The 451498-nt window shown below is 45.8% G+C and overlaps 3 protein-coding genes, 1 long non-coding RNA gene and 1 pseudogene across 7 annotated transcripts; 1 reads left to right on the top strand and 4 right to left on the bottom strand.

Annotated features, from left to right (window-relative positions):
* Window positions 1–4831: 4831 nt before the first annotated feature.
* LOC309540146 lies at window positions 4832–6624 on the bottom strand. The gene is made up of 2 exons (XR_014223067.1): window positions 6511–6624; window positions 4832–5958 (listed from the first exon to the last, which is right to left on the bottom strand). It is a non-coding gene; the product is annotated as an uncharacterized lncRNA (long non-coding RNA).
* Window positions 6625–6632: 8 nt separating this feature from the next.
* On the top strand, window positions 6633–41382 carry BMP3 (bone morphogenetic protein 3; the record flags this gene model as incomplete). Of its 2 annotated transcripts, none has more annotated exons than XM_082236524.1 (3): window positions 6633–6951; window positions 26209–27119; window positions 38435–41382. In XM_082236524.1, the coding sequence occupies 3 exons, from the start codon at window positions 6633–6635 to the stop codon at window positions 38624–38626; spliced, it is 1422 nt and encodes a 473-aa protein (XP_082092650.1). In that variant the 3' UTR covers window positions 38627–41382. The 2 variants fall into 2 exon arrangements, with proteins under 2 accessions (XP_082092650.1, XP_082092651.1); XM_082236525.1 differs by lacking the exon at window positions 6633–6951 and adding an exon at window positions 11036–11521.
* A 3906-nt stretch (window positions 41383–45288) lies between these two features.
* PRKG2 (protein kinase cGMP-dependent 2) lies at window positions 45289–125180 on the bottom strand. Its single transcript, XM_082236411.1, has 19 exons — window positions 124836–125180; window positions 115254–115787; window positions 101707–101873; window positions 96133–96246; window positions 91927–92032; window positions 86844–86907; window positions 81374–81451; window positions 78029–78123; window positions 76565–76633; window positions 73359–73457; window positions 70665–70815; window positions 67354–67490; window positions 67007–67096; window positions 63787–63928; window positions 62089–62252; window positions 60336–60458; window positions 50616–50678; window positions 50323–50389; window positions 45289–49668 (listed from the first exon to the last, which is right to left on the bottom strand). The coding sequence occupies exons 2-19, from the start codon at window positions 115772–115774 to the stop codon at window positions 49573–49575; spliced, it is 2346 nt and encodes a 781-aa protein (XP_082092537.1). The 5' UTR covers window positions 115775–115787; window positions 124836–125180; the 3' UTR covers window positions 45289–49572.
* Window positions 125181–170802: 45622 nt separating this feature from the next.
* On the bottom strand, window positions 170803–426674 carry RASGEF1B (RasGEF domain family member 1B). 2 transcript variants are annotated; one of them, XM_082236503.1, is made up of 16 exons: window positions 426591–426674; window positions 395735–395782; window positions 383134–383187; window positions 202493–202675; window positions 199180–199302; window positions 197645–197782; window positions 186396–186608; window positions 186194–186268; window positions 184895–184990; window positions 182530–182632; window positions 180550–180629; window positions 179645–179740; window positions 176632–176727; window positions 175181–175304; window positions 174057–174129; window positions 170803–172495 (listed from the first exon to the last, which is right to left on the bottom strand). In XM_082236503.1, exons 1-16 carry the CDS (start codon window positions 426657–426659, stop codon window positions 172471–172473), a joined length of 1596 nt encoding a protein of 531 aa, XP_082092629.1. In that variant the 5' UTR covers window positions 426660–426674; the 3' UTR covers window positions 170803–172470. The 2 variants fall into 2 exon arrangements, with proteins under 2 accessions (XP_082092629.1, XP_082092630.1); XM_082236504.1 differs by lacking the exons at window positions 383134–383187; window positions 395735–395782; window positions 426591–426674 and adding an exon at window positions 220100–220447.
* On the bottom strand, window positions 323803–324316 carry LOC309541049 (ATP synthase subunit delta, mitochondrial pseudogene; annotated as a pseudogene). Its single transcript has one exon. The product of its transcript is annotated as an ATP synthase subunit delta, mitochondrial pseudogene (transcript).
* Window positions 426675–451498: the final 24824 nt, after the last annotated feature.

The raw sequence follows: 451498 nt of genomic DNA on the forward strand, positions 1-451498 counted from the left end.
GGTTCCTCCTTTCCCCCTCCCCATGAGTCACTTCCAGGTGACAAAGGGGAGCTTGCAGTTTCCTGCCCCCAGAGGGAAGAGCTGATCATTGTCCTTTGTTCTAGTCCATGCTAAATCCACTCCTATATGCAAGTTCTTTGTGACCTTGATGGTCTTCTGTCTGGGACCATCAGGGTTGGCATAACAACTGGGCAGGGGTCCTTTGTACGTGCTGGTACGCTCAAGGGATTATGGCCATCCTGTATCAAACCTATCCCCTTTGATAGTCCTTCCTTCATGGAGCAAAATAAAAGTGCAGATCCGATGTATGGAACGATCAGATCCGATGTATGGTTGATTTTCTATGAATTTATAACAGAAGCGTCGCGTATGTCATGTGTGTGAGAGTGTGTGTGTGTCGGGTTTGTACAAACTGAATGATGGGGGGGGCGCGTTCCTGCGACACTATCTAATATATCCTACAGATATCCAGTGCCTTTTTTCTGGGGGTACACAGAGGTACGCATACCCCTAAACATTTTGTGAATCTTTGTACTTTTGTCCATTTACTGTACAGTGGTACCTCAGTTTACGAACTTAATCCGTTCCGGAAGTCTGTTCTTAAACTAAAACCATTCTTAAACCGAGGTACACTTTCCCTAATGAGGTCTCCTGCCACTGGTGCCCTTCCACCATTTGGATTCCGTTCTTAGACCAAGGTAAAGTTCTCAAACTGGGACACTATTTCCAGTTTTGCAGAGTTCATAAACAGAATCATTCTTAAACAAGACTGTTCTTAAACCGAGGTACCACTGTATTTATTTCCCCCGATTTGAACTATAAAATGGTGATTTTCTTGAGTCAGAATGATAGTACCTCTAAACATTTTTTTAAAGGAAAAAAGCACTGCAGATATCTAATATTCATGCTATGTAATCCTAATCAAGACAAACTTTAACTAAAATAAAAAAAATAAAAGGTAGCCATATTGGTCCGTAGGGGGAAAAAGAACTCCAAAATTCATAGTTGTGCAAACTTGTATTAAGACCAACCAAATTGTGTCGCAATACTGTTGTAAACTTTTCAGAAACTTTAATCAGGCACAAGGCACTGGTGGTTGGTGGGTGGTGTTAACAAATATTAGGTTGGATATTGTAGCCCTCAGGTCAGCAAAGCTTTTACACTCAGTTCCAAGATGGGGATTGCTCAACTAACTAGGTTTCTGCCAGGTGCTAGAGGCAGCTACTTGCACACCTAAGACTGTGGAACAAAGGAGCAATGGTGTCTCCCCGTATTTTAAAAAACAAAAGGCCAGCTGTTACCAAAACCTTTCCCACAATGTAAAGAAAACACAAATGTTAAGCAGAGAGCCGAAATAAAGAGACACTTGGCAGTTTTGGAGTTAATTTTTCAAGAATGCAAATGGCTGAACTCCTGTAATTTCAACACCTCCCAGAGCCAAGGCTCTGTTCCCTCCACCAATGCTCATGCAAAGTGTCTACAAACAAAAACACCTCAGTCTAGCGAAAATGTAGCAGTTGAGCAAAGCTTTGCTTTCCTCGCAAGAGCTGACACTAAAGGATCCACTGAAAGTGTAATGCTGGCATTACTAAACTTATTCCGTGGCGCAATGAAGCGGCTTTCTTCATTAGACAGTAAATGCATAGGCGGTTTAAATCATTAGCTGATGATAATTACAGATTAGGAAACATCTTGCGTACAGAGAAAAAATCTGCGCTGAAGTTGTATTTGGACCTCATGTTGAAATTCTTAAAAATGCTTCAGTTCTGCAGACACAGGGAAAGACCAGCAGCTTATTAGTGGCATTGTTATTGCAATCAAACCACGAGATGGTGAATCAGAGATGGCTGCAGATAAGTTATGAGGATACTAAGGAAGTCTCGCTCCTGTCATAAGCCACATCAGCATTTTAAAAGGCAAAACAATTTCAAGTTGGTAGATATGCCCCAGTTTCGTACAAGACACCTGTAGAAGTGTTTTGTGAAGGGGCTCGTAATTCTCTTAAGGTACCCCATTAACCAAAGGGAGGTGAGGCTAGGATGGGGGGGAGTGGCAGTCCAACAGAGAATTCAGCTGCTTCACAGAACTACAATGAAGCTAAATTACCATCCCAGCTTCCCGGAAGGACCCATGGAAGCAAATAAAAGTATGTACGGCAAGTCCTCCTTGTGCTATGGAGGTGGAGAATCAAGTATTTGCTGCTCCAGCACTCCCTTCCTGTGGAAAGCTAGCATCTGAGGTATAAAAGTTCTTCTTCTTCTTTGGTGATCACTCGTAGCTGAGTAAGATTGTCTTCCATAAACAGTAAGAGTCCGTAAGTGACTGTGGAGGCCAATTCTGGATCCACACGTCCTTCCACAGTGGGAACATTAGTTCCTGGGTGGGAGTTGATCACGGTGTGGATTTGCCAAATGTGCCTTCCTCTTGGCACATTTCTCCCTTGCGTCCTGAGTTTGAGTGTCTTCAAAGCCCATGACAACTTTGGTAAAGGCTCTTCTCCAACTGGAGCGCTCGCAGGCCAGTGTTTCCCAGTTGTCAGTGTTTATACTACATTTTTTTAGATTTGCCCTGAGACAGTCTTTAAACCTCTTTTGTTGACCACCAGCATTATGCTTTCCATTTGTAAGTTTGGAATAGAGTAGTTGCTTTGGAAGATGATGATCAGGCATCCACACAACATGACCAGTCCAACAAAGTGTATGTTGAAGAACCATTGCCTCAGCACTGGTGATCTTTGCTTCTTCCAGTACACTGATAAGAGTTCTAGCCTAGCCTTCTCTCTGACACACTAGCTTTTTACAGGCAGTGAGCTCTTCATGCGGAGGAGAAGTTCAGCCAAGTGGTCCTTCATTCTCCTTTGCTCTCGGGGTGTTTTCCCCAGAACGTTCTATTTGCTTATTCCTTCCATGAAGAACTATCAGAGCAGTTCACATAACGAAAGGCGCAATACCCCATAAAATAAAATATAATCAAAAACAGAAAACAATGACATACGTGTGGATTGTTCCCGAGAGCCAGATATTATAAGAAGAGCAAAAGAGGAGAGAAATTGAGAGGCACCTTTTAAAGAGTTTTGAATGTGGTTTTGAATGAGACATGAAATATCTCAAATATCAAACCAGAAAGGAGATGGAGCATTCCTCCGCTCTAACCTCTCACCTGCTTGTCTGCTGGTCTTCATGAGTGGCTGAAATGGAAAGCTGCTCCTCAGCCGCCACACTCGCATGCTAAGAGCCAGAGACCAAGAATCCTTTGAAGCTTAATGGATCAATGCATTTATTAATAAACAATGCTTTATTGATACATGTAATATGTTTAAGGCACCCACTTAATATATAAAAATCACCCACAGATAATAATCAAGCAAGACTCAAAACACTGAAGTAAATGGCATTTGGGGGAAGAAAGTTGAAATGTAGCTTTTTCACATTTCTTTCCCTTGCTTAGTCATTCGGGGTCAAACAGGCACTTCAATAAAATCTAGGGAAAATTTGCTCTCTCCCCTCCCCTTTCCCCCCACTCTCCGTTTAATCTCTGGTTTCATTAATTGATTGTGTTTTGTTCACTTCCAGATGTGTGAATTAAGAGTTCCAGCTGCCTCGGACTCCTTTCCTATTGAGGAATGCTAGCTGGAGCATTAGCCGAAAGAGGACATTTCTGCATGTTCAATGAGTTGATTCCAGTGGCCTGTTATGGGGGCAGTGAGAGTGGGACGTGTTTTTCTTCTGGCTGGCTGTGGAAGGGAACTGGCAAAGCTGGGGATGGTAAATGAGGCCTGTGAATGATTCTGTTTCAGGGAGACCCAGAACCAGACTGCGATAATGCAAACTGTGTTTAAACATAATGGCATTCAAAAACATAGAAAGGGGGCGGTGGGGGGGGGAGTTTGCATCACTAAATGCGTGTCACTCCATTCTTACAACCCTGAAGTTAAGACACTCCGGTTGCAACACTCCCATCAGTTAAAAGCACAGTAAATCCCTCTGATTCCATTAATTTGTGTTCATAGGATTTAAGTATTAGTACCATTTATTTCAAAGGAAATTAATTGCCCTCACCTTTAAAAGCCCATCAAAACCAGCTGAAATACAGGCTGCTTTATAAGCCTGAAACCATAATCCACAAACCACAATCTCCATTGTAATCACGCTAAATTCTAGAGGCGAGCTGAAATTTCTCAGAAGGCATTTTTCTCGGAACATTTCTGATACATATTTTTTTTCGTTTTTCTCCTCTGGGAAAAAGTAGGCTACAGTGGTACCTCGGGTTACAGACGCTTCAGGTTACAGACGCTTCAGGTAACAGACTCTGCTAACCCAGAAATAGTACCTCGGGTTAAGAACTTTGCTTCAGGATAAGAACAGAAATCATGCTCCGGCGGTGAGGCAGCAGTGGGAGGCTCCATTAGCTAAAGTGGTACCTCAGGTTAAGAACAGTTTCAGGTTAAGAACGGACCTCTGGGACGAATTAAGTTTTTAACCCGAGGTATCACTGGACTTTGAAGGATTTTCTCAGACTATTCTTCACTATCTTTATTTCTGTTTCATGATCAGAGGTGATTTCTATCCAAGATGTTCTGTAATCAAGCTAGGGTGAAGTTAGGCTACCAGTGACCATTGCTTCTGCCGCCATTTGCAGCAGCAGAAATCCAACAAAATCAAAACCTTGTGGGTTGGGAGAGAAAGAAGCTGTGCTACTGTCACTGCTAAGCCTCGTCCCCAAGACTACTGGAGAATTTCTCCTTCCCTTGGAGAAATCTTGCAAAACACTCTCCCCAGTTCTTTTATCTACAAATAGGCTAGAGGATTTCCAGAAATCATTTGCACACAGCTGTTGCCAAATTATTTATTTCAGCGCCCTTCTTGAGAAAGTGGTTCGTGGATTGCAGTCTTGAGTGAATCATGTACACCTTTTCTAGCTTCTCCTGCTGGTGCAGAGGAAATCAAAGCATGACTGAGCAAGGGGAGTGACACAGGTTATGTTTGTTTTCAAAAGTCACCTGATGGAGTGCCCGTGTAGACATGCTCTGAAACAGCAGCCATCCACGAGGTTACAAAGAGCAGTGGGATGAGGCACAGCACTTTGTAAGGGGTTCTGCTTAGCAACTCCACTTTTCTTTATTTTAAACTTGAAGTGCTGGTTTTGGAATAGCACAGCGGCCGAGAGAGCCTGATCACAGCCAACCCTCAATTAAAAAAATAAAAATCGCTATATGTTCACAATATGTCATCAAAGCAAACCATTCCATTCGTCCTAGTTTCCTGTCCCACCTGCAAAAATTGCACATTCCCTTAGACATTCATGGTTCTAGTGTTCAAAATTTGTACTGTTGTGCTTTTCGCAACAGTCCTGCGAAGTGGGCTGCGACAAATCCTAACCTACTTCGCAGGACTGTTGCGAAGGGTACCCTTGATAATTTTGGAACACTCGAACCATGGACGCCTAAGGGAATATGCAATTTGTGCTGATGGCAGCAATCATGCCAGGGGATTATTCTCAACTGCCTAATTTCTAACGAACCCTGCAAGTCAAATGAAAGCACCGTGCTTGATAACAAAAACAAAAAAAAACCCCTGCTATTGATTCTAAAGTTGTTCTCATGCAATTCCTCTCTACTTCACCAGCGATCCAAAACACGATACATCCCAACTCAAAGGCGTATCTCGGGGTCCTTTCTTGTGTAAATGTGCCTGTAGGGCGAAAATCTGTGCAGAAGACGGAACAATCCCCACCCGCTTCGAACGGGGAGGCATCTTCACTTTCACAAACCTGAGCTGGGGGCGGTGGCGGGTGTGTGCTAAGCGAGCGGGTTCTCCTTCATCTCTGCGCGGGTGATCCTAAGGATCGCTGGCGAAAGTGGCCGCGCAAGCGGAATCCTCTGCAGGCGTGCCATTATAAAGACGATCCCGCTCCACGTTTCCAGCCTTCTTTTCTCGGGGGTTCTTCCCCCGCCCCTCCCTGCAAGAAAGGAGCCAGGTGGGTCGAGAAGAGAGAAGCCGCCCCTTCCCCCGCTCCTCCTCTTCCTCCCCACCCCTCCGATTCTTGTCTCCTGCTGCTGCCGCCGCCTGCGGCAAGGGACACCATCCAGGGGAGCGCTCGACTTGGCAGCCACAGGCGTGTGCGCGTGTGTGTTTCTTTTGGGTGGTGTAATTCCTCCTCCGCCACCCCTCGACTTTCTCGCGCGCAGCCGGCTTGGCTCAAAGGAGAGAAAGGCGGCGCGATTGGCTGCTGATTACCCAGCGCTGGGACTTCTGCACACACGCCGGAGACAAAACTCAGCCCAGGGCTTCGCCTGCCCCACTCGAGGCAGCGGGGAAGGAACCTGCGGGGGCGCGCGCAACGGACGGACGGACTTGCCTACTTGCCTGCCTGCTTGGCCACCCTCAGCCCTTGCGCCAGAATCACCCCAGGCAGCGCGCGCAAAGCGAGAGAAGCCTCGCCGCCAGAGCCCACCCGTCCCCCTTCTCCTCCTCCTCCTCCTTTTCCGCCTAGTGTTTTGCAAGCACTCACCTGCTGCCCCGCTTCTCCCTTCACTCGGCCCCGCTTGGACGAAGCGCGACTCCCTTCGCGCGCCGCCGCCTTCCCCCCCGTCTTGTGGAAAAGAGTCCCTTCGGCTCGGGAAGGTGAGCGCAATGGCGGGCGCTCCCCGCGCGCTGCTGCTGCTTTGCCTTTGCCTCAGCTGGAGCCTGCTCGTGGCCCCCGGGGAGCCGGCGCTGGAGCGCACGGGCGGGCTGCGGAAAAGAAGCCGGGCGGCGGCGGCGGCGGCGTTGGCTGCAGGGGACCAGCCCGCCCCGCTCGTCGTCTCCCCAGAGGACAAGGTCTCGGAACACATGCTCCGGCTCTACGACCGGTACAGCGGCGCTCGGCCCGAGGAGTCGGCGCCCGGCGCGCCGCAGCTGCTCCACCTCCGCGAGGGCAACACGGTGCGCAGCTTCCGAGCGCTGCCAGCAGGTGAGCCGAGGCGCCCGCGCGCGCCAGCCGAACCCGCCCCGGGTTGCTCGGGTGGGGAATGTGCGCGGTGTGTGCCGTGAGGTGTTTGGTTGGATGTTTGCGCGCGAGGGAGATTGGGCACGCCGGGCAGCGCCGTGCCATGCGCTCGCGCGCGCCCGCAGAATGACAGGTCCCCGCGCCAATCCCTTCGCCCGGGGCGTCGCGCGCAAAGCGCCGTTGGGTGGGCTTAGCGCGCTCCGGGTCGCTACACGCACGCGGTGCCCCCCGAGGGGGCGGCTTGGCGGACGCCAGGTGAGGAAAGAGAACTTACCTGGGCAGCTTTGCCCGGCGACGGCTAGCGCGCCACAGGCGCCCTCAGCACAGGCGTCGTCGTGGCGCCCTGACAGGACGCGCGTCGAGCTTGGCTTGCGCGGGGGAGTTCTTCTTACCTAGCGTTACCCAGCGCCGGGTTCAAATCAGGCGTGTGGGTTCGGGGACACGTGTATACAGCGCGCTAAGGGCGCTTCCCTCCTCTTTAGGGGCCGTTTTATGTGAAAAACAACATTCCCAAGGAGTGGGACAATTTACCATCTCTCTTCTCGGTGTGGTTGCGGTGAGCTGGTGCTCTTTCAGCCAGGTGGGTGTCCTGCCTGCGCCTGCTGCCCGAGAAATCGGATATATTAAAGGCAGGAATCTGCAATAAGCCGCCCCTGTGTGGGCTCCGGAGAGTCAAAACTGCGCTCCTGCCGAGAAAATGACCAAGAGCGAAAGGTGGAGGAGTTCCGTGTCAAAACAGTTTTTGTTTACACAGATCGCTTGAGGTTTCCTTTCTCTCTCCCTCCCGCTTTTGAGATTTAACCAGGGCTGTCTATCCTCCGTCTTCTTGGAGACCTCCTGGGTGACATGAAAAACAACAAGTAAACAACTCCTCCGAGTTGCTTTCGACATATTTTCCTTACCAAAAGCAAATGATGGCCATGGGCTTTAATTTTAAAAGGTGGCTCTCCCCCCGCTAGTGAATGCTTTATTCAACCTATTTCTCCGTGTAAAATCGGTTTGGGAGAAATGATTACTCACCAGAAGGTCCTCCGCTGCTCACAGAGCTCCCTTTTCCTAAAAAAAGCTCTTTTGTAGGTTAAAGCCAAATCATACATGATAACGTCCAATGAAGGATAAAAGTTCATTGAGAGATCAGGAAGTGGGGCTCTGTCTTGCTTCTGCTCCAGTGAACTCTGTAGGGATTTGGTGAATGATTTGACAGCTGGACCCAGACCACAGACTGCACTTGTCTCAAACCACTGCAAAGAGATTTTCCAAAAGTTGCTACATGCTCAGACCTCAGAAAGTCTATTCCTGGGCACATACCTGAAATCCACAATATAAATATACCTTGAGCACCACTGACAAAATGGCATGGGTGGGTGATGGTTAAAATGACACCCCAATCCTAAACCCAATGGACACAAGCCAGGGAAAATCAGCTACACTTAAGACCCACTGAAATCTATCTTTGACCCAAGTGTTTACCTGTACGGTTTGCAGTCTGACTGTGCACTTGTTTACTTGGAAGCAAGTTCCATGGAGTTCAATGGGGCTTACTCCTTGGAAAAGATGCTTAGGATTGACAGCCTAAATCACATGGATTTAAGTGGGGATTCGGCAGCCCGTCTACCTTTCTGTGCGTGGCGTCCGATTATTGGGATTGACTTTAAGTGGTTTCAGAGAAATATATTTCCAGGTAAAGATGTGCAAGACTGTGGTGTCAGGTTGCAATAGATGAAATGGTTAGTCCACAATTAAGGTGGTGGTGGGGTATTTGAGATAATATATGCGCCTTGGTGGGGTGAACAGATGACCTAACAGATGACTTCATAATGTGGAAGCAAGTGCCATTTATTTCAGTAGGTTGTGCGCCTAATCTGTTTACGATCAGAGTGCAAGTGCAAGTAGATAAGCAGCGTGCAGCCCCAGTCAGGTGCTTAGCAGAAATGTCACAAGCAGAATATGATGAAGATGGCTGTGTCTTACAGTTTGGCTCTAGTGTCTGGTAGCCAGGGGTGTACTGCTTTTGAACACGGGTGCTCCCCTATGACTAATCACCTAGCACCCCACCATTTGTCTATACTTTTTAAAACTCTTGACCCACATCTTGCAGCAAGCTAATGAAATGCTCTCATACACATTGCACGATGAGATACTTCCTTACATTTCTCCCGAGCCTCTTGTTAGTCCGTTTTAACGCACTCTGCTTTTTTGAGCATGAAAACCATTTATTTCCATTTTCTTTTTTCATATGGCTCAGAATTTTATAATGTATGGTGCCTAATCTTTGGTGTGTGTTTTTCCTAAACTTGTAAGCCTTTTTTTTTGAAGATTAGGGCACTCAATGTGAGTGTGAGAGACACGGAGTCAGTGGTTATTGCAATCTAATTACAGTGTCACCAAAAGGAAAAGGACCCAGAATCCTCACTACTCTTATACCAGTACAGTATATTTTCCTCTTAGTTATGCATGCATTTGTTGCATGCTTAGCTGAAGAAACAGTTGCAGTGTATTATAGAATATTTCAGTTAATAAGTTATTTTCGGCACACCATTAGTAAGTCAGTAAAACATATAGCCCTGTTTGAAATAACCATGTGCTTGATGTACTTGAAGCTTGGGCAGTTTCTATTGCATCGCATGTATCGCATGTAGCAAGCTACTGGAAGTTCCCTCCTTCTTCTGTATTTCAGGACTGGGATAAATTTTACACAGAGAAACAATTTCTTAGTCCTTGTCTCTGCAAAGTAGGATGGCTTGATTCTAAGTACAATCATGCCTGTGCCGTTTGAAGAACCTCTCAGGATTCCTAAGGGTCTGTGTAGCATTGAGGTTTTAGCCTGCTGTTACATAGTAATTAGTGATCTTCTAGTTCTGGTGTGTTCTTACATCCACAGTTAGAAATTAATTCTAAAAGCAAACCACTTAATTTCAGGGAGATCCAGTATTGAGTGGAGTGCTTCAGCCCTGGAAAGCTGCAGCAGGGAATAAAACTCATCCTGAAAAGACATTCAAGACCAGGTTGAATCCCTCTAAATTTACCCAGGATTTCCTAGGAATGTAGGATGTCTGTCTATCAGTCTTGTTAGGAGAAGCAGTTCTGGATTTGGTGCTGTGTTACATCAAACTCATCCTATGCATGTTTAATCCCCAGTAAGTGTATTTAGGGGGACACGGGTGGCGCTGTGATCTAAACCACAGAGCCTAGGGCTTGCCAATCAGAAGGTCGGCGGTTCGAATCCCCGCAACGGGGTGAGCTCCCGTTGTTTGGTCCCAGCTCCTGCCCGCCTAGCAGTTTGAAAGCACGTCAAAGTGCAAATAGATAAATAGGTACCACTCCGGCGGGAAGGTAAACGGCATTTCCGTGCGCTGCTCTGGTTTGCCAGAAGTGGCGTAGTCATGCTGGCCACATGACCCAGAAGCTGTCTGCGGACAAACACTGGCTCGCTTGGTCTATAGAGTGAGATGAGCGCGCAACCCCAGAGTCGTCTGCAACTGGACCTAATCGTCAAGGGTACCTTTACCTTTAAAGTGTGTTTAGGACTGCAGCCTTAGAGTAATTCCCATAACTATTTCAATCAATAGGAGCTTTGTCATGTCATTCAGTGGACTGTGGACCCATGTCCATGACCCAAGCTTGAAAAACCTGTAGATGTCTCATCGGTCAACATGAGATTTGTTTTGTTATCTTGACATTGGCTTTATGTTGTTCCAGTCAAAGTCACTACTTAGCTTTCACCAGTTTAGTCACTGCTGGAGAGCCTCACCACTGCCGTTGGAACAGTATATATGTTATTTCTGAATAACAATATTTACACGTGTGCGCATGTGTGTATTTACCACTTTCCACAACAAAGAAAGTTTTTTTGTGCTCTTATACCCTTACATCCTCCAAATGCTGCCTGTTCCCAACATTTTAGACTTTCTCATTGCTTTGTATGAATTTCCAGTACAGAGGTGTCAAATATACTCCCAGGAATTTTCTGCTTGCTTTCTTGAGCCATCTGGGTTTCTTCTGCTAAATCTTAGTTCCACTTAGTTCTATTTAGCTTAATACCCACTCCTGGCCTCTAGCATGATGGCTGAAACTCACAAAACAAAGCACTGAAGAGTACTTGAGTGCTGGGGTGGGGAGCCTGTGTGACTCTCCAGATGTTGGAACTCTCCAGATGTAGGAGCTGCCCATTATGCACAGCTCCTAGCATGTTAAATGGTCTGGATAGCGGGGAGTTGAAGCCCAGCAACATCCAGAGGGCTATGAGCTTTGAAGCCCTGTTTTAGCAATACCACTACTACTTAACTTCCCTGTTAGTGAGACGCTCCTGTTCCCACTTTTTCAATCCAGCAAACTCCCCTTGGACCTGACTGCAGATTTATGTTAGTCACAACTAATGCCTATCCCATTGCTTTCAAAGTGGTGGTGGTCATAGGCATGAGTAACTTTTGCTGAACTGTGTCTGTTGTCGTCACATTCATAGACTGGCATTGCATCTCAATCCCAGATGCAATGTGTGGATGCACAAGCCATTGGTTCCAAAGCAATATTCTATGTAAGTATACATTATGATTGCAGCCTAAATCCACAATCCATCACCCCTTTGTTCCACAGTTACTTTAATGGAACTACTAGGTGCTCATTTGTGCTCTCTCTCACTCTCTCTCTCACACTGTGTGTGTGTGTGTGTGTGTGTGTGTGTGTGTGTGTGTGTGAAAGTTGCAGGCAAGGGCATTTACTTCAGTTGGTTTATATAGCAAGTTTGAAAGTAGTGACCTGACCATTTACCACTGGCAAGTCAGAATTGCCATCAGACAACCAGGCAGGAGCAATTTTATAAGGTGGGAGAGAGTTGGTGCTTCTTGATATGCCACAAATAAATAACTTGGACATAGGTGAGCAGGGTTTCTTTTATTATTATTATTATTAAAGATTTTATTGGTTTACAAAAGTATGAGCGATGTCTCTCTCTCTTTTTTTCCAAGTAACATTTTTACAGATCAGTTTCATTTGTTGAAACTGTTATATTAGGAAGAAAAGGTGGAAAGAGGTGGAGGGGAGAAAGGTGAGTGGGGGTGGGGTCAGGTGGCGATGTTTCTGTTTTACTTAATAGATGTGTGGGGTTTTGTGTCAGCGTCGCCCTCCAGTGTTATTGCCAGTCACCAAATTCTACTTGCCGTCTCTGCAACGTATTGCTAGAATGGGTCTATTTATCACCCAAACTAGAGATGTCACTAACTTTGGGAATGCAATTAACATGTGTTTTTTGGGTTATGCAAACAGAAGGAGCTTTGAAACTGGGAGGGGGCGGAATAAGGAGGGGAAGGGGAAGTTTAGGGAGCAGAAGTTTGATTCTCTTTTTCTCTTCCTGCCATGCTCCCAATAAAATAAGAGCTCTCTCAAGCAGCTATTTGCATTTCAAGGGAAACCTTCGTTGGCACCAGAGCTGTTTATTTTGCCCTTATTCATATGATATAAGCAGTTCAGCACTTTTGCCTCTGTGATCGGAGGCAGCAAATCTGCTGAATGCCCTTTGCTGAAACTGCAGGAGGGGAGACTGGCTCTTGGGCTCACGTCTTGCTTTCAGGCATCTGGTTGGCCACTGTGAGGACAAGATATTGGGCTTGATCCAGCAGGGCTGTCCTTACGTTCTTATGGTCGGTGTGTGATCGAATGTGATGTTGCAAGGAATAATAATAATAGTAATAATTTATTATTTATACCCCGCCCATCTGGCTGGGTTTCCCCAGCGACTCTGGGCTGCTTCCAACAAAACACTAAAATACAATAACCTATTAAACATTAAAAGCTTCCCTAAACAGGGCTGCCTTCAGATGTCTTCTAAAAGTCTGGTAGTTATTTTTCTCTTTGACATCTGGTGGGAGGGCGTTCCACAGGGCGGGTGCCACTACCAAGAAGGCCCTCTGCCTGGTTCCCTGTAACTTGGCTTTGCGTAGCGAGGGAACCGCCAGAAGGCCCTCAGCTCTGGACCTCAGTGTCTAGGCAGTACGATGGGGGTGGAGACGCTCCTTCAGGTATACTGGACCAAGGCCGTTGAGGGCTGTAAAGGTCAGCACCAACACTTTGAAGGAAAGAAGGCATAAGCGGCCTGAATGTAACCTAACAACTCTAACAGTCTTTGCATTTCACCTGCATATGGGCACCTAGCAATCTTATCTTGAGCTGAGTTCCACATATCACTTAACGTCTGCTTGGTACCTGCAGCCCAATCCTATGCATGTCCATTCAGAAGCAAGCCCTTCAAAGCTCAGCGAGACTTTCTCACAGCATTGCACCCCTGATGTAGCCTCTTTGTGCCAATGAAGCTCTTGTATACAAATCAAAGAAAGCTGGTCACATTTGAGTGAGTCCCATTGAAGTGAATGGGATTTTGGCACGTACTCAAAAGCATAAGCCCCATTAATTTCATTGGAATCTAAGTGCACTTTCCCTGGAGAATTCCTGATGGGTTTAAGCCGCGGTAAGCATCTGTACTCAGCTGTCATTATGAGAGCCTAAATTGTGTGAGATAATTAAATATATACTTTGAAGTGCTTGGTGCATCACATAGACATGGCCTGGTCCTAAAGGTTGTTGCACTGGCAAACAAATGCTTAGGACTATGGTGCAGCAAAGTCTGTGCAATGCCATCCAATTGTGGCATTACAGTGTTGTTGCAGAGATTTTGTGCAGACATTTAGGATTAACGTGTAACGCGTGTTTGAAAACATCATGGCTGCAGTCTTATTAGTATCTGAGAACTCCAAAAGAACACTGTGTGTGTTTTACAGTACTTGTAAAATGCTTGTTAAAATGGTGCGTGGGTGTGAAAGAGAGACTCCTGGATTTGCATACAGTACAATCCTGAATGGAATCCAGGCCAGCCAGTATCAAGGTGAAGGTCATCATTGTGCAGAACATTTCCCCACAGAAGTGAATGGCAGCTATTTTCTTGTATGCAGGAGGGGGCAGCCTTGCAAGTGCCACCAGAGGAGAGGCTAAACCTGCTTCCTTCTCCTGGTGGCCTCATGGACTCTTCATAGTACCTTGTCTTCACCTGCATAGCTTCATCCTGGTTCTTGGTCACAGCACAGTGTGACAGCATTAGGAACCGGCTCTTATATATTTGGATGGTATCATTAATATTGAGCCAGTACAGTCATACCTCGGGTTACAGCCGCTTCAGGTTTCGTTTTTTCGGGTTGAGGACTGCTGAAACCCGGAAGTACTGGAATGGGTGACTTCCGGTTTACGGCGGTCACGCATGTGCAGAAGCGCCAAATCGCAACCCGCGCATGTGCAGACACGTAGATGCGGGTTGCAAGTGCTGCGGGTTGCAAACATGCATCCCACATGGATCACGTTCACAACCCGAGCATCCACTGTACTTTCACATCACAAGCTCCCATTGCCATAGGCATGCCGTGCTCAAATGATCATCCATGGCTCTATGAGCAATTGTTTTGTGAGACTGTGGATAATTGCTCCTCCCTTGTTTCTACACCCTTCCCATCCCATTCTGGCTTCAGCACAAAGATCATGGCTTGCATTGATTCCTCTTTGCACCCAACCTGGGAAACTCCGCCAGTTAACAAACCAAGGCTCTGAAGAGAATTCCATATTTTAAAAAAGTCCTCTTGGAACAAAATGGTCCAGAACTCTTGTCTTCTCGTTTGCGGTGCCACCCATCAAAAAGGGCACAGGTACAACTCAGGGGAAGTTATCTTGGCTCCTTTCAGGATACCTGATTAAAAGGTATTTATTGTTCTAAACCTAAAATGTCTTTGGAAAGGAGCCCATCTTTGCGGTCTTTTAGCTTGTATTTACTCTGTTTCTTGACTGTGGGTGGCAAAAGTCCTATAAATACACAGTTCGCTCACCCTTTTCCTCCTCCCCCCTGATCCTTTTGCAGTTAAGTGCCAAAGAAATAAATTTGAAGTGGCTATAAGTTTTTTTTGACACTTTTATAAGTATTTATGCAAAATATTTAACCAGTTAGGTGTTATCTTTCCTGTCCCTTAGGATGTGACAGCTCATTTGTACGGTTATTAATGGCAGAGAACTACATTTTCTGTGAAACCTTAGATCGTATAAAGGTGGGGAGTGGTTCTTATTTCCCCCCACTAGGTTCCATACTTGGCTGAAAATGGAGTGGAAATTGGATATTTTGTTTCCATTTGTAGGTATTTCATATTGAAATTTATCCGCAACGCACACTGGATGCTAGCTGGAATTTGCACAGGAAAAAAATCGTGCCTGTCTCCATCTTCACCTTTCGGTTCGTAAGCAAAAATGCACACAAATTATTTGGTCACGCTGAGCCATTGAAGCCAATCAAGGATTTTGGCATTGCCTTCCACGGCGTGTAGGTGGCCTCCATTTCCACTGGTCTTTGGTGGCAATGTTGACTCATCAGTGAATTAATTTCTCAGGGAATTAATGGGTTTTTGTTCACCTCCTCCACTAAAAGGTTCCATGGGAATCTGTTCTTACCAGTTTTAACAGCTGGTTTATCCATTCTGAGGAATAAGATAAGAAGAGTATTTGCTGGATCAGGCCAAATACACCTCTAGTCCATCCTGTTCTCACAGTGGCCAACCCAATGCCTCTCTGGCCAGCCTTCTTAATACAACAATACTTTCCCCATGTGAGTCCCAGGAACTGCCATTCAGATGCACACTGCCTCTGATGCTGGAACTATTATAGAGCCATCCTAGCTAGTAGCCACTGGTAGCTGAGCCCTAAAAAAAAAAAAAAATTAGTCCAATCCCCTTTTAATGCTGCTGCGGTCACCCCCACATCTTCTGGCAATGAATCCCATTAGTTTAATTCTTCACTGCATCAAGCAGTAATTCCTTTTGTTCTGTCTTGGGTTTTCTAACATTCAGCTTCAGTCCTAGTATTATGGCAGAGGGATAAAAACTTCTGTCTCCACACTGTGGGTATTTTTATGGAGTGGTAAACTGATGTAGCAGACAGAATTCTGGACTGTCCCATATCAGACAGCAAGTGTGTGTGTGTGTGTGTGTGTGTGTATGCACACACACACACACACCATGTTTTTCCTATACTTCAGAGTGAGTTCTTTGAATGCCCTTAATTAGTAGTGCATTTGAAGAAGGTTGCTCTGAGCCATAGGAAGGCAAACTAAGGCCCGGGGGGCTGGATGCGGCCCAATCACCTTCTAAATCTGGCCTGCAGATGGTCCAGGAATCAGCATGTTTTTACATGAGTAGAATGTGTGCTTTTATTTAAAATGCATCTCTGGGTTATTTGTGGGGCATAGGAATTCGTTCATATTTTTCCCCCAAAATATAGTCCAGCCCCTCACAAGGTCTGAGGGACAGTGGACTGGCCCACTGCTGAAAAAGTTTGCTGACCCCTGAGGAGCCTTTCTTAGTATGTACAAGGTGTGTTTTGCACTTTGGGAACCTGCAAAAACACCCCCTCCTTCACTTTCACACACCTGTAGCCTGTACATGAATTCTATCAACCTCGTTCCGTCTTATGGTGTAGAACAGCCTTCAGCATCTTGGGGCCCTCCGGAAGTTGTTGGACTACAACTCCCATCAGCCATAGCCACGCCGTGCTGATGGGAGTTGTAGTCCAAAAACATCCAGAGGGCACTAGGTTGGCGAAGGCTGATGTAGGAAGACTTTTGTTTATAAACTGTACTTTTTATTTTTTCCACTTTTCTACGATAGGTTCATCCTCATTAAAGATTTTGGGCCAGCTGTAGAAAATGGGTGTCTCATAAGGGGAAAGGCATCTCTTTGCAGGACAGCTTATCTAACAATTAAAACAAATCAAAAAGTCATCTGGTAGGAATCTTGGCATGACTCCCCCTGCCTTTAGTCCCTTAGACTTCAGTATTGCGAGAATGTCTGAATAAGCGATTTGGAGATCACAGCCTCTAGGTGATGAATTGTGTGTCCACCTGAATATCAGCAAAAGTCAGTCATGGTGGGACGAGGAGTTCATCTTGAAAGAACTTAGAGAAGATCCGATCATAAATGAAAACATACATTGTATTAATTACGTTGTTTCGATACAATGTTCAGAAACAGCCAAGAAGGGAACTATTATTTATGGTTGTCTTTGGCACTGAACAACACTTCACCCCCACTCCCCGCGTGAACTGACACTGGGCATAAATTCTCCACTGAGAAGGCACAGTTAAAAGGACCTCCTCACATATTCCGTGTACACCTAAAAATGCAAAGTGTGTGAATGCTGCAAGCAGGTGTGTGGCAACAGACGCATCACACAGGTGTCATCAAACAGCCAGGATTAGCTGCATATCCCTGCCGGGTGTGCAGGTGAAAGCTGTTTTCTCCAAGGCTCCTGGTGGAATATAATTACTGCACTTTTAAAAACCTGTTGCTGAGGATATTTCGCACTGGTTTCAGCCTTTGTCTTAGCCGTGTGTATGTAGATATATAATCCTTGTATGCGAACTGGCTTTGAGATGTTGGGTTATATCCAACTATATTCTGCTCAGACTTGACCCACTGACATAAGTAAGCAGCGCCAGATTTAGGGTGGTGCAGGCGGTTCGGGCCTGCGTGGGGCACCAAGCCAATGGGGAGCAAAAGCAAGATGATCCATGATTGAGAAGAGCCATTTGGTGGCACCAAGTTTCGGCCTTGCTCAGGGCGCCATATTACCAAAGATTACCAAAGCCTGCCTCTGAAGAAAGCCATGTCCTCTAATTTCCGTGGGTCTTTTCTGTGCATGACTCAGTAATTGAATATAGACCTATCAGTAGAAAAGTGCTTTATATGTGAAGTGTTCCTTGGATGCATCACAGTGGGTAGTAATTGCAGCATCAGGACCTTTTCTAATTGTTTTCGAGAGAAAGTGGAAGGGCAGGGAGATAGTAAACAAAAAGAATGGCATGGGAGGAAGGTGAACTCTGGTAAATGAAAAAAAGAGGTTGTCTCATGTTGCAGTTTTATCTTAATGGTGGCTCTCAGGTCTAAAAATGTTGAAGGCAACTCATGTTATGTACTGAAGTTCTCACCCTGGGCCAGCAGGGGGATATTGTAGATAGTTATGCAAATGAAGGATCGAAAGTGACGTTCAGTGATTGGATAGTTTTAGAAAATTGCTACGGTAACGTTGTACTGGAGCTCTATATAAGCAGGCTGACTGAGCCCTTCAGTTCAGTTCTGTTCTGGCCTCTGAATAAAGAAGAGCTGTTTGAAGAATCGCTGTGTCGTCTGATGTGTTCACCCACAACTTAACAACTCAGGTTTAGAATGCCCTTTGTCAGAATGTTTTGATCAGTCCAACATCACAATCTGCTTTAAATTCTTGAGAAACCATCGTCCTTACTAGCTGGCCGCCCTTAAATGTGCAGTGATCTAAGACTTCCCCACCAAAACCAATTTATTTCAAATTGAATTTTGCAGTGTGGATAAAAATAGAAGTTTTAGCTCGAATGCCTCTCCCACCTTGTCGCTGCCTGAACTTTCTACACTTGAGATTCTTCAGTGGAGTGAAAAACTGAAATAGGCTACCAACCCAAACTGTTCCCTGTGTGCTATCTCTCTCTCTCCTCAACTGAATCCCACAAGCGAATATCTGCATCGGTGGTAGGAGCTTTCCTGGAATATGTGAATTCATTGGAAATAGCACATTTCTGGCCCCCTTCACTTCTTCTATGGTTATAGGGCAGTAAATTGCTAGTTATTTAATTGAATTATGCAGCAAATATCATTGTTTTGTTTCGTTTTACTGCTAGGAAGAGGTGTTTGTGTGGGTTTCAGCCTCAAGTGCCAAAATAACTTGACCCAGCCCTGAGTACTGTGTATCTTGACTCTGTGGTGGTGATGTTAGTCACCAGGCAGCAAAATGTCTTGGGGTTGCCTTGGCCAGTGTGGGAAGAGAAGATTTTTTTAGGAGGAGCAAAGTTCTCAGCAAAGTGTAAAGGTCCACCCTTTTTATATGAAATAGCACATTTTGAGAATGTTTGCTGTGGTTACATTAATTACACGCCTTATAATTACTGACTTATGCAAATGATAAGTCAGTAATTATAAGCTGAGACCCTACCTGCCCGCAGACTGTCTCGCCAGAGTGGTGCATGCTCTAGTTATCTCTCCCTTGGACTACTGCAATGCGCTCTACGTGGGGCTACCTTTGAAGTTGATCTGGAAACTAAAACTAATCCAGAATGCGGCAGCTGGACTGGTGACTGGGAGTGGCCGCCGAGACCTCATAACACCAGTCTTGAAAGACCTACACTGCCTCCCAGTACTTTTCCGAGCACAATTCAAAGTGTTGGTGCTGACTTTTAAAGCCCTAAACGGCATCGGTCCAGTATATCTGAAGGAGCATCTCCACCCCCATCGTTCTGCCCGGACGCTGAGGTCCAGCGCCGAGGGCCTTCTGGCGGTTCCCTCATTGCGAGAAGCAAAGCTACAGGGAACCAGGCAAAGGGCCTTCTCGGTAGTGGTGCCCGCCCTGTGGAACGCCCTTCCAGCAGATGTCAAAGCAATAAACAACTACCTGACATTCAGGAGACATCTTAAGGCAGCCCTGTTCAGGGAAGTTTTTAACGTGTGATATTTTATTGTATTTTTGGTTTTTGTGGAAGCCGCCCAGAGTGGCTGGGGAGGCCCAGCCAGATGGGCGGGGTATAAATAAATAATAATAATAATAATAATAATAATAATAATAATAATAATAATAATATAATAATTCTATTGGAAGCCGCCCAGAGTGGCTGGGGAAACCCAGCCAGATGGGTGGGGTATAATTTTTTTTTTTATTATTATTATTATTATTATTATTATTATTATTATTATTATTATTTTACTTTATCCATTAAGTAAATTTATGTTGCACCTTTCCTCCAAAAAAGCCCAAGGTGGAATACATAGTTCTCCCCCCACTTCCATTTTATCCTCCCAGCAACCCTGTGGGGTAGGCCAGCCTGAGAGATAGGGACTGGCCCAATGCTGACTTGATCCATGCTGACTTTTTTTCTCCTTTGGGAGCAACGGCAGAATACACAATGAATACACAAACAAGGGATGCGGGTGGCGCTGTGGGTTAAACCACAGAGCCTAGGACTTGCCAATCAGAAGGTCGGCGGTTCGAATCCCCGCGATGGGGTGAGCTCCCGTTGCTCGGTCCCTGCTCCTGCCAACCTAACAGTTCAAAAGCACGTCAAAGTGCAAGTAGATAAATAGGTACCACTTTGGCAGGAAAGTAAACAGCATTTCCGTGCACTGCTCTGGTTCACCAGAAGCAGCTTAGTCATGCTGGCCACATGACCCGGAAGCTGTATTCCAGCTCCCTCGGCCAATAAAGCAAGATGAGCGCCGCAACCCCAGAGTCGGCCACGACTGGACCTAATGGTCAGGGGTCCCTTTACCTTTACCTTTTACAGAAACAAATGTACAAATCCAAATATGATCCATATGCCACTTTACATCAGGCTAAATTTACAGGTGCAATCCAAGCAAAGTTAAACATTTGCTTTCCGTGAAAAAAAAAAGCACCTGCTTAACTGTGTTTCATTGAAATCAATGTGGATTAAAAGTGGTTCACTTTGGCTAAGATTGCACTTTATGGGTCAGATTCTGCTACTTGAGTCCCAGTGGCAGAAACCTGCACAAGGATTTTCTGTTAGCACAGTGGGGCTTTCCCCCTCTCTCCTCCCCTGTGTGCCCACTGGCCCCTCCCAAATTGGCATTTTTTTGCAGTGGGCAGGCAAGTGAACCCCTAGAATAGCACATGGGGGAATAGAGGGGGACTGTTCCCAGTGTATGGACTTATTCCCTAATAGGTGTGTTTAGGACTGCAGACTTAAAGAAGGCAGAACAGAGACCAAACAGTTATATTTAATGAACACTGTTAATTTGACTTCATCAACACTCAAAAAACCCCCCCAAACCCCAAAACCCTAGATCTCTGAAAAGTCATTTCAGGTATTACACCTGTCCTTGAGCCAATTACAACCATATGGTTTCCTACTTCTTTTTTTCAAGCTGTTCTTTTTCTTAGTTCAGTTTGAAACACCAGTCAAAAATAACACAGGAAATGAAGTATAGTGAACCTTACTAAGAAGCACAAAACACTATTGGGTTGGGAAGAGAAAAAGGAGGATTTCTTCCTTCCTTCCTTCCTTCCTTCCTTCCTTCCTTCCTTCCTTCCTTCCTTTCTTTCTTTCTTTCGCAGGGGGAAGAGGGCAATGAAAACAGAATTTCCTTCACCGTTCTTTCAGCTGCGCTTGCTTCAACGAAGTTTGGGCACCCTGTAAATGCATAAATAAAAACTGTGTCACTCCATTTCATAAACAAATTTACTGAAAATACATAAGGTACTTTTGTTATTTTTATAAAGGAGGTTTACTGGGCAAGTGAAAACAAAGCAAACGTAGAGCAGAATTGGAAGGAGTTACTAAGCAAGGCTTGAAACGGGGGGAAAGGCGGGGACCATTTGCAGACTTGCGCTTTCTACTTCTCAGTTCCACCTCAGAGCGCACTACTGGCGACCGAGTTATAAAGCCACAAAAAGAGGGTTTAATAATGGAAGTGCTGGTGCATTCTTAAGTATATGGGGCCAGCATGCTGCTTTAATATCTAATTTAAAGTAGGGCTAATGATGACTATATAACTAAGCAGCCCTCATTATTGCATCCCTTTTCACCCATGGGATAGATTTGGCAATCCATAAAAATGTCAGTATATCCTCTGTAAAGGTAAACATGCCACATGCTAGTGGACTTGTTCTAGCCCCCAGAAACATGTGGTAGTGATAGCAGCAGAACACAAGAGCACTCCCCCCCCTAAAGTTTCCAGCAATTGGTATTCAGAAGCGTTACTTGCCTCCAACAGTCATGGGGCAGAGTGTGGCCATCATAGACAGCGGCCATTGATAGCCTTGTTCCTGCATGAATTTGTCTAATCCTCTTTTAGAGACATCTAAGTTGATGGCCATCTCTGCTTCCTTTTGGGGGGAGGAGTCAATTCACTGGTGTAGCATGGGAGGATGCCAAGGGGTATTGCCCCAAGCACACGGACCAGAATTGGTGTTGGTTTGGGGTGAGATTGTGCCAATTTCCAGGGCAAGATCTAATGTGATTTCTGCAAGATCTTGCTGGGACTCGGTGCAATCTCGTCCCATATCAATACCACTTCTCTGCCAGTGGCGGAGGCAGCAGGGCAGGCAAGGTTGCCCATGCAGTCACCGTCTCAGGGGCTTCTGCCATCTGAGGCAACAGCCTCACACTGCTTAATGGCTGCACCGGCTCTGTGCTTCATTGCAGTCTGAATGTTAATTAAAAAGCAACAGCAATGATATTGAAGTGCATTTATATTATGCCTTTGTTGGGAAGCCTTGCCTTGCAAAATAATATCCAGCAGAATATTAATTAACCTCCCTTCTTAGTGCTTTGGCAAAGAGGAATCAGGATTATGCAAACATCTTCAGCTAGATGCACACTTTGGGGCATTTTTGCTTGCTCCAGGCGCTGCCCAGATAGCAGGTTTGCAGAATGCAAATGACAGAAATGTTATTTGCAAGGGAAAACAGATATTGGCCCAGTTTTCATGAAGCACTAAGCCAAACCATGGCTTACCGCAGATGAGCAAAACCATGCAGGCAAGGAGATTCCACCAGCTTTGGTCATTTTGCTGCCATGCTAAGTAAGCCATGGTTTGGCTCAGTGTGTCGTCCAAACCCAGACTCAGGTTTTGTGGGCTGCAGGTTCCCAACCCACCACAACGCACCACATAAAGAACTCCCCAGTGATCTTAACTATGCAGGTGTAAGTTCTTGACACAGGTTATTCAGTGCCTGGGACAATAGCTCTTGGGAGAGCGTCAGTCTATACATGACGATCTGCAGAATTCAGTGGCAAAGGTTTCTTTGGACAGCACCATGTAGCAAGCAACTGAGCCCCTTCCCTGCATGCAGAAAACTAATGTATCAGGGTGAAGGCTTTAGCTGTATCGCTCTTTTTCTGTGTGCTTGGAACTTCTTTTTTTTTTTTAGTGGGGCATCGTTGCATCATGCACTTTCCATAAGGGTGTACACTGTTCAGAAGAAGCCTTGTCATTGGGCCCTGCTGCCTGCCTAAATGGAGGCAAAGTGTGAGAGTGTTTCTGCTTCCCTACAGAAGTGCAAGGAGCTTTTAGGGAATAATAATAATAATTTATTATTTATACCCCACCCATCTGGCTGAGTTTCCCCAGCCACTCTGGGTGGCTCCCAATCGAGTGTTAAAAACAATACAGCATTAAATATTAAAAGCTTCCCTAAACAGGGCTGCCTTCAGAAGTCTTTTAAAAATAAGATAGCTGCTTATTTCCTTGACATCTGATGGGAGGGCGTTCCACAGGGCGGGTGCCACTACCGAGAAGGCCCTCTGTCTGGTTCTACAGTGTCGCTATTGAGTGGACTGGGAACCAGTCCATCAATTCCCTGTCCGCTCCTCTTCCCTCATGTGTCCTGTCCCCCCCCCTTAATTAATGCAAGCTGCTTTGGGAGACAATAATGGTCTGGAAAGCAGAATAGAGTAATAGGTAATTTACCTGTTGAATGTACCTGTTACAGTGTTTCCTAATGCTTCCTGATCACACACTCTTTCATTGCAACTGCAACTCCAGTGTCATGCATCAATAATGTTTAACTAATGTGGTTTGGAAACAATTGCACTGCCTCAGCCTGCCCTATCCTGAAGTGTTACTTTCTCAGTGCAGAGTTGGGTCAGCAGAAGCTTCCCCCTCCACGAGCAGAAGCAGACCCATTACTGCCTATCATGGGGCTGGATATATATTCTGTGTGTATTCCCACAAACCATATGTGAAGCACATGTGAAATTGGCAATCAGGCGTGTGGAGGTGGGGGAAGGGTACAAAGCAGCCCTTCTGTGAAAATCTGTCCGCATCCATCCATCACTCCATCATCACCTTGACACGTTTGACTCATAGTTAAGCAAAATCAGCCCTGTGCCAACGCAGAGACTGATTCAGCCATGTGAAAGTGCCCAAAATGACGGGAGGAGGAAATGGCAGCGATGGAGTAAGGAACACGCTTGCGATAAGTTATTTGCTTTTAACTTACTGCTGCAAATAAAAATCTAAAGGAATCCGATATCCAGGATAATCCTACAGCCGTGTTGATTCTTCCAATATGGTTCTGGCCACTAAATGTACTTAGAAGTTTTGTTGCAATCCATCAGCATAAATTTTGTTAATTAAAACAAAAAAATAATAACTATGTGCTTGATCTACTGCATCCTGAAGACCCAAGGCAGGTGTGTAGGTGTGTGTGTGCATGTGCAAAATTTCCAGTTAAAAACAGTCAAGATCCAGTAAAGCAAAAAACATTACATTTTCCTGGCTTTAAAATCATCCCGGAACAATACCTTCCCCCAGGAACCTGTGGCCCTTCAGATGTTGCTGGACTACAACTCCCATCATTCCTGATCATTGGCCATGTTGGCTGAGGCTGATGGGAGTTGTAGTCCAACAACAGATGGGGCGGTATCACTTTGGCTACCTTTGTCACTGCTGCTGCAACGTAGCACCTCCATCTTTTTCTATTTTTACCAGGGCCACGCTAACCAAACAAAGAGGTTGTAACTGAATGAAAAATGCAGCTCTGGGCCCTGTTTTTGAAATCAAGGGATGCTTTGCAAAGAAGAAGCAATCCCACCCCATGCCCCAGTCTTAAATGGTAACTTGGGACGTTAAATCCCATTAGATGAGACTGACAAGCAAGTGTTTGCTGGGTTTGCTGCTTTGGCCTGGAACTTGTCAGTTGTGTGATCACTGCTAATGCGGGGCTGAAAGCAGAGGAGAGTTATTTTTAATCCAGTTTGTTTTCCAGTTTGTGCAGGCACTACATTAGAGCTACAAATATGGGAAATGTAAAAAAAAGCAACTTGAGCATCGCTTGTGAGAGCAGCTTTCGTCTTGTGGTTTGGCTTCTGGGTCGTGCTTTCGACTTGGGCCGCTGTCCATGATTTAAAAGATGATGATTATCAAACTGCGTATCTGCTGCATGAAAAAAATATTTCCCCCCCTTCTCTTCCAGAGTTATAGGCATGTGTTCCTTTCTGCCTTTTCTAAATCAAAGCCAATGTAACATCACAGCATCTGTGGTGACAGCATCCGAGAACCAGCTTGCAGGAGTTTCCCTAACAGTTGCTAGCTGAAAATGCAGGAAAACAGTGACATCTATTGATGAAGAGCAGCAAGTGTTTAAAACATTGCAAAACCTGCTTTGGGTATCTTCAGTGGAATGGCTTTTAAACTAGAATGTGAACCTCTTGTTTGAGTTTCACTTCATCATTTTCCCACAACGTGCTCTGAACAGAACTGGAGAAAACAACTCCGTCTTCTTGCCTTTTCCATCTGGTTTAAATTCTACATGGAGTTGAGCAATTGTCACGCAAATGGCTCTTAGGTAGAGAAGACCATTTTGCTACTAACCTACACCTGAAGTAGGCTAAAATCCTAAAAGGGTGAGATCACTGACCAAGCTATCTAGGGACGAGAGTCTTCACTCTGTGCTATTTTGATCGTCTGTATGGGCTCACCAATTTTATAAGAAGGTTTAAAAAGTTGTTATAGGTCGCAGAGCACTAAGCTTGCTTCCAGATGGCACTCTGCAGCTGTTTAAATGATTGGAGCTCCAAAATGGAAGACAAGACGCACCAGCTAGAATAGCAGTTTTATTCTCAGCTAAGATTGCAGACTTTACAATTTGCCTTTATAATTCTGAGCAAGGGGGGGGGATGTGTCCCGGCAGCCTTTTCTTTTTCGTTCCAAGAAAGTAGCAAAGCAAAATCTGGTGTGTCCTTCCCATCTCATCCCCATCTTATCTTATCAATTATCTTATCTTTAAAAGACATCTGAAGGCATCCCTGTTTAGGGAAGTTTTTAATATTTAATGCTGTATTGTTTTAACACTCGATTGGGAGCCGCCCAGAGTGGCTGGGGAAACTCAGCCAGATGGGCAAAGTATAAATAATAAATTATTATTATTATTATTATTATTATTATTATTATTATTATTATTATTAATGAAAATGCATCCTTGCCAATTGATCAGCTGAAGTCCTGTTTTATCTATAGAATAAGATGCATCAGTTGAAGGAAATGAATGAATATCTGTTGCAATTAAAAATGAAATTTTGTGTTAAACTGACTTGTATGGTAGTCACAGGCAGATTACCTGACTTTTTCTATCCTCACACAAATGTTTTTTTCCTTCTCCTAGGGATCCCTGGCAACAAAGAAGTTCGGGTTTTTAACCTGACCTCCCTCACCAAGTCTGAAAACATCTTGTCTGCTCTGTTGCATTACTACGTTGGGGATCTCCAGAACAATAGCAATAACTGCCCTCATATCAAGGGCTGCTCTCGCCACGGGCACAGGAAGCCCGACATGCAGATCTGCCTCTCGCTGTTGAGTTTTCCTCCGTCGGGAAACCAAACTCGGACCCTGGGGCATTACTCCATCAACGTCTCCACTGCTTTCCGGGACGTCCTTTCTTGGCAGTGGAAGAACATCACTCAAGTCTTGAGCAAGGCAAAGCAAAACAACGACCTGCTCATTGGAGTCAAAATGGCCACCGTCGGCCGACACACCTGGAAGAACATGCACCCCAGCTACGAGCCGTACATTCTCGTTTACGCGAATGACTCTGCGATTTCGGAGCCTGAGAGTGTCGTCTCCAGCTTGCAAGGGCACTGGAGCCCGCTTCCGGCCAGCTTCCCCAAATTAGACAGCCATTTGAAACGTGGGCTGGGGGAACGGCGGCAAAAGCGCTCCGCCAGCGTCTTGCTGCCTCTGCAGAACAACGAGCTCCCGGGCGCCGAGTACCAGTACAGCGAAGACGAAGGTTGGGAAGAGAGGAAGCACTACAAAACGCTGCAGCCCCGGCTGGCGGAGAGGGCAAAGAACAAGAAGAAGCAGAGAAAGAACAACCACCAGAAAAGCCAGACGCTGCAGTTCGATGAGCAGACCCTGAAAAAGGCAAGGAGGAAGCAGTGGAATGAGCCGAGATACTGCACACGGCGCTACCTCAAAGTGGATTTTGCAGATATTGGCTGGAGCGAATGGATTATTTCCCCTAAATCTTTTGATGCTTATTATTGCTCAGGTGAATGCCAGTTCCCGATTCCAAAGGTACAGTATTTCTCTCTATATATATATATATTTATTTAGCCGTTTAGTCGTGTCCGACTCTTCATGATCCCATGGACCAGAGCACGCCAGGCCCTCCTGTCTTCCACTGCCTCCTGCAGTTTGGTCAAACTCATGCTGGTAGCTTCGAGAACACTGTCCAACCATCTTGTCCTCTGTCGTCCCCTTCTCCTTGTGCCCTCCATCTTTCCCAACATCAGGGTCTTTTCCAGGGAGTCTTCTCTTCTCATGGCCAAAGTATTGGAGTATTGGAGTCTCAGCTTCAGGATCTGTCCTTCCAGTGAGCACTCAGGGCTGCCTCTCTCTATATATATTTTAAATCTTGCTTTATCTCTACACAGTGTGGAAAAACACAGCCCCATCCTTTTAACAAACTGCACGTGGCTTTCTTAAAAGTGTCAATAAAATCCAGCTTGATTGTTATTAAACCATAGTATGCAGTAAGTGGGCTTTCTCTCTCCCTCCCTCTCTCTCTCTCTCTCTCTCTCTCTCTCTCTCTCTCTCTCCCCCCTCTCTCTCTTTCTCTCTTCCTAATGGCTAAGTAAGAATCCAGAACTGATTTACACAAAGATATAAAAATAAAGTTACAGGGGAGAATTACAGCAGGCTTTTTTTACAGAATTCAAATATGCTATAAATTGCTTATTGGGTAATAATAATGTGCGAACTCGTGACTGCCTGGTTAATCATCCCTAATATCCCCTGCATGCCCATTTCTAAAAAAATAATAAAATACAACCGTGTTTAGTGCTTTATAAAAGTTGCAGCCCACTTCTAAAACTGGAAAATAAGTGCTTCGGTTGGGGAGCAGGATGCCCTAAGCCACGAGGTTCCACTAGGGTGGAGAAAAAAATCACGCCATTGGCATGGGATGTTTCAGCTACCATCTGGATTCCATGAGTGGATGCCATGGTGCAGGTACCTGTGGGAAACTCACACCGAGGACCTGAGCAAAGATACACACTTCCCTCCTGTGGTTTCCAGGAACTGGTATTCAGAACCATTATAGTCTATTGATAGCCACCTCGTCCTCCATGAATTTGTCTGTTCATCTTTTAAAGCCACCCAAGTTGTTGGCCATCACTTCTCCTGTGGAACAGAGTTCCATACTTTAACTATTGTTGTTGTTGTTGTTGTTAACATTTACATACTGCCCTTCATCAAAAGATCTCAGTGTGGTTCACAAGATAAAAGCACAAATAAATTATTATTGTTAATTAGATTTACCGTATTTTTCGCTCTATAACACGCACCCGACCATAACACGCACATAGTTTTTAGAGGAGGAAAACAAGAAAAAAAAATTCTAAATGAAACAGTGGATGTATGATTTTTGTGGTTCATGCTGTGGCCACAGACATGTGATCTGACGGTGAGTTTGGGGTAGCCCAATGCAAAAATCCTGAGGATCTATGTGGATCCGTGCTTTGTAACCACATTTTTGCACCACAGCGGCCCCAGGCAACAGTGGGTGCATGATTTTGTTTGGTGCAAGCTGTAGCCATGGACATGCTATGTGATCTCATGGTGAATTTGGGGTGACCCAGTGCAAAAATCCTGAGGATCCATGTGGATCCATGCTTTGTAACCATGTTTTAAGTGGGGAGGGAAGGAAAAGCACTCAAGGGACAAGGAACACACGTGGGGTGGGTGGAGAAGGATGCTGTTAATAATGCAGAAGAGGGGTATAAGAGGAGAAGGCTCCTCTCCTCTCCCGCTTTGCTCCTTTAAAGCAAGCAGGCTCCCTGTCCCTCTCTCCTCCCCACTCAGCGGCTCTTCTCCAGCTTTGCTGTTTCAAAGCGAGCCACAGAGGAGGGAAGGAAGGGGAACCATGGATCCTCTGCTCACGACTGCACCTTACTTTCTAGGAGGGAAAAAGTGAGTGTTATGGTGCAAAAAATATGGTATATACTATGCATAATTTTAGTTACATGGGTGGCACTGTGGGTTAAACCACAGAGCCTAGCGCTGGCCGATCAGAAGGTCGGCGGTTTTAATCCCTGCGACAGGGTGAGCTCCCGTTGCTCAGTCCCTGCTCCTGCCAACCTAGCAGTTCGAAAGCACGTCAAAGTGCAAGTAGATACATAGGTACCACTCCGGCGGGAAGGTAAATGGCGTTTCCGTGCACTGCTCTCGTTCGCCAGAAGCGGCTTAGTCATGCTGGCCACATGACCTGGAAGCTGTACGCTGGCTCCCTCGGCCAATAAAGCGAGATGAGCACCGCAGCCCCAGAGTCGTCCACGACTGGACCTAATGGTTAGGGGTCCCTTTACCTTTTTTACTATGCATAATATGAAGAAATACTTACTTTCACCTGTCCTGAATCTTTCAACATTCTGTTTCAGTTTCGTTGGGTTTCCACAAGTTCTAGTGAGAGAGGGAGAAAAATCTTTGTCCTCTTTTTCCATGTCGTTGTTATTACTGGCGCTCTCCCGAAGTTCAGACCTATCTTGTAGTGGCTCATCCAGGCATCCTAACCCCCTCTTGCTGCATGCCTCTTTCCACAAAACCTACGCTAAGAGAATGGCAGCCAGGCAGGTCAGTGTGGAGAGCTTTGTAAGCAGCAACCTAATCTTTTAACTGAAGGGGCGTTTTCACCCCCATCGCTCAGCCCAGACACTGAGGTCCTCCTCTGAGGGTTTTCTGCTGGTTTCAGGGAAGTTACAGGGAACCAGGCGGAGGGCCTTCTCGGTAGTGGCACGCTCCCTGTGGAACGCCCTCCCTTCAGATGTCAAAGGAGATAAAGAACCACACTGGTACCTCCGGTTACGAATGGGATCTGTTCCGGAGGCCCGGCTGTATCCCGGAAATTCCGTAACCGGAGGACCGCTTCTGTGTACACATGTGACACCACAGAGCACTTCTGCACACATGCGAGTGGCAAACCCACTTCCGGGTTTGCTGCATTCACAACTCGAAAGTTACGTTACCCAAAGGTAACGTAACCCGAGGATCCACTGTACATAACTTTTGGAAGAGATCTGAAGGCAGCTCTGTATTGGGGAGTTTTTAACGTTTGATGCTTTATTATGTTTTACATATTCTGTGAGCCTCCCAAAGTGGCTGGGGAAACCCAGCCAGATGGGCGGGGTATAAATATTATTATTATTATTATTATTATTATTATTATTATTATTAACAACTCTTGGGTGCCCCTGGCCATGTCGGCCATGTCGGCCCTATCATTAGGCAGAGTGAGGTGACCGACTCAGGCAGCTGATGTTGGGGAGCAGCAACGAGGTTCTGGAAGGCAAAGTGCTTGACCCTGTGGCCCTCAAGTGCAGTGAATGTTGAAGTTGCCAATGTTGAAGTAAGATTCAGTTGCCCATTTCCTCAGTTCCTGTGCCTGGAACGGTGTGTGCAGATGGCTGCCTTTGGTTTGGGAAGGAATTCTCCTCTGCTGCTGATGCCGTATGACAATGGTGTGTTTTTATTTTACATTTTTGGGTTTCTGATTGTTAATAGGCCTTTTTTTTGTTATTCCACCAACATTTGACCTTTCACAAAGCCCTGAAGGCTGCTTACAGTTTGAAACAACACCCCAAGAATACTGCGTATAAAGCCACAAAAAATTGCAAAAAAATTAAACATCAGTAACAACTGCATTTAAGCAGAAGAACAGCAAACGAATGTCATGTTAGAGTCCCCTAAAGTCTCGTGAAACAAAAGATTTTGTCATTTCCCCATATAATGTTTCAAAGGATTGCTTCTGGTAGACCTCTTCCTTTCAAGTGAACTCTAGAGGAAAGGCACGTGGTGCATCCACTGGGTTGAAAATAAGTAGGGCTGATTCTGGCCAGTGCCTGGATGGGGCCTAGAGATGTGCAGTGGGGTGAGGGCATTTAGAAACATTAAATGCAGTTTGCATTTGGTTTGCTCTCTGAAGTGCAGTCATCCTGTGAAATTTGCACTTCTCTGAATTTTGCAATGCAATGCCAGTCTTCTCATAGAACGGTACAGTTGGAGGGGACTCTGAGGATCATCTAATCCAACCCTCTGCAATGCAAGAATACGCAGCTCTCCCATACGGGGATCGAACCTGCAACCTTGGCATTATCAGCGCCATGCTCTAACCAACTGTGCTACTTGGGCAAGGAGGACTTTTCCTTCACATTTTTGCAAAGTGATTATCCCTTATCTAATGCACCTTTGTGCGATATTTTCCCTGACATAATGCACTTTTACATGTCGTTGTCACTGATAGATGCATTTACACCCACCTTAATATGTGCTTTTTAATACACATTACTTGGCTGGAGAGCTGCATTGCAAAATTCAGAGAAGCGCAAACCGGGGAAGGATCGTTGCGTTTTGGTTTGCTTACCGTGTTTTTCGCTCTATAAGACGCACCTGACCATAAGATGCACCTAGTTTTTAGAGTAGGAAAACAAGGGGGGGAAATTCTGAATCAAATGTTGTTGAAGAGGCTTTGTGCGGCTATCCCTGAAGCCAGAACAGCAAGAGGGGTTTTTTTTGTCACTGTTTCGGTTTCAGCAATAGCTGCGCAGCCTGCATTCGCTCCATAAGATGCACACACATTTCCCCTTACTTTTTAGGAGGGAAAATGTGCGTCTTATAGAGTGAAAAATACAGTATTTTTTTTCACAAGACGGCTCACCATCTGAAGCGCAAGTTCAGCCGGGTTGCCTTTAAATGTGAACTGCACCAAATTCTTCCTCCCTTCCTATGGACTAAGGGTGTGACTTGATACAAGGCAGCTTCTCTGCTCCTTTGTAACTACTCACACTTCTTCCTTTTCCCCTTCCTTGCCGTGTTTCCATTAACCCCCTCTCGCTCGGGTAGGCATCCTGGATATCCAGATGCAGACCAGCTGGGAGCTGGGGGAGATAATAAAACCGGAGAGGTGGAGAGGGGAAATCCATGTGGATTTGAATCATTACCACTCTGTCTGTCTTAACAGCCCTGCTTTCATCTAGCTTCCCAAAAACATGTCCGTAGGTGTCTGAGGACACTCATCATTTTATTTTTACACTTCATGTGTTTTCTACAGGAAACACCTGCACAACACCAAAGGTGGCTGTTGTGCAAAGTCTTGAGCTGCTCTAATGCAGAGACAAATATATGCGCCGAAAAGTACTGCAGGCAGAGGACTGGGCATTCCAACAGTCCCACACATAAAGAATTGCTACTCAGAGGGAAAGCTAGGACGAAAAATTGCTTCTGAAAAGGAATTCCTCTTTCTTATCTACTCTGTAGCTCAGGGGTGATGGAGAACCTCAAGCCCAGAAGCCCAGGAGGCAAATGTGGGGCCCTCTCTGGATGGCTTTTGGGAATCCCTACAGGCCACACCCTCCTGGAGTGCTTTTTCCTGCATGGAATGTGTCATTGACCTGTGACAATGCTACTTGTTTGCATGGATGGAAGGTTTGGGTGTGTGCAGCAACCCTCTGGTTTTGTGTGTGGCTGAAATGCAACCTATGGTGCAATGGTAAAAGCCACATCCACTTTTGTTTCTGGCCTTCAGGCATTGTTGTTGTTGCTGTTTAGTCGTTTAGTCGTGTCCGTCTCTTCGTGACCCCATGGACCAGAGCACGCCAGGCACTCCTGTCTTCCACTCCCGCAGTTTGGTCAAACTCATGTTTGTAGCTTCAAGAACACTGTCCAACCATCTCGTCCTCTGTCGTCCCCTTCTCCTTGTGCCCTCCATCTTTCCCAACATCAGGGTCTTTTTCAGGGAGTCTTCTCTTCTCATGAGGTGGCCAAAGTATTGGCGCCTCAGCTTCAGAATCTGTCCTTCCAGTGAGCACTCAGGGCTGATTTCCTTCAGAATGGATAGGTTACCCTCCAACATTTCTCCAATGAAAACAGGGACATCCTATTTTGACGACAACAACAATTTTATTATATATTCACCCAGCCCATCTGACTGGGTCACCCCAGCCGCTCTGGGCGGCTTCCAACGTATATAAAAACATAATAAAACATTTAGAAACTTCCCCATACAGGGCTGCCTCCAGTTGTCTTCTAAAGGTTGTCTAGTTACTTATCTCCTTGACTCAGAGGGTCACATAATTCCATACCCTCCAACATTTCTCTAATGAAAATAGGGGAGTCCTAAGGAAAGGCAGAACATTCTTAGATCAAATCAGAAACTGGGGCAGCTTCTGTAAATCTGGGGCTGTCCCTGGAGAATTTGCTGATTACCAAATTGGGGAGCAGAGGCTGCTATTGTAGCTGCTCTGACTCTGGGGTCTGCATGAGGTTTAGATACCAAGAGCCTTCAGACTATACCTATGCCTATTTATTTATTTTACTAGATGCAGCTATTTATTAAAAATATTTTTGTCCTACCTTTCCCATATAATGTTCCAGGTGGTGAACAGGCTTGTTTCTTTAGCTAATAAACATATTAGTCCTGTCTTGCAAATAAAATTGTCAGATGTTACCAGTCCATGAGTGTTTACACCAACCCATCTGTCTGAGCTCATGGCATTAGTCACCTGTATTGACCATCATAAAAAGGTGGCGGGTGGAAGTCTTACTATTTATTTACAAAATGTTCCCTAACTGCTCACTGACAATCATGCAAGCCACTATTTACAAGCCTGCATTGGTCAGTTTTGTTGCCGCCGCCGCTGCTGCTGCTGTTTTTGCTTCATGGGCCAACGTACACATAAAATTATTAACACTTTTCAAAAAGAATGCTTAAATTGCCCACTTTTGTTTTGAAGAAAAAGCAGCAGTGCCCCCAATACAGATGGGAGCCCCCACATCGTTTTTTAATTTTTATTTTGTAGATCACACACACACATACCACAGAGAGAGATGCTATTATTTCCCCTGACTTTGACCAGCCACCTCAGTCTTAACTGCCTCGCAGTGTTGTTTATAAGAATAAAATGATGGGGAAGAATATATGTTGTGTGTTTTTATTGCTGTAAACTGCAATTTTTTATTATATAGTGGAACCTCAGATGTACCATCGTCCTTACGAACGCTTCGGGTAATGAGCTTCACTAACCTGGAAGTAGATGTTCCTGGTTGCAAATTTTGCCCCGGGGTGCAAGCAGAAGTCGTGCGACGGCGGCAGCAGGAGGCCCCATTAGCGAAAGCATGCCTCATGTTAAGAACGGTTTTGGGCTAAGAACAGCCCTCCGGAACGAATTAAGTTCGTAATCAGAGGTCCCACTGTATAGCAATACAGGCAATCCTTGTTTTGTGCATGGGGTTACATTCTGGGTCCCCATGTGTCAGTTCTGGTGGGGCCTGTGTAAAATGTTCTGCCCCACCCAGTTCCACCCTTTTAGTGACTTTTAATGACGTTTTCAGGTCATTTCTGGGTTTGGCGCCATGCGATCAAGCGTCAATTGGATGCACATAAATTGGCCATCACCTGTGCACAAATATTTTTGCAATTAATAATGTAATGCCATCTTGAACACTCTGAATGAAATATATGCTACAAATGTACCAAATGGATGGATAAGCAAACTGATTCTAACAGCATGGAGGAGGCACGAAACTCAACTCTCTCTAGGCCTGCTGATGCTTACAGCTCCCAAAGAACTTTTTGGATAGCTGAGCCCACTTCCAGGGTCAGAGTTCAGCTGAGTAGAACAGCAGCTCAGGAGAGAAGCTTCAGGCAGGCAGAAGGATTCCCTTCTCCTCGCTCAGACACTTGATCAGAGCAGTTTTGTGTCTAAACACATAGAACTGCAGCCTTCACATCTAGTATGACCCTGTGGGTCAGTTTGCACGATGGATAGCCCATGTGATGCTTTGGACGACAACTCTCATTGGTCCCAGGCAGCAACACAAATTGCTAGGGATGATGGGAATTGTAGTTCAGCAAACTCTGGGGCGGTAGGACACCATATTGGCAGGCTCTGTTTCCCAGTTCTGGAGAACCAAATGGTGGCACTTATACTGCACTGTATTGCTTCAAGTGCCGCACTGTACGTTCATATAAAAGCTGCACATAGGAAATGAACAGCAGGGGCAGGGGGAATCCTCCTTGACATGCTATTTTACTGTAGCCTGAAGACCAGGAAAAACTTTACAGCTTGATTCTGTTGAATGTCTAGGCTGGCTCTGAGTAACAAGAGGTTCATTCATATTTCTTAGTGCAGTGCCTAGAAGGGAAAACCAAGAGTTTTAAATTTAAACTGAAAACCGCATCCAAGCAAGGCTCTGCGTCAACCGGAGAGTAGTTGCTCTCATACCACAACCGTACCGCAGGCCAGCAAACATCTTTATTGCTATTTTGTGCATAAAACCACAAAAGCAGAACAATAAACTCACAACCCCTTTCAGAAACGGTAATTGACTTTGGAGAAGCATAACCTCCCAGAGTTCCTAATAAAATAGACTCAACATCAGCAGAGCACCTGTTTCCAATTCCTTTTAGCTCATAAGACACAATGGATATTTCATGGATCCCTAATGCAACCTTTTGTTCCTGGCATTCGGTGAGAGCAAAAGGACCTTAGAAAATTCCTGCGCATGCCTAGGGATAGCATAAGATCCTTCATTTCTCTGTCCTAATTCGTATGCCTGCAGTAAAATAGTCTTCTCCTGTTTTCTGACTTCATTTTGTACATACTCTAAAGACATGGGACCTCTAGAAATGTTTCTGGAAAAGAAATCCAGACAATGGGCTCGAAGGTCTCCTCATCTTCCCTGCTCCACTCCACCCCACATTTTATGCATTAAATCCTTTAACAGGAACACTGGGGGCTGGGGGAGGAACAAAAGACAGAGAACAATATATTGCAAATTATTCTTACATAAGATATTGACTGGCTCAAACAGCAGCGCATTGAGGAACCCCTTTCCCCATTTTGGGGTGTTAACAGATGCAACAGAGATCTCTTTATAAACTGCTACACCTTCCATTTCAGCAAATCCTCCACAGAAAGGGAGAGAGGTCTGCTGGCATTATGTTCCATTTTGGAGAGGAATTTAAAGATTACCGGGAGGGAAATTGCATCTTGCACTGAAATTAAAAACACATCTTACCCGCCTGCTCTTGAATGGAGTGAGAGGCCAAATCCAACGAAGTGCATGTGCAGCAGCCAGAGATAGCCATACATAGCGTGATAAGGGGAGCTGGAATCTGCCTGGATTAGCTGTTTGATGTGGAAGGGGCAGAGAGGGGACAGAATCCAGTCCCCACTTTCCTCCCGAAGAGCTGGCTCATATTCCAGCTTTGCTGCTTTCTGGGCTACAAACATGCAGTCCTGGTAACTGGAGTCATCTGGGGGAACATGTTGTTGTTGTTGTTTAGTCGTGTCCGACTCTTCGTGACCCCATGGACCAGAGCACGCCAGGCACTCCTGTCTTCCACTGCCTCCCGCAGTTTGGTCAAACTCATGCTAGTAGCTTTGAGAACACTATCCAACCATCTCGTCCTCTGTCGTCCACTTCTCCTTGTGCCCTCAATCTTTCCCAACATCAGGGTCTTTTCCAGGGAGTCTTCTCTTCTCATGAGGTGGCCAAAGCACTGGAGACTCAGCTTTAGGATCTGTCCTTCCAGTGAGCACTCAGGGCTGATTTCCTTCAGAATGGATAGGTTTGATCTTCTTGCAGTCCATGGGACTCTCAAGAGTCTCCTCCAGCACCATAATTCAAAAGCATCAATTCTTCGGTGATCAGTCGTCTTTGTGGTCCAGCTCTCACTTCCATACATCACTACTGGGAAAACCATATGGGCACCATCAATTTGTATGCATGTTACCACATTCAGTTAGGAAACCTGATTTTGCATAGGCATGGCCGCTAATGTGCATGTTAGGCAAGATGCGCTTTGTTGCTACTAATAATTGCAGGAAACTATCTTAAGAGATCAAGGCGTTTTTCTGCCCAATGGGCACATTTCCTTCTAAGCAGCCTTCACAGGAGGGGTGGTTGGTGCATGCCAGCAGTGGGTGAGGCCCAGTGGTGGAGAATGGGGGGGGCACAGAGACAGTTGCCCTGAGCACAAAATTCCTAGGGGTGCAAAATTTCAACACCCAGCGCTGCCTCAGTATAGCTCTGCACTTCTGTCGCTGGGTTCCATTGAAAATGGCTTCTCTGTGTGTACCAGGAAGTGATCTCTCTAAACAATGAAACTGCTTCTCTTTTCTTATCTCTGCAGCTATGATCTTTTGGGTGACGCAGACGCTGTTAGGCAGTTGAGTGCGCATGCGTACTCCGTCCACTTCCCTCCCTCTGCAAGGCCCTGGGCGCTGGCAGCCCACACTAGGCCACTGGTGGGGTCAGAGGCAAAAGAGGGCAGAGAATTACATGTGAATTTTATCTTTTTACAGTAGGCTACTATCTACCCAGAATTCACACACCTCTCTCCATCCTCCAGACAACCAAAAAGTTTTATCAGAGCTGGAGGACACATTCCAACCAGACAAAAACACTGGGCAGGTGCGATGTTGGGCTGGTGAGAGGTGTGATCTGGTGAAAGAGGGTTTGTGACCTGAGGAAAGTCCAAAGGGCCAAGCAGAGAGAGCCACATTCAGCCCCTGTCCTTTTATACAGAGCAGGTCAAGTGTAAACTGGGCAGCCTCCGTTTATTACATCATGAGCTCTTAAGAGGATGGATGGCATGCAGCGGTTTGTGGATTTTATTTGATAAGTGATACATACAAAAGGTGGCATTTTGACATGCAAATGGTTCGTTAATTGCATTTGATAAGCAATATCCAACACGGCAGCTATTTCAAGCCCTGGGTCACCAACCACTTGCTCTATCAGAGCTGGTTTTCAGATCAGTTAAGGAAGGTGTACGGTGTCCAATAAGATGGCTTGGTTGAGGATTTATTTCACTTACATAAACTGTGATGTGCAGAATTAACTAGTAATGCTAACCTATGTGCAGGGGGCGTACAGTAGCCCAAGGAACTCATTGAACTCCGTAAACATTTAGGACTGGGAGCTGCAAGCCTTCCATGTCACTTTATCTCTAATCAACCTGAAATAATGCCAAACCAAACTGAGATATTAGAACATACAGTGAATTTTATTACACACACACACACACATACACACACCTGCCTTATTTTCAAAGGATAATCAAGGTGGCTAACATGTATCTTAACAATCCTGAAATACAGAGCAATCCCTGTTCAAACTGCAAAATATTCATGCCAGAACTGCAACAACAAATTCCAAAACAGCCATCAAAACTAAAGCATCAGAATAAACCATCATTCTTTCAGGGAAGCCTTGGCAATTAAACCTGGTGTAAAAACACTGCAGATCTATTCACGGTGGTGGTGCTGTAAAGGATCAGTTAAACATTGTGTGTTCCCAGCCCAGTTAACTGCTGTTCTTCTCTTCTGCAGGCCTTGAAGCCCTCCAACCATGCAACTATCCAAAGCATTGTGAGAGCTGTGGGTGTGGTCTCTGGGATTCCAGAGCCTTGCTGCGTCCCAGACAAGATGTCGTCTCTCAGCATCTTATTCTTCGATGAAAACAAGAACGTGGTACTCAAAGTCTACCCAAACATGACAGTGGAATCCTGCGCCTGCAGATAACACCCTCCTCTGCAACCCAAGAGGCCTTATCTTAAAAAACAACACCTCCTGCGTTGACTTTGTTGCTTAACAGTTCTCCCCACCTGACCCCATTTTGCACTGCCAATGCATTTCATTCTCCAAAGATTTTTAAACAAGTATGAATGAAAAGATGTGCAGGAGCCAAGAAGGAACACACCATAGGTTGCCACAATGTGGAAGGACTAGACTGTAACTTTCTTACTGTGAGAATATGTTGGTGGGGGAATGGAAAGCTCAGTACCAGTAAAGCAAGCAACAAACCTTGTTGTTGCAAGCTATGCATGGGGGGGGGAATGAAATCTGCAAAGAACTTGTCAAGATGATATGAAGATTGGCAGGAAGACCATTTCGTATATTTCTGTACAAAGCTTTGTAAATGGTTCATCAAAACTGCTGGTTTTTTCAATCCACTCTTTTAGAATCTAGTGGTGAAGGAGATTTAAGATATATGTTATGCGTCTGAAGCAAAGCTTTCTGCCTTAGGTTACAGGAGAACTTCCCAAAGTGCTGAACAGCACAATCGGTTCTGACATACGCAAAGAACCTAAGAAAATCTAGTGTAAGGTGTTTATTTCCCTGTTGTGGCATGTCAGAAGGGCTCTGTGTTTGTGCGTGCCTCTACACAGACAGATTACCTTTTGCAGAGTAATGGAAACCTTTATGTTGCAATCAAAAAATATTCTTCTCTTTGCATATCTACTAAAGATCAATATGCACGGGCAGTCAATCCAACAAAATCCTACTCGTTGACCTAGTGCTGGTCTTTGCAGGAATGTGGAAGAGAAAAGTAGGGGACTCCCAGGAGGTTGCTATGGCCCTCCAGATGTTGCTGTACAACCCCCACCACCCCTGGCCATTGGCCATGCTTGCTGGGGCTGATGGGGGTTGGAGGTCAGCAACGTCTGGAGGGCCAAAGGTTTCCTGCAACTTCTTTGTGCAATGGACAGCTCCTAGCGCTGGTAGTTAAGCCCTGTCAGGTGTGATTTAAACATGATCGTGTGTGTATGCATTTTTCAGCTTCCTGGTGCGAGGTTCCACGTGCTCAGTGACATGTATGAACCTGATCACTAGCACTCATGTATGCAGTTTCAGCCTGCTAGAATCGTGTGTTTGTAAGGAATGGCTACTTGGCATGCTAATGTCATGTGCACAGGTGCCTGCAAGCCGGTTGAAATAAGAATGGAAGGAGAACCGTGCTGGATCAGGCCAAGGGGTCAGGGAGAGGCTGATGGGAAAATCTCAAGCAGGATCTGTTCTGCTCACCTGCAATTCCCAAGCAGGCAGCATACAAAATCCCTAATGCCCAGAGCCCTGCCTGGGTCATCCTCCCCACCCCCCAAAATGTGTTGCATCACATTTAGAGCATCCCTCACTGTTGAGGAACAGAGTACAGTTCCTCCCCAAAACAGCACTGGCGCAAGGAGAGCTTGAGTTCACCAAAGCCAATGAGCAAGCTGATACAAAATCATATGGCAGGTTCCAATTACAGCAAAACCACATTTCCTGATGTGGACCATGAGAAGCTGCAAACATTTGGAGGAAAAAAGGTTGCATCCCATAACAGAAGATTTACTCACGGCTGCAACGAATTCCTGGATCTTGCGCTTTTGAATTTTCTGCCCCGTCTACTCCCTCCCTGCTAGCAATGGGTTTCTCACGTAATTCTTGATCAAGCTGTCCCTGCGCTGGTGCTACGTATGAATTCATGAAAGCTCAGCGACGTCCACTTTCATAGCCTTAGAGCAATACTGCGCAGACGTATCGAGTGTAGCACAAGGCCGCTAAACTGCATATCCATGAGCTCAGCTTTATTCAGTGGAACCAAAGACTAAGCAGAGGCTGAGTCATTAGCCCATGACCTTCTGGAATTATAAACTATCCAGCCTGCAATCATATATCATGGCTAGGCAACCGGATTAGCAGGCAAACAATGCATAGAGTTATTTGGTGTCATGCTTGCAGATGAAAATTGGGGAGTAGCATCTGCTTTTGTCAGAGGAAGTTGGTGCTGAATGCAATGCGTGCAGATGTGTGCGCTTTGACCACACTACCTGGAAAGGCCAGCACTTGGGATGGACTCTGCATATGATTGCTATGCATCTCACAGAAGATACGAAGTGCCTTCCAGTCTCTGCCAATAGAACACTGTGCATCTTTCTTGTATTCAAGCAAAGCTCTAGAGCTCGGAATGGAGCTGAAAGCTTTCATTTCCAGCTCACTAGAGATATATTGCAGCTTCAAAGGGTTGGTTCCTCTTGCTGGGGAGCTGACAATATTAAGCTATCTCCTTTCCCATTTTTTTTTAAATTAAAAATAAGACTTTGTACATTTTTATTTTGCTTAGGAATTGTAATGCTTGTACAGTTGGCGTCAGTAAAGTTAAAAGGAAAAAAAACAACCCCAGAGGATATTTGTATATAGAAAGAAGCTTCTATTCATGCCTTTAATTTATTTTATGTTTGTTGCCTTCCTGTGTGTTAATTAATTTCCACTTTTTAGTACTCTCAAAAACATTGGTTTTTGCATTAATTTTACAAAATTATGTATCTATGATTAGAGGAGCTGCATGCCATCGAAACCAAATTTATGGGATGGAGGCACACTGAGAAGGGACACTTTTCACTACTGATGTATAAGCTTGCCTGAATTGTATTTGTTTCTCTCCTTCAGTAATAGGAATTTTTCACTGCAAACTACTATGTACAAGTAAAAAAAAATTTTTTTTTTAATGTGAATCTTCATTCTCTCTCGATTTTTAATATCACTTTGCACAGAATATTTTAAAACAGGATACACGCTCCCTCCTTGTTTTGTAAAGGATGACAAACAGGTTTTAAATAAATGAATGGGCTTTCAGTTTGGAAGAAGTTCCTTTAAAAAAACTACAAAAAACCCAAATTGTCACTCGCTGTACTTAAGGTAAGGGACCCCTGGCCATTAGGTCCAGTCGTGGCCGACTCTGGGGTTGCGGCGCTCATCTCGCTTTACTGGCCAAGGGAGCCGGCGTACAGCTTCTGGGTCATGTGGCCGGCATGACTAAGCTGCTTCTGGCGAACCAGAGCAGCGCACGGAAACGCCGTTTACCTTCCCGCTGGAGCGGTACCTATTTATCTACTTGCAATTTGACGTGCTTTCGAACTGCTAGGTTGGCAGGAGCTGGGACCAAGCAAAGGGAGCTCACCCCATCGCGCTGACCTTCTGATCAGCAAGTCCTAGGGTCTGTGGTTTAACCCACAGCACAGGAAATAGAATTGATGTCAGTTGAACGACCTACCCACTGCTGTAACCCAACAAACACTTGATGCTCTTAGTAAGGGCCACAGCTCAGGGTTAAGACACCTGTTTTGCATGCAGAAGGTCGCAAGATCGATCCCTGGTATCTTCAGATAGCACTGGGAGTGTCCCATATCCGAAACCCTGTATAATTGCTGGCGGGTGCCATAGACAATACTGATCTAGATGGACTCGAGTAGTTTTGTATGTTCCTACCACTCTCCACACAGACTTCCTGCAGTTCCAGGCAACAAAAGTCCCTATAAGATTGGGCATGTATCATAGTAAGTCAAAGGCTAGCCAGGACTGCAATAGGCAGACACTTGGGTTGAATTGCAGAAATGTAGCAAGAACCTATACTTAGGAGAAGTTTTCCCCAATGTGGCCAGTGCTAGCGACTCATTGTTGACAGCCAGAAGCTGCTAAGTTGCCCGTGCGTTGAATGCAATGGGTGTTGCTTTGTTGATGGAAGGCATCTGTTAACAGAATGCAGTGGGAGGAAATTATAAGTAAATTTCCCATGCCCTATTGCCTGCAAATCCAAAATATGAACTGAATAAAAATGAGAAAGAGAGAATATCCAATCGCGATAGATTCGCCCACCCCCATTTTAGCTGAAGTTAAGAAATATTTCATTTTGGTGTTTTAGGAATGTAGGGGGCCTGTAATAGTGAAGTTTCTCTGTGTTGATGGGATGCTACTCTGGAGAACAAAAGGACTGAGACTGTTTTTGATGAGCTAAAATTTTTTAGGGTTTTAAACCGGATACAGCCTTTTCTGGGTTGGTTGAGCAACTAACCAAATTTTAATGGGAGTGGGAATTAGTTTGTGGCCCACCAGAAAGGATTGGTTTATGAGAAGCGGATTCTTTGCACGCCGTATCACTATAAAAGAGAATGATAAGATGGCAAAGAAAAGCGCAACTTTTTCATAAAACAGCCTTTGAAAAATCCCCATGTGGTGAAGGAAGGGGCAAGAGAAGTCTTTTATCTAAACTTTCCAGAGATCAAAGTTCTCTTTTCTTTTCCATTCTTCAATGCACATTGCAGGTTTCCGCCCCTGAAAAAGATGTTAGGTAAGACCTGGGTAAAACTTCAAAGCCAAAAAAAAAAAGGGAAAAAAAAGGTGGCATGTTGAAAAGAGGCAATTCAGGTGGAAAAGGGTTGGTGATATTTATGTGCATGTATTCATTTATACAGAAGTAAAATACATGTTGTTTGTTCTCTGAGCTGTTGCGAGGAGGGCATTAAAGCACTTGGAAGATTTTTTAAAAAGAAGCTTTTAATGCAAAGTTCTGTAGGAATACTACACCTGGATCAGACTGAAAGCCCATCAAGTCAAGACAATTACAAAAGCGTATTAGAACATAATTTGCAAGCCTCCCCACAGGTTTTGACTGCCTAGAGGACTCCGCGGGTTTAATCTGACACTACAAACCTGGCCAGATCCAGGTGGGAGGCAGCTGACTGCAAAGACCAGCCTGGCAACACAGTGGCAGGCAGTAATAGCCACAATCAAATCCAAGTTAGGACCATAGGAGCCAACTCCTAGGGGCCAAGGTCCCTTCGGCACCCCCCAAAAAAATATTTGAGGGGGGCCACCAAAGTAAATGAGGGACGCAGGTGGTGCTGTGGGTTAAACCACAGAGCCTAGGACTTGCTGATCAGAAGGTCGGCGGTTTGAATCCCCACCATGGGGTGAGATCCCATTGCTTGGTCCCTGCTCCTGCCAACCTAGCAGTTCGAAAGCACGTCAAAGTGCAAGTAGATAAATAGGTACCACTCCGGCGGGAAGGTAAACGGCGTTTCCGTGCGCTGCTCTGGTTCGCCAGAAGCGGCTTAGTCATGCTGGCCACATGACCTGGAAGCTGTACGCCAATGACCCGGAAGCTCAGTCAATAAAGAGAGATGAGCGCCGCAACCCCAGAGTCGGCCGCGACTAGACCTAATGGTCAGGGGTCCCTTTACTTTTACCTTTTTACCAAAGTAAATGAGCAATGCCCAAATATTTTATTCAAGTTGGCACCCCTGGTTAGAAGCAAGTTCCATAGTTTAATTGTGCCCTATGTGGAAAAGTACTGCTTTATATCTGTCCTGTATTTTCCAACACTCAGTTGTCCACGAGTTCAGGCATTGGGAGGGAGGGAGGAAAACTTTATCCACTTTGTGTATGAATAATTCTATGCCCTTCTATCACCTCGCCTCTTCCTTGCCTTTTCTCTGAACTAAGATGTCCCAAATGCTGCAACCTTTCTTCATAGTTGTTCCACCCCTGTGATGAATTTGGTTGTCCTTTCCTTAACCTCTCCCAATATCCTTTTTGAGGTGGCGTGCTGGGGAAAAAATTGCTTAAAACTAGTGGGCATGGCAAACCTTGCCAGGTTGCCTGGGTCCTGGCAGCTGCCCAAGGGTGTCATGGGCCTTGAGGATATAATTAGTGAAGTGATGAGTGATTAAGTGGCACAGCTTCCCACACCCACATTTTCAACCCATGCTGGCACCTTCTTTGTAACAGCAACAGCAAAAAGGCCCTAACTCTGGAAGCTGTTTGCTCCCCGCCGCGGCTTTTGCCTGGAGTTGCAGGCAATAACACGACCAAGAAAATGTCACTTGACTTTAGAGAAACACGGAGCAGATGTCTGGCCTTTAAAGAGCAGGATTGCATTTTGTCACCTTATAAAAGAATATAGGCTAGTAAATGGGCTTTGGGACTTCTCCATGGGTTTTCTAGATGCTTTGGTCTCTGCATCTGGCAATTGAAGATGGGACCACGGCTACACCAGTGGGTTTTGCATTTACCGCCTGCATTCAGTTGGCAAAGCAATTAGCCCTTTTGCGGCAAAGCCAGCATCTGAATTACCCTCAAAATTTCCTGCGCAAAACTACTTTCCATCTGCCTGGTGTTTTCACCACCGGGAACAAGTTACACCTGCACTCCATATAGAGTTCGTATTGGCTTTCAACCCACTTCCAAATGCAATACTAGGTGTTACTTTTGGACCGTAAAGAGCACTGTTATAGAACCCAACCGATCATCTCCTTTGTTCTCCTTAACCAAGAGGAAAACCCTTGTGGATAAGCTATTTCCAGTTAGGAATCTGGCTTGAAGGAGAAGGAGAAGGAGAAGGAGAAGGAGAAGGAGAAGGAGAAGGAGAAGGAGAAGGAGAAGGAGAAGGAGAAGGAGAAGGAGAAGAAATCCCCAAATAATTGTTTCTCGAAATAAATGTCTTCCATCCACAGTCCAAAACAGATTGCATTTACTCCCAAGTAAAGACTCCACTGATGTCAATACATTGCAATACCAATGCAATGAAGACCTCATTCTGGCCAGCCATGAAGGAGGGTGTTGGAAAACACAAACAGAGCATGTTGAAGGTGCCGTGTAATAGATTTATTTGTGCACACAATGCATTTTACAGCCGGTTTAAAAAGGACGAAGGCATTTCTCTCCCTGTGTGTACATACCAGCAGCACTCTTGTGTAATAAAACCAACATATACTTTCTCGTTTAAAAAATAGGCATATATGAAAACTGGGCATATATACAAATAAACTGGAAAAAAACAACCCATCTATTTTCTCTTTTTAAAAAAAGTTTTACAGCCTTTACATTTTTGATGCCTTCTAGAAACGGGGCACAAAAATATAGATGATGTGCACTAAAGAAGACACAGATCTTGGAGACACCGCACAGTCTTTGGTATTACTAACTGGTACCAGCAAGCACTTGAGTGTTTTCTATAGGATCAGGGATGAGTCACCAGGTGCCCCCCCGACACTACAAGGACTACAACTCCCATTACCCTTGAGCATTGGGTGTGCTAACTAGGGCTGATGGGAGTTGTGGTTCAATAACAGCCAAAGGCCCAATACATTTTCCATCTCTACCTTGAATCCTGACAAGACAGAAGTACTGTTTCTGGGGGACAGGAGGCGGGTGGGTGTGGAGGACTCCCTGGTCCTGAATGGGGTAACTGTGCCACTGCAGGACCAGGTGCGCAGCCTGGGAGTCATTTTGGACTCGCAGCTGTCCATGGAGGCACAGGTCAATTCTGTGTCCAGGGCAGCTGTTTATCAGCTCCATCTGGTACGCAGGCTGAGGCCCTACCTGCCCGCAGACTGTCTCGCCAGAGTGGTGCATGCTCTAGTTATTCTCTCGCTTGTACTACTGCAATGCGCTCTACATGGGGCTACCTTTGAAGCTGACCAGGAAACTACAACTAATCCAGAATGTGGCAGCCAGACTGGTGACTGGGAACGGCTGCCGAGACCACATAACACCAGTCTTGAAAGATCTACATTGGCTCCCAGGATGTTTCCAAGCACAATTCAAAGTGTTGCTGCTGACCTTTAAAGCCTTAAACGGCCTCAGTCCAGTATACCTGAAGGAGCGTATCCACCCCCATTGTTCTGCTCGGACATTGAGGTCCGGTGCCAAGGGCCTTCTGGCGGTTCCCTCACTGTGAGAAGTGAAGTTACAGGGAACCAGGCAGAGGGCCTTCTCAGTAGTGGCACCCGCCCTGTGGAACACCCTCCCACCAGATGTCAAAGGGGGGAAAACTACCAGACGTTTAGGAGACATCTGAAGGCAGGGAAGCTTTTAATATCTGAAGGACTATAATATTTTAATATTTTGTTGGAAGCCGCCCAGAGTGGCTGGGGGGGACCCAGCCAGATGGGCAGGGTATAAATAAATAAATTATTATTATTATTATTTCTGCAGCTGCCTTATGCGGAGACGGACCACCTCGCCCAGGAAAGTCTCCTTTGCCTGGCAACAGCTCCCCCAAATCCGAGGCACAAATCTTCCCCAGCCTTGCCAGGAGCCCTCTTTTAACTGGTGGTACTGGGCCTTGAATGTGTGAATTATATGATCTGACAACGATCCCAGCGGCACCTTTTCCGCTGCTCACGGTCCTGCTGTGTTGCACCAATTTTTTTCAACAAATAATGTTATTGAGAGCCGCTGCTCCTAAGATTCAAAAGCAAGTGGGAACTTTGATTCGTGCCAACTTCCCCCAAGTTCATTATCACACCAGGTGGTCAAATGCTATGGCGCCATCTCCCTGAGGTGGGTTTAGAAAGCAGGCCACTGCCTTCCTACGCAGCCATTGTCACAAGGTGGCAGTAGCGACTCCTCAAGCTGGCTGTGTCCTCCAACAAGACTTCATCATGCCACCCTTGTAGGATCCCTGGTTATCACCCCTTCCAGAGATACAGGGTCACAGGAAAAAAAACACACAACCCCTTTGCTGTTCTGCTGTCAGTCTGTGGGGTTGAACTTCAGAAGTCCCTGTGAAGGAATGGGTTTCCCAAACCCAAAACTGACTGTGCAGGCAGTTTGAAACTGCACCAAAATCCCTATTTTTCCTCAGCTAAAATGCTTTAACTTGAGCTCTTGAGCTGAAACCCAGCTGTATAAACAAGTGCTCAGAGCTCTCTCCTTTATCAGTTTGTGATGGCAAGGATGGTCTTGACTGTACCAGTAGAACAGGGAAGACACGTCTGTGTCTTATCTTATATCCTGACCAGAAAAGACGCACAGACCTAGTCTGGGAACAGCGCCAGAGGGTGTTCTTGTAGATGGTGACCTCTTGCTCCAAGATAAGGGTAGGAACAGGAAGATCCTTTTATGGTCAGAAGTATAGGAAGGAATGCCCTTTTATGGTTAAGAGTGCCGGAGCAGGAACATCTGTGATGTCAACCTGCGTGTACAAGCTGACGTGGCTGGATTCCTGGGGAAGGGGGGAGAGGGTGCCTGGAGGATATATATACTGCATGTAATCTCTCATTTCTTTGGACTTGCTGTGGACTGAGCACGCAAGTGCCTTCTGCTATCCGGAGAGCAGAATAAAAGAACTCTTTCTCTGAACCAACCCTCGGTGTCATTTGACTTCCTTCCTCCCGTCCGGGAGCAACGCAGAGCCCACCAATCGGTAAAGTCTAATAAGGCTACACCTGCAGTCCCTAAACTGGGTCATGTAAGTATCTCCTTCATGAACCTCTGGCTTTAGATCTTGGAAAGGCCAGAGCACATGCTTTATCTGCCCAAGTTCATTTTCTGGCATCTGCTGATAGGACTGGGAAAGACCACACTGGAGAGCTGTTGCCAGCCAGTGTTGACAACACTGAACTAGATGGCCTGATGTGAAATATGACAGCTTCCTTTGTCGCTCTCTGCATTTTTGCCATCGAGCCACTGCTCCACAATGGAAGAAACAAAAAGGTCTTTGATTTCTATTTCTAAATCAACTTGTTTTTTCAATTAGACTGGAAGACTAAACATTTCCTACAAAATAGAAACAGGACCTATGCTTTTAAAAATCTCTCTCTGTTAAAACATGGCCAGTCAAGAAAGGAATAATGCTTTTTGTCCAAGTGGGTAAGATGTGATCCTCTAGGGACCTGTTGGTTTCCAGTTACCACCTGCCCCAGGCAGACCGACAAAAATATTAGGAAAGATCAAAACCTAAGGGCAGTGAAAACAAGTTTCCACACTAGGCATATACTAGGCGAGGAGCTGCAGCCAATTCCAGCTCTTTGGTTTTTCAATATGTTTTTCTTCATGGTTTTTCAATATGTTGTGAAGCACCAATAATGCACAGGAATTGACTTCAGAAATATATGCTGAAATCTCTGCTAAATCAAGCTATATACACAGAGAACAGTTATTTTGGGGAAAGTCTACCATACTGAACGTAATTGTTCTGCAATAATTGCCTTTCTTGTTGAAAGTGTAAGTTGGCCATCTTGTAACAATATTGCACAATACTTTTAGCTCCTCTCTGCACTGATATTAATAGCATTTTTCTGTAGGAATGCATATGTATGGTGCATATGCGTATGCAGTAATCCCACCTGTGTATGCCAATTCCTGGATGTTAAGAAGACTGCATTATGCTGATGCAAGACTGCAACTGGAATAAAGCCCTGCTTAAAATACAGCTTGGCTCCTGAGTGCTTCATGTGGGGCTTATGTACATCACAACATGAGCGGGATATTTAAAAAGCTACTTTTAAGTGTGGATTTTGTTTACCCTGGGAGATGACCAGAATAGGCCACCTCCACGAAGCCATTCAGAATGCTGCTCTGCTCTCCTGCATCTTTCCATTCCTCATACTGAGGGCTCATGGTTGCCAATACAGTCATATCTTGGATCCCAAACACCTTGCAAGTCGAACGTTTTTGCTCCCGAACGCCGCAAACCCAGAAGTGACTGTTCTGGTTTGAGAACGTTCTTTGGAACCCGAACGTCCGACGCGGCTTCTGATTGGCTGCAGGAGCTTTGAAAGTCGAAGGGACTTCCGGAACGGATTCCGTTGGACTTCCGAGGTATCACTGTGTCACACATCTCTACAAGAGATGAAGAACTACTTCTGTTTGCAATTAAACAGGGAGTGATGCTTTTTGCCACTGCCACTGCCCCATCCTTCAAAGGACAAGGCAAAAAACCATCATGCTGTGAAGTTGCAAAGCAAGATAAAAGGGGGGGGGGTGTCCGCATCTGTATCCAGCTCACTCTAAATGCAGAAGTCTCCTTGATCTGAATGCAGCTGGGTTGGGCTCCTAACAATTGCATTACATGACTACTACAAACAATCTGTGGATGCTCAAATTTGTTGATCTATAAGCCTGCTTCTTCTTTTCTCCTCTTAGAAGTCTTTATCCCAGCCTGAAAGCTCATCTGGTGGGGTTCCCTGTTCAGGAGGGTATCGGTCGAAGTAGCTGTAATCCATCGGACCAGAAAGCTGCGAAAGAAACACGTGTAAAGAAAATCTTAAGGCGGACACCAGGCAAAAAGCAGTTGCAGAATCATAACTATCAGCTGAGATCCAGCTCCGAGGGCCTTCTGGCGGTTCCTCACTGCAAGAAGTGAAGTTACAGGGAACCAGGCAGAGGGCCTTCTCGGTAGTGGCACCCGCCCTGTGGAACGCCCTCCCACCAGATGTCAAGGAAATAAGGAGCTATGCAATCTTTGGAAGGCAGCCCTGTATAGGGAAGTTTTTAATGTTTGCTTATGTTTCTTTATATGCTAGGAGCTGCCCAGAGTGGCTGGGGCAACCCCGTCAGATGTGTGGGGTGCAAATAATAAAATTATTACAATTATCATCATCATCACCTAGTCCAACCCCACTGGTATTTAAGGCACATAGGCTTTGAATGACTTCCTAGCCACATTCCCAAAGCATGCTGGGATAGCATCATGCCAGGCAATGGCATTCATTGCAACTATTCACTGATCCTGCCCAAATGAAATCAAGCACTGTCAACATGGAAGAGAGGTTCTGTGAGACCAGAGTTTGAATCCCTGCTTGGCCCTTTTGACGCAAACAAGACTTCACCCTTGTGCAAATGGTCAAATGACAAGCGTTTAATGTCACATAGTATGACGTTCTCAGTACCTCTCTTTTTAAAGGAGACGTTAACTTCCTTGCCTTGAGTCCTTCCCAGTTAAAACCGTTCAGCCACCTGAGGAAGGAAGGTTGAGAACAAGAAGATCAGTGAAGCAGGCTTCAGTGGTTATAAGACAAGAGGCGCATCTGTCTTGGAAGGAAAGAACATCACACCTCCGTCCTGCCTTTCTGGCCACAAAAAGACTTCCATGTTTCTCCTCTGCTCTACAGCATCAGAGACAAAAGAAAGAGAAAAAGAAGCGACCCTGGTTTGCAAGGAACCCCGCCGTTCCTTTCCTTACCTATGCCTCTTAATATCATGGATACCATTCTTCAGATTTCCTAACCTCTCGGTAGGATTTTGCCTATAAACAAAACAAAACAAAAGCAAAGTCAATGCTCCATAATTTGAAAGCTTCGTAATTTAATAATACTATCACCTTCTGTGTTCTAATGCAATTCAACAGGTTGGATCACATATATATATATATATATTGTCAGGGGATGATTAGCTGCTTGTGCTTAAAATTGTGCCCCTTCAGAGTTTGTGCGGCCCCACAAACCTCTGTGTGTGACAGAGCTCCTCAGACATGTCTGCTCTAGTCACTAGTAGAGTCTGACAGTGGCTGCCTGCGGAAGCGCTTCCAGCAAAGAAGTTCCTTAACGGAAACACGTCTCCTGGACTCACGACGTGGCAGCTTCCGGCGAAGCATGGGTCTCCCTGCAGTTGCTTCTGACACCTCCCCGCTATTTTCGCTGGAAGTGTCTCTCACCCCTTTCTCTCCCCTGCTGTTTCCTGCCTGGGCTGCTGCGTCTCTCTCAGCATTACTGAGATCCTCCTCCAGAGACCCCTCGCTCCCCCTCCTTGTCCCTGCTTTAGCTGCTGACTCTCTCCCAGTCTCTGGGAGCCCTACCACCTCCCTTTCCTCTGATGTCAGTTCCCTGACATCCACCTCCCCTCCAGGGCCCCCTTCTCCCCCGCCCCTACTCTCTCCTCTGGGCGGTGAGGAGCTGAAACCCCGAAAAGAATCCTCTTCATCTTCAGACGTCTCGAACATTTCCCTCCATCGGTCTTCGTTCCGACTCGCTGAATCCTCCTCCACCTCGGAATCAGAGAACCCCTCCAACTCTTCTTCTTCGTCGGTGGTGGCGAAGTATTCCCTCCGGAACCTCGCCACTGGCTGGGGTTTACGAGGGAATCTCTGATGAAAAGTTTCAATCAAAACCTCGTCATCTACATCCTCTGCCCTGACCCAGGTGTTTTCCGACTCCGGCTCCCCTTCCCACATTACCAAATACTCTACTTGCTCTCCCTTCCACCTGGAATCGAGAATCTCCGCTACATGGTAGCTGTGTTCTTTTTCCTCCATAGCTGGTCCCCTATTGACCCTCCCCTCTCTGTCCCCTATATACGGTGACAGCAACGACCTGTGGAACACTGGGTGCAACTTCATGTGGTTCGGTAACCGGAGTCTGAAAGCCACTGGGTTGACCTGTTGCGTGACTTCAAATGGGCCCAGTCTTTTGGGTCTTAACTTCTTACAACCTCCTTTAAATGGTAACCCTTGGGTGGACAGCCACACCTGGTCCCCCACCCTAATGCTTTCCCCTTCCCTTCTGGTTTTGTCTGCCTGCCTCTTATATTCCTCCTTCGCCCTGTTTAAATTAAGTTGGAGCTGGCGATGGATCGCTTCCATTTCTTCAACGAACTGTTCTGCGGCTGGAACGCTCCAGTTCTCTCCTTCCCCCCCTGGGAAGGCTCGGGGATGACACCCGTGATTAGCCAAAAAAGGGCTCATCCCCGTGGACACGTTCTCTGCATTGTTGTAGGCAAATTCTGCCAACGCCAGCTTCTCCACCCAATCATTCTCTCTGTCATTCACATAACACCTCAAATATTGCTGGAGGACACCATTAGCTCTTTCCGCCTGCCCGTTGGTTTCTGGATGACGGGCAGTAGAGAAATTCACCTCTACATGCAATAAGCTCATGAGCTTCCTCCAGAACCTGGAAGTAAATTGTTTCCCTCGGTCAGAAACCACCCTCAAGGGGGCGCCATGCAGCCTAAACACATTTTCCACAAACAATTTAGCGGTTTCTTCCGCTGTGACCGCATGTGAGCAGGCTATAAAGTGGGCCATCTTGGTTAACAGGTCTACCACAACCATGATGGCTGTTTTCCCTTTGGACCTGGGCAGATCAGTCATGAAATCTATTGCCACTGCCTCCCATGGCCTTTCCGGCGTGGGTAGTGGTTCTAATAAACCTGCCGGTGCCCGCCTCTCCCCCTTGGCTCGTTGGCATCGGTCACACCCTCTCACATATTCCCGCACATCTTCCCTGACCTTGGGCCACCAGAATTCCCTGGTAACCAGCCACATGGTTTTGTGTTGCCCAAAATGCCCTGCTGTGGGGCTATCGTGCAGTTGCTTGAGTACCTTTTCCCTCAATTCCCCTTCAGGTATGTATAACGCTCCCTTGTAGTACAACGCCCCATTTCTCTCCTCAAAACCCCCGGGTTTGTCTCCCTCCCTCCTGAGACCCCTGAGTTTGTCCTGGGCGTATTCATCCTGCACCGTTCCCTCTACCAGTTCCCTTTGCCCCACCAATGCCGCCCCACACACCCAGCGGTCCTCGGGAATGACATGGGTCTCTTCGGGTGCACCCTCTCCCTCCAAATATTCAGGTTTGCGTGAGAGAGCGTCCGCCCTAACGTTCTCCTGGCCTGGTACGTAACAAATCTCAAAGTTAAATTTGGAGAACTCCTGGGCCCATCTCAACTGCCATTGGTTGAGCACTCGCGCAGTTCTCCAATACTCTAGATTCTTATGGTCCGTGCACACTTGCACCTTCTGTTGTGCACCAATTAGCAGGTGCCTCCATCTCCGGAAGGCCTCATGAATCGCAAGAAGTTCCCGGTCGTACACCGTGTAGTTCCTCTCAGATTTGTTCAGCTTTCGCGAAAAGAAGGCACACGGTCGCCACTCTGACCCCTCCTTCCCCGGCTGCAGAAGAAGCACCGCCCCTATGGCTCTGTCAGAAGCGTCTGTTTCGACCCTCAGCTTTTTTTGTAAATCCACATGTAGAAGTTGTTCATCAGAGGCGAAGGCCCTTTTCAGTTCCTCAAACGCTCGCTCCGCCTCCCCCGTCCAAACAAACTTCTTTTTACTGCTGAGACAGTCCGTGATGGGCGCCGTCAGGTGGGCGAAGTTTCGGATGAACTTACGATAAAAGTTTCCAAACCCTAGGAACCTCTGCACATCCTTCTTGGTCTTGGGTGTTTTCCATTCCAGCACCGCTTGAACCTTGCCGGGGTCCATGGCCAACCCCTTGTCTGACAAGCGGTACCCCAGGAATTCCACCTCCTTGGTATGAAACTGACACTTCTCCAGTTTCACCCACAGTCTGTTGGCTTGCAGCCTGCTCAACACTTCTCTGACGTCTCTCACATGTTGCTCCTCATTCTCCGAATACACCAACACGTCATCTAAGAAGGCCACGCAATTCTTGTAGAGCAAAGGCCCCAGTACGTGGTTCATGAAGGCTTGAAAACACGCGGAGCCTGTTTGTAATCCAAAAGGCATAACGAGGTATTCAAATGCCCCCAAAGGGGTGAACATGGTGGTCTTCCATTCATCCCCTTTCCTTATACGTATCAGGTTGTACGCCCCCCTTAGGTCCAGCTTTGTAAAAATCTTTCCTTTTCGCACCCTGGTCAAAATATCATCAATCCTGGGCATAGGAAAAGCCGCCGGCTCTGTCACTGCATTTAGGCGCCGAAAGTCACATACCACCCTCGGCTTGTCCGTGTTTTTTTTATCCACAAAAAACACTGGGCTACCCCCCGCTGCCTTGGACTCTCTGATGAAGCCTCTCTTCAGGTTCTTGTCAATGAACGCTCGCAACTCCTGCATTTCCCTGTCTGACATGGCATACAACTTGCCTACAGGAAGCTGTGCTCCAGGGAGTAAATTGATCTGGCAATCAAAGGGCCTATGCGGGGGTAGTTGGTCAGCTTCCTTCTCGCTGAACACGTCGCTGAGATCAGCATACTGTGGTGGCACCTTCCCCTTCCCCATTACTTCAGTCCCTGCTAGGGTGGCTTGGGCCCCTGCTGACCCCTTTTCCCCCCTGCAGTGTTCTAAGCAATGTGCTGAACCGAAGGAAACCACTCTTTGATGCCAGCCCACCAGCGGATCATGTAAGGCTAGCCAGCTCATTCCCAAAATAATGGGAGCGCCTCCCAAGGTGGCCACATTAAACGCTATCAGTTCTGTGTGCCTTGCCACCCTCATTATCATTGGGACGGTCTGCAAGCTAACTCCTCCTCCCAACAGTTCCCTGCCATCGATCGTGGTCACCTGCAGGGGGTTGCTTAAAGGGATAGTCTGTATCTGATGTTCAGCAGCAAACTCCTTGCTCATAAAATTGCAGGAGCTGCCTGAGTCCAACAGCGCCTTTATTTTTAGGGGGTGTCCATTTTGCAGCTCTAGCGACACTTCAATCACTAGAGCAGGTCGAGGAGCTTCTGGCACGGGCACTTTCACTGCTCTTTGGCCTGGCTGCAGTGCCCTGACGTTGGCAACCAGGCGTTGGCTTTTACCTGCTCCGTTTCTCCCTGCTCTCCCCCCTCAACTGCTCCCACCATCCCTTGCCATTCCTTCCTCTGGGGGCAGACTCTGGCAAAGTGGCCTGGCTGTTGGCAGAGATAGCATTTCCGGGCTCCCTTTCCCTCCTTCTTCGCCCCCTCACTGGGCTTTGAAACTGCGCGCGCGCGGGCTGTTCCGATTTCCATCGGCTCTGCCGGCGGGAAAGCTGGCTCAGGAATGTCTGGAATGCGTAACTCCTTCCAACGTTCCCCTCTCCCTTCCCGCCTCTCCAAGGCTCTTGCCTCCTGGCGCGCTCCAATGGTCAGCGCAGATTTGGTCAGCTGATCCATAGACACCGCCCTGGGGCTCCTGGCCAGCTCGTCTTTCACAGCTGAAGAAAGACCTTCTTCAAATAGCATCTGAATGGGTGCTGCCGCTAAATCCCACCCCAATCTGTGAATCAGCATGGTAAATTCAGTCCAGTACTCACGGACAGATCTGCTTCCCTGCTTGCAAGCCATTAGCTGTCTGCGCACCACCCCTTCCTCAATATCGCTGGAAAACATGATATCCATTGCACGAAAGAATTTCATAGTGTCCTTTAGGATATCGTTGTGCGTTGCCATCAGGGGTCGAACCCAGTCCCGCGCCCCCTTCTCAAGATGCCCAATTACGAAAGCAACTCGCGATTCCTCATCAGGGAACTCATCAAACTGCACATTCAGGGCATATTGCATCTCAGTCCTAAAGGCATGGTAATCCTTGGGGTCCCCCCCAAACTTCTGCACCAATCCTGGTACCTTTCTGGGGAACTGAGTGGTTCTCCCCTTTTTGTCAGCATCCTGAGCCCTTCTCTCCTCGAGCCTCGCCGTCTGCAGCGCAAGTTGGACCTCCAGAGCTTGATACCTTTCTTCCAAGCTTGGACCAGCTCCAACCCCTGCCTCTCCGGTTCCGGCTGGGTTGCTCATGATGCTTTCTCCTGCACAGGCAGCGTACAAAGACTGTCAGACTGCTGTCAGGGGATGATTAGCTGCTTGTGCTTAAAATTGTGCCCCTTCAGAGTTTGTGCGGCCCCACAAACCTCTGTGTGTGACAGAGCTCCTCAGACATGTCTGCTCTAGTCACTAGTAGAGTCTGACAGTGGCTGCCTGCGGAAGCGCTTCCAGCAAAGAAGTTCCTTAACGGAAACGCGTCTCCTGGACTCACGACGTGGCAGCTTCCGGCGAAGCATGGGTCTCCCTGCAGTTGCTTCTGACACCTCCCCGCTATTTTCGCTGGAAGTGTCTCTCACCCCTTTCTCTCCCCTGCTGTTTCCTGCCTGGGCTGCTGCGTCTCTCTCAGCATTACTGAGATCCTCCTCCAGAGACCCCTCGCTCCCCCTCCTTGTCCCTGCTTTAGCTGCTGACTCTCTCCCAGTCTCTGGGAGCCCTACCACCTCCCTTTCCTCTGATGTCAGTTCCCTGACATATATATATATATAGCACTACAGACAAAATCAGCAAAATCCTCCATAAACACAATATCAAAACAGCCTTCTGCACCAACCAAAAAATAGCCAATATCCTCAGAAACCCAAAAGACAAAATCCAGCTGGAAAACCAAGGGGTCTATGAAATACCCTGCAAAGTCTGCCCAGCCACGTACATTGGACAAACAAACAGACGAATAAATGCACGTATCGCAGAACACAAGAATGCCGTCAAAAAAGAAGAAAAAACTTCCTCTCTTTTCCAACACATGAAAGAAACAGGACACGAAATTAATTTTGCAGATTCCAAATTGCTCTTTAACATGGAACATCACCACAAGAGAATAATCATGGAAGCCATCGAGATAGAGAAACACCCTCACAACATGAACAAGCGTGACGACACGTCCCGCCTGCCAGACATCTGGAAATTAGCCCTCCCCACAAAAACCGACACCAGAACCAGAGGCACACAGAACGCCGTCACCAATCAACCACACCAGACCCAAACCCAGACCCTCTCCACAGACATATTACAGACTCCATCCAGTAGCCAAACTATAGTGGCACCTCCGGATGCTGCACCCCCCTGCAATCCCTACACAGATCTGGCTGGCACAAGGCACAAAACCACAGCTCGCCCCTATACACGAAGCCAAGCCAGAGCACAACTAAATGCAGCACAGCCATCTTCTCAGAAAAACTCTTCACAAGCTCAAGAGGTCAAGACACGAAAGCTTTAGCAACTAATCTACACTTAATGACCCACCCAGTGGTATTCAGAATATCACTCATGAAATCACTCAAGATATCCCTCAAGTAATTAAGGAACAAAAGAAGAAAAGGCACACTAATCTAGGAACTTCCTCTCTGCCCAGAACGTTGGAGGCTATACACCACACCCCTCAACAGTATTTATAGGAACTCAAACACCAGATTCTGCTCTGTTCCAGTAACAAGAAGCCGAAAGCACCAGCCTGAAGATGACGAGTGAGACCTCGTCGAAACGTCGCACAGACACCCCGACTCTTACACGGGAAGACACCCGAAGACACCAAAACCTGCATTCCTGTACCCGTGAAAATCTACGAAAGCATATATATATATATATATATATATGCATGCCTAAATCAGCCTTCCTCAACCTGGTACCCTTCAGTTGCCTGTTAGCAAACAGATCTGAAACTTCCAAGGGTTTCCCCCAGAAAACCTCCATTTGCACCAGCTTTATATTTAAAATCAAGGCAGAGAAACTTTCAGCATGACCTTATACATAACATGCTCTTGGTCCGCAGGAAGTGGGGCTGATTTCTAGTAATGTTCATTTTGTTGGGCTCCCTATATTTGCAAGTGCATGCATGTGCTCCCTACCCATGATTTGAAAGCCTTGGCAACTTCTCTCTCAAGTGAGAGATAGAGAAGAGTTATGAAAAATCAATGACATGCCACCATAAATGTATGGGAATAAGTGCATTTACATGTACCACACGTCCACAAAATGTCAAAACCTACAGGTGGTGCAAAATGGCCTTTGAAGCATGGCTCAGTTAAATAGTGGCAAAGTTTCCAGGTGCGCCTATATGGTCCCGTTTTCTCAATGAACCTGCCAATTCCTTGATGAAAGATCACTTTTACCAGTAAAACCTGAGCTGAAAGGGTACAGAGAGCAACAAAGCGGCCATGTTGATTCCTAGCCAGCCTTGAGACTCCCCTAGCCACATAGCAGGAAATTCTTCCCGAGCCTCCCCTCTGTGAAACAGGTTTAACAAATGTTGATAATGGATTATGGAGTCATGGCATTCACAGTATCAAAAGAATGACCCAGACTGGCCAGGAAAAGGCAATCAGCAAACATTAGCAGGGATCTTGACAGACAGAGGACAAGTCATAATCTCACAATTTCTAGTTATAGGTAGGTAGCCGTGTTGGTCCGCCGTAGTTGAAACAAAATAAAAAAAATCCTTCCAGTAGCACCTTAGAGACCAACTAAGTTTGTTATTGGTATGAGCTTTCGTGTGCATGCACAATTTTTCAGTTGGTGTCTAAGGTGCTACTGGAAGGATTTTGTTTATTTTGTTGTCAAATTTCTGTTGTAGACCGCCTCTTTCTGTGATGCTTGTATGATGCTTGTGGGTGGTCTTTGGCTAACGCACCCTTTCTCAACCTGTGGGTCCCCAAATGCTGGGGACCCACAGGTTGAGAACTGCTGGGCTAAGGGGTTGGGCAATTCCTACAGTCTTAAAAAGTTGTCACACACCTTTGTTCTGGGCTTTCTCGTCTCCTTGCATGGAGAGACTCTACTTGCAAACAGATCAATAGAGATCAGCAGCTTGCCTTGTTTTCTTTGTTGCCTCTGAAATATACTCTGAGTCGAGAGTGGGTTTCATGCTCTTTATTCAGCTCATAGTGGTGAGGAGGAATGGAAGTCCTCCCAGAATGTCTGCTTTATATACATTATTTACACAATGGGCCCCACTAGATTGGCTAATTCCAGGATTCTCATGTAGGCCAATCAGGTTGCGGATTCACTTCCACCTGGAGCTGGATTGGGTCGCTCCTGTGGACCAGACTGCTGCATTCTGGATCCTATTGTTCTAGGACCAATCAGGCTGCTGCATTCTGAATCCTATTGTTCTAGGACCAATCAGACTACTGCATTCTGACTCCTATTGTTCTAGGACCAATCAGACTGCTGTATTTTGGATCCTATTAAACTCAGTACATAACAGCATCACTGTTTCATCTCTGACCAAGATGAAAGGGATATCTTTTCTCTTGATAGGGGAGGGGGCCGAGGCTGTAAAAACCAAACCCCATTTTTCCCCCCACAACAGAAGAAATGATAAAAGCCAAAGGCGACGACTCATCCTTACTGCAAAGGGTGCAGCACCAATGCTCTGATCATTGCTACTTTGCACACTCAAGGTATAGCAGAGTAGAAGCTTCTTGTACGCCGTGTGCCATATTAAAACCGCTGCAGGCTTGTAGTTAATTATAAGACAGGAGGCTAAGAGCATGAACAGATTGGGGGTTCCTTCAGGACACTGAGGTGCTGAGTCAATGAATCCAGTCTGCTCGAAGTGGGGCAAACAGAAGACCTGGAAGAGAGGTCCTGGATCAGGGTCCATGTGCCCTTCTGCAGCAACCTTGATCTTCCAGTTTGCCTGGTCTTCTGTCTCTTTCTCTGGTGACAGATGCCCTGTCTCCAGGTGGTCTCCCATCTAGGTTCAGCCAAGATCTGGGCTGGCTCAGCTTCAGCAAGGCCATTGAATCACCTGCCTTTTTTTTTTTTTTTAACTTCCATGTGCAATGGACTTGCAAGAATGGGATGTGCCCATCCCAAAGTCCCAAGAAGCAGGCCTCCAAAAACAAGGTAAAGGCCTCAGAACCTCAGCCTTCAAGGGGCAAATTGGCAGCAACTTCCAGTTCACGTCTTCGGTTTTATGTTGGTTGCCTAGCAACTTGCGAGGAAGATTTTAATGTGAGCAGGGAAGCCAAAATGCAGTTGATTAACACAGAAACAAGTGCAGCCTAATCTGAAGAGAAGAGTCGGGGAGACAGCAGGCCCCAGTGAGGCTTTGGGTCTGGGCAAAAGTTGCCTGAGCATAAATAGGCAGCCTGGCTATAGACTTTGATTGTGCATATCTACCTTCACTCAGAATGCCCAAAGTGGACATCAAGCAATTCCATGCAATACTTGAATGGAATTGCCCTGTAAAATTAATAAAGTATCTCACACCCGGTAAACATTAAGCAAATAATGCATTTTTTACAAAACAAAAACTTAACACCCTCAGTTTAATAGTTAACACCCAAACATCTTAGCAGGATCTTTTTTGCTTCAAAAGAGAGAAAAGATAGGTTTTGGCTTAAGTTTAACAAGCTTTGATTTTTGGGCGCCTGGCAGAATGTAACACGGCTAAAGTATTCTTTTCACACCTTCGCGACAAAATTGCCCTCCTCACCTGCAGAGCCGTCGAATCAAATCTTCAGGCCGCTTTGTGATTATCCTGGGAAAATCCAGCCTTTCGACGCCTTTCAGAATCAAATTGTAGGTCATCATTTGATCGACCCCAGAAAATGGAGGACTAGAGTAAATGTCACGATTTTTAGAAATGCATTGGGCGCGGGGGGTGGGGGGAGGAGAAAAAGAAAAAAATATATGCTCGAGTAAAAAGGAGTTAGTAATGACAAAAGAGAAATTCTATTTTAGGTACAGGTAAAATTTGCAGAAAGCTGTTTTACAGGAAGTCTCACTAATTGTCCTAGAGGCCCAGTATTATCTACTTTGACTGGTAGCAGCAATCCAGGGTCTCTTCCACCGGGTTGGACTAGATGACCCTTGTAGTCCCTTCCAACTCTTTACAATTCTATGAATCTATGACCTGCTACCTGGTGCTTTTAAATGAAGATACTGGGGATTGAACCTGGGGGTTCTTGTTTGCAAAGCAGATGCTCTACCACTGAGCTATATTATTTCCTGTTTAATGCCCATGCAAATCTGAAGGAAGGAAGGAAGGAAGGAAGGAAGGAAGGAAGGAAGGAAGGAAGGAGAAGGGAGAAAGCTAGACCCCCTAACAGTTTGGCTACACTGAACCTTAAACAGAGATCATTCTGAAATATGAATGTATTATTACGGATTCGTGGGGGCCCTGCCTTCCCCTAGGTTTCTGGGTGCTGAGGTTTAACTAGTGTTTTAAGAATCAAGGTGAGCAGATAGGTGTCGGATTTAGCAGTGTAAAAATTCAGGCTAAGCTTCTGTTCCCGACCGGGGCATTGTCTGAGGGGGGGAGTTATTAAGAAGTGCAAAGAGAGATCCTTGAGTCTGGGCAAACAGGAGTTGCCAGGGTTATGGTGAGCGGTGACTGAGACAGAAGGGATTGGGCAAGGGGGTTTGTTGGAAGAAGATGGAGGAAGTAGGAGAGATGAAGGAGAAGAAGCCAATTGGTGAGTGGCCAATTGGTGGCCTTAGGGCTGATTTCAGTCCTCTGACAACTGGATCCCACCCTCTCTGAAATATACTCAGAGTTGCAAAGTGATTTCATGCTCTTTATTCAGCTCATAGTGGTGAGGAGGAATGAATGAAAGTCCCCTCAAAGTATCTGCTTTATATACATTACTTACACAATGGGCTGCACATGATTGGCTAATTCTGGAATTCTCCTGTAAGCCAATCAGGTTGTGGATTCACTTCTATCTGGAGCATGATTGGGTGGTTCCTGCCAACCAATCATGCTGCTGCATTGTTCTAGGACCAATCAGACTGCTGCATTTTGGATCCTATTGTTCTAGGACCAATCAGACTGCTGCAGTTTGGATCCTATTCAACTCAGTACATACCACTCTCATTACATCCCCCCCCCACCAGGACAGGGGGCAAGACAGAAAGCAGGGGGTTCAAGAAAATGGGAGAGAGAAAGAGGGTGGCAGAAAGAGAGAAAAAGGACTGGCCCCTCCCACTTTTGGCTCTGTCCCCACCTACAAATGGCGTCACCCCTGCCCACTGCTGGCATGTAGGCCCCCCTCCCCAATTATTTCCACAGAAGCAGCTCTCAATTTTTTTAAAAAAAGCTTCCTCGAACCCAGCTATAAAGTGTGGGCTCTACAATATGGACTCTCCCCATAATATAATAACCAAGCAAAACAACAGCAAATAACCTATTTGTGTAAAGAGTTCATAGAAGCAGTGATTCCTGAGGTAACTGACTTGGCACTTACTTTCCTGTCAGCAGCTCATACACTAGGATACCAAGAGACCAGAAGTCCACGCTGAAATCGTGTCCTTTATTCAGGATGACTTCAGGGGCAACGTACTCAGGAGTCCCGCAGAACGTCCAGGTCTTTTGTCCAGCTCCAATCTTCTTAGCGAACCCAAAATCAACCTCAGGGGGTGGAAGAGCAAATACTATCATCAGACAGTGAGGCATTTAGCTTTGGCTGTTCTCATTTGCAGCATCTAGCCCATGCTGGCTTTGTGCAACTCAGGGCATTTACAAGTGGGCTTTGGAAGGCCAAGGGAAGTGGGATGCTACCTTGGTTCTCAAACTTAATCCGTTCCGGAAGTCCGTTCCAAAACCAAAGCATTTCTAAAACCAAGGCGCACTTTCCCACAGAAAGTAATGCAAAATGGATTAGTCCGTTCCAGACTTTTAAAAGCAACCTCTAAAACAGCAATTGAACATGGATTTTACTATCTAATGAGACCACTGATCCATAAAATGAAAGCAATAAACAATGTACTGTGGTCACACAATCAATCAATCAATCAGCAGCTGAACTGGGTTCCACACAGTCACAAAAACAAAAGAGCCATAAAAATGCAAAATAAATAGCAAAAACAGACAGACCTCAGCGTAACACTCAAAATGGAAGCGTAACACTCAAAACGGAGCACATTCAGCTTCCAAAAAATGTTCGCAAACTGGAACACTTACTTCCGGGTTTGCAGTGTTTGGGTTCCAAGTTGTTTGAGTCCCAAGGCGTTTGAAAACCAAGGTACCACTGTACTTAAAATGTACAGGATGGCGAAAGGTTGCTTTTCTCTTCCATCTGTTCTGCTCCCTCTGGCAGCTTGGTGCCTACACTGACTTCCAGAAAAGCCTTTTACTGCCCCAGCGCATAGTTAAATTATGGAACTCGTTTCCACAGGAGGCAGTGACACTGGTCCTGCTAGCTAGGGATGATGGGAGTTGTAGTCCAGGCTGGAGACCCCAGTTTGGGAAACCCTGGTCTACCCGAACCAGTAGCAGCTCTCCATGGTTTCGGTCAAAAGTCTTTCCCAGCCCAACTTGTAGACACCAGGGGTTGAATCTTGACCTTAGCATACATACTGAGCTATGGGCCTTCCATTATCCTATTTTCACCTTAGCATTTTGAGGGGGTATTTTGGTTCTTCTGCACACAGGTATGTCAAGAACCTATGAAGAGTCTGCGTGAAAATATGGATGTAATTCGTCAATCGGAAACTGGGTGGTCCATAGAAGGAGGAGATTACAAGTGGCTTGCTGGTTTCCATCCTCACTCTACCTGAGTGGAGTGCAAGGAAGTTTCCTTTTTTTGTGAATGTCTCCTTTGACTTTGGGCTGGTAAACTATATTCCTCAGAGGCCCAGATCTGACCCAGGAGGCCTCCCACAATTGCTGACCTCAAGGATCATTCCTTCCGCTTAGACCATGCACGCAATTTACAGGAAGATTCTTGTGAATTAAAATTGTAACCTGGGAGGAAGGGGGTGGAATCGACACACCCAGGGGAATAATATTCCTTCCTAACCCTCGGGTTGAGGGCGACAGAGGCTTCAAGGATTAAGTGCTCTTAAAAATTCCCTTTAATGGGCATGGCACTGGATGAAAAGCAAGCTTCTCTCTGCAGTACAGTTATGGGCATTAAAGAAAAACAAACCAACCACAACCTCACCAGCTTTATATATCCTTGAGCGTCCAAAATTAAATTTTCGGGCTTCAAGTCCCTGTAGATCACACTGATGTAATGCAAATATTCGACGGCTTCCGTCACACATCCAACACAGAACTTTGTAGTGGTTTCATCAAAGCTCCCTCTGAAATAAAGCAAACATTTCCCATCTTTTTCACACTGGCTGTAGTTCCTCCATATCCCATGCAATCCTTGAGCTCCAGAAATCAAGATCCTCTCTCACACACACATTTTATTTGATACAAGGAGAGCTCTGTCTAAATAAGCAGGTCTGAGGCTGTAGTATATAGCCTGAGGGCTCCTATAGATTTCATTTTCATTGCACATTCATGATTATTTGTGCTCATGATGCTATTGTGGGGTGGTCATGCCCAAAACCACTTTCAATACTATTCGTGTGTGCAAACATTTGGCGGCAGTCACACTGCTTCATTACCAGTCAGTTTGTATCGAAGAACTTCCTGTTGAAATCATTCAACTTCTTAATACCTCAGGTTAAGAACATAATTCGTTCTGGAGGTCTGTTCTTAACCTGAAACTGTTCTTAACCTGAGGTACCACTTTAGCTAATGGGGCCTCCCACTGCTGCCGGAGCACGATTTCTGTTCTTATCCTGAAGCAAAGTTCTTAACCCGAGGTACTATTCCTGGGTTAGCGGAGTCTGTAACCTGAAGCGTATGTAACCTGCAGAGTCTGTAACCCGAGGTACCACTGTACCAGAAATGTTCTGTGATGTATTTTCTCCTGCTCCAGAGGGTAGGCCTCAAACCGATGGCTTCAAGTTGCAAGACAGGAGATTCTGACTTAGCATCAGGAAGAAGTTTCCAACAGCAAGAGCTGTTTGACAGGGGAATGGACCAGTGGCGTAGCGTGGGTTGTCAGCACCCGGGGCAAGGCAAGGAATTTGTGCCCCCTAACCCATGGATTTGTGCCCCCAAATCCGTGGATTTGTGCCCCCTAACCCTAACCCCCAGATGTTGCGCCCGGTGCAGTCGGCCCCCCCTGCACCCCCCACGCTACGCCACTGGAATGGACTCCCTCCGGAGGTAATCATCATCATCATCATCATCATCACCATCATTTATTATTTATACCCCAACCATCTGGCTGGGCTTCCCCAGCCACTCTGGGCGGCTTCCAACAAAATACAGTGGTACCTCGGGTTAAGTACCAAGATATGTTATGGGGGAAAAATAAGTTGGTTTTTATCTCAAGTTACAGTTATTAGGTTGGATTTAGCAGCTTCCCTCCCACCCCAACTCCCCAAGCAACAGAAACTGAGCTCGAAGTGTCTTCCAAACAACAGATCCCCTTCCAAAACATGTCATTATCACTGAGATGAGTGCCAGAGCGACCCATCCCGTCGTAAAACAGATCTGGCTTTTGAAGCACATTCCTGGTGTGTTTGAAAACATAGCCTATGAAATAGAAGTACAGTGGTACCTCGGGTTAAGTACTTAATTCGTTCCGGAGATTCGTTCTTAACCTGAAACTGTTCTTAACCTGAAGCACCACTTTAGCTAATGGAGCCTCCTGCTGCTGCCGTTGCGCCGCCGGAGCACAATTTCTGTTCTCATCCTGAAGCAAAGTTCTTAACCCGAGGTACTATTTCTGGGTTAGCAGAGTCTGTAACCTGAAGCGTATGTAACCCGAGGTACCACTGTATTAATCTCCTCCACTGGAGATTTTTAAGCCGAGGTTGAATGGCCATCTGTCAAGGATTCTTTAGTTGAGATTCCTGCATTGGACTAAATGATCCTGGAAGTCCCTTCAAACTCTGATTTTATGATTCTCCTACTTTGGTTACCCTTTAGCCCCTCTGGACAGCAATAATGTGCTAGCACTGGGGAAGCACTGCAGAGCAAACTAAAGCAGCACAAATTCACCACTAACGCATTAATATTGTGTCAAGAACTTGTAAAATGCACCTGCAACAAAACACAGGTCTGGAGTGTGGGATGTAAACACAGGAGCAGTCAATGACAACATTCCTAGAGTGTACATGTTAGAACATGGGGAGGGATGTCTGTCCAGCAAGCAGGTAAACTTCCTGGGGACGGACTTCCTCCGCATGTGGCCAGAGGTAGTTGTGGCCTCACCTGTGCAGGTAATGACAAAAGCACAGGGCAGGCAGCCATCTCTCTCTCTCTCTGCCATCTTCCTTCGATGAGGAAACATCTAAGGATGCTCTCTTGGCTCCCAGGCAAGAGAGGAGATAAGGTCTATCTTGCTACAAGATAGATTCTGAATGTATGTAACCTTTTTAAGCTGTCTGCATTCTGGGATCATATTGTGAACAGAATGTGAGTAAACTCTTTTATACTTTTATAAAGACTGTGTTGTGTCTTGTATTTTAAGAGGGAACAGAGGGGAAATTACCAGAGTAATTATTATAGAGGTTCTAGCGAACCTGGGCACACGTTACCGTCGCGAACGTAAAGGGGAATGTCTATAAACTCTGCTGATATTTTGGGAACTTGTTAGCACAAGTTGGATAAGGATATAATCCCACAATATATCCTCTCCTGCACCCCAGAACATTCCCACATGGAGGGGCCCCTATTGCAAGTTTATGAAACATTTTAGTAATTTCAAAACCCCTTGTCTAGAGACCATGCGAGAAACTTCCCCACGGGTAGTGTGGTGTAGTGGTTAGAGTGTTGGACTAGGACCTGGAAGACCAGGGTTCAAATGGCCATGAAGCTCGCTGGGTGACGTTGGGCCAGTCACTCGCTTTCGGCCTCACCTACCTCACAGGGTTGTTGTGAGGGAAAAAATGGGGAGGAGGGAAACTATGTTCGCCAGCTCCTTGGAGGAAAGGTTAATAATAATAATAATAATAATAATAATAATAAGCCACCCATTTGTCTGGGTGGCTCCCAACAAAATACAATAAAATTCCAACCATTAAAAACTTCCCTTGAGATGTCTTCTAAAAGTCAAATAGTTGTCAATCTGTTTGACATCTGATGGGAGGGCATTCCACAAGGTGGGATACAAATGTAATAATAATAAAATAAAAATAAAATAAAATAAAAATAAAAAGATAACTCACATTGCCCTGTTAAGTTTCTAAAAACCTGTAGTCTGTACACAGCCCCACTGAGCATGGATCTCAAGGCATGCTTCTTTCTTTCTTTCTAAATCATTTTTTTAAAAGTTATTCTTCAGGTAGAAAACAAAAAAAATGATTAATTATTACCTGTCTCTTAGGATACTCCACAGCTCACCACCAAGACAGGCTTCCAAGAGCATGTAAACGTATTTGTTGTCTTTGAAAGTGCGGTACAATCTGAAGGGAATTGATGGGGAAATCAATCAGTCAATTAAAATTATTTGTAGGCTATCCTTTATGAGCAAAACTCACTCAGGACGATTTACACAATAACAAATTTGTTTATTAAAAATACAATTTCCAGGGGAAAATAATAATACAATGCAAAACCTCCCATAAAACGCTGGAAAATTATTAAGCTAAAGCATACCTGGGCTGTGTCATTTTCTATAACAGTGGTTAAAGCTGAATAGAAAACAGAGAAAGCAATTTACTTCACAATGAAGGGAGAGCAGGCTTCTTCTAGAATTTTCTTTTCGGAGTGAATGTGCTCCTGCTGTTTGGTATCCACTATGTGTTTCTTCTTGATACATTTCATGGCAAATGCTATGTTCTCGTTCTTCACTTTCACCTGAGTTGACATTAGGGGGAAAAAACAGTTTAAAGGGGCTACACAATCATAAGCTCCCACCCTCCCCTGGTCCCTCAATTTTTTGCAAACAGAACAGAATGATACGTGCTGACCATAATGGAAATTATGTTGTTAGGAAAGGGGTTCTCGTCCATATATGCTATAACCCTACAATTAACAAGAATTTTGGAGAAAAATGCCCTTCAATAGGATTGGTTTTGTCTAAGACAGTGGTGTCCAAACTTTTTTCAAAGAGGGCCAGATTTGATGAAGTGAAGGGCCATGGGAGCCGACCTTTAGGACCGATGTTGTTGAGGATTTTTTAGGATTTTACCCCAGGAAATAAACTGCCACAGGGGCCGGATAAAACCAATTGGCTCGCCGGGTTACGCCCCCGAAACGGACTTTGGACATGCCTATGTGATGTTACCATATGAGAGTGCTGGAGGTGAAATGGTTAAAGTGTTGGGAAAAAGCAGCAATGCAAAAGCCAGCTGCAGGTGGCTGGAATGCAAAACAGGATGTTGATGTCTGGAACTGTACTAGTGGGAAAAGGGGGCAGTCTATTCTCTGTACTGAGCACCGGATGTTAGCTCAGAGTGTCATCTGACCTGTACTGGAAGTACAGGGGTGGAGTTGTGACTCTACTGCTGGAGTCTGGAGAGTGCAGACACGTTTCTCTGTACTGCTGAAATGACAGGAATAAAGACATGTAAATAGGCTCCTGTCTGTCTCTTTTCCCCTCCCTGGGGGAAAGCAGGGAGGAGGGAGGAGGGTGTGTTCTTCTCACGTTTGAGGGGGATTGCGGATTTGTGGCCTTGCCTGTATCCTGCCTGGAGACGCAGATGGGAAGGTCAACAAGTATCTCAGCCGATTGCCTGGAGTGAGGCCAGTTACCTCTGACTGCGTGCTGAGAATACTGACATAAACAAATTACCCAATCAGAACCCAGGGGGTGGAGCCAGAGGGACTATAAAACCAGCTCTGGGAGGGGCGAAAGGGGAGTTCGTTGGGAGTTGGGTGGTTGGTTGGAGTGGGAGTGAATTGGGATAGAGTTTGTGGGTAGGTTGAGTTAGTGTAGCAAAATAGGCTGAGTCAGGAACAGTTAGGGGCTAGGAAGACAAGTCAATATCTGAGAGGTGGTTTAGTGAGTGAGAGCAGGTAGCGGAAGTTATAGGTCTGGATAGGCACCCCATGATTGTAATTGACAGATACTGTTTATGAAACCACATGCTTGTTAAACTGCAATAAATAAACAGAAGTTTATGTTCCAATTTAACCCTGACTGGACTCAGTATTGTACCAGGTAGGGCCTGGGTGGTCGCAGCGAGAAATAAAGTGGTGGCACAGGGATCAATAGACGGTGAAACGTCCGGGGATCCTGTGTGATTGCCACAGCCTGCTCTAAGATATTCGGGGGGGGGGGAGGAGCGCTATAGGATCAATCATCCACAGAATATGAAGCTATGGAAAGCCACTAGACCTGAGGATTTAACACGTGAGAACTGCAACAAAGTGTGGCAATATGACATGCTGCCATTCAAGATTCCAGCCGGTCAATTCCACTCCTTACTTTTCTTTTGTTTTCAGCATTCTATTGGCCATTGAGCACGCTCAGTCCTCATTGGGTAGTTTGCTCTCTCCCCCGCCCCCAATCACTTAGGATTTTATTCATAAAGGTTTTTATCATTCTGGAATCCCTATTCCCACACTGCTGGTATCTCCCTCTTGTGCAATGGCAATCACAACCTGAACATTAGAAATGGGTGGCGGGGGATATGATTGATTGGTTTGACCCAATTAACTGCAATGAGTCTTAGCCTGTTTATATATTTGGAGGAATCCGCCAGCCAGCCAACTGCTGCCCCCTCCCCAGCATTGGCAACTTGTGAGATGTGCTGATTGCCAGTGTAATGGAAGGTAGTTGTTAGGGAGAATGAGAGAGGAGCTACTGTTTCTCGCAAGTGCTCAATGACACATGCAGGCGCACCAAGCTCCAGCCAAAGCCCTGCAATGCTGCCATCATGACGCACCCGTCACGATGCCTGCAGCGTGGCCATAGGCGAAGAGGCTGGAAGGCAGGTGGCGAGTCTTGGTTCACCACAAACTTGGCCTTCGCCAACAGTGTGACACAGCAGCTAAAAAAGCCAATGCAAATCTGGGCTGCATCAATAGGAGTATAGCATCTAGATCAAGGGAAGTAATAGTGCCACTGTATTCTGCTCTGGTCAGACCTCACCTGGAGTACTGTGTCCAGTTCTGGGCACCACAGTTCAAGAAGGACACTGACAAACTGGAACGTGTCCAGAGGAGGGCAACCAAAATGGTCAAAGGCCTGGAAACGATGCCTTATGAGGAACGGCTAAGGGAGCTGGGCATGTTTAGCCTGGAGAAGAGGAGGTTAAGGGGTGATATGGTAGCCATGTTCAAATATATAAAAGGATGTCACACAGAGGAGGGAGAAAGGTTGTTTTCTGCTGCTCCAGAGAAGCGGACACGGAGCAATGGATCCAAACTACAAGAAAGAAGATTCCACCTAAACATTAGGAAGAACTTCCTGACAGTAAGAGGGATTCGACAGTGGAATTTGCTGCCAAGGAGTGTGGTGGAGTCTCCTACTTTGGAGGTCTTTACGCAGAGGCTTGACAACCATATGTCAGGAGTGCTCTGATTGTGTTTCCTGCTTGGCAGGGAGTTGGACTCGATGGCCCTTGTGGTCTCTTCCAACTCTATCATTCTATGATTCTATGATTCTATGAGTCAGCATGCGGGCAGCAAAGCCTCGGATTGGCTGGCTGCTGGCACCAATCAAAGCCCAGCTCCCTTCCTCCGTGGGGCGGGGAGAAGCCAGGAGGAAGGAGGGAGGAGGCGCCGCTGCGGTGTGTGTGTGGAAAATGGCACCCAAAAAATTAGCAAAGAAAAAATGGCGCAGCCCGAATGATCACACTGATCCAAGCAGTGATTCCAGGACCGTCCGCGGGCCGGATCCAGAGGGCAATTGGGCCTGATCCGGCCCGCGGACCTTAGGTTGCCAACCCCTGCGCTAGAGAATGCACTTGAAAATATGGGAATCCTGAGGCCCTAGGAAATGCAAGATCATCCATGCTGGCGCGGGTACAGCAAAACATTCAGATCAGAAGCGGCAGTCAAAACATTTAAAAGGCAAATTCTTACAAGTTCCACTCTTCCGAATCCACCAACACCCAGGGTGGCAACAATTTCCAGGTTCTGAAACGGGCAGGAGGAAGGAAACTGGGTTACTTTTTCTTTCAGCTGTATCATCTCCAAAGAGACGTTGCTGGGTAGCTGCTCCAAGGAAGAAACTCTGCATTAAAAAGAAATAAAACACCCCCTTCAGTTCAATCTCGCTGAGCGCGCAACCGAGAATTGCTGCGGTGGTCTGATAATGTTTTTTGAAAAATGTTTTCGACGTTCCCCCACGTCTTTCAAAGGTATCTTTCCTCAAGCACCTGGAGCAATGAGCTCACAGATGGCCCTTTTCTGATTGAGCTGGCAGAGAAAAAGAACCCCCAAATTCATTTAAATTATTTTGTTTTTGCAAGCTCAGTTTCAAGACCTTTTCGTAGCTCACTGAAGTTTTAAGAAGAAACCACCAGTGTGGATAGGAAGGATGGCTTCTTCCTGGCTCAGAGGAAAGGTGTTGTGTGTTATTTGTCCTGGATAAGTCATCAAAGTAACGATGGCAGGTGTGTCTCAAGAGGAGAAGACTTCCTAAAAACATCTTGCAGCATTTTTGGTGTCCTTGAATTAGAATGTCTTTAGCATGTAAAAGGAGAAAAGAATTCCATGTCTTCTTACAGGAGAAAAGTTAGCATAAATAATAGGAAAATAGTGTTGTTGTTTTTTAAAGGAAGATTTGATCAGGAACAGAATGCGATCTTTTTCTAATGAAGTTTTGAGAGTTCCCCTCCACATGTCAAAAATACATGCAGATGAATTCCAGCTGTCACCTGCTGTTCTGCTGAAAGTCTCTTTTTAGTAGCAGCATTTCATGAGGCATTAAATATTGATTGCAATCTCTCTGTTTGGGTACCTCGGGTCTGAAATGGCAATTTGTTTGATGAACAGCCATCTGCTTTTATTGCATCTCTCAGTGGCCTTTTGTAGGTTTATTGTAATGAAGTGAGGGCCAAATAATTTCTCGTCAGAATGCCAATGGTAATTTCTTCAACTTGAGCACTGATTCCTGTTCTGCATTAATGGTCTTTCGGATAATCCATTAAAACTGATCAAAATGAAAACGATACTGAGACTGCCTAATATTGCTGTGAAGGGTGCCTGTGTTTCCATGGTTCTGATTGGCACTAAAAGGAAAAAAATACAGTGCTAGTAGCAGATAGAGTCCATTTGAAGCCACCATCCTTTACAATTAATGCATCCCACATCAGTTTTTACTTAAGGTGACATTATGTCTGCAGTGTGAGGGTGCACATATAGTGATGCTATAAAGCAAACTGTTGTTCCCAGGCTAAGTCAGTTTGGACCAGGGCTGGAATGGCTAAAACTGCATGCAGCTAGGAATTTCTGAGAAAAAATTAAACAGCTGTGCATAAGAGCTTCCTATTATTGTTTATGAGAAAGGCAAAGTGGAGAGCATGCATGCAAAAGAACTGAATGGAAAACTAAAAAAATAATTAAGGGAAGGTTCTGGATTGTGGCCAGTGCATTCGAAGCCCCCTTCCCCATTGCCCAGTGACACTCACAGTCGTGCCATATGTTATGGCAACACAGCCGAAATACTAAAAAAAACCCACAAAAACCAAAAAGCATAGATGGACTGGAAGATGTCATCGCTGAGCAGCTCTGCTGGAAAACAGCAAAATGCTTCTATGCTGTGATCTTATGTTGCTCTTGTTGTTGTTGTTTAGTCGTGTCCAACTCTTCGTGATCCCATGGACCAGAGCACGCCAGGCACTCCTGTCTTCCACTGCCTCCTGCAGTTTGGTCAAACTCATGCTGGTAGCTTCGAGAACACTGTCCAACCATCTCGTCCTCTATCAACCGCTTCTCCTTGTGCCCTCAATCTTTCCCAACATCAGGGTCTTTTCCAGGGAGTCTTCTCTTCTTATGAGGTGGCCAAAGTATTGGAGCCTCAGCTTCAGGATCTGTGCTTCCAGTGAGCACTCAGGGCTGATTTCCTTAAGAATGGATAGGCTTGATCTTCTTGGAGTCCATGGGACTCTCAAGAGTCTCCTCCAGCACCATAATTCAAAAGCATCAATTCTTCGGCGATCAGCCTTCTTTATGGTCCAGCTCTCACTTCCATACACCACTATTGGGAAAACCATAGCTTTAACTACATGGACCTTTGTTGGCAAGGTGATGTCTCTGCTTTTTAAGATGCTGTCTAGGTTTGTCACTGCTTTTCTCCCAAGAGGCAGGCGTCTTTTAATTTTGTGACTGCTGTCACCATCTGCAGTGATCATGGAGCCCAAGAAAGTAAAATCTCTCACTGCCTCCTTTTCTTCCCCTTCTATTTGCCAGGAGGTGATGGGACCAGTGGCCATGATCTTCGTTGTTGTTTTTTTGATGTTGAACTTTAGACCATATTTTGCGCTCTCCTCTTTCACCCTAAATCTGAGATGCCGCAAGAATTTTCAAGGTCTCAGTTAGCTTGTGGATTTGTGGGACTTGAAAGTGGCTGGAAAATGCTGAACGAAAGTAAATAAATAAACAGACAAAAAACACAGCAACTTGGGTCACCCATGAGTCCAAAATCGGAGGCGCTGCAGTCTGTATGCCCTTTTAGCAGGTCTGCTGTCGTAATGTAGATATGTGCCACCAACCCTACAGAGTGTTGAAGAGGTTACTTTCCATGCAGTTTCAAGGATCAGCTGCGAGACTTACTGAGCTTGTCTTTTTTCATCGTCCCGAGCCAGGGTAGCCACATAACCCGCAAGGTATGCCTGGAGTTCTTCAAAAGTCCCAACTGTTTGATTGAAGGTTCTGCAGAACAAAAAGAATGAACCAACATGGAAGATCATTGCTAGGAGCAACGAGAACAATTTTTTGTCAGTTTGTCGTCCGTCCCCCCCAATTAAATATACCACAGAAGTATCTTTGATTTCTACTTAGATCTTGTTAGCCAGACATATGGTAATGAATAAAAACACCCAGAGATAATTGCTGTGTTTGAACAGAACAGATTCAATGGGCAAACAATGGGCATACACACAGGCACTGAAAAACCTGGTTGTCATATTGATGCATATGCTGTTATGGGGGATGACATTGTCTTGTGCTGTATATGTGATAAAGGGGAGCCACATTGGGGTCAAGGCATCCTCCTTTGCTTGTCCCCGTGCTAGTTTAAGTTTGTTGGTTAAATGTTCTAGTAAGGCAGTTTCCCATACATTTTGGTACCAGCAGTCTATGTTCACTCCTGATAGGACCTTCTAGAGTCTAGTTGTAATGTTTTAGGAACTGGGCAGAGGAGAAATGGTGGAGACTGCCTCCCCATCCGGACTCTTCCAGGGAGGAGGAAGAGGAAGGCAGTATAGATTTACAACAGGGGTTTGAGGGAGGTCACAGCTCAGAGGCAGGTGAGGGCAAAAGTTGGGAAATTGTGGGCGAGTCAGAACAGCTGGCTGACATGTTGTCACTAGAAAGCATTCAAGACCCACCATCTACCTGAACCCGGCGGGCCTTAAAAGTAGGAGAGCAAAGAGCTCGAAGACAGAGGGCACTTAGCGGCACCCATAGAGGAGGTGATGATGATGATGAACGAGGAAGTAGGAGAGACGGGAGGGTGGAAATTCACTTGGGACAACGCCATTATCCAAGAGGCTTGGTTCTAGAGCCTCTCTGTAAAGTTTGAAATAAAAAAGGACCATAAGAAACTTTTCCTTGCCTTTATACTTCCCTGGGCAACCAGCTCACAGTATCCTGACATGATGTTTCTAGTTGCTGAGAGTAAGTGATCTATGAGCTCCTTGTCATGTGTATGTGTGTTGTTGTCTTGGGAGATATTTAATGGGGCTAGTTCTGGAGTTACATCTATTACAAACCCCTACGCAAACACAATGTGATAGAATGAAATAACATTAGCCCTCCACACCTCTCTCCCCCCACTTTCTTTCCCCCACAACCGCATGGTGTCTAGGACAATAGTGTCTCATACCAAATGTAATCAAACTGTGAAAAAGACTTTATTAATTGAAAATGGAGACGCTGTTTTCCTTGTTTATTTGTTTTTGTAACACAAGAAAATATTTAATAAAAACCAATTAAAACAAAACAAAAAACCTGATTGCACCTGCTTGAGCGCAATTATAGGAAATTAACACTCTATGACAGGCCTTCACAACTTCTGACCCACCAAGCTGAACTCACATCACCACACTATGTAGCATGGTCCGCAGGGAACTTCATCAATTTGACAAGAAACAGGTAGAGAAGGGTGTGCCAGAAAGAGAGAGAAAGAAAAAGGATGGTACACAGAAAGATAGAGAGACAGACAGACAGACAGACACGGAGAGAGGTACGAGGATGGAATGGCAGTGTTTCCAAACTGTCGCTATTTTCAGATGGGACTGGCAAACTCAGGGTGTGTGATTAAAGTTGATTTGAAGAAATGAGCAGTTTGTGGATAAGCAGTTTTTTAGGAAACCTCATCTCCCACGAATGATTTAGCACACTGGCAAACTCAGGTTGTGGAATTAAAGTCTATTTTGTGCTCTTGTGCAACAAACCTGAACATTTTGTGATAAGGACAGGGGTGGGAAAATGCGCTGGAAAAAGTGAGATAACATTTGCTTGAGTCAACATCATATAACTCATCCTGCAAACGAATGAGAATGAATGCTCAGTAAATAGCTGACATCCTCAAATGTGCCCACACTTTGTGCAAACAAACCAGGATGGATGTTTGGTAAACAGGGAGTCTGGGACAGGCAGGAGAGAGAAGACAGTGGAAAAGGAGAAAAGGGACTTAGTGGAAGTTACTTATTTCAGATATGATCCAGGAATCAACTTCTGATGGACTCTTAATTTTCATTGATTTTGAAAGTTATGAAGTATGTGTTTAAATCTCTCCTACAATGAACAACGGGACTTTCTGCGCCTTTAGTAGGGATGTCGGGGAATTGCAACAAAACCAGAAATGGAAGTGAAAATTCTTGTAGTCTGTGTGTTCACCTGTGCTCAGGAATGGAAATCAGTTGAGTCTGTGCAGTTTGTAATTGTTTGCATTGTTGTTGCTGTTTTCTCAAACAATAAGTAGTTACTTACTTTTTAAAAAAAAAAATGTTTTCCTGTTTCATTTGCGTTGAAGTAAAAAGTTACCTAAGCTACATCACTTTACATCAAATAGCAGACAAATAACAAAATATTTAGCGGAAACCAAACTGCAGCGGAATGGAAGCAGCGCTAATTGTGCCCCGAGAAGAGAAGACTAAGAGGAAACATGATAGCCATCTTCAAGATGGAGCGAGCTTGTTTTGTGTTGCTCCAGAGCAGGGGTCAGCAAACATTTTCAGAAGGGCCGGTCCACTGCCCCTCAGACATTGTGGGGGGCCGGACTATATTTTGGAAAGAAAAAAAATGATGCAAGAGCACCAGGAGCCCTGGTGGATACTTACCTGTGTCTTGCGAGCGGCAGGGGCTGGCGGCAGCGAAGGGATGATAAGTGGTGCACGAAAGGGCTCCGGAGAGGGGCTGCTTAAAATGGCAGCTGCTCGAGCGCTGCTGCTGCTGGCACCAGAAAAGCCCAGTCCCCTTCCTCCTCTAGGCAGGGCGGGGAGAAGCCAGGAGGAGGGAGGGAGGGAGGAGGAGGAGGCGCCGTGTGAGGGAGAGGGAGGGAGAGGGAAAGAATGTGCACATGCTGGTGATCCACGCGACGATTCCCAGACTGTCCACAGGACGGATCCAGAAGGCAATTGGGCCTGATCCGGCCACAGGCCTCAGTTTGCCTACCCATACTCCAGAGGGTAGGACATGAAGCTATAGATTCACATGACAAGAAAGGAAGATTCTGACTAAACATTAGGAAGAACTTTCTAATGCCAAGAGCTGTTTGACTGTGGGGAGCACAAAGTCACAAAGATGCCACTTACTCTCTGTCTATGACAAGGCACTCCACGTCGTTTTCCTCGGCAATTATATTAGCAGACCTGACGTCGTCACTGCAAACGGAAATAAGTCAAGGCATCACACTGTCTAAATTGTTCTGTCCAATGCAGAGATATTAAAAAGTGGCATATTAGATGTCAGCTTGTGTACAATTGGCAGAAGTGGTGCATGAGGAGGACAGTGTGGTGTAGTGGTTAAGAGCGGTAGTCACGTAATCTGGGAAACCGGGTTCATGTCTCCGCTCCTCCACATGCAACTGCTGGGTGACCTTGGGCTAGTCACACTTCTGTGAAGTCTCTCAGCCCCACCTTTCACTCCTCTTCAGGAGTCTCAAAGCGGCTAACATTCTCCTTTCCCTTCCTCCCCCACAACAAACACTCTGTGAGGTGAGTGAGGCTGAGAAACTTCATAGAAGTGTGACTGGCCCAAGGTCACCCAGCAGCTGCATGTGGAGGAGCGGAGACGCAAACCCGGTTCCCCAGATTACGAGACTACCGCTCTCAACCACTACACCACACTGACCCCTGTCCCATTGAACACAGCACCAGTGGGGGGGGGATGCCACTGCTCATCTGCCCCCCACCCTCCCGTCATGGATCATAGTGGAAGCTAAAACATCATTTATTTGATAACAGTTTATATACCGCTTCATTGTAGAAAAAAGACCCTCAAATCACAGCAGAACACTTAAATACAACTGAAACTGAAGAGACTCAGGCTGCAAGTTGTGGGAGGATAAATCAGTGGGGGAAATGGGCAGCATAAATATTCATTATTTTTATTTTTTAATTTTTTTTCATTAATTTTCCATTTAAACATATATAATCACATCATTATTATCCACTTTACATGTTTGGCTCTTTAGAGCCTGTCAACTTCCTTCCCTCCCGCCTCTTGGCTTTCAAAAATAACCTTTATATCAGAGCATTTTATATATTTTCCAGTTCTAATATAACTCATTACAAAATACCTCGCAGTTTAAATAAATATAGAAAGGTAAAAAGTTTCTCATTACAAGTCTTCAGATATCTCTACTAGTGTTGTCAATTGCTTACAATGATCTTTCAAATATTGTATAAATTTACTCCAATGTTTTCCATTTTTTAAGGGAAATTCCCTTATTCCGAATAGGATTCCTCACAAGAAAAGGGAAAAGTTGACAGCTATGCTTTGGAATACTTGATCATGCTGGTTTCAGATTTTTCCCGTCAGCTTTGCCAGTTCTGCAAATTCCATCATTTTCATCTGCCACTCTTCTTTCGTTGGCACTTCTTGTTAAATATTCATTATTTTTAGGGCAAAATGGTTAGTCAATTTCCCCCTTAGGATTGTGCCTAAGACTCATATTCCCAAGTCCTGCTCCTGAACTCCTCAGCCATCCCGCATAATAAACACTTTTAGAATCAAATGTGAATGCTAGCGATTTTAAAATGTAATTTTCAACTCACCTGATGAGAGCCTTTTCCCCAAAGTAATCTCCTTTCTGCAGCGTTTTAATGAGCTGAGACTGTGTCTGACCTTCTGCAGTTTGGGTAACCTTAACCTAGGATTTGGAGGGCTACATGTTACACAATCACTTGTCAAATGCAAATACAATGATACCAAGGCCACGTTCACACCATACATTTAAAGCACCACGGTAACACTTTAAACAGACGTGGCTTCCCCAAAGAATCCTGGGAGTTGTAGTTTGTTCAGGATGCAGAGACTTGTTAGAAGACCTGTATTCTCACAGAGCTACAATTCTCAGAACTCCTTGTGAAGCAGGGTTGAGAGTTAAACCACTTTGGGAACTGAAGTTCTGTGAGGGAAACAGCGCTCTCTTCACAACTCTCAGCACCCTTAACAAACTAAAGCTCCCAGATTTTGGGAGGGAAGCGAAGTGCTGCTATTGTGCTTTAAATATGTGGCATGAATGTGGCCACAGTTGTTTCATCACCCATACAATTTATCACCCTAGTTTATCAACAAGAACCACCATTCTTGAACTGAGCTATTGTTTAGAGTTCTTTGTCGGGTTGGGGTTGTTGCTGCTATTGCAATTAATTTTTGGTATCTGTAATTTAGATCTTATTATGATTTATGTGGAAACTGTGGTTGTGCATTTCCTGATGTTTTATTTATTGTTTATGACTACTGTTGTTACGTCATAATTATGTATTGCGACTATATATTGCAAAACACCTAATAATTAGACTACTGCATTCTGAATTCTATTGTTCTAGGACCAATCAGACTGCTGCCTTTTGGGTCCTATTCGCCATCCGTCTGCTATCACCCATGCTGACTGAGGCTGATAAAAGTTCATCAGCACCTGAAACGACACAGGTTCCCTAGTCCCCCCTTTTAAAAAAACAGCAGCATTTGATTGAACCTACTGAACACAACACAATGAAATATCTTGCAGGAAGCCCAATCCGTTCCCAGATTTGCCAGCTCCCAGATTCAATAAGCAAATCGCCTGAGATGTGCCCAACACAGACTGATTCCTGCCAGCACATATTTGCTTGCTTTCTCTGAGCGAACTGCAAACGTGTTTATCCCTGGCACTTGCCAACTGGTAATGCGCCATCTGTGTCTATTCCGGCATGTCGGCTGAGCTGCTCATTCCCCGATAGTTAACACATAAATGTTTTTTGATTAAGTCCCTTCGCCCTCTGAATAAAAAAGGAAATATTTTGTTCTGTTTTTTGAATGAAACTTTTGAAGGCTTTGGTTGGGCTCCACAGTTTTCTTAAAAGGTAAAGGGACTCCTGACCATTAGGTCCAGTCGTGGCCGACTCTGGGGTTGTGGCGCTCATCTCGCTTTATTGGCCGAGGGAGCCGGCGTACAGCTTCCGGGTCATGTGGCCAGCATGACGAAGCCGCCTCTGGTGAACCAGAGCAGCGCACAGAAATGCCGTTTACCTTCCCGCTGGAACGGTACCTATTTATCTACTTGCACTTTGACATGCTTTCGAACTGCTAGGTTGGCAGGAGCAGGGACCAAACAACAGGAGCTCACCCCGTCACGGGGATTCAAACCGCCGACCTTCTGATCAGCAAGCCCTAGGCTCTGTGGTTTAACCCACAGTTATCTTGGGCATACATAAAACCTTGGGCACATACAGCTGTATTTTCACTTTGCCATCCAGCACTTGTTGTTATTATTGATTTCCGACCCTACACCCCAAGGTCCCAGGGTGGGTTACAACATTAAAACATAATATTAAAAACAGTTTAAAATAACTTGCAACTCCCCAAATAAAGTGGGTCCTAAAATATACTCCTCAAGTTTCAAAAAACAAGGTAAAGAGGTGCATCTTCATCATTAGCTGGAAGCTGTACAATGAAGGTGCCAGACACACCTCTGTGAGGAAGGAACTCCACAGCTTAGGGGCCACCACCAGGAAGACTCTTTCCTGGGCAACCCCCCAAGTCTCTGGGGGTGGAGCAACTTCCAAGAGGGCCCCCTCTGCTGATCTCAGCACCCAATAAGGTCTAAGGAGCAGAGGAGGGGATCTTTCTGACCTTCAATCAGGTCAGAAACAAACTGGCAACAATGGAGCTGTTTTAAAAATGGGGTTATATGATATCTAAATGGAACCCCAGCTGATATTCTGGCTGCTGCATTTCGGACTAATTGAAGTTTCTGATTCATATTCAAGGGCAGCTCCATACACAGCCCTTAACAAAAGCAATACAGAACAACGAACCCCTGTGTTGCAAACTTAACACAACAATCAATACAAGCAACACGAAGACCAGTATACTAGAAAGCACTGCAATTCTTATGGCATAATATACATGATTTAGTACAACAAAATCAAAATGTGTACACTTGTAAATTCTCTAATATATTTGAAATCAAATGAACACACGTCTGTCAATCTTTGAAAGTCCGTAGAAGTATAATAAGTCTATGGTTGAAACAAAGTAATAGATGCTATCCTGTGGACTAAGTGGTAAAACTTTTTTTAGGTGTTCATGGTGCCGAAGTAGTAAGTGAATAACAATGTAGGACAGTGATCCTGGATAATCTGATTGTTTCGCTGGAATCTTCTTCAGCACAACCCATAGATTAGAAAAATGCACAAGGAGCAGTGGTCATGAGAATATGTTGCTTGTATTGTTTGTTGTCTTAAAAAAAAAGCATGCAAATGTATATTTTACCACAACATACATATTTAAATACATATTTTATACATGTGTATTTAATATATGTATTTCAAATACAGCCAACTACTAATTTGTGTGGGGGTTATGTTCCAAGGCACTGCACCTAGGTGAAATTGCATATCTTTGAAACACCATGGGGAAAAGCTTTAAAATGCTCTGCTCCTGTGTCGTCCCACCCCACCACATTCTGCCCTGTTCCACCCCTTTTTGTGATGTTTGTGTGACTTTTGGGGTCATTTCCAGGTTTGGCCTGATGTGCATGTGCCTAAAATCGTCGCTGCCTGAGCATATTTTAAGTATTCATTTCTACAACTATTTCATCCTAAAACACACATTTTTATGTTCTTTGGTAGACTCTTCGAGCAAAAAAGTGTGTGGCAGAATTCACAGAAATCCAAAGGATAATTATGTTTAAAATCTGTGTATTATTGGCGCACAAGCTGCAAATTCGATTGGTTGGCTTAAAAAGGAAGAGTAAACCAAATTCTCCTCTTCCCCTAACTGTGACCTTCATTTCAGTATCACTCACGTCCTTGGAAGGGGCAGAATAGTCATCTGTTGTGATTGCAACCAAACAAACCTTCATGCTCCTACCCTTTGGCAAATATACCTGTGCATTTTCAGTGGCAACTTACCTTCCCTTTGGATATAACAAAGAAGGTGTTTCCTTCCTCTCCCTCCCGAATAACATAATCACCTTTGTCATAGTATTCCTAGGGGGCAGAAATAATGTAGATTATAAGAGGATTTAGCAACACATTCAGAGCCTTTCAGGGGCCGAAAGGGGGGGGGGGACTACCAGCATTTTAAAGAACATTGTCAAACGTGTAGGTTTTAATACAGACAATTATTTAAATTCATACCAATCCCTACAGTTCAGAGCCAGATAAAAAGGTTGAATTATTCAGTCTGCTGAAGGCACAGGTGGATTGGGGTGTACACCTTACAAGCAGGGATAATCCCAGTGTTACATAACTGCAAACTTCCTTGCAGACTTCCTGCAACTGGGCAGCAGAATGCTTCTGAGCAGATAAGATCATGCAAATTCCGAAGAGGCTACAGCTGCTGATAGTGGCAGCTGGACAAGGATCAAGCATCTAGCCCAACAGCCTGAATTCCTCTGCATTGCAGCCATACCACTGTGACTTAAAGGTTAGGGAGGTGTAGCTGGGCAGGGTGTGACCTGGGGCAAATTACCGTATTTTTCGCTCTATAAGACACACTTTTTCCCTCCTAAAAGTAAGGGGAAATGTCTGTGTGTCTTATGGAGTGAATGCGTGATCCCTGGAGCCAAATTGCCCAGGGGTGAAAAGCAGATTGTGCTTTTTATTTTTTAGAAAAAGGGAAGGGGGTGTTGAAACGAAACCACTGAGCAAGCGATCAGGAGGGAGATAAGGGACGCTAGCAATAAAGGAGGCTGCCTGGGAGGGGGGAGGTAAAAGCACATGGATCCTCAGGATTTTTGCATTGGGTCACCCCAAATTCACCATCAGATCGCATAGCATGTCCATGGCTACAGCCTGCACCAAAAAAATCACACATCCACTGTTTTGTGGGGCCACAATGGCACAAAAACGTGGTTACAAAGCACGGATCCACATGGATCCTCAGGATTTTTGCATTGGGCTACCCCAAACTCACCGTCAAATCACATATCATGTCTGTGGCCACAGCATGAACCACAAAAATCATACACCCACTGTTCCTTTCAGAATATTTTTTTTCTTGTTTTCCTCCTCTAAAAACTAGGTGCGTCTTATGGTCAGGTGCGTCTTATGGAGCGAAAAACACAGTATGCAGGGCAGCCTATTATGTAGAGGAATTGCATACGAAGGGCACTGCTGGCTCAACACTCTGTTCTTACTGTGGCTGACCAGATACTCATAGGAAGCCAGAGTGCACCAGTTTTCTAAATGCAGTGTGATGGCAGTGGGGATAAGAGCTTTCCTTTCTTCCCCCAGACTCCAAATGCTATTATGTAGCACCCCACAAAGATTCATCCAGACTACTTCCTCCTTCCTGGCAGACGCTCCTCTCCTCTCTGAAAAAATCTCACCCTTCATCAGCATTATCCCCTCCTGCCTTGTTACCTTTAAAAGTCAACCTTTAAATAAGAACCTGAGTCATCGTTGGCTGCCGTCCCTGGAAACCTTCAAAGTGGAGGTGTAAGAGAAATACGGTGGCAAAAATGTCTGTCTAGGCAAACAGACAGTATGAGCTTGTTTTGGCCTCAGCTCAAATGGAGCCGCATTGAGAAAAATGGCACGTGAAGTTGACAGAAGCAGTAAATGGGATATTTATTCTGCATCCAAACAGCTCAGTAGCTCACTAATACGAATAGGTAGCATCTCAGGTTATTTCTTTGGGGCTATAACTACCACCAGCCCTGGCCAACATGGCTGCTCTGGCAGTGGCTAATGGGAATTGTAGTTCTGAACATCTGCAGGGCACTCGATTGGCGAAGGCTGCCTTACAGCTGCTTTGCACTGATTCAAACCTCTGGTCCATCTAGCTCAGTATTGTCAACACAAACTGGCAGCAACTGCCTAGGGTTTCAGGCAGGGTTATCTCCTGACTATATCTGGAGATGCCAGGGATTGAACTTTCTGTATGCAGTGCAGAAGGGGTGGGTGATATATCATCCCAAACTGGTTTGAAGCCCATATTGTGATATTGGTTTCATAATTTTTGACCTCGCAATATATTGCTAATCATGGTGTGTGTATGTGCGCTATGCAAAAAATCACAATGTGGGGGAAAATGTGAAGCCAATCAATGCTCCTTTTGATTCCTGCAGCCCCTGTTAACTCTGCCAGCACAGCTCTCCCCTGCTTCTTGCAGGGGGCAGCGAATCCCAAGAGCAGGTAAAGGTAAAGGTACCCCTGCCCGTACGGGCCAGTCTTGACAGACTCTAGGGTTGTGCGCTCATCTCACTCTAGAGGCCGGGAGCCAGCGCTGTCTGCAGACACTTCCGGGTCACGTGGCCAGCGTGACGAAGCTACTCTGGTGAGCCAGAGCCGCACATGGAAACGCCGTTTACCTTCCCGCTAGTAAGCAGTCCCTATTTATCTACTTGCACCCAGGGGTGCTTTCGAACTGCTAGTTTGGCAGGCGCTGGGACCGAGCAACGGGAGCGCACCCCGCCGCGGGGATTCGAACTGCCGACCATGCGATCAGCAAGTCCTAGACACTGAGGTTTAACTCACAGCGCCACCCGCGTCCCATTCAAATCACAAGAGCAGGCGTCGGCAAATATCACAATGTAGGAGCAACCGTGAAGCCAGCCAATGCCTCCACATAGCTCCATCCTTATTTCAGACATTGCGATATATCAGTATATCACAATGCTCAGCTGGTGATATAGCATGATGTTGAGGACCAGATATCACCCAGCCCTACAGTGCAGATGCTCTACCACCGAGCCACAACCCTTCCACCAATACAAAGCAGCTACAGAAAGGTGAGGTGACTACTGTTATCATTATTATACACCCATGTTCTGCTCCTCTTTCAAAAATCTCAGGCCACAAGAACTGCCATGACTTCTGCTATGTATTCAGTGGTCTGTGTTTGTCTGAGCTTGAGTCTGCACTAAGGATTCTGAACCCCTGTGTTCTGATTGGATACATGATATCCAATCACAGAACATTTCAGGATTTGGGCCTCGGCCATTGGCCCTTAAACTCTGAGCTATGATTCGCAGCTTGGAAGTCTAGACAGCCAATCACGTTGGGAGTGGGAGTGGCCCAGGCCTTCAGAAATGTATATAACCAGTTGCTTTGCCCCTGTTGCCCAGTTCTGTTAGTTCAATAAAGGTTCTTGCTGTTATCACTGTGTCTTGCCTTGTGGGAGCCCACCTACACTTCAACTTCCCTAAAAAGTATTCAGAACCGCCAATATTGTTAGGGCTGTTTGTGTGGTCTGGCCAGCTCTACAAACAGTCTGTGCCAGACTATTGTTCCGATGGAGGTGTTGTCAAACGGAAGGAGTGTGTTGTTAACTTTGGAAGAAATCCAGATTGCTCATGATAAGCAAAAAAAGGGAAAGAAAGGAAAGAGGGGGAGGCAGGTATCGACAATCAGACAAAGGCTGAGCACAGATCCTGCTCAAAATATTTTGAATGTCTCTCAAATTACATTTCCTAATCCTCGCCAAATCACTCTGCAACACTCTTCTGCAGATATAAGTTCCACTGAAATTAAACGGCACATTTACTTCCAAGTAAATGGCATTCAGGATTGGAGATATAAAGCGCTAAATGAGATCCATTTCCTGCTCATTTGTTCTACCGGAGAATAAAGTCATATACCTGCAACACCATAAAGTGTGCATTAAACCAATATGCCCAGAGCTGTTCACACATAAAACTGCCTGCTCATTTACAGTGACAAATACATAAGGAAGAGCAAAGAGATAAAAAGCCTACTAATAATTTTATGTTTCAAATAATTATTCCAGTTGCAAGATCATCGTTATATTTTTATATCCAGAGAAGGAAAACTGAGTAGTGTAGAGAAAAATCTAGCATTTGTTCTAGACAGCTCTGTACAGTTTTTATCAGTCACTATCACTACTTCATTAATTTTAGTTACTTGATAGACAGAGGAGGAAAGGCTGCCTTCCATAAGTTTCATCACAGCAAGTATTTTGTTACAGATAATTGCCATAATGTCAAGAGCTATTTTAAGCGCTCCTTGGGGCTCGCACGCACAAAGTCTTCTTGGAACAGCAAAATCCACATGCTTTTCGCCGCAAGCAATGTGATTTGGGGGTGTTACTGACCGCATACATGCAATACATTTAAATCAGCAGAATTCAACTTTAGCTTTTTGGAATCCTGGGAACTGTAGCTTGTTGATGGTGCTGAGAGTTGTTAGGAGACCCCTATTCCCCACACAAAGCTACGATTCCCAGAATTCCCTGGGAAGAAGGATTGATTGCTAAACCGCTCTGGGAACTGCAGCTCTTTGAGGGGAACAACTCTTAACAAACTGAGGTTCCCATGATTCTTTGGGGGAAGCCATGATAGTTTAAAACCAGGAACCTGGCAGAGGGCCTTCTCAGTGGTGACGCCCGCCTGCCCTGTGGATCGCCCTCCCATCAGATGTCAAAGAAATGAACTACTATCTGACTCTTAAAAGACATCTGAAGGCATCCCTGTTTAGGGAAGATTTTAATATTTGATGAATTATTGTATTTTAATATTTTGTTGGAAGCCAGCCAGATGGATGGGGTATGTATAAATAAATAAATAAATAAATATTATTAAAATTGTATGGCACTGCTCTTGATATATGATGTGGATGTGGTCACTGTCTGAGAAACACAAGCCCGTAATATGGTCATTTTTGTGATGACACTACAATCAGCTAAAAACAGATTCCCCACACCGTCAATCATCACTTCTTTGTGCAACTGTAATTTTTGAAATATTCCCCAATGTTAAAAACAACAGCTCTGGGTATAGAAAATTATCATAACTAACTAGGCTTAGCTGTCCTACCAACATGCTGACTTTCCAGTGCCGCAGGTAAGACATAGTCTTGCTCTTCTGGAATATTTGGTGATTTTAGTTAAAGTTCAGCCACTTGGCCTACTGTTCTATACCCGCTTATTAGGGAGTGTGTCCCCACCCCCGAGTAAACATATATAGGAATAGACAGCAAAATCTGCCCATTTCCCATGCGGCAATGAGAGCTAAACCAATTAGTGCCCTTGAACTCTTGATCAAAAGGTTTTTGATCCAATGGAGGCATCCACTAACAGAAGAGGAGTATTTTTCCAATCTTCCCTTCCCCTGGCCCCCCATGCCACCTTCTACTGAAAGTGTAGCCCACTTTCTATCCTCTTCCAGAGGGTCCCCTCAACTCTCTGGAGCTGATTTTCCAGAGGCACTGCAGGATCAAAAGCCCTTTGGTAGAGCACAAGGGCACCAGCTGAATTCTGCCAGTTACTTAAAGTGGATGTGAATCTACAACACATTATTTTATACCACGTAATCCCAGGTTAACTGCTGTCTGTCATACAGGATTTTTCCTGAAGCTTTAAAACAGAATACAAGAGATCTCATTGGAAGCCCATGCCACTGGGTATAAAACTACTTACCACTTCCAAGCAGTCTATAATCTTTGTCAGTTTATCTTCAGGTAGATTCTTCAGCAGAGAAACACTTTGAAAGATAAATATCAAAGGATTGCATTTAATTCAACTTGTATGTAGAGTTTCAACTCCTATACACAGTTTCAGCTTTCCTGTTGTAGACATTTATTGTCGGAGTAGCTGAGTTCTTTTTAGTTATTGTTACGTTTTAGGGTTCTTACAATCGAGTGGTGTATAAATATTATGACCTAAATAAAATGAATGCTTCTCCCAATCCAAAAGGATATTATGCATGATAACTCTCAAAACAGAAATTATCCGAGCAAGTGAATGATGCTCAGGTAGGGGGTACTGATATAAGGCTTAGCAGTAGCACAGGAGAACCAAGGTGAACTAAATAATTGAAAATATACCCCTGAAAAATGTGTTCTTCAGTGCTTTCAGCACCATGTAGTTATAATGGAATATTTTGTTATTATTTAAGCTACCTGCTTCCTATTTAGATATGCTGCTAAATAGTTGTGACAGAAATAAGAGCTGTACTGAGGTTAAAAGGTAAAAGGGACCCCAGACCATTAGGTCCACTCGTGACCGACTCTGGGGTTGCGGCGCTCATCTCAGGGAAGATTCTGGAGCAGATCATTAAGCAAACAGTCTGTGAGCACCTAGAAAGGAATGCTGTGATCACCAATAGTCAGCATGGATTTCTGAAAAATAAGTCATGGCAGACTAACCTGATCTCGTTTTTTGACAGAATTACAAGCCTGGTAGATGAAGGGAACGCAGTGGATGTAGCCTACCTTGATTTCAGCAAGGCATTTGACAAGGTGCCCCATGATATTCTTGTAAAGAAACTGGTAAAATGCGGTCTTGGCTATGCTACCACTCAGTGGATTTGTAACTGGCTGACTGACCGAACCCAAAGAGTGCTCATCAATGGTTCCTCTTCATCCTGGAGAAGAGTGACTAGTGGGGTGCCACAGGGTTCTGTCTTGGGCCCGGTCTTATTCAACATCTTTATCAACGACTTGGATGATGGACTCAAGGGCATCCTGATCAAATTTGCAGATGACACCAAACTGGGAGGGGTGACTAACACCCCAGAGGACAGGATCACACTTCAAAACGACCTTGACAGATTAGAGAACTGGGCCAAAACAAACAAGATGAATTTTAACAGGGAGAAATGTAAAGTATTGCACTTGGGCAAAAAAAATGAGAGGCACAAATACAAGATGGGTGACACCTGGCTTGAGAGCAGTACATGTGAAAAGGATCTAGGAGTCTTGGTTGACCACAAACTTGACATGAGTCAACAGTGTGACGCGGCAGCTAAAAAAGCCAATGCAATTCTGGGCTGCATCAATAGGAGTATAGCATCTAGATCAAGGGAAGTAATAGTGCCACTGTATTCTGCTCTGGTCAGACCTCACCTGGAGTACTGTGTCCAGTTCTGGGCACCACAATTCAAGAAGGACACCGACAAACTGGAACGTGTCCAGAGGAGGGCAACCAAAATGGTCAAAGGCCTGGAAACGATGCCTTATGAGGAACGGCTAAGGGAGCTGGGCATGTTTAGCCTGGAGAAGAGGAGGTTAAGGGGTGATATGATAGCCATGTTCAAATATATAAAAGGATGTCACATAGAGGAGGGAGAAAGGTTGTTTTCTGCTGCTCCAGAGAAGCGGACACGGAGCAATGGATCCAAACTACAAGAAAGAAGATTCCACCTAAACATTAGGAAGAACTTCCTGACAGTAAGAGCTGTTTGACAGTGGAATTTGCTGCCAAGGAGTGTGGTGGAGTCTCCTACTTTGGAGGTCTTTAAGCAGAGGCTTGACAACCATATGTCAGGAGTGCTCTGATGGTGTTTCCTGCTTGGCAGGGGGTTGGACTCGATGGCCCTTGTGGTCTCTTCCAACTCTATGATTCTATGATTCTATGATTCTATGATTCTTGCTTTATTGGCCGAGGGAGCCGGCGTACAGCTTCTGGGTCATGTGGCCAGCATGTCTAAGCCGCTTCTGGCAAACCAGAGCAGTGCACGGAAACGCCATTTACCTTCCCGTCGGAGTGGTACCTATTTATCTACTTGCACTTTGACGTGCTTTTGAACTGCTAGGTTGGAAGGAGCAGGGACCGAGCAATGGGAGCTCACCACTAAGGTTAGTTGCATATTAAAAGCAAGTGTGCTTAATCTTGCCCTCTTATTTTGGAGGGACAAGCTAACATCACATGTAATTTGGCCCTGAAATTCTCTTCCCTGCACAAGCCCACACACTCTTGAAATGCAGCCCTTCAGCTTTGAACTATATACACAAGGAGCATCACAGAAGAACAGCTGACTTGACCCAAAGCTGAGACTGTCCCAGAAGGCCTGCAGACTCCATCTTGGTAGTCAAGATAATCCCCAAACTATTTGGTAGTTATAAGAATGAGCTCATATATAAGTTTATATTCACTTGTGTGGATATATGCTCATTGACTTGCTTTGGTGCTATGCTTATCTGGGCGTCCTGGAATGCTGGTCTCTTGTACGTCTTGGATGGTTGCCACTTATGCCCTGATGGTAAGCTCTGGCCAAGCTGACGTATGTTGATCTTTGTATAAGTAATGTACAGTGGTACCTTGGTTCCCAAACGGCTTAGTTGCTGAACAAATCGGCTCCCGAACGCCACAAACCCGGAAGTAAGTGTTCCAGTTTGTGAACGTTTTTGGGAAGCCAAACGTCCGACACGGCTTCCGCTTGAATGCAGGAAGCTCCTACAGCCAATCGGAAGCTGCGCCTTAGTTTTCAAATGGTTTCAGGAGTCAAATGCACCTCTGGAACAGACTAAGTTTGAGAACCAAGGTACCACTGTATACAGTGGTACCTCGAGTTACATACGCTTCAGGTTACATACAGTTCAGGTTACAGACTCCACTAACCCAGAAATAGTACCTCAGGTTAAGAACTTTGCTTCAGGATGAGAACAGAAATCGGGCAGCGGCAGCGTGGCAGAAGCGGGAGGCCCCATTAGCTAAAGTGGTGCTTCAGGTTAAGAACAGTTTCAGGTTAAGAACAGACCTCCGGAACGAATTAAGTACGTAACCAGAGGTAACACTGTACACATTTGCCTGGGTGTGGGCAAGTCGCAACAAGCTCTCCCTGTTGCGGTGTCCGTGCTGTGTCTGTAAAGACAGTGAGGCTCTGCAGGTTTACACCTTTCTTTAATAAAGCACTAGAGCTGGTCATTCTGGCATTTATGACATCCGTCTTTAGTATCAAACCACTCGCTTAGGTTCTCCTTTGGGCCTATGGTTCAAAACACCAGCCCATCTGAATCAGATCTGATCATATCTGGATCAGATATGGTAGAGGATAGCTCAGTTAGCAGAGCTTTAGATTCTTGATCTCAGCACCGTGGATTCGAAGCCCAGATGCCCACAGGAAGCCCCTGAGCAAAACCTGAGGGCAACAGCACTCTCCTCAACTGGTATTCTGAAGCGTACAATGGAAGGAGAACATTGTCACTGCAAATAGCCACTGATAGCCTTTCTATCTCTGAATATAGAGCCACACAAGTTGTGGGCTACAAGAGAAAATCAAAATACCTGCAAGAAATCTGGCCTTCTAATACAATTTTTAAGCTGATTTTAATACTGTACCATTGTGTTATAGTAACCTTCCCTAAGGCCAGCAAGAAATTCTGTAAATAAAATTTTCTCAGTCAGCAAGGCTGCTCTCAAGACATATTGCTGTGTCTGCCTCATTGACTTTATTTACTAAATATAGATGTAATTGAAATCAGTAAATGTCCATGGCAGACTTGCAGATACTTCACCCACAATCAGTGAGGCATTAAGTGGGTACTTGATGTCAAAGCAGCTTGCAGTAAGGAATTAAATAAAAACATTGAAATCTGAATTGCTAGAGAAGTTTTACTTGGCAATCTGTTCCAAGGCTCTGCCATCTAAAAACAAGAGGATTGAATGATTGACTGATAATCTTGGATCTCTGCTTATTTTCAATAATATACAGTTAGGCTTCTTCCAGATGACCTGTTTATTGAACATTCATCCAGGTTCATTTGCAGGGAGTTGAGACAATGTGGACTATTTAATGTAGGGTTGCCGTATTTTGAAGAGCAAAAAAGAGGACACATTTGCCAACTTCTACTTTTAACTATGGATCGCTGTGACGACTCTTATTTTACATACCCATGTAAAAGAGGATGTGTCCTGGAAAAAGAGGACATATGGCAACCCTAATTTACGGAGCATTCATTCTGATTTGTTTGCAGACAATGTGTCAAAACAAGCATTGATGCACTATCCAGTAAATTTTCCCATCATTTTCATTTTCACAAAAAGTCCAATATTTGTGGGGAGAAGGATTTTTGTGCAAGACGGCCCAATAAACAGTAATTGTGCATTATGTGTCTGAATCCCACCCCAAAACAGCAGCAATCTGGAAGTGCTGCCAAGCTAATTTAATGTTATGAGCATAATCTTCCCCCTGAGTTCCACCCTTTTCTGCCATTGCCCCGAGGATGAATTCAGAAGCAATCACTTCTGTTTTTCATTAACCATAGCTTGCCATATCATCTGAGTACAGTGGTACCTCGGGTTACATACGCTTCAGGTTACAGACTCCGCTAACCCAGAAATAGTACCTCGGGTTAAGAACTTTGCTTCAGGATGAGAACAGAAATCGTGCTCTGGAGGCACGGCGGCAGCGGGAGGCCCCATTAGCTAAAGTGGTGCTTCAGGTTAAGAACAGTTTCAGGTTAAGAACAGACCTTCGGAACGAATTAAGTACTTAACCCGAGGTACCACTGTAGTTTAGGAAGCTGGCATTTTTTCATTGACCACAGTTAAATTTAACCACAGTTTAGGGTTCAGATGACACGCTAAACATGACTCCCTCCTCATGGCCATGGGAAGGCTGCAAGCTCAGGTCAATCTAGGGGGATTCTCCTAATGCTAAACCACAGTGTAGCATCATGCCTAAATGAAGTCAATGTATCTAAATTCACCAGACCCTCCCCACTAAATGCAGCAATAATTATCTGTCTATCCTGAGAAAACAAGTGTATGTGTTGTTTACCTTCGGAGGAAGTTTTTGTATTGCTCGTGCCTTGCTTGTGCTGTCCTCCTCATTATATTCTGGAAAACCTCTCTGTCTAATGCCCATGTTTTCACGCTGGTGACAGCTTTAGGAACAACAAGAAAAGCAAAATTAAGAAGCTAAACAATTCTACAGCATACAAAAAGTCACCCAGGTACACCCAGTGCAAATCCACCAAAGTGAGCACATTGACTGAGGTTCTTTGTGAAACTGAGAATGCATTCACACTCACAGTGGGATTTTTGTATCACCTTCTCCTAGCAGAAATTGTCAGCGAGGGAAGCTGCAACCGGCGGCTTCACACCTCGCTGGTGTGATGATATGATTTTGCACAGCAACTGCTCATGTTTCACCCTGGACAGTTTCTATTCCAGGACAGCTTATAAATGCTGTAAATGAATAATTGGCATTCTCAGCAGGATTTCATAGTAAAGAACTAACAATAGCTCAGAGCCTTCCAAGGGGACAGATCCAAGGTGATGCATCTCAGATTTTGCGGGACTACTGGTCCCATCACCCTTGATTGCTGAGTGAGGTTTATGGGAACTGGAGTACAACAAAATCTGGGAGGTACCTCAATAGCTACCCCTGAGTTAGAGTGCCAGGATAAAGAAAATAGAGTTCAAGTGGGTGTCAGGCGTCAGAGGATCCAATCCCCACAGCAACAGCAGGTTGCCAGGAATGGAAGACAAGGAAAGTTCTTACCAACTGCTTTTTATTCAATATTCACAGAGAGAGGCTTAGAAATGCAGCCTCTTAGAATAATGGCATTGCTCCGAGTATAGCTCCAAGCCCCTTCTCTCCTAACTTCCTCAATGCAGAGAGATCTGCATTGGCTCCCAGTACGTTTCCGAGCACAATTCAAAGTGTTGGTGTTGACCTTTCAAGCCCTAAACGGCCTCGGTCCTGTATACCTGAAGGAGCGTCTCCACCCCCATCGTTCAGCCCGGAGACTGAGACCCAGCTCCGAGGGCCTTCTGGCGGTTCCCTCATTGCGAGAAGTGAGGTTACAGGGAACCAGGCAGTGGTCTTTCTTGGTAGTGGCGCCCGCCCTGTGGAACGCCCTCCCTTCAGATGTGAAGGAAATAAGCAGCTATCCTATCTCTGAAAGACATCTGAAGGCAGCCCTGTTTAGGAAAGTTTTTAATATTTAATGTTGTATTGTTTTTAACACTCGACTGGGAGCTGCCCAGAGTGGCTGGGGAAACTCAGCCAGATGGGCAGGGTATAAATAATAAATTATTATTAATTATTATTATATTCGTCAACAGCACCACCCCCTCTATGGTTGCCGCTTAGGGCCATCTGTCTCCAAGCCCTTTGCTCTCCTACTTTTAAGGCTCACCAGGTTCTGGGAGGTGGTGGGTCTGGAATGCTTCTAGTGATAACATGTCAGCCAGCTGCTCCGGCTCTGCCCCCTCCGGCTCTCCCATTATTTCCCAACTTTGCCCCTCATCTTCTTCTGAGCTGTGACCTCCCTCAAACTCTAGTTGTAATTCAGAACTGTCTTCTTCTTCTCTCGAAGGGTCAGGCTGGGGAGGTGGTCTCCACCATTTCTCCTATGCCCAGTGGCCTTTGTCCATTCCTGGCCCCCCAGTCTAAGTTACCACATAGGGCTGCTGTGGGGCAGAGATGGATTTAAAGCAGTATGAGCCCTGCAGCCACACCGGGTGTGCAGCCAAGATGGGTGCATTCTCAAAGCCTGGTAAGGGGGTAAGCGCTTGCCCAGCTTTGGGAAGGAGGCATTAGGGCTCTGGCAGGGTCCTAGAGTCCTCCTTCCCAAAGCCAGGCAAGTGCTTACTGAGGTAGAAGGGCTCTAGGATCCTGCCAGAGCCCCATGCCTCCTTCCCAAAGCCCAGCTTAAGCTGGTGCCACAAGGGCTGGGGGTAGGATGTTAAATGCACAGGGTGGTATATTACCACCGTCCACCTCTACATGGGGAAGGATGAAATAGCCCCTTGGTATTCTGCTCTGAGCTTTTCAGAGAAAGAATAAAATATAGACAAACTGACGGTCCTTCTTATTAATACTGTGGAGAATATTACTTTCTTATATGATAATGACTCTTGCTTGCCTGGATGAAGGATAGAGAGGTGTGTGTAGGAAGTGGCCCATTGTAGAAAAGCAAAATTGACACCTATTGCTCAACCCATTTTGCCTCTGGCATTGCTCGCCATTGGAGTGTGGCCCTTGGAACATTGCCCAGAAGGTAAGCTGCCCCCTAATCTCAAAAGGGCTTCTCATTCCCACTGCAATATGTATGCATGCTACTAAATACAAATAACCCCCCCAAAAAAATCTTCATACTTCCCAGAAGTTAATAACATCCGAGTTGTGCTTAGGATGCTAAGGAGAAACGTTGACAAAGGCTCCTAATTAACATGCACTAAAAACTGCTCAAAACCTGACCTGGGGCTGTAACGAGCTGACAACTCAGGAGCACTTCGTAAAAAACAAATGAGAATCAAAATAGAAAGTGGTCATGGCAGATAAACTAATCTGCATGGTGCTGCCTCTTGTATGAGATTAGCAGAAATTGTTCCGTGCCGCTTTTCTGAATATGAATTGCGTCTGATGAACACGCAAAAAGATCCTCAGGGCCTGCTATTTCCCTTCAAGAATCTAACTAAGCTTTTGGAGCTAGGAGTTCTGGGCCAACGCATTGACCAACAGGCCAGAGAAGGGAACTCTTGCTACTTCAGAGCAGACAGTAGGAACCTCTTATCGGAACTCACATATCCAAGAGTGAAAATGATGCACCAATCAGATCCCTCTGTATGTAACATCCCCAGGTCTGGTTTGGGAACATGTCATAGGAAACTACTGGGATGTTTTCCCACACCTATTAGATTAGCCTCTGCCTGCCTGACACATATATTTGTCCGTCTGCCTTCCCTGATTAGGGACAGAGCCAAAATTTGATTCAGTTCGATTCAGTTCTCATTTAAAGGTAAAGGTAAAGGGACCCCTGACCATTAGGTCCAGTCGTGACCGACTCTGGGGTTGCGGCGCTCATCTCGCTTCGTTGGCCGAGGGAGCCGGCGTACAGCTTCCGGGTCATGTGGCCAGCATGACTAAGCCGCTTCTGGTGAACCAGAGCAGCACACGGAAACACCATTTACCTTCCTGCCGGAGTGGTACCTATTTATCTACTTGCACCTTGACGTGCTTTCGAGCTGCTAGGTTGGCAGGAGCAGAGAACAACGGGAACTCACCCTGTCACAGGGATTCGAACCACCGACCTTCTGATCGGAAAGTCCTAGGCTCTGTGGTTTAACCCACAGCACCACCCACGTCATTTAAAGGTGAATCCACCTAAATCACACTTCCCAAAACAATGCACAAACTGAAACATTGCCGGTCTTCAAAATTTGCACTCCTCTGAATTTTGCAGAGCAGCTCTCCAGCCAAATAATGCGTACTAAAATGCATATGTTAATTGCATGTAAATGCATATATGACTGAAAATGGCATGCAAACGTGCATTATATTAGAGAAAATATTAATATTCCCTAATATTTATTAGGGAAAATACACTTTGCACAAATGTGCATATTAGAGAAAACTGCATCCAAAAAAAGGGTGAGCTGGGAGAAATTTGTACTAGAATGCTGATGAATTTTCAGGAGGACTTTAAAAAAAGAAAAGAAATAAATTTGCAAACTGAGGTGGAAATGTGGAGGGCTGAGAAACTGAGAAACTGAAACTGACAGATTTGCCCATCTCTGGCCCTTATCTACCTTGTTTTGCCCTTTCACCCATGAACTGCTGTTCCAGTTTTGGAATTCCATTTGCTAAATCCCCTCACAACTGCTTCTTCCACCAACCTCAGCTGCCCAAGGCCTCGCAGCCATAGCTAGAGACGACCAGATGGTGTGCTTCAGAATCTCTACAGCAGGGATGGGGAACCTGGGGTCCTTCAGCTGTTGTTGGACGACAGCTAGCTGACTATTGGTCATGCTCACTGGTGCTGATGAGAGTTCAACAACATCTGGCTCCTCATCCTTGCCGTGCAGCATCAAACCCAAAGCTACAGGTTTTGTCTCACAAGACCCCTCCATGGCCACTGTACGGCTCTTCTCTGTTTGTCTCATCATCGCCACAGTCTCTTCTATCAGGAAAGAGCAGCCTTGGGAGGCTTGCTTTTCTGCTTTTGCAAAATTTCGAGGGATTAAGTGCACACACCTTTCACCGAGGCCGTCCTTGTGCAGTTGTACAAAATGGCCAGCTCCCCAAACGCTGTCCACACAGGAATGGAAGAGAGAAGTTTGTTTTGCTGAAAGACTTCCAACCTGCCTTCTGCGGGGAGAAAAAGACAGCATCAAAAATGGTGTGCAATTTTGCTGACTAGCTACGAGGCGGGTTCCTACAGTCACTTTTATATAAAACATAGGTAAAGGTAAAGGTACCCCTGCCCGTACGGGCCAGTCTTGACAGACTCTAGGGTTGTGCGCCCATCTCACTCAAAAGGCCGGGGGCCAGTGCTGTCCAGAGACACTTCCGGGTCATGTGGCCAGCATGACATCACTGCTCTGGCGAGCCAGAGCCACACACGGAACGCCGTTTACCTTCCCGCTAGTAAGTGGTTCCTATTTATCTACTTGCACCCGGGAGTGCTTTCGAACTGCTAGGTTGGCAGGCGCTGGGACCAAACAATGGGAGCACACCCCAACGCGGGGATTCGAACTGCCGACCTTTTGATTGGCAAGCCCTAGGCGCTGAGGCTTTTACCCACAGCGCCACCCGTGTCCCAGGATATAAAACATAACCGCCCCCCCAAAAAACCCCAGACAGCCAGGTAATCTAATATCTTAGCTAGTACTTCAGTGTTAGTGTGAACTATCCCTAGCAGTTTAGAACTGGGAACTTAGAATAAATCTCAACGGATTTTTAAGCCTACAGCTTAAAACCCCTACATTAGTTTTACACCCAGTTTTCAATATATACGGCAAGATAAATTACAACCTCTCCATGAAGATTCTGCTCTGGGCAATTTCTCTTACACCTTTTTTTTATATATATTCGATGAAAAATGGATTTTATTAGAGTTAACAATATTTTACCGCCTTCTGCATCCAAAACTTTATTCCTCATTTCAGCTAGCGGCAAGTTTTCATGTGCAGGTGATCTCTGAACATGGCTGTACGTTTCTTTGCTGCAATTGTTTCCTTCGAGGCTAAAAAGTCGAATATATCACAAGCACACTGTCCACAAAGTAGCTATTTTGCTAAACATTAAACAATGGTTCTAATATTGGAGGAGCTAGTGGAAATTAGAGGCGAATCTTTTTTTAGGAGCAAAGGACAGCTTTGCTCTTAACGCCATGTTCAGGGGAGCTATTTCCTCCCTAGTATTGATTTCACTGGTTTAATTAGGAGTAACTCGATTCAGCGATCGACTCAGCTAGAACTATGGCAGTGTTAATTGCACCGGTCAAACCAAATGTGACGCCAGCAACCATGTTTATGTAAGCACACATCTTGGCAAAATGGGTCTGCCTGCATGCCTCATTGTGAATGTCAAAGTGGGGTACAGTGGTGCCCTGCAAGACGAATGCCTCGCAAGACGGAAAACCCGCTAGACGAAAGGGTTTTCCGTTTTGGAGGTGCTTCGCAAAACGAATTTCCTATGGATTTGTTTCGCAAGACGAAAATGTCTTGCGAGTTCCTGTGGGGTTTTTTTTCCTCCCCCCCTTTTTCCCAAGCCGCTAAGCCGCTTATCAGCTGATCCTAAGCCGTTAAGACGCTTAACAGCTGATCCGCTAAGCCGCTTATCAGCTGATCTGCTAAGCCGCTTAACAGCTGATCCGCTAAGTTGCTAAGCCGCTTATCAGCTGATCCGCTAAGCCGCTTAACAGCTGATCCGCTAAGCCGCTTAACAGCTGATCCGCTAAGCCGCTAAACAGCTTATCAGCTGATCTGCTAAGCCCGCTAAACCGCTAATAGCGCTAATCTGCTAAGCCACTAATGGGCTTACTTCGCAAGATGAAAAAACCGCAAGACGAAGAGACTCGCAGAACGGATTCTTTTCGTCTTGCGAGGCACCACTGTATAGGGGTGAGGGAGCTGAATCTACCCCACAGTCTCGCCCCAGACATTTGCCTTGCAGTGCAGCTTAGTTGCCATATTGTAAAAAGAGGAGCCCTGCAGGATTAGCCATTGATATGCCCCAATGGCAGAGTGGTGCATGCTCTAGCTATCTCTCGCTTGTACTACTGCAATGCGATCTACGTGGGGCTACCTTTGAAGGTGACCCTAAACTACAACTAATCCAGAATGCGGCAGCTAGACTGGGGACTGGGAGAGGACACTGAGACCACATAACACTGGTCTTGAAAGACCTACATTGGCTCCCTGTACATTTCCCAGCACAATTCAAAGTGTTGGTGCTGATCTTAAAGCCCTAAACAGCCTCAGCCCAGTATACCTGAAGAAGCATCTCCACCCCCATCATTCAGCCTAGACACTGAGGTCCAGCTCCGAGGGCCTTCTGGCACTTCCCTCACTGTGAGATGTGAGGTTACAGGGAACCAGGCAGAAGGCCTTCTTGGTAGTGGCAGCCAACCTGTGGAACGCCCTCCCATCAGGAGGAAATAAACAACTATCTGACTTTTAGAAAACATCTGAAGGCAGCCCTGTTTAGGGAAGTTTTTAATGTTTGATGTTTGATTGCTTTATTATTAATAAATAATAATATTCAGTTGGGAGCTGCCCAGAGTGGCTGAGGAAACCCAGCCAGATGGGCAGGGTATAAATTATTATTATTATTATTATTATTATTATTATTATTATTATTATTATTATTTAGAAGCTCACAAGCAGGCTATGAGCACAACAATGGATTGGGGTGTTGGGAAAATCTGAGCTATGGCTTCTCAGAAGTAAGTGCCACTGAATTCAATGGGGCATACTTTCAAGTTACTTTGGGTTGTACATGACTAAAGTGACAGTCACAACATACAATTAAAGTACTACAGCTGTATTTTATTAAGGGTGCTGAGAGTTGTTAGGAGACCCCTGTTCCCCTCCCAGAGCTACGATTTCATGGAATCATAGAGCTGTAGAGTTTAAAGGGATCCTGAGGGTCATCCTAGCCCAATCCCTTGCAATACAGGAATCTCAACTAAAGCATCCATGACAGATGACCATCCAACCTCTGCTTGAAAACCTCCAAGGAGTCCATTCCACTGTCAAACAGCTCATACAGTCAGAAAGTTTTTCCTGATGTTTAGTCTGAGTCTTCTTTCTTGCAATTTTCCGGGGTGGGGTTTAAGAATCAAATCCCCTTCACAGAGAACTCTGGGAACCGAGAGGGGAACAGGGGTTTCCTTACAACCCTCAGCAACCTTAAACCACGGCTCCCAGAATTCTCTGGGGAAAGCCAGGGCTGTTCAAATTGCTACTGTAGTGCTCCGAATGCATGGTGTGAATGTGGCCAAAGACAGGTGAATATGATTAAGCAATTACTCCAGTGTGGTGTAGTGGTTAGGAGTGGTAGTCTCGTAATCTGGTGAACAGGGTTCACGTCTCCGCTCCTCCACATGCAGCTGCTGGGTGACCTTGGGCCAGTCACACTTCTCTGAAGTCTCTCAGCCTCACTCACCTCACAGAGTGTTTGTTGTGGGGTAGGAAGGGAAAGGAGAATGTTAGCCACTTTGAGACTCCTTCAGGTAGTGATAAAGCAGGATATCAAATCCAAACTACTACTACTACTACTACTACTCTTCTTCTTCTTCTTCTTCTTCTTCTTCTTCTTCTTCTTCTTCAATGTTGGTGCTGCTGTCCTATCTAGTTTAGCTTCCAGGAATGCAGCTTAAGAGAGGCGTTTCAATGCACAAGAAATGTAGGGTTGTAGACAACTTAGTTTTACTCAGAAGAGGTTCATTGAGATGAATGGAACTATGCTAGCAATGGCCACTAATTTTGATTGGTTTACTCTGAGTATGTTGATTCAGCCCATATGTATCAAGCAGCAGTGAAGGTGCACCAAGACAGCTCTATATTTCAGTAATATTTTGGCTGCTTGAGGCATTGGAACCCTTGACATTAGCTAGACTATCGGGTGTCGCCTTGCAAAGAGTGGCCAAACCAGACGACAAAGGGGTGGCAAGCAGCTTGTGGAAAAGGCTAGATGGATTTAGCTGTCAGGCAGTGGGAGAAATAAAAAGGGAAAGCTGTATCCATAATTCTTGTGAGCATTTCTGGGATGGGGAAAGGTGGGATATCCAGCTGGCCATTTATAAACAGATAATAATAATGACTCATCTCCTAGGGCTGCTGTGATGGATGGATGAGGTAGGAAGGCACTTAAAGCACAACACACATTATTACAAGCATCACATTGCTCCTCTTGTGGTCATAAATAATAGTTGATGTGCCTAGAAACATCGCTGGCCACAGTAGCTAATGGAACTTCTGGGTTCAGACACAGCGTGCAGTTTGCATGGACAAAAGGATTGCCCTGTTTTAAACTATCGAGAAGATGGATGCTGGAAGCCCTATCTTCCATAGAATCGTAGAGTTGGAAGAGACCACAAGGGCCATCGAGTCCAACCCCCTGCCAAGCAGGAAACACCATCAGAGCACTCCTGACATATGGTTGTCAAGCCTCTGCTTAAAGACCTCCAAAGAAGGAGACTCCACCACACTCCTTGGCAGCAAATTCCACTCTCGAACAGCTCTTACTGTCAGGAAGTTCTTCCTAATGTTTAGGTGGAATCTTCTTTCTTGTAGTTTGGATCCATTGCTCCGTGTCCGCTTCTCTGGAGCAGCAGAAAACAACCTTTCTCCCTCCTCTATGTGACATCCTTTTATATATTTGAACATGGCTATCATATCACCCCTTAACCTCCTCTTCTCCATCTGGGCTGCCATCTTAGAATCATAGAATTGTAGAGTAATGTGAGATGAATAAACAGCCAGCAATAAAAGATAATGGGAGAGGGTTTACCCCAGAAAATTATTTGTCAAAATTACAAATACCCAAATACAGACGGTCATTTACCCTCGCTAGATTCAATGTACTGCCTTATTGCAGGGCAGATTCGAGGGTAAACCATACGTGGACTGAGTCTACTCCTGCGGCTTGATGGAGGTAGAAACTGTCTCTCATGTCTTGTTATGCTGCCATTTCTACGGGGATGTACGCTCGGTATTTATCACTCCTGTTATTCAAAAATCTCCAAACGGGTCTGAACTTCAATGTCTAAAACTCCTGGTAGACGACAAGGATCTAGAAATCACACTAAGGGTGGCCAAATTCTGTGTGACTGCCATAAAACTTAGGGAACAAGCTGTGCTACCAAAATGATTAAGGTTTTAAATGACAATTTTAGGTTATATTTTAGTGATCAAGATTTAATATATATTTTTAACTGCCGCTATATCTGAATTGTCTCTGTAATACCCAATTGCGACTCAATGTATTCCTGTTGTGTTTTATGATATTGTAAGTGAGCTGGAACTGGTCTGTGACTGTAATAATAAAATTCAGAATTGTAGAATTGGAGAGGGCCACAAGGATCATCTAGTGATCCTTGTGCAATGCAGGAATCTTCTGCCCCGCATGGGGCTCGGACCCACAACTCTGAGATTAAGAGTTTAACCATATCTACTCAGAAGCAAGTCCTCCTTAATTCAACAGGACTCACTCCCAGGTAAGCGGGGCTAGGATTGCAGCATGGCAAGTTCATTCCAGGTCTAAGCAGCAAAATTCCCAGTGCTAGCCATTTAAATGTACAACTTAATGTGGTTTACTAACCTGCCAGTACAAATATATGGTTGCCAGGCTCTCCTTGCTTGATTATGTAGCTCCCTTGCTGGTATGTTCTCCCATACATACATTCCACCATATCTCTGATCTGCTGCGGGTCCAGCCTCTTCAGAAATTGGTTTCTACTCAGGGCATCTGTGATGAGCTTTTTCTCACTTATATTCAGTAAACCAGAGAGAGGAGAGGAGAGAAAGAAAGAAAGGCAAAAGTCACGTTCATTTGCAGCATATAAATGGATTGCATTATGCACAACTTATTCGCCCCATCATGGTATTCACAGTCCAGTGCCCGTGAAAGTAGTTTCCTTTTTTTCTCTGCAACCTAAAACATTCAGCACATAGGAAATTTTTGCTTTAATCATTTGTCCATCTAGCCCAGCACTGCCTGAGCTAGGGATGGGAGGATCTGTAGATTTTGATTCTCTTATGTTTCTCGATTTCCCCATTTTAAATTCAGTCCTCCACATTTCTGCAGCGGTTTGCAGGGTGCTGTTGTTTTTAAATCCTCAGGAAGATTCTTCGGTATTTTAGCGCGATTTTCTCCTGCTAAACACAATTCTGCCCACAGTTTTGACTAGCGTGCATGTTTTTTTGCAAGCAGCTTCTCCTAATACAATGCATTTTTTGTTAGTCGTTTCACCAACATGTGCATTTTGACACACACATTCCCCTAACATATGCATTTCTGTAAACACTGATTGATTAGAAAACTGCATCATAGTATTTAGAAAAGTGTGAGTTTTGGAGGATGGCTATGTTTTGGTTTTCATGCTGTTTCAGGAAGTGCAGCTCTGATACATTCTGGTTTAAATGAGACCTGAATTGGATTCTGTCCCCACTGCCCTGCCCTGTATCTCTACTGGCAGCAGATCTCCAAGGTCTCAGGCTGAAGCCTGTCACATCACTTGGTGCCTGATCCTTCAAACAGGGTATGCCAGGGACTCAGCTCGCCAATGTGGGCTGGAGAATTTGTTGTGCCATTTGTTGCAGCTGAATCCTTTCCCAAAAATACTTACAGCATGGAAGCATACACAAACACAAACAAACGCACACACAGAGAGATTACATTTTTGTTGGCTCCATGATGAGATTCAGAAGATTGAATCATATGATGAATAAGTAAGAACAGGACTGTTGTTGTAATTTATCAAATGTGAAATCTGACTGAAGTTGCATGCAATGGAACTCAATGTAGCGCTAAGAAGATGTTGGTGTAATGTGAACAATGCGTTGAAGTACACAGCGCTTGGTCTCATGTCTTGAAGAGCACATCCCCCCATGCTTGGATGTTCTGCGATAAGGGTGCCAGGTGCACTGGGTTACCATAGCAACACCAGCGAGGTCATGCTGAGTTTTTCCATTAGTTCAGGAAATATGCCTACAATTAGAAATAGGCATAATAGTCTCTAGGGCACTGCTTTCATTATGTTCCGGTGCATGTCTTGACCATGCCCTGTCCTGTTCGCTGTCGACATCTGACTCTGAATCTGTGAGTGTCGGGGGACGAGTCTGTGGGTTTTACACAGCAACGTAAGCTAGCATGGTGACAGTGTTAGTGAATCTCTCTTGAAAGAAGAGAGTGCAAAATATGGTCTGAAGCTCAACATAAAAAAACCCCGAAGATCGTGGCCACTGGTCCCATCACCTCTTGGCAAATAGAAGGGGAAGAAATGGAGGCAGTGAGAGATTTTACTTTCTTGGGCTCCATGATCACTGCAGATGGTGACAGCAGTCACGAAATTAAAAGACGCCTGCTTCTTGGGAGAAAAGCAATGACAAAACTAGACAGCATCTTAAAAAGCAGACACCACCTTGCCGACAAAGGTCTGTATAGTTAAAGCTATGGTTTTCCCAGTAGTGATGTATGGAAGTGAGAGCTGGACCATAAAGAAGGCTGATCGCCGAAGAATTGATGCTTTTGAATTATGGTACTGGAGGAGACTCTTGAGAGTCCCATGGACTGCAAGAAGGTCAAACCTATCCATTCTTAAGGAAATCAGCCCTGAGTGCTCACTGGAAGGACAGATCCTGAAGCTGAGGCTCCAATACTTTGGCCACCTGATGAGAAGAGAAGACTCCCTGGAAAACCGCCTGATGTTGGGAAAGATGGAGGGCACAAGGAGAAGGGGACGACAGAGGATGAGATGGTTGGACAGTGTTCTCGAAGCTACCAGCATGAGTTTGACCAAACTGCGGGAGGCAGTGGAAGACAGGAGTGCCTGGTGTGCTCTGGTCCATGGGGTCACGAAGAGTCGAACACAACTAAACGACTAAACAACAACAATTGTACATGTGTATTTTTCCTTCAAAGACCAGAAGAACTGCATACAGTAGACAGTAGTGTTTAGCTTTGTCTTGCACTTGGAGACAATAAACAGTTTGTGGGAAAGGAGCTTTCCCCTTAACTTTGGAAGAAGTTATTCTGCTGGGAGCTAAAAATCTCTGAAGACTCTGCTGGCTGGAGGAGTTGCTGGAAGGAGGTGTACAAGATGCCACCCAACCATCTTAGGGACTCAAGTCTGGATTTATGTAGGGTTTGCTCTTTAGCATTTCTTCTCCGAAAGATGTCCCACAAGGCAGGGGAAGCTTAGGGTCAGAGTTTTCCTTCTTCTACATGGGCTACCTTCCCAGGTTGATGAGCCCCACCTGCCCCTCGCTTCCCTCTACAACACGTGCAGAAACCGCCTTCTTGACCATTGGACCCACCATTGGTCTTGTCCACAAAATCTGCCAGAGCCTGCCTTTGCACACAGGGCAAGTTCTTAACTCACCAAGGGTTTGAGACCCATTGGCTACCTTACAGTAACTGTGTGAAACACTCTTTAGGGCAAAGAGGGGGAACCTGCAGCTCTCCAAATGTTCTTGGAACAACAACATCAAAAGGGTCATAGGTTCTTCATATCAACACTGCATGAAACATGCACTGTATGAGCCCAAGAATCTGAGAAACTGAAATACATTTATTCATTCGCAAATGAAGGGATCTGAATCCACATCTACCGTATTTTTCACTCTATAAGATGCACCAGACCACAAGACGCACCTAGTTTTTGGAGGAGGAAAACAAGAAAAAAAATATTCTGAATCTCAAAAGCCAGAACAGCAAGAGGGATCGCTGCGCAGTGAAAGCAGCGATCCCTCTTGCTGTTCTGGCTTCTGGGATAGCTGCGCAGCCTGCATTCGCTCCATAAGACGCACACACATTTCCCCTTACTTTTCAGGAGGGAAAAAGTGAGTCTTATAGAGCAAAAAATATGGTAGCTAACTTGAAGGGCAACCTTTGCCCCGGAACACCGTGCTTTCGTTATTGCCTGTGTGAGGCTCATCCATCTAATGAAGCGAATCTCAACACAGCACTTTGGAAACCCTCCAGGGTCTCTTCCGACTTGGATTCATAAAACAAAGTAAAACTGTCCCAGGGAACGAGGCTTTGCTGCAAAATCTCCAGAGGGCACCTTAAGAGTGAGTGATCACTTCCCGTTTTGCAGCTTGATTCATTTGCTTTATTACCTGTGCAGCAAGCTTGAAAACGAAGAACGGCAATGATAAAAGCCTAGAAAAATAAAATCAGAGGCACAGAAGTCGTCGCATTTCCTGGCCAAAATAGAAACTTGGGGCATTTAGGAAACTTTAGGCCTAGCAAATCACATTGTATATAGGTCACAATGTTCAGCTGAAAACAAATTTTCTAAGTATAGGCTAACCCCCACTGCCATCTTGCATAAGTGGGTTTTTCTTCTTCTTTACATCAGGAATTCCTAATTAGACCCAAATATTAAACATTTCGACAGAGTTGGCCAATGCATTAGATATGGTCCCTAAGGGACCAATTCAGGCTACCTTATCATTTCACTCTCGTGACGATGGTCCCTCATGAAAGCTGGTTTTCCCCATTTATGGTTTTGGTTTTCCCCATTTATGGGGTTTCTATGGCTTAATTGTATTGGTTTTCCATCTTTACTTCCCCCACCCCATCTGATCCTGTTATATCTTAAAAGCACTGTAGGAAAAAAGCAAAATACGAGAGAGAGAGAGAGAAAATGAGAATGCATTACTTCATAGAACTTGCCGCTTCCAAGAGGAGACTAGTTTCTGAACAGTACAGCAAGTTCTCAATGATGGTTGCATGGCTAACTTCAAGAAATAGCCTCCTCACATGAAACTGTGATATGCTGCAATGTGTCTCCTCTCTAGGCACCAAAGGTAATAGCTGGAGTGCCAAACCAGCATTGGCCCAGTTTCTATGAGGGATCCTGCTGCCAAGGGGAAGAGAGGTCAAGACTTGGCTACCTCCCATCTGGTCCTGGTCGTCTGATGTTACCACTAGGGCAGACATGGCCAAACTTGGCCCTCCAGCTGTTTGGGGACTACAATTCCCATCATCCCTGACCACAGGTCCTGTTAGCTAGGGATAATGAGAGTTGTAGTCCCTAAACAGCTGGAGGGCCAAGTTTGGCCATGCCTGCACTGGGGGGGGCACACTGTAGCTGCTCTCATAGAATCATAGAGTTGGAATAGACCACAAGGGCCATCGAGTCCAACCCCTGCCAAGCAGGAAACACCATCAGAGCACTCCTGACATATGGTTGCCAAGGTCTTTAAGCAGAGGCTTGACAACCATATGTCAGGGGTGCTCTGATGCTCTCACATGGCAGAAGGTCATTGCAGAAGGGCCTTGAACATAGCTGTCAACTTTTCCCTTTTCTTGCGAGGAATCCTATTCAGAATAAGGGAATTTCCCTTTAAAAAAGGGAATAGTTGACAGCTATGGCCTTGAAGGATCTATTCAGAACTGCTCTTTGTTCCAATCCACTGTTACACACAGCCTATATACTAATGAACCAAACGTATAGTCTATTCTTCTCCTAATTATTACTTTCCTATCAACTTACTCCCCACTCCCATTGCCAACAATTCAATTTGTAATTTTTATTTGCACGGGTGTGCTTATTTATTGCTGGGGACATAAAGAAACATTAACTCCATTAAAGGCCCGTCTGGCGCAGTTACTTTCTCCCTATAAACGTTGATTGATGAAACAAAAATTACAAACTTTCCCCTGCTTCCCCATTAAATTTTCTCAGGGTAGTAATTAGTGGGTGCATAATCGTAGACAATCACCTGCATTATATGATATTGAAGTGGGGGGGACACAAATTACGAGGTTCAAACATCAAGAGCTGAAGGAAAAATGGAAAACAAAATTGCAATGAGGAATAAAGAGAAATCAAGGCAAAAACTAAAGGAATTAAAGGGACAATCCACTGGGAATCTCTCCTGCATAATCCCATGGACATTAACGGGAGCTGAGTTGTGCATTATGCTGCTCTTATACAACTCCCATTCACTTCAATGGGGTGCATGTAGACTCTCGCAGCAGACGAAATAATAATAATAATAATAATAATAATAATAATAATAATAATAATAATAATAATTTATACCCCACCCACCTGGGTGGGTTTCCCCAGCCACTCTGGGCGGCTCCCAACAGAATATTGGAAACACAATAAAACATCAAACATTAAAAACTTCCCTAAACAGGGCTGCCTTCAGATGTTTTCTAAAAGTCAGATAGTTGTTTATTTCTTTGAGGGCGTTCCACAGGCCGGGTGCCACTACAGAGAAGGCCCTCTGCCTGGTTGAGTGGCAGGAGAGACAACCTGCTTCCATTTGATTTAGCCTCACACTTCCTAAGGCAGCTTTCCCAACCTGCTGTCCTCCAAATGTTCTGGGCTGCAAAAGGTAGATGTTGTGAGAACTTATTATTGCTTAGACCAGGCTTCCTCAACTTCGGCCCTCCAGATGTTTTTGGCCTACAACTCCCATGATCCCTAGCTCGCAGGACCAGGGGTCAGGGATGATGGGAATTGTAGGCTCAAAACATCTGGAGGGCCAAAGTTGAGGAAGCCTGGCTTAGACACTTATACTTTGAGCTTGGAAGTATAAACACCCAGTGTCTATTTTGCAATGATCTGAGTACTTCACAGCCCTTAATACATTTGAACATATTTCTTCTAAATGCCAATTGTGTGGGTCCCTATCTGGACATTAGGATGGCTTGTATCAACTTATACGTTTAAATTAAAATGGATGCACAGGCATCTTCCTCCCCTCCCCCCTTTTCACTTTCCCCCCTTTTCTCTGTGTTTTATTTTTTCTGTTTTCTTCTTTGTTGAATTGGTTATTAAAAACACACACACACTTAAATCAAGATGTTCTTTTTTTTAATGCCAACTGAAAATATTCCAAGGCCAACTACCCTATGCAAATTAGATGCAATGGGAACATTTTCTCAGATAAAAATCCTATGCACATTATGGACTAATTTGCATGGGATTTCCCCACCCCCAATAAAATTTTCCAATTCAATTTTTTTCCCCAGGAAACCCATATCACTGGTCCTATGGGACTGGTGTTAATGACAAACAACAAGTGTGCTCCCATGCTTATTTCATAGACTGGAAGACAGTATAATACAGGGATTAGCAAACTTTTTCAGCAGGGGGCCGGCCCACTGTCCCTCAGACCTTGTGGGGGGCCAGACTATATTTTTTTTTGGGGGGGGTGAACAAATTCCTATGCCCCACAAATAACCGAGAGATGCAGTTTAAACAAAAGGACACATTCTACTCATGTAAAAACACGCTGATTCCTGGACTGTCCTTGGGCCGGATTTAAAAGGCAATTGGGCTGGATCCGGCCCCCGGGCCTTAGTTTGCCTACCCATGGTATAATACTTTGCCAGGCATTTCCTTACAATTTATTCTAGGAAAGCTTGGCTTCCTTTCCTCATATTGTTGCTAACAATAGGCATGCAACCACAGCACAGTGAAAAATGTGGGGTGAGGGGAGAGAATAGAACAACCCTTCCTTTATTTGTTCCCTCCCTGATCTTTATTGTAATTATTATCATGTTCTCTGGCACTTTGGCTATCCTTCTTTGGCAATCTACGAGCGGAGAAATATGCCCATTCATACACTGGAGGAGGTCATACCGTTTGTGACAGCTATGTATAGTTCGAGGTTCAAACAGGGCTGCTGCAAACTGTACATTTCATTTATTAGTACAGTGGTACCTCGGGTTACATACGCTTCAGGTTACAGACTCCGCTAACTCATAATTAGTACCTCAAGTTAAGAACTTTGCTTCAGGATGAGAACAGAAATCGTCCTCCGGCCTCAGCGGGAGGCCCCATTAGCTAAAGTGGTGCTTCAGGTTAAGAACAGACCTCCGGAATGAATTAAGTACTTAACCTGAGGTACCACTGTACTTCTATTTCATAGGCTATGTTTTCAAACACACCAGGAATGTGCTTCAAAAGCCATATCTGTTTTACGACGGGATGGGCTGCTCTGGCACTCATCTCAGTGATAATGACATGTTTTGGAAGGGGATCTGTTGTTTGGAAGACACTTCGAGCTCAGTCTCTGTTGCTTGGGGAGTTGGGGCGGGAGGGAAACTGCTAAATCCAACCTAATAACTGTAACTTGAGATAAAAACCAACTTCTTTTTCCCCCATATCTTGGTTTTTCCCTTGATGTCCTACAGGCACTCTTCCTTGGGCTCCAAAATATATTCTTATCATTTAGATTTCTTACTCGCCCTTCCCCACAGGTACGAAAATCAGAATTTGGCACCTGCCCTGGCAGTAGACAACCTGCTGGCTGCATTTTGTGTTTTTCTGTTCGGTTGAGTAGACTGCACTAATAAATTGCCTTTTTGCAGGGGGAGGAAGATGCAGAGAAAAATGGGGCTGTTGGGCCATTGCTCTACCTAGTTTAATATCATCTGCTCTGACCCGCAGGGGTGCCCCAAGGTTTATGGGATTTCCTAGTGATAATATTCAAGTTCCTTTATGACTGGAGATGACAGGGGTTGCCTGGGGTCTTCTGCATGAAGGGCAGTATTTTTAAAAAATGCCTATAATAACTACATTTGAAAGACGGGCTTAGCAAACATTCAGTGACAACAGCTTCCCTTGCAAAGGGAAACAGATCCCTTTGTAGCTCTTTGAGGATGGAATCATGTACCTACTCGAGTAGGACCCTGGTAGAGACACATGCCCGACTGGCATGTTCTCTCCCTCCTGGTTGATTGTTCGGGAGCTTCAAAAGCTTTCTTCAGCCCGAACATCACAGCGACCGATGCCAACCGACACCGGCACACTTAGGGATCCTCAGAGTCTTTGCAGCTTGCGTAACAGACCTCAGCAACTCAGCATTTTGGCTAATCTACTTTATTTACATATAAACACACATGGAAAACTACAACATGGCTCCCTCTCTCTCTAGCATCAGACAGCAAAGAGAAAGAACAAAGGACAATAGTCCCACTTCACAGAACACAGTAACACAAACATCCTGTCTCTGTCACTTCCCACTTTGTGGAGTCAAAACAGACACCGTCAAGTGATAGACAATAATCCCATGACTGCAATCACGGAGCAGGAATTCTAACACTTTTCACAAGGGTGAATGGTGGAGAGAGCTTATTATGCAAGACTAGACTGGACTGTGTGGAGGAGGAGGATGCGAGTGAGCATCTCGGAGAGGTCGCAGCTTGCTGTGCTTTCAGGTCAATCAATACCAAAGCGAGTGGAAAAAGTCGGAATTGCCTGGGGAATTTTGCATGCTTGTGGCAATAGCCGAAAGATCATCTGACTAGATTGCATGGTTCTCTGCATGCCTATACATTCACCCTTCGTATTTACAAGGAAGGAAATGGACATGCCACTTTGAAACACGGGGTACATAGGAAGCTGCCTTATACAAATTGAGGATATCTGTCCTTTGAACCCAGTGTTTCCCATACTGGTTGGCAATAGCTCTCCAGAGTTTCAGACTGGGGGTATTTTCAGCCAACACAGAATTGAACTTGTGTCTATCTGCATGCAACGGCACTTCCAGCATTAAACTGTTGAATTTATTAACCACATGATTTTATTGGCACTTCTGTCACTATAAGCCATGTCCCTTAGAGATGATGGGACAGAATGACCTTTTATTGGCATCTACAGAGCAAAACACCAAGTGATGGACCAGATTCCTGTTGGCTCTAATGACTAGTCTGGCAAGCTTGACATTCTGGCTTCTTTTTAAAAATAGTCTCCAGCTCAACACTGGCGAGTCCGCAAGCCAATGCACAGAGCAAGAGGTCTGCTGCACCTTGTCGCCTGTCTCTTAGCCAACCCACATATTTTCTCCATGCAAATGTTAAGCCATTTCGACAGGAAGAATGCAGCTGGCCAGCTCTGGAGCGTAATATCACTCACACCTTACTAACTATCGTTGTCTATTCACACATCCTGTCCCTTGCAGTCTTGTATGCTATTGACTGAATTGCACCCCCAGTTTGGTGTGTTGCCTTTAGAAGGTCTCTAATGGCAGAGGGACTGAGATGTTCTGAGCTTTCTTCTTAAAGGTAAAGGTAAAGGTAAAGGGACCCCTGACCATTAGGTCCAGTCGCGGACGACTCTGGGGTTGCGGCGCTCATCTCGCTTTATTGGCCGAAGGAGCCGGCATACAGCTTCCGGGTCATGTGGCCAGCATGCCTAAGCTGCTTCTGGTAAACCAGAGCAGCGTACGGAAATGCCATTTACCTTCCCGCCAGAGTGGTACCTATTTATCTACTTGCACTTTGACGTGCTTTCGAACTGCTAGGTTGGCAGGAGCTGGGGCCAAGCAATGGGAGCTTACCCCGTTGTGGGGATTCGAACCGCCGACCTTCTGATCGGCAATTCCTAGGCTCTGAGCTTTCTTCTTAGGGTGAAGCAAACATACTCTTCCTGCTTGTTTGCTGTCTGAAATAGGAGTGTTCAAGTCTCAAGGAAGTTGCTTACCTCCCTTTTGTCTCAGAATCTGGCTTTGGGAAATGGACACAGAACTCTTAGAATTATGTCGCTGTGCAACCATCATGTCCTAAAATCCAGGGCAAAGAAACTTGTTTTCTTTTATATTTTGGGTTCCAAATAAAAGCACAAGAGCCTAATAATCCATACAATTATTATTTACCACATTAACAGCCCTATCGCTTAGGCTTTTGTTATACATTTAGCCCATGCTACACACACTAGAGGTATACAAACGTTTTGGTTTGATATGAGAAGCAAGATTTCTCAAATGTTTGAAAGTTGGCTTCCTGGCACCTATAACTCCCCTTTTAATCTTATTTCAAAGGAAACGGCAGAGGGTACAAGGTTAGGAAACTGGAAAAAATACCTGCTTGTCTCTGGCTCTCTCATGTGGCCAGTGGCAATTTAATGCTGTTAACTTCAGGTGGTGAGCAGCTATCCACCTTATTGCTATATCTGCAGCTCGCGGGGAAAGGCCCAAAAGGGGAAAACAAAAACTTGCTATTGTAGAATCTTCCTTGCTTAACCATGCAGATGTGAGTTTCTTTCCAGTGGAATCCAAACTGCAGCAGAATTTCATTATGTAGTCTCCAGAGCTAATTGCACTGCAAATTCAGTTATAACCCACAGAAGTCATAGCCTCTTTCCATAACTAGTGGACAAAGGATATGTTTGTGACCCAGAGGACCAATGGTGCTCCAGTTTCCCTATAGTGGTGCTGAATACTTGTGGCCAAAGAACTGGGACTGAGTCTCTGAAAATCCCAAAGCCCTAAATGGAGGCAATGGCAGAGAACAAAAAAATGCAACCGTTAGTTCCTAATTCTTGTAGTACATAGCCTGTTTTAAGCTGAAACTGCTTTTGTCTTACTAAAAATATACATCTAACAAGTGTGCCACCAGCTTCCCTCTTCAAAAAAGTGATTATATTATATTATTATTATTTAGTCACTGAGTACAATGAACCAACCAATAAAAACCTAAAAAACCACATCCCTATACCCCCCGTTCCCCTTCACCCATGTGAATTTGGGAATTTGAAGTATTATTTATAATATAAAAGCTTTAATATAAAATTTCTAACTGTGTTATATTTGTATACAGGAAAGAGAAGCAAAGAGAAGTTTAGAGTAATTAGGTATGTTTTAATTTAGTTAATTATGTAATAGGTTTATGTTAGAAAATGAATATGGATGTTGAATTTGATGTTAGTAATTTTTCTTTTTCCAGTTTTGGAAATAAAAAATTAAAAACAAAACCAAACCACACATCCCTATAAATAAATGACAGGGCATAGGAAACCTATCCCACTAAAAAGAGGCGACAGGTACTTGAAACTGCTCAAATTAAAGGCGCAAAGCCCAGGTAAAAAGGAAAACAATTTTCTTGTTCCTAAAAATAGATAAAGTTGGTGCCATGTGAGTCTCCCTGAGGAGAGAATTCCACAACCAGGGAGCCACCACTGAAAAGGCCCGTTGAATGTTCTGTCTAAAATAGGCTCTTAATATACAGTCACCATTTTGTTTAACGTCAACATACAGTCATACCTCATGTTACGTTTGCTTCATGTTGCGTTTTTTCAGGTTGCATCCCGTGGCGACCTGGAAGTACCGGAAAGGGTTACTCCCAGGTTTCACCGTTTGTACATGCGCAGACATGCAAAATGACATAATGCACATGTGCAGAAGCGGCGAATCACAACTTGTGCATGTGCAGACTCACCGCTGCAGGTTGCGTTCCTTTCATATTGCAAATAGGCCTCCGGAACGGATCCCATTTGCAACCAGAGGTACCACTGTATAGGGAAGAAGTTCTGGACACTGCCTTATTTGGCTGAGACATAGTATCACAAAGTCTGTGAGCGCTGTCATTATGCTGAGACCTAGGAACTGCTTCTGGAGTGAATGAGGCAGCCTTAAAGAACAGTTCCAGAAGAGCATAGTGAGTGGGGAAGAAGACAAAGAAGAAAATGAGTATGCCCTGGAACAGAATGATACAACATCAAAAGTCTTTAGTGCACATGAATTCTTACTAGCCTATCTGCTCAAACAGACCTATGCCAGCCATCTGTGGTGTACCGAGGACCTGAGAAGAAGAGAATAAACTCTCCCAGTTTACAAACGCTTCTCTGCTTCAGGGTCTGAAAGCAGTTCTTACAAGGGCAGCAGATGAATGGGTATTTGAAAGCCTGGGTTAATATTTAGTTTTTTTTCTGTGCAGTAACAGGCACCGTCCAGAAAAACCTGTCTATTGTGCACAGCCAGCACTATTATTCCAGAAATAAGTCCAGAAATAAATTTGATGGGCAATAAACACACAGTTTAAGACACACATTTAAGCATAATCTACCACACCCATTTGCAAACACCAAATGGGCATTATTGAGGGGAGCACCAACCACCATCTCCCCATTTTGGGCTCCTGTTTATGAGTACTGAAGTCTCACATTCACTAGTTCACAAGCCTTGCACACAAGCTCCTTCTCATCCAAGCCCAGCCCAGCCTTTCCCTCTTGTCCAACTATAGGCAAGTTCCTCAGAGACAGACACTCCTTTTCGCTCGACATCTGTGCTCCGAAGAATTATAGCTTTGCTGTGGCAGCATGAACAAAAAAGGCATTCTCTTGTGCTCAAGGTATACCTCTTAACTAAACAACAAAGTACAGCGAGGCAGTGTGATCCCAAGGCCACCCTGAAAGCCCATGCCAGCTATGAAAGCCCAGGGCACATTGTGGTGCAATCTTTTTCTGTCCCAGATGCGTAGCTCTTCTTGCTGCAAAGGTTCTTAGAGAAGAGGCGGCTGCAAATGCATTCCTCTGCACAACCTCAGAGCCTTCGCCCCTTTCAGCTGCTTAGCGGCAGACAGGGAGGGGAATCAGAGGGCTAGGGGCAAATCTGTCTGTATGAGGCATTCAAACCTCCCCACACACTGGTGGTAGTCTACCGGCTCCTTGCCCAAATTCTATAAACAACCACAAGCGTGCATCTAAAACCGCAGCATTAGAGCTGTCTCACACACTTACAGCTATCACAGCAGCAGACAACTATCCTGTGAAGGATCAAGGTGGATAAAAAATCAATGATTTTTTTTAAAAAAAAAAAAACACCCAGATTTTTTTATTTAAATAGAATTTTACCCCCATTTCAATCAGATTTTTTAAAATTTAAAACAGATTTTTAAAATGAAATGCTTCTGAAGGAAAAAATCTTTCTAAAGATAGTTTTCTATTGAAGTTACATTATAGTCCAAAGGCTATTCATCAGGAAATAAGGATTTGTTTTAAGTTTTTCATGTTTGCAAAAACTCAGTCTAAGGTGTTTTTTTTAATTATTATTAAAAAAAAATAATTTAACCACATCAGTTAACAAACATGGATACATATGCTATAATGTTATTGTTTGAGTGAAATAAACAAATGAAATCTTCACCTGGTTGTGAATATTATACCAGCAAGAATGAGTCTTTCTGTAAAAAAAAAGATTAAAATAAAGTCTGACTGACTAGTGATTTAAATCATGATTTAAATCGATTTGACTTGAATCATGATTTAAATTGATTTGACTTAAATCATGATTTAAATTGATTTGATTTAAATCAAGCCCACCCTGTGAAGGATGCACCTAGCTACACATACTTTGGTGCACACACCGATCGCCCCAGCACAGCGCAGTGTGCCCTCTCACCTTGAGGCCTTTCTGACTCTCGCCTTTTCGAAGGAGAAGCGAGGCTGCTCGCTCAAGTCGTACGTCCGGCTCGTGGGCTCTGCAGACACACCTTCCTTCGCGCCTCTCCTCCTGTTGCTGCAGGGGGCTGCATGGCTGGCCCTGGGCGCTTCTTTAAGAGGGGAGAACAGGAAGGGGTTTGTCCCCTGGGTGTCCACAACATCCTGCAGCTTGTTGAGCTGGATGCATTTGCACTTTAGCTCTTCGGTGAGGTCAGCAATGGTCCGGGTTTGCTTCGCCAGCTGCTCTTGCAGCTCAATGATGTGGTAGTTCCTTTCATGGAGCTCTTCTTCCTGCCTCTTCAGCTCCCTCTCGAGCTCCCAGATCTTGCTCCTCAGAATGTCCGCCGCACCTGTGATCGTACTGATGTTCAGACCTGGGTCTTTCAAGAACTTGCTGCTCCCTGAGCAGCCCAGAGGGCAGTTTCCCACATGACTGTCTGGCCTCTTCAAGTACTTGTGTTTCACTGACCCATTTCCCATTTGGGCAGGTGACCTGGACAAAGGGAAAAGAAATAAACCCAGTTCAAAACCCTCGCTGTGATAATGGGATCAAACAACCGGAGCATTGTTTACCTGAAAGGCGAATGCTAAGACCGGCAGGTTTTCTCACTGCACAGAAAGGAAACTTCAATCCTTTTTTCCCCTCTTTAAAAATAATAATCCATCTAGCTGGAAGTCAGCTTATGTGCCGCTGTGCATTTCAAACTGACGTCTCATGCAACCTGCTGCTGCTCTTGTTGAGCATTCCAAAGAATTTCACACATTGAAACTGAAATTCTAGTGTCGGGCTGCTAGAAGGAAATAAAACCAAATAGCAACATTGGAAATGTGGGAAGTGGGGAAAAAATAGAAAAGAAAAGTCAACTTTCTGCTGCAAGAAAGCTACTGGTGTGGTTTTGAAAAAGTAGCAGTTATGTTTTGATGTTTAAGTCCAAATCTCTCTCTCTCTCTCTCTCTCTCTCTCTCTCTCTCTCTCTCCCTCTCTCTCTCTCTCTCTCTCACACACACACACACACAAAACAAACAAACAAACAAACTTCCGGGTTAGCGCCATCGGCGAATGGCGGAGTTCCTCCGACTGGAGGAACTGGCTCCGTGGAAACTGGGTCTTCCCGCCGCGGCGAAGGTGGGGACCCGCTAGAAATCCCAGGTGGAGGAAGCCTGGGAAAGTGGGGTTCAGCAGGGCACCAGGAGCGCCCCCCTATGCACCGGGAACCCCATTTTGGGGCTCCGGAGTGAAGTGGGGTGAGCGGCGCGGTGCTGCAAACTGGTTGCTACTTTCACGGAGTGAAGCCGCACAGCCATTGCCAGAGAGCGCTGACTTTTTCCTGTGGACAATTGGATTTAAAACAAGTACCCATGAGTAGAAACGGAAAATAGGATCAAGAAATATCTTAATTTGGCACCAAAGTGGGAAGGTTCAAAACAGGAAGTCCGCCTTCCACTTTTTGTACATAGACTGAAGCAAAAACCTTGTAAGCTAAAGCCTGGAAAGTCGTTTATAAAAGTCTAAATTTCCTTCATTTATAATTACTGAAACCCCCTTGGAAGCGGGGGGGGGGGGACTTTGTTTAACGCCTGCAGGAGAGGGAGTGAAGAAAGGTAAGTTTCCACCGTCTCTAACCTGGGAACGGGGTGTCAGAGACAGAACTTCTTGGAGAGGTTCATTGACTGTGAGTGGAATACTTTGACAGATAGCCAAAGAAGAGAAATAAATTGATTCCAATGTTGCCTTCTGCATTCTAAAGAAACAAAATATCTGAAAAATGAAAGTAATTTTCCTTTGTTGGACTTGCCTTAAAAAAAATGGATACAAATAGAAATTGTCTCCTCTAGAGGGAGTTTGCTAAATTGTTGCTGCGTCTACTTGAGGACTCTACAGCTGTCAGATTAAGATCGTGGGACCAGTCCTTTTTGACCTTGACTAAATATGAGCTGGGAGGAAGTTTTGGTGCTTGCTTTATGCAAGACAAGTGCCTTGCTGGAACAGATGCATGAGAAGATGGATTTGATGAATGAGAAAATGGATTTGATGACTGTTGCGGTTAATAACTGTGGACAAACAGGGAATATTGATACAGAAATTATTCAGGGACCAACTCAGGAACCTGTACTGATTGGGCAAGTGCAGAAGATAATGGAGGAGGTTGCGGTTGCACCTCAAATAATACAAATGGAGAGACCCGAGGCCCTACAGGAGTATAAGCCGCTGTCTTTGAAGATTGAAGTTGGAGTCGGCCAGGGGGCGTCTGGAGCTGAGGAGGTTCTTAACTTTGGAGAGACCTCGAAATATGTTTTAAAATATTTTTTGGACTACATTGATGATTGTGGGGAGTGGGACTCTGGGGAATGGGCTGGTTGGATGAAGGGAGACGAAGATAATTTTGGGTTGGATTCCCCCAGAGACCTACTCCCCAACGAGAAAGGAAAGAAACTAAGAAAGAGACCAACAAAAGACAAGGAAAAGTGCAAGTATAAACAAGAAGAAGAAGATCTGCGGAAGGGACATGGAAGAGACTTAAGGGCCTCGGACATTAGATTACCAAGTTGATGGACTAGATGGAATGGACAGTAAGGACTGACACGACCCGAGACCAGGAAGAAGAGACGTTGGATGAAGATTGGAAGAAAATTTATAAATAAATATTTTTTTCTAGGGAATTAGCCTAAAATTAATGAACATTAGGGAAAATGTTGGAATGAAACTATATGACTCTAGTAGAAAAAATATCAGGAGTTATGTATAATCTAGTATTAAGCGTTAAGCTCTAAAGTATTTTTTGGTAAGATAAGGTTAAATAACTTAAGGTAATTTGAATAACAGAATATGGGGAAAGGATGGAAAGGATTTGTTGAGTTAATTAATAGGTTAAAATTTCAAAATAAATTATTTAGTAAAAATGGAGAAAGATGGAAAGAATTTGCTGAAATAATCAATCAAACCAGAATACAAAAAGGGAGGTGTGAGGAGGTCAATGAAACAAGCAAATGGAAGTTAAAGATATGTAATATGGGATTTGTGTCTTTTTTCCCTTCTTTTTTATCTTTTTGCTGTATTGTAGCATTGGTTTTTATGTCTTTTTTTTCCTTCTTGTTTTTCCCCCCTATGTATTGTAGTGTTGTTTTTATTTTTTTCTCCTTTCTTTTCTGTAATTTTGAAATTATTAATAAATATTATTTTAAAAAACAAACAAACAAACAAACACATGTGTCAATGACAGAACTGAAACATCATTTCAGCTTGCAAACATGAAATGTTGAGCTACCAAACCTACGCATGGCTGAAAAATAGATGAGAACTGTACTATCCACACTATGACTTTCTCCAAAGAATCCTAGGGAACTATCGGTTTCCCACCATAACTTAGACCCGAGGTCAGCAACCTTTTCCACCCATGGGTCAGTCCACCATCCCTCAGACCTTGTGGGGGGGCAGACTATATTTTTTGGGGGGGAATGAACCAATTCCTGTGCCCCACAAATAACCCAGAGATGCATTTTAAATAAAAGCACACATTCTACTCATGTAAAAACATGCTGATTCCTGGACCATCCGGGGGTTGGATTGAGAATGCGATTGGGCCGCATCTGGCCCCCAGGCCTTAGGTTGCCTACCCCTGACTTAGACAGTTGTTGCATGAGGCTCTGGGTCTCAGGTAGTGGTCCCCATCCCCTTTTCATGGGCATCTGTAGTCAAGGATCAGACTTGGGAGCTTCTTGCATGATAAGCTTTAGCTGTTTTGTTGCCGTTTCAGTACTGGGCTATATAGCATAGTGAGTCCTGGATTTCATGGAAGGCAGGCAGGTAGTCAGAGGCTGTTAGGATATTTCCGTTCCACCTTAAAAGGGAGCAGGCTGTGAATCACAGAGTCTGCGTATTTCCTGTTCACAGGATGTTTAAGTTTGCTATTGCTTTCGTTTCTCTCTCTCTGTCGAAGACACTAACACAGAACAGTCATGTCTTTCTTTGTTCTGATCAACGCTGAATAAAAGCTTGTAAATAATGCTCTCCTGAGTGCGACTTCTGGCTGTGCATTATCTGCTGATAAGAGTGTGCATGAGCCCTGGAATGTGGCATGGTATTTCCAGGAAACTTGTGTCGCTAATCGCTCATACTGCGTGACTATGGGAGGTCGATGGATCGTCCGGCAGCCGGCTTGGGGGCCATGATGGACTTTATCTCCCTGGCAGTATCCCAACAGAGGCTGCGTCAGACTTTTGGTGCCTACAAAGTTTCCTATCACAGAAACTCAGGAAGGTGCCTTACACAGAGCCAGACCACTGGCCCATTCAACTCAGTATTGCCGACACTGGCTGGCAGAAGCCTGATCGCCAGGGTTTCAGGCAGCAGCCTCTCCCATCTCAACCTGGAGAAGTCAGGGACTGAACCTGGGACCTTGTGCATACAGGGCAGATTTTCCACCACAGAGCTAGGGACCCTTTCCCTCATCTTTCCTTGCCTCTCTCTCTTTCTCTCTCTGGTCTGCTCCAGCATGGGGAGATTGTGACACAGGAGACTCCCAATCTCACTGCTTCTCCAGCTCCCTTCTGAAATTATGGTGGCCCTTTGGACACCCAAAACGAAGACCCTGTGTGGTTTCTCCCAACATCTCCCAGGAAGACTGAAGCTCACTCTTCCACAGAACTGCCAGCAAGGTGATGACGTTGCCTCCTGGGCCATTATTACATCTTCCTTATCTCTCTCCATTCAAAAGGGCTTGCTCCCCCACACACAAGGGATGCGAATGTATGTTGTCTGCAGTTTGGTGAATGCTCAGGGGGGAGCCACACTGGGACTCAAACTGCTCATGGATAGCCTGTAGCTTATGCTTGCAACTGTGTCGAGGCCTGAGCTATGGAGGCCTGTAAGAGAGAGCAGTGTAATAGGTTCTTCTTCCTTACAAACTCTCTCTCTCTCTCTCTCTCTCTCTCTCTGTGTGTGTGTGTGTGTGTGTGCATGAGAAACAGAGAGCCCTGTAACATTATCTCAGTGCCATCAACGCACGTTGATTTGTGACTTCCGTGAATGGCTAGCAGGGATGTCACTGTGATTGATGGGTGGCAATGAAGTTGCAAAGGACTCCGTGGGCTGTTGTTGTTGCTCTGCAGACTCTCATGCTGTTTTGCTGCTGGAGGAGCATAGCTCGCTTTTTCCAGTGCACCACCAAAAGCCTTGGCAAAGCACTGCCACAAGCTGAGCTGCAGAATTGGCCTGCTCATTCTGCTCTCTGTATTACCGCAAAAGTTACCCAGGTTCTAAAATATGCATGTCATTATTTATAGATTTGCATCTATTCCGGGCTGCATGTCTGGGCTAGAGAAAGAAACACTTAGTGGGGAAATAGCATTGTTTGGGGTAGTTTGGACCACATGGCTTTCAGCCAATTGGTCCTATGTCTCAATGATTGGGGGGGGGGGACTTGCTTAAGAGCAGGTCATCTCTGGCCTACCTCCTGGGAATAACAGATTTGGATATTCCACAAAAGAGGAAGGGTATCTTTTTATATGCGACGGTGGCAGCAAGAGTTTTGATCGCAGCAAAATGGAAGAGTAATGAAATCCCCTCTATTCAAGACTGGATCCAAAAGCTGACAGAATATGCTGAATTAGATGGTTTATCAGAAAAAATAAAGAACAAATCAAAACAGGAATTTGTTTCTAAATGGGAGGTTTTTAAAGAATATCTGAAAAATAAATATAGTAGTTTAAATTCTGTTGCAGCATTCGAGGAACTTCAGTAATAGTTGTAAGGTAGATATAAGAAATTAGATTTAATGAGAATAAGTTTAATTATGAAAAAAAATGTGTATTGGCAATAAGTAATATGAATCTGAAGTATGGAATAGACGGGAGGTTGGGTCTTTAGTGTTAAGACCAATAGATGTTTTATTGTTTGCTAAGAATATTATGTGTCTATGGTTATTTTTGTAATTTGTGTATAATTTGGTATTTGTGTTTTTTGTTTGTTTTTCTTGTTGTATAAATGAAAAACTTTAAATTTTTTAAAAAAGAGCAGGTCATCTCCCCGTCGCTTACGGTGGGGGGCATGTCAGTGAGACAATGTGGCACCTTTGTGGCACCTGAATTGTGATGTTCCAATAGCAGGATTTTAACCAATGTTGTCAGCAGTAATGGGAACACTGTGTGTGTTTATGACAAAAGTGTCTCTCACTAAATGTAAATGAACTGTGAAAAAGACTGTGAATTGAAAGCGGAGGCGATAAGTGTAGCTTTCCCTGTTTTGTAACACAAAAAATCCTTAATAAAAAGTAATTAAAAAGAGAGAGAGAGAAACAGTTGTGCAAAAATTCAGGTGCCCAGAAACCATTTGGAAGTTAAAAGATGAGCTGGGCAACTGGCTCCATGTATAGCTGTAAACGTTTCCCTTTTTAAAAGGAAAATTCCCTTATTCCGAATAGGATTCCTCGCAAGAAAAGGGAAAAGTTGACAGCTATGGCTCCATGTGTAGCTGTGGACCATAGGAGCGAAGGAAGATTATGTCAAGTCTGACTGCAGACCCACAAAGGGTAGTGACCCTATACCAGCAAAATATGGCTGGCTTCCTACCTCTTGCAACAATTTTTGCACTATTCTTGCAAAATGCCCAATGTGAGCCAAGTTGAAACGTACATTTACAGCCCGAGTTGCCCAGTCTCTTCCCAAAAGGTTCAAGCTGACAGACACAAGACTTCTCATTTCATCCTCAACAGAGTCCTGTGAGGAGGTTAGGTTGACTGGTCCAAAACAGACCAGAAAAAATTGTGGTTCTCACTGGAGCCAACCAGATGCCTGTGGGAAGCCCACAGGCAAAAACGGAGCACAACAGCTCCCTCCCCAGTTGTGACTCTCAGAAGCTGGTATTGTGAGACATAACCTCTCTGACAGTGGAGGTAGACCTTAGCTATCACAGGAAGAGCCTGCATAGCTCAGTTAGAGTGTGGTGCTGATAAAGCCAAGGTTGCAGGTTCGATCCCCAAATGTGTCATCTGCATATTCCTGCATTAAAGGGGGTTGGTCTAGAAGGACTTCAAGGTCCCTCTCAACTCTATGCCTAGGCATCTTTCATAGTCCAATCCTCCATAAATTTCTCTCATCGTCTTTTAACAGCCAACCGAGCTGGTGGCCATCACAACCTCTTGTGGGAGCAAATTCCTTCGTTTTGCACTGTCCTTCACTGCGCAAAGAACTACTGCAGAATCTAATAATAATAATAATAATAATAATAATAATAATAATAATAATTTATTATTTGTACCCCGCCCATCTGGCTGGGTCTCCCCAGCCACTCTGGGTGGCTTCCACAAAGACCAAAAATACACTAAGATGTCACACATTAAAAACTTCCCTGAACAGGGCTGCCTTCAGATGTCTTCTAAATGTCAGGTAGCTGTTTATCTCTTTGACATCTGATGGGAGGGCGTTCCACAGGGCGGGCGCCACTACCAAGAAGGCCCTCTGCCTGGTTCCCTGTAGCTTTGCTTCTTGCAGTGAGGGCACCGCCAGAAGGCCCTCGGAGCTGGACCTCAGTGTCCAGGCAGAACAATGGAGGTGGAGACGCTCCTTCAGGTATACAGTGGAACGCGAATCTGTTCTTAACCTGAAGCACCACTTTAGCTAATAGGGCCTCCTGCTGCTGCCACGTCGCCGGAGCATGATTTCTGTTCTCATCCTGAAGCAAAGTTCTTAACCTGAAGCACTATTTCTGGGGTAGCAGAGTCTGTAACCTGAAGTGTATGTAACCTGAAACGTATGTAACCCAAGGTACCACTGTACTGGGCCTGATTATGCAGAGGAACCACGAGGGTCATCTAGTCCAACCCCCTGCAATGCTGGAATCTTTCACCCAACGTGGGGCTCGAACCCACAACCTTGGGTTTAAGAGTCTCATACTCTATCGACTGAGCTATTTGCACTGCCTTTCCTGAACCTTCCACATGGCCAACCTGGGTGGGTTCGAGCGATTGAATGGGGATTCGAACCTGTGCCTACCTGGTCCAAGTGTGACACTCTACAACACATGGACTTGCATACTAAAGAACTCCGAAAAAGCAGAGCCACTTCAGCTTTTCCAGAAGGGTCGATTTGCCCCCCCCCCCTCACCTCTAACTGTGACACTAAATAGCTAATAAACCATTGGTAATGACCATATAGAGAACAGGAGCTTGCTGCTCTGAAAACTCTTCCATCTCTCTCCTTTGCTGCTATGCTATTTAATTAACCAACACAGGGACCAGTGTGTGATCAAGTCACATCAGATCTCCATCTCCTCCTCTCCCCTATCCTGCAGAAGGAACAACGATACATGTGCTTTTAGCTCCAAGCAAACATCTCCATACTACTGCCCTTCCTGGAGGTGATACAATTACTATAATCTCTCCCATCAGTGGTTATTTAATCTATGCATATAGGCATGTTATATAAACTTGATTTCCCCCATTATATACCAACAGAAAAGGAGAAAGCCACCGGCATACAAACATACATACATACATTTTAAGCACTGACACTTGGGTGAAGCCCCCACCCTGTTCTCTCCCCCAGTCCCCCCCCCATGGAAAAAGAAACACGAAATAACATCCCACTTTGTACATGAAACCCTAACACAATAAACTTAGAAGTGCTTTTTTCATTATCACCTTGAGATGGCGGTTCAGAAGGCAATTAATAAATCAATGGTAGTAACAGGAACAATAAATAGCAGGATGAGATAAAGCTGGAATGAAGTCCCTCAGACATGTGACATGGTACTAAATGTCTTCTACATTAGCAAAATCCTAGCTCCAGCCATGAACATGGGTGGAATGACAGGACGCTGGACTCCTCAAGAAAATCTGTATGCAATTTGAGCTTTAAACATGTCGCACTCCAGAGAAGCCCGCTACTCCTTCCTTCCAGCACAAATCTCTCCCCCAGCAGACAACTGCATGGCCAACATCGCATAGTTGTGAAGTTCCCCCCTCCCCTCTCTTATTGCACATAGATGGAGAGCAACCTCGCATCTTTCCCCCACCCTTTCTGCTGGAGCCATACAATGTAGGTGCAAATAAAGTAAATAATAATTGTGGTATTGCTCTCAGCTAGGTCAATTAATAAATTGTTAAGAGCTGGGTCCCCAACACACACACACATGCCAGATTCAATCAACGCACGCTTCAGGTAGCGCAGAATTGCGGTTTTTAAAATGCACGTTTGCAGTACTAGTTATCCTGGGTTAATTAATGCAATCACCTGCTTTGCAAACAGAAGGTCCCAGATTCAACACACACACACACACACACACACACACACACACCGCATCTCCAGGTACTGCTGCGAATATTCCCAGCCTGAAATTCTGGAGAGCCCCTGCCGGCCAGTGTAGACAACACTGACTCGAGTGAAGGCAGCTTCCTCCGGGATGCGTCTGCACACGCAACAAGCGAGCGCACACGTGAAGCGTCAACGCGCGTCTGGACCCCGATTTCTCCCCCCGAGCCTCCATCCGCTCGTCTCCAAGAGCCAGGCTCGCCCGGCAACCTCCGCCAGCTTCGGCGGCACTCACCTGTCCGGTCAGCCCTGGCTCCGGCCACTGCCTTTCCAGGGACGCAGCCGGCCTCTTGCCCGAAGCCGCGGGGCCCAGAGAGACAGAGGCAGGCGGGCGGGCGGGCGCGGAGGCTGCGAGGGACGGGCAGCGCGTTCTGCGGGCACCGCCGCTGCCTCCTAGCTCCAGCCGCGGCTGCTTGCAAGAGGCGGAGGTGGCAAGGGCTGCTGCCTGCCTGCCTCTCTCTCCGGCGCGCAGGGGAGGGAAGGGGAGGAGAGCGCAGGCAGGAGCCGCCTCCTCGTGCCAGCCCCGCCGCTTGCCCTTCGCTCGAGGCCGGGAAGGAGGGAGGGAAGGAGGGGAGCCGGCTTGCCTGGCGCTCGGCGGGGATAGGAGCCCCGCCACCGCGGCCGCGCATCCCCCGGGCCCGCGCGCCCAGGCTGCTTGAATCCCCGGAGAGCGCGCAGCGGCGCATAGCTAGAGAGGAGGAGGAGGAGGGGAAAGGAGCTGTCCAGCAGGGTTCACACGTGCAGAAGGTCAGCTTCTCCCTGCAACCCGCCTCTCAGCCAGCGGGGACTTGCACGTGTGAACGCGCCACCAGCACAGAGAAACAGGGCTGGGCTTTTCGATCAGCTGCCCCCCAAGTGCTTTTCCCTGGGGTGGGCCGTTCACACTTTCGGTTGCTGCCAGGGTTTAAAAAGGAAGCCACCTAGTGCTGAGATGTGTGTGACTGAGAACGTGTGAATGGAACTGATGCTGACTTGAGTTGTGTGGGTGATGGCCCATTTCACACATGCAGCTTGGAGCTTGAGGGTGACACGCTGAGCATTGTGCAAGCATCTGTGTCCCAGCTTCCAATGCCGTTACCAGAATTGAGGTCACGACCTCTGCCTGGGACTTTTAAGGTTTCTTTCACATGTTATAGAACTGTAAACCCCACTGTGGGGTTTGGATGGAGGTTTGTATATAAATGTAATAAATAATAACAATAGTAATTTATATACTGGGAAGTAACATGCAAACTTCTGTGTAGGTTGTCACAACTATTTCAAGCACTACAGTTCCCATAGTTTGTGGAGTGGGGGTGGGGCTTTAAATGTGCTTTAAATATATGGTATGCATGTAGCCTCTGCCTTCACTTTAATGTAGGAGTCCTCAAATTGTTCCATAAAATTCTTCTAATTGCTGCCTCTGATCAAAACAGAGTGCTGTCCAAGCAAACTAACTCTAATAGGAGCATTCCTCAGAGGCCTGCCCTACCTTCCCCCCTCTTTCTCATTATATTTTGTTCTAATTAAAAATGACAAAGTTATTACATAAAATGCACTAATTGTGCCTTTTGCTGCTTTCTTGGTTGGTACTTGGGAATGCAGATCCTGTGGATGATACAGTGAGAATTATGCAAAGAAGGGGGGGGAGGAAATGGGTCATATAAAAAACTTTGCATAATTAAACTACTTTGTACAGAAGGATATTGACAAGGAAACAAATGGCAGTAGGCCTCACTTCTTAGGTCCAAACTACATGTGAGGTTAAGGGACGCGCGTGGCGCTGTGGGTTAAACCACAGACTTGTTGATCAGAAGGTCAGCGGTTCGAATCCCTGCAACGGGTTGAGCTCCTGTTGCTCGATCCCAGCTCCTGCCAACCTAGCAGTTTGAAAGCATGTCAAAGTGCAAGTAGATAAATAGGTACTGCTCTGGAGGGAAGGTAAACAGCGTTTCCGTGTGCTGCTCTGGTTCGCCAGAAGCGGCTTAGTCATACTGGTCACATGACCCAGAAGCTGTACTCTGGCTCCCTCAGCCAATAAAGCGAGATGAGCGCCGCAACCCCAGAGTCGGCCACCACTGGACCTAATGATCAGGGGTCCCTTTACCTTTACATGTGAGGTTAATCACATGGTTAAAACAAGTGCACCTAATTTGGCCCTCTTATCTTGGAGGGAAAGCTAGTATAACATGTAGCTCGGTTCTTAAATGTTCTTCCCTATGTAGGACAAGGCAGACTCAATACAGTTCCCTTTAGCTTGGTGCACTATATACAAGGAGCTTCACATATTGTCTTGGATTGGTTGGAGGAGTCCAAGGAGTGGTGGGAGGAACGAGCTGGGGAACCACTAAGGGAAGAAGTCTCAGAGCCAGGGGGTTGGCGGTGGGGCAACAATGAGTGGTCAGAGGAAGAAGACTGAGAGGAGGAGATGTTGGGAGCTGAAGAGGTAACAGGGCTTAGTGAGCAGGGAGAGTCTGTGGCAGAGAGAAGTTCAGAAGCTGAAGCTGAAGAAAGGGAGATGAGTCAGGCTGGTGAAGAAGCACAGGGGTCTCCCGCTCCTGCTGTGACCAGCTCCCCTCCTGCCTGGTCTGCCAGGACCAGGAGAGGCATGAAGAGAGAGGAGGTAAGGCAGGCAACGCCAGCATAGTCTCAGATTGCTTGGGGAAAACCCAGGAGAGTCGTCGTCTTCGGCAGCTGTGGGAAGGCGGGGATCTTCAGACTCTGCAACTGCCTCATAGGGGCAAGATCTATTGAAGAAGAGTTGCTGTGCACTTTAGGCCTGGCAGACCTGAGCACATCCTGTTTCTTCTAATAAAGAAGTGGTGGTTTAGTGGTGGCTTGCTTCTGACGCCCCCTTCATTTGAACGGAGCTTGCACAGGAGAAATCTCTGCTGGACCTTGCCCTAAGAGCTTGACTCTGCACATCCCACCACCTACATTGACACCTTGTCCCTTCCAAGGACACAGTTCTGGATTTGAACCTTTGAAGTCCTAAGCAGCTTGAGACCCACCCTGGTACCTCCAGGACTGCTTTCTCCCCTGTGAGCTTTCCGAGACCATTCTTAGAAGCCCTTCCCTGGGTCCTCCGGCTGCAGGAAGGGGCAGTGAGCCTGGGGATTGGTGGTGGGACAACAATGAGTGGTCAGAGGGAGAAAACTGAGAGGAGGTGGTGTTGGAAGCTGAAGAGGCGATAGACCTTGTGGGGGGCCGAGCTATTTTTTTTTTGGGGGGGGGAATATGAACAAATTCCTATGCCCCACATATAACCCAGGGATGCATTTTAAATAAAAGCACGCATTCTACTCATGTAAAAACATGCTGATTCCCAGACCATCCGCGGGCCGGATTAAGAAGGCGATTGGGCCGGATCCGGCCCCTAGGTCTGTGTTTGCCTAAAAGGTAAAGGGACCCCTGACCATTAGGTCCAGTCGTGGATGACTCTGGGCTTGCGGTGCTCATCTCGCTTTACTGGCCAAGGGAGCCAGCATACAGCTTCCGGGTCACGTGGCCAGCATGACTAAGCCACTTCTGGTGAACCAGAGCAGCGCACGGAAATGCCGTTTACCTTCTCGCTGGAGCGGTACCTATTTATCTACTTGCACTTTGACGTGCTTTCAAACTGCTAGGTTGGCAGGACCAGGGACCAAGCAATGGGAGCTCACTCCATGGTGGGGATTTGAACCGCCGACCTTCTGATCGGCAACCCCAAGGCTCTGTGGTTTAGACCACAGCGCCACCCGTGTCCCCAGTGCCACCCATGGTCTATCTGCTCCAGGAGGAGCACACTCTCCTCTTGTGCTCCCACACAATTGGTATTCAGAGGCTTACGACCTCCGATAACACACATTATAATGGACATTCGTCATGGAAAGCCATATCCACCAAGACTTTGTCCAAACCGCTTTTAAAGCAGTGCAAGTTGTTGGCCATTTCAATGTCTTGTGGCAGTGAGTTCCACAGCTGTGCAAATAAAAACTTCCATTTGTCTGTCCTAAATCACCCACTGTATTTGCAGTTATGAGAAAGGTAGGAAAACTTCTGTCTAGCCACTTTCCCCCCACTATGCATAATTTTAGACACCTCTCCTTCCACCACCACCTTCTACCTAAAAGAAAAAGCCGTACATGCTGTTAGGTGCAGTGACCAGAATTAACACAATATTCCAAGTGTAGTTGTGTCATAGATTTATATAAAAGCATTACAATACTGGCAGTTTTATTTTCAATTCCTTTCCTAATGATCCCAAGCGTGGAATTTACCCTTTCCATCGCCACCACAAACTGGTCAACATTTTCATTTAGGCAGACCTCTGAAGTCATTCCTGGTTATTTAAAACCAGTTCACACCCCATTAGCAAATAAGTGAAGCTAGAAAAAATTTTGTGTGTGCCTTGCTTCACACTGCTCACATTGAATTATATTTTAATGCCCCAAATCCCTTTTCAAAATGCTGCATCACAATGAACGCTTTTCAGCCCTCCGATCTTAGGGGAAAGTTATCTATTTTTGCTAGAAGACCAGCAATTTCAAGTTCCTTAAGACTGCCACGTGGACATGCATGTTCTTCAAAGGTGAACCTACCTAATTTGCACTTTCCAAAACAATACAAGAACCGAAATGCAACCATCTTTGGAAATTCGCACATCTCTGAATTTTGCAACATTGTTCTTACACCAAGTAATGTGCACAAAGATGCATATACTAGGATAGAGTGTGCATATAAATGCATGTATCTGTGAAAATATAGCAAAATTGCATACAAAAATGTATTTATTGGGAGGAATATGCAGGAAAATGCTGGTGAATTTTCATGAGGGTTTAAACAGCCGCCACCACCACCCACAAATTCATAGAATCGTAGAATTGTAGAGTTGGGAGGGACTGCTAGGATCATCTAGTCCAACCCCCTGCTGCAGAAATGTGGAAAACTGGAATTAAAATGGGAAAAATAAGAAACAGAGAAAACTGAAATGGACAGATCCATCCATCCTTAGTGGTAACAAGAGGAAATTAAAATATACAGACCAAATGACATAGCTTCACATGTCAAATTAGCTAAGAAATATGTCAAGCATTTTCTTATACAAATAATATGCATTAAAAATATTTAAACAATTACAATTATTATTGTTTAATTATGTCCCTATCCATAGGACTTATGACCTGAGAGCACTATTCTTGACACACGGCACAACATAAAGTCAGCCACAGATTGCCTTTGCCCTGGAAACAGGGCTGGTGGGTTGAATGCCTTCTGATCCACCACAGAACATAAGCACAAAATGCTGCAGAATTGTACTTTCATTATCTACTTGGGAATCATGATTAGTTATTAGCAACCACTGGCAAAAAATAATAATCCAGAAATGTCCCAGTGTTTACAACGACATTATAAACCAACAGCCTTTTGTAACAGCAACAGAAGCCACGAAGCACTAAAAGATTATTTACAAAAATGAGCTCTCTTCCTGAATTTGTCACAGAGCCTCTCCAACCTAATAATAGCATTTAGAAACAAATGACCCAGATTAATTTCTGAGATCTGCTGCTGGGAAAATTATTCCTTTTGGATCCTTCGAGGAGGAGCGATCTGATACTTGGGGACTCAGCAGCATTAAGGACAAGGAAGAAATTATACACTAATTAACCAGTGCCAGAAACAAGACAATGGCTACTACTGGACTAGTCTATATCAATATTCAGGGAGGTTACTTCCAAGTTCCATAAATAATCTGAGATCTGACAATGGCTGATTTCATTTGCAGTTGGACTGTCTCAAACCCAGGGCCGGATTTAGGTTTGATGAGGCCCTAAGCTACTGAAGGTAATGGGGCCCTTTATATGTCCAGCTAGAGACTAGGACTTGCTGATCAGAAGGTCGGCGGTTCAAATCCCCACGACGGGGTGAGCTCCCGTTGCCCGGTCCCAGCTCCTGCCAACCTAGCAGTTCGAAAGCACGTCAAAGTGCAAGTAGATAAATAGATACCGCTCCGGCGGGAAGGTAAACGGCGTTTCCGTGCATTCCTCTGGTTTGCCAGAAGCAGCTTAGTCATGCTGGCCACATGACCCGAAAGCTGTACGCTAGCTCCCTTGGCCAATAAAGTGAGATGAGTGCCGCAACCCCAGAGTCAGTCACGACTGGACCTAATGGTCAGGGGTCCCTTTACCTTTTTATCCTTTGTCAACAACAAATTGGCGCTGTCTTTTGTGTTGAATACATGCTATATGGTAATTTATGGACCTAAGAAGTATCTAAAGCCATTTGCACATAACAAAATGTGTATTTTATCAAAGTAATTGTAGAACTGAAATACAGTTAAGAAATATATTAATAGTGAAATGATAGAAATGAGCAAACCAGTGATATTTTAGGGAGCAGGCTAGAAGGTGGGGCCCATTACTTATATCATAGGAGCCTGCACAACCCAAAACACTGTTGCTGTATGTAGGTTTTATTTTATTTGACTAGCCACCTGTGAAGGAAGAGGACTGCGAGGAAGTGAATTCCAGACTGAATTTTCTGTTTGCATTTCAGAGGTTTGGCATAATATAAAGTGAGAAGCCCAAGCAGGGTGAACCATTTCTGGAGGTAAACTCTGTAGTTCTGCCCTTCTCTACTACTGCAAGGAGATTGAGTCACACTTTCCCCTGAAGGAGGAGACCATCGAAGAAGAAGAAGAGAGGAGGAGGAGGAGTTTGGACTTGATAGCCTGCCTTTCACTCCCCTTAAGGAGTCTCAAAGTGGCTAACATTCTCCTTTCCCTTCCTCCCCCACAACAAACACTCTCTGAGGTGAGTGAGGCTGAGAGACTTCAGAGAAGTGTGACTGGCCCAAGGTCACCCAGCAGCTGCATGTGGAGGAAGTGAACCCGGTTCACCAGATTATGAGTTCACTGCTCTTAACCACTACATCACGCTGGCTCTCCATACCATACCTGTACTGTGGTGAATATAGTACAGTGGTACCTCGGGTTACATACGCTTCAGGTTACATACGCTTCAGGTTACAGACTCCACTAACCCAGAAATAGTGCTTCAGGTTAAGAACTTTGCTTCAGGAAGAGAACAGAAATCGTGCTCCGGCGGCACGGCAGCAGCAGCAGGAGGAGGCCCCATTAGCTAAAGTGGTGTTTCAGGTTAAGAACAGTTTCAGGTTAAGAACAGACCTCCAGAACTCATTAAGTACTTATCCTGAGGTACCACTGTACAGAAAGTATTGATCTGATGTGTAGAGATCTTTCCTATTCTAATTAATTCAAGAGGGTTCTGGAAACTTCTCTGTGTGAAATAAACAATCAGAAGGTTGGTGATGTTTGGGTTATTCCTTCAGAGAAGCTGAGAACAGCTGCCTTAAACTGGTTCTGTTATTTCTTCTTCAAGGTCATGCTGACTATAATAAGAGGCCAGAAGGAGCTTGGGTGTCACTTTTTCTTTCTATCTCTCTTCCTTCTGATGTGGTGTTCTGTATATAGTGTTTAGTCTTATTGTAAGTTTAAGTTAAGTCTGCTGCAACTGGATTTCTTATGGACAGTGCCAATCCTGAATGTATTGGATTTGTGACCATGATGCTCATTTGCCTTCAGTAGTAGTAAAGCTCTGCTGGATGAAATATAATTGCCTCTGGTCTATTTTGGAGGGATCCTTCAACGCATTTCAGTTTTTACTCTGCTAACTATACGTTGGAATCCACTCTGGATCAATATTGGGTAGGATTCCAATGACAGCCCCTTCCCCACAATCAAGAGTAGATTGCCATAAGAATAACTTTGCTCTAACTAAGACAATATCCCAGCGTTTTCATCGAAGGATTCCGTATGTGTGTGCGATTTGCACGGATGCAGCCTACAAATTCCTCAACGTTGACTAGAATAAACATGCCTGCTTTTATATCCGTAAGGGGAGAAATTATTCATGATGTGACCTGACTTTCACTTCTGTATTATACATTCGCAGTAAGCACAGCTTCTGTAATCTTTGGCAACTGAGAGACTGTTTCATCATTAGTTCAGTTCAATTACATGCTGAATTAACTACTGTCTTGGGTTGTTGTTGTTGTTTTGTCCTTTTTTAAGCATTTCACTGTGCATTAGGTTTCGACAGACAAATTGAAGTTACTCCGTTATGTGCTTGGTTGGAAACGAAAATGCAATTTCTTAAAAGTTAGGCCAGGTCTCTGAACGAGGTGACGGACTTTAATAAATAATAATAATAAATTTTATTTATACCCCACCCTCCCCAGCTAAGACCAGGCTATGGGCAGCTAACACCAGGTATAAAAACAATTGATTGAAATACAACTTAAAAAAACAAGATTAAAATACAACATTAAAATGCAGCCTCATTTCAGTAGAAACTCAATTCAAAAACTTTTTTGGGGATGAAAACGTCAAGTCTTCACCAAGGCTAATTATCCAGACTGGTCCTACGTGGGCCAGAAAAAAGCCAGGGAAGTCCCCAAATAGGAGTTCCATCACAGAAGGAGAAAGGAAAAAAGAAAGAGGGGGAGGGGATCAAGTAGATTCCAAGGCAAAGGCCAGGCGGAACAACTCTGTCTTACAGGCCCTGCGGAAAGAAATCAGATCCTGCAGGGCCCTGGTCTCATGAGGCAGGGCGTTCCACCAGGCTGGAGCCAGTGCTGAAAAGACCCTGGCTCTGGTTGAGGCTAATCTGACTTCCTTAGGGCCCGGGACCTCTAGAGTGTTGCTATTTATGGACCTTAAGGTCCTCTGTGGAGCGTGCTGAGACCAGGGGTGGCTTGTCTTGCTTTGCTGCTTGAGGTCAAATGGGAAGGTGCTGCCCTGGGCTTAAGCCGCACATGTCCCCTTATCACCCGCACCAAAGTCTTGCTTACTGGACTCATGCAGCCGCAGTTTCCAGGTTCCAGCAAGATTGCATGAGGCCATCACACAATTTTGTTTGGCTCTCGCGAAATCTCACAGAAACCTGGAAGCCACCACAGCTGCTTTTCCTCGCATCTCCAGGGTCAGGGAAGGAGTGTGTGCCTATGGAGGAATCCCTTGAATTTCACAACCTGCGACAATTTTCCTCAGGGTCTTGCAAAAGAACAATGTGAAACAACAATTGATGACGTCCTTCTACAGGTCCACAATAGAAAGTGTTCTTTCATAATGTATCACGGTGTGGTATGTTGGCTTGACAGCCACGGACAAAAAGTCTTTACAGAGGGTGGTGAATACAACACATGGTATCATGGGCTGTCCCCTGAGCCTGCTAGATGACATCGCAAGGGATTGATGCCTTAGGAGAGTGAGAAAAATTCTCAAGGATGATTTACACCCCAGCCAGCACCTCTTTAATCTTCTACCCTCAGGCAGGAGATATAGAAGTATAACCAGTCATATCAACAGGCTAAAAAACAGTTTCTATCAGTGGGCTGTTAGGCTGCTGAACAGAAAGTAATATAGTGCAACTGGACGTCGCATCCTGGGCGATCTGTAGTTTGCGGTTGAACTGCGGTATTGGATCTGGAAGGGTCTGTCACCACGCCATGGTATAGGCGGGGTCACCAGATGTTGGAATTAAACCACGACAGACGAGTAGCAGGTGTCATGAGAGAGGCGTCTGCCGGGGCGAGCCCCGGGAAATCTCTTTTATTGAATATTACAAACATTGCCACAGGTGTGCTTGTGGCTGATTGGTTGATACAAACACAAAGCAACTTGTTGCTGATTAGTTAACATAAGTACAAGGCAGGAATTACATGTGAACATTAATCACCGATAGATGTGCAGAAAGAGAACTTCCCTTTACTCCCCCACAACAAACACTCTGTGAGGTGAGTGAGGCTGAGAGACTTCAGAGAAGTGTGACTGGCCCAAGGTCACCCAGCAGCTGCATGTGGAGGAGCGGAGACGCGAACCCGGTTCCCCAGATTACGAGACTACTGCTCTTAACCACACTGGCTCCCTTAATTTGTTCTGGAGGTCTGTTCTCAACCTGAAACTGTTCTTAACCTGAAGCACCACTTTAGCTAATGGGGCCTCTCACTGCCACCGCGCCACCGCAGCACAATTGCTGCTCTCATCCTTAAGCAAAGTTCTTAACCTAAGGTACTATTTCTGGGTTAGCGGAGTCTGTAACCTGAAGCGTCTGTAACCCGAGGTACCACTGTAATGTATATGTATCAATATGTAAAGATTTCATATATGTATTAAACATTAATAATAAATAAATGAAGGTATATTATTATTATTATTATTATTATTATTATTATTATTAACTGCCTCAGTCTGCCCTTTGGCCAAGGTATGCCATAATGTTTCAAAAAACCAGTTATTATTATTATTATTATTATTATTATTATTATTATTAATTTATTTATACCCTGCCCATCTGGCTGAGTTTCCCCAGCCACTCTGGGCGGCTCCCAATCAAGTGTTTAAAACAATATAGCATTAAATATTAAAAACTTCCCTAAACAGAGCTGCCTTCAGATGTCTTTTAAAAAGAAGATAGCTGCTTATTTCCTTCACATCTGAAGGGAGGGCGTTCCACAGGGCAGGCGCCACTACGAAGAAGGCCCTCTGTCTGGTTCCCTGTAACCTCACTTCTCGCAGTGAGGGAACTGCCAGAAGGCCCTCGGAGCTGGACCTCAGTGTCCAGGCTGAACGATGGGGGTGGAGACGCTTCTTCAGGTATAATGGAGAGAGTACAAAGTGGGAGTCCAGTTCCCTCAGCTGCCAGGACCTGTGGGGGAAGTGTCAGTGGGCAGAAGGCAGACAGAGAGAGATGCAGGCAGAATAAAAAGGCTGCAGTAGATCACAAGTGTTTATGCTACATCTCTCTCTGGAAAGTGGTGAGGTATTTGGCTCCAGCAGCAGCAGTACAGGAGGAAGAGTCATCTTACCCTCCGCCTTCCAGATCTGCACTGCCTCTGGTGAGCTTGCCATGGGTCTTTTTCTCTGCGGGAAAAACGCTCCTGTTTAGGTGGCTCAATCACTCTTGTTTTGGTTGTTTGGTTAGCCTTTAGTCACTTATGCATTGAGGATTTTTGAGGGCATATTCACCGAGACCACTTGTCTGTGTTGTGAGCCCAGTTTAACCAGGATTTCACGGAAAGTCGATATTTAGATGAGGGTGTAATGGCACATGCCAAACCCTTTGGAAAGGCAGGACTTTACCAGAGAAAAGCATTCAGTCATGAAATTAAAAGACGCCTGCTCCTTGAGAGAAAAGCGATGGCAAACCTAGACAGCATCTTAAAAAGCAGAGACATGACCTTACCAACAAAGGTCCATATAGTTAAAGCCATGGTTTTCCCAGTAGTGATGTACGGAAGTGAGAGCTGGACCATAAAGAAGGCTGATCGCCAAATAATTGATGCTTTTGAATTATGGTGCTGGAGGAGACTCTTGAGAGCCCCATGGACTGCATGAAGATCAAACCTATCCATTCTGAAGGAAATCAGCCCTGAGTGCTCACTGGAAGGACAGATCGTGAAGCTGAGGCTCCAATACTTTGGCCACCTCATGAGAAGAGAAGACTCCCTGGAAAAGACCCTGATGTTGGGAAAGATGGAGGACACAAGGAGAAGGGGACGACAGAGGACGAGATGGCTGGACAGTGTTCTCGAAGCTACAAACATGAGTCTGACCAAACTGTGGGAGGCAGTGGAAGACAGGAGTGCCTGGCGTGCTCTGGTCCATGGGGTCACGAAGAGTCGGACACAACTAAACGACTAAACAACAACAAATTGTACACATTCCCCCACTTTCATTTCATAATGTTGAGTGCTTCTGTTGGGAGCACAACGGTCAAATGGAATGCAAACCAGGTTAAAAAAAATTAAAATGTTACATTTCCATTTGCTTTTGCATTCTGACCTTTTGCAAAGGAAGCACAAGGAATAGGAAATGCAACCTCTTACGCATTTCTAGAGGAATATCCAATTAAAGACAATCAGTGATTTAAATAATGCTCTCCTTTTTCGCGTAGCTTAAAATGTTCAAGAAAAAGTGCAGTTCTCTTGGTTTATTTATCTTTAGAAGGTTGGTGAAAGATACCCAGAGAATACTAGTGTGTCAGGGGAAAGGGCAGAGTCCTTCTCTCTGATGTGCTAAATTTTAACAGGCAGGGGACTTTAGATAAAGGGAAAGGAATCAAACATGTGATCATCCACCTAGCAGCGTACCTGAAGGAGCGTCTCCCCCCCCATTGTTCTGCCCGGACACTGAGGTCCAGCGCCAAGGACCTTCTGGCGGTTCCCTCACTGCGAGAAGTGAGGTTACAGGGAACCAGGCAGAGGGCCTTCTCGGTAGTGGCACCCGCCCTGTGGGACGCCCTCCCACCAGATGTCAAAAAGGAAAACAAGTACCAGACTTTTAGAAGACATCTGAAGGCAGCCCTGTTTAGGGAAGCTTTTAATGTTTAATAGATTATTGTATTTTAATATTCTGTTGGAAGCTGCCCAGAGTGGTTGGGGAAACCCAGCCAGATGGGCAAGGTATAAATAAATTGTTGTTGTTGTTATCATTACTATATCGAGCATGGCTAGTGCCTGGGGTGGGCCTGCAGAGGTTGGATGGCTGTCTGTCATGGATGCTTTAGTTAAGATTCCAGCATTGCAGGGGGTTGGACTAGATGACCCTCAGGATCCCTTCCAGTTCTATGAAATACTTTTTGTAGTGTTTGTTTGAAATGTATACCTGTTTCTTTGTTGTAAGCTGTTTTTCCCCCCAAAAGATATTTATTAAAGTTTTTAAAATATAACAATGAAAATGAAAAATAAAAAGAAACAAAATACAAAATACAACATATAAACAGTTAAAAAACAAATAATTTTCCATAACATATCTTCCTTACGCTTATTTCCCCAGACCTCCTCATACCTCCCTTCTTTGTATTCCACTTCAATTTGTTAGTTCAGCAAATCCTTACCATTAAGCTTTTACCCATTTGTAAACTTTTTTTTCGTATCTCCTAAAGCATTACAGCTGGAAACCCCTTAGTTTCTATCCAACATCCTTCTAGCATTCATTAATTTTACAATATTTCTGTAAATAGTCTTTAAATTTCTTCCAGTCTTCTTTCATCAACTCTTCTCCCTGGTCTCGGATTCTGCCAGTCATTTCTGCCAATTCCATGTAGTCGATCACCTTCATCTGCCATTCTTGCTGTAAGCTGTTTTGAATATGATTTTATTCTTTGTGGGACAGCAGCATACAAATGAAATGAACAACTGATTGAATGAACAAACTGGTCTCTTCAGTTCTGACCTGCATCTCAAGCTTTGCCTGTTCCTAGTGGCTATCTTGGAGTTGTCTGTAAGCACACAGTATTGATCTCTGCCCCTTAATAGATTCATATATTGCTTGCATAGCAAGTCATGCACCTGAGGCCTTGCAGGCTGTGGGTCTCCAGAAGGTTCTCCAATAAAAATAGGGACATCCTTATTAGAATTCCTGCTCCATGATTGCAGTCATGGGATTGCTGTCTTTCACATGACGTGATGTGTTTTGACTCCACAGTGTGGGAAGTGACGGAGACAGGATGTTTGTGTTACTGTGTTCTGTGAAGTAGGACTATTGTCCTTTGGTTTTTCTTCTTCTCTTTGCTGTCTGATGCTAGAGAGAGAGGGAGCCATGTTGCAGTGCTCCATGTGTGTTTATATGTAAATAAAGTAGATTAGCCAACATGCTGAGTTGCTGAGGTCTGTCACGTGCATGATGCGCAAACTCTGCGGATCCCTAAGTGTGCTGGTGTCAGTTGGCATCAGTTGCTGTGATGTTCGGGCTGAAGAAAGCTTTTGAAGCTCCCGAACGATCAAACAGGAGGGAGAGAACATGCCAGTCGGGCATGTGTCTCTGCCAGGTCCTACTCGAGTGTAGGCTGAACTCCTGACAGTCCTAAGGAAAAGTGGGACATTCCAGGTTTAAATCAGAAACCAGGACAGCTTCTGTAAATCCAGGACTGTCCCTAGAGCAAACTTGCTTTCTGTTGTTTCAGAGATTAGGTCCTGAACCGATGGATTTAAATTGCAAGAAAGGAGATTCCAGCTAAACATTAGGAATAACTTTCTGACAGTAAGAGCTGCTGGGCAGTGGAACGGACTCCTTTGGAAGGTAATGGTCTTTCCTTCCTTGGAGGTTTTTAAGCAGAGTTCGGATGGCCATCCCTCAGTGATTCTTTAGCTGTGATTCCTGAATTGCAGGGGGGTTGGACTCGATGACCCTTTGGGTTCCTTCCAACCCTACAATTCCATGATTATATGATTCAATAAATTGTGGAACATTTGTGGACTGCAATATTAAGTTTAGCCCCCTCCCTTCAAAACACTAATTCTTCTCCACATCTGCTATAAGCCTTTACTGCAGTTAAGTGCTTCAAAATCTCATTCACACAGAGCTAAATAAGATTATGTGATGATAGGAGGAGTGTTATCTTGGCCTAAAGGTTTGAGAATTGATAAGAAATACAAGCTTTACAGATACAGCGGGAGGCAGTGGGGTGAGGGAGGGAGAGAGAGACATCAAGGAGAAAAGTTATAACCAAATTGTAGCTTGTTTTGAAAAACAACATGAAATTAGGTTACCTTCATTCTGTCCAGAGGCATTAGAAGTGATTGCTATTTATTTATTATTTTTTTACCTAACAGGGAGCTTCGGTTGTACCTACCTTTATTTTACTTATGCGATCACTCAGAGAACGACATCATTTTTCCAGCAGAAGGAAGGCCTTTTTAAATAGGCATCCATCTCCCCGTTCTGAAGTGTTTACTCAGAGGAAAGTGTCTCCACCTTTGTGTTTATAACTGAGGTGCACAATTATTCCCCTGCCGCCACGCCTCTCGTCATTTCCGTGAAATCCTTTTAATGCACAATGAAAGCAAGGTCAGTTTTAAATTGGGGTTTGTTGCTTAGGTACTGCCGCTTGCTGCAGACAGTGTCGAAGGGCTGTGCGTTGCAAATTGGCGCTATAGAATCAAGTCTCTGCAGAGGGTTCACACGGCCACCACGACATGAGTAGGGCGAAGGAAACACCCTCCCATCAAATCCATATTCAGGTAAATGTGTGATCAGCTTACCATTTAGTCTTAAAGGTATTACAGATCTGCCAGAGCTGATGTCATCTAATTCCCCAACACTGACAACTGTGATTCATACTCATACATTCTACTCCAACAGTGGTCTAGTTTGCTATTACCCATTTTTGTATATTCTGCTTGATTTTGTATGTTAAGTTTGTTTTGATTTTAACTGAGATTCGGTACACTGCAGAGATGCCGTTTCGTATGAGTTTGCAGTATTGCAAATTGAATTATTATTATTATTATCATTATCATCTTTTTAATTAAGTTTTACATTGCAAATTTAAATTCAAACATTAAACATCAACATCAGACTTTTAGAAGACATCTGAAGGCAGCCCTGTTTAGGGAAGCTTTTAATGTCTGATGGATTACTGTATTTTAATATTTTGTTGGAAGCCACCCAGAGTGGCTGGGAAGGCCCGGTCAGATGGGCAGGGTATAAATAATAAATTATCATCATCATCATTTAGGATTCCCTTAATACTTTGACTCCCCTCCACCCTTCCATGGTTTCCATTCTCAATCGTTCTTCAGCTGCTTCACTTATTTTTTTTTCTTAATTAATCCATTTTTACCTTAATTTTTAGTACTTTCCAAGCGTTACTCAAATCCTGCCAAAGTTTTTAGTTGTTTACAGTGTTCTCTTAAATACATTGCAATTACCCACCCACCCCATTCCTTCTTAAAGTTTTTCTCTTCCTGGTTTCTGATCTTCCTGGTCATTCTCGCCATTTCGGCATAGTCCATCATCTTCATCAACCATTTGTCTCCAGTCGGGACTTCATCTTCTTTCCATCTCTGGACCAGGAGCATCTGCGCTGCTGTCGTTGCATACATAAATAATCGTTTCTGCTCCTTTGGAATCTCTGCACATAAAATTTCTAATAAAAAAGCCTCTGGTTCCCCCCCCCCCCAACACTATTTTAAGCATTTTTTTCAACTCATTATATATCATTTCCCAGAATGCTTTTGTTATCTTGCATGTCCACTAGCAAATTGAATTATTGTTATCATTATTGCACTGTAAATGTAGTCAGTCTGTTCCTGGACTTTACCAATTCAGACCATAGCAAAACAAAATCTCCTTGCACATAGAAAAATAGCCTGTGAGGGAGAAGCCTAGGCTAGACTTAGTCTGCTTGATATGCTAATTGTCTAAATGCAGATAGAGACATTCAATCATGCAATTCTGTATCTTCAGCCTGCAGTCAAACTTTCTCATGGGAACATAGGAAGCTGGAAAGTTTCATAGCGAGCCAACTCCAAACCATGGATTCTCACAGCAGTATCTTATTCATAATCCACATGGCTTAAATCACAGCACCAGATTTCTGTGCAATACTTGTCTTGCTTCATATAATCCATGGTTGGGGCTGGAGTGGATTTGATTCAGTTCACATTTAAAGGGAAACCAGCCTAATTCCATTCTGCGACATCCACACTTCTCCAGATTTTGCTATGCGGTCCTCTGGCCAAGAAATGCGTGCAAAAATGCATGTACTGAAATAAAACATACATAAAAATTACACGTATTAATGGGAAACAATTACAAAAATGCATTATTTTAAGATACATTGCTCTGCCAAAAAAAAAGTTATATTATGCAAAGTTGCACACAAACATTTGTATGGTGCAATCAATTTGTACAATTATCATATGCACTCCCCCCCCCCAAAGCAAACTGAAGTGGGAAAAACGTAAAATGTGGAGAACCTGAGGCCAACAGATATTTCCATCCCTGACAATGACAATTCCATGTTGCTGTGGATTTTAAAAATCAGCCAATGAACCACAGCAGCTCACAGTGAGTTAGCTGATGCTATTTTGCTCTTGTCTTGATGCAAGGAACTATTGATCAATGTACTGGCCTCTCACATTAAAAAAGCTTTCTTTTCTTCTGTTGCACTGCAGACTACTGTTGAATGAGCTTTTCTCTGTATTCGCTTGCTAATGTTTGTTGCTAAACAGACCAAAAGGGAATGGAACTGCCACCTGTCTCTGCCAAGACAGTTTCTCAACACCTTCTTTATATCACATTTAATATTTTACTTGCAATTCCATGGAGCAAAGTTCCTCGCTGCTTTATTACAGTAACATTTCATCCATGAATGGCTATGTGCAATTTGTTCTTTTTTATAATGATAATAAAAGTTTATTAGGGGAGGGGGATGGATATCTGTATATGCATGCATGTGTGTGTGTGTGCATATGTCCAAAAGGAGACTGAATTGCACCTTTATTTTCAGGAAACGTAATTAGGAAAGGTAGTTAATATTTACTTGCTACCCCCTTTTCCCTGGAATGAACTGACATTCCTGTGTGAGCTCATTGGCCACAAGAAGACTTCAGTAGCTGACAGTTTCATCTTCTGAAAGCCATCTCGATGGCATAAGAAGGTGTGCTCATATGTTGCATCAAAATCCCAACTGTTATGTACTGAGTTGAATAGGATCCAAAATGCAGCAGTTTGATTGGTCCTAGAACAATAGGATCCAAAATGCAGCAGTATGATTGGTCCTAGAACAATAGGATGCAGAATGCAGCAGTCTGATTGGTCCTAGAACAATGCAGCAGTATGATTGGTCCGCAGGAGCCACCCAATCCAGCTCCAGGTGGAAGTGAATCCACAACCTGATTGGCCTACAGGAGAATCCCGGAATTAGCCAATCACGTGTGGCGCATTGTGTAAATAGTGTATATAAAGCAGATATTGTGGGGGAATTTCCATTCCTCCTCACCACTATGAGCTGAATAAAGAGCATGAAATCCACTCTCGACTCCGAGTATATTTCACCAACCATTTCCCTTCTTCATATCCAAGCATTTTTCTGCAAGATGTACATGCATATCCATGCAAAATGTGTCAGGTCCTGTCAAGATTGTTAAGGTCATAACTCCAGACTTAAAAACACAATTCTGAGCATGTTTGTTCAGATGTTTTGCTTTGGTCACACCCCAAACAGACATGTAAATAACTCTTATACTACTTTAACCAGGGCTGTCTTTACCCGGGGGTGCAAGGGGTACAGGGCACCCAGGCACCAAATTCTGGGGGGCGCCAAATGTATACCTACTGTATACCAGTCCCTCTTGATCGGCAGCAGTGAAAAGCAATGGAGCAAAAGTCTGCGCCCCTCCTCCGTCGCTCTGTTGCTCCGTAGCATCAAATATCCCTGACGAGTCACGAAACAAAAGCAGTTTTTTTCTGCTGGGTCATTGTTACAGGTGAGTGATTTCCCTCCTAAAAAAGGACAACAACTTTGGCTCCCCCCCCAGAAAGCTCAATAAAAGTTAATTTGGGGGCGCTGGGGGGATCTTTGCACCCCGGCGGTACATGTGCTAAAGACAGCCCTGACTTCAACTGTTATGGTTTCCCCCAAAGAATCACGGGAACCATAGGTGCTAGGAATTGTAGCTCTGCCATGGTGAAAACTACAACTCCCAGAAATCTTTGGGGGAGTGAGAATGTGTTTTAAAGGCATGGTGGGTATGTGCGTAAGATTGCACCATTAAACAAATGTGATATTCTATCATGGGAAAAACCCCTACATCACCTTTCTGCTGGTCTCTCCCCCACCCCCAAGTATTTCCCGCCTGAGGCAGATGCCTTGCATTGCCTAGTGGCAGGGCTGGTTCTGAGTCCCACTAGTAAAGTACAAATTCATGTTTTTATACCGTATTTTATGCTGCTTTTACAATTAAGTGTTTTAAATTTGTTGTTAGCCACCCTGAGCCTGGTTTTTGAACCAGGAAGGGCAGGGTATAAATAAAATTTTATCTGTTATTATTGTTATTATTTTTATTATTATACCTCGTGGTTCTTTCAGAGAAGGAAGCCCTGACCAATAAGCGGCTGTGAAACAGATGTAAACGACAGGCTGATTGTGTGGCTGTACCCAAGTCTAAACTGGGAAGATGTCCAGGGATCTCCAGTCCAGGATCCCTGAGGGCAGTGGCAGTTAGGTCCCAAAGGATCCCTTGATCAGGCACAGGAAGACAGCCAAGCTCTGTCCCATTGGCTGCCACTCTTTTGGGGCCTGTGAGCACACTGGAATACCGTGCAACTGTCCTGTTTTTACCGGGACATCCCGGAATTACAGAAGCCTGATGTCCTGGGATTTCTGATAGGCGGCTACGGGGGGGGGTTGGTTTTTTGGGTGGGAATGTAAAAAAGTAAAGAACTTCTGGGAAATGATATATAATGAGATGAAAAAGATGTTGACATATACATTTTTTAAAAAACCAGAAGCATTTTTACCTGGTCAGGACATTAATAGGCAAGATATTAAATTGTTTTTATATGCAACAACTGCGGCAAGAGCATTGTTAGCCCAGAAATGGAAACAAGAAGAAATTCCAACGAAAGAAGAATGGCAGATGAAAATAATGGACTATGCAGAATTGGACAAAATGACAGGAAGGATTCGAAACCTGCAGGACCAGAGATTGACAGAAGATTGGAAGAAGTATATGAACTATTTGAAAAGCAATTGTAACCAACAAATTACGCTACAAGAAGTTTTGTAAGGAGGAATATATGAAGTGCTACAAAGTAGATAAAGAATAGAGATATTGATTATGAGTTTTAAATGTAACAGGGGAAATAAGAAATGTATACTAAGAGATTAGATTGGAAAATTTTCAGACAGGACTGATGGAAGTAAAAAAAAATTGAATAAGATGTAAAAATATGTTTAATTACTGTTGAAAATGGTATGTTTTAAAAAAACTAATACAAATTCATATATACAATAGTACCTCGGGTTACATACGCTTCAGGTTACAGACTCCGCTAACCCAGAAATAGTACCTCAGGTTAAGAACTTTGTCAGGATGAGAACAGAAATCGTGCTCTGGCGGCACGGCAGCAGCGGGAGGCCCCATTAGCTAAAGTGGTGCTTCAGGTTAAGAACGGACCTCTGGAACGAATTAAGTACTTAATCCGAGGTACCACTGTATATAAAAAAAGAAGACTACGGGTTGTTTTCTTAAACGATTACCAGTTCTGCAGCTACTTACTGTGCATAGATGTAGCCTAGCACAAAGGGGTGTCTGCCCCCCCATGTGGCATCACCATTTGCTGCTTGAGGTGCTAGTGGCACCTGGGACATAGAAGCCCATGTCCTTTTGCCCCTGTGGATGCGGGGTTGTCACCTAAAATGAAAATAAATTAACTTTTTACACAGGAAAAGCTGGATAACTGAAGGTATCAGCATGGCACACTGAGGATGTGAGAGAACATGTGGCATTTTCCTGTGAGGTTTAATCCCCTCGCACACACACACTTTACCACTCCAAAAGATTCAACTACCCTCCCCTGTCCTAATCACAGCGTTCCCTAGACCACTGAGTATGTAATTTTTAACGAAGACGAAGAGCCCTTTATATGAATTATAGAACAGCTTCTGCAGTTAGGCTGGCGGAAATAATCATTACAAGGGCTTCGGATTCTCCTTCTTCAGTACAGATATGCTGAGCTCCCAGCTGAGGGGAGAATGAAATTTCCCCATTGCGGTATGGTATCGCATATTTAGGCACATCATGTGGGCTTTATGACTTCCTGTGAATCATCTGGCTCTTAAGTACTTTTGGAGACAGGATACTAAACGGAAGAGGCCTGTGCTTATGCAGTCCTTTTTCTGTATTCCCATTGCTTTTTGCCCTTCTTCCTTTCAGTGTTCGTGAAAGGCAACTGAAGAATAGCGATGTTTTCCAAGTGGTCAAATTCACAAGGTTTGGGGGGCACCAGTTCCATATGTTTCACCTGCTCCTGTTTACTAGGGGCATGCCAGGGACTCTTGAGCAAGACTCCGAGGTGGTCTCTCTTTCCCCCTCTCTCTCACACACACTGTATAACTGAAGGAGCGTCTCCACCACCATTGTTCTGCCCGGACACTGAGGTCCAGCACCGAGGGCCTTCTGGTGGTTCCCTCACTGCGAGAAGCCAAGTTACAGGGAACCTTGGGGAGGGCCTTCTCGGTAGTGGCGCCCGCCCTGTGGAACGCCCTCCCACCAGATGTCAAAGAGAACAACAACTACCAGACTTTTAGAAGACATCCGAAGGCAGCCCTGTTTAGGGAAGCTTTTAATGTTTGATGCATTACTGTATTTTAATATTTTGTTGGAAGCTGCCCAGAGTGGCTGGGGAAGCCCAGCCAGATGGGCGGGGTGTTGTTGTTGTTATCTTTTAAACCACTCTGGGAACTGCAGGGGAAGAGGGGACTCCAAACAACTCACAGCACCCATAACAAAGAGTGGTTTAACACAGTCGGGCGCACCTGAGACATTTTATTTCCAGGAACAACCATGTACAGCTATTAAGGAATAATAATTAAAGCTGAGGCTCCAGTACTTTGGCCACCTCATGAGAAGAGAAGACTCCCTGGAAAAGACCCTGATGTTGGGAAAGATGGAGGGCACAAGGAGAAGGGGACGACAGAGGACAAGATGGTTGGATAGTGTTCTCGAAGCTACCAGCATGAGTTTGACCAAACTGCGGGAGGCAGTAGAAGACAGGAGTGCCTGGCGTGCTCTGGTCCATGGGGTCACGAAGAGTCGGACACGACTAAACGACTAAACAACAACAACAACGCAGCCAAAAGCCTGATGTTGCTGCATTGGAAAAATAAATGCATAGTTCCGTTTATTCAATGGATTGAAGACCCGACTACACTTGCCACGAACAAGTGGAATGCTTGTAGAAACAGACTCTGCATGGACAAGTGAAATAAAATTTGGAACTCATACAGTAGATTAAAAATTGTAATTGTTAACAAATGTTAGAGTGATAAACTATATCCAGGGCTTTTTTTCAGCCGAAACTCAGTTCTGGCACCTCTCAGCTGGGCGCCATTGCCATTGTAAGAGATCGAGGGAAGTGTTCTTTTTTCTTTTTCTTTTTTAGATGAAAAAATTCTTTATTGAAATTCATTAATGTCGTTACAGATTTAACTTCACACATACACATACTATATATATATATATATATATATGCTTTCGTAGATTTTCACGGGTATAGGAATGCAGGTTTTGGTGTCTTCGGGTGTCTTCCCGTGTAAGAGTCAGGGTGTCTGTGCGACGTTTCGACGAGGTCTCACTCGTCATCTTCAGGCTGGTGCTTTCGGCTTCTTGTTACTGGAACAGAGCAGAATCTGGTGTTTGAGTTCCTATAAATACTGTTGAGGGGTGTGGTGTATAGCCTCCAACGTTCTGGGCAGAGAGGAAGTTCCTAGATTAGTGTGCCTTTTCTTCTTTTGTTCCTTAATTACTTGAGGGATATCTTGAGTGATTTCATGAGTGATATTCTGAATACCACTGGGTGGGTCATTAAGTGTAGATTAGTTGCTAAAGCTTTCGTGTCTTGACCTCTTGAGCTTGTGAAGAGTTTTTCTGAGAAGATGGCTGTGCTGCATTTAGTTGTGCTCTGGCTTGGCTTCGTGTATAGGGGCGAGCTGTGGTTTTGTGCCTTGTGCCAGCCAGATCTGTGTAGGGATTGCAGGGGGGTGCAGCATCCGGAGGTGCCACTATAGTTTGGCTACTGGATGGAGTCTGTAATATGTCTGTGGAGAGGGTCTGGGTTTGGGTCTGGTGTGGTTGATTGGTGACGGCGTTCTGTGTGCCTCTGGTTCTGGTGTCGGTTTTTGTGGGGAGGGCTAATTTCCAGATGTCTGGCAGGCGGGACGTGTCGTCACGCTTGTTCATGTTGTGAGGGTGTTTCTCTATCTCGATGGCTTCCATGATTATTCTCTTGTGGTGATGTTCCATGTTAAAGAGCAATTTGGAATCTGCAAAATTAATTTCGTGTCCTGTTTCTTTCATGTGTTGGAAAAGAGAGGAAGTTTTTTCTTCTTTTTTGACGGCATTCTTGTGTTCTGCGATACGTGCATTTATTCGTCTGTTTGTTTGTCCAATGTACGTGGCTGGGCAGACTTTGCAGGGTATTTCATAGACCCCTTGGTTTTCCAGCTGGATTTTGTCTTTTGGGTTTCTGAGGATATTGGCTATTTTTTGGTTGGTGCAGAAGGCTGTTTTGATATTGTGTTTATGGAGGATTTTGCTGATTTTGTCTGTAGTGCCCTTGATATAAGGAAGGAGGGCCATGCCATTGTTTTCTTCTGTGTCTTGGTTTTTGGGGGGTGTTTCTTTTTGGATTAGCTTCGTAACCCTGTTTTTCTGGTATCCATTGGCGATTAACACATTTGAGAGATTCTGTAACTCAGTTGTCAAGTGGTCTTTGTCAGCCAGGCGTTTGGTTCTGGAGATGAGAGTCTTGGCTACGGAGTTTATTTGTGCAGGGTGGTGGTGTGATTGTGCATGTAAGTAGCGGTTGGTGTGTGTTTTTTTCCGGTAGATAGTGTGTCCTAGGGAGCCATCAGGTTTTTTGTAGATTAGGACGTCAAGAAAGGGGAGTTGGTTGTTGTCTTCTATTTCCATAGTGAATTGTATTTTGGGGTGTAGGCTGTTGAGATGTGTGAGGAAGCTATCTAGTTTTTCTTTCCCGTGTGGCCAAATTACAAAGGTGTCGTCAACATATCTGAGCCAAAGTTTGGGTTTGTGTTCTGACTTGTCTAAAGCATTGGTTTCAAAGTGTTCCATGTACAAATTTGCGATGACCGGTGAGAGGGGTGATCCCATAGGTGCTCCTTCTATCTGTTTGTATCTTTGTCCATTGTGGATGAAGTACGTGTTGGTTAGGCAGTGGTTGGTCAGGTCCAGGATGTATTTGGGGGGGTTGTATTTGTTTTGAATGGCTGTCAAGGCTTCATTAATGGGCACTTGAGTGAAGAGAGATACAACATCGAAGCTCACAAGTAGGTCATCGGGATGTAGGTATTGCTTCTTTATTGTTTCTATGAACTGGAAGGAGTTAGTAACGTGTGAAGCGATGGATTCTGCATAGGGCTGAAGTTGCTTAGCGAGAAATTTAGCGAGATTTTGTAGAGGTGAGCCTATGGAGCTGACTATTGGTCTGAGTGGTGTTCCTTCTTTGTGTATCTTGGGGAGACCGTAGAGTTTGGGGCATCTGGATGATTTTTCTCTGGGGATGATTCTTAGCTGGATTTCTTCACTGATAGGAGAGGCTTTTATTTTGGATTTGGTGGTTTTTTCCAGATAGGTGGTGGGATCTGTTTTTATAGGTTGGTAGGTAGGGTCTTGGAGTAGATTTGATAGTTTTGCTTGGTAGTCCGATGTGTTCATCACAACAGTGGCGTTGCCTTTGTCTGCTGGGAGAATGATTATGTTGTTGTCTTTCCTCAGGTTGGTGAGTGCTTTCTGTTCTTCTTTGTGTAAATTGCTTCTGGGTGGTTTGCTGGAGCAGAGGATGTTGGTGACTTCAAGTCTGATTTTATTGGCTTCATCTGGGTCGATTTTGGTCAGGCTAGCTTCGACTCCGCATATGATGTTTTCCGTGGGGATGCGTCTCGGGGCGACTGCAAAGTTGAAACCTTTGGAGAGTACTTTGGTTTCAGTTGGGGTGAGGATCCTGTCTGATATGTTATGTACTGTTTGTTTCATGGGTTGTTGTGGAGGGTGGCTGGGTTTCTGGCGTTTCTCTAGTTTGTAGAGTTTGTTGGTGTGTCTGTCTGTCTTATGTGAGGTCTCAGTTTCAGCTCTCCAGACGGCTAGTTGTTTGCATTTGTCCCAGAGTGCAGGGTGGATTTTGTTAACTTAGAATGTTAATTTAACCTTCTAATTCCACTTAGATATCAGCTAAGCTAAAAGCATATAATGGTACATAAAAAAGTAAAACAATAACAACAAACTAAAGTAAAATAAATATAGACTTCCCATAATTTCCCAATATATTTGACGTTTGTGATTTTGAATGTACTTATGTACTTATAATTATTACCTTACATTTAATATACTTCCTAATACTTTCTTACAACCTAGAGTGCCGATTTTCCTTTATTTCTTAATATTTTATTTACACAAGGGTCATTCAAGCACTACCATAGATAATATGTCGCTGTTATTTTTTTGTAAGCATCTCTTAAACATTTCCCATTTTTGAGAAAATAATTGTACAAATAATACAAAATAATACGAATGAAGGGAATGTGTAATTAAAGATATAAATATGGATGATTCTTAGAGACGTTGAAGGAAGTTCAAAAAGAGACAATTTGTTGAAATTTGGATAAAAATGTATAATTGTATGGAAAACTAATAAAAATTTATTTTTTTAAAAAAGAAAATAATTGTTCGGTGTTACCTCTTAACCTATTTGCTAATTGAGCCATTTCCACGCAGTCTAATAATTTATTTTGCCATTCTGTTAGCGTTGGTATATTTTTCCCTTCCCAATTAGATGCTACCAATAGACGGGCAGCTGCTGTTGCATATAAAAAGATTTATTTTTCAGAATGTCTCTACCTAAGATTCCTAACAGAAAGGCTTCTGGTTTCTTTAAAAATGTGTTCATGGTGAGTTCCCTCACCTCTTTTTCTAGAAAAATAGCGCTGACTATATCCTTTGTTGTTGATAATAATAACAACATCCAATGAAGGTGCAACAAGAGCAAGGTATGGCAAATGCAAGAGCAACTATACATCAACTGGTCCTTGAGCCTGGACAATTACAAAAATTGGCAGGGATGTGGAAAGGGAACCACAGGTGGAGGAGGCCACAGGTGGGGGGCTGAGGAAGAAACCAGGGTACTAAGACCCCTTTTCCATCCCTGTGCAATTCCTCTCTCTTCCAAATCCCTCCGTGTGGCTGATGTGGGCAGCCTGAAACAAGGATAGCCAATGTGGCACCTTCCGATGCCGCTGAACTACAATTCCCATCAGCCCTTGCATGCACGACCAACAGTCAAGGATGATGGGTGTTGTAATCCAACAACATCTGGAAGCCACCACATTGGTTGTCCATGGCTGTCAACTAAATAAAGAAATAGAGAATTTTCCGAATGGCTTTTAACCTCACACTCTTTTCCACCTGCGCTTAAAAAAAACACAAACTTATAAAAGCATATAAAAATGCAGTCTGGCTTCAGAGTAGTGAAAGATTTAACACTCCCCTTTCCTATATACTTATTCACCTATATACTTATGCCTTTCCCTTTCCCTTGTAGTAATGTTTCCTTCCAGCTGTGTTCACGGGCCATATTAACATCTATTCCCACCCGGCCTCCACTCATCTTTAAAAGGGAGTCAAGTAGACTTCACCTTTCTGGTGGGAAACCCTGCGTGCTTTTCTGGCACCCTTAACAAGCGTGCTGCTTCTAGCACAAAACAGATGTGCACCCCGAGAGCAGGTGAAAGGAAATTCAACTGAGAAGCAGGGCCGGGGAGGGGGGAGGTCTTCTTACGCTGCAATTTAGGCACTTAGCTCTGCACCAGCACAGCACATCTGCCACGGCTGTACATTTTCAAAGCATTCTGGCAGGTGCACTTCATGTCCATCGGGGAGAAGGCAAGTTATATAGAGGTGGGAGATGGTGGGGTGGAAGAGAAGAGCAGAAGCAGGGCCTGGTATGGATGACAATGGTCTGGATCATGTCCATTGGGTGGAAGGCAGGGAGGAAAACACTAGGTGGTGCCAGAGCCATTAGAAGGCAGTGCCAACTCCTTCTAGTTGTCGTCTCTATCCTCCTTCCTGCTCAGTTCTACAAGGGCAACATTGAGGGCTCATCCAGACTTCCTCTCGTCCCACCGCTTTCCCCTGGGCTGGATCTACACTGACCTGTTTAACGTTATTAGAACGATATTGGATATATCGTTCTAAAACGTCACAAGGCACAGTTGTAAAATAAAGCATTTCAAAACACGGACTCCCTACTGCTGGTCACTCTGCAGTGCCCTCCGGTGTCACATGCTGATAACGCATTAAAGGTAAAGGTAAAGGGACTCCTGACCGTTAAGTCCAGTCGCGGACGACTCTGGGATTGCGCCGCTCATCTTGCTTTACTGGTCGAGGGAGCCGGTATGACTAAGCCACTTCTGGCAAACCAGAGCAGGTCATGGAAACACAGTTTACCTTCCCGCCGGAGAAGTACCTATTTATCTACTTGCATTGACGTGCTTTGCACTTGACGTTAGGTTGGCAGGAGCAGGGTCCGATGAACGTTAAAAGTAGAATGTCATGTGTCCATACAGTTATCAAAACCTTGAGTGTAGATCTGGTAAAACCTCAATCTTTACCGCTGAATTACAGCAAACATAAATTGGGTTTTTTGCAGGTTAATGTTTGCTCCCCTTCAGCACTAAGGAGTGGGTTTTCCTGGGGAAAGTGGCGGGGAAACAGAAAACTGCTATAGCTTAAGGCCCCACTCTCCTGGGGGATCCCAAAAAAAATTAAAGGAAAAAGAAACTGGATGTACATTTCCAAAATATAAGATAAAAAAACAAATAAAATAAAACCTACATACAGCAGCAGTGTTTTATGTTGTGTAGGCTCCTATGATGTAAGTAATGGGCCAGCCTGCTCCCTAAAATATCACTGGTTTGCATTTATCTGTATATAAGGTGCCTACATTCTGCATGGACCGGTTGCATGGCAACATGTGCAAATGGCTTTAGATACCTATAAGGTCCATAAATTACCATATAGCATATATTCAACACAAAAATTGTTGACAAAGGACAGCTGGACATATAAAGGACTCCGTTACCTTCAGTTGCTGAGGGCCTCATCAAACCTAAATCCGGCCCTGCACAGACCACTCAGTTAAGTCTCTTTAATTCTGTTAATAAGCGTGATTTGGAACTTGTAACAGCTCTGAAGCTAGGCTAGTAATTAAGCAAGTGGACACATTACAATGATACACAAGAAGGTTTGGGGCATAGCATTGTTAAGGAAGCTTCTGTACTCCAAAAGGGACGTTGGAAGAATCACACACCCTTATCAATTACATCACAAGCCAATTCTCCAAAGCAAGTGAGGCAATAGTGTTAGTTCAGGCTTCAATCGATCGTGCGACAGTAGTGATGGGGAGTCCAAAAAGTTCACTGTAACTCTGCAGTTTGAAAGAAAGAAAGCAGAGGAGAAAGTGACAGAGGAAGAAAAGGAGAGACATGCTATGTTTATGCAACAGTTCTGGGAAAACATCAAGTGGGAGTTTTCAGGAATATATAAGCAAGGCAAAGGTCTGGAAACATACCCAAAAAATGCTCTGGAGCCTGAAACTCAGGACTAGTTGGAAGGTAACTCATGACAAATAACAGCCTTTCTTTATGCACACATTTGAAAGCTCTGATTCCACATGACAGCGGTTTTCATCTTCCAGGATTTGCCATTCCTGCTATTTGCTTGAAATATAAAAGCGAAGTTGCATCTGAGCTCGGCACTAGGATTTGGGGCAGCAGCACAATAGGTCCTTCCCCCCATGCCCACCACGTCTTTAAACATATACAGTGGAACCTCGGTGTCAAACGCTTCCGAAGTCAAACATTTCGGCTTTCGAATGCCGACAACCCAGAAGTGAGCACTTCCCGTTTTCGAATTTGCCTCAGAAGTCGAAATGGCGCGTTTCTCCATTTTTTCAATGGATTTTGCCAACCGGCAATAGTGCCTGGGTTGTTGAGCATTTCAGAAGTCGAATGGCCTTCTGGTAGGGATTATGTTCAGGGCCAGATTTAGGTTTGATGAGGCCCTAAGCTACTGAAGGCCCTTTATATGTCCAGCTGTCCTTTGTCAACAACAAATTGTCGCTGTTTTTTGTGTTGAATATATGCTATATGGTAATTTATGGACCTAACAGGTATCTAAAGCCATTTGTACATAACAAAATAGGAGCCTACGCAACACAAGACACTGTTGCTGTGAGTAGGTTTTATTTTACAGTGGTATCTCGGGTTAAGTACTTAATTCATTCCGGAGGTCTGTTCTTAACCTGAAACTGTTCTTAACCTGAAGCACCACTTTAGCTAATGGGGCCTCCTGCTGCTGCCACGCCACCGGAGCACAATTTCTGTTCTCATCCTGAAGCAAAGTTCTTAACCTGAAGCACTATTTCTGGGTTAGCGGAGTCTGTAACCTGAAGCGTATGTAACCTGAAGCGTATGTAACCTGAGGTACCACTGTATTTGTTTTTTATCTTATATTTTGGAAATGTACATCCAGGTTTTTTTTCCTTTAATTTTTTTGGGATCCCCCAAGAGAGTGGGGCCCTAAGCTATAGCTTGCTTAGCTTATATGTAAATCCAGCACTGATTCCGTTTGACAACCGAGGTTCCACTGTATCACGATTCCCATTTCAACTCAATGACAAAACTGATCATTATAGTTAACAGCAGACTTGTTTCCCTACCCAGTGCTGACATCTGGTGGTTGAGACGCTCACAGCAGTAGTCCTTGCTAGGTTCCTATTCGGGGAGAGAGAGAAAAGTGAGGCATTTTGAAGGAAGGTTTTGATAAGACACCATTACCTGGTGGAGGGGGGTTGCATGTTCTAAGGCTGCCAAGGTTACATTTAGTGTCACTGGCCCCATGCTGTGGAACACTCTTCCAGCAGAGATGCAACAGGCACCCTCACTTTGGGCTCCTCCATACTTCCGCTTGGTCTGAGAGGTTTTTCATTCATCACATCATACCTTGGGAAACCGACGGTTTCCTGCTGAATTGGAACAAATGTCAGTTTGCAGATTGTCACTGCAGAAAGTGCTGGGACAGAAGAAAAACCTGTTAAATCCTTGCCTAAAAATCACAGGACAAGCGGAAGCATGGATGAGCTCTTTAACTTTCAGGCATCTCTTTTCTTCTTCTTGGAAATTTATCTATCGACACTTATTCAGAGATATACAAACTCAACTCTTGCAATCTTGGCAGTTCAGTGCCCTCTGAAGTTTCCCAAGGAACAATCACCTCTTGCATACCTTCCAACATTTCTCTGATGAGAATAGGGACATCCTATTCAATAGGAGTATAGCATCCAGATCAAGGGAAGTAATAGTGCCACTGTATTCTGCTCTGGTCAGACCTCACCTGGAGTACTGTGTCCAGTTCTGGGCACCGCAGTTCAAGAAGGACACTGACAAACTGGAACGTGTCCAGAGGAGGGCAAACAAAATGGTCAAAGGCCTGGAAACGATGCCTTATGAGGAACGGCTAAGGGAGCTGGGCATGTTTAGCCTGGAGAAGAGGAGGTTAAGGGGTGATATGATAGCCATGTTCAAATATATAAAAGGATGTCACATAGAGGAGGGAGAAAGGTTGTTTTCTGCTGCTCCAGAGAAGCGGACACGGAGCAATGGATCCAAACTACAAGAAAGAAGATTCCACCTAAACATTAGGAAGAACTTCCTGACAGTAAGAGCTGTTTGACAGTGGAATTTGCTGCCAAGGAGTGTGGTGGAGTCTCCTCCTTTGGAGGTCTTTAAGCAGAGGCTTGACAACCATATGTCAGGAGTGCTCTGATGGTGTTTCCTGCTTGGCAGGGGGTTGGACTCGATGGCCCTTGTGGTCTCTTCCAACTCTCTGATTCTATTCTATGATTCTATGAGCAACAACAATTTTATTCTTTATACTCTGCCCATCTGACTGGGTCGCCCCACTCTGGGCAGCTTCAAACATATCTAAAACATAAGAAAACATTTAAAAAAACAAAAACCTTCCCTGTACAGGATTGCTTTCAGATGTCTTCGAAAGGTTGTATCTCCTTGGCTCGGGGGTCACAAAACTCCATACCCTCCAATATTTATCCATTGAAAATAGAGATGTCCTATGGAAAAGTGGGACATTCCAGGATCAAATCAGAAACTGAGATGGCTTCTGTAAATCCAGGACTGTCCCTGGAAAATAGGGGCACTTGGAGGTTCTGCTGTTGTGTTTCACTAGGCCCAAACTCACTCACCAACCACCTGCCTCCATGACTTTGCCCCACTTATAATAGATCTGAGCACAGACTATAGGAAATGCGAAAAATAAATAAATAAAAACCAACAATCCCATTTTGTGCCTTGTTGCTTTTTTTATTCTTATTTTATTCATGATTTTCAATTTTATAATCATTTTAACATTTCCAAAATTGACTTCCTTCCCCCTCTTTCTGCAGTTCCTAAAATTTATTTTTCATGTTTTCTGCATATCCAAATTAACTTAATTTCTTCATTTCTTCATCTACTTTAAATATACACTCTTATTACAATATTCCTGCCAGTGTTCTTATCTGTTTACAATTTATTTGTAAATATTCAATAAACCATTTCCACTCTTTTATTAAAAAAAAGTTTATCTTGATTTCTTATTTTACTGGTAAGTTTCACCATTTACGCATATTCCGTATGTTTTTGCATGCATTCTTCTTTTGCTGGGAAACATTCTTGCCACTGTAGTCGCATACATGAATAAATTTCTATACAGTTTGGGTAGTTCTGTCCCTATAATTGCCTCATTGCAAGACTTTGGGACACTACGTCCAGATGTTCCTATTTCAACTTGTCAAAAGTAAAATGTTTCTTTTTAAGGGACCTGAGAGGCAGAAGGAGGTGTACTGGATGGATCATGTTTTCAAAAGTGGGGGATGAAACCCTGGAAGATTTACGAGTCTTTTGAGCGTTGCTTGAGAAGATACTGAAAGGTCTGACATCTTTATCCCTCCCCCCGCAATTATTCTGATAGCCTTATGTTGAGAGGGAGTGAAATTTGCTTTCCATACTGGGTTATCTATGAAATGCAAAAGTAACGGGAGAAATTAAGTACGAGGGACCTTGCCTGCTTCAAATGTCACAAGTTTCGGATACTGAGAGTACAGTGGTACCTTGGGTTAAGAACTTAATTCGTTCTGGAGGTCCATTCTTAACCTGAAACTGTTCTTAACCTGAGGTACCACTTTACGGGCCCCCCCACTGATGACGATGCGACGCCGCCGCGCAATTTCTGTTCTCATCCCGAAGAAAAGTTCTTAACCTGAGGTACTATTTCTGGGTTAGCGGAGTCTGTAACCTGAAGCGTCTGTCACCCGAGGTATCACTGTACTTAACTGGAGTTTGAGAAGGATATTGACAAACTGGAACGTGTCCAGAGGAGGCCCGTGAGGATCCTGAGGGGCCTGGAGATCAAACCCTGAAGAGAAAAGGCTGAAGGAATTGGGAAAGCTTATTCTGGAGACAAGATCATAGCCATTGTTGACGTATTATTATAAGAAGCAGCGGCAAAAGCTCCCTGGGCAGACTGTGCTGATGGCCCCCTAACATTAGTTCTCTGACCAATTAACACTGCAGGTTCTTCAAAGGATCTTTAGTAGACAATATGTGAGGGTGGTGCTGTGGTTTAAACCACAGAGCCTAGGGCTTGACGATCAGAAGGTCGGCGGTTCAAATCCCCACGATGGGGTGAGCTCCCGTTGCTCGGTCCCTGCTCCTGCCAACCTAGCAGTTTGAAAGCACATCAAATTGCATGTAGAAAAATAGGTACTGCTCCAGCGGGAATGTAAATGGCATTTTCGTGTGCTGCTTTAGTTCGCCAGAAGTGGCTTAGTCATGCTGGCCACATGACCCGGAAGCTGTACACCGGCTCCCTTGGCCAGTAAAGTGAGATGAGTGCCACAACCCCAGAGTCGTCCGTAACTGGACCTAATGGTCAGGGGTCCCTATACCTTTATAGGAGGGGAAAGATATTTTTATTTGAACAGAATAGGAAAACCTCCTCAAACAGCAACAACAAAACCCCTCAAACAGTAAACCTTCTTAAATAGCAATAAAAACCTTCTTACACCAAGAAATAACCAATTCCCCCACAAGATCTTCACCCACATACAGCAATAGATCCATCCATAGGGGGCCCCAGCAGTGTTTGGTCCATTCTTCTCTGAGACATTTAAGTGGGTAATGTCAGGCCCAATTTCTCTCTTCATTATGATGGGCTGGGAAGGGTGAAGAACACAGATAATATTTATCTTGCATATATGCTGGTTAAGGGGAAATTGGTTACAGATATCTCACAGCTGTACAGGATACCTCTGTTTCATTTGAAGCTTGTCATAAATCTGGTTGCTTAATGTAGCTGCTCCAGTGATTTTAATTTAGGGGACATTGGGAACGTCCCTGTACATGACCCTCGTATATTAAGATAGAAAGAGGGGGCTCGTCTTGGGTTTGAGGCATCTCAAGGGAGGTGCTTTAGATTTATGAAAAGGCTGTGTTACAATGAGGAGTTCAGGGAATACGAGGGAAATCTTTCATTGATTAGCAAAGCCGTAAAGAATAAATTGGTGAAAATGATTTTTTCAAAAAAATAATAATATTTGGAGCCATAATAAAAATGCTCTATTTGATTTATTCTCCTCTTTTTTCCGATAAGCACACACACACACATACACAAACAATGCAAGTCTAGGATTGATTTGCAAACTTTCCCCCTTTTAAGAGCACTTTCACATCAGCGTGTCTGCTCAGCAGCATTGCAAAGAATTCTGGGACACCTTCAGGAATATGTGGGGCGTCCACACGACTTCGCTTTAGTATTTCATTCGTCCCAGACTATTTAAAGCACTATCCAAACTGCAGAAATTCTGTTGTTTTAAAGTGGATTTTTCATGCTACGGCGTCAGTACCATTGAATCGACTTCAAATGCACCAACCTAAAGTTCTGGCATTACTGACAGTCTGGAGCAGGCATAGGCAAACTCTGGCCCTCCAGATGTTTGGGACTACAATTCCCATCATCCCTAGCTAACAGGACCAGTGGTCAGGGATGATGGGAATTGTAGTCCCAAACATCTGGAGGGCCAGAGTTTGCCTATACCTGGTCTGGAGGCACTTGAGGGAAATTGAGCCTCAGACTCGCCATGTAGAATGAAAGGGCACACTCAGGACCAAACTCATACAACGCTCACCTGTGGCTTTACATTAGAGAGACAGGTTGGCCATGGTGAGAAATCTATATCCCCCCAGGCATGTCTCTGTGTTGTTACTGATCTTGTCATTGAAGGACCCCTGATAAGCTTTCAGGACCTTCCACAGGTCTCTGAAACGGTTTTTCAAGCCAAAGCCAAACTTTTGAGACAGGTCACAGTCAGGGGTTCAGTTATAGCTCAGGCAGACTTAAGTTCCAAAGACCTAGAGGCTGGTGGTCAGGTTCCTGATCAAGGAGGTTAAGAAAAGGCAAAGAACCAGGGGCACCAAGTTTTTCAGGCCTATAGGCACATTTAGATTTTTGAATAGGTGCCGTGGGTTCCACTCAGTTTGGTCACCCCTGTCTCGCACATCCCCCTCCGCCAAGAAATAGGAAGACAGAGGGAGAGAGCACACACATGACTTTTCAAGGGATCTGGCTAAAAGTTGGATGCAATAGAATTAATGTAAAGTACATAGAGGGATGCGGGTGGCACTGTGGATTAAACCACAGAGCCTAGGACTTGCCGATCAGAAGTTCGGCGGTTTGAATCCCCACAATGGGGTGAGATCCTGTTTCTCAGTCCCTGCTCCTGCCAACCTAGCAGTTCAAAAGCACGTCAAAGTGCAAGTAGATAAATAGGTACTGCTCCAGCGGGAAGGTAAACTGCATTTCCGTGCACTGCTCTGGTTCACCAGAAGCGGCTTAGTCATGCTGGCCAAATGACCCGGAAGCTGTACGCCAGCTCCCTCGGCCAGTAAAGCGAGATGAGTGCTGCAACCCCAGAGTTGGCCACGACTGGACCTAATGGTCAGGGGTCCCTTTACCTTTACCTTACATAGAGTTGAAGGAGGAAGTGGGAAAGAGGATCACACTTGCAACTTCCTCCTTCACATCTATGTCCTTTTCAAAGGAGACGAAGGCCACCACCTCATGACCAATGGGGTAGGCATCTCAGAGGCTTTGTGGGTGCCTAAGAAAGACTTCAAGGGAGCTATTGCATACCCCTCAACTGCCCTGAATAAATCAGAATATTCTCTTGTTGCATCTGTGCTCTCATTGTATCCATACAAGAGTGGAATGAAATGGCGTTTGAGTTGTCTTGGTGTAGAATCTTTGCTTGAACTTTGCCACCTGTTGTGGATACTGGACTGAAATGGGACAAAAAAAAACACCATTGAAAATAAATTGGGGTTCAGTTAATGGGTGGTGAGGGAGGAGGAAAGATGCTTACATGCCTCGGAGCGCCCCTCGCGCGGGGCAGACATCGGCCAGCCCCACAAGCTCGGGGGACAGCAGGGAGACGCAGCGCCGCCATCCCGCTGTTCCTCGACCTGGTTCTGTTTCCCCAACCTGCTTTTGGGGGGGAAATAAAGGGAATTTTTCCCCTTTATTTCCCCCCCAAAAAACTAGGTGCGTCCTATGGGACGGAGTGTCCTATGGGGCGAAAAATACGGCACTTCTGGGTTTCGGTGTTCGGAAATGGAAACGTTCAACTTCCAAGATGTTCGAAAACCAAGGTACCACTGTACTTCGGGGGTGGGGTGGAAAGTTACACATCCACACAAGAAGAATGCTTGCTGGAACAAGCCAGCTCCATTTCTCCTCATCTCATAAAAATCATTTTAGGAACTGGAGACCCAACAACAAGTCTTTGGACCTGCCTCAAGAAGCTCTCAGCCTGGGGATCCCGCTGTTTGCTACTATTTTCATGCGATAAGCAGAGCCTCATTATATATATATATATATATATATATATATATATATATATATATCCCAACCTAACTGTGGGATGGGCTTCTCACTGTCGGTGATTCATTTGGCGGTGTCGAGGAGCCCCTCTTGGCTGGGCTGGCTCACGCACGCAGCGCTTTGGCAGAAGAACTGTAGATGTTTCCAATTAGGTAAAAAACAAAACCTCCAAAGAGCGTGGCTTTAACCCAAACGAAACCTCTCCTGAATATCACATTTTCTGCATCAGGAAAGTGGTTGAGACAGCTGCGCCACACAGGTGGTATCGCAGGCCGTAAATTACGCCGCATTTATAGACGGCTTGGGAGATGCGGTCTCGGAACAATTAATTTTACCACTGGAACTTTAACCCCAGAGCACTTTTTACCGCCGCAGGAATTTCTTATCGAGTTCTTGGCATGCAGGTGCGACGTGGCTCCTCTGGGGAGAGGCGCAGCGTTTAAGACAGGTAGGGCCATGAAGGGGGTGTGTGGGACGGCAATTCAAAGTGCAGCCTGGGGAGGGAGAAAGGAAAAGCTCGCCCGAGTGTAAAAGGAGGGGGGCGGGGTGGAGAACAACCTCAAGTAAAACCATCCCCTGCTAATGAGTTTATTGCCTACCCTCTCACCCAGAATGTGTGTGAGGGAATCTCCAGGGCACACCTAAGGGCTGGCCGAAATGCCACTGAGAGAGAATTACAAGCGCAGCTGCAAGCTGTCTGCAACAACAGGCTTATCGCAGGGAGGCAACCTGGGCCTTGTTCCAGCAGAAAGCAAGCCACACGTGCGATGTTAATCTTTCTTCCCGTGGACGTTTGCTGCACTTTCAAATGCATAGCCCAGGGAACTTTGCAAGTGGTAAGATACCACCCCGTCTAATGAAAGAAGACTTCGCTGAAAGTACCAGATGCTTCAAAGATCCCTCTAGACCAAGAATGGTTTTGATTTGGAGTACCTGTCCCCAGTAAATCTCTGCCCTGATTTTGCCTGTGGGGGATATCTCCACTGTTTTCTTTCCTTTTTTTAGTATGAAGTGCATGAGTCACAGGGTCTCTACTGGATACAACCTCTCTTGAGGTTGGAGCTCAGCAGTAGAGCAGTAGAAGGTCCCAGGTTCTGTGGGATAACCAGCCTCATATAACCAACATGCTTAAATCTAATTAATGCATGAAAGGGTTAATACCATAGAGTAAGCTGTCCTGCCAGGCTTAGCTAGGTCACTCTGCCTCACCTTGGGAAGAAGGTAATCAGGCCTTTTGTTCTCTCAGTCCACCAGAGAAGCTCAGCATGCGAAGAGGCTAAGCTGGCTGCTGCAACTTAGCAGCATGGTTCTAACAAACCTTTCTTAAGTTCCTATACCAATAATTTAGGAACTTTCACCACTGAAACTAAGTCGAGTTTTACTGGCTGTGTTTTGCGACTGCTGTATGCATGAGCACGTGAATCTGACCTTTGGAGAGTTTGTAAGTAAGCCATTTTAATTTACCAAATGGGTGGTCTTTTTCTATATTGAAGGCTCCATGGGGCCAAACAGCACTCCCCAAGCACCAGCCTCTGGAAACAACCATCCAAGTATTTCAGAACCACCGAAAAGCGGTGCCACCTACCCCTAACTCAGACAGCCACTCCAGAAGGGTCCTGTGATTGATAATATGGAAAGCTGCTGAGAGGTTGAGGAGAATTAACAGGGACACATTTCCCCAACAGAGGTCATCATATTATCTTGTCTGTAGTGCGCATAGACACCAAGGTACCATGTAGAGCACAACCTGCAATTTCACAAGCTAGTGAGGTTTGTTTTGAATGGTGGTCGATAGCTGATCTAATACAATTGTGTTTTGCTAGTGTTGTTGTTGTTGTTGTGTTTTTTTGTTTGTTTGTTTGTTTGTTTGTTTGAAAAGGCTCCGTTTCAAGTCACTTCCAAGCAGGCAGCACCACCAAGAGGGCCTCAGCTGCTGTTCATAGGCTCTGATATGGCTGATTCTGGAGAAGGTGCTGTTTTGTATATTTGGGTCCCAAGCCATTTAGGGCAGAATATACAGAATAAAAGGGACGCGGGTGGCGCTGTGGGTTAAACCACAGAGCCTAGGACTTGCCGATCAGAAGGTCAGCGATTTGAATCCCTGCGACGGGGTGAGCTCCCGTTGCTCAGTCCCTGCTCCTGCCAACCTAGGAGTTTGAAAGCATACTAGTGCAAGTAGATAAATAGGTACTGCTCCGGCGGGAAGGTAAATGGCGTTTCCGTGCGCTGCTCTGGTTTTCCAGAAGCGGCTTAGTCATGCTGGCCACATGACCCGGAAGCTGCACACTGGCTCCCTCGGCCAATAAAGTGAGATGAGCACCGCAACACCAGAGTTGGTCACGACTGGACCTAATGGTCAGGGGCCCCTTTACCTTTATACTAGAACTAACATCTTGAACTTGTCCCAGTAGCTCGCTGGCAGCCTGTGCTGTGCTTTCAGGACTGGTGACATAAGGTCACATTGGGCTGCCCTATGTACCAGCCTAGAAGCCACATTCTACACTAGCTGCAGTTTCTGGAACATCTTCAAGGGCAGCCCCACTTACAGCTCATTACAGTAGTCCGCATTCGAGGCCACCAGAGAAACATAACCAAAGGAACAAAAACACCCACTTTTCTCCTGTCACCTCTTTTGTTGTTTAGTCGTTTAGTCGTGTCCGACTCTTCATGACCCCATGGACCAGAGCACGCCAGGCACTCCTGTCTTCCACTGCCTCCCGCAGTTTGGTCAAACTCATATTTGTAGCTTCGAGAACACTGTCTAATCATCTCGTCCTCTGTCATCCCCTTCTCCTTGTGCCCTCCATCTTTCCCAACATCAGGGTCTTTTCCAGGGAGTCTTCTCTTCTAATGAGGTGGCCAAAGTATTGGAGCCTCAGCTTCACGATCTGTCCTTCCAGTGAGCACTCAGGGCTGATTTCCTTAAGAATGGAGAGGTTTGATCTTCTTGCAGTCCTAAGCTTAAAATTCAATTCTCATTTTCAGTTAGATTTCTGACTTCTTCATTCATGTATCCTTTTTACCACAAGATGGTGCCATCTACCAATCTGCCCTGAAACTGACTACATTCTTCTTTCATGCCTAGATTGTTGAAGATGGAAGAAGGGGAGGGCAAAAGACATGTTTGCCTGTTGCTGTTGTGCCTTGTTGACACTGCCCATCTGTCATTTGTTAGTATACAATTTAGACCCCAAAATAGACTGAACCCTTTGCTGCATGCATTTCCTCACAATACAGTGGTACCTCAGGTTAAGAACTTAATTCGTTCCGGAGGTCTGTTCTTAACCTGAAACTGTTCTTAACCTGAAGCACCACTTTAGCTAATGGGGCCTCCCACTGCTGCTGCACCGCTGCTGCCCGATTTCTGTTCTTATCCTGAAGCAAAGTTCTTAACCCAAGGTACTATTTCTGGGTTAGCAGAGTCTGTAACCTGAAGCGTATGTAACCCAAGGTACCACTGTATAGTTAAAAATAAATAAATCAGTGGAATGGTGGGAGAATGGGCTGGTTCACTCTTTCCTTCCATCCATTTCCCCACAGAAAATCTCACCTCCTAAACTGCTGTTCTCCCCAGCTAGAGCTGGATGGGGTGATGTTTAAGAGTTCCACTTTAGCCACTGCAACACATTACTGTATTCTGCTTTTGTCGGGACCATAGCTTTGTGGCATTCAAGGGGTCCCAGGTTTGGTCCCAGGCAATCTCCATCTTAGGAATGGGGGAGAACATCACTTTTCTTTGTAGTGTGAGTTGGAAGCTACTGAAATCATGCTTTTCAAAACATCATGTGAATGGAAGCATAGCTAACCTTTGAAAATTGCACTTCCCTGAATTTTGCAATGCAGTTTTTCAACCAAACCACTTGTACACAAATGCACCTCTTAGGGGGGAGAGTGTGCAAAAAAAAAAAAAATCCACACAACCTACATAAATGCATTATATCCACAAAATTTCTTGCAGAAATGTGTGGATTCCTCATAACTATATATGTAAATGTGTCTATTGGGAGAAATCCGCGCTAAAATGCTGGTGAACATTCGTGGAGGTTTCTTTAATTCACAAATTGCAGGGGATTTTGTGAATTAGTTGGATTTAAGAATGGAAGAATAAGAAACCAGGAGGAACTGAAACTGACAGATTCATCTAACTCCACACATAGTAGATGATCTGCGAGAGCCTCTGTTTTAAGTGCTGATAATATTGAGCATGATATATGAACAGCTTGTCCTTGTGTACGGCAGTTTTCTGTGTTCCTAACATGTTTTGCCTCTTTCCCATTAAAAGTAGGGATTGGAATTGAGCTGGTGGATGAATTTAAACCAGAGAGTAAGTCATAACTTTCCTGTCAAAATGCATACCCCATCCACAGAAAATCTGCATTCGGGAATAATGCAGATAAGAAATATATACTCTAACAGAGGATTCTCCACAGCATTACAAAACTGCAATTTCCAGAATTCTTTGGTGGGAGCCATGGCAGGCGTACTTGAACATAAAACCAATCAAGTCTACTGTTTCCATGCCTTTCAATCCTTGTTGTTGCTGTTTAGTCATTTAGTCGTGTCCGACTCTTTGTGACCCCCTGGACCAGAGCACGCTAGGCACTCCTGTCTTCCACTGCCTCCCGCAGTTTGGTCAAACTCATGTTCGTAGCTTCAAGAACACTGTCCAACCATCTCATCCTTTGTTGTCCCCTTCTCCTTATGCCCTCAATCTTTCTCGACATCAGGGTCTTTTCCAAGGAGTCTTCTCTTCTCATGAGGTGGCCAAAGTATTGAAGCCTCAGCTTCGGGATCTGTCCTTCCAGTGAGCACTCAGGGCTGATTTCCTTCAGAATGGATCGGTTTCATCTTCTTGCAGTCCATGGGACTCTCAAGAGTCTCCTCCAGCCCCATAATTCAAAAGCATCAATTCTTCGGCGATCAGCCTTCTTTATGGTCCAGCTCTCACTTCCATACATCACTACTGGGGAAACCATAGCTTTAACTATACGGACCTTTGTCGGCAAGGTGATGTCTCTGCTTTTTAAGATGTTGTCTAGGTTTGCCATTCCTTTTCTCCCACGAAGCAGGTGTCTTTTAATTCTGTGACTGCTGTCACCATCTGCATGATCATGAAACCCAAGAAAGTAAAATCTCTCACTGCCTCCATTTCTTCCCCTTCTATTTGCCAGGAGGTGATGGGCCCAGTGGCCATGATCTTTGTTTTTTTGATGTTGAGCTTCAGACCATATTTTGCGCTCTCCTCTTTCACCTTCATTAAAAGGTTTAAGTAGCAATTCAAATATTTCTCTCTCTCCCAAAAGCACTAGGTGGTGCTAGCATCCCAGTGAAGTCCCGGCGTTTCCTCCTGGGATTTCTGCAGACCAGAGCAGACCAAGTATGAGCGGCAGGGCCTGGAAAACTCTCGTAAATTGTGTCGCTTCTCTTGTGACATTTGCTGAATCAGCCAAAGAAAGGCAGAGCAATAAAACTGGAGAATGAAACAGCTCAACAATTAATAGAGCCATAACAAAGCTTCTCCCTTCATCTCCCCCAATGCCAGTGTCTGGGGCAATGATCAACTTTTCCTTGGTTGCCGTGATTTGATTTGCATATCAACCAGACGGGTGTGTGTGTGCAGCTTCAAGGTACAAATGGAAGACACCGGGGAAGAATTATCAGCAGAAAGGGCCTGGAAATTAAAAAGTTTGGGTTTGGAGAGGCAAATGCGGTTGGAAAAAGTTATGGAAAACAGATTTGAAATTTGCGGCATGTAGAACGCTGAAAGAAGATTATATGAAAATAATGTACCGGTGGTATTTGACTCCTAGTGAACTAGCAAAAATGTATAGAACAAGTACAAATATCTGCTGGAAATGTAAAGGGAAAGAAGGTACCTTTTATCATATGTGGTGGTCGTGTGAGGTAATAAAAGCTTTCTCGGAGATGATATATAATGAAATGAAAAAAGTGTTTAAAATAACTTTTGTTTAAAAAAAACCCAGAAGCCTTTTTATTAGGAATTGTAGGTACCAACATCCCGAAGGAGCAGAGAAGACTTTTTATGTATGCGACAACAGCCACATGGATGCAACTAGCCCAGACATGGAAAGAAGAAAGATTCCCTACCAGAGAGGAATGGCAAACTAAGATGTTAGACTACACCGAAATGGCAAAACTGACTGGAAAGCTCAGGAACCAAGAGGACAAAAATGTCAAGAAAGAATGGGGGGGGGATTACAATTTATTTAGGAGACCACTGTAAGCAGATGGAAACATTAGCAGGATTTTAAACTCACTTGTAATGTAACAAATACTATGGATGATATGGATAGATATGAAATATAGATTATGATATAATTTGTAGTTGAAAATGCTGATATTAGGAGGGGATGGGGGAGGTCTCAAGATTCAGAGAAATCTCTGTATATGGAAATGTATTTAGTTTTGTTATAAATCTATATTTGAAAAATCAAATAAAAATGATTCTTTTTCAATAAAAAATGTGGTTGTCCAAAAGGAGGGATAGCTAGGTTGTTGCCCCCAAATGTTGCTAGACTCCAACTCCTGTCAGCTTCATAAAACATGGCTACCACTAGGGTACGACCTAGTTTGTGTAAATCCCCATGTCATGGACTGGTTGGACTGAGAGGAATGGTTCAAGGCACCAGCTGGGGAACCCCCAAGAGAGTTCAGAGCCTGGGATTGGTGGGGGGGGGCAACCATGAGTGGTCAGAGGGAGAAGACTGAGAGGAGGAGATGTTGGGAGCCGAAGAGGTAACAGGGCTTAGTGAGCAGGGAGAGTCTGTGGCAGAGAGAAGTCCCGAAGCTGAAGCTGAAGCAAGGGAGATGAGTCAGGCTGGTGAAGAAGCACAGGAATCTCCCGCTCCTGCTGTGACCAGCTCCCCTCCTGCCTGGTCTGCCAGGACCAGGAGAGGCATGAAGAGAGAGGAGGTAAGGCAGGCAACGCCAGCATAGTCTCAGATTGCTTGGGGAAAACCCAGGAGAGGAGTCGTCTTAGGCAGCTATGGGAAGGCTCTGCAAGTGCCTCATAAGGGCAGATCTATTGAAGAAGAGTTGCTGTGCACTATAGACCTGGCAGACCTGAGCATATCCTGTTTCTTCTAATAAAGAAGTGGTGGTTTAGTGGTAGCTTGCTTTTGACGCCTCGTTCATTTCAACGGAGCTTGCACAGGAGAAATCCCTGCTGGACCTTGCCCTAAGAGCTTGACTCTGAACATCCCACCAGCTACATCGACGCCTTGTCCCTTCCAAGGACACAGTTCTGGATTTTAACCTTTGAGGTCCTAAGCAGCTTGAGACCCACCCTGGTACCTTCAGGACTGCTTTCTCCCCTGTGAGCTTTCCGAGATCATTCTTAGAAGCCCTTCCCTGGGTTCTCCAGCTGCGGGAGGGTGTTGTGAGCCTGGGGACTGGTGGTGGGGCAACAATGAGTGGTCAGAGGGAGAAGACGGAGAGGCGGTGGTGTTGGAAGCTGAAGAGGTCATAGGGCTTAGTCGGCTGGGAGAGTCTGCAGAAGAGAGAAGGCAGAAGCTGAAGCAGGAGAGGAGGGGGACTAAGAGGCAGAAGTTGAAGAGGCTTGTGTGTCTCTTCCTCCTGAAGCGACAAGCTCCCCTCCACCCTGGTCTCCCAGAAGAGTCATGAAAGGGGCAGAGAAGAGGTTGTCTGCATGCAGGCATAGTCTCTGATTGCTTGGGGGAAAGCCCTGGAGAGGAGAAGACTGTGCAGAGGCAGGGACTTTCAGTCTCGGCAACTGATTTTCATGCAGTAAGACCCTCAGGAATGAGCTGCTCTGCTCATTAGGTCTGACCAGTGTCAGATTTATGTATAGGCTAAGTAGGCTGAAGCCCAGGGCCTCTAAATCTAGGGGGCTTCCCCAGTCCATCCACACACACCCCAGCGGGCAGTCTCCCCTCACCCAAAATTGCAAACCCAAGACTTCATGCAAGGGCAGGGCAAATTGGGCCCAGAAACCATGGGACTCAGGGCCAGCTAGTGGGTTCCAATGTGAAACTCTTCAGCTGCGAGAGGGGGCTGTGAGTGGGGTCCAAAACTGTGCACAGCATTATAAAATCTATGGTGTGACCACACTTGGAACTTTTGACTTGTCTTACCACTTCCTTTTCCCAACACAGGCTCCCACCTCGCTGGTCTGCCCTCCTTTCAATCTCGCACCATCACATCTGCCCAGTAGAATGATAAATGGAGAGAAGGGACAGTACTGGGGGGTGGGAGTGGGATGAGGCGTCTATTGTTGCACACTGAAGCCAAGCTCATTTGCATCCAAAGTGAAGGGCCTCTGGCTTGCCTAAGGCCATCATATTTGCATCTCTTTTCAAAAGGGGGAGTCCCACGGCTGGCCCCATCTCGCAGCACCTGCTGCTACTGTTGTGAAGGTGGAGAGGCTCGTCATTCAAGGCTCCCGCTGCCTGCTTTGGTATGCACAGCCTCTTTGCAAGCCAGATCAACACTCTCCATCCCAAAGCACACAACAGTGGCTGCTTTCGACTGTCAACACTCATCTCTGTTGCCTTTTTATATTCTCCCCACTTCTCCGGAAGCACCATAAATGAAACATGTTTGCCCCAGACACCCGGAGAGTCAAAACAACGGAGGAAATGTAAATTATTTCCACAGATAAGCAAACGATTGCATTGGAAGAGGCAGAAGCAATCCTAAAGTAATTATATTTTATTATTTTATATCAAGCCACCTCAGAGATCTTTCTGGGATAAAAGGCGGAATAGAAACCAAACTAAGAAAGAAACAATGAAGAGATAAATAACCACAGACTCCATCATCTATGCAGTCCACACTTATTTTGTATTTAAAATGTTTTCTGAGGATGATTCAGGATATTCCTTTGAAATGTATTTATATTGGTTTGGTTGCATCGCAAATTGTTTGCTTCAAAAACCGAGCTGAAAATACTGAAATAAATCGAGGGGTGATGATGTCTCAAGGTTCAAGACACACTGTGGGATAATGGTTTGAAGCCAGGCTCAAATCTCCACTCAGTCCTGAAACTCACTGGGTAACCTTGGGCTAGTTACTGTCTCTGGGTTGAACCCACCACAAAAGGTTGTTGTGGGCGAGAAGAAAAACATAAGTGTCAAGAACTACCATGAGGAAATGAGGGATATAAACATTCATCTGCTTCCATCTATATTTGATAGGTGTCTCTGTTGCCATACTTCTCCACCTGCTGTTTTATTTCTGGAAGACCCAGCCAAAATGGCCAAAGGTCAGAGATTTGGGGAATTTTAATCCAGCAACTTCTAGAGGTCACTAGGTTCTACCATTTATGGTGACCAGGCCTAACACCCGTAGCCTGGAGTACGAACAGGGCTAGCCTGAGCGCATAGAAATGTAGAGCTGAATGAAGTATTTCACACACAAAGGAAGAGGTGGCCATATTGGTGAAAATCTGTGATGTGGTTGAATTATGAATTAGCCAGTTTCTACAGAGGGCCAACACCATTACACCATGTGAGGTGGCTGCCATTATCATGGGGAACCTCTTTTCCATGGGCATGATTAGGCCTGACAGGCCTCTGGGTTTGGCCTACGAGGCCATTTTAAGCAAAACATGCCCACTCATTGATCACCTGATGTTGCAAGATGTCAGGTGCAGAGATCTGCTATCTCCGACATAAGCATGAAGTGCTAAGATCAGAGAGAAGTCTTATCTCATGTATTAGTGCTGAGCACCACAGTGCTACGATCAGAGATAAATTAATTGGGCCACAGTACTAAGACTGGAGATAAGCTTCAGCCTGCTGCTTTTAAAATTTCCATTGAACTTTAAAAGCTGCAGTTCTAAAAACAACTCATTTTTACTTCCTTTTTTGTGCTGGAGAGCCACACCCTTCAGTTTATAGAGTGGGGAATGGTGACTAGTAAGAAGTGTTCATCTCTTCAGATGTTATTCTCCCCTCATGATTCCACCTGCAAGAGGGTTGAATCCAATACTATTTATACTTAGAGTAGACCTACTGAAATCAATAGACATGGATAACTTAGATCCCTTGATTTTAGGGAGTAGGAATGAGTTGAGTATTGCAGAATTGGCGAAACTGACGGGAGGAACCCGGAACCAGCGAGACCAAGCATTCCAAAAGGACTGGAACAAATTTATATTATATTATATCTGAAAGACAAATGTAAGCAATTAACATCATTTGAAGAGTTATTTGAAGATTTGTAAAATGAAATAGCTACCTATTCAGGTTGAGTAATGTAAAGTAATGTAAACCATCAGACGGGAGGGATGGAAGTCGTTAGGCTCAGTTGAGCCAAAGAGATAAAATAAGAGGGTATGATGTTATGTAATGTGATTACATGTAAATAAATATCATTTATAGAAATGAGTTGAGTATGGCTCAGAGAAACAAGGAACAGCCCATGGGAGTCTACACCCTTTCGTCAACCAAGACACGCATACAAACTCTGTCAATACAAGCTGTGATCACAGGGTAGTAGTAGTGTAAATTCTTAACAGTGGGATCCTGCACATCTCTCAAGGAGCAGAAGCCACCATTCTTTTTCAATAGGGTGTCTCCTTTTTTGCAGAAGTAATTAAAGAAGAAGAAGAGTCGAGCCTTGAACTCCTTTTCCAAATCTACAAGTATGCAGGGCAATGCAAGTGTAGATATAGATATATTTATTTTCAATTTTGAACGGCGGCACTGATTACATACAAATCCCTGTGCTTAGAAGACGATTCTGGCAAATGAAGGACCCCCACCTTGAACATTAGGCTGCCTAATAATGGAGGGTTATGCTTCATTTGGCAGAATTTCCTAGAGGGCAAAATACAGTGGCTAAGCATTCTGGTTACTACAGAATGTATAACAAGAGACCCTCTTTCACAGTCAATATATTGCTCATAAACTCATGAAGCAAAAGACAGTCGGTTGTTTTCAACCCACACTTTAGCAGAAGATTATCCTTCCCTTGTCTTTAAGACATCACACAATTCCAGTTAGCTTTACTGGGTCACACATTACTTCAACCATTACTTCCGTTTTTCTCAAAAACCCCTCAATAAAGGCATTGATCTACCCACAGTCTGAGCTGCAATTTTTGAAGAGGAAATAATAAGTCAAATTGTTCAACCAATAACCTGGGGTGGGAAGGAGATGCAGACCATTTGGTAATGTCTACATTAGAAATTGAAGACTTTTAAATTGGTTTAAATGTTTTGGCTCCCCAAGTAACTATGGGAGGAAATAGTTTTATGAACAAGGTAGAGCAGGAGTTGTAGTCCAATTACATCTAGAGTCATTCCTCCAATCCTGAGCTGGAGGTCTCTACCCTGACTACTTTCAGATAGCTACAGTTCCAGAGGTTTTCTGGATAAAGCCAGGAAGTTAAATCAGATTCATACCAGATTATGTTTACCGTGTAAACGTGCCCTTCAGAAACAAATAAAAAGACAGTGTAACTATAAATTGGGGAGAGGGTTTCTTTTCTACAGAGTCTAGCTACATTTGCTACATTTCCTTCTAGTGTCTCTGCTTTTCCTATCACAGCACTGAGTTTAATCACTTCTCGTTTTTAAATAATACCACAACAATAGTTTGCCAGCCAGCAGCAAACTCAAGGAAGAAACAGAACAAACGGAAAACCCAATGACCCCAAAGGAATAATCATTAATCCCTTCCCCACGATAAATAAACGCAAATCTTAAGCAGCCCATGTCACTTTGCCGTGAATGTTTCTTCTTCTCCCCAAGGAGGAAACCAAAGTTCTTAGATTCGCTGAGCAAAATATCAGCCCGAGACAGTTTTCCTTTCCATTCACCACTCAAAATATGATGCAGTCGAAAAACGAGATGCCGGCAGTTGGAATGAAAGTTTGTTGGAGACTCCAGCCCACAAGTAGCAGCAAGTTGTTAATACAAAGGAGCAGCGAGGCAAAAGTGTCTTTTTTTTAAGGTGGTGATGGAATCCCATCCAGGTGTTTTGAAATGATTCAAAGAAGAGTCAGATCTTCAAACGGCTTTCCTCATCGCTGTCTTTTGATCAATCACCCAAAACAAACCAGTCACTTAATCTGATGATCCATCAGGTTTGAGAAGCCGGTCTGCTTGTTCTCGAGTTAACGTGCGGTTGTTCCTTAAATTGAATAAAGTCCTGACATGTCTTAACTAGCTGCACAGCTCTTATAACTTAAAATGTCACTTGATTTAAAGAGGGAGGGAGGGGGAGGAGGGGGAAAATAAATAAGTGACATCAATAATGGCCTTCAATTAAAAATAATAATCCACGTCAGCACAGCAGTAGCAGCAGCAGCAGGAAGCCAGTCATGGATTAAACCCTTCCAAGAAGCGTTGACCTAAAAGACAGAGGAGTAGAGAGGACACTCATTAGGAACAGAGGCAATTGGTAGGACAGGTGGGAGGCCAAAACCAATGACAAATGAAGCCCAAACCAATGGCAGACACAGCCAATTAATTCAAATTTTGCTCCGGTTCTCCTCCTTTCTACAAGGGGCAATATGGCATCTGAGGAGCTGACAGCGAAGACCACCCCATGGGCAGGAAGGACAACAAACTGAGGATATTAAGACAGCTCCCCATTGATTAGGACACTGGGAAACCGCTCCACGCTCAGACATTGCATTTGTTGGTCTCTCTCTGAACTGTCCACCAAATGGGTCTGGGTGTATTTTAGGGCTTGTGGCTCTCAGGAACACAGTAGATTGGCAGCAACCTCAAAGGAGCTAAACGTCATCTTTCAAAAGTGCAGCGCACACAGTGGGGAACCTCAGTCTGGGTTAGGGCAGAAGTGGCCCTCCAAATCTCTGTTTGGCCCTTGGGAGTTTCCTATAGCCACCCCCTCTCTTCCCAGGCTACGCCTGTCAATGGCCCCACCCTAAGGTCGCACCAAAATGTTGCGCAACTTTCTCAGGCAAAAAGGTATTGCGCTAGCAGGTTTCATTCCACAACTGCCATTGGCATATGGTTTCATCTTTGCATGCCACAGTTCCTTAGCTAGCAAAGGAGGGACATTATGGGACTTTAACCAATGCAGCCTTCCCTAACCTGGTAGGTAAAGTAAAGGTAAAGGTCCAGTCGTGACCGACTCTGGGGTTGCGGCGCTCATCTCGCTTTATTGGCCGACGGAGCAAGCATACAGCTTCCGGGTCATGTGGCCAGCATGACTAAGCCGCTTCTGGCGAACCAGAGCAGCGCACGGAAACGCCGTTTATCTTCCCGCTGGAGCAGTACCTATTTATGTATTTGCACTTTGATGTGCTTTCGAACTGCTAGGTGGGCAGGAGCAGGGACTGAGCAATGTGAGCTCACCCAGTCGCGGGGATTCAAACCACCGACCTTCTGATTGGCAAGTCCTAGGCTCTGTGGTTTAACCCACAGCGCCACCCGCATCACTTCCCGTAACCTGGTACGCTCTAGCTATTGTTAGACTTCAGCTCCCATCATGTTCAATTGTTAAGGAATGATGGGAGTTGCAGTCTAGCGGCATACAAAAGGGCACCAAGCCTGAATCAGCACAACAAGTCAACTTTAGGAGAATTTAGAAACATGCATGACTGACTGGACAAAAGCTTTCAAACAAGAAAGGGAAGGAAACTGGAAATCTGTCTGGGCAAAAAAAAAAATGCATTCATTCAATTTTTAAAGGTGAAAAAGGAGGTTCCTAACACATTGGAGAAGGGTGGAAGGACCAAAAAAACAGGAAGAAGAAACAGCTTGTGTGCTAATACTTTGGGAAAGCCCAGAAATTAAATAAGACTTTTTTTTGGAAGCAAGTTCACACTGTGTCCATCTGTTGAGGCATGCAGCAGTGGAACACTTGGTATGGAAGGTGTCTTAGCGCTCAAGCAACTTTGCAGTCTGCTGATTTATCTGACGACAATCCCCTTTGACACTGACCTGAGAGTCTTCCATCTGTCTTTTTCAATGTGGTTCTCGGGGCCTTCGCTCTCGTAGGAAGCCAAGTAAAGTGCTGCAGTCAGAAGAAACAGAACGTCATCATTACAGGCATGCGAGCCAGTGTAGTGTAACGGGTAGAGTGTTGGACTAGGACCTGGGAGACCAGGGTTCGAAACCCCACTCAGCTCACTGGAAGACCCCCAGGGCAAGTCACTCACTCTCAGCCTAACCTGGCTCACAGGGTCATTGTGGAGATTAAAATGAGGAGGGGGAGAATTGTGTTGAGCTCCTTGGCAAAGAAGTAGGAAACAAATGCAACAAATAAATAGCTATCTTCCAGTCCTTGCCTCAGAGGATTTCTTCAGCATCTCAACGCTTGGGGTAGGGGCCATGTCACTTCCAAGTGTACAGTAACAAGGTCTGGATGGTAAAGAACCCTCTTATAATTTTTTTTTATTTTAAAAAAACTGCTTGCAGAATACTTTATCCATCCTGATCTTCTGTAATGACTGTCCTCCTCCTGCTATTTGTTGTTAGAATATTTGGCTATGGATTTTTGAATTATTGCAATTGCATGCCACCTTTCTATCTCAGTTGGGACATTCATGGCAGGCGACAACCATTATTTGAAGCACAGTCGCCAGATTTAAACAACCATTATTTCTAGACTTGCATTGTTTTAATTGTGAATCAAATGTTTTTCTGTTGCGGGGACTGTTTTGCTTCTCCATCCTGTGATTCAGGTGGACTTCCTTCCTTCCTTCCTTCCTTCCTTCCTTCCTTCCTTCCTTCCTTCCTTCCTAGAGCTATTATGTACCTTTATTCATTGATAAGAGCAAACCAGTCCTTTGCGATTGGAAGCGGGGGTTGTTTTGATGATGCTATGGATACTAGCCAATCAGCACTGTATACAGCTGGCCTTTCATCACTAACTTGTAGTACTGTGGGCTTTTTGTACCCCTCTTTCCCAGAGACTCACAGGTGTATCAAATGCTAACTCTGCCCTTCTTCTCCCAAGGGGCTACCTCCAACAAAACTAGGGTGGTTTTCTGTATTTCCCAAAAATAAAGTGATAGATGACAGCAGGCGCACTGCTCAATGACTAGTGTTTGCACATCTCTTACCATCCTCGCTGAAGACTGGGACGGTGAGCAGGTATGGAAGGATTTTCCGGTCTCTTTCAAAAGGGCACTCAACTTGTTTCCACGTCATAAACTCACTCACTTGTTTAGCCAGTTCCCAAAATTTCTGGAATTTAATAGAGGGCAGAGAAGGTCAGTAAAAACATGTTCACAAAAAGAAAACAAACCCAACAACTAGTCAAAGTCTGAGTCAAGAAAAGAGAGGGATGCGTGGTGTAAAATTCCAAATTAGTATTTCCAACAGCTGCGACAGAGGTAAAAAGGTAAACGGACCCCTGATCATTAGGTCCAGTCACGGACGACTCTGGGGTTGCGGTGCGCATCTCGCTTTATTGGCCGAGGGAGCCAGCGTACAGCTTCCAGGTCATTTGGCCAGCATGACTAAGCTGCTTCTGGTGAACCAGAGCAGTGCACGGAAACGCCGTTTACCTTCCCGCTGGAGTGGTACCTATTTATCTACTTGCACTTTGACGTGCTTTTGAACTGCTAGGTTGGCAGGAGCTGGGACCGAAAAACGGGAGCTCACCCTGTTGCAGGGATTCAAACCGCCGACCTTCTGATCGGCAAGCCCCAGGCTCTGTGGTTTAGACCTCAGCGCCACCCGCGTCCCTTACGATAGAGGTACACTCTTTTTTCTGAAGTAAGAACTGATGACACCACTTCACCCTTATATGACGGTGATGCTTCACCCTTAAGAGAGCTACAACTCCCAGGAAGTGGGCTTCATAATCTGTGAAAGGAATAGGGGTCTCCTAACAACTCTCAGCACCCTTAACAAACTTCAGTACCCAGGATTCTTTAGTGGAAGCCATGACAGTTTAAAATGGGATAGCTCAGTTGGTAGAGATTTGAGACCTTTAATCTCAGGGTGATGGGTTTGAACCCCACATTGGGCAAAAGATTTCTACATTGCAGCGGATTGAACAAGATGACCCTCAGGGTCCCTTCCAACCATAGCTGTCAACGTTTCCCTTTCTTAAAGAGAAATTCCCTTATTCCGAATAGGATTCCTCGCAGGAAAAGGGAAAGTTGACAGCTATGCTTCCAAACTCTACAATTCTATGATTCTGCTTGAAATGTATAGTGCAGATGTGGCCCTAAAACAGATGTAAAGAGAGAGAGGGAGGGAACCTGAATGCTTGTCTGTTTTTAGAGGAAGGGCATGGCCACCCACGAGCAGTGAAAGAGACAAAGTCAGAACAGACATTTTCCCCCCAAAGGGTGGGGTCTTTGCCAACAGGACCCGGAAGCAGACACCAAATGATTAAGTCTATACCTCCGGGACTAGTCATGCTCACAATTAGCGTCAAGAGATGGGCAGCCAACCCTCCGGCAAGGCTTTCTGCTCACAGTTTAATTAGCAAAGCTTGTCGGTTTAAGGGGGGGGGACCACACATACACACATTGAGAAATTCCGAGCATGCTCTACTTACTTCAAAATTGACGTGGCCGTTGGGCAGGCGGTTGGCGCAGCCCTCGTTGAGGAAGTAAATGTCCTTGATAAGCAAGCTGAAGAAAGGGATGACGATCTAAGGAAGAAGGGGAACAACGGGCTTAGTTAGCATCCGTTCCAGAAGGGAGGCAGCACAACAATGGGCAAAGTCAAGGTGCTCCAGTAAAAACTTGAAAATGGCTAATGCACGTAGCCTGGAGGCAAAGGAGAATTTCTAAGGTGCCTTATACAAAGTCTGACCTTTTTATTCATCTAGTTCAGCACCGTTGACACTGTCTAGTAGCCTTCCCCTCCCTTTCAGCGCTGAAGCTAGCATAATAGTGACACTGTTTGTCTAAGGCGCACACTCTTTTTCTACCAAAGGCCAGGGATCAGGGGCTGAACACAAGTATTAATGAACTTATGAGTTGTTAAGTGTATTCTGAAAACCACGAACAACAACAAGACTGAAAGTGGTAATGCCTGGGAACTGCCATGGCATTGCCATCTTCTGAAACGCCTTCAAGGATCTTTCTTTACACTCCCTGCTAATTCCTAAGGCCCAGCTGAAATTAAGCAGGACTGTGGCCAACCTTGAGTTGCAGGTTCTTCACTCTGGATGTATTTGCTAGTTTATTTATTAAATTTATACCATGGCTCTTCTTCCCAAAGGACCCCAGGGCAGCAAGCAACAAGTGAGCAAACATCTTAAAAACCATCCCGATGCAGCCGCACACTGGGAAACCTCAATTTAAAAGGCCTGATGAAAGAGAGAAGTCTTCGCTTGGCACCGAAAAGACAACAGAGATGAGGCCTAGTTGATATTCAAGCGGGGAGTGATTCCAAAGGACTGGTGCTGTGACAATATAAAGACCCGATTCCTATGTTGTGTGGAATGGACTTCCTAATAAGATGGTATCTGCGGGAGGCCCCCATCTCCACAGCACAGCGACGAGGGCTGGGTGATACCTGGTTTTCAACACCGTGATATACAAATATATCACAGTGTCTGAAATAAGGGCGGATCTACATAAAGGCATGGGCTGGCTGCACGGTTTTTCTCACATTGTGATTTTTGCATAACACACACACACATCATGATTTGCTAGGTCGGCAGGTCAAAAATAATGAAACCGATATCATGATATGGACTTCAAACCAGTTTTGGATGATATATCGATATATCACCCAGCCCTAGCAGTGACTGATTTGGTCTATAAGGGGTGTCCTTCAGGTATCCTGATCCCAAGTGTTATGGGATTTTGCACACCAAAACCAACTTCTTGAACTTAGCTTGGGAGCTAAATGGGAGCCAGTTTCCCTTTGGGTTTCCCATTGCATCTGGCATGCAAACACATGGAAACATACACACAATATCAGTATATTTCCAAACTTACAAGCTTATCACAAGAGTCTTAATACCTGATATATGAACCTTCCTCTTTCCCTACTTCACAACCTCAATTTCATGGGGTGTTGGACCATAATAATCTTTTCAACCCCCTCCTGCAGTTTCTACTTCTAGCTTTCCCTTTCCACCAAAACAAACAACCCAACCCACAATTGATCATGCAGGTAAAGGCTGGCTTTTTTAAAAGGTTCAGCTGAACTCCAGGATGTACTACTTTCCTCAAAGTACAGATATTTCAGAGAATATCTTTTGGCCGAGGAGCAGCCTGCAAAGCTTTCATCTTTCTGCCTTTCATCCGGAAAGAGCAAAGTGTTTGCTTCTCACTCTTTTCTAACTTTGCTCCATTTCTGGGGCAATGGAAACGAGAGAGAAAACCCACTAAGAAACTGATTCTCTGCAAAGGCAGCCATGGACAGGAATAACATTGCATTTCCCATCAGGAAAGGCTTGCCCAAATAATTAGTGTTCCAGCTTGATTCATTTGCATTATTAAAACACATGCCTGGGGAACATGTAGCCTTCAAGAAGTTGCTGGACTACAACTCCCATCATTCAAGACATCAACAACATTGACTGGGGATGATGGAAGTTGGAGTCCAATGAAATTCTGCAAGGTTCCCATTATAAAGCCTTCCTTTCTGCTAGCTTAAAAACAGTAGAGCCTCTGACGCCACCATTAGTAAAGGTAAAGGGACCCCTGACCGTTAGGTCTAGTCGTGGCCGACTCTGGGTTTGTGGCGCTCATCTCGCTTTATTGGCCGAGGGAGCCGATGTACAGCTTCCGGGTCATGTGGCCAGCATGACTAAGCTGCTTCTGGCGAACCAGAGCAGCGCACGGAAACGCCGTGCTTTTTTTACCTTCCCGCTAGAGCGGTACCTATTTATCTACTTGGACTTTGACATGCTTTCGAACTGCTAGGTTGGCAGGAGCTGGGACTGTGCAACGGGAGCTCACCCCGTCGCTGGGATTCGAACTGCCGACCTTCTGATTGGCAAGTCCAAGGCTCTGTGGTTTAACCCACAGCGCCACCCGTGTCCCTCTGACGCCACCACTAGCCCTCACCTTTCATTTTTTAAAACGACAATGACAAATTCCTAGGCCTTAAGAGTCACATGTATATGTTCGAAAGCGTGTGGGTAACATATGGCAAAATATGAGGAGCCCAAGGGATGGATAAAATAAATCCCTAATGGCGAAGGACAGCATTTAGTTTGCTGCATAGCTCCTTGCTTCTCCTCATGGACTAGCCAAACCGGAATAAATTATCCAAAGTAAGAGAACTATACAAATGGGCCTAGCTTGCATCATTTATACAAGTTGCAGAAGGGAGATTTCCTTGGCATGAAACTGTGATTACCTTGGCACAGTATTCAAGAGTACTTTTTTTTTAGTGCAAAGCACACAGAACCCTTTAGGACAGGCCAGATGTGACATTTCTTTATGAGAAAAGTGACAATCAGTGACCAAAAATGCACATTTCCCCCCCAAGACAGTTCCCAGTTAGCAGGAAGCTGTGCTCCAGGCAGATGGCTTACCTGGTGCACACCTCCTAATAAGTAAATTTGATCCCTGGCCAACCGCAAATATATTTGCAAATCATACCTTCTCTCTGTTGCTGTGTGCTGTCAAAGACCTCTGAGCTGCTCCACGCAAAGCTGTGCGGTAATTGTAAAAATTGCTGGAAGGGTCCATTTGATGCTAGATTTTTTAAAAAAGAATGGAAATGTTCACAACATTCCCATGCTATAGCAGACACTACAAAATTATTTAGAAGTCCAGCATTTAATTCAGTGGAAGAGCACCAGATACGAAGTAGCAATCGGCCTGTTTTTAGATAGTTGGTGTTACCAATAATTTCATTGTTTTCTTCATCTGTAAACTGCTCTGAGGTTTGTTTACTTTTTACATATGTAAATTTTAAGAAATAAACAAATAAAGCAGACAACCAGCAAAGCCTCATCCAAAATTCGAAAGAGAGACAGAGATGGATGGAGATAAGCCACTGTATAGCTCCATACTTAGATAATCAGACGTTTGAGTCAGATAAGCTATTTGGACGGAATAGGAAATTTAACAAATAGGGACCCATGTTCTGCATATTCGCCCACGGAATAGATTTTCAGTGTAATGTTCCTTTTAGTATATTATTTAGTTCTATTATGTTTGTGTCCTCTGCCCTGGGACCTTCATGTGAAGGAGAGATTACAAACGTTCAAAATAAATAAATAAAGCGTTGCCCATTAAATGGCATATGGAAAGCATAGACTACTATAGATTTTTCTAATGGGCTAGGAGCTTCTCTTGTTGCTACACTGTAAGCAGCAGTGTGTAATCAGAACATTTTAAGATATTACCCACCCTCTCCAAACTTTAATGGAACTAGCATTAGGGATAGAAAAAATGGACAGAATAGGTAGATATCTTTGCATAGATGATGAGAACCACTTGTCCCCCTGGCTGATAAACAACTGGATAAACAAGATTTCAGGTGACTAAACCACATTTACCTCGAGAATGTCGAATTTGGCCGTCTTAACTTTTGACCAGGTTTTCTTTAGTCTGGAGACAGGGCTCATGTTCATTCCAGCTTTTAGTTCAGAAGGCCGCAAGGAAGATACAGAAACAAGAGCGAAAGAGCACATCATTATTCTGGACTAGATATATTTAAAAAGCAGGGGACAGGGAATTGAATATTTGCAAAGATAGCCATTCTGGCCTCCTTGCAGCATTATGAAGATGTGACTAGAAAGTACTGGAGCTGCAGGTCTGGCAGCAAAAGCAGCCTCACATCCTTCTGTCCTCTGTCCCGAGAGTTGGGACTAAGGCTATGTGCACGCCAAACATTTAAAAGCACATTACTTCCCCCCAAAGAATCCTGGAAACTGTAGTTTGCAATTTTCAGCTCCTGTAACAAACTACAACTCCCCAGATTCATTTTTGGGAGAAGTCAGATACTTAAAATGCAGGGTTTGTACACAGCGTAAAAGACAAAACTAAGAATCAGGAAGTGTTTGTTCCCAATCTTGCCTCTGCCATGGTGACCTTTGGCACCCCATTCTCTCTCAGCCTCAGTCCTTCCCTCCTCAAATTGGGGATAATACCAATGACTACAGAGTTGTTGTAAGGATTACAGCTAGATAATAGATGTGAAGCAATCTGAATTATCATCATATTTCTTAATTAGCCTAGTGTCCTAGTGTGGATTGTGACAATATAGAAACACAATATTAAAATCAGTTAAAACAATTTGCAGTCAGAAGAATTGCTTGGGTCCTAACTGGAGATACTGTGCAATATAACAGGTAAGTATCATTATTATTATTCACCCTGCAAAGCAACCAGACAGTTCTATCTGGTTAGTGATACTACATTACAGAGCAGTTGTGTGGCAGGAGTGGGGAGACACAGGGTACAGCTATTGGCAGCAACAATATAAATCTTCCCTGACCTGCTGTCCCCCACATGTTTCTGGCTAAGCTACAACTAGAGAGTGGGAAGAAAGCCAGTTCAGTTTGACCATGCTCCCTGGGGCTGATGGGAGCTGGAGTCTAACCACATCTGCAGTGTCACAAGTTGGACAAGGCATCAGTATACCTGAAGGAGCCACACTGTTGTGCCCGGACACTGAGGTCCAGCGCCGAGGGCCTTCTGGCGGTTCCCTCGCTGCAAGAAGCCAAGTTACAGGGAACCAGGCAGAGGGCCTTCTCGGTAGTGGCGCCCGCCCTGTGGAACGCCATCCCACCAGATGTCAAAGAGAAAAATAACTACCAAACTTTTAGAAGACATCTGAAGGCAGCTGTCAGGGAACTGACATCGGAGCTAGAGGTGGAGGGAAGGCTCTCAAATGATGCTGGAGAAGGGCCCAGCAGGGAGAGAGGCAGCTCCGCAGATGGGGAAGCAAATCAGCGCAACACCAGGGATATAGAGGGGCTGATGGGGGAATCGGCGAGAGGGCTCCAGGACTCTTCACCAGACACCAGCGGGGAGAGCACTGGTCCTCCGCTACCCACGCCCACCCTGCGCAGAAGACTTCCGTGCAGAGAGAGTAGGAGGAGACTGGGTGTCAAACAACTTTGATGTTGAAAAAGATTTAAGAAACGCCCACTGACGGATTCTGCTAGCGACTGAGGCAGCCACGAAGTGAAGGGCTGTCTAGACAGAAAGGTTTAACAAGGCAACATAACCAGGAGAGGCGGCAACTTACGCAAGAGCAACCCCATACCCCAGCAGCCCTGTTTAGAGAATCTTTTAATGTTTAATAGGTTATTGTATTTTAATATTCTGTTGGAAGCTGCCCAGAGTGGCTGGGGAAACCAGCTAGATGGGCGGGGTATAAATTATTATTATTATTATTATTATTATTATTAGTCCAGATCTGACCTGAATCAGACTGAGGTGAGCCAACTCATTCTCTAAACCAAGCACCCTTTAACAAGCAACAATTTAAAAATACCATGTGACTACGAAGGATTCCCATCTATACTTACAAATAATGGCCATTAATGAGTTGAAGTTGCCAATGTTAAAGCACTCCCGGGCCACATCGATGAAGTACTCTATCATCCTCGCTCGGTGCTTTTTCTTCACAGGCTGAAGGAAGGAAAACAAACCCAAAAGAGAATTAATTTAATTTAATTTAATTCTTGTAGAGGAAGGGACAAATGAAGGGGGAAAGTGCAGGTACATATGTCTATATCCAGAGGGTTCTTTTGTAACAGGACTCAACTGGTAGAGAGTTCCAGAACCTCTTTTTTTCTACCCATGGTGGCCATTTTGTGCTGGCACCCACGGCACTTTCATGAGTGCCAACGCCTCATCTTTTTGCCAAAGAAATCACTGTCCCTACCATCTATGGCACTGTAATTTTGTAGCCTTATGAGGCTTTGCCCTCGGGTGGGAAAAATATTGCACCTGGGAAAGGGAAGTGGGAGTCAACAGACACTCAAGGAATAGTTTCGGAGAAAAGGGTTTTATTTCTACCATCCATGAACTGGTAGAAGGAGCAAGTGTGATAAGTCACAAAAAGCATGCACGAAGTTCACAATCATGTGCACAAGCATATATTCCCCTTTCTAGTTCCCTCCTCCTTTCTCCTTCCTCAGGAGTCCTCTGAGCATGAACAGAAAGCTGTCTTGGGACTCTTGGGACTCTTGGCACCCTTCCCAGGAAAGGGGAGTGAGAGTGGTTCAGCATGTCCAGAGATGTTGCAACTAGAATGAGATAAGATTCAGTTTCTCAGGCCTGCTGTGAACAGAGCCTATTCATTAGCCTTTAAAAGTTACATTTTGCCTTTTGCCACAGCATCTTGTGAGAAAAGCAGAGAAGAGCAGAGAAAAGCTGTTTTGGATTTTTAGAAGACAAAAGGAGTTTTGGACAGTTTTGAGGCCTGGGGTGATTATTGAAGCCTAGGGTGATTTCAGACAGGATTTGGGTATCGTGTCCCTTCATTCCCCCCTGTTTGTTTTTGGACAGCCGCCAGGCCTGTCCCAAATGGAGCACTATCCTTTCTTGAGGCCACTGAGAGGGGGGAATGAAGGAAGGTGAGGACAGGTGACCTCACCTAGGTCCGAAGTCACCCCCCCCCCAAAGCAGGCTCAAAGCTTTTCAAAATCATTTTCTCAGCAGCTAAGCATCAGAAACATTCCGCTCTGCTGTAACAAAGGTAGAGAACAGTCCATTGTTTCTCAGGCCTTTCTCATGCCTTCTGGCCTTGCTAAAGAACCACATTGCAACTTGCTTTCTGTCCGGGAACCATGCCAGAGCAAGAGATTGAAACAACTGGAACACACTGAAACCCCCTCACCCCCCTTTCCTGCCAAGAGTCCAAGAGTCCCAAGACAGCTTTCTGTTCATGCTCAGAGGAACTCATAAGCAGGACTCCTGAGAAAGGAGAAAGGAGGAGGGAACTAGAAAGGGGTATATATACTTGTGCACATGATTGTGAACTTCGTGCATGCTTTTTGTGACTTATCACACTTGCTCCTTCTACCAGTTCATGGATGGTAGAAATAAAACCCTTTTCTCCGAAACTATTCCTTGAGTGTCTGTTGATTCCCACTTCCCTTTCCCAGGCGCAATATTTTTCCCACCCGAGGGCAAAGCCTCATAAGGCTACATTTCAACATTATTCTACAGATACAGTACAAGAACTTGCAACACAAGGAGGACTTTAGGTTGTTCCATCAGCTCCACGCTTGGTATATTTGATCTATGTACTAGTGGCTGTTTCAGAACTGACAGAAAATCACAATGGGACTCTCATCTCGCATTCAGTGGAGGGCTATCAAGGCCCTTCTGCTAACCTTAGCTAGGTACTTCAGGCTCGCACACATTTTATTCTCTTTGGGTGAGCAAATTAAAATCATCCGAAGAAAGGATTTCGCACAGGGACTGAAATGTAGAGCCCTTTAACACACGTATTCGCAGGCCTGGCAGCATTACCTGGCATCATTGGTGCCAACCCCTTGCCAGACTCAAATGGTGGAGGGATATACCATTTCACACTAGAGAGAGGGCAGGGTATCGTATTCTAAATTCTCCTCCATGTTAAAAACAAAACAGCAAGTTGAAGACATTCCCAACATAAACTAGAGCAGGCTTCTTCAACCTCGGTCCTCCAGATGTTTTGAGGCTACAGTTCCCATCATCCCTGACCCCTGGTCCTGCTAGCTAAGGATCATGGGAGTTGTAGGCCAAAAACATCTGGAGGGCCGAGGTGGAGGAAACCTGAACTAGAGGAAGATTGAGCATACCTCCCATTTTCAGTTTACCACTTGCAGGGAGATTTTTTTGATGTGGGAGGGTGTTACAAGTATGGCACCCAACCCCCAAACTGTAATCTGATTTGCTTACCATGCATATTTCTGTGGCAACTAAGTAGCTGAGCCTGTTGAACCATTCTACGTAGGCTTCCAGGTTCCGGGCCTTCTTCCGGTCACCATAGCAGCTCTGAGAAGACAAGAGCAGCCGTTTGTTTCCCATGCCATGCTTCCAAGCGGGGGGGAATTCAACTTCTACAGCTTTATTATTGTCTTTACCTCACCTTGGTTTAAATGAGGTTTTATGTATAATACCTAAGCGGCATTCCCCTTCCAGAACTACAATTCCCAGAGTTCCCTGGGAGGAGGGATGGGTTGTTAAACCACTCTCAGAATAGTAGCCATCTGTGAGGGGGATAAGGGTCTCCTAACAAGTCTCAGCACCCTTAAAACTACAGCTCCCATGATTCTTTGGGGGAAGCCATGACTGTTTAAAGTGCTTCAAGTGAATGATGCTAGAATTAGTCAACAGATGATGCAATCTGGTGACGGTTTTACCCTCCCAGTTAACTTCTGTTCAGCATCATGGACTGACATGACTCTCCAGGAAGCCAAAAGCAACCGCAGGCAACCTCTTCAGTCTCTGCACTGCCATGTTCCTGCCCATCCTCTCATTTCTTCCCCTGCTGCTCCTCCTATATGGAACCCACATAGTCCTGGTCTCAGTGTTGCAATCCTAGATTATCAATGGAGTTCACAGAATCACGCATAATCGCAGAATTATACAGTTGGAAGGGATCAAGAGAATGATCTAGTCCAGTCTGTTAAGTTGTGGGTGAACATATCAGACGACACAGCGATTCTTCAAACAGTTCTTGTTTATTCACAGGCCAGAACAGAACTGAACTGAAGGGTTCAGCCAGCCTGCTTATATAGAGCTCCAGTACAACACAACTGTAACCATTTTCTGTAACTATCCAATCACTGAACGTCACTTTCAATCCCTTATTTGCATATGTGGACCTGAGTGAAAACTATCTACAGTATCCCCCCCTGCTGGCCGAGGGTGAGAACTTCAGTACATAACACAGCCTTTCTCAACCTTGGGTCCCCAGATGTTTTTGGTCTACAACTCCCATCATCCCTGACCACTGGTCCTGTGAGCTAGGGATCATGGGAGTTGTAGGCCAAAAACGTCGGGGGACCCAAGGTTGAGAACCACTGATTCTAGTCCAACCCCGCAATGTAGGAATCTTTTGCCCAACATGGGGCTCGGACCCACGACCCTGAGATGAAGGCCTTCATGCTCTACTGATAGAGTTAGCTGAACTTGTCCTGTAGACTTACTGAAACCTAGCACCCACACAAATGTCCACCCAGCCCCCTCATTCACCTTGTCGTTATCCAGCGGGTCCTTTTGTACAAATGCCTGGACAAACTCCTGTGGTCCAATGTAGTTGAGCCTCTCCTGCAGAAAAGGGAAAGGAAAGGAATCAGGACCGGTGGCAAAATTCGCACACAGCCGTCAAAGAAAGGCGAACACAGAACACTGGCAAGATAAGGAGGCAGCGCAGAGCAGGACAGCGTCAACTCACTAGCTCTATGTGAGTCAGCTGTTGGGCTAGCATGTAAGGGTCGCTGCAGACAGTGATGATATCCCTCTGAATGGCCTGGGGTTTGGTCTTCAGGACCGTCAGCCGGTCCGTCGAGCTCGCGTTGATTTTTGCAAGCACCTCCTCGTACTGGCTAAGGGAGGCCAGCTTACGAATGAGATTCTGGATGATTTGCTGCACATTTTTCCGGTACATCTGCCAAAGGAAAAGAAAATAATTAATTCCTCAATCAATTTCATTCATATCTCACCGTTCCTCCAAAGAACAGACAGGGTGGCCTACAGGGTTAGATGACTGCAATGCATTACATGCAGGGCTGCCTCTGAAGACGGTTCAGAAACTTCAGCTAGTGCAGAATTCGATGGCCAGGCGGCTCACTGGGGCAAGGCGGTTTCAGCATATGACACCAATCCTGGCCCAAGCTCACTGGCTGCACTTTAGCTTCTGGGTCCAATTCAAAGTACTGGTTTTGACCAATAAAGCCTTAAACAGCTCAGGCCCACAATACCTCAAAGACAGCCTCTCTCCATATGAACCTACCCGGACCCTGAAATCAACCTCTGAGGTCTTACATTGTGTGCCTTCTCCACATGAGGTCTGGAGAGTGGCAAGATGAGAACGGGCCTTTTTTGTGGTGGCTCCCCGCTTGTGGAACACTCTCCCCAAGGAGGTTTGCTTGGTGCCTTCATTATATAATTTTATGTTGTGAACTACCCTGAGACCTAAGGATGAAGGACGGTATGCACATTTTAATAACAACACCACCAATATTATAATTATAATACCTCCCTGCCTTTTTAAGCCTCATAGCATTCCTGTGAAGCAAGTTAGAGTGACATACAGTGACTAGCCCAAGGTAATCCAGTGAGCTTCATGGCTGAGTCAGGATTTGAATTTGGGTCTCCCAGGCCCTAGTCTTACACTCTAACCACTACCCCACACTGGCTCTGTTATTGAGTTATGCTTCATGCATATGTAATATCCTCTGCGTTGGGGAGATTCCCAGAACTCTACATTTCTGTCTGGTGAGCACCCTCTCCGTAGAGTACCGTATTTTTCGCACCATAGGACGCACTTTTTCCCTCCTAAAAAGCAAGGGAAAATGTGTGTGCGTCCTATGGAGCGAATGCAGGGGGGAGGCAGGCGGGAAAAGCCCTCAAGAGCCGCACACAAGCTTCGTGCGCTCTTGCGGGCTTTTCTCCAGGAGGGAGAAGGGACTGACTGGCTGCAGCAGTACCTTCTCCCTCCTGGGGGAAAAGCCCCCAAGAGCGGCACCCTCTTTAAAGGCTGCGCGGCTCCTGCGGGCTTTTCTACGAGGTGGGGGAATCCCCCCACCTCCCAGAAAAGCCAGGAGAAGCCGCACAGCCCCTTTAAAGAGCGCGCGACTTCTGCGGGAGGTGGGGGAAGCTGCAGTGGATTCCCTCCTCCCGGGCTCCCTTTGAAGTGGCAATGTGGGAGGGGAGCAGCTTACACCCGTGTAAGCAGCTCCTCTCCCACTTTCCTCCTTCAAAGCAACCACGGAGGAGGGAAAGAGGGGACCCATGGATCCTCTTCGCTGCTCGAGGCTGCAGCAGATTCCTTCCTCCCGGGCTCCCTTTGAAGCAGGAAAGTGGGAGGGGAGCAGCTTACACTCATGTAAGCAGCTCCTCTCCCACTTTCCTCCTTCAAAGCAACCACGGAGGAGGGAAAGAGGGGACCCATGGATCCTCTTCGCTGCTCGAGGCTGCAGCAGATTCCTTCCTCCCGGGCTCCCTTTGAAGCAGGAAAGTGGGAGGGGAGCAGCTTACACTCGTGTAAGCAGCTCCTCCCCCACTTTCCTGCTTCAAAGCAACCACGGAGGAGGGAAAGAGGGGACCCATGGATCCTCTTCGCTGCTCGAGGCTGCAGCAGATTCCTTCCTCCCGGGCTCCCTTTGAAGCAGGAAAGTGGGAGGGGAGCAGCTTACACTCGTGTAAGCAGCTCCTCTCCCACTTTCCTGCTTGAAAGCAACTACGGAGGAGGGAAGGAAGGGGACCATGGATCCTGTGCTGCTCACGGCTGCAGCGGATTCCTCCTCCTTGATTGCTGGGAGTTTCTCTGGGCAGGAATTCCCTCAGCTTAAGTGGGGTGGGGGAAGTGTGGCAGGTAGGGGGGTACTGAGAGACACATGTCTCTCAGATGAAAATTGGGAGTGGGCATTGTGTGAAGTGGCTGTGGATCTCCTGCCGCAGAACTTTAGGACTGTATAGAGTTGGGAGGGCCACCCAAGGGTCATCTAGCCCAGCCCCCTCACAATGTAGGAATCACAGCTAAAGAACGCCAGGCAGATGGTCCCCCAACCGCTGCTTAAAAGCCTCCAGTGGTGGAGACCCCAAACACCTTCCGAGGTCATAGAATTGCAGGGTTGGAAGGGAACACCAGGAGTCATCTAGTCCAGCCCCGGTGGACAGCGGGCGCAATCCATCCCGTTGTGCAAGACTAAAGATGCTGCGCAAGGCTAAAGAAGAAGCCAAGGCAGTGAGCGGGATGGATCGCGCTTGCTGCCATGTCTTCTTTAGCTGCACTGGAGAGGTTTAGCTCCTGGCTGGAGAGGTTGCGCGGCTATGGATCCCGTGCGCTGTCTTGGCTTCTTTGCTCTTTGGGGCTGGGGGGGGGACCCGGGCTTCCCCCGCAGCCCTGAGAAGCTCTGGGAGAAGTGGACAGGCTGCATGCAGCCTGTCCGTTGCTCTTTGGGGCTGGGGGGAGGGATAATATTTTTTTCCTTGATTTCCCCCTCTAAAAACTAGGTGCGTCCTGTGGTCCGGTGCGTCCAATAGAGCGAAAAATACGGTATATGGAGCTATGTGGGATATGTGGATGTGTAGATAACACCACTTAGTCCCAGTTAGACAAGCTGGAATTAGCACTCCTCTCGTTGAATAACGCTCTCCCCAGAAGCTCCACGTCTAGTTAATTAATTAGAGGTGGCTGTTGTCCACTGCGTGCCAGACTTTCCAACAGTTCACAGTCTAGCGGTCAGAGATAGAGGGGGATAGATAAAATAGAAAATAGATTTTTGCAACGGCATTACTTACAACGACCAAGGCAGGTGAAACGTTGAAAGGAGGAGGGCGGTGAAATCCTATCTGGCTTGAACCGCCATCTTACTTGCCGAAGAGACTATGTAATGATGCTTCCCGCCCATATGTAATATCCTCAAGTATTCAAAGTGATTCATATTAGCACAGCCCTGTAAGGCATTGTTATCCCCATGGCTTTTTTGTGGGTGGCAGTATTCGCCAGTATAGCACCGCTCTTCTGGAAGCCATTTTGTGCTGGCACCATGACACTTTTAATAAGATATTAGTACAGGCTACTTCATTTAAAAAAAACAAAAACAAACCGAAATCACACTGTTTTTGAGCCAAGCCATGGTTTAGCTTAGCATTATACTCTAACCTGGACTCTTGATCCAGACAAACCACAATCTGTAGCCAAGGCTTGTTCTATAGCTTACTGTTCTTAGTTTGTGTGTGAGAAGATAAGCCCTGAGTCCAGGTTTGGATGCAATGCTAAACTAAACCATGGATTGGCTCACAGCAGCAGCATGATCGGACGAGAAGCAAAGTCGCTGTGATCTCAACTCATATGGTGATTTGTTCACTCTAAACCATGGTTTGGCTTAACATTCCATACAAACTGAGTAACCGACACTTTAACAAAGCAGCACATTTAAAGACCTATAAATTTATTACAGCATAAACAGGATTTTGGATGGGAAAATCTCTGCCCACTCAGATTCCGCTGCCGAAAGGCACTGAGTGTGACAGCTTGGGAGACCGTAATGAGAGATGGCTTTCAGTGATCACTGGGGAGATATCTCAGCCTAAAGACAAAAGAATATCCTTATCACCAATTGCCTGTTGGATGAGCTATACATGCTTATCTCACGATTTGATGTGACAGCTAATAAAGGTCAATGCAAAGGCGGGGGGGTGAGTGAGTGAGGGGGGGTGGAGAGAGGGAGGGAGATTGAGAGATATAATCCATATGTTTAAATACACATATAAATAAACTCAAGTTCTCTGTCTCCAAGTGGGTGGATGTGATTTTACATTCAGACACAAAGGCCACCTTACCAAACTCTCGCCCATTGTCATAGACTGGCTGGATGCAGAGGACTGGTGGGAACTCCCAGGGAAAGAAGGCTCAGAGCCAGGGGATTGGTGGTGTGATGACAATGCTCAGAGGGAGAAGAGGGAGCAGACTGGGGAGAGGAGGTTTCCGAAGCTGGAGAGGCAACAGGCTTTAGTGAGCAGGAAGAGGCTATGACAGAGAGCAGTCCAGAATCAGGAGCTGGAGAGGAGGAGGACCAGCCTTCTGCTGTGACCAGCTCTTCTCCCCCTAATCCCCTACAACCCAGAGAGGAATGAAGAGGGCAGAGCAACAAGACACAAGACGATGGAGCCTTGGGCTGCTGGGGAAGGAACTGGGGAGGAGCCTTAGAGTGTGGCGGGAAGGCAGGGACCTTCAGTGCTTGCAACTGCCTCACTGGGACAAGACCTACTGGGCAGAGTAGCAGGGATCACTAGGCCTGTACTGTTTTGGTTTCTCTGAGTAAAGAATTAGCTCACAGCTGGGTGTTTTATTTCTGACCGGCTTCTGACACCAGTCCTTAGTGGGCAGGATCTGGACAGGCTCGCTTTAAACCCAGCACGAGTTGCAATATTGTCATACAGGATGCGGCTGAAAGCAGTTAAGATTTGGGGAGTGGGGTGGAGGGTACAGCAAACAGCACTAACGGAGGGCGTCCGTTCAGTCACCTGGGGCGGATGGGCAAACCTACGTAGGACTTCCTACAAACCCCTCAACTCTTGTAGCGATCTGCATTGCAGTGCAAAAGAAACAAGGTCACTCCCTCCTGCATTTACCCTTCCAAGAGAATTACTAGCCAATATAACTAATAATTTATGACATCCAGAACTGTACTGCGATGCTGGCTTTCTCTCTCAACCACTCCACCTTTTCATAAGGGGGTGGGGGAAACAGAGTCTCTTCGAGATTCAGAAAATCTTTGTTGTTATTATTTTTACGTGAACATTTATTACCCTCACATCATCTTTTCGGAACATTTTTATCTGAGGAACCCCTGCTAAGGGACCCATGTTGCATGGGGACACACTCTTGGGCCACTAAGCAAGGCCAGCAAGGGCTTTTCATAGGCCTGAAGCAGAGTTGTCCATTTCATTCTGAAAGCGTCTCCTTCCTTTTTAAAAAAACACAACCCAGAACCCATCTAACTCCTTTAGGGAGAATTAAAGCATTGCAAGCGTCCATAAAATGCAATGTCCCACATTGGGCATCATAGATAAAGTGGGATATGCAGTCCAAGTAAATAAATAAATAAATAGATAAATAAATTTTAATTTATACCCCACCCTCCCCGGCCAGGGCCAGGTTCAGGGCGGTTAACACCAAATATGAATTACAATAAAACGTAATAGGAAACAACAACAAACAAACAAACAGTTAATTAAAATACGGCTTAAAATACAGCTTAAAATGCAACCTCATTTTAGTAGTAGCCCATAAATCAAGACCATAAAGGGAGGAAACATCAGCTATTCACCTGAGCCAGCTATCCATGCTGGTCCTACATGGGCCAGCAAAAAGGCCAAGGGAAAATTTATATACCAAATCCCATATAAGGGGTCAGAGTGAGTCTAAGCTGAAGGCCAGGTGGAACAGCTCCATCTTGCAGGCCTTGCGGAAAGATGTCAAATCCCGCAGGGCCCTAGTCTCTTGTGACAGAGTGTTCCACCACGTCGGGGCCAGAGCTGAAAAGGCCCTGGCCCTAGTTGAAACCAATCTAACCTCTTTGATGCTTGGGACCTCCAAAGTGTTGTTATTTATGGACCTTAAGGTCCACCGTGGGGCATACCAGGAGAGGCGGTCCTGTAGGTACGAGGGTCCTAGGCCGCATAGGGCTTTAAAGGTCAAAACCAGCACCTTAAACCTGACCCTGTACTCCACCGGGAGCCAGTACAGCTGGTAAAGCACTGGATGAATGTGATCTCGCAGCAAAGACCCCGTAAGGAGCCTCGCTGCAGCATTCTGCACCCACTGGAGTTTCTGGGTCAGATTCAAGGGCAGCCCTGCGTAGAGCAAGTTACAATAATCAAGCCTGGAGGTGACTGTTGCGTGGATCACTGTGGCCAGATCAGGGCGAGAGAGATAAGGGGCCAACTGCTTAGCTTGGCGGAGATGGAAAAATGCCACCTTTGCTGTGGCTGCAACCTAAGCCTCCGTAGAAAGGGAGGCATCAAAGGTTACACCCAAGATCTTCACAGAAGGCACTGGCACTAATTGAGCCCCATCAAGAGATGGGAGTTGGCCCCCCAACCCCACGTCATCCCGACCCAGCCAGAGGACCTCTGTCTTCGAAGGATTTAACTTCAGTCAGCTCCCACACAGCCATCCAGCCACAGCTTCCAAGTATCTGGTCAGTGTGTTCGGGGCCGAGTCAGGGCTGCCATCCATCAACAACAGATAAAGCTGGGTGTCATCAGCATATTGATGACAACCCAGCCCAAAACTCCGGACAATCTGGGCAAAGAAATGAATGGTGTGTGTACACACACGCACACACATTTGTTATCCCACATGCCAGCTGACAGGCACCGGCTGGCAAACAGGTGGTTTATCAAAGGGGAAAGAAGCAGCTGGGATTAAGCGTGGGGGTGGGAATAGTGGGGAGGGAGAGGCCCCAAGGGATTTTGGAAGCAGAGCAAATGCAGAGCAGCTCGCTAGGTTGGAGGTTGTGGGAAGAAAGCAGAATGGGGAAGGGAGGGAGAGTCACGCAGGAGAGCTCAAGTATGTGATTTCCATAGTGCACCGGGAGAACATATGGGCAGATAAAAGACTCGGAGGCTGGTCCATTCGTGCGAACTCAGCAGGGAGGATGGGGACAAAAGCAGGAGTTGGCTCTGTCTGTCATTTGACTCCAACTCTATACCTCCTGTTAGCCTCTCTGCCTTCTGCCCCGCTAGATAAAAGCAGATTTCGAATCACAAATGCTTCCAAAGTCTTGCTACCTGCAACATGGAGGTCCCCTGCCCCACCCTCCCCTTTTAAAATTGGTGCAATATAAAAATCGTACTAAAGCTTTAAAGGCATTTTGCGACCTCCTCTCCCAGACGAATGGCACTGGCATTCTGTTTATCGGATAGGGTGGAAATTTGTTACTATTGCCTCTCCCACTCCTTCCAGCGGCCTTTACTGCTGCATGGCATCTCAGGGCTCATGGATGGCACTGCGTTCCTGGGCAGTGGCAATGATCCAGGGTTCCTCCTACCTGCCTGTCAGGTGTACTGCAGGGTTGTCTTAAAGGAAGACCAGAGCTTCCCAACTGCCTCACTGGGGATGATGTCGCTGCTACCACTTGCGATGTCTGGCAGAGAGCAGGAGATTTATACAGTGGACCCTCAGGTTACGTTAACTTCAGGTAACGCAGGGGTGCCCAAACATTTTTCAAAGAGGGCCAGATTTGATGGAAGTGAACATGCATGAGGGCCGACCAAAGTTGAGCTTTTTTTTAGGATTGAAGAGCTTTTGGGGGGATGTCCCCCCAAGGTTTATTGACCTTTTTAAAGGATTTGACAGCAATAAATGAATGAACTGCCACAGGGGTCTGATAAAACTGGCCGGAGGGCCGAATTGGGCCCCAAAGCAGACTTTGGATATGCCTGCCTTAAGAACTAGCACAAAATAACCCATAGATAAAACACAGTACTTGTTGCTTCTTGTTATGTGTTACACACACACACACACACACACACACACACACGGTACTTGTTGGTTCTAGCTCCTGAAAGCTCTATTTTAAAAGACCTTCAACCCCTTTGCCACCATCTATTTCCCGAATTCTTCCGTTGTCCCCCTGCTGTTGTCTTTTTATAATATAGCATTCATCAAGAATACAAACAACAAGTAATGGATACCGGTCACCAGCTACAAAGCGAAATGAGGTGGAAAATAATAGCAGCATGCTAAAATTGTACCTTGGCTTCAGGATCAGTGCTACAAACTTTTCTGTTTGTTTGTTTTTTGGAGGGGGGAGGAAAGCTGCACCCTACTTTGCTAAATTCCGACTTATCCTCATGAGGGAGGTTATAATCCAACCAACACCAGCCCCATATTTTTTTCACCTCTCTGACTTCCTCCTCTCTCATATCTATATAAATATCAGGGGAGGCAGCCTCGCCTGCACAATAAGCGATAAAAAGAAGGGCGCTGCTGCTGCGCTTTTCTTCGCGGGCTTTCTGCTGGGGGGCGGGGCGGGCGAGGCGGAGAGCGCTCTGCACATGCTCAGGAGACCCCTTAGCCCACAATAAACACCCTCCCCCCGGACCCTGAGGAGGCAGCCCAGCCTCTCTTGGCGGCTCCCCACCTGCGCTGCTCCCGGACGAGGCTCCGCCGTTCTCCTCCACGGGCATCGCACCGCCGCTTCCGACTTGCGCCGGGTTTTGAATGCCTCGCGGTGCTTCCGGCGGAGTGGGCGGGGGAGGGGGAAAAACCCGTGCGCTTTCCAAATATCGTGAGATAAAAGCGGCGGCTTCGCGTGAAACTGCCGAGACAACAAATCCCTAGACTGGTGGCCGCCGGCGGCTACACGGGCCACAAGACGAGGTTTGGCGGGCCGGATTCGGCCCGCGGGCCTTGTGTTTGACACCCGTGAGGTAACGTAACTTTCGGTTTGCGAACGCGGCAAACCCGGAAGTGCATACTTCCAGGTTTCGCCGCAGGTGCAGAAGCGCTCTATCGCGCCACGTACGTGTGCAGAAGCGGTGCCTCATGTTGCAGAATTTTTGGGGTATGTAAGGACCCCCAGAACGAATTAAGTTCATATCCAGAGAGTCCACTGTATTTGTTTGCAAGTGCATCCAACCCCACCCTTTAGCAAAGTTCTTACAAAATCAGAATGTCAAGCATTTAAGACACCCAGGATGCAATTCAACGTTGCACTAAGGTGTTCCGTCAGCGAAAGCATTTCTCCTTGCCGGATGTAACGAAATCACCTCTCCTCCCCATCCACCAGTCTGTGGGTTCCTCTGACCCTCCGTAGCAGATATGGGGGGGGCGGACTGAGAGGGGAGGAAAAGCCCTGTTAATGCTAGGAGGACTCGCACTAGTGCAATGATTTAGTTGAATCCACCTCGCACATCAGAGATGCCTTGGTGTTCAGATGAGCACAACATGATAGTTGGCTCAACACAGGGGTTATTCCTGCATTGCAAGGGGTTGGATGACTCTTGGGGTCCCTTCCAACTCTACAATTCCTCTGATTCTATCTCCCACTCTCTCCTTGCCTTACACCAAGACAGTGTCTTTGAATCACTCGAAGCCACCACCACCCACCAGATAAAACCTTGTCTGCATACATGATTGGTTTTTTGCAATTCCTGCATATGTCATTTGACTGTAAAGCTTGTTGGGATATCCTTTTTTAACACCAACTGGTCAACCATGCCCAAGAGAAAAGCCTCTGGTTTCTTCGAGAAGGTATATTTAAATACCTTTTTCAATTCATTAAAAAGGATAGAACTTTCTTTATGTACGCTACAACAGCAGCAAGAATACTTATTGCAAAGTATTTTGGAGATGCAAGAATTGCCCACTTTGGAAGAATGGCAGATGAAGCTGATAGACTGTATGGGACTAGCAGAAATGACTGGCAGAATCCGTGACCAGGGAGAAGAGTCGGCAGAAGAAGATTGGAAAAAAATTAAGGACTATTTACAAAAATACTGTAAAATTAAGGAATGCTGAATGATGTTGGATTGAAATTAAGTGGTTTCTAGCTGTAATGGTATTAAGGAATATGATAAAATGGTTTTCTTTTTATAAGTAAGAATTTAAGGTTATAATAGCCTAAGATGATGCAGAGAAAATAGGGGGTTTTCTTGTTTTTAAAGCTGTAATGCTTTGAGATATGGATTTGCTGCACAAATAATTTGAACTGGATATACAAGAAGGGGAGGTATGAGGAGGTCAGGGAAATATGTTATGAGAAAATAAGTTGTGAAATTTATGTATTTTTAACTTTTTTCTTTTTTGTCTGTTTTTTTTCTTTTTGTTTGTAAAAAATTGGAAAATTTAATAAATATCTTTATTAAAAAAAAAAAGCTTATTGGGATATTCCGTTTCACCTTAAGGAACAGGCATGATTGTTGTGTGTCACATGCCTGTTTACACTCCAGCACAGTATGCTGGGAACTTCCGTTTGTGTACAGCTTTTGCTTTAAGCTGCTTGCTTTGCATGAGATCGGACATGTTTCCCTTTTGTCCTGATGTATGCTGAATAAACTGATTGTAAATATGCTCACACAAATTCTCCCGCCACTTCTGTTCGCACGTTATCTCTGCTGAGTTGCGTGCTCCAGCTTTTGAAGCTGTGGGTCGCAGATGCTGCAACAAGGACTGGAGATCACCTGGCACACTGGCCAGTGGGCTGGAGCCAGCTAGGGACCTGCCAATTGCCCCCGTTCCTTGGTTGCATGCCAACAAAGCCTACCATGGCTAATAGCAGAAAGCAGGGGTGGGAGCCATTGTGACCCTCCAGGTACAACTAGACTATAACTCCCCCTGGGTCCAACTCACTGGGCCACAGGAGACACTTCAATGCAGAATGTGAGAAAAAGCTCTGCAGTAATTAGGAACATAGAGTAATTAAAAAGTAGAGATATCACCTTGCCAACAAAGGTCTGTATAGTAAAAGCTATGGTTTTCCCAGTAGTGATGTATGGAAGTGAGAGCTGGACCATAAAAGAGGCTGATCGCCGAAGAATTGATGCTTTTGAATTATGGTGCTGAAGGAGACTCTTGAGAGTCCCGTGGACTGCAAGAAGATCAAACCTATCCATTCTGAAGGAAATCAGCCCTGAGTGCTCACTGGAAGGACAGATCATGAAGCTGAGGCTCCAATACTTTGGCTACCTCATGAGAAGAGAAGACTCCCTGGAAAAGACCCTGATGTTGGGAAAGATGGTGGGCACAAGGAGAAGGGGATGACAGAGGACAAGATGGTTGGATAGTGTTCTCAAAGCTACCAGCATGAGTTTGACCAAACTGCAGGAGGCAGTGGAAGACAGGAATGCCTGGCGTGCTCTGGTCCATGGGGTCACGAAGAGTCGGACACGACTAAACGACTAAACAACAACAATTAGGAACATCTTGAAACATCAACAAGCTCATGTTCCACACAAGTGACTCACCTCATCCCCACTGGCAATTTGATGGGCCAGTTCCTTCAAATTCCTCATCATCCGCTCATCTCGAAAATCATAAGGAAACGTCTCCGTCCACTCTGTTAGCAACTGCAGAATTTTGGGGGCAATTTTCCGTAACCGGTTCTGGAGAGAGAGACAAAGAACATAGGTGGGGTCCCTCAGAATATTCATGGGTTGGAGTTAGGAGGGCACAAGACTACGTACTGAGTATTGCTGTTCACCTAAACAGACTTTCCATCTGGGGCGCTTGAGACTTCCGTTCAGTCTGCATTTTAAAGTATGTTTGATCCCAACTCACAGTTTCTAGATTGGAACACTTATTTTGCATTTCTCCAACAAGTTACAAAAATGCATATTTTGGGGTAAAAAAAGTACAAAAATAATCCAGTATTTTCGTGCAGTTTGGAAGAGAAAAAGCAACACGCTGCTGGTTCAAGAATGGGACAGAATGAACTTATGGATGAACACATGCAAAAGCTGACATGGACCAGGAAATATCGATCTATTCCTACCCTTCTGTGTCCACTTCTATTCTCACTAAGGGTGGAAACAGACAACCATGCGGTGGAAAACCATTAAAAAGTGTATTGTAAAAAGTGTATTCCACCTCTCATGGAATAAAAGGAAACATCTTGGCAGAATTAGACGGATCCCTGTATTGTATAAATATAAGTTCGTAGGGAGGTAAAAAGAAACTATATAAGAAATATCTAACTGTGTGATATAAAGTAATGGATAGATAAAGTACAGTGAGATTAATTGGAAGTCAGTTTTAAATTTCTTCTCTGTAAGTTTTATAATTGTGTTCAGTATACTGGTAAAAGGTAAAGGGACCCCTGACCATTAGGTCCAGTTGTGGCCGACTCTGGGGTTGCGGCACTCATCTCACTTTATTGGCCAAGGGGGCTGGAGCACAGCTTCCAGGTCATGTGGCCAGCATGACTAAGCCACTTCTGGCGAACCAGAGCAGCGCACGGAAATGCCGTTTACCTTCCCGCCAGAGCGGTACCTATTTATCTACTTGCACTTGGATGCGCCTTTGAACTGCTAGGTTGGCAGAAGCAGGGAGCGAGCAACGGGAGCTCACCCCGTTGTGGGGATTCAAACTGCCGACCTTCTGATTGGCAAGTCCTAGGCTCTGTGGTTTAACCCACAGTGCCACCCGTGTCCCCAGTATACTGGTATATGATGATAATTATATTAATGTTCTTGTATCTTATAGTGTGGTGGTTTGTTTGATTTTTTTGTTATTTGTTTGATTGTATGTTTGTTTACTTGTATGTACATCTGTTTTCTCATAAATGTATTTATTTTAAATTAATAAATATATATGAAAGAAAGAAAGAAAGAAAGAAAGAAAGAAAGAAAGAAAGAAAGGAGAGTCTACCACCTCTCATGGGAGTCTGTGTATAAATATAAATATATGCATCTTGCCTCCAAGTGTTGGCTAAGATGACCTTCCCTCCCAGTCACTAAGCAGGGTGCAACCCTAAATCACATTGATTAGGCAGGCCACTTACTTTATCGGCTGTGGGCTCATCCAGTCTCTGCTGCTCAATGCACAAATGGCAAACTTTTGCCATTAACTCATAAGGGTGGACGAAGAGCCGAGAGCTGAGCAGGAAGGTAAAGATGTATGTTCTCTGCAAGTGAAGAGAGACGGCAGCTAAGAAGATGCATAACTTCACAGGGGCCATTTAGAACAAGACACACATGCTCATGTTTTAGCAGGCAGAAGCTAACTTGTTGCGTTACCGTGGGAGAGCGCCCAAGACTGCCAAGGTAAGCATTTGAAACCTCATTGCGCCAAACACCATTGTCTTCAGAACCTGTGCTGGGTACATCACCACACCCTGGTGATGCAAGGCTGGCAGCAGACAGGGCAAGGAACATCACAGCTGAGCCGACAATCGTTGCGTAATAAACACGCAGTCAATAACAGAGTTGCTGGGTACGCAATTTCAAAATTCATCCTCTTGCTGAACATGCAACATTGCCTAGTGGTTTAGGGACTCTCATTTCTACCTTGAACTCAGTGGGTGGTGAGAGGCAAACCTCAGCATCAGCCTCCCATGAGAATCACATGGGCCTACTCTAGAGCAGGAGTCTGCAAACTTTTCCAGCAGGGGGCCGGTCCACTGTCCCTCAGATCTTGTGGGGGGCCGGACTATATATTTTTTTGGGGGGGGGGATGAATGAATTCCTATGGCCCACAAATAACTCAGAGATGCATTTTAAATAAAAGGACACATTCTACTCATGTAAAAACACGCTGATACCTGGACCATCTGCAGGCCAGATTTAGAAGGCAATTGGACCGGATCCGGCCCCCGGGCCTTAGTTTGCCTACCCATGGCTTAGATTAGGTTCTCAACCTGTGGGTCCCCAGATGTTGTTGGACTACAACTCCCATCATCCCTGAGCTCTGGCCTTGCTAGCTAGGGGTGATGGGAGTTGTAGTTCAACAACATCTGGGAAGCCACAGGTTGAGAAAGGCTGCTCTAGAGCATTGATGCAAGCAGTATTGAGGTCATGCTATAAAGTGCTACAGAGAAACAAACAAACAAAAAAAACAGGGAGAGAGAGAATTCCCTTTACCAGTGTGGTTGGTGCCACCTCCCTTTTTAAAATTATTATTATTATTATTATTATTATTATTATTATTATTATTATTAAAATACTAATATACTGCTGCATCATAAAGATATAGCACAGCGGTTTACAACCATATAAAAAAATGAAACCAAACAATAAAATAATAAAAAGTTCAAAGTGAGTTCAAAGCAAAAATAAAATTAGAAATCAATAGACCATTGTGTGGGATGCACTTTTAATTGCCGGGCAAAACAGAAAAGTTTTCAGGAGGTGTTTAAAGGTTGGCACAGAAGGCGCCTGCTAAAACTCTAGTGGCAGGGCATTCCACAGGACTGGGGTGATGACACCAAAGGCTCGATTTCTCGTTGTTGTCAAATGAGCCCCACCAACTCAGGGAACAACCTAAGATGCTCTGGCAGATGGGAGAGGCAGTCACGCTAGTAAGTGCTGCGTACTCTAGTAAAACCAGAAAGCTTACATTCTTGGTAGATCCACTATATGTTGAAACTTACTGCTCAGAACCATGGGATGAGACTTACCGCTGTAACTGACCAGCCCTAGTTTGGTATTCCAAGACTGTTGCAAATTCCAGCAATGAATATAATTTATTATCTGTGAAACCAATTCAGCTGCACTTGTTTTATTCTCTGGGCAGCCAGATCCTAAGTGATCTCCACAGTAGATCTTCACAGCTGAGGCTTCCCTGCTGCATAAGCTCTCTGCTACACTGCACCAACGCATCAGCAATAATCTTAATAGCTCAGCCACAGGTTCCTGCACCCCATAAATAGAGCCCAGCAGTCTGTGTATGTTATGCCAGATTTCATATTCTTAATGGCTCAAAGTATCTATTCCATATCACTTTTGCAAGCAAGAGAATACAGCTGAGGACCAGACAGTGTACATCTTTCCAGTGTGGAATCCTGTCCTGTTGCCATCATAGGACGGAAAATTCCACGCAGCTTCAAGAGTTAGCAATCCTCATGTGAGTTTTCAACAAGGGTGTCATTCAGTTCAATCCAAAGCTTCCATGCATGAACATGAATAAGCAAGGAGTGTTTTGAAGCAATCTTGTTTATCTGAGTAATTACCGTATTTACTCAAATCTAACGCTCACCTTTTGGGGCCATATTACATTGCGAAAGTTAAGGCGCACATTAGATTCGATGACACATTTACACCCGCCAGCAAATACTTTTTTTTTGTTTCAAGGTTCTGAAAACTAAGGTGCGCATTAGATTTGATGGCGCATTAGACACGAGTAAATACGGGAATACTGAAGGAGTCCTAGTGAAGGCATTATATTCACACATTAAGAAATCTGTCGCAAACGACTGCTCAGCACATTTGTGAAGATCAAAGGGGAAGCTGAACATTTGATTTCCATGTGCGTATTCAGACACAGAACAGAGGATAGAAGCAAACTCATCATACTGAAGGGGGCCAATTCACTTATGGCTGTTTTCTACATGGATGATAATGCCCAAACGGGAAAATTGCATGTAGACTTGGGTGTGATGCTTATCTTGCTATGTGTATACATGGCAAATAGCAGCATTTTCCCAGCCTGTAGTCTGGTGGGCAGGCATCTAGAAACCTACTTAAAGGTAAAGGGACCCCTGACCATTAGGTCCAGTCGTGGCTGACTGTAGGGTTGCGGCACTCATCTCGCTTTATTGGCCGAGGGAGCCGTCGTACAGCTTCCGGGCCATGTGGCCAGCATGACTAAGCCGCTTCTGGCGAACCAGAGCAGCGCACGGAAATGCCGTTTACCTTCCCGCCAGAGCGGTACCTATTTATCTACTTGCACTTGGACGCGCCTTTGAACTGCTAGGTTGGCAGAAGCAGGGAGCGAGCAACGGGAGCTCACCCCGTTGCGGGGATTCAAACTGCCGACCTTCTGATCGGCAAGTCCTAGGCTCTGCGGTTTAACCCACAGCGCCACCCGCATCCCATTTAGAAACCCACTTAGTGTGGGACAATTAGTGCTTGCTCTATGGCAGAGGGGCGAAACTAGATCCAACACTCCCTGGGTCATTTTTGACAGAGGAGCAGGATATCAACCATCTCACTGTGTGTCCAAATCCCTAGGAACACCGAGGAAGGTGCCTCATGAAGAGTCAGACCAGTTGGTCCATCTAGCTCAGTACTGTCTGCACTAACTGGCAGCTGCTGGCTCCAAGGTCTCTAATGCACAGTAGGTTGGGTCAATTTAATTTGCAAAAAGAGGAGACTTACATCAGGGTAGTAATCAACAGTGGGCACTAAGTGCTGGATGAGGGCTTCCAAGGATCCTGACAGCAAGTTGTTTTCATGGTAATAGAGCCCTCCGCAGCTGTCCTCTTTGGCCTGATACAGGTTTCGGTTGTAACCACTGCTGTCAAACATCGCTGCAAAGGGAGGAGTCTGCGGCATGTTTTCCTAAGCAAATACAGAGGAAGGAGAAAAGTTTGTACACAATATTCAGGCGAGGCAATTCATTTATGATTCTTCCTTTTCTTAATCCCCACGAAAATCCTTTGTGGTAACTCATAAATCCCGTTTTATACTCGAGAAGGTGTGGTTAGACCACACCAGCCTTTCCGAACCTTGGGTCTCTGGATGTTGCTGAACTACAACTCCCAGCAGCCCCAGCAAGGCCCAACAGTCAGAGTTGATGGGAATTGTAGTCCAATGACACCTGAGGATCCAAGTTTGTGGAAGGCTGGACTGGACAACAGAGACGTGCTCCAAACCATCCAGTATGGTTGTGTCAAAAGGCTGTAATTGGAACCCAAGTCTGTAGTTTCGTCTACTGGGGAAAGTGTGTACCTCAACAAACGTGGGGGTTCTTAAGGTGGCACATGGCTCAAAGAAGCCAACTGGTGAGGGGGAACCTTCTGCCCTCCAGGTATTTCTGAACTGCATCTCCCACCTTCCCTGGTCATTTCCCATGCTCACTGAGGCTGTTGAGAGTTGAAGTTCACCTGGAGGGTCAATGGTGCTCCTTCCACACACCTGCAACAGAACCTCTGCATGGAATCCTGACGATTGTCCATACTTCAAAAATTCCTCATTGTCAGTCTCCTCTAGGGAAGTTACTTGGAGATGTAATCCTGAATCAGTCAGGACTGTACCTACAGCTCTTTGCCCATCGACTCAGCTCCATTACTGATATGTCAACAGACACGGATTTCGGGTTCTGCCTCCCTTGGAACATCACATCTTCCACAGTCCCTCTACCCTCTCATCCCCTTGGGAACCATCATTCTCAAGCATCCTAGATTGGTGGACTTTCCACAAGAAAGAGCAAGAGGTATGTCGACACACCCTGTCCTGGGCAACAGGGATTATCTTCATCGGTTGTTTTGTTTTGGCTAGCACAGTCCGGACTAGACAGCATCCTGGATGGCTGCCGTGGTCTAGGGTTTATGCATCAGGGTTTTCTCACACAGAGGATGCTTCAATCTCAACCAGTGGCTCCAAGTGCTACTTAATCGTTGCTCTTTTGTAGGAAATGCAACAGACTTTCTATGTCATTGAGGCACCACACACAGTGATCAACTCCCACCCAGGAATCAATGTTCCCACTGTGGAAGGATGTGTGTATCCAGAATTGGCCTTCACAGTCACTCACAGTAAAGGTAAAGGTAAAGGAACCCCTGACCATTAGGTCCAGTCGTGGCTGACTCTGGGGTTGCGGTACTCATCTCGCTTTATTGGCTGAGGGAGCCAGCATTTGTTCGCAGACAGCTTCCGGGTCATATGGCCAGCATGACTAAGCCACTTCTGGCGAACCAGAGCAGTGCAGGGAAATGCCGTTTACCTTCCCGCCGGAGCGGTACCTATTTATCTACTTTCACTTTGACGTGCTTTCGAATTGCTAGGTTGGCAGGAGCAGGGACCAAGCAACGGGCGCTCACCCCGTCACATGGATTTGAACCACCGACCTTCTGATCGGCAAGTCCTAGGCTCTGTGGTTTAACCCACAGTGCCACCCACATCCCATCTGTCACTCACGGACTGATTGTTAAAACCGTGTTTATGGAAGACAATCTTACTTGGCTACGAGTGATCGCTAAAGAAGACAACACAACAATTTCCAGTCACACAGCCTACAACGCATCCCATCCTTGATGCAGCCACGTGTTTGGGGAAAAGGAATGATCACATCAATAATGTCGGAAGAGTCATCTCCCCACCCCTCTGGGTTACGAGTCAAATTGCCAGGTATGTACATTTGTTCAAGTTTCATGCAACAGGTTGGCATGTCTCCAGAAGCATGCATCCACAGGGGCTACAGGCATGCAAATAATGAAATGGACAACAAGGAGGAGTCAAACAGGAAAGGGGAGAAACTGCTGTGTAAGAACACCCCACGTGTCATTCATCCTGAACAGTGCTGCTGGAGCTCTATGGCAGAGAACATGCTTTTCATACAGTTCAATCCCCAGCACCTCCAGTTAGGACATGGGAGAGACTCTTCTCTGAAGCCCTAGAGACTGATGCCAGTCAGTGTAGACCAGGGTCGGGCAAGGTTTACCTCGCTTGGGCCATTTCACTCCAGTGGAGATCCCTCCGTGGGCCGAACTCCACATGCACGTAAGTGCGCGCGTCCACGATTTCCGGTGTCTGCGTCTGCATGGACATGATTGTTGGCATCTGCGCATGCGCAGACGCGATTCCCGGCGCTACGGAAGCGAGTCTCCGCGCTGTGCTAGTTTAGCGCATCACATGGGGACTCACCGAGCGGGTGGCTCATTTCGGGGGTGGCTTGTGGGCCGGTTAAACGGCCCCCGTGCGTCACTTGTGGCCCATGGGCCTTAGGTTGCCTACCCCTGGTATAGACTGTATGGAGCTAAATGGACCAATGGTTTGACTTGGTATAGTGTTCCTGTGGGGCCAATTACACCCTTCCTGAAACCCTGGAGAGCTGGTTGCTGATTGTAATAGACAACCCGACAGACCGATGCCCTAAGGCAGCTTATCTTCTTCTCTCCCCGATAAGAAGATCCAGCTGGTGGCCCATCTAGTCCAGCCTTGTGTTCTCACAGTGGCCACCCAGATGCCTGTGGGAAACCCTCAAGGAGAACTGGAATCCAAGAGCACTTTCTGTTCCTGTGGTTTCCTGCAACAGGCATTCTGGAGCACTGCTCCCTTAAACCCATAGTGGCTAGCAGTCACTGATAGCCTTATTCTCCATGAACTGTGCTCTCCACCCAACACAGCTGAGACTCTGCAAAAAAGAGTGCCAGCACACTGCACACACATGTGTGCCTGGAAAGTGCTTAATTCCCCCCCTCCCCGCAAAGATAGCATTACAAGTGCAGATGCCACCTCTTCTCTTTCTCTATTGCATGGGTCAGCAAACTTTTTCAGCAGGGGACCGGTCCACTGTCCCTAAGACCTTGTGGGGGGCCGGACTATATTTTGGGGAAAAAGAATGAACGAATTCCTATGCCCCACAAATACCCCAGAGATGCATTTTAAATACAGTGGTGCCTCGCAAGACGAAAAGAATCCGTTCTGTGATTCTCTTCGTCTAGCGGTTTTTTTCGTCTTGCGAAGCAAGCCCATTGAAGGATTAGCGGATTAGTGCTATTAGCGCTATTAGAGGCTTTTAGAGGCTTATCTGCTGATCGGATCAGCTGATAAGTGGCTTAGCGCTATTAGCGCTATTAGCGGCTTATCTGCTGATCGGATCAGCTGATAAGCGGCTTAGCGGCTTAGAAAAAGGGGGGAAGGGGAAAAAAGAGCAGGAACTGGCAAGACATTGTCGTCTTGCGAAGCAAGCCCATAGGAGATTCGTTTTGCGAAGCACCTCCAAAACGGAAAACTCTTTCGTCTAGCGAGTTTTCCGTCTTGCAAGGCATTCGTCTTGCAGGGCACCACTGTAAAAGGACACATTCTACTCATGTAAAAACACACTGATTCCCGGACCATCTGTGGGCCGGATTTAGAAGGTGATTGGGCCAGATCTGGCCCCTGGGCCTTAGTTTGCCTAAGGGGACCCCTGACCATTAGGTCCAGTCGTGACCAACTCTGGGGTTGCGGCGCTCATCTCATTTTATTGGCTGAGGGAGCCGGCGTACAGCTTCCAGGTCATGTGGCCAGCATGACAAAGCCACCTGGCGAACCAGAGCAGCGCACGGAAATGCCGTTTACCTTCCCGCCGGAGCGGTACCTATTTATCTACTTGCACTTTGATGTGCTTTCGAACTGCTCGGTGGGCAGGAACAGGGACTGAACAACGGGAGCTCACTCCATCACAGGGATTCAAACTGCCAACCTTCTGATCGGCAAGCCCTAGGCTCTGTGGTTTAGACCACAGTGCCATCCATGTGGGTTTGCCTACCCATGCTCTATTGGGGGTTGTTGTTATTGATGTTGTTGTTGTTTTGATGGGGGGCAGACTCTTTTAAATGGTAAATAAATGCAGGACCTGGTGTGTGCCAGTCCAGGAAAGAACCCGATTTTGGAAAACAAATGGTAACAGAACAGCCTGTCAATACGTAGCTTCTCTCCCCATCCTCCTTCTCCATCTGTGTGCTCCAAAACTCCCAACAAAGCACTTTTCGGAGGGAGGCGAGGAGAAGCTATTAAAGTTATTAGCTGGATTCCTGGGGACAAAAAAAGATATGAAAGGAAGAAAACGCACCATGCAGCACAGAGAGCCAAAGGGTCTGGCTTGCTTCTGGCAACAGGTCAAGACAATGAAGGCATTCAAACTCTGCACGAGACTTGGAGGATTGAGAAAGGAAACAATAAGACAGAAAGCTAAAACACAGTCGCTTGGGGAAGGTGGAAGACACACCAAGCTGGAGAGACTCCCCTGGGCTGCCTAACCTCCCCCCCCCCTTCGCTAATCCCTCTTTTCAAGATGCCAAAGGAGATTTGCATCAAAATAAGGGACGGCAGCAGGCTCAGCATCTGAAAAGTCACATTCATCACTCTGAGCAGCTGTTCGACCAGGGATTGGATTCCTCCCAGCACCAATAAGTCAGGAGGAGGGGGGGCGGAGGGGGGTGCATGTGTGCATGAAGAGAAAGAATAAAACAGACCCACGTGCCTTCGCAGAAGGGGACAGACGCGCAGCAGGTGGAATTTTAGGCAGTGTGAGAATGCCACATGCTGCTTTGGAAGGAGAAGGCAGTTGGGGAAAGGAGAAGTGGGTAGGAAGTCCCTTTGTCTTCAGAGGGGATCACCAGCAGCAGAAAGAGAAGAGACAAATGGTACTTGGCCACTTCATGGCCGCAGATGAGCTCCTTTTCCCCATCACTTCCTCCCATCTGCTACTTTGCAAAACCCAAAACAGAAACATGCACCAGTTTTCCCCAAAGATGCTTCCCATAGACATCTCTTTGTCATACTCTAGAGGCAACAGAACACCCAGACTCTTCCTTATATCACCAATATAATTTTTTGGGATATGAGATAATGGGAGGGATCCAGAGACCTACTTTAGACATCTAAAGGCAAAAGCACCCCTTGTTTGTTTGTTTGCTTGTTTTTTAAAAGCCAAACAAACAAAGGACCACAAATTCCAATACAGTACATCCTTGAATGTAAACATTTCAAAATACATTCACATAAGACACTGATAAGTATGCTTGAATTCAGAGTGGGAAAATGTTTCCCAAGCCTTTCATTGATGGGATGGTCAGCTGAGAGAGCGCAAATTAGGAATTAGCACAAGCGCAAATGTATTAGAATCCTATCGCCGTCACCCAAAAGGACACAGGATGCAAGATTTAGAATAAAGACGACAACTCCTGTCCAAATCTAAACAATTTATCCTCTGCATATCATAGAACTGCGGAGTTGAAAGGGACCACAAGGGCCATCTATAGTCCAAGCCCCTGGGATGCAGGAATCTTTTGTCCAAGGTGGGGCTTGAACCCACAACCCTGAGATGTTAGAGCCTCATGCTCTACTGACTGAGCCACTCTGTTCCATTGGAGCCAAGAGGAACATCACCATGCAAGGGGAAGGACCACAGCTCAGTGGCAGAGCATCTGCTCTGCATGTGGAAGGTCGCAGGTTCAATCCCTGGTATCTCCAGGCAGGGCTGGGAGAGACTCCCTTCCTGAAACCCTGCAGAGATGTTACCTGTCAATATTGAACTAGATCATGGGTAGGCAAACTAAGGCCCAGGGGCCGGATCCAGCCCAATTGCCTTCTAAATCCGGCCCACAGATGGTCCAGGAATCGGCATGTTTTTACGTGAGTAGAATGTGTCTTTATTTAAAATGCATCTCTGAGTTATTTGTGGGGCCTGCCTGCTGTTTTTACATGAGTAGAATATGTACTTTTATTTAAAACGCATCTCTGCATTATTTGTGGGGCATAGGAATTCGCTCATTTATTTTTTCCCCAAAATATAGTCTGGCCCCCCACAAGTTCCGAGGGACAGTGGACCGGCCCCCTGCTGAAAAAGTTTGCTGACCCCTGAACTAGATGGACTGATAACCTGACTTGGGGCTCCTCCAGACTTTCACTTCCCCTACTGCTTTCCCCTGGAGAAATCCAGTCTTTACCACTGAATCGGAGCAAATGTCAACTGGTTTTTCCTCCGGATTGACATTTGCACCAGCTTATCGCTAAAGTGCATGCAGGCTTGCGCTCAGATCTGTGATTCTAGGCATGGGGACAAGCGCAAGTCTGCACGAGGCCTCCATATAAGGCAGCTTCCTATGTTCCTAAGTGGGCATCAAGATATGCTCATCAGCATATACAAGCTGGCTTCCTGTGTAGCCCAGTTGTTCTTTGCTGGATAAGGATGCCTGGATGCTTACTTCTGTAGGAGCGTGGGGTTTATTTTCCCACCGGCAGCCAGTTACTGCAATGGCACTGACACGGCCTGGCCCACCAATTTAATTCAATAAGGCATCACTTCTGTGTCTGCTTGTACATTGGAGTGGAAGGCGAGGGATGCTGGTCGTTCATTCGGAATGCACCACTCGCTCGGGCCAGGTTACTGAATGAGACGCACGATGCATTGTCCAAATGTCAGAGCAGATATGAAAGTGTGAAGAGCATAAATATAGGCCACCTGTCAATGGCCTCATCTAATGCAAACAGTACCGGGGGGGGCGATAAGGGGAGAATGGGCTCCATGGGATTTCAACAGGCATTCATGCAGAAAACAAGGTTCTCATAGATTTAAATCATCCAAGAATTCAGCTTTCGTTGGCAAATTCTTGACAGAACGAAACACACTGGGCAATCTCCAGTTGTGCCCACCCATGAGAGAAAAGGCATTTGCTCATAGATTCAGAGCTGGGAGGGACCCTGAGTTTCATCCAGTCCACCCCACCTGCAATGCATGAATATACAGCTGTGTAATGGGACTTCTCCTTGCTCCCCTCTGTGGCCCCTTAGGCCCCTCCCCAGTCTGCTCTGTGGAGTTGAGGGATCCTCCAGAGCAGATCAGGGGGCAATGTTTGAAACTCAAGATATATGAGCTAGGTCCTTAAACCAGGGCTCCTTAAAACAGGGTTGTTACAGTGGCCAAACGGAATGTCACACTTTGGGGCCGGAAGACTTGAGAGTTGCATTTTCCAATACAACCTTTTGGTTCCTGAAATTCATTCTGATCATGCAGATCAAATATAGTGGCTAGAATTCTACAGGTTGTATTGCTAGCATGTGAAAACGGTCAAGATCCAAGGATCCCCAGGCATGCACCTCCAAGATGGTGGAGATGTCCAACACCATCTTGGCACCCGGGCATCTTTCCTTGGTTGCAAAGGGCCAATAGGTAAAGGGACCCCTGACCATTAGGTTCAGTCGTGACCGACTCTGGGGCTGCGGCACTCATCTCGCTTTATTATTATTATTATTATTATTATTGGCCGAGGGAGCTGGCGTACAACTTCTGGGTCATGTGGCCAGCATGACTAAGCCGCTTCTGGCGAACCAGAGCAGCGCATGGAAATGCTGTTTACCTTCCCGCTGGAGCGGTACCTATTTATCTACTTGCACTTTGACATGCTTTCAAACTGCTAGGTTGGCAGGAGCTGGGACTGAGCAACGGGAGCTCACCCCGTTGCGGGGATTCGAACCGCTGACCTTCAGATCGGCAAGTCCTAGGCTCAGTGGTTTAACCCACAGCGGTGTCCTTGGGGAGGAAGAGGTGCTACACTACGACTACCACGTTGTCCTTGAGTGGCACCAGCCTTTTAAAGACCAGTTTCTCTTTGATATTTTTTCTGACGCTTCTTTTTTCTCCCTTCTCTCTGCATGTTTTCTTCAAAGCCGGGCTTAAACCGGCCGAGCTTCCTCTAAACGCAACCCCTACCCCTCTTTTTAACAAAACAAAAGGCACAGCTTATGCGTTTCAGGACCCAAGATCCAACCAGCTTGCTTAGCGTGAATTAGGAGGACAATAATGGCATGACAATTCCGCCAAGGACCCTGGGAGAATTCCACCTCTGGCCCATTCGGTTGCAGAGAGATTTATGGAGTGAATTAATCTGAAAGGGGTGCACGATGGACTTAGGCCCCAGCCAAAGCCTTCAATAAAACTTCCCCTGTGCGGCAGGAGATCGTTTGAGGCAAAAAGCTGCTTTTCTATGTCATTATATACAACCAAGCAGCTGGAGGACGGGAAGGAGGGGCTGCTGGGCAGCGGCCCATGCTCAAGTATAGCACACCGTTCTAGTTTTCAGCCTCACAGATCAAACTAATCCAGGGGCTGGTGCTTCCTTAGCCTTGGGTGTGTGAACCCAAATGGTGAACAAGTGCCAGAGCAGCTTTCCCCAAGCTGGTGCCCTCCAGATGTTTTGAACTGCAGCTCACATCAGCCCCAGTCAGGACAGCTGTCTAGAGGGCACCATGTTGGGAATGGCCGCACTTGAGAACCTGCAGAAGGAGCAGACTTGGTTTCAAGGATTTTGGATAGCAAGGCTCAGAAAGAGGCCTTGGGACCCTGGTGCTGTTCCCAATAAGACTGAGCTAGGCTAGGTGAACCTGTGAGCAGATTTATGTGTCAGGTGTATCATTTTAAAAAAATTTAAATTACTAAGATGTGTAGATACAGTGGTACCTCTGGATGCGAACGGGATCTGTTCCAGAGCCCCATTCACATCCTGAGTAGAATGCAACCTGCGACTGCGCATGCGTGGGTCATGATTCGCCGCTTCTGCGCATGCGCGTGACGTCATTTTGAGCATCTGCACATGCGCGAGCGGCGAAACACGGAAGTAACGCATTCCATTACTTCCAGGTCACCATGGAGCGTAACCTGAAAACACTCAACCTGAAGCACATTTAACCCAAGGTATGACTGTATTTAATGCTAGGGAGTACAAGGATCTCAAGGTTATTTCCTTTTTAATAAATTTGGTTTATCCAGGATTGAAGCTGGCCTGGTATCATTTTCAGAAGTGCTCGTTGTTGATACCTTAGATCAGGGGTCAGCAAACTGTTTCAGCAGGGGGCCGGTCCCCTGTCCCTCAGACCTTGTGGGGGGCCGGACTATATTTGGGGGTGGAAATGAATGAATGAATTCCTATGCCCCACAAATAACCCAGAGATGCATTTTAAATAAAAGCACACATTCTACTCATGTAAAAAGACGCTGATTCCCGGATCATCCGTGGGCCGGATTTAGATGATGATTGGACCGGATCTGGCCCACTGGCCTTAGTTTGCCTACCCATGCCTTAGATTAGGAGAAGGAGAACAATTTTCTCTTGAAGGCCCCATTCGAAAGAAGTTTAAACTGAATGTGGGCAGAATCAGCAGTGGGCAAGGAAACTTCTCTTTTTCTGCCACTTCTCCTATTTCCTTCCTCTATGCCATCCCACAAAATCAGACTAAGGCACTGCAGTTTGCCTCAGATAAGCTTGCAAAATTTGCATCTCTTGGTTCTGCTGATGAAGTGCAGAAGCTGAGGAGAAATGCGACACTGATCCAAGTTGGCCATTTAAAATGCACTTATTGAGGATCTGCCACCAATTGTGGCTCCCTCCTAACTAAATGCACATATCCGCATTTGCAAATAGTCGTACCTCAACTCCCAAACGCCTTGGGAGTCGAACGTTCTGGCTCCCGGAAGTGTGTGTTCTGGTTTTCAAACGTTTTTTCGGAAGCCGAACATCTGATGAGCTCTCTGCGGCCAATCAGAAGCCGCGCTTTGGAAGTTGAAGGTTTCGGAAGTCAAACCGACTTCTGGAACGGATTCTGCTCGACTTCCAAGGTACGACTCTATATGAAAGTTCAACCCTCCTCCCTGCGCGCTTGCTGTTCACAAGCTTACAATTTGTAGAGGTGTACAGCTAAGATGCTTGACACAGACATGTGAAAATATATCAATTAGCCACAAGATGGGTTTCGACGAAAAAGCACAGAGTTCAAGATCTGAAGAAATGCATGCAGCCTCAGGACTTTCTTGTCTGGTGAAATCTAATCCAATTGCAGCAATGCTAATTTCTTCCAATATAAAACTGATCAAAAGCAGGAGAAAGAAGACCTGGTTTCAGGACGGCCAGCCTTCAGCAGCTGGGCTATTTCATCAGCCAGCAATTCTCCAGTTGAGCAGAAGGTGGAACCTGGCTCCAAACCCTTGGATCAAAGTCTCAGCCTCTCAAATCATCACACCTACAAAGTCAACAGATTAAGTGGGATCTTCCGAGTACACATTAAGAAGCAGGCATGGTAGATGGGAAAGAAAAGGGGACTCTTTATCTCCGTGTACAGCTTACAAGAAAATGTTACAGAGGGGAATGCTTTGGGGATGATTAAGAGACTTTAACTTTTAACCTCTTATTCAGACAGACTTAAGGCATGCACACCCACACGCTTTATGGGGCACTTGGAAAACAAAACTCTACAGAGCGAGGAAAGCAGCTCTGAGTCACTCTGTTATCTTGCAATATGTCTCGGGAACTTGGCTTCACTCTGATTATTTTTACATTAGGCTAGACACACACACACACAGGCTTCCAAGTACACTAATAGCAGACTTTGTAAACCTGGTGCCGTCCAGATGTTTCAGACTAGAACTCCCATTCTGTAGTCCAAAACAGCTGGAGGGCACCAGGGTAGCAAAGGACAATACAGTGGTACCTCAGGTTACATACGCTTCAGGTTACACACTCCGCTAACCCAGAAATATTACCTCAGGTTAAGAACTTTGCTTCAGGATAAGAACAGAAATTGTGCTCCGGCGGCGCGGCGGCAGCAGGAGGCCCCATTAGCTAAAGTGGTGCTTCAGGTTAAGAACAGTTTCAGGTTAAGTACAGACCTCCAGAATGAATTAAGTACTTAACCCGAGGTACCACTGTACATTTTTTGCTTATGTGAGGTTTCATTTCACAACTCACAACAATACAATAATGACTTGCAGTTGGTCGTATTCTTGTCCATATCATCACATTACCTGGTAGCGGCCTTTTTTGGCCAAGGCTGCGGTAGATCAAATCCAAATCAGAGATAGTGCAGTAACTCTTAATGTAAATTTAACAGAATCAGGGAAAAGTAACCAGGGAGAACATTCTGTATCTCGTTACAGTTTAACCCAGGGACATCCAATGGATGCCTTTGAGAGGATAAGGCTCTCAAAGGCATCAAATCATGAAAGATGCCACCTATCAGTCGTCCGGGATCATGAGTAAAAGCATTCGCTGCCTGCCATGAATGTTTCCAGCAATATTATTTTCTGCAAAGTTTTTCTCTGCACTGGCGGAGGAGAGGCAGGAACGGCGGACACCTGCCTTGGCTAGCAGAGTTCCCCCAGGCCTTGGATAGCAGCAGAAAGAAGGCTGCAACAGGTGTTACTGGAAGAACTGCCCTGACTGGGTGCTTTTCAGGTGTGCCTCATCAGTTAACAGACCCAAGTGCTCCCACACAGACAACACAAACAGTTCCAGAGAAAATCATCTGAAGACCGCAGCCCAAGAGAAAGCATAAAACCATCTACAGTACCTATTAGAAACACATTTGCCAGATGAGTTTCTGTTCTTCATAATTGCACAGAGATAGGGAATCACCCTTCCCACATTCCCAAGTCACACAGCTCAACAGTCCTTCTTGAAGGTTTTTGCCTGACTTGCACATAATCTCCTTTCTTCTAACTTGAATCCATTGATTTGGGTTCTAACCTCCAGAGCAGGAGAAAGCAAGCTTGCTCCATCCCTCATGTGGCTGTACTCAATACTGCAACATTTTGTTGCAGGTCCACTTGCCACCTCCCATCTCTAAACAAGGTCAGATGTTAACAAGACCTTCCCAGCTATGCTCTATTCAGCATTAACCAGGTGTAAAGATTCAAACCCTTTCCCCTGTCTGATGCTCTCTCACACGGTTTATTTTTTCCACCTCCTTCCAGGAGCTAGTTTCTATGGGGGCAAATACTATCCCTGTGTTAAGCCATCTTTGGAAAGATTGCTTGCAACCTTCCCCACAGAATAATAATTGCAATACAGGTTTGCCCAACTCTGATATAGAAAAAACAGCACTTGGGTAGTTTCTCCTCGCAACAGCAGTATATAATAATTGAAGTCCATCTTCTACACTTTTAGTATCACCCTAACCACACTGATGACAAATCTATCAGCATGCAAAAGCTGCTTCGATACATGGATGGTGGCCAACAGATTGAGGTTGAATCCTGACAAGACAGAAGTACTGTTTTTGGGGGACAGGAGGTGGGCGGGTGTGGAGGACTCCCTGGTTCTGAATGGGGTAACTGTGCCCCTGAAGGACCAGGTGCACAGCCTGGGAGTCATTCTGGACTCACAGCTGTCCATGGAGGCACAGGTCAATTCTGTGTCCAGGGAAGCTGTCTACCAGCTCCATCTGGTATGCAGACAGAGACCCTACCTGCCCACAGACTGTCTCGCCAGAGTGGTGCATGCTCTGATTATCTCTCGCTTGGACTACTGCAATGCGCTCTATGTGGGGCTACCTTTGAAGGTGACCCGGAAACTACAACTAATCCAGAATGCAGCAGCTAGACTGGTGACTGGGAGAGGCCGCCGAGACCACATAACACTGGTCTTGAAATACCTACCATATATTGGCTCCCAGTACGTTTCCGAGCACAATTCAAAGTGTTGGTCCTGACCTTTAAATTCCTAAACAGCCTCATTCCAGTATACCTGAAGGAGCGTCTCCAGGCCTATCATTCTGCCCGGACACTGAGGCCCAGTGCTGAGGACCTTCTGGCAGTTCCCTTGCGGCAAGAAGCCAAGTTACAGGGAACCAGGCAGAGGGCCTTCTCAGTAGTGGCACCCGCCCTGTGGAACACCCTCCCTCCAGATGTCAAAGACAAAAACAACTACCAGACTTTTAGAAGACATCTGAAGGCAGCCCTGTTTAGGGAAGCTTTTAATGTTTGACAGACCTCTGTATTTTAATCTTTTGTTGGAAGCCGCCCAGAGTGGCTGGGGAAACCCAGCCAGATGGGCAGGGTATAAATATGTTGTTGTTGTTGTTGTTGTTGTTGTTGTTGTTGTTGTTGTTGTTGTTGTTGTTTTTATTATTATTATTAATTATTATTATTATTAATTATTATTATTATTATTATTATTATTATTATCAACAACCATATCACACAGCCATAAATCCGGGTTAGGGAACCTTTTCCAGACTGAGGGCCACATTCCCTTCTGAACCACTTTCCAAGGGCCACATACAAGTGAGCATTGGGCAGAGCCAGGGTGGGTGGAACCACAAACAGAAATGTACAGTAGTCTAGTTTTGACACGCACGCCCCATGTTCCACCCAGGCAACGAAGAGGCATTATCAGGGTTTCCATCCCTAGCATACAGAATTCATTCCACACTATGTTGGGGGAGGAAGGGACGAGTCACCGGTTGACACCCGAGTCTTACTTGCCAGATCTTATGATCAAAACAAGGCAGCTGCCCTACCAAACTCCAGATCTTCTCCCTGCCTTCCCTTTCTCTGTTCCGCATCTTGCCGGTCCTAAATTTAGAGGGCTTAGCAACACTCAGCCGCACTGTGGGAGGGTGTTTCCGCGTCTCCAGGCTTGGCAAGGCGAGCCAAAACAAACCCGTTAGTGCAGAAACGAGAGGGGAAGAGAACAGCGCAGATCTCCCAACAGAGGAGGAAGTAGACCAGCCAGACAAGACATTTTTAAAGGTCTGCCGCTCCTGTAAGCTTCAGCTCTGAATGATAAGGTTTCAGTTCTCCTCGATTCGCCCTGTTCTTTGCTTGTGCCACACACCAGCTTCATTGAAGCAGACAGCCCGTTGGGAGCTCCTGGGGAGGAGGAACCCGTGGTTCTCTCTCTCTCTCTATATATATATATTTTTACTGATTTTTTTAAACATATCAGTTCCAACAGTCATACAACGTAACTTCTCATCTTATACAATATTTTTAGACTTCCATCAACACCTCTGATGATTTTCCGTTCTTTATCCCTTATTATGCATTTCTTAGTTTCTAGATTACATTTAACTGTCCTTAACGAATAATTCTCTTCATAGTCTTTCTTGCAATATTTCAAATAATCCACCTTACAAAACTTCTTGCAGTCCTACTAGCGTAATCTGTTCATCACAATTGCTTTTCAAATAGTTCATATATTTGCTCCAGTCTTCTAACAATCTCTGATCCCGCAGGTTTCAAATCCTTCCTGTTAATTTATCTAATTCTGCATAGTCCATCAACTTCATCTTCCATTCTTCTTTCGTCGGTAGTTCTTCTTGCTTCCATTTTTGTGCCAATAATATTCTTGCTGCTGTCGTTGCATATAAAAACTTACAATCCTGTCTAAACCTGTGGTTCTCTATATGTTGTTAGACTACAGGTTGTATCACCCCAGCCCACTGCTCCTGTTGGCTGTAGCTAATGGATTCAAACAGCACCTGCCAAGCCACTAGCTCCCCACCCTTGACAAGGAGGATTCTAACTCTGGTATGGCTGATCTACATAACCTCGTGGCTTCAGTTCTAGGATAGGAGAACAGACACTTCATTGGCTATTGTCCCAAAGTGCCCTCTGCTTAATCAAGGTATGACAGGTAGCGATGATTGAAAGGGCAAATTCCACAGTTGACATCTCGTGTCCACTTCTGGGCACCACCATTTAAGAAGGATGTTGACAAGCTGGAACGTGGGCAGAAGAGGGCAACCAAGATGATCAAGGGTCTGGAAGCCAAGCCCTATGAGGAATGGTTGAGGGAGCTGAGTATGTTTAAGCCTGGGAAAGAGGAGACTGAGAGGAGACAGGATAGCCATCTTCAAATATCTCAAGGGCTGTCACATGGAGGATGGAACAAGCTTGTCTCCTGCTCTGGAGGGTAGGACTCAAACCAATGGCTTCAAGTTACAAGAAAGGAGATTCTGACTAAACATCAGGAATGACTCTCTGATGGCAAGCACTGTTCAACAGTAGAACAGACTCCCTTGGGAGGTGGTGGACTTTCCTTCCTTTGAGGCTTATAAGCAGAGGCTGGATGGCCATCTGTCACAGTCTGGATTCTTGCATAGCTGGGGGTTGGGCTGGATGACCCTTTCCAGCTCTACAATTCTATGGTTCTATGGTTCCTGTCCGCCATGAAGTCCTCCAATTCTGATTTCAAGCTTTTTAAACAAAGATGAGCAAACATTAACAGCAGAGGAGCTGGTTAGAAGGGCTTAGGTTGCATTTTCTTAAACCAGTCAAACTTACTTCCTAGTGAATACAGTATGTTTTGTGATCACGTTGCCACAGTGACATAGTGGAGCAGGGACTCACTAGTCATATCAGAGCAGAAACAATGGCATCATCTCCATGGGGCTCTATTTACCAATTCTCAGAATGCCAAATAAATAAGCTTTTCGCTGAGAAAGACCTACTAAATAAGATCTGCGGAGGAGGACAGGTTAGGTTACATTAGCATGCATAGCTAAAGGGCTAACCTGCCATTTTTATCCTGAAAATTCCAAGGTCCCTGGTATTATACCCAAAATGCCACAAAGCACCGAGCAATCTTCTGAGTCCAGCAGAACTCTTCATCAGGCTAGATATTAAGTAAAAGCTGAAGGGGCCAGAGTTCAGCAAGAAAGATGACTTAGTAGTGCTATAGTTTTTTGGGAGGTACAGACTCCCCTAAATTCCGGGAACCATTAAAGGGGCAGAATTGAATCAAGCCCCCTGAATTTCCAGAGCAATTCAATTGCTGGAAGAGCCAGGCTGATAATGAGTATGCGTTGTTAACAAAGGCAAGGTGATGAGCCATTAAGAAAGTGAGGACTCTGTGCCCAAGTGGGCAGAGACCAAAAGAATGTGGAGATTTTTAGGATTTCGGTTTCAGTTCTTTTCAGATCCCTGGCTACAGCTTGGGAGAAGCAAGAACCTTTGGTAGCACAAACCCCTGCATCATAGGTTCAGGGTAGGTAAATGGACCATATATCATAAAGACCACACAGTCTCTCTTGTGCCTTAACGTGAACCCTGGGCAAGTGCCTAGACCCCAGACTTTCACACAGCTCAGAGATTGGAGAGGGTGAAACAGTATTAAAGCCAGAATGCCTGCATTGATTAAGAAAAATCACTTTTACTGTACCGTCTTTAAAGGGGCGTACCTGTGGAGGGGGGTGTCTCACAAAAGAGCACCCATGCACCGTTACATCACTGGGTTGCAAACAAGTCTACACCAGTCTCACTGACTGACAAGCAAACAGCTTAAAGTACACAGTGGATGCATTTCAGAGTAGCTCAGTATCAGTTTACTGTTTACAAAGCCCTTTGAATAGAGGACCTAGCTGAAATCGCCCATTCTCTCACCTTTTGACATCAACTCCAATTACTGAACAACACTTTAAAACACATTTGAAGCCTGTGACTTCTCCTAAAAGAATCCTGAGCACTGCAGTCTGTTAAGGATGCTGGGAACTGTAGCTCTGGCAGGGGGGAACTACAGTTCCCAGGTTTCTCCACAAGAGAGTCCTGTGCATTAAATGTGCAGGGAATGGATCTGCCCTATAAAATCCCATCAATCCATCTGTCAAGTTATTCAGTTCTGTTCAAAGGAGCTGCCCTCTTGAAAGGTATACCCTGACCCCTCAAAGGAAGTCGTCTCCATGCACCCTCTACTACCGAGAAGAGTATTTTGGAATTCCTCTCTTGTTTACAAAAAAAAGAGCCCTAGGAAGTCAGCCTATATAAGGGAAGAAATGCATTCCTCGTTTTTTTACGCAGCATAGAAATTAACAAAAGGGGAATCCTGAATTCAAGTGACAAAAGAAAATACTGATGACCCCCTTAAATATTTTTTTACAAAAAAGAAACGTAAACAATGCGACTTAGCGATCCATGTGTCACTTAAGCAAGAGTACTGTGCTTAAAATTATAATGTGCGCGCACCCCTAAGTTATCCAAGGCTACCCCTGCGTCAAACTAGTTTCAAGAGCAAATAAACTGGTTTATGTGACCCGGGAACGTGGCCATATAGGCAGAAAACCACGCTCCGGATTCCCCACCTTCTCTTTCCAATCTCCTTGGCTCAGTAGCGCAAAGCACTTCGCGGTAAGTTACACTGATTTCCAAAGAAGGGGCCCTCCCACGTTCCACTCAATATAGCGCGTCACTAAAATACTAATAACCCACGGTGGGTCTACTCCCGAGGAAACGTTTTATAGCACGCAGGATCTGGTCCTCCGCACAAGTCCGCGAAATATAAAGGACAACAAGCTGTTGGAAGCAAGGTAGGTAAATTTCATGGGTGGCCCCAATGCTAAAAAAACCCCACACTTTGGGAAAAGGAAACACGGCAGAAATCGGTGGAACTTCACGAGTCAAGCGTACAACACGGTCCACATCGCTGCTGCGCTCAGACGACGCTACATCAACCCGAAGGCATTGACAGACACGGAAACGCTCGTTCCCACGCACGCGCGTCTTTTTACCTGGCTCAAAGGATCTCCGGATATAGGCTACAAGTTTTCTCCAGTTTCTGTCGCCTCTGTGCAAATCTTCCCGTGTCTCTTCTGGGCTCCAAAGCGCGGGTTTCCACTGCAGAGATGAACTCGGAGGCTCAGAGAGGAAAACTTCACCAAGCGCAGCCTTCCACAAGATCCAACCTCTGCGCGAGATCCTTCGCCCGAGGTCCAAGCAGCTCCGCGCACCGGTGCTGCTCTGCGCGACCTCCTAACAGCACCCACCCACCCCCCGTCTGAATTATGGAGGTAAAATAAATATGAACTTAAATCTATCAATCTAGCACCGCAACACCCGGCGCGCCTTTCTGTAGCTGCAAAACTGATCGCTCTGCCAGCCGCGAGCGTACTAGTAGCGCACACGCCCCCTTCTCCCGGGTCCTTTGGCTCCGCCCCCCCAGAATTCCTCCACCAATCCTAGCTCGGAATCTCTCTACCTACGGGGAGGGGGGAGGCGGGGGAGGAAGGAGAGAGCAGCGCTGAGAAGCAGAGATCAGAGCAGGAGGGAGTTTTGTTGTTTTCGTCTGTGTTTCACCGCCCACACCCCCTCCAAAAAAAAAAGCAAGAGCGAGAAGGATTTCCATAGAACTGTAGAGTTGGAAGGGATCCCAAGGGTCATCTAGTCGAAGCCCCTGCAATGCAGAAATTCTGCACACAGCGGTCCCCGGGTGGGCTCGAACCACCAACAGCAAAACGTACCAACGGATTTTTGATCAAGGAAATGGTTTGGGGGGGGGGGTTGGCAAGGTTAACCACAAGACTGTGATCGGATCTCTCATCTCTCTTAATTTCTTTGGAGATGGAGTGTGCGTTACATTTGCCTATGCCTACAGAGGCAGCAGAATGAGGTGGAGACTGTCTATAGCACTTCAGACATATTTTAATAATGCTTTTTTTAAAAAGTTAATCTTATTGTTTCGCTGTAGGGGTTAACTGTTTTGCTTGTGCAATCAGCATAAATCTCAGACCTGAGGATGACTCAAGCATCTTCCTGGGGTTTTTTTGCAACACTGCCCTAGGCACAGTTCCTCAAAAGTTAAAAATTCTACTGAGTTCAGTGGAACACTAGATAGTGACGTGGATAGTGGGAGAGAGGACTCAATGGAGTATCCTGCACAGGGCCGGCCACCCATGAGGCTCAGGGAAAGCGACCGCCTCAGGGGGCTGGATTCACCAGGACAGCAGATCCTAATGTCGACCTTTCTTCCCTCCTTGTTCCTGAAGCAGATCTTCCCTCACGTTCACCCCTGCTTCCCTGGCCAGGGCACCATTTAGGGGTTCACCTCAGGTGCCAAAATGCCCTGGGCCAGCCCCTAATCCTGAACTGAATCAATTCTCACGCTGCAGTGCAATGCTATGTTGCAGGTCCAACTTCTGATGATTATTCCCATTTTAAAGATGCCCAAATTGAGGCTGAAAGGAGGGCTAGTGACTTGCTCAAGAAGTCAGGGTAAGTGGGGAGGGCAACGCAGATTTAAAGCACATGGCCTCCCCTAGATAATCCTAGGCAGTTTCCCCCTCACACATTTCCCAAAATTCAATGAAATCCTGGCAAACATGAATCTTTAAAATGGGAATAATAATTATTGTTGTTATTTATTTATATGCCACCCTTCTAAATGGGTTGCTCCAACCATTCTGGGTGGCTCCCAGCAAAAAAACACTAAAAACGCAGTAAAGCATCAAACACTAAAAGCTGCCTTCAGATGCCTTTTAAAAATCACCTAGCTGTTTATCTCCTTGACATCTGATGGGAGGGTGTTCCACAGGGCGGGTGCCACTACCGAGAAGGCCCTCTGCCTGGTTCCCTGTAACCTCACCTCTCGCAATGTGGGAACTGCCAGAAGGCCCTCGGAGATGGACCTCAGTGTCCGGGCTGAATGACCGGGGTGGAGACGCTCCTCCAGATATACTGGGCTGAGGCCATTTAGGGCTTTCAAGGTCAGCAGCAACACCTTGAATTGTGCTTGGAAATGTACTGGGAGCCAGTGTAGATCCTTTAAGGCTGGTGTTATATGGTCCCGGCGGCTGCTCCCAGTCACCAGTCTGGCAGCCGCATTCTGGATTAGTTGTAGTTTCCGAGTCACCTTCAAAGGTAGCCCTATGTAGAGCGCATTGGAAGATAACCAGAGCATGTACCACTCTGGTGAGACAATAATAATGACCAGCTTGTTGCAATGGAGAGAAAAAAATTGCAGTGAAGTACAAGATAAATCAATCCTAGTAATAAGAGATGCCTGCAGTTTTAGAAGGCAGCCAGCAGGAGAAGCTTGACTAGATTAGGTTTCCTCCTGACTGCTATGAAGTTAATGTACAATGTAGGATTCATTTCTCCCCTGGCTGACAAATACTACTATCATGAAAGTAAGGAGGAGATTGGAGATAAAGTGTTACCTATACAGCAGGGGTTGGGGCTCTGTGGAATATCTTACAGTATTCGATTGCAGTGAAGTAATGGGCAATCAACTGCTTGTATTTGTTTACAGTACAGTCATACCTCGGGTTACAGACACTTCAGGTTGCATTTTTTCGGGTTGTGGACTGCCAAAACCCAGAAGTACAGGAATGGGTTACTTCCAGGTTTCGGCGGTCGCGCATGCGCCGAATCGCTAATGCTCGCTTTGCGCATGCGCAGAAGCACCGAATCGCAACCCGCATGTGCACAGACATGGGTTGCAAATGCTGTGGGTTGCGAACATGCATCCCACACGGATCACGTTTGCAACCCGAGTGTCCACTGTAGTTTATATAGGATGTCCAATTACGGTAAAATTATATTCGGGATTTTTAATGAAATACTTTCCATTAGTAACAAAAGTATGTACATTCTGTGCCTCTGTTTTTAAAACGTAGCATCCTTCATACAATTTGATTGCTGTCCCTTAGAGACAAATTTTTTGCTGTAGTCCGTATGGGGTTGAGGGGGAAAGAGAGGGTGGGAGAGAGAAATTTAGGGGAAATGTGGAAGGGGCGGAGAGGCGGGAAAAATTAAACTTTCATTCTCTGTATAATATATGAGTGGAGCTTTTCATGGGATTGTAGAGTTGAGGATCCCTTGCAGTATTCGTCCAATCCCTTGCAAATGCAGGAATATGCAGCTGTCACATTTTGTATTCTTATCAATACAAAATTGGGTGTGGCATGGAATGTCCTTTTAATAGTGTGGTCCAGAGGAAAAAAGTTCGAGAACCACTGCCCTAACAGAGGTATAAGGCAGAGTGGCAATTCTGCTGTCCCTCAATGCAACAGGCAAGGAAAAGAGATGCAAAAAAGGACTGTGGGAATATTGGTAGGAGAATTTGCCCCTGCCAACATACTGAGAAGGATCTGATCAGGGAAAGCCTTTATTGGATCACCCATTGGGCAATGCAGACATTTGCCTCAGGCTCAGGGCTTGCAGGAAGCGTCACATTGCAGAGTTCCCAAGTATTTTTCAGTCAGAGTGGCAGCAGGAGGCGGCCCCTGAGTCCTCCTGCTATTCTCAAGTTTATCTCCGAATGGTGATTCAGAGGTAGTCTTCCTTGAGCGCTTGCTCATGTGTCCGGAGGCGCTTGCAGGTGAGATCATTTGAGTGAGCTCGGTGGAGCTAGTGTTTTCCACAGCCAAAAATGTACAAGGACAAGACTAACTGTGTTGGAGGTGTAATGGAGGGGGAAGAAGCTGCTACGTCAGTGCCTTAGGAGGAAAAGCGAGTCGTGTCACTTCCGCTGGGCTCTGATGGAGGTGGTGGAAGGATAAGAGAGGGAAACGGAGTCACGATACATGAGCTACTGAGAAAACAGAAGCAGAACACCCGTGTTTCCCATTATTTATTTCTGTTCTCTATTATGACTAATCTGTATTCCTCAGGTGCCTCATATTTAAAATGTGTCAAGGCAATGTACATTCTAGAAATGTAGAGTTTGAAGGGACCCCAACATAGCTGTCAACTTTTCCCTTTTCTTGCGAGGAATCCTATTCGGAATAAGGGAATTTCCCTTAACAAAAAAGGGAAACGTTGACAGCTATGGACCCCAAGGATCCTCTGGTCCAACCCCCTGCAATTTAGGAATATTTTGCCCAATGTGGGGCTCTAATCCAGGACAAAGGTTCCCAAATTGTGGTCCTTGGGCCATCAAGAGTTGTCAGACCAAGCAATGTGCCTTCTGCCCCATTCCCCCACTGGCCCTATTCCCTTGCTCTTCTCCCCTGCCTTCTCTGGGACAAAATAGAATGAAGAAGAAGAAGAAGAAGAAGAAGAAGAAGAAGAAGAAGAAGAAGAAGACACTTAAACAAACAGATTGCACCCATTTCTTGGACGAAAGCTTGTAGACCGACAGAAGGAAACAAAGGCTGCCATATAGGTCAGATGATGAGGTATAGGAACATAACAATATTTAGCCCTTTCTGTATTTTTAAAATGATTGGTGGGTGGGTGGAGGTGCTATTTATTTATTCAATCAATCAATCAATCAATCAATCATCTATAGGCCACTCAATATACATTGTTGAAAAATATCTAAGTGGTTTACAATGTAAGATAAAACAAAATCGCAAGGCAAAGATACAAATAAAACAAATATATATGTTGTCAGTATCACCAATAAAAATCCAGAATCAAAATAAAGTACTGAGCAATGTGGTCTAAATATTTATAGTCAAGAAATGCCCGTTCTTCAGGGTACAACATTGCAGTCCCCCTCCCACCTAGTTTCTGTTCCTTAGTCCCCTCAGCAGACAGTCCCCACTGGGCTGTTTTTGGAGTTCCCCCCTCCTTCAGGGTTCCCCCCCTTCTTAAAACGGTTTTTACTTTTTCTATTTCTGCAAACCTTGGATTTCCCCAAACCCTGTGGCTTCCTCTCTCTTAGGAATGGGTGCTTTCTATTTTGACCACTAAAGTGCCAATCCCCTCTCCTGAAAATGGAAAACAGAACAGAAAACTAAGATAATGTTAGAGGGATACCAGTCAATCATGTATGTCAGCAAGAATTTCCCCTGGGGGTAGAGGACACAGTTAAAATACTGAAAGTGGGGAGCAGACTAATTTCCAACACACCAAAATTAGAAGAACTCTGCCTGTGCATATGCTATATTTCTAAAGCACAATTGCAGCACAATCTTTCTCTCAAAGAATTCTGGGCATTGTAGTTTCCCCCTCAGAGAGTTACAATCCCCAGCAACCCTTAACAGACTACAGTGCCCAGAATTCTTTGAGGGGGGAATTGTGCTTCAAGTGTGCTTTAAAGGTACAGTCAAACCTCAGTTGTCGAATGTGATCCATTCCAGAAGACCGTTCGACTTCCCAAATGTTCGACAACCAAGGCGCGGCTTCCAAATGGTTGCAAGAGCTTCTTGCACTCAAGCGGAAGCCGAGTCGGACGTTCGAGTTCTGAGGAACGTTCAAAAACAGGAGCATTTACTTCCGGGTTTTCAGCATTCAGGAGCCAAAATGTTCAAAAACAGAGCCGTTCGAGAACTGAGTTTTGACTGTATAGTGTGTACATGGCCTGTGCATTTTATTTCATACAGTATCTCAGGTTTTGCAGAAGCTCTAAACTCTTAAAAAAATAAAAATAATCTCAGGAATTTGGGGATACTGCCCCCTCCCCAGTGGAAGCTTAAGGTATCCAGTTTGACCAAGTCTCTGGAAAACTGGATCTGATTAGTCAATTTCTCTACAGGGGTTCTTGCCTTGGCATGAATGGGAGAGAGAGGAGAGCTTTTGCAAAGCAGAATTTCTAGGGAATTTTTAAAACCAGTTTCAGCAGAAAGGAAGAGACAAATAAAACCAAAAAAAGATTTATTTACGGGAAGTCCCAGAAACTGACACCCTTGGAAAGAACCCAAAAAGAATACATTAGGAATCACCATGTCAGAAGCCTCTTTTCAAGAAGTGTGATGAAATTTCTTTTCATTTTATTAAGCAAAAACACAATAAGGGAGAAGAACTTATTGACCCTGTCTCACCCCCACCTCCAGCTGACAAAAGGACCAGATTTCAGCTCTGCAGCTTGTGAGTTTCGCTGTCCAAAAAGGGAAGGAGTTTGGTTCCAGTTGCATTTGTCACATTTCAGCTCTAACTGGGGCTTCCTGGCTGGGCTGAAAATATCTGGCAAATTATCTAGAAGCCACTACCAGCTGTTGTACTAACTGTTGCCTTAAGAACGGACAGTGAGAGAAAGAGATGGAGTAATATCTCTACGTCACACACCTCCAGGAAGGCAACTTCAGCGCCTGTTAAGAAAAGCGGAGGCTTCAAATATAGCTTGATCAAAATCGCACGTAAAATGAGAGGGAAAACACTTTATGGGGTTGGCCAATCCAGCAAAGACAGAAGAACTAAAATGATTCAGCCAGGCAGCACAACACAAACCTGTTGTTGCACAGGTCTCAACCAGTTGCTTCCTTGTCCTGCACAAATAAATTAGCAATAGTTGCTGGTAACAGTGACAGGCAGCTCTATCTAGTCTTTGCATCCGGTGCTGTAAATCCCAGATTCACTTGGCTGGTGCAATTCAAGGGTTTTGGCTACAGATGGAATGCCTTTTAATAAGGCTCAGTTCTGTACATATACATTCTTTGCCAACCTCTCTCACTGTGAACCTGCCTCCTCCTTACTGTCACTTAATATGGATAGTAGGCTTCCTGTATTGCCATTACTTTTTCCTTGACCATATAACGTTGTCCTCCAAATCACTGCCTGCCCACGCTTTCCCCTCCCTTAATCTGGATTTTCTCATACTAGAGATAGTCCAAAAAGGAGAGGGTGTGAGAAAATCTGAAATGAAGGGTCACAGTATCAGGGTGCCAACTTGCCCCCTGACGTCATGTGTAATCGGGGGGGGGGCACAAACCAGGCACCCCCCACAGAGATCCCCATTGCACCCTGCTGGTGGTGGGGGCTGGGGAGTGGAGAGGGTGAAAATCACTCTTCCTCCCTGGCAGTTCAGCGCTTGCCCATCTGCAGCAGGGGATGGGGAATGCAGAGGGTAAAAATCACCCTCTGTGCCTCCTGGCCCCCTCAATATTTGGGGGCTCAGTCCCCTGCCAACAAATATTGAGGGGGCTGAAGCCCCTTCTGCCCTCTCTAGTTGGTGCCCCCGGACAATATGGATGACCCCTAAGAAGGACTTGTTATCCTAGTTGGTATCTGTATTAGAACAGAAACTGATTTCACAGCTGTAATTGTTGGACATCTACAATAATTGTTTATATATGCATATCTATACATCTGCAATTGTTTTAATTTTTTCAGTATGCGCAATTGCTCCTCTGTGTTTTTGTACTGTGAATCGTTTTGAGATGCCTCACTGAAAATAATAATAATAATAATAATAATAATAATAATAATAATAATAATAATGTACACCCACTAACAGGGATGCGGGTTAAACCTCAGAGCCTAGAGCTTGCCGATCAGAAGGTCGGCGGTTCAAATCCCTGTGTCGGGGTGAGCTCCTGTTGCTCGGTCCCTGCTCCTGCCAACCTAGCAGTTCGAAAGCACGTCAAAGTACAAGTAGATAAATAGGTACCGCTCCGGCGGGAAGGTAAACGGCGTTTCCGTGCGCTGCTCTGGTTCGCCAGAAGCAGCTTAGTCATGCTGGCCACATGACCTGGAAGCTGTACGCCAGCTCCCTCGGCCAATAAAGCGAGATGAGCGCCGCAACCCCACAGTTGGCCATGACTGGACCTAATGGTCAGGGGTCCCTTTACCTTTACACCCACTAACATGTGATGTGTAAATCTGGCTTCAAAGCTTCAGGCTAGCAGTGTGCTAGGAAGCTCGCCTATTAAAAAGAGACTCTTAATACAAACAGAAACTTGATTCCAGCCAGGTGGAGAATTTGCACTGCAGTTCTCTCTCTGCTTCTGTGGATTCTGCAGATGGCCCTAGATCATTTCAACACCATATGCCTGCCACTTTCTTTGTTTCTTTTTTTAAAGGGCAGCAAAACAAAACTTAGAAGCTTTGAGGTTACAAAGGATCCTTGATTCTCTGTTAGCTTCACCCCCTCCAACATTTCTCCAATGAAAATAGGGACATCCTAGGGAAAAGTGGGACATTCCAGGATCAAGTCAGAAACTGGGATGGCTTCTCTAAATCAGGGACTGTCCCTGGGAAATAGGGACCCTTGGAGGGCCTGTAGCTTTTGTTTTATTGTGGACATGGCTGGAGGCAATTCCTTCCACCACCACCCTCTGTTGTAAACCCTGAAATTCCTTCTCTCTCCCTGCACCCCAACCAGCATCAAACTTCCTCCCCCCCCCCCATTTCAGCCTGACGACCAAGCTCAAATGCTACCTGACAGACTGCAGCCATCAGTTTATGAATGGTAAGTAATTTCCTCACTGACAGCCTCCCATTTACTCTGACATCTGCCAGCACTCCCTGACACTTGAATAAGCATTAAGACATTAACAGTCTGGCACAGGTTTAAGAGCTGGAATAATAATGGTTGGTGGACTGGGAAAGAGGGAGGAGGAAAGGGGGGGAACCACCCACTTCCGCCAAGAACAAGTGGCTCACGTGTTTTTGCCATGTGTTTTTTTTTTTTTTTTTTTTTTTTTTGCTTTGGAAGGCCTAAACAATATTCTCGAAGCTACCAGCATGAGTTTGACCAAATTGCGGGAGGCAGTGGAGGACAGGAGTGCCTGACGTGCTCTGGTCCATGGGGTCACGAAGAGTCGGACACGACTAAACGACTAAACAACAACAAACAACAATGGAAAGGGCAGTTCACAGGGTGACATATTTGTGGGAGTGAGAGAGTTTGGCTCTTGAGTGGCTAGAACAGCCTTCCCCAAATAAGTACCCTGCAATTCCCATCAGCCCCAGGAAACACATCAATCAAAAATCACAGAATTGTAGAGTTGCAAGAGACTCATCTAATCCAGGGGTCGGCAACATGCGGTCCATGGGCCAATGCGGCTCCCGAAGACCGTTTTACCCAGGGGTAGGCAAACTAAGGCCCAGGGGCTGGATGCGGCCCAATCACCTTCTCAGTCCTACCCGTGGACAGTCTGGGAATCAGCATGTTTTTACATGAGTAGAATGTGTCTTTTAATTTAAAATGCAGCTCTGGGTTATTTGTGGGGTATAGGAATTTGTTCATTATTTATTTTCAAAATATAGTCCAGCCCACCACACGGTCTGAGGGGTGGTGGACTGGGCCATGGCTGAAAAAGGTTGCTGACCCCTGGTTTTACCGGCCCCCGAGCCGCCCCCGAGCTGAGCCACCTGCTCAGTGAGTCCCCCCTGCGCTGCACTAAACTGGTGCAGCGCAGCACAGGGACTCACTGAGCGGCACCAGACATCGCGTCTGCGCACGCACAGAAACCAGAAATTGCATCTGCGTGTGTCCAGACGCCGAAAATCGCTTCTGCGCAGGTGCAGATTTCAGAGTCTAGGCATGTGCAGAAGCAATTTCTGGCGCCGCAGACAGGGACAGATGTGATTTCCAGGGTCACGCTGCGTCAGTCAGGCCCAAGGACAATCTCCGTGGGTGTGATCCGGCCCATGGCCTGTAAACCTTGCTGACCCCTGATCTAATCCAACACCCTTCCTCCCCAATGCAGGAATGTGCAGCTGCCCTAGACGGGAATCAAACCTGCAACCTTGGCGTTATCAGCACCATGTTCTAACCAGCTGAGCTATTCGGGTGGGTATTTCTCAATAATTTCTCAAGAAGCTGGAGGATACCTGCAGATTGTGACTAACGCCCTGTGTACTTGCAGCTTCCTATGTGAGCAGGCTGAGGTTGGTGGGTTGCCAATCGCCCTAACAGACAAGGCTCTGCTTAGAAGAGTGGACAGATACATTCCAGAGTAGAGAAGGACCAGTTGAGGGCATAACATGGGGAGAGGAGGGGCAGCCTGGTGTGAAGGTTGCCAACCCCGTGGTCTACAGCAATGGGCACCAACTCTCCAGGTTTTCAAGTGAAGGTCATTCCTAGCCTTCCCTGGAGTTCCTCGGGATTGAACCCAGAACTTTTAATTCCACTTGGTGGCCTAGGGATGCACCTTACTTTACCATCAAGGTGTTCCTTATTTTACGGAACTTGTGCTTACACAAAACATTCCTGATCTTTCCCCTTGCCTGTCGTACAAGGCTGAGGAAGACTTAAAACACATTGCAGAGTTCCCCCCCAAAATAGACCAGAGGCAATTTCTTCCAGCAGAGCTTTACTCGCTACTGAAGGCAAATGAGCATGATGGTCACAAATCCAATGCATTCAGGACTGGCACTGTCCACAAGAAATCCAGTTGCAGCAGACTTATCATAAACTAACTTACAAGAACTTATAATAAGACTAAACCTTAACACGAGAAAGTGAGTGAAACCCAGACTCCTCCTGGCCTTACTATTATAGTCAGCATGACCTTGTCAGAAAGAATAACAGAACCAGTTTGAACCAGCTGTACTCAGCTTCCCAGAAGGTATAACCCAAACATCAGAAACCTTCTGCCAGCATCTTACACATAGGAAACCTTCTAGAACCCTCTTGAACTAAGCAGAATAGGAAAGATCTCTACACATCAGATCAATGCTTTCTGTACTAAGAAATGTGAACTGGCATTGCCTGCTTCTTTTATATGTTTCAGTCGCCCCCTTTCCCCACCCTCACCCCCAATGAAACATGCCTGATTTCTGCCCCATTAGGGATACCACACAGCAGCAAGCTACCTTTCCCACAGCTTTCCCCATCGTCAGCCCATACGTAGCGTATCTGTACTTGGAAGTTATGGTTCGTCTAGCCTTTGAACACTTACGCGCTCTTTGAGGCTAGAAGCGTATGAAGTGCATCCAGAGGGCTTTGGGAAGGCCTGAATGTGCTTATTAAACATCTGGGAGGAATATTCAGTTTCCTGGAATTAATGTCAAACAGAATTCACCGGCTTCATTTGGCCTTTTGAAAGCCAGCTGCAACTGTTTCCACTTCCAGGTCAGCCTAATGGACTTCTAAAGGGGGGTGGTCTCTGAAATCCAGCCAAGTCCCCCCCCCCCAGCAGCTCGTGCCTGGCTGACATGGGTCATAACCTCATAAGAAAGCAGAATGGAAATTAATCATTGGCGTCTCCCAAAGTCAGCTCAAGTCATTTTGTGTCGCTCTTCTGGTGGCCCAAATTGTCCCTGGGTTGCCGGTTCCTGCATATGGGGGCAGGGGTGGGGTGGGACTGGTTGGGATAATGATGAACAGAGGCTGTGTGCACATTACCAGCTGAAAATGCAGCTGGCCTGTTCTTTTTCTCCATTTGAATCAAAGCCGGTTTGGAGAAAAATGCATTAAAATGCAGTAATTCACAAATAAAGACATCATCTTACACGTCACCAGACTTTGCTGAGCACCCCCAGGAGGCCTACAGTGGGGCCTTCTCACTTGGCATCATGCTGTGCAGGATCTGTAAGGGTCAACCAGCGTGTAGGACAAGGGGAAGGTTCAGGTGGGCCGCAAGGCACGATGAGCATGTTTCGGAGCTCTGAAGTTGCTCCAGCAGGGAACAAGCTGCAACTGAGCCCTTTTATAGCAGAAGCACCTGGGGCCAGAGGCGGAGCTAGCTGCTCCGGCACCTGGAGCAGTGCACATGCTGTGCACCCGAGGGTGTGTGCCACCTGTGGTGAGCAGCAAATGCCCCGGGGGGTGTCGCCCGTGGTGAGCAGCAAGTGTCCCAGTGGGGTGCCGCCTGCTACGAGCGTCCCAGGGGGGCGGGGCGGCAAAGTCACCCCCCTCAGGGATGACACCTGGGGCGGACCACATCCACTGCACCCTGGCTGGATGCAGATGGGGCACCAACTGGGGAACTGCCAAGGGAAGAACACTCAGAGCCTGGGAAGTGGTGGTGGGACAATGAGTAGTCAGAGGGAGAAGACTGGGAAGAGGAAGTGTTGGAAGCTGAAGAGGTATCAGGGTTTAGTGAGCTGGGAGTTGTCTGTGGACGAGAGAAGCCCAAAATCAGAGACTTGAATCCTTTCCACAAAATACTGATAGTCCAGAGGAACCCCTGTTGCAGTATGGGAAAGGACGTGTCAGCAGGCAATTGCCACATTAGGGTTCAGGTTTTCTTTAGTATGGCTCCCACTTCTACTATCCTTCTCTTGGTTGTTGAAATTGGGCTCCTTCTTCCCGCACTGTGTCTTGTGAGGTTATCTTGTGCAAAGACCTGTATGGCCCAACTATCCCGACCAGCATTCAGGGCCGTCTTTAGGATATGAGCCTCCGGGGTGCAAAGATCCGCCCAGCACCTCAAATTTAGTTTATCTGCCCCCAAATTAACTTTTTTTGAGCTTTTGGGTGGAGGGGGAAGCCCACATTGTTGAGCTTTTTTCATGGGGGAATCGCTCACCTATAACAATGACACAGCTGAAAAAACTGCTTTTGTTTCCTGACTCGTCTGGAATATTTGACGCTACGGAGTAACAGAGCAACGGAAGGGGGGCGGGGACTTTCGCTCCATTGCTTTTCACTGCCGCTGACTGAGAGGGACAGTAGGTATACATTTGCTGCTGCCCAGAATTCGGCACCCAGGTCCCCCACACCCCTTGCACCCCGGGGTAAAGACGGCCCTGCTTGTATTCTGGAAGCAATTCCTTAAATAAATTAAAAATCAGTGCAACGGTGGGCATATTTGAATAAGGCAAACGCTGCCTTGGCACTGTTCTTGCACGGCTGCCAGCAGGTAATTAAGAGGTGTTCCAAAGCCTAGAGGGAAATTCACAGGCCATTACGGGCAGTTTTCACTCATCCACTTTTATTGCAATTTAAGCTCTGTGCATCTGTGCTGCAATCAAGCAAGAAGGATGCTGAGGGAGCAGCAGTGCACAAGCCAGGGGATCCTCAAGTCCGACAGAAATCTTGCGCTTGCTGCGTCTCGGTTGTTTTTTTTTTAAAAAAACTGATTTTTAAAAATGGCTTTTGATGCAAAAGGAGGCAACGTGAACCCGAGGTCTTTCCCACGTCCCCAGCCCTCAATCCCCCTCTCCAAAGTTGGACATCATGGCTTGCCAATCTGCATTTTTGAATAGTGGTTTGCCATTGCCGGGAAATTACAAATGGCAATGCTACATTTGGGAGGAAAAAGAAAGGCGGAAATGCTCTTAGCATGTGCTCACACACACACACCCCACCGCACTGCACCCTACCCTGTATTGGAAAATATTATACAGGCTCCTCTCCTCAAGAGTAGTGAGGGTAAGCTAAGCCACCAAACACACACACACATACACACACACACACACACAGCTCCACCACAATACCTTGAAGCTGGCCAGGCAAACCTCATGGTCTACACTGGTCCTACACTCAGCCACATGAATGGGCAAGGGAAACAATACAAACTAAAAGTCCTGGAGCTTGTAAACTGTGGGGATCAGGCATGGCCTGATTACAACCCCTGGTCAGCTAGGTTGGGCACTGGTTGAGAGCCTCAGGGCTTGGAAGAGCCTCACCATTCTAACCCACCTTGTGGGGAAGTGTGCTTCCTCCTTCCTGTCTGCTCCCTCTCTGGGTTCTGCGAAAGGGCCAAAGGGACTGTCCTTCTCAGAAGAGGCCTGCTCTTAAAAACAACAAGCCCTACTTTTAAAAATACATGTTTTGCTGTCACAACGAACTATGTGCATTGCTAGCATTCTCCCGGTCACCTCACCCCGAATGCCTGGCTTTGAAAAAGCCCCCATCCTTGGTCCTTTATTCAAGTGCAGAGGTGATAGATAAGCCACCAGTGCTGTTGCTGCTCTCGCAGCAGCAAATATTTTTTTTTGTGATAAAAAAAGGTAGAAGGGAAAGAAGACACAGCCGCAGTGTGTTCCAGAGGCAAGGGTGCTTCTGTGTTGGGATTGGATTGGCAGTCTTTTACACAGGAGGAAGAAATGGGTGCATGAAGGGCAAGTGCCTGGGCTGGAGAGGGTGGGGGTACCCTACCATTGCCTCTCTGACTTCAGCTGTTTAGGAAGCGGGAGCAGCACCCCAATTTTCCTACAGAGCAGAGAGCTTCACTGGAGGCTGAGGAGGGCTTTGTTCAACTGAGCAGGGCGGGTGGAGCAGGCAACAGCCTGAACAGGAGGGTGAAATCTTGTTTTCTAGAACCAGGCATGATCTTCGCAGATGGGGACAGACCTACCCACCCTGATAGAGTGCATCATTCCCCCAAGGCAAGTCTTGTGAGGAAGCATTCCATGCTTCAACTTTAAGAGCTTGGTGGGCAAGGCACTTGTCAGTAGCTCGTCCTACACTCAAGTAGGACCCTGACAGAGTCACATGCCCAACTGGCATGTTACCTCCCTCCTGGTTGATCGTTTGGGAGCTTCAGAAGCTTTCTTCAGCCTGAACATCACAGCGACCGATGCCAACTGACACCGGCACACTTAGGGATCCACAGAATTTGCGCAGTTTGCGTGGCAGACCTCAGCAACTCAGCATTTTGGCTAATCTACTTTATTTACATATAAACACACACGGAGCATTGCAACATGGCTCCCTCTCTCTCTAGCATCAGACAGCAAAGAGAAACAACACAGGACAATAGTCCCACTTCATGGAACACAGTAACATAAACATCCTGTCTCCGTCACTTCCCACTCTGTGGAGTCAAAACATATACCGTCATGGGAAAGACAACAGTCCCATGACTGCAATCACAGAGCAGGAATTCTAACAGCACTGACGCTTGTTGGGTCAACTCTATTTCTTCCATCCAGTTCTGAACTCCTTGCCCTGCTCCTCAACTCCTGAACTATGATTCCAGAGCCTTGTGTCTGCTCCTGAGCCTCTACCTTCATTTGTCTGAATAAGTATCTCTTTCTTATTTACACGTAAGAGCCTCTGTCTTTGTGTTTTGGGGTGGGAGTAGACGGTGCTGTGGCTCTCCCTGAAGTCTAGTGCTAGCTCTGGCCCCTCAGACTTCAGCAGATGCAGCTTGTGGATTGGGGGATTTACTGTGAATCCTAATACTTCCTCAGAAGTAAGCGGCACCAGATTCAGTGGTGCTGACACCCTAGAGACTGGAGCATATTAACATTGCAACCTTAGAAAATATTCACAAAGCAGCTTACAATAAAAATGCAAATGAGGCCTTTCCAGTTTGAATTGACACTTTGGGTCTCTTCAGCTGGTGCATTAAGTATCCTCCTAGGTGACAGAGTTTCTTCTTTGTGTGAAAGCTGCTGCCAGCTTCTTTTACTTTCCTCTGCATGGGTCTCCAGAGATTGAGACTGAAGACAGTATTTCTTAAATGGTTTGCTATCATTAATATTTAAAGTGGTGAAACTTGTAATAATTATTTAATACAGCTCCCCTCCTCCCTGACCATTGGCTAAGCTGGCTGGCACTGAGGGGAGCTGGAGCCCAAGAACATCTGGAGGGCAGCTGATTTTGGGTGGACAGGCAGAGTCACATTGCACGACAGCCTTTATAAGCCTCACAGGAACTATGTATGGAAGACCATCTCATATGTGCTCGTGCTGCCTTTGAATTTAAGCGAGAAGGCTCTTGTAAATACCTACACCCTCCAAATTACTTATTTTGCTGGCTTAATAAGGATTAGAGCAGGGTAGGTTCTGCAAAAGCTCAGTTGGTTAGGGCATAGAATCATAGAACTTGTAGAGTTTGAAGGGACCTCAAGGGTCCTGCAACACAGGAATTCAGGAATTTAGTATGGTTCTGATAACACCAGGCAGAGGGCCTTCTCGGTAGTGGCACCCGCCCTGTGGAACACCCTCCCAAAAAACAACTACCAGACTTTTAGGAGACATCTGAAGGCAATCCTGTTTAGGGAAGCTTTTAATATCTGAAGGACTATTGTATTTTAATATTTTGTTGGAAGCCGCCCAGAGTGGCTGGGGAAACCCATCCAGATGGGCGGGGTATAAATAATAAATTATTCTTATATTATTATTATTTGATCAGCATATGGGACAGCTGCATATTCCTGCATTCCAGAGGCTTGGACTAGATGACTCCCGGGGTCCCTTTCAACTCTATGTTTCTAGGGGTACATATCGTGCTGATCAGAATTACACTGAGGAAAGTTAAACTTTTGTGTGTTTTCTTAAAAAAAGTTTTGCATCTCTTCTTCTGCCATGGAGCTCTAAGGCAGGGGTCAGCAAACTTTTTCAGCAGGGAGCTGGTCCACTGTCCCTCAGACCTTGTGGGGGGCCAGACTATATATTTTGGGGGAGGAAATGAATGAATTCCTATGCCCCACAAATCACCCAGAGATGCATTTTAAATAAAAGCACACATTCTACTCATGTAAAAACATGCTGATTCCCAGACCGTCTGCTGGCCGGATTTAGAAGGTGATTGGCCGGATACGGCCCCCGGGCCTTAGGTTGCCTATCCATGCTCTAAGGAAATGCACACCACATTCCAAGATAGCCTCCCACCCAGGTATTTGATGGATCAAATGATCAGGTTTAGCCAATTGCTTATTGGCTTGTGGGGTGGGAAAACAGCCTCTCTTTCCACCCCCCCTTCCCTTCCCTGCTTATGCTTGCAGAGATGCAAGGATATAGACATATGCATACACATATAAACACATCTCCAAACTATTTATATATGAATAAATAAAAGCCTGAGAAAGTATGGCTTCCCATCCGACCTCCAATATAGCTGACTGCTACTGTGAAAGCAGCTTAGTGGATGTTGCCCCCCACTGCGATGTGATCCATGCAGCCAAAGCAATTTCATAATTATGTGCATGGAAGGTTTGACACTGTGTTTTTTTTAAAAAACAACAACAACAACAAACCACCCACCTCCACCAGCTTCTGAAGGTTAGGAGAACATTTATTCCTACTTTCCCAGTGCCAGCTCCTTGCCAGTTTTATAGCACAGAAGCTCGGTGCAGGCAGGAAGCTGTGCAATTGATTGGCATTTATTTTACTAGCTTCAGGTTCCCTTAAGAATGTAAAACAACAACCATCAGTGGGTAGGGCAGAAAGGAGCTTGCTTCAGTTTTGCTCACTGGTGCTGTAACTGGCCAATGTGCCTAGAGAACCGCATGCTGTCATGGTCAAGTTTGAAAAAGAGTTGGATGTCTAGAATAATTGATGGTGGTTGGTGGGGATGGGAGGGCCCGGGAGGAAGGAGATTGACAGTCTTTGCCACCCCCTTCAATAGACAATAAGGAGCTGGATGTACCGATGTCAAGGAGCTGTCAAGGAGCCAGGTCATCCACAGGACAGGCACACACACAGAAGGCAATTATTATTTTTATTAGCAGAAAACAACAACAACACAACAATGCCCCTGGTTCATCTTAACCAGGGGTCAGCAAACTTTTTCAGCAGGGGGCCGGTCCACTGTCCCTCAGACCTTGTGGGGGGCCGGACTATTATTTGGGGGGGGAATTAACGAATTCCTATGCCCCACAAATAACCCAGAGGTGCATTTCAAATAAAAGCACATATTCTACTCATGTAAAAACACACTGGTTCCTGGACCATCCACGGGCCGGATTGAGAAGGCGAATGGGCCGCATCTGGCCCCCGGGACTTAGAATGCCTACCCCTGGTCTTAACTCATTGAAGGCACTGCTGAAACTAAGCCGTAGATGTTCCTTCCCCTCTAGCCACGTACTCTAGATTCCTCCCAAGCAGACAAAGGCTCCATCGAGGGGGTGGGCTCCTCCCCTGGGCCGGTCTGGTGCGATGCTCAGCAACATGCAGGACCTTCCTCGAGCAGGGAGTGAGAGGGGAGGAGAGGCAGGACTGGGACTGTCTGTGTGCATGATTCTAATCCTGTCCTGGAGGGCTCTCCTTCTTCTGACCCCCTTAGATCGCTCAGGTCTCCCTTCTGCTGACTGCTCCTCAGTGTCCCACCATCTAAGGCAGTGGTTCTCAAGCTGTGGGTCCCTAGATGTTGTTGGACTACAACAGAGCACACCGTCTCCACCAGGGAGGAGACAGGGGACTCCCCTGAGAAGGAGGCTAGTTCACCAACACAGGAGCCAGATATATGGAGAAACGTGACTCAAAGAAGTAGGAGGCCCAGGGTTCACTCTGATTGTTTAGAAATACACAATCGCTTTGAGGTCCTCTCCCCTAGCATGGAAGACGAAGAGCAGACTCCATTTGAGGATCTCTCCCTCATTACAGTCGATCAGGTATATGAAGACGAGCAGCAAAGTCAGTCCTCAGGGAATGTGCAGGCAACCTTGGAACGGACAGCTCACGGAAGAACCCCGACCAAACCCAAGAGGAGGCGTGTAGTGGTGATAGGGGATTCCCTACTGAGGGGAACAGAAGCAGTGATCTGTGGGCCTGACAAGATGTCTCGGGAAGTGTGCTGTCTCCCCGGGGCTAAGATCCAAGATGTAACTGAACGACTGCAAGGAATCATAAAACCCACTGACGAATACCCCTTCCTCTTGGTTCATGTGGGAACCAATGACACTGCAAGCAATAGCCTCCAGAAGATCAAAAGAGACTACGAGGCTCTCGGCAGGAAATTGAAGCAACTAAATGCACAAATTGTCATCTCGTCTGTCCTCCCAGTTGAACGACGTGGCCCAGGGAGAGAGGGGAAAATAGTGGAAGTGAACAGCTGGCTTCGCAAATGGTGTAAACAGGAACGGTTTGGATTCTTAGATCACGGACTGCAGTTTCTTGAAGGTGGACTTCTGGCAAGTGATGGGCTGCACCTCACAACGGTTGGGAGAAATGTTTTTGCCAAAAATCTCAGAAACCTCATCAGGAGGGCTTTAAACTGACTAATGTGGGGGAGGGAGACAGTGCTCCTGAAGGTAGGAGTCTATCAATTAATGAAGATGATCATCCAAATGTCATAGACCAAATGGAGCAAACAGCACGCGGACCTAGTGGAGGGAGGAAAAAATCCTTAAATAAGAGACACGGGGGAATGATTAATGGACTTCAATGTCTGTACACTAATGCGCAAAGCATGGGAAATAAACAAGATGAGCTTGAGCTCTTGGTACAGCAAACTAAATATGACATAATAGGCATCACTGAAACCTGGTGGGATAAGTCCCACGATTGGAATGTAATAATGGAGGGATACAATCTATTTCAGAGAAACAGACCAGACAAGAAAGGAGGAGGAGTGGCGTTATATGTCAGGGGTGTGTATACCTGTGAAGAGATCCAAGATTTAGAACCTCAAAGCCAAAGTGAGAGCATTTGGGTCAAAATTAAGGGAGAGAAGAATAACAGAGACCTCATTGTGGGAGTTTACTATAGATCCCCAAGCCAAACGGAGGACATAGATGATGCCTTCCTGGAACAGATGGCCAAGCATGCAAAAGGAAGGGAGATAGTAGTAATGGGGGACTTCAATTACCCGGATATTTGTTGGACGTCAAACTCAGCCAAGAGCATAAGGTCAAACAGATTCCTCACTGGCCTTGCAGACAACTTCATTGTCCAGAAAGTGGGAGAAGCAACAAGAGGAACAGCCATTTTAGACCTGGTCCTAACCAATGTTGATGACCTGGTTAGTGGGGTAGATGTGGAAGGATCATTAGGCGCGAGTGATCATGCTCTTCTGAAGTTTACTATACAGCGGACAATAGCAGCCAAGCATACTAGGACTCAATTTCTTGACTTTAAGAAAGCCGACTTCATAAAACTTAGGGAAGTGCTGGGTGAGATCCCATGGACAGCAATACTAAAAGGAAAGGGAGTTCATGATGGCTGGGAGTTTGTTAAGACGGAGATAGTAAAAGCACAACGTCAGGCAATACCAATGAGACGAAAACATGGAAGGTGCCTAAAGAAACCAGGGTGGCTATCTAAAGAACTTTTAACTGAATTAAGATTAAAAAAGGATGTGTACAAAAAATGGAAAAGGGGGGAAACCACCAAAGAGGAATTCAAACAAATAGCCAGCACGTGTAGACACAAAGTCAGAAAAGCTAAAGCACAGAATGAACTCAGGCTTGCTAGAGAGGTTAAAAGCAACAAAAAAGGCTTTTATGGGTATGTTCGTAGCAAAAGGAAGAACAAAGAAACAGTGGGGTCACTCAGAGGAGAAGATGGTGAAATGCAAACAGGGGACACAGAAAGGGCTGAACTCCTCAATGCCTTCTTTGCCTCAGTCTTCTCCGATAAAGAAGACAATGCCCGACCTGAAGAATTTGAAGCAAATGATTCAGCAAAGGAAACACAGCCCAGAATAACTAAGGAGATAGTACAAGAATATTTGGCTAGATTAGATGTATTCAAGTCTCCAGGGCCAGATGAACTGCATCCAAGAGTATTAAAAGAACTGGCAGATGTGATCTCAGAACCACTGGCAGTCATCTTTGAGAATTCCTGGAGAACAGGCGAAGTCCCGGCAGACTGGAGGAGGGCAAATGTTGTTCCTATTTTCAAAAAGGGGAAAAGAGAGGACCCAAATAATTACCGCCCAGTCAGTCTGACATCAATAGCAGGGAAGATTCTGGAGCAGATCATTAAGCAAACAGTCTGTGAGCACCTAGAAAGGAATGCTGTGATCACCAATAGTCAGCATGGATTTCTGAAAAATAAGTCATGTCAGACTAACCTGATCTCGTTTTTTGACAGAATTACAAGCCTGGTAGATGAAGGGAACGCAGTGGATGTAGCCTACCTTGATTTCAGCAAAGCATTTGACAAGGTGCCCCATGATATTCTTGTAAAGAAGCTGGTAAAATGCGGTCTTGACTATGCTACCACTCAGTGGATTTGTAACTGGCTGACTGACCGAACCCAAAGGGTGCTCATCAATGGTTCCTCTTCATCCTGGAGAAGAGTGACTAGTGGGGTGCCACAGGGTTCTGTCTTGGGCCCGGTCTTATTCAACATCTTTATCAACGACTTGGATGATGGACTCAAGGGCATCCTGATCAAATTTGCAGATGACACCAAACTGGGAGGGGTGGCTAACACCCCAGAGGACAGGATCACACTTCAAAACGACCTTGACAGATTAGAGAACTGGGCAAAAACAAACAAGATGAATTTTAACAGGGAGAAATGTAAAGTATTGCACTTGGGCAAAAAAAATGAGAGGCACAAATACAAGATGGGGGACACCTGGCTTGAGAGCAGTACATGTGAAAAGGATCTAGGAGTCTTGGTTGACCACAAACTTGACATGAGCCAACAGTGTGACGCGGCAGCTAAAAAAGCCAATGCAATTCTGGGCTGCATCAATAGGAGTATAGCATCTAGATCAAGGGAAGTAATAGTGCCACTGTATTCTGCTCTGGTCAGACAACACCTGGAGTACTGTGTCCAGTTCTGGGCACCACAATTCAAGAAGGACACTGACAAACTGGAACGTGTCCAGAAGAGGGCAACCAAAATGGTCAAAGGCCTGGAAACGATGCCTTATGAGGAACGGCTAAGGGAGCTGGGCATGTTTAGCCTGGAGAAGAGGAGGTTAAGGGGTGATATGATAGCCATGTTCAAATATATAAAAGGATGTCACATAGAGGAGGGAGAAAGGTTGTTTTCTACTGCTCCAGAGAAGCGGACACGGAGCAATGGATCCAAACTACAAGAAAGAAGATTCCACCTAAACATTAGGAAGAACTTCCTGACAGTAAGAGCTGTTCGACAGTGGAATTTGCTGCCAAGGAGTGTGGTGGAGTCTCCTACTTTGGAGGTCTTTAAGCAGAGGCTTGACAACCATATGTCAGGAGTGCTCTGATGGTGTTTCCTGCTTGGCAGGGGGTTGGACTCGATGGCCCTTGTGGTCTCTTCCAACTCTATGATTCTATGATTCTATGACAACTCCCATCATCCCTGAGCTCTGGCCTTGCTAGGTAGGGATTATGGGAGTTGTAGTCCAACAACATCTGGGGACCCAAAGGTTGAGAACCGCTGCCTAAGGTATCATCTTTGGAGCCTTCCCTGGGCTCCCGGGCTCCCACCACTCTTCCTCGTGCGGCCTGTCCCTGACTACCAATGGTCTAATGTGGCATAAGGCCACTTGCTATGTCCTTATGGGACCATAAGGTCCAAATCAGCCTGGCCCTGATGACCTCCTACTCACTCACTGTCACCAACTAAGCCCTGTTTTTGTTGGGGTTTTTTGCATGTAATGGAACCACCCAATGCACTCCTCAAATGTAGTGAATCTGGGTAAGTTCTTAGCACAACACCCCTGCAATGCAAAAGTATGTCCAAAAAGAATAGGCCATCTCAGGTCATAAAATATGGAAAAGCACATGTGTAGGGGGTGGGGTCCCACTTACAAACCCTGCATTTGTCAAGTGTATGACTTGGTAGGTGTGGGTGATATTCCCAGTCTTTGCAATTTGGTGTTCCCACATAATCCGGAAGAGGCATGTTCACCTTTTCTGGAGAGCTACTAACTGTTGTGCTCATATTATTACTCATTGTGAATAATGTCGCAGTGACTAAGATCACTACGGCAGCAATTCAATTTGCTGTTTTTATGCCTTGATTGATTGCATTACAAATCTAGACGGTGTGAGGCACCTCAATTTGCATCTCGGAGGCTGGCTCGGTACATGGTCTCTGCTCTTGTGTGGTTTGGCACAGAGGAGGCCTCCTCCACCACCCTTTCCCCCTTGTCAAGATGCCTTTTAGGAACAATGCGGGGAAGGGCTGTAGCTCAGTGGAAGAGCATCTGCCCTGGGTTCAATCCCCAGTATCTCCAGGTAGAGCTCGGAAGGACTACTGGCTGAAAAAAAGCCCAGAGAGCTGATGCGAGTCAGTGTAAACTTGTGGTTCTCAAAGGGTGGGGGGTGCCCCCCTGGTGTGGGAGGAGAGGATGGCAAGAGTGGCTTGAAGATTCGAGGACAATCAATTAAACATTTAAACAATTCAGTGTCATATAATACAGTATAGTATTGTTGTTGTTTAGTTGTTTAGTCGTGTCCAACTCTTTGTGACCCCATCGACCAGAGCACGCCAGGCACTTCTGTCTTCCACTGCCTCCTGCAGTTTAGTCAAATTCATGCTGGTAGCTTCAAGAACACTGTCCAACCATCTTGTCCTCTGTCGTCCCCTTCTCCTTGTGCCCTCCATCTTTCCCAACATCAGGGTCTTTCCCAGGGAGTCTTCTCTTCTCATGAGGTGGCCAAAGTATTGGAGCCTCAGCTTCAGGATCTGTCCTTCCAGTGAGCACTCAGGGCTGATTTCCTTAAGAATGGAGAGGTTTGATCTTCTTGCAGTCCATGGGACTCTCAAGAGTCTCCTCCAGCACCATAATTCAAAAGCATCGGTTCTTTGGCGATCAGCCTTCTTTATGGTCCAGCTCTCACTTCCATACCTCACTACTGGGAAAACCATAGCTTTAACTATACGGACCTTTGTTGGCAAGGTGATGTCTCTGCTTTTTAAGATGCTGTCTAGGTTTGTCACAGTATAGTATAGTATAGTATAGTATAGTATAGTATAGTATAGTATAGTATAGTATAGTATAGTATAGCATAGCATAGCATAGCATAGCATAGCATAGCATAGCATAGCATAGCATAGCATAGTATAGCATAGCATAGCATAGCATAGCACAGTATAGTATAGCATAGCATAGCATAGCATAGCATAGCATAGTATAGTATAGTATAGTATGTTCAATTTATACATCCTAGGAAAGCTCCCTTATACAGAGTCAGACCAGCGGTCCGTCTTGCTTGTTATTGTCTACACTGATAGCCAGCAGGGTTTCAGCCAGTAGTCTCTCAAGCCTAGCTGGAGATTGAATCTGCAACTTCTTCCACTGAGCTACAGTCCCTTTCTGCTTAATAAAAAAGCCCAGAAGTGATTTACAAGTAAAAAATAACACAACCACAAAACTCCAAAAACGTTTTTAAGAACAGATTTAACAATGTAAGATCATATTACTAGTACAGTCATACCTCGGGTTACAGATGCTTCAGGTTGCATTTTTTCAGGTTACGGACCGCTAAAACTCAGAAGTAACGGAATGGGTTACTTAGAAGTAACCCATTTCGGCAGTTGTGCATGTGCAGAAGCACTAAATCACACTTTGTGCATGCGCAGAAGTGCTGAATAGCAACCAGCGCATATTTTTTAGGATAGGATTGAAGTTGTTGAGGGTTTTTTTTAGGATTTTACCCCAGGAAATAAACTGCCACAGGGAACGGATTAAACAGACCGGCGGGCCGGATTAGGCCCCTGAAACAGACTTTGGACATGCCTGGGACGATCCTCAGGGTCCCTTCCTTCCAACTCTATAATTCTATGATGATGATGATGATGATGATTACTACTACGTTTAGTTATTAAAGGTGCCAAGTGAGCTTCCCTGGGGACAGCATTCCACAAGCAGAATTCAGAACCACGAGGACTGTAGTCTTACCGTATTTTTCGCTCCATAAGACGCACCAGACCACAAGATGCACCTAGTTTTTGGAGGAGGAAAACAAGAAAAAAAATATTCTGAATCCCAGAAGCCAGAACAGCAAGAGGGATCTGGCTTCTAGCATAGCTTTTTGCTGTCCTGGCTTATGGGATAGCTGCGCGCAGCTTCTCCCAGGCAGGGGGATGAAGGCTCCCCCTGCCCGGAAGAGACTGTGCACTACTAAGGCAGAAGCCAGAACAGCAAGCAGGATCGCTGCACGGCAATCTTGCTTGCTGTCCTGGCTTTTGGGATAGCCACTTGCAGCTTCTTTAAAGGGAGTGCTGAGCAGAGCCTCCCACCTGCATTTGCTCCATAAGACGCACACACATTTCGCCTTACTTTTCAGGAGGGGGAAAGTGCCGTCTTATAGAGCGAAAAATACGGTACTTTTCCTTTAAAGGAAGGGACCCTAGTTCAGTGACAGAAAACATAGGAGGTATGTTCCTTGAATGCCTGATACCCTGGAGAGCTAATGCCTGCCAGTGGACTTGGTGATACAGCGCCGTGAGCAAGGCAAAAAAATGATGCCCTCTCTGGCCCTCGTTCCACCTTCCCAAAGCCGGGTAAGAGGCACTGGGCTTTGGGGAGGAGATGTGAGGGCTCTGGCAGGGTCCTAGAGACTTCCTTCCTCCTTCCCAAAGTCAAGTAAGTGCTTGCCCAGCTTTGGCAAGGAGGAAAGAGGACTCTAGGACCCTATCAGATTACTATCTGACTATAGTAATGATCTACCTGAATCAATAGTTTGGCTTGGTATAAGCCAGACCATTCCTATGTTCCTGAACAGGTTGGCAAAGAGAAACTTTTGCTAAAGAGATTATTTATTTTTTGGCCGCTAGGAACATATGCTTCTGGCTAAGAAGCGAGTATAACAAATTTCAGACTATTTGCCCGCAACTGCTCTGGGCTCTCTTCATTAATTTCTCCCAATGCCATTCCCCAATGCTTTATTAATAGGTGAGATTGGAACCCACGGAGAGCAATTCACTCCCCTTTATGCAGGCATTAAAATTCAAAGAGACAGGCACCATCAAAAGAAGTGGGGCAGGGACCTAGCTATAATTATGAGATTCCTGTCCCTCACTTCGCTTTCTGGCATTGCTATAACAATGCTTATTATTCCCAGGGCTGAGCTACTGAGCAATTATTGTGGAAATTTCCCATTTTGAAAAGTGCTTTCGGTTGCCGTAATGTACCCATTTAGCAAAATGCTGGTGCAATGTGGAAAAATAACAAGGTACATGGGGGAGGGAAAGAGGAGGAAGAGAAAAGATGTGCTATTAGGGAGCCCAATTTTCTTCTTATTTGTAGTGACAGTTTGGTTTCAAATTCATCGACCAAATATTAACTGGCTACCACTCTGTCCCCATCCCCACCCCCACTTATTTAGAGTAAGAAGGTTTTGATTTGTATAGCATGGAAATAATGGCAACGGGTTTGATTTTTTTCTTCTTCTCACCAATGAAATCAGAAACACTCCATTTTCATGGCTGCTTTTCTTAAGCCAGCGATGGGGAAACTGTGGCCCTCCAATTGTTTCTGGAATTTATGAGAGTCGGAGATTAGCATCATATTGTGCGGCACAGAGGTCCCCCATTCCTGCCTTAAAGGTGGCTAACCTTTCTTGGCCCAAAGACCACGTTGACCAATGGCCAGTGCTCCACAGGTCACATGTTAAAGTGGGTGGCTGAATGGGAAAAGCACGTATGGCTGAAGCAGAACCTATTTATTACCTGTGAAATACATAGAATGATCAGAATATAATAGAGTGCAATGCATCCTTTTCATGCTGGGTACATAAAACACAAGACTGAGACAACTGCATATTCCTGCACTGCAGGGGGTTGAACTAGATCAGACATGTCCAACAGGTAGATCGCGATCTACTGGTAGATTGCGGGGTGTTCCTGGTAGATCCTGATTGACCTCTGACCCCTCAGCAATCTCCTTAAAGGTAAAGCTAAAGGTCCAGTCCATTAGGTCCAGTCGCGGATGACTCTGGGGTTGCGGCGCTCATCTTACTTTATTGGCTGAGGGAGCCTGCGTACAGCTTCTGGGTCATGTGGCCAGCATGACTAAGCAGCTTCTGGCGAACCAGAGCAGCACATGGAAACGCCATTTACCTTCCCGCCGGAGTGGTACCTATTTATCTACTTGCACTTTGACGTGCTTTCAAACTGCTAGGTTGGCAGGAGCAGGGACCGAGCAACAGAAGCTCGCCCCATCGTGGGGATTCGAACCGCTGACCTTCTGATCGGCAACTCCTAGGCTCTGTGGTTTAACCCACAGCACCACCTGTGTCCCTTTAGCAATCTCCTTAAAAAAAAAGCAAAAAAAGCAAAACAACAAAAAAAAGCACCCCACCAACTTTGGCTTCCTAAAAAAAAAGCTCCACAACTTTTGATAGATCACTGCCAGTTTTTTTTCATACTGTGAGTAGATCGCAGTCTTCCGGGAGTTGGACGTCCCTGAACTAGATGAACCTCAGGGTCCCTTCAGATTCTGCCATTCTATGATTTCCATGAATGCTTTATTGCATTGTACTGTGGTTGTTTGTCCTTGGCCAGTTTTTCAATATTTTCTGGCACTGAGGATGAGGCTACTCTCCAGTTGCTCAAAGTTCACATTTTCAGCTTTTGGCTACTACGATTGCATCAAAGCGTCGGGGAAACTCTGCTTCTTAACAACCAAATCTGTGGGGTCTTTAAACCTGAAAATACTATTAATACTAAAACTTACTGACTAAGAGAAAAGAAAAACAAGATTTGCAAGTGCTACTGCTGAGAGATTAGAGCTAGTCTGGAGTTCGAGCCCAGATGTCTCTGTCACACATGGCTGCAATCTGAGTCCTCTGAAACCCTTCACTTCCTCTGACTTGAGGTTTACCACCAAATTACAAGGCTTCTTTTGATAAATCTTCTTCCTTTTCCACCACGGACAGTATGCAGCTGAACTGTGCCTAAATTCTGTTTTTTTAAAAATAATATATTTATTTAAAAAATTTGGATATAAGAAAAAAATGAAAAATAAACATAAAAAATAATAAACAATTAAAAACACACATTAATTTTCAATGACATAACTTATACCCTTATTTCCTCCGACCTCCTCATACTTCCCTTCTTTGTATTCCAGTTCAATTTGTTAGTTCAGCAAATCCTTACCATTAAACTTTTACCCATTTATAATCCTTTTTTCATGTCTCCTAAAGCATTACAGCTGGAAACCACTTAGTTTCTATCCAACATCTTTCTAACATTCATTCATTTTACAATATTTCTTTAAATAGTCCTTAAATTTCTTCCAGTCTTCTTTCACTGACTCTTCTCCCTGGTCTCGGATTCTGCCAGTCATCTCAGCCAGTGTGCCTAAATTCTGCATGCAGACCTCCAATGCCTGAATATTCCTGGACAGGAATGTCCAAAAAGAGAGAGAGAGAGAGAGAGAGAGAGAGAGAGAGAGAGAGAGTCCATCTGCCAATCCCTACATCACAAACCTATAACTGGACAACCCTGGAATTTCAGTTGCTGTATGATAAAAAGTCCACCAGCACATACTCCAGACTGAAGAGTGTCCTGTTCCTTCTGCAAGGCCTACTTGCTCAACAGCAAATTTAATTTAAGAACATTAAGAAGAGCTCTACTGGATTGAACTAAAGGTCTGTCTGGTCCAGGATCTGCTCTTACACTTGCCATCCATAACTGACTTTGGGAAGCACAGGAATAGGACATAAGCAGAACAGCACTCCTCATTTGTGATTCCCAGAAACTGATGCTCATAGGCATACTGCCTCTGACATCATGGTTAGAAGCAATTGCTAGCCTTTTCCTTGAGTAACTGTGACTCTAAATGCTCTTTTAAAGCCATCTGAGTTGACTTTAAAAGGCAAGCAAATTTCTGAGCTCTTTAGGTCTACACCAAACCGAAGTAGCCATCTACTGTAGCTCAAACTATGCAATCCTCTGTGTCAGCTAGAGCAATAGGTACCCTGTAGTATGTTTCATGAATAGGAGGTCCTGACCCTCCTCTCTCTTTCTTTTAAATTCTTTTTTTAAAAACAAAAAAAGTGTCTTTTGGCTACTTAAAAACCACCAAATTTATTACGGTGTAAGGTTTTTGTGAACTCAAGGTCACAGAAACGTGAATTGAAATATTCGTTGGCAAGTATATGGAAGCGAAAATTGCAAGGTGGGAGCTGAACAACACTGAGGTGCGATAATTGCGGTCAGTGATAATTAAGGCTTAAATGTTTGTTGTATTGGCAAACTTTTAACCTTTTACAGTAGCAGATTTGATTTTTCACAGCGCAGATTCCTCCCTGAAAGTTGACCTTCATTTGTCTCTGTACATACAAAGTTGCATATATGAATTTTATACAGATTTGTGCCGTGGTGGGCCTGTGGGTCTGGGTCTTTTATGGCTCTAAATTGCACGTGGAAAATCTCCAAGTAACTCAGCACACTGCTGACTAATTGAAGGTAGGAGGCGACCAAGTCTGAACACCTTTCAACTCCACTGATTTTAGCTGGAGAAAGTAAAGCATGTCTTTAACTTTCCCATTGACATCACATGAGTGAAGTTCTTCACTTTGCCTGGATCATGCCCTAAATGTTTAGCAGCACTACTGTAGTAATTGTCTTAGCAATAAATACTAGCAGAGTAGTTATCCATAGTAGCAGAAACAACAAGGAGTTCTATGACACCTTTAAGACTAACAAATTTGTTATAGATTTAGGAATGGTTCACAGGGAGGGGCACTGTGTTGTGTCTCACCTGGCCTCCAGGTCTCTGCAGTGATACTGGCCAGGAGGTTAGGTACACACTGACAGCATATTCAGCAAGTGTCCCTGAAAAAAAGGGACATCCCATTTTTTTTATTGCAAGAGAACGGGGGCTATTTTGGTCACCATGACCTCATGCTATTTCACACCACAAATTATCCTGGGGGGAAATGCTTTTGGGGACTGTGATGTTACACGGCATCCCAAAACGTGTATTTTTGTGTGGTGTACCCAGAAAAGCATTTGAGGGGTGGGGAATTGTGGTGCAAAATTGTCTTATATCACAGCAGCCATTTTGCAATAAAAAATGGGAAGATGGCATCCGGGAAGATTGTGTTCTAGATTTTGCCATCTCCGTTCTGGAGGGTATGCACCAGCCCCTCCACAGATACAGATTCCAAATAGGGATAGAGTAAATGAGCGCAATTCTATATAACAAACTAAAACTGGCTGTTTGATAAAGCCACCGAGGACAAGTGAGGGCAACGTAAATTAATAAGCAAACATTTTCACATGGAATGTTGGGAAACTACTGCACAGGGGACACACTTTGGGTTTCGCTTTTTTGGCGCCGTCGGAAAATGTTTTCAAAATCCAGTACTGTCTTCGGCCTGTTTCAGAGCACTGACACACTGGCTCAGTTATTCTGCACCCTACCGGTCTTCCCCCTCACAACCTGAGGAGACTAAACACTTCACTTTAGAAAACCCAGCAAATGTCAACCTTTGCTGCTAACCCTCTGGGAGCCATTAGCATTTTTAAAAAAGGAACCTAGTCTCAATTCCGCTTTGTCCCTTCCCAGAAAGCGGGAGTTTGTTTTTCCTTGTCTCTGAGTCAGGCCACTGTATTACTCTGAGAGCAAGTCTGAGCCCTTAAGTACAGCACATAATGCAAAGTTTATTAGAAAGGCCGAGGGAAACCAAATTAAGTCAAAAGCAAACAGCCTAGATAGCCTCATTCCTACTGTGCACAGTCACTTAATTTAAGCCTCGTTTCTCCCCACCTCTGTATATGGAACTTGGATTTTCCCCAGTCAGCCTTTATTTAAAGGATTGGTTCTGAGGAACATTTTTTTACATGGAAAGTGCGAGGGAATGGGGGCGAGAGTCCATTAAAGCCACGTAGGTGCTGACACGTACGGTGTTGCATATTAGCCTTGGTAAGTGCTGAAACTCATGAGGCAAAAGCTAACAAGGATGATTTCCCACATCAGCTCACAGTAAATTTGCAAGAATGTGGCAGGAGGACATCTCTCTCTTGCACTCTCCCTGACCTGCACAATAGTCTTACGTCAGTTTTAACTGCTATAGAACCTTAGGAACTGAATTCACAAGACGGGTTGTTGAGAGACAGTTATTATAGAAGGCCTGAGTAGCCTCACGGAATGACCATTCCCAAAGTTGAGTACAGTCATACCTTGGGTTGAATGTGCTTCAGGTTGAGCGCTTTCGGGTTGCGCTTTTCGCAACCCGGAAGTAACGGAGCGTGGAAGCGGCAAAATGCGACCTGTGCACACACCGTCGCGCCATCGCGCTGTCGCATCTTATGTTCCATTCAAGATGCGAATGGGGCTCCGGAATGGATCCCATTCGCATCCAGAGATACCACTGTACCTTGAAGCCATAGCTCTCTAACAGTGGGTCTAGGGCCAATTTCAGGTGGGCCTCGGTGCCACGACTTGCCCAGTGACTTCTCATTTTTCTGCCCCAATCCCTAGCCATGCCATAGTTGAATGGACCACAGCTTTGGCTGGATCAGTGCCAGCACCAACAGGTCAACCAACGCTGAATAAAGGCGGATGGGAGACAGAGAAATTTTGGGTTGTGGGGCAGGGAGGAGGGATGGAAGATCTCTGAGGGGGATGGACTAGACAAGGAGTTTAAGGGAGGCGATAAAAGGTTAATATTTACTTCTATTATGAATAGAATAGAATAGAAATGTGAGAAGAAAGCAATGGGTGATGAAATTACAGAAGATGAGTAAAAATACTTTGGGAGGCATGTGGGAAGGGGGGAAAGTATAAAAGAAAACCTTTCTCAATTTAGAGCCTCTGGGTCAGTGAATTCTAACTTAAATGGGGGGGGGGAGTTGCAAATGTTTATATTTCAGTCAATGAGGGTTAAGCTATGGAACTCCTTCCCACGAGGAAAACACAGTGACAAAAAATTTAGCAATTTCAAAAAATGGATTAGATATCAGTAGGAAATGATGTCCACATTTGACAGCTGCTTATGTCAAACTCTTCTTCTACTGTCTATCATTAGGTGACAGGCTCTGCCCCCACAGTGCTATTTTGTGGGTGGCAGGCCTCAGTCACTTTCAGCCACCCCACATGGGCCCCAAGGGCAGAAAGTTGCCATAGAGTATATAAGCAAAGCTTTATAGTCAAAAAAAGCAGGATCAATATGCTTTGTTCTATGCACTACAAGGGTGGTTTCTATCTTTTGAGGGACGCCAAGGCTGCTTTGAATATCTCCACATGGCAGCCACATGCTATACACCACTTCACATGCAGAAGCTGACAAGAAATGGATTGTGAAATGAAATTTCCTCAATGCCACCAGCAATTTTCCCTTCCGTGTTTAAGATATACTATCGCCTTTGGAATTATTTTAAATGAGTGTGTGATTTTTATGTATTTTTTAAAACCTGATTTTGTCGTAAACCGTTCTGTGTGGCTTGTGCAAAGGGTAGTATATAAATAATCTAAATACCTTAAGGGCACAACTGTTAAAAAAAGAGAGACTTTCTTGCTGCCTCTGCTTTCTGCCTTAGTTTCTCCCTCATTATTCTAAGTCTTAATCTTCACACTTTCTATACGAACATCCTTCATGTTACAGGGATGTGTTTTCACCCAGAAACAGTGGTGCCGTGATAAATTTTTGAAGCGCAAAAGCTCATCGTTGCAGCCCTTATTATAGCCATTTCATCAAGAAGTGTCCAAAAAATACAGACATCTGTGTTGATCCACATCCCCAGAAAGAGCAGCCAGCCATACAAACAGCACAACATCCAATTTATTAAGGTTAAGTGACAGTCATAGAATAGAGAACTGACAAAGGAGGGTATATTAGTTAGCATGTTGAAATGGGGTCAAGGTGTGCATGGGTCCTAAGATTCGCCTTGCATCTGAGTCTGCTCCTTTTCCGAAATTCTAATTTATTTCTGAATCATCTTTCTTCTCTCTTCACTTCAATCTGTGTTTTGGGTTTCAAGCCACTCTGCATAGAACAAAGCTCTGTCTTCCCCCATAATGTGGAATATAACAATCTGACTTTTTCCCCTTTTGTGGGCCAAAGTGAATGAAATTTGCAGGTACAAGAGTCCCTCCAGAATGAAATGAAGTCTGACAAACCCAGGGGATTTTTAAGGGTAGGAAAAGAGGCTAATTCTCACCCATAATCCCTTAAGGGGTGTGTGTATTTTTGCATATATCTATATATCCATCCAACTATGTCTATATTTATCATCTATCTATCTATCTATCTATCATCTATCCATCTATATATCCATCCATCTATATAAACTGCAACTCTCCATCACCTCTTCCTGTCTGGTGTTTACATTGTGAGGCTGTCCAAAATGTTGTCTGTGGAGTTCTAAAGAGCTTTTGATTTTTGTTAAAGCAAAGTAGGGTTTTAAATAAATAAATAGATCTTAATTTAAGTTTTAAACTCTTTTTTTAACCCTTCTGTTACTGTGCTTTAATAACAACAGTCTAGAGCTCTTCACAGAGTTTTGCATGCTATGTTTAGGACAGCCTCACTTCTTGCAACGACCATGTTCCAGATACTGAGTTATTCTGCACAGAGAACTACAGAAACAATCAAGCGGCAGAACAAAGCAAGGTTTTGTAGGAAACCTGGTCTGACTTTGGGAAAGGCGGGTGTTATTGTTTCAGATTGGGAGGGGGAAAGACCACCCCCAAAGTCACCTCAACTCACCTTGTTCTTCAATCCCCACACAGAACTTAAGTGCACTGCTAGAATGGGGAGACCTAGACTCACATTCTGGATCAGTCACGTGGCATGAATGCAACCCTATGCATAGTTATCTGGGATTAAGCTCCATTAAACCTGGTAGGTTTAACTTGAAAATCACACTGAGCGTTAATGATATATGTTCAGCCAGCTGGAACATAGCCTTTCACTTTTAATTAGAAATGCAAAAAACCTCACAAAGAAGTCTTCCCATTTAACATGTTAGCATCAAGTAGGAATCCCATCAAAGAAAATAACTGCTCAGCTTCTGCTTAATTCTTTTCCTCATTGACTTCCTCTATCCTAATCTGCAACATATAACAGTAAAAAATTGAAATCTCAATATCACCTCATCCACTTGCTGGAACAAAGGAAGTCCATCAGTTACCTGGTGTTCTGATAGATGATGTCATTGGTCCTGCTCTGGAAAAAAAGTTGCACACATGCCCTTACCGTTCCTGCTTCACCAGTATCACTGCACAGCTAGGTAAAGGTAAAGGGACCCTGACCATTAGGTCCAGTCATGACCGACTCTGGGGTTGCGGCGCTCATCTCGCTTTACTGGCCGAGGGAGCCGACGTACAGCTTCCGGGTCATGTGGCCAGCATGACTAAGCTGCTTCTGGTGAACCAGAGCAGCGCACGGAAACACCATTTACCTTCCCACCGGAGCGGTACCTATTTCTCTACTTGCACTTTAACGCTTTTGAACTGCTAGGTTGGCAGGAGCAGGGACCGAGCAATGGAAGCTCACCCTGTCATGGGGATTCGAACCGCCGACCTTCTGATCAGCAAGTCCTAGGCGTCCCTCACTGCATAGTTAATACAGCTAAATATAGCTAAGCAGATGGATTACACAACAAGCTCCCAACGGTTTTAGTATGGCAACCCACAAGTCCAAATTTACTTGGCATGGTGTCCCATTGATTCATTGCACCATGAATTTTGGACCGTAGCTCTTTGGCAGCCACTGGTTTCATGCACTTCAACTGCACATTTGCCAATTTTATATCCATGACTTGAGACATCCGAGCAATAATTTACTAAACACCTATGAGCACCTTGCGGTGAACCATTTCCAGATCTCCTGCCTGCCAGCACAGAGCTTTTTCCAAGCGTTAAAACAGAAGACTCGAGCCTTTCCAATGTTAGGTTCCAAGTGTCGAACGTGGCATTACAATATGCCAACAAGACAAAAGTTGTAAGAGGCATTCATTGTATCATTTAAAAAAAGTAATAAGTAGTTGGGTTTGCTGATAAAGCCAAGATCTATTTGCACAGGCTGCTTGACCCAAAGGTTGAGAAATGTTGCAGTACACCACTGTATAGCAAAATAGACATACCGTATTTTTTGCTCTATAAGACTCACTTTTTCCCTCCTAAATAGTAAGGGGAAATGTGTGTGCGTCTTATGGAGTGAATGCAGGCTGTGCAGCTATCGCTGATGCCAGAACAGCAAGAGGGATTGCTGCTTTCACTGTGCAGCGATCCCTCTTGCTGCTCTGGCTTCTGAGATTCAGAATATTTTTTTTTTTTGTTTTCCTCCTCCAAAAACTAGGTGCGTCTTGTGGTCTGGTGCATCTTATAGAGCGAAAAATACGGTATGTAATGCTGTGCATACTCACAGCTCAATGCAGCCTCCATGCTCAGTGGCTATGAATACCAGCTGCTGGGAAGAAAACAACGGGGGAAAGGCTGTTTTAATGTTCTTCTGCAGGCTTCCCAGCACCATCTGCCTGCCACTCTTACCAACAGGACGCCTGGCCCATGTAAGAAATTTGCCGTCATTGAAGCAGCCCTGAAAGGATGCCATTTGAGTCAAGATAAGACATTTGTGCAAGAAGAAAAGGCATTTCCTTCAAAGATCATCAAACAATGCAGCTACTTTGTTTCTTCTATAGATAATAGTTGAAAACCTAATAAAGGAGACATGTTGTTGTTGTTTTATCACAGAGCTTTCGAGCGCTTTCCCCTAACCGCAATCAAGAACAGATTAATCTTATTAGTCTTTATGCTCTTCATAAAATGATATTAGGCTTTCATTAAAGGCATCAAATGAGTTTTGATAACATCTATTGGCTGCCGTCCTCGTAAAGATTGCTGCTTCATCAAAGGGCTTTGAGGTTCTTCCTGAGAACGGCACACAAAAGGCTAGATTTTTACTATTATTTGTGTAAATACAGCCCCGTTCTCTGCCTTGCATCTTTCCCACAGACTAAAACCAAAGGAATGATACCAGATTTCTATGACTGTGGACTTGGGACCAAACCAGGCACAATGTGGGAAATCTGTCATCAATCTCGCCACATCTTTTACTTTGATGGTAAGCATTTGGATTGGAGGCATGGGGGGCTGGGAGAGGGGAAGATTAACCCCAGTTCCTCTGCACCATTCTCTGACTTAGATTATCCCTTGAAATGATCTGTCTGTCTTTTCCCCACTCCAATGCTCGTAGCAGTTGGGGGTGCTGCAATTTAAGATTAGTAAATGACTATTATGATTATAGCTAATAGGTAAGATTTCGGGCCTTCCTCAAAATCCCATCGAAATGTTTTGCGGAGGGATGACCCACACCTCGTTGCCGCCACCATACCCTGCAAGTGTCCCGGAAAAACCAGGACATTGCGTTTTTCCCCAGTGCCAGCACAGTGGCAATTTTGGCCACCATGGTCTCGTGCAATTCTGTGCCAATAGCTCCCCCCGAAAAGGTATTTTGGGGGGCCAAAATCTCATGCAGCACCCCAAAACCACACATTTTCGGGTGCCATGAAAACACGGGTCCCAGAAGAGTGCATCTTTTGGACTCCATGATCTTGCACGGGCCACGCGACTTGCCTGGAAGCATGGATGGGAAGATGCACACCTGATATTGGGACTCAACATGTTGGAGGATACGATACTGCTATTGGGTGAAGTTTGCATTTGGCATAAATTGGATTGATCCAGAGGGAGAATCGTTCTATAAACGCACTGTCTCTGTTCAGCAGAAGCGAGCCTCTGGTGTCAGCTAAGGCCTCGTTATCATGCAAGACGTTGGGAAGAATAATTGTGAAAGTGGAGTGGGTTGGGGCTGGCACCAAGATGTCAGGGAGTGGAAAGCACAATGCTGGGAACTGCAGTGAGGAAAAATATCATGAGACAGAAACACCTGTCAAGCTGTCAGCTCTTTCCCCCTGCCTTTTGTGTGAAGAAATGTGACAGTTATGCTCCCATTCGCAAAGAGAGGTGTTAAGAGGAAAAAGGAAGCCAGGCTTGTCAGAAATCCACTGTTTCCCAAGTACAACAAGTATCATCATATGCTCCTTTGTAGATTGCCTGGACCTTGAGTGGCAAGCCATGCCCTGAAAGGGCTCAAGCAGAGGGACAAATCGTATTTTAAATGAGGAGTTCTCTAAAGGGGACTGATAGTATTATCCCTTGACTTTCCCTGCTCCTTAAAGGTAAAGGTAAAGGGACCCCTGACCATTAGGTCCAGTTGTGACCGACTCTGGGGTTGCGGCACTCATCTCGCTTTATTGGCTGAAGGAGCCTGCGTACATCTTCCGGGTCATGTGGCCAGGATGACTAAGCCGCTTCTGGCAAACCAGAGCAGCTCACGGAAACGCCATTTACCTTCCCGCTGGAGTGGTACCTATTTATCTACTTGCACTTTGAGGTGCTTTTGAACTGCTAGGTTGGCAGGAGCAGGGACCGAGCAACGGGAGCTCACCCCATGGCGGGGATTCGAACCGCCGACCTTCTGATTGGCAAGTCCTAGGCTCTGTGGTTTAACCCACAGCGCCACCCACATCCCTTCCCTACTCCTTATCCCATGCCTAATAATTCAGGCCAGCTCTAAACATTTGGATTCCTGAATTGGTTCAGTCTGAAGTACCACCCTGGGACAAGATCCAGCCTTTTATTTTGCTTTCCCTCATCCTCTTATGAAATCATAGACTTGTAGAGCTGGAAAGGACTGCAAAGGTCATCTAGTCCAACCCCCTGCAATGCAGGAATCTCAATTAAAGCATCCATGATAGGTGGCTACCCAACCTTTGCTTAAAAACCTCTAAGGAAGGAAAGTTCACCACCTCCCAAGGGAGAACTTTCCACTGTCGAATAACCCCTTTAGAAGATTTTTGTTTATTTGGTTTTGCAGAGAGTGCATATTTCATATATTTCATATTGTTCAATGTTCTGTATAGATTATATAAAGAGTTTATATTGGCATTGCATTGTTGTACTTGGTCATCGTGTTGCCTTTGGATATTATTGATATTTGTTTGCACAGGGGTTTAATTGTTTGGTTACTTATTGTCAAAGCAAGAAGTGGACAGAGCCACCCCACCCCCGCCACCTCTTTCCCTCTTTAGCTCTCAGAGATGGGGAGAGGGCAGAGGCATGGAAGTGTTTGATCTGAGCAAGGATTTGTGGGATGCGGTGGACATACGGAAACTGAATATCTCTTTCTGACCATGACCAGAGCTTCCTGCTCATGCTAGGAATCAGGATGACGGTTGGGCAGATTATGCCATATCAACCTTCCTAAATAGGACAAATTCTGCTCCAAGGATTCCACCACCTTACTCCCTCCAGTCCTCTTTAATCCCAACCCTCTCCTTGTCCCAGACCCTCCTAGTGTCCCTATTTTCCAGGGACAGCTTCAGTTGCATAGACTCCCTTTTCCGGCATCAAAGGATTCATATAGGGGAGAAGTGATATACATGTTTGGAGTGTGGAAAGAGCTTCAGCCACAGTTGCAGCCTTACCTTGCAGCAAAGACTGCACACAGGAGAGAAACCTTATAAATATTTGGAGTGTGGAAAAAGCTTCAGTAGCAGTAGAAGCTTTACTAGACACCAAAGAACTCATACAGGAATGAAATCTTAGAAATGTTTGGCATATGGAAAGAACTTCAGTGACAAGGGCTCCCTTAAAGGGCTCCCTTAAACCATCCCAGTTTCTGATTTGATCCTGGAATGTCCCACTTTTCCTTAAGACATCCCTATTTTCATTAGAGAAATGTTGGAGGGTATGGAGTTATTCGACCTCCGAGTTGTCTAAAGTCAGTCCTGTATAGGGAAGGTTTTTTAATGTTTAATGTTTTATTATGTTTTTATATATGTTGGAAGGTGCCCAGAGTGGCTGGGGCAACCCAGTGAGATATGTGGGGTATAAATAGTATAATTATCATTATGGAATGGGACATCCCTATTTTCATCCGAGAAATGCTGGAAAGTATGTTGCCCTTCTCCTGGAAACTCTAGATTCAGTTCCGATCGACTCTTCGTGATCATGCCCAAGGCTCTAAACAGGATCCTAAGAGCAAAGACCAGGCCCCGTGTCCAGAGAGGCACAGCAGGCTCTGTTGATTCCAGCAGTGTATGAGTATGAGTAAAATTGCCACTATCTTATTTGTAATGTTTCAGGAGAAAGACATGAGAGGAGGGGAGTTTGTGGCTTGTCAGCAGTGACGTCATGGACACCGTGCAGTTGGTGCTTGTGACACTGGAGGAATTGAGCACAGCACGTACCAACAACATTCTCAGAAGTAAAATATGCAGTTTAGGAGAGATATTTTTAGGAAAGGGATTTGGAAAGACTGAGTAACAACCACCAGCTTTGCCAGACTTGCCACTTGAGCAGCCTCATCATACATCAGCCACTTTCCAGTGAAGATTATCATCTAGGGAGTCCACCAGGTCACTTCAAATGAAAACTGCCTATGAGGAATGATGGTCAACAAAAACTTTTACGGAGCTCAGTCTGAGAATAAAACCTGGTGGGAACTTAGGATCCTGTTCATCAAACCTGCACAGTTTGAGATCCACATAATCAGATGCAGCATACTGGCCAGGTATGAAAGCCTATCAAGGGCTCAATAAAACTCTCATTTTTTGCTGCCTGCCTAGAACAGGGAGGCCGCCAAGCCATAGGCAGGTCACAAAATGTGTGAGTTGTGCTGGAAGTGCAACAGCAGATGACATTCAGCAGCTAACCAAGAGGCCGGTGGCAGTATTGCTTAGTAGCAATGAGGCACAGTGGCATGTTCTTCAGTGAGGTAGTACATGCTCTGATTGGCTATGAGGTTTTTTCTTCTGTGTGCTTGATTGACTGTCTCCCTGCCCTGTACAAGGCCTGAGCCCAAAAGACAAACTTCTCTTTCCTTTCACCTCAGATTATGCTCTGCTTTTGTTCACCTTGCTCAGTAACATGCTATCAGGATTCTCCTCTTTGGACTCTGTCAGAGTTATTTAAGTGACTTTACTAACAACTTGTGGGATGAGCTCAATTTGGTACGAGGCTATTATCCTTAGATCAATATGGGAAAACCTTCAGACAATGTTTTCCTTCACTCTTGCACTTGCAGATCGGTACAGGACACGGGTGGCGCTGTGGGTAAAACCTCAGTGCCTAGGGCTTGCCGATCGCATGGTCGGCGGTTCAAATCCCCGCGGCGGGGTGAGCTCCTGTCTTTCGGTCCCAGCTCCTGCCCACCTAGCAGTTCGAAAGCACCCCTAAGTGCAAGTAGATAAATAGGTACCGCTTTATAGCGGGAAGGTAAACGGCGTTTCCGTGCGCTGCGCTGGTGCCGGCTCGCCAGAGCAGCTTAGTCACGCTGGCCACGTGACCCGGAAGTGTCTCCGGACAGCGCTGGCCATCGGCCTCTTAAGTGAGATGGGCGCACAACCCTAGAGTCGGACACGACTGGCCCGTACGGGCAGGGTACCTGTCAGGGAACCGACATCAGAGCCAGAGGCGGAGGGAAGGCTCTCAAGTGATGCTGGAGAGGGACCCAGCAGGGAGAGAGGCAGCTCATCAGCTGGGGAAGGAAATCAGCGCAACACCAGGGATAAAGGGGGACAGATGGGGGAATCGGCGAGAGGGCTGCAGGACTCTTCGCTGGACACCAGCAGGGAGAGCACGGGTCCTCCGCTACCCACACCCTCCCTGCGCAGAAGACTTCCGCGCAGGGAGAGTAGGAGGAGACTTGGCGTCAAGCAGCTTTTATGCTTGAAACGGTTTAAGCAACGCCCACTGACAGATTCTGCTAGCGACTGAGGCAGCCACGAAGTGAAGGGCTGTCCAGACAGGAAAAGGTTTAACAAGCCAACTTAGCCAGGAGTGGCGGCAACTTATGCACGAGCAATCCCTATATTCATCACAGTACCTTTACCTTTACCTTGCACTTGCAGGGTCAATTTGAAAGGCAGATTTGTATGAGTGCAAGTATCAGGTCCAGATTGACTTGCAACCCCATGCGGAAGGTTTGGGGGTGGGGTGTATCTTATGTATCTGTAAAGCTGTAGGAACCAAGCCAAAAGGCAAGCAGGAAAATTGCCCTTCCTGTGTTCAAGGTCATATTATCTACAATGGGGCCGTTTTTTCGCTTCCCTGTTGCAGAAAGCATCTGCTTGTGAGCTTTCCCATAACCTCAGCCCTCCACCAAATCATCTTTCAGCATGCAAATTGTGTGCTCTAATAGCCTGTTCTAATCAGAGACCCTCAATAGCCCCCCTCCCCTGTTTTTCCACAGCAGGTGGGAGAGAGAAGCAGAATGAATATAGACTGATACAATGAAAAAATCTGTTATGCACTGATGCCAGTGATTACAGGTCTTTGGAGCAAACAGCTGGTGCTGCCTCTGGCCTTTGAAGGGGAAAAACTAACCAGATAATTATTTGCTATATTTCATTGGATCAGTTGCTTCTGCTCCAAAATAGGGAAGTTTTTGCGTTACTCAGAACTCTGCAACATTCCAGGAGAGCTGTATCGCCCGGTAACTTGCATAGTTCCTTGTCCCTGGTAGCCAGTCCAGCAAATGATCTCATTCCACCTATTTTGGATCTCCCTGGTAGGCGACCAAACAAAGGGCTCATCCACACTTTGGTTTGACCACAGCTATTCAGGCTGGCTTTAAATGTCTCAGAATCACCACAATTGGCCAATCGATTGTTATTGTTATGTAAAAATGCTCCTAAAAGTATACAAGGAAGCTGCCTAATTGCAATGGCAAAACAAAACAGAATCCCGAAGGACATTTCTGTGGACACCTGCTGTCTCCTACATAATTTGTCAGCAGTGAACACTGTTGTGATCTTTGTTTTTCAGCCTTACAAAGGAATGCGTGCTTTTTAAAAACATTAAATTCCCAGAATCAGATGCCGATGTGCATGACTTCAAAGCAGAGAACAAAGGGCAAAATAAAGTCAACAGTGAGTGACAGGTCAGTTTCTAATTAATGCTTAATGATTTTTTTTGGGGGGGGGTGAAATAGAGATATATATTTACTACTGAATATATATTCATTCGGGATGTGGATGGCACTGTGGTCTAAACCTTAGAACCTAAGACTTGCCGATCAGAAGGTCGGCGGTTCAAATCCCCGTGATGGGGTGAGCTCCCATTCCTCGGTCCTAGCTCCTGCTAACCTAGCAGTTCAAAAGCATGTCAAAGTGCAAGTAGATAAATAGGTACTGCTCCGGCGGGAAGGTAAACAGCGTTTCCGTGCGCTGCTCTGGTTCACCAGAAGCGGCTTAGTCATGCTGGCCATGTGACCTGGAACTGTCTGAGGACAAATGCTGGCTCCCTTGGCCTATAGAGTGAGATGAGCACTGCAACTCCAGAGTTGTCCACAACTGGAGTTAACGGTCAGGGGCCCCTTTACCTTTCTATACAGTGGTACCTCGCGTTAAGTACTTAATTCATTCCGGAGGTCCATTCTTAAGCTGAAACTGTTCTTAACCTGAAGCACCACTTTAGCTAATGGGGCCTCCTGCTGCCGCCGTGCCGCCACAGCACGATTTCTGTTGTCATCCTGAAGCAAAGTTCTTAACCCGAGGTACTATTTCTGGGTTAGCGGAGTCTGTAACCTGAAGCGTATGTAACCTGAAACATATGTAACCCGAGGTACCACTGTATTCAGTACTCTCTTCTCCTGTATAGTTGACCAAATCCCAGCTGTATTTCAGGCAGTGTGCATTTATTGGAAATGTAATCACAAAACAATCTTGTTGTTTCAAAAACCTCTGAGAGTATATGAACGGGTGGGGTGGGGTGAGGCCTCTAATATCAGCTGGCAATCAGCAGGAGGAGGATCCCTCACTTCCTTACATGTGATGAATGAATGCTTTCGGCTGTGCAAATCATATGATTCCTGTGAACAATTTCCAGCTCACATAGTCAAGAGAAGTATGGCTCTGATTTTGCTCCATGTGAACAGAGAGTGACGCCACTGCATTCTTTCGTTTCAGAAGCGTAAGCATGACCAGAGGCAAGTTTGTATCTTGATCAACATGCCACGGAGCATAATGAATGGGCAACCTGCAGCCCTTAGTCTGCTTGGCCTGTGTCACCTCCTGCTGTCATTTCCTGGGAGGAGCTGACTACCCCTTAAAAATCCCTGCACTTCCTCAAACCCTCATTCTGCAAGTGACTTTCAAATTTCCCTCTGCAAGCTATCAGTTCAAGCAACTGGCAAGAGTGATTTGTCCATTCTCCAGCAGCCCACTGAACAGAAAGGGAGGGAAGAGGGTGGTAGAAAGTGTAGGAGAAAAAATATGGGTTTTGCCCACTTCTGGTGCTGTCCACCGCAAGCTTTAGCCCTGCCCACAGCCAGGATGGGACCTCCAACACACTACCTTCAAGAGAATATCCAAGGACACATGATTCTCCACCCTGCATTGCATGGGGTTGGAATAGATCACTTTGGGTTTCTTCCAACTTTCTGATTCTATGATTCCACCCCTGCCACTCCAATTTAGATGTCACTAGAAAGTGAGTTTGATACTCTTGTTTTTTAACTAACGATAGTGAGAGCAAATCACAGTTCCCCAATTTTGGAAATGTTGAGGAACTGTGGAGTGGTTAAAAGTAAACTAGAAGATGTCAGCCTCCTCTTCACATGCATGAAAGAAGAGAGGGGAATAGTGGGTTTGTAGGAGACCCTAAGCTTAGGTGGACTATGGCTTGGAGAAAAGACAAATTAGAAGAAGACAAGAATCAAAGAAGTACATAGTTCTGAGAGGCCAAACACTGGATTTCTGCTCTTTGCCGATGCCAATGGGCACTATAATTTTCTTTGGCACTGCATGAGTTCCTTTCTGTTTTGCTCAGAGTGACCAGCAGTAACCTTTGGCAAACAAAAGCAAACTGTCGACAAAGTATGCAAAAGTTTACTGATGAGTCCGTGGGACAACAGAGAGGAAAAACACTGCCAAATATAAGCCACTCTTGAGATTCCCTCTTCCGAGGTTACCCAGCTCCTTCAAAACACCTACTTTTAGAAGAAACACAGAACACCTTCAGGAGAGAGCCCCGGCTCCTGCATCTTTTCCAGGTTTATTTTAAAGGGAAGATGTTATACTTCTGGTTTCCAAGTCACAATTACAGAAAAAGCTTCCAGGTCTGTGGGCGACAGGCGCCTCAAGTCACTCTAAATGTGATTACCAAAATCTAATAGAAAGCGCTTTCTGACACACAGTGATTTTTTCTGAAGCACTTAGGAAACCCTCAAGCTCATTTTGTCTGTGTCGTTTATACATCAGCCGTTAAGGAGTTAGCAAAATGCAGACAGGCTCATTTCCCTTTGGGGTCCTTAAAGTGGTTTATCTGCAGCCAGTCATCCTGTAGCTCCTGAAGATGGAACCAGGAGCGCCCCCAAACGAAAAACCCCAGAGTTTGATCTGAAAGCACATTAGACTATCAGTTTGATGATGCTAAGCAGATCTAGGTTTGGCCAGTGCTTGGATGAGTGACTGGTTTGGGAGCCACATTTCTACTCCCTTGAGTTCCATTACATGAGATAAAGGTAAAGGGACCCCTGACCATTAGGTGCAGTCGTGACTGACTCTGGGGTTGCGGCACTCATCTCGCTTTATTGGCTGAGGGAGCTGGCGTACAGCTTCCGGGTCATGGGGCCAGTATGACTAAGCTGCTTCTGGTGAACCAGAGCAGCGAATGGAAACACCGTTTACCTTCCCGCTGGAGCGGTACCTATTTATCTACTTTCACTTTGACGTGCTTTCAAACTGCTAGGTTGGCAGGAGCAGGGACCGAGCAACGGGAGCTCACCCCATCGCGGGGATTCGAACCGCCGATCTACTGATCGGCAAGTCCTAGGCTCTATGGTTTAACCCACGGTGCCCCCCGCATCCCCACATGAGATAGATGGTATATAATTAAAAATATAAAAATGCCATATCACAATCTGCTCTTTTATTCAGTTTCCAAAGTAGTCTGTTGTGAGATGGAGGTTCGTGGTCATGGTCTGCTACATATTCTGTTGCTCATCCAGAACTAGGTAAAAGGTAAAGGATCCCTGGATGGTTAAGTCCAGTCAAAGGCGACTATGAGGGAGCTGGCGTTTGTCTGCAGATAGCTTTCTGGGTCATGTGGCCAGCATGACTAAACAGCTTCTGGCACAACAGGACACCACGATGAGTGCCAGAGTGCACGGAAACACCATTTACCTTCCCACCAGAGCGGTACCTATTTATCTACTTGCACTGGCATGCTTTCGAGCTGCTAGGTTGGCAGGAGCTGGGGCAGAGCAACGGGAGCACCTGCAACGTTTCCAGGTTTATTTAAAAGGCAACTTCTGGTTTCCAAGTCTCATTTACAGAAAAAGCTTTCAGGTCTGTGGACGACAGGCTCCTCTAAATGTAATTACCAAAATCGAACAGAAAGACAGAGCAACGGGAGCTCTCTTCATTGTGGGGATTCGAACTGCCAACCTTCTGATCGGCAAGCCCAAGAGGCTCAGTGGTTTAGACCACAGCGCCACCAGGAGGGGCTAATGGGGTGTTCCCCAGATGTTGTTGGACTCCAACTCCCATCAGCCCTAGCTAGCACAGCCAGTGGTGGAGAATGATGAGACTTGGAGTCCAACGACATCTGCAAGGCAGCACAATGACTGCTCCCTGAGTTATATGCATTCCTGTTAAATGCACTGCACAAAATCAACATTGTACAACTCAGGCCCTAAAATGGGGAAACCAGTGCCCATGCCTTATGTTTTATGGTACGTGGGAGCCAAGTATGCGGTTTGACGTCTGGCCTTCCTTTGTTGCAATCTCTGGTGGCTCAAAGGAATAATAAGCTTTCCTCATACCCCTATTGTGTTGTATGCAAACCATGCATGGCATTCACTGGTGGGCTTGAGGAAGAGAATGAGGCTGGATTAAAAGGGTCATCGTGTCAACCATTCTCCGCATGGGTTTGCCAGTGTACACAAAGTACAAGATGTCATATTTGGGGAAAGAGATAAGGGGAAATTCCCTCATGATCCACGCTGAAGAAGAAGAAGAAGCTTAACCTGAGTTTTTAAGTCAGTGTTTCCCAACCGGTGTTCCGCGGCACACTAGTGTGCCGCGAGACGTTGCCTGGTGTGCCGTGGGAGGGAGGCGGGCGAGTCGGGCAGCGAGAGGCAGGGCGGCGGCGGCGAGGAGAGGCCGCCCAGTGCGGGGCTCTCGCCGTCTGTCTGCCTGCCTGGCTGCCTGCGTGGCGCTGACGTCACGGGGCTGTAACGTGCCCCACATAGGCACACACGGGGCGGCGAGAGAGCTCCCTCCCACATCCCATCGCCGCTCGCTTCGTCTGGCCTACTGGGCTGTCGCAGGCGGAAGGCCTGTGCATGCGCGAGGTTTTCGCGCCTTCGGGATTCCCTTCACGCCTTCCTCCTCCCGGGTCCTTGAGAGCGCGGGAAGCGGCAGCGCGAGACCGGCGTTGAGCCTGGTAGGTATTGCGCTTGCCAAGGCAGTCATTTGGGAAATGAAAACTTGCAAAGCAAGCAACCAGTTCAATCTGAAGTACGTGTATGCTTAATATCCTGTATCTGAAACCTGTTCTGCCCCCTCCCCCACACTTGGTGCCATTTTCATCTACACAGAGTAAGTTGACCCAGAATAGTACCAATTCAGATGGCAGATGGGAGAATGACAGTGCTGAATTCTTTCCCATGTAGAACAGTCCCTGCAAATAAAAACCTAGCATATTTGGAAGAGGGATGCTAGCCTAACCATTACCTTCTATGCTGTTACTATTTTTTTTTATTTTTTTTTTTTTTTGTACATAAGTAAAAAGTGACCTTTCCCCATCTGGCATGGTGGTGTGCCTCGAGATTTTTTTCATGAAACAAGTGTGCCTTTGCCCAAAAAAGGTTGGGAAACACTGTTTTAAGTCATTACCAGCTGGCTTTATGGTTGCAAAAGGGTTTGTGGCATGCTCAGTTCTTGGTGGTTACTTCCTGGTGGTGACACTAAAGAGAATGAATGCCAGGCAAGCAATTCTGCTTTTGACTGACAATGAGCCTGGCTTTGCTTCATAAGAGTAGGGTTTTTACAGATTGGAAAGGCAAGGGGGAAAGGAATCATGACTGATGTTTTGGAGAAAACGTTTCAGAAAGGAGAGGGGGCTCGTTGTCAGTCAAAAGCAGAGCTGCTGGCCTGATGTTTTTCTCTGCTGTACAGAGCCTGGTGTGGACAATACTAAACAAAATGGGCCCATGGTCCATCTGACTCAGCAGAAGAACGCTTCCTACGTCCTTAAAGTCAAGAAGTCAACAAAACATATAAGGAAATACTTTTTTTCAGAACCTACTACTAATCACTTTCATTGGGTGATGTCAAGTGTGGGGGGGGGAGTGCCTACATTTCTCTATTCCAGGGGTCAGCAACCTTTTTCAGCCATGGGCTGGTCCACCATCCCTCAGGCCATGTGGTGGGGGATGAACGAATTCCGGACACTGAGGTCCAGCGCCGAGGGCCTCCTGGTGGTTCCCTCATTGTGAGAAGCCATGTTATAGGGAACCAGGCAGGGGGCCTTCTCGGTAGTGGCGCCCGCCCTGTGGAACGCCCTCCCACCAGATTTCAAAGAGAACAACAACTACCAGACTTTTAGAAGACATCTGAAGGCAGCCCTGTTTAGGGAAGTTTTTAATGTTTGATGTATTACAGTATTTTAATATTTTTTTTGGAAGCCGCCCAAAGTGGCTGGGGAAGCCCAGCCAGATGGGCAGGGTATAAATAAATTTTTTTATTATTATTATTATTATTATTATTATTATTATTATTATTATTATATTATTCCTATGCCCCACAAATAAGCCAGAGATGCATTTTAAATAAAAGCACACATTCTACTCATGTAAAAACACCAGGCAGACCCCATGAACCCAGGAACCCAGAGACACATTTTAAATAAAAGGACACATTCTATTCATGTAAAAACATGCTGATTCCTGGACTGTCCACGGGCCAGATTTAGAAGGCGATTGGGACGCATCCGGCCCCCGGGCCTTAGGTTGCCTACCCCTGCTCTATTCCTCTAATTTCCCTCTTTCTTTTTTAAAAGAAAAAGTGAAATGATGTGCTTTCTTACATAGATTCCATCTGCTAAATTACGGTGTCCAAAAATCTGAATTGGCTCACTACATTTATCGTATGCTGCCTCCTGTTGATTTTATCTGTTTTATTGTTACTGTTTTTACTGTTGCTATTGTCCATTTGGTTTTATTGTTCTAACCTTTATCATGTGTCAATAAGTGGCTGAGTTGAAAAGTAGCTTATAAACTGTAATAACAAAGCAGAACAAAAAAGGATTAGACAGATTCACAGTGGACCAGTTAATCCATTGCTGTTAGCTACGCTAGCTAAACCATGGTCAATAGACCTCTGCATACATACTGTATTTTTCGCTCTATAAGACGCACCAGACCACAAGACACACCTTGTTTTTGGAGGAGGAAAACAAGAAAAAATAATATTCTGAATCTCAGAAGCCAGAACAGCAAGAGGGATCGCTGCGCAGTGAAAGCAGCAATCCCTCTTGCTGTTCTGGCTTCTGGGATAGCTGCGCAGCCTGCATTCACTCCATAAGACACACACACATTTCCCCTTACTTTTTAGGAGGGAAAAAGTGAGTTTTATAGAGCAAAAAATACGGTATTCTGGTTCGGCTCCCAATCACCAAATAGTGACTCTTACTTGCAAATAAGAGTCCTTTATTCAGACAAATAGCAGTGCAGGTTGAACAACAAGCACAGGGTCCAGAAGTCAAGATCCCAAGGTCCAAGAGCAATGTAAGAGGTTCATAACTGAATCGAAGCTACAAAGTTGTCCCAACAGCTTACGTGTCCCTCCTACCAAGCTTTCAAAAATGTGGCAAGGCAAGCTCACTCATGGGACTAGTGCCATAAATCTGCTGCACATGCTCTTGATCCCACCTATGACAACTGTGCCTCGTTTTTGGTGCTAAGACTGTGTTTTCTCCCTCTGCCTCCAGCTCTGTCAACTCCTTCTGGCTGGTTGGGGCAGGAGAGGGAGCCAGAAGATCTGCTTCTCCCTCTCTAACATCTGAAGTCTCAAAGGGAGACCCTCTCACCTCCAACCCTAGTTTCCAGCTTTTCAATCCTCCATCTGTTCCTTCTTCCTCCTCCTCCTCCTCCTGGTCTACCACTTTGGTTAGAACAAGCCACAGTTCCTTGAGTTCACTTGCAACACAGAACCGTGGTTATTTCAAAGTGAAACGGGAAACTTTCACTCTCCTCCTCTTGTGAGCAAAGGAGAGAGAGGAGGAATGTGTAAACACAAGGCTCACCGTGGCTCATTCCCAATTTGAACTGGTCCACACACAAAAAGGAACACAGGGTCTGGGACTAGGGTATAATACAAGCAGAAAATAAAAATGCTTCGGCAATGGAAAAAGTCAAGATTGATGGGCCAGTGAAAGTGATTCAGCAGGCTCAATTCATTTTGCAGGATACTTATTGCAGTCATGGGACTAGGCCTTGGGTCAGGCTGTTGCTTAAGCCTTCATTGCAAAAGCCCATTGCTTCTTGTTCTTTCATCAATGAATAAGTTAACAACTATGGCTCAATTTGCACATGGCAGAATTACACATGGAAACACCTGACAGGTTCAGAAGAAGAGGAAAACCTTCTCTTCCTCCAGATGGTTTATATTTCATTATAGGTTCATATAAAAATATCCAGACACTCATCTTCTACTTGGACTTATCTAGAGTTGCTAAATTGTGAAGAATCCATTTCTCTTTCCTGGTCCGACTTCAATCTAACACAGCACAGAGTCACCAGCTTGTTACCTTGAGAGTTCTCCCTTAGCGCATGTGGCCGATTAGGCTGATGGCTCTCTCACTTTCTGGGCCAGCTCGTTCAGAAGGAAAGAGGCATTGCCATTACAAATCTGGTAACACCCTGGCGGATGAGATATGGCTTGTCAGGCAGAAAGAAATCAATCTCATTTCATTTCCGTCTCAATTTCCCTCCTTGGTGCCTACAGCCTTTGTGGAGATGCAAATCTATCATTAGCCTCGTCTGCATGACACCCCACATTCTCTTGTGTCTCGTTTTCTTTCCAAAATAGCCTTAAAAGGATCTCTGTTACACCATACAATGCCAAGTAATGCCGGGCACAATCTGTTGGCAAGGTCATTGTGTAGGTGTCTGTGTGCACTTGGTTTACTGGAATGAATGAGGATTATTATGAAATAGCATGACCATTATGTAGCAATATAGGAGATGATCTTGGTGGATTATGCCTGGTGTATGGGCATGCAAAGCAGAACAAACTCTATACCATGGGTAGGCAAACTAAGGCCCGGGGGCTGGATCCAGCCCAATCACCTTCTAAATCCAGGAATCAGGGTGTTTTTACATGAGTAGAATGTGTCCTTTTATTTAAAATGCATCTCTGGGTTATTTGTGGGGCATAGGAATTCGTTCATTTTTATTTCTATTTTTCAAAATATAGCCCAGGCCCCCACAAGGTTTGAGGGACAGTGGACCGGCCCCCTGCTGAAAAAGTTTGCTGGCCCCTGCTCTATACAGTTGCCAGGTTGAGATATTAGGTTCCTCTAATGTTGAAAGTTCTAATGGAATTCCATCCTGTCTCTGCAAGGCCCCTGGCAGAACAGCCAAGGAGAAACCCTAATTTAATTGCAGTGGTAGATCGGGTTACATACGCTTCAGGTTACATATCCTTCAGGTTACAGACTCCACTAACCCATATATAGTACCTCGGGTTAAGAACTTTGCTTCAGGATGAGAACCTTGTAGAACAGCAACAAAGGAACTCACCTAAAACAACCACCTCCATAGACCTCAGCAAAAAGGTGCATCTTAACTAGATGTCTGAAAGCTGTTAATGCAGAGGACAACTGTATCTCCAAGGGGAGGAAATTCTACATTCAGGGTGCCATTACTGAGAAGGCCCTGCATTTCTGGTGGCTGAGCCAGTGTGGTGTAGTGGTTAAGAGTGGTAGTCTCGTAATCTGGGGAACCGGGTTCGCGTCTCCGCTCCTCCACATGCAGCTGCTGGGTGACCTTGGGCCAGTCACGCTTCTTTGAAGTCTCTCAGCCCCACTCACCTCACAGAGTGTTTGTTGTGGGGGACGAAGGGAAAGGAGAATGTTAGCCGCTTTGAGACTCCTTAAAGGGAGTGAAAGGCGGGATATCAAATCCAAACTCTTCTTCGTCTTCTTCTTCTTCTAGCCTGAACTAGAGGACAGTGGTACCTCGAGTTAAGTACTTAATTCATTCCAGAGATCCGTTCTTAACCTGAAACTGTTCTTAACCTGAAGCACCACTTTAGCTAATAGGGCTTCCTGCTGCTGCCACACCGCCAGAGCACGATTTCTGTTATCACATTATTGCTTTAGGATGTTGATAAGGCTTAATGGTTTCTATTTTTTATTTGGATTTTTTTTTTAAAAAAATCAGTTTATATTCAAAGGAACCTCAGAGCACCAAGCAAAAAAGATAGAAATCAAACACAACAGAACAGGATTTCAGAAAACCTTGTACAAAGTAGAGGTCCAGTACTATACAAAAGAATATCAAACCATGTACAAAATAGATATCAAATGCAACACACACACATGCTCACACAACGTCAAATACGTATATAATGTAAAAATCAAATATAGTATAAAGGAAAAAAACAAAATATCACACAGAACTCAAAGACAAGCCAAATTACATACAGTGGTACCTCAGGTTAAGTACTTAATTCATTCTGGAGGTCCGTACTTAACCTGAAACTGTTCTTAACCTGAAGCACCACTTTAGCTAATGGGGCCTCCTGCTGCTGCCGCGCCGCCGGAGTACGATTTCTGTTCTCATCCTGAAGCAAAGTTCTTAACCTGAAGCACTATTTCTGGGTTAGCGGAATCTGTAACCTGAAGCATATGTAACCTGAAACGTATGTAACCTGAGGTACCACTGTACATGTTTTCTGATGTACTTGTTGTACTATTAGTTGCAGTTTCCAGGTCATTGTGGTGAGACAGTCTGTGGGCAAGCAGGGTCTCAGCCTGCGTAACAGATGGAGCTGGTAAACAGCTGCCCTGGACACAGAATTGACCTGCACCTCCATGGACAGCTGCGAGTCCAAAATGACTCCCAGGCTGCACACCTGCTCCTTCAGGGGCACAGTTGCCCCATTCAGGACCAGGGAGTCCCACCCACCCCCTGTCCCCCCCACCCCCTGTCCCCCCCAGTACTTCTGTCTTGTCAGGATTCAACCTCAATCCATTAGCTGCCATCCATCCTCCAACCGCCTCCTGACACTCACACAGGACCTTCACCACCTTCACTGGTTCTTATTTAAAAAAGAGGTAGAGCTGGGTATCATCCACATACTGATGAACACCCAGTCCAAACCCCCTGATGATCTCTCCCAGTGGCTTCACATAGATATTAAAAAGCATGGGGGAGAGGACGGAACCCTGAGGCACCCCACAAGTGAGAGCCCAGGGGTCTGAACACTCATCCCCCAATACCACTTTCTGGACACGGCCCAGGAGGAAGGAGCAGAGCTACTGTATCCTAGATCCTTCCAGAAGGATGTCATGATCGATGGTCTCAAAGGCCACTGAGAGATCCAGCAGAACTAGGAAACAGTGACTTCTTAGCACCAATGAGGCTTTTGAACGTCTTTAAATACACACGCGAAAACATTTTACTTGGCACACCAGTTCAGTCTATAAGCAGTGCTTTGTCCTAATCCACTCTAGCAGTGATGCTAATCCCATAGACGTCTCCATCCACTTGTTTTTGCTGAGTCAATGGAATCTTTGCAAGCTGGTGCTTTCTGTTCCTGAGTAGGAAGTACTTCTCTGGGTGTTCTGTGGAAGAGGAAACCTTTGCCATTAAACCCTTTTCCTTTCCGTCCCCAATGCAATCAGCAGCCATATGCCCAGTCCTTGCCGTCCAGCTTGCACTTCCTGTTTTCCCTGCCGGAGATTCTTTGGCTCACATTTCAAGAGTTCTCTGTGTTCAAAGGGGGGGGGTATCCTGTGGAGAGCATCTGAAGAAGGGACAAAGCCTGCAGCTGTAATAATAAAAACCAGGGTGGGTTTGGTCCTCGTAAAGAGTTTTCTAAACTCAGCTGCAGTAAAGACCAACATGGAGATTCTGCAAGTCGCCAACCTGCGGCCAAGGGATCATTGGATTGCACCACTGTGTTCACTATAAAACAAAAACCTTTTGAAAGGTTGCTTACAAGCTTTTGTGGACATGTGGAGAGACTGTGTCTTACAGAAGATGACTATATAAGCAACTCCCAATTTATGTGGGGGTTATGTTCCAAGGCCAGTAGTGATGTATGGAAGTGAGAGCTGGATCATAAAGAAGACTGATCACCAAAGAACTGATGCTTTTGAATTCTGGTGCTGGAGGAGACTCTGGAGAGTCCCATGGACTGCAAGAAGATCAAACCTATCCATTCTGAAGGAAATCAGCCCTGAGTGCTCACTGGAAGGCCAGATCCTGAAGCTGAGGCTCCAATACTTTGGCCACCTCATGAGAAGAGAAGACCCTGATGTTGAGAAAGATGGAGGGCACAAGGAGAAGGGGACGACAGGGGACGAGGTGATTGGACACTGTTCTCAAAGCTACCAGCATGAGTTTGACTAAACTGCGGGAGGCAGTGGAAGACAGGAGAGCCTGGTGTGCTCTGGTCCATGGGGTCACGAAGAGTCGGACGTGACTAAACGACTAAACAACAACATGTTCCAAGGCACCACACATTTAAATGAAATCATGTATATTTGAAGCACAATTTAAAAAGCCTGCAAACACCCTGTTCCGCCCCTTTTTGTGAAGTTTATGTGACGTATCTGGGTTTGGCGTGATGCACGTGTGAGCAGTCACACACATATTGGACACGCCTAAAACGGTCACTGTCTGTATTGCACAGCAAATGTGCACTCATCAAGAAGTTGCAGTAGGAGTGACGAAACACAGCTAGCACGCCCCTTTCAGAGAATTTTCATTTTCCCAATCGGTTTGCAATGTGATGTAAAATTGTGATTTCTCTCAAGTTTTGACTTCCTTTGAAATTGCATGTGTGATCTGAAATCCGGTTGTGCAACCGTCATGGGTGCCTATTAGGTAAGGGTCTATGATGTCACTGCCGCCTTGTGACAGGAGAACCTCACCAAAAACCTGTTTGAAAGGCCTTCTAAGTTTCTTTATTAAAATTAAGAATTGTTTTTCTGCTCTTTACCACTCCAGTTACAGCACTTACATACTGTAGATTTTATGACAGCTAGACTTAATAACCCCCTTTAACTATTCATCCCCATGAAACTTGGAGGAGGGGGGAGAGATACTTTTGGGAGGACATCTTACCTCTAAATATGAGATGGATGAGGGTTTCCCCCCTTTCTCTCTTTTACCAAAAATTCATAAATAGGATGTACCAAAAGAAATCACAAAACTTCTATAGGATGTAGCATTCTGCCCAGAAACGTTTTGTCTGAGAGCAGTGGAGCAATGGCTTGAAGTGGCTTTAATACTTTGGGGTGTGTGAAGAAACACCTTTGACCTGCTCATATTTAAAAGTAAGGAACCCACTACCCCTGATGCTTAGAATTCACCTGAGAAAGCATTACTGGTGTCAGGGAACTGACATCGGAGCGAGAGGCGAAGGGGAGGCTCCCAGATGATGTTGGCGAAGGACCCAGCAGCAGGGGGAGAAACAGCTCAGTAGAGGGGGAAGCCAATCCGCGCAACACCAGGGATAAAAGGGGGCAGACTTTTGGAGAGAGAATTGGAGAGAGGGCTCCAGGACTCTTCACTGGACATCAGTGAGGAGAGCCCAGGTCCTCCGCTACCCACACCTTCCCTGCGCAGAAGACTCCCACGCAGTGAGAGGAGGAGGAGACTGGGTGTCAAACAACTTTTATGTGGGAAGAGGTTCAAGAAACACCCACTGATGGATTCTGCCAGTGACTGAGGCAGCCACGATGAGAAGGGGCTGTGCAGTCAGAAAGGTTTAACAAGGCAAATTAACCGAGAAAGGCACCAGTTTACGCACGAGTAACTCGTACCCATTACAACTGGTTATAAGAGCATCTAGCCCAGCATTCTGTCCTCACAGTAGATAATCAGATGCCTGTGGGAAACCAGAGATTAGGGCCTGACCACAGACACACACCTCCAATTTCTGAATCCCAGTCCTGACTGATAGCCATTGACAGATTTCTCCTCCATGAATGATTTAACCCTCTTTTAAAGCCATTCAAGTCCACGGCAGAAATGTCAACATCTACAGTTGGTGGGTTCTGGAAAAACTAAGCAGATGGAAGAACTCCCAAATAATAACTAGGCAAACCCCTCTACACCTTGGGGGAAAATGGTAATTGTAAATGAACATAAAGTGCATGTTTCTTATGGAACCCAACTTCCCAATTTCACAGAAATACCCTGATAGGATTTGAACTATCCAGAATTTTTCATTGTGGTGGTGGACAGTGAAAAGATTAACACAGTGTGCAGTGGGTTGTGTCTGTGTTTTTTAAATGGAATCTATATTAGGAATGGACTTGAAAAAATATTCCCCTAATACTCTTTTCAAACCATTTACAGTACAGCTACATTTAGAGAAAGTACATAATATGTAGGCTCTAGGGACACTTGGAATAACGTAGAAGCTCATTAACTATTGAGATAGTTTGGAGGTGGAAATGGAGTATGTACCCAAATCATTAAATAGATGCATCTGGATTTGTTTGGAATGTGATCATAAGCCTGAAGAGGAAACCTAAATTCTTATTTCAAACTGGGATTTCTTGCTTGCTGCACTTCTTTTGCAAGGCTTTCCTTTTGTTTCTATTTCACCATTAATGGTAAGACCCAGGGTTCTCGCACCATCTAAATAAAGGCCATTTACTACAGATCCAACCCTCCACTTTGTAGCAATCTAGTCTTCCCACACAAAAATATTTGTGGAAGAGTCAGATTTCATGACCAAATTAGGATTCCCAGCGAGGATCTTGGAAGAGTGGATCTGAGCAGCTGAGTGGGAAAGCAGAGGTCATGGGATTGCTCCTCTATATGTCAGGCTCATAACTCAACCTACTCTTTGAATTTGTGCAGGTCGGTCACAGTCCACACCAAGGGGGCAAAACGACCCCCTATTCCATTGCTCTTCATGGCATGTGCCTTGACCTAAGGTGATCAACCGCAGCACAGCTTGCAGTTGTTGTTGCCTTTCTATTTCAGGAGTGAGAGAAAGCATCTGTAAGGATTCAGTTCTATTTATCCTTAATAGTATTCGAGGAGAAGATATACTTGCAGGCATGGGATTTTTGTCCATGTGTTTCAAATGGTACAGTCATACCTCGGGTCAGTGGCGTAGCGTGGGGGGTGCCAGGGGTGCCAGCCGCACCGGGCGCAACTTCTGGGGGGGCGCACTCGCTGCCTCCGGAGTCGCCAGGCAGCCCCTCCTCACTGACGGGCAGCGTTCGCCTGCGGGGCTCGGCCAGCGCTCTGGGCTGGCCGCGTGGAGTCGCCGAGGAGCCGCTGCCGCCTGCCATGCCGCCCTGGCTGCTTCAACCACGTCCGACAGCCGGCTCGAGGCTCCTTCCGGCCGGGTCTCCCGACGGGGCGCTGCGGGCGAAGGCTCCGGCACCAAGCGCCACGCCGCCCAGGCTCGGGTCGCTGTCTGGACGCGCGCAGCCCGCCAAACGCACCATCGGCGGCGCTCTAGTGCCTGCGCGCCAAGACCGCCCACCCGCCCCGACGGGGGCCCCCCACCCGCGCCGGAGGCCGGCCGACGCACTGGCCCCAGAGCCGCCCCCTCCCCGTGCCAGAAAGAAGCCCCCTCCCCGCGCCAGAAAGAAGCCGCGTCGGGACTAGCCGGGCCGGGGAGGGAGACCGAGAAGGCTGTGCCGCGACGCCCAAAGACGCGCGTCTTGGCGTATTAATGACCATGGTTAGGTGTTAGGGGGCGCAAATTACTTGCCTTGCCCCGGGTTAGGGGGCGCAAATTACTAGCCTTGCCCCGGGTGCTGATAACCCACGCTACGCCGCTGCCTCGGGTTACAGATGCTTCAGGTTGCGTTTTTTCGGGTTACGGATTGCCGAAACCCGGAAGTACTGGAACAGGTTACTTCTGGGTTTCGGCGGCCGTGCATGCACAGAAGCGTTAAATAGCACTTTGCGCTTGCGCAGAAGCACCGAATCGCAACCCTCCCTTGCACAGATGCGCAGCTGCAGGTTGTGAATGCTGCGGGTTGCGAACGCTGCGGGTTGCGAACGCTGCGGGTTGCGAACGTGCATCCCGCACGGATCACATTCGCAACCCGAGCATCCACTGTACTGGGAACCTTGAGAGGAAGTGATCATGTCCTCCTGGGTTTCGTGGTACAGAGGCGAGAGGAAGCTGAGTGTTATCAGACGTGCACTCTGGACTTTCAGAAGGCTGATTTAAAAAAGTTTGAGGAATTACTGGGTGAGATCCCATGGTCAGAAATCATCAAAGAGAAGGGAGTCCAAGATGGATGGGATTTTCTTAGAGGTGAAATATCGAAGGCCCAAATGCAGACAATTCCAATGAGAAAGGAAAGTGGGAGGCATCTAAGGAAACCAGGGTGGCTGCATAAGGAGCTTACAAATGAGCTGAGATTCAAGAAGGGCATGTATAAGAAATAGAAGGGAAAATCATGAATGAGTAGCCAACAGTTGCATGGAGTTGTTCAGGCAGGCCAAAGCTCAAGCTTACAAGAGAGGTTAGAAATAATAAAAAAAGAGGTTTCTTCGGCTATATCTGAAGTAAGAGGAAGAACAAGCAGGTGGCAGGTCCTCTGCGTGAGAAACACAGAGAAATGCTATTGGGTGACAGAGAAAAGGTGGAACTACTCAACACCTGCTTTGCCTCTGTCTTCACCTAAAAGGAAAGCAATGCCCAACCTGGTGATTAACAGAATAAATCATGCAAGGAGGGAGCTGCAGCCCAAAATAGGAAAAGATGTGCTAAGGCAGGGGTCTTCAACCTTTAAGACAAAAAGAGCCACTTGGACCCGTTTCCAAAGAAAAAAAATCTGGGAGCTGCAAAACACGTCATTATAAAAATAACTTTTTGTCACTTTTTTATTATTTCTTTGTTTGACCCCTCAGAATTACTCCTCCTCATAGAAATAAACGTTAAATTAACAAGTTACCTTTTTGTGTGTGTTCTTCACTCCCCTTCAAAACAGTGACCAGCTTACATGCCCCCTTTCAATGCAGTGACCAGCTTACATGCCCCTTACAATGTAGCGGGCGGGCGGGAAGGTGACGTCGGGACGGTGCGTGACTAACGCACGCACCGCCCCCATGCGACGTCACAGCCAGTACAGCGCCCGCCACAGTGGGGAGTGTGGGGCGCACAATGCGCCTCCTCCCCTCGCTAGTATCCGCCCCGGAGCCGCAGCAAAGGTGTAAAAGAGCCACATGCGGCTCCGGAGCCACGGGTTGCAGACCCCTGTGCTAAGGGAACACCTAGCTTTAAACAAATTCAGAACTCCAGGGCCTTGATGAGCTGTATCAAAGGTACTAAAGGAGCTTGTGGATGTAACCTCAGCACCTCTGTCTATAATCTTTGAGATTTCTTGGCAAAGAGGTGAGGTCCCTGAAGACTGGAGTCAGGGAAATGTTATGTTTGCCTCTCAGCTTGCCCAGTTCCCCCTAAGACAGGGTGAAAGAGAGGGTGCTCTCCAATTATCAGTGTTGGAATAAGATCCAGTTGCCTAGTTGGATTGTGTAGGTGGAATTGAGAGGTGAGGAAGGCACCATCTTGTGTTTAGCCTCAAGCGACAAAATGTCTTGGGCTGACTCCTTCTTCTGATGACGGTGTTAAATTTATATACTGCTTACATGCCAAACTGGTCACGAAGCCGTTTGCAACTATAAAATCAATGCCAACACCCATACATAATTAAAATACACCAGCATCCCGTGTAAGGGCATTAAAACCGCCTTGATTAAAATATACAATTAAAGCAAGCCAGTTAAAAAGCGGGATAATTATAAGAGGTTAACACAAAAGATCAGAAGTTCAGTTCAGGGGAAGGCTTGCCTCAAACAGCAGCCAATGGAATGTCAATATCGATGGGGACTCTTGTATTTTGGCAGGGAGGACATCCCATAACACTGGTGTTACCAGTGAAAATGTTCACCGCCATGTTACCACAAGCTGATAATCCATCAGGCCGTTGCGCAACTAACTGGGTTCCATTAGCAGATCATAGCAACCTTATTGGGCAGTGGAGGAGAATACAGTTTTTCAGTTCCAGGTCTTGCTGCAGATCCTTCAGCACTGGTCTGAGATGTGTCCAATGAATTCATCTAGCTCAGGATTGTCTACACTTCCTGGCAGTGGCTCTCCAGAGTTTCAAATATACAGCAAAAATTGAAACAAAATCTTCTGAAACCACGTCTATAGATGTCAAACACGAAAACCAAAATAGCCATCAAACAAGAAACCTGTTCTTTCTTATATTGCAACCTCAGCAGCTAAAACGAGTCCTCGCCAATTAACCAAGTAAAGCTTGGGTTGATGAGCCTGCCAATTAAAACTTGCATTCTTAATAGTAATATAATGGTTATGTCTATTCTAGAAATGGTTTCTCCCCCCGCTTAACTTTCTGACCAAGATTATTTATGGAAGACTTTGACTCTGAACTCCCAGGAACCAGAGCAGAAGATCAGGGGAGGAAGGTCAACGCTTCCCATCAACTCATCCTTCATTATAAAGGTTATCATATATCAGAGGGCCATGCTGTCGTAAATCCTGAAGCGGGATCAAAGGCAGCAGAACAGATATCCATTACATACCTGGCTCCTACAATTAGGCTGATGCTTTAAAGTGGCAGTGTGCACTTTTTGTTCACAGTCTTTGCTCCACTGGTGCTATCACAGAGACTAGCTACATGTTCACAGTCAAGGCTGGATGTTCCCTTTGTTGCTACTTGCTACAGTGAAAAAAGACAGGGCACCTTTTAAAGCCTCTTTACAACTTGTTTGCTCAGCATTTAGCTCTTTTTGATCCTTCCTCTTGATGCAGCTTCAACTCCACTCTCAGACTGTTACCTAAAATGTATTGTGATCAAAGGACCCCTAATTATCTAGGATTTCTTCTGAGCTCAAGCCCCCTTCTGCCCCCACCCCCAATATCTACATCCACGCTGACTAACACTGCAGACTGGAGAGATTAAAAGCACTTTAGAGGGGTGAGTCAATGTTAAATTTCATTCATGTATTTATTTAGTAAATTTGCATACCGCACTTGGTTCACAGAATAAAACCACAAAGTGCATAATAAAAACAAGAACAAACCAACCCAATAACCCCCCTGCCACAAACACATTTAAAAGAATATAGACTGTTTTGTGAAATATGTGGTGTTAAATCAGAAGAAAATGCAATGTTCTGAAGAAAGATTGTAAGCTAGTAGCTTATCTATTTGCTTCAGCAGCAGTTGCTGATCAAAAGCTTCTCCGTGCATTGTGTGTGTGTGTGTGTGTGTGTGTGTGTGTGTGAGAGAGAGAGAGAGAGAGAGAGAGAGAGAGAGAGAGAGAGAATATAGCCAAATAAAGAAAAGTTCATGCTTTTTTAGTCAAAAATTTTGACTCCCGCGTTCCTAAGCAACACGGCTGAGATTTCAAAAGCATATAGATCCCAGTTTGTTGCTTCTGTCTCTTGGTCACACTGAAGCATATACAAGGGACGCTGGAGTGAAAGTTCCTCCACCTTAAACTCTCCAGGTGAGTTCACATTTGTGATTTAAAATGCAGTGAGTTCATTTCCCTCTGCTGCATTTCAATCCACATTTGCATGGTTCACATCAGAGAGGAGGTTGGGATATCTTCACCTGATGCCCATGACCTTGCTTGTTTCCCCACTCCTGGAGACTTCCCTCCTGGACTCCTATTTATGAAGTTATCAGCTGCACATCTCCACATTGCTGCTTACTCTGCCTCCAGGTTTCTAGCTGGATTGAAGCTGGCTTGAGGGAAAAATGCACTAGACATCAGGATTTGTCAAGAAACAGCAGGACCGATATGGATTGTGGCTAACGTTGAGCAAATGAGGCTTCCAAAACTAGCAGCAGGGAGCACACTAGATGCAGAGTAATCAGTAAACATGAACATCCCCTCGGCTTGGCTCAGGAAATAGAAGGAAAGAAACCAGGAATGTCCCACTGCTCAGCACAGGCTGGCCAAACTTGAGAGAAGCTGGGTCCCCATCACAAGAATAAAGCTCTCAGGCTGAAGAGCCGGTTCAACTTGGAATGATGAAGGTTTGCTTCACCTGCAGCCCTGATCCGGCTGCTAGCAATAAAGTACAATGAAATATCAATGTCAATATCTGGTGTGATGGACTTCAACCTGTCTTCCCGTCTTCAACCACAAGTCCACACACCACAGAACATTTGGATGAAGCTTGAAGTCCACTGGTGGTCTGTGAAACACAGTTTGGGAATTCACATGGATCACAGGCGATGGGTTGCCCCTAAGATTGGGGAGGCCATTGCATGTCATGCGTGTGTGACATCACGTGTGCGGCACACATCACACGATGTCACACACGTCTTCCAATGCTCTGCAGGCCGGACTGGCGTGGCCAAGCAGAAGGTTGTACCAGCCTGTGCTGTGACAAGAGACACATCAGATACAGCTTTCAAAGAGGCTATTGCTGTCACTGCGGGGGCAGCAGCGTTCTTTGAAGGCTGGATCTGTGGATCCTGCCTCCTGAGGCAGTTGCCTCACCTTGCCTCATGGGTGGGCCGGCCGTGTCTGTCACTTTATCCAGCCACATGCATAGACCTGTTCTGTTTCCTCATCTCCTTTCCTGGTGTCCGTTCTTCATCACTCATCTCACCATCTCTCTCACCAAGTGGCTTCAGATCAGAAGGAGAGCCAGTTATGAAAGTCTCCCCTCCTCCTAAAACCAATGGCAGCCTGCATAGACATGAGATTCGTATTTCTAATACACCTGTACCAATTCGTTCCAACCTGGATTCATTGTACAGAGCTCCTTTCAAAAGATTAGGTTTCACAAATGAAACTTAACTGGAGTACAGCTGGGCGACAGCAATCAGCAGGAAAAATAAGCAGAGTGCTTTTTATTTGCTTCCCTCCATGGTCCTTCCCAAAGATCTTGAACCATAGGACAAGCCTTGGAAGGCAAAAGGTCTACCTTGTAGCGTATCTGAAATGCCCTCTCCTTTTTAAGAAATAACAGCTGGTGTTCAATAGAAACAGAGAAACCAGTAGGAGAACACTTCAATCTCCCAGGACATTCTATACAAGATCTCAAAGTAGATGTTTTACTACAAATGAATTTCAGAAATAGACTGGAAAGAGAAGCTGCTGAATTGCAACTCATTACCAAACTTAAAACCATGGAGAGACCTGGTCTGAACAGAGACATTGGATTCTTATTTCATTATACATGACTAAGCCATTTCTCACCTTCTCACCCCTTGCCTTTTCCTGTAAGACCTATTGCAGTCGTTAAGAGTCGTCAACAGGCTCATCTCAGCTATCTGCCAATCTCCCATTCCCACCACCCTTCTGAGTAATACCCCTCCCCACCTTCTCACTATATAGAAGGATCTGGCAACTTCTGTTTCAGTGTATCTGAAGAAGTGTGCATGCACACGAAAGCTCATACCAAGAACTAACTTAGTTGGTCTTTAAGGTTCTACTGGAAGGAATTTTTTATTTAGTTCAATAGAAAGGCAAGCTAGAAATCTAAAGTATTTAATTCCACTGGTTTCTAGACTGAATTTTTAAGCTGTCTGCTTTTACAAGTTTTAATCGGGCAACCTCAGCTTAGGTGCAAAGTCATTTAATGCTATAGCTGCACAGCGGGGGAACATGGTCTTTAAGTCCCGAAACTTCAATATGAGTCACAGCTCATTACCGAAGGAGACACATGTCTCTGTTTCACATTCCCCACGCAAACCCCAAAGTCACCTGCTTTGCTTTCCAAACGACACTCTCACATCTCCACGTGAATATATTGTGGGGGTTTTTTGACGCTTATGCAAGCCCCAATCACCACTTGTGGAGAAAGAAAGAGACCCTAGTTGCTGAAAAAGAGCAAAACCTACTACCTGCTTCTTCCAGGTATCTATAACTATATATACCACACAAACACACACACACACTGATTGATTGATTGATTGATTGATTGCAAGGTCTGGAGGTTAGCTATGCAAGAGTCATTATTTGAAACCTGGGTCATTTATTTCCCCAATGAATGAATTTTTCTGAATATAATGGCACACGTTGTAAAGGATTCTTCCTTTCCTTTCCTGAACGCTGCAAAGTTTTTAAAAAACTCTGCAGCAAAGAGTGAATTCATTGTGCTGCTTTGAGTTAATGTACTCCTGCTTCATTTATAATCACCAGACAGCATAGTACAGAAAAAGGCGTGCAGGCACCACAAAAAGAGTGAAAATGTTCTTCTCAAAGCATTTGGCTCTGGGCCAAACAAACACACTGCCTAAACTGCTTGCCCAAAAGATGTTCCACCATCCCAAAGCACCCTCTGGAAGGGGCAGGATTATCATGCAAATTTCAAGCAGGAGGGGAGACTTCCTAATCCTTTCCCTCCCACCTGGTTTTCACCTGAACCTGCTTCTCAGAATGATGCTACAGTGGTACCTCGGGTTACAGACACACTGCACACTGCCTGAAATACAGCAGGGATTTGGTCAACTATACAGAAGAAGAGAGTACTGAATACAGTGGTACCTCGGTTTACATATGTTTCAGGTTACATACGCTTCAGGTTACAGACTCCGCTAACCCAGAAATAGTACCTCAGGTTCAGAACTTTGCTTCAGGATGAGAACAGAAATTGCACTGTGGCGGCAGCAGGAGGCCCCATTAGCCAAAGTGGTACCTCAGGTTTAGAACTGTTTCAGGTTAAGAATGGACCTCCAGAACGAATTAAGTTCTTAACCCGAGGTACCACTGTACATCCAACTGGGGGATTTCATAGGGCTGAAGAAGACCTGAGAGATGTTCCTCTATTCCAAAACATCCTTGGGAGGGTCTACAGCGGGAGATGAGACTGCTTAATCTTTTCCTCATCCACTAGCCTTTCACATGAAATCACCTCTGGGAATGACACTACATTCCATACCCCATGAGAGTCCCAGAAAAAAATGGGACACCCTCTTTTTTTCTCATGAGAGGATGGCGCCCATTTAGGGTGCTGTGATCTCACACAACCTCTCCAGCATTTTGGTGAGGTTGTTCTGAGCCTAAGGTACTAAGATGGCTTCTAAGAACCAGTGTGGTGTAGTGGTTAAGAGTGGTAGACTCGTAATCTGGGGAACCGGGTTCGCGTCTCTGCTCCATCACATGCAGCTGCTGGGTGACCTTGGGCCAGTCACACTTCTCTGAAGTCTCTCAGCCTCACTCATCTCACAGAGTGTTTGTTGTGGGGGAGGAAGGGGAAGGAGATTGTTAGCCGCTTAGGGTAGTGGTAAAGCGGGATATCAAATCCAAACTCTTCTTCTTCTTCATGGTGTTTGGATGGTTTGGGCTGCTGGTCCCAGCTGACAGCACAGCTTCTTCTGAATGCAAGGCCACAGGGCTTGGCCATGACAATTTGCTTCCAAATGGTGCACAATAGAGCTGGGTAAGGCCTGGGAGAGGGTGTGTAGCCTGGTGGAGATCCCAAGAGCCAGAGAGAGAGAGAGATGGAAGGCCACATTTGCCCCCAAAGTCTGACATTCATCACCTCTGTGTTACACTGCCTCTCACACTTGCTGCTTTTAGTCTTGCTACCCAACTATCTGCTCATGCCCCATCCTGGTGGGTTCTTCAGTCTCATAACCTTGGAATCGTTGCTATAGTATCCACTCAGTGTGGAGGTGCATAATATTAGGGGATTGGCCTTTCTAATGGTGCGTTATCAGCCACAGGTGGCAAAGTACTGCAATTACAGAGGATGGATTCAGACCAATTATGAGAACCTCCAACTATATATTTACCACCCTGAATGATCTCTCCCATTATCAGCTAATATGCAGAACACAGAAGGGCTAAATGACCCATCACCACCTTCTTTTGAGTGATAAAAATCTCCTTTGTTTCTGAAAATCTGTCAGAGTATAATCACAGGCATTATTCATCAAATAAAAGGAGGGTGTTTTAATTTCCTCATTAATGGATAGCACCCGCTGTTTTTCCGCCCACAGCCATACAACCATTCCTTGGGCTTAAATAGGCTCCAAATATCAAAAATTCATTTTTTTTTCATAAATCCATTTATACATAGCAGATGCTGAGATGATTAATTTCTAAAAACGAGAGGTGTCATCTGAGACTCAAACTAGCATTTCTGGAAACATTTCCCTTTAACCATAGATGAGATGTGGGTTGTCACTTGGTAGTAAGAAAGGCCTCATTGTTCCAACAAACAAGAACACCAACAACACAAAGACCCAAAACTTTATATTAACAAATGCATTTCAAAACCTTATATTTAAAAATGCATTTTGAGTTCTTGCTGTTGCAATTCACGACCCAGACCATGAATAACCAAACCAATTAATACAGAATATCTGTAAGAGTCTGTCTTGATGGCTGTGTGTGTGTGTGTGTGTGTGTGTGTGTACACACACACACACACACACACACACATTGTGTGTGGGAAACCACACTGCATGTAGTTTTGTTTCAACATAGCTATTTCCGAACTGGAGAGGAGGTGGGGTTGCGGGCCCACCCCCTCCCACACGAGCGGGGGCCCTTAGCCCCAGCGAGAAAGAGGGAATCCCCGGGCGTGACTACGACCCGGCCCGCCAATCGGCGGGCAGGGGAGGCGTGGCCTAGCCTATTTAAGGCCAGGGCGCCCGGGGACCGCCCTCTTTGCTTCGTTCCAGCTGCCCAGTTCTCTCAAAGGGGTCTCTCAAAGGTGACACTCTCTGGCCTGGCAATAGCATTGCTTCCAGGAACCCTTGCAGACCCTCCCTATTTTGTAGGGACATTTTTGGATTTACAGAAGCCGTCCTAATTTGAACCTGGAACATCCCACTTTTCCTTAGGATGTCCCTATTTTCATCAGCGAGATGATGGAGGGTATGGAGTTATTTGACCCCCAAGCCAAGGAGATAGATAACTATACAACCTTTAGAAGACACCTGAAGGCAGCAATGTATGGGGAATATTATTTTTTAATGTTTTATTGTTTTTATATATGTTGGAAGCTGCCCAGAGTGGCTGGGGCAACCCAGTCAGATGGGTGGGGGTACTACTATTATTATTGTTGTTGTTGTTGTTGTTGTTGTTATATAGGACACCCCTATTTCCATCAGAGAAATGTTGAATGTTATGCCATTGGAGGCCCCACTGAAATCTTAGGCAAGAGAGGGCTGATGGACACCGAGTCAAAAGCTATGGTGTCATTTAGAGTTCAAATACATCAGAAGCTTGAACTGAACACTTTCCTAATGTCAATACTGTAGAAGCATAGGTGCTACCAGACCTGTTTGACCGCCCCCAAAACAAATGTATACACCTTGAGAGGGATGCCTCTTCCATACCATCCTCAGTATTTTGAAAAATTGTTGCCTGACTCCCATCTAAAATGTGTGTGAAGCAAAGTAATTAAAGTTATGTTTGTTCTCTCTTCATGTACGCACAACACACAGGCACAAAGAAACCCCCTTTTTAAAATGATCTTTGTAGCATCCTTCCTAGTTTTAAAATATTGAATCACAGAAGGCGGATCCACAGCATACATTTAATGCACATTCAAGGCACCTTTAAAGAAAATGGCTTTCCCCACAAATAATTCTTGGAATCATAGCTTGTTACAGGTGCTGGGAATTGCAGCTCTTTGGGGGGAAAGTCATGTGCTTTAAACATATTGTGTGGATCTACACAGAGTTGGAAGATATCTCAAAGGTCATCTATGACGTCTCTGACGGGTAGCAGTCCAGCCTCTGCTTGAAAACTTCTAATGAAGGAGCATCTTCCAGCCTCCTTCCAGCGCCATCCGTTCTATGCTCAAAGAGACCACCAGAGACAAAATGCAGGTATTATGCCAGTGCCTAAGCTATTTAATAAAGTTGCAAATTTCTCTCCCCTTTCACTGTCCGCCATTCTCTTTGGTGGAAACTTGTCTTTATATCTTTAACAAAGGTAAGATTTTTTACTGAGACTTTTCTTGCTATTTCACTGGGATTTCTTTCTTCCTTTTTGGGGGCTGGGGGGGTGGGGAGATACTATAACCAACCTTTTCTTCTTCTTCCTTTCTCCTAGAAATACCTTCTCAGCACGACTCGCACTTGCAAAGTAGCTTTGAATTTAGCCACTGTGCCCTAAGCTACAGCCAGAAACAATAACTTGCCTTCCTTTTGAACGGAGAATGCAAAGTCCTTTTCTATTGAGCTGGTAATTTAAATGAGTCAAATAACATTTCCTCCTTGGCTCTTCTAATATTTCTTGTTAGTTATTTCTTCCAACATTGCAAAGTGGTGTTAAAATTGAAAGAAAAATCTGTTGCAGGTACTGTTGCCCCTTGAAGGACAGCCAAATTTAAATAACAATCTGACACACAGCTGTGAGGCATTTGCGAGCTTTTTTGCGGAGAAGGTCCTGTTGCTCCGCCATGACCTCCCTGCCAATTTGGATACAATGAAGGAACTGGAGGCCCCTCGACTGTCCTCGGGTCCAGTATTGGACCACTTTGACCGGATATCTCCAGCAGATGTGGACAGATTCCTCCAAGCTGGAAAGCCCACCACCTGTCCTCTTGACCCGTGCCCGTCTTGGCTGATTAGAGCATGTCCAGACGAGATGCGGGGCCCCCTGGGGGATATCATCAATTTGTCCCTTGGCACCTGGACATTCCCAGGGGAACTGAAGGAGGTGGTGGTGCGTCCGCTCTTAAAGAAAACATCATTAGATCCCTTAGATCTATCCAATTACCACCCGGTCTCGAATCTTCCATTCCTGGGTAAGGTGATTGAGAGAGCGGTTGCTGAACAGCTTGGTAGGTTTCTGGATGAAACATCTGCTTTGGATCCATTCCAGTCCGGCTTCCGCGCTGGTCATGGGACCGAGACGGCTCTGGTCGCCCTAACAGATGATCTCCGCAGGCAGCTGGATCGAGGCGGGTCGGAGCTGCTGATTCTTCTAGATCTGTCAGCAGCCTTTGACATGGTCGATCACAAACTCCTGGACCACCGCCTTGCCGACGTGGGGATCCAGGGCACAGTCCTTCAATGGCTGCGCTCGTTTCTCTCTGGTCGGGGACAGCGGGTGGCGCTTGGGGGGGGAATTGTCATCGCGTCACTCCTTGGTGTGTGGAGTGCCTCAGGGTGCGATTCTCTCCCCAATGCTTTTTAACATCTTTATGTGCCCCCTCGCCCAGCTTGTCCAGAGTTTTGGGCTGGGTTGCCATCAGTATGCTGATGACACCCAACTCTATCTGTTGATGGATGGCCATCCTGACTCGGCCCCAGACACACTGTCCAGATGTCTGGAAGCTGTGGCTGGATGGTTACGTGGGAGCCGGTTGAAGTTAAATCCTTCGAAGACAGAGGTCCTCTGGCTGGAGCGGGACGATATGGGATCGAGGGGGCAACTCCCATCTCTTGCGGGGGTGCAATTAGTGCCAGCACTGTCCGTTAAGAGTTTGGGTGTAATCTTAGATACCTCCCTCTCTATGGAGGCGCAGATTACAGCTATAACAAAGGCGGCATTTTTTCATATCCGCCAAGCTAAGCAGTTGGCCCCTTATCTCTCTTGCCCTGACCTAGCCACTATGATCCATGTGACGGTCACCTCCAGACTGGATTATTGTAACTCGCTCTACGTGGGGCTGCCCTTGAGACTGACCCAGAAACTCCAGCGGGTGCAGAATGCCGCGGCGAGACTCCTTATGGGGTCTTCGCTGCGAGATCACATTCATCCGGTACTATACCAGCTGCACTGGCTCCCGGTGGAGTACAGGATCAGGTTTAAGGTGCTGGTTTTAACCTTTAAAGCCCTATACGGCCTAGGACCCTCGTACCTACGGGACCGCCTCTCCTGGTATGCCCCACAGAGAAACCTACGGTCTGCAAACAATAACATCCTTAAGGTCCCAGGCCTCAGAGAGGTTAGGCTGGCCTCAACTAGAGCCAGGGCCTTCTCGGCTGCGGCTCCAAACTGGTGGAATGCTCTGTCACAAGAGACTAGGGCCCTGCGGGACCTGACATCTTTCCGCAGGGCCTGCAAGACAGAGTTGTTCCGCCAGGCCTTTGGTCAGGGCGCAGCCTGACTCCCTCCTCTGGCAACCTGCACATAATTTTGCTTAATTGGTTGCCATCAATTTGATTTTAACTAACTTTTATAATGAAATATTTTTAGATTGTGTGACTATTTGACTGTTTGTTTATTTGATTGTTGTTAGCTGCCCTGAGCCCGGCTTTGGCTGGGGAGGGCGGGATATAAATAAAATTTATTATTATTATTATTATTATTATTATTATTATTATTATTAGGGTCTCAGACCATTCAAGATGCTCTTTTTATTGTGGATTCGTTATGATTGGTGCTAATGATGATATCGGAGCACTTACTTCTGGGTTTTCGGCGTTCGGGAGCCAAAATATTTGAGAACTAAGCTGTTCAAAAACCAAGGTACGACTGTGTAAAGGGACCCCTGACTGTTAAGTCTAGTCGCAGACGACACTGGGGTTTTAGTGCTCATCTCGCTTTACTGCCCGAGAGAGCCAGTGGTTTTTGGAATATAGCTTCCGGGTGGCCAGAATGACTAAGCTGCTTCTGGTGAACTCCATTTACCTTCCCACCAGAGCGGTACCAATTTATCTACTTGCACTTTGACGTGCTTCCGAACTGCTAGGTTGGCAGGAGCAGGGACCAAGCAACAGGAGCTCACCCCGTCGCGGGGATTCGAACCACCGACCCTCTGATCAGCAAGCCCCAGGCTCTGTGGTTTAGACCAGCACCCCAATTTCTATCACTTTGACTTTGCCCCTGTGGTTTTCCAGGTTAAAAGGGCTGCAAATGATTTTTTTCCCCCTGGAATCAAGTAACATGGAAACGAAAGCTAAACACATGGAAATTAACAGCTAGGGAAATGTTGAGGAAAGGGAATAAACCAGGGGTCTGCAACCTTTAAGACAAAAAGAGCCACTTGGACCCGTTTCCGAAGGAAAAAAAAAACTGGGAGCCGCAAAACTCGTCATTATAAAAATAACTTTTTTGTCACTTTTTTATTATTTCTTCGTTTGACCCCTCAGAATTACTCCTCCTCATAGAAATAAATGTTAAATTAACAAGTTACCTTTTTGTGTGTGTGTGTTCTTCACTCCCCTTCAAAACAGTGACCAGCTTACGTGCCCCCTTTCAATGCAGTGACCAGCGTACATGCCCCTTACAATGTAGCGGGCGGGCGGGAAGGTGACGTCGGGACGGTGCGTGACTAACGCACGCACCGCCCCCATGCGACTTCACAGCCAGTACAGCGCCCGCCACAGTGGGGAGTGTCGGGGCGCACAATGCGCCTCCTCCCCTTGCTAGTATCCGCCCTGGAGCTGCAGCAAAGGTGTAAAAGAGCCACATGCGGCTCCGGAGCCGCGGGTTGCAGACCCCTGGAATAAACTATTGTGTGAATCAGCCTAACTTAGGTCCATTCAGTGAATAGGTCTGCTCCGAATAGCACCAACTGGATGGAGGCACAAGATGAGCGTTCACTTCCACAAGAAAAATAAATAAATCTTAAGCCTGAGCCATGGCTCTTCTGCTGGCAAAAAATCCCAACAACAATTCCTTAATCCCGGGGTCGGCAAGGCTTACCTTGCGTGGGCCGGTTCACTGCTGTGGAGCCTCCTCCCTGGGCTGGATCCCAGGTGCGCATGAGCAGGTGCGTCCACAATTTCCGGCGTCTGTGTCTACGCAGATGCGATTTCCGGCGCTGCTCAGTGAGTCCCCATGTCACGCTGCGCCAGTCTAGCGCAGCGCACAGGGACTCGCCAAGCAGGCAGCTCAGGGGTCAGTAAGAAGAAGAAGAAGAGTTTGGATTTGATATCCCGCTTTACCACTACCCAAAGCGGCTAACATTCTCCTTTCCCTTCCTCCCCCACAACAAACACTCTGTGAGGTGAGTGGGGCTGAGAGACTTCAAAGAAGTGTGACTGGCCCAAGGTCACCCAGCAGCTGCATGTGGAGGAGCAGGGAATCGAACCCGGTTCACCGGATTACGAGTCCACTGCTCTTAACCACTACACCACACAACCCCCATTGGCCGCTTGTGGCCCATGGGCCTTAAGTTGCTGACCCCTGCCTTAATCCAATCACGGCATCCTCAAATTCATAATTAAGACTGCTTTCTAGCTTGCACTGCCAACTGTGTCATTTTATCCACTTTGGCCAGTCTCCTCTCTCTCCAGGAGTTGGTGTTCCTCCTCAGCAGTGGGAATCCCATTCAAACAAGCTTCAACACTATTATTGTCCCCACCAACACACACATACACACATAAATAAATAAATAAATGGTGCACTGGCAGAGAGACAGCGAAAGAAAAGAAGCTCTGCTGCCCACTTCATATCTTCCAAAGGAAGCAGACAGGGAAAAGGGACCCCACCTGAGTTCTAATCAACATCTGCCCATTTCCCTTTGGACCTTATCTTTCATTTCTTCACACTTAGCAATTCCCATTCTTTGCCTTGATATCTTCTATTTATCCAGTTACTTCCTTCTACTTCTCCCCCTCTCCTCCCCACCAACCCTTTCCTTCTGCTAATGACAACACTGATATGGGAGTTACAGGAAAATGTGGTTAACTGAGGCTGGAGGCAGATACTTGCCTTTTTTCAGGGAGATAAAGGTGATCCAAAACAGGCATTGAACCGCACATATTGTTTGCATTTTGCCGTTTCTGGTGAAGAGTTTGGAACACCTTCTGCATGCATCTGCCTTTGGAAAATCTCTCTGAAGTACTGGCTCCCAAATCCTTTTTGCATGCAGTTCAAAGTGTCAGCCTTGATCTTGAAGTCCTATGTGTCCTGGGTCAGCATTAATGAAGGGAACGTCTTCTCTCCTATGAGGTCCACCCTATCCTCAACTGAGGCCCTGTTTTGGTCCAGACTGTGAGGCTAGAAAGATGGCAAGAAGATGCAGGGCCTTTTAGGTAGCAGCACCTTTCTTCTCCAAAAAAGGTCCCCTATATAATGTTCCTAGTCTTTAGATAGATGGCTAAAACATTTTGAAAAACCCAGAAAGCACCTGCAGGACTTAGATCAGAGATGAGGAGCTTTTGGGAGTCCCAGGACCATATTGTCATAAGCCTCTCATGATCTGGACCAGATTGGCAGGTCCACACACAGCTCATCAGTCAAAGCAGTTCCTAGGCAGTGGTTCCATGTCTGATGTTTAATACTACATGTCTGAATACCACTTGCTGGGAATCACAGCAGGCTTCCCACGGGCATCTGGTTGGCCAATGTGAGAACAGAATGGTGGACTAGATGGCCCTTAGAATCATAGAATCATAGAGTTGGAAGAGACCACAAGGGCCATCGAGTCCAACCCCCTGCCAAGCAGGAAACACCATCAGAGCACTCCTGACATATGGTTGTCAAGCCTCTGCTTAAAGACCTCCAAAGAAGGAGACTCCACCACACTCCTTGGCAGCAAATTCCACAGCTTTTACTGTCAGGAAGTTCTTCCTAATGTTTAGGTGGAATCTTCTTTCTTGTAGTTTGAATCCATTGCTCCGTGTCCGCTTCTCATGGGCTTCTTACACAAGAGGTCCAGAGAGTGGCAACATGAGAACGGGCCTTTTCTGTGGTGGCTCCCCGCTTGTGGAATGCTCTCCCCAGATAGACTCGTCTGGCATCTTCATTATATGCCTTTACGTGCCAGGCAAAAATGTTTCTCTTCAACCAGGCCTTTGGCTGATTGACATCCAATGCCCTTTTAAATGTGTTGTGAGAAGGGGAATTATTGGTTTGTTTTTGTTCTTATTTTCATTGTGTATTTTGTGTTTTTTTTATGTTGTGTTTTTATGTTGCAGACCGTCCCTATTTTCCAAGGACAGTCCTGGATTTACAGAAGCAGTCCCAGTTTCTAATTTGAGTCCAGAATGTCCCGTTTTTCCTCAGGACGTCCCTATTTTCATTGGAGAAATGTTGGAAGGTATGATGTTGTGAACTGCCCTGAGATTATGGATGAAGGCTGGTATACAAATAGAAGGAGGAGGAGGAGGAGGAGGAGGAGGAGGAGGAGGAGGAGGAGGAGGAGGAGAAGAAGAAGAAGAAGAAGAAGAAGAAGAAGAAGAAGAAGAAGAAGAAGAAGAAGAAGAAGAAGAAGAAATTGACCTGATTCAACCATGACTTCCCTATGCATCCTACTTTACAGGGGACAGTTCTCTGGTTGAAGAGCTGTCCATCCAAGTCTGGTTTAAAGGGAAGGAGTCCTAAGAAGTGAGAGTGGGGTTTGATATATTGGTTTTGAATTTTGGTGCTGGAGGAGACTCTTGAGAATCCCATGGACTGCAAGAAGATCAAACCTCTCCATTCTGAAGGAAATCAGCCCTGAGTGCTCACTGGAAGGACAGATCCTGAAGCTGAGGCTCCAATACTTTGGCCACATCATGAGAAGAGAAGAGTCCCTGGAAAAGACCCTGATGTTGGGAAAGATGGAGGGCACAAGGAGAAGGGGACGACAGAGGACGAGATGGTTGGATAGAGTTCTCGAAGCTACCAGCATGAGTTTGACCAAGCTGCGGGAGGCAGTGGAAGACAGGAGTGCCTGGCGTGCTCTGGTCCATGGGGTCACGAAGAGTCGGACATGACTAAATGACTAAACAACAACAACAAATTTAAATGATAGTAATTATTTCCAAATAATGCAATTTTTTATGCAAGCTGGTGCCATCGTTTGCCCTCTGTTGGGGGCGCTGCATTCCCTTTTTTCTGGTGATATGCGCCACCAAGTCCAGCTACAGGCAAGCATCAGCTGTTGGCTAGTGAGACTTCCGTGGGAAATGTCCTTGCCGCCTTCGGTTTTGATAAACTCTTCCCCACCCAAGGCTGCAGATTATTTGGGCTCCTTATGTAAACAGAACCTGCGGACTGGGAATGGTTAGGCCCAGGGAAGGCCTTGTCAGCACTGATTGTGGCTTTGGGGGGACAAGGTTTATGATCTAGATGACATGTTTTGCTGAGCATCTCTGTGTAAACATTAGGAAGTGCAGCTGCAGAGAGAACAAAAACAGACCCCGAGGAGAGGACAAAACAGCAGATCTGCTGGTGCACTAGCAAAATGTCTGCGCTGCAAGCAAACAACAGAGGAAGAACATAAGGCCTCCTGCAGTTGCTCACGCAGGGAGTTCAGAGGGTCTGTTTGTCACTTATCCAGGTTTGGTTTCCTTTTGAAAGCTTGCTGGAGGCTTACCAGCATTTTAAAATATTTGCGTGTTCTAAACAAATATAAATAGAATCACTGTGCTGATCCAAACCAAGAATTCAAAGCATGCATTTAAAGCACATGGCTTCCCCTAAAGAATCTTGGGAACCGTAGTTTCCCCACTTGTGGAACTACAATCCACAGTACCCTTAGCAAACTACAGTTCACAGGATTCTTTGGGAAAAGTCGTGCGCTTTAAATGCGCAATGGATGTGCTTTAAATTTATGGTGGGGATCTGCTCATAGGGTTGGAAGGGTCTTTGGGCATCGTCCAATCCAAGTCCTTGTTCAGGACAGGCTGTGCAGTGCAGAATGCAGCTATACAGGGCCAGCCCTACCATTAGGCAAGAGTGAGGCCAGCTGCCTCAGGCAAAAGATTTTGGGTGTCATGAAAAGACAGGAAACTGTTACATTATTTAATTGGCTATTACTGTGTTTTCATTGCTGGGGATGGCATGATGCGTTTTGTGTTGGGATTTCCTGCTTCGGGTGCCAAAATAAATTGGCTGGCCTTGTATATTATGCACATTCAGTTCTCCACATCTGCACATCTGTTTGAGGTTTTGCTGTTGTTGTTTTTTAAGGGTCCTCATGAAAATGTAGCAGCATGCTAGTTTGGAGTTCCCCTATTATACACACTTTTTTGCCTGCTTCAGACATTTTTGAAAAGCCACTTCCCCAGTAGAATGAATGTGTTTTGAAATGTTATTTTCACTAACAGGCATTTATATGCACACTTTCCTCAAGCATATGAATCTCTGTACACATTACTTGGCTGCATTGCAAAATTCGGAGAAATGAGAATTGCAAAGGACAGCCACAGTTCAATTTACACCTCAGTTCAGAATATGTAGATTAGGTAGATTCACCTTTAAATGTGAACCAAATCAAATTTCCCCCTCTCATCCACCTGCCTGATGGCTGTCTAACCTTTGCTTAAACACCTCCAGCAAAGTAAAGACCCCTGTTTATTGAGGCAACCTGTTCTACTCTCAAACAACTCTGACCATTAGGAAGTTTCTTTAGCTGAAACCTGCCATTTCCAGCCATTAGCCCTGCCCTGCGAAGAAACAGCAAACAGGCCTGCTCCATCTTTCATTATTCAAAGAAACAACATACAATGGCATACAACCCAGTAAGTCTTGCCCCTATAGGGCAGTTGCCAGGAATGATGGTCCTCGTCTTCACCCGCCCCCTAAGCCTCCTCCTCTACCAGATGTTTCTCAAGCAATCTCAAACTTCAACGGGGCATCACTGATCCAGTGGCGGAGGAGAAGAAGAAGAAGAAGAAGAGTTTGGATTTGATATCCCGCTTTATCACTACCCGAAGGAGTCTCAAAGTGGCTAACATTCTCCTTTCCCTTCCTCCCCCACAACAAACACTCTGTGAGGTGAGTGGGGCTGAGAGACTTCAGAGAAGTGTGACCAGCCCAAGGTCACCCAGCAGCTGCATGTGGAGGAGCGGAGACGCGAACCCAGTTCACCAGATTACGAGTCTACCGCTCTTAACCACTGCACCATGCTGGCTTGCCTGCACCACAAAGCCTCTTGGGCACCTAGGGCGGTGTGCCTAGGGGCGGTGTGAGGGCAGGGTGAGCCACCTATAGGGGCGGGATACACCACGGGGCCCCTAGTGTCTGCCTGCCTCCTCGCACTCAGCCACACTACAGCTGGGGGGGGAGGCAGCGGGCAGACCGTTTGGGCAGTGCAGAGCCTGCGTGTACCCAAGCCACTGCATCTCTTCCAGGAAAGACCCGTGGCTCAGGCACGCTGCAGGCCCTGCAGTGAGTGCCACCTGGCATTTTGTCACCCCCCCCAGTGGTGACACCCAGGGCAGCCTGCACCTACTGCACCCCCCCTTCCTCCGCCCCTGCTCTGATCTCTGTATCACTGCATGTCCTTGGAAACAGTCAGCAATGTCTAGGCAACACGATGACCATATACATACGTAATAGACAGTCTTTATAGAATTCCTTCAAACCATAACAAGTACAAAATTAAATCTTTAGTCTCAAAGTCTTCATAAACCCATCTTATTTCGAATGAATGTATGTAAATATCAAATGCTGTGGAACAGTGCTCATGTAATAATGAAGTCACTGCTACATTATGAAGTAATTCTATATTCTCCCACTATGCTGACGAAGAATTCTACCAAACAGTAGTCAATATTCGGAATCATTGTTCAGTGTTGGACATCATATTTGATGAATACACAGAGCTTCACAGCTTGTCTTTCATTGTACAAAGTTTGGTACCTTGCTTCATTTAAAGATTTGCAGAGACTTTGAGACTAAAGATTTCATTTTGTACTTGTTATGGTTTGAAGAAATTCTATAAAGACTGTCTATTACGTATGTATATGGTCATTGTGTTGCCTAGACATTGCTGACGTTCTCTTTGCAACACAGGGGTTTGTTTGGTTACTTATTGCTGTCCTTGGAAACAAGTGGGGAGGGGAGCTGGTCCCAGGAGGAGAGGCAGGCTCCATGTATTCTTCTGCAGCCTCTCCTCCCTCCTCCTCTGCGTCAGCCGCTGAGTCAGAACTGCTCTCTGTCACAGGTGCTCCCTGCTCACTAAATCCTGTTGCCCCTTCAGCATCCAACAACTCCTCCTGCTCTTCTCCTTCTGACCTCTCCTCGGCGTCCCACCACCAATCCCCTGGCTCTGAGCCTTCCTCCTCTTGGGTTTCCCTTGTGGGTTCCCCGGCTGGTGACTCCCACCACTCCTCTGCCTCCAGCCAGTCCCTGACACGGAATATAGTACTACTTCACTACTATGCAGCCCCTGCCCTATGTCTATTTGGGGGAGGGGGAATCTCTGGCCTATTGCACCACAAAGCAGGTAGTACCATAGTGTGGAAGATGCAGGCAGGAGTGCTCTATGGAAGGGGTAGTCAACAGAGTGTCTTCCAGATGATGTGTGCTATGACTCCTCTCATACTTGACAAAAGCTGGCTAAAGCTGATAGGAGTTATGGTCTAGCCACACCTAGAGGGGCACCACATTGGCCACCGCTGCTCAATGCCACAAGCAGGTCCAACGAGCCCTTCGGCTCACATCCTGGCAAGCTATAGGTGCCTGCCTTGTGCTCCCTGTCAGGCTCCTTTGTGGAGACAAGATGCTTACTGGCAGTGCTGGATCAGTGCCAGAATGTATCCCACATCATTCATAATGCTCCATTTTTTTCTCTATCAGAGTTCAGTGAGTAGAACTGTCGTGTGGGTTGCCCTCAGACAATAGCTCTCCAGATTCGGCCTGACACATCCTTTGTTTTTGCAGGTGATATGTTGCCCCGGGAAAGAAGTGTTAAGCCACTTCCCTCAAATACCTGAATACACCTTTTTTCCCGCCACTCCTAACCAAGCAATGTCTCTCTGTCCGGGGGGGGGGGGCGGAAAACTCTAAAAGGTCAAAAGTGCAGCTTTAAGACATGCTTAGATGCAGACAAAGAACTGAGTTTTGAACTCTGCAAGCTGTGTGTGTGTGTGTGTGTGTGTGTGTGTGTGTGTGTGTGTAAGAGAAAGAGAAGCCAACATGGAGCCATCCAGTTGTCACACCTCCCATAATCCCTCACTCTTGACAATGCTAAAATAAAAAAAAATCCTTCCAGTAGCACCTTAAAGACCAACTAAGTTAGTTCTTGGTATGAGCTTTCGTGTGCATGCACACTTCTTCAGATACACGGTGCATGACAATGCTAAAATAACTTCTTCAGATGCACGGTGCATTGACAATGCTAAAATAAAAAAAATTCCTTCCAGTAGCACCTTAAAGACCAACTAAGTTAGTTCTTGCTATGAGCTTTCGTGTGCATGCACACTTCTTCAGATACACGGTGCATGACAATGCTAAAATAACTTCTTCAGATGCACGGTGCATTGACAATGCTAAAATAAAAAAATTCCTTCCAGTAGCACCTTAAAGACCAACTAAGTTAGTTCTTGCTATGAGCTTTTCATGCACACGAAAGCTCATACCAAGAACTAACTTAGTTGGTCTTTAAGGTGCTACTGGAAGGAATTTTTTTATTTTGACTATGGCAGACCAACACGGCTACCTATCTGTATCTTGACAATGCTGCCTGGGGTCGTGCTTATTGGAGGGGGAGGGGCAAAGTATGGAGAGCTCGGGCAGCCCCAAGGCAGCGCAGCACAGCTGTGGCCACCAGGGCCATCTTAACCATAGGAGCCAAGGGTGCAGGCCATCTGGGCGCGGGCTCTCGGGCGTGCCAGGCCGCGAGTTCAGGGCCCGAGAGTTGGAGTCCAGGGAAGAACCCACCCATCGGTAGGAGCGCCACAGTGGGCTCTTCTGCTGTGGGCGGCTCTGTGCTGTGAGTCCAGGGGCGAGCAAGAAAGTGAGGCGCTGATGCAGCCAGATGGCTCTGCCCTCTTGCACACCTGGGATTGGCGTAGGGCCATGGAGAGGCCCGCCCAGGGCACGCTGCTCACACCACAAGGCGCCCAGCTTTGCTGAGGCGCCGATGCCTCGGGCTGGTTTGTTGTGCTGGGCTCCTTCCTGAGCAGAGATCAGCGTGGTGCCAGCTCTGTAAAGAAAGGTCAACAAATTTGGGGTTGTCCCCCCCCCTAAAAAAGGTTGACAACTCTGGGCAACCTGGGAGGGGGGCGCCAGGTGGATCTCTGCACCCTGGTACCGCATATGCTAAAGATGGCCCTGATGGCAACTGTATCAGACTGGCTCAACCACATTCCCTGCACAAACTCCTTCCACCTTTCCCCTCCCACTCTCCCTCCAGTAAGTATGCTGTATTCAGAAGCTGGGAAGGCACAGACTAACACCGTCTCATGCACCACTACTGCCTGCAGGGCCTTCCTTGCATAGCATAGAAAGCAGTTGAGGAAACCAGTGTCCTGGGCCCCTCCTTTGCCAGCCAGACTTTGCAGTTCCAAAGTGCCATGCGATAGGAAAGGAGAGGAGGAACGAGATTAAAAGATGGAGGAAGAGCAGGGTGGAGGATAATGAAACGCTCAATCACTCATCCTGAGCGGATATTCCAGCCTTCTCATGGCTGGGTTTAATCAGGCAGGTCACACTCTGACTAGCTGCTGACATCTCTACAGCCACATTTCCACCTTTACTCCTTTTTCCCAGACTCTAATTACACACTCGAGCTGGCCCAGTCGCCTGATGAGGCATCCCAATGCCCTTTGCTTTGCCAAGAAGCGTCCGCAGGAGAATCCGAGAACAGAGAATCTATTTCACTTTAAACTTTTGCTACTCTGCCTTGCGACTCTGCCCTCGTTGGGGATTTGCTAACCTCTGAGTGTTCTAAGATACCGGACTGTAGTTCTATCCATTCCCAGTATATTTCTCTGTTTATTGGACAAGTGTGCATTAAATCCATTCTGTGTTTAATCTGTCTGCGCTCTGCCCTTTCATCTAGGGGATTGGCAAAGCAACTGGCAATTTTGCAAGTCACGCGCAAAAATAAAAAAACTGCCAGGGGTGCCAACTTGAATAAAATATGGGGGGGTAAGCACCACCCCACATAAATGATCGCAAGACGTGGTACATGCACCCCATTTGAATATTTTTTTGGGGGGAGAGCAAAAAGACATCAGCCCCAAGGAATTGGCTCCTATGAAAGCTGCTGCAGTAAGATGCCAATAATTAAAATGTAACACCTTCAAGATACACATTGAAACAGGAGAAAGCCAAGAAATATTCCCTGACCAAGAAAGTCTTGATCCGGTTTTCAAACAATAAAAACAAAATGCAAAACTGGGTGGGGTGGGGTCATAGGTTATACAACTTAGAACCCCACTACTGTGTTTTCTATTGCATAATCTAGGGACAAAACTAGGCTTTATCCCTACACTAAATTCGCCCCAGTTTTTTTTACCCCTGAATTTTGCACCAAAGTAGTTCCGATAAGTTGGCCTTCTTTGTGACTGGATTGGCCTTTCTAACTTTGATAAAGTAGCTGGCAATCTACTTCAGAAGTGAGTCTCTCAGTCTCTCTCTCTCTCTCTCTCTTTTTCAAGTGGGCTTCCAGCAAAACTTGTTGCTAGCAAGCATCTCCCACATCCCTTACAGGTGTGTGTTCAATACTGCCTTCGAACATATCCTATCAAGGAGGACATTGCCAAAGAAAAGGACCTGTTCCTGGCCACATTCCTGCACCCCCAACCTCCGGCAAGTGGGGGAACTGGACGCTGGGCCAGTTGAGAACAGGAGCTGAGGAGGAAGAGCAAAGGTCTTTCTTGCATTGAGGATTTCTGAGGGGAGTTTTTGCTGAGAACTTTCATGGGTGCCCTAGGAGGAACTGGTAGATCAGAAGTCAGCAAGGCTTACCCTGCCTGGGACGGTTCACTGCCATGGAGCCCCCTCCGTGGGTCGGATCATGGGCACATGTGAGCGCGCACACCCATGATTTCCAGCATCCGTGTCTGTGCAGACGCAATTTCCGGTGTCTGCATTTGCGCAGACGCAATTTTTGGCGCCACGAAAGCGAGTCCCTGCACCGCGCTGGTTTAGCACAATGCACTGGGACTCGCTGAGCAGGCAGCTTGGTTCAGGGGCAGTTCGGGGGCCGGTAAAACAACCCCCATGGGCTGCTTGTGGCCCATGCGCCTTAGGTTGCCGACCCCTGTGGTAGATACTCTAGTACCCAAGGGCATTGTGTTGGCAACCTCTTCCTTCAGTTCCTGTTTGCCATGTGCCAAAATCATGTCTTTGCACCAGCAGAGGTTCTGCCAAGCTGGGATTCCACCTCGTCCCCACCTTGTTTACTGTAAAGTCGTACATTGAACATCACACCTATAAAGTCACAACTGTTCCCCGATGGGAAGTTTCTGCTTTGCCAGCGTTGTGTGATTTTTGAGTTAACGGAGTTGTGATGAGAAACACAGAACATTATGTGCTCTCTTGTTACTAAGTATAACATCCTCGGCTGTTTCCCTGAAAAGGGGATTGCAGTAATGTTCTTCTTTAAAATCACTCTCTTTGAACACTTGCCAAACGCCTTCATTTGAGACTTCTGTTTATATGTTCAGTTCTCATGAGTAATGTTTATGCTGGGCATGACCTACTCTCAGTTTTGAAATCTGCATTTTATTACTGAGCTGGCGAATGCAAAATCCAGACCCTTTGATGCCGGGTTACACCTGTTCCTGCCTCCTCTATAAATGACTTAAAACTGCACTTGCTGCTTCTGTGTTCTCCATGCAAGTTCAGGGAAAGATGAGCATGGAAGCTTTTTCAAACAGAGCACCACATTCCGGATGGGTGGGGTATACATTTTTATTTTTATTTTTTTAAATTCCCTTCTGGGCAACCTTTAGGGGCCACAGGCAAAAGGGGGTGCAAGAATGCATGGATAGCTCAGATTGTTAGAGCATAGTGCTGACAATGCCAAGGTTCCAGGTTTGATCCCCATACAGGACAGCTGTATATTCCTGCTTTGCAGGAGATTGGACTATTTTGGGGTTGGGTCCCTTCCAGTTCTACAGTTCTGTGATTCTATGATTCTTCATTTTGTACAGTATATTAGTTTCTGCATGCACTCACGCACTCCTCTCTGTCCTTCCTACTGGCAAGCGAGAGGCATGGTCAGAGTTCAAGGGCACATCCAGCCAGGCAAAAATATCCAAGGAGGATACGAAGCAAGGCAGGTGAGGGGTGTGGCCTAGGGAAAGAGGGTGTGGCCAGGAGGGCGTGGCTTTAGGAGATTCCCCATCTCTGGCATAGAGCTAAGCAAACAACTCTGTTCCTGGAGAATGAAGTCCTCCTCAGTTACTTTCTCAGACAGAAGGGACAGAAAATAAGAGGAAATATTTTCTCTGTGAAAAGTTAGCAGAAGAGAAAACCTCTTGAAAAACACCAGAAGCCTGAAACACTTTTAGCTTCCTTAAAAAAAGAAAAAGCCAGTCAACTTTGATTGTTTTTCTTTAACTGCGGTTAGAGCTAGAATGCTGAACTAGACGTGCTTTTGTTCTAACCCAGCCAGGAAATTCTTTGGTTCTTATCATTAGGGCTGCCAGTTGATTTAAAGAATGTTAAACTCATTACTCTGCGAACTTTGGTTGAATAATCTGTGGGCTAAATTTGCATCTGGACGAAACAATAAATTTTATAAAATATATTTTAAAAAATAATATTTCTGATGCATGAAACGTGGTCTCTTTGTGTCCACATTATGTGCACCATCCATTGCAGGTAGACCTGGCACCAGCAGCCAGTCAGAATAGGCATTGGCCTTGGGTTTCAGAAGGGCCCTTCAATGGCCCAACCTACTTTACCACCAGGCCTGCGTGGAGGGCTGCAGGCACTGCTTGAGAGCCACACTGAACTTGCAGTGGTGCTATATATACAGTATGTTTGAAGGGGGCGCGGGTGGCCCTGTGGTCTAAACCACTGAGCCTCTTGGGCTTGCCAATCAGAAGGTCGGTGGTTTGAATCCCCGCGACGGGGTGAGCTCCCGTTGCTCTGTCACACCTCCTGTCAACCTAGCAGTTCAAATGCACACCAATGCAAGTTAAATAGGTACCACTGTGGCGGGACAGTAAACAGTGTTTCCATGTGCTCTGGTTTACATCACGGTTTCCCATTGCACCAGAAGTGGTTTAGTCCTGCTGGCCACATGACCCAGAAAGCTGTCTGTAGACAAACACCGGCTCCCTCAGCTTGAAAGTCAGATGAGCGCCGCAACCCCACTCGCCTTTCACTAGACTTAACCGTCCAGGGGTCCATTACCTTTACCTATACATTTATTGGGGGGGGGGAGGAATAGTAGTGCTGCCACCGCTACTGCAACAGATGCCTGCTTCCACCTTCCTGCTTGCTACCTCCCCCGAGGTCCGAGAAAAGGCTGAGACGAGGTTGGGCAGGGGAGAGAGAATGCTCTTGTTTTCAGGCATTCTGGGTGAAGTGGTCTGGTAAATGCTGGAGCCGCTGTTTCAGTTCGCCATTTTTAAAAAAAAAATCTAAGTTTCAAAAGTCTTTCTAGCTGCCTGTCAGGGACTGTGCTGAGGAGGGCTGCACTGAGGAAGAATGGTGGGAGGCACCCCCTCCTCCTGATCCTGAATCTTATCTTCCCAGGAGCAGGATGACAGTATTGATTTGGAACTGTGGTTTGCAGAGGGGCATAGTTCAGAAGGCAGAAGCTGGGAAATACTGGATGGGGAACAGCTAGGAGAAGAAGCACTGGGAGAGAGAGTTAACAGATTCACAATCTCTAGACAGCATGCACACACACCCTTCCCCAAAGTCTTGGAGAGTGTCAGAACAGAAAGCACAGAGAATACAAACTCAGATTACAAGATGTAGGAGTGATATGGATTAATAGGGATGGGGGGGCTGAATTGGGAGCACCACCATTCTGGTTAGATGCTTTCTTTTGTCCTTTGCTGTGTTTATTAAAAAAACTAACTGGTAAGAATTCCCTTTCGTTTGATCTGCTCATTTATGGCCACAGGGGAGGAAGCTGATTCCCTCAAGCCTGACACTGCCACAACAACCCCCAGTGATGGTGTAGTGCCAGGGGTCAGCAAACTTTTTCAGCAGGGGGCCAGTCTTCTGTCCCTCGGACCTTGTGGGGGGCCAGACTATATTTTGGAGAGAGAGAAAATGAATGAATTCCTATGCCCCGCAAATAACCCAGAGATGTGTTTTAAATAAACACGCTGATTCCTGGACCATCCAGGGGCCAGATTTAGAAGCCGATTGGGCCAGATTCGGCCCCCAGGCCTTAGTTTGCCTACCCATGCCCTAAAGCCTGGTACCAGCCTTGACAGCAGTGCTTTGAAGAGGCATTCTTCCTCATTGAAAAGACATGCCTTCTGCATCCGTAGGAGCCATTCTATTCAAAACAATATTTTCCTTCTGTGTTTGTTTTTATGTGCTGCTAGATTCATAAAAGGATATTTCCAGTTGCCTTAAATGTCTTCCGATCAATTACCCATCTGATCAATAAATTCAAGCGCTGCTAGTACCAACAAAAGAAGAAAGGCAGATGAAACTGATGGAGTTTGCAGAGATGGAAAAATGACGGGGAAGATCAGAAACCAGGAAGATCAAGTATTTTCTAAAGACTGGAGTAAATTTGAAATTTATTTAAAAGACCACTCTAAACAGCTAAAATCTTTGGCTGGGATGTAATGACCCTTGTAATGTGGAATTATTTATGATATTTATGGTTATATGATAGATGGATAATGGTAAAAGATGCCGTAAATTTAATCTTAAACATGGAATCCATGGAGGAAGGGAAGGAGGTTCGAAGGTTCAAAAGAACATTGTATTTTAATGTTTGAAATGGTTATGATAAATATGTATAAAAAAAATTTAAAAGCCTATATATATATATATATATATATATGCTTTCGTAGATTTTCACGGGTACAGGAATGCAGGTTTTGGTGTCTTCGGGTGTCTTCCCGTGTAAGAGTCGGGGTGTCTGTGCGACGTTTCGACGAGGTCTCACTCGTCATCTTCAGGCTGGTGCTTTCGGCTTCTTGTTACTGGAACAGAGCAGAATCTGGTGTTTGAGTTCCTATAAATACTGTTGAGGGGTGTGGTGTATAGCCTCCAACGTTCTGGGCAGAGAGGAAGTTCCTAGATTAGTGTGCCTTTTCTTCTTTTGTTCCTTAATTACTTGAGGGATATCTTGGGTGATTTCATGAGTGATATTCTGAATACCACTGGGTGGGTCATTAAGTGTAGATTAGTTGCTAAAGCTTCCGTGTCTTGACCTCTTGAGCTTGTGAAGAGTTTTTCTGAGAAGATGGCTGTGCTGCATTTAGTTGTGCTCTGGCTTGGCTTCGTGTATAGGGGCGAGCTGTGGTTTTGTGCCTTGTGCCAGCCAGATCTGTGTAGGGATTGCAGGGGGGTGCAGCATCCGGAGGTGCCACTATAGTTTGGCTACTGGATGGAGTCTGTAATATGTCTGTGGAGAGGGTCTGGGTTTGGGTCTGGTGTGGTTGATTGGTGACGGCGTTCTGTGTGCCTCTGGTTCTGGTGTCGGTTTTTGTGGGGAGGGCTAATTTCCAGATGTCTGGCAGGCGGGACGTGTCGTCACGCTTGTTCATGTTGTGAGGGTGTTTCTCTATCTCGATGGCTTCCATGATTATTCTCTTGTGGTGATGTTCCATGTTAAAGAGCAATTTGGAATCTGCAAAATTAATTTCGTGTCCTGTTTCTTTCATGTGTTGGAAAAGAGAGGAAGTTTTTTCTTCTTTTTTGACGGCATTCTTGTGTTCTGCGATACGTGCATTTATTCGTCTGTTTGTTTGTCCAATGTACGTGGCTGGGCAGACTTTGCAGGGTATTTCATAGACCCCTTGGTTTTCCAGCTGGATTTTGTCTTTTGGGTTTCTGAGGATATTGGCTATTTTTTGGTTGGTGCAGAAGGCTGTTTTGATATTGTGTTTATGGAGGATTTTGCTGATTTTGTCTGTAGTGCCCTTGATATAAGGAAGGAGGGCCATGCCATTGTTTTCTTCTGTGTCTTGGTTTTTGGGGGGTGTTTCTTTTTGGATTAGCTTCGTAACCCTGTTTTTCTGGTATCCATTGGCGATTAACACATTTGAGAGATTCTGTAACTCAGTTGTCAAGTGGTCTTTGTCAGCCAGGCGTTTGGTTCTGGAGATGAGAGTCTTGGCTACGGAGTTTATTTGTGCAGGGTGGTGGTGTGATTGTGCATGTAAGTAGCGGTTGGTGTGTGTTTTTTTCCGGTAGATAGTGTGTCCTAGGGAGCCATCAGGTTTTTTGTAGATTAGGACGTCAAGAAACATCACCACAAGAGAATAATCATGGAAGCCATCGAGATAGAGAAACACCCTCACAACATGAACAAGCGTGACGACACGTCCCGCCTGCCAGACATCTGGAAATTAGCCCTCCCCACAAAAACCGACACCAGAACCAGAGGCACACAGAACGCCGTCACCAATCAACCACACCAGACCCAAACCCAGACCCTCTCCACAGACATATTACAGACTCCATCCAGTAGCCAAACTATAGTGGCACCTCCGGATGCTGCACCCCCCTGCAATCCCTACACAGATCTGGCTGGCACAAGGCACAAAACCACAGCTCGCCCCTATACACGAAGCCAAGCCAGAGCACAACTAAATGCAGCACAGCCATCTTCTCAGAAAAACTCTTCACAAGCTCAAGAGGTCAAGACACGGAAGCTTTAGCAACTAATCTACACTTAATGACCCACCCAGTGGTATTCAGAATATCACTCATGAAATCACCCAAGATATCCCTCAAGTAATTAAGGAACAAAAGAAGAAAAGGCACACTAATCTAGGAACTTCCTCTCTGCCCAGAACGTTGGAGGCTATACACCACACCCCTCAACAGTATTTATAGGAACTCAAACACCAGATTCTGCTCTGTTCCAGTAACAAGAAGCCGAAAGCACCAGCCTGAAGATGACGAGTGAGACCTCGTCGAAACGTCGCACAGACACCCCGACTCTTACACGGGAAGACACCCGAAGACACCAAAACCTGCATATATATATATATATATATATATATGTATATATAAAATTCAAGCACTGCAATCCTAGAGACACCATCCATGTGACACGAGTGCTAATTCCAAGAAGAGAATCCAGATCTCTGCCCGCAAACAGGGAACTACTGTACATTTCTGCTGCACTAAGCCAACACAATTAGCTTGGAGAGAGGACCCCAAGGGGATTTCGTCGCCACCAGTGTCCAAGGAAGGAGGCTGTTGCCTATGAAACCGTGCCATAACAAACACACATCCCTGGAACATCCCTTACTTGAGGTATGTTTAAAATCCGAAGCGGCAGGCTTCCCTTGCAGACGGAGCCTGGCTAGCTTCCTATCCCAGCTTTTAAGGGCTGGCTGTGTTCTCAGCACTTAAATCTGCTAAATCACCCTGCTGGCTAATTTATGCTGTCACCTTGGCACAACACATCTTCAAATGAAAGCGTGTGGGAGGTGGGAAGAAGGGGAGGGGAAAAAATAATCTGTTTTCTCTTCCCAGCATCGGTTTTGCTGAGACAGTCTTTGGGAGTGGGTCAGGATTAAGGAAGCTTGAACAAATATATATATACTGTATATATCGCTCCCAGGTTTATAGGGAGGATGACACACAACTCCACGTCCTAGCTAGGCGAAGGGCAGTAATTGAGTGAGTTCATCTGGAACCTCCCTTGTAATAAGGTGAAAAGGGGGGTGTTGCTCTGTTTTTCTAAGTGTGCGACCCACCCTTGTCTTCCTGCTCATCTGGGGGCCCTGGAAGAAAGGGGTCAAGTCCTTGTACTCCAGAGAGGTCAGAAAGAATGGCAGCGTGGGGAAAGATTTATAGAGCAGCAGGATCAGAGATATTCAAGCTCTCAAAGGAAGTTGCTGGAGGGGAGCAGAGAGTCCAAGGTTGGAAGCAATCATTTCTTGAGAGTGGAAGATGGCATGGGGAGACGTGGCTACCGTTTTCCAGTGTGTGCATGTGCATTTATCTGATGAAAATAGTGACGTCCTATTCCACTTATTATTATTACTACAGTGATACCTTGGTTTACAACCATAATCCGTTCCGGAGGTCCAGTCGCAAACCAAAAGAGGTTGTAACCCAAGGAGCGCTTTCGCCAATGGGGCCTCCCCCCCCCCAAAAAAAGGTTGTAATCCCCAAAAAATGGTTTGTAATCCAAAAAAGGGACACACACTTCCGGGTTTGATGTGGTCGTAATCTAAAACGGTTGTAATCCAAAACGGTTGCAAACCAAGATACCACTGTATTATTATTATTATTATTATTATTATTATTATTATTATTATTATTATTATTCCCCACCTGGGCGCCTTCCAACATATATAAAAACATAATAAAACTTTAAACTTTTCCTTCCCTATACAGGGCTGCCTTCAGATGTCTAAAGGTCGTATAATTACTTACCACATTTTTTCATGTATAAGACGACCTTTTTTTCCATTTTTTTGGTGATAAATTGAGGGTCGTCTTATACACGGGTTAATATGCTAAATGTGCAAGGGCTGGTCCTGTGGCAATAGCAGGGAAATGTCAGAGTGGAGGCTGCTTACCTGCCCTTCCCGGCTTAGGAAGAGTATTCGGTGGGTGCCAGTATGCAGTGCGCAGCACCAGTTCCATCAGCCAGGGGAATCGTCAAAAAGCTGCTCAACAGCACAGCAAACTTACAAAAGAAGCTCAACAACTGTTGAGGGCTCCCAAAAATAGGGGTCATCTTATACATGGGGTCGTGTCATACATGGAAAAATACTGCACCTCCTTGGCTCTGGGGTTGCATAACTCCATACCCTCCAACCTTTATCTGATGAAAATCAGAACGTCCTAAGGAAAAGTGGGACATTCTGGGCTCGAATCGGAAACCGGCTTATGTAAATCCAGGCCTGTCCCTGGGAAATAGGGACTAATAATAATAATAATAATAATAATAATAATAATAATAATAATAATTTATTTATACCCCGCCCATCTGGCTGAGCTTCCCCAACCACTCTGGGTGGCTCCCAATCAAATGTTAAAAACAGTACAGCATTAAATATTAAAAACTTCCCTGAACAGGGCTGCCTTCAGATGTCTTTTAAAGATAGGATAGCAGCTTATTTCCTTGACATCTGATGGGAGGGCATTCCACAGGGCGGGCGCCACTACCGAGAAGGCCCTCTGTCTGGTTCCCTGTAACCTCACTTCTCGCAATGAGGGAACCACCAGAAGGCCCTCGGCGCTGGACCTCAGTGTCCGGGCAGAACGATGGGGGTGGAGACGCTCCTTCAGGTATACTGGACCAAGGCCGTTTAGGGCTTTAAAGGTCAGCACCAACACTTTGAATTGTGCTTGGAAACGTACTGGGAAGGTCTGCAATGATATTTTATTTGTAAGCTGCCCTGAGTCTCTGTCAGGAAAAAAAGGTGGTGGGTGGGTGTGTAGTAAAAAGAAAATACAAGACTGGCCTAGGGTTATCCAGAGAGTTTTGTGGCTGAGAAGAGCTTTGAACCTGCCTCTTCTCAGTCCTAGACTGCTGCTTTAACCACTACACTGCATTGCCAAGCTCTACTAAGGGCCGTATCTGACAAGTGCCTGTATTTCCTTGTCATGCTATAACTATACAAAAGAAATATGGTAGCCATCGAGACTTAAGCCTCTGATCGCACTTTCTCACAGCTTATATTCTGTGCATGCACAATTCCTCTATCCTCCTTACACCAATGCACTTTTTGTCAAATGGAACAAAATGAAAGGACGGCATGATAATATCCCTAGGAAATCAGCAGGGAGGACTGCTATGGCACTAATGCTTTGCATGTCACAGCAGAGAGACGCACAGTGATGCGCACTGAAAGAAAGAGCAATTTACATGCTGCTGAAGAATGGATTATTCAAGCTCAGACAAAGCCTGACTTTCTAGGCATCTTTTTGCTTGTGTTTCTTGACTGCACAAAGTGCTGTTGACATGAAAAGCAATTTTCATGCTTCATAAAAGCCCTGGTGGGCTGGCCTTCAGCGGCTCAAAGATCTTAGCAGCTGCTACTTTGGCTCAGATGGAAAGTGTCGTAGGTGGCTGCTGCTGGCTTTACTACAGACACAAGAGAAAGAGAGAGAGAGAGAGAGAGAGAGAGAGAGAGAGAGAGAGAGAGATGCATTTTAAAGGAGGAAAACCATTCAATTCTCTACTTGTCTACTCAGAAGAAAGTGTAAACTGAGTTCAATGGCATTACTTAAGGATGAACAAATCTTTCAATTTCAGTTCCCATTTTTCCTATATGAAATTTAGTTTGCCGCATTTCCATGCCAATCTGTGATTTACTAATCTTTTAAAAGAGTTTGCAGTGAGGGAACCAGTAGATGACCCTCGGATGAGAACCTCAGTGTCCGGGCAGAATGATGGGGGTGGAGACGGGAGACGAGGCCATTTAGGGATTTAAAGGTCAGCACCAACATTCTGAATTGTGCTCAGAAATGTACTGGCAGCCAGTGTAGGTCTTTCAAGACCAGTGTTATATGGTCTCGGCAGCCACTCCCAGTCACCAGTCTAGCTGCCGCATTCTGGATTAGTTGTAGTTTCCGGGTCACCTTCAAAGGTAGCCCCATGTAGAGCACATTGTAGTAGTCCAAGCGTGGGATAACTAGAGCAGTGTTTCCCAACCACTGTTCCGCGGCACACTAGTGTGCCGCGAGATGTTGCCTGGTGTGCCGCGGGAAAAATTAAAAAATTTGAAAGATTTTTTTTAAGTCAAATTTTCGATTGGGGCGCCGTCACTAGATGACCCCTGGGGTTCCCTCCCTCCCTCCCACTCTGCGCCTCCCTCCTCCTCCTCCGGGGAGGCCCTTCCTGGCTCTCGGCCAAGGCTTGGCGGCTGCCACTCACTCACTCGCTCGCCCACCCGTCCCTCCATCCCTGCACCCGGCCTCTCCCCCTCCGTCCCCGGCGCGGGGGCTGCCGGGATCCGTAGTCCCCTCGCCCTTGGGCTTTACGCCCGCGCGGGGTGCGCAAACTACGTTTCCCAGCGTGGCCTGGCGGGCCGGGCGTTTTGTTTGAATCGCTCTTCTCCCGGCCATGGAATGAGCGCGGCGGCGGCGGCCGGGCGGGCAGCGGCTCTTCCACGCAGACCCCGCACAGCCTGCCTGCGCCCCCGCGGAGATCGGGCGGCAGGATGGAGCCCGGGGATCCCCGCGGAGGCGGAGCGGCGGAGGCGGAGGCTGCCCCCCAGGTAGGGCTGCGTCGGGGGGGTTATTTTTGCAATGCTGCATCCGCGCCGGAGGGGACGCATCGGACCGCGGGGAGACCCCTTGGCGGGCGTGCAAGGCAATGCATGCGTGCAGGCGTTGCATGGAGTGCAGTGCAATGCTATGGCAACACGGCGCCCTGCATGTATGCATGCAACTTCCACCGGCGCTCCGGACTTGGCAGGTGAGGGGGGTCCCCAGTGGGCGGCAGAGAGAGCCGGGAGGGCGAAGGGGAGCCGGGGGGAGCAGCGCTGCTCCCCGAGCCGAGCCTGGGGGGAAACTTCGGCGTCGTTGCGCCGGGTGTTGGAAGCGGAGGCTGGCGGGGGCCCCTCACCTGCAAAACCTGGTCGCCTCTCATATATTTCGTGCATTGCATTCATCGCCCGCTTTCTCCTCCAAGGAGCTCCCGGGGGCGCGCGTGGTTCTCCCCGTGTTATCCTCGCAACAGCCCTGCGGGGTGGGTCAGGCGAGTGGCCCAAGGGAGCACCCAGGGATTGTCCTGGCCAGGTGGGGTGATTTGAACCCTGCTGTCTGCCCGGTCTTCGTCCTCATTTAGCCCCCACATGTGCATGACTGTGCATGACTGAGGTTTTCCCCCCTCGTCTTGGCTATGGTGTGAGTCTGTGCTGTTAATTAATGGGGTTCTGCCTTCGGAGAAGATGAGCCAGCCCTCAAGGAGGTGATTATGTAATTTGCTAGCAATTCATGTCCCTCCCGGCGTGACGCTGCGCGCTGACGTCATGGGGCTGTAATGGTGGTGTGCCTCGAGATTTGTTTCATGAAACAAGTGTGCCTTTGCCCAAAAAAGGTTGGGAAACACAGAACTAGAGCATGTACCACTCTGGCAAGACAGTCCGCAGGCAGATAGGGTATCAACCTGCATACCAGATGGAGCTGGTAAACAGCTGCCCTGGACACAGAATTGACCTGCGCCTCCATGGACATCTGTGAGTCCAAAATGACTCCCAGGCTGCGTACCTGGTCTTTCAGGGGCACAGTTACCCCATTCAGGACCAGGGAGTCCCCCACACCATCCCACCCCCTGTCCCCCAGAAACAGTACTTCGGTCTTGTCAGGATTCAACCTCAGCTGCCATCCATCCTCCAACTGCCTCCAGACACTTACACAGGACCTTCACCACTCTCACTGGTTCCGATTTAAAAGAGAGGTAGAGCCATTGATAGCCTTATCCTCCGTGCATTTGTTTAATCCTCTTTTAAAGTCACCCACACTGATGGCCACCAGCGAAATCTATAGTTCAATATGTGCTGTAACTATTAATACTTTTTTTTCTTCCTTTGGTCTATTCTGCATCTGAAGCAGTTTTTCCATGCGGCTTCTTGAGTAGTCAGTGTAAAAGTGACAGTGATGGGCAGAATCGCCTTGGGTCCTTGGTGAATTCCCCTTGGAGCTATCCTTTGGGATGAAGTTCCATGAGATTTCCATAAGGACCTGCTTCCGAGAAAATGGGTTTAGAATGCAAATTGCATCGTATGTATTTTGTTTCCGCCACCATCAACACACATGCCATCCACTCACATCCACAAGCTCGTATCTTCCCTGGTTAAGAACATAATAATAATAAATGATAATCTAATCAGCATCAGAGGCACTGATGTATCAAAATTCTATGCATAAAGAATCAATCCCTCCACCAATATCTCCCAGGAGAAATGTTCTGTTTTTTACAAGTGCCTAAGAAGTTAATTGGACATTTCGGAATAAAAATGGAAGCCTTGATCCTGCTATAAAAGGTGATAGACTGAGTTTTTAATCTTGAGATTGCTTATTTCATCCCACCCCCACTTCTTTCTCTCTCTTTTTTGGCTTTCCCTATAAACTCGCAATATTATAATAAAGCTAACCGGTAAAGCCTGCAGAGTATATTGTAATTATTCTGCAATATTATGCTGACATGGCAATAAGCTGTAATGAAGCTTGAGCAATTTGTGAAAAATCTGAAGATGACTTCGGGGGAACTCTTGTTCCATCAGCAGATGTTTTTATAATAATATGACTATTTAATGTGTAAGTTAATGTTACATTCCAAGTTCAATTGATGAGAGAGAACCTAAACAGGAAGAAGCAGAATAAGGTGGTAGACTTGACAATAATGCTTCAGACTCCAAGTGGGCAGTGGCGGACTTTGAGCTCTCAAATTTCTTCTTCTTCTTCTTCTTCTTCTTCTTCTTCTTCTTCTTCTTCTTCTTCTTCTTCTGCGATCACTCGTAGCCGAGTAAGATTGTCTTCCATAAACACAGTTTTAACAGCGAGTCCGTGAGTGACTACAGAGGCCAATTCTGGATCCACACATTCTTCCACAGTGGGGACATTGGTTTCCAGGTGGGAGTTGATCACGGTGTGGATTTGCCAAGCGTGCCGTCCTCTTAGAACATTTCTCCCTTGCATCCTGAGTTCAAGTGTCTTCAAAGCCCATGACACCTTTGGTAAAGGCTGTTCTCCAACTGGAGCACTCGCAGGCCAGTGCTTCTCAGTTGTTGGTGTTTATACTACTTTTTTTTAGATTTGCCTTGAGACAGTCTTTAAACCTCTCTTGTTGACCACCAGCATTACGCTTTCCAATTTTTAAGTTTGGAATAGAGTAGTTGCTTTGGAAGACGATCATCAGGCATCCACACAACATGACCAGTCCAACGAAGTTGATTTTGAAGAATCATTGCTTCAACACTGGTGATCTTTGCTTCTTCCAGTACACTGATACTAGTTCGCCTGTCTTCCCAAGTGATGTGTAAAAATTTTCAGAGACATCGTTGATGGAATCTTTCGAGGAGTTGGAGATTGCCTTTATAAGTGGTCCATGTTTCACAAGCATATAGTAAGGGTGGCAGTACAATAGCTTTGTAAACAAGCATTTTGGTTTCCCTGCAAATGTCCCAGTCCTTAAACACTCTGCACTTCAATCAGGAGAAAGCCGCACTTGCAGAGCTCAGGCGATGCCAGATTTCTCAAATTTCAGCGGTGGCCTGAGTGGCACTAAAATTTGGCAACCCTCACCCTTGCGCTCTGTTCTACAGCCTTGTTTTGGTGCCCCCTGCACTGTAATGCTCAGTGCAACCGCACCTGTCCATGCCACCCTAACACCGCCTCTGAGAGCCTTTCAGGTAAGGACAAAGAGTTTGTGTTGGGAGTGTAAGGTAAGGTTACCAGATTTTTTTCAATGAATCCAGGAACACTTTTCAACTTCAGTGGATTTTCTATGGGGACTGATTTGTAAATCTGGGGACTGTCCCTGGGAAATGGGGACATCTGGTAACCTTAGTATAAGGGCTAAGCTTACCTGGAGCAATGCAGATTTTTCAGGAATTCCGTTTTCTCCTCTCTGCTGCCCCTAGTTGGTTTCAGCATTAACAGTGAAGCTGATGGGGCAGTGCAGGGCACATTGTGAGATAATGAGAGATGACAAAGGCCTGCAGAGTGAGCACACATGTGCTAGACGTTGCTCCGAGAATAGACATTGTCCAGATATTGTGGCCTATTATGAAACAGCATGCTATAAATTCAGGACATGCACAGGTCTGTCTGCAGGAATGATTTAAATACCTGTGGCAGCCCTATCAATATATTCTGCACAGAACCTGATTCGGGGAGTTGTAGTACAGGAGAATCATAATAAAATTCTGACCAAATGGAAGTGGGGATAAGCCCTGTGTGCCTTTGTCTGTAGACTCAGCTGTGGCCTAAACCACTGAGCCTCTTGGGCTTGCTGATCAGAAGGTCAGTGGTTTGAATCCCCGCGATGGAGTGAGCTCCCGTTGCTCTGTCCCAGCTCCTGCTAACCTAGCAGTTCGAAAGCACACCAGTGCAAGTAGATAAATAGGTACTGCTCCGGCGGGAAGGTAAACGGCATTTCTGTGCACTCTGGTTTCCATCATGGAGTCCCGTTGTGCCAGAAGCGGTTTAGTCATGCTGGCCACATGACCCGGAAAGCTGTCTGTGGACAAATGCCATCTCCCTTGGCCTGAAAGTGAGATGAGCGCCGCAAAACCATAGTCATCCAGAGGTCCTTTGCCTTTACCTTTTTACAGCTGCAAATATAACGTTTTAAGTGCATTATATAAATGTGATACTAGGTGGCAATGGAATGCTTATGGCAAATTCAATACAGTGGTGCCCCGCAAGACGAATGCCTCGCAAGACAAAAAACTCGCTAGACGAAAGGGTTTTCCGTTTTTGAGTTGCTTCGCAAGACGAATTTCCCTATGGGCTTGCTTTGCAAGACGAAAACGTCTTGCAAGTTTGTTTCCTTTTTCTTAACACTGTTAATACAGTTGCAACTTGACTTCAAGGAGCAACTCATAGAACGCAGTGTACATAGTAGCCTTTTTTGAGGTTTTTAAAGACTTTGGTAATTTTTGAAGCTTTTCCAAAACTTCTTTTGCAGCCATTTGGTAAGTTAAGCTTTTAAAACTTTTTTTTTGGGGGGGTTGGATTTTGGGTTGGGGTGTTTGGAATTCAAGGACTTGGTGTTGGGGGGGTGCAAGAATCTGGAAGCTTGTGTGTTTTTTTCTGCATTTTTATGATTTTCTGTGACCATTGGGCCACTCTGCTGTTTTTTAAAAAAAATCTGGATTTGAATTTCTGTGTGCTGGGTGGCTGGGGGAACAGTTGGGGAGGGGTTTGCAAGAATCTGGAAGCTTGTGTGTTTTTTTCTGGCATGGAGAGGCTGCCAGTTCTGATGTTTCTGCGGCTGAAGACTTTGCAGCGGAGTTCCTGGAGGTTGTGAAGACGGAGGGCTACGTTCCACAGCAGGTCTTCAACTGCGACGAGACCGGGCTGTTTTGGAAGAGGATGCCCAAAAGGACTTTCATCACACAGGAGGAGGCCAAGTTGCCTGGCCACAAGCCCATGAAGGACCGTCTGACCCTGCTGTTCTGTGCCAACGCAAGCAGCGACCTGAAGATCAAGCCCCTGCTGGTGTACCACTCGGAGAACCCATGGGCCTTCAAGAAACACAAGGTCAACAAGGAGCGGCTGAGTGTCATGTGGCGATCCAACAGTAAGGCTTGGGTCACACGTGTGCTGTTTGTGGACTGGGTCAATCTTGCTTTTGGCCCTGCTGTCAAACAGTACCTGCTGGACAACGACCTGCCGCTGAAGGCTTTGCTTCTGATGGACAATGCTCCTGCTCATCCTAAAGGCCTTGAGGAGGACTTGTTGGAGGAGTTCAGCTTCATCAGCATCATGTTCCTGCCGCCTAACACCACGCCACTGCTCCAGCCGATGGATCAGCAGCTCATCGCCAATTTCAAAAAACTCTACACCAAGGAGCTTTTCAGGCGATGCTTCGAGGTGGCTGATTGCACCACCATCACCCTGCGGGAATTCTGGAAGGACCACTTCGACATCGTCACCTGCTTAAAGATGATCACCACGGCCTGGAACGGGATCAGCCAGAGAAATTTGAATTGCGCTTGGCGCAGCCTGTGGCCGGACTGTGTGGCACCAAGTGACTCTGATGCACCAGAGTCAACAGTGGTGCAGGACATTGTTGCCTTGGGGAGGACCATGGGCCTGGAGGTCACAGAGGAGGACATCAGCGAGCTGGTGGAGGAGCACGACCACGAGCTGACCACCCAGGAGCTGGTCGAACTGCAGGCAGAGGCTGCGCAGGAGCAGGCCTCGCTGGAAGAGGAGGAAGCAACTGAGGAACGGCTGTCCTCCAAAGAACTGAGGGACATTTGCCTGAAGTGGAAGGATGTGCAGGCTTTTGCACAGCGGCACCACCCTGACAAGCACGTGGCACATGACCTTGTGAACACTTTTGATACGAGGGTCATGTCGCCTTTCAGGGAGGTGCTGAAAAGGCAGATGAAGCAGCAGACCATGGACAGGTTCTTCAGCAAGAAGCAAAGAGTGGAAGAGGAACCTTCTTCGAGTTGTCCCCCAGAGTCTTAGAAAATGTTCTGTACACTTTGTTGATTTTTAAATGTTTTTCTGTCATGTTTAGAAACTTAAATTATTGTTCCTTCAATTTTTGAAATGCTCTTTACAGTATGTGTGACTTTAAAGAGCACTTAATAAACTCTTGTTGTACCAAATTTAATTGATTTTCAATGCATTCCTATGGGAATTCGTGATTCGCAAGACGAAAAATTCGCTAGACGAAAAAACTCGCGGAACGAGTTTTATATAGTTTTTTTAAGCATATTTTTAATGTGTCTAGATTCCACTTGTCTGTGACCCATTATGTGGGCATAATGCAAAATGATCAACTATTTATCTAGAAAAGCCTGAGGATTCACTAGCCATTTATAAAGCAAGTATTATATATAGAGGCGCACATCTGTGTCTATACAGGGCCTGCTCCTATTCACAAGCATCTGGGTGTCTTCTAAAATCTTCATTAAAGCCGAAGTAAAAGATAAACTATTAACATCCTACTGTAGCAACCAGAGACTCAAAACCAAACCCAGGCCTGTATCAATTCTGTCCAATTTCAGTCTCGCTGGCACTCAATCATCGGTCCATCCTGTCTCGCTTTGCAAATATTTTAAAAGAATGCATGGAAAGTTGGCGCTTGAATCACACACTTTGTACAAACTTTTTACACGAAAGATGCACTTTCCAATGCATGCGTCTCCAAAGAAATGTGCTTTTGGTCTGCATTCTCCATGGAAATTGCTGGGGCAATTTTGATGTTGCCAATTTGGGGGAGGGAACAGAGGTTTGTTAAGCTGGGCACACAGCTTCACACTTTCTCTTTCGCTGCGTGCACCGGATCACCCGCCCACCCTCCCTAATTTTAGGTCTTGTGTGTTGACCTTGCTACGCCTGTCATGGGGTCGTCTGCCATTGGGGCAGGGGCCTGGTAGGAATTTTGCCAATTTGCTGATTGGCTGGTGGCATTTGGTTTTTGCCTACTGCGTAGCAAATCGTCACAACTTGTAAGGTTGTGGTTAGGCATTGGTTAAAAAATTGGTTGGTGGAGGGGTAAGGATTGGCTGAGCCTGCCCCTCCAATGCTGCTGCTGTGAGGGAATTCTATTAAAGGATTTCGGGGGCTTGCCATGCTTTCGTCCTTATCCTGGGAATTGGATTTGGGCCACGCAAGCCCCTGGAAACATGCAGGGAGACGCTGAGAGCCTGTGGTGCAGCTCCAGTTTCTCCCCAATATTGTTTTCCCTTACTGACTTTCACTGGAATCCGGAAGTCAGTTCTGTCCCCGGGTGGGGGGACAGATAGTCCTAACCAATGCCTAAGCAACCACTCACATTCATGTATGTTAATAAAGTTGTGGCCAAAATTATGTCAAAAACCTTAAACAAAAATTCTGTGTGATTTATTTAGGGGGGGGTGTCTTGGGGACCTCAACATGCAAAACCCAAAGAAGTGCATCGTCTGACTGGGAGTCACATTCCAACTGGGTCCCAGGCACAACCTTCCCCCCAGCTCAGCTACTTGAAATCCCTTTTATTTGGAGATGTCAGGGAATGCCAGGGATGCCATGGAAAACTGGTACACTTCCACAGAACTGCTCCCACTCCCTTCATGTGCTACCCATGCCAGAAGCGAGCCACACAAAAACTGCTCAGTGCTCTAGATGGCCACCTCTCCTGCCCAGATTTTGCATTAAATGAACACTTCTGTTGGCTTTTCCCATTCATTCATCCTGTTGCCAGAAACGTTCCAGGAGGCTGGAATGCTGGAGGCATTGACAAGTCAACGTAGCCACTACCAAACAACCAGAGCCAAACAGAAGGAACCAAGAAGACGGCAAAGGGGAAGGAGATCAGAGGCAACCGTCAAACAGCCAAGGTATGAATCACAGAGGAGGGAGGAGGGTTCCTCCCTGAGCAAGCCAGGACTGCTCCAAAACCAGCCTGCCCTCGGGAGGGGAGAGAAATATCAGAGAAATACCACAATCCAACAAACACCTGCTGTCTGCAGCTCTCGCAGGCCTGCGTAGGATATCAAAGCGGCTTTGTTAGTCCTCCTCCTCCTTTGTTTCAGCAGGTAGAGAGTCTAGCCTCCAGGAATGAAACAACCGAAGAATTGATTTGCTGTAACAGAACACGGTCCATGTGGCTTGGCCTTCTGTTTCCGACAGATCCCTAGATCCGGCCACATGTAGGGCAGGAAGGTGGCTTCCAGGGACAACACCAATGCTCATCACCACTGGGCTGAGGACCCAGATCCCACCAGGTGGCAAACTGATGGAAAACCCACCAACTGCCCCATTTTAAGTGGGGCATTACGGAAGCCCACCCCGGCTTCTGTTTCGATCCTGGAACACCCAGTTTCTTGGTCAGGCGCACTGGCAGGAGTGCCAACCAAGAGACGCTCACTCTGGCAATCGTTAGCAGCGTCACGCCAAAATGCCTTCTGGTCCAGTGTTCTGGCATGACTCTGCTGATCAACAGAGCACCAGATGAGAGTGACAAGAGTGAGGCAAAGTGAGGAAGACAGGGAGGGCAAGGGGGGTGGCACAGGCGGGGAGCTCCGCCCCACATCATCAATCGCATGACACGATGCACACACAGCACTTGAATGGGAATGCTCATCAGCTTTTGGGGGGATGGCCCCCTCAAATATTTTATTTGGGGGCTGAAGACCCACCAGACCCTAGAATTTGACTCCTATGGGTGGGGAGGGTAGGTGGGGGGCAGCATGGAGGGAGGGGGTCCAAGATTTGGTTTAGATAAAGTTGGAGGTTATGAGATTGCGGGATCTGTTGCACGAGGAGATCAGATTCCTGAAAGCTGAGGGCTCACAAACAGTGTCTTGTCTCGAAAGCACCATTGTACCCTTGCACATCTGGTGTTCTTGCCTGGTGTAGTAGCGAGCTCACTGAACTTAAACCAGAGGGACCTGGGATTGAATCCTCCCACAGCTGTGATGGTTTCTGAGAGATGGGATGGATCATTCCCTTGCAACTGAACACAGCTTACAGGGTCACTGAGAATAATTAAATTGGGAGTGGGAATTGTGTATTGTATCCTGGGTATCAGGGATGTGGGTGGAGCTGTGGGTTAAACCACAGAGCCTAGGACTTGCCGATCAGAAGGTCGGTGGTTCGAATCCCCGTGACGGGGTGAGCTCCCGTTGCTCGGTCCCTGCTCCTGCCAACTTAGCAGTTCAAAAGCACGTCAAAGTGCAAGTAGATAAATAGGTACCGCTCCAGCAGGAAGGTAAAAGGCGTTTCCGTGTGCTGCTCTGGTTCACCAGAAGCGGCTTAGTCATGCTGGCCGCATGACTCGGAAGCTGTATGCCGGCTCCCTTGGCCAGTAAAGCGAGATGAGCGCCGCCACCCCAGAGTCAGCCACGACTGGACATAATGGTCATAGAATCATAGAATCATAGAATCATAGAGTTGGAAGAGACCACAAGGGCCATCGAGTCCAACCCCCTGCCAAGCAGGAAACACCATCAGAACACTCCTGACATATGGTTGTCAAGCCTCTGCTTAAAGATCTCCAAAGAAGGAGACTCCACCACACTCCTTGGCAGCAAATTCCACTGTCGAACAGCTCTTACTGTCAGGAAGTTCTTCCTAATGTTTAGGTGGAATCTTCTTTCTTGTAGTTTGGATCCATTGCTCCGTGTCCGCTTCTCTGGAGCAGCAGAAAACAACCTTTCTCCCTCCTCTATGTGACATCCTTTTACATATTTGAACATGGCTATCATATCACCCCTTAACCTCCTCTTCTCCAGGCTAAACATGCCCAATGGTCAGGGTTCCCTTTACCTTTACCTTTATCCTGGGTATTGTTTAATAAAGAGTACCCTGGGTTCTTTAGTGGAATGGCAGGATAAAAAATGCCCTGCCCCTGGATGTTGTCAGGAATGAGTTTTGTGGTCTAGGAGAAGCCAGAAAAAAATGCCTAAGTGGTCACATCTGGTCCAGCGGTCACTCTAGGGAATGGTCCAGTTCATTGTAATCCCAATCCAGACAAGGGAGAGGAAGCAAAAGAGGCCAGCGCATTGAATCAGGAAGGATGGATGTATAAAGTGACAGCAGGAAGGAAAGGGCAGGAGGTTTTCCTTAGGTCTGGCTGGCCCAAGCCTCTAGCTCAGAGCAGATGGAATGGGGCTTGTTGTGGGTCAAGAGTGAATGACAGGAGGAAGCCACTAGAGGAGGAGTAGGATGAGGGGCATATGTCAGGGTCAACAATAACATCAGAAGCTGAAATAGGGGGGTGGGGAGATTGTATGTCCTGGGAGGAGAGGCATGATAAGAGGATATTAGGACCGCAGCTTGCATTGAGAAGAACTGAAGAAGAGCAGCTCATGTTCATTGCAAACAAATTACTGATCTGGTCTGATTCAGGCGCAACTGATCCTAATTAATCCATCTGGCCCCAGAGTAGGCAATTTAACAATACAGCAGGGTCAGAGATCTCTCCCCACACCCACCCACAATTATGCTTACTTTAAGGACCAAAATGGTTAAGATAAAAATAACATTTAAGAGAATGAATTTGAAGATTAACAAGGATTTTTCAAAGTTCCGCAGCCAAATCTTCTGAATTCATGTTTGGTTCACTCGGCAATTTCAGGAACTGCTTTCAGGTGTACCTCGGGTTAAGAACTTAATTCGTTCTGGAGGTCCGTTCTTAACCTGAAACTGTTCTTAACCTGAAGACCACTTTAGCTAATGGGGCCTCCTGCTGCCGCTGCCCGATTTCTGTTCTCATCCTGAAGCAAAGTTCTTAACCTGAGGTAATAGTTCTGGGTTAGCAGAGTCTGTAACCTGAAGCGTATGTAACCTGAGGTACCGCTGTAGTTCAGAGGCTTTTGAACGAATTCAACGAACTGCGTTAAACTAGTTCATTCCAAGCACTGCTTTGCATCCTCATCCTACCTAGAAGCCAGGAAGGCTGAGGTAGAGGCTGAGCGCCTTTCTCCTGGCTGTCAGACAGGTTGTCTTCTGGTCTACATGGGCAAAGAAAAAGGAGCCCCAGTACAGCACTGGTTTCAATTGGGCACCATCTACCTGGATACAGTCATCAACTAGATAGCTGCTTGTTTATAGAATGAAAGGCTCCCTCTTTCTCTTGGCTGTTTTTGTTTTGTTTGTTTTTAAATTCGCAGAGGGGATGAGAGCAGAAAAAACAACTAAAAACAACACAGGCCTGAGAGCAAGTGCTGGGCCTCTTAAGCAAATCCCATCTGGCTGCCAAACCACACATGAAGAGGAGAAAGGCTATTTATCCTTGAGGGCTAGGCAGCAATTTAGCTGTCTAGAAAAACAGTAGCTCTGTAGGAGGAAAACAAACAAACAAAAGAATCAGCCCCGCCATCTGAAGCTCGGGCTGCAGTCCTTAACCCTTTCGTACACAGGGCCGCAGTGGTGCTCTGCTTTCCAAGAATGAACTGTGCTGGGTCGTCTGTGGTTTCTTCCAGCTAACCCAGGTTGCCGTAGTGGTGAAAGAACTGCAATGATCTTCTGGGGCATAAAGCTGATTTACCATGATCAGAGGCCTGAGACTCACTGATCAACATCTAGTGTGCTCAAGCCTTGTAGCACTTGTCAACAAGGGATGCAACCACAAATAAAGGGGCCACCACCGAGAAGTGACCGCTCCACAGACCTTACCCAAAGCAAATTGCCAGTGTTGGAATGACAATCTGGACTGGTACACAAGCATATGAATTGGGGGGGGTGTCTTTAAACCTCTGCTCCTCCCCACTGTGGTCTCTATCTGGATTTGTTCCCACATCTATAGTTTGTGAATGGGAAGACTCCCATTTGCTTCAATGGAAGCTCCCCCAGTCATGCCAGCAGTAGACATGGAGGCCAAAGATTTAAAGCCCATCTATTCTTCGTGTTAGGGTCTCCCTACACTGGCAATATGTGTATTTGAAAACACCACTGCATTAATGCACAGCTAACATGACCTGTAGTTTGGCCCTTAAATACATAGCTGTGCAGGCGTGGGGGTGTGTGTTAGGGGAGGGGTAGTTCCTCTGGTGGGGGACACGTCATGCTTCTTCTGGGGTAGTCTGTCCATCTTTGGTCCCCACCCTGCACTCAGATCTCACCTGTGGCTCCCAGAAGCTGTCAGCATGCCAAAGCAGTGAGGGCAGCCGATGGGTCTCAAACCCTCAGTGAGTTAGGCACTTCCCCTGCATGTGAAGACAGGCTCTGGCAGACTGAGCGGACGAGACCAATAGTGGGTCCAGTGGTCAAGGTGGTTTCTGCAAGTGCTATAGAAGGAAGTGAGGAGCAGATGGCGCTTGTCAACCTGGGAAGGTAACCCATCCAGGAGAAGGAAAACTCTGACCCTAAACCTCCACTGCATTGCAGGATATTTTTGGCAGAAGAAAGAGCTAAGGAGTAAACCTTGCACAATTCTAAAGTGGAGTCCCTAAAACAGCTGGGTGGCGTCTTGTACTCCTCCTTCCAGCAAGTCCTCCAAACAAGCTGGTGCCAAACTTTCTGCTCTGCTTTCCTTTGGACCACAGCAACAAGGCTGAGAGGTGAATGTTGTCATCTGCCTCCATACACGCTGCCCAGGCCTCCACCCCAGGGACGTCACTTTGGTACTGCCAGTGCACCAAACTTGATTCTCTCCAGATGTTGTCGGACTGCAGCTCCTATAATGCCTGGTCACATTGGTCACATTGGCTAGGGCTGATAATAGCTCTCCAACAACATCTGGAGGGTGCTAACCAGTACTTTTTTTCCTTAAAAAAATGTTTAGGGGTACTCTTTCTCTTTCCTTTTTTGCCAATTTCCCCCTGTTTTTAATTACCGTATATACTCGAGTATAAGCCGACTTATTCAGCACATTTTTAATGCTGAAAAAGCCCCCCTTGCCTTATACTCCAGTGAGGCGGGTGACGGAGGGACGAGCAGCCCAAAAGGAGCCCTTTCTCACCACTGGTCCCACCACCACTGCCTGCCTCTCGCAATGGCAGGCACAGGAGCCGCGGTTGGGAGAGGCGCTGCACTACACTGTGCCTCTCCTAACTGCGGCTCCTATGCCTGCTCTTGCGAGTGGCAGAGGAACGAGCAGCCCGAAAGCAGCCTGCTTGTTCTTCCTCCTCCGCTGCCACCACCACCGGGTTTGTGGTGTTTTGAACCGGCTCATACTCGAGTCAATAAGTTTTCCTAGTTTTTTGTGCTAAAATTAGGTGCCTCGGCTTATATTCGGGTCGGCTTATACTCGAGTATATACAGTAGTCAAAAGCTAAATTGATGGGGTTAACCCAAACCACCTACACAGACAAGAGAAGGAGGTCCAGAGGAAAAGAGAGACAGGGTCATTTCCAGAAAGCAGAGGGGTATTCCCTTCTCACTCCAAAGCTTTCCCGATCACCTCGTTGGCTTCCACGCTGATCTGTGCTTCCGCCTTTGCCGCTTCGTCAGAGGCAGACGCCAGCTCTGACAGGGCCTTCTCCAGGTTCGACTTGGCTGTCACAGCATCCAGCTGACCCACTTCCTCAGCAAGCAGCTGGACCAAAGAATCTGCGTTCACTGTGACGGAGCCGCTACTAATGAAGTATTTTGTGGAAGAGCCGTCCTCGGCAAAGACCATCACAACTCCGGGCCTCAGGACTTGCAAGGTGGCGACATGGACGGCCAAGATGCCGAAGGACCCACTCATCGTGGGGACGTCGACTTGCTTCACGTTGGCCCCATTGTAGAAAACCTGGGAGGGCGAGGCGGAGGTGAAGGCCATCTGGGGCTGCCTGGCAGCAGTGGCCTCAGCATAGTGCCTGGCATTTCCTTGGGCCCTGGGTACTCTCATTTTGACTCAAGAAAATCACTATTTTATAGTTCAAATCAAGGGAAATAAATACAGTCAATGGACAAAAGTACAAAGATTCACAAAATGTTTAGGGGTATGCGTCCCCCCAGAAAAAAAGCACTGGTGCTAACCCTGGTCTTGTAGATGGCTGCCTTTTAAAGTGCTTTTGCAACCTGAGGCCATGGCTTTTTTCTATAAATACAAACCAAAGATACATTTAGAAATATTTCAATATATGTTTTCCCCCTAGGGACTGACACAAGCTGTAACATTTAAATTATGTTAGGCATTCTCAAAGTTCACACAGTTCTAAAAGAGGGTCTATTTGGAAATACATAAGTGCAGAGTTGTTTGCTTCTATATTTATCTGTAACGTAGTGTTCTGTGATTTCTCCCCTCCCTCCCCCCCCAAAAAGGAGTGGGAAGATCAGAGCAGCTCTTGCAAGCAAGCAAGGACCTAGGTAAGCAATCCAAGTTCCAATGGACACCAGGACCTTGAAATATTAAACAAAACACATCTTGTCAGACCACAATTTCTGCACCAGGCAACACCGGAGAGTGTGATTCTCATTCCAGGTGGTCTGAAGAGCCCAACTCCCTTTTGGGAAGTTGGAGAATTCCAACACAAACAGAAATGGAAATTACTGGTGTCCACTTATTTTTACCATGTCTGGAACAAAAATCAGCCACAGAACCATTGAATTGTAGAATTGGAAGGGACCACGGGGGTCATCTAAGTCCAACCCCCTGCAATGCAGGAATCTTTTGTCCAGCTTGGGGCTCAAACCCACAACCGAGAGAGTAAGAGTCTTATGCTGGACCAGCTGAGCTGTCATTTCACCATCAAATACCACTGCTATTGCTCCTGCTGTTGTTTTCAGTCTGCTAACAGCATGTAATTTGTGACACACATACATCCCATTTGGACTAAAATCAACAGTACGGAATAACATAACAATACTGTAATGGATCCTGCCACAGCAGATTGCAAGATGAATAAGATAGTTTTTATCGGAAGCAGAACTGCAGCATAGAATCATAGAATCATAGAATCATAGAATCATAGAATCATAGAATCATAGAATTGGAAGAGACCACAAGGGCCATCAAGTCCAACCCCCTGCCAAGCAGGAAACACCATCAGAGGACTCCTGACATATGGTTGTCAAGCCTCTGCTTAAAGACCTCCAAAGTAGGAGACTCCACCACACTCCTGGGCAGCAAATTCCACTGTCAAACAGCTCTCACTGTCAGGACGTTCTTCCTAATGTTTAGGTGGAATCTTCTTTCTTGTAGTTTGGATCCATTGCTCCGTGTCCGCTTCTCTGGAGCAGCAGAAAACAACCTTTCTCCCTCCTCTATATGACATCCTTTTATATATTTGACATCCTTTTATATATTTGAACATCATTTCACCCCTTAACCTCCTCTTCTCCAGGCTAAACATGCCCAGCTCCCTTAGCAGAATGGAAACAGCTCAGAATATTCACTTTATGCTAGCAGCATGTCTCACAACTCCAATATTTATCTCATAGTTGCGATACAAGCTTGCACCAACAGTGAATTTTAGTGTCACCAGATAGTATCTGACTATTCAAACAATTATCAACTATTTCCCAACCAATATTTGATGCCAATGTTTGAAAATACAGCTGTACCTTGGACCCCGAACGCCTTGAGTTTCGACCATTTTGGCTCCCGAAAGCTGCAAACCCGAAAGTGAGTGTTCCGATTTGCGAATGTTCTTTGGAACCCAAACATCCAATGCAGCTTCCACGGCTTCCGATTGGCTGCAGGAACTTCCTGCAACCAATCAGAAGCCGTGCCTTGGTTTCTGAACATTTTGGAAGTTGAATGGACTTCCTGAACGGATTCCATTCGACTTCTGGGATACCACTGTATTTGGTAGCTGACATGATATGGTGTTTCATATTTGACAGTTGACATATTTGGCACAGTCTCTCTGTGTGTGTGAGAGAGAGAGAGAGAGAGAGGGAGAGAGAGAGAGAGAGAGAGAGAGAGAGAGAGAGAGAGAGAGACTCCTCCCCTTTCACTTAACACGATAGCCATTGTTTTATCTGAGTGGATGAAATGAAAAAACAGCATATTTTAAGCAGGGATGACAGCCTAGCTGTGGAACTTGAAAAGGCTGCTCCACTGGTTTTTCTCTCTGAAAAACATCACTGTTATTATAATGCACATTATGTAATAGTGGAAAGACAGAGCCAGGAGCTCAGCAGATGTCTTTTCCCTGTGACCCTTCCAGGCACCCCAGAGCTCAGCTTCCCGCACTGAGTCACATTTCCTTACCAACCTTCCTATGTATTACAATTGGAATCATAAGTGCCAATGGCCGCTGGATGACTTTTACACCTTTTTGTTGCCTCTGGTCTGAGGATGTGGAGCTAGCTCATTCAGAGCTTCCATGCGGAATGCAGAAAAGGAAGTTCTTTCCCCAAAGGGGAACTGGCGTTCATTCAAAACCTATCTTTACAAACATCTCATAGTTGGGGCATGCTCCCATTTTGCAACCAAAAAAGGTTTAATACGAATAAGGTGGGAAATTCGCACCTACTCAAGTTTCTCAATCTTTCATGTGCCTCCAGATTGCAAGGAGGCAATCCCAGAGCAATAACTCATGCAGAGATATGGCAGGCAGCCTCCAAGATGGCCAAGGAATCTACTTGTAGCAACTGAAGCATTCAGCTCCATCTCACACAGGACTGTGGCAGATATAGCTTGCTGTAGTGGAAGCTGATTAGGAGGGCAAGCCCAGAACAGTGATTCACACAGGGATGCATCAGGTGGCCTAAACCAGGAGTGGGTCATTCTCCTACATCTCACCATCAGAAGGGATTGAATGGGTGTGATTAGATCAGTGTAGAGATACATCAACAGTTACATACCCCTGGCAGATTGGAAGGACTCAAGCCCAGAACTGTGGTTCACACAGAGATGCAACAGGCATCCTCAACTCTGTGTGGGTACTTTGGTTTCACAGAAGCACACTACTGTGCTCCAGAGCAAGTTTGAGAATCGCTTCTTTAAATCAGAGTCAGCTAGTTATACTTTTTTGACTGACTGCGTAAGTGGGAAGGGCAATAGCTGATTGGTAGTGGAAATAGGTTGTACTGAAAAGGTCTTGAGTTAAATCTCCAGGTGAAGTGGTTGGGGAACAGTTGATGGACAGACCCTGGAGAGACACTGCCAGTCAGAATATACACTTCTGAGCTAAGTGCACTGATGGTATATAACTCAGTACAGTGGTACCTCAGGTTAAGTACTTAATTAGTTCTGGAGGTCCGTTCTTAACCTGAAACTGTTCTTTAACCTGAAGCACCACGTTAGCTAGTGGGGCCTCCTGCTGCTGCTGCGCCGCCACTGCACGATTTCTGTTCTCATCCTGAAGCAAAGTTCTTAACCCAAGGTACTATTTCTGGGTTAGCAGAGTCTGTAACCTGAAGCGTATGTAACCTGAAGCATATGTAACCCGAGGTACCAGTGTATATGACAATTCCATATTTCCATAGAGCATGATACAGTGGACACTCGGGTTGTGAACATGATCCGTGCAGGATGCACGTTTGCAACCTGCAATTCGGTGCTTCTTCACATGTGCATAGTGCTTCTGCCCATGCGCGACCCCCAAAACCCAGAAGTAACCCATTCCAGTACATCCAGGTTTCGGCGTGTCTGTAACCCGAAAAAATGCAACCTGAAGCGTCTGTAACCCAAGGTATGACTGTATTTACTTCCGCCTAGACCTCCTATCTGCCAAAAGTTGAAAAGTGTCATTTTAATGGCACATCCTTTGCTTCAAACTCTTCCTGAACACCAAAAACAGGGATGAGGAACCTGTGACTCTCCAGATGTTGCTGGATTCCCATCAGCCCCAGCCAGCATGGCCAGTTGCCAAGGATGATGGGAGTTGTAGTTCAGCAACATCTGGATGGCCTTCAGGTTAGCCACCTCTGATGTAAAGGGTAGATACCCAGAAGTTTTCAGGTGACCATAAATGGTTTCCAGTACACATTGTGGTGTAGCAGGTCAGACACCAAAATGAGTCTCATGTTGTCGCCCAACCTCCAAATTTTGTATAGATGTTCCAGGTTGACAACTTGAGGCCTACAAGTATGGATGCAAGTGTGTGAGACCTCAGACCACACAAAATGTACAAAAACATGCAGAAGCTTATGCCACAATAAATTTGTTAGCGTTCAAGGGGGTCAGAGGCCTCTTCACTGTTTTTGTTTTTTGCTGCAAGAGACAAATATGGCTTGGGACCATGGGACTTGGAAGTCAGGAAGATCTTGTCATGTTTTTAAAGCTGCTCAAATGGTAAACAATTACACAGTAAATGGCAGCTGAGCTGAAAGCCCATAAATAGGGCACACTATAAAATCCAAAGCAGAAACATTAACGCGAAAACACTTTATGCAAACTTCCCCTTCTGAATGTTAATTTGTGTTTTCGAAAGCTGAAGCAAATCTCACAGTCATATATACAAAACAGCTCCACTTACACTTGACACGGGGAAGGAAATTCACTCTTGGACAACATAAAGTTAGGATTGAAGTGGTAATAAACTGGCCTCATCTGGAGGTGCCCCCTTTGCGTCAGAGCAGCCGCCGCCATTGGCCTGGCTGCTCTGACATCATGGCACAGGAGCACTGCACAAGAGACCCTTTTCAGGGTATGTCAGGAAAGAACAATCTCAGTTCCTTGTGGTAAGTTGTACCACTGCTGACCTCTTCAGCCTCTCAAGAACGGTGAAGGGCTATAGCCTCTCTGGAAAGCACACCCCAACTTTGGTTTAACTCCACCCTCCCAGGCTAGCCATTGGCCCCTTCCAGGATGAAGAAATAAAAGGAGACTTCCTGCTCCTTGCTTGAGTGACAAGGTCTACCTGAGCTCCCCCGCGGTTCTAGTCCAGGGCCGGACTATATTTTTTTTTGGGGGGGGAATGAACAAATTCCTATGCCCCACAAATAACCCAGAGATGCATTTTAAATAAAAGCACATATTCTACTCATGTAAAAACACACTGATTCCCGGACCGACTGCGGGCCGGATTTAGAAGGCAATTGGGTCGGATCCAGCCCCCAGGCCTTAATTTGCCTACCCATGTTCTAGTCAGACTTTGGCCTATGTGAGCAACAGAGATGACTTTTCCTTTTGTACCATATGACAGACATTTCTGCATACATCAACACCACAAACAGCTCTTGATTCTCCACCCAGGCAGGAAAGAGATATCATACCCCCAACTGTCCTGTTTTAAGTGGTGCACCCCAGAATCACAGAAGCCTATCCCAGCTTTTGTTTGCATCCTGAAACGCCCCATTTCTTTTATTCGGAGCTCTGGAAAAACCCTGCTGTTGAGTGCCAGAGCGCCAGACTCGAAGGCACGCCCCTCCTGACATCCCCAATTTTGAGGACGAAAATGTTGGAGGGTATGAGATATTGTGGGACGTAGGTGGCACAGTGGGTTAAACCACAGAGCCTAGGACTTGCCGATCAGAAGGTCGGTGGTTCGAATCCCCATGACGGGGTGAGCTCCCATTGCTCAGTCCCTGCTCCTGCCAACCTAGCAGTTCGAAAACACGTCAAAGTGAAAGTAGATAAATAGGTACCGCTCCGGCAGGAAGGTAAACGGCGTTTCCGTGCGCTGCTTTGGTTCTCCAGAAGCGGCTTAGTCATGTTGGCCACATGACCCGGAAGCTGTACACCGGCTCCCTCGGCCAATAAAGTGAGATGAGCGCTGCAACCCCAGAGTCGGTCACGACCGGACCTAATGATCAGGGGTCCCTTTACCTTTACCTATGAGACATTGTAATAGCTCAAGTGTGCAAGGCAAGAGCTCTCAAGAAGGAATCAATGCTGGACAACTGAGGGACATAGCCTGTAAATGAGGGAAGATATGAGGTATGGGGAAAGCTATGAGGGCCATTTAAAGAGTCCTGGAGGCAGCTGCTGGAGCTGAGGTTCTCCACTGCTGTTTCAGAGACTACCTGTCTTCCACAGACATCTGGTTTGCCCCTGGGAGAAAAGGATTCTGGACTAGATGGACCACTGGCCTGATCCAGCAGCAATGTTCCTATGTTCTTACTTCCATACATCGTCCCATAACATTCTTCAAGGGCCAAGAAGGTTCTCCTCTTAACAATATCAGCTGCATGGTGTCTGAACCTTCTGGTCAAGGGTGCAAAGATAAGTCATCTGAATGTTACAGAACTTTTTCCTCCTCGGAAATCAATGACATCAACCTCTCCCCAAGGCTCTCTCACTGCCAAGGGCCACCAACTTTATCCTCTCTTCCCATTCTGCCAAAAATAATATTTCCTTCCATTCCTCAATTCTGGCATCGACACGCCTTCTGCCCTGATAAACGCACTGCCTAGGGCTGTCTGCCAGAAAACTGTGGCAATGGAATATGGAATGAGCTAGCCCATCTCTCAGTGCCAGGGCAGAGCTGTCGCTACAGATTCAAAGGGCTTGAGCAATGAAGTTTCCACCTATTCCCTTGAGAGAATATGCCATGCTATGCATCAGATCACAACATCATACCCAGTTTCCTTATCCTTGCATGCACCGATTTTGCTTTTATATAATTTCCAGCCCTGCTTGGAACTTGTAAACATGTCCTTCCTCCTGCTAACTCTTTCTATTCTGGACCAGATCAGGCAATACATATCTGGATCACTCCTGAAGGTTTGGAGGAGACTTTCTCGTCCACCCTCCCTTTTGAACAGGAAGTGTGTGCTTAACATTCTGTGTGCGTGGGCAATAAATCGTGCAGCCGATTCCTGAATTTTACAGGCCCTGCAAACCGCACAATCTGGGGCCATGCAAATATGCCCTGTTTAAAGATGTGCACATCTTTGGAAATCGCGTTGGAATTCTGCAGGACTTACTCATGAGTAAGCATTCTGCAGGATTTACTCATGAGTATAGCATCAGGGTGATAGAATGGCTCACCCTATACAAGGGGATATTCTCCAGCTAAGGTTGAGCCTTCACACCGTCTTCTAAGGAATCACGCAAGTCGAGAATATTGCGTTCAATTCCAAAATGCAAGGGAGACCTGCAGGGCATATACTGAAAGGATGCTTTAATTAAAAAGAGGCTGCTTTCTGTCAGCCTAGAATTCCACAAAAGTTATTAGAAACCTTCTACCTTCATTTGAAACCTCAAACGATTTTTATGGGGGTAGGTTTAAGGGTTCTTTATTTTATTATTTTTATTGACTGACCTTAAAATGTAATAAAGTTGGGGCCATTTTAAATGCAGCTATTAAAAACAAAACGACTGCCTCTGTTAGGCAAGCTGAGGGCTGGTTTTCACTCCAGCAAGCTGCTGAAATGCTAGGCATGGAACTCTGCTCTAAAACAAGGCCCTCTTAGAGATGGAGACACAAGACTATGTGTCTACTACTGTATGTAGAAGCATGACTAGGCACCACAATGATTACTAGGAACAGATTCCCCAGTCCCTCCCCCTGGCTAGAGCATTTCTATACCTTTCCTTCTCATGCTTGCCCCATCGCCACTCCCTGCCAGTGGGGGAAATTTGTGTGTGTGTGCCTATAAACACCAAAAAGGAGGAAAACGCAGAGAATAGCATCACAAATTTTGGAGAAGTGGGAAAACCAAACGATCTCGGCATTTCACTCAGTATGTCAGTTGATGAAGTATGCATCACAGTGGTTTGCTTCGACTTACAGACTGAACTAAGTCCTCAGGAATTCCTAGCTATCCTACAAAGACTGTCCCTATCATTAATAATACTCTAATCATTATTTTTTAAAAAAATTAAAGTGTTAGATAGTGTTCCTAATATTCCTAATCAATACCAAGTTGCTAGCACAGTCTTTAGCATATGCGCCGCCGGGGTGCAAAGATCCACCCAGCGCCCCCAGATTTAGTTTAGCCCCCAAATTAACTTTTATTATGATGTTCATTTTGCGTGCACGCCGCCGCTGAGAATGACAAGTGCCATCATTGAGCCAAGTGCCGCCATTGTGAATGATAAGCGCCGCCGCTGACACTGTGCATGTTTGGTAAATGAGTGTGCAAAGTCGAAAGTCCTTTAGTGAAACAGTAGGTATACATTTTGGTAATACCTAGGTATACATGTATTTTGCTTTTCTAGCTTGATCAAAATTCTTTATTATTTCATAACAGATAGATAGTTAAGAGCTTAGGCGGCTTCAGCAGTGGGTGCCTGGCGCCGCCCGCCCCGAATTTGTCGCCCAGGTGCCCCGCACCCCTTGCACCCCTGGGTAAAGATGGCCCTGCAAGTTGCCATACATAACACTACAACCTCTCTTGGATCTCAGTCACATGCAAAAGCTCAGGAGCAAGAATAGAAACTGAGCTCTGAACAAATGATGATGCCTTTCACTGAGTCAGTCCTATCTGGCTCAGTCTTGTCTACTCAGTCTTTGACTATCCAAATTGAACTAGGAATCTTCTGCAAGCGAAGATGTACTCTGTCACTGAAGTGGGCTCCTTAGTGCACAAAGTCCTGAAGAATAGGGATTGTGCTGGACCTGATGTTGAGGTAAAGGTAAAGGGACCCCTGACCATTAGGTCCAGTCATGACCAACTCTGGGGTTGCAGCACTCATCTAGCTTTATTGGCCAAGGGAGCCAGCATACAGCTTCCGGGTCATGTGGCCAGCATGACTAAGCTGCTTCTGGCAAACCAGAGCAGCGCACGGAAACACCGTTTATCTTCCCGCCATAGTGGTACCTATTTATCTACTTGCACTTTGATGTGCTTTTGAACTGCTAGGTTGGTAGGAGCAGGGACCAAGCAACGGAAGCTCACCCTGTCTCAGGGATTCGAACCGCCGACCTTCTGATCAGCAAGTCCTAGGCTCTGAGGCTTAACCCACAGTGCCACCTGTGTCCCATTGATGTTGAGGTACATTGTTCATATTCCCACTTCACTGGTGTTTGACTGAGGCTGAGAGAGCACATACACTTTCACCAAGAGTGCTGAGTAAATTCTAGTGTAAGAACTCACAGCCGACCGGTGAATTCTCAGAATGCTAATTCTTCACCCAATACCAGTTAACTGTAGTTCTGCAATGGATCTCATAGCTGTCTTTCAAAATCAAAAGTCTGCCCTCAACTGCCTGGCTCGTTGAGCTGGATTATTCAGAGAAACCTGTGCGGGGCAAACAGCTAACTAAACCACCTACCTGGTTAAAATAATCTCTGGCTTCTCATTTGAATATTCATCCAGCAGCATCTTCGACCTGTTCCTTCTCTTAACAGCCTCCTCTGCTAAGGGACTATCCAATTCTACCTCCCAATAAAGGTTATTACATACAGAGTAATCACATTTTCCTCTTTTTAATAAGCCAGATGCGCTGTCAGCCTTAATATCCCCAATGTGGCGCTCGCTCTGCCAGGAGAGCCACGTTGTTGCAACGAAAAACAAAAAAAGTCAGTGTGTTTCTTCCATTTCAGCTACATGGGGAAATATAGTGCTCACAAATTTTCTGAGGACAGCATTTGCTAAAAATTCCTCTTCTCCTACTCCTGCTCCAGTATTGCTAACAACATACCAGAGCCAAAAGAACTGTTAGTGAGCTGTTCCAGACTGGGTGGGTGGGAGGTGGACCTGCTTTTGATGGGGTTACACTCCCTCTGAAGGTACACAGTTTGGGGATGGATCCATTGCTGTTGATGGAGGTTCAGGTGGTCTCAGTGCCTTCCATCAGCTTCGGCTGTTAGGTCAGCTGTGCCCTGATCTGGACAGGAATAACTTCTGTCAGCTATGCTCTGACAACCTCCAGATCAGATGACTGCAATGTGTGGGGCTGCCTGAAGATGGTTCAGAAACTCCAGCTGGTACAGAATTCAGCGGCCAGGTTGCTCACCAGCTGAATCTGACACTGCCAGTGAGCTTGTTTCACCAGCCAGTTCATGACACCCACTTGTTCCTCCACACAAACGAGCAAGAGGCATTGTCAGGGTTCAAGGGCACACTCCATCCAGGCAAAAGCAGGTGGGAGGCATGTGGCCTGCAGAGAATCCCAAGGGTCAGACTTCTCCATCCAGATGACCCAAGCAATCTATGGTCACTTGTGTCTCTGCATTTATTTTGCAGCCCACTGGTGGTGAAGCTGGGTAATTTTAGACCAGGGGCTGGCAAGGTTTACCGTATTTTTCGCTCCATAAGGTGCACCAACTTGTGGGGCTGGCGGTGGGGAAAGCTGAGCTTCCCTCACCACCAGCCCCAAAGAGCAGGTCGGGGAGCAGTGGAAAGGAAAGGCTGTGCGCACATTCACTCCATAAAACGCACAGACATTTCCCCTTAGATTTTAAGAGGAAAAAAGTGCGTCTTATGGAGTGAAAAATATGGTACCTTGCCTGGGCAGGTTCACTCCAGCGGAGATCCCTCCGTGGGCCGGATCACCGTGCCCACGCACCTGCAATTTCTGGTGTCTGCATCTGCACAGACATGATTTTCAGTGTCTGTGTCTGCACAGACACGATTTTTGGCATCTGCGTCTGTGCAGATGCGATTTCCGGCGCCACGAAAATGAGTCCCCACACCGCGCTGCGCTGGTTTAGCGCAGCAGGCGGGGGGACTCACCAAGCGGGCAGCTTGGGAGCCATTTAAATGACCCCCGTTGGCTGCTTGTGGCCCATGGGCCTTAGGTTGCCGACCCCTGTTTTAGACTCTGGCTTAATGGAGGGGGTGTTTATGGGGGGGGGTTCTTTAGATGGTATTGCGGTTTCCTTCACTTCCGAAAGTGGTAAGCTAGCCCTGCTGTATTGGGAGCCCTCCTACCCATTTTGCAGAGCGGGACCTCACTCCCCAAGTTCCTGCCCTGATGGTATCACCCAGAAGGCCCCAAGTGCGAGAGAAGCACTGGGAACTGCAGGGACGATGAGGATGTTGAACGTAGAACAGGGAGCAACATTTAGCTGGCTGTGCAAACAAAAGGACATTTAAGAGACTGTGCAGATTCACCCTGCTTGTCTCTCTTGTTTTGCTGATGTAGCCGAAAAGGGACAGAACAGGAAATCCTTTTCCCTTCTCCTTCCCTGCCAACAGTCTCTTTGCTGCTGCTCTGCTGCTGATGCTGCTGTTCTTCTGGGTTTGAAAGACTTGAAAGGCTTAGCACTTCTGTGCAACTTTCCCCAATAGGTTTGCCACCTTTGTTTGCAGCAGAATCAACAAAAGTTCCTGTGTGGCGCAGACAATAAATGTGTCGATTCTGTTAAGGTGCCACAAGACTGCTGCTCTCTTTATAATGCTCTTCGGCATCCAAAGAACTTGAAACGCCCCATAATGTGAACCAAAATTATTTCCCATATAACAAACAGAAGACTAAAACTGAGAGATAGTCACTTACCTGGTTGAAGCACATGTGATCTAGGAGATCTGTGCTTAAATCATGCAGTGCTTTTGTTTACTTTCTTGGCTTTCTTGATTTATTTACTGTATTCGTTAGATGCGTTTCCCACCAAGTAACACAAAGTGACTTTCATTAAAACCAATTAAAAGCACTCAATAAAAATCTGCAGCAGGCCACAGACAAATGACGGGGTAACGCTTTCCTCCATGTTGTTTTCCCCATCTAAATGTCGCCTAAAGCTACCATTAGTCTTGCTTACTGGGGTGTGTGACCTGTATCAATGCCTGCATTTCCCCCCAGCTGGCTTCAGGATGTATGTGTAATTTAGATTAGGGACGAGGAGTAAGCACCTATACACCTCTGGAAAGTCTGTATTCTAGTGAAGAGTGAATCTACCAATTTTGATTTCTCTGCTTCTCATATTTCCTGCCATAAATTCAGTTTTCCACATGTCCCCGTGAAAATTCATCATTTTAGTGCCAATTTCTCCTAATGCATTTTTTCTATGCAATTTTGCCTAATCTACACATTTTTGCAAACCATTTTTGCTCTGCTGTATGCTGTTTTCACTAATATATGCATTCCAATGCATACTTTTACCTTACCATATGCAGTTTTGGAGAACCGAGTTGCAAAATTAGGAGGAGTGTCATTTTCAAAGGAGAGCAGTGTTTCAATTCATGGGTTGTTTCGGAAAGTGTGAATTGGACAGGTTTGCCTTTAAATGCCAGCTTAACTGAATTCTCCCTTGTCCCTACTGTGTTCTTATAAAAACTGATGCCCCTGTGACTACACTGGAGTTTAAAAAGACAATTTAGGAAATAATGGATCACCTGTATCATCATCACATGCCATTTGGCTCTAACCTGGCTGCGACAAGATTTGAACTGCGTTCTTCTCCACTCATGCAGAGCATTCCATTGCAACAGCCAAGACTGTTTGTGCTACCTGTGCAAAGCCTCTCAGTTTCTCAGCTGTGGAATGGGTATAATGAAGCAGCTAATCTCAAGGGTTTTTACTGTGTACACCTGCTTTGAATGCTTTGTGATCTGAAATGATCTGTAAATTTGTATAATAATAGCAATCATAGCAATACAAATTTGGAGCATTCATTCACTGATAAGCCACAGAAGAGGAACTTGAGCATTCCGGCTTGCAAATAATCCAGCAAAGATTACTAGCCATGCATATCGGTGGGCATATTCCATGCCAACTTTTAAACACTTGCTGAAAACCTTTCTATTCTGCCAGGTCTATGCAGATTACATCCCTCATAATGGTCTGATGGTGTTTGTTTTTAATTTCTTTTTGCTTTTAACTCCTTTTAAACATTTTTTGGTGTTATTGTTTGGTTTTATGTTTTTGCATTATTGTAAACCACTGTGATCTATTTTTATGACACAGCAATATATAAATATTTCAGTCAACAAATAATACCATTGGTACTTCTTTGTGGTTTAAAAGACGGAACTTTTGTAAAGCCCCTTGCCTAGTCATCTGGATTGGATTCTCGGTCTCCCCAGGTGAACAGACCAGTGGCTGTTAAACAGCAAATGGCCATTATCGCAGCTGAACGTGGTTTTTGAAGAAGAGACTCAGCTGCTCTAAATGGCTAGTTGCTCTTAGTTGTGTGTTGTCTTAAGTGGTTTAAAAATCAATGCAGTCGTTAAAACAGTAAGTGCGAGCCGTCATGCTCTTGTGGACACAGAGTCCCATTTTCAATTCCCAGGAAAGTATTTTTCTTCATAGCCGTTTTTAAAAGTCTTGTATGTTTTCAAAGAAAAGTTCAAGCATCAGCTAATTAATGCCCCCGCTGAAACTGTCCATATTCTTCTTCAAAACAAACAGGCACAGCTAATGGGGGGGGGGTTCCATTAAGCCAAGAAAGTATTGGACATCTTATCCAAAGCCCTCAAGAGTCCCATGGACTGCAAGAAGATCAAACCTATCCATTCTTAAGGAAATCAGCCCTGAGTGCTCACTGGAAGGACAGATCGTGAAGCTGAGGCTCCAATACTTTGAGAAGAGAAGACTCCCTGGAAAAGACCCTGATGTTGGGAAAGATGGAGGGCACAGGGAGAAGGGGACGACAGAGGATGAGATGGTTGGATAGTGTTCTCAAAGCTACCAGCATGAGTTTGACCAAACTGCAGGAGGCAGTGGAAGACAGGAGTCCCTGACGTGCTCTGGTCCATGGGGTCACGAAGAGTCGGACACGACTAAACGACTAAACAACAACATCCAAAGCCCAAAGTCATGTGCTGGTTGGATGCATAGGAATGGTGGGAGGGACTGGGAACCACCAAGGGCTCAGAGCCACAATGTGTGGTCAGAGGGAGAAGTCTGGGAAGAGAAGGTGTCAGAAGCTGAAGTGGTTATTGTTGTTGTTTAGTCGTGTCCGACTGTTCCTGACCCCATGGACCAGAGCACGCCAGGCACTCCTGTCTTCCCCTGCCTCCCACAGTTTGGTCAAACTCATGCTGGTAGCTTCAAGAACACTGTCCAACCCTCTCGTCCTCTGTCGTCCCCTTCTCCTTGTGCCCTCCATCTTCCCCAACATCAGGGTCTTTTCCAGAGAGTCTTCTCTTCTCATGAGGTGGCCAAAGTACTGGAGCCTCAGCTTCACGATCTGTCCTTCCAGTGAGCACTCAGGGCTGATTTCCTTAAGAATGGAGAGGTTTGATCTTCTTGCAGTCCATGTGACTCTCAAGAATCTCCTCCAGCACCATAACTCAAAAGCATCAATTCTTCGGCGACCAGCCTTCTTTATGGTCCAGCTCTCACTTCCATACATCACTACTGGGAAGACCATGGCTTTAACTATACGGACCTTTGTTGGTAAGGTGATGTCTCTGCTGAAGTGGTAACAGGGCTTAATGAGCTGGGAGAATCTGTTGCAGAGAGAAGCCCAGGATCAGAGGCAGAAGTGAAGCAGAGGAGGCCATGAGGCAGAGATGAGTCGGGCTAGTGAAAAGCCACAGGTGTCTCCGCTTTCTGCTATGACAAGCTCCTCTCCCCCTTGGTCTCCTAGAACCAGAAGAGGCATGAAAAGAGCAGAGGAGAGGTTGGTTTAACACAGGCACCGTCTCCAGTTGCTTGGTGAAAACCTTGGAGAGGTGGAAACGTAGACAACTGTGGGGAGGCAGGGACCTTTAGTCTTGGCAACTGATCCATGGGGCAAGACCTACCAGGGATGAGCTGCTGAACTCATTAGGCCCGACACTCCACCAAGTCTGTGAATATGGTGTTCTAGCTAATAGAGATTTAGCTCCAATGGGCCACAGTGTGATTTAATGCCAGCTTGTTCCTGACACCCAGTGAGCTTAAGTAGGGCATCTCCAGACTGGTGGTGGTACAGTTCTACACAGTCATTGATACTAAGAGCAACTCATTCACCAAGTCTGTAGCCAAAACAGCAGCATCCATGCACAACAGCGAAGGGATAGCACTCAGTGGCAGGGACTAGCCACAATGTGCACACACAACATAATTTTATGTGCAGTGCCAAGTCAAAAGGACACAGTCGCCCTGTTCAACTACTCTTGGAGGTGAGAATTTGGTACCTCCCTTCTGGAATCAGCACACACACACACCCCCAGAGGGACTGCTTTGAATTGCTGCCAAAATGTCTACCAAATTCAAAGGTTCTTCCTCAGGTGAGGCATCTGAGGAATTCATAAAGAAGGGCCCCAAAAGGAGATCTGATAAGACAAGCAAAACGCCCAGAGGTGGGTGGTGAGATTGAGCACTTTCTTAAGCTGCGGTGAATTTTCCTTGAGGGAAACTTTGAAGTAAATTTGGAAGTTCCTCTTCTTCTTCAGGTTCCACTTCTGCAGAATTTCAAGGAAAGCCAAAGGAAGTTTGATAACGCTAATGAGGTTTCTCAAGAGAGTTTCCCACTTCCCTAGTGATCATAAATTTATGAAAAATCCAGCCCTGTCCTCATAAACCCACTGAGAGAGCCTCAGCAGTGCCCATCAAAACACATCTCCTTTGGACTTACTGATAGCTGCAGCTAGTATGTCCAGAATAACATTGTGGATATTATGAAGAAGCATGGGAGATGGCGTTCTTTTAGGCAATCCACTCCCCCTGCTGCCAGGAAATTGCCTCCATTAAACTCTCACTTTCACAGACAAGCCCTTCAAATCCTGTGCTCAGAGCAATGCAGTACAATGTGTGATCCACAGGAAAATGGTGCCAAATTCAATCTCTGCCACTTTGAGTCGCTTAGGTAGCAGAGCAGGGAAAGAGCTTTATGTGGAGCCTGTGGGCTGAAGAGCTGCTGTAGATGAAAACTACAGTATAAGGATATTAAAATTGGCTTTGTTTTTCACAGGATACCCAAGGGGCCAGAAGAACCACCTTCATTCTCTATCTGTCTATCTATCTATCTATCTATCTATCTATCTATCTATCTATCTATCTCTATCTCTCAATCCATCTCTATCTCTCTAGCTCTTATTTTATTTGTTAATGCCTCCTCCCTTTTGGGGGCAGCCTCCATTTTGCCCCACTTGATTTTCCGCCCCTTTGTCTAAGGGGGTAATTAATCAGCTCAAAGTGTCTAACAGGGCTGGCAAATATGAAATTACAGCTGTAATTAGCTGTAGCTAAAGGTTAGCAATAATAGGAAATGAAACAGCATGTCTTTCTTTCCTTCCTGTGGTACAACAAAGATCAATCCAGCGGTCATTACCAGCATGCACACATGGCTTTTAAAAATGTAAGGTGTTCTTTATTGTTGTTGTTGTTGTTGTTGTTACAGTGGTACCTCAGGTTAAGAACTTAATTCGTTCTGGAGGTCCGTTCTCAACATGAAACTGTTCTTAACCTGAGGTACCACTTTAGCTAATGGGGCCTCCCGCTGCCGCCACACGATTTCTTTTCTCATCCTGAAGCAAAGTCCTTAACCCAAGGTACTATTTCTGGGTTAGCGGAGTCTGTAACCTGAAGCGTCTGTAACCCGAGGTACCGCTGTACTATTATTTTGAAGGCATTCTTAATAGCTGTTTTGAGTTCCAAAAATAAAAAATTTCTCTGACTGGAAACTATCCTTTCTCCCGTGAAGTTCCATTGCCTGCCCTCTACTCCTCAGGATCTTTGAAATAAAAATAAGGGCTTCACAATCTTTTATCAAATCCTGGGCACTGTTCAAAACGCAAGATGTCTTATACCGAGTCAGGTTATTGGTTCATCTTAGATCTTCCTACTCTGACTAGCAGTGTTTGTTGAAAGTCTACAGCTGAGGTCATTCTAGGTTCTAGTCCTCTCAGCTAGGTTTTCTGAGCATGAAACCTGATGTTTTTGGCATGCAAAGTGCATGCAGTTACTATTGAGCTATTTCTCCCTCCTTTGGGACACATGAAGTAAATAATCAAGGCAGCGTGGTGTAGTGGTTAGACCACTGGAGTAGGAACTGGGAGACCAGGGTTCAAATACCCAATGGGTGACCTTGGGCCAGTCACCAGCTCTCAGTCTAACCTGCCTCCCACGGTTGTTGTGAGGTTAAGATGTAGAGGGGGAGAATCACTTTTGCCATCTCTTCAGAGCTGGGATCGGCGTGTAATAAATAGATAGCAAATAAGATAAGAGTGCCTCTGGACATACATAGAATTCTTTTCCCATATCTCCAAGAGATCATTCTCATGGCATTTGTATCTTGTGGAAGGGGACACAACAATTATGGAGGCCACATCCATACCATATATTTAAAGCACACATTTATAACACTTTAAGACTCATAGCTTTTCCGAGTTCCCAGGATTCTTTGGGAGGAAGCCATGACTGCTTAGAGAGTCACCGCTTAGCATCTGAAATATTAAGCAGTATATACAATTGCTTTAAAATACAATAAAGTTAAAGTGGTACAGTATAAGGGCACATTAAATGTATGTGTCAGGGAACTGCCATCGGAGGAACAGGTGGTGGAAGGGCTCACGGAGGCTGGGAGAGAATCAGCAGCTGAAGCAGGAACCAGCAGGGGGAGAGGTGGGTCTCTGAGGGAAAGCGAGCAAGAGGGAGGGCTCAGGGACATGTCCAGCGAGAACAGTGGGGAGGTTTCTGGACCTCCCATAGGGAGACCCACTCCTCGCTGGAAACTGTCACGCCGCAAGTCCAGAAGACGTGTTTCCGTTAAGGAGCTTTTATGCTGGAAGCGATTCCGAAAGCAACCACTGTCGGAATCTGCAAGTGACTAGAGCAGACATGTCTGAGGGGCTCCGTCACAGACAGAGGTTTGTGAACTTGCACAGACTCTGAGGGACTACGATTTTACGCACAAGCAGCTCATCATCCCATCACAGCATTCCGACAGTCTTTGTAAGCTGTTTGTGCAGGAGAAGGCATCATGAGTGACCCAGCCGGAACCGGAGAAGCAGGAGTTGGAGCTGGCCCAAGCTTGGAAGAAAGGTACCGGGCGTTGGAGATCCAACTGGCACTGCAGACGGCGAGGCTTGAGGAGAGAAGGGCTCAGGATGCAGACAAAAAGGGGAAAGCCACCCAGTTCACCAGAAAGGTACCAGGATTGGTGCAGAAGTTTGGGGGGGACCCCAAGGACTACCATGCCTTTAGGACAGAGATGCAATATGCTCTCAATGTGCAGTTTGATGTATTCCCTGACGAGGAATCGCGAGTGGCTTTCGTGATTGGGCATCTTGAAAGGGGGGCGAGGGACTGGGTTAGACCCCTGATGGCAACGAATAATGACGTCCTAAAGGACACCATGAAGTTCTTTCGTGCAATGGATCTCATGTTTTCCAGCGATATTGAGCAGGGAGTGGTGCGCAGACAGCTAATGGCTTGCAAGCAGGGGAGCCGATCTGTCCGTGAGTACTGGACTGAGTTCACCATGCTGGTTCACAGATTGGGGTGGGATTTATCGGCGGAACCCATTCAAATGCTATTTGAAGAAGGGCTTGCTTCGGCTGTGAAAGACGAACTTTCCCGGAGTCCTAGGGCGGTTTCTATGGATCAGCTGACCAAAGCTGCGCTGACCATAGGAGCGCGCCAGGAGGCGAGAGCCTTGGAGAGGCGGGAAGGGAAGGGGGAACGTTGGAAGGAGTTCCGCATTCCAGACATTCCAGAGCCAACTTTCCCGCTGGCAGAGCCGATGGAAATGGAACAGCGCGCGCGCGCGCAGTTTCAAAGCCCAGTGAGGGGGGAAAGAAGGAGGGAAAAGGCGCCCGGAAATGCTATCTCTGCCAACAGCCAGGTCACTTTGCCAGAGTCTGCCCCCAGAGGAAGGAATGGCAAGGGATGGTGGGAGCTGTTGAGGGAGGAGTGGAGGAAATACCGGAGCCAGTAAAAGCCAACGCCTGGCTGCCACCGTCGGGGCACAGCAGCCAGGCCAAACAGCAGTGAAAGTGCCCACGCCAGAACCTCCTAAACCGGCCCTAGTGATAGAAGTGTCACTAGAGCTGCAAAACGGATACCCTCTAAAGATAAAGGCGCTGTTGGACTCAGGCAGCTCCTGCAATTTCATGAGCAAAGAGTTTGCAGCTGAACACCAGATACAGACGATCCCTTTAAGCAACCCCCTGCAGGTGACCACGATCGATGGCAGGGAGCTGTTGGGAGGAGAAGTCAGCTTGCAGACCGTCCCAATGATAATGAAGGTGGCAAGGCACAAAGAACTGATAGCGTTTAATGTGGCCACCTTGGGAGGGGCTCCCATTATTTTGGGGATGAGCTGGCTGGCGTTACATGATCCGCTGGTGGGCTGGCATCAGAGAGTGATTTCCTTTGGTTCCGCACATTGCTTAGAACACTGCAAGGAGGGAAAGGGTTCAGCAGGAGCCCAAGCTACCCTAGCAGGGACGGAAGTAACGGAGAAAGTGAAGGTACCACGACAATACGCAGATCTCAGCGACGTGTTCAGCGAAAGGGAAGCTGACCAACTACCCCCGCATAGACCCTTTGATTGTCAAATCAATTTACTCCCTGGGGCACAGCTCCCTGTAGGCAAGTTGTATGCCGTGTCAGACAGAGAGATGCAGGAGCTAAGAGAGTTCATTGACAAGAACCTGAAGAGAGGTTTCATCAGAGAGTCAAGAGCGGTGGGAGGTAGCCCAGTGTTTTTTGTGCATAAAAAAAACACGGACAAGCCGAGACTTGTGTGTGACTTCAGGGCTTTAAACGCAGTGTCAGAACCAGTGGCCTTCCCTATGCCCAGGATTGACGACATTTTGACCAGGGTGCGGAAGGGAAAGATTTTTACAAAGAGGTTTGTGAACTTGCACAGACTCTGAGGGACTACGATTTTACACACAAGCAGCTCATCATCCCATCACAGTATGGCATGACTGTCTTATGTTTAGATGTCAGATACCCCCTTTTTCTTACTGGTAACAAGGAGAAGAGGCCTCAGTGCTATTTCCTGGGTTTCATGGCAGGGAGGAAAGTTGTAACATCATTGAAACGTCTCCTAATGAACCATTAATTCTCCCAAAACATGGCTGATGCTATGAAAAGAAGTTTTATTCTGTCACAAAACTGAAGAGAAATAGACCCCACCCACCCAAGAGAATGAGAAATGGCTTGTCTAAAACCACCCTATTTTTAACTTCCTTTTGAGGAAGGTTTTCAAATGTATATCCAACACCTGCCTGAACATGGTCATTTCTTTCTTTTTCATTGAAGAGAAAGGAAATCGAGAGACAGAGGCTTGAAAGAAGACTTGTATCACGACTGTCCGGTATTATTTGGCACAGAAATGTACCTCCTGGGGGGAAAAAACCAAGGTTTTATTTTTAAGGCTTGTTCCTAGATCTCAAGGAACCCGTCCATGAGACTAGTTCAAACATGTGTGGACATTGGTTTTTATTACTCATGGTTCTTCAACTACTTACAAATTAGGGGGTGGGGAGAACACAGAGGAAATAACCTCCCCAAAATGGAAGGGTACATTTTAGGAAAGTATAAAGTACGGTAGCTTCCTAACTTCCTTTGTATAGACATATAGACATTACAGGCAAAGTTGGTAAGACCAGAAAATTCCATCTAAAGAGAAATTCTGGGGTGAATTTAAATAATAATAAAAAAAGAAAGGAAGCTTCCTTTGTCTCTGCAATAGCTCAGTCCTCATGCCCACTGCCAAGAAAGCAACAAGATCACAAAAGCTCCACTGCTCAGTACCTAACAAAACCATTTTGCAATGGAGCACTCCAATGGAGGGACTCGGTTAAGCTTCCTCATCCAGAAGCAGGATTAAGCTCCAGCAATTAATAGTAGCCCCGAGGCAAACCACCAACCTGATGCCACAACTCCTAGGCTTTGCAGCCCTCCACACACACACACACACAGAGAGAGAGAGAGAGAGAGAGAGAGAGAGAGAGAGTGTCTGGATTCTATGCAAGCCAGTTGTTTGTTTAATGATTATCTTTTCAGAGAAGAACTGTCCCGCTTCTCAGCAAAGACATCCTGAGCAATGCATAGCTAAATTTGGCCAGGAGCAAAACTGGGAGGAGGCGTTAAGTAGGAAACAAGACTATCTTGCAAATTGTGCTGTAACTCTCCTCCGCTCCTCCCCACCCTCCAACTTGGAGGGAAGCTGGAACACCAACAATGTGGGCAGCCCAGATGTGGCGGCAGCAGCAGCAGATGTGCTCCCCACAAATCTGCTGCGCACAATTCCAGCCAGTCATATCAGCCACAAGGCTGAAATCAGCCTTCACCACACTGGTGCCCTGTAGATGCAAAGGGTACTGTTATGAGTTGGAGGGGGTGTCAATCTGGATGATACCCTGGGCCCCTTCCAAATGTATGATCCTGTATCTTTGAGGATAGAATGTTTAGGAGGAAGCCCACCAGACCGCTTTCTTTGTCAAAGCAACGGCTCTGGCTGGCTAGTGAAGTACCATGATTTAACATATCCAAAGAAGCTGCTCTGTTGCCATAGAGACAAATGGGGGGCATTTTCCCACCTCACCTGGCTGCAGGTGGAGAGGGACAAGGGGCCGGAGATGTGTGTGTGTGTGTGTGTGTGTGTGAGAGAGAGAGAGAGAGAGAGAGAGAGAGAGAGAGAGAGAGTGTTTGGGCTGATGCTGGAAGCTAAGGACACAGAGGCACATCTTTCTCTTTGCTGGACCACAGTTGGAGGAGAGTAAAGGCGTCTCTGGAAGCCTAAGAGAGAAACATCATATGTTCAGATGCTAACACTGTGAGTTCCTCCATCCTATGCTCAGACTGCATAGGTGTGTAAATAAAACCATATATCCTAAGTTTAAGGCATAAAAACCCCATATATCCTAAAGACACCAGAGTCTCCACCGATCTTCATTCCAAGGAAACGAAACCCTGGGAAAACTGCTTGGAGCTCCTGAAGTCTCTCATCACTTGGAGATTGGGATGGAGTGCAACACCACATGTGAATGTTGGGAGGTTGGGGTATGAGCAGCAGGTACAGCCCCCACCTGCCCCCTCCACATAGTCATTTGTACCCAAATGAATGAATAGGACTTGTGCCTCTTAATACATTCATCATGACTCATTTCCCGCTTTCTCCTGCTCTAAAGGTTGGCATTTTCTTTGGCTGTATTTTTCAGGGTGGTAATTCCTGCCGTGGGGAGGGGGCTGGTAATCATCACCGGCTGTTCTTTCATCCACACAATGTTTCACACTCAAGCAAGCCAACTTATCTCCATGAGCCCCCGAAAAGAGATGTTGGAGGCGGTCGCTGCAGAACAGGAAGCGTAATTAAGAAAAACAGTCCATTGGAAAGCACCCAGTGAGTGTCCATCTGAGGTGAAGGATTGCCTTCATTTCCTGAGACGGCAGGAGGCCTTTATCATTCACAGCTCCCTCGTTTAAAGAATGTCTGGGGATGAGAGGGCCGAGATAGCTGGGAGGAAAACAGGACAGCCATTCAGCATGAATGAATTTATTTTGTAGAACAGGGTTTTCTACTTCATGGTACACAGCTGCACCAAGGCTGCAGCTCAGAGCAGAACATCTATGCATGAAAAACAGAGTCAGATCAATGGAAGTTAGGCAAGTCTGCATGGGATTGGATTGCAACCTAAGTGTTCTTACTTGGTGTACTTGATTGGTAGCTGGCAATCATGTGATTTTCCCTCCATTGAGTACTATTGATTTCCCTCCAATGGGTCCATATTTCAACTGCCCTAATCAGTCGTGGTCCATCCCATCTCACCACCTGAGGTGCTTCCCCCTGCCCCCCTGAAGCCTCGCTTGCTGGAGTCTTGCAGTGGTGGCCTCCAGCAAGATCTTGCGAGATCTCATGGAACACGAGGTACCACTGTATTTGTGATCTTTTCTCCCTTGCAGACCAGGATACAATTTGGGATTGAGTTGCTGCACAGCCTGCAGTTTGCTCCAAGCAATCATATCTCTTAAGAATGAGGTCCCTCTCCATTGCATAACAGGAAGCAAGGACTTCCAATTTTATAATGCACAGCTAGTGTAGATGTTTTCCAGGAGCACTCACTGTCAGTCAAGTCTCCCCTCCATCATCTGATGTTTGTCTCATTCTTTGAGGCAAGAAGAGAAAGTGCCAGGCTTTCCTCCTGACTGACAGCTGGTGCTGTCAGGATCCATTACCGCAGGGGGTACTGCGCAGACCTTCTGGCAGAGCGAGCACAAGTGGGGGAGATGGGGTATCACTGCCCACCTGTCAGCCGTCATTCCCGGACAACGAAGAGAACTGAACACCTCTTTGTTTTCATCTGGTGTGCTTAGATCTTCTTCCCACTTGTGGATTCTCGGATCATTACAATAGCGCATGACCACCACCCACTCCTAGGGTCAAGGCATGACATGTCTTTGAAGTGTGAATGATTCTGGCTACAGTTTGAAGGGACAGAGATCAGTGGTGCTCTGCAGTGTCTTCGGCACATATAAGACCCCAGGTTTAGCCTTTAGTGCACAGATAGCTGTTGAGGTGTGTGGCGTTCACACAGGGTCCCCAGACGTTTAACAGTCTATTGATCCCTGTGCCACCACTGTGCTCGCTTCCCCGCTGCCACCAACCAGTTACTCTCGGGTAAAACACCGAGTCCAGTCAGTTGTTAAAATTAAACCAAATAAACAAGTTTATTTTATAAGCATTAACAAGTTTATGGTTTCTCAGATAATATTCCTGTCAGTTTCTTGACTTTAGTTTCCTTACTGGCCAATACCTTCCTAATACCTTCTGACTGATTATATCAACTGTTTGACCACCTCCTCTTAACAGGTTCTCTCACTCTCTCACATCGATCTAGCCCAACCCACAGACTTATCCTCTCTGTCTCTTCTCTAACTCCAGACTGACTTCTCAACCACCCTAACTCTAACTCCTCCCCTTGAGTTCCCATTGGTTAGTCATTTTACAATTAGTTAACCCTTTCCTTATGAACCCAGTATGATGTCACACACCTAGGAGGGCAAATGCCATAAGCTCCCATGAGCCCCAGCCAGCATGGCCAATGGTCAGGGGAGATGGGGACTGTAGTCTTTGGGGCACCATGTTGGCTACTCTGATGTCTCCAGCTCATGGACTTCGTGTAGCAGCTCAGGCAAAGACCCCTCTCTGAGGGTCATGGATTGGTTGGACGTAGAGGAATGGTGGGAGGAACCAGCTGGGGAACACCCAAGGGAAGAAGATCCAGAGCCCGTGGAGCTGGGAGAGTCTGTGGAAGGAGAAGTCCAGAATCAGGCAGAAGCTAAAGCAGGAGAGGGTGTGAGAGGCAGAGATGAGTCAGGCTGGTGAAGAAACATGAGTGTCTCCCCTACTGCTGCAACAAACTCCTCTCCTCCCCTCATCTCCCAGAACCAGAAAAGGCATGAAAAGGGTGGAGCAGAGGTTGACTTCATGCAGGCACAGTCTCCAACTACTTAGAGAAAACCCTGGAGAAGTGGGGACTTTCAGTCTCGTCAACTGATCCAGGACGGCAAGACCTACTGCTTTGCTCATTAGGCCTGCCTCTCCGTCAAGTCTGTGCAGACTGTGTTCTTGCTAATAAAGAGTTAACTCCAGCTTGACTGGTGTGATTTATTGCTGGCTCGCTCCTGACGCTGAGACCCTGGAGAACCATTCATTGCTGATTTGAGAAGCTGCTATGTATCCTAATCTTCTATTCAGGTATACCCTAGCTCAGAGATTATGGCCAATGTGGTCCCATCGAGATGCTTGTAGATTGCAACTCCCTTCATCCATGACCGTTGGCCAGTCTGGCTGTGAATGATGGGGATTTGTAGTCCAACAGTATCTAGAAGGCTCTGTAGCTGGAGGTGAAAACTTTGCTCCCACAAACTCTGCTCAAAATTCAAATGTTGATGCTGATGTCTTCTTTGTGGTGGTGCTGAATTTTCGCTTGACAGTCAAATAATGCTGAAATTGGATATCAGCATTCAACATTTGAATGTATTTAATTTCAATATAAACTACATTTCATATTTGCCAGTGCTTGAGAAATCACATGCAATGTCATTTTGCATTTGACTGTGTTTTATAATTGGCTTGCTGTGGCATTTAATTTTTGACAATAATTTATATCTGACTTAAAATTATGCTTAATATTTGATTGCTGGCAGTGATAATTGTATCTGACACTGGCATGAAGACATGCACACACTCCATATCCCCCCCAAATAGAGGGCCAGGGTATCAGAAACAGCTCCCTGCCCATGTGGAAAGTGATCACAATGTAGGGCCCGTTGACTGCACAAAACTTTTCCTTTCTGGCAATTTTTCAGCATTTCTTGCCTAAATCTGCTTATTTGTTAAAATTGTCCTCGTTTACCATTTATTTACTGACATCTAAGAATTGGTGCTTTTGAATTATGGTGCTGGAGGAGACTCTTGAGAGCCCCATGGACTGCAAGAAGATCAAACCTATCCATTCTGAAGGAAATCAGCCCTGAGTACTCACTGGAAGGACAGATCCTGAAGCTGAGGCTCCAATACTTTGGCCACCTCATGAGAAGAGAAGGCTCCCTGGAAAAGACCCTGATGTTGGGAAAGATGGAGGGCACAAGGAGAAGGGGATGACAGAGGACGAGATGGTTGGACAGTGTTCTCGAAGCTACCAGCATGAGTTTGACCAAACTGCAGGAGGCAGTGGAAGACAGAAGTGCCTGGCGTGCTCTGGTCCATGGGGTGACGAAGAGTCGGACACGACTAAACGCTAAACGACAATGATTTATGTGCATCAGGCATAGCCTTGTGACATCAGACTGTGATACCACACTAAACCAGGAAATTCAGGAAAACGGAAGAAGGAGCCATTAAAGGAAACAGTGGTAACAAATAGTTATTTCAGAGTCCAAGTCTGGGGAACCAGATGTGAGAATTTCAGGTGAACACCCTGAACCCTACCAGATTGTCGGTGGGGGGGGGTTGCCTGTTAATATGATTACTTGCAGTTGGAAAAGCAGTCTATAACTAAAAAACAATTAGCCAGACCTTCTCCTTGACATGCTGGCTTTCTATGAACTTTGAGGACTGGGTTTTTTTGTTCGGTTTTGGTATTTTTAACATGGGGGTCACATCCAAACATGCAATCTGTCTGAAGTGAGACAATCTTAAAAGGCGTGTTCTGCTATTCATATATCTTTGACTTGGTCCTTGGTGGTTAATTAAAAGTAGCGCAGGTAATTATGAAACTGTGAAAAAGAACTAATTGTTCATTGTTTTTGCTTGGAACAAAAGATGAAACATTAGCCTGTTCATTAACTATGCTAAAGCCCTAATGACAATGAGACAGCATTAATATAGATATATGTTTGCAAAGCTAAGCATTCCTGGAAGTACAGTTCATGCATAAAAGGAAGAGCTTTGTTTTTTGTACCTTACAGATGTTGTCTTAATTTGCACAATAATGCTCAAACAGTAAGTTCTGCAGTTTGTAACATGTTATATGGTTTTTCTATTAAGTGATTATACAACATTGTTTCCAAGAAAAGGCAATAAGAAAGTACTTAAACTGGGGTGATAACCTAATAATTTTCTCCATTTTACATATATTGCTGCAAAGCAAAAGCGCCGTACAGAAAACCAAGAGCCCATTAGTCATAAGATAATGTTTGCAGCGGTGTGAGGAAAAATAGGTTGCTTTTAACTCCTTCTTTGCAAGATGAAATGGCAGCTACAAAACCATTCCAACCCCCAACCCCGTTAATGGATATTTCTTTCTTATTTCTGGGGTACCATTTCCTGGGGGTTTTTTTAATTTCCTTTGGGCAATGAAGAGATCCCAGATACTGTCAGGACTTTGCCCAGCCAAGCTAGCTATTGCTTCACTGCAAGCGGAAGGGTCAAAATAGCTTCCTGTTCAGCATGGCTAATTGTTGCAATTTGGCTCTGGACTCCCTTGGATATTACATGATAGCATCATCAGCAACAAGAACAAGAGCAGCAACATCAACAGACAGGCCCCTGCCCCAAGGAGGTTCCAGTCTAAACGTTGACAGTAAGAAGACACGGAAGACAAAAGAGAAGGTTGGAAGGGTCAATGATAACAAGGGATGGCATAAATAGAGGTAAAAATATACAGGCAAAGGCTAGCTCAGTCGGTAAAGCATGGAACTCTTAATTTTAGGGTTGTGGTCCTTTTCAGGTCTGTGATTCATTTGTACCAGTTTGTTTCTTAGAATGAGGAAGAAACTGGATTCAGCTCACACTTAAAGATGAACCTACCTAATTCACATGTTCCAAAACAATTAAAAGCCACCCTTTGAAATTTGGGCTTCTCCAGATGTTGCAATGCAGCTCAACAGCCAATGTGAACAAAAATGCACAAAGGAGAGCAGAGTGCATATATTAGTGGAAGATGACCTGCAAAAATGTGTTGTACAGTGGTACCTCAGGTTACATACGCTTCAGGTTACATGCGCTTCAGGTTACACACTCCGCTAAACAAAAAATAGTGCTTCAGGTTAAGAACTTTGCTTCAGGTTAAAAAAAGAAATCGGGCTCTGGCGGTGCGGCGGCAGCAGGAGGCCCCATTAGCTAAAGTCGTGCTTCAGGTTAAGAACAGTTTCAGGTTAAGAACGGACCTCCAGAACGAATTAAGTACTTAACCTGAGGTACCACTGTATTAGGGCACATTGCTGTGGGGAAATGTTATACTGGGAGAAATTTACACTAAAATGCTGAGGGACTAAAAGTCATTTTCGTAAATTACAAACTGATGTGAAAATATGGAAGACTGAATTTAAGACCAGCAAAATGGGGGGACGGACAGAAAACCCAAATTAGCAAATTCACCAGTTGTCTGCAGATATATAATAGACTGCTTAGGGTGGTTATTTTATAGCTACCATAACTTAATGACCGTAGTTGGTCAACAAGGTGTCTACCCTAGAAGAATGCTGGACAGTGAATTCTCAGCTATTTGAAACATTGCTGGAAGGGGCCATAAAACCTGTGATTGGCAAATATAGCCTTAGGTTCTTACAAAACCTTTCATCCGGGAAGATGCTTCCACATCCCTTAAAGCTTACTCATATCTTTACAGATGTTTTAGACATTTCAACACATTGGATTTTCCTCCTCCCACTTCGGATCATTTTTTTGATGGCTCAGACGACAAAGCCATAAAACAGGCTCTGGTGGTCAAGACTTCATTGTCAATTTGGGGCCGTATTCTGAACTGAGCAAAGGCTAAACAGCTAAAGGGAATATTGGCTCCTCCCACTGATTCCCATGAGCAAAGGCACAGTCAAAGGCATCTGTCTGTCTCGGGAGACAGTGAAACAGCATGCCTTTGAGGTAAAGTCTAATCATTGGAGAGTTGCAGTGCCTGCTGTGGCTGTAAAGAACAATACAGGAGAGACATGTTTCGTTGCAGCTGGGGTATATGTGGTTGCAGCGCTGTCTTTAGCATATGGGCCGCCGGGGTGCAAAGATCCACCCAGCACCCCCAAATTTAGTTTAGCTCCCAAATTAACTTTTATTATGCTTATGTCAGACACCATGCTTATGCCTTATCTCTTGTTTACGAAAAAAGGGAGGAAAAAGAAACTTTTTTATTTGCTCATTTATTTACAATACAGTGGTACCTCGGGTTACAGACGCTACAGGTTACAGACCTGTATTTATTTACAATACAGGTTACCTCGGGTTACAGACGTTACACATTTTCGGGTTGTGCACTGTGCTGAACCCGAAGTACCGGAACGGCTTACTTCTGGGTTTCGGTGCTTGTGCATGTGCAGAAGCGCTAAATTGTGCTTTACGCATGCGCAGACACGCCAAAACGCAACCCACACGTGCGCAGACGCGGTGCTGCGGGTTGCGAATGTGCCTCCCGCACGGATCACGTTCACAACCCGAGGTTCCACTGTACACTTATACTTAAGTATACAACACCACCACATTTAAACTTCTAAGTATTGTTTAGGCACCTACAGACAGCTCTCTGAGTCATGTGGCCAGACTAAACTGCTTCTGGCACAATGGGACACCGTGACGGAAACCAGAGCGCACAGAAATGCTGTTTACCTTCCTGCCACAGCGGTACCTATTTATCTACTTGCACTGGCGTGCTTTCGAACCGCTAGTTGGCAGGAGCTGGGACAGAGCAACAGGAGCTCACCCCGTCGCGGGGATTCGAACCGCTGACCTTCTTATTGGCAAACCCAAGAAGCTCAGTGGTTTAGACCACAGCACCTCCCGCATCCCTAGACATCTTTGTAACGCAGAGTTGGTCTGTCAACAGACCTGGTGCTTAGAGTCAGTTCCCCATTGAGAATATCCTTGGGGATCCTGCCATTTCCCATTCTGTGGACGTGACCAAGCCAGCGTAGACTTCGCTGAGACAGGAGTGCAAACATGCTGGGAATGTAGACTTGGGAGAGCGCATCTTAGTTTGAGCTCTGTCCTGCAAGAAGCAGCCTGGAGAGTTGCAATGGGCATCAGGCAGAACCAGTCTGAGCAAAGACCTGTTGCCCTTCTAGAAACCAAGTGGGAGAAACAGGATTAGAGGTGATGCTGGCACTCTCTTTATTATCTGTCCGCCAGCAGGCTAAGACCTTCCTATTCAAGACAGCCCTTTGAAAACTAAGGTACAGGCACTGCTGATCACTGGGCTGCTGTCAGGGCAAACCACATTTTAATTGCTGGTTCTACATGTGCTCTGCTGTATTTCAATTATCGATCTTAAGTGGTTTGCTTTTGTTACTTTGTATTTTATGGTCTTTTTTATTTTTATTTTTTAATATATTTATTAACCTTTCAAAGTTTATACAAAAAAGACAAAAAACAAAAAAATACAAAAATTAAAAACACATATAATTTCATTCACTTATTTTCTTTTAACTTATTTCTCGGACCTCCTCATACCTCCCCTTTTTGTATTCCAATTCAAATTATTCATTCAGCAAATCCTCACCTTTAATTTTCACTTAATTTTACACCTTTCTTTCTTCTTTTTCCCCCAATTATCTTAATCATTACAGCTGGTAACCACTTAAATTCAGTCCAACATCAATCTAACATTCACTAATTTTATAATATTTCCCAAGATAGTCCTTGAATTTCTTCCAATCTTCTTCTGCCGTCTCTCTTCCCTGGTTTCAGATTCTGCCAGTCATTTCTGCCAGTCCCATGTAGTCTATCACCTTCATCTGCCATTCTTCCAAGGTGGGTAGATCTTGTGTCTTCCAGTACTTTGCGATAAGTATTCTTGCTGCCGTTGTTGCATACATAAAAAATGTTCTGTCTTTCTTTGGCACCAATTGGCCGACCAATTTTTTATGCCGTGAGCCACGTTGAATCCCAACTTAGGAGAAAGGCAGGATATTATTATTATTATTATTATTATTATTATTATTATTATTATTTCAAGAGCTGCTTGTGTTCAAAGTGGGGTCCACGTCTCTCACAATATATTTTTCTTGCTGCAGAAAACCCGATGTGCTCTTTCCCCCAGGAATGTTAGAAACCTCCTGACAAAGGATGCTGTCGAGTGACTATCAGGGCTGCCAGCCGTGTGACATGCGCTTCCAGCAAAGAGAGGGAGGCTTGCCATCTTCCAAATAAAAACCTGGCAATGCTTTGTTCTTTGCAGTGCCCATGCTGTGCCCCAACCCAAATGCACTGGCTGCTGGCCCAGTGCACAATACTGGATTGAGCTGGAACAAATCCAACAGCCCTTGCTACAGACAGAAAACGTTCACCCTTGTCTCTGGAGATAAGAATTCAGGCTGGGAAGGGGGGGTGGAGAGCAAGGCTCCAAATTTCTGCGGCTGCAACTTCATCTAAGGATGTGTCTGAACTCTTGCAGAGCAAAATAACAATCGCTTTGTTTATACAGCCATGAGAAACGTTTTCTTAGCCTTAAAACACTCAGGGCTTCTCTGTCAAAAAAAAACTTCTCAGACTTCTCGTCTGAGGAGGAACCCACAAATGCACCTCAAATTTCATTTTGGGTGGAAATTTTGGTGCCAGTGTTACACAGGGTATCAGAGAAACAATAAGGGAGAGGTGTGTTGCTTCTTGCAATGACAAGTTAGCAGACAATCTGTGGAAGCAGTTAGTTGAATGAGGACCAAAGAGACAGTACAGTGGTACCTTGGGTTAAGTACTTAATTTGTTCCGGAGGTCCGTTCTTAACCTGAAACTGTTCTTAACCTGAAGCACCACTTTAGCTAATGGGGCCTCCTGCTGCCGCCACACCGCCAGAGCACGATTTCTGTTCTCATCCTGAAGCAAAGTTCTTAACCTGAGGTACTATTTCTGGGTTAGCGGAGTCTGTAACTTGAAGCGTATGTAACTTGAAGTGTATGTAACCTGAGGTACCACTGTATTAATATTCAAGCAGCAAGAGACTCCAGTGTTTATGCAGGATTCGGTTTTCTTGAAATGAAGGCCAATGAAGACTGTGGTGTTGTTAGGATATGTGGTTTAACTTGCACATATATACAACCTAGGATGGAAGGACTCAAAGCAGTAACACTCCAATAGCTCTTGCCTCCTCTTTAGCTTCCCAGGGAACTGATTTGGTCCAGCACAGAACAAGACACACCTGAATCAGAAGCATACAGAAGCATAGAATCAAGTTGGAAGGGACCTTGTGGATCATCTATTCCAACCCCCTGCAATGTGGGAATATGCAGCTGTCCCATACAGGGATCAAACCTGCAACCTTGGCGTTATCGGTACCCTACTCTCACCAACTGAGCTATCCAATGACAAACTGTGTTTCCCGCTTCCAGCACCAGTCAAAACTCTCTCACACACAACTCCCCTCGGCCTATTGTTCTGCGTCCTAGGATGATGTGGCATCCAGCCAGGTGAAGTGGGGAAAGGCCCACCCATTTACTTCTATGACAGCTTCTTCGGACATGTAAATGGAGGTGCTTACTCGGCCAGCGTTATAGCATACAGATATATATATATGCTAGACTTGAATAAGCCAACAGATGGCACACTTTTCTCTGGCAGTTGCCAAGCTCACAGGCTGGGATTGCCCTCTGGTATTCTGGCTGAACATAATAATCCATCTCTGAGAATTTGCAAGAAGTCACGTATCTCCTTCCTACAGATATGGTTGGAGAAGGAAAAGTCGCCCTGATAATTAAGATAAATCCTACCGCCCAGGAGGAAAGGTTAATGAAAGGCTGTGTGCCAGCAAAGAGGGTTTAATACAGGGCTAGGAAAAGCCTTAAAGCTGCATTTCTATCAAAGGAATAATTACGTCCACACATCATGGCTCATTTGCAATTTTGTACTTCCGGATGGGAATCCACTATTAAATCGCCAATCACATCTATACCAGACGTACCTCAAAGCTTTTGGGAATGGTCTGACGCCGCTCTTGAGAAGGACTGAATGGTTCACTATGCTTTTCTCCCACCTTCTTTGACCGTCACAAAACCTTAGCAGATCTTTCCCTGCTGCCAAATATTTAGCCTTATTCAAGAGAACGAGTGGAAAGGGCTTTCATTTTTGTTTCATTATATTTTTGTTTCAGAAAACTTTGTATTGCATGAAGGGGGAGTGGGGGGACACTGCAGCCAATAAATCCAGAATGTCACAAAAGAACAGTAATCTCAACAACTGGCGCAACTAGTACACTCCATGTAGCTATTATCATATTCTAACACTGTATAATACAATTATACAATTCTTAATGCATATGAACTGAACTGAGATCATCATCTGAGGGCCTTCTTCATGTTCTTCCTCCGTGAGAGGCCAGGAAGGTGGCAACACAAGACTGGGCCTTTTCTGTGGTGGCTCCCCATTTGTGGAATGCTCTCCTCAGGAGGCTCACCTGGCACTTTTGTTGCATATATTTAGGTGCCAGGTGAAAACATTCCTCTACCCCCCAGGCCTTTGGCTAATGAAACAACCAATGCCCTTTTAAACTGTGTGTGGGGAAGTATTGTTTTTGTTTCCTACTGTGATATATATTTTTGTGCTGTTATATAAACTGTCCTGTGATCTTCAAACGAAGGGCAGTATAGCAATTTAATAAATCATCATTATTATCATCATCTTAATATATTGCTCTTGGTCTCTTGATCTATCACTTTCTTTCCAATTTACAGTTTCGATAATCTTCTCATAATTAAACCAGACATATCGACTTTGCATTATACATCTCCCCCACCCCAAAAGGTAAAAAAAGTAAAAGGTAAGAGACCCCTGGATGGTTAAGTCTAGTCAAAGGCGACTGTGGGGTTGCGGCGCTCATCTCGCTTCCAGACCAAGGGAGCCGGCGTTTGTCCACAGACAGCTCTTCATGTCATACGGCCAGCATAACTAAACCGCTTCTGGCGCAACGGAACACCGTGACGAAAGCCAGAGCTCACAGAAATGCCGTTTACCTTCCCGCCACAGCAGTACCTATTTGTCTACTTGTACTGGTGTGCTTTCGAACTGCTAGGTTGGCAGGAGCTGGGACAGAGCAACAGGAGCTCACCCCATCGCAGGATTTGAACCGCTGACCTTCTGATCGGCAAGCCCAAGAGGCTTAGTGGTTTAAACCACAGCGCCACCTGTATCCCTTTTCACACACCCCCAATAATACATTGTCAATCCATGAGTTTTAAGTGGTTCTAAACGGTATCTCATAGAATAATCAATAAATTTCTGCCAATTTGCCGAAAAACCTGTCTTTGCCTTCTTCGATGAGAATAACCATAAAACTGGACACGTTTTCCTGATCCACCATTGCTTAGCTCTCATACCAATGTACGGCTCTAGGGGAGTGTTGGGTATTCTAGAGGGCACTCTCAGTTTATGTGGACTGACATGCAGTCCCACATGACTGGCTGGTACACTTGGATGCTCCCCACATTGTCCCGATAGATTGCAATCTCTGCCACAAAGAGGAAGTGACAGAGCAAGCAAAATGAAGGAAGGCAAGGTCTGGGTTTCTGGAGCCAACTTGGTACTGTGGCAAAATCAGGACCCTGGGCAGTGACAAGGATGCTAGTTCTGAGTCCAGTGGCTACAGTTTGAGGACCGCATGTAGCATTCTTGCAGCTGAGACAGAAGGAACAAGTTGCCTCAGCACTGCCAGAGCTTTATAATTCAGGCTAAAGAGTCCAGACTAAAGCCCTGTCTTCTGAGTACATTGTTTTGCTAGCTAATGGTCAAATACAGTGGTGCCTCGCAAGACGAAAAGAATCCGTTCTGTGATTCTCTTCGTCTAGCGGTTTTTTCGTCTTGCGAAGCAAGCCCATTGACGGATTAGCAGATTAGCGCTATTAGCGGCTTTTAGCGGCTTATCTGCTGATCGGATCAGCTGATAAGCGGCTTAGCGGCTTAGAAAAAGGGGGGAAAGGGGAAAAAACCAGCAGGAACTCGCAAGACATTGTCGTCTTGCGAAGCAAGCCCATAGGAAATTCGTTTTGCGAAGCACCTCCAAAACGGAAAACTCTTTCGTCTAGCGAGTTTTCCGTCTTGCGAGGCATTCGTCTTGCGGGGCACCACTGTACCTTTAATGCATCCATTGCTTTCATTTAGGCAATAGGGTTTTGAGTTTTGGGGATGTGATCCTCAAGACTTCTCAGCCCTCTAAAGGTAAAGGTAAAGCGACCCCTGACCATTAGGTCCAGTCGTGACCGACTCTGGGGTTTCGGCGCTCATCTCACTCTTTTGGCCGAGGGAGCTGGAGTACAGCTTCCGGGTCATGTGGCCAGCATGACTAAGCCACTACTGGCGAACCAGAGCAGCGCACAGAAATGCCGTTTACCTTCCTGCCGGAGCGGTACCTATTTATCTACTTGCACTTTGACGTGCTTTCGAACTGCTAGGTTGGCAGGAGCAGGGACCGAGCAATGGGAGCTCACCCCATCGCAGGGATTCAAACCGCCAACCTTCTGATTGGCAAGTCCTAGGCTCTGTGGTTTAACCCACAGCGCCACCCGCGTCCCTCCACAGGACCCTCAAATCCATCACTGGAGCCCAGTGGCAGAGGTACCTCCTCTGGGTTCAGAGGGAAAGATACAGAGTGCGGCGCTGGTGGTCCTATTCACAAAAGACCAGGAAGTGGGTGTGTTTCATCCTCAGAGCAATTTAGCAAGAAGTCTGCATCCAAGGATTCCTGGCCTGTAGACATTTGTCGAATCCATGGGGATGCAGAATTCTGGAACAGATGTCCAAGAGTTCCTCAGCAATCAACCCAATATGGAAACGATCCCCCCAAAGTCTGCTACTACCTGTCTAGCTGCAACTGATAGCATTTGAATTTTGGCACCACAAAGCCACTTCCGACCTCCGGAGGAGGTGGTGTTGCGGGCTCACGCCCCCAACAAACGCGCGGTGGCTGCTTTGCAGCCCTGTGCGATCTGGGGAAATCCTCGGGCCACGTCATCCCCTGAGCCAGCCAATTGGGTGGCTCGGGGCGTGTGGCTTGCCCCATTTAAGGCAAGCGCGGCCTGGGATCACCCTCTTTCGGACTGCTCAGCTGACTGGTTTTCTCACCCGCCCGCCCTTCAAGATTTCCTTCTGACCTTGCTATGGACCTCGGTTGGTCGCTGTTGGGGCCTGGTAGGAATTTTTTCCACTTGGCAAATTGGCACCGGCATTTGGTTTTTCGCCTACCTCTTAGCAAATCGTCACAACTTCCCTGGTTTTGGTGGTAGGCATTGGTATGGGTATTGTTATGTAGATGAGTTGGGGGGAGGAGCGCCATCACCTCCCCCAAATATTGAAGTCTGGTAAAGGATTCCGGGGGGCGTTGCCTCATCCGAAGCCTATGGAGGTTAGGGCCTAAAGCACGCCCCCGAGCGGTGACCCTGGGGGATTTACTTAGTTGATGTGCATCAGCAAGGCTCCCCCTGCTGGTGTTAACCCTTGCTGGTCTTCATGCTTTCAGGCTGAAGCCGGAAAGAATGATAGGACCAATGCCTAAGCCAATACTGCTCTTACCTGTAACCAATAAAGTTGTGGCCAATTTTAGCCCATTAACCTTATTTATGGTGTCCTGTGTCGTTATTTACCACTGGGGGGAGGCGGGAACTTGCCGCACAGTTGATAATTTAGAACACCTTTAGTGTGTGCTTCTTCATAAAAGTCTCCGGCTGCTGCTTTTGGTACCCTCCCTCTCCTCATCCATCACACCTACCTTCAAGTGATGGAGTCGTGGGCACCAGACTCCAAGCAGACAGGATGGCTTTGCTGTAGTTTTCACTTTTCATTTCTCTGAGACCCACAAATCCTGAGCTTGCCCATTAGCAGCACCTTGTGGTGTGATGATTGCCTAGGCACAGATTTATCTGGATGCTTTCATCTAAAATGTGAACGTATTCGCAAGGGGCTGCCTATTCTTTCATCGCTATATAGCCAGCTCTAAAACAAATTAAGTGGCAATGCATTTGAGCTGCTGCTGTAAGTGGCACCAGGTGACTGGTTTTGAGGGAAACGTCTTTCCGTCAAAATGATGAAGCTGTTACGGGCGTGCATTTACTGTCGGCAAAAGAGCAATAATCAAACTTTTGACAAGGGAATGGCAGAGGGGGAGGAAAGCTCGGGGGAAATGGGGAAAATAAAATTTCCTAGCCTTTCAATAAAGATTTTTCTGGTTTTCTTATGCACTACAATAGAGAAGATCCCATTGGCCAAAGAGGCGCTTTAATAACATGACAAAACTTGATTGGTCAGACCCATCTTGTCCACCATTTTGTTTACAACAGGGGTGGGGCTCTCTCCAGACCACGCCCCTTTCCCCCAGGCCACACACCTCACGGGTCCTGCTTTGCATTCTCCTAGAGTGCTTTTGCCTGACTAGAATGAGGCCTTGAACTCTGTTAACGCTTCTTGCTTCCCTCGATGGAGGACAGAAAGAGAGGTGGGTGTAAAGTTGTTGCCCCACCCACTTCTGCTTCTGGCTCCACCCACCAGTGGCATGTGCCCACCTCCTGAATGTTGCCTTGAAGGGAATACGGCCCTTGAGTTGGAAAGGATTCCCCCACCCCATTTTACAACACTGGGAAGCCAATGGGAAGCTTACAAGCAGGGCATAGAAGCATTGCTTGTATTGTTTTTAACACTTGATTGGGAGCTGCCCAGAGTGGCTGGGGAAACTCAGCCAGATGGGTGGGGTGTAAATAAAAAATTATTATTATTATCATTATTATTATTATTATTGACATATCTCACATTCCTCTGCACAAGGAGGTTCTATCTCGGTACCATGATAGCTCTGTCAATCGTTACTTGTATACAGTCATACCTCGGATTGAAGTAGCTTCGGGTTGAGCATTTTCGGGTTGCACTCCGTGGCGACCCAGAAGTAACAGAGCGCGTTATTTCTGGGTTTTGCCGCTCGCACAGACGCTCAAAATGACGCCACACGCATGCACAGAAGCGGCGAATCGTGACCTGCGCACCCGCAGATGTGGGTTACATTTGCTTCAGGATGCAAACGGGGCTCCGGAACGGATCCCGTTCACATCCAGAGGTACCACTGTAATGCTTTTTCAGATCCTGTGTTGCACATGGCAGATAGTTAAGTATTTATTGTCAAAGATAACACAGTCACTTCTACATTCTGAATATCTATATACTAGTAAGACCTCTCCTCCTTCCAGAAGGGAGGAGTTGTGAGCGGGAGCAGACTCCTGCGTCAGCGGGGGGGGGGCATATTCGGCCCCCTGTGTCAGCCTTCGCCCAGCTGCCACGCCAAGCCCTTTAGCCAGCCAATAGGGATTTTATCCATTTGGCAAATTGGCACCAGCCTCTTGGTTTTGCCTAAAGGTAAAGGGACGCCTGACCATTAGGTCCAGTTGTGGCCGACTCTGGGGTTGCAGCGCTCATCTCACTTTATTGACCGAGGGAGCCGGCATACAGCTTCCGGGTCATATGGCCAGCATGACTAAGCTGCTTCTGGCGAACCAGAGCAGCACACGGAAATGCTGTTTACCTTCCCGCCATAGCGGTACCTATTTATCTACTTGCACTTTGTGCTTTTGAACTGCTAGGTGGGCAGGAGCTGGGACCGAGCAACGGGAGCTCACCCCGTCGCGGGGATTCGAACCGCCGACCTTCTGATCGCTGTAGTTTAATCCACAGCGCCACCCACATCCCTTGGTTTTTGCCTACCTCATAGCAAATCATCACAACTTTTCGAGTATTGGCGGTTAGGCATTGGAATATGTGTGGTGTGTTGGAGGGTAGGTTGTGGACATCACCTACCCCTCCCCTTGTTTGGATATTCCGTTAAAGGAATCCGGCAGTCGTGGATCCTGTCCGGTGCCCTGCTGGTGGCTAGGGCCATGGCACGACCCCCGGTGATGTCTGGGGAAGCTTCCAGTTGTATTTGCATCAACAAGCTCCACCCACTGGCTGTTAACCCTCGAATGACCCCCTGCTGAGCGGGGTGGGGTCGTGTATAGATTGATCTACAATTCAAGAAGGACACTGACAAACTGGAACGTGTCCAGAGGAGGGCAACCAAAATGGTCAAAGGCCTGGAAACGATGCCTTATGAGGAACGGCTAAGGGAGCTGGGCATGTTTAGCCTGGAGAAGAGGAGGTTAAGGGGTGATATGATAGCCATGTTCAAATATATAAAAGGATGTCACATAGAGGAGGGAGAAAGGTTGTTTTCTGCTGCTCCAGAGAAGCGGACACGGAGCAATGGATCCAAACTACAAGAAAGAAGATTCCACCTAAACATTAGGAAGAACTTCCTGACAGTAAGAGCTGTTCGACAGTGGAATTTGCTGCCAAGGAGTGTGGTGGAGTCTCCTACTTTGGAGGTCTTTAAGCAGAGGCTTGACAACCATATGTCAGGAGTGCTCTGATGGTGTTTCCTGCTTGGCAGGGGGTTGGACTCGATGGCCCTTGTGGTCTCTTCCAACTCTATGATTCTATGATTCTATGATTCTATGATCCAATGCCTAAGCCAATACCTCTCACATGCTGTAACCAATAAAGCTGTGGCCTTATTTAGCCCATTAACGTAAAATACATGAGTCCTTGCATCTTATTTATCTCTATGCGGGTAATGGGTCCTCAACACATAACTAGGAAGCTATTCCCAAGTCTGTGCTCTATGGAGCAGTTTCAGCAACAGGGAACCACTTTCCCTCCACCAGTTTACATACCTTCAGCCGATGGGCTGCGTGCTTCGTAGATAGGACCGTTCTACTGCATTTGTGACATCTCTGCTCTCAGCCTAAGAATCACTGTCTGAGCATCCTCATCACCTACGTAAAACCACATTAACTGAAGGACACTCCAAAGTCCACTGTGGAGTAATACCTTTAGGATCTACCAGAAAGTCACCGAAAATGTGGCAAGCATTTGTGTTCTCCAGCATTCTTTGTCAAACAAGAAGTTACACAAGGAAGGGGGCGTTTGGGTGAGGAAAGATAACACAGATATTAAGTCGCATATTATCTTAGGATACCAGGATGAATTGGAAAAAGCTGGCCACTTCTTCCAGTCCTGATGAAATTGTTCTCAAATCTCTGCAAAGGGCAAAGAGGTGATTCCCCCCCCCCCCAGGAAAAACACCCAGAGAATTAGAATTGTCCTTGGGAAGTAGAAACTGTTGAAGTGTGTGCAACAGATGCCTGTGGTGGGATCCTGTGCCAGATGCCTTTGCCACTATTTGAGCTCAACATGTGATCATATACTGTATTTTCATATATTTTCCTAAACCACTCTGAAATTTATTTATTTTTTTTACAATCAAATGGCATACAAGTTTTATGAAATAAATAAATAGTGCATGGTCACTGCTCTCTCTGGAGGGGGAAAAGCTTAAGATAGCACCCGAATAGCCCCAGAAGCTTGGATTAGGGTAAAATGGGGAGAATAGGACTCTAGCATTGATCAGGCCATCTCCACTTAGTTAACTGCATATTAAGGGGCATTATACACATTTTTATGGCAATGAATCCCAGGACTCGGCTAGATTGGTAAAGAAAAAGTGATTTATATGTGTTGTATATGCGATATAACATTGTGTCACCAGATGGCGCTGTGGAGTCCCGTTTTTAACTACTTGTTTTCCCTGTTTAAATTTACGAAGCGTTTAACTGAAACGCTTCTTTTATGCGCCTGGATCCAGCCCCAGTGGGAGGCTGCTGCTGCTGGGATTTTTTTTAAAAAAACCCTCAAACCGCTAAGCTAATGTGTCACCAGGAGCTGATTCCATGGACAGAGAAAACACTAACAAAATTAATGTGCCATGGCACTGCTAAGAAAACACCCCGCTTAACAACCAAGCAACAGCAAGTCTGTGTTGTGGGCAAATCCAATAGCAACAGCTTCCAGAAGCACTACCAAAATTTGCTCGTTTAAAATCCTAAAGAAATTGTGGGGCAAATATGATGAAATCTCTCTCTCTGTGTGTGTGTGTGTGTGTGTGTGTGTGTGTGTGTGTGTGTGTAGGAGGCAGGAATAGTGTCAGGAGTGTGCACACATTTCTGTGTCTCTGCATGTGTTGGAGGTAATCATTTTCCAATGGTTTGCAGAGAGCCCAAGTTAAATATGTTTACCCTGTTCTTCATTCTCGTGGGGGGCTTTTGTGGACATTAACAACTAAGCCGCTCATTTCCAATTTGCAGCCAGAGACATCGGAGCTGCGAACGCACAGATGGGGCGATATTAAGACCTGCCGAGCTCCAAGCAATCTATGAAAGCTTTGCTGTGAAATATAACCCTCTGGTATTGGCATCCTTCTTACAGCCAGTTTGAGTCCCTTCTTCTCAAAAGGGACAATGGTGGTGGCATCCTTCACATCAGTGTAAAAAGGAAATGCCATCAGCAAAAAAATAATTTGATGGGTGGGAACAAAGTTCATGTTTTTCTAGATTGCTCATGAAATACCATGTGAAATACCATGAGACTGACCCAGAAACTCCAGCGGGTGCAGAATGCTGCGGCGAGACTCCTTACAGGGTCCTCGCTGCAGGATCAAATTCACCCAGTGCTATACCAGCTGCACTGGCTCCCAGTGGAGTACAGGATCAGGTTTAAGGTGCTGGTTTTAACCTTTAAAGCCCTATACGGCCTAGGACCCTCGTACCTACGGGATCGCCTCTCCTGGTATGTCCCACAGAGGACCTTACGGTTTTCAAACAAAAACATCCTGGAGGTCCTGGGCCACAGGGAAGTTAGGCTGGCCTCAACCAGAGCCAGGGCTTTTTCGGCTGTGGCTCCAATCTGGTGGAACACTCTGTCACAAGAGACTAAGGCCCTGTGGGATTTGACATCTTTCTGATGAGCTGTCAGGGCACAGTGGGAGGGTCTCTCTCAGAGTTCTCTCTAGCAAGTTTACAGGAAAACTTTGTGAGCTTCAACTCGTATTACGTGCCAATCTAGCAAAACACAAATTGTTGATTTGACTGAACTTTAAATATCCCACAATTCTTAAAACATGCTATAATACCTGAACCTCAAACTACTTTGGGTGCTGGCAAAGAGTCAGAAACCCTCTCTACTATTGTTTCATTTGTTCTACGTTCTGAATAAATTGGCAAAAGAATTACACTTTTTGCTGCGGTGGGATTTGTGGGGTGCTTAGCACATACACTTAGCTGTCACCTGCCTTGCTCACACGGCAACAGCATTTAGTAATAGTTCCCACTTAGTAAAGGTAAAGGGACCCCTGACCATTAGGTCCAGTCGCAGACGTCTCTGAGGTTGCAGCGCTCATCTCGCTTTATTGGCCAAGGGAGCCGGCGTACAGCTTCCGGGTCATGTGGCCAGCATGACTAAGCCGCTTCTGGCAAACCAGAGCAGCGCACGGGAACGCTGCTTACCTTCCCACCAGAGCGGTACCTATTTATCTACTTGCACTTTGACGTGCTTTCGAACTGCTGGGTTGGCAGGAACAGGGACCGAGCAACGGGAGCTCACCCCGTCGCGGGGATTCGAACCGCCAGCCTTCTGATCGGCAAGTCCTAGGCTCTGTGGTTTAACCCACAGTGCCACCCTCGTCCCTCATACACTTAGCTGTCACCTGTCTTGCTCACACGGCAACAGTACTTAGGAATAGTTCCCACTTACTTAGCACGTAATTCTTCCCAAGCCCCACATTGGATGCTAGTCAAAGCTGATTGACACTACACGATCTCCTGTGACTCCTGGAGTTCCTTAAAATCAATCTCACTACAGAGCCCACGCTGGAGGGCATAAGTTAACATTCTCCCCAGGAGCCAGCCTGTGGGAGAAGTCTTACCCACTGCACATTATTCTTTAATTGCTTTCTCCACTGGGGATCTGTTTTGTCAATTTCCATAGCACATTGAGTGGCACACATCCTGGAGCTGATGATGGCTTCATGTCGCTAGGCATTTCAACTTTTCTTATGCCAAAGGAGTTGTTCTGCAAAAAAAATAACATGGCCAGTGCAGGTGCCTAAGATGGCAGTGGCCACTCAAGTATCGCAGAAAGAGGGCAAGTGAAATTATTATTATTGTTGTTGTTGTTGTTGTTGTTGTTGTTGTTTTATTGATACCCCGCCCACTCTGGGCGGCTTCCAACAAAATATTAAAATACAGTAATGCACCAAACATTAAAAGCTTCCCTAAACAGGGCTGCCTTCAGATGTTTTCTAAAAGTCTCTCTTTGACATCTGGTGGGAGGGCGTTCCACAGGGAGGGCGCCACTACCGAGAAGGCCCTCTGCCTGGTTCCCTGTAACTTGGCTTCTCGCAGTGAGGGAACCGCCAGAAGGTTAATCACAAAAAAAAGAGGAGGGCAAACAAGGATCACTGAGCAAACAAAAACACAGCCAACCTTTGAAATTTATCGTTTTCTGACGCACCATTTCCAATGGGAAGAAATGGTCTTTAGAAGCACATCTTAAATTATGCACAAAAATGCATGCATTGGTGAAATTAATGTTGAAAATGCACATATTGGGCATAAATGTATATATCAGGCAAAACTGCATAAAAACACATATATTTGATGAAATGCAGATGAAAATGTGCATTGATTTTCATGCAATTCATTTATTTGTTTTAATCGCACTCTGATGTGGAAATGGAGAGAGCTGGAAATTGGAAAAATGGAAAAACAGAGACAACCTGAAGTTGTCCGGTTTGTTGATCCCTAATTGATATAGATTTGCTACAATTGCCCAGTTTTCGGCACTAGAAAATTAAAACCATGGCTGTCAACTTTTCCCTTTTCTTACGAGGAATCCTATTCGGAATAAGGGAATTTCCCTTTAAAAAGGGGAAACGTTGACAGCTATGATTAACACTCCCAATGAATATTCATGGCATGGGGCCAATCAGATAAACTGGTTTTCATATAGAAATTATTACTAAAAAGGAAAAAAGAAATAGCCTGTCTAGAGGATGTTGTCGCATCCCATATCCCTCAAATGCATGAGCTATAAATTCATTGCTAAGCCATACATTCCCTCCAACATTCGGGACCTCATGATTATGCACCACCATAAAAGTACAAAGGTCAGAACTTTAATAGGTAGCTTGATCAGCAAATTATGCAAATTCATTCAAATCAAACCTATTGCACTGCCTTCATGATCAGCTGTATTAAAATACAGCTCAGTTGGCAAATCGTAAGACATTTTCAGCTGCTTGGTCAGTAAAAGTAATCCATATGAAAGATATCTACGTTGCTGCACCCAACTGAGAAATGGGCATTTCTTGAGCTCAGGAGCCCAGAAATACAATATCTGACATGCCTTTTTTTGGTGGGGGATGGGGGGGGTCTAATAAATCCTGTAATCTAAAGGTACCCCTGCCCTTACGGGCCAGTCGTGACCAACTCTAGGGATGCGCGCTCATCTCACTCAAGAGGCCGGGAGCTGGCGCCGTCCGAAGACACTTCCGGGTCACATGGACAGCGTGACGAAGCTGCACTGGCGATCCAGCACCAGCGCCGCACATGGAAATGCCATTTACCTTCCTGCTATAAAGCGGTACCTATTTATCTACTTGCACTTAGGGGTGCTTTCGAACTGCTAGGTGGGCAGGAGCTGGGACTGAACGACAGGAGCTCACCCCGCCGCAGGGATTCGAACCGCCGACCTTACGATCAGCAAGTCCTAGGCACTGAGGTTTTACCCACAGCGCCACCCGCGTCCCTTAATCTAGCAGAGTGTGAAAACAGCCACTGAATCAAGGCTTTCGTTACAAAGACCCATAAAATAGCGTTTGCAGCAAATGTTCCACAAATATGAAGCTCTCTCTTCATGGAAGTTCATAGAGATCGTAGGATAGTAGAGTTGGAGGGGACCCTGAGGATCATCTAATCCAACCCTCTGCAATGCAAGAATGCGCAGCTCTCCCATACGGGGATCGAACCTGCAACCTTGGCATTATCAGCGCCATGCTCTAACCAACTGAGCTATCTAGCCTCATTCTATTCACACACCGAGGGCTTGAAAGTACATGAGAAATGTCTGCTCTTCCTTTTCTGCTGGCACTACCAGGCCATTCGTTTTGGATCACTTTCTGATCCAAAATTGTCCTGGAGCAGGTTGTTCATCTGTGGCGGGGCCCGAGTTCAGATTATGCTTGCAGAAGGAAATTTACAAAGCCAAAAATGTTTGCAGGAGTGCTTCTGTGGAGTTAATACTAGGCCACACAAACTGAACATGTTTGTCTAGGGCAGGGATTGTCAACCTGGTCCTGACCACCCTCTAGTGGGCGTTTCAGGATTCTAGGTGGGCGGTAGGGGGTTGAATCCTCCTTCCATCGAGCGCTGGTGGGCAGTAAGGAAATTTTACCATCAAGAAAGATGCCTTAGTGGGCGGTAGGTATAAAAAGGTTGACTACCCTGGTCTAGGGATGCGGGTGGCGCTGTGGGTTAAACCACAGAGCCTAGGACTTGATGATCAGAAGGTCGGCGGTTCGAATCCCTGCAACGGGGTGAGCTCCTGTTGCTCGGTCCCTGCTCCTGCCAACCTAGCAGTTCAAAAGCACGTCAAAGTGCAAGTAGATAAATAGGTACCGCTCCAGCGGGAAGACAAACAGCATTTCCGTGCACTGCTCTGGTTCGCCAGAAGCGGCTTAGTCATGCTGGCCACATGACTTGGAAGCTGTACGCCGGCTCCCTCGGCCAGTAAAGCGAGATGAGCACCGCAACCCCAGAGTGGGTCACAAATGGACGTAACGGTCAGGGGTCCCCTTTACCTTTACCCCTGGTCTAGGAGGTGGCAGACAGAGAGAGTGAGAAGGATTGATCCATAGCTGTCAACTTTCAGATTTGAAAATAAGGGACCACCAGCCTCACCTGTCCCGGGGACAGTCTACGGGATTTCTAACAATCCGGGATAGCAGCGAGAAGCAGTGAGAAACGGCACTGGAATAAGGGAATTTCCCGCAAAAAAAGGGAAGGTTGACAGCTATGGATTGATCCCTAGCTGAACTGGGTTCCACACAGTCACAAAAACAAAGCAAAAAAGAGCCGCAAAAAAAAACCACTGCAAAATAAATAGCACAGACAGACCTCAGCGTAACACAGAAAACGAAAGTGTGGCACTCAAAATGGAAGCGTAACACTCAAAACAGAGAAAGTTTGGCTTACGAAAAAAGTTTGCGAACAGGAACACTTACTTCTGGGTTTACAGATTTTGGGTTCCAAGTTATTTGAGTACCAAGGCGTTTGAGAACCAAGTTACCACTGTACTTGGCACAGTCCAACCACCCCAGTGTGCCAGACATCCTCGCCTGGAGCTTTTAGTCCAAGCCTCACAGCCCGAGCTAGAGACAATTCATTCAAAATAAACGAGGACCTGGTAGGGGCACGACGTGAAGTGGCCGCTACTCCTTTTGCCAAAGCTATGGGGACATATTTGCACACGAAACCCCGAAGCTGTGGTAAAACAGGCTGTGGAGGCAATGAGCCAGAACAGCAAGCTCCAGCTCAGTTTAGTGAGAGAACAAAGCGCTTTCCAGGAGGAAAGGAACAAATTGCTCACAGCTTCGTTTTATCCTATGTAATCCACTGATTAGCTCTATTTAGACATTCAGTCTTGCACTCGCCCCATGATTAGGATCACGTGAGGGGGGGTGAGCTTGCTGTCCCCCCCCCATTGTATTCTCATGATGGGCCCCGCTGCCCTCCATGCTGTGGGGAGCACCCATCTGAACCAGGAAAAATGCTGAACTTGTGGAGATTCCCTGCACGATTTATAACAACTTTTAAAATGTTTTCAGCACCAAGCAAGCATTAATTGAGGCCCACATCTCAAGTTAGCTAGCTTCTTCCTTTCTGTGGCTCGTTGCCATGGGTTACCAGCTCCCCTAATATGTTTGTTTCCCTCTAGCAAGTTAACGTGCAAAGAATATCTCCATTAATACCGCAAGAAAGATTAAGACATGTAGATGGATTCCAGTCAAAGTGTTGGGAGGGGGTGGGGTTAAGGAAAGGAGAGAAAAACCATGATGATGCTTCTAAGTTTGTTTCTTTCTTTTATGCCCAGAGGACTACGTTGTTTTTATTATTGTGATTTGTTCCGCTTATTTCTACAATATGATTTTTCCACTGGGCTGTTGATGTTACTGTGGTTTCCAGTTGAGTGGGTCATTACTGAATCTCCTTCAAAGGCAGACGGTGGGGTGGACAGGGGAAAGCTCTCCCTGAAAGCATGAACACAAACATTTTTCTATATTTCATGAGGAGTCGGTCAGATCGCTGAAATTCAAGCCCTAGATGAAACCAAAAGTGAAATCATGGGGGAGTCACTGTTAGTGGTTCCTAAAGGGTTGGACGCATAGTTCGTATCACAGGAGCCAACCCCTAGGGGCTGAGATCCCTTTGCACCCCCCTAAAATTTGAGGGGGGTCCCCCAAGTTAATGGGCATCACCATTCAAATGGTGTGTATGCACCATGACTTGTGATCAATAATGTGGGATGGGGTTTACTTGGGGGCCCTCAATATTTCATTCAAGTTGGCACCCTTGGTTTGTATCCACAAGGAGCTTCAGTTTTTGGTGAAGCTTCCTCCCAGTTGAGGTCAGGCAACCCCACTCCCTGATGAACTTCTAACACTTACTGAAGACTTTATTGTTCCAGCAGGCTTTTGAACTGAATTCTGATTTTACAGTTTTGTCTTACATTCAGTCTTCATGCATGGGGTCTCCTGTACACCATGGGGAGGTGGTTGAGATTAAGTGATATACCAAATTCTTGAAATAAACTAGCAAATAAACACAAGCAGAACCTTCATCAGCCCACAGACTGGCTGCTGGCTTATACAGTGGTACCTCGGGTTACAGACGCTTCAGGTTACAGACTCCGCTAACCCAGAAACAGTACCTTAGGTTAAGAACTTTGCTTCAGGATGAGAACAGAAATCATGCTCTGGCGGCACAGCGGCAGCAGGAGGCCCCATTAGCTAAAGTGGTACTTCAGGTTAAGAACAGTTTCAGGTTAAGAACGGACCTCCAGAACAAATTAAGTTCTTAACCCGAGGTACCACTGAATATATGCTACAGATCAGGGTTTCCCAAACTTGGGTCTCCAGCTGTTTTTGGACTGCAACTCCCATCGTCCCTAGCTAGCAGGACCAGTGGTCAGGGATGCTGGAAACTGTAGTCCCCAAAACCGCTGGAGACCCACATTTGGGAAACCCTGCCATAGATCCAGGGTGGAGAACTTTTGGTCCTCCAGATGTTGTTGGATTCCAACTCCCATTGGCTCCAGCAAGCATGACCAATGGCCAGGGATGATGAGAACTGTAGTCCAGCAAGATCCAGAAGGCCACAGATTCCCCACGCCTGAGATCAAAGTCATGCTTTTTTGCAGGAAAAAAGGTACCAGTCTTTCATACAGGTGAAACTTGGAAAATTAGAATATCATGGAAAAGTTCATTTATTTCAGTAATTCAACTTAGACTCATGACATGCAAAGCGAGTTATGTCAAGCCTTTATTTGTTATAATTGTGATGATCATGGCGTACAGCTGATGAAAACCCCAAATTAACAGTCTCAGAAAATTAGAATATTAAATGAAATCAGTAAAACAAGGATTGCAAATAGACCAATATTGGACCTCTGAGAAGTAGAAACATGCATATGTACTCAGTGCTTGGTTTGGACCCCTTTTGGATCAATTACTGCCTCAATGCGGCATGGCATGGATGCTATCAGCCTGTGGCACTGCTGAGATGTTATGGAAGACCAGGAAGCTTCAACAGCAGCCTTCAGCTCTTCTGCATTGCTCGGTCTCATGTTTCTCATCTGTCTCTTGGCAATGCCCCATAGATTCTCTATGGGGTTCAGGTCAGGCAAGTTTGCTGGCCAATCAAGCACAGTAATCCCGTGGGCACTGAACCAGCTTTTGGCACTTTTGGCAGTGTGGGCAAGTGCCAAAGTTTTGCTGGAAAATGAAGTCAGCATCCCCATAAAGCTCGTCTGCGGAAGGAAGCATGAAGTGCTCCAAAATCTCCTGGTAGACAGCTGTGTTGACCCTGGGCTCAATGAATCACAGTGGACCAACACCAGCTGATGGCTCCCCAAATCTCTTTTCTGATGAGAGCAGCTTTTGCATCTTGTTTGGAAACCAAGGACCCAGAGTCTGGAGGAAGAATGGGGAGGCACACAATGCCAGATGCTTGAAGTCCAGTGTGAAGTTTCCACAGTCTGTGTTGATTTGGGGAGCCATGTCATCAGCTGGTGTTGGTCCACTGTGCTTCATTGATGTTTTCACCAGCTGTACGCCATGATCATCACAATTATAACAAATAAAGGCTTGACATATCTGGCTTTGCATGTCATGAGTCTAAGTTGAATTACTGAAATAAATGAACTTTTCCATGATATTCTAATTTTCTGAGTTTCACCTGTATTTTGGAGCACAAAGCATGGAGGGAGGACAAGCGCCACTACTCAGGGTGGGATACACTTGCCCAAACCATGTGCACTAGAGGCCTTAACTAAAGTGTTTTGCAGCCATATTGTCAGCTACACTTTAAAGATCCAATAGCCGTGATCTTTAAATTGCTTCCTCCAGACAGTTAGCAATATTACAAATGTTTTCATTTCCAGTAACTTGATTAAAGTGGTTTGCGAATGTATCGTACCTTGACTTCTGAAGTGAGGGTGGGAGACTAGGTGAGTGCTACACGCTAATAATTTCACAAGGTATACTAAAGGATTTAGGAAAGCGGAGGAGGGGGACTTACTAATGATCTGTGGTGCAAAACGACAGTAATAATTAGATCCATTGATGTTGGTATTTAAACCCTCCGCTGGCAATAAGACATGCAGTTGAAATTCTATTATCCATTTTCATGGCAGGAAAACACATTATTTAATGCTCATCAGATTTGTGAAAGGGGGGATTGTCGTGTCCATCATGAAAATGAGTGCAACCATTTGAAACAGCCTTAACGAGGGAATAGCGGCAGCTGAAACAGACGGGAGCAGAATCTCCTCTGCTCCTCTAGCCTAGTTAGCAAATGTGATATTTCTGCAGTCCCCTGCGTTAGGCGGCTTGTGCCATCTTAATGCGCTAGCTCCTGCTGATACACTCTCATCTGCAGCAGCACAAACGGACTAAAATGGAAAATTCAATAAAATGTCAACATGCGGGTCTCCCTCTGTTGTGCGTAATTGTTTCCCCGGAGCACTGGGATAAAGTTGCTGGATGCAAACAATGAGCCATCAACGGCCCTTGCACGTGTCTGTTTTAAAGGATGGCGGTCTCTTGCTGCCAAGCCTTTTAATTAAAGGATTGTCCTTGCACTTCCTATTGTCGGTTTTGATGTCTTAGTTTGTGCTCTGAGCCATCTTAATGGAAGTGTATGATAACCTGTCAGGTTTTGACTTTGCAATTTCTGATTTGATTGCCCCTGAGAGAAAGCACACTTCTTCCTCACCTGCGAGGTTGGCTGCTGTCAAATCCACGGTGCAGGCCATTTCTGCAGTCCCCTGCATGCTTACTTAGGAGTAACTCCCAATGAGTTCAATGGAGCTTATTCCCAAGTAAGTGTATACAGGACTTCAACCGTGGGTGACGGTTGCTTTTTTGCTTCACAGATGAATAGGGCCATACATAAAGGTAAAGGTAAAGGAACCCCTGACCATTAGGTCCAGTCATGGCCGACTCTGGGGTTGCGGCACTCATCTCGCTTTATTGGCCGAGGGCGCCAGCGTACAGCTTCCGGGTCATGTGGCCAGCATAACTAAGCCGCTTCTGGCGAACCAGAGCAGCGCACAGAAACGCCGTTTACCTGGTACCTTCCCACCGGAGCGGTACCTATTTATCTAATTGCACTTTGACATGCTTTCGAGCTGCTAGGTTGGCAGGAGCAGGGACCGAGCAACAGGAGCTCACCCCGTCGCGGGGATTCAAACCGCCAACCTTCTGATTAGCAAGTCCTAGGCTTTGTGGTTTAACCCACAGCACCACCTGTGTCCCTAGGGCCATACATAGCTAATCTCAAAACACTAAAAAAAAAAGGGCTTTCACTTTGGCCCGTTGTCAGGCCCTTCCCTCAGCAATTCAGGAAGGCCATTATAGGAAGAGACCTTACGACATGGGTAGGCAAATTAAGGCCTGGGGGCCGGATCTGGCCCAATCGCCTTCTAAATCCAGCCCGCAGTCTGTCCGGGAATCAGCGTGTTTTTACATGAATAGAATGTGTCCTTTTATTTAAAATGCATCTCTGGGTTATTTGTGGGGCATAGGAATCCGTTCATTTCCCCAAAAAAAATATAGTCCGGCCCCCCACAAGGTCTGAGGGACAGTGGACCGGCCCCCTGCTGAAAAGGTTTGCTGACCCCTGTCTTACGAGGAGAGGAATTGCCCATGTGGCTCTGGGCAGCAAGAAACAACGGAGCATGCCCTTCTTCATTGCCAGTATTATATAGAAATTCGAATTAGGTTTATCCAACCCATCTTATATAAGTTTCCTGGGCATTCAGAACAACACAACATATCCCTATTACTACAGGACGAGAGCCCAGAAGTCACATATTCACTCGCCAGCTTTTGCACTGCCATGATTGATATCCGATGAAGCATGGTCTATGCTACAATTCAGTCCTAAACTGAAGGCCCATATTGTTAGATCCGCACTTCTGAAGCCCAACCCATATAGCTGTGTTAACTGATTTAATTTTTCTTATACATTTTCTGTACAGATGAGGAAAGAGCCTGGGCAGTGCTAGTCCTAGACCTTTAGGACCTAAGAGTTTTAGGACTGTGTCCAGTTCTGGGCACCACAATTTAGGAAGGCTATTGACAAGCTCGAACATTTGCAGAGGAGGGCAACCAAGGTGATCAAGGGTCTGGAAACCAAGCCTTATGATGAACGGTTGAAGGAGCTGGGTATGTAGTCATGACAATTGCTGCATAGTCGCTTACTAACAACTGCAGTTTAAATCTGTAACCTCGCCATGACTTGTCTTTCCGCAACATCAGAAAACTATCTGCCCTGAAATTAACTAACTGCCTCTGTCAAAAAAAAACCCAAGCCTTTAAGAAGCCCAACAATTCTACAAAGCATATATTTGATTCATGTTCAAATGCTGACTGTTCCGCTGCTATCAAAATTCTAACCCAGACGCAGCCGGCAGCTTAAATTAAATGGGACTGAGCACAAATCCATCTCCGCCTGGTGCTTTGAGTTTTATTTCATCCTGTGTCCAAATTATTTGCTTTTATTGCTATTTCCAACTCCTTCGGCTCCGTTTTGCAGGAGAAACATTCGCCTGGGCTTTGCTTTCCTCCGAGCCAGACAGAAGATCAAGCAATTATGAGCAGTTAAGACTCCGGCTGCCTCCGCCTTCCCAAGTCACCCACTGCCACAACTTTCTTTGTTGCCTAATTAATGAGAAGCACATTGTCTGTAAGTCTGTCTGCTTCATCCCTCATTACGTGTCTGAAGTTCAGTAATTAAATCTGCTGTTTGTTGGCCGTCAGGCTGGCAACCCTTTGCCAAGACATGGCCCATCTTTAATTTTTCTAATTAGCTAAGCAGATAAATAAACAGCTTCAGAACAGGCAATGTGCAGACCGGGAAAGCTGCTATGCTCGCTCATTAGAATTCAGCAACCCTTAATTGCGCCGGTTTAAAGCCTTGGAGAGCTTGAGTGTCCATTCATACAGCTGGAACGCTCAGATTTGGCAAGATCCAAGAATACTTTCCTTTTCCAATACTGTCTCAGGGGGCAGGGAGACTCTCCCTCCTTGGATCTGGCCACCATCACCCATGAGACTTCCTAAAATTAAACTTGAAGCTACAGCTCTGTGTATGCGTGTCCTTAGATTCTGCAGAAGCACAAAAAAGCCACACAATGTGGCATTGGCTACAGATATCAGCTTCCTAAGAACCCCAGATTTTGTGGGGGGTTTTGCCATATTAGAACTCATTCTCTGGCCTGTCTTCTGTTTTTGATGGTTCTGGATGGGGATGGAAGGACCTGTGAATGCTGCTTCGCATTATTCCAGTTTTAAATTCAGCTCTCCACATTTTGCACCAGTTTGGGGGGTGGGGCTCACAGCCTTTTTACATTGGGAGGGGGTACATATTGATGCATACCTGACAGCTATAGGTTTACGAAATGCAGGCATTAAAAATGAATACAAAATAAGTTATGGTGATATTGCCTGCAAAAGTGTACTTTTGGTCAAAACTACATACAAAAAAGTGGGACACGGGTGGTGCTGTGGGTTAAACCACAGAGCCTAGGACTTGCCAATCAGAAGGTCAGTGGTTTGAATCCACACGACGGGGTGAGCTCCCATTGCTTGGTCCCTGCTCCTGCCCACCTAGCAGTTCGAAAGCACATCAAAGTGCAAGTAGATAAATAGGTACTGCTCCGGCGGGAAGGTAAACGGAGTTTCTGTGCGCTGCTCTGGTTCTCCAGAAGCGGCTTAGTCATGCTGGCCACATGTCCTGGAAGCTGTAAGCCGGTTCCCTCGGCCAGTAAAGCGAGATGAGCACCTCAACCCCAGAGTCGGTTACGACTGGACCTAATGGTCAGGGGTCCCTTTACCTTTTTACATACAAAAAATGTGTTCATTAGGAGGAAATCATGCTGAAATGCTGGCAAGTTCTCACATGGACTTTAAAGAAAATAAATCCTGAAGCTGGTGCAGAAATGTGGAAAGCTTAAGTCTGGGGGGGGGGGAAGCACCAGAAAATGAAATTGACATATTCGCCTATCAATGTGCTTCATGCCTGAGTGAGGATTTGCATCCAGGTCTTCCCAGCTGTAGTCTGACACTCTAACCACCACAGTTCCCCAGGCCCTTACATGTACAGCTTATATGTGGCAGGAGAGTGGGAGCTGGATTGTACCCACACTGCATGCACACTGGACATGCTTGTTTCACCTCTACGCATGATGGCCATCCACACATCAGATGCGGTGTCAGCAATGGACCAACAAAAGCAGGACTGTTTCTCAGTATTACATTCCTAGCTGCAGACATGGAAAAGATTACTGAGCCCTCATCTGTGAACAGATTTAATAAAGCCTCAGATCGGGTTCCATCACCTGTTCCGTAACAGAAGAAACGTCTTCAATGACTACTTTCCAAAATAATTTGCATTCCCACCAAACATGGATATATGTACCTAGCATCCCCTCTCACTGTATAATAATAATTAATAATAATAATAATTTTTTATACCCTGCTCATCTGGCTGGGTTTCCCCAGCCACTCTGGGCGGCTTCCAACAGAATATTAAAAACAATACAGCATCAGACATAAAAAACTTCCCAAACAGAGCCGCCTTCAGTTGTCTTTTAAAAGTAAAATAGTTGTTTATTGCCTTGACATCTGGTGGGAGGGCGTTCCACAGAGCAGGCACCACTACCGAGAAGGCTCTCTGCCTGGTTCCCTGTAACCTCACTTCTCACAGCGAGGGAACCACCAGAAGGCCCTCAGTGCTGGACCTCAGTGTCCGGGCTGGATGATGGGGGTGGAGACACTCCTTCAGGTATACAGGTATATGCATGGAATGTTTCTTACGCGAATTGTTATGTTTGTTTTTAGAAACCGAAAAAGCATGTCAAGAAGGAACAAGTGCAAGTCTGAAGTGTGACACTGTTAACACCCATAAATTTGTCCATCCTTACGCTACCGGTTCTGTGTTTCTCTTCAGCCTTGCGTGAATGGCTGTATCTGCCACTGAAGCTGGCTGTATCTGCCACTCCCGTGATAATTTTCAGCTGAAATGCAGAGCCTTAATATCCAGGAGCCCCTCCACTCCCTCCCACCCACCCTTTTCAAGTAATTAGGGGCAATTTTGCTGAAACCATTTGGATGACAGCTTCCCCCCCCAAGCCCGCTAATCCAAGGGCACCATCCGGTTCTCATCCCTGCTTGCATTCATACAGCACAATGAGGCATCAAATCCAGCTTCTTTAAAAGTCTGTCATAACAACAACAGAGTTCACCAAGCGACAAGTTGACAGCGTGAAGACAAAAGTCAGGCAGGAATTTCAAACAGTCACGGGGCGGGGGGTGGAGGGGCAAGCTGTGTTGTCAAGAAAAAGAGATGCTGAGGAAATCAAGAAACTGCGACGGAAAACAAGGCTGCTCCCTCTGCACGTTGAGGTACGGGGAGGAAGAGACACAGAATTAAGCTGCAATTAAGTCAGGCAATATCCTTCTTCCGTTTGTTCACTGGAAACATCTGTTCCTTGAGAGAAATATTAGAGTCCCCTCATGCACACAATGTTTAATTTTGTGTGTGTGTGTGTGTGTGTGTGTGTGTGTGTGTAGAATTGCTGCCACACAAGAAACTTTAGATCTCAGCCTTTATGTAGAGATCCACCTTTCTTCTTTCTTTGACGATCCCTCATAGCTGAGTAAGATTGCCTTCCATAAACATGAATACAACATGCAGTAGATGAGAAATGTGTGGTTCAAGGAGATAGATATATATATTGTGTGTGTGTGTGTAATATATATATATATATATATATATATATATATATATATATATATATGCAGGTTTTGGTGTCTTCGGGTGTCTTCCCGTGTAAGAGTCGGGGTGTCTGTGCGACGTTTCGACGAGGTCTCACTCGTCATCTTCAGGCTGGTGCTTTCGGCTTCTTGTTACTGGAACAGAGCAGAATCTGGTGTTTGAGTTCCTATAAATACTGTTGAGGGGTGTGGTGTATAGCCTCCAACGTTCTGGGCAGAGAGGAAGTTCCTAGATTAGTGTGCCTTTTCTTCTTTTGTTCCTTAATTACTTGAGGGATATCTTGAGTGATTTCATGAGTGATATTCTGAATACCACTGGGTGGGTATTCAGAAAGCAATATATATATATATATATATATATATATATATGCACCACCAAATCAAGAAAAGTCTTCTCAAAGTGGGGTACATAATAAAATGTATGGGGTTTTTTTTTATAAAGTATTTGGATACAGCCCCCTCATTTAAAAAAAAGATCAATCTGGAATAATAAAATCAGGGGCAAAAACATAGAAAAGCAAAAATCAGGAGAACATAAATGATACCATGCTTGGTAAAGATGTCTCTACAACTTGTATCTCACCGCTAATTCACTGGTTATGTAAGGAGTGAATTAGGGAAGGATATTGTTATGACATTCCTTTGTTAGGCAGATTGCTGGATGATAGCCTAGTGCAGTCAGCAAGGGCTTTGATGGACAGATGTCAACATTGTATGTTTCAGTTTGGGGGTTTTTTCATTAGAACCCTGAAGCCTACACATTGAACCAGCTGCCAAAGAATGGTTCGAGATAGCAAACAAAGCGTGTCTCCAGAATATCGCTATGCTGTTGAGGCATTCCAGAGTATATAGCCACATATTCCCCCAAGTATCCCAATTTAACCAGGACATCCCAGATTGGCAGGATCCCAATGTCCCCTTTAGGCTTCCCACTCAGTCATGAAGTTCACTGTGTGGCCTTGGGCCAGTCACTGCCTCTCAGCCTAACCTACCACACAGGATAGTTGTGGGGACTAAATGATGAGGGAGAGAAATCATGTACAACACCTTGAGATCCTTGGACAGAAAGGTGAAATATAAATGCAGTAAATTAAATTAATTAAGAGGTTGGATGGCCATCTGTCATGGATGCTTTAGCTGAGATTCCCGCATTGCAAAGGGTTGAACTCTTCAGATACACAGAAGACCCGCTCTTAGACTCTAACAAGGATTTGATATCTGTGCAAGTGTTACTGTGCGCTGTCTGTTCCAAACACACGGAAATATCAGGGGTTAAAGTATTTTCGGTTGACCAAGAAACTGAACTGATACTACATATAAAGGGTCTCGGATCAGAGGGCACCAATGTGGTGCTTGTGAGCACCAATGTGCCCACTAGTGCCATCAGTGGTGCCCATGAAAGATCTCAGTAAATATGCCTTCAAACATCTACAATGCACAAGGGGTTATTTGCTCTTCCTGTCTAACTCTTATAGTGCTTTAACACTTCTTTCCAGGAAACTCTGGGAATTGTAGCCCTGTGAGGAGAATGGAGGTCTCCTAAACACTTTCAGCACCCTGAACAAACTATTCTTTCAGGGAAGTCATGACTATTAAAGTGGCATAATAGTACAGCCATACAGACGCTTCAGATTGCATTTTTTGGGGTTGCGGACCGCTGAAACCCGGAAGTACCGAAACGGGTTACTTCCGGGTTTCGATGGGCGCACATACACAGAAGTGCTAAATCGCACTTTGCGCATGCACAGAAGCACCAAAATGCAACCCGCGTGTGCACAGAACGTGCATCCCGCACGGATCACGTTTGCAACCCGAGTGTCCACTGTATTGTAAATGCATAGTGCAGACTGGGCCATTGTCACATTGGTGTGGCAACAAAGTTAAAGGGGAAGGAAGCACAGAGAGGATTTGCCAAAGAAATGCAAGTCTCACCCATTTCCATCTCCCAGGTAAAATGGCTGTAGCTGCACAGAGCCAGATTCCCCAAGTTAAACAAACACCATGTTTTTTCTGCTGCTGGATTCATCTTGCCAGAGGACTCTCCTCTCCTGCGCGCTCTCAGAATTCAGAATTAAATCTCGCCTGCTTCATCCAGCCAAAGATCAAGCGCTTATGTAGAATATTAAGCAAACACCCAGCCATTACTGTTATTGTTTGGGGGATATGTTTAACTAGAAAAGAAGCGCCTGGAGGGAATTGATGAGACATCCAGAGCTTTCTGCGCCCCATTATACAACCGTGCGCTTCTAATAATCTCTTTTCCCGAATGAAGATTACTCTGTCTGGGTGAGTGAAATATCATCCGTGCAAAATTAAAAACAAACCCCCAGTTCTGCAGGGTAGCAGGCTCCACACTGGGCGCTCCTGTGCAAACACCTGTGTCCCTGATATTACCTGCTAGACGGGAGAGAGATGGAGCTCCAGGATTTGTTCAAATACATAAAAGAGTCATGAATATTTCATGGAGATTCTGGGGAAATATTTTTGCAAGGGTTGCCTTGCCGACTCGCTGCATATCCCAGCTCAGCATATATTATTTGTCTCGTGCTCTCCCACGGATACTTGGTACCGTTAACAGCATTCTGTCAAATATAATATCAGGCGGCAAGCAGTAAAGAGCAGGTGCGAGATGAGCAGGGGAAGAAGAGGGGAGCTGGCTAGAAGAGTTTCCAAACTGGACTCAAACTGGTTAGAACACAAGGCACGCTACATACAGCTCCCACATACACTCCAACATTCCTCAGATGAAAAGAGGGACATTTCTCACTCCCCCGTCAACAGACCCCCCTTGACAAACACACACACAAACATTTTTTGTCATTCCCTCACATAGCATTTACTATCAGAAGCAAGGTAAGCGCCACAACCAACAGTTTGGATTTGATATCCCGCTTTATCACTACCCGAAGGAGTCTCAAAGCGGCTAACATTCTCATTTCCCTTCCTCCCGCACAACAAACACTCTGTGAGGTGAGTGGGGCTGAGAGACTTCAGAGAAGTGTGACTAGCCCAAGGTCACCCAGCAGCTGCATGTGGAGGAGCGGAGACGCGAACCCGGTTCCCCAGATTACAAGTCTACCACTCTTAACCACTACACCACACTGGCTCTTAACACAGGACACAGCACACAGGACCTCCATCATCCTGAGATAACTGAGAGTTCTTCGGGGACCCCTATTTCCCTCTCAGAGTTCCCTGTGATTGGTTGTTAAACCGTTCTGAGAATTGTAGCTCTGGGAGGGGAATATGGGCTCTTCTAACAACTCTCAGTGCCCTGAACCAGCTGCAGCTCCCTGAATTCTTTGGGGGGGAAGCCATGACTGTTTAAAGTGTGCATTGCGTTTTGAATGCATGGTGTGAATGCGGCCATGGCTCTCCCTCTCTATGGTTTAACTTCGCAACAACCCTCTTAGACTGGGAGACAGTGACTAGCCCAAGGTCGCCCAGTGAGCTTCAGGGCTGTGTGAGGATTTGAACTCTGGTCTTAAACCAACACACTAACCAAGCCGCCACGCTGCCTCCTTGGCTCTTTCCAATGGGATTGCCAAATGGAAGGCTCAGAGTGACAGATAAAAAGATGGGCTGGAAGAGGGAATTGGCTTTGTCAGAACCAGACAGCTGGGGAGGCCACAAAGCTTCAAAGCATGTTATTACTAGCCCCCTGTCATCATAAATACATCTATTATCTTCCTTTTATTTTAAGCCAGGTGTCTATTTCCAAACGTCCAGTAAGACTCCCACTCAGATATAACTATTTGGCATCCTCTCTCTCCGCCACCGTTATTGTGCTATAAAATGGAAACAAAATCTCAGAAATGGTGTTATCAAAATGTGAAGGTGGCATGAATATTAACACAGTAATTGCGTTTTCCCTTCCCCACGCAATCGTCTCGAAACAGAAGCACCAACAGTCTCGGCAAGGAGAAATCCAGAATCAGCCACTCAGGGCCACGTAATTTCAAATGGAAAGAGAGTTTACCTTTCTATGAACTGCAGCCTGTCAAGTTTCCAATTCTTTCTAATCTATTATTTAATTACAGAAGCTACAAAGGCTGGAGTGTAGCTGCAGGATCCCCTCCCAGAGGCTCAGCGAGATCCTTTTTATCATTTGAAGAAGAAAACTTTCAAGTGCAGGTGGGGGGAAATTCCACTTACCCTTTTGCAGTCAAACAGGGACTTTTCATTGGCCAAAGAGTTGAAAGGGGAGGTCTGGAACAGAAAACGTGGAAATTCTTTTACAACTTGTCTTAAGACCCTTTTTCAGAAATACATTGTTGTTATTACAAAAAACAGTGAAAGAGACAGGACATTTGAGAATGTAATATCCAACAAATACAGAAAAAGGACATGATTTCAGTGACTTTTTAAAAAAAATCACAACAATATAGTTATTTATAAAATATAAAAAGCCCTGATAGATCATATTAAACACTCATCTTGTCCAGCATTCTGTTCTAGGGGTGGGTGGTAAATTTTACATTTGATTAAGTTTGAGTTTAAAGGCAAGCTTAGCCAATTTGCCCTTCCTGAAACAAGATGCAAACTGAAATACAGCTGTCCTTTAAAATTCACACACCTCTGAATTTTGCAGTGCAGTTCTTCGGTCATGTCATGTGCACAAAATGCATACATTAGTATAAAGTGTGCATATAAATGCCTATATTGATGAAAAGACATACAAAGATGCACTATTTAGAGGAAATTGCTTTTTAAAAAAAGTGCATGTTAGGAAAAAAATGCACACACAAAGGAGTATATTAGGGGAAAGTTGCACTTTCGTGATGATGAAGAGCAGAGCTGTGGGGAAACTCAAATAAAAAAACAGAGATAAAGGAGATTTAAATGGGAGAGACCTACTGGGGGAGGAAAGGGAGTGCGGAGGGAGTGGACCGCCCCTGGCACCACTATTCCAGTAGGGTGCCATCGCGGCAGCCCCCCCCCGACACGTGCTGTGCACCCCCCCCCCCGTGCGCCAGGTGCCATGCCCCCACAGGCGGCACACCATGCCCCCAGAATGTGCGCCACGCCCCTGCAGGCAGCATGCCACACCCCCGGGATGCGCATCATGCCCCCAGGGGTGCCATCCATGCCCCCGCCTGCTCTCTGCCCCCGGTAGTGGAGCATGCAGCTTCGCCACTGGAAAGACACCCATCAGCTTTTGCAAAAGATCCCCATCAGCTCTCACTGCAGGTTCACACTCCAGTCTTACTTCATATTCAGACAGAACATCTTCAGTGAAGGAGATGGTTGTGCAGCTAAGTCAAGGAGAGTGAAAATGTATCTGAGGTCAGCTCTCCCCATCTCTTCATTCTGGGGACACAGGGCTTTTTCGCATTAAACCCATGTCAATACTTCCATGTTCATCCAAGAGTAAGCACAGCTACCTGCAATGTCCCATTTACAAATGACTTAAAAAGCATTCTTGTGAAACAGCCTGCAGGAGGCCAGCCACAAAATTGAGCATGCACAGTAAAAGCAGCTTTAAGTGGTTTGGTTTTGACACAGAAAAAACATCCATGTGCTGCTTTTAAGTCTTCCGGCAAGCCTCTCACAATAGGAACCTTTCTGTCCTAGAATCAAATGTAGCACCGAGAACTCTAGCACAGACAAAATTCATATGCGGCAATCCAGCTGTTCTGAGAGAGACTCCAAACTGCGCATAGAGCTTTGTGCACGCAGAGGCGATTGGAGGTGCTTCAATGTCAGAAACAGCCCTGTGCACATTGATGCACATAGATCTGCTTCTGACATCCAAGAACATAAGAAGTGCCTGCTGGACCAGAATCGTGTTCCCACAGTAGCCAACCAGATTCCCATGGGAGGCATGCAATGAGAACCCAAGCACAACAATAATCTCCCCTTCTGATATTTCTAGCAACTGGTATTCAGAAACATTTACTGCTTCCAACAATAGAAGAAGGTCATCAGCTTGATCCCCCACGAATTTGTCTAATCCTCTTTTAAAGTTGGTGACCATCACACCCTCTTGTGAAAGTGTATTTAGATTAACAAGCAAGCTGTGGGCATTGGATTTTTCAGAAAACTTTGGGTCAGAATGTTTGCCCCTGAGTGAAATGGAAACTCAGACCCAAATTCAATAGCTGACCTAAGTCAATCTAGTGTAGCAGTTAGAGAAGACTGGAAAGACGTGGGTTTAAGTCCTCAGTCATCCCTGAATCTTGCTTTGGGACCTTGAGAAAGTTACTCTGTCTCAGGTTTTGCTACCTCAAAGGGTTGTTGATCTTCCTGGAAGAAAAGTAGGGTATAAAATGCAGCTGACATTCAGGCATGACTGTGTAAGCAAAATGCCTTCTTCCATGCAGAAGAGGGAGGTATCAGCAAGATTTCGGTAATCCTACTAGGAAATGATATACAATGAATTAAAGAAAATGTTAAAAATAACTTTTGTAAAAAAAAAACAACAGAAGCCTTTTTATTAGGTATTTTAGGTCAAGACATACCAAAAGAAAAGAGGACTTTATTTATGTATGCCACTGCAGCAGCAAGAATATTGATTGCACAAAATTGGAAGACTGGAGAAATACCAGCTAAAGAACAGTGGCAAGAGAAGTTGATGAACTATGCAGAACTGGCAAAAATAACAGAAAGACTAAGAGAAAAAGACAACAAAGACTTTGAAAAAGATTGGGAACCATTCATATTATATCTGCAGAAACAAAGAAAGGCAATAGACTTGATGGCAGGGTTTAAATAAACATTCACATTATTAGCATCAGAAAATGTTTGGAAGATAGTGAAATAAGATGATGTATTCAATTTAATTTTTATGTTTTTATGTTATGTTATTAATAACTTTTTCTGTTGAGAGATAGCAAAGTGGGTGAAAATAGAAACAAATCAGAAACGCAAGTTGAGGGAATTCTTGGAGGGGAGGGAGGGAGGAATATATAGTAAATGTGAAGAATTTGAGATGTATATAATGAATGAAAATGAAAAATGATTAAAAAAAAAAAAGACTTTGCAGAAACCCACCAGGCTACAGGCCATTCCTATTTCTCTCAGGACCTGCTAATACTAGGAATATTAATCGTGCAGAGAGCTCATGAAACCTTCCAGCAGGATTTATATTTGCTGACTAACGGCCATCATCTGCCTTCCATTTAGTTAATGAACGTTTGGAGAACTCTCCGATAATTATAGAGAAAGTGGATGGGCTATAATGCAAACCGTCGAAAGGATCGCCTTCTCTTACTTCTTCATTTAATGCTAAATGCCTCTAATTGCTCCACTCAATTGCAGGACAATATTTACTCAGCAGGGAGAAAGGACCTTGCCAGCAACAGAGGCAGTATGGCTTTCCGAATGGGAATCAGAACTTTGAAATCTCCTATTCATTTAAAAGCAAAGAAGCAAAAACATCACTATGATATTCAGGGCCAAACAGATATGTTGGTGTTAGGGTGGGGGATTCTAAATGGCACCCACCCCGTGCTTTTGAGTAAGTCTTATTCATGCCAACTCAGGAGTCCAACAATGAGACTGTCCTGATAGATGAATTCATCTAACGGGGAACAATTATCTGTCTCCCATTTTGCTGCCTTTAATGATACTCAGGGTCTGTTGTCTCCTCAGCTTCCTCCACAGATGGTCTATATCCGATTACAGGTATACATTTAGCATGGAGCAAGGTGAGGAATGTCAGTGTGATGGCCTGGGGCTCGGGCTCAGAACCAGAGGACACTCAGTCTGCACCAGATCCTTTGCCTCAGGCATCATCTGAACCAAGTCTGAGGGCTGGTTCTGAAGAGCCCCAGTCTGCACAGGTTCCCCTGAAACAAACACCAGCTGGGCTGAGTCAGGGGCCTGAGCCTGCCCTGGCTCCAGATGCAGGGATTACCTTGTTGTCCAGCTGGGCCATCACTTACAGCTGCTCCACTACCGGTTGGGTCAGGGGAGGCTGAGGCGGCCCCTGGGTCTAGTAACCCACCGACGTCTGCCGAGCTGCAGAGACTTAGGTCTGAGAGAAGGAGAGACCTGAGTACTTGCAGGAGGAGTGGTCGCCTTTGGGCGAAACAGGGAGGTGAGTCGCCAAGGGATCAGGATCGGCCATTACCCCAACAAAGATAAAAGGTTGTCGGACCCCAACGCAGGTTGTGGGAGCAACATTGCTGTATGCCAGATCCTGCACCTGTCCTTGCCTGGTTTCCTGCCTCGTGTCCTGCCTTGGCCCTGTCGGACTGACTCCTTCGGATTCTGGACCGGTCCTGGACTGCGTTTCACAGGTTACCCCCAGGCCCAGCACAGTCAGGATGTGAGACAGAATATGATCATCTTGGCTTTTCTATAGGGTCCTCAACACTCTCTATGGCAACGCCCATTTTTTGCCACACCCACCGCAGACATGTAGCCCCCAGAAAGTGAATGCGGCCCTCAAGCCAAAGCAGATGTACCATGAACATGCGAACCTGGAGTCCTGATTGAAAACAGTGGTGAGTTGTCAAACAAGTCAGCTTCATATTCATAGAATCATAGAGTTGGAATAGACCACAAGGGCCATCGAGTCCAACCCCCTGCCAAGCAGAAAACACCATCAGAGCACTCCTGACATATGGTTGTCAAGCCTCTGCTTAAAGACCTCAAAGAAGGAGACTCCACCACACTCCTTGGCAGCAAATTCCACTGTCGAACAGCTCTTACTGTCAGGAAGTTCTTCCTAATGTTTAGGTGGAATCTTCTTTCTTGTAGTTTGGATCCACTGCTCCGTGTCCGCTTCTCTGGAGCAGAGGAAAACAACCTTTCTCCCTCCTCTATATGACATCCTTTTATATATTTGAACATGGTTTGCAGTGGGCTTCTTAACCACTAACCATCGTTGGTTGTGAGCTGGGTATCCTGGATCACACCTACACTGAGATCCTTTGAAACTGAAAGTAGAAGACCTCCTTGGGGCCATGAGGGGAGGGGGGGTGAAGCCTGCAACCCCCATGGCTCAGCTGGGCTTTTCTGAGGCTTATCCACACAGCACTAGAGCATGTAAAGAGGGTTCGGTGGCACATGGACCAGCACTGTATTGTCTTACCGTCAGTGAGAAGGGGGCCAGGAGGCCACCACTGTGTGGCTGTGCCAGTGGAAGCACCATTCCTTATCACCTTAGGCCGCAAAGTGGATTGGGCTGCCCCTGCTCCCACCACTGCATCCACACAATGTTGACTCACTTCTCCATAATGAAACGTGGGTAAAGTTGCACTGTGAATTGCGTGGCGAGTTCTGGGCCCACCCCCCAGTGGAAATAACGTGACACAATTATTAATGTTAATGGGCTAAATAAGGCCAGAACTTTATCGGTTACAGGTGATGAGCGGTATTGGCTTAGGCATTGGTCCTAACCAACTATATCCGACTTCAGGCCGTCTGCTTGAAGTCTGGGAAGGGTTAACCACCATTGGGTGAGTCCTGCTGATGCACATCAACTAGGAACTCTCTCAGGGTCACCGAAAGGGGACTTAGGCCCTCATCTCCCTAGGCTTCGGACAGGGCCATGGCCCCCGTAATCCTTTATCGGACTACCCTTCAATATGTGGGACAGGTGATGGCGCTACCTCCCCTCTTCCATCTACAGAACAATACCAATGTCTAACCGCCAATACCCACAAAGTTGTGACGATTTGCTACGAGGTAGGCGAAAACCAAGTGGCTGGTGCCAATTTGCCAAGTGGAAAAATTCCTACCAGGCCTCTCAACGGTGACCAACCAAGGTCCATAGCAAGGTCAAGGAACGAAAACCTTACCCGGGCGGGAGGGTGGGAAAAGCACGACCAGCTGGCAGGCGGGGAAAGAGGGAGATCCCCGACTGTGTCCTGCCTTAAGTAGGGCAGGCCACACGCCCAGAGCCAGTCGATTGGTTGGCCAGGGGATGATCCCCAATCACGCGGGGCTGGGCTCCAGCCACCGTGCGCCTGGTGTGGCCATGAAGCCCACAACTCCACCTCCTTTGAGGGCAGAAGAGGCTTTGCAGAATCCTCCAACAGTTGCAGACTCTCCTCTACTTCAGCTTCAAAGTTATAATTTGGGTATTTGCTACCATGTTCTGCTACTCAGCAGGCTCTCCTGACTCACCATGTACAGCAATTTGACAGAATTACTCATCTCCTTGTTATTTAATGTTGCAAGGCAGATAGGAAGAGTTGCAGATGAGCTTTGCCATTGATTTATCCAGAGGTATTCTCTTCCTGTATAGATTTCTGCCCAAGGAGCTGCTGCTTAGTTTTCAAGGCAAAGGTAGCAGTGCTCGCGCCAGCAGCAAACGGAATTCACCCTCCAATCAATAGCGGTTAAGACATTAGTGACTTTCCAAACTGAAAACAGCACAACATTTTATCAGTCATGCCTGGGTGTGCTATTTATCTGTTCAGCACGCACACACACACACACACACACACACACCCCTTCCAATATTATTCTCTGGTACACAAACTGCCCCGTTTCAACCAAACTTCAAAATGGCAAATCCTATTACATCACAGATTAAACTAGACTCCGCCAGGACCCGAGGAATCAGTATAAAAGGATTACATAAGGCTCACACAGCTGTCAAATGCCCAAGAGAACATGGAGGCCTTTTTCCTGATTGCACTCAAGGGAATAAAAAGATCTGAACTGTTTAGTTGCCTGGAGTTTGTTCTTTATGCCTCAAAATAGCTGCAGTTGTAGATGTTTCAAGGGAATAATTACCTGTGGTCAGGAAACCATTATCCCCACCCACTACCCCACCCAACTCATTTGTATATCTGTTTCACATTATATTTCCTGTCATCTGAATCACAGAGTTGAAAGGGACTGCAAGGGTCATGTATTCCAACCCCCTGCAATGCAGGAATCTCAGCTAAAGCATCCATGACAGATGGCTGTCCAACCTCTTCTTTAAAACTTGCAAGGAAGGAGAGTCCGCCACCTCCCGAAGGAGGTCTTTCCATTGTCAAACAGCTCTCACTGTCAGAAAGTTCTTCCTGATGTTTGAATTAAAAAAGGTATTTAAATATTTCTGGAAGAAACCAGAGGCCTTTCTCTTGGGCATTGTCAGCCAATTGGTGTCAAAGAAAGACAGAACTTTTTTATGTATGCTACAACCGCAGCAAGAATACTCATTGCAAAGTATTGGGAGACACAAGATCTACCCACTCTGGAAGAATGGCAGATGAAGGTGATGGATTATATGGAATTGGCGGAAATGACTGGCAGAATCCGGGACCAGGGAGAAGAGTCGGTGGAAGAAGACTGGAAGAAAATTAAAGACTATTTGCAGAAATATTGTAAAATTAATGAATGTTAGAATGATGTTGGATTGAAGTTAAGGGGTTTCTAGCTGTATTGGTATAAAAGAATATGAAAAAAAATTGGATTCTTAACAGGTAAATTTAGGTTACAATATATCAAGATTAAAGATCAGGATAAAATAAGGAGGGAAAGGAATTGCTGAACTAATAAATTGAACTGGAATACCAAAAGGGGAGGTCTGAGGAGGTCCGGGAAACAAGTAAATGAAAGATAAGTGATGAAAAGATTGAATTGTTTTTTACTTTGTATTTTTTCTTTTCTCTTTTTCATTTTGTAACATTGTAAAAACCTTAATAAATATTTATAAATAATAATAAAAAGAAAGTTTTTCCTGATGTTGAGCTGGAATCTCTTTTCTTGTAACTTGAAGCCATTGGTTCAAGTCTTCTACCCTCCGGAAGAGGAGAAAACAAGCTTGCTGCATCTTTCATGTGACAGCCCTTGAGATATTTGAAGATCTCCTCTCAATCTCCTCTTTTCTCCAACTCCCTCAAGGTTCCTCATAAGGCTTGGTTTCCAGACCCTGAAGGAGCATCTCCACCCCCATCGTTCAGCCCGGACACTGAGGTCCAGCACCGAGGACCTTCTGGCGGTTCCCTCATTGCGAGAAGTGAGGTTGCAGGGAACCAGGCGGAGGGCCTTCTCGGTGGTGGCACCCGCCCTGTGGAACGCCCTCCCGCCAGATGTCAAAGAGAAGAACAACTACCAGATTTTTAGAAGACATCTGAAGGCAGCCCTGTTTAGGGAAGCTTTTAATGTTCAATGTTTCATCGTGTTTTTAACATTCTGTTGGGAGCAGCCAGATGGGTGGGATATAAAAGAAAAATATTACTACTACTACTACTACTACTACTTTATCATCTTGGTCATCCTCATCTGCAAACATTCTCTAACCCCTAGTGGTGCAGCAATAAAACTGTTAGCACACTTGCAAAGCTAAGCAGGGTCCAGTATGGTTTCCTGTTGGATGGGGAACTAGTATGTGCCGAGATTCCTGCATTGCAGCTGATTGGATTAAATGACCCTCCTTCCAGTTCTACAATTCTATGGTTCTATAAGCTAAAAGAGGGAAATGTAATGAAGTGTGGTATACACATGCATACTTTCAAAAAACAATGTTCTGCTCACTGACTTAATTTTATGTTATTTTTTAATAGCATGCAGTGTGTTTTCGTCACCAAAAATTTCACAGGCATTGCTGAAGGGCAGATAAAACTGTGTTGTGATCCACTTGGCCACCCTGCTCTGGAATATGGCCAGCTGCTTTGGCAAAACCACTCTGGGTATTAACCTGGAGGGCTCCAGCCCACGTGTCTGCAAATGGAATTAGAAAAAGAAGAAAGTAGGGGGAGGGCCTTAACTGCTCAAAATATTAGAAGAGAATCTGCACACATTCTGAGAGGCATGTATACAAACATTTTCAGAATGTTCTGGTTGTCAGGGTGCATTAAGCTAAGAATGCACCAAACTTCTGATTTGTGAGTGCTGATGATATACTTGTATTATTCTGAGAGACATTTCACACACCACTGCTTAGAAGGAGGCATGTATGAGCACCGCCTTTTTAGATGCTTTGAGTAGTCATGGTACCTTCAAGTGCATACAGGCTGTCACGGTCCGATTCATGGGAGATCGAAGTCCCAGCAGCGGACGTCAGGACTGGGGGCAAGATGGTGGGGTGGGAGCAGGAATGGAGGTCCAGAAGCCAGGAGTCCGGGGGTTGGAGAGCCGGGAGTCAAGAAGCCGAGGGTCAGGAAGCAAGGAGTCAAGAAGTCAAGGGTCCGAGGATCAAGAAGCCCGGAGTCAAGAAGCCGAGGTTCAAGGATCAGGAAGCAAGAAGCCAACCACAGCAAGGCAGGAAGCGTGTTGCTGTGGCAAATTGCTGAAGGTAAATGCTGACCTTATATCTCTTCCCCGCTCTTGCCACCAGGTGCTGTGAGTCACCTGTGAGGCTGCACCCTGCCTCTTCAGAACAAACTTAGGAAGGCCCCAGTCCTGCAAGGTCCTATTGGTCACAGGGCCTGGCTCCTGCATGTACACCTGACACAGGCCAACATAGACCATGTGGAGATAGCCTAACCATTGAGCTAATTACTGTGAGTCAGTCCAGAGTACAGTGCCAAAGAACATGATAACCACATCCCCTCAACCAGCCTATATAGTAAAAAAAAAAAAAAATAGCAGAGAAACTATTGACCTTATGCTGAACTGATAAGTAGAATGAGATGCTATGGTAATTCAGTTTTCAGTTCTAAGGCATTTTAATGGAGTCCTGTTACTATGGGAAACGTGATACTATGTGTAATGAGAATGCGATATACCAATAGTGCCATATAGCATGGTGTATTGTAAGCAATGCTACGTTCTGCCATTGCGCTACATTGTGCCCTGACACATTGCTATAATAAAGATGCAAAGGCGTATGTATGTATGCACTGCCAAGCCCAGGCAGCACTAAAGGCCAGCTGCTGTCTCTTCTCCCACACATGTCCCCATTCCAAGATACATGGAGTATGAGCCTTTAGCCTTATTGTATATCACAGGAATGCATGGGCAAATCCTGACATGACTTAGAATCTGGGCAAAATACCTGGGGCTGTATCCAACTACAGTGGTACCTCAGGTTACATAAGCTTCAGGTTACATACGCTTCAGGTTACAGACTCCGCTAACCCAGAAATAGTACCTCGGGTTAAGAACTTGGCTTCAGGATGAGAACAGAAATCAGGCTGCGGCGGCGTGGCAGCAGCAGAAAGCCCCATTAGCTAAAGTGGTGCTTCAGGTTAAGAACAGTTTCAGGTTAAGAACGGACCTCCGGAACGAATTAAGTACGTAACCAGAGGTACCACTGTAACGTATTTCACCAGTGCGAGGATTTCCACTTACACAGTGCAACTCCCCGCTGCCATCTCTTCAAAATAGAAAGGATTGTTAAAAAAACAAGGTCTCTTTTGGCAGAAACTTATTTCTGTGGAACAAATTCTGAGGCCCTCTCTCCCCCAAATCATGGTCCCTCAAAAGATTTACCTTCCACTCTGGGGATTTACCCTACGCAGTGAAAGCAGCAATCCCTCTTGCTGTTCTGGCTTCTGGGATAGCTGCGCAGCCTCCATTCGCTCCATAAGACGCACACACATTTCCCCTTACTTTTCAGGAGGGAAAAAGTGAGTCTTATAGAGCAAAAAATACGGTAAGTCCTGTGCAAATTACTTTAAAAGCGCTCCCACGCTCACTGGAGTTACAAACCTTCCTCTTCTCCTTAAATCCTTAACGCTGCTCGGCCCTAAGATTATCCACTTAAAATCAATCGGGTGCAACAGTCCTGCCTTTTCTGGGGGCACCAGATCAATTCTTGCCACACTTAGGAATGATTCATTCCCACAGCATGAGCGCAATGCTGAAGGCGAACGCTAAGACTTAGAAGACCCGGCTTCTGCTTAAAGAAACACCGATGGTGGGAAAGGGAGCGACAACTGGGGAAACTGCAAAGAAGGGGAAACTGCAAAGAAGCCCATTTTCCTGCTCTGCTTTTGCTGCTGCTCTCCCTGAAAGGAGGAGAGAGAAGCTGGGCCATCCCTGGACCACCATGGGGGACCCACCCCTAATTTTTTTACTATTATTAAAGATTTTCTTGGTTTACGAAAGTATGTGCAATCTCTCTCTCTCTCTCTCTCTCTCTCTCTCTCTTCTTTTCCAATTAACATTTTTTACAGATCAGTTTCATTTGTTGAGACATTAGGAAGAAAAGGGGGAAAGAGGTGGGGGGGAAGGTGAGTGGGGGGCGGCAATGTTTCTATTACACTTAATATATGTGGGGTTTTGTGTCAGTGTCGCTTGTGCAGGTTCTCTGCTATTCACTTGTGTTCCTTTGGTGGTGAGAGAGGTTGGGGTTGGCCTAGAGTGTGGTTGTTTGTTTGTGGTTGGCTGTGGTGATCTTTGTTTTCACGTGTGAGTGTTTTGGATCCAGGTGGGTGTTTTGGATCAGGTTGGCTGTATTGATTTGTATGCTGTTGGTGGATTTTTGTTGTTGTCTTGTTGGGGTGTGAATGTGATAAAGGGGAGCCATACCGGGGTGAAGGCGTCTTCTTCTGTTTGTCCCCATGTCAGTTTCAGTTTATCAGTTAATTTTTCTAGTAGGGCTGTTTCCCATACTATTTGGTCCCATTGGTCCATGCTTACTCCTGACAGGTCTCTCCAGTGTCTGGTTATGGTGTTTCTGGCTGCTGAAAGTAGGTGGGTTATGAGTTCTTTGTGGTGTAAATGGACATTAGTGTCTTGGAAGATGTTTAGTAGGGCCAATTCTGGGGTGATTTCTAATACTTGCGTAGTTATTTTACATATACCCCCTCCCCCCCCCGCGCTAATTTACTGCCCATGTTACTGGGCTTCTTGGTTTGATGGGAAGATTTTTTTAAAAAAATCACTTGGTTTATTTTTTGGGTGGGAGCTAGAGAGGGGGTTTAGTGTTTTTTTTAATCTGCTATTTAGTGGGAGGGAACATTGTTTTGTTCGCTGCTTGCATCCTGCATCTATTACTGTTAGGGGAGGGGCTGGTATTTGGGTTTTTGTATTCCCAATATATGGCATGGAATATTAATGTGTTCTATGATTCCTAACCTAATGGTATAATGATTTGTGCATATATATTTAAGTTGCTTGGAGACCCTTTGGGTGACAAGCAATGGAGAAGTTTCATAAACAAATAATAATAAATGTGAATTTTAGGGTAACTGCACTAGAGAACACAGCACTGCTCAGCACAAAATTGATTTTCTGAGGCTGGCCTGAAACATTAACCAGCAAAGGTTCCCTGGGACTACTACAGCAATCTTGCCTGGGCCTGTACTGAAGGACAGGGGAACTCCCTGAAACATGATTCTGTATTTATTGGTGGGCAGAAGTATTAGCCATTAAGGTCACCTCTTTTGCACACATTGTGGCCAAACTGACCCCAAATCCCTTGAATACAATTGCCATAATGGTGGTGACAGATACAGTCACTGGCCTTGTGAAATCCTGCGCTTCACAATACTAGCAGCCTCAAACTCAGCATTGCTTGGGAATCCGAAGAAACCAACAAAATCAATCAGCAGGTAAGATCAGTGCAGTTTCTAAAGGTTCAGTTTCTAAAGGTTCAGACCACCATCTTGATTCAAAATGGCATCCAGTTGTATCCAGTTGTAATAATCATATTCTTCTGCACCTTCTGAAGCTTCTTGAGGCATTAGTTATTTTGCAATTGGTGCCCCCCCCCCAGCGCCACATCCAACCAAACTGGCTCTTCTTTCTGGATAACTGATTGACACAAGGTTGGGATGCTGAATCCCTCCTTTGCCCATCAATTCTCTCTTGAAGATCTGTCTCCACCTCTGTGGAAGAACTAAAAGTCCAGGTACCTAAGAGGACTTTAAACCCATTAAGTCAAAGCACAATAATTTAATGGATGAATTAATAAACATACCTTCTGCTTGGTGCTTTGCTTCAGGCCAATACGGGACTGGCTTCTGGACTGTGAAATAAGCGAGAAAGAGAAATATGATTTTGCTGAGGAGGGGAAATCGTGTGTGTTTTTAAAACGTCACATTAATGCTTTCTTGCAGCATTAATTCCTTTCGAGTTCTGGCAAAATAAAGTGCCTTCTTATAGTGATTAATAGTGGTATTCAGATACATTTTAATTTCAGGGACGCGGGTGGCGCTGTGGGTTAAACCACAGAGCCTAGGTCTTGCCGAACAGAAGGTCAGCGGTTCGAATCCCCGCGACGAGGTGAGCTCCCGTTGCTTGGTCCCTGCTTCTGCCAACCTAGCAGTTCGAAAGCACGTCAAAGTGCAAGTAGATAAATAGGTACCACTCCAGTGGGATGGTAAACGGCGTTTCTGTACACTGCTCTGGTTTGCCAGAAGCGGCTTAGTCATGCTGGCCATATGACCCGGAAGCTGTACGCCGGCTCCCTTGGCCAATAAAGCGAGATGAGCGCCACAACCCCAGAGTCGGTCACAACTGGACCTAATGGTCAGGCGTCCCTTTACCTTACCCTGAGTAAAACATAGTCGAATACCACCCTATAGCTTCCATTCTAACCCACTTACCTGGAAGTAAGCCCCATTGAATTCGTTGCTTTCTGAATAGACATTGTTACAATTACACTGTAAACCGTAGCTTAGCATTAAGTACAAAGTGGGCCTTGTGCAACCTTAAGAGGTTCCCTCAAAGGCACTGACCCCAGTTTAAGATCAGTTTCTCGGCATCTGGGTTATTTGCTTTTCTCAGCTCGCTCAGACTTGTTGCTCCTGCTCTCTGTGCAATAATTTATGTGCACAAACACACCAGCCCTCACTTTCCTTAGAGATGCTCGACAGTCTGCTGAGCTTTAAGATAGTATCCCATTAACCAAGGTAAATTTTAAGGTTGCCTCAAAGTGTTTGTAGATGCAACAAATGTTAAGGAAACCGACATCAGACCAATAAATAAATGAAGAGACTGCTCCACACCGGATGCACTTTTGTTTGCTGAAGAATTGAACTGACATCCGGCAGAAAGGAAAGCATTTGAACAAGTTCTGAAGGGTATTTACTTATTTATTACATTTATAGCTCTCCGTTCCTCCAAGGCACATGGTTCTCCTCCCCCCCATTTGTAGCCTCACAACCACCCTGTGAGGTAGGCAAACATACCCTCCATTGTCCAATTTTTAGCAGGACATCCCAGATGGACAGAAGCTGCTCAGGCTTCTGATCCCAATTTGAGATGTCCAATTTTGGCTCCTGTGCTCTGGCCACACCAGCTGCTTCTGGAAGTACGTCTGGGGCAATGCCACTGCCAGAGGAGGTGGAGGCCACGCCGGTCAACACAGAATCTCCCAATGGCACATGGGCCGGTGCAGCCTTCTGCTAGGCCTTGCAAAGTCTCTCAAGGTTGTGCAAACCAGTGCAACCTTCCCCTAGCCTACCCCAGGCAGCACAGTGTCTTCTGAGGCTGAGGAGGAGGCCAGCAGGCAAAGATAGGAGGACGGAGGGGTGAATGGGTGGACAGAAGAAGAAGAAGAGTTTGGATTTGATATCCCGCTTTATCACTACCCGAAGGAGTCTCAAAGCGGCTCACAGTCTCCTTTCCCTTCCTCCCCCACAACAAACACTCTGTGAGGTGAGTGGGGCTGAGAGACTTCAGAGAAGTGTGACTAGACCAAGGTCACCCAGCAGCTGCATGTGGAGAAGCGGAGACGCAAACTCGTTTCCCCAGATTACGAGTCTACCGCTCTTAACCACTACACCACACTGGTTCGTTCACTGACAGGTGAACGATGGGGTCAGTGGGATGGAGGGGTGCCCCAGGTTGCCCTCCCAAAATGTTGAGGGGGGTATGGCTGAGAAGCAGTGACTCCTTCAGGGTCAACCAGGGAGCTTCATGGCCAAGTTGGGATTTGAAACTTGCTCTCCCAGGTCCTAGTCCAAGATTCTAACCACCACGGCCTACTGGCTTTAGCGGTGCTCACTAAAAGTGAGTGGCGCTATGGTCTAAACCACTGAGCCTCTTGGGCTTGACGATCAGAAGGTTGGTGGTTTGAATCCCTGTGACGAGGTGAGCTCCCATTGCTCTGTCCCAGCTCCCACCAACCTAGTGGTTCAAAAGCACACCAGTGCAAATAGATAAATAGGTACCGCTGTGGCAGGAAGGTAAACGGTGTTTCCGTGAGCTCTGGTTTCCGTCACGGTGTTCCATTGCACCCAAAGCGGTTTAGTCATGCTGACCACATGACCCGGACAAACGCTGGCACTCTCGACCTGAAAGCGAGATGAGCGCCACAACCCCATAGTTGCCTTTGACTGGTCTTAACCATCCAGGGGTCCTTGATCTTACCTTTTAGTGATGCTCAGTCACACTTTATTACTAGGGTGCCATACGCCGGCTTACCAGTTCTCAAGCCTCATTAGACAATAACATGCTCAATAAACTTAGATTTGAAAGCTATATAAGGTCTATGAGTCAACAGCGATTCTATGGGAGTACAGGGTGTTGCCCTGGGCATTCAGATTCCTGTGAATCTCAACCTTCCTTTTAACTGGTATCATTTCTGAAAAGCTAACTCGAAGGTCCTGTTTCTCATTCTCCTACCTAGCAACCTAAATTTTACTGCCAGAACCACACAGCTAAATTCCTCCATGCCATGTGCCATGACCAGTGACTCCTCCTCCGCTCTGCTGTATTTTAGAGCTGTATTTTATTCCTGAGTCAGACCACTGGTCCATCCATTCCTATACTGCAAACTCAGGCAGGCAGCAGGTTCCCCTTCTCCCTCTATCCCTGCCTCTCTCCTGTTTAAAAAGAAGCCAACATGAAACAGTAATAATGCCGCTGATGTGACGCAACCTTGGTCAGCGTGCAAACCACTTATGTGTGTTGGCCCACCAGTTAAAAACCAGTTTCCTGTCCCAGGAATTGGGATCCCATGGTTCTCCAGTTGTGCCGGGCTACCATCATCCTTGGCCACTGGCCAAGCCAGCTGAGGCTGATGGGATTTGGAGTTCAACATCTGGAGGGTCCAAGGTTCTTCAACCTTGTCCTAGATAATCAAACAGAATTATCAGCTGCTACTTGTGTGTGCTAGCAGAGGAGATTGCTGCCTGGATTGTGTGTGACCCATTCAATCCAGCAAAAGGGCCTGCCTATCCATTAATCTCACCTTTCCCCCACTCTTTCCCCTGTGGTCTCCTCTCAATCCCACTTCATGAACTGGGAAACATCTGGCAGAGTTAACAAGACGAGCATCAGCAAACCCTAATGAATTTCTGTGGCGCATCTGGGGGAAAGGCTGGGGCTGAACTAATGAGTTGTCATTTCAATTATTTAAAACACATTAAAACTTTAGGTAAGGAAGAAAAGGAGAGATAGGAGTGCTCTTGGCAGTACTTCCTGGCAAAGCCGCCACGGACAGAAAGGAAAGATTTGTAACAAATTGAGCCTCTTTGCTTTGCCTCCACCCACTTTTCGATCCAGTCTCAACCACTGTTATGTTGCCATAACGGACTACACCTGAGGAATGTTGCCCTAAATGGGCGAAAAGGTTCCCAACCCTTGTTTAAATCGACCACGATTCCTCAAGTTTGGATTTCACAGGAAACTGTGGTTTGTTTAAAAGTGAAGTTTTAAGACAGGCTTCCTCAAACTCGGCCCTCCAGATGTTTTTGGCCTACAACTCCCATGATCTCTAGCTAGCAGGACCAGAGGTCAGGGATGGTGGGAATTGTAGTCTCAAAACATCTGGAGGGCCGAGGTTGAGGAAGCTTGGTTTAAGAGTTTATCTCCTCCTTTCAAGTGTGAAATAGGGGGAGAAGGGAAGCAGTAGCAGAGGAAACTGCTTGGGCGCCTGGGGCGACGCACCCAGGGGTGAGGTGTGGCACCCATAGGGGCAGGGTGCACCACGGGGCCTCCAGAGTCTGCCTGCCTCCTCACACTCAGCCACCCTACAGCTGAGGGGGAGGCAGCGGGTGGACCATTTGGGCAGGGCGACACGTGGCTTGGGCACGCCGCAGGCCCCACGGTGAGTGCCGCCCAGCATTTTGTCACCCCCCTCAGTGGTGACACCCAGGGCAGACCACACCTACCTCACCCCCCTTCCTCCGCCACTGAGGGGAAGGGGAGCATGCAAGCCCAAGTCTCGCGTAGGCTCATTTGCCTGCCAGCAAACCATGGTTTCTCATTACATTTCAACTGAGCCAGAGCAACTAGCCTGAAGCCACAATCAGAGTGCGCAGAAGGGAGATTTGAATCAGGGGACTTCTTGCTCCACAGCTTGCTTTCTTAGCCATTACTCGATGCTGGCTCAGTGCGTTAATAGGATTCTGTGACAAAAATTAAGTGGCTCCCTGATGAAGTGTTCCTCGGAGCTGACATTTCCAAAGGGTCCAAAGGTTTCAACGGCCAGCGGCATAGGCTTTATCAATGAAAAATAATGATTGTTGGTTCCCCTGTAACACTCGGAGCATTTATCACATTATGAGCGCCCGCAGGTCCTTTCAAATTAACATCCCAAAGTGCAAGGGTATCTAATGGGTATTGATGGCACTTTAATTAGTTTCCCAATAAAGTCCATATGCTCCTGTCACCTCTGGGTCAGTGGTGAAAATATCAAGTGACAGGGAAGTGGGTGGGGGTGATGAGAATTTGAGTTGTGTTAGGCATCAGTCATGGGACCAAGGACTAATCTGGATGAGCCCGCACTGGTAGCTCAGTGATCCGGTCCCTGGTTTCTACAGGTAAGAAAGAACCCTGCCTGAAGCCCCAGAAAGTGCCTTTCCATCACTGTAGACAAAGGAACCTGTGGACTGTGGACCTAATCCAGGCCACCAGGCCATTTTGGGCAAACACCCACCCACCTTTCCCTGGCCTTATCAGGGGTAGGGTTTGGGAAACTTCAGGTGCAGCTAAAAGGAGAAATTCACTGACGATGACTCTAAAGGAAAATTCACAAACCACTGCATAAATGTTAAGAACTGGGCACACAGAATGGGAAAAAATGAGTGACAGAGAGAGATCACAGTTGACAGATTCACCCATCCATGCTTTCCATCTGCTAGGTAAAATGATTTAAGTGCATCTTGCCAATTGAAAATAAGCCACTTTGACCATTCACAATTAGGTTACTGTAATGCTAAATTTCTGCCGTAATCTTATCCTGTTAGCTGCACCAGATGATCCTATTTCCCAGTCTGGCAGCTGAACAAACCAGTTGGAACCATTCCATGCTGGAAAGAGATTGCCTCTGCTGCCACATGGTGATCATGACCTACTCAGAAATATCCCAGCAAAAATGGGTTTTCACAGTTATGTAAACAGAGAGCATAACCGGCGAATATTGCAAGTAAAAAAGTAAAGGTAAAGGACCTCTGGACAGTCAAGTCCAGTCAAAGGTGATTATGAGGTTGTGGCACTCATCTCACTTTCAGGTCGAGGGAGCTGGCATTTGTCTACAGACAGCTTTCCGGGTCATGTGACTGGCATGACTAAACCGCTTCTGGTGCAATGGAGCACTGTGATGGAAGCCAGAGCTCATGGAAATGCCATTTAGCTTCCTGCCACAGCGGTACCTATTTATCTACTTGCACTGGTGTGCTTTCAAATTGTTAGATTGGCAGGAGCTGGGACAGAGCAACAGGAGCTCACCCCGTCATGGGGATTCGAACCGCCAACCTTCTGGTCAGCAAGCCCAAGAGGCTCAGTGGTTTAGACTACAGCGCCACCCACGTCCCATCACAATATTGCAAGTGCACTGCAACGATACATGGTTGCGGAGGTGGAGGGAGGTTTTACAGCATTCTGTCATGGGCAGCTTTCTCTGGACTGTTTGCCTGTGGTGGGTGGGGCAACGGACCATAGATCTTAACCTTTGTTCATTAGGCTATATACCAAAGGTTTCTGACTGCACACACAGAGGCTACATCACTCCCTCCAAGCAAGCAAGAGCATTATCAGAGTTCAATAACTTTCCAGCCATGCAAAAGCACATGAGATGGATGCAAAGCAGGGCTGGTGCGAAGGGGTGTGGATTGAGGAGTGGCACAAAGAGAGTCTTCTTCATAAACAGAATAAAAGTTTTACTGAAGAAAACAAACTTGTTCAGAAACAGCATAGTTAAAGAGCTGACTCTTCACAGAGGCACAGTCTTAGTTAGTGATTTACTAGAGTCTTGGAGCCCCTCTGTCTGCAACAACACAACACAACACACTGGCTGAGATACACACAGGCACTGACACAGAGTGAGACCCACAGAGAGGCTGGCTACTTTTATAGGGAGAATGAGTCTTCACTCAAGACGAGTCAAAAGTCACAGTGACTTAGCAGTTTGCTGTTAACAGTTAGCACCTTGAAGGCTTGAATGATTGTGTAGGTCTCGTAGGACTTACTGCCTCTGCTCTCAAGAACCTTTGTCTCATGACAAGGAGGGCCTGAATTCTGGGAATGGAAAGCCTCCCTTTATATATCTGTGATTCCTGCATTGCACGGGCTTGGACTAGACAGCCCTTGGGTCCCTTCCTACTTCGGTCCAGTATACCTGAAGGAGCATCTCCACCCCCATTGTTCTGCCCAGACACTGAGGTCCAGCTCCGAGGGCCTTCTAGCGGTTCCCTCACTTCGAGAAGCCAAGTTACAGGGAACCAGGCAGAGGGCCTTCTCGGTAGTGGCACCCGCCCTGTGGAACACCCTCCCATCAGACATCAAAAAGAAAAACAACTATCTGACTTTTAGAAGACAGCTGAAGGCAGCCCTGTTTAGGGAAGCTTTTAATGTTTAATAGGTTATTGTATTTTAATATTCTGTTGGAAGCCGCCCAGAGTGGCTGGGGAAACCCAGTCAGATGGGCGGGGTATAAATAATAAAAAAATTTTATTATTATTATTATTATTATTATTATTATTATTATTATTATTATTATTACAATTCTATGATTTGCAGAGGGAACTGAGATTCAGCAGAGACTTCCACTGGTGGAACTGGACAAGACAACCTTTTATTTTATTGCCAGTCTTCACTTCCATATACACCATCCACACGAGCACAAACACACACACAATTTTGACATTTTCGCTTAGCTCTAGCATGTACATCTATCCATATTCAATTTTATTTATTTATTTCAAAGCAAAAGGTCACTGGTGGTAGCAGGTAAGCAGCTGATTGATTGAGCACTTCTGGGTCAAAGGCTCTGGCTGTCAAGTTGCAGCGGATGAGGAGGAAGCGAGGTAATAAATTGATTTGCAAAGAAACTGCTCAGGCAGCAAATGCAAGGCATCCCCTTCAGGGCAACAGCTCTTTGTGGCTACCTGTCGCTCAAGCCCAACGTTGGAGCAAGTGGAGAGCAGTGACCTATCTCTGGTGCGGCAATCAGCTTGTTAGGCCTTATTGTCTAGTGGGGGTTTTAAAACTGTTTTCCAAGAGACTTTGGGATTCCTTAGCAGATTATGGTTGCAGACCCTCCTAATGTCCCTATTTTCCAGGGACAGTGCCAGATTTACAGAAGTCCTCCCGGTTTCTGGTTTGATCCCAGAATGTCCCACTTTTCCTTAAAGGGACCCCTGACCATTAGGTCCAGTCATGACCGACTCTGGGGTTGCGGCGTTCATCTCGCTTTATTGGCCGAGGCAGCCAGCGTACGGCTTCCAGGTCATGTGGCCAGCATGACTAAGCTGCTTCTGGCAAACCAGAGCAGCGCACAGAAGTGCCGTTTACCTTCCCGCAGGAGCAGTACCTATTTATCTACTTGCGCTGGCATGCTTTTGAACCGCTAGTTTGGCAGAAGCAGGGACCAAGCAATGGGAGCTCACCCCATCGCAGGGATTCGAACCACCAAACTTTTGATCGGCCAGCCCTAGGCTCTGTGGTTTAGACCACAGTACCACCCGCCCCTATTTTCATCGGAGAAATGTTTTTTGTTTTGTTTTTAAATTATTTGTAATTTTCAGTTATATGAATTTCAATAGTTTTACAGCTGTTTTAACATTTCAAGACTCGACTTCCTTCCTCCTCCTTCTGCAGTTCCTTAAATTTATATTTATTTCATCTGATAAATATTGGAGAGTTTGGAGTTATGTGACCCCCAAGCCAAGGAGATAAGTAACTATTCAACCTTCAGAAGACATCTGAAGACAGCCCTGTATAGGGAATCTTTTTAATGTAAGGTTGCCAGACGTCTCTGTTTCCCAGGGACAGTCCCCGGATTTACAAATCAGTCCCCTGACAAAATCCATCCATTCCGACTGAAGTTGAAAAGTGTCCCTGGATTCATTGAAAAAAATCTGGTAACCTTCTTTTAATGTGCAGTGTTTTATTCTGTTTTTTATATATTGCAAGCTGCCCAGAGTGGTTGGGCAACCCAGTCAGATGGGTGGGGTAATAATAATAATAATAATAATAATAATAATAATAATAATAATAGGTTTGTTGTGGTATTTTTGGTCATTTTCTTCCTTTTCTCGGGGGTGGGCAATCCCCTTCTTTTAACTATATCTCCCCTTCTCTTTCTACTCTACTTTCACTGACATCTCTTAATTATCGCCCCCATTTTTGATTTTTTTTACTTTTATTACCATTTTTATTACCATTATTAAATATTTCAATACAGTCATACCTTGGGTTACAGTCGCTTCATGTTGCGTTTTTTTGGGTGGTTATGGACCCACCAAAACCCGGAAGTATCGGAACGGGTTACTTACGGGTTTCGGTGGTCGCACATGCGCAGAAGCGCTAAATCACGCTTTGCGCATGCGCAGAAGCGCAGAAGCGCAACCAGCGTTGCGAACGCTGCGGGTTGCAAACGTGCCTCCCGCACAGATCACGTTTGCAACCCGAGCGTCCACTGTACACCTTTTTTATTTTACTGCACACACACTAATAGTGCTATTTTTTCTTCCTCCCCATCTACAAATATGTCCTCTTTTTTGCTCTTCTGTGTGGCAAGCCTAAACTACCCTCTTTGGTTCCCTATGCATTCCCTAAACCTGTTCTAGGCAGATTTGCCCCAACCCTACAGAACAGATCTGGGAAGGGTGCAGGATGCGTGCAGGGAGAGGACAGGGGGTGGAAGTCCCACTGCACAAGCAGAAATCCCTGTACTGATGGGATGCCTGACCTAGATAGCCTCAGCTCTCCACACCATTAGGCTGTGCATGGAGGCAACTGTATGATGGAACAAAATATCAGCCCTATCAGAATTTGCAAAGTGCTTTAAAGCTGAAAACCCACCAGATGCACAACCCATCATTACAATAACAAAGCTTTCTCATTTCATTTTTTTTAAAAAAAAAGGCTTTTCTGTACATTTGTACAGAAGGCAGCCGAGTGAACCGGGGGGGGTGTATTGAACATAATGTCGCAGCTAAAGATCTAATTATTCACCCCCTCATTCTTCTCTGTCAAGTCTGCGGCACTTTAAAAAAAAAAGGAACAGAAAAGAATAAGAAAGGAAAAAGCTTTAGTGCTAATTCTCTTTCAATTCTCTCTTTCAACACACGGGACAAACTTGGATCTTTTCCTAACTGGTTTCACTTTTGAATGGATCTTGCCAACATTTGAGGAATTGCTATTACAAAACTAAAGCTTGCTGTTTGAGCACCGACATCTGCCCTGCTGATTAAAATAGACTCCCAGCCAATTAATCAACTAAAGGTTTAGTTGATTAATCTACTGCAATGGTCACCAACACGGTGCCCGTGGGCAACACTGGGCCCTCCAGTACCTCCTATGGCACCTGCAAAATATTTCAGTAAATACCCATTTCAGTGTTTTTGCTACACCTCCATGGTAGCCACTTCATGACTGGCACCCACAACACTTTCTCAAAATTATAGCTGTGTCAACTGGCCCAAAAGGGTGGGCAGCCCCCCAATCTACTACTTAAAGTTTGCTGCCTTAGAGCATGGGGTATCTTGGATAATGTATGATAGAGAGCTGCCTTTTACTGAGACAAACTACTGCACCATCTAGCTCAGTATTGTTTACACTGACTGCCAGCGGCTTTCTAGGATTTCAGATGGGATTCGTTTCCCAGCCCTACCTGGAGATACCTGGGATTGAACCTGAGACCTTCTGCATGCAAAAACAGGTGCTGTACCACAGAGCTACAATGATGTAGGTGTAGGACAAAGTGAAGAAGTGTTAGGGCAGGTGTCAGGAACCGGTCAGCAATAACTCACACAGTGCCAGAGAAGTTAACTCTATTCAGTGCTTTGTGGGGGTGGCAGGGGTACGCATACCCCTAAACATTTTGTGAATCTAACAGGAGAAGAAACTAAAAATGTTTTAAAAAATTAGTTTCTTCCCTAGCACGGTGAATCGTCAGTTCCGTTGCTACCCCCGATGGCGGCTTCCTTTCCTTTCCCGGTGTTTCCTGAGTCTCAGGCGGAAGCGGGCGTTTAATGTGTGAAGTAGGAGCTGGAATCTAGCACGGTGATTGGTCAGTTTCGTTATTACCACCTCCGATGGCGGCTTCCTTTCCTTTCCTGGTATTTCCTGAGTCTCAGACAGAAGCGAGTGTTTAATGTGTGAAGGAGTGTGGAATGTGGATGTGTAGTGTTTTACTGATGAAAGTTTGGCCTCATTGAGGGGCAGTGTTTATTTTTCCCGATTTGAACTACAAAATGGTGATTTTCTTGAGTCAAAATGAGAGTACCCCTAAACATTTTTTAAAAGGAAAAAAGCACTGACTCTATTTTTTCAAAAAACAAAATGGCTCAGGAGGCCAGGCCTAGTGAGCACAGCAACACTTCCCAGTAGATCTTGCCCCAATGAGGCAGTTGCAAGGACTGAAGGCCTTCCCACAACCCTCTAAGTCGCCTCCTCCCCAGGTTCCTTCCCAAGCAATCCTTCATCTTGCCTGCCTTTGCTCCACTCTTTTCACACCTCTTCGGGTTCTGGGAGACCAGAGGGGAGGGGAGCTGCGTATTGCAGGAGGAGGAGACATCCTAGCTTCCTCACCAACCTGTCTCATCTCTGCCTCTTGGCTCCCCCTCCTCTTCAGCCTCCGCTTCTGGTTCTGGTTCTGGTCTGCTCTCTGCCACAAACTCTTCCTGCTCACTAGACCCTGTTTCCTCTTCAGCTTCCAATGCCTCCTCATCCCAGTTTGCTCCCTGTTCTCCCTCCTCATCCCAGTTTGCTCCCTGTTCTCCATCATCATCCCACCACCAATCCCCTGCCTCTGAGCCTTCTTCCCTTGGGGTTTACCTTTGGGGTTCCCCAGTTGGTACCTCCAGCCAGTCCATGACAAGACACTGCCAAAAGAGAGCAGAAAGGAAGGCTGAGTGGATTTCTTCAACTCTTCACATTTCAGGAAGAGCAAGCTGTCCAAGAGTCGTATCTGGGTTGTTGCTCCAGCTCACCACAGGGAACCAAATTGCTCTGTCTGACACTTCAATGCACATTACAAATCAAAAGCCAGGGACTTCCACTCTCCTTCTGGATAAAGCAGGCTAATGTGTGTGCATGTTTTTAAAAATGTATTAAACATTAAGAATCAAAGCAGAGGATTAGAGCTACTGGGAAGTTCACTGTAAGGTCAGGATAACACAGGCTGTCAAGACGGAGCAGCAACAAAAATATTGAAATGCCTCTAATATATGCAGAGAGGGTTTGATGCCAAGAGAGCCATGAAGTTTTTTAGGTTAATGCAACAGAGCGGGAGAACCGGTGCAGATGGTGGTAGGCAGAAGGGGAAGAAGTCAGATCATTCCTTCCAGAAAAGGAAAATTGGCACATCGCACCTAGGGCTCTGGGATAGGTTGTGATGCTGTGAAGAAATTGCTGGCTCCCACAAAGAAGAGGGAAATTGACTTGATGAGGAGAGAAAGGAGGATGTTTTCAATCAGGGACAGGCAACCAAAGGCCCAGGGGCCGGATGCGGCCCAATCGCCTTCTCAGTCCAGCCCGCGGATGGTCCGGGAATCAGCGTGTTTTTACATGAGTAGAATGTGTCCTTTTATTTAAAATGCATCTCTGGGTTATTTGTGGGGCCTGCCTGGTGTTTTTACATGAGTAGAATGTGTCCTTTTATTTTAAAATGCATCTCTGGCTTATTTGTGGGGCATAGGAATTCATTCATTTATTTATTTTTCAAAATATAGTCCGCCGCCCCCCCACAAGGTCTGAGGGGCGGTGGACCGGTCCATGGCTGAAAAAGGTTGCTGACCCCTGCTTTAGATATTCCAGTTGCTGAATCTGTAGTTCTTAGGATAGAATTCCTGGCGTCCTTGTCTACAGGAGAGTTCTGGAGCCTACTTCGGTAGGCAATTCTAAGCATGTTTGCAGGGACAACGGCCCCAGCTTCCTTATGGCAGTGGAGGAAAGCCCATAGCTCTGTAGTAAACCATCTACTTGGCATGCAGAAAACCCCCTGGCATCTCCATGTTGGCCTGAAATCCTGGAGAGTCACTTGGAGTTGGTGCTACTTTTCCAGAAAAAGAGGTGCCAAAACTCGCCATTGAGCACCTCCCCCATTCTTTTAGAATGGCAATGGCGCCCACCTGAGAGGTGCCAGAACTCAGTTCCAGTGAGTTCAGGCTGGGGGGGGGGGAGCCCTGCTTGCAGTCAGTTTGGATTTTTGATGATGGTGGCATCTGTCTGTCTCTGGAGACCATGGAAAAGTACACCTTCAGGGGTGAAGTCAAACTGTTCATGAGTTACAGCACCTGACGTGGCTGTAGAGGCTGATACAGGAGATAAGTCAGTGTAAATAATTCTCAGGTAGATGGACCACTGGTCTGAGAGATTATCCACACTTACATTTTGCCATAGTGTCTACCTGAACTGAGTTTTGGCTGGGGGGAAAAGCCCTGAATATTTCTATGGCAGTTCTGAAAAAACAGAGGGCACAGTGAAGCGTTTTGAAGGCAACTGATTTCATGGAATAGATGCACAGTTCTTCAGTTCCTCGCCTTGAACTTAATAAGGTTTAACAGTGCTTAACTTTGATGGAATTGTGCCCCCAGTTAAGATCAGGCTGCCAGCTTCCCAAGGGGAGTCAGGAAGAATGGATTGTTTGACTCCAGGTTTCCTGTGGCCAGAAGCTTATTAATTCTGCATCTCTCTCTTTTTTAATAAAACATCTTGCTAAGCCTCTGAATGCCAGGTGCCCAGGGAGAAGTGCTGTGAAGATTGCAGAGGAATCTGCATAGCGCTTCTCAGAGAGGCAACCGCACAACCTGCCACAATGGCTTGGGCAGCCAAATCTATTCCACCAGCAGCGTGACACTTCATTTCAATAAAACATTCAGACGCACAAATTCTAGTGTTTGAAAAGCCCGGCAGATTGATGCATCTGAATCGTTTATGGTTACAAAACACCAAGATAAAAATCACCCTGTGCAATTTAAAAGCCCCTTACTCGACTCCTGTAAGCATGCCTTCATTTCCCACAATGCCCTTCACCCAAGCTGCTCACGATGGGGTGCAAATATAAGGCTAAAATGGGATAATCCTCTGATATGTCCCACTTTTCCTTAGGACGTCCCTATTTTCATTGGAGAAATGCTGGAAGGTATTGAGTTATCCAGTATTGAGTTATCCAACCCCCAATTTATTATGTTTTTATATATGATGTAAGCCACCCAGAGTGGCTGGGGCAACCCAGTCAAATGGGCAAGGTATATATAGTAAAATTATTACCCTTGTTGTTTAATGGGATGTACCTATTTTCATCCATGGAGTAGCAATGTTGTTGTTTAATGGGATGTAGAGTTGGACACGACTAAACGACTAAACAACAACATCTATTTTCATCCATGGAGTAGCAATGACAAGCCTAGACAGCATCCTAAAAAGCAGAGACATCACCTTGCCAACAAAGGTCCATTTAGTTAAAGCTATGGTTTTCCCAGTAGTGATGTATGGAAGTGAGAGCTGGACCATAAAGAAGGCTGATCGCCCAAGAATTGATGCTTTTGAATTATGGTGCTGGAGGAGACTCTTGAGAGTCCCATGGACTGCAAGAAGATCAAACCTATCAATTCTGAAGGAAATCAGCCCTGAGTGCTCACTGGAAGGACAGATCCTGAACCTGAAGCTCCAATACTTTGGCCACCTCATGAGAAGAGAAGACTCCCTGGAAAAGACCCTGATGTTGGGAAAGATTGAGGGCACAAGGAGAAGGGGACGACAGAGGACAAGATGGTTGGACAGTGTTCTTGAAGCTACCAGCATGAGTTTGACCAAACTGCGGGAGGCAGTGGACGACAGGAGTGCCTGGCATGCTCTGGTCCATGGGGTCACGAAGAGTCGGATATGACTGAACAACTGAACAACAACAACAACCTATTTTCATCAGAGAATGTTGGAGGGTATGCAATACACAGACATTCCCAATTTCAGTATGAATTAAACTTATACTTAACAACACCTGGGAAGCAATGGTCCAAGAGGTTTTCCATTTGTCCTGTGCTTTCCAGGCATGGATGCAAGTGATTTTGCCTTTGCACCACCATTTTTCCTGGGAAAACCTTCTCTTTACTGCTGAATCAGAGAAATCCACAGAAAAACCTGATTGACATTTGCTCCGATTCAGCAGTAAAGAGCGGTTTTTTCCTAGCCCGGGGGGGGGGAGCACCAGGACAAGTAGACATGTGGATGAGCCCTTAAAAACTTTCGAGAAGCATTTATTTTATAAAAACCTATCTAATGACGCCAGCTTTGAAAAGAGTAAGAGTAAAAAAGCAGGCTGAAATGCAGTGTTGCGTCTTATTAAAACTGGCACAGAGAATCGGGGTTTTTTTGTCGACCTTGATTCCATTTTTAAATAATACATGGCAGCCTCACACTGAGCCATCAAAACGCAACCAACTTTTGAGTTCTATCAAGATTTCTCTTCTAGTGCTGATTGCGGAGCCGTTTATTAACATTTCAGTCCTTTGTCAGTCCCTTGTCCTTTAATATACTGAGCTATCAACTTGTCCAGTCATATAGGAAAGAGAGACTTAAAAACAATTCAGGTTCAATAACGGGCAGCATTTCAAAGACTGGATGCAATTTATTTCCTGCACGGATGTCCTGACCAATTCCTCCTGCCCTTTTCCCTTGACCTGCAATGTGCTTCCCTCCCATCTCATTTATCGAAGATTGTGGCAGTATTTCATTTCCAACCATGGGTGAAAAGCAAAAAAAAAAAGTCTGCCAGCAGCCGTTGCGCCAATTATGTCTCTATCTCCTTTCCAAGAACCTCCAGGTTATGTTATCAAAATTTATCAGGAGCAGATTTATATGAGATATTTTCTTTCCCCCACTTCCCCCCCCCCTGCTGTCACTGAATCAACTTGACATCCAGTCTTGTCTCAGAGTCTGGCATGCTGTTAGCACAAAAGTGAGGGGGGTTGTGGAAAGTGAGCTGAAGAACTTGCAAACACCATGTAGAACATCTCAATACATTGCGGGACACCCAAAAGCTTGTCCAGCTGCAATGGCTGGACGTACCTGAACTAAACATATTGCGGAGCCCTGAACCCTTTAATGATATTGCCTAGCTGGGATGGATGGGTGAAGAGATGTGTTTATGTGGGATAAAAAGTCCAGTTGCAGACGACTCTGGGGTTGCAGCGCTCAACAGCTTCTGGGTCATGTGGCCAGCATGACTAAGCTGCTTCTGGCAAACCAGAGCAGCACACGGAAACGCCATTTACCTTCCCGCTGGAGTGGTACCTATTTATCTACTTGAATTTAACATGCTTTCGAACTGCTAGGTTGGCAGGAACAGGGACCGAGCAACGGGAGCTCACCCCGTCGCGGGGATTTGAACTGCTGACCTTCTGATCGGCAAGCCCTAGGCTCTGTGGTTTTTAGACCACAGCGCCACCCACGTATGTTTATAGAAATTTCTGACTTCATGTGCCTTGGAACGTAGCCTGCTGTACAGAGGTAGGAGTCACACTGTTCCACCCCTTTTAATAATAATAATAATAATAATAATAATAATAATAATAATAATAATAATAAATTTTAAAAAATTATTTATACCCGCCTTTCCCGGTTCAAAAACTGGGCTCAGGGCAGCTAACGACAAATTTAAAACACTTTAAAACACTTAATTATAAAAGCAGCATAAAATACAGTATAAAAACATGAATAACAATAAAATTCAAAAATCAATTAGATAATCCCTAGGGCTAGCTGGCTGAATTGGTTCTACTTGGGCCAGCGAGGAGGCCAGGGGAGAATTAGCTGTGGGGTCTCAGAGTAGGAGAGCAGGTTTTGCCTCTATACACAGCCACAACTGGCATGTGGATCTTGGAAAGTTGTTCACAACGTCTGGACTGGAAAAGATGCTCCTCAGCTCTTCATTAAGGGCTTTAACCCCTTTCAGCATGATCCTCTGCTGGCTTGCATAAGAAATCTTAAGAATCTCCCTACAACGTCCCTCCTCTCTGCTTATGACCTGCCTGGCTTCATTCTGCTTCTTAAATTTCAGAGCGATGGTAGCATTTATACGGAGAACAGGCCTGAGCATTCTTCACAGGTGTCACCAAAGTATTCTCACAATAGCAATGTCTAAAGAAGGCCAGTGTTACCCCCCCCTTTTGGGGATCAGTGGCTGAGGGGTAGCCACTTGCTAAGCCCATCCTTCAAGATCATGACTACCCGGCTCACCACTCACACTCTCTGAGCTACATTGCTTCCACCAGATTTCATTTCAAGGGGAGGGGTTTGGCAAAATTAGGAAGCCCAAAGCTCATGAGACTCCGTGTTTTATTCATAACATTTGTGCGCCTGTACTTATCAAACATTGCTGGAATAAACAGGCATTAATTAAATAGCCAAAGAGCTCACAAACTGAGCAAACATCAATTAAGGGATGCCATCAAAAGCCTAATTAGAGAGCTCATTAAAAAAATTTCCAGCCCCTAAAGGAACTCCACCCTCAAACAAATTCCTACACAAATAAGCAAGAACTTGCTGCAGTTGTGTCTAGACTCTGCTCAGTTGTGTCATACTGAGAACAGGATCATCATTTTAATAGCAATTGGGGAAAAGATGCATGAGTGAGTGGCTCTGTAAGTACGACCATGGGCAAAATCTACAAGTCCCAATTCACCATTTAAGGACATGAGAATTACTTTCCTTTACTTTCAACCAATGGGATATGGGTGGCGCTGTGGGTTAAACCACTGTGCCACTTGGGCTTGCTGATCGAAAGGTCAGCAGTTCGAATCCCCACAACAGGGTGAGCGCCTGTTGTTCGGTCCCAGGTCCTGCCAACCTAGCAGTTTAAAAGCACACAGTGCAAGTAGATAAATAGGTACCACTCCGGCGGGAAGGTAAACGGCATTTCCATGTGCTGCTTTGGTTTCGCTAGAAGCAGCTTAGTCATGCTGGCCACATGACCCGGAAAAACTGTCTGCGGAGGCGGACAAACACCGGCTCCCTTGGCCTGTAAAGCGAGATGAGCGCTGCAACCCCAGAGTCGTTCGCAACTGGACTTAATTGTCAGGGGTCCCTTTACCTTTACCTCTAACCAAGGCGCATACACCACAAACATTTAATGCAGGGGTTTCCAAGCTGTGGTCCATGGACCACAAGTGGTCTGCAAGATTCAGTCAGGTGTTCTGTGAACTTGCACCTGAAGATGGGAGACAACACATCCATTGCATCCAATATTGATATTGATTATTAATTGTATTTTTATGGCTTCTTTCATTTCTTATGTACTGCGTTTTATTGTATTGCAATTTGACCTCCATGGAATTCATACCATGATACAATGAATACAGTATATGAGAAATAAAAGAAGCAATAAAAATACAATTGAAAATCATGCAGCATCTAGCAGCACAAACTACAATTGCTACAATAGGCTGAAAAGACATTAAGTGGTCCACCTTCAGCAGTTTTCAAGTGGTCTGGGGAGAGATTTAAAACAATTTCCCCCTCCTTGACCCAAAGAATCCAGGGAATGGCAATTTGTCAAGCATTCTGGGAACTGTAGCTCTGAGAGGGAAAAACTTCAGTTCCCAGAATTTGGGATGGTGCTGTTTAAATGTATGGTGTATATACTGCCTGAATGTCCCAGAAATGTCACAGTGTAGATAGCCAGTAACTCCCTAGCACTGGATATTCAGAGATAAACTACCTTTGACTACAGAGTATCCATTTTGCACTATTATGGTCAATAGCCTGTGACAGATCATTTGCTACTTTTAAAGATAATGTTAAAGTCATCTAACCAAGTGGCCAGTATCAGATTTTGTGTCCAGGAACTCCTTATGTTACATCTGTATTAGAGGGAAACTACTTCCATTTGTTTCTCCTGAATCTACTGCCATTGGATTTAACTGGATGAACTCATTCATTTTTTTTCACCTTCTTCGTAATTTTATACCTCTTTGCTGTGTCTCCCTGAACACACACACACACACACACACACAATTTATGATATTTCATGTGGCAAAGGAACAGAACTTGTGGTTTTGGTTTGAAGGCTATTGTGCACAAGAGGGCCAAAAATTCACAGGAAGGTTAAAAGTACATGGATGGAGATGTTTTGTTCAGGATGATGGTCACAGGAGGGTCAAAAGTTTAGGTGCAGAGGTTTTGCTCAAGTTTTTTCATAGGTGTTGTGGGGGGTTGCAATTAAGGGGAAACAGAAACTTATCAAAGGCTCTCCTCCTGATTCCCTGAAAGTGGAGAAGAAATCAAAATATTGTACAGTGGTACCTCAGGTTAAGTACTTCATTCGTTCCGGAGGTCCGTACTTAACCTGAAACTGTTCTTAACCTGAAGCACCACTTTAGCTAATGGGGTTTCCTGCTGCCGCCGCGCCTCCAGAGCACGATTTCTGTTCTCATCCTGAAGCAAAGTTCTTAACCTGAAGCACTATTTCTGGGTTAGTGGAGTCTGTAACCTGAAGCGTATGTAACCCGAGGTACCACTGTACATACATCAATATAAAAAACTGGATAAGCCAAAAGGTTGTGGGGTCAGAAGCTTGAAAAGGTGGAGGTGAAGAATTGCAAGAAATAAAAAGAGATGGGGCACTTTAAGAGATCCAAAACACTGGAAAATGCTAGAGTGCACAGGAAGTAACCAGGAGAGGGCAAGGAAGAGACCAAGAAGCTGAACTAAGGATGTAAATTGATAAGTACTGCCTTGGTTAAGGAAACAGTGCAGCGGACGTATAGCTGTTTTGATTTTGTTCTAATGGGTAACAACTCAAACTCACCCACCCTCTGAAGGTAAAACCAAATATCAGCAGTCATTTTCACTCTGCCTGCCCTGAAACTTACAAACATCACCGGACTGAATACTGATCCCAAATCAAACAATTGCAGTACCACAGACAGCAACCTGTGCTACCGTAAAAGCAAAGGCAAGATAAATGAGACTTTTTATTTACCGGTTCATGTGTCCATTGCTTCCTGTTGAATGTTGTATCCTAAGAAAAGGCAAATCTATTCTTCCTCTGGGGCACCCCTATGAAAGAATATAGTCTGAAGAAGGGAGCGAGGGGGGACTGCTACCGATATTCTAGTAGGGCTGTTTATGCTTGGAACTTGCTGTAAGTCAAAACAGTTATTCAAAAAAGCAACCTATAAATGATTAAACAATTAAGATTAAGAGATTATGTTCTGCAAGTCCCTTATAGCTGATTCAAGTGAAAAACTGACATCATAAAAAATCTAACGGGCAGAGGGGCAGAGTGAGTTGGTGAGTGGTGGACTTGTAGTTTGTTTTTTCTTCTGGATGTTGAAAGCTAGCTCAGCACAAATGTCAAGAAGAGGATGTTAATGAAGATAGAGAATTCTCCAGCAACACAGAAATTAGATTCAGCAGATTATCTTTCTGGGCCTGAACCATATTTCCCCTCCCCTTTTCAAGGAGCGGAATCCACACATGCTAAGATGTGGAAACAACAAACCCCAAATACACATTTTCTTCGGCTTTCAAGGGGTGGAGGGAATGTGGTTTGAGTATGCATGCACATTAGAGCAGGCATCCCCAACCTGCAGCCCTCCAAATGTTTTGGGCTACAACTCCCATGATCCCTAGCTAACAGGACCAGTGGTCAGGGATGATGGGAATTGTAGTCCATAACATCTGGAGGGTCGAAGGTTGGGGATGCCCACATTAGATGCTTGCATCCAGTCGAAATGTGAGAGAGGGACTTGCAGCATATGCATCTTTACTCAGAAGTAAATGCCAGCTTACTCTCTGGAAAGTGTACATCGAATTAGAGCCTTAAACTGAGCTTTTGCATCTTTGTGATGACCTGCTGTTTAAGTTACAGGGAACCAGGCAGAGGGCCTTCTCGGTAGTGGCACCCTCCCTGTGGAACACCCTCCCAACAGATGTCAAAGAGAACAACAACTACCAGACTTTTAGAAGACATCTGAAGGCAGCCCTATTTAGGGAAGCTTTTAATTTTTGATGTATTACAGTATTTTTATATTTTTTTGGAAGCTGCCCAGAGTGGCTGGGGAAGCCTAACCAGATGGGCGGGGTATAAATAATAAATTATTATTATTATTATTATTATTATTATTATTATTATTATTAGTTCCATCCTCATCTCTGTCTTGCTTCTGCTGTTTTCAAATGTAGGAGAGACACCCTCTCCAAGTAGGAAAGCCTAGATCAGGGATGAGGAACCTGTTGCTGGACTACAGAGACCAACAGGGGCACCAACTCAAACAAAATTTGGAGGGGGAAGGTAAGCCCCACCCCACATAATCAACCACATGGCATGGTACATGCATGTCATTTGAATGGCAACTCTTTTGGGGGCACCCTCTCAAATATTTTATTGGGGAGGGGGCAAAGACCCCTCAGCCCCTAGGAGTTGAAGGCCATCACTGACCATGCTGGATGGGGCTGATGAGAGTTCAACAGCATATAGAGGGCCACACATTCCCCATCCCGTGCCTGGATGCAAACTCAGAGCAGGTCCTGGAAGAAGTTATGAGGGCATGGCTGCTCCCTGCACACAAGCACTTCCAGTGATGAGGTTCTGTTGCAGATTCCACTTATTAATGATACTAGAGTGGGGCTGGGGAACTTTGGCCCTCCCGATGTTGCTGGACTCCCACTAGCCCCAGCCATCATGGCCAAGGCTGATGGGAGTTGTAATCCAACAACATCCCCCACCCCTGTACTAAAGGAATACAGGGGTACCTTGGTTCTCAAACTTAATCTGTTCCAAAACCAAAGCGTTCCAAAACCAAGGCGTGCTTTCCCATAGAAAGTAATGCAAAATGGATTAATCCGTTCCAGACTTTTTAAAACAGCAATTTAACATGAATTTTCCTATCTAACGAGACCATTGATCCATAAAATGAAAGCAATAAACAATGTACTGCAGTCACACAATCAATCAATCAGTAGCGGGACTGGGTTCCACACAGTCACAAAAACAAAAGAACCACAAGAACGCAAAATAAATAGCAAAATCAGACAGACCTCAGCGTAACACTCAAAACATAAGTGTGGCACTCAAAATGGAGCATGTTTGGCTTCCGAAAAACATTCGCAAACTGGAACACTTACTTCCGGGTTTGCAGTGTTCGGGTTCCAAGTTGTCTGAGTACCAAGCCGTTTGAGAACAAGGTACCACTGTAGTGTGACGCTAAGCAAAGATGACTCTGAGAAATTTGCTAGTTTGGAGAAGTACGCAATCTGCTCAAAGCCCCTTTGAGAAGAAGTGGGGTAGAAGTATAATGAAAGAAACTTCACCTTTCTCTCTCGAATAAACAACATCTGGACTTCACAAGCTAAGTATGACACTGGAGTCAAAAGAAGCTACATCGCCATGGGAATCCCCACTCATCCGCCTTGGTTCCCGGGATTTCTTGATGCAGAATGCAAAAGACTGAACCTGCACTTTGACATGCAAGCCATATGCTCTGCTATAGAGGCAAGCTCTCTCTGTTCCTGCCTGTCACTTCAGGGATCTTTTCGAGGCTGATCTATCTAGCCTTAGGGCTTGTTATTAATATTGTCATCTAACCCCCCCCCCCCCGAGGAAAGAAGTGTTTCGTCTCCACAGGGGTTCACAGTGCAATGCTTCATCTTAAGAACACCAGCTAACAATGATCATTTCACTCTTTTTTCTCTCTCCCCACCAAGCCTTCTTTCAAAGGCAATGTTAACCAAGGGAGGCTTGCTCAGGAATAAGTTGCAAATAAAAAGGCGCAGGATTTCAATGCAAAAGCCTGGGCCAAATGAGAAATTGGTCAGGGGCTTCTGCAGGGCAGCTTGAACCACTCTTTCAGCGCAAACCTACTATTGCCAAGGTCACCCAGTATCAAACTAGATGTGATGATATCCAGATCTTTGGGTGAATGCAGCTGTTGGCTCAAAGAAAACTTGGATGATTTGCCTTAAGCAAAGCATTTCTTTAAAACAAAAAGAGGAGAAGAGGCAGGAGAACTGGGGTGTGATGCAAAAGATGTGAGGCTCAGGAATGGGAACCTAACTGAGATCCTAGGCTGCATGCACGCCACACCTTTAAGCCACCTTCCCACCCCTAAATAATCCTGGGAGTTGTGGTTCGCAACGGGTGCCGGGAATTAATAGCACTGCGCAGGGTAAGTGACAGGATTCTTTGGGAGAAGCCATGTGTTTTAAATGTCCAGTATGCACATGGCCTTATTTATTGGAGGTGCCAGGAACCGGACCTGGGGCGTTCGGGTCAAACTACATCTTACACCAAGAGACCCATGTTTAATTCCTCATTTTTATTTCCCTAAATGTGGAGGTGAGGTTGTTGCAAATTTAATCCTCCAGGTATTGTGAGCTAGGGACATACAGTGGTACCTTGGGTTAAGAACTTAATTCGTTCTGGAGGTCCGTTCTTAACCTGAAACTGTTCTTAACCTGAGGTACCACTGTAGCTAATGGAGCCTCCCGCTGCCGCCGTGCAATTTCTGTTCTCATCCTGAAGCAAAGTTCTTAACCCGAGGTACTATTTCTGGGTTAGCGGAGTCTGTAACCTGAAGCATCTGTAACCCAAGGTATCATTGTATAAACCTGTTTCCTCTGTTTCTACTTTCCCAATTTAAATTCACCCCACATCCCGGCTTTTTGGTTCCGTGGTGAGAAAATACAGGTGTGATACACTGGGACCTATATTTTCTCTCCTGCGGATCAAAGTAGCAGCTTGAGTTGCGCCATTTAGATTGGGGAAAACAGCAGGGAGGCAAATAGTTAAATGCTCCCCAGCCCTCACGCTGCTTCCCCATTTATACCAGCAGCACACAGGCACACACTCGCAGTTGTATCAAAGTCAGGCTCTCCTGGAGAAACTTCTTGCTGGCCCCTTCTACACTCAAAGCATGTCCTCTGTGGCTGAGCTACAATCCCTCCCCCTACATCCAATCCAAGGGACTATTTTGTATGCCATGAAGCTTTCCGCAGCCCTTCTTCTCCCTCCTGGAAATCCACGATAGTTTTGCAATGGATTTCCCCTGCAAGTGGGATTATTGCTGCTCAGCTATTTCCACTGGCTGCCTATATTTACAGTGAGATTAATGAATCCTTTATTAAAGCCCCTGCTATTGAGATTGAACTTTATTCACGGCAAACTGGGCGGCGTGTAAAGCTATGCATAGTTTTAATTAGTCCATTTCCCTCAGAGGCCTTCGGCTTGAGGTTCGGGGAAGGAATCTGAGTGGCTGTCAATAAATTAAACCATTACATGAATGCAGCAATAGTCCCTTCTCTTTATTCACTGCTGAAAGCTCTATATATAGGACACCTAGAAACCCAAAGTGATTCATCAAAGAGTCCATTATTCTGCAGGAGCTTAGGCTTTTCTGCTTCTCAGTGGGATTCCTGTTTCTTTGCGGGCTGCGTTCAAGGCATAAATTCAACAGATGAAGATGGGGTTCCAGTTCCCTGAAAAACAGAATATATCTCCCATTCCTAAGCTCCCATAAGCCCTCTGTGTGCCTATTGGGTTTCCCAGTAGGAGATTAGGGGAATCTGCCAGTATACTGGTGACCACTGAAGGACTTTCTCCATCTACAGCAGCCATGGGGAATCCTGTGACTCTCCAGAGGTTGCTGGACTCCAACAGGGCTGTCTTTGGTCTTTCAAATTTCAGCAACACCCTGTGCCAGGCCAAAATTCAGCACGCCGCCCTGCCTCTCACCTTCGGTTCTGCTCAGTTCACTATGTCATAGTTGTGTAGCCCTGTGGCTCCCATTAGGCTTGGCGCCCAGTGCAGCAGAACTGGTCACACAGTCCTAAATCGACCTCTGACTCCAACTATAATTATATGATTCTAATATCCTATGAAACACCCGTTACTCAAGCTTTAGTTTTCAGTTGAGCTCCTAGGTGACATCATGCCAAAAGTTTCCCCTTTCTCCAAAACTGGAAGCATCATCCCTGGTTAGTTTATTTATTTGCATATATTTATTAAAACATTGGTACGCGGGTGGCGCTGTGGGTTAAACCACAGAGCCTAGGACTTGCCGATCAGAAGGTCGGCAGTTCGAATCCCCGCAACGGGGTGAGCTCCTGTTGCTCAGTCCCTGCTCCTGCCAACCTAGCAGTTTGAAAGCACGTCAAAGTGCAAGTAGATAAATAGGTACCACTCCAGCGGGAAGGTAAATGGCGTTTCCGTGTGCAACTCTGGTTCTCCAGAAGTGGCTTAGTCATGCTGGCCACATGACCCGGAAGCTGTATGCCGGCTCCCTCGGCCAATAAAGCGAGATGAGCGCCGCAACCCCAGAGTCGGTCACGACTGGACCTAATGGTCACCTTATTTATGAAAACATTTATTGGCAGTTCTTCAGCCACCACTCAGAGAGCATCTTACAAAAGAGCAGTGGCGTAGCGTGGGGGGTGCCAGGGGTGCCGGCAGCACCGGGCGCAACATTTTGGGGGGGCGCGTTTGGCCGGCCCCCCTCGAGGAAGCGGGAACCTCTCCAAGACGGGAGAGACCTCCTCCCGCCGCCAGCCTTCGGAAGGCTGCTCCGAAGCCTGGCGGTGGGGCGGAGAGACCTTCTCCCCGCGCCAGCCTTCGGATGGCTGTCCTGAAGACTTGTGGTGGGAGCAGTGGCGTAGCGTGGGGGGTGCAGGGAGGGCTGCCGCACCTGGCACAACATCTGGGGGGGCGGAAGAGACTCGAGTGCTAAAATCCACGGGTTAGGGGGCGCAAATTACTTGCCTTGCCCCGGGTGCTGAGAACCCACGCTACGCCACTGCAAAAGAGGGTAAGAAATAAAAACACAATAAGATGTAACAGGCAAATTTGGCAACCACTTAACAAGTCCTGCATAAATGAACACACATCAAATGGCCTAGGGCAATGATGGCCAAACTTGGCCCTCCAGCTGTTTTGGGACTACAATTCCCATCATCCCTAACCACTGGTCCTGTTAGCTAGGGATGATGGGAGCTGTAGTCCCAAAACAGCTAGAGGGCCAAGTTTGGCCATCACTGGTAGGCAAATGAAAAGAAAACCACCATCTTTTTTCTCTCGTAAAAGTAAAAACAGACGATGTTAGGCAAACTTTTCTGGGGACAGACGTCCATGAAAGGGTTGTTTAGTCATTTAGTCGTGTCTGACTCTTCGTGACCCCATGGACCAGAGCACGCCAGGGACTCCTGTCTTCCACTGCCTCCCGCAGTTTGGTCAAACTCATGCTGGTAGCTTCAAGGACACTATCCAACCATCTCGTCCTCTGTCGTCCCCTTCTCCTTGTGCCCTCCATCTTTCCCAACATCAGGGTCTTTTCCAGGGAGTCTTCTCTTCTCATGAGGTGGTCAAAGTATTGGAGCCTCAGCTTTGTCCTTCCAGTGAGCACTCAGGGCTGATTTCCTTCAGAATGGAGAGGTTTGATCTTCTTGCAGTCCATGGGACTCTCAAGAGTCTCCTCCAGCACCAAAATTCAAAAGCACCAATTCTTCGACAATCAGCCTTCTTTATGGTCCAGCTCTCACTGGACCATAAAGAAGGCTGATCGCCTGAAAATGCCCCATCTCTATTCACGATGGCTATACAGACACCATAAATTTAAAGCACAGATGATCCCCCAAAAAAAAATCCTGGGAGCTATAGTTCACTTTTCACAGGGCTATAATTCCCAACACCCTCAAACTACAGTTCTCAAGATTCTTGGGAGGTGCTTTAAATGTGCCTTGAATTTCTACCACCCACTTTACTTTACATGTTGGGTGAAGTGAGGTATCTGAGGCGGCAATTAATGGCCTGACAGTTTCATGCATGGGGAGGGAGGGATATGTGATTCAGGATTCCTGGGTATGTGATTCAGGATTCCTAAGCTTTTAAAGCCAGCACTTTGGATTGTGCTTGAAAATGGACACACACACACACACACCAGCTCAGTCTTCCTCTCTGACGTCAGAGTCACAAGACCGTACATATCTCAAAATTTGCAGCACTGGATCTAAAACCTGCTGGAAATGTAAAGAAAACGATGGTACATTTTATCATATGTGGTGGGAATGCAAAAGGGTTAGAAATTGGGAAATGGGAAATGATATATAATGAATTGGGGAAAAAATGTTTTAAAAGACTTTTGTTAAGAAGCCAGATGCATTCCTCCTATGAATTTTAGATCAAGATTTAAAAAAAGAAAATTGGAAATTATTTATGTATGCAACAACAGCGGCAAGAATTATATTAGCACAAGCTTAGAAGACATAACAAATACCAACGAAAGAACAATGACAAGGGAAACTTATGGAACATGCAGAACTGGCAAAATTAACAGATAAAATACATGAAAAGGATAACAAAGACTTTAAAAGAGAACGGGAACCATTTGCAACATATATAAAGAAACAACATAAAGAATTGGACTCACTGGCAGGGTTTGAATAAACAAACACAATTGTATATAACAAAAAGTAAGATTATATGTATTGGGGAAATTTTGGGAAACAACAGGGTGAGTAATATGGCAATAAAACAAAATGTGAATATGAGGGAAGTCCAGGGGAGGAGGGGAAATATGGAAAATTGTTAGAGGATGTATACATGGGGAAACCAATAAAAATATTTTTTAAAAAATAAATTTGCAGCACTGCGGGGGGGGGGGGACTCTACATGGTCTGGTGAATCCAAAGATAAATTTGAAGCATCAAACACACATGCAGAGAAGCTAAAGGCCTCTTTAATCCAACACACAAAAGCAATTCCAGACGAAGAAAGTATCAAATGGAATTAGAAGCGCTTGCTAATTCACCCTCTGTTCTTCCCCGAGTACCAAATGCTTCCCGACACTCAACTTGATGATGCTGAAGCCTTTTGTGCTGTCAGATGTAGGCGCTGCCAGAGGAGCCAGCTAATTTTAGACGACCCCAAGAGCTGGTTGGCTGTGGCTGTGCCTTTTGATGGGAATTTTTGGCGGCAGCAAATTGCTCTCGTGGATCTGAAGTGTGCATGGCATGGGATGCCAAAATGTTGCATGGAATATATCTTGAAGTGAAATGACAATAATTAAAAAATGTCCTCCTACACATGTGTCGAATGAAGAAGCAAAAGCTTGCAGTGCTTGAAGTGTTCTTCAGTAGCTCCTGCCATGGCTTGTGAGGCCATCACAGATAAGGCCCTGCTCCTTGCAGACATTGATCTGACCATCGCAGACTATTGAGTTCAAAGCAGCGCGTCATTTGATGATCACATTGTGGTAGGGAAGAGAAGGGTTCTGATGGGAGAAGTCATCTCCAAAGGTCTTCTGGACCAAGGGGCTTTATAAGCAAAAGCCCATCACTTTGAATTGTGCTCAGAAACTAATCGGGAGCTAGTATAATTCCTTCACCACAGCTGCTTCATGCTCCCATCAAGTCCCTTGCATCTTTAACTGGATAATGGTACACATGCCCAGCTTTCTCCCACAGCTGAGCATCTGAAACTTCCCATAAAAGTGATTTGCAAAGGAGGCAATTATATCCTTGCCAGCTGCAAAAAACCCAGCCTTCACCTGTTGCAATTTTTAAAAAAGTTTTTATTGGGTTTTTTAAAACTAGTTCCCCAAGTAGATTTATCCCAGCCACAGACCTAACCATCCCATCAGTCTGAAGTCTAGAGGTATATGTTTCTGTCTGTCTTTTAAAGTACAAATTGCTTCCTCCATGGTAGAAGGGGGGGGGGACCTAAATAGGTGGAGTCTTGGAGGGACTGTGCAAATTCCCATCTGAGCATCTGATATATGCTCTGTGCTGTCTGCTGGGAGGAGTAAATTTGCTTCTTCTTATGCCCTCCTCCTTGCATATTTTTCAATAAGCAAATATTACAAAGGCAGAGACATCACCTTGCCAACAAAGGTCCGTATAGTTAAAGCTATGGTTTTCCCAGCAGTGATATATGGAAGTGAGAGCTGGACCATAAAGAAGGCTGATCGCCAAAGAATTGATGCTTTTGAATTATGGTGCTGGAGGAGACTCTTGAGAGTCCCATGGACTGCAAGAAGATCAAACCTATCCATTCTGAAGGAAATCAGCCCTGAGTGCTCACTAGAAGGACAGATCGTGAAGCTGAGGCTCCAGTACTTTGGCCACCTCATGAGAAGAGAAGACTCCCTGGAAAAGACCCTGCTGTTGGGAAAGATAGAGGGCACAAGGAGAAGGGGACGACAGAGGACGAGATGGTTGGATAGTGTTCTCGAAGCTACCAGCATGAGTTTGACCAAACTCTGGGAGGCAGTGGAAGACAGGAGTGCCTGGCGTGCTCTGGTCCATGGGGTCATGAAGAGTCGGACACGACTAAACAACTAAACAACAACAACACAAAGGCCCCACAACTCTTCAGAACCCCTTCCTCCGAAAGGAAAATAAACATGGCAGTGCTTGTTAATTAGGTCCTTTCTGGGCTTATATTTTGGGTTCTGGGGTCTTACTGTACAAATATACAGGGCCAACAAAAGATGGGTGCTTCCTGTAAAGCCATTAACTCGAGAGCCTACCAAGGCCTAACTGCACCACAGGTGTATTTTAGAGCAGCCCAGGTGAGCCATCAGTGAAGCCTGCATGAGCTGAGAGCACATCCTTAAACATCACCCAGAATCCCTTGCAGTGGATTCCCAGGTTCCCCGGTGCAGAGAGCTAGAAAATCAGTGGCTTAAGGCTTCTGTCCCAGGAACTCAGCCCAGTGTGTCTTCCAAGAAAACGTCCTTAGCACTGGGCTGCTATAATATTCCTCCCTGCCTCCACTTTATATTCAAATTTCTGCTGACAAAGAGCTGAGGACAGCACAAAATACACTGGGCTTAATCTTTACTTTTGCCATAAATCGTGCTTATTGCTCGCTGCCTTCCTGTCATTGTTGGCTGCATGTTGCCTGTGCTGGACTGGCTGGAGGTGGTATGATCCCAAACATGGGGCCAAAACTCCATACTATGGGTGGATTTACTGTATATCTGTGTATCCTCTTTCCGCAGGGAGACGTAAGTGGGAGTGGCCTATTTTGATCCTCACCACAACCCAGTGAGGTAGGTTAACCTGAGAGACAGTGACAGAGCCAAGGCCATACCAGGTGGAGCAGGGATAGCTCAGGGATGAGACTCTTGATCGCGGGTTTGAGCCCCGTGTTGGGCCAAAGATTCCTGCACTGCAAGGGGTTGGACTAGATGATCATTGTGGTCCCTTCTAAGTCTACAATTCTATGAAACGCAGGGATTCCTTGCCCATATCCAGCATTATTGGGAGGGAGCGCCATAACTCAGTGGCAAAGCATCAGTTCTGGCATCTCCCTGGCATCTCCAGGTAAGGCTTGGAGAGAGCTTTGACTAAAATCCTGGAGAGACACCACCAATCAGTGGGTCCCCAGATGTTGTTGGACTACAACTCCCATCATCCCTGAGTGCTGGCCTTGCTAGCTAGGGGTGATGGGAGTTGTAGTTCAACAGCATCTGGGGACCCACAGGTTGAGAAAGGCTGGTTTAGACAGTACCGAGCAAGACAGACCGGGACAACGCAGCTTCCTGTGCTCCTGCATACACGTATCAATCTACACATTCCAACTTTAGAAGTCGTGCCATCTAAGCAAGACGGAACCTCGCCAAAAGATGCAAAAACCAGCTTTCAAACTCCTAAATACAATGCACAGGAGCTGAGCCAAAGTTGGCCAAAGTCATCTCAGCTTCTTATTTGCGAGAATCACCTTGCATCGCTGATACTTAGAAAGCACACACAAGTCTGCAACCTTTTTCCCCCCTCTGTCGTTTTCCAGCTCCGCCACAGTTGAAGTACACCTTCTTCATTCACATTCTGGACCTTGTGTTCCCCTCTACACACACACACACACACACACACACACTTGCATTTGACAGTTTACTGGAAGCCACTTTCTAGTTCAAGTGCAATTTCCTTTGGGGAATCAACAGAGGATGCAGACTTTACAGCAAGAACCTCTTCCTAGACTAACAAGTGCCCTGGCTCCTTTCTCCACCCGCCCGCCTGCCCCCCCCCCCCCACCGCAGAAGGATGATTTCAATCCTCCAGAGAAGCAGTCAGGAAATATCCCTGCTTGGGGAAAAGCTACAGATATCCCCAGCATGTGCTGCGGATGTCAAGAGGGTGCAATTAAACTCCAGTCAACTGACAGCTAACGCACTGATGTGTCAAGTAGAAGTCAGTTCTGCTCTTGTGTTGGAGAACCACAGGTGGGTCCATCTCCTCCACAACCACCACCACCCTTCTTTTCACCCCACCCAGAAAGCAGGCTGGCTAGCACTTGGAGGGGTGGGGGTGATGACCGAGGAGCCCTGATCTGACCAAAGGACCATTGAGGCATTTTAAAGAAGCAAGCAAGCACAAATGCAACAAGGATATCATCAGATTTTTTTAGCTTGCACCTGCACCCTGCAAAGCCCCCTGGCGCTTACCTCGAACATGGGGGAGTGTCCCTTGCCTGGCAATGTGCAGCCCAGAAGCACCGCGAGAAACTTTGCCATATACAAGCAGAGAGGAAGGGTTTTCGCCCAGAGATCTTGTTGACACTGTGCCAGGTAGAATTTCCTTTGAAGGCGTAGCAGCAGCGGCGGCGGCGGCAGAGAAAGAGAGGGGCTTCCTTAGAGCCAAGCCCTGGCCATTCCTTCCAAGAGAGAGAGGGTCTTGTTTATCCAAGCTCTTCCTGCCCCACCATTGTGTTAAGGAGATGGTGCGATGGTGCGGAGGATCCCCTCCTGACTCGCCCAGGTCTGAAGCGGCCTGAATTTGCGAGAGGTAAGGCAGGAATTGGACAGATCCACGGCAAGAGAAGGGACCAGAGCTGTGTGATGCTTGCTTCCAGCCTTTCCCAGCAAATGTCACTATTACTACGGTGAAAAGGGGGGAGGGCCCCGCAAGGGGGAGGCAAGAGGGACAACGGTTGCAGCGCATGAAACGGCTGGGAGGGGGAAGGAAAAAGGCATCGCCTTCTGCATCACTGGGTGGTTTGAGAGGAAAGGGGGAGCGCAGGATCGGAGCTGCGCCAAACTGTCTGTTCGCAACAAGAGCCGAAAAGGCTAGCAAAGGAAACTGTTTCAGATCTTAAGTAGGATCTTTGCGCATCAATTTCCAGGCTGGCTAGGGGTGTGCAAGCCAGATCGTTTCTGGTCCCAGAGCAATGTATGTAGATTGGGCACCTCTGCCGCAATTGCACACACACTCAAAATGAAAAGATTTGTGTTATGTGTGAATTTGCGTTCTGTTTTGCAAGTGGGGTGAAGGATCCCTTCCCTCAAAAAAGAAAAAGAAAAACTCAGGGGCCCAGCACAAGTAAAAGAAATAGAATGTCAGTAGAACTTTTCCCCATAACATTGTTTCCATATTAGAAAGGGCTTAATCGGTTGAATTTCTGCCTGCCGCACAGCTGTTAAGAGCCCTACTGTTCCCCAGCGCCAATGCTAAACCATGTAAAAGAACTCAAGTTACAGATACAGGTAGGTAGCCGTGTTGGTCTGCTGTAGTCGAAACAAAAGAAAAACATTCCTTCCAGTAGCACCTTAAGGTAAAGGTGACCATTAGGTCCAGTCATGACCGACTCTGGGGTCGCGGCGCTCATCTCGCTTTACTGGCCGAGGGAGCCGGCGTACAGCTTCCGGATCATGTGGCCAGCATGACTAAGCTGCTTCTGGAAAACCAGAGCAGCGCACGGAAACGCCGTTTACCTTCCCACCGGAGCGATACCTATTTATCTACTTGCACTTTGACGTGCATTCAAAGTGCTAGGTTGGCAGGAGCAGGGACTAAGCAACGGGAGCTTACCCCATCGTGGGGATTCAAACTGCCAACCTTCTGATCGGCAAGACCTAGGCTCTGTGGTTTAACCCACAGCGCCACCTGCGTCCCTTAGTAGCACCTTAGAGACCAACTAAGTTTGTTATTGGTATGAGCTCATACCAGTAACAAACTTCGTTGGTCTCTAAGGTGCTACTGGAAGGAATTTTTTTATTTTGTTTCAAGTCACAGAGATGGCGAGCCAGTTACCGCAGACCTTTCGACGGTTGATCTAAGTCTGGCAACGCTACGCTCTATGCTTGGAGCAGGACCTGACATGTGATTTCAGATGGGAAGTGGCTGGGTTGTCAGAAGAGATATAGGATTTGCAGCAACCGGGGTCCACTCTTGGATAAAGTCAAGGTTAAATTTTTAAAAATCAAACAGCAGTGTGTTCCAGACACAAACACTGTGGTTATTTATTATTTATTCCTCATAAAATAAGTACAGCAATGCAATCAGCACAGGTCAAACCACCACTTTTTCCTCTCCAAAGGGAGTTGAACCTGTGACTTGACGTTTAAGTGTTTATACCAGCAACAACAGAGACCAAAGGAAAGCAAAAACAGCCAGAGCCACATACTGCCGTCAGTCGTAGTGGCTTCCGAGAGGGAGGAGAATCTTGCCTTTTTGCTTCGCAAGAATTCTAGCAATCCAGAAGCATTCAGAAGTCTGGCATAAACTGCCCCGTTGTCTGTTGATCCCTTCCCCTTGCTCAGCCTTGGCTTCTGTACTACACACATGACACCCACGACACAGAAGAAGTGGGAAACTTGTGGCCTGCATTTCCCACCAGCCCCAACCAGCATGGCCAATGGGCAGGGATGATATCAACTGCAGTCTAGAGGGCATTGCAGAGGGCTGGACTAGATGACCCTTGAAGTTCCTTCCAACTCTGCCATTCTAGTATTCTAGGTTCCCAACTCCTGGTAGACAAGGCCAGCCCAAGACTTTTTTTCTGCTGTGTGTGAAGGAGGAAGTGTGGCCTTCCCTATTCCAAATACAGAAGATGACGGGATTGGCAGCTGACCCATAATAATATATATCTTCTGTTTTACATTTTAAAGTACTCATTTTTACATCCTTAAGATATCAATGACTTCCCTTCTTTTCTTTCCCTGGTTCATTTTGCATAGCATAAATCCCTGCATATTTTACAGAAACTATATCATTCAGTATTCCATTACTACATCCATCAAAAACTTATTTACACTGTTGAATTTATCTTACTGCTGCCAGCGTTTTCAGGGTGGAAAACAGGAACAGCTGGTATGCGGGAAAAGAGGGAGATCCCCACCACGCCTGCGTTAAATAGGGCAGGCCATGCCCCCAGAGCCAGCCGATTGGCTGGCCAGGGGAAGACATGGCCGGGGATTCCCCCAATCGTGCGGGAGCTGTGACGCCCGCATTCCCACCTCCTCTGCAGGGTGGAAGTGGCTTTGCCAGGAGTTAGACTAGATGGGCCTTGGGCCTTCTGTGAGTCTGTTATTCTGCAGAGGCAGACAGCTCAGGCTCAAAACAAGCACGAATCACTGTTGCTGGAGTACCAGCCCAGGAAGATTGGAGCAGGCAAGAGGAGTTCAGGAAGAAAGGGGGTTGGACTAGATGACCCTTGGGCTCCCTTCCAACTCTATGGTCAGGCATAGGCAAACTGGGCTCTCCAGATGCTTTGGGACTACAGTTCCCATCATCCCTGACCACTGTTAGCTAGGGATGATGGGAGTTGTAGTCCCAAAACATCTGGAGGGCCCAGTTTGCCTATGCCTGTCTATGATTCTATGAAAGCCCAGTCTGCCTTGCAGCACTGGCCACATGAGGAGGCTGCCTCACCTTGCCTAATGATAGAGCTGGCCCCATCCATACACCCAGCTGTGCAAATGAAGAGAAAGCAAACCTGGAGCCCTGATCTCTTACCTCTGAGTGGGGAAATCGTCCTTTACCTCTACAAATACCGGTGATGTTAATAAGCCTCCGAAGTTAAAAAAGAAAATAACATCCCTTCTCTAATTTCCTCCAGTGTTATAATGCTGATTTAGATAGTACTTTGCAGCTTCAAAGCACTTTGAGGGTATTAACTAATTAAACCTCTCACCACCCCTCTGCGGTAGGTAATGTGTGTTGAAAGGAATAATTTGAACTATTCTGACACATTGATAGCTTCTAAATTAACTACTCAGGGAAAGGGATGTAGGCAGCATAAGAGGCAGTATTGGGCTGATAGCGGCACAACTGACAATGAATGATGGTGGGAGAAAGAGAAATTTAACATGAATTTTATAAGGCTGTGGTAAAGAATTACCCAGAGGATTCCAGCCACTCATCTCTCCATCCAAAAGCAAAGGGCAGGACAGAAAACATGGGCATTTTTTAAAAAAGATATGAGCCCTACAATAACTTCCCTAGAAGGGGAGTTTTATTAAGAAAGAGAAAGATTAACCTACTGAAAATATTACAGCTCCTTGAAGATATTATAATTTGCTGAAGAAACCTAACATTAATGAATGCTACAGAGAGGGCCACTGGCATTCTACGAGTTGAAATTTTTGGTCCATAACACAAGGAAAAATCCTCTTTGGACTAATGGCTTTCTTTTATGAGTCTCAGTTAATTAAAAAAATACTTGATTAATCACCTGCCTTTCAGCAGGTTAATTTGAACAAATCTGCATATCACCAGAATCTCAAATTAGGTGGGTGCCTTTGAAGGTACCGAAGGGAATAGGACATAACTTCCCGTTTGTGAAATAAATGCTACTCTAATGGTTTGAGGATTTGAATTGGACCAAGGACTGAACAGCTTCAAATCTCTACTCAGCCATGAAGTTCAGTGGGTGATCTTGGACCAACCACCATGTTTCACCTGACCTACCCCACAGGGCCGTTGTGAGGATAAAATAGGGAAGCAGAGAAAGAAACACGTGTGTCACCTTCAGCTCCTTGAAGGAAGAATGACCCGGATAATCCGGAATCCGTATCCGGATTCAAGCTAAATAGGGGGAAAACTAAAATACTAACAAAGAACCTTACCGCACAAGAAAGAACACAGTTAGAACAACAGGTGAATATTAAAGTAGTAAATAAGGTGAAATATCTGGGAATTTGGTTGTCCCCAAAGAATATTAATTTGGTTGAGGATAATTACAATAAATTATGGAAGGAAATTAAGAAAGATATGAACATCTGGCGTAGATTGAATCTATCTTGGACCGGGAGGATGGAATCGATTAAGATGTGTATCCTCCCGAGATTGCTATTCCTGTTCCAGAACTTGCCAGTCATAAAAGGCACCACCTGCTTTAAAAATTGGCAAAAGACCCTGACCAAATACATTTGGCAAGAGAAGAAACCCAGGGTGAAACTTAAATATTTGATGGATGCTAGGGAAAGAGGGGGTTTTGGCGTACCGAACCTAAGGCTCTATTATGAGGCGGCATGCCTACTATGGATAAAGGACTGGGCCTCCCTGAAAGATACTGATCTATTAGACCTGGAAGGGTTTGATTTAAGATTTGGGTGGCATGCCTACCTTTGGCAGGGAAAGGACAAGGTCCATAGAGGATTTACTAACCATATAATTAGGGGATCACTCATAGAAGTTTGGAACAGGAAGAAAAATGTGATTGAACAAAATACTCCCTGGTGGCTTTCACCCGTGGATATCATTAAAATAAAGAAATTAAATATGACCGGTAAAAGATGGACTTATGAGGATTTATTAATTAAAACAGAAGAAGGGTGGAAATTAAGAACACAGGATGAATTGAAAGAGAAGATTAAGGATTGGTTCCACCTTCACCAAGTTAGTGCAATATGGAGGGAACATAAGAGAATAGGTATGGGAGAAAATAAATCAAGATACCAAACCGAGATTATGGAGAGTAATAGCAAATTACTGTCTAAGATGTATAGGCAATTGCTGGAAAGTGAAAATAAAGAAGTGTTAATTAAAGAAGTAATGATTAAATGGAACAAAGATCTAGGATATGAGATAGGATATGACAAATGGCAAATATTATGGAAAAAAGGGATGAGATTTACCGTATGTGCTGACTTACGTGAGAATATGTATAAGATGATGTACCGCTGGTATCTGACCCCAGCAAGACTAGGGAGAATGTATAGAACAGCAGATAATACCTGCTGGAGATGTAAAGATAAGGTGGGGACTTTCCTCCATATCTGGTGGACCTGTGAGGAAGTGAAGGGTTTCTGGGGTCAAGTTTATGAGGAGTTAAAGAAAATTTTGAAGTATAACTTTCCCAAGAAGCCTGAAGCGTTCCTCCTAGGGATGATAGGAGAAGAGATAAAAAAGACAGATCAGACTTTCTTCCAATACGCCACCACCGCTGCGAGAATTCTAATAGCAAAGAATTGGAAATCTCCAGAAATACCTACAATGAGAGAATGGCAGGAGAAAGTATATCAATACCTGGAATTGGCGAGACTTACACAATATATTAGGCGAGATAAACCGATAAAAAAGATAGAAGAATGGTCTAAATTCATAAGCTACCTTGAGATTAATTTGAGAATTAATAACTTAACAGTAGATGATGCTTAACTCCTTCGACATATAAAGATAAATGAAAATAACTGCAGATGATAAATGTAGAATATTTAACCCAAAGCTGAGGTTAATGGAAGTCAACTGTATGTAAGGGAATGATTGAAAGTGGTTTACTTTGTGATGTTTGGTTTTTTTTTTTCTTTTTTCTTTTTCTTTCTCTACTTTTTTTTTGTTATTCCTCTTTTTTAGAAGCATGTGTTTTAATGTGCTATTTGTATTGTATTTTTTTTTTACGATACAATCACTTTTGTATGAGAAAGTATACCTGATTGCAATAAAGTTTTTCAATAAAAAAAAAAAAAAAAAAAGAAGGAAGAATGACCGCTCCACGCTTAAAACGGGGGGTGCCCTTTGTGTGGACGCGCACAGCCCCTAGATCTGGAGCGGCTCCAACAGCATAGGCTTGGTTTGCCTTCCCTCAGGTGGGATACCTGAAGGTCTCCGCCTACCTCAGTCAGTTGTCCAATCCCACCTGGGGGAAGCGTTGCCAAGGAGACCAGGCCAGGTAGGGGAGGGATTACCTGCCCACACAATAGAGGGAGGATCTTACCTGGGAATCCTCACTTGGCTCCAGAGCTTCTCCCACCCTACCCACCCTCAGTTAATGTCTTATTTGCAGGTTAACTTTTCTTCACAGGTTTTGCACGTTAACTTTTCTTCACAGGTATGCGGGCGCTGCTACGTTAAGGCTGCTGTTAAAGGGCCGGAAAGGAATTCCCGTGCATCGGCAGGTTTCACCTTTCCCGTAGCAAAACGTCACAACTTTGGCGGTATCAGGCCTTGGGCGGAATCCTTTAGTCCATCTTCCTCTTTGTGGCGGCGATATCAGGGTTCCCCGTTAAAGGGGTTTCTGAAGGGAGGCTTTGGCCGTACACCGAAAGGTCGTCATTGCTCTCCCCTGCGGTGGCGGCGTAACGGGGGCAGCTATCTCTGCTTGAACATATGTTCCCCAGAGCCGGCCCATCCCCCCCACACACACACTGGATAACCCTGGTGCTCCCTAGGCCCCCGGCTGGGGACTGGGGAGGGAGAACGCCCAATGCCTGAGCCAAGGTCTACCCACATTTGAAATTTAATAAAGTTGTGGCCAATTTAATCCCATAGCACGTTGTCATGAGTCGTTATTTCACATGACGGGGGGACCGCGCGGGATCTGGGGACTCCGCCTGTCCACGCAATATAAATGCAACAAATAAATCTTTAATGTTTTTTCTTCCATTGGTGTTGGTGTTGACCTTTAAAGCCCTAAACGGCATCGGCCCAGTATACCTGAAGGAAGGTCTCCACCCCCATTGTTCTGCCTGGACACTGAGGTCCAGCTCTGAGGGCCTTCTGGCGGTTCCCTCACTGCGAGAAGCAAAGCTACAGGGAAGCAGGCAGAGGGCCTTCTCGGTAGTGGCGCCCACCCTGTGGAACGCCCTCCCAACAGATGTCAATGAGATAAACAACTACCTGACATTTAGAAGACAACTGAAGGCAGCCCTGTTCTGGGAAGTTTTTAATGTGTGACATTTAAATGTATTTTTAATCTTTGTTGGAAGCTGCCCAGAGTGGCTGGAGAAACCCAGCCAGATGGGCGGGGTACAAATAATAAATTGTTGCTGTTGTTGTTGTTGTTTAGTCATTTAGTCGTGTCCGACTCTTCGTGATCCCATGGACCAGAGCACGCCAGGCACTCCTGTCTCCCACTCCCTCCTGCAGTTTGGTCAAACTTATGCTGGTATTATTATTATTATTATTATTATTATTATTATTATTCCACACCAATACCAAAAACAATCTAAAAATATTCCCTTCCTTGAATAAACACATATTGCAAAGTAACCACATCTTTGGGGTATTCTCTCTCTCTCTCTCTCTCTCTCTCTCTCTCTCTCTCTCTCTCTCTAATACAGTGGAAACAAAATCCTGCAGCATTGCCTCTGGGCTTCTCAACAAAGAACAGCTATGTGAACTATCTGCCATAGGAGAAGATAGCATGATTATGCAGCTACTCTAATTCTGAAGGTCTGCTTTAAATGATGCTCAGCTAACAGATGCATGCACCACAAGCAACTAAACGAGTGCCTTATTCTTGACAGGCACAGCAGAAGTCGGCGGCTTCACCCCCTGCCAGGCAACACCTTGCTTTCCCCTTCACCGCCCCAGCAGGTAGTAAGAGGAAAGACGCAGACGGTGGCACGGTTTTTGCTCTGACCTACAAACCATGCCAGTGGAGCAGCAGGAGGTAAAATCTGTGGCTGCCAGACCCACCTGGCCCTTATGCCGTTGAGGGCAAAAGGAGGGATTCAGACCAGCCAGGAATCTTGGCCTAGAAATACAGGAGTCAAAGAATAACATTTCAGCTACTCATCCCATCCGTTACTGTATTATTATTTATAATAATACCCCGCCCATCTGGCTGGGTTTCCCCAACCACTCTGGGCTGCTTCCAATAAAATATTAAAATACTGTAATACATCAAACATTAAAAGCTTCCCTAAACAGGGCTGCCTTCAGATGTCTTCTAAAAGTCAGATAATTGTTTATTTCCTTGACATCTGTTGGGAGGGCGTTCCACAGGGCGGGTGCCACTACCGAGAAGGCCCTCTGCCTGGTTCCTTGTAACTTGGCTTCTTGCAGTGAGGGAACCGCCAGAAGGCTCTCGGCACCTCAGTGTCCGAGCAGAACAGTAGAGGTGGAGACACTCCTTCAGATAGCGTCTGAAGTAAAGAATAGTATTATGCCATAGACAGACACTAGGGGTTGCCACCCCTGCTTATTCCTGCTTGAGCTGGAAGATATATACCATATTTTTCCATGTATAACATGCCCCCTGCTTGAGATTTTTTGGGGGGAAAGGTTGATGGAATCCTCATGGGGCCACCCCTGACCAGAAGCTGCAGTTAGTGCAAAATACATTATTTTTCCGTGTAAAAGACGCCCCCATGTATAAGACGACCCCTGTTTTTTAAATCCCAGAAATTAAGCTGTTTAGATTTGGGGGTGGGCTGGGGGGGTCACTTCAGCCAATCGCTCACCTGCCTGCCCACCACTGCCAATCGCTTGCCACAGCCACTGCCGATTGCACACCTCGCCACAGGCGCCAATTGTCTGCCCACTCGCTGCCACCAACAGCACAGCTGCCCACTTGCTGCAGCTGCCAATCGCCTGCCTGCCTTGCCACAGCCGCCAGTCGCCTGCCCAATTGCCGCAGCCACAGCCAATCGCCAGCAGGCCTTGCTGCAGCCACCAATCACCCGCCCAATCGCCGCTGCCCAGTGGCATAGCGTGGGGGGTGCAGGGGGGGCCGGCCGCACCAGGCGCAACATCTGGGGTTAGGGTTAGGGGGCGCAAATCCACGGGTTAGGGGACGCAAATTACTTGCCTTGCCCCGGGTGCTGACAACCTACGCTACGCCACTGCCAATCTCCTGCTTGCTGCTGCCATTAATCAGACGTCCCCCCCCCCTCTGCATTCACTATCCGTTTATGAAACGACACCCAATTCTTCCCAAAAATTTTTTGCAAAAAGCACTGTCGTATACACGGAAAAATACGGTACAGCAGCTTGATGGCTCAATGGGCAGAATAGCACCATTGTTTTACAGTGGTACCTCGGTTCTCAAACAAAATCCATTCCGGAAGCTTGTTCAGCTTCCGAAACATCTGAAAACCAAGGCGCGGCTTTGCATTGGTTGCAAGAGTTTCTTGCCCTCAGCAGAAGCTGCGTCACATGTTCGGGTTCCAAAAAGCATTCGGAAATGGGAGCACTTCCGAGTTTTTGGCGTTTGAGAACCAAAACGTACAACAACAGAGGCGTTTGGGAACTGAGGTCCCACTGTATTCTAATTTTTCCTTCCCAGCTTGAATTCAGCCATTTTTAAATGTGGATCCGTTCTCTGTCACTGTGCAGGAAAAGCCACCCAGTCCAGAAAGTGCTGAAAGCAAGCAGCACTGACAAAAGAAGGATATTCCTGAATCTTCCTTTGTGTCCTTGGCTTGAATTCCTCTTTGAACATTCTCAGCGTTAACCTCCCTGTGCCTGATGTCATAGGAGAGGTGTGGTCTTGTTCGCCCCAAGCAACCTGAGGGACCAATTTCAGGTCACAACCACAATTTAAGCAAATCTGATGCTCATTTAACCCATGTGGCTTTCCCCAAAGAATCCTGGGAACTGTAGTTTACCGCTTCCCAGAGCTACAGTTCCCAGTATCTTCAAGTGGTACTTAAGAACTTAATTTGTTCTGGAGGTCCGTTCTAAACCTGAAACTGTTCTTAACCTGAGGTACCACTTTAGCTAATGGGGCCTCCCGCTGCCGCCACACGATTTCTGTTCTCACCCTGAAGCAAAGTTCTTAACCCAAGGTACTATTTCTGGGTTAGCGGAGTCTGTAACCTGAAGCGTCTTTAACCTGAAGCATCTGTAACCCGAGGTACCACTGTATAGTTTGCTTTCAATGTGCTATAACTTTATGGTGCGGATGCGACCTCAGAGACCTTTTTTGGCCTGACAAGACCGACGACTCTCAGACTGACTTCTTTCCCATTTTGCTCTTTGAGGTGTTCTGCTCCTTTCCTCTTCCCCCCTCAATTTTGCTAACCACAGGGAGCCGGCGTGATGCCTGCATAATTACTGCTACCAACCCCTCCCCCCCAAAAAAAAAGATCCACAGACGGTCTGAGACGACTCCTGTCCAAAGGAAACAGCGCCGCTTGGCTCTCTTGGAGTCTGTTTTTAATAATGCAGCAGGAGACAGGACTTCACTTTGCAACAAAGGCAAGAGTTGGCTAATGAGGCCTCGACAGGCAGACACTTATCATTATTATTAATCATCGTCATAATCAGAGTCATTTCCTACCCAAATTATGACAGTAGTGCTTCATCAAGATACTCGATCTGTCACAGGTCTGGACATTCTGTCCTCTGCCGACAATCAGACAAGCCCCACGTTAAGTGCCATTGGAATCTCATTAGGAGGCTCCGTCAAGGAGCCCCACCTGGGGTTTTTTCACAGTTGGCTACAGAATACGATGCTGTGCAAGGTGGTCACACTGAATTCTTAACCCAAGGGGGACCTGCAAGGAGGATTTGAGGACAAGAGCCCTCTCCCCTTCTCCAGCTATTCAAAAGCATTTACTGCCTCCAGCTGAGGAGGCAAAGAATCACCATCATGGATAGTAGTCATTGATAGTCTTGTCCATCGTGAATTTATCTATCTTTTAAGGCCATCCATTAAAGTCAAAACCATTTCCCACACAATCCCAGAGCAAGGAACATTGACATATCAATGCAATATGCTGGGAGGAGCGCCAAAAGAAAAAATGCCATAGTATCAGCACAACTGGATATGTTCATTTGCCCCAGCTGCAACAAAACATGTCTCTCTCACTTTGGTCTCTACAGCAGTGGCTGTAATTTTCCTCTTTTTTTATTACATTTTAAAATTCATTTTCACTTTTAACATTTATCATACATAAACCATAATCATTTTACAAATAGGATTCTCAGTATCCCGGAACTTTGCTCCACCCCCCATAGTTTCCCCAGATATTCTTTTCAAACTGCATCGTAGCATATTCTCCATGTTTTCTTAAAACTCAATTTTTATCATGGTTCTCACTTCATTGCAAGTGTTTTCAAAATCCTGCCAATGTTTTCAATTGTTTACAGTGTTCTTTCAAGTAACTTAGAAAATTTCCCCATTCATTGTCAAATTAATTGTCCTTTTGATCTCTGATTTCCTCGGTCATTTTCACCAGTTTGGCGTAGTCCATCACCTGCCATTCTTCTTTTGTAGGTAGATTGTCCTCCTTCCATCTTTGGGCAAGTAACATCCGTGCAGCTGTTGTAGCATACAAAAATAGTCTCTTCTGATCCTTACGTATTTCTGGACCTAAAATACCTAGTAAGAAAGCTTCAGGGTTTTTTACAAAGGTAATTTAAAACATTTTTTCAGCTCATTGTAAGTCATTTTCCAAAATACGTTCGTTGTTTTTTGCATGTCCACCACATGTGGCAAAATGTGCCTTCTTTCTGGTGCTGTAATTTCCCGATACCCAACTTCATGCCAGAAGGCAAACTCTACCATTGTCTCCCAATACTGATGAATGCCAACAACCGTGTGATCAGATTTAAATGCAACTCAATGTAAAAGCAGATAATATCTGCTGGGGAGCATACAGAACTGCCTTGTACTGTCTCAGACCATTGGTCCAGCCAGCTCAGTATCGTCTGCAAAGAAGAAGAAGAAGAAGAAGAAGAAGAAGAAGAAGAGGAGGAGGAGGAGGAGGAGGAGAAGGAGGAGGAGGAGGAGGAGGAGGAGGAGGAGTTTGGATTTTATATCCCGCTTTATCGCTACTGTCAGGTGCTTGTGGTGGTTGCTCGTGAGTAACCAGGCAGGACTCCGCCCTGTCTTTTACAGGTTTTATTGGTGCAAACTATTTACAGTGCATAACCACAAAATTCATGTTTGTCTTAGTCACTTGCAGATTCCAGGAGTGGCCCCTTCCGGTTTCTCCCCCAACATAAGAACTTAGACACGCCAAATCTCCGCCTCCCCTCTATACATTTCACTCCTCTGTGCAAGCTGGGCGACGGAAACGGCATGTGTGCCTCCTGGCCAACCGGGCTAGGTGATGCGCTTCAGCTCTCAGTAGCATCTTTGAGCCCTCCCTTCACTTGGCTGCCCCCTTCCCTCTCTTCTCCACTGGACGAGGAGCTGCTCCTCAGAAGCGTCAGAGGCTCTCTGTATCCCCCTGCCTCCCTCCCCTCTTCCGATGGCAGTCCCCTGACATCCACCCTAAGGAGTCTCAAAGTGGCTAACAATCTCCTTTCCCTTCCTCCCCCACAACAAACACTCTGTGAGGTGAGGGGGGCTGAGAGACTTCAGAGAAGTGTGACTAGCCCAAGGTCACCCAGCAGCTGCATGTGGAGGAGCGGGGACGCAAACCCGGTTCACCAGATTACAGGTCTACCGCTCTTAACCACTACACCACACTGGCTCTCCAAGCTTTGTGAGTCTTTCCTAGGACCACCTGGAGATGCCAGGGACTGAACCAGGGACCTTCTGCCTCAAAACAGAAGCTCTGCCACTGAGCCACATCCTTCTCACAAATACATTTCCACTTGCTCTGCCCAAGTGAAATAAGTGTGAATTCTGGGGTAAAGATTGGCAGGTCATGCTTGCATCTATTTTATTTCTGCTTGTGGTTCTTTGGATGTAAGCCATTGTTATTTTGGTTCAGGGGTAACCAAAACAGTGTACCCCAAAAGCTCTTGGCCTGCAGTTCCCATCAGTTCCAGCTGCCATGGCCAATGGCCAGGGATTATGGGAGTTGTAGTCCAACAACATCTTGAGACTGCCACATTGGCTACCCCATTCTTATTGTTCTCCGAATATTGGAGGAGAACAGATGGTCCTGCCTTTTGGAAGGAGAAGGGACTTAGACCTGGTAAGTTTCTGCCTTCTTCCCATTTTGGAGAATTCCTAGAACTCAAATAGTGGCAGTGGATGGACAGCAGGTAAGAGTTGAGCCGAAATTCTGACGAGTGACTCATCAACTGTTCTCAAACCACTAGAAAAGGTGGGCCGTTAAATTGAAGCAATCTGGCCAACGCCTCTCCTCTCTGGTTTTCTCATCTGGGTTAGCTATGGTTCGGTAACCAAAGCATGAATGAGACAACTCTGATTCTTCGCAGCATTTTTGGATGAATAATTCAGCAACATTAAATAATTCAAGGAAGGACTTTCTCGGCAGATACGCTTATTCTTCTGTTCTCATTCCAGCCACCTGCCATCGCCGTGGCACCATGAACCTCCCTCTTTGAAGCTCTCCTTCTGCTTTTCATCTCGCATGCTTTCTTCTGATCTACGCCACTGGGCTTGCAGGACAAATTATTGGCAGAATTTAGCATTGTGGGGGGGGGTTACAGCTGCCTCCCCTCTTTCCTCTGTTTCAAAAGCTCTATTTGACAAGGTTTAACAAACATAGTAATGAGATCTCCCCAGAAAACACAAGTGGAAGGGATCTTGGAAAGATGTTTTATTACACTGAGTCCAGTACTGCTTGAAGAAGAGATCAAACAACTGTGGTGCAGGCTCCAAGGGAAAGGTCCAATTCAACATTTAAAGGTAGTATGGAAACACGCAGGGCAATGGGAGGCAGTGAACATACTAAGGAAGATATTCAATCTTTTATTATCGTCTCTTACCAAGAAAGAAAGTCCAGCCACCAAGAAGGACAACTTTTTGTTAATATTCATTCTTAGATTTTATTGAAATTTTTCAGTAGAGAAATAATAAATATAAAAGGTGAAGAAAAATCAAAACGAAAGAAAGAAAAAGTGTTTGAAACTGTGATGCAATACATGGGTATATATGTATTATGATTATTCTAGCAAATATAAAATTATTAGCAAATCATTGTGCTTTTTATAAATGCATTCCATTTTTTGAAATCATTTTTATTTGATTTTACAAATACAAAGTTATATAAAAAAACCCCAAATATATATCCATAAACAGGGATTACTCCGAACCTTGCAACCTCCCTTCACCCCCTCCATGGGGTCCCATATTAAACATTTAAAACTGCATATTCCTCCAAATTCTAACTATTATATCAATGCATATTACCCATGGTAATTATTACACTACAGGTGAAATTAAAATCCTGCCAATGTTTCCATCTGCTTACAGTGGTCTCCTAAATAACTTGTACATTTTCCCCATTCTTTTATAAAGTTTTTGTCCTCCTGGTTTCTGAGTTTTCCAGTCAGCTTTGCCATTTTGGCATAGTCCGTCAGGTTCGTTTTCATTTCCATTCCTCTCTGGTAGGAACATTGTAGTCTTTCCTTCTCTGGGCTAGTAATCTCTGGTCAGCTGAGTGGGAGGAGGCAGGCAGACTCCACACAGGCCCCACAGAGTGTCCTGCCCTAGCTGGCCCCGCCCCCATGGGCAGCTGGCCCCGCCCCTGGGCACAGGGCATGCACGCTGCCCCAGGCGCCCGATTGGCTCACCCTCTCAGGTGGGTGCCATTGCCATTATAAGAGAACAAGGGAGTTAGGTGTTCATGGTGAGTTCCAGAACCTCTTTATCAAGAAAAATAGCACTGACTAGGACTGAACAACAACAGCAACAATGTTTAGGCAACACAATGACCGTATACATACGTAATAGACAATCTTCATAGAATTCCTTCAAACCATAACAAGTTCAAAATGAAACCTTAGTCTCAAAGTCTCTGAAAATCTTTAAATGGAGCGAGGTACCAAACTTTGTACGATGAAAGATAAGCTGTGGAGCTTTGTGTATTCAGCAAATATAACGTCCAACCCTGAACAGAGATTCCGGATATTGACTGCTGTTTCGTAAATCTTTGTCAGCGTGGTGGGAGAATATAGAATTGTTTCATAAACTGAAAATAAAATTTTACAGACGATGACCTGCATGACATATCACTTTACAAAAATTATAAACTGCAATACAAACAGTAATGAAAAAGGGTACATACCCCATCTTATTTCGAATGAAAATATGTGAATGAAAATATCAAATGCTGTGGAGCAGTGCTCATGTAATAATGTAGGCACTGCTACTAACAATATTTTTGTGAAACATATAAAGCCGACTCCAGGTGATGCTAACAACAACTGGATTGCGCAAGTATGGCCTCTAACAGCTCTGTAAGACGTCTATTAAAATCTTCAAGGGTTTGTTACCCCAGTTGCACCGTTACTTTTAGCCTATAAAAGAGTTACTGTTAATCTACTGCAGTCCTGGGCGTTCATTAAACATGCTCTTTGGAAGAAAGCTGGGATATAAATGCACTACTAGGCAATATTAATACACATTTACAGGCTCATGTGAACTGGCCCAAAGGTAGCATAATGTCACTGCTCATATTTACCAGTTGTTCTCCTTGCCCCTCACATCAATAATTTTTCATTTGGGTTCAGCACCACTCAAAATTCAAATTGTATGAGGGCTGGGACAGTGGGTGGTATTTAACTACCGCATCAAATCAGTGCAAGGAATTCTGTTTGCATGATGGGACTTCCACCCCCCTCTTCCCCCCATGTTCACCTTCCCCAAAGTTGCTTCAGTTGGGGGAAAGGAGAGGGGCAGGATATTTCACTATGCAAGCAGAAATCCTCAGAGTGATGGTACATTCACTTAGCACTACGTTTGACTCCACCCTATAGCTATTTTTATCTGTAATTATTGAATTTATATCCCACCCTTCCTCCCCAAAGAGCCCAGGGCAGCAAACGGGATATACAGTACAAATAAACAAACAAAACACACTCTAAAACACATTTTAAACATGCTTCCATCCAATTATCTTGAGGTTACAAGGACCAGTATTCTTCGGCCATCAATTGCCTGAGTGAACAGGAATGTTTTCAAATTCCTCCTGAAAATTAATAATGGTGGAGAGAAGCACATTTCACCAGGGAGTGCATTCCAAAACTGGGGAACCACCACTGAAAAGGCCCTGTCATGTGTCGACACCAACTGTGCAGAGGTAGATAGACAGACATCCCTTTCTGAACCTAATTAAGCTGTTTCCCAGCATAAATTCCAGAAAGTGTTTTTTCCCCTTAAAGGTAAAGGTAAAGGGAGCCCTGACCAGTAGGTTCAGTCGTGACTGACTCTGGGGTTGTGGAGTTCATCTCGCTTTATTGGCCGAGGGAGCCGGCGTACAGCTTCCGAGTCATGTGGCCAGCATGACTAAGCCGCTTCTGGTGAACCAGAGCAGCGCACGGAAACGCCGTTTACCTTCCAGCCGGAGCGGTATCTATTTATCTACTTGCACTTTGATGTGCTTTTGAACTGCTAGTTTGGCAGGAGCAGGGACCGAACAACTGGAGCTCACCCCGTCGTGGGGATTCGAACCACCAACCTTCTGATCAGCAAGTCCTAGGCTCTGTGGTTTAACCCACAGTGCCACCTGCGTCCCTTACAACATGGCAATATCCACTGAGGGGGAACCAAAAGTTGTTAACTTTAGCTTGGCCCCAAATGACCATCTGACACAGCATTAATTGCCATTGCATCTGAGCAAAAATATTAATAGCGGAGGCCAGGGAGTGTGCATTCATTCAATATATGTGTTTTGTGTTTTTTTTTAAAGGTACCTAATTCATGTCCCAACATGTTACGATAAGCCCTGGATCTGTCTTAAGAATCATAAGAGCGGCCAGCATCTGCCAATCTCCTAAATTCATTTCGCAGACCCGAAGTTAAATTATTGAGAGAGCATGGATCGCAGTGTGATGGATTCCTAAGATATATTGTCAGACGGCTACCAAATGGAACAACAGCATCGAGCTGCGTCTGTCTTGTCAGGGCTGAATGAATAAGTGAGTCGTAGGATAAATGAATGCCTGCTGGCCAAAGGCACTCTCCCTCCACCAGGATTACAAACTGAAATTCCTGTATGCCAAAGGGGAGACAAACAAATTTACTTTCTATTTTATTTTTGGCAGGGCAGGAAGTCGTGTGGGGAGAGAGACGTTTTGGATCTGAGTCTCTCTCTCCACTCCACCCCTGTGAATGCTATAAACGATACTTAGCATTTATTTAGTATTCTGGTATGTTCAAAGAGCATCATGTGTTGTGGCGTTTGCCCGTTCATTTGAAAATGTCTGTACAGGGGGGGATAGTGAATTAATAGGTAGACCAATAGAAAAGCTAGAGGCGGAGCCTTCCTGTTTATAAAAGGGCTTAGCCCGAGGTTTAGACATTTGGTTGGTTGGTTGGTTAGTTGGTTGGTTGGGAAAAAGCAGTTGGCGGACAGAAGGAAATAGAGACAGTTAGTGCAGTTGGTTCTTGTGTGAGGGGAGGTAGAAGAGTTAAAGGTAAAGGTAAAGGGACCCCTAACCATTAGGTCCAGTCGTGGCCAACTCTGGGCGACATCTCACTTTATTGACCGAGGGAGCCAGCATACAGCTTCCGGGTCATGTGGCCAACATGACTAAGCTGCTTCTGGCAAACCAGAGCAGTGCACGGAAACGCAGTTTACCTTCCCGCCAGAGCGGTACCTATTTATCTACTTGCACTTTGACGTGCTTTTGAACTGTTAGGTTGGCAGGAGCAGGGACCGAGCAACGGGCGCTTACCCCGTCCTGGGGATTCGAACTGCCGACCTTCTGATCTGCAAGTCCTAGGCTCTGTGGTTTAACCCACAGTGCCACCGAGACAGAATAAAATAAGACTAAGAGGGTAAAGGGTAACAGCGTTTGGAATGCATTTAAAGTTTATTTGTGTTTGCAATAAACTACAATCTTCTTAACTTAAGAACCTGACTGATTTACCAGGGAGGACCTGGTTGGTGGCAGCGGATTAGCGGTGTATGGGTCAATGGTCCGTGAGATGACCGGGGCCTCCGTATGAACACCACATATGTAGATGATACAGTAGCACAATGGGTCGGTGCATCTGGTGGTTCAAGGCCACCCAGAGACAGCTGTGGGCAGGATTCCTCCATTACAGCGGGGTTGGACTAGATGACTCTCAGGGTCCCTTCTGTCAGTATTTTCATCCCTCCCATTGCAAGGATCACCAGATCATGCTTGTTTTACTTTCTGTCAGAGAAAGGAGGGGGCGGAAGCTACTCTTCCAGACTTCTGTCCCTAGTACTGGGTGGGTTTTCCTTTGCTCTGTCTAGAGACAAGATGGCAGTATGAGAGAGCTGTGTCTCTCGTACATGTTTGTTATGTTCTTTTATTTGTTTAATCAGTAGAAATTAGGTATGCAACAAATGTCGGGATCTCCGCTATGACCAAGCTGGAAAAGCTCATCCTCCGGTCGAGTCCTCCGAAGGTGATTAACTTTCTGAGTCTTTGATGAGGCTCCTGGCACGTTCCCCATTCAGCAGAGTATCCAAAACAGTAGAAGGGGCTGAGAAATATGAGCTATATCGCTATGCTTTATTTTCTAACTATGCAGACAGTAAAAATATACATCCTCTCTCTGTGAAAGCAGAGAGCAACTGAAAAAACAAAGAAACAGGAAGCCAGTAACATCACATCCATCTCCCATCTTCCATGAGACTTCCAAAAGTCTGGAGTGTCTGGAATGCAAAACAGAGTCTTGTGACTCCAAGCACTGCACAGTGGCACAAACAGAAACTGACAACCAAACCTCCACATCTTTGCTTCCGTTACTCTGCTGCTTTTGAGGTGCTCACATTAGCAAATGTGAGTCCTATTCCTCAGGAATGCTCTGCTGATGTTCCTGTGATCGGAAGGTCAGAGATGGTGCTCCCGACACCCAGCCCATGAAGGCGCTGAAGACATGGGCTGTACGTGGGTGTACAGAAACCTTCCAGTTCTATGATTCTATGATCCACATTTCCGCTTGTCCGCATACCTGGAAAGCGTGGGTCCATGCAGTTCTCACCTACCAACACCCTGCCCTGTTCCTTCCCAGGGAAAACTCACTCTTTAGCTCTAAATCGGAACAAATGGCCATCCATGGGAAAGCAGAATTGTTGTTTTTTCTGGTTGATTGCTGATTGATCTCCTCGGGAGAGAAAAAAGCAGGATGAGAGGAAGTGTGGATAAGCCCTCAGACTAATACAACAACAACACACAGCAGTCATTGCGCCATGATCATGAAGTCCATATTGTGATATCGGTTTCATAATTTATGACCTAGCAATATATCATGAATCCTGAGGTCTGGGTGTGTGCTATGCAAAAATCACAACGTGGGAGAAACCATGGAGCCAGCCAATGCTTCTAAATAGCTCCATCCTTATTTCAGACATCATGATATATTGGTACATTCACAATGTTTAGCTGGTGATAGACCACAATGTTGAACACCAGATATTGGCCAGCCCTACCTACTGCTCGCCTCTACAAAGCTCCATCCTTATTTCAGACGTTGTGAAATATCGACATATCACAATGTTTAGCTGGTGATATATTGCAATATTGAAAACCAGATATTGCCCAGCCCTACCACATTCACATCATACATCTCAAGCACTGTGATACCAATTTAAACAGGCTTAGCTTCCCCCAAAGACTTCTGGGACCTGTAGTCCGCTAAGAGTGTTGAAAGTTCTTTGGAGACCCCTTTTCCCCTCCCAGAGCAACAATTCCCAGAGTTCCCTGTGAAGAGGGATTGGTGGTGAAGCCACTCTGGGAGCTGTCATTCTGAACAACCTTCCATCTGACTGCACCTAGGGGTGGCCAACTCCCAAGAGACTGATCTACTCACAGAGTTAAAAACTGGCAGTGATCTACCCCCTTTTCGGGGGTTCATGTCGAGGTAGTTGAGCTTTCCTTAGGAAGGAAAGCCCTGTTTGGGGGGGTTCAGGGCAAAAACGTTGAGCTTTTTTTAGGGGAGCCAAAGTTGTTGAGCTTCTTTGGGGGGAGCCAGTGATCTACCAGTGATCTACCACAGACGCCCAGTGATCTACCGGTAGAGCACAATCTACCTTTTAGACATGCCTGTATTAGTCCATAAACAGCAAATGTTAAATTTATTTCCTAAGCATTAAAGAAAAAGAATTATGGCTGAGGAGCCAGGATTAGCCAGGAAGTCGCCACCGTTGCATTCTAATAATGTAAACAGAGGCAATGTGTCCAACCAGTCAACCATCCCAACTGGCATTAGAGTTGACAACACGTCCTCATTAGCGGTGGTAATCTGTCATCAGCAGCATGGCGTACAACGCAGCGTCTTTCACTAGGAATCAAAACATGGAACAAGCTACTGCTCAGTGGTTGGTAACCATTCCAAATGCACCAATTGGCAACCCATCAGTGGCAGAATCTCTCCCTACAAGCTTTCAGAGCAGCATCTGAAGACTTTGCTAAGAACAAGAGCCTGACATTGCCTCGCCAGGGTGTTTGTGCGGAGGGCTGAGAAATCCCCCTTAAATCTTACAAGATAGCACAGTTTTACTGGCTGACCTTCAAGGGCTGATAAAATCTCATTAGGCAATGCTGATGGGAGGAAGGAAAAATCATTATCATCAGCAGGCAGGTGTCATAAATTCTCCCCATTGTTGCGTGCGATGAAATGCTTGAATAATTAAAGCGTGGCATTAAAACACAACGCCATCAATTTTTTTAAAAAAACAAAACACCAAAAATTCATTCTGTTCCAATTTACACTTAAGTGAATGTTTTTCTTTTCTTTCCCCCAAGTTTATTTCTTTGACTTTCTTACATTGCCTGTTTCAAATCATAATGACTGTCCCCTGTGGGCTCAATCATAATGCTGTGAACCTAGCCCCAGATTCCTATGATGATGAGCCACAGTCAGGATGGTCATAGTGATGACTGACAGATGATTGACAGGGAGGTCCTCTGCCCACCTGTCCAATTTGGTCCCAAGGATCTGTCCTGCCAACCCACTTGCAAATGGGTAAGCATTTATTTTATGCCCTTATCGAAGTCATTCATGAGACAGAACCTTGCAACTCAAGACCTTTGTCCAGTTTGATGCAGTCATTAAAGTCATAGGAGACCTTTTCACATGCTTTGCTGAAATCAAGATATACTGTGTCTGCAGCATTCCCATGATCTATTAGTAACTCTATTGGGAAAAGAGAGAGAAAGAGAGGGTGGTCCAGCAGGTCTAGAGATGGGAGGATCTGTCACTTTCTGATCTCTCAGGTTCTCGTTTTTCCAACCTTACATTCAGTTCTCCACATTTCTGCAGCATTTTCTCGATATCTATAAATAATCATGGGTTTTTTTCAACATTTTAGTGCATGTTTTTGTATCTAGTTTTGACTAACGTACACATTTCCCCAAGCAATTTCTCCTAATGTTTGTATGTTGTTTTCACAAATATATTCATTTTAAAGCACAGTTCCCCCATTGCATGACTTTTGGTAAATGTGGTTTGGTTAGAAAACTGCATCATAGAATTCAGAATCATAGAATCATAGAGTTGGAAGAGACCACAAGGGCCATCGAGTCCAACCCCCTGCCAAGCAGGAAACACCATCAGAGCACTCCTGACATATGGTTGTCAAGCCTCTGCTTGACAAGCCTCAGGTAAGTACAGATTTCAAAGGACATCTATAGTTTGGTTCCGGAACATGCAAATTTTATGACTTCAGCTTTAACTGTGAACTGAAACAAATTTATCCTCCATTCCTAGGCATAACTTGTTCTTGATAAACCCAAGCTGGCTCGTATTAATCAAATCACTCTCTCCCAGCTGGTTCAGGTCATTTGGGATCGGAGTAGGAGACTTTGACGTTAAGGGAGAAAATATATCCCCTAACATCTGCAGCGAGTCAGAAAACTACAATAGCAAGGAATTGCTAAAAATGCCACCAGCCGTGATGTTGCAGAACCTCCAGGCTTACTAAGCAATTGTGTGTTGGTTTCAAAGTGCAAACATTTAAAACTGGGGTTCAAAATGGACCCTTCTCATGTAAACACTGAAGCGTGGGGACAATGTTGGGGGAGCCCATTCTGTCACTCCTCTCCACACCAGAAATGACCTTAGTGGTCCCTTTCATCTCTGCAATTCTATGATTCTGTTATTCTAAGGGTCACATGCAGCCTTAGGGCTTATTAGTGATCCACTCCTAATCTTGTCAGGAGCTCGTCCTACTCTTGAGTACAACCCTGGCAGAGGCACATGCCCGACTGGCATGTTCCCTCCCTCCTGGTCGATCGTTTGGGAGCTTCAAAAGCTTTCTTCAGCCCGAACATCACAGCGACCAGTGCCAACAGACATCGGCACACTTAGGGATCCACAGAGTTTGCACAGTTTGCGTGACAGACCTCAGCAACTCAGCATTTTGGCTAATCTACTTTATTTACATATAAACACACACGGAGCACTGCAACATGGCTCCCTCTCTCTCTAGCATCAGACAGCAAAGAGAAAAAGAACAAAGGACAATAGTCCCATGTCACAGAACACAGTAACACAAACATCCTGTCTCTGTCACTTCCCACTTTGTAGAGTCAAAACAGACACCGTCACGTGATAGATAAAAATCCCATGACTGCAATCATGGAGCAGGAATTCTAACAAATCTAGCAGGTTTCTTTGGAGTCCTCAACAGATCCATAAAAAATGGAGTTTCTGGGGAGCCCCCCTGCAATATCAAATGGGACACATAAATGAAAGTCTCTCTGTCTCCTCCAACATGTGGTTCAATTGGAAATCTACCATTTATCTCCCTAAAAACATTTCATCAAACATACAGGCCACAGCAACTTTTAAATAGGAGGTGTCACTAAAAGGAGTGCTTTGCTACAAGTACTTTCAGAAAACTGGCACTATAACTGAGATGCACTTCCCAACCTCCCCTCTCCAATAGATATGTAGCCTTTTTTCTCCTTTCCGTTGCTCGCAAACTTGAAGCTAGTGGAATGCCCACAATCAGAAATCAGGACAGCCGAGATAACAGCCGATTCTGAGTTTCTTTTTGATACTTCAAATGCAAAAAAAAAAAGGCAACAATTTATTTGGCAGCTGTTTGAAAAGCGAAGCGATTGTTGCTGCTGGTGTGCCAACCATCGTTTAATCCAATTTATTCTTAATTAATGTTTAATGGTTGTTTAATTATGAAATGAAAGAAGAGAAAGAAATCAGGAGGAGGAGGAGGAAGCCCTAGCAAAAGCCTTGACAAGCATGCATCTGTCATGGCGCTTAGAAGCTTCAATAAAATGCCTCTGATTGCAAATGAATATGCTACTCTGCTTCCACACTGGGCATTTATAGTGGAAGGACTATGCTATGCCCACTCACATTTTATGGGGCATCTGAAAAACATTGTGAGCAAGCTTCCCCCCTCCCAATGTTTTCCTTGTTCCCCCACGATACCAGCGGGAAAGAGCTATTTGCTGGTTGTTATTGTTTAGTGGTGTCCGACTCTTCATGACCCCATGGACCAGAGCACACCAGGCACTCCTCTCTTCCACTGCCTCCCGCAGTTTGGTCAAACTCATGTTAGTAGCTTCCAGAACGCTGTCCAGCCATCTCGTCCTCTGTCGTCCCCTTATCCTTGTGCCCTCAATCTTTCCCAACATCAGGGTCTTTTCCAGGGAGCCTTCTCTTCTCATGAGGTGGCCAAAGCCCAAATTTCATCACTTTACTCCTGTGATTTTCCAGATTAAGGGGGCTGCAAACGGGCATTTTCCGGAATCAAATAACATAGAAACAGGCACTAAGCATGCACTATATTTCATTAGTTGACTAAGAGTGACATTTACATCATGTGAAAGCTCAACTCTAATGAGGAAATTAACAGATAGGGAAATGTCTGGGAAATGGAATAAACTGTGGTGTGAATGCAAGCTTAAATTTGAAGAGTGATGTGTGGATGGATCTGTTATTACTTATAATCTCTGAATTAGCCTTAAATCCTGACACTTCCCCCTCACCTCACCTAAGAGGAGATTCCGAGTCTTCACCCTTCCTTCTGCTAGAAGGATTTGAGCAGCCTCAGCAATTCTGTTGTCAGATCTTTTTGTTTACACGGAAAGCCTATTTGCCATCTCCTCTGGTCCCACAAGGAGAAAGATAAATAATGAGACTGTGGCATGCTAAGCAGCCTCCCTCCCACCCACCCCACCCCTCCCCCAAGACAACCCATCAATCTGTGTGTGGCATCAGGCAGGCTGCAATGACCATCCATCAGCAACCCAGCGGAAACCGCAGGAGAAATTATTAAGCAAGCAATGAGGGGATCATTGTTTGTTTGCTCATGTTTCTGCGTCCCGTCCCGTGCCCTCCCCCCCTTGAGTTGGGTGGAGGGAGTAAGAACACAGTCCAATCACGTTTATATTATAATCCTTCAAAATCCCCATGTGCAGTGTCATTTTCAACCAAGTCCCTTGAAACCGTGTTGAGTAAGAACTGGGGGGCATCTAATAATGAAGAGTGACCTAGAGGTTCTGTGTTAGACTGAATATTGCGTCTAAATTTGTTTGGGTGGTGATAGCTAAGTACTGTATACTGAACTGTATGGATTCATATGGGGCTGTTAAT

This window comes from Podarcis vaucheri (genome assembly GCF_965113315.1).
Source record: "Podarcis vaucheri genome assembly, chromosome: 9".
NCBI classification, from domain to species: Eukaryota; Metazoa; Chordata; class Lepidosauria; order Squamata; family Lacertidae; genus Podarcis; species Podarcis vaucheri.

Coding starts and splice junctions, on each gene's coding strand:
- PRKG2 (XM_082236411.1), bottom strand. CDS start 115,774: ATGGGAAATGGGTCAGTGAAACACAAGTACTTGAAGAGGCCAGACAGT. Junction 86,908..91,926: donor TACAAAAACTTCCTCCGAAG/GTAAACAACACA, acceptor TATCTTTCAAAG/TGTTTCTCTGCTGAAGAATC. Junction 67,491..70,664: donor GATTCGGAAGAGTGGAACTT/GTAAGAATTTGC, acceptor ATGTCAACTCAG/GTGAAAGTGAAGAACGAGAA.
- RASGEF1B (XM_082236503.1), bottom strand. CDS start 426,659: ATGGCAAAGTTTCTCGCGGTGCTTCTGGGCTGCACATTGCCAGGCAAG. Junction 186,269..186,395: donor AGCTGACTCACATAGAGCTA/GTGAGTTGACGC, acceptor CCTTTTCTGCAG/GAGAGGCTCAACTACATTGG. Junction 172,496..174,056: donor GACAGATGGAAGACTCTCAG/GTCAGTGTCAAA, acceptor TCTGTCTTTTAG/GTCAACGCTTCTTGGAAGGG.